The sequence below is a fragment of the Podarcis bocagei genome (assembly GCF_964188305.1).
Source record: "Podarcis bocagei genome assembly, chromosome: Z".
NCBI classification, from domain to species: Eukaryota; Metazoa; Chordata; class Lepidosauria; order Squamata; family Lacertidae; genus Podarcis; species Podarcis bocagei.
The window spans coordinates 11083138-11659853 of record NC_138140.1 but is presented as its reverse complement, the minus strand read 5'-3'; the positions used below and the strand labels follow the sequence as shown (position 1 = coordinate 11659853).

General features: G+C 43.1%; 8 protein-coding genes, 5 long non-coding RNA genes and 1 pseudogene across 52 annotated transcripts; 8 read left to right on the top strand and 6 right to left on the bottom strand.

Annotated features, from left to right (window-relative positions):
- Positions 1-38239: 38239 nt before the first annotated feature.
- Positions 38240-39374, top strand: LOC308579366. The gene is made up of 2 exons (XR_014004449.1): positions 38240-38462; positions 39155-39374. It is a non-coding gene; the product is annotated as an uncharacterized lncRNA (long non-coding RNA).
- Positions 39375-116089: 76715 nt separating this feature from the next.
- Positions 116090-134856, top strand: LOC308579367. The gene is made up of 5 exons (XR_014004450.1): positions 116090-116359; positions 119691-119840; positions 121074-121237; positions 125811-125876; positions 133901-134856. It is a non-coding gene; the product is annotated as an uncharacterized lncRNA (long non-coding RNA).
- An 11-nt stretch (positions 134857-134867) lies between these two features.
- LOC308579363 lies at positions 134868-308240 on the top strand. Its single transcript, XR_014004445.1, has 2 exons — positions 134868-137134; positions 304303-308240. It is a non-coding gene; the product is annotated as an uncharacterized lncRNA (long non-coding RNA).
- LOC308579355 (uncharacterized protein) lies at positions 233918-326061 on the bottom strand. Of its 13 annotated transcripts, none has more exons than XR_014004421.1 (5): positions 265710-266474; positions 265083-265541; positions 262641-263126; positions 252691-252753; positions 233918-234270 (listed from the first exon to the last, which is right to left on the bottom strand). XR_014004421.1 is itself a non-coding variant. In XM_081180345.1 (5 exons), the coding sequence occupies exons 1-5, from the start codon at positions 325919-325921 to the stop codon at positions 234130-234132; spliced, it is 420 nt and encodes a 139-aa protein (XP_081036471.1). In that variant the 5' UTR covers positions 325922-326061; the 3' UTR covers positions 233918-234129. The 13 variants fall into 13 exon arrangements, 6 of the variants coding, with proteins under 6 accessions (XP_081036471.1, XP_081036474.1, XP_081036473.1 ...); XM_081180345.1 differs by lacking the exons at positions 262641-263126; positions 265083-265541; positions 265710-266474 and adding exons at positions 323264-323381; positions 323753-323840; positions 325912-326061; XR_014004422.1 differs by lacking the exon at positions 233918-234270 and adding an exon at positions 241962-243500 and having other exon boundaries at positions 265083-265209.
- Positions 269359-278756, top strand: ZBTB43 (zinc finger and BTB domain containing 43). 2 transcript variants are annotated; one of them, XM_081179975.1, is made up of 3 exons: positions 269361-269492; positions 270468-270664; positions 275061-278756. In XM_081179975.1, exon 3 carries the CDS (start codon positions 275073-275075, stop codon positions 276462-276464), a length of 1392 nt encoding a protein of 463 aa, XP_081036101.1. In that variant the 5' UTR covers positions 269361-269492; positions 270468-270664; positions 275061-275072; the 3' UTR covers positions 276465-278756. The 2 variants fall into 2 exon arrangements, with proteins under 2 accessions (XP_081036100.1, XP_081036101.1); XM_081179974.1 differs by lacking the exon at positions 270468-270664 and having other exon boundaries at positions 269359-269492.
- On the top strand, positions 286489-300143 carry ZBTB34 (zinc finger and BTB domain containing 34). 2 transcript variants are annotated; one of them, XM_081180306.1, is made up of 2 exons: positions 286489-286665; positions 298592-300143. In XM_081180306.1, the coding sequence occupies exon 2, from the start codon at positions 298614-298616 to the stop codon at positions 300090-300092; it is 1479 nt and encodes a 492-aa protein (XP_081036432.1). In that variant the 5' UTR covers positions 286489-286665; positions 298592-298613; the 3' UTR covers positions 300093-300143. The 2 variants fall into 2 exon arrangements, with proteins under 2 accessions (XP_081036432.1, XP_081036431.1); XM_081180305.1 differs by lacking the exon at positions 286489-286665 and adding an exon at positions 287272-287342.
- A 109-nt stretch (positions 326062-326170) lies between the features above and the next one.
- RALGPS1 (Ral GEF with PH domain and SH3 binding motif 1) lies at positions 326171-550268 on the top strand. Of its 9 annotated transcripts, none has more exons than XM_081180286.1 (21): positions 326173-326618; positions 359761-359846; positions 366775-366895; positions 373323-373430; positions 374798-374848; positions 393184-393267; positions 396332-396421; positions 399414-399506; positions 417436-417562; positions 487885-488022; positions 490090-490183; positions 506361-506428; positions 526234-526360; positions 527227-527378; positions 528733-528784; positions 534592-534672; positions 538227-538332; positions 540268-540360; positions 541016-541121; positions 542810-542901; positions 545963-550268. In XM_081180286.1, the coding sequence occupies exons 3-21, from the start codon at positions 366839-366841 to the stop codon at positions 545990-545992; spliced, it is 1749 nt and encodes a 582-aa protein (XP_081036412.1). In that variant the 5' UTR covers positions 326173-326618; positions 359761-359846; positions 366775-366838; the 3' UTR covers positions 545993-550268. The 9 variants fall into 9 exon arrangements, with proteins under 9 accessions (XP_081036417.1, XP_081036412.1, XP_081036410.1 ...); XM_081180284.1 differs by having other exon boundaries at positions 366772-366895; XM_081180287.1 differs by lacking the exon at positions 326173-326618 and adding an exon at positions 326632-326754.
- LOC308578956 (uncharacterized protein) lies at positions 347783-354253 on the bottom strand. The gene is made up of 2 exons (XM_081179562.1): positions 354122-354253; positions 347783-350121 (listed from the first exon to the last, which is right to left on the bottom strand). Exons 1-2 carry the CDS (start codon positions 354127-354129, stop codon positions 349362-349364), a joined length of 768 nt encoding a protein of 255 aa, XP_081035688.1. The 5' UTR covers positions 354130-354253; the 3' UTR covers positions 347783-349361.
- On the bottom strand, positions 425966-455080 carry ANGPTL2 (angiopoietin like 2). Its single transcript, XM_081180309.1, has 5 exons — positions 454511-455080; positions 442944-443788; positions 430272-430465; positions 428632-428902; positions 425966-427634 (listed from the first exon to the last, which is right to left on the bottom strand). Exons 2-5 carry the CDS (start codon positions 443740-443742, stop codon positions 427435-427437), a joined length of 1464 nt encoding a protein of 487 aa, XP_081036435.1. The 5' UTR covers positions 443743-443788; positions 454511-455080; the 3' UTR covers positions 425966-427434.
- Positions 480201-493101, bottom strand: LOC308579365. 2 transcript variants are annotated; one of them, XR_014004447.1, is made up of 4 exons: positions 492219-493101; positions 490692-490891; positions 488700-488955; positions 480201-481283 (listed from the first exon to the last, which is right to left on the bottom strand). It is a non-coding gene; the product is annotated as an uncharacterized lncRNA (long non-coding RNA). The 2 variants fall into 2 exon arrangements; XR_014004448.1 differs by having other exon boundaries at positions 492598-493101.
- Positions 513603-553196, bottom strand: LOC308579359. Of its 11 annotated transcripts, none has more exons than XR_014004436.1 (6): positions 536609-537642; positions 535862-535957; positions 534574-534904; positions 528129-528180; positions 527577-527700; positions 524179-524578 (listed from the first exon to the last, which is right to left on the bottom strand). It is a non-coding gene; the product is annotated as an uncharacterized lncRNA (long non-coding RNA). The 11 variants fall into 11 exon arrangements; XR_014004438.1 differs by having other exon boundaries at positions 534574-534666; XR_014004430.1 differs by lacking the exons at positions 528129-528180; positions 534574-534904 and adding an exon at positions 553048-553196 and having other exon boundaries at positions 536609-536724.
- Positions 553197-553243: 47 nt separating this feature from the next.
- Positions 553244-556128, top strand: LOC308579332 (beta-1,4-galactosyltransferase galt-1-like). 6 transcript variants are annotated; one of them, XM_081180261.1, is made up of 3 exons: positions 553278-553394; positions 554355-554522; positions 554757-556128. In XM_081180261.1, exons 2-3 carry the CDS (start codon positions 554390-554392, stop codon positions 555704-555706), a joined length of 1083 nt encoding a protein of 360 aa, XP_081036387.1. In that variant the 5' UTR covers positions 553278-553394; positions 554355-554389; the 3' UTR covers positions 555707-556128. The 6 variants fall into 6 exon arrangements, with proteins under 6 accessions (XP_081036386.1, XP_081036387.1, XP_081036382.1 ...); XM_081180260.1 differs by having other exon boundaries at positions 553244-553311; positions 554355-556128; XM_081180256.1 differs by having other exon boundaries at positions 554355-556128.
- Positions 556129-562127: 5999 nt separating this feature from the next.
- LOC308579133 (uncharacterized protein) lies at positions 562128-573565 on the top strand. The gene is made up of 2 exons (XM_081179895.1): positions 562128-562355; positions 571364-573565. The coding sequence occupies exon 2, from the start codon at positions 571407-571409 to the stop codon at positions 572730-572732; it is 1326 nt and encodes a 441-aa protein (XP_081036021.1). The 5' UTR covers positions 562128-562355; positions 571364-571406; the 3' UTR covers positions 572733-573565.
- Positions 569367-570463, bottom strand: LOC308578685 (nucleic acid dioxygenase ALKBH1 pseudogene; annotated as a pseudogene). Its single transcript has 2 exons — positions 570422-570463; positions 569367-570343 (listed from the first exon to the last, which is right to left on the bottom strand). The product of its transcript is annotated as a nucleic acid dioxygenase ALKBH1 pseudogene (transcript).
- Positions 573566-576716: the final 3151 nt, after the last annotated feature.

Below are 576716 nucleotides of genomic sequence, written 5' to 3'. Positions count from 1 at the left end.
AGAGACCAGTTGGAAATCTACATGAATTTCATGCAGGGCTGCATGGAAATGTTAATTTCAGTTTCTCTCCATTTTACCATTCTTCAGTTCAGTTCTCCACATTCCCATCTCAACTTGGAATGTTTTTATTTTAAAAAGTCATCATTTTGCTGCAAATAATAATCGAATATATACCATTTTTGCATGCACTTTAGCCTAATGTACACTATTTTTGCTAAACCATTTTCACTAATGTAATGCATAAGTCTATGTTAAGTGCATCAATCTGTGCATTTTTTATGCACGCTTGACCATAGCACGTACATTTTGGAACACATTACTTGCCTGGAGAACTGCACTGCAAATTTCAGAAAATGCAAATTTCAAAAAAGACAGCCATCTTTTGATTCAAAACTGGTTTCATAAAGCACATATTAGGTATGCTTTTAAATGTGAATTGAACTGTTTCTCTCTCCATCTCAAGCGCCATGACAGAACTAAGGCGGGAGATCGATGTACTAAATAAATAGCATTGTAGTCAGGGATGAGCTGAATGAAAGAGAATTAAAATTGTTGTTGTTGTTGTTTAGTCGTTTAGTCGTGTCCGACTCTTCATGACCCCATGAACCAGAGCACGCCAGGCACTCCTGTCTTCCACTGCCTCCCTCAGTTTGGTCAAACTCATGCTGGTAGCTTCGAGAACACTGTCCAACCATCTCGTCTTCTGTCGTCCCCTTCTCCTTGTGCCCTCCATCTTTCCCAACATCAGGGTCTTTTCCAGGGAGTCTTCTCTTCTCATGAGGTGGCCAAAGTATTGGAGCCTCAGCTTCAGGATCTGTCCTTCCAGTCAGCACTCAGGGCTGATTTCCTTCAGAATGGAATTTCCTTAAGAATTAAAATTAGGTCTGTATAAATAATGCAACTCAAAAGGCATTTATTTTGCATTATTAGCTCTGTTCATTGGGTGGGAGGGTGTAGGGTGAGGTCTCCCCACCTGACTGCTAGAAATCCCTTACAAACTTCCCCCACTTCTTTGCTCATATCTGATCTCTCCTTGGATTGTTTGCATGCTCCCAAGCCCCTTTTCATGCCTAGAGATCTAGCTGGGGTGTGGGGCAGTTGTAATGAACAACTAAGGTCCTCTGCATATTGAATTCTGTGCCAGGTACCAAACCTAACTTAGGATGCTCTGTCTTCAGAAGTTTTACCTAGCATAACTCATATACCTTCAGGCCAATCTTCACAGCCTTAAGGATAAAGGGCTCTTCTTTGTAATAAAAAAGTGAAGGTTTTCAGCACATCATGCAATGTACTGAGACCAATTTTGAATGTGCAGTACTATTTCAGAATGCAGATAGATTTATTTTGACCATGTGTGAGAAAATATCCAGCCTCTGGGCCAAATCTGGCCTGTGAGGGGGTTCAAATTGGGCCCATGAGACCATTATTCCCAAACCACACCCCCATCTGCTTCAGTTGCAGGGCAGGTAGAAACATGTTTCCAATGCACCTTTGTGAGCCTTAAGGTGAGATCCCAATAGGCATTGGCAATGGGAAGTGGCATCAGGTGGTTGACAGCTGGGCAGTTGTGTCCACTTGTCAAATTTGACCTGCCAGAGTAGGAGCCAAAAAGGTGCAACATCTTGATTTAGAATGTCCTGCCTTCTGAGCATTTTCCTAGTATGGTTCACATGTTTTTACAGCCTTTTGAATAAGTAACTTGTTCTTTAATGAAACAATTTGCAGCGTGTGTTGAAGACTAAATTCTACACCTGAAAACAGAGATAATTTTACTTAGAATCAGTGCTATTTTTCTAAAAAAAGAGGTGCCAGAACTCACACCTCCCTCATTCTCTTTGAATGGCAATGGCACCCATGTGAGAGGTGCTGGAACTGAGTTCCAGTGAGTTCCAGCTGGGAAAAAGCCCTACTTAGAATGCACTGGCTCCTAAAGCTTCATCTGGTATTCCCTTTGTATTATTATAAAATAGGGTTGCCATATCTTGAAGAGGACAACCTGAGCCACTGCCAGCCCAAGCAAGGGAAAGAGGTGCATGGGCACGGGTGCTGCTGCTGTGCCCACACGCCTCTTTCCCCAGCTCAGGCTGGCAGCAGCAATGGTATGCAGAGCAGCCCAAGCCCCAGCTGCTCCCAAGGAAAGAAAACCCCAGACATTTTCGTTAAAAATGTAAAAATCCACGCAGATGGGCATGTTGGCCTCCCAAAAGAGAACATGTCTGGGTTTCCCGAGGCGTATCGCAACCCTACTGTATTATGAAAAGGTCTTTCTTTGATGGTCTTTGACGGGAATGGGGAACCTTCACAGCCCAAGGGCCACATTCCCTTGTGGGCAACCCCATGAGGGACAGATACCAATAGTGGGTGGGACTAGATACAAAAGTAAGTGGAAGAAATGGATGGGACTATTACAAAGGGACATAGCATGCAAAAGGTCCCAGGTTACACCCCTGGTGTTTCCAGATAGAGCTGAGAAAGACATCTTCCTAAATTGCCAGTCAGAGTAAACAATATTAAGCTATATTGATCCATGAGTCTGCCTCAGTATAAGGCAGGTGCTTACATTCCAATTCCAGCCATGCAAAAATCAGAGGTGTTTTGTTTGTGGCACACACACAACTCCAGGCGACCAGAGGCATCATCACAGTTCAAGGCCGTATTGCAGCCAGGCGAAAGCACTCAGTGAGGGTGTGGTCAGGGGGATGGGGTTTGGCCTGGAGAGAGTCCCAAAAGCCAAATAGCAAGCCCTCATTCGTCCTCAAGTTCTGAGGTTCCCCCATCTCTGGCCTGTAAAAACCCCTGGCAAAACTGACCAAAGCTCTTCTAGAGATTTGAATGCATGCACGATTCAGCCCAGTGGCGTAGCGTGGGGGTGCAGGGGGGGGCTGGCCGCACCGGGAGCAACATCTGGGGGTTAGGGTTAGGGGGCGCAAATCCACGGGTTAGGGGCACAAATTCATGGGTTAGGGGGCGCAAATTACTTGCCTTGCCCCGGGTGCTGACAACCCACGCTACACCACTGATTCAGCCTGAAACTTCAGCCTGGTTTCCACTCTTTTGCACACTTAATTTGCTCTCTGCCCACTGGCATGTGCAATCTTGCCAGAATGCCACAGTGCAGCAGCCAGAGCACACTGTTGCCACATGCTTATGCCAATGTACAAACCCCCAACCTGGGTTTGCTTTTTCCTCTAGGGCAAGCAGGATCAACACCTGGGCATCATCCAAGAGCCTTGATTCCCAAAAGAAGAGGTTCCCAGAATTCATGGGTAATTACCATGAGGAACATGATGTGTGCATGCAATACACCCTCCTGTTTGCAATACACCCTCCTCTCCCATTCCTCTAGGTTATGTGTCTGTACAAGTCAGGTAATGATTATCATTCCCCTGCACATATTGAGAAGCCAGACACCAGTGCTTGGCCCTTTGATATCCGCAGTGCTGAACCAATGAGACTCAGTAAGCCTGGGCTAACTTGGCTCCATGGTCACCAGCCGAGCCAGCGGCTGCCTGATTGTCAAGGTATGACTTACGGTTAATCTGATTACTTCGGTGATACGTGCTGGTTCTGACACCTTCTTTCACACCTGTGTTGTCAGATCCCTATCAATAAAGGAGAAGATTAGGGCCTCACAACAAGTGCTGCCTTGCACACAAACGCATGTGCCCGTCACCTGGCTTTTATTTATTTATTTGTTTCTTTGTGTCTTTAAAGATTTATCATCTGCACTTTTAATAAAGTATATCAAGGTGGCTTACAACATGCAATATACATGAAACATAATGACAGAGATCAATAAATAGCATGTTAAAATGCTTTCATAAAGGGTGGATATAAGAAAGGACTTATTCACATAGCGCATTGTTAAACTATGGAACTCACCACCACAGGATGCAGTAATGGACATCAGATGGATGGCTTTAAAAAAGGATTGGGCAAGTTCATGAAGGCAAGGTTATTAATGGCTAGTAGCCACATTGGCTTCGCTCTGCTTCCAAGTTCAGAGGCAGCCATCCTTCTGAATATCAGTTGCTGGAAACCACAGGAGGGGAGAGAGCTCTTTTGCTCAGGTCCTGCTTGCTGCTTTCCAGATGGGAGAACAGGATGCTGGACTTGATGAGCTTTTGGCCTGATCCAAGAGGCTCGTTTTATATGTTTGCCTACAGACAAAAGTGTTTAGTAGCCTGAGTGACTTATTAGAGCAGGTTGGTGAAATCAGTGTCCCTCCAGATTTTGTTGAACTTCAAAGTCCCTGCTCCCCATGTTCAGAAGAGGAATGTCAAAGATTTGAAATCCCTTCTTCATGTCACAGCTGAAAACAGGCCCTGCATCTTGTGTTCATTCCAGACCAGGAATGGGGAAGCTGTGGCCCTCTTGATGTTGTTGGACTCCAACTCCTATCAGCCCCAGCAAGCACAATTCATGGTCATGGATGATAGGACTTGTAGTCCAGCATCAACTGGAGGGTCACACATCCCCCATACCTGCATTATAGAATTAATAGTGGCTACAAGGAGCATATGACCTGAGCCTTGACCTGAAAGACAACATTGGCGCACAAAGTCATGTATTGTCTTCTCTGATGGACAATGACTTCTGGATCAGGCTAGTGGTCCATCTAGTACAGAATCCTGTTCTCACCAGAGGTGCCAAGTTGACCCCAAGACTGGAGAAGGCCGAATGCTCTGGAGGAGCCGGCCACTGAAGCCATGCACCAGGCCCCTTCAACATTGAGGGGGTCTGGCACCCTTCCAACAAATATTCAGAGGGCTGAAGACACTTTGACCCCCCTAGAGTTGGTGCTCCTGGTTCTCACAATGGCCAACCAGATGCCCCAATGGGAAGCCTGCAAGCAAGAATTGAGCACCAATAGCCCTTCCTCTCTACTTCTGACTCCCAGCAGCTGGTATTCAAATAAGTACATTCTCCAACAATGGAGGTAGAACCTAGCCATTGTGGCTAGTAGCCATTATTAGCCTTATTGTCCATGAAATTGTCTAATCCTCTTTAAAAACCATCCATGTTAGTGGTCATCATCATGATTTCTTGAGGAAGGGAGTTCCACAGGCTTTCCCTGTGTCAGGTTTTAGATTGTAAACTCATCAGGACAATGGCCTGCTTTCTTGTTCTTACCCTTTCTATACACACAGAGAGAGATCTGCTTTATAGGGTTGAGGTTTAAAAGCATAACCAGAATTCCTGCTTGAACACCATGAGATACTGTGTACTGAGAAAAGAGGAAATTACAGGATTGCTAGGGGATCCTCAGGCACAGATAGACCAGATGATGGGAAGCCAGCAGAGATGAGGCCCAAATGCCCCACCCCCCAGCCTCCTCCTCCTAATGACACTAATGAGAGTTTTCTCCCAATTATAACCTTTTAATCTCTAGGTTGTGTTTTCGTTTTTCGTTTTCATTTTTTTTTAAAAAAAAGACCTTGCTAGGCTAATTGGCTTTCTTACAAAGTGAAAAAGCTCAGAGGCAGGTGTGTGAGAATTAAGGGGTAGTTCTCATGTGCTCCCAAGGACACTTTAAATTCACAGAAATGGGGTCAGCTTGCTACTTTCTGGTGGAGAGGGGTATGTGGGTGTAGAAATCAGCCTAATGTATGAAGTTAAAATTTGCACTTGTTGCTTCGTCCACCTTGCTCCTTGGCCCCACTCTACCCATCACTGGCATGTGGCCCCCAAAGGGTTGACTGGCAGGGAAAGTGGCCCTTAGGCTGAAAAAGGATCCTCCACCCCTGCTCTAGGACCTGAGCACATGACCACTCTCTATTCCCATGAATTCCAGCAATGAGTATTCAGAAGTATTAATGACTCCAAAGTGTGGAGCCAGAGCGTAGTCATTGTGGCTAGCAGCCTATGAATTTGTCCAATATCTTTTAAAGCCATCCAAGTTGGTGGCCATAACTGCCTCCTGTGGAAGTGAGTTCCAAAGTTTAACTGTGCACTGCACAAAGAAGTTAAACCTGGGACCTTCTTCATGCAAAACTCTACCATTGAGTCATAGCCCTTACATTCTGAGAGAGATTGGAGATTGTATTAACTTAGATCTAAAAGGACCCCATTCTCTCTCTCTCTCTCTCTCTCTCTCTCTCTCTCTCTCTCTCTCTCTCTCTCACACACACACACACACACACACACAAACACACAAACACTTTTAAGATCCTTTCCCAAAGAAGTGCAGACTTTTGAAATCCCATCTCGCCTTCCTCCAAACATGCAATGGTGCACTGTTGACCGCATGTCCCTGAAGATTTCCAGTGTACTTTTTTAAATTCCACAGCTCTGGCACCACATAGGAAATTAATTCAGTGACAATATTTTCATTAGATTATGCCCTGCGTTCTCAATCTTAGGCACATTTGTAAGCTTGTTGTACGTTCTAATTAACCGGGAAGAATAAGTCTGTGTTCTGGGTGACTTCTTGAGTGTGCCAAAGGAATGCATAAATAAATTGGTCTCTGTGTGGCCAAGGCTGCCTACACTGTCACACCCCTCCCACCCACCCACAACACACACAAAAGGGAAATGGTTTATTAGCAAGAATGGTTGTAATTGTAAGAAGCAGTTGTATTGTAAGAAGAGCAATGATGGCAAGTGTTCAATGTTCCTGATCAACATGAAGTTCCTGGTTCAGGAGGGCTTTTCTTAAGTTAACACTCCTTTTGCACCTTCATGAATGCCCATGAGACTAACATAGGTCTATTAATTTCAGCGGGTCTTCTCTGATTAGGACTTACTAGCTACAACCCATTAGTTGATTTAGGAGTTCAACTGGAGTTGGACTGAGGCATTATTGTTTAAGAAAAAAGACTGGTGTTTATTGAGTAGGATATGCACCATAGAATAAGAGAGTTGATTAAGAGAGGGGTCCCTTTACCTTTACCTTTATTGGCCATTGTAAGGTAGTCCAACCCCATGGCTTGATGCAGGAAATGTATAATTACAGCACCCTCCAGCAGAAGGTTTGGCTTAAGGTTTCCAGTAAGGAAGAAGCCACCACTACCCTCTGTCATTGGTTCCATTTTTTAAACTGTTTCCACCTGTATGGCGTTTCTCCTAATGCTAAACTGAAATCTACCATCCTGTAACTTAGGTCCATTAGATCTACCCTCTGGGGGCAGCAGAGAACAAATATTTGCCCTCTTTTATGTAACAGCTCTTCGGGAATTCAAAAAGTGCTATTATGTCCCCATCCCTACCCCCAATAGTATTCTCTTCTCCAGGCTGAACATACCTACTTCCTTTATCCTTTTTTAAAAAAGTATTTTTATTGATTTTCCATTTTTAACAATTTTATAACATCATAACACTTTTTATAAAATCTTTTGCTTTGCCGAGCTCTCGACTTCCCTCCACCCGTCTTCTGGTTTTCTTATAACACATTACGGTGGTACCTCGGATTAAGTATTTAATTCGTTCCGGAGGTCCGTTCTTAACCTGAAACTGTTCTTAACCTGAAGCACCACTTTAGCTAATGGGGCCTCCTGCTGCTGCCGCGCCACCGGAGCACGATTTCTGTTCTCATCCTGAAGCAAAGTTCTTCACCCAAGGTACTATTTCTGGGTTAGCGGAGTCTGAATCATAGAATCATAGAATCATAGAATCATAGAATCATAGAATCATAGAATCATAGAATCATAGAGTTGGAAGAGACCACAAGGGCCATCGAGTCCAACCCCCTGCCAAGCAGGAAACACCATCAGAGCACTCCTGACATATGGTTGTCAAGCCTCTGCTTAAAGACCTCCAAAGAAGGAGACTCCACCACACTCCTTGGCAGCAAATTCCACTGTCAAACAGCTCTTACTGTCAGGAAGTTCTTCCTAATGTTTAGGTGGAATCTTCTTTCTTGTAGTTTGGATCCATTGCTCCGTGTCCGCTTCTCTGGAGCAGCAGAAAACAACCTTTCTCCCTCCTCTATGTGACATCCTTTTATATATTTGAACATGGCTATCATATCACCCCTTAACCTCCTCTTCTCCAGGCTAAACATGCCCAGCTCCCTTAGCCATTCCTCATAAGGCATCGTTTCCAGGCCTTTGACCATTTTGGTTGCCCTCCTCTGGACACATTCCAGTTTGTCACTGTCCTTCTTGAATTGTGGTGCCCAGGACTGGACACAGTACTCCAGGTGAGGTCTGACCAGAGCAGAATACAGTGGCACTATTACTTCCCTTGATCTAGATGCTATACTCCTATTGATGCAGCCCAGAATTGCATTGGCTGTTTTAGCTGCCACGTCACACTGTTGGCTCATGTCAAGTTTGTGGTCAACCAAGACTCCTAGATCCTTTTCACATGTACTGCTCTCAAGCCAGGTGTCACCCATCTTGTATTTGTGCCTCTCATTTTTTTTGCCCAAGTGCAATACTTTACATTTCTCCCTGTTAAAATTCATCTTGTTTGTTTTTGCCCAGTTCTCTAATCTGTCAAGGTCATTTTGAAGTGTGATCCTGTCCTCTGGGGTGTTAGCCACCCCTCCCAGTTTGGTGTCATCTGCAAATTTGATCAGGATGCCCTTGAGTCCATCATCCAAGTCGTTGATAAAGATGTTGAATAAGACCGGGCCCAAGACAGAACCCTGTGGCACCCCAGTAGTCACTCTTCTCCAGGATGAAGAGGAACCATTGATGAGCACCTTTTGGGTTCGGTCAGTCAGCCAGTCTGTAACCGGAAGCATCTGTAACCTGAAGTACCACGGTATTATCTCCACACATTTATATCATCTCGATTCTATATATATCTTAACTTGTTAACCAACCTTAATCACAAATAGAATCTTTCTTCTTTTAAATGTTATGAGTTTTATCTCAGTCCTGCTAGTGTCTCTATATGTGTACAATGATTCTCAATGTATTGTATAAATTTACTCCACTCTCTCTGGAATGCTTGGTCGCTCTGGTTTCGGATTTTCCCAGTCAGCTTTGCCAGTTCTGCATAGTCCATCATCTTCGTCTGCCATTCTTCAACCATTGGTAACTCCTGCTGTTTCCATTTTTGACCTATTAAGGTTCTAGCTGCCGTTATGGCATACATAAACAGTTTTTGATCTACTTTTGATATTTCCACTCCCATCATTCCCAGCAAGAACACTTCTGGTTTTTTAGGGAAGGTGTACCTAAACATTATTTTTAATTCATTGTAAATACTTTCCCAAAATACTTTTACTTTATCACAGGTCCACCACATATGATAAAAAATATCCTTCTTTAACATTACATTTCCAACAATTCTTATTTCTCATTCTGCACATTTTCGCCTATTTAGCTGGTGTCAAATACCATCTATACATCATTTTCATTATATTTTCTTTAATGCCATACATGTGGTGAATTTCATTCCAACATTCCATAATTTTGACCAGTTTTCAAATTGAACATTGTGGCCAATATCTTTTGCCCATTTTATCATTACTTTCTTAACCTCTTCATCTTTTGTATACCATTCCAAAAGTAAATCATACATTTTCGATAAGATTTTTGTTTTACCTTCCAACAGATCAGTTTCTAGCTTTGATCTAGAAGTCTCAAAGCCATTCTTCCTCTTATCTTTTTAAAATATATCATTTATTTGATGATATTGCAAACAAGCTGTTAACTTATCACTCGTTTCATAATGTGGCTTCATTTTTAACTCATCATCCATTTCTGTTAGCAACTCCCTATATGTAGGCCAATTACCTTTCATGTTTAATCTTTTAACTGATATTGCTTCCATTGGTGATATCCACCATGGTGTTTTCAGTTCTAATAGATCTTTGTATCTTGTCCAAACCTCATAAAGTGGTTTCCTTATAGCATGGTTCAAAAAACCTCTACAAACTTCAACTTTGTCACACCATAGATATGCATGAAGGAGGAAAGGAGGAAAGAAGTAGGTAGATATCTATATCTGTCTATCATTCATCTATGTATCATCTACCTATTATCTATCTATCATCTATCTATCTATCATCTATCTATCTATCTATCTATCTATCTATCTATCTATCATCTATCATCTATCTATCTATCTATCTATCATCATCTATCATCTTTCTACCTACCTACTTCTGTCATCCTTTCCTCATAGGACTTGCTCTCCATACCATTGATGATCTTCATTGTCCCTCCTCTGAACCTGTTGCAAGTTGTCCACATCCTTCTTTGCTGCAGCACCCAGAACTGGGCACAGGAATCCGGATAGAATCTTGATTCTGATCAAACTAAGCTTCCTAGGAGAATCATGTATACACTTCCAGAGTTAACACTAAATACATTACTTCTGGTAAATATGCCACCATAGTCGCTAGAGGGCCGTGAAAATTTGTGTCCCGTGCTTTTTAGACTCATCTTCCCATGTACTATCTGAAACCAAAGGGTGTATTGGGTGCCAGATGTGAAGTTCTTTTCAGCTCTCCTACCCCACTAAGAGTGTTAGCAATGCTCAGAGCAGGCTTGTTGAAATGCATGCACCTAACTTAGTGCTAATAATTTTAATAGGCCTATTCTGAGTAGAACTCAACAACTGTAAAAAAAATTAATCACACTAGCCTTTTTTGCTACCCACTTCACATTGCTGACTCATGAACAACTCATGACTATGTTCCTGGAATCCTTTTTTCATGTGTATCATTTCTTTTGTGATGAAACCACTTGCACCTAGCTTTTCGTTTTTAGCCCAAACAAGGTCCCCTGAGATAACTTCTACTGAAAAAGGCAATTAACCCAATTAACATCATAAAAATCTAAAAGCATAGAGCAGAGTCATTAAAAACAAGAGGCACCACCTTCAAATAAGCAGGAGCAACAATCCAGCACAGACCAAAAGCCTGAAAGGAATGTCTTAATGCTGCGTATGATGATCATAAGAGAGGGTTCCAACCAAGTCTCTCCTGGGAGGGCATACCACATTCAGGAGTTTCATCTAAAGCTGTGCACCAGATTTGGCCACAGCCATAACTGAATCAGGCTGATTTGGGTGGGTGGGATCTGGGATCTGGGCTTTGGCTGAGCTGGCTGAGGACAACCCTAGATTGGCCCAGATTGGATTGAGTCAGCAGCACCTGCAGATGTGAAGGCATAAACCCAGAACAGATTCGTTATTGCTCCAGAGAGAATCAGTGGGTGAAAAGAGCAGGGAAGCATATTTGGGCCGAACATTTCAAGGCATTGCCTAGTGTGAAGAACTGTGGGATGGCCTAACTCTGTATACAGGGTCTTACCATCATTGGGACACAGGAGACAGTGATGGCCACCAGCTTGGATGGGTTTAAAAGAGGATTAGACAAATTTATTGAGAATACTGCTATCAGTGACTACCAGCCATGGTGGCTATGGTCTGCATCCATGGTCAAAGGCTGCTTCTGAATGCCTGCTGGAAACCACAGAACGTGAGAGGGCTCCTGTGTTTAGTTGAACAGGAGGGGTGGACGAGATGACCACCGAGGTCCCTCCCAGCTGTATACTTCCATCACTCAAAACTTTGTGATGTTTCTGTAAGGCAGAGTGGAGTTATCCCTCGCTGCCACAGGCTCACATCACAGTGCCCCACATAAAGAGGTGTCCACTCCTGTGATATGTATCTGTGGCGGCTCTTTGATTGTCAAAGGCAGAGCAAAAGAAAGAGAGAAATCCTTTGTGGCAACAAGTCAGATGCTTTCAGCACACCATCCGTCCCTGCGGGAAACACATTTCTGTCATGCTGCCAAGTGAAACCATGGGTGATCGACTGCACTGGTAGCGTTCAGCAAAGCTGCCCCAGGCAACTTTCACTTTTCACACCCAGTTCTTATGTGACTTTGGAGGATGTTGTTTGCTTGGATCCCATCTGGGGCTTTCCCCCCAGCTCCGGCCCCCTCCAGCCCCAGGTTTCTCAACCCCCTAGATCCAACCCCCACAGCATTCTATCCTGGCCCTTCCTTCTCCTTCCTTTCAACAGACTTGGCTATGATTTCTGATCCCAAACATATTACTGGGAAGCTATCCATTTGGAAAGAAACAGACAAAACTGTGTGTAGCTGATTACTACTACGACTACTACTACTAGTAGTAGTTATACTCCAGCCATCTGGCTGAGTTTCCCCAGCCACTCTGGGTTTGAAATATCATCAGTATCAAAGTGTGTGCGCGTGTGCATGTGTGTACATGTGCACGAGGGGGGGATCTTAGGTTTTCATGCATACTTGGGATCCCCCCCCCCAAAAAAAATACCGTCATGCCTGCCCTGCCCTCCAGACAAGGTGAGGCAATTACCTCAGGCAGCAGACCCTGACATTGATCTTTCTCCCCCACCTTGCTCCTGATGTAGATCTTCACTGGCCCCTTCTTCCCTGACAGGAAGGGGGACGCCATTTTGGGGTCTACCTTAGGTACCAAAATGTTGTGGGCTGGCCCAGATTAACATACATCTTTTGCAAGCTAGTTGCTGGAACAGAGATGGCTTATCAATTCCCCACACTTAAATGGGTTTCACAAGGCATCCCTTTTCCCTAGGGAGTTCTGAGAATTGTAGTTCAAGGGGGGTGGCTAAGGATCTGTTAGTGTATTCCTGCCTTTTGGCATAGCTGTTTTTACCCTTGTATTGATGTGTTTTTAGTTTTCTATTGTTGTTTTAAATTGATTTCAATGTAATCACTTTGAGTTACTTGGTAAGAAAAGTGACTAACAAACAACAACAACCACATCAAATCCTAAATCCCCAGGGTTCAAGTGGAAAGCCATGTCTATTGAAGTGGTAAGAAAAATAAAACTGGTACAGGTTTGTTGCACAGAAAGTGTGGGTGAGCTGGGTGGATTTTCTTTGTACACTGGTACCTCGGGTTAAGTACTTAATTCGTTCTGGAGGTCCATTCTTAACCTGAAACTGTTCTTAACCTGAAGCACCACTTTAGCTAATGGGGCCTCCCACTGCTGATGCCTTGCCGGCGGAGCACAATTTCTGTTCTCATCCTGAAGCAAACTTCTTAACCCGAGATACTATTTCTGGGTTAGCGGAGTCTGTAACCTGAAGCATATGTAACCCGAGGTACCACTGTATCTTCCTTAGAAATACAAGTAAGGAATACACGGCAAGCATGCACAGAATTAGAGTCCACAATTAGGGTCCTAATTAGAGTTTATTGTGATCTCTTAGAATGGTGGGCAACAGAGGCAGGGCTTTTTTCGTGGTGTTCTCTGGAATTCTCTTCTTAAGGAGATAGATATTTCCCCTACTCTGTGCACCTGTTGTAATGTTTTTGAACCAGTGGTTATTTATGGTACTTTATTTAAAACATTTAGCTACAAACGTTCATTTAAAAAACCAAAACACCTCAGGAGGGTGTACAAGAACTTATCTGATCAAAGATGCATTAAAACCCAAAATTACAGTACTTTTTAAAAAACACTCATTCCCTCTTCTGGATCACTCCCCTTGTCCTCTGCCTCTGCCACACACTCTTCAGAGCCCTGCTAGCCAGTGATATGTGCCCACTTAGATGTTGCCTGATCACAACTTCCATCACCCTATGCTTGATCCTTGGCCATGTGGGTCAGAGTTCAGTAGCATCTGGAGGGCCACAGATCTCCCATTCCTGGAGTGAAGCATAGAGTCATGGGCAATAATGTGTGAATGTCTGTGTGTTCCTTGGTGTGAGGTTTAGAGTGTTCTCAAAACATGCCCCTATTTTTATTGGCAGAGTGTCATAAGGTACCATGAGGTCACTGCAAGCAGTTTGTGGGACAACCTGAAAGATTCTCTCACTACTAGAGTTAAAATGGAAGCCAATATTTCAGAGTCAGAAACAGATCCAGGGCTAAATTTGTAAAAAGCCCAGGGTGCAGGTGCCAGCTAAATGAGAAGTTGGCTGCCTGGCAGATTTCGATTCTTGGTAGTTTTTTTTAACAACAACAACTCAGTTAGACTGGTTACCTATCATAACCATTTTACTCTGGTTGCACCACTAATTTATTCCAATTTTATTGTTACTGTGATCAGTGTTGAGACCAAGATGATCGAGGGTGTGGGAAAAAAGGCATATGAGGAGAGGCTGAGGGAGTTGAACCTGGAAAAGAGGAGACTGAGAGGAAATATGATAGCCATTTTCAAATATCTAAAGAGCTGTTATTTAGAAGATAGAACACACTATGTTCTCCTGCTCCAGAGGCTAGGACCCAAGCCAATGGATTCAAGTTAGAAGAAAGAAGATTTCGACTGAACATCACAAAGAACTACTAGCTGTAAGAGCTGTTTGATGGTTGAATGGACTCCTATGAGAGCTGGTGGACACTCCTTCCTTGGAGGTTTTTAAAGCAGAGGTTGGATGGTCATCTGTCATGTATGATCTACTTGTGATTGCCACATTGCAGGAGGTTGGACCAGAAGACCCTCAGGGTCTCTTCCAACTCTACTGTTCTATGGTTTGAGGGAGAGATGATCGTGTGCAGAAGAACTCCATTCAGGTGCCAGAGAAATGATGCATACTATTGCATTATATGCCATGCATTATTTGTTATGTTCAGGGACATCACAAGATGAGCTTTCTCTTTCTGAGGTGAGGGACAGAATGGCCCACATAACCCCCTGCCCCCCCCACATCATGTATAGAAGTCAAGTGGATTGGAAGTTGAATCTTTTACTTCAGCATCAATGACAAGGTGGCACCTTCTTTTTTAAAAAAAAATTATCGTTCCATTTTACATTTCAACAACAAAAATAAAATCAAAAATTTTTTGACCTACATTTTCTTTGACTTTCCCCCCTCTCTGCAGTTAGCTCCTTATTTTATATCATAATCTTGCTTCATAGCCAACTCCAACCTATTTGCAAATTTAACCTTTTTTACTGCTCATGTTAATGTCAATCCTGTTAATGTTTTTAATTGTTTACAATTTGTCTTCATGTATTCAGTAATTTCCCCCCATTCTATTAAACAGAGTCTCTCATCTTGATCTCTTATTCTTCTGGTAAGTTTCGCCATCTCTGCGTATTCCATCAGTTTTAATTGCCAATTGTCTTTCATTAGAACTGCTTCTTTCCAGCTTTGGGCATATACAATTCGGGCAGCCATGGTGGTATACATAAATAGTTGTTTTTTTTAATCTTTGGGTACCTCTTCCCCAGTTATACCTAAAAGAAAAGCTTCTGGTTTTATAACAAAAGTTATTTTAAACATTTTTTTCAATCCATTATAAATAATTTCCCAGAATGCTTTTGCTATCTTACACGACCACCACAGACAAGGTGGCATCTTCCAGCACATGTGACAGCATCAGACCATGTTGGATGGCAAAGAGCCCCTTCCACTATGTTTTAGAGCCTTTATTTGGCTGCTAGCTACACATAGGCCAGATTTTGCCAGCTATACAGGAGTTGCTGACCAGGGAGAAAGATATTGTCTTAGTAGCAAAACTGCATTTCTGACCTAGCTATGTGTTTCTCATTTCCTTCAGCTCTTGTTCCTTAACGGTTTCTCCAGAAACATGTGCAGACTGATGTAAACATCTTACTCCTTATGGAATTATTTTGGGTTTGTGCAATAGGGGGCCCAAATCTCAGTGTTAACATCCAAGACATTGACACCTTTGGATTCCCTAGACTTGTCAGATATTGGATGCTTTGTTTATTGGTCTGGATCTGTTCCCACTCTTTGCTTGACATCTTGTCTTCGGAAAGCCTTCTCCCTACTATGCCACTGTTTTCAGAGGAATCAAAACAACGAACTATTTCTGAAGGTTCCCCAGCACTATAAATACGTTTTTCTTGTACTGATGGTTGTGAGAGCATCTTATTAGGTCCTTCAGTTTTAAATAACATGAAATATATTTCTCTTTGTTTTATTTGTGTCTCTGATATTTTGTTATTTTCTAATAGGCCACACTTTCATAAAATTACAGCAATAAAACATTTTGTTTGTTTGTTTGTTTGTTTGTTGTGGTTAAAGTAGAGCAGGGAAGAGAGGCTTTTTGTTGCTTTTAAAGCTTTGGGGTTTCATTTAACTTAAATAATTAGGGGGGGACTGCTCTGCTGGGGGGGGGATATCCAGGGCTCTTCCGCTGTTTACAGACAGCATTAAGGACAGCCTACACCCTGCAACACTTATTGGAGAACATTCCCTCTAAACATAAACAAGCATCATCAAAGCTAACTGGCCAGTATGAACCTGTTTATTTTTTATTTTATTTTTAAGTGCAAGCAAGAATGCATGCTACTTGGGCACCTTTTAAGGTAACAAATATCAAGAGACAAACTCCACTCCTCTCATGGAACCCCAAAACTATGAAGCTTATGTGGATTTCGGAGTTTATATGGAATAAAAGTTTTCCCTAAATATGGGCTATGGGGGAAAGTGAACCCCTTTTAACAAAAAAATGCCTGGATTTGCTCTTAGGTAAACCTAACATACTCTGGGAGGGTTCCCTGTGCCTGCAAATTGTGTCCACTTTGGCCGAAAAGGGTAAAAGTTATTGCTGCCCCCATAAGAGTGACTGGGGAACACAAAACTGCATTAGATACAAAGCCGCTGAGAATCCACATTGCAGATCAAAGCAGAGCAACTCAGAAACAAGCACAGGTACAAGATGAATTTTGGAGCCTGTGTACACCCCTAGCACTTCCTCCAGATATTCCTTTTATGTAGCGCTTATCTGGTGGTGGGGTTACATGCACGGCAGTGCTATTTGCCCCCGGGCTTTGCACGCTGACTGTTCTGAGGCTTTTGGAAGCGAATGGAGTGTCTGTTTCACTGGTCTTCAGCTGGTGGATCAGAACCCACTAGTGGGTCATGGCCTGAACCAAAGCGAGCTGCAACAGAAGCACTTCCTCCATGCAAATATATTTGATAAAAGGTTAAGAAGTGAGTTCCTAGATGCATGTTTGGGTTAGAAGTGGGTCCTGGGTATGAAAAGGTTGATGGTACAGACAAGGCACGACCCCCATGACTTGTTTTGCCACTGGATACTCCTGCCATCCACTTCTTTATAAGTGGGTGCTTTAACTCATCACCTGAGTTGGGGTCCGGCACACAATCCACACTGTCATAGATGCTGGCAGGCTCCACAGGGCAAGGTTTTCACAAGGATTAAGCGTTCTTTTAACCATTTGCCCTCATGCACCCAGCACAAATATTCTTTTCTTTCCAATTCAGACCTCTCCAGGCTTCTCTCTCAGCCCTTGGCTCTCTTGTACAAACACTGCAGCCAAAGGAAAGAGGCAAACCATTTGCTGCTCTGGTTATATTAACCTTCCCTTCACCTGACCTCTCCCACACTTGTTTTTCCAAAGGGGCGGATGGAGCACAGGTTCACAGCACCAAGCACTGGGATATGCAAGGGCCGATTATTCCAGACACACAAGAGGAGTCGTATGTAAATAAACACATGTGCAGTTTTCACTTTTCAGTCATTCCCTCTGGTTCCAGTGTTCAGGGCTGCAGGTACCATTTGCTCATGTAGCCTCTCATAACGCTAGCATTCAGGACCATCCAATCACTGGACCTGGCAGGGATTAATATGGGATAAATGTTCATTGTTGTCTAGCCACCCAATAAAGAAATCAGAATGAACATGATAAAGGCTGGATGTAATCTAACTTCCGCATAAGCTTTGTGCAAGCAAATAAGGATGGATTCTCGAAAAACAGGTCACTTGGAGCAGGGATTATTATTATTGTTGTTGTTGTTATTTCTTTCTTGTCGTTTAGTCGTGTCCGACTCTTCGTGACCCCATGGACCAGAGCACGCCAGGCACTCCTGTCTTCCACTGCCTCCCGCAGTTTGGTCAAACTCATGCTGGCAGCTTTGAGAACACTGTCCAGCCATCTCGTCCTCTGTCGTCCCCTTCTCCTTGTGCCCTCAATCTTTCCCAAATCATCATCATCATCATCATTATTAATATTAGTATTATTAAGAGGGATGTCCAATTTGTTTTATATTTAAAGGCAAACCTATGTAAATTTGCACTTTCTGAATACCCTTCAAAATTCACACCTACTTTTGCAAGGCTAAAGCATGTATTTAAAATGCATACATGAGTGAAAACAACATGCAAAAATATTAGGCAGATTTGCATGCAAATATCAGGAGAAATTCACACTAAAAGGCTGGTGCATTTTCATGAGGACTTAATTCACAAATTTATGTGGAAATGGGGAGAGCTGAGTTTGAGAGTGCCAAGAACCTGAGAGAAACCAAAGCTGACAGTGTTGCCCATCCCTACTCTGGAGGAGTCCTGCTTCAAAGCATTTTAAAAGAAATCTCTAAAATCATTTTGACTGTAATTTTTGTTTACCACTTCCTTTTGGCTGGGAGGACTTATGCGCCCTGCCAAAGCTATCCCAAACCTGCCGGTTTCTACAGGGCCCCACAGCGTGGTGATTTACGTACTGTGGGCAGGGCCAAGGCTGGCCTGACATCCTGAGGTGCTTTCAAGAAAGAAAGCAACGCCTACAGAAAAGAAAGGAAAAGAAAAGAAGGCATCAGAAGAAGAAGCTTCCCTTTGTTTCGGTGGTGAGAGCATTTGCCTAATTGCAGAACCGCAAGGTTAAAACCTGATTTTGGGTGTGGAGACTGATCTTACGATCACTGGGGAGGAGTGGATCAGCAAAAGAGCCTTTGAATGGGACGGTGCTCGGGGTGTTCTTGGGAATTTCAGTCCAGGAAAGCTGGAGCTTCTGTAGCGAGTAAATCAGGGGTTATTAAGCACAGAGTCACAAAACCACAAGATGTAGCGATAGGGAAGAAGGGAGCCAGAACGCTTAGTGTCATGGAAAAGCACGTTCAGCCAGGCGGCAAAGTTCTTCTTTCTATTTTTCAGCATTGTCAGCAAAGTTCTAGCTGAGAGGGAGTAACAGGTGGAATTGTGTTTATTTAGGGCTCTCTTTGTCTTGGGCAAAACTGTTCCCAGTATGTTCCCTTCAGCTTGGTGTAGCTGAGAGTGGGGAAGTCTTTTGCTTGGAGATACTTGGGTTCAACTGCACCATTGGTCATGAAGTTAACGAAGTTGAGCCCTGGGCTATGTGCTGCAGCACTCCCTCATTTGGTTTTTCCCACGGATTTAAGAAAAATAGTTTGAAGATCATCTAGTCCAGCAGGGTGCCAACTTGAATAACATATTGTGGAGGCCCAGGTAAGCACCCCCCTGCATAATCGATCACATGATGCAGTGCGCACACACCATTTGAATGGGAATGCCCATCAACTTTGGGGGTGCCCAGCTCCTTCAAATATTTTATTGTGTTGGCCAAAGCCCCCACGTCCCCTAGGAGTTGGCTCCTATGTGTTCTTCAAACTTGGGTCCACAAATGTGTGCACTACAAATCCCATCATCCACAGTCAGTTTAGCCTAGTGGTCAAGGATGATGGGAGTTGTAGCCCATCCACAGCTGAAGACCCAAGGTTGAAGAACACTGATCTAATTTAGTTACCATATTTTTCGCTCTATAAGACGCACCAGACCATAAGATGCACCTAGTTTTTGGAGGAGGAAAACAAGAAAAAAATATTCTGAATCTCAGAAGCCAGAACAACAAGAGGGATTGCTGCACAGTGAAAGCAGCAATCCCTCTTGCTATTCTGGATTCTGGGATAGCTGTACAGCCTGCATTCACTCCATAAGACGCACACACATTTCCCCTTACTTTTTAGGAGGGGAAAAGTGAGTCTTATAGAGCAAAAAATACGGTAATTCACATTACTGGTGACCAAAGTACTATTTCCTCTGACACCTGAGATGTCCTCAAAATATGTTCTTATGGTTTTCTTGCAGCAGAATTTCATTTTTTCTTCTGGTATTGTAGTTTTTTGGTTTAATGGTTTGTTATATGTATATTTTATTGGTTATCTTTCTATAAGCCACTTAGAGACTGTGGGTTTTCATTTTTTAAAATGTTTATTTAGTTTAACATTTTGTATACTGCTTAATCACAATCGTCTCTAAGCAAGGTATGAGAGACCCAATACAGTAAGGAAAAAAATGAGTTTGAAATATACAATCAAAGTTCAATTAAAAAGCCTTCTGCAGTTTTAAAAAGAATCTTCATTAAGTGCCAGAAGTTCAAAAGGGAGTGAAGATCTCAACTGGAAGGGAACTCTACAAAATTGGGCTCACAATACTGAATGAGCAGCTCCTGGTCAACAGACGCCATGCACCCAAGCCACAGGGGACCATGAACAGTAAGTCTCCAAAAGAACCCAGTGACCAAGGGGAATTTAAGAGTTGCAGCCAGGATTAGTCCTACTCAGAGGAGGACTGCAATTCACAGCGACTGGTACTCTAGAGGCATGTTGCCTCTTCCAGTAGAGGAAGAACATAGCCATTATGGTTAATTGCCAAGGATGACCAGCAGCAGGAGAGTGCCATTGCCCTTATGTAGTTCCCAGAAGAGATATCCAGTTGGCCACTGTGAGGACAGAATATTTGGCTAATGGACCTTTGATCTGCTCCTAGAGTATTATATTGCTTTGTTTTACAAGGCTGTTGTGAGGGCTACATGCATGTAAAGCATCACATCTTCTCTTCCATCATGAAATAAAATTTAAAAGATTGGAATGCTTCTGCACAGTCCTTCCAAAAGTAAATAAATGCCAGAAATGTCAGCAATTCTGAAACGCTAAAAAAGGTTTATAGATTTCTACTTGAAAGCCAGCTCTCTCCTGCTATCACTGTATGTATGTGCGTATGTATGCGTGTCTGTGTATGTATGAAGTTTTGCATATTCCATTTCCCCCCATTTAACTAAATGTTCATGTTTAAGCATAGCATGACTTATGTGTAAGTCTCTTTCCCCTCCTTCTTCAATGTATACAATGTAAATCCTCCCTTTCCTACACATAAACGAGTTGCTGACTGATGAGGATTAGAAAGAAACCTCCCGCTGGGTGTATTTATTATCATTATCTCATAAAGGTTTTTTTAAAAAACAAAAACAAAAAACTGGTTTTGCTGCTCCAGGTGTTGTGTTCTGCTGGATGCCAGGTGCTCAAATGAAAGAGATAGACTGGACAGGGCTGATTTTGATAAGGCATATCTTCCTTCACAGCTAAACTCCAAAAGGAAGTCTTAGGTAGCAGGGGCAGGAAATTCCAGAGATTCTGGGTTCTAATCTCCAGCCAGCCAGCCACTGCTTCTAAACCAGTTGAAAATAGATCAGGGAGATGCACAAATGTTTTGTTGGTTTCTGGTGCAAAAAGGGCTTGCATGTAACAATTCAGATCAGAGATGGGTGAATATGTCCACATCGCTTTTCCTCAGTTTCTCATTTTCCCCAATCTTAAACTCAGTTCTCCACATTTCTGCATCCATTTGTCATAACATAAAATTAAAAGTTCACATGTAAATTTGGAACTGTTTTGGTGTGAATTTCTCCCAAAAGACACATTTTTGCAAATGTGAATTTGCAAATTAGTCAGCGTTTTAGTACAAATTTCTCCACTTATGTATGCAATTTAATGTATTCATTCTTGCAAACTATTTCACCCAATATAATGCATTTCTGTTTTCACAAATGCAACCTTTCCCCTAATGTATGCATTTTTGCACACACGGTTTGGATGAAGAACTGCACTGCAAAATCCAAAGACTTGTGAACCACGAAGGGTAATCGCGTTTCAGTTTCGAATATTGGTTCAAAAAACTGTGGGTGAGGCCCCTTCCAACTCAAATGGAAACAAAATCAATTTTCTCCTTCATCCCTAGCTGCTTGCCACATGGCTAACAAAGAAAGAGACAGGAGTCAAGGCAAAGGAAGAAGGATCATGCCACAGAAATGCCTGCAACCTCAATGTATAATGTTCACTTTAATCAGCCAAAGGAAGCTTTCTCTCAAATGTGGTGCATCATGGAGGTCACCAGGAAACCCAACTCCTGAAATAAATTTTCACTCATGTGGTAAAAATATTTTCCTTTCTTCTAGTATTTCCATGGGCAGGAAAGGTATTTGTTCAGACGCTGGTGAGAGGCGGGGGACCAAAGCGAGTCTCAATGGGAGCCTTTGTTGTTTGCAAAATCACTGGAAGAGGTTGAGGTTGTGCATCTGAGAACAAAGGAGTCCAGGTACCCAGCAGAGGGCTGCAAGATCTCCCCTCCTCAATGCTCGAAATTGCTGGAATTTATTTTATAGGTCCTGAAATGCAGACTGACTCTCAGCAAAGGGTACTAACAGAAAATAATCCACTTTAGAAAACTTGGGAAATGAATGCATTGTATTGATTTGGACCAGGTCATTGGGCAGAGCTTAATGACAAGAACTGATCATTAATCAGGATCTTATATACTAATGTTGTATAACTATGAGTTCCCTTTCCCCTTTCAAAGATCAATCTGCTGCTTATGTGGGAAGATGAGGTGCCGTCTGTGTGCTAAGAGGGAGGGAAATGTAATCTCCTCCTACATTTGGAGGTCCTGCAGTCTTTCATCTGGGGAAGAACCCCCTACTTCAAATTGTCCCTTCCCCCATGGAATGGCACCGAAGTGGGGGGAGGCAGCTCCCCCTGCTTAAGAACATCTTATGACAGTTATAGGCATTAAACCAATCCTCGCCTTCTTCTCCTACATAGCTAGCTGCCTTCTCATCTCACACAAGGGGAAGAAGACAAAGGTTGGGAAGCTTCCCAGGCCTGGAAATGATATACAGGTGAGGAGCAGCTACCTCAGATATTCCATTCCATAAAGATAACCACAGGTCTACAGATATTCTGCTAGAGAAGGCTACTATTAAGGAGGGGCTCACTCAGTGGGGTGGGGCAACAACATTAGCCTCTTGGAAGTGATGTCACTACCAAAACAGGAAGGGCCAAAGTAGCTGCAAGGCCAAGGTTGTGTGAAGGAACTGGCTGAAGCATCAGGTTGACTCTGCCAGTGTGCGCTGGTGCAGCCCTGACCTCACTGCTACCTCACCAGTACTACCTTCCAGCAGCACTGCTCCTGGAAGGCAATTGCTGTGGCTTTACCCCACTGGGTGAGCCATTCCTGTTACTTCCAATTTTAATCATCATCATCTACATCCAGGTAGCCCGCACATTGGCATCTGGAAGTTGATTTCCATTACACCAATTAAGTACAATTGTCCATGTTCAGAGCTGGCTGACCTGTGAGGATGGGTGAAGCAGCTGCTTCACATGGCAGAACCACAAGAGGTGGCACCCTTGCAGAAGCCCCACCTGCCCCACTGCTTCTGCCTCCTACAGATAAGCAAACCAAGTAAGGGAGGTGGCGTTCTGCTGAGCAGCATTGCTAGCTGGCCTCCACCACCCCTAACAGCAAAGAGAAACCAGCAGCAAATCCTTGCAGAATGCCCCTTCTCACCAGGAGTCCTGGTGCACAGGAAGAGTACCTTCTTCTCCACTATGCACGCACATCCTTCCTTGTGCATCTCCATTGTGACAATTGAGCTGTTACAAACATCCCCCCCATTTACGTGTGTTCAATATGCATGCATCATGCCGAACCTGGAAGTGAATTTAAAAATCACTAAAATGTGGGTTAAACCACAGAGCCTAGGACTTGCCAATCAGAAGGTCAATGGTTCGAATCCCCGCAACAGGGTGAGCTCCCATTGCTCGGTCCCTGCTCCTGCCCACCTAGCAGTTTGAAAGCACGTCAAAGTGCAAGTAGATAAATAGGTACCGCTCCAGCAGGAAGGTAAACGGCATTTCCGTGCGCTGCTCTGGTTCTCCAGAAGCGGCTTAGTCATGCTGGCCACATGATCCGGAAGCTGTACACCAGCTCCCTCGGCCAATAAAGCGAGATGAGCGCCGCAACCCCAGAGTCGGTCACAACTGGACCTAATGGTCAGGGGTACCTTTACGGTTACCTGTACACCTACAACTGCCAAGGTCCCCTGCCAGATGCGGGACAAGGCCCTGCTGAAGACACATGAGGCAGCTAGAGGACATGAACAGCCAGCATCTCCCCATCAATGGCAGCACCTTGCCCAAGAAGGCTCTCAGGCTGTATGCACAATTCAAACAGCCTGCAAAGGAGTTCCGAGCCAGCTGGTTAGCTGACCCACTTGTAACAACACTTTAATTTGAAGAACATAGGCACCCATTTTGATGCTGCATCCATGGACCAGGAGGCTGCCCAAGCACGCCCTGACCAGCTGAAGAGACAAAAGTACCAGCTGTCCATCACCATGTTCCTCAGGAAGACACCATCAGCACTACTAAGTACATGTGACCCACAACCAAGTATTTCAGGGTAGCGGTCTACCCCACTTGTTGTTTGCAACTCATCCTCCATAGATGAGGAAGACTGCCACCATTGCCACCATTCCTGCCCGTCTGGTAGGGCTCGTTTTTAAAAGGGGTTTCCAAGGCTTTCCAGAGTTTAGAGGGTGTTCACAGGCTTTTCCAATGGGTGCTTCAATTATACACAATTTCACTTATGCTTGCGGTGCCTCAGAACATAACCCCCATGTAAGTGGGGTGCTGCCTGTACAATTTTACCTGTGCAGGGACACAGCAGTGACCTGAGACAGTATTGTAAAGTGCAATGCTAATGGCAGGGGGAAGAACAATTTGTGTTGTGCCTCAGGCAGTGGTGGAGCTTCATGCTCCAGCACCGGGGAACGGAGAGCAGGCGGGGGCGAGGCTGGCATTTATCTTAGAGGTGTGGCGCGCCGCCCACAGGGGCATGGTGCGTGCCGCCTGTAGGGGTGGGGTCCCAGTGTGGGCAGGGGGGCAGCCGTGATGACACCCTGCCAGGATCACGCTGCCAGGGGCGGTGCACTCCCCATGCACTCCTCTTCCTCCGCCAGTGGCCTCAGGTGCCAACATGTATTGTGGTAGCCCTGCACACATTCACTTATTTTTATGGAATTATGGAACTCATTCGTACAGGAGGCAGCGATAGCCACAAACGTGGAAATCTTTAAAAGAGGGTTGGACAAATTCATAGAGGAGAGGGCTATAAAGGGCTACTAGTCACAATGGCTATGCTCTTTGTCCATGGTTGGAGAAAGTAACACTTCTCAGTACCAGTTGATGGAAGCTATATGAGGTGAGAATGTTGCTGTTCTGCTCATGTCCTGTTTTAGGGTTTGCCTCAGGCATCTGGAAGGCTACTGTGAGAACAGGATGCCCAACAAGATGGGCACTGGCCTGATCCAGCAAGCTCTTCTTATGTTCTTCTTCTGCATAATGCATCCTGGCAGCCGGGAAGAGGGGACCAATATGCTGACCAATAAAAATACCTGCCACATCTCCAAATCCAGATTCTGTGAGAATGCTGGCCATTGGTCAAAGCCATATGGACTAGAAACTTACATTTTTTAAAAGGCTGATATTCTCTGGCTGCTGAATCCTCAGTCCAATGCCAATTTCAGGGAAGTCTAGGGAAGTTTTTAATGTTTGATATTTTATCGATGATTATTATTATTATTATTATTATTATTATTATTATTATTATTATTCTGTTGGGAGCTGTCCAGAGTGGCTGGGGAAATCCAGCCAGATGGGCGGGGTATAAATTATGATTATGATTTATTATTTCAGACTTACAGAATTATGTGGCGATATGCAGAGTCCTGCCCTGCCCAAATTGCCAAGTAAGGTAATATGTTGACTATACAAACTTAGATGGGCTTTATTGGAATCCCCAAATCCCACCTAATTACAATTGGTTGTGTGGTATCATTTCAGCTATAACTTTCTAGCTTTCTATCCCCTTTCCTCCCTACCCTCTACACATGCACAGGAAAAATGACTGGTGAAAATTGGATTTCTCTTCCATTGCTTTAATATTCACCCCTTTTGAAGCCATTTTTTAAAAATATAGAGATTAGATAGATAGATAGATAGATAGACAGACAGATAGCCTAATGATCTACTGGAGTGCAGCCTGGACCACTAACCGGGCCCATACATCACATGTGCCCTCTCTGTGTTTTGTAACACAAAAGACCTGGGGCAGATTCTCCCTCCTTTTCATGCAAAGCAAGAAACAACATCCCGGCCCCAAGTGGGGGGCGGGGGGGGCGTGCTTCGACCAAATCGCGCCCCATTGTAACGAAACCTTGTTCAGCTATTGTTTTGAGTTGCACACACCAGCTGAGCTGAATGGAGCCGGAGGGAGGGGGGGTGCAAAGGAGGCGTGGGAGGAAGGGGGGCCATGGAGCGATCAGCCCCTGGGCCTGATCCCAGCTGTATCTTTTCCAACCGCCTTTTTGAAAAGTCTCAACAAAAGAGCAAAGAAAGAACTTTTGTCTTGCGACACGGCGAGAGCGGGCGACCTGCCTTTGGCTGGGTAACAGCAGGTACAATTAACCGGATGGGGATTCATTGAGGCGTTGGCATTGGGAGATGTCAGGGGTGGGGGCATCACCCGCCTTCCTCAAAGCTCCCCCCACCCTGATCCCAGCATCCCGGGAGCAGCCAGCCGCCTCTTGAGAGCTGCGGTGCTAAAAGGAATGGGTGGCATCGCGCTTTCATTCTGACTCGGTTCTCTCGGGCTGGCTTTGTCCTTCCGGCAATAGAGACCTTGCGGCCCGGAGGGAGAAGGGAGCCAGCTGCCAGGACGGGATCTTCTGAAGGGAGCACAGCAAAGCAATAAGGAAGATACAAAACACAAGGGGTGTGCTTGGAAAGGGAAGGTAGCTCGCGTGTGCTCCACACGACACAATAGGGAGCTGGGTATTTGGCAGGGGGAGGCGATTTTATGAGCCAGGGAAGGGCTGTAACCCAGCGGCACAGTGCATGCTTGGCTTGTAGAAGATCTCTAGGCTTGTGTGGAGAGGGGGAAACATGGAAAGTCTCTAGAGGGTCCAAAGATCTGACACAAAAAGGCAAAGCTCAAAGGCAGCTTCCAGTTTTCCTGTTTAACCAAGCTCTTGTATTCAGAACCACGAGGACTAGAACCATTTTTTTTTTCATTTTAGCAGTGACAGAGCACATGGTTTGCAGGCAAAATGTACCAGCTTCAATCCCCTGCATCTCCAGGTAGGACCAGTGGGGGAAAACCCCTGGATAAAATCCTGGAGAGCTGCTGCCAGTCAGTGTAGACAATGCAGAGTTGGATGGGCCAAAGATCTAAGTCGGTGTAAGGCAGCTTCCAATGTTTCTGTTTAATCCAGCTCCTGTATTCAGAATGCTGGGGTCCAGAATCTTGCTTTCTTTTCATGCAAATGCTTTGCATGCAGAAGGACCCTGGTTCAGTCCTCTACATCAGAAATCCTGGAGAGTTGCTGCCACCAAATGTACCACTGGAATAAACATGGGCTATCTGTTGCACCCAGGTCCCAGAGACATCCAGTTGGCCCAGCAGCGTTGTGGCATTTGTTAGTTCCTGGGGTGCAGAGGGTTCACAGCACCCACCATGCCAGCCGAGCTCTTGCCACTGGAGCCAAGTGGAGCCGTACAGCAGCACCTGGCCACCTGCGCAGTGGGGAGCCCAGTCGGCCAATATGGCCCTTGGTGGGTGAACATGGCACAGGGACATAGCAACGATATCAAGCTGGGCTCCAAGGCCCAGAGACTCCTGGTGGCAGGCAGGGTGGGTTGGGGATCCCTGCATGGGGGGCCCTTGTTTGTGCCTCCTCAGAATCATGTGCCTGGGGCAGCAGCCTTCAGCCCTGCTGTGTCCCTGGCTTGGCCACCATGATAAAAGGATGCTCGGCTACATGAGCCACTGGCCTGATCCAGGCAAGTCAGTCAAGTAGTGCTGGCCTAGTTTAGACCTTTAAAAAAGTAAGCACCAGCACCCTCAAGTATGCTCAGGAACTCACCAGGATCCAACTAAGAAAGCTCTTTCCTAACCGAAGTAGGTTGATCCCATTAGCTCTCAACACTTTGTAGTCAGGGAACTACATTCCAAAAGCAGAGCTTCCAAGCAGGCTTCAAAGGCTGTCCTACACACAGACTCCTTTCCATAATCCTCCAAGCATGGCACCAACTTCTGTCCTGGAGGCAAAATGTTCCACAACATTCTGAATTTCTTGCAAAAGAGGACGCCCTGTTCCACTAAGCACATGGCTAACCAGATGTTCAAAATGAGAGCTGCAAAGGTGTACCTCATGCTCTGGGCTTTGCAGTGTGTGTAAAGAATGCTTTCCTGTCAGCATTTCAATCTGAGCTACTACTATATGGTTGCTTTCTCGTACTCATCCTGTTCCTTTGCTAAGTACCACCTCTCTTATCTGGGGTTTGAGTGCATTGCTTCTTTTGAAAACGAAAACAGATACTGAACCAAAATGATACTGCTAATATTATAACACCATTATACAAATCTATGGTGTGACCACATTGAAATGTTGTGTACAGTTCCTTTTTTTAAAAAAAAAATTATTAGTGTTTTTTTAATAAAAAAATTACAAATTTTCTTCACATACAATATATCATTCACTTATATTTTCATTTTTTTACTTCCCACCCCTACCATGCTGATGTTTTTATTCTTATCCTTAACTGCTGCATTATACTTGTTACTAAACCCCCTAACTCCATCTTAACATCATTTAAAGTCTTTGGCCCATTGTATCATCAGTGTCTTAACCAATTCATCTTTTGCTCCCCAATCTAATAACAATTTATACATTTTAGAAATGTATAATGTTCCCAAATGTTCCCAAACAAGTTAATATATCTCCGTATGTGCCCCATCCCACCATCATATTAATTTCTTTGGGGGCATAAGTCTCTATAGGTCCCCTGACCGTTAGGTCCAGTCGCGGTCGACTCTGGGGTTGTGGCGCTCATCTCGCTTTACTGGGCGAGGGAGCCAGCATACAGCTTCTGGGTCATGTGGCCAGCATGACTAAGCCGCTTCTGGCGAAACAAAGCAGCGCACGGAAACGCCGTTTACCTTCCTGCCGGAGCAGCACCTATTTATCTACTTGCACTTTGACGTGCTTTCAAACTGCTAGGTTGGCAGGAGCAGGGACCGAGCAATGGGAGCTCAGCCTGTTGTGGGGATTTGAATCGCTGACCTTCCGATCGGCAAGCCCTAGGCTCTGTGGTTTAGACCACAGCACCACCCGCGTCCCTATAGGGGGTCTATAGTCTCTATAGGGGGTAACAATAGTGGAGTTTTCCTTTCCAACTGTTGTGTACACTTCCTGTAACCCCACCTCAAAAACAATATTGTAGAGTTGGAAAAGGTTCAGAAAAGGTCAAACAAAATGATAAAGGGTGACTCCCTATGAAGAAAGGGACTTTTTAGTTTAGAGAAAAGGTGAGTAAAAGGATAGAAGTTTATAAAATTAACTGTATGGCATGGAGAAAGTGGAGAAAGAAATGTTTTTCTCCTCTTCCATATGTAACACTAGATTTTATGGACATCCAATGAAGCTGAGGGTTGGGAGATCCAGGAAAGAGAAAAGAAATGACTTCTGAACGCAGCACATAGTTAAACTATGGAACTTGCTCCCAAGGGGGGTAGTGATGGCTACCAACCTAGATGACTTTGAAAGAGAATTAGACAAATTCATGAAGAAGCAGGCTATTAATGGCTACTAGGCAGTGAGAGATTTTACTTTCTTGGGCTCCATGATCACTGCAAATGGTGACAGCAGTCACGAAATTAAAAGACGCCTGCTTCTTGGGAGAAAAGCAATGACAAACCTAGACAGCATCTTAAAAAGCAGAGACATCACCTTGCCAATGAAGGTCCGTATAGTTCAAGCTATGGTTTTCCCAGTAGTGATGTATGGAAGTGAGAGCTGGACCATAAAGAAGGCTGATCGCCGAAGAATTGATGCTTTTGAATTCTGGTGCTGGAGGAGACTCTTGAGAGTCCCATGGACTGCAAAAAGATCACACCTCTCCATTCTGAAGGAAATCAGCCCTGAGTGCTCACTGGAAGGACAGATTGTGAAGCTGAGGCTCCAATACTTTGGCCACCTCATGAGAAGAGAAGACTCCCTGGAAAAGACCCTGATGTTGGGAAAGATGGAGGGCACAAGGAGAAGGGGACAACAGAGGACGAGATGGTTGGACAGTGTTATCGAAGCTACCAGCATGAGTTTGACCAAACTGCGGGAGGCAGTGGAAGACAGGAGTGCCTGGCGTGCTCTGGTCCATGGGGTCACGAAGAGTCGGACACGACTAAACGACTAAACAACAACAGCAAAGCCATGATGGCTATTCTCTGCCTCCACAGTTGGAAGCAGCAATGCTTCTGAATACCAGCTGATGGAAACCATAGGGGGAGGGTGTTCTTGTGATCAAATCCTGCTTGTGTGTTTCCCACAGGCATCTGGTTAGCCACTGTGAGAACAGGATGCTGGATAGGCCATTGGCCTGATCCAGCAGGCTCTTTTGTTCTTATGCTCACCATGTGCCAATCTTAGAACCTCCCCTGATGACCTGTTTGTTTTTATTATATTGCAAATTCTGTTGTACATTATAGCTTTCATGGCGCTCAAGCTGGCTAATACAGTTCTGTTTCCCAATTTAGTGCCACAACAACCCTTCGAGGTAGGTTAAGCTGAGAGTGTGAGTGGCTGGCCCAAGGTCACCAAGTGAGCTTCCTGAATGGGGATTTGAACCCTGGTCCTAACCCACCAGCGTAGCAACCCCTGCCAGTGCCTGGAGCAGAGAGATGGCATTGTTGTGCCAAGATGCCAGTGGGCTTTGATTGGTGCCAATCTGAATTTATGCTGTCAGCCTGGATCCCTCCTGCAAAATGCTGACATTCTGGAGGCAACCCTTAGCTGCTTTGATGTATGTTCTATATCAGCCATTGCCATCATCATCAACACCTTTCCTCCACCCCACATCCCCCCTTCATCAACTGCAGAGGCATGTCACACATTGAGACAGACGAGCAACTGGCGATGGAAGAGATTTGGTGTTCTTTTGGAGGTAAATGGTACACTCTGCTCCAAGACATGAAAGCAAGTTAATTAGAGCCTACTGCTGGGAGGCACAAGCAATTGGTTTTTGACATTTCTTGTGCAACACTTGTTTAGTAAGTGCAGGGAGGCTTTGTTGTTGTTGTTGTTGTTTTAAAAAACAACAAAATAATACCCTCCCTCCAAAGAAATGATTTTGGTTCACAAGGGTGGGCATAGAGGTGTACAGGAATTACATATTTATTATTGTCTAACCCCATATGTGCAGATTCAATCATTTCAGTCTGCAGAGCTTGCCAGACAATGGCTATTCTGCATTTGTCAGGAGCCATGCCTTTAGGGTGGTGGTCTCTGAACTTTGAAACTCCCTGCCCCTTGATATTAGACAGGCATTCATTGAATGGGGATGTAAATTTACATGCAACTTGTCAGTGTTACCAGCTTTAGAAAAAGATGAACTGTTTGTAAAATTTGTGGATTGTTTAACTGATGACCCAAGACAGGTGCCCTCTGAACTCTGAAAACCTAAAAGTCTCACCCTCTGGGGATGTGCCTCAATCATTGGTAGATACTGACAGATCAGTTCTTTTCTACCCCATGTCAGTTTCACAGGCATCCATTAATAAATCTATCCCATTTGCACATTAATCTGCAAGGCAGAAGAAAGAAGAAAACTAGAAGTCTGGACTGAAGGTCAAGTCAACACTGAAGGATAAGGGAGAAGGCAAGAGCAAAGGCAGAAATCTAGACTGAAGAGCAGTCAAGACTGAAAGATGTCAGAAACAATCCAGAAATCAGTAGCAAAGAGCAAGTTATGTTCCGGTAGGCAGCATCCTAGCCTGCCATAAGAAGAAGAAGAAGAGTTTGGATTTGATATCCCGCTTTATCACTACCCAAAGGTGTCTCAAAGCGGCTAACATTCTCCTTTCCCTTCCTCCCCCACAACAAACACTCTGTGAAGTGAGTGAGGCTGAGAGACTTCAAAGAAGTGTGACTAGCCCAGGGTCACCCAGCAGCTGCATGTGGAGGAGCGGAGACGCGAACCTGGTTCCCTAGATTACGAGACTACCGCTCTTAACCACTACACCACACTGGCTCCATAACTCATCAGGGCAAGAGATGCACCACAAAGGAAGCAGAAGAATGAGCTGGAGACAGGAGACACAATAGACAAGAGAAACCATGGCTGTCTCGACTTCTGCCAGAATAGGTACATGACTGTTCTCTGTCTCCAGAGCATTCTCCTCAATAACTATGCATCTAGCAGCACTTGATGAGCAAAAAGCATGTTCAGTTCAGCTGTACACACACACACAGTTGCCTGCTCTGCAACTGCAGCTGGTCCAGGAATGCCGCATACAAAAGGTAACTCCAGACAAACGAGTGGAAAGATAACCTTATGCAGGATCATCAAAACCATCACATTAATTATGCACTGATTTACATAGTTTGAAAAGAATCACCCTTCTTTTGGGGAAAGGGTGGTTTGCAAAAGAAGCAGGGAGCTACAGGGTGGAAAAGCATAAAGCGAGCACTTTCTCTGTCATTATCCGTGCTCTGATCAGTGTAGCTTGCAAGGCCTCGTAGGCAGAGACAGTCTCCAGCACTATCTGCATCTTCTGACACGATGGGGAGGTGAGATTAGGTGGGGCCACTAGGTGTTCCTTCAAGACAAACACAAAATGTGTTGGGGATGTTTGCATTTCTGCTGTTGCTGAATGCTGCAACTTTGCTCTAGGGGATCACAGAAATGTACATCTAGCAAGACTGCTCCGTTGCAAGAAAAAAGCTCAGAAACTTGGCGTTCTTGTCACTTTAATACCCTTTTGAAAAGCATGTGAAAGGGGTCTAGGGGTCTTATTAGACCCACAAGCTTAACACAAGCAGCAGCAAAAAAAAAAAAAAGTGAATGCTATTCTATGTTACTTCAACAAAAGTAGTGTGTTCTAATCAAGGGAAGTAATAGTACAGCTCTGTTCTGCCTTGGTCAGAGCGTACTTGGAGTTCTGTGTCCAGTTCTGGGTGCCACAATTTAAGAAGGATGTTGACAAGCTGGAACATGTGCAGAGGAGAATGACCAAGATGAACAAGAGTCTGGAAAACAAGCCTTATGAGGAATGGCTGAGGGAGTTGGGTATAGGTGCTACTGGAAGGAATTTTTAAATTTTGTTCAGAGTTGGGTATGTTTAGCCTGGAAAAAAGGAGACTGGGAAGATCTAGGTCCTGTATACCTGAAGGAGCGTCTCCACCCCCATCGTTCAGCCCAGACACTGAGGTCCAACGCCAAGGGCTTTCTGGCGGTTCCCTCATTGCGAGAAGTGAGGTTACAGGGAACCAGGCAGAGGGCCTTCTCGGTAGTGGCGCCCACCCTGTGGAACACCCTCCCTTCAAATGTGAAGGAAATAAGCAGCTATCCTATCTTTAAAAGACATCTGAAGGCATCCCTGTTCAGGGAAGTTTTTAATATTTAATGCTGTACTGTTTTTAACACTTGATTGGGAGCTGCCCAGAGTGGCTGGGGAAACTCAGCCAGATGGGCGGGGTATAAATAATAAATTATTATATTATCTTGAAATATCTAAAGGGCTGTCACATGGATGATGGAGCAAGCTGGTTTTCCTCTGCTCTGGAGGGGTAGGATTTCTACATACGGTAACTTTCTGATGGTAATAGTCATTCAACAGTGGAACGGACTCCCACAAGTAGTGGTGGCCTCTCCTTTGCAGGTTTTTAAGCAGAGGTTGGATGGCCATCTGTCATGGATGCTTTTGTTGAGATTCCTGCATTGCAGGGGGCAGGACTAGATGACCCCTGGGGTCCCTTTCCAACTCTACAGTTCTATGATTCTATGAATTCTTTCCTGCCTCAGAGACACTTGTGGCATATTGGCAGGTTCACATTCAAACATTCAAAGGAGCAACATTGCTCAAGCAGGGGAGGAGGGCTTATCTTAGAAAAAGCACATCCATATTATGCCAAGGTCCAGGCAGTGATGCAAACTGGGCAGCGTAGTATAGTGGTTTAACAGTTATTTCTTCCCTCCACCCACCAAAAAAAATATCCTTTAAATTATAGTTTGTTAAGGGTCCTGACCTTCATCATCCTTAATTAACTTTCAAGATGACCTTAACAGATTGGAGAACTGGGCCCCAACTAACAAAATAAATTTCATTAAGATCAAATGTAAAGTTATACACCTAGGCAGGAATAATCAGATGCACAAATATAGGATGGGGGATGCCTGGCTTGGCAGCAGTACATGTGAAAAGAATTGGGGGAGGGTCTTAATGAACCACAAGCTTAACATGAGTCATAGGAGCCAACTCCTAGGGGCTGAGGGGTCTTTGCCCCCCAATAAAATATTTGAGGTGGTCACACACCACAGGTTGATGGGCATTGCCATTCAAATGGTATGTGTGCACCACATCATGTAATCAATTACGATTTTATTCATGTTGGCACCCCTGACATGAGTCAGCAGTGTGATGCAGCAGCATAAAAAAAACAAAAAACCGAATGCTATTCTAGGTTGCATCAACAAAAGTATAGTGTCCAGACCAAGGGAAATAATAGGTAACGGTAAAGGTACCCCTGCCCATACGGGCCAGTCTTGACAGACTCTAGGGTTGTGTGCTCATCTCACTCTATAGGCCGGGAGCCAGCGCTGTCCGCAGACACTTCCGGGTCACGTGGCCAGCGTGACAAGCTGCATCTGGCGAGCCAGCACAGCACACGGAACGCCGTTTACCTTCCCGCTGGTAAGTGGTCCCTATTTATCTACTTGCACCCAGCGGTGCTTTCGAACTGCTAGGTTGGCAGGCGCTGGGACTGAGCGACGGGAGCGCACCCCGCCGCGGGGATTCGAACCGCCGACCATGCGATCGGCAAGTCCTAGGCACTGAGGTTTTACCCACAGCGCCACCCGTGTCCCCTAGGGAAATAATAGTGCTACCCTATTCTGCCTTGGTCAGACCTCACCTTGAGTACTGTGTCTGGTTCTGGCATGACAGTTTATGAAGGATATTGACAAGCTATAATATGTGCAGAAGACAAAAACCAAGATGAAAAAGGGTCTGCAAACCAAACTTTATGAGGAACAGTTGAGGGAGCTGGGTATGTTTAGCTTAGAGAAGAAAAGGCTGAGAGGTGATATGACAGCAATTTTAAAATATATGAAGGGCTGTTAAATGGAAGATGGCGAAAGCTTGTTTTTGGCTGCTTCAGAGGGTAAGACCCTACCAATTGATTCAAATTACAAAAAAGGGAGATTCCAACTAAACAACAGGAATAACTTTCTGATGGCAATACAGTCATACCTTGGGTTGAATGCGCTTCAGGTTGAGCGCTTTCGGGTTGCGCTCCTCGGTGACCCGGAAGTAATGGAGCACGTTACTTCCGGGTTTCGCCACTCGCGCATGCGCAGATGGTAAAAATGACGTCATGCACATGCGCGGAAGCGGCGAATCGCGACCCATGCACATGCAGACGCATGGATGCAGGTTGCATTCTCTTCAGGATGCGGACAGTGCTCTGGAATGCATCCTGTTCACATCCTGAGGTACCACTGTATCTGTTCAACAGTGGAACGGACTCCCTTGGAAGGTGGTGGACTCTCCTTCACTGGAGGTTTTCAAGAGAGCTTGGATGGGCATCTGTCAGGGATGCTTTAGGTGTTATTCCTGCCTTGCAGGGGTTGAACAAGATGAGCCTTCCAATTCTCTCTTCCAATTCTATGATTCTATGGACTACAGCTCCAGAATTCTCAATGACTATTAGGGTGGTAGAAGAGTGCTTTAAAGATAAGCTGTGGGTGTACCTGTGTAGTGATGCCAACATGTGACTGCTGCAGCCGGCGGGGGGTGGGGGTGGGAGGAAGCAGGAAGAGAAAGAGGTTATCTGTGGGACGGCCAGCTTTGAGAGTTTTGCTCTCTGTGTGAACAATTGTTGCTGAGATAGATTGCAAGGCAAGGATGCTCCAGGGCACATTCTCAGGTGAAGGAGGTAGCTCAGCTCTCCTGAGTCAAAGAAACAAGAAGCACGGTGCCTAGGTTCTCTCCCAAGATTACCCATGACTCACTGGGACACCTGCGGGGGGAGCTCATTTTTCACCCATCCTGCTCCAGCCAGATAAGATCAGTTACCCCACGGCACTTGCTGTGAGCATGTGAAGCATTCGGCCAGCCTCCCACCAAAAAAGTGTGATTCCCCCCCCCCATGTGCAAGTTATGCAAGCTCCCCTCCCCTGGATCTTCCCCGCCCTTAAAATTATCCAAAAGCTGCCCCAGCAGTTCTCTTAAAGTAGATTCGTCAGACACCTAGTGCCTCTTTTATTTTTTTGGAAACATTTGTCTTTCCCCACCCCCACCCCTTTGTTGTAAATACATTACATGATTATCAGTAGCCCAGGGGAATTCAGGAGTGGGAAATACATTTGTGGTTCCTCCAGTGTGTTATAGATTAGAAAAAGGAACTTTTGTTTACTTGGAACACGCTTTTGGTTGCACTGGAGATCACTGCAGGAGGACACACACACACACACACACACACACTCACACACTTCCACTGTTACATATTGTCTTCATTCTCATAAGTGGTAAACTTACGGACCCATCTGCACTATACATTTAAAGCATTAGTATCAACACTCCCCCCCGAACCCCCCCAAAAAAATTCTGGTGCTGAAATTTGTTAGTAGATATAGGTGCCAACTTGAACAAAATATTGGGGGGGGGGAGACCCACCTGTCCATATTTCTCCTTACCTCCCTGCACTTCTGCAGAGTGCACCTTCGTCTGCTGCATGCAACTAGTTGAGGGCCTCCCCTTCCTCCCCCGCCCACTTGCCTCCCACCCACAAGAAGTTTCTGCCCGCTTGCCCAACTCTCACCCCAGCCCACCCAGCGTGGTGTAGTGGTTAAGAGCAGTGGACTTGTAATCTGGTGAACTGGGTTCACTTCCCCGCTCCTCCACATGCAGCTGCTGGGTGACCTTGGGCTAGTCACACTTCTCTGAAGTCTCTCAGCCTCACTCACCTCACAGAGTGTTTGCTGTGGGGGGGAAGGGAAAGGAGAATGTTAGCCGCTTTGAGACTCCTTCGGGTAGTGATAAAGCGGGATATCAAATCCAAACTCCTCTTCTTCTTCAACTCACTTGCCTCTCCCACCAGCCTTCCTGCCTGCTTGCCTACCTCTCCCCAGTTGCACTTGGAAATGGCGCTGAAATTCAGGAGGCAAGCCTGGAAAAGAGGGCAGTGTCTGGCTATGGGGGAGGTGGCTACCAGAGAGGGACCAGGGCCCCATAGAGTTGGGCCTATTCCCCTTTTCAGAGCTACAGTTCCCAGAGTTCTCTGGGGAGAGAGATTGATTGTTAACCCACCCTGTGTAGATAATACTGAACTAGATGGATCAACGTCCTGACTCCATATAAGGCAACTTCCTATGTTCCTGTTTGGGAAGTGAAGAAGCTTGCCTTGCATGCAGAAGGCCCCAGGTTCAATCTCTGGTATATCCAGGTAGGGGCCCACCTGAATTCCTGGAGAGCTGCTGCCAGACAGTGTAGACAATACTGAGCTAGATGGACCAGTGGTTTAAGGCAGCTTGCTATGTTCATATGTGAGAAACAGAATTGCACACAGCACTGTGGGCAAGCTCTGATAAAGTGTGTATATTAGGCAAAATTGCATATAAAAATGGATTTATTTAGAGAAATTTGCACTAAAATACTGATTATTTTTTCACCTTTGAAAAATGAACTTTTGTGGAAATGTGGCGAACTAAACTTAAGAATAGGAAAATGGGAAATAAGTAGAAACCGGCATATTTGCTTACCCCAGATAACCTTGTTGCATCCTGCATGATTCCATGGTCAATCTTTGGAATGCTTTTGTTTTTGTTTTAATATTGTATATCTGTTTGCCTTCCTGCACTCCTTGGGGAGGAAAGGTGTGATATAAATTCAGTAAACCAATAAATCAAACAGAAATAAATCAAGACCTCTTCTTTTGCTAGGAATGGAAGTATATACGCATTTTACAAATCTATCCATTTTCTTTCCTTCAATTTCAATTTTTTTTGAAATTTAAATTCAGGTCTCCACATTTCTGTAGCAATTTGAATTTATTTTTAAATAAAAGTCCTCATAAAATTTCACCAGCATTTTAGTGAAAGTTTTCTCCAAATCAATGCTTACATCCATGCAGCTTTGACGAATGCACCCGTTTTTTGCAAGCCCATTTTCCCCTAATGTAAAGCATTTTTGTGTTATTTCTATAGCGGAATTTATTTTTACGCACACCTTCCCCTAACAGATTCATTTTTGTAAACATTGTTTGGCTGGAGAACTGTATCGCCAATTCAGAAAAGTGGAAATTTCGAAGAACGGCTTTGTTTCTCACGTTGTTTTGGAAAGCGTGGATTTGACAGTCACCTTTAAATGTGAACTGAATCGAACTTCTCCCCCGCCCTCCTCCCCCCCCCCCCCGTGATGTTATGTGAATGAGAAACTGCGCTACCGGCGTCGGATCAGGCCTGGTGCCAGCATTATTTTTACGGGAGGACGGGAATCTGGATGTGTAAAAAGAAACAACATCTGGAGCGGGAAGCCCCTTCAGCAACCTAGGCAAAGCTGCGGCTTGTTTGTGCGTCGTTTGCCCAGCTGTGTCTTCTCTCAGGCATATCACCTGTCGCCTTGCCAAGGGAAGACTCATCACAACGGGTAAGTGGGACGGTGCTTTTTCCCCTGCTAATTATGTGTAAACTTACCACCTCCCGGCTCCGCGGAGCCGGTCGAGGGAGGGAGTTTTGCTGACGAGGAAAAAAATCATTTTTCATTGTTCACGGATGCAAATCACTTCGAGAGTGGGCTATGGCTGAGGTTGTGTGTGTGTGTACGCGCGTGCGTGCGTGCGGTGTGTTTTTTTTAAGCGTCTAGACATGTGTTTCAATTTCACCCGATTACATGGTGCCTCAGCAACTGTGGGTGAGGAGAGATGAGATAAAAGGAGAGGGAGAGGGAAAAGAGCGCCCACCCGTGTTACAAAAAATCAGCCAAGGCTGGAAGCTGCCAGGTGTACAGAGGTTCTAATTCCTTATCCTGCAATTGACAATTCTGGGCAACCCATCTGACCCCATCCGCACCCTCGCCCCCCCCCCAACACAAACACCTCACTTCTGTCCTGTATTTATCCATCAGTGTGGTGCGAATAAACCTGTCCACCTTCCTCCCAGCGCAGTGACAACTAGCAGTAGCCCATCACTCTGCAGAGGCTGGATCGGATTAGTCATAGCTTTCGGAAGCCTTTTAATTTGGATTTACGCTAATGCGGATTACAGGCAGCATGGCAGACATTGGTTTTGTAGAAATGTAATTCCCCCGCCCTCTTTTTCCCCCCCTTTTTTCTTTTTTAGGGAAAAGAAAGGAACTGAGAGAAATGAATTAAGCTTGTCAGTAATGAAACAGATTTCCAGGCATGCTACCCCATCCCACCAGCATCAAAGCAAGTGACATGCGAAAAATTCACCATTGGAATCCCTGGGTTCCTGGTCTGATTTGTGAGCACTGAGCAGAGGAGTTGGGTTCGCTGGAAAAATCTGTCTTTGCTTTCAATAGATGCTTCCACATTTTGAAGTTCTCTTTGATTTTTGGAATACCAAATTACATGAGCGGTTTTATTGGAAAGTGTCCGGAAGCTGACTTAAATCTAAAAGTATGCATAAAATTATGTACAGTGTGCAGAACACAGAGAATCCCCCCCCCCATATAACTCAGGTGCATCTATGGAAGTTGAGTATTGGACGATTCCGGACAGATAAAAGAAATAATGTATCCATGCAGCACATAGTTAAGCTATGGAAATGACTCCAACAAGAGGCAGTGATGAGCATCAACCAATTCTGGTTTGGTGGAGCTGTAACTGAATGCCAGATCAGTCCATAATGCAGCCATCCTTCCTTATTATCAAGACCAAAGGGCTGATCTGGCTCCCATTACCAATACCTGGCCAGGTGAGCCTGAGCTTACCCAGCTGTTCCTACCTGGGTACTTGGTACAGCACCAGGCTAGACTGGGTGTCTTGAAAAAGGCAAAGTGGTTCTTTTAAAATGAGATTGAGAAGTAATGCAAAATACACAAGTGAGTGAGAAGATCAAAGATTTTATTCCAAAACAGCAAACAATGTATACATATCAAGCATGCACTTCAACCTGCCACTTGGAAGCCCTCAGGAAGCAGCAAAGTGACTCCCCCAGGTAGCCTCAATTTGCACAGCCTTGATGCTGATTAGCCTGTGCATGAGCTTCAAAGAAACTCTGCCCAAACTGTCCAATTTTATAGATAGCCTTTGTTGCTTCCAAGACAACATGCATATCATCCATTAGCCACCCCCTCCAAATGCCTCACTTTCTCAAAACAATGTCCAGCATCAAAGAAGGTACGCAGCACTATCCTCCACAACTGATTAAGGCAGCTGCACCTGAGGCTTCACATCCTCCCAATGTTCTCAGGACATTAAAGACTGTTCTCACACCATCAAAAGACCTAACAAGAGCAAGGGAGGGGGAAGGAACAGAGGCAGGAAGGGCTCCATGTTAGATCACTACCTCCTTGATAAAATTTTATCTTCTGGCTGCATTTCCCATACACTGGAGTTTTGAAGTCAGGTGTTGTTATTGCTCACAAAAGCACCATCTCCTTTACTAGAAAACATCTTTATCTTGTGACAGGTGAGTTTAGCTATGGAAATCACTCCAACAAGAGGCAGTGATGGGCATCAACTTGGATGGCTCTCAATTTGCACAGCCCTGTGGCTGATTAGTCTGTGCACAAGCTTCAAAGAAACTCTGCCCAAACTATCCAATTTTATAGATAGCCTATGTGGCTTCCAAGACAACATGCATATCATCCATTAGCCACCCCCTCCAAATGCCTCACTTTCTCAAAACAATGTTCAGCATCAAAGAAGGTATGCAGCACTATCCTCCACAACTGATTAAGGCAGCTGTGCGTGGGGCTTCACCTCTTCCCAATGTTCTCAGGACATTAAAGACGGTTCTCACACCATCAAAAAACTTAGCAAGAGCAAGGGAGGGAGGCAGGATGGGCTCCATGTTAAGGTATCCTTGGATGACTTCAGTAGCCATGCAGAAGCTGTCCAATATATCAGCCAGGACGCACCTTTGATGTAGTATTTGCCCCAATGATATGAGGGATAGATGGAGGATGGGGACACGCAATACACTCCCTTGACATGTTCAGACCATTATCTGGTAAATTTTGGACAGGCAGAAGCAATTCCCTCTGTTTGGGTGGTGGACCCCCTGGAATAGACAGGTGGAACCTGATGTGTTCATGAATGCTCTGGGGATTTTCCAGTGAAGAAAGCTGATGATCCTGTTGAAGCCCTGATCTGGTTATGGAACAGTGAGAACTTCAGTGCATCACCTTCTTGAGCTACCTGCCTCTTGTAGTCATCTCAGAGCAGCACAAACTCTTGTACATGCACAGGTGTAGGGCCAGGTAAAGTGGGGGAGTGGCCATCATATTTGACATAGTCAACATTTATTTTAAAAAGAGCCTCATAGCACAAACATGACTACCAGGTTTACAGTGGCAGAAGATTTCAGAGTCCAAGGATGAACTGACTCAACCATGTTATCTCTTAGTTGTTCCCAGTTTCATTCCACAGACCTCTTTGAATCATGTGACACACACAATAGGGGAGCCTGGTCCATTACGGCTAATGGAAGAAGCCCCCACCAACCTCATCCTGCCCATAGCCTGCTTTGTTAGTTACAACCAATCTGGAGGTGGCTCCTCCTGTCATTGGCTCTGGTTCCATCTACTGTTAGTCTAAGGTTACCATATTTTTTTCAATGAATCCAGGGACACTTTTCAACTTCAATGGATTTTGATGGGGACTGATCTGTAAATCTGGGGGCTGTCCCTGGGAAACAGGGATGTCTGCTAACTTTATTCCTTCCAGTAGCACCTTAAAGACCAACTAAGTTAGTTCTTGGTATGAGCTTTCGTGTGCATGCACACGAAAGCTCATACCAAGAACTAACTTAGTTGGTCTTTAAGGTGCTACTGGAAGGAATTTTTTCATTTTGACTATGGCAGACCAACACGGCTACCTATCTACTACTGCTAACTTTATGTTAATCTCTCTGCCTCCTGTCCCACCAATCCTCATGGACCAGCCACTGCTGCATACCACTAACCAGTGGAGGCTGGTTCATTCAGGCAAATGCCCCACCAACCTCTGTCTGCCCTCAGCCACTGCCCACCTGTCTGCCTTCTTTCTTACAACCAGTCCAGGAACTGGCTCTGACTATCAGCTTCCTCCTTCTCCATCTCAGAGCTACCCTTGTAGAACTTGGTAGGGAGAAAACTGGGATGAGTTCACATGTTATTACCTCAGGCACCACCTAATGTTGGGCTCCCTGCCTTCCATGCTACTGCCCCCATGGACACCAACCCACCACTGCACACCACTAGGACAGATGATGACTCTACAACAGGTAGTAAACTGGGTCACGGAGAAGAAAGCTCCCCTCTCATCTTGTGAGCTGCCGCCTCCTGCTTCCAGAGGGCTCGCCGTCATGAGTCAGTGTTTTGGGCTTGCCAGCAGTGGGCGTGGGAAGCCTCAAGGGCCCCATCCTATCGGCAGAAGTCATCTAAGTTGCCTACAAAAGATTGCTAATGCTTTTTCTTTCTTTCTGAACCTGAAGAGCCTGTCATTTTCCAGGCACCTGTGTGGGATCAAGAGCCACTCCAATCAGCAGGATCAAACCCCCAGAATGGCTCCCCTGAATGTCTTCCCTTTGTGTTTGACAGTTAACCATCAACATTTGCATTGGAAACCACATGTCAGGCCTACTTTTTCCATTCATCTGGGTTGCAGCCAACTGAGCTTTCCTCATGTCAATTAAACTTCTATGGATCTGCTCAGAGGAGATCTAGCACTGGTGACAACCCTTTGGTTCTTCAGGACCTCCCTTGCCAATGTTGATGATGATGATGATGATGATGATGATGATGATGATGATGATGATAACAATAATTTATTATTTATACCCCGCCCATCTGGCTGGGTTTCCCCAGCCACTCTGGGCAGCTTCCAACAAAATATTAAAATACAATAGTGTGTCAAACATTAAAAGCTTCCCTAAATAGGGCTGCCTTCAGATGTCTTCTAAAAGTCTGGTAGTTGTTTTTCTCTTTGACATCTGGTGGGAGGGCATTCCATAGGGTGGTGACACCACTGAGAAGGCCCTCTGCCTGGTTCCCTGTAACTTGGCTTCTTGCAGCGAGGGAACTGCCAGAAGGCCCTTGGCATCGGACCTCTGTGTCCGGGCTGGATGATGGGGGTGGAGACGCTCCTTCAGGTATACAGGACCGAGGCCATTTAGGGCTTTAAAGGTCAGCACCAACATTTGGAATTGTGCTCGGAAACGTACTGGGAGCCCTTTTACTTTAAGAAAGAATGGGGAACCACCAAAATGCTACAGCTGACTGTGCAAAAAGGAGGGCTGGAAAAGTTAGAAGGGAACTCAAAGCTCATCTAGTCCAACCCTGCTGCTGATGCAAGAAATCTGCTGCTACAGGATCTCTGAAAGGCCTCTACTGAAAAGTACCTAGGCAAAGGAGAGCCCACCACCTCCTGAAGCACTCAGTTCCACCTGACAAAAAGCTCATGCCATCGGGAAGTTCTTCCAAATGTTTCATTGGAGTCCTTTTCCTCATCATTTGAACCCATTGCTTTAGGTCCTTACCCTTTGGAGCAACAGGAAACAAATTAGCTCCATTGTCTATATAACAATCCTTCAGATATTTGAAGATGGCTATAATATCATCTCTTAATCATCATCTCTCTAGGCTGAACATACAAAACTTCTTTAAAATGTCCTCATAGGATTTGATCTCCAGGCCCTTCAGCTTGTGCTAGACCTGGGGTAGGGCATTACTGCATTATTGCAGGGGTTTGGGGCATTTCTTTTTTGGGGGGTGGACTCAACAATTTTGGTCGTTTCCTAAAAAAAAAAAAGCTCAAGAACTTTCAGGATGTCTGGCAACCTGAGGGTAGGGAACCTTTCTCAGATCAAAACCACTCAGATCAAAGCCACTCATGGGGGGGGGGTCACATGGTGGCAGACAGGGCTAGAGTCAAGAGTGAACAGAGCAAGGGCAGTCAGTTTTACCTTTGTGCAGTAAGCTAGCTTCTCCCTATCCTTCATCCAGGCCATAGGAGCCAACTCCGAGGGGCTGAGGTCCCTTTGGCCCCCAATGAAGTATATGAGGGGCCCGGGGCCCCCCAAAGTTAATAAGCATTGCTATTCAAATCACATCATGTGATTCAATATTTTATTCAAGTTTGAGCCCCTGATCCAGACAAGCAAAAGCCATTACCAGAGCTCAAATGCATATTCCAGACAGGCAAAAAACATCCAAGGTGCAAAGCAAGATCAGTGAAGGGTGTGGCCTGGGGTGAGGCTGTGTGGCCTGGGGAGGAGGTATAGTCTTGGAAGAGTCCTGAGGGCCACATAGACAGACCTGGAGGGCCACATTTGGCCTGCAGGCCCGAGATTCCCCACTCTTATGCTAGAGCAGGGCCTAAAGGCCATTTTGCTGGTGCAAGGGAAAAATAGATGTTGAAAAAGAAAATTTCCAGGATGCCAAGATCCAGGTTTGAAACCAAAACTGTTTGGTGAGAGAACCCCAGCAGAGATTTAAAATCACAAAATATGTTATTAACCCTTTCGTGCATTAATTAGACTAATGTGTGCTGGTTATGTGAGGCTGGTTATCCCACACATTTCTGGAAAGGGGGTGCCCACTTGTGGGGGTGGAGAGTCCAAAGCTCTAGGCAGAGAAGCCTGTGGCCCTCCAGATGTTTCTTGACTACAATTTCCAGCATCCATGACCCTTGGCAGTGCTCGCTGGGGCTGATGGGAGTTTGAGCCCAGCAACATCTGAAGGCCACAGTGCTGCCATATCTCAATGGTAGGACATATTATTTGCATACAGAAGGTCTTTGGACCCTGAATTACAAGTGCCAGTTTGTTGCATGTCTTTTCATTTCATTTATGAATTGCCTCCCATGAAACATCCAGATGTGATTTAACAATGAAAGTGTGTGTATGTGTGTGTGTTTGTGTACACATACACACAGATATTGGGATTAAAAAACAACAACTCCATTTAAAAGCAACCTGCGGGGCCACTAGTGATTGGAGTAAAGTCAAATCGCTGTGTTAGCAGCACCAAAGTGACCTACCTGGGGTGCAAACCTAGGTAGTGTGTATTGAGGTTCTGGGCTGCCCATGCAAAAAGACACACACGCCCCTCAGTCTCATTGATGTGGTCCAAAGGAAAGCAGAGAAATACTTTGGCACCCGCTTAGCTGCAGGAGTTGCCAAGAGGAGGTGTCCAAGTGCCACTCAATCATCTTAGGGACTCTTTAGCCTTTTCTTCCCCTGAAGATATCCTGCACATAGCTGTCAACCTTCCCTTTTTTTGTGGGAAATTCCCTTATTTCAGCACTGTTTCCCACTGCTATCCTAGATTGTTAGATATCCCGTAGACTGTCTCCGGAATAGGTGAGGCTGCTGGTCCCTTATTTTCAAATCCGAAAATTGATAGTTACAGTATGCTGCTGATCCCTTATTTTCGAGGCTGCTGATCCCTTATTTTCAAATCTGAAAGTTGACAGCTATGATCCTGCAAGGCAGCAGAGATTTAGGAATAGAGTTGTCTTTCTCCAGGATGAGCTGCCTTCCTAGGTTGATGAGCCTCATCTGCCCCTCACTTCCCAATGGACCCATTATTGTTCTCATCCATTCAATGAACCAGAGCCTGTCTTCATATGCAGGGGAAGGATTTCAGACCCACCGGCTACCCTCATCTGGTTTAGGCGACCAATCAAAGCCATTTCCCAGCATGTGGCTGCTGTTGCATGCTGACAGCTTCTAGGAGCCACAGGTGAGAACTGAGCACAGGGTGGGGACCAAAGGGGAGCAAACTACCCCGGAAGGAGCACATGTCTCTCACCAAAGGTATTGCCCTAAAAATAAAGAGCAAGACACAGGGAAGTGATGGCTTTACAAGGGCACTTGACAAATTGAGGGAGGGTGAGACATATATTGTTGTGGCCACCTTTGGATTATTGTGTGCTGTTCTGGCTACCTCACATCAAATAGAATATTGCAGAGTTGGAAAAGGTCCAGAAAACGTTCAGTCAAAATAGCAAGGGCTGGAGCAACTACTGTAGCATTTGGGACTTCAGAGTTTAGGGGGGCGGGGATGAGTAAGAGATGGCATGATAAAAGTCTATACAATTATGCGTTCCTCTCCCCCCCCCCTAGAATTTTTGGATATCCAATTTTGGAAGATTCAGGACAGCTAAAAGAAAGGACTTCTTCATGAAGCACATAGTTAAACTATGGGACTTGCTTTCAAAGGAGGCAGTCATGGCTACTAATTTGTGATGACTTCAGAAGAGGATTTAGCAAATTCATGGAGGATATCAAAAACACTTTTGCAAATACAAAAATTAACCCAACAGTTGGAGGCAGAAATGCTTCTGAATTCCAGTTTCTGGGAGCTTCAGGAAGGGAGAGTTGCTGTTGCATTCAGGTCCTGCTTGAGGGCTCCCTATTGGGGAACCCTGGTGGCGACTGGATGCTGGAGCAGACGAGCCGTTGGTCTATAAGTTCAACTCTGTCCTCTTCTGATTGGAGGCATGGAAGGTTGCTTATATACTAGAATGCACAAAAATGCATGTGTGTGCAAAAATAACATACCAAATACATGGTATTATTGTGAAATTGCTATGCAAAAATGTCTGTATTAGGCAACAGTGCATACAAACATCTGTATATTAAAAGAAATCCGCACTAAAATGCTGATAATTTTTCATCAGGAATTAAATAATAATAATCACAAACCTATGTGGAAATGTGGAGAACTGAATTTAAGATTGGAAAATATGAGAAGCCTAGAGGTATTAAAATTGACAGCTTTGCCCAGAAATTATAATTGACAGATTCTAACATGGTTAGAAGCCTCCCAGTGATCAATGGTTTTCAATTGCAGCAGGCTTCTAAGCACGTTCCTGCATTCACCCAAACACCTGATTAGGGCTGAAGTTCTGGCCGCAGAAGGCTTTGTTGAAAGCTTTCCTGTTTCATCACCCCTTAACAGTCTCTTTGGCAAGTGTCTCCACTCCCTCCCTCTCCCTCCTTCTCCTCTCTCCTTGGTAGCAGCATATTCTCCAGTATATTCCAACCATGTGCTGATTTGGAACGCACATTCCAAAAGCAAAGGATAGGAAAAACAAGCTGTGCAATACACTGCCATTTCCTGCTGCACCTGAGAATCTTGGAGGAGAAAAATAGACAATTGCTGTTGGAAGGCATCCCATTCAAGTGTGAGGTTGTGCAATCTACCCCAAGGAAGAAAACAGCAGCTGGGGTGGGGAGAGGAGTTGGGGGGAAGGAGAGAAAGAGAAGAGAGGGTTTTTTAGGACTGTATGGGGGGGTAGGGGCATGGGGGGTGTCCTACCCCTTCATGGATGGTGAACTGGGAAGGGGCATTTCAGAGAAACACAAGAAGCTTCCTTGGACAAAGACATCATTGATGCAATCATAGGGACTTTGTGCTGGATTCATACTAGACTGCTCACACATCATTTCCACTTTATTGGTTGCTCCGCAGTGCTTCTGCAATGTTAGCACCCTGTTGCCATATGGTGAAGCAACTCTTTGTGCTATAGCACAACAAAAGCATGAGAGAAAAGAAACTGGAACATTTGTGGTAAAGTGGTACCTCTGGATGCGAACGGGATCCGTTGCGGAGCCCCGTTCGCATCATGAGCAGAACGCAACCTGCGTCTGCGTGTGTGTGGGTCGTGATTTGCCGCGTCTGCGCATGCGTGTGACATCTGCGCATGTGTGAGCGGCAAAACCCAGAAGTAACCTGTTCCATTACTTCCGGGTCGTTGCGGGATGCAACCTGAAGCGTCTTTAATCCGAGGTATGACTGTATTAAAAAAACAACAACAGGATTTCTTCAGGAAGTTACAGGATGTACACTAACTGGAAATTAAGCAGCATAACCACCCCAACGCTTTTGTTTGTTTGTTAGCTAAACAAACAAACTGCTTATACAGTCATACCTCTAGCTGAAAGCGCTTCGGGTTGAGCTCGTTCAAGTTGCGATCCGCAGCAACCTGGAAGTAACGGAGTGCGTTACTTCCGGGTTTCACCGCTCACACATGCGCAGACGCTCAAAATGACGTCACATGCATGCACAGTAGTGGCGAAACACGACTCGCACACGTGCAGACGCACCATTGCATCTTGCGTTCCATTTGGGATGCGAATGGGGCTCCGGAACGGATCCTGTTTGCATCCCGAGGTACCACTGTACACCAAAACGGCTTCTGAAAAAACTGCCCTGATGCCATTGTGAGCACAAATCATCATGAATGCATAATAAAAAGGGATGTCAAGAGAAGCTCATTGGTCCATCTAGCTCAGCATCATCTACACCAGTTGCTTTCAACCTTTTCAAACCCACCATTAGTCCAAATGAGTACCTGGGGACCCTTTTCTCTACACTTTGCCATATATTTGCATGGTGGTAGGGGCTGCTGTTGTGACCTGCCTTACATCAGGCTGTGACCCAGTAGTGGGTCCCAACCTACCTGTTGAAGACCACTGGTTTACACTGATCCAGCAGGGCTCTTCTTATGCTCTTACCACAGAGCCCTTCCTCAGTTCACCTTCATCTGCTGTCCCTGACCTCAAGAAGAAGAGACATTCCTTTGCGGCATCTTGGTGTGTTTTCTTGAGAAGTTGGCTCCTCTGGACGTGTTGATTCTGTGGTCTATTGAATTGTGATACATTCAGCAGGAACTGGTGCCTATTGGGAATGGTGGGATGGAAGACCATGAGCCCAACAATAGGTGGAGCTACAGCCTATTGCGAACCAAGCCATGACCAATCAGAGGCTGAACCCACTAATTCTAGTTTTGTCCCCCATCTTCCTCCCTGAAGAATTTTACTTGGGAAACAGTGAAACTGAGGAGAAGAAAACTGACAGGCAGTGCCACCCCCTGGACTGGTTGTAAGTAAGAAGAGAGGCAGGTGAGCAGTGTCAGAGTGCAGACTGAGTTTGGTGGGGCAGCATCTCATTTGCCCAATTAGATCAGCCTCCACTGGATATATGATACCACTGCAGTTTGTTGTGCACTGCCTAGGATGCCCAATAATCAGGCAGGGCAGCGACATGTAGAAAATGTAAATAAATTAGATACACGAAGGCAGGAGTGAAAATATTTTAAGTAAAGGGCCTTGTCAGATGTACAAGTAATTTAAAGGTTCATGTTGCTCCTCCAGGGCTTTGGAATTCATAAATACTCCTCAATGCTGTTTGTTGGTTGACAGCTGCTAAAAGAAAAGGGGGGGGAGTGGAACGAGATACTTATCTCTATATTGTTAATGCATTAAACCTGGCAATTTATGATACTGGAGAAGACTTGCATTAAGAACACTAATGTCCTCCATAAAAGAACTCAAAGCAAATTCTGGTAGCAAGGAAAGAGACAGCTGTAATGTATTTATTACTTTGGAAGAGGACGAAAGCAAGAATCCCTTAGGTGGGTAGGGGTGTGTGTATGTGTTCCTCACATTAACCTCATGTCTGTTTCATCTGGAGTTGACACCAACATTTCTTCAAAATCCTAACATTCCAAGGGAGTGCTGGAGAAAGGTGCGAGGAATAACGTAGTTTTTACCATCTATTACCAGTGTTGCTCTGTGAAGGACTTCTGTGTGGCAGAATTTGGAGGGGGGGGGGGGAGAAGCCAACCCTCAAATATCAGATGAGAGATTATCCCATGCAATCTAGCACCAGTGCCTTTAATGACTCATTTCTGCTGATGACTCCTAGCTAAACCACCATGACTTGGTGGCTCTTTTGCTGGCAGCGGCACGAGCAGAGATAACCAGCCACTAGAAACCAGTTGGATTTTCTATGAAAGGCTGGTTGGACAAAAGATAGTGTGCAGCATTATCAGAAAGATCTTCTTACCAGAATCAGGTGCTTCAAATAAAAAATACAGATTTGATGCAATAATGGTGGCCTTTCATTTCTTATGTGAACCAGGTTGGATATTTACTTCAACTCCCAATGAGTCAGGTTACATTGTGGAGGGCATATTTTAATAGCCTACTTTTGCTTAAGAACTTTTGCTTTTATTGGACATACGCTTTAAATTTATTTATGACTCACTGCATGCTTCCTCAGATATTCTGTGATGTGAACTTTTGTAATACCACTCCAAAGGTGGTTGCAGAAATTACTCTAATGTGTCTACATTGTTCTATGTTTATTGTATGCTTTCTAAAACATAATAAAAACCAATTACTAAAAATAAAGATTGGTGTTTGAAGGAAGCTCTCAACAGAAAATTATCATCTTTGGGGGGAGGGGTGGGGAGAGTTTTGTGAGTGGTAAAAAAGTTCACCACTGCTTGAGCTCCTCCCAGAAGCTGCCATTTTCTCCCTCTCCTAAGGCCCCCTAGAGGGACATGAAACATGGTTGTCCCACCATATGTTGCTACATCCACCAAGTATCCATTTTCCATGGACAGTCCTGGAATTACAGAAGCTGCTCTGGTTTCTGATTCAAGCCCCGAATGTCCCAGTTTTTCTTTTTCCTCCCCTCCACATTTCAGAGAACAATTAAAAATGCTGTGGGCGGGACGGTGGGTGCAAAAACAGAGTCCTGTTTATCCTGAAAATAAAATTCTTGCACCAAATGAAGGCAATTGTGGTGCTGGGATAGCCCTTCCCATAATTCTTAAATTGCAATGCTTCAGCAGCCAGTCATTTCTTAGGAAGCCCAGGGAGTGTTGATTCCTTTATTGTAAATGAACTGTTACACTGTGTACTCAGAAGTAAGTCCCGTGGAATTCAGTGGAGCTTTTTCCCAGGTAACTGGGTAAAGACTGGACAGCTTCACACTGCAATTCTAAGCATTTTTACTCAGAAGTAAGTCCCACTGATTTCAATAGAATTTACTCTCTGGTATGTTCCCAAGCATTCTCTGTTGTTGTTGTTGTTGTTGTTGTTGTTGTTGTTGTTGTTGTTGTTGTTGTTATATCCCACCTTTTCCCCTGACAGGGACTCAAGGAAGCTTACAGCTAAAATTTTATTTCATTCCATTTATTGGTGGAATTTGTTGTACACGGTCCCTTCCCTTGCACATTTTTTCTTCACAACCATCCTGTGAGGTGGGTTTGCTGGAGAGGTTGTAATTGGCTCAAGGTGACCCATAGGTATATGACACCTATACATTTGGCAACATCAAACGCAGGAGAAGCTTCCTAATGTAGAATAGAATGTCCCTATTTTCACCAGAGAAATGTTGGAGGGTATGCACCTAACATGCCTGACTATTGCCTCTGCTGACTTGAGGCTGATGAGAGTTGGAATCCCACTGATTATCTCTGATGCAAGTCACACTCACACCCTGCATTTAAAGCACTATGATAGCACTTTAATAATCCTGACTGAGAGCTGCAGTTCATTAAGGGTGCTGGGAATTGTAGCTCTGTAAAATGCCTAAATGTATTTTGAAAAAAGAAAGAAAAGCAGATTAACATAGAAACAGATCTGAAAGGCGTTATGGGTAAAAACATGTCAAAGTGGCATGGCTCTCCCTCAGGTAAAATAGCTGAGGAATTCCAAGAACAGAGGTTGATGGGAGTCCTGATAAAACCAATGAAATGCTAAAGATATAATTGCTAAAGCAATATTTCTAACTTTTTTTTAAAAAAGTTACACTAAAAAAAGGTCCTGAAATGGAGAGAAAAAATAAAATTTATTAGTATTTACCAGCAGATCTCTGAGTGAGTTATGAACCTTTTAAATTTACAACAGTTAACAGAGGTGAAACTAGGCTTTATTTCACTCGGGTCAAAGACACACAGACACACCCATGCACATTTACACACAGAGAGACACAAAAACACACACAAGCTGGGACCCTTAATGACACCCCTCTGGAGGCTTCAGCCAGGGCAAAACCCCAACTATGCCCCCCTCGGTAGCTCTGACAGTTAAAACAGGTTAAAATTGCAGATGTGTAGGGCAGACCTAAATTTTGGGAGCCCTGAAGCTTGAACTGTCATGGGAGCCCTTTCACAACCAGCAACAAGGTCTGGGCAACCACTGTTAACCTCTTCAGCAGGGCTGTTCCATGACAGATCACCACACCTTTACAACATCTGTGTTACTGACTCTCAAACTTTGTTGAAATATACGGTATACAAAAAATAATAATCAATTTGAGCCCCACGACTCAATATTTTTAAGCAATGTGGACTAAAGTTGTTTCTGGGGGCCCTCTGGGATCAGGGGCCCTGGAGCTTAAGCAATCATTAGTTTCATAGTAGATCTGCCCTGGTACTGAACTGTTATCAGAAGCCACTGGGCCTAGAACCAAGAAGGACACCTTGTCTGTGTGCATGACTGCCCCATGTGGTGAGTCATCAGAACTGAAGTTGGCAGAGCTGATGGACTGAGCCTTGCTTCCCCTCTCCCAATGAAGCAGGAGTCTTGGTTGACCACAAACTTGACATGAGCCAACAGTGTGACGCGGCAGCTAAAAAAGCCAATGCAATTCTGGGCTGCATCAATAGGAGTATAGCATGTAGATCAAGGGAAGTAATAGTGCCACTGTATTCTGCTCTGGTCAGACCTCACCTGGAGTACTGTGTCCAGTCCTGGGCACCACAATTCAAGAAGGACACTGGAACGTGTCCAGAGGAGGACAACCAAAATGGCCAAAGGCCTGGAAACGATGCCTTATGAGGAATGGCTAAGGGAGCTGGGCATGTTTAGCTTGGAGAAGAGGAGGTTAAGGGGTGATATGATAGCCATGTTCAAATATATAAAAGGATGTCACATAGAGGAGGGAGAAAGGTTGTTTTCTGCTGCTCCAGAGAAGCGGACACGGAGCAATGGATCCAAACTACAAGAAAGAAGATTCCACCTAAACATTAGGAAGAACTTCCTGACAGTAAGAGCTGTTCGACAGTGGAATTTGCTGCCAAGGAGTGTGGTGGAGTCTCCTACTTTGGAAGTCTTTAAGCAGAGGCTTGACAACCATATGTCAGGAGTGCTCTGATGGTGTTTCCTGCTTGGCAGGGGGTTGGACTCGATGGCCCTTGTGGTCTCTTCCAACTCTATGATTCTATGATTCTATGATTCTATAAGCAGCCTGATGGCATTACAGTATTTGTGATGTTGTCAACTGCTGAGGCAATATTTTCCAGTCCTTGTGAAGCTTAAAAGAGTTGGAGGACAGGCCCGACCAGGCTCTTGATCTCTTTGTGTTCCTCCAGCTGACTTGCTTATTGAGCATCAACCCTGATCTGCTTGCAAAAAGTTTAAACAGAGGCTAAGTCTGGTCTTTATTGAGCATCAATTCAGGGGGGGGGGTTGGTGGGGGGAGGTTATATCATGAATATTCATGTGGATTCACTTTCCTGTTAACCACACACTTTCCCCAATAACCTTCCTAACAACAAAAAGTCCATTAAAAAAAAAAGTGGTCACATAAGCAGTTAAGAACAACCCTGCAGGATCAGGCCAACTGGATGCCTATGGGAAGCCCACTAGCAAAACCAGAAGACAAGAGGACTCTCTTCTCTGTTTTCTAGAGACTGGTATTCAGAAGCACTCCTGCCTCCAACCGTCGAGGAAAAGCATGGCTAGATAGCATTTACCTCCATGAACTTGTCTAGTCTTCTTTTTCAAACCATCTAGGTGGGTGGCTGTTAAGTTGTGGGTGAACATATCAGACAACACAGCAATTCTTCAAACAGCTCTTGTTTATTCACAGGCCAGGACAGAACTGAACTGAAGGGCTCAGTCAGCCTCCAGTACCACGTTACTGTAACAACTTTCTAAAACTATCCAATCACTGAATGTCACTTTCGATCCTTCATTTGCATAACTATCTACAGTATCCCCCTGCTGGCCCAGGGTGAGAACTTCAGTACATAATACCGGCCATCCCTGCCTCCTGTGGCAGTGGAATAATTTAACTCTCTGCTGTATGAAGAAGTACTTTCCTCTATCTGAATCCAACATTCCCCTTCCACAAGTTCTAGTATTATGGGAGAGGGAGAAAAACTTTTCTCGATCCACTTTCTGCATGCCATTCATAATTTTATACACTTCTGTCACATTGCCCCTTTTCTCTAAACTAAAAGGCTGCAAATGCTGCAATATTTCCTCGTAGAGCACTTGCTCCATTCCCCTAGATCATTTTGGTTCTTGTTTACTGGTTTTGTTATGCTACGGAGACAGAGCACTTTAATCTGCTTTAATTGCACAAACCTAAATTCCTGGGATGCACTTAAATGCTGTCTGCAAAATACCAGCAGGCTGGAGGCAAACTTTGTTGAACAGACTAGGCTCAGACAATGTCTGGTCTTAGCTCACCAAGTGAACATCAGGGATGTGAACCCAAGTTTCTCAAGCCAAAATGCTAAACATTACATCACTCTGTGGTTGGTTCTAATAAAAAGGGGAATCATACATGCCTGGTATAGTTCGTTTTAAAAAGAACCTAGTTCTAGTTCAAGCTCAACCTGATATCACTTCACAAACACATTCAATTCACAATTCAATTCAAGTTCATCCAAATTATTTTTTCCCAAGAATTTGGAATATTAGAAACTTCTGGTCAACCAGTGAGGATTTGAACCTGGGTCTCCATGGTCCGAGTTTAATACTTTTCAACCACTACGCCACACTGGCTAAGGCAGAGTGCACACACTAAGGCTATGTGCACACATCACTTTTTAAAGCACAATGGAAACACATTCTTTCCCTCAAAGAATTCTGGGCACTGCAGTTTGCCCATCATGAAGCTACAATTCCCAGCAACCCTTAAAAAACTACAGTGCCCAGAATCCTTTGAGGGAAAGAATGTGCTTTGAAAGTTAGAAAACATCAGAACACAGACATAGTGGAATGTATTATTTAATTATTTCACCTCAACAATTATGGTCTTGAAGAGAATGAAGAGAATGAACTTGAAGATGTACTAGAAATTGTTCCAAGTTGTTGTTGTTGTTGTTGTTGTTGTTGTTGTTGTTATATCCCACCATTTCCTCCTAGGAGTTCAAGATGATACACCTGGTTCTCCCCCTCCTCATTTAATCTACACAACCCCGTGAAGTAGGTTAGGCTGAGAGATGGTGACTGACCCTGGGTCAAACCTAGTGAGCTTCATGGCCAAGTGGGGATTCGGACCCTGATCTCCCAGGCCCTAATCCGACATTCTAACTACTGCACCACACTGGCTACCCCAATTCAATTCAATTCACCTGGGAAGAGGGATTGATTGTTAAGCCATTTTTTGAATTGTCACTTTCTAACTCCTAACAACTCTTAGCATCCTTAACAAACTACAGCTTCCAGAATTTTGGGGGTGAATCCATGATGGTTTAAAATGGTATCAATGTGCATTAAATGTAAGGTTTGAATGTGGCATTGGTGAAACTCTTAGCTTGAACACTATGGTTCCCCAATCTGGCCACTAGGGGTATCCTAGAACATTGGCCATGATCAACACGATCTAAACACGACAGATTTCTTACATCTGAGTAAATGAAGGAGTCGTGAATAGCCAGGGTCTTCTCGCTGCAAGGAAACATGTAGATTCTGCCAGATTTAAAATTAAAAAAGAGGGGGGAAAGGATGTGGGAGCCCTACCACTTCAGAAAAACAGGAAATCCAAACAAGCTCTTGGAGGTTGGGTTAAGGGTAATAATTTTCCATGTTGCCCCACATGGAGAAGAATCGCTCTTTGCTAAATTGCTTCTGCTCAGGAGACCTCCACAGTGCTGTTAAATTCCCAATCTTTTGTTTTACTGTGTGTCCCCCACTCCCCACCCCACCTTCTGAACACAGACCTATGAGAGAGTGATAATCTACAAAGGGCAATTTGCAATTCCTACAGAAAAGCTCCATCGCAATGGCTTCGGAAAACAGCAGCCAATAATCTCTGTGGGGCATTTTACACACACACATTTTCCCCCTACCAACATCTGCCTTTATTGTTGTTATTAAAAGGAACAATTATTTCCATCTTCAGGCCCAGAAACATGGGATTTATTCTTGGGTAGAACTCTTTAAACAAACAAACAAACAAATTCAGGCCATTTTGGCTTAAAAACGAGAATAAAGCCTTTCCTGTGGCTTTTATTTTCTAGCACACTCATTGATTTTCTTTTTGGTTCCATTCTGAATGTCTCATCAATCACCCTCATAAATAAGTAAATATTAGCCTTTCCCGTTCTGCACTTTTTACTCCCCGCTGCATCACCTCTCAGGACAGGCTTGGATTCAGCATGTGGCATGCATCAGCAGCTGCCAGACCCCACTGCTGTGGCAGTGTCCCCCGCCAGTGCCAGGAAAAGTGCTTACTGCCAGCTGGGAGTGTCATGTTCAGGTCTGATGACAGAACCTGTGTGGAAAGAGGCAAGGCTGGAGGACCACGGACAGCTCCATGTGAGCAACTTGCTCTAGGAAAGACTGGGAGCAGACAGAGACATTTAAGCCTCTGGCTCCAGACTCCCTCCTCGAGGCTCCATCGCCCTGTGGAGAATTTCAGAGCCTGAAAGGGCCAACACTCCGGCATGAAGATGGGTACTCCTCTTTCATTCCATAGTCTTCCTTCTGGTGATTGCAGTGGGAGGCACCTGGTTCTTCAGGACCAGGGGAAGATGTCTGTGAGGGTCCAGGCTCTGGTGGTCTGGAGGGTTCTACTGGGAATTATTGTCCAACTGCCTCAGGCGCAATTGGCCTCCCTATTTCCTGCACTCAGCTTTGAGCCCTGAACCAGGTTCAGCTCCTCCATCTGGTACCCCTACAGCCTCCAACTCTGTGCCCAGGTCAGTGCTGCACAAACAGGTCATGACAGGTAGCTGCCATGGGGAATGGTGACATGTGAGTGGTGGGCAACGTTTTACAGCTATGGGGACATTTGGAATTTTGAGGACGTGTTGTGCATGCCAGTCACAAAATGGCTTCCCCAGGGGCATGACACAACACACAATGACTGCCATGGAGTGTGGCATGATGGCTGCCACATGGAAAAGAGCAGTGGGGGAGATGGAACCACAAAATGGAGCAACCAAGTTCCCCATCAGTCACCACCACCCTCACTCAGAAGTTCTCTGCATTTCTTCCCTGTTCAGAACAAATAGGAGAGTGGACATCCAATGAAATGTTTGCATGTTTAAGGGGGCAGGTTCAATGTAGGAGAGGCAGGGCCAGTGGAAACTGGAATTGAGCAGAAAGAGCAAAGAGACTCTATAAGACTGGGGATATTGAGGGATATTTACTGGGGGCAGCACAAAAGGTAATGGTAGGCTTGTGAGACACAATGGGTGATGGCCAATGGTGAGATACGTTCTGCCACTGAACCAAGATTTACAGTAACAAAATAGGGCTTTTTAAAAAATCACCATGCGCTCCTATTTTCAAGTCAAAGGTTCTCCAAGAACTTTCATCTAAGCCCTAGTAATGCACATTTCTTGAAAGTTGATGGGTTAAATGCTTGATTCAAAGGGAGATAAATATACTCAACTTAGTCTGAGACTATGAAGGAAGAAGCTGTCAGGAGTTTGCCACCCCCTGAACTTGTTGTAAGCAAAAGGCAGGCAGATGGGGTCTGAATGGGGGCAGAGTGAGGTTAGAGGAGCAAAGTGAGGTTGGTAGAGTGCCAAGAGTCCTTAGGAGACCCAGAGCTCCAATTCCCGGAAAGCTTTAGCAACCAATCCCTCTTCACAGGGAATTCTGAAAACTGTAGCTCTGTGAAAGAAATAGGGACCCTCCTAACAACTTTCAGAACCTTTAATAAACTACAGCTCCCAGAATTCTTTGAGGGATGCAATGACAGTATAGTGGTGCTTTAAATGTATGCTGTGAATGTGGCCTAATTTCTACTGAAATGAATAATTCTCAGTTCTATCCATTATTTTCAATGGAGCTACATGGAACAGGACTACCATCGACTGCAAGCCACTGTCTCTTTCTCTTTCCCTGGTTTCAACAGAAGTCATTATTATTATTATCCTTTGCATTTGGGGTGCTTTGCAGGAAGGTTAGCCAGTGGGGTCATCGGCACGCCACCAAAATGCCTCTGGCCTTACAATACCACTCCAGACTTCAAAAGAGCCGCTCACATTCCTGAGCCATGTCCCAATAAGCACTAATAACACTGAAAAATGAAAAGCAAAACAGATGTCTCCAATTGCATTGATCCTTATTAGCCATCCACAGCTATCCTTACACCTCTAGGCAAAGCGCAGCCAAAGCCCTCTCATCTTGTATGTGGAGGTGTGTTTGCTCCCGAGTAATGGCTTTGGAATGTTCACCTTGGATTCTTCCTTCCTCTCCCTCCCTCCTCCCCACCAGATCTCTCCCCAATCCCTGCTTCATTCCTGACAATCTGTCTCCAGCATAATCTTGAGAGAAAAGCTGTTGAAAGTGTCATTTAAAAATGCGCCCAAATATGTTAAGGGGTGGGGGAAAGAAGGCTGCTTTTACTTAATGAAGCCAGCTGCTGATGAACACTGGCTGAGAGGGAAAAAGGCAAATGATTATGCTTTGAACTTCTTCTGGATCAGATGCTGACTGGATTCTTTCTGCTTTTTGACCACCCTGCAATGATGTTCAAAATATTTATGCTATGTAGGGGGGGGGGATTTAACAAGATTCATGTACTGCTTCATTTTTTAAAAAATATGATCCCTAAGTGGTTTTAAATAAAACTTTTTTTAAAAAAAGGATACAAACAAAATAATTGTTTTGAAACATTGTTGGATTGGTTCAGAAGTAATGTCAAACCATGGTTTCTATGAAATTCAGCCTCAAAGAAACTTCACATGTTGTTGTTGTTGGTGGTGGTTTAGTTGTACCCCGCTCAACTGACTGGGCTGCCCCAGCCACTCTGGGTGGCTTCCAACAAAATATTAAAATACAATAGTCTGTTAAACATTAAAAGCTTCCCTAAACAGGGCTGCCTTTAGATGTCTTCTAAAAGTCTGGTAGTTTTTCTTCTTCTTTGACATCTGGTGGGAGGGTGTTCCACAGGGCAGGTGCCACCACCAAGAAGGCCCTCTGCCTGGTTCCTTGTAGCTTCACTTCTCACATTAAGGGAACCGCCAGAAGGCTCGGTGCTGGATCTCAATGTCTGGGCTGAATAATGTGGGTGGAGATCCTCCTTCAGGTATATAGGGCCAAGGCCATTTAGGGCTTTAGAGTTCAGCACCAACACTTTCATTTGTGCTTGGAAATAAATGTACTGGGAGCCAATGTAGGCCTTTCAGGACCGGTGTTATTTGGTCCCAGCGGCCACTTCCAGTCACCAGTTTCTGGATTAGTTGTAGTTTCAGAGTCACCTTCAAAGGTAGCCCCACACAGAGTACATTGCAGTAGTCCAAGCGGGAGATAACCAGCGCATGTACCACCCTGGCGAGACAATCTGTGGGCAGGTAAGGTCTCAGCCGGTGTACCAGATGGAACTGGTAGACAGCTGCCCTGGACACAGAATTAACCTGTGCCTCCATGGACAACTGTGATTTCAAAATGACTCCCAGGATGCACATCTGGTTATTTAGGCGCACAGTTACTCTATTCAGGACCAGGGAGTACCCTATACCCGAGGATGTATACCTGTCCCCGAGAAACAATATTTCTGTCATCAGGATTTAGTCTCAATCTGTTAGCTGCCATCCACCCGCCAAACACCTCCAGACACTCACACAGGACAATCACTGCCTTCACTGGTTCTGATTTAAATGAGAAGTAGAGCTGGGCATCATCCAGGAAACAGCTTTCACCTTTGTCCCTAGCCCCCCAGAGATCATCAACCAGCATAACCAATGCGGTTTCAGTCCCATGATGGGGCCTGAATCTTGATTGAAAGGGACCCAAATGGTCCACATCCTTCAGTCATGCCTGGAGTTGTTCAGCGACCACCCGCTGAAACACCTTGCGCAAGAATGGAAGGTTTGAGAGAGGGTGATAATTGGTCATAATGGCTGGGTCTAAATATGGTTTTTTTAAAAAAGAAGCAGTTTAATAACTGCTTTTTTAAGTGGGTCTGGAAAGACTCTCTCACAGAAGGAGGCATTCACCGTCCCCACAATGCCCATTGTCCAGCCCTTCCCAGCTTGCTTTTATGAGCCAGGATGAGCAAGGATCAGTGCTTTTTTTCTAAAAAAAAAAAAATTTAGGGATACTCTCATTTTCCTACTCATATTGAAATACTACCCCTCAATGAGGCCAAACGTAGATTCACAAAATGTTTAGGGGTATGCGTCCCCCTGCGTCCCCCCAGAAAAAAGCACTGGCATGCAGCGGCGTAGCGTGGGTTGTCAGCACCCGGGGCAAGGCAAGTAATTTGCGCCCCCTAACCCGGGGCTAGGCAAGTAATTTGGCCCCCTAACCCGGGGCAAGGCAAGTAATTTGCGCCCCCTAACCCGGGGCTAGGCAAGTAATTTGGCCCCCTAACCCGGGGCAAGGCAAGTAATTTGCGCCCCCTAACCCCTAACCTGCCGCCGCTGCCAGCTTCTTCTTGCTGCTGCCTGGGCTGGTCTGGTGTGGTTCTCTCCCGCGCTCAGCGCTGCGCTGGGCAGCCGCTGCACTGTCTCTCCCCCAGATAGTCCCTCGCTCTCTCTCCGCACCGCACGCCTGGCACCCACCCCCTCCACAGTGGGAGGCGACCCAGCGGCTCGGATCGGATTCGCACAGCCAGCACTGCAGTGAGAGAGAGTGAGTGAGCCAGGTAGGGGCAGAGAGCTGCGAGTGCGAGCGCCCCCCCCCAGATGTTGCGGCCGGTGCGGCCGCACCACCCCCCCCCCCGCACCCCCCACGCACCGCTACTGCTGGCATGGATCAAGGAGATAGGTGGTCGGTTTCACTCATCCAAGCAGCCTATCCACATCATCGGAGGTAACAGAAATTGATCCCATACAACCCGACTAGACATAGCTCTGGCACTCTCCCACCCCAGCCCTGCCCCCACGGTGGAATCTACCTCCCTCTGAATCTGAGTGATTTTATCTGCGAAAAACTTCGCAAAGTCATTACAGAAGATCTTGGAGTCCTCACCAGACCCTGGTGTGAAGGTAGATCTGTTAAATTCTGGACCACCTGAAAGAGTATCCTGCTACTGTTTTCTGTGGATGCAACAGAGGCAGTGAAGAAGGTCTTCTTCACCATCACTATCACCACTTGGAAGGCTTGATGTTGAGCTCTAACCCATGGTAGCATGACCTAGTATTCAAAGGTGTTAAGTTGGCCCCCAGTCATTTCAGAGGTATGGATTTGAATGCCACAGCTGACAGAAGACCCCTAGCATGGAATTTGCCCTTTTACACCCACTGAACATTGGGCAGTTTATAAACATTCCACAAAAACTCTCCACCCTGGCTGATAATGTTTGATCCAGGTAAGCATCTTAACAGTGAGTGGGACAAGGTATGCTAATGCTAAGGTATTGCAAAGACCAGCTCATTTTCACCAAGCCATTTTAAAGCTGCACCACCCCTAAATGCAGTCTTTTAAACAACAGCCTAGGTCCTCGCTGAGAAACAAATCAGATAACACTACCCTCTGCAAAATGGCATAATTTTCCAACGTTGCAATAAACTGTCACACCCAGAGGCAACATCATCTGTGACAAGGGCGTGCTTTGCCATCCAGTCATTCCACTGCCCAGATGAAGAATGCCATCGGCCAGCATATCATGCCACCAGATCAATCGCACACAATGCGCTGCTGGAATATTAAGCATGAGCCTTCGATGCTGCGCAGATCTCAGCAGGGACCCTTCCAGTTGCTGCAGGGGAAACGCATTTCGCATTTATTGTCTTCTGTGCCACATCAGCTGCATAATGTGACTTTCCAGAGGAAGGTAACACAGACAGAGAGACATCATTCAGCAACAAAAAACAAAAAAACCACCATGTGGCTTGGACTCTGGTGGAGAAGGAGGGCCATAGGAGTTATATTAAGGGTCTTGCATGGAGTTATGTTAAGCTGAAACCCATGTGTTGCTCAGAAGCTTATCAGCATTTTTGCATGATTAGGAATGGTGCAAAAGATCAGTGGAGGATAGTCCATTGGGGCAAATAGGGCACTGCCCGACCAACCACATTTTGCTGCCAGCCAGCACCCACCTGTCTGTTTTCTTATGTACAGCCAGTCTAGGCGTTGAACCTGTCTTGTCAGCTTCCTCCTCCGAAGGCTCAGTGTTGTAGAACTCAGCAGGAAGGAGCATGGCAGGGGACAAAACTAGAATTAGCACGACTGCTATTAGCTGAGCTCCTTGCCTTCCACGCTACCAGTCCCAATGAGCATCAGCCACCATTGCCCATGATTTCTATTTAGTCATCATAGCTAATAGTTTATGATAGACCTCCATTCACATTGTCCCTAGGGCTCCTTTCAAGACCATGCTGCATGGATGGACAAGATTTCTTTTAGCCTGAGGGCCACATTATAATCTGGGGAACCTTCCAAAGGCCACGTGACAGTAGTGGGTGGGGCCAGAGGCAGAAGTGGGCAGAGCAACAAGTGTCAATTTTATCTTTATAAAGTAAGCTGTTTTCTATACACAACCAAGCAGACAAAATCACCACCCAGCTCACTGGGTGTGACTTTGGGCCAGTCACTGCCTCTCATCCAAAGCTATACATGAGGAAGAATAAATGAGGAGGAGGAGAACCATGTATGCTACCTTGAGCTCCTTGGAGAAAAAGGTGGGACATAAACGCAATAAAATATATAAATAAAAAATCAATACACTTCAAGCGGGCAAAAACACTCATTGGGCAGGGTGGAGCCAATGAGGGCTGTGGTTAGAGGAGAGTAAGGGCATTTTGGAGGGGATTCATAGGGCCAGAAAAAGAAGCCTAGTGTTTTGAATCTGGTCCTGGTTCCCCATGCAGGAATGGGGATTCAAAATGTGGGATCAAGATATGTGGAATTAAGCACCCTCAACCAGGGGGCTGCATCCACCGCTCACTTCCAGACCTTGCCTGAATATGCTGTTTGCCCCCTTTCCTCACAGCCAGGAGCTGTCATATCCAGATATATCCTTAACTCAGCAGTAAAGGGCCTGGGTTTAATTGGCAGTCCCTTTAAGCATGTGTTTAATTCCATCCTGTGGGGAATACAGACGCTTGCCTTAAATAATTGAGTGGCCGCAAGATTGGTTAGTTCTGTTTTCATGGCCCATATTGATTTAAGCGTAGTTAATCCTTTCAAGGATCCATGTCACTGTATGGGCTGATGGCTCTCTTTAGAGCCATAACACTCTTCCTGCTAGATTATTTCACATCAAGCATTGTAATGTCACAATAAATCCATCACGTCGTCCTCGTCCCCCCACCCCACCGCTTCTCAAAGCAAAGTACCAGATGGGGACCAACTCTCTTCCCATTAAACTCCTCATTTTACCAGGCAGAAGGTGAGCAGCTTAATATGTTTCATTAATTTCTTTTTCTTTTTCTCTCCCCTCTCCCCGCCCTTTCCTTTTGTTCACTCATCCATAAACAAATGCCTTGGCAGCAACACTTAAATAATTGCACACACAATTAAACCAGCACATTAGAAATCAAATCAAAATCAAAGGCAAGGGACTGTCCTGGCTTTGTTGTTTAAATATGGTAGGAAGCATTTGTGCGAGGCCCTGAATTCACCTCCACTAATGCGCTCATCAGGGTGGGGAACTGAATCCAGCCAGACGGATCAGTGCAGGGTGAAAGGAAAAGGCGCCAAATTTTAAAAATGCCAGATTCAAGCTATGTCTCAAATGGAGCACTAAGGAAATCCTCTGATCCCTAATTTAAATGTGAGACATGTCATGTGTAACCCTACTGTAGGGTGGTCAAATCTGTCAATTTAGGATTCTCCCAGTTTCTCATTTTTCCAGCCTAAAGATCGGTTCTCCATATTTCTACTTCAGTTTGCGCTCTCTCTCTCTCTCTCTCTCTCTCTCTCTCTCTCTCTCTCTCTCTCTCACCAGCATTTTAGTGTGAATTTTGCTTTACAATGCATTTAACTGTGCTAGTATATTAATTTAAACACACACTTTACCATAGATTATGGGGGGGGGGTTACCACATTACTTGGGTGGATAACTGCATCACAAAATCCAGAGAAGGATGGGAATGCATTGGTTTGCGTACTGAGTAGTGAAAGTTCAAATTGGGTATGCTTGCTTTGCAACATGAATTGAATAGAATTTCCCCACCATCCCTTCCCTGCATGAGTAAATTTCCCAGAATCCCTTTTAAATTAGATCCGAAATGTGAATCAACGAGAGCTGATATGGCATTTCACAGACTTAGTCCTGAAAGAAGATCCTGACATGAACTCCCAACAAGGGAAGTGATGAGCTTTTGTTAGGATAAGGGAAGATTTTCCCAAGAGTTTGCCTGAGGCTCTTTGGAGCTGAAATGTAAGTAGGCCTCCAGACAATGGTTTTATAAAGGATTTCACTTTGGAATATCCAGCCCCAACAAGTTGCTAAGATTATTTAACACAGCTATAATTTATTTTTTTAGGGAGGGGAGCTTTTGTTTTGGAAGGAAGGAAGGAAATAAGTAGTAAGAATGAATATATATATATATATTTATCTCAGCCACTAGTATTTCAAACAGGATGTTTAAATCATGAGAAATTTATCTTTTTTTAATTGTCACTGCTACGTCCCACAGTCCCCAGAGTGGTTTAACAACCATTCACTCTTCCTCAGGAACTCGGAGAATGGTAGCTTTGTGAGGGGATGAGGAGTCTCCTAACAAGTATCAGTACCGTTAACAAACTGCAGTTCTCAGGATCCTTTGGAGGAATCCATCAGTGTTAAGGGCGTTGAGTATTGTTACAGCACCCCGACTCCCCTCTCAGAGCTTCAATTCTCAATAGTGGTTTAACACTTAATCCCTCTTCCCAGGGAACTCTGGGAATTGTAGTGTTCCAGAGAAATACTTATCCCTAACAGCTCTCAGCTGTAATGGACTACAGTTCCCAGGATCCTTTGGAGAGAGTGGTGACTCTTTGAAGAAGCATGGTATTGCTTTAAATATATGGTGCAGATGGAGCCTCAGTTCCAAAACTGTTTGCTTATTGGCACTATTTAAGAACTTCCTTCTTTCTGATTTCCACCCTTCCCTCCTGTTTTTGTGTTTGCCAGAGAACATTCACATCTGCCTTACCTGTCTTTCTTTCACAGCAGCCAAATTCCACAAATGCTGAGAAGATGCCAGGGGCTGAGACATGGAATCTTTCTGTTTTACCCATTACAGATGCCTCACAGGCTCCGGGCATTGTGTTGAATGTGAAGTCATCATTATTGGGCTTATTTCAAAGGAAGCTAGTACGCAATCCCTTGCTTCCTCCCTCCCTAAAAGTTGCAAAGCAGCCAGGTTATGTTTCCTGGTTAAGAGGTGGGGTCCAAAAGAGATCTTGCAAGTGCAATCCACCACCCACTGAAAGAGGGGTGGATGAATCTCTTAATTTCTCATTTTTTCCAAGTTTCAGTTCCCCAAACATCTGCCTGAGATTGAAAAAGAAGAAGGAAAAGTACTCCGAAAATTCACCAGCATTCTAATGCAAATTTCTCCTAATGTACAGATTTTTGCAAAGCATTTCACCTAATACCACTGTGTTCTTATGCACATATTACCTGAGTGCGTGCATATTTATTACATGTGCATCCTTTTCTGCACACATTCCTGTCTGAAGAACTGCACTGCAACATTCAGAGCAGTGCAGATTTTGAAAGATTGCTATGTATCAGTTTGTGTATCATTTTGGAAAGTGCAAATTAAATAGGGTGACCTTGAAATGTAAACTGAATCAAATTTCTTGCCTGCATCACTGTATTCTCCAAGATTTGCTGGAGGTTCAGCATTCCTAATATACACATTTTTCTATGCAATTTTGCCCAATATTCACGTTTTTGTAAGCATTTCTCTCTAATATAATGCATTTTATACAGTATTGTCACATGCGTGTGTGTTTGTGTTTATCCACACTTTCCTCCAATGTACAGATTTTTATATAAAGTCTACTCTGACTGGCAGTGGCTGTCTTGAGTTTCAGCCAGAGTTCTGCATGGAGATTTCCAGGACTGCTGCTTGCAAAGCATGTGCTCTACCACTGCAATCCATTTGAAAATAAAGCAATGTTTTAGTCCTTATAGGTTTGAATACACGGGCTGAATTAAACAATAACATTGGGAACTGCCTTATACTGAATTAAATACACGGGTGGCGCTGTGGGATAAACCACAGAGCCTAGGACTTACTGATCAGAAGGTTGGTGGTTCGAATCCCCGCGATGGGGTGAGCTCCCATTGCTCGGTCCCTGCTCCTGCCCACCTAGCAGTTCGAAAGCACGTCAAAGTGCAAATAGATAAATAGGTACCACTCCGGCAGGAAGGTAAACGGCGTTTCCGTGCGCTGCTCTGGTTCGCCAGAAGTGGCTTAGTCATACTGGCCATGTGGCCTGGAGGCTGTACACCGGCTCCCTCGGCCAATAAAGGGAGATGAGTGCCGCAACCCCAGAGTCGGCCACGACTGGACCTAATGGTCAGGGGTCCCTTTACCTTTATGGTCCATCTAGCTCACCATTGTCTGCACTCACTGTCATCAGTTCTCCAGGCTTTCAGGCAGTAACCCTACCTAGGAATGCTGGGGAATGGAATTGAACCTGGAGCAGTGGGATTGCATCCTTTTTTTTAGCACCTGGGCGGGGGCATAGCACACAGGACCAACAGAACCCACCACACCAGTCTAGCCCTCGTCACCAATGCTGCTGGGCATTCATGCACAAGGCTTGGTGGATTCACAGAACCTGTGTGCCAACTCACCCCTGGCCACTGGAGCCAAGTGGGGCTGTGCTGCCCTGCCCAATGAGGAGCCTGGCTGGTCGATGTAGTTCTTGTTGGGCAATTCCCCCCCCCCCATGCTGGCCAAGCAGCTATTCAGCGAGTGGGCCAGGGATGTGGCAGCAGGGCCAGGCTGGGCTACAGTAGCAGGCAGGATGGGACAGGGATCCCTGTGTTGGGGCAACTAGCTCATGCCCCCTAAAAATCATGTACTCAGGCTCTGCCCCCCTGGTCTCCCCATGCTACGACCCTGACCTGGAAACCTTCTGCTTGCAAACAGATGCTTTACCATGGTGCTATGACACACCCACACACCCAAAATCAGGGATACTATGCACTTAGGGACATAGGAAGCTGCCTTATACTGAGCCAGGCCATTGGTGCATCTAATTCAGTATTGCCTCCACTGACTGGAGATGCTGGTGGATTCAGCCTGGGAGGGAATGAATGGTTCTGGACAGAAAGTAAAGAACTCCAGGTGCTTGCCCCCTGCAAAACCAGGCACCCCACCCTGAAAACATAAAAGAACAGAAAAGATATAACACGCGCCCCCCCAAAAAAAGAACCCAGCCCAGTGTTCTGAACATTTGGCCTAGCCTTAGAATCCCCCAGTCCTGACTCCCAATATGTTACTTAATCAGGCATAAAACTCTGTTGAGACAACGTGTTGTCTGGCAGTCAAAGACAGACATGCACACAGTTCAGGGCACTGCTGCCTACAGCTGTAATTAATTGGCATGCCCAAGCAAGCTCCAGTCCCCCGTTCCCAAGCTGGAAACCTGCGCCTGGGCCAGATCTTGAAGGTGCAACATTTTCCAAACTCCCCGCCTTTGGAAAAGTTCTATGACACTTCCTGTTGTTTTTAGTGATATGTTACCTTTTTTTGGCAGGGAGGTGAGAGGGAGGACACTGAAATATGTAGGAATCTGTGGGTGACTCTTAATAATTTTTATGATATGGCCCACTGGGAGAGCTAACTAGCGTTAGAAGTGCAGGTGCTGCTGTTTGAATCCGTACCAAGCTGCCATGAATCATTTTTGTTGTTGTAAACAGTCAGAATAACTCACCACCATGTAGAGAGCAGGCTTCCTGGTTGGGAAAGCAAAATATGTTTGAGGGAGCTGGTTGTGGATAGGACTACATGTGGGAGGTCTAAGCCTGTCATGCCTAGGCCTGACAAGGTACATGGCCCAGTGTTCTCAGATGTCCCACAGGTCAAGATCCTTGAAAAGCAGGCCAGGTCTCCCAGAACCAGCAGTGAGGATCCTCTTGAGGGCCTTCTGGAAAGAGACCTACTGCAGAAACTTTGGAGGTATCAGAGGAGGCAAAGTCATCAACACCAGTCCTCAAGAATGCTGGCATCATAAGGTCTGGGTCCTGAGGAAACTCACAAGCCTCAAAGTCAGTAAGGCTGCTAGGGAGAGACCTACAGAAATTCCCCCCCCCCCATCACACCACTTCAAACAGCCCTGGCCTTCCCAAAGTATCCTGGGAACTGTAGTTCGTTAAAGATGCTAATTCTTAGGAGGTCCATATTCAAAGTTACTATTCCCAGTGTTCCCTGAGAAGAGGGATTTATTGTTAAACCACTCTGGGAATTGTAGCTCTGTAAAGGGAATAGGGGGTCTCCCTGCAACTCGCAGGGAAAATACAGTGGTACCTCGGGTTATAGGCGCTTCAGGTTACAGACACTTCAGGTTACAGACTCCGCTTACCTGGAAGTAGTACCTTGGGTTAAGAACTTTGCTTCAGGAAGAGAACAGAAATTGTGCTCTGGCGGCGTGGCAGCAGCGGGAGGCCCCATTAGCTAAAGTGGTACCTCAGGTTAAGAACAGTTTCAGGTTAAGAATGGACCTTCAGAACGAATGAAGTTCTTAACCAGAGGTACCACTGTACATTCTGTGGTTTCTCGCTAAACACATAAGCCCTGACCCTTCCTCTCTCCCTCTCTCTCTCTCTCTCTCTCTCTCTCTCTGCTTTCTGCTAACCAAGGCAGCCCTGAAACTGCTTCTCATGATGTAGGCTTAGAATCCAAAGCCAACCCTGTGAATAGAAAGTAACTGTATGTAAAAAAAACTTTGCCTTCTTTACCAATGGGACTTCTGTATATTTTATCTTAACTTTTTAGTTATGCTACTGATGTGTGAATGAGATAGAAGATAGGTGGTCAGTTAGCTCCAAATAAATTCCTACCAAACTGAACAGAAATGTTCAGGGTCCTCCTTTCCCTTGAACGCTTGTAATTTGTGTGTATTTTTCTGCAGTGAGCAAATTTCATTCCTCACCACCGCCACCACCATAGGAAATGTTCAAGTTCTGGAGTATTTTCCATTGGTGGGCAATAGAAATCCTGGCTGCTGCCAGAATCCATGTCAGTATTATTATTATTATTATTAGTAGTAGTAGTAGTAGTAGTAGTAGTATTCATTTTATTTTATTTCTATACTGCTTTATATTTTCAAGAAAAAAATCTCAAAGTGGTTTACAACACATTAAAATATCAAATGAAACATGCCAGAATAAAACATTACTGAAGAAAGGCAAATATAAAGTATACAAATAAAAACAACATAATTAACAGGAAGCTAAAATATTATCTTAAAGAATTTAAAAAAAAAAATTACAAAGGAGGACAACCAGTGGCATAGCGTGGGTTGCCGGCACCTGGGGCAGGCAAGCTGCTGACACCTCTGGAGTGAGCCCTCCACCAGAGCCAAGCAGGGCCATACAATGGTGCCTGCCTGCTTGCGCAGGGGGGAGCCCAGCCAGCCAATGCAGCCCTTAGCAAATGAATACCCCCGACACCCATGGAGAGGAGCACCAGGCCAGGCCGCACTGGGGTCACCCCTTGCCCACTTCCCTCTATCCTTGCCTACTCACTGTGGGCCTGGGCTTCTCCTGACACCATCCAGGGAGTGAGTGCCTCAGTGATTGCTGGTCTCTGCTGGGGTTATGGAGGTGAGGCCAGTCCAGGCTCTGGGGCCCAGATACTCCAAATGGCAGGAAGGCAGGTGAGAACGAAGGATGGGGGGGCAGGGATGGGTTTCATAATTCCGGTACTGTCCCTGGAAATCAGGACACGGGAATGTGTGCAATGATGGTGCATAATGATGCACTTCTATTACATCAACAACACGTTGTCAGAAAATGGCATGATCAAGGGGATGGAAAAATTCTCTTAGGGGGAAAGGTTGTAGTATTTCGGACTTCTTAGTTAAAGAGAAAAGGCAAGTGAGAGGGAACATAACAGAAGTCTAGAACTTATGGACATCCAATGAAAAGGAATGTTGGAAGATTCAGAACAGATAAAAGAAAGGACTTATTCACACAGTGCATAGCTGAATTACGAAACCCCCTCCTGCAGGAGACAGTGGTTGTCACCAACTTGGATGGCTTCAAAAGAGGATTGAATAAATTAATGCAGGATAAGGCCATCAATGGTTGGCAACCAGAGGCAGTAATGTTCCTGAATACTAACTGCTAAAAGCCATAGGAGGAGAGAGTTGTGTTGCGCTTGGGTCCTACTTGGGTCTTCCCAGAGGCATCTGGTTGGCCCCTTTGAGAACAAGATGCTACCTAGTTGGGCCATTGGGCTAGCTCAGAAGACTTTTCTTTTATATTCTTATGTTGCAGAATATGTCTGCAGCCGCAACCCCAGTCTGGAGGTGGACTCTGATGCTGATTGACTGGAACTAAAGGTCCCGAGTTGGTTCTTTGGTGTTTTTTACACCAAGACTTATGCCTCTTATGCCTCAGGGCCTCCAAGTATTTTTTTTAAAAAAAGACGCGCACCTTGCTGTGTACTCAGACACACAGATATACAAAGCATTCCCTCAAATGCCGTCTCCGATGACACCTCGACATGCCTGCCGTTCTCCATGTAATTAGCTCTGGCGGTGAGAGAAGACAAGAGGAGAACTTGTTAATGGGATTAAGAGGCTCTTTTCTCGACACCCTTTGAGCGACAGGAGCTGCGTTGGCTCGTCACCCATCAAAGCTCAGAGAAAAGAGCAATGACACCGTCTCCCTCACCTCTCAGAACTGGAAGAGGCGCGCAGCAACTAGCCTCTTTCAAATAGCAGATAAGGGCAATCCAGGCAGATCATGTTCAAGGGTGCTAGTCCAAAGAGAGGGGGAATTCCCATCTTTCTGCCAGAGGAAGAATCTGGCCAAGGCCTGCTTTGTCCAAGGAGGTCTGCTGTTGGCTATCCTGAGACTGGCAGGCTGCAGAGTAGAGGGAGAGGAGGGAAACAGGGCTATTCCATCAGCTTTGCTGAGAGACTAGCTGCCTCTGGCTTTCCCCGCAAATGCCACATTATAAGTAGCAGTCATCATTCCATCATGCTACAAAGTGGAGGGAGAGAAGGGAAGCAGGTCTATCCCATCAGCTTTGCTGAAAAATGAGCTGGCTTTGGTTCCCCGTCAACCTAGCAGCAGCCTAGCAGTGGGCATTACATTTGGCTGCAAAGCCAAGGGAGCAAAGGGAATCAGGGCATTCCATCAGCTCTGCTGAGAGACCCGCTGCCTTTGCTTCTCCCTCAACTTTCAACTACCAATAGTCATTTGATCGGGCTCCCTGAATGGTTGCTATCTCAGTTGGTCTTTATAAGAACTGTAACTTTAAGAACCTGCTCCCAAGTTTTATTTCCCCCTTCCTACCTCCCAGTTCTGCTTACTTTTTGTGTCATGTCTTTTAAGTTGTAAGCCTGAGGGCATGACTGTCTTGGGGTAGTAGTTGTTTCATTACTGATTTGTGAGCTACTCTGGGAGTCTTTTTGGTTTCAAGAGCTGGGTTGCAAAACACTTTCAGTAAATACTATAAAAGTCCTTAACAGGCCTGAAATTTGTTGACATGGGGGAGGAGAGACATACTAGGAACCACTCTGGGCCTCCATTACAACAACCTAAAGACCTGAAAGTGCATTATCCTGCTTTTTGAACTAGAAGGATCCACTATAAGGCAGCACATTAGTTCACTGGCTTTGCCCCCATCAATGCTTTCCTGCCTCCAGGTGTTGAGGCAAAGGTTTGAAGAGAGAAACCTGCTCTACAATACCATATATTATAATACTGCCTCCATTGACATACTGTACCATAATATAGTATTATAATATGCTGTAATAATATCTTCACTATTGGAGACAGTGTGCTTCTGAATTATTGTTTCTGGAAAGTGCTGGAGGAAAGAGTTGCTACTGGGCTCAGAGTTCCCTTTCGGGCCTCTGGTTGACCAGTGTGAGAACAGGATGCTGTACTAGATGGTCAAGGGGCCTCATCCAGTGGGCCTCTTTCTTATGTTCTTACTAGAACCTGAGCCTACCCAGTGAAGGTAATTGTTGGGAGATTCAGGATAGACATAAGTAACTACTTCCTCCTGCAGCACTTAGTAAAACTGTAGTATTCGCTCCCACAAGAGGTTATCGTGGCCACCAACTTGGGTGGCTTTAAAGGAGGATTGAACAAATTCATTTAGGACAAGGTTATGGTCTGCCTTCAAACGCCAGTTGCTGGGAATTGCAAGTGGGGAAAGTGCTATTGCTCTCATGTTCTGCTACCCACGTTCTGCATATACAAGATTCAACTGATGATTCTAACTATCAATAAAAGCAAACTGAATAATTCCCGTGCATCCATTTTTACCCATGATGCAATGTGACATGTCGGTAGCCTGCTAGGGCCTTGTACAGTTTAGGCCAACAGAGACAAAACAGAAAAAAAATCAGCTGTGTCGACAATAAAATGTGTTGTCCGGGAGAAAGAGGAAAGAATGTGAGGTGGCGACGGGCACCTGGGGAGCTGATGCTCATAATCCAGTCTGCAGGAAAGGCAGCCTGTCAAGAAACAATCCCAGGATTCCTGCAGAGAACAATATTCTGAGGCTGCAACTACCTTCTCTCCTTGTCACTTTTTCTTTTTTCTTTTTGGCGTGACCTTGTGAACTTTTGTAGTTCCTGGGAATCTATTGCCCTGACTGACACTGCAACAGAGACATTGGGTCTCAAATTAAATTCCTTCCTTCCACCCATCCACCCTTCAAAAAAAGAAAAGAAAAGAAAAGAAAAACATATCTGAGAAAATCCAGAAAAAGCTGCAAATAAACCTCTGGAATGTGAGACTTCAAAGCGCATGAAAACGTAGGATGCAAAAGCACATGGGCAGGCGTCACTGTCACTAGCTCCTAGGTTCCTCTCTCTCCCGATCCCTGGCCAACTAGAAATTATTACCAGCGTCGGTGAGTTTACCATGCTTTCTCAAGCTTTCTCCCCCAGGGCTTAAGGGCTAGAAACTTGCTTATTTAAAGCTTGCTAAATTGCTACCCAGTAGTCGTTGCTAAACCCTGGCTTCCTGCGTGGAAAGCTGCATGCGCACTCTACATGTCCACGATTGCACAGCCCAAGGGTAAGATTTGACATCTGCTTCACATTTTTTGGCCACCTTAAGATTCTCAGCTATCTAGGTGCCAAAGTGTGTAGGGAATGCATTGCCCCCAAAGAGAGAGGATAGAGATTTTCATACAATTTGGGTTCTTTAATGCATTTGTCTAGATCAGAGGTTTTCAACCCTTTTGAGTCCACAGCTCCCTTGACCAACTATATCCTTTCTGTGGCTCCCCTGTGTGGAAATGAGCTCCAAGCCTCAGGAGCCCAGTTATGTCACCCGTTGCCTACAAAGCCAGCAGCCCCTCAGCCCTTTTCGAACCCTCTCCTTTGTGGAGTGTTCCCTCAGCCTCCTCTCCTTTCCCCTCTCCTTGGGAGTCCTCTGAGCAGCAGCCGCAGCCACCCCTGCTCCCAAGAGAGGTGCCTCCTCACAACATCCCACAGGGGTCTGGGAAGATGATTCTCCCAGCCCTAGCAGCCCAACAGAGACTGGCCAAAGATGAATGTGACACTAGCATCTTACCTTGGGAGGCAACAGTAGTCACTGCTGGACGTGCATGGCATGGCAGAGAGCCTCCCCTTTGGTGCCAGACATTCAGCTCCCAGGCAGGCCTTGCACATAGCAAGCACAAGAAAGGTCAGCACAGTGCCTGCCTGTCCGGCCTCCCACTTGTCTGTCCATTCCCAACAGCAAGGGCTGGTGGACTGGCTGGCTAGGCTCCCCCACCCACTTGCTTGCTTACTCCGAGGCCGCCTCAGCTCCTGGCAACCAGCACCCCCTGACCAGCCCCAGAGGCACCATTCACCTGAGGAGCTTGTAGCCAGGGCCACCAAGGGGAGGGGGGAGGCAGCTGCCAACCAGATCAAGTAAAACAATAGAAATGCTTAACTAACTGACCAATCATGTTGGTTCTGACCCCCGCAACAAAAGTGCTGCCCCCTCCACTAACAAAAGTCCTGGCTATGCCCAAGAGAGCCACTGCAACAAACAGCCATTCAAGCCGTTGAATTGAATAGCAACAAAAAGCTAAGCTCTGTTAAGTTCATGCACACCCATTCCATGCCCTCATGACTTATAATCTTCCAAGCTATTCAGTTCATTATAATATGCATAAAATACACATAATGCCCTTTGTTAAGCCAGCTCAGCCCGATGCTCCGCCAGCTGGGGTCCTAGGGTGGAGACATTGAGGCACTCAAGCCTGCCACCAGTGGTAAGGTGGATGTTGACTCCAGGTAACCTGCCAAGGCACCATTGATGAGGAACTTGCCCATGTCACTCTCGATAATCAGGAGATTCCTTTCTACTTGAGGAAGTCCAAGATGAGCCTGTCCCTCCAGAGTGGCAAGTTGCAGCTGAACTCAGTGTAGAAGCTGACCAGGAGGTCCAGCAGTGTCTCCATGCTCAGGGCGCTCTCACTGTGCCACAGAACCTGCTCCAGCTTCTTCAGCCACACCTTAGCCGACATGGTGGTGGTGGAGGAGGTGGCTGTTGAGGGAAGTGAGTGGGATGACTTGAGTCCAACAGCCAGGAGGAAGCGGCCGTGATAAAGGCACTGAAGGAGCCCGGCGGCCTGGATGAGCTCACAGCCAGTGACTCAGAGCTGCACTTCAGTCTCTGCGTCCAGGCCACTGCCCATGAAGGCATGAAGTGGAGGGCATTGGCCAGCAGGGCTGTAGGATGAGATGTGGGGGTGGGCCGAGGATTTGTAGATTGTGAAAATGGGGGTGCTTCTATCTCCATGTCCTCAGGCTTGCTCAGCTGTTGCTCCTCAGGCTTCTGAATGAATATTTTCACCTGAATCAGCAGGAAAAGCCTCTTCCTCCCAGCCAGGCCAGTCTGGGTCAGTGCAGCAGCACTTCCAACTACAGCTTGGGCCTCACAGCCAAGCAGGGAAGTGGGGTCCCCCACAAGGAACTGGCATAGGGCATTCAGAGGTTTCTTGGCTCTCACAGAGTGCTGTGTCTACCAACGCTCAACTCAGCTCACACAGCCCAAAAGAGGCAGCTCAAAAAGGCAGCACAATTAGGTTTCATAAATACATCATTAACTCAGGAAGTAACATGTTATTCGCTTTGAAATTGGTGGAGGATCAGTGATTGTAAAGTCACCAAATAGCTACTGAGCTGGGGGGGGGGGGCAAAGTGTTCAGCAATGCATTAGGAGTATGTGTAACCCACAGGTAGGCAAACTAAGGCCCAGGGGCCGGATCTGGCCCAATCGCCTTCTAAATCTGGCCCCCAGTCAGCATGTTTTTACATGAATAGAATGTGTGCTTTTATTTAAAATGCATCTCTGGGTTATTTGTGGGGCCTGCCTGGTGTTTTTACATGAATAGAATGTGTGCTTTTATTTAAAATGCATCTCTGGGTTATTTGTGGGGCATAGGAATTCATTCATTTATTTTTTTCCAAAATATAGTCCAGTCCTCCACAAGATCTGAGGGACAGTGGACCGGCCCCCTGCTGAAAAAGTTTGCTGACCCCTGGTGTAACCCTTGGCAGGTAAAATCGAACTGTTACAGGCATATCCCCATTTTCATCTCCACAATGTTGGGTCCGAGACTGAATGCAGTGAAATCTAGGAATCTATTGCCCTGACTGACAATAGATAAATCACAAATAAATAGCATTGAATCGCCTTGCATTACAATGTTTCTAGACTCAGAAAGGTGTGTGGCTCTTAAGACATCAAAAGCTTATTCCTGCCTTGTGTGTTTTCGTTCTTAAAACCACAGGGTCAGATGTAATATTGCACCTTCCCCCGCCCCTTGCACGCTCCAATACATGCTCCTGGTCCAATAAAGCAATGCTACAGAAGTCATGTTTCTTCCTTCTGTTGCTATAGCAACCTGCGGGAAGAGGAGGGATGTCGGATGACCTGCCTGGTGGAGGCGACTTCCCAAAAGGATGCCTCTCAAGGCCGAGGAAGTGCGATGCAAGGCCACAGACACAAATCGTACATGTGCACAGCATTGCGCTCAAAGCTCTGTTCATTTTGAAACCAGGCACAGACCCATCAGTGCAGCTTTGCAACGCATTACTGCTAAGATCTGGAGATTTGAAAACTGGTTTCTGTACAGTGTAAGTGTGGAAGATACAAATAGAGCTGCGGGGGGCTCATCCCTGTTAACTTTTATTAAGCAGATTCCCCATCCTCCATTGCCGTTCTTTATTCTTTTTCTTTGTCTGTTTCACTCTAGAGATGAGCTGAAATTTCTCAGCTGATATTTTTTCTGATAACATTTCTGGGCTCTATGGTGGAGCAACGTGTATCTTTAGAGTGCTAGACTTTCTGCAAGGAAAACAGAGGCTCCACAACTCAGCGATGAAGCTAGTTGCTCAGGTGCCCGGGGCGGGGCGAGCCAATGGGGGCAGGGCATGCTACGTAGAGCCTTCCTGCTGCTTCCCCCTCAGCTGTAGGGTGGCTGAGGGAGAGGCAGTGGGCAGACACAAGTCCCACACTGCCCTTTCAGACAGCATGGAGTCTGCAGGAGCCTGAGCCATCACGTCACTCCCAGGAGAGATGCATGGCTCGGGCACACTGCAGGCCCTGTGGTAAGTGCCGGTCAGTGGCGTAGCGTGGGGGGTGCAGGGGGGCCGGCCTCACCGGGCGCAACATCTGGGGGTTAGGGTTAGGGGGCGCAAATCCACGGGTTAGGGGGCACAAATCCACGGGTTAGGGGGCGCAAATTACTTGCCTTGCCCTGGGTGCTGACAACCCACGCTACGCCACTGGTGCCAGTCCCTGCAGTGTGGCGCCCAGTGCCAGCCGTGTTCATTACGTTTGTTGACTGAACTAAAAAGTTTCGTGAGCCCAATTTTTTTTTAAAAAAAAACCCCTCATATTTTTGTCGTTTTGTCATCTCAGTGATGATACCCATGGAGGTCCACACCCCCTACACTCCCCTTTCTCCGCCACTGCCACCACTGAGCCATGATGGCCTTTACCCAGGAATGGTAAGTGTTTAGGTAGATATAGTTTCCAAAGCAAATTGAGAAATGTGCAGGTTTATTTTTTATTTTTTTAAAAAAACAACAACCAAAAAACACAATTATTGCCCAATGGGAAGGAATATACATAGCTTCCTCTGAGCTTCGAATTAACTAATTCCAACTAACTAATTCCCTGGATTATTAATTTTTAAATCTCTGAATTCCACCTAAAAGTAGTTCCTATAATTTCTAGGGGAACTGAACATGAATCAAGTTCTTTTGGTAGTAGAACTTTGGGTGATTTTTGTTTTGTTTTGTTTTTTTACTCAATTCAGTTTTGATTCAATACAGGGGTTTCATCACACTCAACTCTGTGCTTGATGGTGGCTGAAAAACTGGTGCTGCTGTTTAAGCTTAAATTTAATGATTGTTGGGGACAATAAATAAAACAATTGTTCACATTACACTGCGTGTACTGATATTGTCATAGTCTTCTTAACAGTATTTATGTGGAATTACTGCCTTTTTGGAGAGGACAAATTTGAACTGGAGCGAATTCTGATTAGGAAAGGGCATACTGGAACTGGAACCAATTTCTTTTAAAAAATGAACTTTCCAAACACTGAGCAGGCTACATGCCATCTAACAAGATTTCACTCTCCTAAATGGTGTGATGGTCAGATGACAAATGTTGTAGAGTTTGTCAGTTCTCCATTAACAATGATCTACACTTTCTGTCATGTATAAATCTGTTCCATCCATTTCATAAAGTTATCTCCGAAGTTCATTTCTTGCAATACTCTAAACAAAAATTTGGACTTTTTGCATTAAAAAAATTGAACTTGTTATATCTGGGTTTGACAGGTACTGGTTTATAGAAAGTGATATCATAGGGTGTTACCTTGGAGGAGTGGATGTTTTGAATAACTTTCTAATTAAAGCTGACAGATGAAGAATCAGAAGCTCTCCATTTTTCTTTCCTTTTTTTCCTCTTTCTTTTTTTCCTTAGTATTTTTATTTAGTTTCTTTTATTCTAAAAATATATTGATTATTTGAGATTAACTTTTGCATATCTTTTTTCAAACTCTAATAAAATCTACTGAGGGGAACAAATGTAGAATTTGTAAAGAAGAGGCATGTGATCAATTGCCGTAAACCATGTCAAATCACAGTGGGAATATCTTAGTATTTTATAAGAATTCCCAAACAGAGGAAGATATCTGGAACATTCTCTTGTTCCCCCAGAAAATATTTGATAAAATGGACACCACAGTCCACTGCAAGCAAAGAGAACTGGGAGGGGAAAGCCAAGTGGAACCCATCAAATATTGTGGTCTAAAGCTTCCATCACCCCTGAACATTGGCTATGCTGGCTGGGGCTGATGGGAGCTGTACTCCAGAACATCTGGAGGGAATCCATTTTCCTTCCCCTGTAATAGAACCTTCATGTTCTGGGACAGTGTACCTTTGATCAGAGTCGCTGAGGCAACCACTCTCTTGAAATGGTCATTGCCTAGATAACTCAGTTGGACCACGGTGCTGATAACATCAAGGTTGCAGGTTCAATCCCTGTAAGGGAAAACTGCATATTCCTGCATTGTAAGGGGGTTGAGCTAGAACAGGGGTCCCCAAACTAAGGCCCGCAGGCCGGATAAGGCCCGAGGGACTCGTTTATCTGGCCCACGGTGACCCCTGCCACCACCTGCTCTTACCGGTGCTGTGCTGCGCAGCTGCCCACTTCTGGGTCAGAGGAGCACCAGAAATAGCTTGTGCGCATGCGCAAGCATTATTTGCGCATGTGCAAGCATTATTTCCAGTGCACATCCGGGTCAGAGGAGGCCCGTGCACATGTGCACAAACTATTTCCGGTGCTCCTCCGACCAGGAAGTGCGCCAGAAATAGCGTGTTCACACACGTATGGTCATGCGTTCCCCCACCCTCTGGTCCACCGCATGATCGGCGCTGAAGACACCAGCCAGAGGCACGGCAAGTTTGCTGACCCCTGAACTAGATGGTCCTCATGGTCCTGTCCAACTCCACAGTTCTATGATTCTATTATTCTTCTGAGTCCCCCCCAAGAGGCAGCTGGCTGGGTATTTTTTACCAACATAAATGTTCGACTAGGCGGGCCTTTGGGAAATTCTCACATTTTGTGTTTTCACAGTCCAAATAGATATCTCCTGGTTTGATTTTAAAAGGCCATCTCCTCTGAAAACAAGCAAAACTTTCTCCTTCAAAAGTTGCCATAAGAAAAATAGTTATATAATTTAATATTCTTTCTTGGGGACTAAGAAGAAAACATTGGTGCAAATATCAGCTACCTTCCAGGGCAGACTTTTGCCTTTAGAGAAAGGCCACTCTCCCTCCTTCCTTCCTTCCTCTCCCCCTATTTCCATTTTATTGTTTCCTTAACATATTCTTGCTCCTGGTGCTGAAGAAATGAATGCCAGCAAAGTGTCAGAATTGCTTGTCAGATTGTGGGAATCCAAATATGTGTATTTGTCTTGCCCAGTAATGAAAATTTCCTCGTACTGGGTTATCCAATATGAATTTAAACAGTTGGACCCTGTTCCAAAGTTCCTTTGTGTCTTCTTAATTATTGACATTCAGTTCAATTGGAAGAATGACGATCCCTCTAAAGTATGGGCATAGTTCCATTGACCTGGGTTTGAAAATAAAGAAGAAAATGTAGAGCACAGGAAAAAAACCCAGCAAACAAACATGGTCTTTAACTGCACACAGAATTGTAGAGTTGGAAAGGGACCCCAGGGGTCATCTAGTCCAACCCCCTGCAGTGCAGGAATCTCAACTAAAGCATCCATGACAGATGGCCATCCAACCTTTGTTTAAAAACCTGCACTGCAGGAATCTCTTGCCCACTATGGAGCTCAAAGCCACAACCTTGAGATTGAGTCTCACATGGTGCATGACTGAGCCTTGAGCCATGATCCTCCAGCACAAGATCACAACCAGCCATGTCCTTTGCCAGGATACCCCATTCCCCTGTTTCTGATTGTTGAGAGAGAGAAATAACAGGGGGGAAATAACAACCAGTGAGCATTCATGGAACCATAGAATTGTAGAGCTGGAAGGGACCACAAGGGTCATCTAGTCCAACCTCCTGCAATGCAGGAATCTGAGCCAAAGCATCCCTGACAGATGGCCATCCAACCCCTGCTTAAAAACCTCCAATGAAAGAGAGTCCACCACCTTCCCAGGATGTCCGTTCCACTGTTGAACAGTTCTTACTGTCAAAAAATTCTTCCTGATGTTCAGTTAGAATCTCCTTTCCTGTAACTTGAAGTCAAACCCTCCAGAGCAGGAGGAAACAATTTTGTTCCACCTTCCATGGGACAGACTTTTAGATATTTGAAGATGGCTAGCATACCTCCTCTTGGTCTCCTCTTTTCCAGGCTAAGCATATTCAACTCCCTCAGCTGTTCCTCATAAGGCGGTTTCCAGACCCTTGATCTGTAAGGTTGCCCAGGCTGAAAAAGGTTTCGCAGCCATGCTTCAGGCAGCACCACACCATCTATGATCTCTGCTGTTGAGTGCTGCTGGTGTCTCTTTTCAATACATTTATTTTTCTCAATCAATGTATTTTGTTGGAGCCACATGGTCCTTCAATGATGTCTTGAGGTCCAATGACAATTAATATCACACATCATCATGTCAATCTGATTCCATGTGCTGTGCAGTTATCTCCCTGGTGGCAGCATGGTTTGATTTCCTGAAGCCAGGAGGGTGTGTACGTGTGTGTGTGTGTACGTGTACGTGTGTGTGTGTGTGTGTGTGTGTGTGTGTGTGTGTAAAATCAAGTAAAACCAATAAGTTTTCTACATGTTCTTGGAGTGGCTCAATACATCCAAGTGATCTTATTCATGCAGGCATTGTCAGCAATGTAGATGAGGCATCAACCAGCTTTGAAATAAACCCATTTTTCCTCCAAACAGGAAACAGAGGCTGAGACAACATAGAATTGTACTTTTGGAAGGGTTCTTGTTGACCACCTACTCCAGGGCTCACCAATTCAGCACTGCCATACCCTGTGCCCACTAGTACCTCCTATGACACCCACAAAGATCTCAGTAGATATATAAACACACAAATCCACAGGGTAAGAGACCTTTTGCTCTTCTGGCAGATGGGATGCACCTGCACTATACATTTAAAGCAGCACCATACCACTTTAAACAGCCATGTCTCCCCCCTCCCCCCTGAATACTGATAACTGCAATTTGTTAAGGATGCTGAGAGTGGTTAGGAGATTCCCCTAGTCCACACACACAGCTACAGTTTACAGAATGGCTTAACAGTCAAGTCAATCCCTCTTCCCAGGGAACTCTGGGAACTGTAGCTCTGTGGGAGAGGGGAATGGGGGTCTCCTAACTACTATCAACAATCTGCACAAACTTCAGCTTCCAGAATTCTTTGAGGGAAGCCAAGTCTGTTTAAAAGTGGCATCATAGTGCTTTAAATCCATGCTGTGGATATGACTTCAGTCTTTTGAGGCATGTTATGGCTGACAGAGGGATTCCACCCATGCCAAATTCCCAACAGCAAGTAGCCAATGGCGTTGAGAGGAGTTGGAAAAAATGCACACCATCATTACGTTGCAACATAAATAATCACACAAGTTTGAGGGGAGAACGTGATACCATCATGCTATTTATCTGTGATGTGTAGTTCCAATGCTCATTCATCAAAGAAAAAAGTCTGCATTTTTATTAGCCAGCTAAAAAAGAGAAAGAAACACCACAACATTTTGGCACGGATCTCCTATTTACTTAAAAAATGCCTGTCAATGGGATTGCCTACCTACTGCAGAGATGGAAAGTGACGGAGAACAAGTTCAGACATTTTGCTACAAACTATTATCTTGAACTGGATATCTTGACCTGGATATTAACACAACTTTGGCAGCCAAGGAACTCAGAGAAGGATAAACATTTCTTACATGCTTATTCAAAGCTACCTGCCACTCATGAGCTCGGATTCAAAGCCCTGAAGTCAATGTGTTGAGTCACTGAACAACCTTGCCACATGCCCATATATTGAGAAGCCGTGCTGTTAAACCAGGGATGAGGAAGATATTCAATTCAGACCATGCTTAAAGGTGAACCTACCTCAATCACAGGGACCCGGGTTGCGCTGTGGGTTAAACCACAGAGCCTAGGACTTGCCGATCAGAAGGTCAGTGGTTTGAATCCCCACGACGGGGTGAGCTCCCGTTGCTCGGTCCCTGCTCCTGCCAACCTAGCAGTTCGAAAGCACATCAAAGTGCAAGTAGATAAATAGGTACCGCTCCGGTGGGAAGGTAAACGGCATTTCCGTGCGCTGCTCTGGTTCGCCAGAAGCGGCTTAGTCATGCTGGCCACATGACCCGGAAGCTGTACGCCAGCTCCCTCGGCCAATAAAGCGAGATGACCGTCGCAACCCCAGTCGGTCATGACTGGACCTAATGGTCAGGGGTCCCTTTACCTTTACCTTTACCTCAATCACAACTGCATTCATGGAGATCGATGAGTGCCAACACGGTGCAGTGCCAGGACCTGGAAGATCAGGGTTCAAATCCCCACTCAGTCTTGAAACTTGCTTGTTGACCTTGGGATAGCCACTGTCTCCCAGCCAAGCCTAATTCATGAGGCCCTTGAGAGAGTGAGGAACTACTTTTGTCACCTTGAACTCCTTGGAAGGATGGTGAGATAGGAAGGCAATGCATGAATAAATCAGTGCCATATCTCTTTTGGGCTGTCATTCCTATCATCTGCTACTATGTGTGTCCGCTTGCAGTTATGTAGGAGGGAGGCTGTGGGGTCCTCACCTCCAGCCCCCCAAAAAGGGACATTAGAAAAGGGGGAGAAATGCCATCCAGTTTGCAGTTAAAAGGGAATCTGACTAATTTGTACTTTCTGAAATGATGGGTAAAACGAAAATCAGCCACCCTTTGGAATTTGTACTTCTCTGAATTTTGCAATGCAGTTCTCCAGCTAAGAAAAGCACGTAAAGTGCACCATTAAATGCATATATGAGTAAAAATAACATACAAAAATGCCATATGGTAGGGGAAACAGTTTTGCAAAAAATAAATAAAAATGTGTACATTAGGCAAAATTGCATACATAAATGTGTTCATTAGGAAATGTGCATACTAAAATGCTTTTGAATTTCCATTACTTAATATATATATACCGGTATATATATCACAAGTTGGTATGGAAATGTCGAGAACTGAATTCAATATTGAAAAAAGTAAAAACCTGAAACTCAGCTCCTCAAATGTCAAAATTCTTCAAACTTGATATTGGAGGAACACCTCCAAATTTGCTAGTAAATATTCAGGAAATAATGTTAAGTATTAAGCTATAGCTTTGCCAAAATCTCTTAACTGGGTGTGGAGAACTTTTGCCCCCCACAAACTACAGTTCCCAGGATTCTTAAAATTCTTAGGGAATGTGGGGGGTGTGCTTGAAATGTATGCTATCTATATAAAGCCTAAGAGAAACCCAAAATGACAAATTCATTCTTCCTTACAATCAGCCCATCAGTCTAAGAAGGGCATCTCTACCTTGATGGAATGATTCACACAAGCTAGAAGGTCTCCAGAAAACTTAAGAAGAATCCAGGATCTTTCCCACCCGTCTGCCAGTATCCACAAATCCATTTCATGAAAGCTTGATTTCCATTGGACCTGGCTGTAAATGACAAGGCTAAATGGAAAAACATCGTTTAACTATGAGGGCCCATTTAACCATGTAGCTACTGTGTAATTACACTGTGATAGCATTATAAATCCACAGTAATTGCATGTTCCTGGAGAATGCCTTGTAATTATATTTGATGTCACCAAATAACTCCAAGATTAATTGCCCTCAAGAATGACAGCAGCTTTTTTCTCTCCTCCCCCCTCCCCTGCCATGATGTGATAACACCTGATAAGTGAGGCGGAAATTACTACAGGTTCAAATCAGATCTGAACATTGCGGGGGGGGGGGGAGGCAGTTTCCAGCCTAGAAAGTTAACCTTTGTTTTGAATTAACCAATAGCAAACTTGGCACACAAAACCCTTAAGAGGGATTCTAAATACATTTTCTAGAATTAAAAATTCATTTAAAAAGAAAAACCATGAAAGTCTTCAGTTGCTTCACCGTAATTCTGCTTGTGCAATTCTTATTGTTCATTAAAACCCTTCAATTTCTCACTTGAGCTTCTTGTATGCGCTTAATACTTCCATAAATTAAACTGGGAGCTACACACCCCTTTTACAGAACCGTGATCAGTAAAATTACATTTGCTTTTCACTGTCTTGCAACGTCAGCCTCTACCTGTTTTGGTGCTGGTTCTAGCTCATTGGCTCTGACTCTGTCCACTGTGGGTCTTACCACAAACTTACCCTTACCACAAACTTATTTCCCTCTTGAAATCTGAGGATGAGGAGAGAAGCAATATATTTTTATTTTCTATATTATTTAAATGAATGTTGGATGTTATTTTATTTGCATATTGTATATTGTATTATGCATATTGTCTTATGTGTATGATATTAGCCGCTCTGAGCCCTGCTTTGGCCAGGGAGGGCGGGATACAAATAAATTATTATTATTATTATTATTATTATTATTATTATTATTATTATTATTATTATTACAGTGGTACCTCAGGTTAAGAACGTAATTCGTTCTGGAGGTCCATTCTTAATCTGAAAATGCTCTTAACCTGAGGTACCACTTTAGCTAATGGGGCCTTCCACTGCCCCTGCACGATTTCTGTTCTCATCCTGAAGCAAAGTTCTTAACATGAGGTACTATTTCTGGGTTAGCGGAGTCTGTAACCTGAAGCGTCTGTAACCTGAGGTACCACTGTATTATATTATGATGTTGTTGTTGTTGTTTTATTATGTTTTGATATATGCTGTAAACAGCCCAGAATGGCTAGGGAAACCCAGCCAAATGGATGGGGTATAAATTATTATTATTATTATTATTATTATTATTATTATTATTGTTATTATTATTATTATTATTATTATTATTATTATTATTATTATTATTATTATCCACCTTCCAGGTGGTATTAATTTTGGCCTGAGGGTTTCCCAGTTCACACACTGAAAGCTTCACTACATGTTACATTCTCCAGGTGAACAGGTGCCAAATTCTGACTGTTCCAGGTGGTAAAAAAGAAAAATGGGTGGAGGCTTGATCTGAAGTCAGATTGAGAAGGGAGGAAATGCTGCTGGCTAGTGGACTTTCCCTTCTGTGACTCTAGTTATTGCAGGGCCAGATTTAGGTTTGATGAGGCCCTAAGCTACTGAAGGTAATGGGGCGCTATATATGTCCAGCTGTCCTTTGTCAACAACAAATTGTCGCTGTTTTTTTGTGTTGAATATATGCTATATGGTAATTTATGGACCTAATAGGTACGTAAAGCCATTTGCACTTAACAAAATATGTATTTTATCAAAGTAATTGTTGAACTGAAATACAATTAAGAAGAAGTATATTAATAGTGAAATACAACCCTATATATAGAAATGAGCAAACCAGTGATATTTTAGGGAACAGGCTAGCAGGCAAGGCCCATTACTTACATCATAGGAGCCTACACCAAACACTGTTGCTGTGTGTAGGTTTTATTTTATTTGTTTTTTATATTTTGGAAATGCACATCGAGGGTTTTTTCCCTTTAAATTTTTTGGGGGCCCCCAAGAGAGTGGGGCCCTAAACTATAGTTTGTTTAGCTTATACTGTACGTAAATCCGGGACTGAGTTATTGCTTTGCTTAACTAATCCCCTCCTTTCTTTCTCCCACCTCAGCTGCTGGGGGAGCTTTCAAGCTACTCATAGCAGTTTATAACAACCAATCCCTCTACCAGTTCCTCTACGGGAACTGTAGCTTTGAAATGTGAATTGGGGTTTCCCAACAACTCTCAGTGCCCTTAACAAACAACACATTCGAGGGTTCTTTGGGGAAAGCCATTCCTTTTTAAGGTGGCAATCACAGCACTGCAAATGTATGGTATGAATTCAGATGTACTGTAGTCTAACCTCCCCATAAGCTCTGTGCAAGCAGATCGAAACGAACGCAAAATGAATTAGAGGAGCCTCAGTGCAGATGTCTACAAACCAGTTCTGCAGTGCTCAAAATACCATTACGATGCTATTGTTATCATTTGTCCTTCTTCCAATATGTCCCTCACCCCCATGTGAAACAAAGGATATGCAATTCTCAACTTCTTTCCTTAATACAGGCTGTGAGTCATCTCCTTACCCCTCCAATGCGTGTGTGCGCGCACACACACACACCTCTTCCTTTCTTTTACTTTTTCTCAGACCTATATAATCTTGGGATGGAGACAGAAGCCTGAGATTAAGGCAATGGGAAATTAAGGCCAAGATAGGTCAGCTCATATATTACGCCTACCAGTCTAAATTTCAAGGGACTCTGAGGTATGATACACTTGATGAAAGTCGGTCTGCCTGGGCTGCATACCGCATCTCAGACCCTATCAGCACATAAAGGGATGCTCTTTATGTTAACCTCTTCATGCCAAGCCAAGTTAATAACTTTCCCTGTAACTCGGAGGAGCTGGCATTAAGAATTTGCTGCTTCTCTCTTATTTCCAATAGGGCTGGGACTGCAGTTGGGGGGTATTTGCTTGTCTTCCTTGAATTGTGTCCTTGGGCGATTTGGATGACTTGAACTTCTGAATCTGATTGTGTGGAAGATAATTAAAGTTGCAAGAGGAGTCAGGAAAGAAAAGCTGCTAACAGGCTAGACTTGAACATGGACACTTTTTGTGCCACGTTACAGTTTCTGTTTTTAAAAGATCTATTGCTGTTTATGGTTGGATCCAATGCTAGTCCTCCTCAGAGTAGAACTATTGGAATTAATGGCTAACTTAAGCCCATTAATTTTAATGGGTCTATTCTGAGTAAACTTTAGTTGAATACAAGCCACTGTTTCCCACACTGCTCAAATAGATGCTTTTGCTTTGAGCCCACAAGCAGAAATCAAAGGCTTTCCAACAGAAACAAAATGGGTTTGTTATCAAATTCATTTGTGTATTTTTATCATGTACACCACTTGGATTTCCTTATACTATGAAGTGGTCTATACATTTCTTAAATAAATGAATGGCTAAACCTATGTGCACCTCCCCCAAGTGGTGAGCCATTGAACTGCAGGGGACAGAATCTCTGAAAGTACCTTCAGGGCCCTGGACTGACTCCACCCACACAAATTGGCTATTTGATGTATCTATATCTATATCTATATCTATATCTATATCTATATCTATATCATCTATATCTATATCTATATCTATATCTATATCTATATCTATATCTATATCTATATCTATATCTATATCTATATCTATATCTATATCTATATCTATATCTATATCTATATCTATATCTATATCTATATCTATATCTATCTATATCTATATCTATCTATCTATCATCTATCAGTTGCGTCCAAGTTTGGTATAAAGCAGATTTTTTTAAAGCCCTCATGAAAATTCACCAGCATTTTTGTGCAAATTTATCTTTGTATACACAGTTTTTCATGCATTTTTGCTTCTTGGTTTGTTATATCCGCAAATGCGTGCATTTTAAAGCACACTTTACTGTAGTATATGCATTTTTGTAGACTTAGTTGGCTGGAGGGCTGCATTTATTTATTTCATAACATTTATATACCAGTTGACTGAAAGAAAAAACCTCAAAGTGGTTCACAAGAAGGGAGAGCACCTAGGGGGGGGCTATGGAACAGAGGAGGCAGGGCTGGCTCACCCATGAGGTAAAGTGAGGTCAGGCGGCAGGATCCACAGGGGCAGCAGATGCAGCTTTCAATAAATGCATCAGCCATGGCTGCTGCCACTGCCATCCGGCAGCAATGGCTGTAGCATGCTGCTCTCGGTGGTCTCCTCCCACCCTTGCTCCTGATGTAGATCTTCATTCACCCCTTCTTCCTTGCCCAGGGGAGCACCAGCCCTGAGAGAAGGAGTGCCCATCTTCAGGCTAGGGGGTTGGCCCTTTAAGACTCTGAAGTTATCCACAAGGCGCTGGAGTCCTGTGGAGGTAGTCTGGGGAGAGAAAGGCTCAAAAGGCCTCAGTCCACTCCCAAGCATTTTTGGAGCAAGTGGCTCACTTGGAGATAGCCATGGTCTGGTAACCTTCAGCCACCCTTGCCTCCAGCCCCCCCCCCCCCCCGCTGCTTTCTCCTGGACCAGAACATGACACTCCTTGTGTGTTTGTGTTCTGTCTGGTCCTGGGGATTCTCTCCAGACCACACCCTTCACCGACACTACTTTGCACCTTCCTTGTGTGTTTTCAGGAGGCTGGAATGTGTCCTTCAGCTCTGATAATCCCTTTTGCCTGCCTGGATGCTGATTAAAGTCCTTCAATTTGTCACTCAAGTTGATTCCATGCTCTTAATACTTCTAATACAGTCATACCTTGGGTTACAGACGCTTCAAGTTGCATTTTTTTCAGATTACGGACCTGCCAAAACCCGGAAGTACTGGAAGGGGCTGGTTTCGGGGGTCATGCATGCACAGAAGCGCTGAAATCATGCTTTGCACATGCGCAGAAGAGCCGAATCGCAACCTGTGCATGCGCAGGTAAGGCGCTGCAGGTTGTGAACTCTGCGGGTTGCGAACGTTCCTCCTGCACGGATCACGTTCGCAACCCGAGCATCCACTGTTATTAAACTGGGGGGCTATACTAATTTTACTGACACCTTTTACAGAACAATGATCAGTAAAGTTACATGTGCTTCCTACTGCCTTACAATGTCTGACCCCATCTGGCAGCCTGCCTTCTTGCTTATAGTTGGTCCGTCCGGCAGCGCCACCCCCATCAGCCTCTCCTGCTTACAATTGAAGCCAATTAAAACCTACTCAAAGTAAACTCACCGAAATTAATGAACTTAAGGTATTCATGTTCAGTCACTTCAAAAGGGTACTAGTACTAGATACAGTCCTTGGGACAAAACTCAAGATTACCCACCTGCACTTGTTACAAGCTTATCTCTACATATGCACAAGTGTTTGTGTGAAAGAGGATACCCTTGTTCATTTGCACAGCTCAACTAGTTCTGTATGAAGTTCCACTGCCCATATGCTCATTGGACATAACATGTGAACTACTTTATCAGTCTATAGCTCAACAATTTTTGTAGATAGGTTGTACATTCATTGAAGGGGGGGATCTGAGCACCTCTAAACAGTGGCGGAGCTTCATGCTCCAGCACCAGAGGGCAGAGAGCAGGCAGGGGCGTCCCAGGGACATGGTGCATGTCCCGGGGGCATGGCATGCCACCTGCAGGGGCATGGCACGTGTCCTGGGGCCATGGGGCGTGGCGCCCAATGCGGGCAGGGAGGCAGCCACAATGGCACCCCACCTGGATCGCACAGCCGGGGGCGGTGCGCTCCCCCCCACTCTTCTTCCTCCGCCAGTGCCTCTAAAGAACCGTGAGAGAAGAGGCACATCCATCAATGGTGAGCATCTGAACATCAGACTAAGCAGGCACATGGGGTCATCTGGACTCTGACTTCCTATGAGATGTGTTGTATATTTCTACTTAAAGTATAATCTTGAACTTGCATCTATGAATATTTGCAGCTATACATGCAAATTAGCATATGCATATATTATTCAAATTGATGTGCTCTTTCTCTCCTCTCTCTCTTTCCAATGATGCATTTGGTGAAATGTAAGGAAATCAGCCCTGAGTGCTCACTGGAAGAACACATCCTGAAGCTGAGGCTCCAATACTTTGGCCACCTCATGAGAAGAGAAGACTCCCTGGAAAAGACTCTGATGTTGGGAAAGATGGAGGGCCCAAGGAGAAGGGGACGACAGAGGATGAGATGGTTGGATGGTGTTCTCGAAGCTACCAGCATGAGTTTGACCAAACTGCGGGAGGCAGTGGAAGACAGGAGTGCCTGGCGTGCTCTGGTCCAGGGGGTCACGAAGAGTCGGACACGACTAAACGACTAAACAACAACAAATCTGAAAAAGGTTCAGAAAAGGGAATCCAGAATGATTGAGGAGATGGAGTAACTCTTCTATGAAGAAAGATTAAAACAGTTGAGGCTTTTTAGTTTAGCAAAAGAGTAAGGAGGATAAGGACACCTGATGGAGGTGTGTAAGATGTGATGTGGAGAAAGTGGACAGAGAAGTTTTTCCTCCCTCTCTCATTGTACTGAGACTTGTGGGCAACCAACAAAACTGAGTGTTGGAAAATTGAGGAAAGACCTTTACACAGTACAGGTTATTATTATAAGGTGTAGTAATAGACATAAACTTGAATGCCAAATTCATGGAAAATGAACTGTGGTTATTAGCCATAATGGCTATGTTTTTTCTTCACTCTGAATGTCAGTTTCTGGGAATCACAGATGGGGAGAATGCTGTTGTACTTTCGGTTTTCCATAGACATCTGGCTGGTCACTGTGAGAACAGGATTCTGGACTAGATGGGCTTTTGGCCTGAGGTGGCAGGGCATTTCCTATATTCTTATGTGATGCCTCTTTTCACCCTACAGCAGGGGTCAGCAAACTTTTCCAGCAGGGGGCCATCCAGTGTCCCTCAGACCTTGTGGGGGGCTGGACTGTATTGGGGGAGGGAGGGAAATGAACGAATTCCTATGCCCCACAAATAACCCAGAGACGCATTTTAAATAAAAGCACGCATTCTACTCATGTAAAAACACGCTGATTCCCGGACTGTCCGGGGGCCGGATTTAGAAGGCGATTGGGCCGGATCTGGCCCCCGGGCCTTAGTTTGCCTACCCATGCTATACAGACATACCTGCATGCACAAGTCTGGTAGATATCGCCTAACCCTCAAACAACAACAACAAACAAAAACAAGGCCTCAACGGAACGGGGGAAAGAGTGGTCCATGTTACAAATTCACAGAAATAAATGGTGTTTGAGCAGTGAATAAAGCAGCCCAGCCATCTGGACTTGGTCTGGGCAAATTAACAGTTCTTTGCTAATCATCATATATATTAAAACCGAACCCATCTGCCGAGTTATGACACTGGCATATGCAGCAAAATAATTGTGGACATGCAAGGTGGCATTCCATGGGCAGATGTATCCTTAGCTTAATAAACCGATGCTTTGCCATGTTTGCTGAAATGGGCATAAGTTTAAAGCAAATGTGGGAAACCTTTGGTCCTCAAGATATTGCTGAACTTCAACTCCCATAACCATCCCTGATCACTGGCCATGTTTCCTTGGGCTGGTGGGAGTGATAATTCAGCAACATCGGAGGGTGTGGGGAAGATTACCCATTTCTAGTTTAAAGAGAAGTCAGAGCAAATTAATCACCTCCGGCAGGTTCTGCTGGGTCAACTTTGAGCATTTCCTTCTCCTCAAGCTTTTTAAAAGTGCTGCTTGTATGCTTATTCGTTCATGTGTTTTTTTTACAATCAAGGGAACCATTTTTAAAGGAGTTGCAACATTACTAGGAAGACTGGCACAGAAGTATTACGGTGAGCTTGTAAGTTCTAGCCAGTCAGCACTGCCCACAGCCAGTTCTGCTGTAAACTTGCAGAACCAGGTGGTGACCTTTTCTTTCTTTTGGAATCTGTCACTGGAGAGGAAAAGGTATGTTTGTGCTAATCATGGTAGAGCAGGGGGCACTTCCAAACACACAGTCATCCTCAAAAGCTCCACAGCCATTTGCCACTCTTCATCCTAGGTTTATGTTCTGTTGTGACTCAGCTTCCAAGGAAGTCTTATTAAGATGGCAGCCTCAGTTTTGCATCCGTAAAATGGGGGCAACCTCACAGGAGCATTCTGGAATTCAGTAAAATAAGAGCAGGAAGAGATATCCAAAAGTACCTGTGAGGTGATGATATGCGGTGTTAAGCCAAGGCTGGCGCCTCAACAAACCTGGCAGAGCTGACAGAGGTTCCAGAGCTTTCAAACAATATCTGTACATGAGATTTAGAGATTGTGGCTTTTCATTAAAGATGGTTGCTTTGCAAAGACAAAGGCCATGAAAAAGGCTTTTATCCGTTGATTTCTGTCTGCTTATTTGTCAAAGGGCGGGTGGTGTGTGTTTGTGTGTGTGGAATTGGCATAAATAGTGGTGTGAGCAATGCTGGAGGAACACTTCAGCTGTTTTATGTCTCGACAATAGTTTTAAACAATAACATTCATATCACAGAACGGTGCAGATAATATCGGCTATAAAACCGGGTCTTTTATGTTCAAATTCAGACAAAGCCAAGAGAGGGGTTTGATAAATGAACCATCGCTGTCTCTTTCTCTCCCTCCCTCCCTATCTCTCCGCAGTAATGTTATGAAGGGGCTCCCTCTAGCTTAAGGTGCTGACCTTGTGCTTGTCTTTCCCTGAGGTTGAGTGTCCTTTTTTAGGAGAAAGGGGTTTTCAATAATTGCATGCATTTTCCCCCCTTTATTTTGTTTTATTAAAAAAAAACCATGGTTTTTTGAATGGCGCTTCTCCGCTCACTGATCACTATCAAATCTCAGAGTGCTTTTTTTAGAGTAACCATAAGTATTGGAGAAAACATCCCTCCACAACACAGAATATGGCTGAGCTTATTCATATCTTCTGGATCACAGATCTTCCATTACAGTAATAGCTATAGAAGTATAATCAGACTTCTTGCATTCATACAGCACCGGAGGCCCAGCAGATACTGTCCTTGAGCTTTTACAAAGATCCCATTTCAAATGCCCATCTTTCCAGAACAGATATATTTCTAGGTCTCTGATCACAAGAGGTACAAGCTGACAACCACGTTCTCCTATTCTTCTTTTTATTCTTTTTAATTTGAAACAGATGAGCCCTCTCTTCTAAATTGTAAATAATAGCTCGAGATAATTTTTTTTAAAAAAAAATAAAAATAAAAATAAAACAAACATGGCTTAATGGTGCTTTATTGATATGCCATCTTGCAGAAATGCTAATTTTCCCCCCAGAGATTAAGGAGATGTTTTCGGGAGAGTAATATCCCCAAATCTATTTAAATAAACTGAGAGATGATAAGCAGTCCAACCGCTAGAGGAGAAGCGTTAATTAAAAATCTCCAAGGTAACTTACGTTCTTTGTTAACAAAATACAAATGTCAGGGGATGGATACAGTACCTGTAAACTGACCAATCCACAGCTGCCTTTCCTTGCAGAAAGAACTAAAACTAATTTATAGTGCTGTGGTTCTAAATATTCCATCTTATAAATGCATTGATGAATTCTGTCCTCACCCCACCCATCTTTTCATTTTATAAATGCCAGCCTCTGTGTTTCCATTTTATCTTTACAGTCACCCAGATCCTTTCATTTTTCCTGCTAGTACAATTAAAAGGAAGTTTATTTATACAAATATTTAAAATTAACAACCTAAACCACCTCACTGCAGAGTTCTAGGGAAGTGGGGTGGGAGAGAGAGAGAGAGAGAGAGAGAGAGAGAGAGAGAGAGAGAGAGAGAGAGAGACATAGAAAATTCCACAAGGAGAGGGAAAGAGCAAAATTAACTATTTATGAAATTTGGGCTGATAAATTTATAAACCTGTAGCAAATAGAGCCGATAAAAAATCTTTAGGGATGAAAAATGTGACTAGTGCCATTTCATTAATGAACTATTTTCTAGTGAATTTCAACGGGAAGAGCCTTAAGGGTGACCATGGATTTTTTTGTGGGGGTTTTTTAGTCATTGTTAAGCTTATTGTTCAAGGGTTAAACAGAGAATCTTTGAAGACCATCCTTTGATATCATCAGTTATATGTTTCAAGTTAAGGACGTAAGAATTGTCTGATGCACACCAACAGCCATCTCATCTGTTTCAAAACAACATTGGGTCAAATGATGCAATGCACAGCTCTAGCGACCCAACCTCTTATTAAATGTACTAATTAGTATCAATTAATTAATCACATTTTACCTGGCATGGGACTTTTTAAAGGTTGCATGGCATATTTACACCCAGTTCTATTTTTAATTTTTAATTTATCTACTGATATTAATAACATGGTATAGGCTGGTCTCACATTCTCAGCTTCTGTGGGTAAAAAAAGGTAAATATAAGGTAGTAAATACACTGTTTTTCTGATCATCTTAGCAAATTATACTCAAATGTATTTCAGACACAGATTTTTCTAGCTGCTAAGGATGGAGGAGTGAGGAAAATTCCATTCAGTCTGCATTTAAAGGCAAGTTTACCTATTTACATTAAATTCACATTTTATGAAACCATACTCAAACTGAAACACAAAATTCACACTTCTCCCAATTTTGCAGTTTTCCATGCACATATTTTGCAGTTTTCCATGCACATACTAAATCTGCATGTTTAAATGAAAAGAACACACAAAAATGCATTAAATGAGTTGCAAAATTGCATATATGAGGCATAATTGCATACAAAAATGTGTTTATTAGGGGAAATGCACACGAATTGGCACTACTGCTACTACAGCAACACCTACACTTGGAACTCCCTGCCTATTGACATCACGGAGGCACCTTCACCATACTCTTTTTGGTGCCTGCTAAAAACATGTTTATTTAGATTAGTCTACCCAGACATGTAGAATGCTGATAGATGTTTTGATATGTCTTCAGGGTATTGCTGATTTTATTTTTTAATGTTTTAAATAGTTGTTTTAAACTTTTTAAATATAATTTTCTTTTTTATTCTTTGTAAACTGCTTTGAGGGGTTTGTTTGTTTTACAATCAAGCAGTACATAAATTTTATGGAATAAATAACTAATAACAAAAAGCTGCTGAACCTTTATGAGGACTTTAAAAATACTCGCAAATGGATGCAGAAATCTAGAGGACTGAATTTAAGACTGGAAAAATGAAAAACATGGCAAAACCAAAAGTGACAGCTCTGCCTATCCCTATGTTTACTCATAAGTAAGTCCTGTGGATTTCAATGGAAGTTATTTCCTGTTAAGTATGCTTAGGGTTGCAACCTTACAGAATAATCCTAGGCAAGTCTACTCAGACATCACCCGCACTGAATTAAATGAGTTTTACTTTATATGAGTTTGAGATTAGGGTGCACAGGATTGTGGCTAAACAGATAAGAGACGGATGTTGGAGCCTTGAAGAAACCAAATCAAGGGCTTTAAGTTATCCATCGGCTGCAACAGATGACTTGTCCTTTGCAACGAGGGCACAGGTAGGTATTTTATCTTATCCTCGTGGGTGAGAAAAGGCAGAGCGTCACATCATCAAAAGCCAGTTTGATTTATTGCACGAAATGTATATTAAAAAAAAAACCAACACAAGCGTGTCTCTTGAATAATCAATTGCCACGGTCTCTTTGCTGTTGACACAGAAGCTGATTCTATCAAACATCCCTGAAGCAGCAGCAGCGGTCTGTTTTCCACAGCAGAATGCTGAGAGGAGGAAGAATGAACCGAAAAAAGGAGAGAAAGAAAAATGTGCTCCTATTTTCACGTGTCATATTCTGATCTACAAACCTCCAAAAAAAAATATGGCAGTTGGTGGAATATTATGTAATTCCAATTTCCACAACCTATCCCAGATAGAAAGGGATAATTTTTGCAGGTAAGCACAAATGTTAAAAACAGAGGGGCGGGGGGAACACACAAAGAAACAAGCGTCAAAATTTATTTCTATTGCTGCCTCAAAGCAATCTGAACCAGAAACAAATATAGTCACTCTCATTAGCAAAGGCTTCCTGAGCCTGTTTTCATAAAATATGGTAATAGCCACATCTCCCCCACCACCACCACCGCCTGTTAAACAAAATAAAATGATTACTAAGGATTTACTTGCTTGTCATTTTCATTCCTTTACCACTAACCTTTTCTTTAGCAGTTATCTTAATTATAGCAAGGCCTGGCTCAATATATCCCCTTCCTTTTCTAGGATTTAACACAGGAAAAATAACTTTATTTCAAACAATAATGATTTTCTACTTACATAAATAATTCAGTCTTTCAGTTTAAACACACACACAAAGCCTTCAACGTAAAAGAATGGAGACTGGAGCAATATACGCTAAGCCACTCTCTAACAGCATAATGCAGGCAACGTTGGGGGTCAATCATAACCATAATTTGTAATATATGTTTGAGGTATAAATAATTCTCCCCATAATAAAAAGCAGTTTTGCTCAGATTAGGAACCAATTCATTTTCACATCAATATATAGATATATATGGTTGCCATGGTTATTGAGCTTTTGTTAGGGAGACCCCAAAAATTTTGAGCTTTCTTGAGGAACCACCCCCCTTGGTGATTTTAAGCTTTTGGAGCTGTTTCCGCTGCTTTTTCCAGCACGTTGTCGTACATCCAGGTTTTCCATGACATTTTGTCAATTCGGCAAAATTCCCCCTGATGCCATTTTTATACCTGAAAACTAGGACATGCCAGTAATTTTCCTGATGTATGGCAAGCACACACACACACACACACACACACACACACACACACACTTATATGAACAAATTGTAAAAAAAACCACACCATTTTAATGTAATGTATTTGAATTGCATAATACCAATCAGACACTTAATCTTCAGAGTCTTCTTTTTCATTATATTCAACTTGACTGTATTTTATATTTTAAATATCCATTCAGCAACCACATCCCTTTCTCTTAGAGAATCTAGATGCCCCTATGAACGGCAGCTTGTTTTGAGTGAAAGCGATGTGGTTATTACTTTGTTATAAAGCGTCGTCTTGACAAGGCAGCTCTCTTTTAATATATACCATCAGCATAAAGCTGCAATTCTCTGGCTTGCAACGGAGGTGGGTTTTTATCACAACAAGCCTGCCATTCGTCTGATTGAAAAGGCTACGGAGAAATGCAAATATGATTTATTTATCCCTGTCAAGCACTCGGCTTCACCGAAATGGGCTTGCAGGAGCTCTTTGATAGCGAGAGGAGGCCTAAGAGTTGAGGACCAAGTGTCAGAATAAAGGCTCATTCCAAAAATTGAGTTATCCAACAATCCCTGCTTGTCCTCTTCCAGTGGTTGCTGGGCTCCATTGGGACTGGTAGGCCAGAAGGCAAGGAGACCAGCAGTAGGTGGTGCCAGAGCCAATGACAGACAGAGCCAAGTCAGTCTAGTTTTGTCCCCATCTTCTTCCCTGCAGAGTTCTATGACGACAACACTGAGATGAAGGAGGAGGGAGAAACTGGCAGTCAGGGCCACTGCCTGAGAACGTTGTAAGAAGGCAGCAGGTTGGGACTGGCCCAGGCCAGAATGAGGCTGGTGGGTCAGTGCCCAATTCTAACTAATGGACAAGCCTTCTCTGCAGAGGCGTAACAAGGTCAGGTGGTACCAGGTGTGGAAGATTTTTTGTCACCCCCACCCCCATCAACTGCTTGGGGTAGGCTTGGGAGTCAGGGGTGGGCGGTGCTCCGAATGTCACCCTCCTCAGTGATGGCACCCAGGGCGGTCCGCACTCTCCCGCCTTCCTACGCTTCTGCTTCTCTATTCTCTTCAACCCTAACTCTCTCACATAACCCCATCATTGAGATGTTTACCCCATCTCAAAAAAGAGATGAATGTTATTGAGTTGGAAAGAGCACTTTTGTACAAAAACACAGGGTGGTCTTAATGGTTTTCCACCACCACCACCTCCATTTTATCCAAATAACCTGGCAAGATAAGCTAGGCTGAGAAACAGCAATTGGTCCCAGGTAACCCAGTGAGTGAGCTTCATGGCTGAGTAGGAATTTGACATCCAGTCTCCAGGGTGTCTGGTGCTCTTTAGGAGTGATAAGACAGAAAGCTGAGAGATCAACAGGAGGTAGTGCCAGAGCTAGTGACAGGCAGAGCCAACCAATTCTAGTTTTGTCCCCATTCTCCTCCTCCCTACTGAGTTCTACAAGGATCCACACTGAAATTACGGAGTAAGCTAACAAACAGTGTCATCCCCTAGGCAGTCAGGTGGGGTTTGGCTGAGGGCAGACTGAAGTCAGTGGGGCAGTGTCCTATTTGCTCTAATGGGGTAGCCCATCCTACTAGTCTCCAGGGTCCTAGTCCAATACTTTAACCACTCCACAGCACTGCCTCTGATAAATGTGGTGCCCTTTCACAACACCCAACATCAGCAGCCTAAGACAGCACCGCTACTCTGAAGGCCACATTACAGATTGCAAAGGAGATCCATGACAGGATTTCCTGAAGTGTTTATTTTCGTATTAAAAGCAGCTGAGGAAGGTTTCCAACAAAAAATAGAGCCATGGCCATATGGAAGAGGGTGCTTTCCCTTGGTCTAACAATGCTTCTAAATTATTGCTATCTTTGGGTGGGATTCAATCCCATACCAGCAAATACAGATTGTGAAATAGTTGATTTCTGAGTTCTTGCACAACCTGGAACGACCGTGAAACTTGTAGATGTGGGTGGATACATTCATTTCTGAGAGGGATGCAAAGCTTTGTATATCAGTCAGAGTTACAATATATTAAATCAAGAATTAATAGATCACATTCCAACAGGATCCAGGAAGTGTTGGGGATCCAGGAAGTTATTCTCAACAGCTTCCTGAGCCTGGATCGCTTGCAATAACTGCAGTTGGTCACAGTGGGCAGTGCAGAACTCGCCTTGCTCAGTCAAGCACAAAGTAATGCAGTAAGTGTCCACTAGGATCACCACTGATACCAACTAACAGTTGCCTGTTTCTTCCCACCAAAACATTTACTCCCTGACTACTCCCTGAATACATTGCTCTCAGTTTACATGAAATTCTTGGGAGATCTATTTCAGTTAAAACGCCCAAAGCTTTGTTTTTCTTTCTTTCCTGGCAATGGTGTTTCTGTGTATTGTTGTTGTCAACAAATTCTTGGAAATAAAGAAGAGAGCAAGTGGGACTTCTGCAGCAAGTGAGAGCAACCAATCCAAGTTTTAAAAGGAGGAGGCAGAACGATATCCTGGTTTTGTCGCTGTCAAGATCTTCTTCATAAAGAGACATAGAGGAATAAATGTTTATATAAGACTCTTAATTTTATGAGACTAGTTCCTTGCCAGATGACTATATCCGTGCTACTGTTGGGGTCAGTAGTGTAATGGCAAATTCAGAAGTGCAGGATCCCTTCATGATAGTCACAGCCACACAATAATTATAATATTTAGGGATGCATTGCGATGATCAATGCAGATCTTCATGTGTTGCCTTTCTTTTTTTAAAAAAAAATAATAATATTTATTAATAATTTCAAAATTACAGAAAAAAATAAAAAAAATAAAAACAACACTACAATACATAGGGGGGAAAACCAAGAAAAAAAAACAAGACATAAAAACCAATGCAACAATACAGCAAAAAAATAAAAAAGAAAGGGGGGGAAAGGACACAAATCCCATATTACATATCTTTAACTTCCATTTGCTTGTTTCATTGACCTCCTCACACCTCCCTTTTTGTATTCTAGTTTGATTGATTATTTCAGCAAATTCTTTCCATCTTTCTCAATTTTTACTAAATAATTTGTCTTAACAATTTAACCTATTAATTAACTCAACAAATCCTTTCCATCCTTTCCCCATATTCTGTTATTCAAATTACCTTAAGTTATTTAACCTTATCTTACGAAAAAATAGAGCTTAACGCTTAATACTCGATTATACATAACTCCTGATATCTTTTCTACTAGAGTCATATAGTTTCATTCCAACATTTTCCCTAATGTTCATTAATTTTAGACTAATTCCCTAGAAAAAAAAATTCTTTATAAATTTTCTTCTAATCTTCATCCAACATCTCTTCTTCCTGGTCTCGGGTCGTGTCAGTCCTTACTGTCCATTCCGTCTAGTCCATCAACCTGGTAATCTAATGTCCGAGGCCCTTAAGTCTCTTCCATGTCCCTTCTGCAGATCTTCTTCTTGTTGTTTATACTTGCACTTTTCCTTGTCTTTTGTTGGTCTCTTTCTTAGTTTCTTTCCTTTCTCGTTGGGGAGTAGGTCTCTGGGGGATTCCAACCCAAAATTATCTTTGTCTCCCTTCATCCAACCAGCCCATTCCCCAGAGTCCCACTCCCCACAGTCATCAATGTAGACCAAAAAATATTTTAAAACATATTTCGAGGTCTCTCCAAAGTTAAGAACCTCCTCAGCTCCAGACTCCCCCTGGCCGACTCCAACTTCAATCTTCAAAGACAGCGGCTTATGCTCCTGTAGGGCCTCGGGTCTCTCCATTTGTATTATTTGAGGTGCAACTGCAACCTCCTCCATTATCTTCTGCACTTGCCCAATCAGTACAGGTTCCTGAGTTGGTCCCTGAATAGTTTCTGTATCAATATTCCCTGTTTGTCCACAGTTATTAACCACAACAGTCAACAAATCCATCTTCTCATTCATCAAATCCATCTTCTCATGCATCTGTTCCAGCAAGGCACTTGTCTTGCATAAAGCAAGCACCAAAACTTCCTCCCAGCTCATATTTAGTCAAGGTCAAAAAGGACTGGTCCCACGATCTTAATCTGACAGCTGTAGAGTCCTCAAATAGACTGCAGCAACAGTTTAGCAAGCTCCCTCTAGAGGGATACAATTTCTATTTGTATCCATTTTTTTAAGGCAAGTCCAACAAAGGAAAATTACTTTCATTTTTCAGATATTTTGTTTCTTTAGAATGCAGAAGGCAACATTGGAATCAATTTATTTCTCTTCTTTAGCTATCTGTCATTCCATTCACAGTCAATGAACCTCTCCAAGAATTTCTGTCTCTGACACCCCGTTCCCAGGTTAGAGACGGTGGAAACTTATATTTCTTCACTCCCTCTCCTGCAGGCGTTAAACAAAGTCCCCCCCCCCTTTTCTCCTGCTTCCAAGGGGGTTTCAGTAATTATAAATGAAGGAAATTTAAACTTTTTTAACGACTTTCCAGGCTTTAGCTTACAATGTTTTTGCTTCAGTCTATGTACAAAAAGCGGAAGGCGGACTTCCTTTTTTGAACCGTCCCGCTTCGGTGCCAAATTAAGATATTTCTTGATCCAATTTTCCGTTTCTACTCACGGGTACTTGTTTTAAATCCAATTGTCCACAGGAAAAAGTCAGCGCTCTCCGGCAATGGCTGTGCGGCTTCAATCCGTGAAAGTAGCAATCAGTTCGCAGCACCGCGCCGCTCACCCCACTTCACTCCGGAGCCCCAAAATGGGGTTTCCGGTGCGTGGAGGGGTGCTCCTGGTGCCCTGCCGAACCCCACATTCCCAGGCTTCCTCCGCCTGGGATTTCTAGTGGGTCCCCACCTTCGCCGCGGCGGGAAGACCCAGTTTCCACGGAGCCAGTTCCTCTGGTTGGAGGAACTCCGCCATTCGCCGATGGCGCTAACCCGGAAGTCTTCATGCGTTGCCTTTCAGCTAGATCTACTATTTTCTGTGTACATACATGGGCAAATGATTTGGAGTGCTCCAACATATTCTGTCAGAGTGACTTAAGTTGTGTTTCCCGTGAAGTTCCATTGTATTTAACAGAATTTGTACCCCATTCTCTTGAAACTGGAGCACCTTGTATTTCCATTATTCCTAAATGCTTCCCATTGGAGCATGCAGAATAACAACTCCTCAATCTTCCTCCTGTGCACTTCTCCTCAGTGACTGACCCACCTCCTTTCACTCTGATTGTCCCCAATCATAACAAAGGCTGATAAAACTTCTTCTCAGTGCCTTATGATGATTGGGTGCCTCTAGGACGATGGAGACCCTGCTGCAGAAATATTAACAGGTGACCCTACACCACAACATCTCTTGTTGATGTGTATCATCTGTGCCTAGTGACCCTTACACAACATGCAAAGTACAGGCTGTAGCAGAAATTCTGAAAGAGAACCTTGCAGTGTTTGGGGCAACTGAAGGGCCTCATTTTTTTTTGCTATAAATCAAGCCAAATTCTAATGGGGAAAGCCTTGTGCTGCCTGTGAAATTAAACAGCACGTCATGTTCCTGAGGGTTTGCAAACAAGCACTATGTGCTGTTTCAAATGTTTTCCTCATTTTATTCTAGAGAGGAGAGGTTCTTATTTTGGGTGCCTGCAGTTTCTTGAGTGGGTGCATATGCCCTAGCTGTCCCTATTGACCCTGGGCACTGCCTATTTTCTGGTTTCTCTCCCTGGTGAAAAAAAGTACTATCTCTAGGTCGTATGCAACTAAGTACCACTCAGAGCAAATCCATTGAAATTTATGTACCCAAGATACTGATGCTTATTCATTTCAGCAGGTCTACCCTGAGTAGGATTTAAGAAGGGCTACAATCCTTTTTTATTTTGGGGGGAAAGGGTGGCTAGTGGTCTTAGTGTAAAGAGGATAGCATTGAGGAACCTCCTCCAATTGGCAGGCCAGATCTGTACCTGCCCTACCTCCATGGACCTAATGTGAGGCACATTCACCTGACAGAACAATGGCACCAGGGAATGAGGTTCTTTGAAGGCACACTCCCAGCATGCCTTCATGGAGGTTTGGTCCAAGAGCAAAACGTGGCTTTCATTGAAACCACTCCTAAAATCTAAATTTAGCTGGGCATAGATAGATCATTCTCTTTCCATGCCATTTCCACATTAATATGCCATTTTAAAAATCTGCATAAAAATCATATTAAGGTACTTCTCTTTAAAAAGCTGCGTACAAATTCATATTAAGATATTTAAATATATATAATGGCAAAAGATTCATTTAAATATATTTTTATCTGGATGTATGCATTTTTAAATGTATTTTAGCCTAAAATATTTAAATTGAATTTTAAAAGAAGAAGTTAAGTTTAAAAATCTTAAGTTGTCACAGCAGCCAATAAAGAAATAAAGGATGCTGCTATGTCAGAGGTTTTCAAGCTTTTTGAGTCCACGGCTCCCTTGACCAACTTCATTCTTTCTACAGCACCCCTGTGGGGCTCAGGAGCCCAGTTATGTCACCCCATGCCTGCCAAACTAGCAGTCTCTCACCCTTTTTCAAACACCCTCCCTTGTGGAGTGTTCCCCCAGCCTCCTCTCCCCTCTCCCAGCAACAAACAGCTGTGCAAGCCTTTGGGAGGCAGAGATGTGAGAGGGCATCAGAGGAGGGAGGGAAGGAAAGAGGGACAGAGGCCAGTGCGCCCACAACACCCCTGGCCATCATTCAAGGCACCCCAGGGTGCCATGGCACACTGGTTGGAAACCACTGTGCCATGTGATTTATTGAATCAGTAATAAGATATACCAAGAGGGAAAGGAAGTGTTGTCTACTGTTACAAATAGTTCCAGGGTCTAAATCAAAACAATTAAAAAAATAGTTTGAAAAAGAAGATAAAAAGTATTCTTAAATTGTTTGCAATATTAAAATATGCACTTTTGATACATTTCATTATGCTTTTTGAGTCAGGAAACTGCACTGCAAGATTCATAGGAATAAAAATCTAAACTGATAATTTCATTCTGATCTGCCATTAGACTTTGAGGTGCAGATGCAGACAGATAATATCCTCTTTGTATTCTTTGCATTGTGAACATTATCTCAATATCCTTCAAACAAAACAGCCGCCCTGTTAGGCAGACCAGTATTACTATTGTTTCCTATACTGCATATGGGAAAAATAGACCTGAACTGACAAACGTTTTCCATCACACATGACTTCTGTGGTCTGAAAATAAAAGAGCCATATTGGGCTCTGATTCCACTAATATACACAAATTACTGCAAAGCAATTCCCTCACATATAATGCATTTTGCATGTCATTTTCACTCAAATATCCAAATACATGCACACCTTAATATAGGCATTTTTGTACACATCACTTGACTGGAGAATTGCATGACAAAACTCAGAGAAGTGCAAATTTTGAAGGTTGCTACGCTTCAGTTCACCTATCATTTCAGAAGGTACAAATTAGCCACGTTGGTCATTAAATGCAAACTGGATGGGATTCCCCCCCCCCCTTTTCTAACATCCAGCAAACGGCTCTGTTAAGGGCTGTAAGTCCAGGACTCCACAGCCCAGCCATATCTCAAACAACTGCGAGTGGATACAAATAGGAGCAGATGATGGGAGTGACGGGGGGGGGAGTATAACACTTAGAATCATAGAACTGTGAAGTTGGAAGGGACCCCAAGGGTCATCTAGTTCAAACCTCTGCAATGCAGGGATCACAGCTAAGGATTCCCTAACAGGTGGCCATCCAACCGGTTTTAAAACCTTCAAGAAAGAAGAGTCCACCACCTTCTGAGTCCACCGCCTTATTTATTCATTCCTTGCTCCCTACCCCACCTTCCCCACAACAACCCAGTGAGGTAGATGAGGCTGAAAGAGAGTAGCATACCCCCCCCAAAAAAAATTCTCTGATGAAAATAGGGATGTCTCATTCCATAATGAATTTTTTTACTATTTATACCCCACACATGTTACTGGGTTGCCCCAGCCACTCTGCGTAGCTTCCAACATATATTAAAACATAATACAGTGGTACCCCCGGTTGCGGACGGGATCTGTTCTGGAGCTGAGGTCGGATCCCAAGGTTTCATCAACCGGAGGGACTGCTTCTGCGCATGCACGTGGCGTGGTAGAGCACTTTTGCGCATGCATGCGCGGCAAAACACTTCCGGGTTTGCCGCTTTCGCAACCTGAAGTTTACGTTACCCGAGGGTAACGTAAGCCAAGGCGCTACTGTAAAACTTTAAATATTTAAAAAACTTCCCTATACAGTGGTACCTCAGGTTAAGTACTTAATTCGTTCTGGAGGTCCGTTCTTAACCTGAAACTGTTCTTAACCTGAAGCACCACTTTAGCTAATGGGGCCTCCTGCTGCCACCGCTCCGCCAGAACATGATTTCTGTTCTCATCCTGAAGCAAAGTTCTTAATCTGAAGCACTATTTCTGGGTTAGCGGAGTCTGTAACCTGAAGCATCTGTAACCTGAAGTGTATGTAACCCGTGGTACCACTGTACACAATTGCCTTCGGACGGCTCTGGGGTCAGATAACTCCATACCCTCCAACATTTCTCCAATGAAAATAGGGATGTCCTAAGGAAAAGTGGGCCATTCCAGGATCAAGTCCGAAACTGGGAAAGCTTCTCTAAATCAGGGACATCCCTGGAAAACAGGAACACTTGGAGGGTCTGGAGTGGCTGGCCCAAGGCCACACAGTGAGCTTCAGGACCGAGTGGGAATTTGCACCCTAGAATTGCAGGCGGTAGCCCAGCTCTCCGAAACCTGTCCCAAACATTGAATCAAGTCTGTTCAGAATTCACAAACTAGGAGTCTAGGGGGCTGTAGCAAGAATGTCAAACTCACTTGACACACCCCTCCCCAGGCTCCAAGCAAACCACTTCTAGGGCCTTTTTTTCCGTGGGGTGGGGGGCAGAGAGAAACAAAGGCAACTCTCAGAAGCAGCTCAAGTGATGAGGACAGTGTCGTGATGGGTGATTTAAAGAGCTCATAAACAGCTGACAGTGGGCTTTGGAATCGTTGGAAAGCAATAAAGGAAAGGGGGCAGCCTGGTGTTGTTTCTTGCAGAAAAACTCGCCTATGGATTTTCCTTATCTGGAATTCCTCCCTGGAGCACATTGGCAGGGTGCATTGTGGGAATTTCCCCCCTTGCCCTGCTGGTTGAGACTCAGCCCCATTCTCTCCCTCCCCCCCCCCCAGCCTGTGAGCCTACAGCCTCCACACGCACAGTGCATTCCCCCTCTTGGTTCCATTGCCCAGCCTCAGGGAGCTTGGCGAGAGTCTAGACATCCTTAGTGAGCCTCTCCCCACCCCCGCTCACTCTCCCTCCTGACATTCTCATGCCAGTGGTAATTTTAAAATTGTTTGGGATAAGCTGTGCTTCTTAGACGCGGGGAGCCAATAACACGCCTCAGTTCAGTGACCTCTGTCAGAGCATCAAAAAGACAGTACTGGCTCCTTCAGTTCAGCTGCGGGTCAGGAATCGCGACCTCTCCTGACCTTCCTTGTAGATTTAAAATTGTTTTGAGAAAGGAGAGAATAATAATCATCATTTTTTTGAGAGAGAGAAAGGGGGGGGGGGGAGGCGGGGAGACCACTGCAGGCAATTTTTTGCTCCAGCTTCTCATCTTGTACACATATGTAGCAGCGACGTGTTTAAACAGATGCACCACTGGTAGCACTGAAAATGTAGATTTGGCTAAACGCTCCCCCTCCACCCCACCCCCTCGCATCCACCTCTGCTTTTTTCGTCCTTTCTTAATGGAATGCACATTTCTTGTTGTGTATTGCCCAAAACCTCTAAAGGAAAAGAAGAAGAAGCGGCGGGGCGGGGAGATAATGCTTAGCAAAATTTGCCTTTGGCTGCATTTAACAGAAGCAAGTCCAGAAGGTTGTTTTAATATATATATTGTACTCGATGAAATGGAAAAGGCCATAGCTCCGTGACAGACCATCTGCTTTGTGTGAAGGAGGTCCTGAGTTCAGTCCTCCAGCATCTCTGTATAGGGCTAGGAAATCCTGGAGAGTCGCTTGCTAGTCAGTGTGGACAATACTGAGCTATATGAGGCCATGGCCTGACTCAGTATAACGCAGCTTTCTTTCTGCTTCTCATCCTTAACCTTCAAACCTCAGCAGGGTTGTCACGTTTTCTAAGGCAGAATATGGGACAGGTCAAGCAAGATACAGGACAAGTTGGGTGGGTGGGAATCGCAGGGCACATACACTCTTATGACCTCAAATCCTCCCCCCCCCCCAATTTGTGGAGAGAGTTTCCCCGCTTTTGGCCTCCCACCTCCCTCACCACCCTGGCACCTCTCTTTCCCTTCACATAGACAGGCAGGGGGCCAAGGGTAGATGGTTGGCTCCCATGGGCAACCTGAGCTGCAGTTCCAGCCTCTCACCCATGCTGGAATTGGAAGAGACTGGAGAGAGGAGGAGAGGTCAGGTTGGGGCTGCAGTGAGGGCCTAGTGGTGGTGGACACGCGCCATGCTAGACTGGTGGCGGTGCTTGAGGAGGAGGGAAGGAGGGTGGGTGGGGCAAGGGAGGGAGGGAAAGGAGCTTGCTCCTCCCCCCCCCACTGTTGCTCATGCCGAGCTCCCCATCATCTGTACCAACAGTGACACAGCCGCTTTGGGGGCCAACCAAGCTCAAATAATGCATTCTGTTTGAAGTCCAAACAGGGCAGGGGGCACTTTTGTCCAAAAACAGGGTGATCCTATTTTTCCAGGGATGGCTGGCAACCCTAAACCTAGGTGTGGTCTTTCCCCCAAATCTCTCTGCTCTGATAGCTCAAGAAATGCATACAGTGGTACCTCGGGTTAAGAACTTAATTCGTTCTGGAGGTCCGTTCTTAACCTGAAACTGTTCTTAACCTGAAGCACCACTTTAGCTAATGGGGCCTCCTGCTGCCGCCGCACCGCTGGAGCACGATTTCTGTTCTCACCCTGAAGCAAAGTTCTTAAAACGAGGTAATATTTCTGGGTTACCAGAGTCTGTAACTTGAAGCGTATGTAACCCGAGGTACCACTGTACTCAGAATTACAGTTCACATGTTCACTGAAGTCCAGTTCCCAGCTAGCATGTTTCAAGTTGCAGCCTAAGTTTCAGCCCACCATTAGCAAATTAAGCTGTTCCGATTGTGGAGTCTTATGTAGGCAAAGCAGCAGCACCCACACCAAAGAGGAAGGTATCAACAGGTTCAGGGAATCCCCAGGCCTCTAGGAAAAAGAATGTTAAGGAGGCAGAAGCTCCCAAAGGGGTAAGTGACCGTGAGGCAGATTGAGGCAGCCACCTCTGGCTGCAGAATCCAAGACGTGCTTCCACGGGTGCTCTTGCCACAGAAGCTGCAGCGCCAGCTTCTGTGTTCCAGTGAGCTATCACAAGAGTCCTGCAAAATCTTATGGGACTCTTGTGAAATCTCACTTAAACCTGGAAACTACAGGCACATTACCCCAATAAGCCAAGTGGCAGGCAGTGTGTGTGCTTTTCCCTCAGGCAGTGGAATGGAACAGGTCACCCCTGCCAGTGACTACTGAGCATGCTCAGTGAGCATGGAATGCTGTTTGACTATTGTGGTGAAAGAACAGAAAAGTGGAGATGAAATATGGAACGGAGCTTAATGGCACACTGCTGGCTGGGTCTGAATAACAGAAGCCCTAGTTTTGAATTATATGCGTTTCGTTGATCAGTTAGTTAGAAAATTGAGGATAGGACTAAAGCCTTGGCCAAATAAGGCTGCAATCACTAAAGATTATGACAAGTTGGTATGCCTTAGATTTCAGGGTTAGTTGAAAAATATGGATGGGATGAAATGAAATAAGACTATCTGTAAGCCAGTGATGGCCCTAATGATGAAACTGATCATACTGGTTAAAGATATAAAGGACTTCCTTATCATAGCTGTCAACTTACAGATTTGAAAATAAGGGACCAGCAGCCTCGAAAATAAGGGATCAGCAGCCGAAATAAGGGATTTTCCCAGCACAGGTATGTTCAGCTTCTGAGCCCCTCCAAGCCAAAGGCAGAAAGCCCAGAAAGCAGCCAAACGAAGCCTCAAGGGGTGGTTCCCACAGCGCAGCAACCCGGCAAAGGGGACGCAGCAAGGAAAACCACTGTCACCTCTCCGCTGGGAAGCGCTGAGCAAAGGCAACACAGCCAATTTGATTGGCACAAGGCATGCAAGCTCCACCCCCCCAGTCGTTCTTAGACTCCTTATTGGGTGAGAAATGCAGCCAAGCAACACAGCCGGAGCCTCCCTCCTCCCTGGCAGGCAGGGAGGGAGGGAGAGGAACTGCTTCCTTTGAAACCCAGGAAATTTAAGGGACATCATCAATAAGGGACAGCAGCGGGACACGGCGCTGGGATAAGGGACTTTCCTGCCAAATAAGGGACGGTTGACAGCTATGTTCCTTATACAGAAAGGCTGAACATTTTCCCAAATAGCTACTCGTTTTAATATGGGATTAATCCCCCAAATATATGAAAGCTTTTCAGATCTCCCATGCCCCAGCTAGAGGAACCAAAGAGGAAAGGTACAATGCAACCCTGTTCCAATGGGTTTTTTTTTAATTGTCCATTCCATTGAGCATGGGTAGGCAAACTAAGGCCCGGGGGCCGGATCTGGCCCAATTGCCTTCTAAATCAGGCCTGGGAATCAGTATGTTTTTACATGAGTAGAATGTGTCCTTTTATTTTAAATGCATCTCTGGGTTATTTGTGGGGCATATAAATTTGTTCACCCCCCCCATATAGTCTGCCCCCCCACAAGGTGTGAGGGACAGTGGACCAGCCCCCTGATGAAAAAGTTTGCTGACCCCTGCCATTGAGTCATAGAGTATACTCCAAAATAATTTGCTTGATGTTAAATACAACTCTTTTGAGCACATGCAACAGAAACTGCCTAATCATTAGTGTGTAATTATTCTGTAACCACTGCAACCACTGGGGGTCACCAGGTTTTTCTTCTACCATCCCTCCACCACAATCAAATGCCCTTGGATGGGGAACTGGGCAGAGGAAAAATGACCACTGCCAATCTATTTGAGCTGCAAAGGAGTTTCTCTACAGTCAAACACAAATATATTGCATTCCCCACACTGCTGAGAGAAAAGTGCCCACCAATTTTGAAACCTCTGAATTAGGACACAAAACTGGCATAAGGAGTAGTTGTGAATTTCAGCCCAGCTCAAGTTGGCAGCTTCATCCATCCGTTCTTGTTGTATACTGTATTGGACTGAATATAAGTCACACTTTCCACCCAAATTCTGACCGTGACAAGTTAAAGTGCGGCTTATATTCGCAACCTTACAGTATGCAGCCAGGAGCGCGGGGCAAACAGCGCCAGGAGCGTGGTGAAGCAGCGCCTGCCCCTCGCGTAGTCCCCCGTCCTCTCCCCCAAGGCTGGGAAGGGAGAGAGAGAGGAGGAAGGCCACTGGCGATGCAATGCAGTTCCCCCTGCCCATTATGCAACTAGGAGTAGTGAGGAAGGGAACGGCTTATATTTGAGGGGGGTTTTCTGTTTTTTTCTCCCCCTCCAATTTTAAAGGTGTGTTTTATATTCGGGTGCAGCTTATATTCGGGCCAATATGGTATAAGTGCTTTTAGTTTTCAGCAAAGTACCAAATCTGTGGTTCTGCTTGGCTGGAACAAGCGATGAACAATCACTGCTCACTTGCATTTCAAAGGTGGCTTTTGTGTATATAGTACATGCAGTAACAACCAATAAACCAAAATATACTGGTTCTTTATTTGTAGTTTGAGAGGGAGGGCCTCTTATGAGGCATGGGGAAGGGGGAGTGTATCACCCAACGACTACCTACATCCTTGCTGAGCTTAAGTTTATAATGTTTGCTTAACTTGATTTTTCCACATGCCGTACCTGGAAAGTATGATCAGCATCTGCGTGACATGTAATTGGTATGTTTTCAAAAGGAGTCAGGGAGGGCATTAAACCAGTTTATGGAGCAAAGCATTCAGAACCCAGAGTTGAGAGAGAAGGTTGAAGTGGGGAGGGGTGAAGAGTAGAAGTCTACATCCTGAATGAGTCATGGCCATTTCACTTAGCTGTGTGAAATCCTTGGTCATATCTACACAATACAGTCATACCTCTTGTTACGTTTGCTTCAGGTTGCGCGTTTTCAGGTTGCGTCCCATGGTGACCCAGAAGTACTGGAAAGGGTTACTTCCGGGTTTTGCCGCTCACGCATGCGCAGATGCGCAAAATGATGTCATGCACATGCGCAGAAGTGGTGAATCGCAACCCGCGCTTGCGCATGCGCGGGTTGCATTCTGCTCATGTTGCGAATAGGGCTCCGGAATGGATCCCATTCACAACCAGAGGTACCACTATACTTTTAAAGCGCATTCATCTCACATACATGGCTTCCCCCAAGGAATCCTGGGAACTGTAATTTATTCCTCACAGTCCTACAATTCCCAACACCCTTAACAATCTACAGTACCCATGATTCATCTACATTTGGACACTGAGCACTATTTTAAATCAATACGATTGACCGAAACGTAACTTTGGCATGACTTCACTCAGTGTTGTGTTAAAGGTCCAAAAAGTGTATCTCTGGAGGTATCATCGCCCAGTTTTATGTGACTTTGCCAATTTTGGTGTGAGAGTTCTAACCTGCACTGATTTGGATACCTCAGAAGATATTGTAACTGAGCACAAGGGCTGTCATGATGGGGGAGATGGTCTTTGTCTATGATTTGGACACCAGATACCATGTTGACTCAAGATGACAGACCAAATAAACCCTAACCAAATATTAGCTCACAAACCGATTCAGGGTTGCATCACGTGTTACATGGATCAGGCTGGAACCCTGGGTTGGTGTGTGCATGCACAGCCCTAAAACTCACAAATTCCAGTACACATATAAAAATTGCAATATGTTTTCATTTCTTCGAATTCCTGGGCAGCATCAGGCACTTCTCGCTAGGTAAATATTAATCCAAATATGTTGTCTCAACCACACAGCAGGGGCACAGCCATCCCTGATATGGGACTTGTCTTAAGGTTGTAATCCTCAACTCACTTACCTGGGAGTAAGTCCCATTGAATTCAACAGGAATGTCACCTGAGTAGAAAAAGTTCAGGTTGCACTGCAGGTGCCTGAAATCTTGCCCTCATCAAGTCTCACAGCCATAAATTTAAAAGATTTCTACTGCTGTGGAGGAGTCCTAGAGCTCCTGGAACATTGCATTCGCCAGCCTTCCTCAACCTGATGCCCTCTCAGATATTTTGGACTACAATGTTTGTCACCCCTGACAATGGAACCATGCTCCCTGGGGCTGATGGGAATTGTAGTTTGAAACATCTGCAAGACACCAGGTTAGAAAAGACCAGTTATAGGCAAACTCGGCCCTCCAGGTGTTTTGGGGACTACAACTCCCATCATCCCTAGCTAACAGGACCAGTGGTCAGGGATGATGGGAGTTGTAGTCCCAAAACATCTGGAGGGCCGATTTTGCCTGTGCCTGGAAAAGACATTCCAAAAGAGAAATGCACTCTCTCCCCACCTTACGAAGAAAGCAGAGAACAAAGTATTTGCCACACTGTCATTAAAATTTGCTAAGGGAGATGGATAAAATTGCTTTGGGAACTGAATTCAGCCTGGGGTCGTGGACTCATCCATCTCTGCCCTGGGCAAAGCAGAGCCACCAAAGGATCCGATAGCCAGCAGCCATTTGAAACAATGACCTTATTTTTATCCCAAAACATTCTTTGGAATAGACCATCGGTGACCAGCTCTTTGATGTGTCAACGTGTGTTCACCAGGGTGTGCAAACACCAGAAAACTGATCCAAGTGAAGGCATTCCTACCCGCCCACCCCCCGCCGCCACCACCACAAGGCTGCATAAAACAAAATGGGGGGGGGAGCTTTGGTTCTCGCAAAATGCCTCAGAGCTGCAAATTATTAAAGATTACCTGAAATTACTGTTATCCAAGCAGCCAATTATAAGGGAGAGAGAAAGAAGTACTAGGCTGAACTTCCCAGTGTTTCTTCATTAAGAGCCGATTTCATTCCCTACAGATGAGATGTTGCTGTTCCTAAATGGGGTGCGGGGTGGAATAATAGAGTTATGGAGATTAAAGTAATCACTGAGTCATAAAGAGGAGCCTCACTGAATGGACTGCAGGAGAGAGAAGGAGAGAAAGGTTCTTTGTGTGGAATGATAATGCTTTCATCAGGGTGGCGGGAGTGCGGGAGGGAGTTGTGTTCTAAAATGCTGAATCAAAATGGTATTCCAGCTCTAAGGGAAGAAGGGTCTCTCCGTACATAATTTTTTAATTATTATTTTATTTAGGGACTGCATCCTTGCTCGCACCACTAGCCAACCCTGCTGCCATTCCCCTCTGCAAAACCCCTAGAGTTCTCCTTCCCTTCCTCATGCATGTCCTGAGCTCCCTTTTCACCTTCCCAATCCCATTTCCGAAGCCACTTCTGTTCTGCAGCCCTGCTTTGCACACCTGTTTTCACCTTTACCCCATGTCCATGCAGCCCCCCTCTGTGCACACAAACCACCCCCATGGTAACCTCCAGCACCCCATTCCTCCCACACATTGCAACCATGGAGTTGTTGTTGTCGTTGTTGTTGTTTTCGTCGTCATCATCATCATCATCATACCCCAGCCATCTGGCTGGGTTTCCCCAGCCACTCTGGGTAGCTTACAGCATATAAAAAAACATAATCAAACATCAAACATTAAAAAGTTTCTGATACAGGGCTGCCTTCAAATGTCTTCTAAAAGTTAGATAGTTGTTTATTTCCTTGACATCTGATGGAAGGGTGTTCCACAGGGTGGGCGCCACTACCAAGAAGGCCCTCTGTCTGGTTCCCTGTAATTTCTCTTCTTGCAGTAAGGGAACCAGCAGAAGACCCTTGCAGGAGGACCTTCCACCCAGTTATAAAGCCAATGTGCCCTCCTTCATGCCCCTGCTTTTATTTTTATAAACACAGGAAGCATCTCTAAGAGGTGCAGAGAAAATGCAACACAGAAAAGGAAAAATTGGCTAAACTATGAAATCAGTCTTCAGTTGAAATGTCCGCTGGAATAAAAGAAGGTAGCCTATCCAGTAGAAGTTGAACAAGGAGGGAGCCTGTCTGATCTCAGCTGGAAGGAAGTTCTATCAAACTGGGACCACAGTACTGAATGCTCCTAGTGAATTGGAGACAGCAATGCTTCCAAATAGTTGCTGGAAACCACTGGAGGGGAAAGTGCTCTGGTGCTCATGTTCTGCTCCCAGGTTTCCCATAGGCATCTGGTTGGCCACTCATAGGGTTGACATATTCCAAACAGTGAACAGCTCTTGTTTTGTCAAAAACTATTTTTATGGACAAAAATGACACTGCCAACATGGGCTGCCATACGGATTTTCCTAAACATTTTGCCAGTTTCCACCCGGACACTGCTGCTGGACATATGGCAAGAACAGGATGCTGGACTAGATGGACCATTGGCCTGATCCAGCAGGCTATTCTTATGTTCTTAGGGTCATGCATCTGAGTCATGGGGAACCATAAACAGTGATTCCCTCCAAGACCTCAGTGACTGACCACTGATTTATGGGATTAGGCTGTCCTTGAGGTATCCTGGACCTAAGCTGTTAAGGGTTTTGTAAAATAATACCAGAATCTGGCCCAGTAGGATATGAGCAGCCCATGCAAGCTTTTGAGCACTGGAGTTGTGCTGCCAATAATCAACAGTCTAGACGTTTTGAAACAGCTGGAGTCCCTGGATCAGGGCCAAGATTAGCCCCACACAGAGCACATTTTAGTTGTCTGCTTATGATTTAGAATAACAGAATCATTGAATTTTAAGAGTTCAGAGGGCCTTGGAAGTCATCTAGTTGGACTGGGAGAGTTTGGCCATAGTAGTTTATGCACTGGTTACTTCAATATTGGATTACTGCAATGTGCTCCAAGTGGGACATCCCTTGTGCCTGATCCAGAAGCTGCAGTTGGTGCAGAATGCTGCAGCACGACTGCTGACAGGAGTGAGATCTTGTCAGCATAAAACAGCTCTTCTCAGATACCTGCACTGATAGCCAATTTGCTGCTGGGCCAAGTTCATGGTGTTACTATTAGTATATATAGCCCTTAACAGTTTGGCTTGCCTTACCCTACATATGCCCTGATCTGCAGACATGACACTGTTACAGGTGCCATATAATTCTCATTCTGCACTTGTAAGGAATCTGTCTCTTCGTGTGGCAGCACCCACACTTGGGAATTCCCTACCTATTGATATCAGGCATGCACCTTCACTGCACTCTTTTCAGTGCCTGCTAAAAATATTTTTGTATAGGCAAGCCCAAGTAGAAGTTGTCATGTGCTTTAACCTAGTTTACACTTATTGTTGATTTTAATTTTTATATATATTTTAAATACTTGTTTTGATTATTATTTTTTACTGACAATTTAATTCTTTTTGTGAACTACTTTGAGATTTTATTACAATCAAGTGGTACATAAACATGGGGAAATAAAATAAATAGTTCCAGCACTCTGCTCAATGCCCATTGGTTGCCAGGACGGAGGCTAGAGAAAGAGTTGTAAGGCTGTGTACATAAACTAACCACACAAAGATAAAATATGCATTGTTTGCTCTGCCAACTTCTGCCTCTCTCCCCAGCCATCACTGCCACGTGGGTCCCAGAAGGTTGCCTAGGCCGAAAAAGCCCCCACCGCTGATGCGAATGTTTCAGATTCGACACACAGAATCACAGAATCATAGAATTGTAGAGTTGGAAGGGACCCTTAGGATCATCTAGTCCAACCCTCTGCAAAGCAACAATATGCAGCTGTCCCATATGAGGATTGAACCTGCAACCCTGGTGTTATCAGCACCATGCTTTAACCACTGGTTATGTACTGAGTTGAATACGATCCAAAATGCAGCAGTCTGATTGGTCCTAGAACAATAGGATTCAGAATGCAGCAGTCTGATTGGTTCGCATGAGCCACCCAATCCAGCTCCAGGTGGAAGTGAATCCGCAACCTGATTGGCCTACAGGAGAATCCAGGAATTAGCCAATCACGTGGGGCCCATTGTGTAAATAATGTAAATAAAGCAGACAGTTTGGGGGAACTTCCATTCCTCGCTACTATGAGCTGAATAAAGAGCATGAAATCCACACCCGACTCCAGGTATATTTCACCAATTTAGCTATCCAGTTCTGGTACAGCATTTCCTCACATTAATTGCTGCCTTGTTTCTGTTGGTTACCCCCAATCCCTCTCTTCTCTTCATTCCTTCTCTTCTCTGGTATGCCCAGTCCTGACCTGGGGCCACACACTAAAGCGCATGCGGGGCCCCCTGAACCCAATGCTGAGGATCTTTTCCATGGATCCTCCAGAGTCTAGGCCAATACCTGATGAAGAACCCCTGGAACTGTCAGAGGAGGTGGTGGGGCTGCCCCTCGAAAGTGTTGACACCCAAAGCAATGGCACAGCATGCATCTAGGCACCCAGCATCATCAGTCTACTTGCGAGTAAGCAATCCTTGATGCTCCTTCACTGCCAGCAGCTATGGTTTGGGTGTGGTTTAGGAAGCAAAAGTATTGTGAGTTTGTGGTGTTAGTCTGCAAGGGTTAAAAATCTAAAGGAGGACTCCGTAGTTGAATTAGTCAGGCGAGTGTCCTATTACCAGCCAAGTACAGTGGGTTCTTAGTGTAACAAAGGAAGTTGCTCTGTGCCAGAGGGCAAGTGGATGGGACCTCACCTGGCTGCCATGTGAGAAAGAGAAAAGCAAAGTAGAATGTTGTGAACTGGGCTAGAAGCAGGCAGAATCCAGAAAGTGCAAGCCATGCTTAATTTCTGCTGGAATTCAAGGCGGTTACTATGGGAGAAGCAAGACCTTCTGAGGTGTTAATACTACGAGCCCCTCCACCATAGGCTCAGGTTGCATGTAAATTTGTGTAAATAAACAATATAGCCTAAAGACACCACAGCCTCCACTGTCCCATATTCCAGGGAAATTAACCCTGGAATCTGGAATATTACTGCTCAGAGATTGGGGTGGCATGTGGCAGTATTTAAGGCCTCCCTCCTGAGCTTTCCTGTGGCTGGAGATAAGGCAGGCCCTTGGTTCCTAGTGGTTGATGCTAGACTTCCAGCTGACTTGAGTTGCCTGAATTCCCTGCCTGAGCCTTGAACCGTTGACTCACTTTGTCCTTGGATCATGTTTGGACCTAGAATGATTCTCTGTGGTTGATCTGAGGTTACCTGGACTGGGGCAGCAACTGCAATTGTAAACACTTGCCTTATAAATGAATTGCCAGCCAGCACAACCCCACTCATTTCTACACAGAAGTGGGACTTACTCTTTAGAAAGCACACTACAGATGGCAGCCTTAATTACAAGTTATACCAAACCGCATTAAGAGGTAGAAGATACTGCAGTCTATCCAGTGGCATCGGGATCATCAAACAAACTCTAACTGGGAGGTCCACACCCCCACCCCCTTGCCCCCATTCCCTCTATTTACTTCATGAACTTGCTGGTGCCTGTCAGTTGTTGATGCATCTAACATCACATGGTATTTAAGCCCATAATTTTTAAATATTTTTTATAACTAGCATTATTTTTATCACCAGTGTTGTTATTGCTAAGCCAGGTGTGCACCTGCTGAGAATCCATGCCAGGTAATGTCAGGTCAGGTCTAGTCCAGCATCCTTCATGTTAAACTGTGGAACTCTCTCCCACAGGAGACAGTGGTGGCAACCAACCTGGGTCACTCTAAAAGAGGTTTGGACAAATTCATGGGGGAAGACAAGGCTATGTTCTGCCTCCACAGCAGGAGGCGGCAATGCTTCTGAATCCCAGTTACTGGAACCTGCAGGAATCATAGAAGTGTAGAGCTCTGAGGATCATCTAGTCGAACCCCCTGCAATGCAAGGGTGTTCTTGTTCTGGGATCCTGTTTGCAAGTTTTCCACAGGCATCTGGTTGGCCACTGTGAGCACTGGTTGCTGGACTAGATGGGCAACTGGCCTGATCCAGCAGGCTCTTCTGATGTTCTTACCCTGGCTTGTATTCAGTGTTTGTCTAATAATAATAATAATAATAATAATAATAATAATAATAATAATAATAATAATAATTTTTAATAATAATAAATAAATTTTATTTATACCCCGCCCTCCCCAGCCAAGACCGGGCTCAAGGGAGCTAACACCAGATATAAAACAATTGATTGAAATACAACATTAAAATGCAGCCTCATTTCAGCAGAAACTCAAAAACTTTTTTGGGGATGAAAACGTCAAATCTTCACCAAGGCCAACTATCCAGACTGGTCCTACGTGGGCCAGAAAAAAGCCAGGGAAGTCCCCAAATAGGAGTTCCATCACAGAAGGAAAAAAGAAAGAGGGGGAGGGGATCAAGTTAATACCAAGCCAAAAGCCAGGCGGAACAACTCTGTCTTACAGGCCCTGCAGAAAGAAATCAGATCATGCAGGGTCTCATGAGGCAGAGCGTTCTACCAGACCGGAGCCAGAGTTGAAAAGGCCCTGGATCTGGTTGAGCAGACTCACTGAAATTAATAGCTATGACTAATGTCAGTCCATTATTTTAAATGTGCCTATTCTGAGTATAATTTAGTTGAATACAACCTCCTGTTTCACTCGGTCCGTTGGTACAAACAGAGATCAATGTCAATAGCCTTCAATAATAAACAAAATAGTCAAGAATTGGGTATACCTCCCATAATATGCAATGTTGGCCACCAACCTGGATGGCTTTAAAAGGGGATTATACAACTCCATACCACTAGCCACAAGGATGACTGTGTTCTACCTCCACTGTCAAAGGAATAATGTCTCTGAATAAGAATTGCTAGAAATTATAAGTGAGGAGAGGGATGCGGGTGGCACTGTGGTGTAAACCACTGAGCCTTGGGCTTGCCGATTGGAAGGTTGGCGGTTCGAATCCCCGCAATGGGGTAAGCTCCCGTTGTTCGGTCCCAGCTCCTGCCAACCTTGCAGTTCAAAAGCACGTCAAAGTGCAAGTAGATAAATAGGTACCACTCCAGCGGGAAGGTAAACGGCGTTTCCGTGCCCTGCTCTGGTTTCACCAGAAGCAGCTTAGTCATGCTGGCCACATTACCCAGAAAAACTGTCTGTGGGCAAATGTCGGGTCCCTCGGCCAGTAAAGCGAGATGAGCACCGCAACCCCAGAGCCGTTCGCCACTGGACTTAACAGTCAGGGGTCCTTTACCTTTTTTTTATAAGTGAGGAGAGCAGCTGTGTTGCCCTCAGGCCTTGCTTGTGGGCTTCCCATAGGCATCTGGTTGGCCCCTGGGAGCACAGGAAGCTGGACTAGCTGGGCAGCTTGCATGCTCCATTAAGGCTCTTCAGATGTTCTTCAGCATCCCTAGTCAAAAAGAACTCAGCACCATGGAAGGGCATAGAAGGGAAATGGCATCTGATATGGACACAGAAGGTCCCAGGTTCAATCCTCAGCATCTCCAAGCAGGGCTGAGAGAGACTCCCTGCCTTAAACCCGACTCCCATTCAGTGAAGGCAATACTGAGCTACACGGACCAAAGGTCCAACACAGTGTAAGGCAGTTTCCAATATTCAGACTGCTGCAACCTACATTAACATACAGTGGTACCTCTGGATACAAACAGGATCCGTTTTGGAGCCCCGTTCGCATCCTGAAGCGAACGCAACCCACATTCGCGAGTTTGCGCATGCGTGGGTCACGATTCACCACTTCCACACATGCGCATGACGTCATTTTGACTGTCTGCGCATGCGTGAGCAGCAAAACGCAGAAGTAACGTGTTCTGTTACTTCCGGGTCGCTGCGGAGCACAACCCGAAAGCGCTCAACCTGAAGCATATTTAACCCGAGGTATGACTGTACTTACCTACCTACCTAATTATAATGTGTCTGCCACCATCCGGCAGTTCAAACCATGCTCAAGGGGACTTACAACATGAAAAAATACATAACTACAGCAAAAACAAAAGTAATTATAAACAAAAAATAAAACATTAAAACATTCACAACTAAACCTATGCTAGAGAAACCCAGCCTGAGAGTCCCAGTCAACAGAGGGCAAAAAAAGAGAAAATGTGTTGTTCAAATTTAACATTACATAATTGATTAATTTTTGAGTCCTGGGTTCTTTCTTCCTCTGCTTCCCATGAGTGATGGAAATAGCAGAAGAAAATAGAACTGGATATCCTTGAGTTTCTATGGTAACACACTCCTCTTGCAAACAGGGTACAGCATCCTGTTCTCAGAGAGGCTGGCCAGAGGCCTGAGGGAAACCAGGAAACAGGACTCAAGAAACAAGAGCACCTTCACCTCCTGCAATTTCCAGAAACTAGTACTCAGAAGCATCACTGCCTCTCACCAATATATGTAGAAAGGTAAAGGGACCCCTGACCATCAGGTCCAGTCGTGACCGACTCTGGGGTTGCGGCGCTCATCTCGCTTTATTGGCCGAGGGAGCCGACGTACAGCTTCCGGGTCATGTGGCCAGCATGACTAAGCCGCTTCTGGCGAACCAGAGCAGCACACAGAAATGCCGTTTACCTTCCCACCGGAGCGGTACCTATTTATCTACTTGCACTTTGATGTGCTTTCGAACTGCTAGGTTGGCAGGAGCAGGGACCAAGCAACGGGAACTCACCCCATCGTGGGGATTCGAACTGCCAACCTTCTGATGAGCGAGTCCTAGGCTCTGTGGTTTAACCCACAGCGCCACCCGCGTCCCTTCACCAATATATGTAAAACACCCTTAAATATCAGAAACACTTGAAGAAAGAATGAAAATCATTAATGGGGGGGGTCCCTTTATTTTTCCCTGTGTGAGAGAGAGAATATGCAATAGGTTAGATAACATTCATCAACAAATGAAGTCACCAAAATAATGAAGAAGAAATAAAAATGAAGAAACCAGAAATAATTGTACAGGGGTACATCTGCCAGTCAGTGTAGAAACTACTGAGCCAGATGTCCCAGTGGATAGTGCAGTGGCAGAGTATCTGCCCAGGTTCCAGGTTCAATCCTCAGAATCTGAAGGTAGGGCTGGGAGAAACATCTGCCTGAAGAGCTGTTGCCTGGCAGTGTAGACAATACTGAGCCAGATGGCCTGATTCAGTATAACACTGGTTCCCTACATCCCTTGCTGTTTGCCCCCCCCCCCCATGGCTCAGGTGCATGGCTCGTAACTACTAGAAGCCGTGCATTCACTGTTGTGGGCCCAAGCCTGTGGAACTCTCTGTCACATGAGATTAGACAAGCACTCCTTCCTGGACTTCAGGTGCATGGCAAAGGCATTTTAAGGTAGTGATTTGTTTTATGATGCCTTTTTGTTGTTTAGATTCTCTGTGGGATTTATTTTTACGTACAGCACTTAGAAATGCTAATGATTCAGTTTATATAAATGCCAGAAAGAAAGAAAGAGGCACGGGCATCCCAACAGCAGAGAAACTATCAGGAAATCTCATGCCTTGTTTTGGGCAGTCTGCAGTTACCTCAGACACCATCTCCTGATCCCATGGAAAGCCTTGCAACCAAGGCGTGGCCCATTACCCCTGTGAAGGAGCCTTATCCAACTAAGTGGCAAACCTGTCTTAATTGTAAGATTTGCCTTTCAGATTTCTGTAGAGAGAGCCGCCTGGTCTAACCGGAAAAGTAGCTGGCTGGGGCGCTTAACAGCAGACCCAAGCGTTGCCTCCAACAGACTCCCCGTCTCTTGCTTTACAATACGCCCATCAGCCGTGGAGAGCCAGGCGCCACAGGGTGCGTCCAAGTGCACCAGGTAACAAGGGTTGTTGTTGGGGTTTATTTGGTTTTTTAAAAAAGCTCTTTATCAGCCATCTTTAGCATTTGCATAGAGAGGAGGTGCAAGATCAGAGTAGCAACTCCAGCAGCAACAGAGGAGGTGGAGGAAGAGAACACCCAAGTGGTGCTTGTTGTATTCACTGTCATGCTGCCAGTTCACACACTTGGAGACAATCAAGTATCTTCCCAAGGGGGATGACTAACTTTGTGAAAGTTATCATAGGAGTCAATCCAGTGTGTGATGCAGGAGGGGGCATATCCAGGGGAAGACACCTGACTGGGACCCCTGGAGAGCCACTGCCAGTCAATGCAAACCAAAGGAGTGTTCACACATGGCATTTAAGAAGTGTGCAATCTGTGCACACAGCTAGCTGAGCTATACTGCATTGCAGGAGGTTGTACTAGATTACCTTTGGGGTTCCCTCCCAACTCTACAACGCTGTGATTCTGCATTAGTTATTGTTCAATGGATGCATACAATATGAACACAGCCGTGGAGCAGTGCAAATCAATAAGTGTGCACGCTTTTACAGTGGTACCTCTGGTTGCAAACGGGATCTGTTCTGGAGCCCCGTTTCCAACCTGAACGGAATGTAACCCGCGTCTGTGCACGCGCAGGTCATGATTCACCGCTTCTTCGCTGTGCGTGAGGTCATTTTGCGTGTCTGCGCATGCATGAAACCCGGAAGTAACCCTTTCCGGTACTTCCAGGTCGCCGCGGGACGCAACCTGAAAAGATGTAACCCACAGCATTCACAACTTGAGGTATGACTGTATATGTGCAGAGACAGATGGACTAGATGGACCATTGGTCTGCTCCCGCAGGCTGCTATTGTGTCCATAAGTGTGGCAAAACTCACCCACCATCCTTGACTTTAGGCAGACCATACACAAACACCCTTCCTGGAAATGAGAGTGTTGCACTCACAGAAAAAGGTTATATAAGGGTGGAGAAGCCATACCTCTTCAGATGCTGTTGGACTCCAACTCTCATCAGGCGCGGACACCATGGCCAATGGGAAGAGGCCAAAGGAGTTCTAGTCAAACAACATCTGGAGGGCCACAGGTTTCTCAATGCCGGTTGATACATTGCAAATCATGACCCATCCCAAACCTTTGAGAATTGGGTAGGCAGCAGATTTCCATTAAAAAATTACAATGGGATCTAATTAGTCAGAGAGTGGGGAGAAGCCTACATGCATCCTCCTGTTCCTTGAACATTTCCCAGGAGCTCACAAGCACAGGCCATAAAAACAATGTAGTGACATTTCCCCATGGCAAACATTCCCGGATGACACCATGATAGCAAGCAGAAGAACAATTTAAGAGTCTGAAATACAAATTGAATAGATTAAGTCACTGTGTAAGCACATTTGTAAGATGCTATCTCAGGTCTGTAAATAGAAACCAGCCCTTAATCGCCAAAACAGATTCCCTGCTTTTGGCACCGTGCTGTAATAAACATTGTTTTTGCATAAATGTTGTCAGTGACACTAACTTACTATGGAGAGTTGAGTGAGCAGAAATGGATGGACTCAATTTGTATTTAGGGACGTATGTCAGTAGAGCATGAGACTCTTAATCTCAGGGTTTTGGGTTTGAGCCTCACAAAGGGCACATGATTCCTGCATTGCAGAGGGTTGGACTAGATTACCCTCACAGTCCCTTCCAACTAATTTACACACACACACACACACACACACACACACACACACACACTTGTGTGTTTGTGTGAAGGATCAATTGAACACCCTGGTTCCACTATTGCCAACTTATTCACCCACTCTTGCTCCTGTGCCTTGAACCATGACTTGATTGATGTATGGTGATAAATGCTAGCTACTCATTGGTGCAGGGCATTCTACTACTGCAAGGCATAATTACAGGAGCTGGCTGAAAACTTGACAACCCTAGGTACAGGGATTCATTTATACTTTTGTGCATTGGCTTCTGGTCTGTTTGCCACCACAGTCGAAAGAAAACTAGTGCAGCCTTAAACATTGTTTAAAATAAATAAAATGCACCTCCTAGAGCATGGGTGAGGAACCTGTAGCCATCCAGATGCTACAGGAGTGCAGCTCCCATTAGCCCTGACCACTGGGCTTGCTGGGCTTGGGGCCAGGAGTGGCCCAAGCTATTTTGGCACCTGAGGTGAACCACAAAAGGGTGTCCCCTCCCCCCTCTCCTGTGCCAGAGATGAAGAGGGGAGTGAAGATCTATATCAGGAACAAGCAGGGCTTTTTTCCAGCCAGAACTCACCAGAGCTCAATTCCAGGACATTTCAGGTGAGCACCATTGCCATTATAAGAGAACATAGTGAGTTCCAGCACCTCTTTCTCTAGAAAAATAGCACTGGGAACAAGGGCGGGAAATAAAGATCAACATCTATGAATCAAGATCTATGAATATTAATGGCCATGACTAAGGCCCATAGCTGTCAACTTTCCCCTTTTTTTAAGGGGAAATCCTATTTAGAATAAAGTAATTTCCCTTTAAAAAAGGGGAAATGTTGACAGCTATGCTAAGGCCACATTCACACCATACATTTAAAGCGCTATGATACCAGTTTAAGCATACATGACTTCCCAAAAGAATTCTGGGAGCTGTAGTTTGTAAGGGGTACTGAGAGTTGTTGGGAGGTGCCTGTCCCCCTCACAGAGCTACAGTTCTCAAAATTCCCTGTGAAGAGGGATTGATTGCTTAACAAATCTAGGAATTATAGCTGTGTAAGGGGAATGGGACTTTCCTAAAAACTCTCAGCACCCCTTACAAACTACAGCTCCCAGAATTCTTTGGGGGAAGTCATGTCTGCTTAAAGTGGTATCTCAGCACTTTAAAAATATGGTGTGAATGTGGCCTAACTTGGTTCATTCACCTCACAAGCTCGACTCCCAAGTAAAAAATTGTTGGATGCAACCCAGATCTGCAAACACAAGGATTTTGAAAGGGCCAAACTGTTTTCAAATTCATTGCAAAACGAGTCCCTTCCTAAAACCTAGTCTTTATGAAATAAAAATGGAAAAACACGCTATTATTTAAAAGACTCGCTTCTGCTTCCAAATAAATTATGAGTCTGGAATTAGGTGAGGCAGGGAGGGAGAACTGGAAACAAAAGTCCGGGCAACGTTTGGTAAAGGCCGAGACCATCCCAGATTGAGTTACTGACGGAATTACAGCTGACACTAAGAACTGTTTGAGATGACTTGAGGAGGGGGGGGGCAATGGTAGACAATGGTTTGTATTATTTAGTGGGATAAAGGTGACATTTCGGGGAATGTGGAAGACTAAGGAAGGCAGAGCCTCCTTGTCTGCCCCCTCAGATCCAAACATCAGTTGCTCTTGTACTCAAAGCCAGCAGGGATCCGGGAGGGAAAGACAAGCCGCTGTAATCAGTTTAAGCTTCCAGACAAGCTGGCCCCCAGGTTCTGTTTATGCACTTTCCACCTCGCCAGAGACCTCTTGATTTATCCAGGAGATGAACACTGCCTTCTCTCTCCCTTCTCTCACCACTCTCTTACGAAACCTCCCAAATAAGATTAAAGAGGGCTTCCTTTTCAATGAATCACAACTTTAAAACATACACACAAGTCCTCATCAGAATGTGCCACCCTGCTTTCTGTAAGCAAAATCCACGTGATGCAGAACAGCGGTGAGGAACCTCCAGCCCAGGAGCCAAATTGAGCCCTTCAGACCTCCATGCATCACCCTTAGAACTCTGCCCAGACCACTTCTCCTTTCCCCAGACCACATGTGCATTTGTTAGGCTTGCCATTCATCAGGAAAATTCCTGACATGTCCTGGCTTTCGGGTGCAAAAATGGTGTCATGGGGAAATCCAGCAGTAAAATCACTATCTTTGGGTTAGGTTTTCCTAAAAAAGCTCAACAACTTTGTAGGTGTCAGGAATTTTACTTTATGAAACATGGCAACCCTAGCATTTGTTGCTGTACCCACCAGTGACATGCAGTCCTCAGAAGGTTTCCCAGAAGAGGATGCGGCCCATGAGCTGAAAAACCTTCCCCAAGTGAATTCTAGTCCATTTGCATTTAAAGGTTAATCTATTAAATTTGCACTTTCCAAAATAATAGGAGAAGCAAAGCTATTTTGTAGTGCAGTGTTCCAGCTAACCAGGGTTTATGAAAAATGTGTCTGCTAGGGTAAAGTGTGCATAAAAATGAATATATTCATGAAAATAGCATACAAAAAATGCATTCTATTAAGGGGGGGAATTGCTTGCAAAAATGCACATATTAGTCTAAACATCATACAGAAATGTATTCATTAGAAATTTGCACTGAAATGCTGGTTCATCTTATAGAGATTTAAAACAAAAATAAATCACAATTTGTGGCAGAAATGTGGAGAACTGAACAAGAATAAACAAGAAACTGAGAGAACCAAAACTGACAGATCCTTCCATCTCTAATCCAGAGGGTAGGGCCTGATTTAACAGGTTTGAATTATGTGAAAGGGGATCTCAACATTTGGAAGACCTCCCTGGTGGTCCATCAGTGGAACAGACATATGGTAATGGACTCTTTTCCTTTCCAGGTTTTTAAGATCGATGACCACCTAGCAGGGATGTCGCAGCAGCTGATTCCATGTATTGGCCTTGGGGTAAGACTGGATGATTTTTGAGATCCTCACCAAAGCTTTGATTCTATTAAATGGCCCCCACAAAATAGCATATCCTCCAACATTTGAATAATGAAAAAAATAGCAGCAATGTAAAATGCCCCTGTTTTGATCATGAGAATCACACTCTGAATGTCATTATTAAACATTGCTGAAAGGTATAGTCTGTCTACTAATGTTGCATTCATTTGTTCTGCCATAGCCCCCTGCTCTGCTGTGGGGACAAGCAAGACAATACATGACATGCATGATCAGATTTCACAGGTCTTTTTTAAATGGGGAAAGGCTGGAGAAACAGGCATGGGAAAGATTTGTGGTAGCTTCCTTCCTGGACTGTACATGGGATGTGGGGACTGGTTTTTTTGTTTTGTTTTTAAAGACAATGGGGTGGAGTGTGGGAGAAGAAACCCCTCTTGTACACCATGGTGTGTGTGGAGGGGTACCGGTACTTTCATTAGGGCCATGGTGCTGGAGGGAATAATTTTTTAATACCCCTTTTTGCTTGCTATGTATCCTGATGAATATAAGAACATACAAAGAGCCTTGTTGGATTGGGTCAATGGCCCATCTAGTCCAGCATCCTGTTCTCACAGTGACCACCTTGATGCCTCTATTGGGAAGTCCACAAGCAGGACTTGAGTGCAACAGCACTCTGCTCACCTGCAGTTTCCAGCAACTAATATTCAGGGACTTCCTGCCCCAAGCATATTTTAAACAAAAGATTGTGCATTTCAATTATTGTTTAGTGTGGCCCTTTATAGGCTTATCTTCCATGTATTTGTCCAATCCTCTTTTAAAACCATCCAAGTTGATGGCTTTAGCTGTTTCATGTGAGAGGCAGGCAGCCCAGAAGTGACATTGATGGCTTTGGTGTGTGGAATGGCAGGCTGTTATGTGCACAAGACAATACCTTGCATACGCATCTGTATATGCATCTGTGCACAAGACATTGTGTGTCTAGGGACCCTCAGGAGTTTCTCTCTCTTTCTTATAAACACTGCAGCTCATGGTCATCTAAAGAAGCTGAGTGTTGGAAGAATCAGGATAGATAAAAGAAAATGTTTTTCACTCAGCACATGGTAAATCTGTGCAACTTTCTCCTGCAGCACGCAGTGATAACCACCAACTTGGATGGCTTTAAAAGAGGGTTGGACAAAGGCATGGAGAAAGACAAAGCTATCAATAGCTACTAGCCATAATGGCTATGCTCTGCCTCCATAGTCAGAGGCAGCAGTGTATCGCAGGAGCATGCTGGTCAGTAATCACACAGTTTAAAGTTGGAGTTAACTCTTTATTAGTGAAAACATGATCCCCACAGACTTGGTTGAGTGTCAGGCCTAATGAACAGAGCAGTTCATTCCCAATGGTCTTACTCCATGAAAATCAGTTTCCAGGACTGTTTATTAAATGGGTAAAATCAATTTACACATTAAAGACAGCACAGATAATTGTTAATGGAGAATTGACTAAAACCTGTGAGATACAAAAGAGGACAAGGCAAGGGTGTCCATTGTTCCCATTACTTTTCATTCTGGTCTTGGAAGTTTTGCTTAGAGATATTAGACAAAATGAATTATAACAATGAAGATAAAAAAACTAATATGACACCAAAAGATCAGAAGGTTTTGGAGAAAACAGGGTTTCACAATGAAAAAAAATGAAATACTTGGGTATTACTATGATAAATATGAACTGCTCGTTGTTTCAAAATAATTATGTTATGAAAGGGGCTGAAACTTAAAAAGATACGTAAAGATGAGAGACATTAAAACTGTCATTATTAGGTAGAATTTCAGTGATAAAGATGAATGTTTTTTCCCCAGAATGATGTTTTTATTTCAAACATTACCTATTTTGACTAATGACTTACCATTTAAACAATGGCAAAAAGATTTATCTAAGTTTCTATGGCAAGGAGAAAAACCTCAAGTCAAAATGAAAATATTTCAAGATGCGAAGGAAAGGGAAGAACTGGGTTTACCTGACCTGAAATAGTACTTTGCGGACTGTTGTTTAGTGTTGGTGAAGGAATGGGTGACCCTGAGAACTAGAAGATCATGATTTAAGATTTGGATGGCATGGATATTTGTGGTATGGTAAGATCAAAGCTAATGTAGATTTCAAAACCATTTTGTTAGATATACCATATTGAGAATTAGGAATAGATATAAATCTAGGTTATATGCAAAGATACCTTATGGATTTCAACATAAGAAGCATTTCGTAGAAAACATAAGAAGCATTTCGTAGAAAACATAAGAAGCATTTCGTAGAAAACATAAGAAGCATTTCGTAGAAAACATGCACTCCACTATTAGAATGAAGTTAGGGAGACGGTAAAATTAAAACAAAGGAACAAGGGAAGGTTATAGTCTTCAATTGTTTTTTCCCACTTACAACTAACAGAGAGATTTAAGTTGGAGAAAAAGACATTTGGTATAGAACAAAAAAGACAGATTTTTAAATTAAGTTGTGTACAGATAATGAACATGTTATTGAGAAAATTTCAACAAAACAAGTTAAATGGGCAAAAATGGGTATGATAAACAGATGGAACAGTGGGAACATATGTTGACTAAAGGGTTAAAATACACATTTTATTACGAAATGATGTATCAATGGGACTTAACTCCTGATAAGTTATTTAGAATGTATAAAAATGTTCCAAATACTTGCTGGAAGTGTCAAGAACATGAAAGGACATTTTTTCATGCTTGGTGGACGTGTAAAAAAGCTAAACAATATTGGAAACACTGATACAGGAGATTTTTAAGGTCAATTTTCAACTAAAGCCGGAACTCTTCCTGTTGGGACTTACGGTATACAATTAGAAAAGGACTATGGAACTTTATTTCAAAATATATGCACAAAGATAGAAGGATTATAGCCTCCAGTGGAGGAATGGTTGTTAGAATTACTGGACTTAGTTGAGATGGCGAAATTGATGTGGTTAATCAGAGAAAAATCATTGTCAACATTTACTAAAGATTAGAAACTTCTTATAGACTTTGTGCATGAAAAAGAAAATGAACTTATGTGGGTTTGAGGATTGAAGATAATGCTGGTTTATAGAATGGAGATTTATTGTTATCTTAGAGTGAATGTGTTGAATAATTCTCTATAAAGCTGACAAATGAATAATTGGAAGGTCTCTTTTTCTTTCTTTTTCCTTCTCTCTCTTTTTGCTCTGTGTTTTTATTTAGATTAATTTTTTATAAAATTCATAAAAATATATCCAATATTAATTATTGTATTTTTTCCCCAAATTTCAATAAAATTTATTCAGAAAAAAATTAACAAAAATCAGTTGCCAAGAAAGACCCTGTCTCCTCACAGCCATCTAAAGCCCCTTCTCTCCAGGGCTTTCCCCAAGCAATCAGAGACTACACCTGCATGCAGCCAACTTCTCCTCTGCACTTTTCACGCTTCTTCTGGTTCTGGGAGACAAGGGGAGAGGGGAGCTTGTCGCAGCAGGAGGGGGAGATGCCTGTGACTCTTCACCAGCCTGACTCACTTCTACCTCTTGGCCTCCCTCCTCCCACTCTCCTGCTTCAGTTTCTGGCTCTGATTCTGGACTTATCTCTGCCACAGATTCTCCCAGCTTACTAAGCCCTGTTACCTCTTCAGCTTCTGACATCTCATCTTCCTAGTCTTCTCCCTATGGACGATTTATCGTTGTCCCACTACTACTCCTTGAGCTCTGAGCCTTCCTCCCTTGTGGTTCCCTGGCTTGCTCCTCCCTCTGCATCAAACCACTCTATGACACAGTGCTTCTGAATCCCAGTTGCTGGAAACAACAGGAGGAGAGAGGGCTTTGTGCTCAGCTCTTGCTTGCAGGTTTCCCACAAAAGGCATCTTGTTGGCCACCGGGAGCAGGATGCTGGACTAGATGGGGCCATTGCTTGATGAAGCAGGGCTGTTCTTATGAATCACAGTCCTGAGGGGCAGAAATGCTACCAACTCAAGTTAGAAACATTTTTCAAAAGTCATTCCTAAGCAGTGATTTAGCAGCAGCAGCAGCTATCAAAATACATAGGTGGTCTACAAAGGGACAGCTGCAATGTATAGGGCAGCAAGATATTCCATGGCCCTTTCTTTGAGAGTCCAAAGGGCTGAGGTTTGCAGTCAGCAGTCTGTAATTTTATAAAGAAGCTTGTTCAAAGTACTTTTGGTTATTTTCCTTCACCTTCTTATTTTGATGGGGTGGTGGTCCCCAAAGCACACCCCATTTTGTCCTGTAATTGATTTTCATTAGAGCTCTCCTTTTACTGTCAGCACCTAATTATCAACCCATAATTGACCCCACCTTGCTATAAAAGCTAATGGCAAGCTCTGATTCCACCTCACAGCTCTTTCGAACTTTGGCTTGTCCAGTTACCAGCTGTTCTCAGTGGCAGATTCCAAAGAGGCAGGCTGACTCCTGAGACAAATTGGCAAGGTTTCCAAGGATGAGTTGCTGTTGGAAAAACAAACAGGGGCAGAGATTATGGTCTGGAATTAGCAAAATGACAGTTTTACAAAGGTGAGATCTCCTCCTGTCCAAGACATCCCCTCCCACAAAGAAATGCATAAGGGACATTTCGCTGCTTTAGAGAGATACAAGTGTCTTTGAGACAGAGGTCCACTGGCAGGAGAAGCTAACGAGAAATATACTTTGCCCTTCTGTGCTACTCAGTCCCCATGTTTGTTTTTCCTGGGGCCGCCACTGCTGGTGGAAAGGAAGGGGAGCAAAAGGGAAGGAGCAAATGAAATAGTTAAGAAGGGAAGGGAAGGGAGGAAGAGCAAAAATAAAAGGGATGGAAGGAAAAGGGGGGGAAAGGAAAGGGGAATGGGAGAAAGGAGGTAGGGAGGGTAAAGAAAAGGGGAAGGAAGGAATGAAGTGAGAAAGAAAGAAAGAAAGAAAGAAAGAAAGAAAGAAAGAAAGAAAGAAAGAAAGAAGGAAACAAATTCTTTATATATGGAACTGTTTGCAGCACAATTGTGAGCACATCTTACTCATCTAGAGAAGCGACGTTGAGCAAAGCCAGCAGAGAGACACGCTCCACCTAAGTACCACTGTCAATATTAAATTTATCACAGGAGACCCTTGAAATGGCTCCATTCCAGGGATGAGGTGAATTAGCTTTGCTTGGGAAAGCAGCTATTTTCCTAATAAATCTATCAGGTGCAGGTAGTAAAATGTTCTTAGCCGTGTCCGATGTGTCTCCTGCCTGTAATTAGCTATTAAAACATTACCAGCCTTGTGCTGTGTTAGCGGGTGAGGTTTATTGCATTGTGGATAGGGATGCAGGAGGAACAATTCCCTCCATGCCCTTCCTGGAAATGCTTCTCGACAAGCAAACTGCTACTTTGGGCTATTTCCAGCAGCAGGGGCAGGGGGTTGTGCCTCCTTATAAAATGGGACTCAGCTCGGTATCTCTTAACATGGAAGCATGCAAGGATTTCCAACAAACTGGCCCTCAGTTAAATGTACTGGAAGCAATTGGGGGGGGGGCGTGGATGATCCCATAGAACAGGGCTGGGGAACCTTTTTCAGCCCAAGAGCAAGATGCCCTTCTGGGCAACATTCTACAGGCCAGAGGTTAAACTGGGCAGAGCAACAAATGTGAGTTTTACCTTTTGTACAGTAGGCTAGTTTCTACTAGACACTTGCACCCCTCTCTGTCCTTCTTCCAGACCAGCATGATCACATCTGATGGATATATTCCAGCCAGGCAACAACACTCAAAGAGGGTACAAAGCTAGACCTCTAAGGGGACCTGGCTTAGGAGAGAGGGTGTGGCTGATAAGAGGTATGGGAAGTGCGAATTGCTGAATATAGGGCCTTGGAGGGCTGAATTACCCCACCCCAGGCCAGAGGTTTCCCACTTCTGCTGCAGAATGAGGTGGACTAGAAGAACATGGGCATGCAACTCCCTCTGCCCATACCCTGTTAAGTCCCAGGAGGCACCATATAAGGAAAGAAGGGCCCGTTCATTCTCACTAAGGCCACCTTTGCACCATACATTTAAAATGTTATGACACCACTTTAAACAGAATTCTGGGTGCTGTAGTAGTAGTAGTAGTAGTAGTAGTAGTAGTAGTAATAGTAATTTATTTATACCCCGCCCATCTGGCTGGGCTTCTCCAGCCACCCTGGGCGGCTTCCAACAAAATGTTAAACTACAGTAATGCATCAAACATTAAAAGCTTCCCTAAACAGGGCTGCCTTCAGATGTCTTCTAAAAGTCTGGTAGTTGTTGTTCTCTTTGACATCTGGTGGGAGGGCGTTCCACAGGGCAGGGGCCACTACCGAGAAGGCTCTCTGCCTGGTTCCCTGTAACTTGGCTTCTCGCAATGAGGGAACTGCCAGAAGGCCCTCGGTGCTGGACCTCTGAGTCCGGGATGGATGATGAGGGGTAGAGACGCTCCTTCAGGTATACTTGACAGAGGCCGTTTAGAGCTTTAAAGGTCAGCACCAACACTTTGAATTGTGCTCGGAAATGTACTGGGAGCCAGTGTAGGTCTTTCAAGACCAGTGTTTTGTGGTCTCGGTGGCTGCTCCCAGTCACCAGTCTAGCTGCCGCATTCTGGATTAGTTGTAGTTTCCGGGTCACCTTCAAAGGTAGCCCCACATAGAGTGCATTGCAGTAGTCCAAGCGAGAGATAACCAGAGCATGCACCACTCTGGTGAGGCAGTCTGTGGGCAGGTAGGGTCTCAGCCTGCATACCAGGTGGAGCTGGTAAACAGCTGCCCTGGACACAGAACTGACCTGCATCTCCATGGACAGCTGTGAGTCCAAAATGACTCCCAGGCTGTGCACCTGGTTCTTCAGGGGCACAGTTACCTCACTGAGGACCAGGGAGTCCTCCATACCCGCCTGCCTCCTGTCCCCCCAAAAGAGTACTTCTGTCTTGTCAGGATTCAACCTCAATCTGTTAGCCGCCATCCATCCTCCAACCTCCTTTGTTAAGGCTGCAGAGAGTTGTTAGAAGACCTCATTTCTACCTGGCCTTGTGCCAAGTCATGCTGTTGCTTCATCTCTGGCTGCAGTTCTCCAAGAAGGAAAGAGAGGCCATTCCCAACCCTCCCACTTCCCTATGGTCCTGTAACTTGGTATGTTACAGATTGGACCTGGAACCTTCCCGTGATGCTCTCCTTCTGAACTGTGGCCTTTCCTAGCCAGAAGGCAAGGCAAGGGCGCTACTGAGGGCTGCCCAAAGCCCTTTCCCAGTGGTGGAGTGGAAGGCAGGGACACCAACAGTAGGTGGCACCAGAGTCAATGGCAGGCAGAGCTGACTCATCGTAGTTTTGTCCCCATCCTCCTCCCTGCTGAGTTGCCATATGTCCAGATTTCCCTGAATATTTCACCTGGACACTGCTGCTGACAGCAGTTTTCCTGATATGTCCGGGAAATTCCGGACGTATGGCAATTCCTATGGCCTATTGGCACCACTTCCCCAGCTACATCAGGAATGCTTTTCTGTGACCAGGGAGGGACCAAGGTTGCTGAATTTTGTCAAGCAAACATTGGTGGCTGCATTTGGAGGTTCCATGAGGACTCCAAAGAACTGGCTTGGGCCACAACTGCACCTGACATATAAAGCACTCTTAGACCACTTAAATCATTCATGACTTCCCCTTCAAGGACTGCTGGGAACTGTAGTTTGTTAAGGGTGCCGACAGTTAAGAGTCGCCCTATTCCCCTCACAGAGCTACTATTCCCAGGATGGTTTAACAATAAATCCTTCCCACGAGACTCTGGAAACTGTAGCTCTGTGAGGGAATAGGGGTCTCCTAAAGATTCTCAGCACCCTGAATGAACTATAGTTCCCAGAATTCTTTGGGGGAAAGCTATGACTGTTTAAAGAGGCATCATAGTGCATTAAATGTGTGGCCTTACTTCTTTCTTTTACAGTCCTAGTTTCTGCCCCACTTTGCCACCAGCAACTCAAATCCCTTTTTGCTTTGATTTCTTCCTACACTTTCCTCTCCTCCCCTCTTTCCTCCTCTCCTCTGTTCACAGGCAAGAACCGTATGGACAGACAGCAGGAAAGGATCCCTGCTACCGCCTGGGAGCCGTAGGAGACCTTTCTTCATGTCTTCTGTTTGCCAGTATTTTGACATTGTTAAGTTAAAACAAGCTCGCTCCGCACTTGAGGCCAGGCCTGAAACATTCTCCTTTGATCTGAAGGTCACCGCAGCCATTCTGCCAGCCTCCTAACCCTGCTGGGCTGCCCTGTGGTTTTACTTTCAAACTGTACAGCGAGAGCTGGGGGGAGCCCAGGCAGAATCCGTCCAGACAAGGAAACCCAAGAGCAGCAAGGAGCGGCCTTAATTGCCACCGCCAAGGATTCGAGTGTGGGAAACACCTCTTGGAGCGAGGGGCGGGGAAGCCTTTCCAGCCTGAGGTCCACATTCCTTTCGGAACAACCTTCTGGGGAATGCATGTTAGCAGTGGGTGGGACCAGAAACAAAAGTGGGTGGAGCAACAGATGCGAATTTGACCCTTTTTTACAGTAGGCAAAGCTCTCTCTATTCTCCATCTATGAAAGGAACAAGCATAATCGGCATTTAAAGTCACATTTCAGCCAATCAAGGACGGTGCAAAGTAGGGCTTAGAGCAGGGGTCAGCAAGCTTTTTCAGCAGGGGGCTGGTCCACTGTCCTTCAGACCTTGTGTGGGGGCTGGACTATTTGTTTTTTTGGGGGGGTGAACGAATTCCTTTGCTCCACAAATAATCCAGAGGTGCATTTTAAATCAAAGCACACATTCTACTCATGTAAAAACACACTGATTCCTGGACCGTCCACGGCCAGATTGAGAAGGCGATTGGGCCTGATCCGGCCCCCGGGCCTTCGGTTGCCTACCCATGGCTTAGAGAGAGGGCTTATGGCCTGGGCAGAGTGCAGAGGGCGAGATAGAAAGGTATTGTGGGTCACATTTAGGGTTCCCCATTCTCCAACACTAGAGCTTGTGGACATTCAGAACTTTCTCCCACAGGAGGCAATGATGGCTACCGACTTGGATGGCTTTAAAAGAGGATTATACAAATTCATGGAGAAGGCTACTAACCACATGACTATGTTCTAAATTGAAAGCAGGTTCAAATGATGTAAAAATGTGATGGGTTTTTTTTCTCCCCTGGGGGGTGAGAATAGAGGTGGGGGAGAAAAGTTCAGTTTGGTTTGCATTTAAAGATGAACCAACCTAATTTGGCACTTTTTGGAACAATATGCAAACCAACCTTCGAAATTGGCACTGCTCCAGTTTTTCAGTTGTTCAATTTTTCAGCTTTGCTCCAACAAAATAATGTATACAGATATGGATATGCTAGAGGAAATTGTGCACTAAAGTTCATATATTCATGAAAATAACATATAAGCACACATTATGTTAGGGTAAAAATGGATTTACCAAAGTTTGTCTATTAGACAAAAATACATACATAATGTGTAAATTAGGAGAAATATGCACCAAAATACAGACCGTCTGGTTTTTGGCACTCAAAGTGTTTATATTTAGGTCCCACCTTATTCCTTTGATCATGTTGTTTTAAACTGTTTTAATATTGTGGTTTAATGTTTTATCCAAGGCTTTTTTTCAGCTGGAACTCACCAGAACTCTTTGGTGAGTTCCGGCACCTCTTTTGTGCGTTCTGGTACCTCTCTAGCTGTCTGTGGGCAGCACAGCACTCTGTGTTGCGGGATGGAGGCTGCAGGTGGCATGGAGATTGTTGCAGTGCTGCAGCAACACCGCAGTGTGACTGCAACAATCAACAACTTTGTGTGGGTGCCCTGGTTTTAACCTGCCTTGGGACCTTTGGGTGAAGTAACAGCTAGGAAGAAGGAGGAGGAGGGAAATTTCCACAAGGACTTGTTTAAAAAAAAGTCACAAACTGATGTAGAAATTTGGAGAACTGAAGTTAAGTTTGGAAAAATGAGCGAGGGAAACTGAATTTGAGAAGTTCATCCATCCTTAGTGCAGAATGTTCCCTTTCTCATGCAGAAGTACCATCAAAGGCTCTTACAAAGAATAGAATCTGACTATAAATGAGCCACAACCCCCAGCAAAGTTCCTGTTCCCAAACTCTCCTCCACCAGGTTGTGGAGCAGCTCTTTGGTAAAATGAGATGGGCCTGCCTTCCTCCCGTGTTTATTTATCTAAAATTATTTAACTTGGTCACCCTACCGAGATCAATCTGCCATTGACAGAGGCAACCTACCCCGCTGACTCCCTCACTCTCTCTTTGAGGGACTCAGCCAAGTCTGGCCCGCTTCTGTGTGAAAGAGCACTACCTAACACACACACACACACACACACACCATCACCTCATCCACCTTCCAAACGCAACCTTACAAATTCAGTGCATATGTTGGAGGCTGGTGCCATCTGATCCAGATTAGAGCCAGGCCCACGCTGGGATCCTTTTGCCGGCTCTTGGTTCTAGCTGTGGTTGGCCACTAATGCACTTACACAGATTTCCTAATGAGAAGGCATCTCACATTTTGATATATTATTATGTCTGAACTTCTTTTTTCTATACCTCTTTGAAAGAATCAGTGGTGGGGAGAGGGGCATTTTCCCACTCCGCAAAAGCTGGAGCACCAAGCAAGTCTCAAAAGGTATAAGCCAACTTTCTGTGCACAAATATCCTTTGAAAAGGTAGCCCTTTCTCACCCCAGTTTAAAGGGAAGGGTTTGATTTCAAGCATGGCTCTTCCCTAGATCCCATGTCCAATATCAGAGCCTATGGGACAATTCACATATTACGTTGTTCAGCTGTACAGTGGACCCTCCAGATACTAACTTAATTCGTCCCGGGGGTCCATACTTACCCCGAAAAGTCCGTATCCAGAGGTGCTGCTTCTGCGCACGTGCGCGGCAAGTTAGAGCGCTTCTGCGCGCGCACACACGGTGAAACCCGGAAGTATACACTTCCGGGTTTGCCGTGTTCGTAACTCGAATTGCATTACCCGGAGGTAACATAACCCGAGGTACCACTGTACTCCTGAAGTTGTGTGCACTCCTAAAGATGCCATTTGCAATGAACACATTGTTGCTCTGTTGGTACAGTAGTACTTCGGGTTAAGAACTTAATTCGTTCTGGAGTTCCGTTCTTAACCTGAAACTGTTCTTAACCTGAAGCACCACTTTAGCTAATGGGGCCTCCTGCTGCTGCTGCACCACCGGAGCACAATTTCTGTTCTCATCCTGAAGCAAAGTTCTTAACCCAAGGTATTATTTCTGGATTAGCATATGTAGCCTGAAGCGTATGTAACCTGAGGTACCACTGTATTTGCCTCTGACCCTGTCCACCACTGGTATGTGACCCTTTGGAAGTTGCCCAGAAGAGAAAGAGGCCCCCAGGCTCAAAAAGGTTTCCTGTCCTTATCTCATAATAAGCCACAGTTCCTTGCTAGTGTCCACAGACTTGCAACATAATGTGTGACAAGGAATCATCTCTGCAGGAGGCTGAAGTAGGAACCCTGAGCAAAGAGCCCAGTGGACATTCCTGCTGGTGACAGCTGTGGTGAGTAACAGTGTTCCAGTCTAAGCCTGGAAAAGCACATAGAGATGAAAGAGGAAGTGGGAAAGAGCGCCCTTTTTCCAAATTCTTCCTTCAACTCTATGTACATCCTGTTCTCAAAAGTGGACAGCCAGTTGCCCCTACGAGGAGCCTGCAAACAGGACTTGAGCACAGCAATCCCCACCTGTGATCCTCAGCAGCTGGAATGCAGAGGCATGCAGCCTCCAACAGTGGAAGAATAAAATAGCCATTGTGTCTAGTAGCCATTGATAATGCCGCTAGAATATGTCACAAGCAGCAATAGACCCTGAATTGCAGCCTCTCACAGGGCACAGCTGAACATGAGATCCAATCAAAGTAGGCACTCCTGTAACACCCGGAGGGCACAGAACGTGCGGAGCCAGTAGCCACAATGATAAACATTGTGTGTGTTGCAATGTGCTTTTAGGAATGTTTCCCTGTTTCTAGGAAAAGCCAGGCACGAATAATCTGTTCTGTGCTTGTTTATTTCTTGAAGCCATTCTAGGCCATTGACTCCCATCCTGAAGAAGCACAATGGAGAAAAGTAACAGTCCAGTCCAGCACATGACTACTTAGAAATTAATCCCAGTGAATGTGACAGCCTAGCTGTGATCCCGTGTCCCCGTCTTCCTCCTCCCCATTACAGAGTTCTACAAGGGGCAATACTGAGACTAAGGAGAAGGAAGCTGACTGGCAGGGCCACCCCCTGTACTGTTTATAGGTAAGAAGGCTGATCAGCTTGGAGAAGGGATGGATGAACCTGTCAATTTCAGGTTCTCATTTTACCAATATTTTGCATATTTCCACACCAGTTTGTGATATTTTCAAAGTCCTAATGAAAATACACCAGCATTTAAGAGCAAATTTATTCTAATATATTTACATATGTATGTGATTTTGCATAACATAAATATTTTTGCAAAGCAACTTTGCCTGATACAACACACTTTCAATACCATTTTCACTGTGTACCTTTTTATACACACTTCACCCTTGTGCATGCAATTTTTCAGTACAGTGGTACCTCGGGTTACATACGCTTCAGGTTACAGACGCTTCAGGTTACAGATTCCGCTAACCCAGAAATAGTACCTGAGGTTAAGAACTTTGCTTTAGGATGAGAACAGAAATCGGGCGGCGGCAGTGTGGCGGCAGCAGAAAGCCCCATTAGCTAAAGTGGTGCTTCAGGTTAAGAACAGTATCAGGTTAAGAACAGACCTCCGGAACAAATTAAGTACTTAACTCGAGGTACCACTGTACACGTTATTTTGTTGGAGAACTGCACTGCAAAATTCAGACAAGTGACAATTTTGAAGGATGCTTATGTTTTGGTTAGCGTAACTGAAAGGATGGGCGGCAACATGAGAACGGGCCCCAGGGAGGCTCACATGGAGCCTTCATTACATATCTTTAGGTGCCAAGCAAAAACATTTCTCTATGACCAGGCCCTTGGCTGATTATAGATTAACATTCTATGGCCTTTAAAATGTGTTTGTGGGCAGGTGGACATTGGGTTGTATCTACTTTATTATGTATTTTTGTATTTCTCATTTTGCATTTTTATGTTGCGAACTGCCCTGTGATCTTCAGATGAAGGGTGGTATACTAATTTAATAAATAATAACAACAGGTTTAATTTAAAGCACATTCAAGGCACCTTTAAAACACATGACTTTCACTAAAGTATCCTGGGATACTTCCCTCCCTCATGGAGCTAGGATTCCCAGCACCATTAACAACAGTTCCTATGATTCTTTGGTGAGTGGGGGAGGGGTGGATCCAGGTCTTTTAAATGTGCCTCACATTTGCTTTAAATATATTGTGTGGATCAGCACTAAGTCTTCCAAGAGCAATACCTAACTTTTCACTGTTGTCTTATTGTTCAGTTAATGTACAGAAACTGCAGATTCTAGGCTTGGATTCTCTTTTTATCTTTTCTTTTAAATGTTCGCTGTTGTTTTATTCTTTTGACACCTGCTGAAGGGCTGCAATTTTATTGATAACCATTTCCTAGCAGATCTAAGGTGCTACTGGACTATATATATATATATATATATATATATATATATTTGCTTTCGTAGATTTTCACGGGTACAGGAATGTAGGTTTTGGTGTCTTCGGGTGTCTTCCCGTGTAAGAGTTGGGGTGTCTAGGCGACGTTTCGACGAGGTCTCGTCATGAAGATGACGAGTGAGACCTCGTCGAAACGTCGCCTAGACACCCCAACTCTTACACGGGAAGACACCCGAAGACACCAAAACCTACATATATATATATATATATATATATATATATATATATATATATATATCATTTCCTAGCAATTAGCCCCGTCAAACTTTGCAGAGTTTACTTCTGAGCAGACACATAGCTTATACACTTCATAGGATTGCATTGTAAATACGTAAGTAAAAGAAGTAAGATTGTTTTTTAAGAAATAAAAAGTACTAAATCTCAAACCAGCTTGGAAGTTAAATACAAATGTTGTCTGCGCATGGGAAGCAAGAGGATGTCTCTGAGCCCATACAAAGCGCCTTTCTCTCCCTGCTACCGATTTCACCACGAGGAAGCCTCCAGTACACTCAGACTCAGCCCTTCTATTTACACCAATTAAAAAGGCCCCTTCAGATGAAAGAAGGAAGTTACGGTTGCTCTGAGCAGGTGGCTGCCCTCCAGCTCCAGGCACACCTGGATAAGACTCAATTCCTAAATCCCAAAAGGTTTCCCGGGCCCAGTTCCAAAATTCAGACACAGGGGCCCCTCCCACTTCAGGGGGGGAGGGAAGCACCAGAGACTGCAAAGAAGCACGTGTGACAGTTCATATGATATATCAGGGGGTGACATTTTGGGGTTGGCTGCTGACCAGCACTAGTCAAAAGGCACTGGCTAGCTGCCGTCCAAAGGCAATACATTTTCCAGTCCCTATTACCCCTGCCTTCTTCTAAGACCCACCAATATGAATATATATGAGAATGTCCACAAATCAAGCTTTGCTATTCCTTTAAAAGTAATGGAAACGATGCCTTATGAGGAATGGCTAAGGGAGCTGGGCATGTTTAGCCTGGAGAAGAGGAGGTTAAGGGGTAATATGATAGCCGTGTTCAAATATATAAAAGGATGTCACATAGAGGAGGGAGAAAGGTTGTTTTCTGCTGCTCCAGAGAAGCGGACACGGAGCAACGGATCCAAACTACAAGAAAGAAGATTCCACCTAAACATTAGGAAGAACTTCCTGACAGTAAGAGCTGTTTGACAGTGGAATTTGCTGCCAAGGAGTGTGGTGGAGTCTCCTTCTTTGGAGGTCTTTAAGCAGAGGCTTGACAACCATATGTCAGGAGTGCTCTGATGGTGTTTCCTGCTTGGCAGGGGGTTGGACTCGATGGCCCTTGTGGTCTCTTCCAACTCTATGATTCTATGATTAATTCTGGGCAGCACCAGCTAATTGCCTTTAAATACTTAACTAGCAGTGCTTAGTGGTAATGGAAGCCCATTGTAATGTGGGAATGTAATAGGTTGCTGGATCAGACCAATGGTCCATCTAGTCCAGCATCCGGTTCTCACAGTGGCCAACCAGAATCCTGCTGGAAACCCACAAGCAAGACCCAAACACAAGAGCACTTTCTCCACTTGTGATTCCCAACAGCTGACATTCAGTTGCTGACACTGGCAGTAGACGTTCCAAGCTAGTGGCCATTACGACATCCAACAGTGTATTGAGAACATAGCCACCATGGCTAGGAGCCATCATAGCTAGTAACCAAAAGAAAGGAAATTATCGTTCCCTCTGTTCCTGATGTTCAGGTGGTGAGTGACAGTGTGTTGGGAGCCAAAACAGTGCTGTGCACACACAAGGAGGAGGGAGAGTCAGCAACCTGTTGGAAGAACTCCCCAAAACAGTCCAGTAGGGACTGCATGCTCAGCAGCCACAGGCAGAATGCCTGTTGGTGGGGGGATGTAAGAAAACTGGGGTGGGATTAGTAGGAATGCAATAAAATATCCCTAAAAAACACAGAAGGGTGGCTCATCTCCAGGCTAAGCATACCCAGTTTTGAGTTGTTTCCATGCTATCCTGCACATGGTTCCTCTGGCAGCTGCTTCTCTTAAGCATCATTTCCTATATTCTTTTAGCCTGGGTGGATGGGCATTCTTCCACCCCGAGAGCTGCATTCCCTTCTGAGCAGTTTTTTGGGGGCCCACATGCCAGTGGTGGGTGGGGCAGGAGCAAAAGTGGAAGGAGCCATGAATATACTTTTTCCTTGTCCACAGTAGACTACTCACTGTTGTTGCTACTATTGTACCACCACAACCACCATCATCATTAGGAGCCCAGGGAGACAAACACACAAATGATACAACATTAAAGCATCTCTAAACAGCAGGTGGCGCTGTGGGTTAAACCACAGAGCCTAGGACTTGCCGATCAGAAGGTTGGTGGTTCGAATCCCTGTGATGGGGTGAGCTCCCATTGCTTGGTCCCTGCTCCTGCCAACCTAGCAGTTCTATGGCATCTGCAGGAAACCCTCACCTACAGATTGCATGGGTGGTTGGGGTGTATGAGAGATGGGATGTCTTTCAAGTATCCTGGTCCCAATTGGCATGGGACTTTATACACTAAAACCAGCACCTTGAACTTAGCTTTGAGGGCTATGGGAGGTTAATGGAGAGAATTGGGGATAAAGGGGAAGCTTGTGGTTGGAGGAGTTATCACCCAGGTGCAACATCCATGAGATGGGACAGTTCTTGGGAGTAAGGAGCAGTCCTCCAGGTCCTTGGTTGTACAGGAGCTCTCCATGGCATTCAACAGCTCTTCTTCAGAGGCGATATCAGCAAGTCCTGATTTGCTGAGCACCCTTCTCCATCCTATGTACATGTTTACTATGAGAAACACCCACTGGCGTGGAAAGGGGAAAATAAAACCTCTCAGAGAATTTTTGTCAGCCCTCACCTGGCCTATAACTGTCTCAGTTGCAAAAAAAAGGGGGCATCACCTCATCCCAGGAGAGGCCTGCATTTCCCCTGTAGCAATTTCATTTGTATGAGACATCTGGGGGCGGGAAGCACACCAGTGCTTTCACCAAATGCACCCCACTGGGCAGAAATTATCTGAGCTTTCTTTAATCTTTGCTGCTGCTGCTTTTTTGCAGAGTTCACCGAAGGGAAAAGCGAACATAGCCAGGCAGATGCTTAAAGAGTACAAAAGAAGCCCGCGAGGTTTTGAAGTCACGCCAGCAGCAACTGGAACAGCCTATAAACTTGTACTTTATTTTATTTTTTTCAACAGAAAAAGAAAGGTAAATTGGAGCAGCAATTAATTTTTAAAAAAACATCCAGGTTGCTAAGAATTACTCAATTGCCAGCATTCACTCTGAAAACAGCAGAGGTTTTGTTGCTCTGATGGTGCTGTTTGTTAGCATTAGCTTTTATCATCACGATCATTATCATAAAGTTTGCTGCTGTTATTATTTTTACGACTATTATTAAAAACTATTATGTCAGCTTTGGCAAATATTCCTTTCTAAGGCTGTTTAATGCAAGACTGTTTTTACGTTGCTATGATGGGGACTTCCAAGTAATGGGTGGTATCCAAATATGTTCTGAGAGTGAAACAATTGAAATCAATGAACCTAAGACAAGTCATCAGCTCCAGTGCGTCTACTCTGAGTAGGAATAACATTGCCTATACAGCCCTAACGGTTACAGATGTGAGAAAAGCCTGCTAGATCAAGCCAATGGCCCTCCTAGGCCATCATCCTATTCTCACAGTGACCTACCAGGTGCCTGTGAGAGAACTGCAAGCTTGATTTGAGTACAACAGAACTCTCTTGTCCTGAGCAGGGCCGTCTTACCCATAGGCACTAGGGGTGCAGGGCACACGGGCACTGGGCTCTCAGTGGCACCAGGCCAAGAGTCCGGGGCCTGAGAGTTGAGTCCAGGGAAGAGCCCACCCATCGGTTGGAGCACCGCGGTGGACTCTTCTGCTGCAGGCGGCTGTGCGCCATGAGTTCAGTGGCAACCAAGCCAGCGTGATGCTGAGGCGGCCAGCTGGCTCCGACCTCCTGCATGCCTGGGACTGGGCAACTGGGGGGGGGGCGTACTGGGTGGATCTTAGCACCCCAGTGCTGCGTATTCTTAAGACAGCCCTGGTTCTGAAGTTTCCAGCAACTGGCCCTCAGAAGCATTACTGCATCTGATTGTGACAGTTCAATACTATGCATGTCTATACAAAAATTACTTTCATTGTGATCCCAAGCAAAAGGAAATAGGATTGCAATCTATATCAGCAGTCTATATTTAACAATACCACTGCTAATAACAATACAGAGGACTGTTGTAAGATGTACTCAGATTATGCATGTGACATCCTTTGAATATTCTTCATTTGCTTGAACAGGTTTATAGGCCTCCTCATGATCAGGAACACTGACAGAGCAGCCAAATGGGCCTAGAAGCCTGTTCAGACCTTCCTGCTCAACATTGGTGTGGTCTAGTGTGTTAGGGCTTCAACCTTTGACCACAAAGACCAGGGTTTGAATTCCAATTCAGCCACCCATCCTCTACAGACATTGCCATTCCCTGTTTGGCCATAACATCTGAGCAGGACTGAGGTGGTTGATGGAAGATGTATTTGAGCAGGTGAAGGACAACAAACTGTGATGAGGCCTGGCTGTGAGTAGTGTTCAGGAGGAAGAAAAGATTAAGCGCCATCAGAATGTAAGAAACACCTAAGTGAACAGAGGGCTCCACCAAAATACTTGCACTAGATAGAAATCAGCATCAGCCAATCCCCTTCCTGAGGGGTGGAGCTATTCAAAATGGCAGTCTCCCCACCATAGCGTCCCCTATTGGATAGTACTGTAGTGGCAAATGATTCCTTTACAGCAAATGATTCCTTTACAGCAGTCACAGCCACACACCCTCACAGCCACGCCCCTTCTAAGATTATACAACCTCCCAAGATTATACAATAACTTTATAATTATACAATAATTACAATTAAGCATGCATTGCAATGATCAATGTATATCTCCAAGTGTTGCCTTTCAGTTGATTGCACTGATTTCTGTGCACTGATTTCTGTGCATGTACCTTGCAAATGATTTGGAGTATTCTAATATCTTCTTTCAATGTCTTGAGTTGTGTTGTCTTTAAAGTTCCATTGTACATATCAGAACTTGCACAACATTCTCTTGATCCCGAAGCACCTTGTGTTTTGTGGGTTCCTAAATGTTTAGTTCTGAAGCATACAGAACTAATCTGCCTCAGAGTTCTTCCTGCACACCTTGTCCAGAGTGACCCTAAGAGCTATTCCTCATTGGGTGACTCAACTGCTTTCACTCCAATGGGCTGCAATCAAACAAAGATTGAGAAGACATTTTCTCAGTCGCTAAAAAGCTGTCCTTTCATGCTGATTGGGTAGCTCTGGGATTCTGGAGACTGGGGCACTGCTGCAGAAATAGTAACAGGTCTTTAACCCTGGACCATTGGACCTCTGCTACTGGATAAAGCTAACAACAACGGTAGAAAAGCCGTCTTCTTGGATCAAGTCAATGGCACGCCTGATGTTAAGCAGTGGGAGCAATTTAAGAAGCCTCTTATTTTAGAAAGGAACTCTTCTCTTTCTCTCCCCCCCCCCCCCGCACCCACAGAATTAAGCATCAAAGAATGCACAGTGAGGAACATTGGCATGGAACCTAACAAATTTACAAAGAGAAAATGCAGGATAAAGCCTTCAGCAGAGTTGGTAGTGGCATTCCAATCTCTCTCAGCGGAACAATATTTCATCCTGAAACATGCACACAGGGACAGGCAACGGTACTTTGGTACGGCACCATTCTCCATCTCTCTCTCCAAAAGCAACTGCCTTGTGGGTGTTGCTCAGGGCTCTTTTCTGCATCTATGGTGTTAAATTGAGCCCCGGATGATTTTTCTCTACCTCTGCAAACTAAGAAGGGAGAGGGAAAAAAGGAGGAATGAGAAGCATTCTATGTATGGAAACAGCTGGGAGGCGTGTACCCAGATTTCTTTTGCCCTGCCATGGAGGGGTGGAATGAGTGGAATCTTCTCTTTCTGAATCACCAATACTCAATCAACAGTGCAAGGAGTCCCCAAAGGAAGATGTTCGGCAGGAACAGGGCCTTTGGTCATTGTTGTTTTTGTAGAGGTTCAGCATGTTTGTGATGGTTGGTTAGGGCTCAAATGAGATTAAGGGAACCTCCAGCTGAACATTTTTCATGCTGATAAATGGAGCAGAGGAAACCGCTTGACAGATCACCAGCCTTTTATCAGGTGTGGGTTGAAGTCACCCTTCTCCCATGCTATGCTAATTTAGGCATCCTGGCAAATCATAGGAACCTGCCCTAAGCTCAGGCAGTGATGCCGTGTGGGTTGGGCTGCAGAGGTGGTTGTCCTGGGCACAACATTATTAGGAGTACAAAATTTCAAAAGCGGGGGGGGGGGGGAGAGAGAGAGAGAGAGAGAGAGAGAGAGAGAGAGAGAGAGAGAGAGACTGAAGAGCCGATAATAAGCAATAGCCAGTTGCTAGGGTCCACCCTGCATGGGCTTCAGAAAGATACCTGCTGTTAACCTATCCCCCATCCCGCTTTCTGCCAGGCTCAACATTCACGGGGCACCACAGCTGCTGCTCAAATAGGTTGCAGAGCTATTGCCCCTTTGTTTCAGCCTATCAGTGGGTGGTGCCAAGGAGCTCTAGCCCATGCTGCCACCCTCCTGCCAGCAGTGCCATTGACAACATGGATTAGGAGAGTTATCAGCTGCAGACCAATCAACAGAGAGAGTTAGGATAAGGGGGCAGTGCCAAGGAAGAGATACCCCCATATCTCTGCAAATGGAAGCTGATCTTAGCTCTGTAAAGGAAGCTGCTGGTCTCTGGGATGATGCAGGGGTGAGTGGGGCTGGTGGGGCAAATCTATCAAGTGATTCAATGTGTGCAGACTGAAGATACAGAAATCAGCGTGGTAGAGTCTTTCATTGACTTTATTCAATAGTGAACTGGTGGAAGGGACTCAGGGAGTGCTAACGGTTCACGGGTTAGGGGGCGCAATACTTGTCTTGCCCTGGGTGATGGCAGCCCACGCTATGCCACTGTACCCAGAGAGGCTGTTCCATTAGGACAACAGGGCACTGCCTCACCAGCCTCTGTCTGCCCTCGGTCAACCTCTCCCCACACATCCGCCTGTCTTTCTTACTTACAACATGTCCAGGTCTGTGGACCGCCTCCTCCATAGTCTCAATGTTGCCCTTGTAGAACTCAGGAGGGAGGTGGACAGGGACAAAACTAGAAGGAGTTGGCTTTACCTGACTCCCAGCACCACCTACTTATAATTTTCAATGGATATTGCCCACCACTGCTTTTGCCAGATCAGAGCATTGGTCCATCTAGTTCACTGTTGTCTGCACTGACTGGCAGCAGCTTACCAGGATTTTAGATAAGAATCCCTCCTAGCTTGATCTTGTGATGGTGAGGATTGAATCTGGGATCTTCTGTGTGCAAAGCAGATGCAGTGGTATTACTTGCAAGCAAGCCAAGTAAGATTTCACTAGGTATTACCAGCCAAATAAGGAGTTACTGGCTTAGGGCCCTCGTATTTACAGGACCGCCTCTCCTGGTCTGCCCCACAAAGGACCTTAAGGTCCATGAATGATCATAGTTTAGAGGTCCCGGGCCCTAAGGAAGTCAGATTATCCTCCACCAGGGCCAGGGCCTTTTCAGTGATGGCTCCATCCTGGTGGAATGCTCTGTCCCATGAGACCAGGGTGCTGCAGGATTTAACTTCCTTCCGCAGGGTCTGTAACACAGAGCTATTCTGCCTGGCTTTCAATTTGAACTTAGCCTGATTTTTTATTCCCCTTCCTTCCCTCCCCCTCCCCTTTTTATGAAGATTACGCACTCTGGGATCCCACAGCTAATTCTCCCCTGGTCTCCTCGCTTGCCCAGATAGGACTAATTTAGCCAGCTGGCCCTGGTGATCATTTAATGTTTATTGGATGGATTTCACCCCTAAATTGATTCTGAATTTATTGTTATTCACGTTTTATACTATATTTTATGCTGTTTTTTCATTGTATCAATTAAGTGTTTTAAATTTGTTGTTAGCCACCCTGAGCCCAGTTTTCTGAACCTGGAAGGGCACGGTATAAATAAAAAATTATTATTATTATTATTATTATTATTATTATTATTATTACTAAAAATATCGAGTGTCTTAATGCCCTTAATAGCTTGCAACCAGTTTACTTGAAAGATCACCTTACCCCATTTATGCACACTCAACTGCTTCAATTTGCGGAACTTCCACTGTTACTGGTTCCACATAATACTCATTTTGTGTGTGTGTGTGTGGCAGCACCCACCTTTGGAACTCCCTGTTTCTTGACATCAGGCAGGCTTCTATGCCGCGCTCTCTTTTTTTGCACCTGCTAAAAGCATTTTTGTTCAGGCAAGCCTACAGAGACATGTAGAATGTCTACATGTCATCTGATCTGGGTTTTTAACTTACTGCTGATTTTATTTTATTGTTTTAAATAGTTGTTTTTAACTGATTTTACTAACAATTCTTCTGCTCTATTCCTTTTGTAAACCACTTGGAGGTATTATTAATATCAAATGGAGTGTGAATCTAGTTAGAAGAAATAAATAAATAAGATTGTGGCTCTGACAGGTGCTTGATGGCCCAAAGGCCCACACCCTATGCCATGTGTTTTATACTCTCAGGGCACAAGCAAGAGCAAGGGGCTTATAAACCTGTAAATGGTCAGAAAGCTGAGTTTAAGAAGAGCCTGGCTGTCCTGAAATACTAACCAATCAGCTTCACCAGATGACCTCTTGTTCTAATATCATGAGAGAGCAATAAAAGCTCCTCTCTTTTGAAAGCAGGCACCATTTTATACACCTCTGCCTTACTTGCTTTTTATTTAAGCTAAAAAGCCCCAAACACGGCAACTTTTTCTCATGGGGAGCGGCTCCAGCTGCTTGATTATGCTGGCTGCCCCTGGAAGCTTTTCCAAATCTGCTATGTACAACAGAGGGAGAAATTCAGTTCTATTTGCATTTAAAGGCAAATCTATCAAATCTGCGCTTTCCAAAACAATCTGTCTTTCAAAATTCACACTTGGCCGAATTTTGCAATGCAATTCACCAACCAACCGAAGCTTACAAAAATGCAGATATTGGGGGGAAGTGTGCAGAAAAAACGTGACATATTGATGATAGTAACTTTAAAAAATGCATGATGTTAGAGAAAATTGCTTTCAAAATGATTGCATGAGTCAAAACTGTGTATTTTAAAGGGGGGAAATCACACAAAAATGCTGTTGAATTTTCATGATTTACGGTAAGTGTTTTAATGTGTAGCACTAGTCAAGTGGTGAGTACCTCTAATTTCATTTTCTCCCAATCAAGAAAAACCAAACATTCAAATGTGCAGATTGTGGAGAAGTGTCCCCAGAAGCAAAATGTTAAAAATTATTTGGGTCTATGGTAGCAGGGGGTATGGGTAGAGGGAGCCACAAATGACTTGATGAATTTCTTCCATATTAAGCCATTTGCCCAGTTCATGCTTTTTAGTCAGGAAGAAACAGAGTAGGAGAGGTATGTTTTGACTGTAGAACTATGTAATGTGACTACCTTGATAGCAATACTTACCCACGTGGAATGGTGATTTATGTTACGTAGCAATATTAACTAGTGTGTAATAGCAAGCCAGATCTGCACTTTTAAATGGGAAATGTTTTGACTTGAGAACTAATCCATTGTGTGACAGTTTGAGCATATTACACTGATCCTGACCTGACTTCAGTGGCTGCCAATTAGTTTCTGGACCCAATTCAAAGAGCTGGTTTTGACTTATAAAGCCCTAAATGACAATACCTCCTCTCCACATATGAACACCTGAGGCTCTTCACTGTGTGCCTCCCCCACAAGAGGTCTGGAGGGTGGAAACACAAGAAAAAGCCTTTTCTGTGGTGGCTCCCCATTTGTAGAACGCTCCCCCAGGGTGGTTTGCCTGGCACCTTCATTACATGTCTTTAGGGGCCAGGAGAAAATATTTCTCTATAACCAGGTCTTTGGCTGATTCTATGACCTTTGCGGGGAAGTGGGGTTATTGGTTGGTTTTTGTATATTGTGTTCTCATTCTGTATATTTATGTTGTGAACAACCCAGTGATCTTCAGGTCAAGGGCTACATACAAATTAAGTAAATAATAATAATATTAATAATACCTTGTGTGAAATAGCAATACTGACCAGGATGAAATATTGACTTGCATGATATAGCTATACAGTGGTACCTCAGGCTAAGAACTTAATTCATTCTGGAGGTCCGTTCTTAACCTGAAACTGTTCTCAACCTGAGGTACCACTTTAGCTAATGGAGCCTCCTGCTGCCGCTGTGCGATTTCTGTTCTTATCCTGAAGCAAAGTTCTTAACCCGAGGTACTATTTCTAGGTTAGCGTCTGTAACCTGAAGCGTCTGTAACCCAAGGTACCACTGTACTGATTAGTATAGACTAGATGGGTCTGCACTTTTGATGGAAAGCCAAACAATTTGCACAATGTAAAATAGTTGGTCACCAAATAGTAAAAGGTGAATATATGTACAACTGCATATTTCAACATCAGCGACTGCTGTGTTCTCCTTCTCTCCAGATATTTTTCTCATGGCAGGGGATACTTCCAGCCCCACCAGAAATAAAAGAACTGTGGGGATTTGCTCCTATCATCCACTCATGCCAAACTACAGTCTCCATCTGCCTCACTTTACGTGGAAGGAGCAGCAACCATATCCTTTGTAGGGAATCAGGGGCAACATGTCAATCTGCCACCATATCATACAGCAGAGGTGGGGAAGCTTTTTCAGCCAGTGGGCTAGATACCCCTCCAGCCTAGCCAGTTTTCTGAGGGCTAGCAGTGGGTGGGGCCAGGAGAAAAATGTGGTTGGAACAACTTCATTTATGAGGCCCTCTCTTTCCTCCAACTAGGCAAGCATGAAACAGTTTTGGAGTTCAATGACTCTTTTTAACCAGGTGAAAAATACTCTTGGAAGCTGCAAAACAGGGTGGGTGAAGGATGTGACTTGGAGAGGGTCCTGAGGACCAAATAGAGATGTCTGAAAGACTATCTTCAGGCTTGGTCCTAAACACAGGCAAATCCTATTAATATTGCTAGCCAATGCTTTCAGTCCCTCCATAAGGAAGATTCAAAAGAAGATGGAGTTGTTCCCACCTTTCCATATATCCGCCACCAAGTTCAACAGACTAATGTGAGCCTGTGCTGCGATCAAGGCAGATAGGCAACCAGAACAAAAGAAACAGTAAGGCCTCTTCCCGGAGGAAATGTATCGTCTACAGGATCATCTCCTGGCATGGGCAACATACCTTCGCTTAGCCACGGAAGCCGTCTTGGGTTCAAGTATAGGTTCTGTAAACACAGCCAGAGACAGGGCGAGACAGACAGAGAAACAAAGCATGCATTCCCTAAGGAGGATGATTAAAGTTTATGATTTTTATTTTTTTAAAGCGGTGAGGGGGTTTCCACAGACCCTTTCGAGTGATTCCAAATGCAGGGGTCTGCACAAAGCAGTGATACTGGGGGAAACACATAACCTTTTTCACATGTGTCTCTCTGGATACAGTCATACCTCGGGTTGCAGATGCTTCAGGTTGCATTTTTCCGGGTTACAGATGCGCCAAAACCTGGAAGTACCAGAACAGGTTACTTCTGGGTTTCGGCAATCGCGCATGCGCAGAAGCGCTAAATCATGCTTTGCGCATGCGCAGAAGCGCCAAATCACAACCCGTGCATGCACAGACGCGGCACTGTGGGTTGCGAACGCTGTGGGCTGCGAATGTGCCTCCCACACGGATCAACCCAAGAGTCCACTGTATTTGAAAACCTGAGCATAAAGACTGTAAGAAGAGCTTGCTGGGTCAAGCCAGTGCCCCATCTAGTTCGCATCCTGTTCTCACAATGGCCAACCAGTGGGAACAAGAGCACTCTCCCTTCCTGTTCCTTCTGGCAAGTGATGTTCAGAAGCATTGCTGCCTCTGACCGTAGAGGCATAGCACAGACCTTGTGACTAGTAGCCACTGATGGCCTTCTCCGAGAGGAGATGTGCTGGCCATCTTCAAATATCTCAAGGGCTGTCACAAGGAGGATGGAGCAAGCTTGTTTTCTCCAGCTCCAGAGACTAGGACCCATATCAATGGATTTGAGTCACAAGAAAAGAGATTCCAACGAAACAGCAGGAAGAACTTTCTGACAGTAAGAGCTGTTTGACTGTGGAATGGTCTCCCCCTGGAGGTTGTGGTTCCCCTTCAAGGTTTTTAAGCAGAGGTTGAATGGCCATCTGTCATGTATGAACCAGCTGAGATTCCTGCATTGCAGGGGGTTGGACTAGATGACCCTTGGTGTCCCATCCAACTCCACAGTTCTGAGATTCCTCCCTGAGTTTGTCCAATCATCTTAAAGCCATCTAGGTTGGTGGCCATCATTGCCTCCTGTGGGTTCCATAGTTTGTGTGCTGCATGAAGACATCCTTTATTTTATCTGTCCTGAATCTTCTAACATGCAGCTTCATCGGGTATCCATGACTTCTAGGGTTATGAGAGAGGGAGAAAAACTTTTCTCTGACCATTTTTTGCAAACTTAATAAAGTGGATCTCGCTGATGAGGTGGGCCAGGCTGGCCTTATCCAACTCCTGCATTCCACAGGAGGTGCCTGGGTTCCTTGACCTCTCCTGACACTTCCTTTAATCCTATTTTATAGTGTCCAATTGCAAAAATAACTTGAACTTAATAGGGCTGTTTTTACTGCCTACTAAGAGTGACTGAGCAGCTACTGATAGGAAGAAGCCCCCCCAGCCCCATAACTGACTGCCCACCATTGTCCTGGGGAGTTCCAAGAATGAGGTACTAAGGGGTCAAGAGATAATCTCCACAACCATTGAATAATTTAAAGGGTAATTTTGTGGTCAGCAAATGTCAGGCCTCTATAATTCTGCAAACCATTGCCCCAAACGATCCCTAAATTGCATTAAGCAATGGATTTCACACCTCTTCCCTTTTTGCCTATTGATTGTTTTTCCCCATGAGGACATTGATTGTCGTTGGACAGCCGCAATCACTCCAGTTGTTCCAAGAACGACGCAGGCAGCAGCAAGAGTGATGCCACCTCAGCAAAACTCATTGGCAAAAGGGAACACTTATAAATGGACCCCAGTCCTGCTTCAGGAAAAGATCCACAGTATCAAACCCCACTGGAGCTACCCCAGCAGATGCATCAAAATAAATCTCAGCCACGGAAGTGGGGGGAACTGGATGGATGCTGCCCAGAACCACCACCAGGAACACTGCTGAGAACATGAGTTGCTTTGGCAGGAAAGGAAGTCATCACAGACCTAGTTAAAAAAAATAGGCGGATCTACTGTATTCAACATTCGAATCAAAGCCTTCCATGCATCCCACCTCTTTCAGAAGGATGGTTCGGATTTCAAGCAGGCCCTTCCCCATCACAGCAAACCTTGCTAGATGGCCAGTGGTTTGTAATAAATAAATTTAACTATCATAGCACCCAAATTACGGAACCCTCCCGGGAGACTGAGAGAGCTGGGTTTGGTTCCAAAGCCTTGCTTCCAATATAATTTTATCTGACTGAGCTTTCCACAGTGAGAGCCAGGGTCATGTAGTGGATTGAAAGTCAGACTATGACCCAGGAGACCAGGGTTTAAATCTCTACTCAGATGTGGACCTTTGGCCAATCACAGCCTCTCAGCCTAACCTACCACACAGGGTGGTTGTGGGGGCGTTGAGGGTTATGGTATGTCTTTTTGTGGTTTTTTATATTGTAAACTACCCTGCGATCTCCAGATGAAGAGTAGTATAGAAATTTAATTTCATCATCATCATCATCATCATCACCATATATGTCATCTTAAGCTCCATAGAGAAAAAGGTGGGACATAAATAAAATAGTTAGATAATTAATGTCTTATATTAAACCTCTACCTTCTTAAAAGCTTCTTTCAGCCTACCCATCTTATACAATGCCTCTTTTTTGCCACTTTATATTTTCTTGATTGTTGCCTTTAATGATTTAGATGCATTTTAGTAATTTTGTAAACTGCTTGGAATTTATTTATTTTTTAGAAAACAAAAGCTGAACAGAAATCCCCAGATACAGTGGTGCCTCGGGTTAAGAACTTAATTCGTTCTGGAGGTCCGTTCTTAACCTGAAACTGTTCTTAACCTGAGGTACCACTTTAGCTAATGGGGCCTCCCGCTGCCGCCGCCGTGCGATTTCTGTTCTCATCCTGAAGCAAAGTAACCCGAGGTACTATTTCTGGGTTAGCGGAGTCTGTAACCTGAAGCGTCTGTAACCTGAAACGTCTGTAACCCGAGGTACCAATGTAAACAAATTTATGGCCAGCTATTTCACATGCGTTGCGGTGTGTTTTTATATTGCTCAGAGAAGTAAAAGGAAGTTCCCCCACCTTTGGTGACTACACCCTGAAAACCCCAGCCCAGCATTTTCATTTTAAAAAGTCATGTCTCGTTTACTGTAGAGCTGCAATATCTTTGGGCATTATCAACAGTGGAAACTATTAAAATTTGCTTCTTAAATAACAAGAGAAAAGATTCTTTCTGTTGAAAGAGTCTAAAATGGCTACCATATACGCAATATACTCCTTGTTAGCCACATTAATGTGCTGGACTGGTTCTTGTGCTTAAATATGGAGGTGGAGAAAGAACATATTTCAACTGATATCAAAAAATTTGATGTGCTGGACCTCAGTGAAGGAATAATATCCTACAACCTCACATTCCTGGCTCATATCAGACTGCTGTACATACATACATACATACATACATACATACATACATATATACATACATCACATTATTTGTATACTGCCTTTCCATAGTTCAAACCTTGTTCCAGGTTAGGGCTCTTCTGCAGCCTCAGCTTCTGTAGTTGGAGTCAGTCAGGCCCCCACCCTCCCAGGCCAGGACTCAACGCAGAATTTCCAGCCATGACATGTTGCTCTCGCCAACCAGTTTCCCCACACAATAATATTCTAGTAGTAGAGGGAGAGAAGTGGTAAATGATCCAGTATCAATCACACAAATAAGCATGGGTCAGTAGAGATTTGAACCAATGTCTCCAAGACCCATCCAACCACTACAACACAATGGGCAGAGAAGGGGAAACCCGCCCTCCATCCAGAGCCCTCACTGACAAGGATCCCCCAATGGGTGGAGGTGTAAAACACGTTCCTCAACAAACACACCACAGATCGTGAGTGACAGACATTTCAATCATCAGTATCACTGTTTCCAGTTCCTACTTCACCCAGCAGAGCATTATTTGGAAGTTATCAGTCCAGTGGCGTAGCTGTAGGGTGGTTGTGGGGGAGGCGTTAGGCAGATGCAAGCCCCACACTGCCGTTTTGGGCAGCGTGGAGCCTGCAGGTGCCCGAGCCACCACATCACTCGGGTGCGCTGCAGGCCCTGTGGTAAGTGCCGCCCCCCACAGTGTGGCAGCCAGTGCCCCCCCGCCCCCTAGCTACGCCTCTGTATCAGCCAACTCTTCGTTGATTATTGATTATTTATTTTCTATCTCACTTAATATATTGAATATATCTCCATGCAGTGTACAGAGGACCAAAGCTACAACAGACCACATAAACAAAAATATTACAAAAAGAAACAATTACATTTAAAAAAAATGTTATAGGCTTCCTCACATTCAGCTGTACTCTCCCCTCCCGGTTTCAGGTACAGCAGGTTTGTTGAGTTTCCCAGGGGTCTAAATGATGGGCAAAGCCCTCCCCTCACCCACCCACCACAACTCTTTCTTCACCCCCCTGTCCTCTCCTCCTCCCCCTCCTCGTCCAGCTGCTTTATTGGGGGCAAGATATTCGATTCAGAGCCCCGAGCAGGATTATTATTTCTCAGGGGGTATTTGTCAAATTTCAAAGGCTAGACTGACAGCGTCTGAAAACTACCACCACCACCCCCAAATATGCAGGGGAGGATGAGAAGGAAAGGAAAGCGCATGTGACTCAATTCACGATCCGGCAAAGCAATACTGTTAGAGGCCGGGCTGAGAAATCCTTCCCCGTTTTCCGAGGCTCAAGGGCTAACTAAACAGACAAAAGGAAGATGAGTGAGCTTAGAGGCATCTGAAGGCACATGGTTCATATTTGGTCTAAGCTGCTTGAGCTGCCTTGCAGACCGTAGGGCTCGCGGAGAGCTTTCAGACACAAAAACTATGCACGGAAGTCCAGATTTAGATACAACCCAAGATACATCCTCAGATATTTGGTGCTCCTGAGCAATCTGTATCGAATCGGGCCTGATTATATTAAAGTATTAAGTCCGTGTTGCCTTTAAAAATTTTCAAAGACATCTTTGGGAAGCTGTTATGTGGAAAATTTAAGTAATAGGTTTAGATCTAAAGGACAGGGGGCCATCTGTACAAACACAGCATCTCCTAGGCCTAGGGCCTAACTCGCTTGTAACTACCATACCAATATCGTCAGGCTTTGTTTGCCTAGCACGCGCCATAAATGAAACACATTTTTCAAAGTTTCTTCTTTATTAAAACAAACCTTTTAAAGAAAAGAACTTGGCATTTCCCGCTCACCTCACCATTATCCCCTCTTCACAAAAGGAAAATAAAAAAAGAAGAAAGGTATGGTTGATGGATAATTTTCTTGGCTGGAGTAGACACTGTGACCATGAATCTTGGCCTTTTAGGCTTTTAGGAACAATGGTATCCAGAGAGAAAGAAAATCCTTGTAGCAGCTTACTAAGGAAAACTGAACAAAAGCGGAGTATAATTTGAGGAGAAATTAACAGAGAGGCTTTGTCTTTCTTTGGTCAGGTCTTGTATATAACATGAAGGCATACAACCAAACATACAGAGGAAAAACTCCCTCAGAATCATGCAACTAATCAAGGCACATGCTACCTCAGCAAAGGTCATGCCATTTTGCCTGGTTGCCAACACCTCCACCCATCCCTCTCTTGGCTAGCTGACTTCCTAACAACAGAATTAACCCTTAGATTACAAACTGAATGGTCGCTGCTATTGCTACCTGAATGGACTAGCTGAGGCAACGCTAGAACGCCTGATTTGTTACTTGTTTGGTTGCAAACATCTTCTATACAAATCCCAAACAAGCCCAACTGCAGAAATGTACCATAATTGAAAATGCTGGCACCACATCAACAAAACAGTGGCATTCACAGTTATCTAACAAATATTTACTTACTGTATTTTATCCCACTTTTCAGACTATTATTGCCTCCCACACTGGCTCCCATCAGTAAAAGAGAGACAGGCTCTTAGGTCAGGTTTGCAAGGTAAGCCCACCACAGCCATAGCTCAATGGGAGGACATCTGCTTTGCATGCAGAAGTTTCAGCGTTCAGTCCCCCACATCTCTAGGTAGGGCTGGGAGAAATCCCTGCCTAAAACTCTGGTGAATTACTGCCAGTCAGTGTCGACAATACTGAGCTGGATGGACCAGCAGCCTGATTCAGTATAAGGCAGTTTTCTGTGTTCCTATGTTCTCCTTCTCTTTAACTTAAGAAAAGAATAAGCTTTGAGCCCACTCAGAGCAAGGCAAGACTCTCCTCAGCCTCCTGACCCATTCTTTCTGGGATGTTCATGTGACTGCAGTGCACATGAACCCACCAGCCAAAACAGCAGAATATCACCTTCCACTTTTACAAGATAGTAGCAGGTAATGTCTGACACAGGGACGCGGGTGGCGCTGTGGGTAAAACCTCAGCGCCTAGGACTTGCCGATCGTATGGTCAGCGGTTCGAATCCCCGCGGCGGGGTGAGCTCCCGTCGTTCGGTCCCAGCTCCTGCCCACCTAGCAGTTCGAAAGCACCCTTAAGTGCTAGTAGATAAATAGGTACCGCTTTCTAGTGGGAAGGCAAACGGCGTTTCCGTGTGCTGCTCTGGTGCTGGCTCGCCAGAGCAGCTTCGTCACGCTGGCCACGTGACCCGGAAGTGTCTCCGGACAGCGCTGGCCCCCGGCCTCTTAAGTGAGATGGGCACACAACCCTAGAGTCGGACATGACTGGCCCGTACGGACAGGGGTACCTTTACCTTTAATGTCTGACACATCTCTACTATAACAACTTGGTACCAGTTTACTTGAAGTATGGCCTAGCCCTGTATGTTCCCATTTAATCACCTCGAATTCTGGGTAGAAATTTCATTTACAAGTACCGTTTCATGTTCATTCTGCATCTCATAGCAGTCAATCTTTCAGTGTGGTAGCAGCACTTATAACCTTGGAGCATAACCTAAATGTTTATATACCTAAGTAAGCCTTCCCAAAGATATGCATTTAGTATTTCCTTTTCGGTTCAGCCATGAAGTGACCTTGGGCCACTCTCTGTCAGTCTAACCTACCTGCCTGGGTTGTTGTAAGAATAATAAAATGAGGATGGGGGCACCATGTACACTGTCTGGCGCTCTTTGGAGTACTAAATAAAGAAATAATGGGGTTTTGTTGTTGTTGTGTGTGTGTTCTACATTTTTCTAAATAAACAAATAAAAATAGCTCAGTGAAGCTATAACCTCTTAAGCTACAACATGATACTTCTCTTAGTAAATATGCACTAGCTAGGTTTGGTTTTGGGGGTTTTTAAACAACCTATTCTCATAACTCCCACTGGTCCCCCCCTCTCCAGTTCTCTTCTATTGCCTTCTATGAAAATCTATGAACTTGGGTATCATCATTTCAGTGGATCAACTCTGAGCCGGACTTGGTTGAATGCAACCTTACACCTAACCACGTTGGATTTATACAGTTGTTCCTCACAAGTGCAGCAATGGACCCAACATATCACCAAGAAAAGTGAAGAAAGATTTGCATAAAATCTGCACATGCTAACATATGGATAGATGGGTGTAATTTTAGATCTGATTATTAGTGTTTAAATATAAATGCAGTTCATTTATGTTTAAAGGAAGGCTCTGACCAGGTACGCTGGGTGGCCTGCATAGTCTGTTGACGGACAACTTCAAGGCCTCTCCTGCTCTTCCTTCTTTGCATTCACCACCTGAACATCATAAATCATGGGGAAATATTATCATTGGAAAGTACTATCGTTCTTATATGTGTACTTGTGCCGATGCGTGGAAGGATTCACAGTCAGTGTATCTGGATGATTTAGAAAGGATCAATTAGCCTTTCCTTGCATTTTAAGCATGTGAAATGCCACTGCCTGGCTACAGAGCCTTAAGAAGCCTAGTTAAAGAAGGTTAAACCAAAGGAAGTATTGCTGGAAAGGTAGCAGAGAGGCCTGAGGATATAAGCCAGGTACAAGCCTGCCCCCATGTGGTCAGCTATAAAGAACACACAAGTGAAGAAAGAAATATTTCGTTGCATGCCATGTTTGTGGTCTTGAGACTGTATTCAGGGGGATGTTGGGTTCCAGAGGAGTTAATCAGAGGTTACTCACAAATAAGAGCAGTAATAGTGGGAAAAGGTCCCTCAGCTATGCATCTCTCCCCAGTGCTGTGCAGATGTTGAGAAGTACTGTCTATATTGGGGATGCATTCTCAGTTTGTGTCAGTGGGTTTCAGCAACCCAGTTTAGTGACCTTGTTGAACAGTGTGTCCTAGCTGGTTCTCAGCTGAGAACAAATCATAGTTAAACTACTGAGCAGACAAACCATGGTTTCCTGAGTCCCCATTTATGAAACCATGGCTTAGTGTTATGTGCAAACTAAGTCAACACTAGCAGCATTCCCAAGGTGGGACCATCTCTTCCACTAGGCAGAGTGGGGCAGCTGCCTCACTAGTAAATTATCTAGGGCAGCAAATTGTGAGTTGTTGTTGTTGCATATTTTTACTGCCCAGGATGGGGAAAGGTATTTGTGGAATTTTCCTGGAAAGAGGGACTGATTGTTAAACTACTCTGGGAATTGAATTGCTTTGAGGGAAAGAGGGGTGTTCTAGTAGCTCCCAGCTAGCGAGATTCTTTGAGGGAAGCTACATACAGGGCAGTTAGCCCATACGGGACAGCAGACTGAGGTGAATTTGCCAAGTGTTACACTTATGTGCCCCCTTCCAAGACCCATTCAACTCCACATGTCATTATGTCTGGAATGAGAGCAATAGCAAAAGAAAAGAATCTGTCTGTCAGAAAGGATGGACATGATAAAGAAATATTCTGTAATATTCTTTAAAAGCCTTTGTTATCACTTTTGGGGGCCTTTATGCAAAGTGTTAGCAAGGCAACAATGGAGGAATTGCAAGGTCTTGGGAGGCCAGAATGTGAATAAAAGAAACTCCACAAAAAACTTACGACTTGGCCAATTCAGCCCACCCTCTGCGGGGCATTTTTGACAGGTGAGTGTGGCCCCAGAGGACATCCAGGGATCAGTTTTCAGTGGAAGAAGAGAGGTCCTTCTAAACAGGGATTAGTTAAGAAGCAGGAAGCAGGGAAGAGGAATAATAAATGAACAGTTCTCCAAATGAAGAGATGTAGTGAGGCAACCAAGTTTGCTGATGATACTAATTTGTTCAGGGTTTTATTTTATTTTATTTTTTTAAAAGTTTGCTAAGAGCTCCAAAACAGCCTCTCCAAACTGAGCGAATAGATGGCAAAATGGCCAGTGAAATTCAATGCAAGCAAGCAAGTGTAAGGTAATTCATGGTGGGGGCAAAAATCTTAACTTCACATATATTCTCATGGAAGCTAATGAGACTTTGAGTTAGTAGAGGACAGTTTAATGAAGTTGTCAACCCAGTGTACTGCAGCTGTGGAAAAAAGCAGAAGTCCATAGAGAGAATAAAAAATCCAAATCAAAAGTCCAAAGAGAGAATCAAAAAGAAATCTGCTGATATCATAATGCTTTTGGATTACTGTGTATGATTCTGGTTGCCTCACCTCATGAAGGATATTGTAGAGTTGGAAAAGGTTCAGAAAAGGGCAAACAAGATGATCAAGAAAGTGGAGAGACTTCTGCTATGAAGAAAGGTTGTAGTGTTTGGGACTTTTTAGATTAAACAAAAGGCAAGTCAGCAGTGACATGATAGAAGTTTAAATAAATTAAAAGATTAAAAAATTGTCCAGTAGCACCTTAGAAACCAACCAAGTTTGTTCTTGGTATAAGCTTCCGTGTGCATGCACAAAAGCTTATACCAAAAACAAACTTAGTCGGTCTCTAAGGTGCTACTGGACAATTTTTTTATTTTTATATATATTTTGACTGTGTCAGACCAACACAGCTACCTACCTGAATCTAGGAAAAAGCAAGGGACAGTATGCAGATGAGTAAAAATAGCTTTAGCATGTGTAATGAGACAAGAATCCAATATCTCTGTTCAGACCAGGTCTCTCCATAGTTTTCAGTTTAGTAATAAGTTGTAATTCAGCAACTTCTCTTTCAAGTCTATTTCTGAAATTCTTTTGTAATAAGACAGCTGCTTGGAGATACTGTATTGAAAGTCCTGGGAGACTGAAGTGTTCTCTTACTGGCTTCTCTGCCTTGTGATTCCTGATGTCAGATTTATGTCCATTTATCCTTTGGCGTAGGGTTTAGCCTGTTTGTACAATATAGAGAGCTGAAGGGCACTGCTAGCATTTGATGGCATCCACAGTGTTAGAAGATGAGCAATTAAATAAGCCTGAGATGATATGTTTGATGGTTTTGGGTCCAGTGATGGTGTTGTCTAGGTGTATGTGGCAGCAAAGTTGGCATCTGGGTTTATTGCAGGCTCTGGTACCAGTGAGTGTCCATGTTAAGACTGGTTGCTCTATTATTGTGGGTGAGGAGTTGTTTTAAGATTGGGTGGCTGTCTGTGGGCAATGAAAGGACTTCCTCCCAGAGCTTGAGAAAGAGAACTGTCGTTGTCTAGGAGAGTTGTAAATCTCTGATGATAGAAGTCTGTAGCACTAGAACTTGTGGATATCCAATGAAACTGAAAGTTGGAGGATTCAGGACAGGTTTTTAAAAAGTAGTTCTTCATGCAGTGAATAAACTATGGAACTTGCTCCCCCAGGAAGCAGTGATGGCCACCAACTTGGATGACTTTAAAAGAGGATGGGGATGAGAAGGTTATCAGTGGCAAGTAGCCATCATGGATATGTTTCACCTCCACTGTTGGAGGCAGTATGCTTTTGGGTACCATATGCTGGGAGAATGATGTTGCACTCAGGTTCTGCTAGCAAGTTTCTCGTAGGCATCTTGTTATCAGCTGTGAGAACAAGATGTTGAACTACATGGGTCTTTGACTGGATCCAGCACCTGGCATCTTTTTATCTTAACTGGTCGATTTTGGTTTCTTTCATTTTCTCATTTTTCCAGGCTTAAGTTCAGTTATCCATATTTCCACATCAGTTTGTGGTTCGTACAAAAGTCCTCATGAAAATTCGTAAGAGTTTCTCCTAATGTACACATTTTTATATGCAATTTTGCATATAATCTTCATGTTTTGCAACCAGTTTCCCCTAATATTATGCATTTTGTATACTATTTTTACTAATATATGCATTCTTTGCACACTTTACTCTCGTATATGCATTCTTTGTACCAATGATTTGGTTGCAGAACTGCACTGCGGAATTTGGAACAGTGTGAATCTCTAAAGATGGCTGTATTTCAGATTCTGTATTGTTCGGGAGTGCAAACTAGGTTGGTCTTCTTAGGTTCTTATGTAGTTTAACTCCCTACGATCCCATTTCAAAGAGGTTGTGGGATTCCCTCTCCTTGCATGTTATTTCCCAAACAATTTTGTCAAAGGAGTGGTGGGGGCGAGATTTGGTGCCCTCCAAATTTGGGGAAAGGAGGGGGGCCAGTGGTGTTGCCATGCCTGCCAGGGTCTCCTTTGCATGTGAAAATCATGATTGACTCTCCGAGCCTTCCTTTTAAATTAATGACCAGCTGGATGAATCTGTTTGGCACATTAACCCCAACTGGTCATTAATTTCCCAAGAAATGCTCTGCGTCAAGGTTGTGACTGTTGTTATAACCCTGTGCTGGGGAGGGTTGCAGATATGTTTGCAGTCAGCCTCTGGCTCCTGAACCCTACTGGAGACCTCTGCCTGCTCTGTCTAAGGTGTTTCAACACCACAGATCTGACATGCCACAGTTCAAGGATGGGGAAACTGTGAGGAACCCAGATGTTGCTGGACTGTAGTTCCCAATAGTCTCCTGATCACTGTCAATGCTGGCTGGGGGCGATGGAGGTTGAAGTAAAAAATCTGGAAGATCATAGTTTTCTCCATCCCTAGTGTGATGGTTAGTGTGTTGGATCAAAATTATAAAAAGCTAGGTTCAAATCCACACTTGGCTAGGAAGCTTATTGAGAGACCTATGGCCAGTTACAATTAGGCCTGTGCACAGTACCCCCTACCCGATCTGGGACACTGGGTCAACCTAGACATAGGCTAGCTTGTGGGACACATAGCCTGGATCTGACCCTGCATAAATTTAGGGGTTGGAGTAATTAATTAAACCTACAGTTGGAAGGTGGTGGGATGGGGAAGAAGGACATGCTGAGTCTCCTCTCCCTCCCCCAACCACACTGCAAGCAAGAGGGTTCAATCCTGCAGGTACTGCTTTGCAAGCACATTCCTGGATACTTCTTAAGACACTGTAACCCAATTTTGCATTACAGTTCGTGAGGTCGTCTATTATTGGATATGTCTGGACAGCATTTTGAATCAAGATGACGGACTGAACCTTTCAAAACTGCACTGAATTTACTCACTGATTTCAAAAGAGTGCTGAATTTTTTTGTTTGTTAGAATTCCCAAGCAATGCTGGGTATGAGGCTGCTTAAAAACATATACAGGAAATCTCAAAAACTCTTGCTTCACCCCTCTAGAAGAGTTTCCCTCAGCAGTTGGAGTGCAGTGTGGGACATTTGTTCTGGATGACTAATTATTTGGTTTCAAAACAGGCCTCTTGTTTCTCCAAGTCTATAAAGGCAACATGACCACGTTCTGTACTTTTGACCCCCAAGAAAGAAAAGCTACAGATAATAGAATTAAACCCTCATTTCACTTGCGATAATATTTGCGTAAGCTCCCTTAGTAAAACGTTATGTCCATTGCCAAATCTACAGGTTATCACTTCCATGGGGCGAGTGTTTGTAGACGGGGCTCCGGGAGTAAGAGGTCTACGTGGGGAAGCGGCTCAAGAGAATTAGAGAGGCTGAAACCATAGACCTTTTTCCTTGCCCTATTTAGTCTGATGTTTCCTTTGAGATCTTTTGCTCAGACAAAAGACGTGATGGAGAGGATATTTTTTATTGGGCCAACAATTAAACATCCATCTAAGATTTCAAGGCCACACAGAATTTTTATTTTTCCTTTCTAAATCTTCATAGATTTTTCTCTCCCAGTATTTTCTTTTTGAAGGTAGGGGAGTCGGTGTGAACTGCAGGAACGATACTTTCCAATGTGAATGAGATCATGCATAGATGCTGTTGCATGTAGTTAGCAATCATGGAAAACAACAGCCTTATATCCTCTCTGCTTCTCCTCCTTATAAATAATTAATATGGGGTGAGGAACCTCAAGGTCAGGACCAAATGTGGCCTGCAAGGCCTCTATCCAACCCTCAGAATGCTCCCCTAAGCCACATCCCTCCCCTTCACTCCAGGATACCCCCTAACTGACCCTGCTCCACCACCACCACCCATCCTAGCTCCCACCCAGACCATCTACACTCTTCCTTGAGAGTAAAGAAGATATCTTTATTGAAGTAGAGAAGATTTACAGGCTCCACAATGGGCAATGAGTCACTACGCTTTGGCTAGAGGACAGGAAAGACTAGGCTAGCTGAGCCAAGTGGTCCACATTTAAGGAGTCCAAGATCAGGCCAAGGGATTCAGAACTGTACAGATGCAATGGAGTTGTCGCAATGGGTCAGCATACCCACCTGCCAAGCTTTTAAAGACAGGGCAAGGAGAGTCTGCTCATGATATTCTTCTGCCTTGTGAGATTGCTGAGCAGGCAGATAGCCACTTGGTCAGTGAAACTGTTCCCAGGGATGGGAACACCACTGGGTGCTGGGCAATCAGGCCTTGCCCTCCCTTCTGGTTTCTCTTTCACTAGAGGTGGGCTGATGCACTCCCCAGATGGCATCACTGTGCTCTTTGCCCAGAAGGGTAGACAGGAGATGGGAGTCCTGCTTCCCATCTAGGGTAGCCACTGCCCCAAAGGAGCAAGCACCCACTTCCTCCAGCCTCTGTATCCTGGGCTCATGCCTCCCATGTCACCCTCCCTTCTTGTCCATCTCAGGCTGCCACTCCATTCCTGAGGCCAGCAACACCCCAGAACTAGGCTAGAATTCCCATCATCCCTCTCAATTGGCCCTCCTCACTGGGGCTGATGGGAGTTGCGAGAGGCCCATAGCTTCCTGCAGCAGATTACCAAACCTTCAAAAAGGAGAGATAAAGTAGTCATGGGAGACTTCAGATACCTCAATATCTATTGGAACTCAAACTCTGCCAAGAATGTAAAGTCTAACAAATTCCTCAACCACCTTGCTGACAATTTCATTTCCCAGTAAGTGGAAGAAGCAACAAGGCAGTCATCTCTCTTGGACGTGGTCCTAACCAACAGGGAGGAACTGATTGACGAAGTGGAAGTACTGGGAACATTGGTAGTAAATGATCATGTCCTCTTGGGTTTCATGATACAAAGCAGCTGTGTAGTGTGAGGTCCCGGTGTCTGGGATAGGTACGTGTGTACTGGAAGGTGAGGGAACTCAACTGTGGCATCACTACCATCACTGCCAATACCAATGGTGACCCCACCCTGCACTAGAGCCAAGCAGGGTCGCACTGCTCCACCAGCCTACCCATGCAGTAGGGAGCCAGGCCAGCCAACATGGCACTTGGTGGGCCCAAACCAAGCATCCCATGCCAGTGTCCCCCAGCGCACCCTGGCCCAGTGCTCCTCTCCTCTCTTTGTAGCTGGTTGACTGACCAAACCCAGAGCGCTCACTAATGGTTCCTCCTCCTCCTGGAAAAAAGTGACCAGTGGGGTGCTTCAGGGTTCTGGCCTGGGCCCATTGTTGTTCATAAATGACTTGGATTAAAGGTATTGAGAGCATGCTCATCAAATCTGCAGATAACACCAAATTGGGAGGGACAGCCAATGCCATTGAAGACAGAATCAGGATTCAAGATGACCTTAACAGATTGGAGAACTAGGCCTAAATTAACAAAATGAATTTCATTAGGGACAAATGCAAAGGTTCTACAAAGGAAGAACCATCTGCACATATATAAGATGTGGAACACCTGGCTTGCCAGTAGTACATGTGAAAAGGATTGAAGGGTCTTAGTAGACCACAAACTTTACATGAGTCAACAGTACAGCAAAAGCTTAACATGAGTCAACAGATGCAGCACTAAAAAAAGCTAATGCTATACTAGGCTGCATCAACAGAAATATAGTGTCCCAATCAAGGAAAATAATAGTCCTCCTTTATTCTGCCTTAGTCAGACCACACCTAGAGTACCGTGTCCACTTCTGGGCACTACAATTTAAGAAGGATATGGAGGAGGAGGAGGAGGGGAAGGCGGCTTGGTTTCCAGACCCTTAATCATCTTGGTCACTCTCCTCTGGGCAGGGTAATAATAATAATAATAATAATAATAATAATAATAATAATAATAATAATAAATTTATACCCTGCCCAGAGGAGAGTGACCAAGATGGTTAAGGGTCTGGAAACCAAGCCTTATGAGAAACAGTGTTGGGTATGTTTAGCCTGGTAAAGAAGAGACTGGGAGGAGATATGATAGTCATATTCCAATATCTAAAGGGGCAAGCTTGTTTTCTCCTGCTATGGAGGCTAGGACCTAAGCCAATCAATTCAAGTTATATCAGAAAGAACTTTCTAACAGTAAATGCTATTTGACGGTAGGACAGACTCTTGCCAAAGATGGTGGACTCTCCTTCCTTGGAGGTTTTTAAGCAGAGGTTGGATGGCCATCTGTCATATATGCTCTAGTTGAGATTCCTGCATTGCAGGGGGTTGGGATAGATGACCTTTCGGGTCCCTTCCAATTCTATGATGCTATGATTCTATTCCCCATCCTTGATCTAAAGCAAAGAAATGTGCTGTGTGGGCATGGCTCTGTGGTAGAGCACCTGCTTTGTATACGAAAGGTCCCAGGTTCAATCCCCAGCATTTCCAGGGAGGGGTGGGAGAGACCCCTGCCTGAAACACTGGAGAGCTACTGCAGCCAGTCAGTGTGGACCAGCCTTTTTCAACCTGTGGGTCCCCAGATGTTGTTGAACTACAACTCCCATCACCCCTAGCTAGCAAGACCAGAGCTCAGGGATGATGGGAGTTGTGGTCCATCAGCATCTGGGGACCCACAGGTTGAGAACCACTGGTGTAGACAATACTGAAGTGGAAGGATCAACACTCTGATTCAGTAAGTCATCTTCCTAAAATAACACCTTCTTTATGTATTATTCATATGTAGATTTTAATTGTTTAATGGATTAAAACTCATACAGTCAATTGCATTTGTCAGTTGGATGAAAGTCATACATACCACTTGGCACCAGTAGTAGATAGGTAGCCGTGTTGGTCTGCCATAGTCAAAATAAAAAAATTCCTTCCAGTAGCACCTTAAAGACCAACTAAGTTAGTTCTTGGTATGAGCTTTCGTGTGCATGCATGTGCATGTGTATCTGAAGAAGTGTGCATGTGTATCTGAAGAAGTGTGCATGCACACGAAAGCTCATACCAAGAACTAACTTAGTTGGTCTTTAAGGTGCTACTGGAAGGAATTTTTTTATTTTATACCACTTGGCAGGTACACTACTTCTGAGGTCCTGCCCCATGTTCTTCTATAAACTAGCATATACTTGATGGCCACAAATGGTGGAGCCTTTTTAGCCATAGCACCAACCTTCTGGTATATCCTTCCCTAAAGAGGTCCCTTGAAATGTCTGATAAAGACTTGTCTTTTTAAATAAGCTTTTGGACTTGGTTGAATATTGGAAGGGGGGGTGTCTCCCAGTGCTGGTGCTGTGGCCTAATATTCCCTTTTACCTGCTCTTTTGCTGCACTGATTCGGATCTTGGCTACTTTTTAATTTGCTCCTCTGCCATTAAGAACATAAGAAAAGCCTGCATGATCAAGCCTGTGACCCACCTAGTCCAGCTTCCTGTTCTTATAGTGGCCAACCAGATGTCTTTATAGAAAGCCTGAAAGCAGGACCTGAGTGTGACAGCCATTCTGCTAACTTGTGATTCCCAGCAACAGGTATTCAGAGGCACACCATCTCTGGAGGTGGAGCGAGAAGCTTGACTTCCCCTCCATGAATTTCTCTAATCCAAGATGGTGACCATCACTACCATCATGTGTATTTAAGACTCTTTGCATTTCATTTAAGGCTTTTCACTATAGTTAACCACTGTGGCTTATTTGTTAAGATAAATCTGGGGAATAAATGCAAAACAACAACAGCAACCCCATACCATTATTTAGTAATCTGGACCCCAAAAGGCAGCGCTGTCACATCTTATTTTAAAAAATAAAAATACAATCACTTCCTGCTCTTCTGCTGGGTCACATCAGTCCACCAGGAGCCAACAAGACAGAGCATTACTAATGTAATTTGTCCTCCTCTTGCTTTCAAGATAAGACGGGGAATGTGGGATTGATTTGCCTTGTAAAAGAGACACCTTCCAACATGAGGAACCTATCTCTGTACAGCTTTGGAGCAGTGCACACACACCCCTCCTCCAAAGTCCTCTTCCTTGGACGTGTGAAGTTATTAAGCAGAACCACATTGGTAGGCCTGAAACTCAGATATGGTGGGAGGGGGAGTAGGTAGAGGACTGAATCAAAGAGCATGAGAAAGACCACCTTCCACAATGAAGCTGAACCGCAGGAATGTGTTCCTAAGCCTCCCCTCCTTCCTCTCCTGAAGAAGGATGTGATCATTTGCTGCCATTCCCCCCTCCCTCCAGCGCACAGAGGCACATGTGCGTGCACATACACCTCCTCCTCTGGCTGGAATGGGTTAATTAATGATTAATTGCAGCTGCTTCTAATCCCAATTTGGTGACTCAAGAATGAGATGGAATGCGAGGGCTCTCCTAAGACCATTGTGAATACATGTGCGCTCTCTCACACACATACACAAGTGCACACCTCAGGACTCAGCCAGATTCAGAAAAAAACCAGGCGAGTTTTACAAAGCACCTGACTGGAGCTCTGGGGCAGACACATCGAGGGACACTCAGCATCCAGCACATAATTGGTTGCCACCAGTGGTCAAATGGTCAGCACTTCCTCTCTCAGAGGCCTGGAAACTGCTAACAATTAAGATTCGGGGCAGGGCAGGGTGGATTTTCCTTTTTCATTGAACTTCAAAGGGGTCAAAAGCAGAGGTTTGCCCGGGATTAATTTTAAGTCAGGCAGTGCATACAGCTAAACAGTTCCGGTTGCAGCTCCCCCATCCCAACATTCATCAAAAAAAGGGCAATATAGAGATCCTCAGCGTCTTCCATGGGAATATACCTTTCAGGAAATTCTCACACACCACACCGCGAACGAGAGGATCCGGAATCAACTTCAGGTGCAAATTAATAGATATATTTGCTACTGGTTGCCGATTAGCTACCAAGCCAATTTCAAGCCTGTAATAGCTTGGGACCAGTTTACCTGCAAGATCAGTTTACTCTATATGTGCCCACTCAACCGCTTCAATCTGCGGAACTCTCACTGTCACAGGTGCTACATAGTACTCATTGCACACTTGTAAGAAATCTTTTAGTGGCAAATATACTTTGGAACTCCCCGCCTATTGACAGGGTATCTGCTTGAAATATTTTTCGTTAAGGAAGCCTATTCAGACATGTTGACGCTGGCATGTGCTTTTATCTGTTTCTAGCTTAATTATTTTAATTATATTTTGATTAAAACGAAATACCTGTTTTTTTAACATTGCCTTTTACTGACAGCTCTAACTTTTTTTGGTTTTTTTGTAAACTGTTTAGAGACTGTTTACAATCAAGCGGTGTGTAAACTTTATTAAATGAAAATATAAATAAATAAAATCAAGTTGTTTCTTTATCTGTTCTCTGTGCATTTGGATACCTCTTAAAATCTCATAACCAATTTTGCATTATGGTTCCTGACATCAAGAAGTAAGTTTTTGTCTATGTTTGCATACCGTTGGCCACTGTTTCAAATCAATATGGCAGGTGGAACATTGCACTGATTTTTAGCAGATTTTGCATCGTGGTTGCTAAGATCAAGGTACAGGTTGTCATCAATGGATGGATACAGTTGGATCCATTTTGTATCCCAATGGCAGATGGAAACTTTTCAAATGCTGCCTTACCAAAGAGTCATTCCCTTGCCTTGGATCATATATATTTAGTCCTCCATATCACAGCAAATCTTGAGATTTGCTGGTGAATGTTATACTACATAAAATAAGGGCTGAATTTCCAGCAAACAAAATCATAGCCAATCATTATTGTGGGCTTGGAGGTGCAGTCCTATGCTGAGACTACACTATACATTTAAAACATGATAATACCAATTTAGAATCAGTTCTGGCTCACCTAATGAATTCTGGAAGTTGCAGTTTGTGCTGAGAGCAGATAGGAGGCCCCTATTGCCCTCCTAGGATTACAATTATCAGAGTAGTTGAACAATCATTCCCCTTAACAGGGAACTTTGGTGACTGCAGCTCACCCTGAGGAATAGGTGTTTCATAAGAACACCACTGAGCCTAGGGCTTGCCGATCAGAAGGTCGGCAGTTCAAATCCCCGTGGCGGGGTGAGCTCCCATTGCTTGGTCCCTGCTCCTGCCAACCTAGCAGTTCGAAAGCACATCAAAGTGCAAGTAGATAAATAGGTACCGCTCCGGCGGGAAGGTGAACGACGTTTCCGTGCACTGCTCTGGTTCGCCAGAAGCGGCTTAGTCATGCTGGCCACTTGACCCGGAAGCTGCACGCCGGCTCCCTCGGCCAGTAAAGCGAGATGAGCACCACAACCCCAGAGTCGGACACGGCTGGACCTAGTGGTTTTAAGAACTTTCAGGACTCTTAACAAACTACAGTTCCCATTATGCTCCAGGGAAACCATGACTGTTTAAAGTGCCATCATAGTGCTTTAAATGTATGGTGAGTATGTGGTCCTAGTTCGCTACACCTATTTTTTGTTTTTTTTAAAGTTTGATCTATTGAACATCTTGCCACATACGTTGGCCCTTACTGTGCATTTTTCTGAGAGTTCTCATTTTCCCTTGGTATTTTGGCTCCAAAACCTGCTTGCCTGTTCGATTTCCCCTGAAATTGACAGGAATGTGACTGTTTGCACGGCATCATTGCGATGGAACATATTTCCCCCCCTCGTGACCTGAAGCAGCTCAGAGTTAAAATACAACCCGCCGGCAACATTACAGCTCCCAGATGAAGCCACAGAAAGAACATGATGCTTAGGATAGTTGGGGGCCACACCCAGCAAGGCCTCAGGGCCAAAGCACCACAGGTGAAGAGATGGAAGAGTCAGATTGCGGAGCGAAAGGTGCAAAGTTGATTTATGCAAAAGCAGAAAGGTATTTGTATGGGAGAGGAACACGCCACGTAATTCTTTCTTCGTTGGGGGAAAAGAGAAGGAAGTTGATGATTCTCCATCAGATGCTGGCCTTGTAACCCTGTTATTGCCATCTTACATACCCTTCAACATTTCTCCAATGAAAACAAAGACATTCTATTTAACAACAACAACAACAGCCCACCCATCTAGCTGTGTTGCCCCAGCCACTCTGGGCAGCTTACAACATATTTAAAAACATAACAAAACATTAAACATTATAAAACTACCATATACTTTAGGTAAACGTAAAGGGACCCCTGACCATTAAGTCCAGTCGTGAACGACTCTGGGGTTGCGGCGCTCATCTTGCTTTATTGGTCAAGGGAACTGGCATACAGCTTCCGGGTCATGTGGCCAGCATGACTAAGCCACTTCTGGCGAACCAGAGCAGCACACAGAAACACTGTTTACCTTCCCTCCAGAGCGGTACCTATTTATCTAATTGCACTTCGTGCTTTCGAACTGCTAGGTTGGCAGGAGAAGGGACCGAGCAACAGGAGCTCACCCCGTCGCGGGGATTCGAACCGCCAACCTTCTGATCGGCAAGCCCTAGGGCTCTGTGGTTTAACCCACAAGGTTGCATAGTTACTTATCTCCTTGTCTCAGGGGTCGCATAACTCCATATCTTCCAATTCCTCCAATGAAAATAAGGAAGTCCTAAGAAAAAGCGAGGCATTCCAGGATCAAATCAGAAACTAGGATTGCTTCTATAAATCTGGGACTGTCCCTGGAAAATAGGGACACTTGGAGGGTCTGATCTTAGCAGGTGGCATTTCATCCCAAGCACAAGAAATCCTATATTCCAGGGGTAGAGGAACTTTTCAACCCAAGGGCCACATTCCCTTCTAGGCAACCTTCTGAGGGCCGCATGCCAGCGGTGGGAGGGAGCAGAGGACAACAGGGGAGGAGCAATTGATGTAAATTTTACCTTTGTACAGTAGGCCAGTTTCTGCACGCACTCGCACACCCCTCTCTGTCTTCCATCCAAATAAGCAAGAAGCATTATCAGAGTTCAAGGACACATTCCAGTCAGGCAAAAAACACTCGGGATGCAAAGTGGGGCCAATGAGGGGTAGGGCTTGAAGAGAGTTCCATGGTCAGACAAAGAGAGTTGCATTTGGACCCCGAGACAGAAACTCCCCAGCCCTGCTATATTGAGCTACATTTTGTCCTATTCTTACCAGTACTGGTTGGTACCTATTGAAGACAGGTGGGGCAGAAGGCAGGCAGATTAATGGTAGGCAGAGACAGAGCCAATAACTTGCCAAATCAGACAATGGCAGATAGAGCCAACTAATTCCCTTGTTCCTCCACGCTGGGTTCTATAAGGGCAACACTGAGACTAAGGAGGAGGAAGCCAACAGACATCATTTTATTGTTACAACAACCCCTTGAAGTGCGAGGCTGGCTCAAGGTCACCTGGTAAGTTTCCTGATTGAATTACCATCTGAGCCAGTGTGTCCCCAGTCTTGAGCTGACATCTTGTATTGGCTCTGAGTTTTACTTTTAAGTATGCATGCTAAGTTCACACTTGTTGTTGTTGTTTAGTCGTTTAGTCGTGTCCGACTCTTCGTGACCCCATAGACCAGAGCACGCCAGGCACTCCTGTCTTCCCCTGCCTCCCGCAGTTTGATCAAACTCATGCTGGTAGCTTCGAGAACACTGTCCAACCATCTCGTCCTCTGTCGTCCCCTTCTCCTTGTGCCCTCCATCTTTCCCAACATCAGGGTCTTTTCCAGGGAGTCTTCTCTTCTCATGAGGTAGACAAAGTACTGGAGCCTCAGCTTCATGATCTGTCCTTCCAGTGAGCACTCGGGGCTGATTTCCTTAAGAATGGATAGGTTTGATCTTCTTGCAGTCCATGGGACTCTCACTAGGGGTGGACAAATTTGTCACTTTTGGTTTCCCTCCATTTCTGATTTTTCCATACAGTACTTAAATCTTGTTCTTCACATTCCCACATCAATTTGCCATTAAAAAAAAAAAAAATCCCCAGCAGCATCTTGGTGGAAATTTAACTTAATAGACATATGTCTGTAGGCTATTTTGACTAATGTACACATTTCAAGCAATTATCTCTACTATAATGTGTTTTGCTATGTTATTTTCACATACATGCTTTTTTTGTATGCCACAGTCTAGTTGGAGAACTGCATCACAAAGTTTGGAGCAGTACAAATTTCAAAGGAGAAATGTGATTCAGTTTGTGTATCAATTCAAGAAGCATGAATTGGCTAGTTTCTCATTAAAGTGCTGACATAACTGAATCCTTCCCTCATCCATGGTTTACACGGCAAACATGCTGTGCTGTGCTTGTGGCAATGGACATAGGAAGCTGCCTTTATACAGACCATTGGTCTACCAAGCTCTGTATTGTCCATGCTGCGGCAGTCCAGAGTTTCAGGAAGGAATCTCCTCCAGCCCCTCCTGAAGATGGCAGGGTATTGGACTTGGAACCTTCTGCAGGCAAAGCAGATGCTCTACCACTGAGTCATGGTCCTTCCCCCAAGACACAGTTGCCATATATTAGACCATTGCTCCATCTAGTTCAGTATTGTCTGCCTTGACTCTCCAGGGTTTTGGACAAGGGGGCATTCCCAGCCTTTCCTGGAGATGCTGGGGATTGAATCTGGGACCTCCTGCTTGCAAAGCAGATGCTCTGCCACTGGGTATGGGCCTTTCCCAATTATACACGTTTTTTGTTCAGTTTTCGTCAGTCCAGTATTTTCAGGATTATTTTTCTCTGTGCTGTCACAGCCCTTTCCTGAACGTAACTGTGTTTGCATGCTGGCTTGCTTGTTTTTAAAGAAACACTTCCTGCAACAATCCTAAAAAGTGAAACACTCCAACAAGAAGCTCTCCCAGCCAATGACTCAGATGGGGATTCATTATGGAATCAGTCACCACTTTACATGCAATCTTTTCAACTGCTGGAATCCTTCCCTCCCAACTCCTCCTCTCAAGTTTTAGTTTTATGGCACTACAGAAGAAAAGGGGGGAGGGGCAACAAAAAAAAAAAGAGAGCCTCATACAAGTTTGTATTGATCCTTTAAGGTTAAGATCTCAACGCACTTACATTATTCTAACCCAGAGAATTTGAAATTTATGGTCCCTCTTGAACCTCGCCAGCTTCCTCAAGAGAACTCTGTAGCCAGCCAAACGCCAAACGCCGTAAAATTTAAGGAGGTGAGAGAGAAACTTCCCAGAAAAAATAAACATTTCATGGAAATGAAATAAGTCTTCCCTTCTAGGAACTCACCCCTGCGAGCTTGGAGATTAAATGGCAAAGTATTCAAAATGGTAAGCTGATATAAAAATGTTGTGTGTGTTAGGTACCGCTTGTTTATGGGTATGCAGCAATGGACATTGTCTTCTGAGGGTCAGATCTCAGAGCATGAGCTTTTCCCCTCCCCCAAGGCTCCACAGAACGGATTGGCTTTGTTTAATGCCTTCCCCATTGCATAGATGGCAGCTGTTCATAATTCTTCCCCTCCCCCCATATTCTTCCACCCAAAGGACCACACGTTTATCCCCACTCCCCATTCAAGGCAAGCCCCACTGACATCATCCACCCACTTGAGAAAAGTGGAGAGCGCTCTTGAATTCTGTACAACGAGAGCAGGACTTCCATTCCAAATCACAACCCACTGTCCTCCCAACATCATCACCCGTAGCGGCCTTCCCCAACCTAGTGCTCTCAATATGCTTTTTTGGAGTACAACTCCCACCATCCCATGAATGAGCCAGTGCTGGCTGGGGCTGATGGAAGCTGTAATCCAAAACAGGTGTTTTTAGGGTAGTGCAATAAGTTCAGCCGCACTGGGTGTCATGCTGCAGGTGGCACCACAACAAGGCTGTAGAAAGGAGTGTGATAGGCATTGCACACACCAAATTTTAGCATCACATAGGGTGCTGCTGAAATTTGAGAGCCCAAAGTTCATCACTAGTCCAAAACATCTGGTGTCGCCAGGTGAGGAAGACTGGTGTAGTGTGACTTTCAATCCTGATGTCCTCCCTCACCAAATAACAGACAATGGGAGAGCAGATCATGGCTGGCAGCACAAAACACAGCTACACCCCAGTACTATATTATTGTTGATGTTGCATCATTTATCTATAAATAACCTAAATTCAGTAAGTGTTGTTCAACAGTCTGGTTGCCACTTGCCTTTCTGTCACCTGCGAACCGTGCATAACCGTTGGACAAACTAATGTGACATTTTCCCAGTAGTGATGGATGGAGGTGAGAGCTGCACCATAAAGAAGGCTGATCGCCGAAGAATTTATGCTTTTGAATTCTGGTGCTGGAGGAGACTCTTGAGAGTCCCATGGACTGCAAGAAGATCAAACCTCTCCATTCTGAAGGAAATCAGCCCTGAGTGCTCACTGGAAGGACAGATCCTGAAGCTGAGGCTCCAATACTTTGGCCACCTCGTGAGAAGAGAAGACTCCCTGGAAAAGACCCTGATGTTGGGAAAGATGGAGGGCACAAGGAGAAGGGGACAGCAGAGGACGAGATGGTTGGACAGTGTTCTCGAAGCTACCAGCATGAGTTTGACCAAACTGTAGGAGGCAGTAGAAGACAGGAGTGCCTGGCGAGCTCTGGTCCATGGGGTCACAAAGAGTCGGACACGACTAAACAACTAAACAACAACAACAATGTGACATCACAGAGCGTTCACAACCATTCTACCCTATGTCTCATTCATTTTTAATAAACACAGAGTCAAGCCTCGTGGGGGGCGGGGTCTAACTATATGCGAAGCCAGGGCCACAAACTCCCACAGTTCTCTTTTTTATTTGAGAAAATCTCATTCAGGAGGCGTCCATTTTGATCAGAGGAGTAGCCAGTCAGCCACATAGAGACACAAAGCTACTTCCTCACCCTGCCAGCTCTCAGATTAGCATTTGGTGGAAATGTAAAGTAACAGAGGGGACATTTTTTTCATATGTGGTAGGACTGTAAAATTATAAAGAAATATTGGGAAATGATTTATAATGAAATGAAGAAGATGTTTAAAACAACCTTTGTTAAAAAAAAAACCAGAAGCTTTCTTATTAGGTATTATAGGAATGGACCTATCAAAATCACAAAAAAACTTGTTTATGTATGCAACAACAGCCGCACAGACCTTATTAGCAGAACATTGGAAAGAAGAAGGTGTCCCTTCTAAAGAAGATTGGCTAGTTAAATTAATGGAATATGCTGAAATGGCAAAATTGACTATGAAACTAAGAGGAAGAGACAACAACAAATTTAAGGAAGAATGGAAGATATTTATTGCATATTTACAGGAGCAATGTACACAGGCTAATACATTAGCAGGGTTTTAAGACTACTTGTAATTTTGTTATGAATGGATAATAGGGATTTAAATAGGTTAAAATTTAACAATAGCCAGGCAGTATATTGATCAATAAGAGACCCAAGGAAGGGATTAGAGGGAAGTCAATTTGTTTTGTTTTGTTGTATTGTTGTTGGTTTTTATTTTTGTTATTTTTGGAAAATCAATAAAATGTTATTAAAAAACAACAACCAGACTAACATTTGGGAAAGTAACTGCGTGTTTGGAACTCTGCCAGGTAAAATACAACTTGGGAATGATTTGCTCATCATTGGGCATAGAAAGGATCAAATATCTCCGCTGCCGCCGCCACCCTTCAGATTCCACTCTGAAAAGCACCCACTTCCACAAGTACTTTTGCTAAGAAGGAGGAGGAGGAGTGATGTTGGGGAGCAGTTTGTGTGAAACATGGCATTGCATCCTTAAATGCCTTTATTTCAGTAGGGGCTTACACAGAGACCCTTACATTCGTAGAAGCTAGGAAAAGACTAGACAAAGCAGGAAGAGCTGAAATTTAAGAAGGGACATCTATTCCCCTAGTCTTGGAGTCATGCCAGAAAAGCCAGAGTCCTTGTTCCAAAGCACAATACTGGCTGATTTGGAGAGTGTTGATAAAATCTGTCAGTGGACAAACACCAAATCTCACAGCACAGTTCTGCAACTCCTACTTCTCACTTGGCTCCCTGCCTCCCTCTACTTCAGATTCTCACTTACCCATTTCCCCCCTCATTGCACTATTGAACACTAACCACATTTTTTCGGTAAGAACCTAAGGAGATCCTGCTGGATCCACTTGTGAATTGCTCTTCAACCTCATCAATTTGATGAGCAGCCCCTAAATTCCTTCATCCAAGTCATTTATAAAGGACAGAACCTGCGGCACCTCGCTTGTCCCTTTTTCCAAGATGACAAGGAACCATTAGTGAGCACTCTTGGGGTACAGTCAGCTAACCAGCTACAAATCCACCTAACACTTGCCTCATCCAGCCAACATTTTACCAGCTTCTGCGGCAATTTAATTATCTGTTCTAGGACCTTTCCTGGTATCAACATCAAGCTAACTGGCCAGTAGTTACCTGGGTCTTCTTTTTCCCCATTTTTGAAGATGTGGACAATATTTGCCCACCTCCAGCCTGCAGGGACCTCACCTGTTCTTGAAGAATCCGGTGTTGTTGGTCTACAACTTTCATCATCCTTGACTATTGGGTAAGCTGTACAGGGATGATGGGAGTTGTTGTCCAACAGCACCTGGGGACTCAAGGTTGAAGAGCACTGCATTGGTCTCAGAGATCTCTTGCCTGGTTTCCCCACAACAGCCTCTTAAAGCACATCCAAAATGTTCCTTTCTGACAAATTCAATTGCTACTAACCCTGATTGCTATATTTAGGGATGGCGGAGTTCTCTTTGGTTTACATTTAAAGTCAAATCTATCACATTTGCACTTTCTGAAACTCTATGAGAACTGAAACACAGCCACCATTCAAAATTATTACGCATCTGAAATTTGTTGTGCATGTTTCCTGCTTGGCAGGGGGTTGGACTCGATGGCCCTTGTGGTCTCTTCCAACTCTATGATTCTATGATTCTATGATTTCCCAACCAAAATGCATATATCAGGGGAAACAACAACAACAACAACAATAATAATTTATTATTTATACCCCGCCCATCTGATGGTCATTGGTCATGTGTGCTGGGGCTGATGGGAGTTGTAGTTCAACAACATCTGGAGAGTCATAGGTTCCCCACACCTGCCATAGGCACCTGGCTGGCTACTGTGAGGAAAGAAGGATCTTATGTTGTACCTGCAGGAAGCCCCCCCCCCAAAACAGGGCATGAAGGTCACAGACCACTTCCATTGATTCTTCCCAACAACTGGTATTCAGTGGTACACTGCCTTTGAACAGTTCCAAATCATGTTCAGAAGCAGCTTAGTCATGCTGGCCACATGACCCGGAAGCTGTACGTCGGCTCCCTCGACCAATAAAGCGAGATGAGCGCTCCAACCCCAGAGTCGGTCACGACTGGACCTGATGGTCAGGGGTCCCTTTACCTTTACCTTTAAGATAGTGCTCATCTCTATTCTGTTGTCAGGGCAGGACTTTGGGGCAGATTTCAACTGATTAAGCAAGCCCCTCCCCCAAATGCCACAAGTCTGGCTTACCACATTTGAAAGAAGTAAGATAATATGCATAAGAACATTAGAAAAGCCTACGGGATCAGGCCAGTGGCTCATCTAGACCGGCATTATGTTCCCACAATGGCCAGCCAAATATCCTAATTGGGAGGTTGAAAGCAGGGTCCAAGCACAACAGCACTCTCCCCAGTTGTAATTCTCAGCAGCTGGTATTCCAAGGCATTCGGCCTCCAGCCATGGGAGCCATCATAGCTAGTAGCTGCTGATGGCATTATCTTCCAAGAATGTGTCTAATCCTCTTTTAGAGTCATCCAAGTTGGTGGCCATCACTGCCACTTGTAGCAGCAAATTCCATAGTTTAACTCTGCACTGTCCTTCCTTTTATCTGTCCTGAATCTTCCAACATTGAGCTTCATGTTCATGATTTCTAGCATTGAGAGAAAGAAAAACATTTCTCTATCCACTGTCTCCGTGCTGTGGAGACACCTCTGCACTTCTGCCATGTTTCCTTCTCACTTTCCTTTTCTCTAAACTAAGCCCCCCCCCCCCCAGTTTAGACAAATTGCCATCTGAAGAAGGGGAGCACAAGACCATTAAGTTGTGGAAATCTCAAGGAGACCTCTTCAGTGGAAGAGGCACGGGATGTTTCACTAGCCCATCAGTAATCTTCGGTTGAGTGTTTACAGATGAAAGCGTGTGTGGTTACCCTTCTTCTGTGAGCAGAGCAAACATTATAATTATCCAAATTCCCAGGCAAGCTGCTTGACACTCTCATGGTAAGCTGTGGCTTAATGGGGAATGAAACATCCATAGGAGTGTCTGAGCTGGTGGCTAAGTGGAGAAGATCATGAAGCAAATTGCTCCTGACGCCTTTAATGAACATTCTCCACAAATATTCGTTCTCTGGCACTTCACCCTTTAAAGATGCTCTGGAGCTTTTGCTACATCTTCTCATCTGGATCCAGGCACCACATGTCCAAGTTCAATACATTTAATTGTTTGCAAACTACCATTGGTTAAGTGCAGGCGACCTTTGATGTAAGAAAACATCTGTGCTTGTGACATGGAAATGATTTTTTCTCTCTCTTTTTGCTACTCTGATATTTTAGTTTTTTAAATTGTTTCAAAATGATGGGATGCTAATGGAATAGTTATGATTTGAATGGGAACGCCTCATACTAGTCATATATTATATACCATGTTGTGCTTCGTCAGCTCTACTCACCCTTTCCTGTTTGTGCTGCCACTGAAAGAGTCAACAGCTGGGGCAGTGCAGCGACATCAGCAGCAAAGTGAGAGGTACCCAACCTTTGTGGCTGCTGTTACAATAGACTTCAAGGGAGATCGGTGAAATATACTCAGAGTCGCAAAGTGATTTCATGCTCTTTATTCAGCTCATAGTGGTGAGGAGGAATGAATGAAAGTCCCCTCACAGTATCTGCTTTATATACATTATTTACACAATGGGCTGCACATGATTGGCTAATTCCGGAATTCTACTGTAAGCCAATCAGGTTGTGGATTCACTTCTATCTGGAGCAGGATTGGGTGGTTCCTGCCAACCAATCATACTGCTGCATTGTTCTAGGACCAATCAGACTGCTGCATTCTGAATCCTATTGTTCTAGGACCAATCAGACTGCTGCAATTTGGATCCTATTGTTCTAGGACCAATCAGACTGCTTCAGTTTGGATCCTATTCAACTCAGTACATAACAATCGGTCTTTCACTAGGCTTCCTACCAGAGGAGGCTGTCACCAAAGGGTTAACTCCAAAGGATGAGTCACCCTTCAGGGTGTTGAAAGGATAAGGGCAGTGCTTTTTTTCTAAAAAAAAATGTTTAGGGGTACAGTGGTACCTCGGGTTAAGTACTTAATTCATTCTGGAGGTCCGTTCTTAACCTGAAACTGTTCTTAACCTGAAGCACCACTTTAGCTAATGGGGCCTCCTGCTGCTGCTGCACCACTGGAGCATGATTTCTGTTCTCGTCCTGAAGCAAAGTTCTTAACCCAAGGTACTATTTCTGGGTTAGCGGAGTCTGTAACCTGAAGCGTCTGTAGCCCGAGGTACCACTGTTCTCTCATTTTGACTCAAGAAAAACACCATTATATCGATCCAATCAGGGAAAATAAATACAGTAAATGGACTAAAGGACAAAGATTTACAAAATGTTTAGGAGTATGCGTACCCCTTCGTACCCCCAGAAAAAATCACTGCCCGCTTTTGTATATTTAACATTATAGTAGTACCTTGGGTTACAGACGCTTCAGGTTACAGACTCTGATAGTGAAAAGCCTCCCCTCTTTCTATCATCAATAAGTTTTTTATATTTAATTCTGGGCTCTGCATTTTAACACACAGATTGTTATATTTTTTTGTTTATTGTTCAGTTGGAGCACTTGTACCCTGCTCCTCAGCCAAAAACAAAAGCTCCCAGCATGGCTTACATACATACAATCCGTTAAAACAAGACAGTCCTTGCCTGCAGGTTTACAATCTTAAAGTACATGACACACAAGGAAAAATGAACAAGGGTGGACAAAGAAAACATCAAACTTAGAGACCAATTCTTACACAGTTGTCCTTAAAAAAAGCACGTCAAAGTACAAGTAGATAAATAGGTACCGCTCCGGCGGGAAGGTGAACGGCGTTTCCGTGCACTGCTCTGGTTCGCCAGAAGCGGCTTAGTCATGCTGGCCACATGACCCAGAAGCTGTACGCTGGCTCCCTTGGCCAATAAAGCGAGATGAGCGGCGCAACCCCAGAGTCCGTCACGACTGGACCTAATGGTCAGGGGTTAGGTCAAATTACCTTTACCTTCAAATGACCCCCCCCCTCCTCTTAAGTGCCTTGATTGAAGCCACTGGATAAAACGGAGGCTGCTAGATTTATGATGTATTGATGACTCTTAGGTCCCCAGATGTTGCTGCACTCCAACACTCATCATTCCTAACCATAGTCTAATCAGGCCGGGGATGATGGGAACTGTAGTCCAGTGACAACTGGGGATCCAAGAATGCAGAACACCGCTATATGAGATGATGACTGGGGACTTTAATGGTTGTCACACAGGTATTTCAAGGCAGAAAGGAGCCTCCTCAAAAATATAATTGCCCCAACTTCCCTAACATTCTTTATCTGACCCAGATGGCAAACAAAGGAATTGGCAGCAGCTGGGTCTTTCAGAAGACAGACCCTAAACTTGAAAAGCTTGTGGAGAGAAAATGTGAAATGTTTGGCAATGCAACCATCTCTTTAAATCCTTCAGACCAAAGAGCCTGCAAGTTTTTCTGGGCCAGTGATTTTTTTTTAAAAAATATATATTTCTCCCCCCCCCTTTTTTTTCTTCTTCTTCCTTTTTAATGCTTTTGAGGCTTTGAAATTAGCCGTGACAGAGAACCTGGCAGAATTCAAATCCAGCCTCTCCTTTTCTATGCATGGAGAGCGTGAAAAGTTCAGCAGGGGGGAAAGGAGCCCCCCAAAAAGATATTTTGGACACGGTATCAGTGTCTGCTGCGTGCAGAGTCTTTGAACCTCTTGCCAACAGCCAGTCACTTACTGGAGTTTTATGGCCTCTGTTTAGTAATGGCCACCGTCTAAAGCTGTCATATCTTGTTTTATTTGCATCAGAGAGTCTGTAATTATATTCATGCAAACTTTCCTTTTTCTTTTTCATTCTAAGCTGAGAACAGACCTTGATTTATGCTCCCTATCAGGCAATTCTTTCTCCCATAGATGCATGGTATGCCACCCCAAGAAAGGAGGGGAGAAGAGGAGGGGAATCCAAACAACCATGCAAAACACAATCTCAAACAAGAAAGCTTAACCCGCACCTTTCACCAGCTCTGTCTTCAACACAGCTGAGATAGATTGCGCTGAGACAGCAAACTCTACCTCCTTTGCACGTACACCTTTCCTCGATTGCCAATATCAGGAGACATTCCCTCTTTGAAAACAAGGAACGCAAAGCTTTAAGGAACAAAATGCAAGCAGCTAATAAGGGATGCAAATAATAATTTTTTAAAATGTGAGGTAAATAGTGAACAACATAAAGACCAAAAACAATTAAAATATATAAATTAGTAGCAGGCAGGGCCAAAACTAGGGTAGGGCCAGTGGTGCCCCGGATGTGGGTGCCTGATTCAAAGGGGTGCCAAAATAATGATTAATGCTATGTATTGTAACAAAAGTTGGGTGCCACCCCCCCACCCCCTCTGCTGGACAGTAGTAAGATTCCAGGGGGTTCCAGGCAGTAACCCAGTGTTTTTTCTCCTTTGGGGAACTGAAGACGCAGCAGAGACTGTCGTAGCTTTAAGAAATATGATTTATTCACATACAGTCATACCTTGAGTTGAATGTGCTTCGGGTTGAGCGCGTTCAAGTTGCACTCTGCGGCAACCCGGAAGTAATGGAGCGTGTTACTTCCGGGTTTCTTCGCTCGCACATGCGCAGACGCTCAAAATGATGTCACGCGCATGCGCGGAAGTGGCGAAACGCGACCTGCACACACACGCCATTGCTGCTTGCGTTCCATTTCGGATGTGAATGGGGCTCCGGAACGGATCCTGTTCGCATCCTGAGGTACCACTGTATTTTCACTTGCAGTCCGCATGGAGGGAGTCCAGATCTTACAGCATGGTCATTTCAAGAGGGGCTTTTCCCCACATCAGTGAAGCACTAGTGTCAAAGGCATCTCTCTCAGCTAGACTGCAGCTAGACTGTCCAAGCTAGAGCTTAGTCGTTCTTCTCCACAACCTTCTTTCCAGCCCACCTTGCTAGAAACTCTTTTCCTGTCACCTCATGCCCAGTAACCCTGGCAAACTTCTTTCTGCCCAGGCCCAAGATTCCTCTTAGACGGACCATCAACACCTTTTGTCATGTTAATGCCTCTATTCCTGGTGAGGCTCTGGCTTGGAAAGAAAGCTTAGCCTGTATTTTCCCACTGGCCTGCAAGTTTCCCTTCAATACTCCGAATAATCAGAACCCTCCCATTTATTAATTTCTAGGGTTTAGGGGGTCCAACATTAAACTGTTATAGTTTTTTAAAAGGCATTTGTGCTAAAACACAAATGGTTAATTTACTACTACTACTATTTGCATACCGCCCTTCATCTGTAGATCTCAATGCAGCTAACAATATAAAAATAATGTATAAAAAACACATAATAAAAATAAGAACAAAACAAACCAAGAATCCTACCCTCCCACAGATACATTTAAAAGGTCCATTCTTGTGTGGCCACCCTCCGGAACACTCTTGGGGGAGGCACATGAAGAAGGGCCTCAGATGATGATCACAGGCCCTGGGTCTGTTCTTATGGAGAGAGGCAGTCCTTGAGGTATTGCAGTCCCAAGCTGTTTAAGGCTTTATAGGTCAAAACCAGCACTTTGAATTGGGCCTGAAAACTAATTGGCAGCCAGTGCTATCAGGCTGGCATCAGTGTGTGAAATATACTCAGAGTCGCAAAGTGATTTCATGCTCTTTATTCAGCTCATAGTGGTGAGGAGGAATGAATGAAAGTCCCCTCAAAGTATCTGCTTTATATACATTATTTACACAATGGGCTGCACATGATTGGCTAATTCCGGAATTCTACTGTAAGCCAATCAGGTTGTGGATTCACTTATATCTGGAGCATGATTGGGTGGTTCCTGCCAACCAATCATACTGCTGCATTGTTCTTGGACCAATCAGACTGCTGCATTCTGAATCCTATTGTTCTAGGACCAATCAGACTGCTGCAATTTGGATCCTATTGTTCTAGGACCAATCAGAATGCTGCAGTTTGGATCCTATTCAACTCAGTACATAACAGTGTGATATGCTCAAACTGTCTTGCTCCAGAGAGCCACCTGGCCACCAAATTCTGCTCCAGCTGAAATTTCTGAGCTGCATTTTCACGAGGATTCTTAAAAACAGAAGCACACAAACACAAATTGCTGTGGAGACTAGGATATAAGACTGAGGAAGCACAAAACAGAGAGAAGCTGAAATGGATAGACTGGCCCACCCTTCTCCACCAATAGGATTCCTATGCCCAGTTTCTTGCATTTGTGTGACAGCTTTCTAAGCCACACACAATGACACTGGACTCTGCATGCCACCCTCTTTGTTGTTTGAAATATTTTGCGCACGCACACAGACACCATATTTAAAGATGGCACTTTTGAATCACTACGCAAAGTAAGTTTAGAGCCAGATGCGAGCATTTTTCTCCCTCTGAGAGGGAGCTGCCCTTTCTAGCCATAAGCACCCAGTCCATCATTGGCCTGCCACGCAGATGAGGATGGGCAAGTCTGACACTTCCAGCCTCTCATTTTTTCCAATCACATCTTCAGTTCACAACATTTCCATATCACTTTGCAGAAATAAATAAATAAATAAATAAAGTCATCGTGGAAATTTATCAATGAATTTCTCCACGACAAAAGGCCCATTTGAAAGGCTAATGACCTGATCGGAAAAGGAATTCCAGGAGAGCTTTGATTGACTTCAGAATGCAGCAGCCAGAAGGTTATCTAGAGGAGGCACACGGAACGTATCAGCCCGGTGTTATTCCAGTAACTGTTATTCCTGCAACTAAGTAGGCAAATGGGATAGTTTTCCAACCACTGTCTGCATCGCACAGGCCGCCAATCCGCCTCTTGGCCCAACACACAGACACAAACAACATGCACACACACATCATCTCTAGGCAAGGGGTACTTTTGAACTGCCAGGCAAGCTGAGAGACAGGTGCCTCTCAGAAGGAGTTGCCTTCTCTACCCATAAGTCCCCAATCCATCACTGACGCTCATGCTCCACAACTAAGATAACATTCTCAACAAAAGTAAATCACAAGAAGACGTTTCCAATGAGCACCTTGTCATTACAACTGAGGTTTTCAATTTGACCCTGCAGTTTGCAGTCTTCTCAGCCAAAACTACGTTAATATCTTAATACTTTTCTTAAGGGTTGAGGGGAGCGGGGAATCCATGTCAAGTCCTAAAAACCTTGGACAGATTAAATGACTAACAGGTGCAGACAAATATAACATTTGTGTATATGCGGGCCAGTTTGGAAGCAGTCCTCGTCACAACAAGGCCACATCTATACCATACATTTAAAGCACTATGATGCCACTTTAAACCATCATAGCTCCCCGCCCCACCCCCTGGCAAAGAATTACAGAAGCTACAGGTGTTGAGAGATGTTAGGAAACCTGTTGCATCTCTCAGAGTAGTTTAATAGTCAATTCCTCTTCGCAGGGAACTTTTGGAATTGTATAATTCTTTGGGGGAAGCCATAACTGTTTAAATTGGTATCATGGTGCTTTAAAGGTATGGTGCAAATGTGGCCTAAGAATACTGTATACGAAAAGTCTGCTGGATTGGGCTAGTGGCCCATCTAGTCCACCAGCCTGTTCTCAGTGTGACCAGCCAGATACCCCAATAGGAAGCCCAAACGTACACAGGAAACACAAACGCATTTCTGAAAAGTAAAGGAAAAATGCTATGTGAATTTGCATCAAAAGGTGGCTGTGGGCAATGTTGATTGGCCAGCACTCATAATGTCATCCTCTCCCCCACCCCCTATCTCCGGTCTCTAGGGCTGCATTGCTTTTTTCTCTTCTGGGTGGAAGTGTTAGGTTTGCTTTTCGCCTCCCTACCTTTTTGCACTGCTCAATCTTCACCTCCCGCATAATGGGGAGACAGGGCGAAATTGCTGCTCTTTTCTTTTTTCCACCCAGTCGGAGCAGTATTAAGTTTCAGCCAGTCGTTCCCTGTGTTCAGAGTAATAAAAGTTTTGCAAATTGCCCATTTTTCAACCCTATTGAATAAGAATCTCTGGTAACCTAATCCACTCCTGGACCAAATAACAACGCTATTTTCCCCTGGCATTAAGGAAAACTCTACAGGCTGCCTCCTCCTCCTCCTCCTTCCATCAGTAGGGGAAGTAATGGAAGGGGCTTTAAAGGACTGCTTTAGAGGTTGTTAATCAGGCCTGCCTGTTCTTCCCTCCCCATTAGTGTGTGTTTTTTTAATGATATATTTATGCACTCCAGAACTCAGAGCCCCATTTTATCTAGAGACTATTTTATCTAAGACCTGTTGTGGAAGGGCTCAGTGGAGACCATATACTTTGCAAGTAGAAGGTGTCAGGTTCAGTCCCCAGAGTTTCCTGGGAAAAGGGATTGGTCGTTAAACCACTCTGGGAATTGTAGCTCTGTGAGGGGAACAGGGGTCTCCTAACAACTCTCAGTACCTTTAACAAACTACAGCTCCTAGAAATCTCTGGGAGAAGCCATGACTGTTTAAAGTGGCACCATAGTGCTTTAAACATACGGTATGAATGTGGCCCTAGTCAAAATGTCTAGAGCATAACCCAATAGTAGAATATCGCGGGGCGTGTTTTTCTGTCTCAAGACATAAGTGTTCAGTGTTCCAAGAACCTCTCTCTCTTGCAAATGTTTTCTCTCATGCTTCTGCTTTTTTCTTTAAATAAACGTCTTGTTATTTTCAAACTTCTCTAGGGACTCATTAACAACCTCTTTTTAATAGGAAAGAAGCAAGGTTAAAACTGGCACAAAAGGCCAAAAAAAAAGGACTTCAGCAAGGATACAGTGTTCTTATTATTATTTTTAATTTCCAAAATAGCAACAGTTCAGAGTTTTAATTGCATTTTTATTACTCCCCCCTCAATTATTAATGTGAAAAGATGTAATGTATAACTGTGAACAGCTTTTACATCACTTAAAAGTGGCATTAGATCCTTCTTATCCTAACTGATGATGGTTATTTCATGTACTCTTTCACCTCAGACCAATAATTTCCTATGCACAGGGGGATTCTGAAGTTCATGTGGTTCGCAGGTGGTCACCCATCTGCCCATCCTTCAGTGTTTTTGCCTTTTGCCTTGGCCGCCACTGGCATGTGGCCCTCAAAATGTTGCCCAGAAGGGAAGGTGGCCCTTAGGCTGAAAAAGTTTCTCCACTTCTGTCATAAAGAGAAATGCCTCATTGGCCCAAACAGGTGGCAGCCACCACCAACCAAACAGGGGGATGTAACACATCCCTACTCCCATGTTGCTCTACATGGGATCCTGCAGCCAAAGACAAAGGATGTGCAAAAGCTGATCAACAGCAGCTTCAACTCCTGCTTCCTTTGCCCAAACAGTTTGAAACCAAACTACACAAACAAATGAACGTTTTACTTTTTCAGAGGAAAACGCTTCCCTGATGTCATGGTGAGATCTGGTGACTGAATGCAGGAATGTCAGAAAATTCATATGGAAACAGGAACAGGTATTCCCAGTTCATCCCATGTCTGAAACAGAAATCAATCCAGCAAATGCAATTGGTTGTAGTTGTTGCTTTTCAAGCCAAAAATGATAAATGGTTGATTATGCTCTCTCCTACATTTGCATTGCCTTTGCATTGAAATGAATGAAGTGGGATAGCTTAATGACAGCATAATTTACCTAACTGATGTAATTAATTATGTAAATTACATAATTTCACCTCAGCAAACAGTGAGATGAATAACATTGGTTTTGGCAGAAGATGAACTTCAGTGAAAGACAGGTCTAATCACCCTCATTGGTGGACGGTTGTTGCAGCCAGGCCCCAGACCCACAAGTGATCCAACAAATGGCAGGTCAGATCGCCCAGGTGCCGGCTATTGGCCAATGCCAACAGCCCTTTTATGGGCGTTCCCCTGGCAGTGGGCCCAACCAGCCAATGGGGACACTTGGGCTCACTCCCAAGGGTGGTTAAATTGCAGCCCGCCCAGCAGTTTTTTCTGCCTTTTTTGTCAGCTATCCTGCCTATCAACCTTCAATCTGTTTGCTTTTTCTTGTTCTTTGACCTTGCTATGGCCTAAGTTGGCTAAATTAAACCTACCATTATAATTATGGACTGGTCATTTCTTCGTTAGAGGGAAAACGGGCAAATTTAGCAGGGGATCAAATACTTTTTCCCCTCACTGTAGATCTTTGGTGGAGGGGAGGTTGTAGTCTCTGTCTGCCCCTCCTCTGGAAAAAGAGCATCCTGTTAAAAGGATCTGGGAGGAGTGGCTTCTGTCCAATGCCCAGGTGGGGGCTAGGGCCGTACCACTCCTCCAACATAAGGATGTAAGTCATAGGCCATCCCCCCCCCCCCAAGGTTTACCCTTAGATGCACTCCTAGCAAACAGGCTGGAGTGGAATAGCAATGGTTTTACTCAATGCCTACGCCAAACCATTCTCTACTGTAACCAATAAAGTTGCGACCATATTCAAGCCCCAAACCCAAAATGCTGTTGGCTTGTGTGGTTATTCATTTCCTCTAGGGAACAGCACTGCATGCAACAAATGCAGGGTAGAACAGAAACAATGCCCTGTTACATTCCATGAAGGTGTACTGGAGAGGGTGAACAAGTGAGGTGGAAAACTAGGTCTGATGATCCTTGGGAAGGTCCCAGCAGGCTAGAGAAGATCCATTCAGGACCCCAAGAAGCATTAGAGCTGAAAGAGAAGGAGGTCACAAGACAGTAGAGTGTGGGATCAGATTACAAGAAGTCCTGCTTCTGTGCCCTTCAGACACTACTACTCAGGCCCCTCCTTAGCCAGAGGGGTTGGCATCTTCTCCTGTTCGCAAACCTCTGCCCTTGTAGGAGAACCTTGAACGGCAAGCACAGTGCTTAACTGGCAGTGTTTCCTCTTCAATCTCCTAGGACATGGGGATGCCAGTGCCAATATGAACAGACCACCCAAGCCCAACCCTCTCATTTGCTTGCACAGTCAAGGGACGCTTCTCGCTTGCTACACTGAAGCTGCAGCCACCCTGTTCTTCAGAGGAAAAGGGCAGGGAGCTTGTTGGATGAACATTTTAGCTAGCCTAGCCAGGTTATCTGCCTGCCATGCCTCCTGACCCTTGTCTAGCCTATGTATTATACTGGTTTCAGCATGAAAGATTTGGGCAGAAACTGAAATCCAAAATCAAGTTCCTCATTCAGCAAGAGCCAGGACACCTCCTGAGGGGTGGGTGGCCATCCATCTCTCAAAGTAGTTGACAAGGGTTGGGGGATGTCAGCCGGAGGGCTGGATCCACTTCCCCACCCCTAGTGTAGAAGATTACAGCCAGGCTGTATTCCTCCACATGCTTAAGTCCCACTGAATTCCCTGTGGCGCATGGATAGGATCACAGTGGATCCAAATGTCACACACATTGTATTGCAACAACCACATACAACCACACGCACGCACAGTGATTTGCACCTGAAATAAGTCTTACATTGGCTCTTGAAGTTTCAGCACCAGGTGGCTGCCCTAAAGCTTTGGCTCCAGCAACAGACAGCTCTATTTGATCTGGAACCAAAGGAGCATTCAGTGTGAAGAGCGGAATTTGGAGAGCAGCTCAGGGAGCGGGTCGTTTTCCGCAAGCCTTTCCTTGCTGACGGAGTGTCATTAACTGCAATCAGCTTTGCGGCTGTACTGCGGCCAGCTTGTAATACTGCAATCAAACCCTTGTAGTTATTTCCATAAGAGGGTCTCTGGACCTAAGGCTTGCTTTGTTCCTCAGCCGCCACTGGGCAGATTCAGGTAGTTGCAGAGACACTGGCTGTCAACAGATCTAAACCGTGCACACCTGGCCAGCAATAATGATAATAATGGTGATGGCAGTGGTGACAGACATCATAATTGTAGTAAAATGGATTATAAAATTCTATGGCCACATAATGTTGCGTGCATCAACTACTGAGAGGCACCTGTAAACCAGAGGATGGGGGGGGGGAGAACTCCCTTAGGCTTTGTTTCATGATCCATGATGCTTAGGGATTATCATTATGCCTTCTGTCTGCTGTTGTGGTTTACTTATATCTTATGTATTTCTAATGAACATATCTAAGCTTATATTTATGTAAAATAGGCACCCGTTTTTGTATTATGAAGGGGGAAGGTAGAGAGGGCCATGAAGAATTGAAGAAACCCGAGGAAGAAACGTAGCAAAGTGGTTCAACCCTGGTATCTCCCGGTGGGGCTGAAATCCTGGAGAGCCAGTGTCAGTCACTGTAGCCAATACTGTGTTAGATGGATGGTATTCCTATGTTCCTATGTCATTACTAGGGATGGGTGAGTGTGTCTAATTTTGTTTTTGTCAGTTTCTCATTTTTCCAGTCTCCAGTTCTCCATATTTCCACATCATTTTGTGGGGTTTTTTATTCACACACACACACTTGTTTGTTTGTTTGTTTGTTTGTTTGTTTGTTTGTTTGTATCCCACCTTTCCCCCAAGGTGCTCAAGGTAGCATACACAGTTTTCCTTTCCCCCACATTAGTCTCACAACTACCTTGTGAGGTGGGTTAAGTCGACAACCAGTGACTAGTCCAAGGTCACACAGGGAGATTCCTGGGATTGGGATTTGAACCCTGGTCTCCCAGGTCCTAGTCCAGCACTTTAACCACCACACCACATTTTGTACTTGCAGCCCATTTTATCCCTCATTTGGCTCACGTGCGGAATTCATTTAAGTGCTGGGACAGATTCCAGGCGTAGTGGGCAAGGATGGAGATATAGCAGACTAACAAAATCACAGAATAATATAGAAGCATATAATCTAGAACAGCCTTGAATGTCACCCAGCCCAACACCACTAAAGGCAGGATGCAACTACAGCATACCTGGAAGATGCCCTTTTGAGACTCTGCTTAAAATTCCTCCAGTAAAGCAGAGCCTAGCACTTCCTCGAAAGAGAGACTGCTCCAGTGTCAAATGGATCATACACTGGGATATTTTCCTTAATGCTTAGCCAATTTGTTTCCCTGCAATTTCCACCAAAAAAAATTCTGGAGCAGGGTTGGCATCATTTTCTTCTGGGCAACATTCCAGGGACCAGGTACTAAAGGTGGGTTGGGCCGGGGGCAAGAGTGTGTGGAGCAACATATTTTACATTGTTACAAGAGGCTATTTTCTACACAGGCACACACATCCCTCTCTAGTCTCATCCAAGAGGCATTATCATCATTGGGACATTAACGCAGCAGCAAGAAGATGATCAGAATCCCCCTTCGGATCTTGAAATATGGGTCCCCCCAACAAAATTTAAAATTCGGCTTTGTAATTCGGAACTTATGTGATATGATTTAATTTGATGTGATTGGCCAGTTAATAAAAATTATTTTAAAAAAAAAACCAACAAGAGGCATTATCATCACAACATAAGAAAATAAAAAGAACCCTGCTGGATCAGGCCAATGGCCCATCTAGCCCAGCATCCTGTTCTCACAGCGGCCAGCCAGACACCACAGTGGGAAGCCTGAAAGCAGGACCTGAAGAAAACACCCTCCCCTCTTGCGACTCCTGAGAGCCCAAGTGGTGTAGTGGTTAAGAGCGGTAGACTCGTAATCTGGTGAACCGGGTTCGCTTCCCCGCTCTCTAACTCCTACACTGCAGCTGCTTGGTGACCCTGGGCTAGTCGCACTTCTTTGAAGTCTCTCAGCACCACTCACCTCACAGAGTGTTTGTTGTGGGGGGGGGGGGAGGGAAAGGAGATTGTTAGCCGCTTTGAGACTCCTTCGGGTAGTGATAAAGCGGGATATCAAATCCAAACTCCTCCTCCTCCTCCTCCTTCTTCTTCTTCCTAGCAACTAGCATTCAGAAGCATTACTGCCTCTGGCTGTGGAGGCAGAGCATTGCTTCCACCGTGGCTAGTATCCATTGACAGCTTTCTCCTCCACAAATGTGTCCAATCCAAAGCCATCCAAGTTGGTGGCCATCACTGCCTGTGGCAGGAACAAGTTCCATGATCTGCTATGCACTACTCAAAGAAGTGCTTTTTTTAATCTGCCATGAATCTTCCAACATTCAGCTTCATTGGCAGACCTTAAGGACAGGTTCCGGCCAGGCAAAAACACATGGGGGGGGGGGAGCAAGGCCGGTGAAGGGTGTGGCTTGAAGACAATTCCAAGGGCTAGGTTGTTGTTGTCATATAGTTAAAGCTATAGTTTTCCCAGTAGTGATGTATGGAAGTGAGAGCTGGACCATAAAGAAGGCTGATCGCTGAAGAATTGATGCTTTTGAATTATGGTGCTGGAGGAGACTCTTGAGAGTCCCATGGACTGCAAGAAGATCAAACGCATCCATTCTGAAGGAAATCAGCCCGGAGTGCTCACTGGAAGGACAGATCGTGAAGCTGAGGCTCCAAAACTTTGGCCACCTCATGAGAAGAGAAGACTCCCTGGAAAAGACCCTGGTGTTGGGAAAGATGGAGGGCACAAGGAGAAGGGGACAACAGAGGACGAGATGGTTGGACAGTGTTCTCGAAGCTACCAGCATGAGTTTGACCAAAGTGCGGAAGTCAGTGGAAGACAGAAGTGCCTGGCGTGCTCTGGTCACGAAGAGTCAGACACGACTAAACGACTAAACAACAACAACAACCTGGCTCTTGGAATTGTCTTCAAGCCAGGGCCAGGTAGAGAGGACCAGAATGCTGCATTCAGCCCCCAGGCCTCAGGTTCCCCAAACCCTGTTCTGCAGCAACAGAGAACAAGCCTGCTCCATCTTTAAGAGATGTTCAAGGCAGACGGGTAGATGTGGAATCATGAGTCATAAAGCCAACCAAAACTGAGTCTGCGTCAATCCGCAAGCCTCTTTGACTCCCCTCTCCTCTTTAGCATTACTAGTATTGTTGGCTCATGCAGGATGTGGTAACAAATCCCTCTAATCTCCTTCTGACACCAGAACGACAAATAATGCACCTACAGCCTCATCATGTTTCCCACAGCGGCCTGGGAGGGGCTGGGAAAGCTATTAAACCCCAGCTCCTCTCACATCACGATGGGCCGCTGATTTATTCCTGCTTCCAGCGTTGCTTCCCTTAAGTGGGGTCCGTGTGCCGTTCGGGCTCCTCTGGGGCATAGTGAGAGACCTACGGCATGATATTTCCCAGCCCTTAGCCCTGTATCATATCCCTCTCACTTAAGCATTGCATGCTGGGAGAAAGACAGAAAAAGAAAAGGCATGCATTGGCTCACAGCTGGAGAAAAGAACCACAGAGAGCTTAGGGAGGGCCCTGTTTGAAATGCCATCTGTAGAGGCCCAAATCCTGAGGTCATCACAGGCTCACTCAAGCTATGGCTGGGTGTTGTGAGGGAGCAGCCAAAAATACGTGACACACGACGGCGTTCTGCAATGATTCAGATTTCTTCCTTAAGATGGGAAGCAGAAGTAGCTTCAGGAAGCAGAAAGAGACCTTTGCATACTCAGAAGCTATTGGGGGGCAGAAGAGAGTAATAAGATCCTGCTGAGTTGCTGAAAGTCTTTCAGGGCTGATTAGGCCATGGAGGGAATTACTTTCCAGGCCATTATCTCCAAAGATTCAGCTTTGTGCTTTGGAAGCTGAAGAACTGAAATTGTGCCAGATGGGAAAACCACCTATCAGCTGCATCAGGCCCTCAGGGAGCAAAGAGTTAAAGAGATGTCACAGTGGTCTGGGCTTTGTAGTTTGCATGGAACATGAGCATGAACCCTGTGATCATCTTCTGAGGCCCTTTTTTGCATGCCTCCTCTGGAAAGGTCTGGAGGGCAGCAACATAATACTTGGCCTTCTCTGCTGTGGGTCCCTATGTGGAATGCTTTCCAAAGGGGGCTCACCTGGCACCTTTGTTACATATATTTAGGCACCAGGCAGAAATGCCTCTCTGTAAGGAGGCCTTTGCCTGATTGAACATTCTATGGCCTTTTAAATGTGTTTGTGGAAGGGGGACTATTGGCTTGTTTTGTTTAATGCATTTTGTGCTCCTGTTTTTGTATTTTTATGTTTATGTATGCTCTATCTCTACCTCTACCTCTCTCATACATTTTATGTATGCTCTACCTCTCTTTCAAATCAGAACCAGTGAAGGCGGTGAAGGTCCTGTGTGAGTGCCTGGAGGCGGTTGAGGATGGATGGCGGCTAATGGATTGAAGTTGAATCCTGACAAGACAGAAGTACTGTTTCTGGGGGACAGGAGGCGGGCTGGTGTGGAGGACTCCCTGGTCCTGAATGGGGTAACTGTGCCCCTGAAGGACCAGGTGCACAGCCTGGGAGCCATTTTGGACTCACAGCTGTCCATGGAGGCGCAGGTCAATTCTGTATCCAGGGCAGCTGTCTACCAACTCCACCTGGTACGCAGGCTGAGACCCTACCTGCCCGCGGACTGTCTCGACAGAGTGGTGCATGCTCTAGTTATCTCCCGCTTGGACTACTGCAATGCGCTCTACGTGGGGCTACCTTTGAAGGTGACTCGGAAACTACAACTAATCCAGAATGCGGCAGCTAGACTGGTGACTGGGGGCGGCCGCCGAAACCACATAACACCGGTCTTGAAAGACCTACATTGGCTCCCAGTACGTTTCCAAGCACAATTCAAAGTGCTGGTGTTGACCTTTAAAGCCCTAAACGGCCTCGTCCCAGTATACCTGAAGGAGCGTCTCCACCCCCATCGTTCTGCCTGGACGCTGAGGTCCAGCGCCGAGGGCCTTCTGGCGGTTCCCAGAAACAAAGCTACAGGGAACCAGGCAGAGGGCCTTCTCGGTAGTGGCGCCCACCCTGTGGAACGCCCTCCCATCAGATGTCAAAGCGATAAACAACTACCTGACATTCAGAAGACATCTTAAGGCAGCCGTGTTCAGGGAAGTGTGATATTTTAGTGTATTTTTGGTTTCTATGGAAGCCACCCAGATGGGCGGGGTACAAATAATAAATTATTATTATTATTATTATTATTATTATTATTATTATTATTATTATTATTATTAAAAATAATTTTATTAAAGATTTTCTTCATTTACAAAAGCACATGCATTGCCTCTTTCTTCAGGTTGTTTTTTCTACCAATCAGTTATATTTGTTGACATACATAAAAAAAAATTGTCCAGTAGCACCTTAGAGACCAACTAAGTTTGCTCTGGGTATAAGCTTTCGTGTGCATGCACACTTCTTCAGATATACTGGAACAAAAGTCACGAGACCCTTATATATAGTGGGAGGGGAGGGTGGGGTTTTTTCTCAGGAGGGTAGTAGGAGATGGGTGATTGACTGTTGATGACTGTTAACGACTGCAATTAGTCCTGCAGGAAAAAGCAAGGGATAGTATGCAGATGATTAGCATATGTAATGAGGCAGGAATCCAATATCTCTATTAAGACCAGGTTTCTCCGTAGTTTTCCGTTTAGTGATAAGCTGTAATTCAGCAACTTCAGTTATATTTGTTGTGAGACATTGGTGTTATATGCAGTATAGGGTTGGGATGAAGGGGGGGGCGGGAGAGAAGGTCTGGTAGTGAAGCTTATGTTCTTTTACTTAGTGGGGGGTTTGTGTCAACGTCACTTGAGTAGGTTCTCTTTCTATTCGCTTGTTATGTTTGCTTGGTGGTGAGAGAGGTTGGAGTGGCTTAGGCTGGGGTGTGGTTGATTGTCTTTGGTTGGCTGGCTGCAGTGGGATTTGTTTGTGCGTGGGGGGGTTGTTGGGTTAAGTTATCCATATTGAACTGTATGCTGGCAGTATACAAATTTAATAAATAATTAAGAAGAACCCTGCTGAATCAGACCAATAGCCCACCTAGTCCACCATCCTGTTCTCACAGCAGTCAGCCAGATGTCTACAGGAAACCCACAAGCAGGACCCAAACACAAGAGTACAGTGGTACCTCAGGTTACATACACTTCAGGTTACAGACTCCGCTAACCCAGAAATAGGACCTCGGGTTAAGAACTTTACCTCAGGATTAGAACAGAAATCGTGCTCCGGTGACGCGGCGGCAGCGGGAGGCCCCATTAGCTGAAGTGGTACAGTTTCAGGTTAAGAACGGAACTCCAGAACGAATTAAGTTCTTAACCTAAGGTACCACTGTACTCTCTTCTCCTGCTGTTTCCAGCAAGTAGTTTTCAGAAGCACTGCTTCCTCCAACTGTGAAGGCAGAGCATAGCCATCATGGTTCGTAGCCACTGATAGCCTTGTCCTTCATAAATTTGTCAAATCCTCTTTTCAGTCCCATGAATTTGACCAATCCTCTGTTCAAGCCAGGGGTCGGCAAGGCTTACCGGGCACATGGGCCAGATCACTCCCCCGGAGATCCTCCATGGGCCGGACCAGCGCAGCATGATGCCAAAAATCGTGTCTGCTCATGTCTGCGGTGCTGGAAATCGCTTTTGCGCATGCCCAGACGCCAAAAATCGCGCCTGCACAGAAGCGATTTTCAGCGTCTGGGCATGCGCAGGAGCTATTTCCAGCCCCGTGGACATGCACAGAAACGATTTCTGGCATTTTGGCATGTGCAAAAGTGTTTTCCAGAGCCACGGAAGAAAGTCACCGTGCCGCGCTGCGTCGGTTTAGCGCAGCGCATGGAGACTCGTCGAGTGGGTGGCTCGGTTCGGGGGCGGCTTGTGGGCCGGTAAACGGCCTCTGTGGGCCGCTTCTGGCCCATGGGCCTTAGATTGCCGACCCTGGTTCAAGTCATCCAAGTTGGTAGCCGTAACTGCCTCCAGGGGAAGAGAAGTCCATGGTTTAACTATGTGCTGCATGAAAAAGTCATTTTATTAGCTGCCCTGAATCTTCCAACATTCAGCTTCACTGAATGTCCATGAGTTCTAGTGTTACGAGAGAGGGAGAAAAACTTCTCTCTCTTTCCAATTTATGTTAGTTCAAAAAAAGTGAAGAATTTCCTGGAGCCAAAATCCAAGTGTGAGGCAAGTACATTTTGGCAATAAAACCTCAGCAGATATTTATAATCTCAAAATATGCAGGAAAATAAAGTGCGGAAATATGGGCTATGAAGTCTTTACAATATGACTTTCCAAGTGAATTCCAAAATTCTTCCCTTTAAAAGTTCATTCCAAAGTTTCCCTCTCCCCCCCCCCCAGCATAGGAAAAAGACTACGTTTGGTAAGTTATAATGATTTACTTACAAACTCTCCAAAGGTCAGATTCATGTGCTTTTCCATACATCAGTCAGAAAGGTAGCACAGGTAGTAAAATGTAGCTTAGTTACAAAGTGGTAAAAGCTCCTAAACTACAATGCATGTGCCTGGTGATATGAGGCTGGTTATTCTACACTTTCTCCATGCCTCTCATAATTTATCTTTATTAACTTCTATAATGTCACCTCTTACTTGCCTATTCTCCTAACTGAAAAGTCTCCAAATGCCTGGAAGATAGCCTCTTCACTCAGCCTCCATCCTGGTTTGCTTTTGTTTTTGCACAAAGCTTGTGCAGTGGTTGCAACATTTGGGACTTTAAAAAAGAGGATTGGACTGCAAAATGGTGCAGTCATCTGCCGTCTTCCTGAAAACAGGCTGCACTGTTCTCTCTTCTTCATCAATTAGCCTTGACTACTTTTCTGCATCAAATAAGATAAAAGATGCAAAAAAAAAAGATATATATATATATAGATATATATATATATATAGATATATATATATATAGATATATATATATATAGATATATATATATATATATATATATATATATATATATATATATATATATATATATATGCGCAGGTTTTGGTGTCTTCGGGTGTCTTCCCGTGTAAGAGTTGGGGTGTCTAGGCGACGTTTCGACGAGGTCTCACTCGTCATCTTCAGGCTGGTGCTTTCGGCTTCTTGTTACTGGAACAGAGCAGGATCTCAGTGTTTGAGTTCCTATAAATACTGTTGAGGGGGTGTGGTGTATAGCCTCCAACGTTCTGGGCAGAGAGGAAGTTCCCAGGTTAGTGTGTCTTTTCTTCTTTTGTTCATTAATTACTTGAGGGATATCTTGAGTGATTTCTTGAGTGATATTCTGAGTACCACTTAGGAGGGTCATTAGGTGTGGATTAGTTGCTAAAGCTTTCGTGTCTTGACCTCTTGACCTTGTGAAGAGTTTTTTCTGAGAAGATGGCTGTACTGCACTTAGTTGTGCTCTGGCTTGGCTTCGTGTATAGGGGCGAGCTGTGGTTTTGTGCCCTGTGCCAGCCAGATCTGTGTAGGGATTGCAGGGGGGTGCAGCATCCGGAGGTGCCACTATGGTTTGGCTACTGGATGGTGTCTGTAATTTATCTGTGGAGAGGGTCTGGGTTTGGGTCTGGTGTGGTTGATTGGAGATGGCGTTCTGTGTGCCTCTGGTTCTGGTGTCGGTTTTTGTGGGGAGGGCTATTTTCCAGATGTCTGGCAGGCGGGACGTATCGTCACGCTTGTTCATGTTGTGAGGGTGTTTCTCTATCTCGATGGCTTCCATGATTATTCTCTTGTGGTGGTGTTCCATGTTAAAGAGCAATTTGGAATCTGAAAAATTAATTTCGTGTCCTGTTTCTTTCATGTGTTGGTAAAGAGAGGAAGTTTTTTCTTCTTTTTTGACGGCATTCTTGTGTTCTGCGATACGTGCATTTATTCGTCTGTTTGTTTGTCCAATGTACGTGGCTGGGCAGACTTTGCAGGGTATTTCATAGACCCCTTGGTTTTCTAACTGGATTTTATCTTTGGGGTTTCTGAGGATATTGGCTATTTTTTGGTTGGTGCAAAAGGCTGTTTTGATATTGTGTTTATGGAGGATTTTGCTAATTTTATCTGTAGTGCCCTTGATATAAGGAAGGAGGGCCATGCCATTGTTTTCTTCTGTGTCTTGCTTTTTGGGGGGTGTTTCTTTTTGGAAACCCCCCAAAAAGCAAGACACAGAAGAAAACAATGGCATGGCCCTCCTTCCTTATATCAAGGGCACTACAGATAAAATTAGCAAAATCCTCCATAAACACAATATCAAAACAGCCTTTTGCACCAACCAAAAAATAGCCAATATCCTCAGAAACCCCAAAGATAAAATCCAGTTAGAAAACCAAGGGGTCTATGAAATACCCTGCAAAGTCTGCCCAGCCACGTACATTGGACAAACAAACAGACGAATAAATGCACGTGTGAGGGTTTGATTAGCTGCTTGTGCGTGAAAACGTGCTCCCTCAGAGTTTGTGCGCCCCCACAAACCTCCGTGTGTGACGGAGCTCCTCAGACATGTCTGCTCTAGTCACTAGTAGAGTCCGACAGTGGCTGTCTGCGGAAGCGTTTCCAACAAAGAAGTTCCTTAACGGAAACGCGTCTCCTGGACTCACGGCGTGACAGTTTCCTGCGAGGTATGGGTCTCCCTATGGGAGACTCCGATACCTCCCCACTGTTCTCGCTGGAAGTCTCCCTGAGCCCTCCCTCCTGCTCGCATTCCCTCAGAGACCCACTCCTCCCCCTGCTGGTCCCTGCTTCAGCAGTTGAGTCTCTTTCATCCTGCCTAAGTCCCTCCACCACCTGATGCTCTGATGGCAGTTCCCTGACATCCACCTCCCCTCCAGGGCCCCCCTCACCCCCTCCCAATTCCTCCCCCCTGGGAGGTGAAGGGCTAAAACCCCGAAACGAATCTTCCTCATCTTCTGACGTCTCGAACAATTCTCTCCATCGATCGTCGTCCTGGCCAGCTGAATCCTCCTGCTCTTCAGAATCTGGGAACCCCTCCAACTCCTCTTCCTCGTCGGTGGTGGCAAAGTATTCCCTTCGGAACCTCGCTACAGGCTGAGGTTTACGTGGGAACCTCTGATGAAAAGTCTCTATTAAAACCTCGTCATTGACATCCTCTGCCCTAACCCAGGTGTTTTCCGACTCCGGTTCCCCTTCCCACATTACCAAATACTCTACTTGATCTCCCTTCCACCTGGAATCGAGGATCTCCGCTACATGGTAGCTGTGTTCCTTCTCCTCCATTGCTGGTCCCCTAGTGACCCTCCCCTCACTGTCTCCTCTATACGGTGACAGCAACGACCTGTGAAAAACTGGGTGCAGCTTCATGTGGTTCGGTAACCGGAGCCTGAAAGCCACTGGATTGACCTGCTGTATGACTTCAAACGGACCCAGCCTTTTGGGTCTTAATTTCTTACAACCTCCTTTGAATGGCAACCCTTGGGTTGACAGCCACACCTGGTCCCCCACCCTGATGCTTTCACCTTCCCTTCTGTTTTTGTCTGCTTGCCTCTTATATTCCTCCTTAGCCCTGTTTAAGTTGAGTTGGAGCTGGCGATGGATCGCTTCCATTTCTTCCACGAACTGTTCTGCAGCTGGAACGCTCCAGTTCTCCCCCTCCCCCCCTGGGAAGGCTCTGGGATGGCACCCGTGATTAGCCAAAAAGGGGCTCATCCCCGTGGACACGTTCTCTGCATTGTTGTAGGCAAATTCTGCCAACGCCAGCTTCTCCACCCAATCATTCTCTCTGTCATTAACATAACACCTCAAATATTGTTGGAGAACCCCATTTGCTCTTTCCGCCTGCCCGTTGGTTTCAGGATGACGGGCCGTCGAGAAATTAACCTCTACATGCAGTAAGCTCATGAGCTTCCTCCAGAACCTGGAAGTAAATTGTTTCCCTCGGTCTGAAACCACCCTCAAGGGGGCGCCATGCAACCTAAACACATTCTCTACAAACAATTTGGCGGTTTCTTCTGCTGTAACCGCATGTGAGCAGGCTATGAAGTGGGCCATTTTAGTTAACAGGTCTACTACAACCATGATGGCTGTTTTCCCTCTAGACCTTGGCAGATCAGTCATGAAATCTATTGCCACTGCTTCCCACGGTCTCTCAGGTGTGGGCAGTGGTTCTAATAAACCAGCCGGCGCCTGCCTCTCCCCCTTGGCTCTTTGGCATTGTTCACACCCTCTCACATACTCCCGCACATCTTCCCTGACCTTGGGCCACCAAAATTCCCTGGTAACCAGCCACATGGTTTTGTGTTGCCCAAAGTGCCCTGCTGTGGGGCTATCGTGCAGCTGCTTGAGTACTTTCTCCCTCAATTCCCCTTCAGGTATATATAACGCTCCCTTGTAATACAATGCCCCATTTCTCTCCTCAAAACCACCGGGTTTGTCTTCCTCCCCTCTGAGATCCCTGAGTTTCCCCTGGGCGTATGCATCCTGCACCGTACCCTCTACCAATTCCCTTTGCCCCACCAAAGTCGCCCCACACACCCAGCGGTCCTCTGGAATGATATGGGTTTCTTCGGGTGCTCCCTCCCCCTCCAAATATTCAGGTTTGCGTGAGAGAGCGTCCGCCCTAACATTCTCTGGGCCTGGCACATAACAAATCTCAAAGTTAAATTTGGAGAACTCTTGGGCCCATCTCAACTGCCTTTGGTTGAGCACTCGCGCCGTTCTCCAGTACTCTAGATTTTTATGGTCCGTGCACACTTGCACTTTATGTTGTGCACCAACTAGCAGATGCCTCCATCTCCGGAACGCCTCATGAATAGCAAGCAGTTCTCGGTCGTACACCGTGTAGTTCCTCTCGGATTTGTTCAGCTTCCGCGAGAAGAAGGCACACGGACGCCACTCCGACTCCTCCTTCCCCGGCTGCAGAAGAAGCACCGCCCCTATGGCTCTGTCAGATGCGTCTGTTTCAACCCTTAGCTTCTTTCGTAAATCCACATGCAGAAGTTGTTCTTCAGAGGCGAAGGCCCTTTTCAGTTCCTCAAACGCTCGCTCCGCCTCCGCCGTCCATACAAACTTCTTCTTACTGCTGAGACAGTCAGTGATGGGCGCCGTCAGATGGGCGAAGTTGCGGATGAACTTACGATAAAAGTTTCCAAACCCTAGGAACCTCTGCACATCCTTCTTGGTTTTGGGTGTTTTCCATTCCAGCACTGCCTGTACCTTGCCGGGATCCATGGCCAATCCCTTGTCTGACAGGCGGTACCCCAGGAATTCCACCTCCTTGGTATGGAACCGACACTTCTCCAGTTTGACCCACAGCCTGTTGGCTTGCAGTCTGCTCAACACTTCTCTGACGTCTCTCACATGTTGCTCCTCATTCTCAGAATACACCAACACATCATCTAGAAAGGCAACGCAATTCTTGTAGAGCAAAGGGCCCAGCACGTGGTTCATAAAAGATTGAAAACACGCGGAGCCTGCTTGTAATCCAAATGGCATAACGAGGTATTCAAACGCCCCCAAAGGGGTAAACATGGTGGTTTTCCATTCATCCCCTTTCCTTATGCGTATCAGGTTGTACGCCCCCCTTAGATCCAGCTTTGTGAAAATCTTTCCCTTCCTCACCATGGTCAAAATATCATCAATTCTGGGCATAGGGAACGCCACCGGTTCAGTCACTGCATTCAGCCGCCTAAAATCACATACAAGTCTCGGCTTGTCCGCATTTTTTTTGTCCACAAAGAACACTGGGCTCCCCCCTGCTGCTTTGGACTCTCTGATGAAGCCTCTCTTCAGGTTCTTGTCAATGAACCCTCGCAACTCCTGCATTTCCCTGTCTGACATGGCATACAACTTGCCCACGGGAAGCTGTGCTCCAGGGAGTAAATTGATCTGACAATCAAAGGGTCTATGAGGTGGTAGTTGGTCAGCTTCCTTCTCGCTGAACACGTCGCTGAGATCTGCATACTGTGGTGGTACCTTCACCTTCCCCATTACTTCAGTCCCTGCTAGGGTGGCTTGGGCCCCTACTGAACCCTTCTCCCCTTTGCAGTGTTCTAGGCAATGTGCTGAACCAAAGGACACCACTCTTTGATGCCAGCCAACCAGCGGATCATGTAGAGCTAGCCAGCTCATTCCCAAAATAATGGGAGCGCCTCCCAGGGTGGCCACATTAAACGCTATCAGTTCTGTGTGCCTTGCCACCCTCATTATCATTGGGACAGTCTGCAAGCGGACTCCTCCTCCCAACAACTCCCTGCCATCAATCGTGGTCACCTGCAGGGGGTTGCTTAAAGGGATGGTCTGTATCTGGTGTTCAGCAGCAAACTCCTTGCTCATAAAATTGCAGGAGCTGCCTGAGTCCAATAGCGCCTTTATTTTTAGGGGGTGCCCATTCTGCAGCTCTAGCGACACTTCAATCACTAGAGCAGGTCGAGGAGCTTCTGGCACGGGCACTTTCACTGCTCTTTGGCCTGGCTGCAGTGCCCCAATTGTGGCAACCAGGCGTTGGCTTTTACCTGCTCCGCTCCCCCTTCTTCTCCCCCCTCAACAGCTCCCACCATCCCTTGCCATTCCTTCCTCTGGGGGCAGACTCTGGCAAAGTGGCCTGGCTGTTGGCAGAGATAGCATTTCCGGGGGCCCTTTCCCTCCTTCTTAGCTCCCTCGCTGGTTTTTGAAAATGCGCGCGCGCGCGCTGTTCCGATTTCCATCGGCTCTGCCGGCGGGAAAGCTGGCTCAGGAATGTCTGGAATGCGGAACTCCTTCCAACGTTCCCCTCTCCCTTCCCGCCTCTCCAAGGCTCTTGCCTCCTGCCGCGCTCCTATGGTCAGCGCAGATTTGGTCAGCTGATCCATAGACTCCGCCCTGGGGCTCCGTGCCAGCTCGTCTTTCACCCCCGAAGAAAGACCTTCTTCAAATAGCATTTGAACGGGTGCCGCCGATAAATCCCAACTCAGTCTGTGAATCAGCATGGTAAACTCAGTCCAATATTCACGGACAGATCGACTCCCCTGCTTACAAGCCATTAGCTGTCTGCGCACCACCCCTTCCTCAATATCGCTGGAAAACATGATATCCATTGCACGAAAGAACTTCATTGTGTCCTTTAGTATGTCATTGTGCGTTGCCATTAGGGGTCGAACCCAGTCTCTAGCCCCTTTCTCAAGATGCCCAATTACAAAAGCAACTCGCGATTCCTCATCAGGGAACTCATCGAACTGCACATTAAGGGCATATTGCATCTCTGTCCTAAAAGCATGGTAGTCCTTGGGGTCCCCCCCAAATTTCTGCACCAATCCTGGTACCTTTCTGGGGAATTGAGTGGCTCTCCCCTTCTTGTCTGCATCCTGAGCCCTTCTCTCCTCCAGCCTCGCCGTCTGCAGGGCCAGTTGAACCTCCAACGCTCGGTATCTATCTTCCAAGCTTGGACCAGCTCCAGCCCCTGCTCCTCCGGTTCCGGTTGGTTCGCTCATGATGCCTTCTCTTGCACAGGCAGCGTACAAAGACTGTCGGACTGCTGTGAGGGTTTGATTAGCTGCTTGTGCGTGAAAACGTGCTCCCTCAGAGTTTGTGCGCCCCCACAAACCTCCGTGTGTGACGGAGCTCCTCAGACATGTCTGCTCTAGTCACTAGTAGAGTCCGACAGTGGCTGTCTGCGGAAGCGTTTCCAACAAAGAAGTTCCTTAACGGAAACGCGTCTCCTGGACTCACGGCGTGACAGTTTCCTGCGAGGTATGGGTCTCCCTATGGGAGACTCCGATACCTCCCCACTGTTCTCGCTGGAAGTCTCCCTGAGCCCTCCCTCCTGCTCGCATTCCCTCAGAGACCCACTCCTCCCCCTGCTGGTCCCTGCTTCAGCAGTTGAGTCTCTTTCATCCTGCCTAAGTCCCTCCACCACCTGATGCTCTGATGGCAGTTCCCTGACAGCACGTATCGCAGAACACAAGAATGCCGTCAAAAAAGAAGAAAAAACTTCCTCTCTTTACCAACACATGAAAGAAACAGGACACGAAATTAATTTTTCAGATTCCAAATTGCTCTTTAACATGGAACACCACCACAAGAGAATAATCATGGAAGCCATCGAGATAGAGAAACACCCTCACAACATGAACAAGCGTGACGATACGTCCCGCCTGCCAGACATCTGGAAAATAGCCCTCCCCACAAAAACCGACACCAGAACCAGAGGCACACAGAACGCCATCTCCAATCAACCACACCAGACCCAAACCCAGACCCTCTCCACAGATAAATTACAGACACCATCCAGTAGCCAAACCATAGTGGCACCTCCGGATGCTGCACCCCCCTGCAATCCCTACACAGATCTGGCTGGCACAGGGCACAAAACCACAGCTCGCCCCTATACACGAAGCCAAGCCAGAGCACAACTAAGTGCAGTACAGCCATCTTCTCAGAAAAAACTCTTCACAAGGTCAAGAGGTCAAGACACGAAAGCTTTAGCAACTAATCCACACCTAATGACCCTCCTAAGTGGTACTCAGAATATCACTCAAGAAATCACTCAAGATATCCCTCAAGTAATTAATGAACAAAAGAAGAAAAGACACACTAACCTGGGAACTTCCTCTCTGCCCAGAACGTTGGAGGCTATACACCACACCCCCTCAACAGTATTTATAGGAACTCAAACACTGAGATCCTGCTCTGTTCCAGTAACAAGAAGCCGAAAGCACCAGCCTGAAGATGACGAGTGAGACCTCGTCGAAACGTCGCCTAGACACCCCAACTCTTACACGGGAAGACACCCGAAGACACCAAAACCTGCATTCCTGTACCCGTGAAAATCTACGAAAGCAAATATATATATATATAGATATAGATATATATATATATATATATATATATATATATATATATAGATATATAGATAGATAGATAGATAGATAGATAGATATAGATATATATATAGATATAGATATATAGATATAGATATATAGTATATAGTATTTGACAATGGTTAAACTGGCCAAAATGTACAAAATAAGCTAAAAGTTTGTTGGAAATGCCTAGAAGTAGATGGTACATTTATTCATTTATGGTGGAAATGCAACCGGGCAAAGGATTTTTGGGAAATGGTGTATAACAATTTTTTAAAAATCGTTAAATTCACATTGCCCAAGAAACTGGAAGCATTCCTTCTAGGTATACTGTACTTGGGAATGGGTTACCAAAAAAGGCCACAACCTATTTTTATATGCAATGACAGTAGCAATAACAGTATAGGTGAGATATTTGAAACAAAGAGAGACCTCAGGAAAAGAACAATAGTTAAATAAATACACTGAATATGCAGAGCTTGCAAGTATGACATCTTAAATAAGAAAACCAAGATGACAAACAGACGAGGAGTGAGTGGGAGTATTTAGAGGAATACTTACAAAAATTTGATCTTAAATATAAATTCCAGGCACGGGATACCTTGTGACCAACAGTTGACAATATAAAAGGGTTATTAGAATGTAGAAAATAAGCTGAAGGAACTAATGTATTCTTCTTCGTTGGCATAGCCGAGTAAGATTGTCTTCCATAAACACGGTTTTAACAATGAGTCCGTAAATGACTATGGAGGCCAATTCTGAATCCACACATCCTTCCACAGTAGGGATATTGGTTTCTGGGCGGGAGTTGATCACGGTGTGGATTTGCCAAGCATGCTTTCCTCCTAGCACGTTTCTCCCTTGCATCCTGAGTTCGAGTGTCTTCAAATCCCATGACACCATTGGTAAAGACTCCAGCTGGAGCGCTCGCAGGCCAGTGTTTCCCAGTTGTCAGTGTTCATACTACATTTTTTTAGATTTGCCTTGAGACAGTCTTTAAACTTCTTTTGTTGACCACCAGCATTAAGCTTTCCATTTTTAAGTTCAGAATAGAGTAGTTGCTTTGGAAGACGATTATCAGTCATCCACACAACATGACCAGTCCAACAAAGTTGATGTTGAAGAATCATTGCTTCAACACTGGTGATCTTTGCGTCTTCCAGTACACTGATATTAGTTCACTTGTCTTCTCAAGTGATTTGTAAAAATTTTCAGAGACACCGTTGATGGAATCTTTCAAGGAGTTGGAGATGGCGTTTATAAGTGGTCCATGTTTCACAAGCATATAGTAAGGTTGGCAGTACAATAGCTTTGTAAACAAGCATTTTGGTTTCCCTGCGAATGCCCCGATCCTCAAACATTCTGCACTTCAATCAGGAGAAAGCTGCACTCGCAGAGCTCAGGCGATGCTGGATTTCGGCATCAATGTTGGCCCTTGTGGAAAGATAACTGCCTAGGTAGGAGAAGTGATCAACATTTTCCAACGTTACGCCATTGAGTTGGATTTGTGGCGCTGCAGAGGGGTTATTTTGTACAGTGGTACCTCAGGTTACATACGCTTCAGGTTACATACGCTTCAGGTTACATACTCTGCTAACCCAGAAATATTGCTTCAGGTTAAGAACTTTGCTTCAGGATGAGAACAGAAATCGTGCTCCGGCGGCGTGGCGGCAGCAGGAGGCCCCATTAGCTTAAGTGGTGCTTCAGGTTAAGAACAGTTTCAGGTTAAGAACGGACCTCCAGAATGAATTAAGTACTTAACCTGAGGTACCGCTGTATATGATTTCTACTCCAGTGGGGAGTTTCCCTTCGACAAAGTGTAGGATCATGGCAATGAAAACAATGAGTAGAGTTGGGGCAATAACACAACCCTGTTTAATACCTGATCCCACTGTGAATGGTTCACTTTGAGAGCCATTGTTATCTGTGATTGTTGCTGTCATATTATCATTTATCTGGGCAGCCAATTTTCAGAAGGATAGTCCATAGGGCATTACGATTTACAGTGTCGAAAGCCTTAGTCAGGTCAACAAATGCCATATACAGGGGTTGGTTTTGCTCTCTGCATTTTTCTTGAAGCTGTCGAGTGGTGAAAATCATGTCCACTGTCCCCCTACAAGGCCGAAAACCATTTTGGGATTCAGGAAGGGTCACCTCGGATATTGTTACGGGACGGTTTGCTAAGATCCTTTAAAGAATTTTGCCGGCCACAGCTAATAGAGAGATGCCTCAATAGTTTCCACAATCAGTTCTGTCACCTTTTTTAAAGAGATTGATAATTTTGGCATCTCTAAAGTCTGCTGGGATTTCTTCTCTTTCCCAGATTTTTTCAATGAGCTTGTGAAGTTGTTCTGTAAGTTCAGTTCCGCCCACTTTGAAGATTTTGGCAGGTATCCCATCAGGTCCACTGGCATTGTTGTTTTTCGTTTGGTTAATAGCTGTACACAACTCTCCCAGATTTGGAGATATTGCAAGCTAATCTCTAACTTGTTTTTGCGGAATTTGTGAGAGGACCTCAGCAGCAATGGGGGAGTTGTGGTTAAGGAAATGTTGGTAATGTTCTTTCCAGCGCAGTGCGATAGCTTCTTTATCTTTTAGAAGTGTGATACCGTCTGTATCACACTTCTAAAATGTATATGCAGCTAAGCTAGATGTGTAAAGAATTGACATGGAATGCTGGGTGGGAAGTCTAAAAGATCTACTGTATAAGAATGGAAAATGATGTAATTGTAAAGCTGAAAACTTAAAAATAAAATAAAATAAAGCAGGGGTTGGCAAGGTTTACCTCACCTGAGCCAGTTCACTCCAGCAGAGATCCCTCTGTGGGCTGGATTGCACACACGAATAAGTGCGCCTGCCTGCGATTTCTGGCATCTGTGTCTGTGCAGACACAATTTCCGGCATCATGGAAGCAAGTTTAGGCACTGCACTGGTTTAACACAGCGTGCAGGGACTCATCGAGCGGGCAGCTCGGTTCGGAGGCAGCTCGTGGGCCAATTAAACAACGGCCGTGGGCTGCTTGTGGCCCATGGACCTTAGGTTGCCTACCCCTGAAATAAAGTAATAAGCTGCTGTGTGAATTAAGCCCTAGTTGTGGCATTCTGCATGAACCACAGCTTCCATGTTAAGCACAAGGGAAGCACCACATATATCCCTGCTTGCATGTATGGGGTTTATGGGGGGGGGGTGTCTTAGAAAAGATGGAGCTGATCAACCATGAGCAGAAATCCAACCATTATCACCCATTTACCTCACACAGACAACCTTCCACGTACAATATCTTGGTGCACAACCACAATACTACTGATGCCGGTGGGGTCTTCCGGAATCTAATTTCATCATAGCACGAATGTGCAATTTTCCCCCTTTGATCATTGCCTTGCAGGAAACTCCAGGCAGCCAGAAGTCTTTCAAGGCACATGAGAAATGGTGATTCCTAAAGAGGACACCCTGCAGCGTTTTTCAGTTTATCGAAGCATCTCACTATCATGCATCAGAAGGTTGAAAAACGCTGTGACTTGCAACAGGAATCTTATTGCAGGATACAGCAAGATGAAGGCTGGGCCAACACATTGATCTGACAAATGAATGACACATTAGTTATGTTAAGCAACTGGAGAATGCATATCATTAGGCTCCTGGAAACACAACTAAGGAAGGAATAGGGGTGCTATTAGTGCTTTTTTCTGGGGGGACGTGGGGGGATGCATACCCCTAAACATTTTGTGAATCTAAGTTTTGCCTCATTGAGGGGCAGTATTTCAATATGAGTAGGGAAATGAGAGTACTCCTAAACATTTTTTAGAGAAAAAGTACTGGGTGCCATACCAAAACAGATAAGCATAGGCTGGTAGAATTCTTTGTGTGTTTGTGTGTCCGTGTGTGCACGTGTCCTCTCCAACACTTCACAGAGGTTAGTAGGAACGTGTTTATGTATCTGTAACATCCCTAACTGCACACCAAGAACCACTGTCTGTTAGTAGTGAGCCACAGGCAGCTGCTGGAAGCAGTGGTGGCTGGTGCCCATTGGAACTGGTAGGGCAGAAGGCAGGAAACCAGTGACAGGCAGATCTAGAGTCAATCAGAGCCAGAACAAAGGACAGGCAGTGCCAACGTATTCTAGTTTTATCCCCATCCTCCTTCCTCTACAGCTCCCAGAATTATTTGGGGGAAGCTATGACTGTTTAAAGTGGTGCCATGATGCTTTAAAAATATGATAAGAATGTGTCCCTTATGGGATGACGTCTCTTATCCTTAGTGACAATGGAGATGATTTGTGAGAAGCATATTATATTAACACAGAGCAGTAAAAAAAAATAAAAATCCCTCCTTTAAATCAACATATTGAAACAAAATTGTAAGAAAGAAAAAGCATTCCCTTGCAGAGGGAAATTCCTAAATCTAAGATGTCTGATAACTAACGGCAGCCAAGGTGAATTTGGAAGAGAATGCCAATATTGACAAACTTAAAGGATTAGGTGATTGTAAGGTATTGTTGGAAAGGTTCTCTCTCTCTCTCTATTTTTTAAAAAATATTTTTTTGAAGAGCAATTTTGTGTAACTCAGAACTTTAATACATGGCAAAATAGCCTGGTTCAGGCTAATGAAACTGACATCTGGTGCTTGGAAAGAGCCAAGTTATGTTACTGCGGAGGTCACAAGGTGAGTTGCCTAGTCAGCAAATGAAATGAGCCCAGAGATCACATGTATGGCGGTATCACATTTCCGAACATGTCAGACTGACATCCCGTCATACACAAATCACCACTGTTCTAAATGAGTCGTAATAGTCAGCTCCCTTTGAATGTTTGGCTTTAAAAAGGCTGCCTTTCTCCAAAGGGAAAAATGTCCCATTTTCAATCGCCCAAGACCACTTCTTTCTTTCTTTCTTTCTTTCTTTCTTTCTTTCTTTCTTTCTTTCTTTCTTTCCTTCCTTCCTTCCTTCCTTCCTTCCTTCCTTCCTTCCTTCCTTCCTTCCTAAAACAAGGTGCTTCACTGAGATGGCAAAAGGTAGCAAAGCCAAACGCCACTACTTCTGCAACAAATCACTGCACAAGCAGATTGAGGCCACATCCACACATTACATTTAAAGTGCCATGACACCACTTTAAAGAGCCATAGATTCCCCTGAAGAATTCTGGGAACTTCTAGTTTTTTAAGGGAGTCAAAAGGTGTGAGAGATCCCCATTCTCCTCCAAGAGGTACAATTCCCCAAGTTCCCTGTGAAGTGGGATTGATTGCTTAACCACTCTGAAAATTGTAGCTCTGTTATTTGGTAAAATGGATTTTACATTCAATCTGTGTATGTTTAGTTCTCAGTAGGGCTGCAGGTCAGGGGAATCCCACACCTTGAGATTTCAGGGCCCAAATGATGTCCTTAAGCATGACACATTAAGCATGGACCAGAGTTGCTGAAAGCATATGATTCAAACGAAAATCAGAAAGTGATAAGCAAATACAGTCATACCTCATGTTACCTTTGCTTCATGTTACATTTTTTCAGGTTGTGTCCCGTGATGACCCAGAAGTACTGGAAAGGGTTACTTCCGGGTTTCGCCGCTTGCGCATCCACAGATGCACGAAATGACATCATGTGCATGCGCAAAAGCGCTGAATCGCAACCCGCGTGTGCGTTGCTGCGGGTTGCGTTCCTTTCATGTTGGAAACAGGCCTCCGGAACGGATCCCGTTTGCAACCAGAGGTACCACTGTATGTCAGTGATTGTGTGGTCAGTGGTCGTAAATTAAGATAAAAACCTTGCCCATACCCCTCTCAAACCTTCCTTGTGCAAACCTAGTCCTTATTGCATCTTTAAGCTTGACCATTACCCTCATTTATTTTAAAACATGGCTCTCACCAGAGCTTTTATGCATCCATATTTGCTTTTCACTTTAACTCTGGAACAGACAAGTTGTTCCTTCACCATCGGTGCCCCTGCTTCTTTCACACAGACTTCTACATGTCCAGCTTGCAGAAAGGGGGTGGGTGCAGGAGAGCAAATGGGGAATTCAGTTTTGGATAAAACAGAGCTAAGGAGGGGATGGTCTGCCTTGAAACTGGAAATATTACCGGAATTATCTTGTACGTCAAAGTCGCTCTCTCCAGTCACTTAACAATCGCTCAAAGAAATGATATAAAATATCACTTTTTTACATAGCCGAAATAATAGAGTGTTTGTCAGCCAATTCCTGGATGACTGAGTCCCTTTAACTCCCTGAAACTAGATGCCCTTCTTTCTCCTCTCAACCTCCCGAGAAAATGTTGACAAAACAGGCAATTTTCTGTAATTTCTCCGCAACCTTCTGTCATCGCAGGGAGGGACCTGCACTCCACTCATTTCAGATAACACCGGCAAGTAACCTTTGACATTTCTCCTCTCTCCGCCTTGGAAGGCTCCTGCAAGTGTAACAGTTGTGCCTTTCAGGCCCTTCGAATACTCGGCCGCAATTTAGGCTTCGCCGTGCTGAAGGCCGCCTTTGTTCCCTCCGCTGACTAAGAACCTCTTATAAAAGGGATAAGAAATGCTGTTAATAGCTCGAGAGTGGGCTAATCAGTGAGTGCTATTACCCCTCCAATATTAGGAGGGATGACAGAGTTATCAATAACCCAGCCCCCAGGTGAGGTACACCAGCCGATAATGTGAACTCTGCCCTGATCTCTGCTTGGCTGAGCGCTCATTTAAAAAGAAGCACAACTGTCTGTTTCCCTCTCCCCCTTTCTTCATAGCTTGCCAAGTACATACATCAGCCACAAAGCTTTCGTTGTGTGGGTGTGTGGTGTTTTCTCTTTCTCTCCCCCTCTTTCTATCTTAAAGTACAGTGATTTGGCAGCTTTAAACAGATTTCGTTTTTTTAGAAAAAAATGAACCATGCATTCTCCATGCAAAAGCACATCAAAACGGCCTGTTTGTTTGTTTGTTTGTTAGGGTAACTTTATTTAAAAAGCTGGGTTTGCATCCAGTGTTAGTCATCCTCAAAGTAGACCCATTGGAAATGAATGGACGTGACCAAATGTGGTTCATTAATTTCAATAGCTCTGTTGGGGTTGTTGTATCCAACTAAGTTCTACTCAGAATAGACCCACCAAGAATTAATGGACCAAAATCAGACATCTCCACTGCTTTAAATGGGTCTGTTCCGATTGTAACTCAGTTGGATAGCAATGCATGGTCATTGTGTTATATTCCCAGGGCAGTTAATAACAATAGTAAAATAAATAACATGGTAATATGACAAATATAGTGAGCTAAAAGTAGTATAGCCATAAAAACAGCTTGGGGGAATTAAAATGGCATTTGCCTGGTGTTGAAAGGAGAATTCTACCATTCTATGATTCTAATATTCACTGTGGATAGCATTCCACAACCAGGGTACCACCACTGAAAAGGCCCTATTTTTCAGATGATGGAGGCTCCTACAGCAGGCCCTTCACTGAAGATCTTCATTTTCGGGTAGATAAATGATGGATACAAGTGGTCCTTCATGTGTGGATATGGACTTCTTATAGCCATTTTGATGTTAGAATCGAGCAGTGTCATTCAACTAATTTAGATCCATTAATTTCAATGGGTCTGACAGATCCAACAAAGTTCTACTCTGAGTAGACCTTATTAATTGGACATCAACGGGCCAAATTTAATTACAAAACATTAATTTTACTTGAAGTATAGCTTAGTGGGAGATAACCCATGGTCTTGTAGGCCACAGTGATCCCCTCCCCAATTTTATTTTTAAACAAAGATGAATGATCTGTCATGGACCAGCAAAGACAGAGCAGATGTAGGGAGCTTGTTTACCCTTCTCTGCCAGAAGGGACAGCTGTTGGAAAGCTCCAACTGCCAGTTACTCAGGGACTACAGAGGTGGGCCATCTTTCTTTGGCTGATGGATGGGCCAGACTGGTCTCCCTTCACAATTGTGTTCTCCTTTAGAGGCAAAGGATATAAACTTCCAGGAGCCATTGACTTCCTGGCTCATTGCTGTGACCAGAGTGCGCTTTCCTTCTATTCAGCAGTCAGAATTTGCATGATGTTGTAGAGTAGTCAAAGCTAAGGATGTAAAGAGGCCTCTCTTATTCCACCTTGTATTTGTTGCATGCAGCTCTGTTTCCATTCCACTGCATCTACTGCCCAAAGCTACTTTATGGTGAAATTACATAACTTACATAATTAATTTACATATTACATTACATTACATTACATTACATTACATTACATTACATTACATTACATTATTACACACCATTCATTTCAGTGCAAAGGAATCAGAATACAATGCAATTCAAATAGGGGAAAACATAATCAATTATGTATCATTTGTAGGCTGAAAGAAACAACAGCAACAAATGCTGATTGTATTAAATTGATCGATTTCCATTCTGGACATGGGAAGACTAAACAAACATTGTCAATTTCTGTTCCCATTTCTGCTTTTCTCAGAATTCTCCCAACATCCCTTGTCAAAGCACTTCATTGGTAATTAGTGGCCTTGTAGTTAGTCATTAATAATATTACTTATTGTTTTCAACGAATTATTCCATGTTTTTAAGGCTACTTAATTGTGATGTTGGTGGCATTCATCACCTTAGGCATGTTTTCTCTCAAAAGGCAGCATGGGTAGAATACAGCCAAATTAAATACTTTTTATTTAAGTCACCATTTCAATGCCAAGAATTCTCCCACTGGAATCAACACAAGAAGAGCTCTGCTGAATCAGGCCCATAGCCCACATAGACCACCATCCTGTTTTCACAGTGCCCAACCAGATAGCTATGAGAAGCCTGTAGGAACACTTAACACAAATGCATATTTTCCTCTTCAGAGTTAAGCGAAGAGAAGAGAAGAGAAAGCTACATGACTTTGCATCAAAAGCCCGCTGTGAGCATTGCTGATTGGACAGCACTTGTGATGTCGTCCTCTCTCCAATCCCTCCCTCTGGTCTTTAGGGCTGCCTTGATTTTTTCACGTGGCAGTGTTGGGTTGGGTTTTTAGCCTTCTTGCCTTTTCTCCCTACACACTACAGCCCAGTCTTCACCCCCTTCATAACAGGGAACCTATGGAAAGCCCTTAAGCATGTTAAGAGCACAACAGCACTCTCATCTCCTGCAGTTCCCAGCAACTGACATTCAGAAGCATATCAAGGGCACTTAATAACTCTTAACATTGAATGGATTGTGCCCTGTGTATGGCTTATCAATTAATTAACAAAATCTGAAAATAATCGTAAAATGGTTGGCTTTGATTGTCAAGCTTCTTAACATTTGCTTTATTTTTCTTTTCTTTTTCAAGGGAGAGGCTCTTGAAAAAATGGCATTTCTTCCTAATCCCATCTTTTGAAATCAGGGGATCTTTCATACAGCCCCAGGGTGTGTTGCTTTTAAACATACCCCCATCTTTTAAGAATGCCTTGTTTTCATCAGGTACTTGACTGGAGTTTTGTTACTAATTCTAGACTTATAGTAGCTAAAGCCAATATAATACTTTCCCGAAATATTACTCAGAACTGCTTAGGCTAGTATTTCCAAAAGCCCAGAATACTTTAAGGAGCTCAGGATACAATCTCAAATGGCCAGGAGCCACATACCACAATGTCTGACAAGAATACTTTCCCAAGCTCTGTATTTTAAATATCTACTCTTGCATCAATATGTTTTATTTTTTCAATAAAAAGTAGAGCAGCATTGTGGAATTAAAATAACACTTGCCTTGCCTTTTCTTCTATGCCAATGTTTCCCAAAGTGGGTGATACCACCCCCGGGGGATGCTAGAGCAATCCAGGGGGACAGCAGTTGCCTTGGGGGGCATTGAATTGGGGGGCATTGAAAATAAATAAGGGGTGGTGGAAGCATAAGGAACAGAATAAAAATTTGAAAAACCATTCATACATGTTACAGTGGTACCTCGCAAGACGAATGCCTCGCAAGACAAAAAACTCGCTAGACGAAAGGGTTTTCTGTTTTGGAGGCGCTTCGCAAGACGAATTTCCCTATGGGCTTGCTTCGCAAGACGGAAACGTCTTGCAAGTTTGTTTCCTTTTTCTTAAAACCGTTAATACAGTTGCGACTTGACTTCGAGGAGCAACTCATAGAACGTGGTGTGGTAACCTTTTTGGAGGTTTTTAAAGACTTTGGTGATTTTTGAAGCTTTTCCAAAACTTTCCCGACACCGTGCTTCGCAAGATGAAAAAAATCGCAAGACGACAAAACTCGCGGAACGAATTAATTTCGTCTTGCGAGGCACCATCTATCTGTTCTGTAATGATGCTTACTGCCAGACTGGGCGCTGCTGTGGGACAGCAACAACGCCTCCCCTGGACCCAGCGGTCGGGCTGGAGGCATGGGGTTTCAGCTTCACCTAGGCCTAGGAAGTGGATTGCAGCTTGTCTGCTTATTTGGCCATTGGCAGGCGGGCTGCGGCGCTGGCCCTGCCCTGGGGTTGATTGGACTGAGCCGACAGGCTTCATTCCGGTCTACCCCGTGGGTTTTTAATCCTGGAGCCTAGTCCACCTTCTCATCCAGTTTTGAAAAACCATTTGTACATGTTTCATCTGTTGTGTAATAACGCTTACTGATGTAACATAGAGTTAAAGTCATAGTGATCAGTGTTTTGCTTCTAGAAAAAAAGGTGGCAGTACTCACCATGAAGTTGTTATGGTAAGTGCCACACTTTTTTTACCAGTACAGTCATACCTCAGGATGAATACGTTTCGGGTTAAGCATTTTTGGGTTGTGCTTTGCAGCAACCCGGAAGTAACGGAGCGTGTTACTTCCGGGTTTCGCTGCGCGTGCATGCGCAGACCATCAAAATGATGTCACGCGCATGCGCAGAAGCGCCAAAACATGACCTGCACACGCGCAGACGCGTGGACACGACTTATGTTCGCTTCGGGGTGCGAACGGGGCTCTGGAACGGATCCCGTTTGCATCCTGAGGTACCACTGTAAAGGTAAAGTTAAAGAGACCCCTGACCATTAGGTTCAGTCGTGGCCGACTCTGGGGTTGCGGCGCTCAACTCACTTTATTGGCCGAGGGAGCCTGCGTACAGCTTCCGGGTCATGTGGCCAGCATGACTAAGCCGCTTCTGGTGAACCAGAGCAGCACACGGAAACACCATTTACCTTCCCGCCAGAGTGGTACCTATTTATCTACTTGTACTTTGATGTGCTTTCGAACTCCTAGGTTGGCAGGAGCAGGGACCGAGCAATGGGAGCTCACTCCATCATGGGGATTCGAACTGCTGACCTTCTGGTCGGCAAATCCTAGGACTTACTTTATTTTCCAAAAACACACAAAATGAAAGTTATAACTGATCAATGGTCAAGTTAGTTGACAGAAGATAGATTTCCAGGGGGTACGGAGTGATTTTTCTCCGAAAAGGAGGCGGTAGGCCAAATAAGTTTGGGAACCGCTGCTGTGTGGCATGTGTAACCAGTGTGGTGCCCTCCATATATTGTTAGACTACAATCAGCACCAGCCAGCATGGCCAATGGTCAAGGATGATGGGAGTTGGAGTCCAGCAATATTTGTCGGGCACCTGCTCTGAGTAAATCTTTTGTACACAGAGAAGGAAGAGTTTTCAAGATGCCTAATGGCAAAAAGATACCAAAAATCAAAATCAAATTTGTGAATAATCAGTAACAGGAGAAGTGAGTTCAGGAGAACACAGTGAACTCTCTACCGGGGAGAAACCAGGCACATTACCCCTTAGACCATCATGGTGGGTTGCCAGGGAAAGGAGCTGCTGATTGGCCCTCCCTTGCATTGAAGAACAAGCATTGAAAGTGGTCAGAGGGTGGTTCTGCAGTTATCAAAGCAAAGTTCAGGGGACACAGGGAGGCCAATGGAGTATTATTTGGTCCTATAAAGCTGTTTACTCTGGCCTGGTTCCCCATTCTGTGTACAGTGGTACCTCAGGTTAAGAACTTAATTCGTTCTGGAGGTCCATTCTTAACCTGAAACTGTTCTTAACCTGAGGTACCACTTTAGCTAATGGGGCCTCCCGCTGCCATTGTGAGATTTCTGTTCTCATCCTGAAGCAAAGTTCTTAACCTGAGGTACTATTTCTGGGTTAGCGGAGTCTGCAACCTGAAGCGTCTGTAACCTGAAGCGTCTGTAACCCGAGGTACCACTGTAATTTATTACTTGAGTGCAGATGGAATGGCTTTTTGGTGACACATATCAGCTTGATTCCTTGTTTGCATCCAGATTGCAAAACATTCTAAAACATCGTTGTGATACTTGTCTCCCACCATTCCCTTGAGGAGTTCAAGGCATCCATGAGTTTATTTTGCCTTGTCTTCACAACAAAGGAGATTTGACCAAGAGACAGTGACAGGCCCAGGGCACTCTTCAGAACTGTGTCAGGATTTCAGTGTAAGCCTTCTAAGAATATAAGAAGATCCCACTGGATCAGGCCAGTGGGCCATCTCATCCAGCACCCTCTTTTCACAGTGGCCACCTGCATGCCTGTGGAAAACCTGTGAGCAGGACCGGAGGACAAGCGCTCTCTCCCCTCCTGTGGCTTCCAACAACTGGTATTCAGGAACTTTACTGCAGAGCTTAGCCATCAGGGCTAGAAGCCATTGACAGCCCTCTCAACGAATTTGTCAGATTTTTTAAAGCCACCCCTTGACTAAGAAAAGCCACCCACACTATTCCTACACTACACTGGCTCACTGATTAAAGTTGGTTCAGACACACAACTCTGCTTTTGCAGGAAATATGGCTGTGCTTGGGCCTTAATATGTCTTTTACTTATTATGGGCTGAGCTTACAAAACACACAAGCTCCATAAAAATTACAAACGAGCTGCAAACCTCATTTTTCCTTCTGTGTGCCCTGTGTTTGCCCTTTATGCACCCACTTTCCCCCTGCCCCCAGTTGTGCAGTCATCTTCCCAAATATGTCACCCCAGTCTGTCTTCAAATTACCCTTTTTATTGAAATCGATAAAATAAAATAAAAAGTGTAGGGAGGGGAACGCAACACTAAAACATTATGGTGTCAGCTTTGTTATAAACTCATTAATGGAGGAACGGCGAACTAGATAGACCTTTAACCACCCTGTCATTGATTCCAGTGCAAGGAGAATGATTAAGTGTGATAATCAGTGGACAGTTGCTGCATTTGTGCGCTGGAAAGGGTTACTTCTAGCTGGGGTCCTGCCAGTGTACCTATCACCAATTGTTTGAAATATAAGGCACAAATGATTATCACCTAGATTTCTTTTGTTTTACTTTTAAGGAAAGGGTTGATGTGCTTACTTATTTAACAGAAGCCAATGTTCAGTTTGTACAGATCAGCACAAAGTGCAAAGCTCTTCCTGAATTTCTGTACTTCAGGCCACCAGGGGTTGGGTGATTCATGAACTGGAGGAAATGGAGGAGGAGCAAGTGGCCTTCTTCATACTGGTACCCTCCTGATTGTCTTGGCCACATTAGCCCTGGCCAGCACAGAGAGAGCAGTTTGCAGGCTCAATGTACCTTCCAGCCCATCACTTTTAAGTGATCTCTCTCTTAAATGTTTTCTTTCTTTGGAGGGAATGTGGAGCTCTTCAACCCATTACTGATAGTTGCCTCTGAACTAGTCTTGAACTAGACATACTAATACTAAATGGCCTCGTTCAAGTAAACCTGAAGGAGCATCTCCACCCACATCGTTCTGCCTGGACACTGAGGTCCAGCTCCGAGGGCCTTCTGGCGGTTCCCTCGCTGCGAGAAGCCAAGTTACAGGGAACCAGCAGAGGGCCTTCTCGGTAGTGGCACCCGCCCTGTGGAACACCCTCCCTCCAGATGTCAAAGAGAACAACATCTACCAGACTTTTAGAAGACATCTGAAGGCAGCCCTGTTTAGGGAAGCTTTTAATGTTTGACGGACTATTGTATTTTAATGTTTTGTTGGAGGCCACCCAGAGTGGCTGGGGAGGCCCAGCAAGATGGGCAGGGTATAAATTATTATTATTATTATTATTATTATTATTATTATTATTATTATTATTACAGTAAATCATTAGGCGTCTCTTTCTCAATCACTGAACTCTGAAACAAGAAAACAAGAAAGTAACAAGTGGGACTGACAACAAATGTTTTGCATAATTGCAAAATGGGGTAGTCCTCTCTAATAATAATAACAGCAGTAATAATAATAATAATTTATTTATACCTCGCCCATCTGGTTAGGTTTCCTCAGCCATTCTTGGCGGCTCCCAACAGAATTAATGTTAATAATATTTTAAAAAATCAATAAAACATCAGACATTAAAAACTCTCCAGTGTTCCAGCCAGCCATGCTTTTTTTTTCTAGAACACTCCATTCCATACCCTCTAGTTTTCAGAGCCCACCCCCTCACGTACTCCATTCCATAGTCTGCAAAGAGGGGAAATGGGGGGGGTCCATCTCTCTGCACAGAAAAGTAGCACATCATGAAGAAGCATTCAAACTCAGTTTTCTATGTGCAGGGAATACAGGCTTTTGAGTTACAATATTTATTTTCCCAAGTGGAGCATTCAGACAGGAGCTGTCTCATCCACAAACTGAAATTGTACTATTCAGGAACTCTTTTATCACTTGCCTCTACCAGGTTTATATTTTAAATAAATAAATAAATAAATGATAGAGATAGATAGATGATAGAGATAGATAGATAGATAGATGATAGATAGATAGATAGATAGATAGATAGATAGATAGATAGATAGATAGATAGATGATAGATAGATAGATAGATAGATAGATAGATGATAGATAGATAGATGATAGATAGATAGATAGATAGATAGATAGATAGATAGATAGATAGATAGATAGATAGATAGATATAGATAGATAGATAGATGATAGATAGATAGATGATAGATGATAGATAGATAGATAGATAGATAGATAGATGATAGATAGATAGATAGATAGATAGATAGATAAATTTAGTTTTAGTGACTTTTGTTTTTCAAGAAAGCTTCCAGCTCTTTTTATGGAGTGGTAGGGGAGAGTATGTATGTAGTGTTTAGTCCGCTGGGACAGAATATGTTCTCGTAAACAAGTGCCTAGTTGCACTGTGATGAGTAGGGAAGAGGAAGAAATTTGATTCAGCTCGCTTTGAAAAGAGAGCCTATCTGATTTGTACTTTCTGAAACAATAGATGAACCAAAACACAGCCATCCTTTAAAATGTGCACTTCTCCGAGTTTTGCAAAGCAGCTCTCCAGCCAAGTAATGTGTACCCTACTAGGGTAGAATTTGAACTAAAATGCATATATTGTGATTATCTTTGTCTTTAATTTGACTTGCGTTCTCTTGCCTTCATGTGCTTTCAAAGCAGTGCAATGTCATACTCAATTCACAGTATCATCCCTGATTGGCTAGTACCACATATGTGATTAATCTATAAAGCATTGCACCCATTCCCAGCTGCCCTAATTTGACCTCCATGTTTGTGTCTGATGCCATAATGTAGGCAAATCTGATTGGATATGTGCTGCTGCAGTGCCATATCATCATGTGATTCCTAATTGGATGGGATCATCCATGAGATCATCCACTCACTAATCCTGGAAGGAAAAATAGGGAGTGCCAAAAGTAATGGTACCAAACAGTAATTCACTGTGGCTGCCCCTGTTCTGTGGAATAGAATTCCTGTTGAGATACACCCATTTTTTGCGCTTTCTGGTAACAACTGAAAAAAATTTTGTTCCAACAGTCTGTCCCAGCAGGGTAAACGAATCTTTCCCATGTTTTTGTTTCATTTTAATTTTGTTTTAAATGTACAGTGGTATCTCAGGATGCGAACGGGATCCGTTCCAGAGCCCCGTTCGCATCCAGAAGCAAACGTAACTAGTGACGGCACGTCTGCGCACGCGCGCATCACTTTTTGCCACTTCTGCACACGTGCGTGACGTCATTTTGAGCTCCGTTACTTCCGGGTTGCCGCAGAGCGCAACTCGAACGCGCTCAACATGAAGCATATTCAACCCAAGGTATGACTGTATTAGCTGTTTTTAACTGTTTGTTGCTGTTTTATTGTACAGTCATACCTCGGGTTAAATGTGCTTCATGATGAATATTTTCGGGTTGTGCTCCGCGGTGACCCGGAAGTAATGGAGCGCATTACTTCCAGATTTTGCCGCTCACGCACGCACAGACGCTCAAAATGATATCACATGCATGCGCAGAAGCGGCAAATCGCGACCCGTGCACACGCAGACATGGGTTGCGTTCGCTTCAGGATGTGAACGGGCCTCCGGAACGGATCCAGTTCGCATCCAAAGGCACCACTGTATATTGCCATGAGACAATTATGCAGAAGGCAATTAATAAAAGAAGTTTTTCTGGAGACACTCATCTGCTGTCTTGACCTGCTGCTCCCAGGGTTGATCTACACATGGGGGGGGGGGAGAGACCTCTATAAATAAGTTAGAAATTAAATTGTTATAACAAAAGAAGAAAAACGCTATGTAAAAATCACATAGAAAATTAATTTGCTCTCTGGCGCCATCTGGTGTTCCATTTTACAATGCATTCAAAGCATTGTGGTGTTTTTTTTATAAAAAGTAGCTGAGTCCCCAGTGGCTCCCAGTATCCTAGTTTTGGATAGAATGTTTCTATGTATGGTATCATAAGGGGAAATGGCAGCCAGTGCAAGGGGCATTGGAGGGGATGGCAGGAGGATGGAACTACTACAGACTATTCCACCTTCCTACAGGGCTCGTATGAAAAGGCAGGGGGATGAGGATTACCTGGGGGGCAAACAGAACTTGGTGGGGCCCTGCCTGATTTGCTCCAATGGAGTAGACTCCACTGTACTAGATGCAACCTATTGTTTCAATGTTCCATTTAGAAATTCAGTGAGGTGTGGGGCAAAAATTCAGTTTCAAAAAGACCAAATGGAAATTGCGAGAAAGGGAGGAGAACTGAAAGCCAGGAAGAAGTCGTAACCTGTGCCTTTGTGAAAGAAGTCTGAGAGAAGGATGAGCAGAGGATGGAAGAGAGATGCAGGTCAGGAGGAGATTTTGCCCTCCCCTCCCCATCTGTCTTATGTACAGACATTGACTCCTTCCTTGGACACATCAACCAGGCTGGAACAGAAGCAAAGGAAAGATGGTTGCATCCCTGCCAACAAAAGAGGCCCGTAGGCCTCGCAGAGACCTGACCATGACCTGGAAAATGGCTGCAACGTGTAATGCTGGAAACCTTGACTCATCTCTGAATTACATTTCATAAAAAGCCCATTAAGGTTTGAACTTTGCAAAGCAGTGCATGTCTATATATGTGTGTGATGGTGATGTTGGGGAGACTGAAAAGTACCTTTCATAAAGAGCTTATCTGGCCAAGAGATACACGGCTTTAGAACTGTCCGGCAGAAGCCTTGAGAAGCAAAACGGCTGTAATAGGAAACATGCAAACGCAATTAGGATCCAAATCTGGGGGTGGGGTGGGGGGCGCTGCTGCTACTGCTGGCTCTTTGATCAGATAAGGGGAGAAAAGTGCAGGCAGTTGCTTCGGCTCACCCTTTAAATAAAATGATGAATGCTGTCCAACCCAAAAATTATAAGCAATTTCCCATTCCGTTACAGGACACTGTGTTAACTTCTTTGACTAACTGTCATCATTTCTTATCAATGGATTTTGCCCAATGCTATTCCTACTCAGAAGAGACCCAATTAAATCAATTGACAAGTTACTCATGCTTGTTGATTTCAACCCAATCAAGTTTTACTTCAAGCAGATGGGCCTAACTTAGGCTCCATCTCCACTATACATTTAAAGTGGTATGATACTACTTTAAATAGTTGTGGCTCCCCAAAGAGTTGTTTCGTTTGTTCAGGGTGCAGTTTGTTCAGGAGCTCCTTCCAAACCCTTCTCCATAGCATCCATTTACCTGGAGATGCCAAGGACCTTCTGTATGTAAGAAATGTATTCCTATCCCTGAGCTACAGCCCTTTCATTTTCTGTATGAATTCTGTACATTTTCTATATGTAGGGTTTTTCTGAAACTGAAGGATAACCGCCTCCAAATTTGAAATCACCCCAATGTAAAAATCCCAAACGTAAAGAAGCTCAGTGTCCGTGTAACATATTCCCAACCCCCTTGTCACTGATATCACTAATTTCCCGTTCATTGTATGATTTTTCATCATCGATCCTACATTGGGCAAAATTAGATTTACTGTCTTGGTTTCTTACAGAATTACATGGAAAGTGCTGTTTTCATTCCTCTCCAGGACAGTAAAAAGCAATAAAATTCTTGCAGATTTCGACAGCAGGCAATTCAATAAAAAGCTATGTATATTTTATAAGGAACAATAAAAATAAGTCTATAGCTGTATCATAAAGGGGTTGTGGAGAAGCAGCTCTCCCCCCCCCCCAGTTGTATTTTTCTACTTGGGTCATCTTTGGCGTTCTTGGCTTGTGAATTTGGCAGGCAAGAGTAGGACCAATATCCAGTTCAGGGTCACATTGCTCAGACTGAAAGAAGGGTCTGCCCTCTTCACCAGCAAAAATATAGTACAGCATTTATAGTATTTAGATTCAAGGCCTGTCCAATCCAGATCCTGCATACACCGAGGCTGATGCTCCCTGGACACCCTACCCGAATGCTATAGCTCTTGGTGACCTAACCATCGGCGCAGGTTACTTATCTTTTATACACCCAGTAGATCACTGCGGTCTGATGGAGAGTTTCTCCTGCAAGTTCCAAAAATCTCAAGAATCTCTCACTACAGAAATTCAGAGCAGGGCTTTCTCTGTGGCTGCCCCTGCTCTGTGGGATAGCATTCTTGTTAAGATACTACAGGAACTCACAACCTGCACTATCCAGGAATAAAATAAATATATTTTTGTTCTGAAAGGCTTTCCCACCCAGTTGGCTAAAATGGGCCTTTACCATGCATGCCTATTTTGTTCAGGTTCTAGTCTTGTTTTAAATGCATTTGTTGTTTTTAACTCTTTTTTAACATTTCAGTCCTTTATTGCGGTTATTATATTTATTATATGTAAATCGCCTTGAGACAGTGGTTGTCAGGGCTGCCACTCAGTCCCAGCTCACATAGGACCACGTTAGCCAGCGTTCAGGTTAAAAGAGTCTTTATTGGATTACAGCTTCCATTTCCAAACTGCAATATGCAGCCCTACTTCTTCTAGGTCAGACCGGCGAAGACCCGTCTGAGTCTCCGCCTCTAGCACACCAGCTTAATACCCTAGCCTTGCTCCACCTCCTGCGCCTTTCCCTCCGTCTCTGGGTCCTTCTGCCCCCCGGGGTCTCCTTTTTCCTACTCTCTTCTGACGCGGACCCCCCTGACCCTTCCGCCTCCTTGCGGCGGGCTTTGGGACCTGGTTCACTCTCTGGGCTGCTTACTGCGCCAGCTTCCGCTACATTTGAACTTGGCGCGCGCGCCCAACTCTCAACCTTCCTCTTGATCGTTTCGTCGCTCCCCGAGGTGGGCGTAACTACTCCTGACTCATGCCCTCCCTCCTTCTGAAAGCCTCCGGAACCCGATATCTGGTCCCCTTTCTCCCCGCTGTTCCCGTCTGGGTACGTGGGTCCCGATCTCCAACTGCTGCTCTCTGATTCCTCTCTGGACCCTTCTTCCTGGGGTGTCCCCCTGCTTTCCCCCCTTGCTCTGACTGCTGGCGCTCCCTTCTGGGAATCCTCGGACTCACTGGATAAGCTCGGCGATCTCGGTTCGTCATCCCCACTCATCTTTCCTTCGTATTCCTCCCCCTCGCTCTCTGTCTCCTCCCTTCTCTGCGTCTCTGCTTCTGAACCCCTGACATCCATCCCCCCCTCGAAGCCCCCCCTTCCCCCCTCCCCACTTTCAAGGGTGGTTGCAGGGTGCTCCATCATCACAGGAGTGAATGCCGGATACAGTTCGCTCCTCGTTGCTGGCCGCCAACTGAAGACCTCCGAGTCTTCCTCCTCGCGTTCGTCAACGGTGAGCTGCTCCGCCTCCATTTCAGTGCCGCCGTGCTCGAAACCGAGATCCTCCCCGCACACGTCCATGTCAGTCTCTGCGTCGGTCGCTTGACCTGGCATCTCCAGCCACCTCCGGCGCCACTGCTCCTCTGGCCGATCGTCCCACCAATACGAGGTGTCGGACGCCGAACCCTCCGGTGACCCCTCTGGGGAATGTGTGCGCTGTGCGGGCTCCCCGTCCGAGTCGAAGCCATGGAACGTGCTGGAGGAAAGTGTGGGCGTGAACAACCAGTCGTCGAAGAAGCCTGCTGGCATGGGTCTGTGTGGGAAAAGGGCATGAAACTCGTCCTTGAGCAGGGGTTCCTCCAAAGCGTAGTCTGGCACCCAGCTATTAGCACTAGCCCGGGTGCCCTCTCTGGCTAGGAGGTATTCCACTCCGTCTTCCCCCCATCTGGAGTCCAAAATCTCCGTGACTTCGTTGATGGGGTCCTGCTGTGGCAATCTTCCCGCCTCCGACCGCTCCTGAGACGGACTCGGTGCTGTTCCTGGTTCCTGGAACCTGTGAGGTGTCCTGTAGGGAGTGAGCACCGACCTGTGGAACACCGGATGCATCCTGGAACCCTCCGGGAGCACCAGCCTGAAAGCTACTGGGTTGATCTGCGCTTCGACTTGGTATGGACCGAGTTGCTTGTGCCCCAACTTCTTTTTGGCTAACGATCTGGTCGGCACTGCGTGGGCTGCCAACCAGACCCAGTCTCCCACTCGGATCTCTTCGCCAACCCGCCTGTGCTTGTCCGCTTGCACCTTGTATGCGTGCTTCGCTAGCTCCAGCTGCCGTCGGAGTTGATCGTGGACCTCCTGCAACTCAGACGCGAAAGCGTCCGCCGTCTGCGGTTCCCCTTCCCCCACTCTGTCCAGTCCCGGGAAGGTTCTGGGATTCCTCCCATTGTTGGCGAAGAACGGTGTCACCCCTGTGGACACGTGCTTCGTGTTGTTGTAGGCGAACTCGGCGAGCGGCAGGTAATCCACCCACGTCGCAGGCTGTTGATTGGCATAGCATCTCAGGTACTGCTGCATGATGGCATTGACCCTCTCCGCTTGCCCGTTGGTCTGCGGGTGTCTCGCTGTGTTGCGTGGCCGCTTTCACCGTTGCGGAGGCTGCAGTGTGCTTGGAGCTCCTCTGGGGACACTCTTTCGCCAAGTGTTGAGAGCTGTCGCATATATAACACTTCCTGGTCCCTCTAGGAGGTTTAGTCTTGACTGCCGCCGGTGCAGGGGCTCTGGTAGCTGACTGAGCCCTGGCTCCTCCCACCTCCATAGGTTCCACTCCCCCTCCTGGCGGAGGTGTAGATTGCGCACACGTAGCGTCCCTGGGAACAAAAGAGAAACTTCTCGCTGCTTCGCGCCCTCCACGTCCTTCGTCTCTGCACCACGGACGTTCTTCCAGCCTCACCCCCACAGTCAGCGCCCTTTGGACCACCTCCTGCGTGCTCCGGGGCCTCTCCCCCCTCGCAATTTCGTCTTTAACAGCACTGCTTAATCCCTCCCAGAAGAGGTCTCTGACTGGGGGCGAATCCCGGTCCCATTCCAAGGCACTGACCAGCGCAAAAAAGCGGGCGTGATACTGGCGTACGCTCGCCCTTCCTTGTTTCAGTCCATGAATCTCCCGTCGGGCAAGATCCACGTCAATGGTAGATAAAAAGCACGCATCCATCGCTTTGATAAAGGCATCTGCATTCTGAAGCGCCGGATCTTTATCCCTCCACAAATTGCGTAGCCACGCTTTCGCATCCCCATGCAAATGGGATAGTATAAACCCCACTTTCTCTTCCTCATCCCTAAAGTCTTTCGCCAGCAGTTGCAGTGCGCACATTACGTCTGCTCGAAAATTGGGGTACTGTTGTAAATTCCCATCGAAGTGAGCCACAAGCCCTCCTGCTCTCCGTGCCAACCCAACCCCCTCCGGTCTGGGTCCTGGCTGCCCATGCTTAACCAATGCTTCAAACCTGGCGTGGAGATCTCTGTAGGCGGCTGCCGCATCCTCCTCCCTTTTCTTGGATGCCTGTACCTCCGCGTTCAATTGGGTCACTGCCTGTTGCAGCGCTAAAATTTTCTCTGCTTCCGTCATCTCTGCCAACCGTTGTGAGCTCGCTCCCAAACACCAAGTTCCTCCTCTCGCTGCTTCTGCCTCCGCTGCGAGGTATCAGGTGTCCGAAGCTTAAAAGAGACGGGTCTTACTGTCAGGGCTGCCACTCAGTCCCAGCTCACATAGGACCACGTTAGCCAGCGTTCAGGTTAAAAGAGTCTTTATTGGATTACAGCTTCCATTTCCAAACTGCAATATGCAGCCCTACTTCTTCTAGGTCAGACCGGCGAAGACCCGTCTGAGTCTCCGCCTCTAGCACACCAGCTTAATACCCTAGCCTTGCTCCACCTCCTGCGCCTTTCCCTCCGTCTCTGGGTCCTTCTGCCCCCCGGGGTCTCCTTTTTCCTACTCTCTTCTGACGCGGACCCCCCTGACCCTTCCGCCTCCTTGCGGCGGGCTTTGGGACCTGGTTCACTCTCTGGGCTGCTTACTGCGCCAGCTTCCGCTACATTTGAACTTGGCGCGCGCGCCCAACTCTCAACCTTCCTCTTGATCGTTTCGTCGCTCCCCGAGGTGGGCGTAACTACTCCTGACTCATGCCCTCCCTCCTTCTGAAAGCCTCCGGAACCCGATATCTGGTCCCCTTTCTCCCCGCTGTTCCCGTCTGGGTACGTGGGTCCCGATCTCCAACTGCTGCTCTCTGATTCCTCTCTGGACCCTTCTTCCTGGGGTGTCCCCCTGCTTTCCCCCCTTGCTCTGACTGCTGGCGCTCCCTTCTGGGAATCCTCGGACTCACTGGATAAGCTCGGCGATCTCGGTTCGTCATCCCCACTCATCTTTCCTTCGTATTCCTCCCCCTCACTCTCTGTCTCCTCCCTTCTCTGCGTCTCTGCTTCTGAACCCCTGACAGTGGTTTAAACGGCAATTAATAAATCAATGATGATAATAATCAATAACCATGCTATGCAAGGGAGTGCTCTTGTCACATTTCCCCTTGGAAGAGTAGCATGTAGGCAAACAGGGAATGTGTTTTACGCAGTCGCCACTGGTCCACCACACTCACAATTAGTCTCCACCATTGTTATTTGACCTTGGGTCCCTAAATATACTTGGATTGCAACTCCCTATCACCCCATTAGCTAAACTGCCTGGGGGCAATGGGAGTTGCAGCCCTACAATATCTGGGGACCCAAGTCTGAAGATCCTGGCCAGCATCCTGTCCCCAGTGTCCAGGCAGATGCCTCTTGTAGTTTCCAGCAACTGGTTTTCAGACAGTGGAGCTAGCACAAGCCACCAGGGTTAGGAGCTGTTGACATAGTAAATTCATTGAATCCTCTTTTAAAACCTTGCACGACTCAGAACCTCAAGGACTGCCTCTCTCCATACAAACTGACCTGGACTCCTGTGATTGTCATCTGAAGCCTTTCTATGTCTCCCTATCCCAAGAGGTTCAGAGGGTGGCAAAACAAGAACAAGCCTTTTCGGTGGTGGCAGCTCCCCATCAGTGGAATATTCTCCCCAGAGAGGCTTGCCCACCACCCACTATTACATGTCTTTAGGTGCCAGGCAAACCAGGTGGTGGTTTCACTTGCGATATACCGCCGAGTGAAGCGACCATCGCAGTCTGCCCCTCATGCCAGTCCTGGGCGATGTATCAATACATCACCCAGGCCTATTTAGTTGTGGGAAGCTATGTGGCTACATTTGTGAGTGGGAGAAAAAGATGTGCGGCAGAATCCTAATAAATTAAAACGTTGGTTGTTCCTATTGGGTAATCAGCAAGAATAAAAACCTCACTCCAAATCAGTACTGTATTTAAGTAATTAATCTTTTTAAGCCATGGATGAAACTTGGGCATAGGAGGACTAAATAATAAATTACTACTACTACTACCAGTACCACTACTACCAGTGGTGTAGCGTGGGGGGTGCAAGGGGGGGCCGGCCGCACCGGGCGCAACATCTGGGGGTTAGGGTTAGGGGGCGCAAATCCACGGGTTAGGGGGCGCAAATCCACTGATTAGGGGGCGCAAATTACTTGCCTTGCCCCGGGTGCTGACAACCCACGCTACGCCACTGACTACTACTACTATTACCAACATTACAAAATTCCAGCTGTTTTCTACTCAGTCTTCACCAGTACTTTATCAAGCCCTGACCAAGCCTTCACCTATATCTTGAAGGTGCAAGACCCCCTCCGATAGCAGAACCATATGCTGCAAAGTTTTGCTAAGATGTACCATCTCAGCTTAGAAGTAAGGAATAGCATGTTTGAATATTCTCTCATATAAAAAGCCTTCTGCCTATAGAGCAATTGCAAGTTAGGTACACAATTACTTTTCTTTCTTTCTTTGGTTTTAGTGGAGCAATGGAGACATGTTTTTCCTACTGTCTGGGGATAGGCAATTTGTGATAATATCACAAATTTTATGGTCTGGTGTGGTGTTTTTTTTAGTATACCTAAAATCCTTTGCTTATTAGGGGCTACCTGACATTTTCTTCAAAAAATTGCTTTGCACAGATAACAACCATAGAGTTATCAAAATTTTCAAAAGTAGGGGGTCCGTGGCTTGGCTTTTAAAAAATAGGGGGTCCTCAGTAATTAGCTAATTGGGAACCACTGCTTTATATCATGTTTTCATTATTATGCTTTGTAAAATATGTTCTTAATGTTGTGCTAGGATCTTTTGATAAAGAGTGGTATATAAATGAAATAAATATTACAGCCACCTACTTTGATGATAATAATAATAAAGTCACCTACTGGTCTACCATAGCTCCCCAGAATTTCAGACAAAGGCTCTCTACAAGCCTTAACTGGAAAAGCCAGGGACTGAACATGGGACTTTCTGCATGCAAAACTAACCCTTGACTGAAATGGATCTAGAAAATCAATGTTTCTGATGTTGTATGGTGTGAATGTGGCCCTAGTGTTGCCCTGAGACAAAGAGGAAGATGCTCAGAAAAAGGCTTAGGTTGGTATTTCTTCTGATTCCCACTTGCCCCATAGTGACAGCTCCATCCTATCGGTACTTTAGGGCAGATATCTATTTCCTTATTCAGCAAAGTGAGCAGGAGGACCCCCCCCCTGACACCCTTTGAACTACTGTGTGTTATTGCAACCTTAAGTAATAGGGGTATGGCTTCCAAAATATACAAAATTTTACTTAGTAAAGTATCAGGCTCTTTTCAGGGACTATGATCAGTGTGGGTGAGTGATTTGAGCCTCTGGATAGATGAAGAAATATGGGAAGAAATATGGTCTAAACCTCCACTTAAAACTACCTCTGTAAGAATACAGGAAGCCACATTGAAAACAATGGCTTCCTCTATTCTGAAGTTTGCAAGGTCATACACATTATGCCAGCTAAAGAAGAGGGAGGGAATAAGACCATTAAATCCAGTTTTTACATTGCTTAACAGGACTAAGACAAATCTATCAATTTCAGTTTTCCTCTGTTTCTTTTTTCCCCTGGTGTTAAGCTCAATTATTCTATATTTCTGCATCACTTTGTAAATTTCATTAGTGTTATAGTGCAAATTTTCTCTTAAGATGCACATTGTTGAATGTGATACTGCCTAATATGCACAATTCTGCAAAAAAAAATCTACCAGCAATTTAGTGCAGAAATTTCTCCTAAAGTATCTTTGTATGCAATTGTACCTGATATACACAGCTTTTTACGCAATTTCTCCAATATAATGCATTTTACACGTTATTTTCACTAAGACATGCATTTTATACATATGTTCACCTAATAAGCACATTTCCTTGAGTTGCCCTGGTATCAGAAATCTCAACAAAAAAGTGGGTGGCCATGGACAGACACATCTCCAAGTAGCTCTGATGCTGACATTCTAGCTCATGATCAATAAGATTTCTGGTTCAAGTTCTGGAAGCCCTCAGTTAAGCAGACTTCAATTTGTATCTGTACAATATTAAGTATAAGTTTAGCCCAAGAGATTTTGTGCACTTAGATCTGCCTTCAATATTTAAAGGGATTGTACTGTCAATCCAGTGTGTGTGTGTGTGTGTGTGTGTGTGTGTGTGTGTGAACTTGGTTGCATAATAAAATGTTTCTATCGGATCATTGTGGCTATACCCTCCTTTTACGAGGCTGAGAATAAATTTTTGCTATGCAGATAATCTGATAGGAGGCACTATATCAACCCCAGGATCTGAGTTTACTCTTTTATACATTCTCCCCATATAATACACTTATTTTATTCAATATGATTAGTCAGTGTTTTTATATAATAGTAAAAAAATACAATGTATGAGTGGCATTAAGCGGGTGCAGGATGCAGAAGGTGGACCATTACGGGCAATGATTGAGTTGAAACCACCAAATCCCATGTATAATTCTGTTTAATATGGATTCCTCCTAGGAACCTAGGAAGCTTCCTTATACTGAGTCAGACCATTAGTCCATCCAGTTCAGTGTACTTTGTGCAACTGGTGCTGACTACACTAACCAGAAATGGCCAATGGCTCTCCAGGCTTTCAGACAGAGATCTTTCCCAGGCCTACCTGGAGATGCTGGAAACTGAACCTGGGACTTCCTGTGTGTCAGGCAGATACTCCGAGCCTTGACTCAGTGAGATAAACAACAAGGGGTGCCCTCCCATTCCTCCTGCAGAAGCCAACTTTTGTTGTTTAGTCATTTAGTTGTGTCCGACTCTTCGTGACCCAGTGGACCAGAGCACCCCTTCATAGATCACTGCCTTGCCGTGGCGAAGGGGCTTGAATAACTCCGAGAAGCTATGAGCTATGCCGTGCAGGGCCACCCAAGATGGACAGGTCATAGTGGAGAGCTTTGACCAAACGTGATCCACCTGGAGCAGGAACCGGCAAGCCACTCCAGTATCCCTGCCAAGAAAACTCCATGGACAAAGAAGCCAACTAGACCAGCCATTGAATCTCACTGGTGACAGGATGTCTTCCAGAGCACATGAGGACACCAGGCTAGATGTGGTATGGGGTAGCCCATGTACCACACACATTTTTGTCTTCGAAGAGAGAGGAATGCTGCCCTCCAGCATCTGCCACCTGAAGCACTGGCCTCACCCTGCCATATGTTAGGGCCAGGCCTGCTCAGGATCCTGTTCCTCCCTGGAACCTATTGCTAGCCTTACACACACACACCAGGAGGTGCCTCCACCCACATTTTGAGAACTGCACAGACATAGCAACGAAGCTGCATGAGCCTGAGAAGTGCAGGCCTAGCTATAAGCTGTGCTTTCAAGCATCTGGAGCTCATGGACTTCCCGCTCCCCCCCGCCCATGGGTACCACATTCTTGACCTGCTTTGTCCCCGGGGATTTGGGATGTTTACACATCTCACGGTCAAACATTGCAACCAGAAGCGCCTCGAGTCAACCGGCATCCTGCTTTAGCCTTTTGTCATCTGGGTTCAAGAAGCTCCACCGTGCCCCACCCGGGATGTAAGCAGGATGCGGCGTCTGTTTCCTATTGGGAGAATCTCTCTCTCTCTCTTTAATGCCCTCCTTTGATATCTTCTTTAAAGTTTGTTCCCCTTTTTGTCAGTGGGTGGCTGTTATGAGGTGTTAACATGCATCGAGCAGAGGCGGCAGCAGCACAGATCCCACCAGCCTTTCCCCTTTTCCGGCTATTTATCTTAATTGTGTTGGCTCGTCCTTGAGTATCGTCCTGCTCTTTTTCTCTGTGGTTTTTATTTTCCGCCCAGCCACCCCGCCCCTTACCCCGCCCTACTCATCTCCCTGACCCACACCAACCCCCAGCTTCTTCTGTGTTTTCTTCTTGGAGTGGGAAGCTTTTAGGGATCCTTTGATGTATGAGTTAACAGCCACCCTCAGCTTGCTTTGCACCACCCTCTGCTTCTTACAGAAAGAGCAAAGGTGCGGAATGAGATGGGCACAACTGCACAAAAGCCTGGTTTGTCAAGGCAGAGTCTAGGTAGAGTCACAGGGCAAAGGGTGGCAAGACAAGGCTCATAGCTTCCATCCTCTCTACCTCTCACATGCCAAGTTTGGAACAAATGGAGCAAGCCTGCCTTTTTAAGCCTCAGAAGGATCTCTGGCTAAGTGTCTGATTCCAGTTACTGAGCATGAGAATAATAATACATCCAGCAAATATATTGTGGTATGAACCACACTCAACTTGAGCAATACATTGCTTGAGAAAGGGGTGGAAAATAGACCTGGGCTGGATCTAGACACATAAAAAAAGCAATTCAGTTAAACGCGTTGTAAACTTCATACAGGGAAATCCCGTTGACGAAAAACGGGATTCAACAGCGCCATCTGGTGTCACAGTATAAAGAGCTTTATCTTCATGAATGTAGTTGAGTCCCTGGTGCACACAGGAGACAAAATGAAGATGTAGACCAAGGATGCAGGGATGCTTTTGAGATCAAGGACCACATTCCATTCTGGGCAGCCTTCTGGGACCCACATGGCAGTCCTGGGCAGTCCTGGATGCAAAAGTGGGCACAGCAATGAATGTAAATTTCATCTTTGTGCAGTTGTCTGGTTCCTACATATGCTCACACACCCCTTTGTCCTCCAAGCGAGAGGCATGGTCAGAGTTCAAGGACACATTCCAGACAGGCAAAAACACTAAAGGAAGCTGCAAAGGAGGGCTAGTGAGGGCTGAGATGTAGGGCAGGTCCTGAGGGTCAAATTGAGATGGTTGGAGGCCTGTATTTGACACTCGGGCCTGAAGTTCCCCACTACTGTTGTAGAGTGAGGAGAGAGAATCCTGAATCGTAACAATTCAGGCAGGGAGGGGGGGCTATTTTGGAATGAATCCCCAATGAGATAACACACTTGTACACCTGAAAGTAAATGGCTCATGAACAAGAAAGATATGCTAAAGCAGGTGTGGGGGGCCCAGGGCAGGCATAAGAGGAAGGTGCTCCCAGACAGCTTTGGCTCTGGTGCCCAATTATGCCTCCTGCCTGTGGACCAGTGGCGGAGCTTCATGCTCTGGCACCGGGGGGCGGAGAGCAGGCGGGGGCAGGGCTGGCGTGCATCCTGAGGGCATGGTGCACCATCTGAGTGGCCATGGCACCCAGCACAGGCAGGGGAAGCTGTCGCGATGGCACCCCACCGGGATCACGCTGCTGGAGGCAGTGCGCTCCCACCTCACTCCTCTTCCTCCACCAGTGCTGTGGACTAGGCTCATTTAAAATGAAAACAGCATAGAATCACTGAGTTGTTTAATCTCACAATGGATATGCTTGTATTCAGTACAAAATTGCTGCTGCAACTCAAATAGGTTCAGTAGGGATGTAAGAAGGCAACCATTTCTATCCTGACTTGTATTAATCAGAATTTGCTCTGCTTCCGTTCTGCTGCAGTTCAGTTTCTGCCAATTGCTACATTATTGGTCTCGTTAGGTGCCTTATGTAAGTTACATAACTATTTACATAACACAGTCATTCCAACGCAAAGGAAATGTCAAATCAATGTACAAAAGAAGCCATTGATTATGTTTTGTTTGTGGACTTAAAAAACAACCCAGCAACAATGTGAACGAATACCAGCCATATTTGCTTGAATGATTTCTATTGCTGATGTCAGACAAACATGCAAACTGCAACAATTTCCACTTCCTTTTAGGCTTTTCACTAAGGTTCAGTAATGTTTATTATTTGGAGGGATAGAAAGAATGCTAGAATGCACCTGTGTGGCTTCAATTAACAAGAACAGAAAATAATGTAAGAGATCCCCAAATTCTGCACAAAGCAAAATAGGAGCATGATACACTAGGGACTTGTGCGAGGAATAGCTAATGGTCATGAAATTAATGTATCACATCATGGCTATTTAAGAACATAAGAGCATAAGAACCTCGCTGGATCAGGCCAATGGCCAACGAATCCAATGGTTGTTCCCACGGGAGCCAACCAGATGCCTGTGGGAAACCAGCATGCAGGGCCTGAGCACAACAGCACTCTGTCCTCCTGTGTTTTCCAGCAACTGGTATTCAGAAGCGTTACTGCCTCTGACTGTGGAGGTGGAGCATAGCAATTGTGGCTAGTAGTGGTGACAGCCTTATTGTCCATGAATGTGTCCAACCTACTTTCAAAGCCATCCAAGCTGGTGGCCATCACTGCCTCCTGTAGGACCAAGTTCCATAGTTTAACGATGTGCTTGCTATGTGAAAAAGTACTTTCTTTTATCTGCCCCAAATCTTCGAACATTCAGCTTCAGAATTTGTGTTTATGTACTACATTTAAAGGGACGCGGGTGGCGCTGTGGGTTAAACCACTGAGCCTAGGGCTTGCCAATCAGAAGGTCGGCGGTTCAAATCCGCACGACAGGGTGAGCTCCCGTTGCTTGGTCCCAGCTTCTGCCCACCCATCATCCTCCAACATGGCCAATGATCAGGGTGTGGTGGTCCAAAGTCATGGGGGCATCGAAGACACATTACTATTTCTGTCTTCAGCATCCTAGAGCCACTCAACCAGCATACAAGGGGAGCTTTTTTTGCCACTGTACACTCAAAAGCCAAGATTTTAGGAACAAAAAAACACACAAGGTGTTTCCATTTCAGGGGAATGGTGTGCAAGTTTTGTTAATGGAAAACACGATTCAAGTCACTTCGAAGGAAGATATTGGAGCACTCCAAAACTTTCCCTCATGTACATACAAATAAAACTGTAGATCTAGCTGAAAGGCCAGATCTGGACTGATTGTTACAATGTATCTGTTTGTTTGTTTGTTTGTTTGTTTGTTTGTTTGTTTATAATTATATTATTTTAGTGTCTTAAAAGGGGCGTGGCTGTGAGGGGCATGGCTGTGGCTATCATGAAGGGACCCTGTACTTCTGAATTTGCCACTACACTACTGGCAGCCCCTAACATCTGCATTGACTACCCCAGATGTCACTGCTACACCACACTGTCAGCAATGTGTCTAGTGAAGGCACCACATGGCATCCTCATTCAAACCCAGGGAAAACCTTCACAGTCTTCTAAATGGATTCCAGTTTTTCAGCTTCCTGCCCCAGTCATCCTTCCAGGTGTGTTTACCTTTCTGATTCTTATTTTGCAGCGACCCCACAATGCTCTTAATCCTTCACATTTCTTTCCTACTTTCTTTATATAAAGAGAATCTAACAGAAGTGAAATCGTGGCATCAGCCTGGCCGTAATCATACAGATGCTGAGGGACAGGAGAAATGTCCATTGCTGGACAGTAAATGTGTACCAAGGCTTACAGAGCAGTATGGGACTCATTCCAGCTCCAAAGTGCCTCTATTTCAAGCCGTCGCCCCTGGATACCAGTCATTTCAGAAGCTGATGGAAAATTGCATCTGTCCCATTTCTTGGTATATATAAAAAGCCACCACAATTCTCATCATGACCACTACCCCCAGGCTCACCCTCATTGCAAGTGACATTCTGTGAACCCTTCTGAAGTTAATAGGGAGGGAGAGAATAATTCAAAGAACTGCTTTACATGGAGTAGTCAAATTGTTCCTTCCTTCCTTCCTTCCTTCCTTCCTTCCTTCCTTCCTTCCTTCCTTCCTTCCTTTCTTGTAAAATCAAATGAAGCTATTTTGTCAGTGGGTGTTCATCCTCTCCAGTAGGGATCAGAGAGATGCCTGATTCAGTTCTCATTTGAAAAGAATATATTACCGAATTTGTACATTCCAAAACAACATGAAGGCCACCCTTTGAAATTTGTACTTCTCCAAATTTTGCAACTGCTTCGCCAGCCAAGTTATGTATACAAAAAGGTATGCACACAGGGTAAGGTGTGCATATATTTGTGAAAACAGCACACAGAAATGCATTCTATTAGGACGAATTGCTTTGGGAAAATGTGTGCATGAGGCACAATTGCATACAAAAGAATGCATACTAGAAGAAATTCACATGAAAATGCTGTGGGGGGGGGTTCATGATTTTTTTTTTAAAAAAATCGCAGACATGGAAATGTGGGAGAACTGGTAAAATGAAAAAGGAGAGAAAACAAAAACTGACATATTCCCCCTCCCTCCTCTAGTACAGTGTTTCCCAACCACTGTTCCGCGGCACACTAGTGTGCCGCGAGATGTTGCCTGGTGTGCCGCGAGATGTTGCCTGGAGGGAGGCGGGTGAGTCGGGCGGCGAGAGGTGGGGTGGCGACGGCGAGGAGAGGCCGCCCAGCGCGGGGCTCTCGCCGTCTGCCTGCCTGGCTGCCTGCGAGCTCGGCAGGCAGCGCCTCCGTCCGCAGCACCCGCCTCGCGGCTCTCATTCCCTGCCCCTGCCAAAGCTCACCCAGCCAAGCCGCGCTCTCCTTCCTGCCTCGCTTTGCTGCCTCCTCCCCCCCCCCCCCAAAGCTTGGAGTTTCCCTGGCAAGGGGGAGGGGGAAAATTGAAACTTACACTTTTGTGCGTCCCTCCCGGCGTGATGCTGCGCGCTGACGTCACGGGGCTGTAATGGTGGTGTGCCTCGAGATTTTTTTCATCAAACAAGTGTGCCTTTGCCCAAAAAAGGTTGGGAAACACTGCTCTAGTAGTACGCATGCATGTTGGTGCACACTCACAGATGCAAAGGCCCTATGAAACAAAAACCCCAGAGCCCCTTTAGTATCATGGCTCCAGCTGCAGAGTCCATGGGATTCTGGCCAAATCTATAGTGCCAGAGAGACCGCTAGCATGGGCAGACCCTCTTTTGCTAAAGTGTTTGGAGCACATCATCCTAAGGAATACGCCAGCCATTGGCCGCAGTGAATTTTGCTTTTATTCTCACTGCCTCCCTGCAAAGTCATTCCACATAAAACAATGGCCGCACTCCAAACTGGCTGAAATTGACAGAACAGCTCTGCTCCTGCCAGTGACGCAGGCCAAGAAAGCGTCTGAAAAGAGTTTTCTCAAAGGTTTCCCTGCTGGGTCGGCTTAAGTGCTGCTTTCATATCCCTCTCACCTAAGTCCTTTTTTCTTCCATTAGTTGTAAGGGATACATCTCAACAACCAGACGGTGTAATGAGCCTACCTGAATGGGAACATTTCCTTGGAAGCACACCCAGCCCAAGGAAGACAAAGGGACCGTAGTTTAAATCTATTGACAAAGCACGTGCTTACAGTAGCTCCTAAAGCACACAGAAGACACACAAATGCCTCTGGTGAGTAAGTACCGTATTTTTCGCTCCATAAGACACACTTTTCTCCTCCTAAAAAGTAAGGGGAAATGTCTGTGCATCTTATGGAGCGAATGCGTGGTCCCTGGAGCCAAACTGCTCCCTGTTTCGTAGGGCCACAATGGTGCAAAAATGTGGTTACAAAGCACGGATCCACATGGATCCTTAGGATTTTTGCATTGGGCTACCCCAAACTCACTGTCAAATCACATATCATGTCTGTGGCCACAGCATGAACCACAAAAATCATACATCCACTGTTTCATTCAGAGTATTTTTTTTTCTTGTTTTCCTCCTCTAAAAACTAGGTGCGTCTTATGGTCGGGTGTGTCTTATGGAGCAAAAAATACGGTACACAGCATCCCCTCTCCAGGATTCTCCTCCGAGCTGGACAGTTGGAGCAACAGTACAACTACACCTCCACCCAGACTTAAGTGCCCTTGCCTGAAGGGGCACATGCAAGCAACTTCTCCTGCACAGCGACTTCTACACAGAAGCTGCTGCTGCTGTGACTGCATTTTCAATCACTCCTGGTCCTTGGGCACAGCAGGGAAAGGGGTGGTAGGGCTTCTACTGGCCTGGCCCACTCTTCCTCCATTTCTGATGAGCCTGGCACCTCCTGCCCTGTCTTCAACTGCTGAGAATGACTCTTCAGCCCTGGCTCCTGCCACGCACGATTGGATCAGCCTCACAGGACTAGATCAGCCTCTGCCCCTCCCCTGCCTCTGCCACATACACCTTGGAGCCCTGCCAGTCCCTGGCATTGCCACACCACAATAAAACAGAATGCACTGAGCATTTTTGGCTGCAGATATTGTGGGGCTCATCCTTCAAAACCATTTCCTCCGCTGCTGTTTTCCAGCAGTTTAAAAATTAAATAAAAATCAACATTGTACACACCTCCTCTCCTGTCCATTGATTAAAACTCAAGGCAATGAAAAGGGAAAATCCTCCAGCATTTTAATTCTCTAGGCTTGGGGTGGCGCCTTGAAAGGACAACTTAGCCAGGAGTTCAAACTTTATTTGGTCTTGAATCAGAACAGAACTTGAACCATTATTAGAAAGTCCCTGCTGAACTTGATACAAGAATAGGGTTGTTGTTTTATGTTGTTTATGCAAATGTCCAGAGATGAGAAGGAACGTCCAGGATGAAAGACCACTCTGAAAGGCTAACAATCCAATCTACTGAAATTAAAGAGATTTCAGGAGTTTGATTGGCTTCATAATGCAGCAGCTGGACGGTTACCTAGAAGGAGACATTCTGAACACATCACCCCAGTGTTATTCCAGTAACTAGTTAGGCCCATGGGGCAGAGATTGCCAACCACTGTCACACAGGTTGCCAATTTGCTTCTTGGTGTGACTCAAACTGCGACTCTTAAGTTAGACTTAAAAGAAAGGGGTATCTGTAATTGGGAGACTGATAGGGTGCTGCTTTTGGAGAAGCCATGTGAACTCTCAGGAACGACTGCAAAGTGGGATGATGAGGAACATAGAGACTCCTTCGTGGGGATGGTTGAACCTATTGATTTCATTTCTCCATTTCTCACTTTTTTGCTCTTAAGTTCAGTTCAACACATTTCCAGATGGGCTTCCAATTTTTTATGTCCTTACAAAAATTCAGCAGCAAATTTCCCCTCATATATACATGTCTACATGCAATTCTGCCCAGTACACAAAGCAATTTTTGTAAAGCAAATTCCCCTCATAACAATGCATTTTTGTATGGTATTTTTGAAAATACAGTGGTACCTCGCATTAAGAACATAATTCGTTCTGCAGGTCCGTTCTTACCCTGAAACTGTTCTTAACCTGAGGTACCACTTTAGCTAATGGGGCCTCCTGCTGCTGTTGCACCGCCGCTGCACAATTTCTGTTCTCATCCTGAGGTAAAGTTCTTAACCCGAGGTACTATTTCTGGGTTAGCGGAGTCTGTAACCTGAAGCGCCTGTAACCTGAAGTGTCTGTAACCTGAGGCACCACTGTATATGCATTTTTATGCACACTTTACCCTAGTGTGTGCATTATTGTATGGCTCGGGATGCCAACAACTAACTTCTACTCAAAGCAGATCCAATGAAATGAATGGGCCTAAATTGATCATGCTCATCAATTTCAATGCGCCTACTCTGACTGGGACTAAAATTGAATGCAACCCATGACACAGCTGGATAACTGCACTGTGGAATTCATAGAGTTGCCAGTTTCAAAGGATGGGTGTGTTTTGGTCCATGTATTGTCTTGGAAAGTGAAGTTGGGTAAGTTCATTCCTGCACTGCACAAGGTTGGACTAGATTGCAGTTGGGGTCCCTTCCAACCCTACAATTTCATGATTTTATAGGCAAACAGAATTTATTTTCTCTACCACCCCTAGTCCTGGGGTAAACTGATGAAGTTAAGCAGGTCTTAGTGCTGTTGGTGCCTGGATGGGAAACTGCCTAAGACATGTAGGCCACCTTAGGTTCCCTAATGGAAGGAAAGTGGGGTGTTAATGCAATAAATTAAGTAAAGACAATGAGAACACTGCAGTTGCTCATGCAACTCAGTAGCACAGCATCTCGTTTGCCTGCAGAAGGTCCCAAATTCAACCCCTGGCGTCTCCAGATTACAATAGGATCCAGTTTAAGGGAAAGGGTACAGTCATACCTCATGTTGCGTTTCTCTCTTCTTACGGACTTTCAGCTTACGAACGTGGCAAACCTGGAAGTGTTTACTTCCGGGTTCACCGCCCATGCATGTGCAGAAGCGATCTGCGCACTTCACTCATGCGCATAAGAAGCGCTCAATCGTGCCATGCATATGCGCAGAAGAGGCGCTCTAGTTGCGGACCTTTCGGGGTGCAAACGGCACCCCGAAACAGATACAATCCACAACTAGAGGTACCACTGTATCTTGACTTGAAACTCTTGGAGAGCAGCTGCCAATCAGAATGGCCGACGCTGAGTGGATGCACAAGTAGAATTAAGCAGCTTTCTGCATTTCCCAGGGCAAATATATAACCGAATTTTCTACCCAGCAGGTTAAATTGGAGAGATACAACCTTGCAATAATAATGATGATGATGTTGATAATAAAATCAAAGGACTGATACATGTTTGAATGAACAAATAACCTCTGTTTTGGAACATTTCGCTATCAAGATCATTTGGGGGGGAGGGGTCTTTGCAGGTGGTTGAGCAAAGCTCTCGGGACCCAAAGGGGAAACTGTCAGCACCTCTGAAGCTCCGTCTTTTTCTCCCTTGTTTTCAAATTAAGTCCATTCTTCAAATGACAAAGAGAGATAAGCCCTCTGAACCACCTGCCTGCCTCCGCTGCAGTAGCAGGACCCAAGGCCTAATCATCTCCTAGTCCTAGGCCAGATATTTTATGCTCACGAAAGGCAAGATCCTAGATAAGGGCCGAGGAGAGGCCAGCTGGCTTTCCAGGAAGCGTTTTCTAAGGACAGTGCCCATTTCTTTCAGCCTTTGTATCTGCTTTCCGCATGTGACAGAGTCACAAAGAAAACAAATATCCAAAACGACCATCCCCAAATGCTGTGTTTATTTGTTTATGCCCTGCCTTTAAGAATAGAAACGCTTCCAAGGCAATTTACAAAGAAATAAAAGGAACAATATTTTAAGGTAAAAATGCAGCAGCAAAAATGTATATGGACCTAATGTAAGATCAGTCCAGAAACAGCTTTGCTGACAAATCCATGGAGGAAACACTTAACAATGACTAACTAATCATAATTCCTGTGTTTTCTCCAGTGTGCCCTTCTGAAAACCAGTTGTCGGGAATACCAAGTGGGGAGAGCGCTGTTGCGCTCAGGTCCTTCTTGTGAGCTGAACTGGATAACATAACCCAGCAAAGCTCTTCTCAGGTTCTTATTATCAAAGCATGCTTAATTCCATACCTAAATGCCATGTGGCTTGATGTTAAGCTGGTAGGGGAGGGAATTCCACAGCTGTGGAGCCACTGCTAATAAGACCCTATCCCCAGTACTGATGAACCTAAATTCTGCTAATGACAGAGCAGAGAAAAGGGACTCTGAAGGCCTGAGTAGGTCCTAATGAGCCTGGACTATCCTCTGAATTATCTGATCTTAGACCATTCAGAGCAGAGGTAGCCAATGTGCTGCACTCTAGTTATTTTTGGACTTCAAAGCCCATCATCCTCAACTATTGGCCTGTTGAGCTGGGCATTGGAGTCCAAAATTTGTAGGTCACCACATGGGTTATTTCTTTTCTTTTATTTCAATTTTTTTAAATTGATTTTCCAAAATTTTAAACAAACAAACAAACAAACAAACATAAATCATAACTGAACTTAATCCAATCTTAGTAACATTTTTAGGTAACTTCCTCAAATCCCCCTAGCTGAATTTCAGTGTATATCATTGTAACAGTTTTCCAAAACACCACATGGGTTATTTCTGATTTAGAACTCTAAAGGTTCACCAGAAGTTTAAACCGAGCCCAGAAACAAACTGACTTGCTAGCTTTCTGTGGTAGCTGCACTTTGAACCAATTGACGTTTCCGGCTGTCTTCTCCCGATGCAAGAGTGAAGAGTGCCTCTCATAACAAACATCCTGAAAGGCAATAAAAACGAGGCATAAAACAGCACAGAATTTTTAAAACTGAAAAAACACAGATTACCAGGGAGCCACCAATTAAAAGACTAAGACAGGATTTATTTATTTTTTGATTTTTTAAAAAAGCCGGGGGGGGGGGGATAAAGCACTACATCTTTGGGGAAGTCATTCTATAATTAGTCTGCTAGCCCAATAGGTTCTTTCCATGGTAGTCACCTATTGCAGCTATCTTTGGGGAGGCACCTAGAGAAGGTTTTCTGGGTTTAGTAGGTATGGGAAGAAGCAAACCTTAAGGTAGCCTTGTTCCAAACCACAAGGAGGCTTAAAGGTAGAAAAGCAGTATTATGAACTGCTCCTAGAAACAGACCAGAAGTAGGTGGTGGCAATGAAGCACTGGCATAATGAGTTGTATCCAGTGTTAGTCATACTCAGAGTAGACCCATTGAAATTGATGGGCATGACTAACTTGGCACCATTAATTTTAATGGCTCTACTCCAGCTAAATTCTACTAGTAGAAATTAGTTGGAGACAACCCAATATGTTCAAATTGTCCAGTCCCAGTGAATAATCTTGCAACTATATTCCAGATTAATTAAAGGTTATGGACCGTTTTCAAAGACAAATGGTGGATGATTCAGTTCAAGTTAAGGATGAACCTACCAAAGCTTGAGGGTGGAGCAGCCACGTTACCTTCAGAAAAGTGTACGGTTCAATTTCCAACTACAAGGATCAAGTCAGCTAGCAGATGACAAGAAAGACTTGGGAAGCCAGTTTATGCTGAGTCAGATCCATTGGTCCATCTAGCACAATATTGTCTACATCAGGGGTTGGCAAGGTTTACCTCACCTGGGCCGGTTCACTCCAGCGAGGATACCTCCATGGGCCGGATTGCCCGTGATTTCCAGCGTCTGCGCAGATGCGATTTTTGGCACCGCGAAAGCGAGACCCTGCGCCACGCTGCGTCGGTTTAGTGCAGCGTGTGGGGACTCGCTGAGTGGGTGGCTCAGTTCAGGGGTGGCTCGTGGGTCAGTTAAACTACCCCCATGGGCCGCTTGTGGCCCATGGACCTTAGGTTGCCGACCCCTGATCTACATTGTATGGCAGGGACTCTCCAGGATTTCCGTCACATGGTCTTTTGCAGCCCAACCTGGAGGTGTCAGGGATAGAATCTGGGATTCCTGTATGCAAGCCAACTGCTCTACCACTGAGCTACGCCCTGCATAGCAACACAGGAAGTTGTCTTACATCCAGTCCAATATTTCTGGATGGGAAAACGAGACAAACATACACCGCCCAAACTCCTCACTCTTTCTCCCAACCCTCGCATCTGAATTTGCATTCTTTCTCGCCTTCCCCCCGCCTGAATTCCTCACTCTTCCTATCATCCATCCTGCCTGAAGTTGTGCTCTTTCTCGCCCCCACCTGTCCAATCTTCATGTAGCAGCCACCCCTTCCCTGCCGCTTTACCTTCACTGGCTGTCTTGCCACCGCTGTGGCTGCTGTGGCTAGGCCTCAGCTGTAGGCCTTCTTTTAGCCTTCTTGTGGCCTATTCTGCCTTGCCACGGCCAGCGGAAGTGGTGCACCCGCTTCCAGAAGTGTGCTATGCTCGCTTCCGGGTGTACTGTGGTGGTAGCAGAGGCCATGGTGACAGCGGAAGAGGTCATGTCAGAGATTGCTCCAGCCACCCCAGAAGAGGTGGCAGAGGCGAGGAGGGAGAAGTGGGACCCGCTGGAATTCAAGCAGAAGCAGGAGCGGCTTCTGTGAATCCGTTACTGTTGAGTTGTGGGTGAACATATCAGACAACACAGCGATTCTTCAAACAGCTCTTGTTTATTCACAGGCCAGAACAGAACTGAACTGAAGGGTTCAGCCAGCCTGCTTAAATAGAGCTCCACTACAACGCAACAGTAACCACTTTCTGTAACTATCCAATCACTGAATGTCACTTTCAATCCCTTATTTGCATAAGAGGACCTGAGTGAAAACTATCTACAGTATCCCCCTGCTGGCCCAGGGTGAGAACTTCAGTACATAACAGTTACATCCCACTCAGTTCAGATGAACTGGGTACTAGGACCATAGTGTACACTGACCCGCAGCAGCTCTCCAGGATTTTAGACAAGGGACCTTCTCATCCAGTCTAGAGATGCTGGGAACTGAACCTGGGACCTTCTGCATGCAAGGAAGATGCTCCCCCACTATGCTATGGCCCTTCTCCATGGCATGTCTCTCCATGAGAAGCCACTGGCAGCTGGAGTACCCAATGCTGGGTTAGATGCATCTGGTATAAGGCATATTTCCAAGTTCCTGATGCCTTCTAAAGTAAAGAGCTGAGGGGTACACCAAAGAATTTCTGTGCTAAGCATTCATTCAACTTACGTAACAGTAATTTATTTCAGAGAGAGAGACGCCACCTATTTCTAAAACAACAACAAATGGAATATGACCTTAATCTGGTGTGACATTAATAGTTTGCAGGTTGCACTCAGCAAGTAGGCTCTAAATATCTCACTGGCTCAGTGCAAAATATCTGAATGACTCCTGGGCACACCAGCAGTGGTGTGTGCGCTCCCAGCACCGGCAAATTGCACAGAATGCGTCGAGAAGGAACACAGCCTGCTTTCAGATAGGCCACCCAGAAAAAGCCGTTCTGCTCTGGCCAATGAGCTGCTCCCTTCTCAGCTGAAAATTCCCCTCCTGAAAAATGAGGTGTGGCCCAGTTTTTGCAGGGGGAAATCACATGATACGGGCATGAACCCCTTCGCTAGCTAAAAACAGAGACTCAGCGCAGCTGTTTGCCATTTTGTCTCTCATGTACATGCCGCCCTGCCCTCCATCTGAGCATTTCCCTATGTTCCCTTTAATATTCCTCTCTTGCTTCCAAACACCTCCCTGTGCCAACATCCTTCAAAACCCTTTTATGGAGTCACAATTTCGTATAAATAGCCTTTGCAGCTAGCCAGGTGCTCTACAGCCATCTGAAACCTTGAAGCTGGTGAGCCTTGGACTAAAATATAATAATAATAATAATAATAATAATAATAATAATAATAATAATAATAATAATAATAGCAATAATAATAATAATAAAAATAACTTCACAAAAAAGAATAAGAATAAGCTAGTGTAGTAGAGAAAGTCAAAGCCTCCTAGAGCCGACTGCATGTCTCTGTCACCTAAGCACGCCTTTGCAATCTGCAGAAACGTTTTGTCCCAAGCCCCGGAAAAGCCCCAGCATGTTTTCTATTGGCTGTCGCAAGACAATCAACCCCATTAATTTATCAGAAAGGGACCTGCTTTTTCACTTGTAAAGCCAACAGCCACTCAGCAAGCAACAAAGGCCACCTTCAAAAAAAAGTCGCAAGCGACAACAGATGGGCCTTTGATTAGAAAGCTGTTTGAAATATTTCTAAATATCTTGAATTGCCTGCCGAAGGTCAAGGGAGCTCTCTGCCACTTCACTCAGACCCTCCTTTCAACCTGGGCACTGCCCTTTTGCAGCAAGTTCTCAACCCAACATCTAGAAGGAGCTGCCAAACGAATCAGACCTGGACATCAGGGAAATGTGAAGGTGAAATCCTGCCTGCCTTTTGGAGCCAACTGCCTACCTGTCTTTTCAGGTGAATGCCAATATTCCATATGGCTTGCCAGCTTGTCAGCTGCAAGGCAGGTGACCTTCCAGCCTGTGATGTGACAAGTTAATTAAAAAGACCAACCCTATGAAAAATGAAAGGGACCATAGGAGCACAAGCCTACAAACTAGATTGGGCTGGAAGGATCTGCTCTGCACAGCGATGGGGCTTTTGAAGTCACTTAACTCACCTGTTAATTTGCTTTTACCTTCATTTAAGAGGGACTGAAGGTTGCTTCAATAGGATAAAGATGGCAAGCATCAGTGGAAGCTTTGTTTAACTAAAATAGTGTAAGATGAGCCCTGCTGGATCTAGCCAAATTGTTTTACTTGCTTTATTCATAAAAATGTCTCAAAGCAACTTACCGACACAACAGAAATACAGTGGTGCCTCGAGTTACAGACGCTTCAGGTTACAGACTCCGCTAACCCAGAAATAGTACCTTGGATTAAGAACTTTGCTTCAGGATGAGAACAGAAATTGTGTGGCAATGGCACAGCAGCAGCGGGAGGCCCCATTAGCTAAAGTGGTACCTCAGGTTAAGAACAGTTTCAGGTTAAGAATGGACCTCCAGAACGAATTTAAGTTCTTAACCCGATGTACCACTGTACTCTAATCAATTACATAAACACAAAAGCATAAAAACAACTCTTGGCACCTTAACAAACTGCAGCTCCCATAATTCTTTGGGGCATTCAATGTTGGGCTGGGAGGATGCGGTACTGCAGAGCAAATCTCTGTCTCAAATAAGGTAGAAGCACCCCATATGTAATCAGAGTTTATCATTTTTCTATAAGCCGCTTCCTTGGTGGATGGGATAGAAATTAAGTAAGCAAAGGAACCAACAAACATACCCAGCCAGACTACCATCATTGGGGATCTGCTGCAAACAAGCAAATGTTGTGCCCCAAAAAAGAAAAAGTCAATTTCCAAAGGAATCCATCATTGGCCCAGCCTCTGTGCCCATAAACACTGCTCTACAAAGTCTGAGCACACTAATTTTTACAGTCATTTAAGGCGAAAAAACATCCAAGTGGCAGTATTCCACAGCATGCTTTTGACTTAATTTGCAGGAAATGAAACAATATCACTCAAGGGAGCCACATCTCGACAGCACCCTGCGCAAGGTAACCAAATTCTCTTGAATTGTATTCTTGTATTGTCACTGATGATCCCATAGGGTAATAGGAAAATCAAACACAGCCAGTCGCCAGAGTGACACAGTGGAGATTAATGTCAACTTTTATCTGTCAGTTTGACGAGCTCTCCCGCACTGGCATGAAATTTTAAAGGTGCGGTGTCAAAACAAAATGAAAAAGCCGTAATGTTCTCAATCTACTGTTCTCAGAGGGATAGGAGCAAAGGAGAGGAATAGAGAGAAATCAATTTAACGATCAAGAGCACGGATACTTGACTTTCTCTATTGCCTTGCTAGCTTGCTTGCTCCCCCCCCCCACTCCCAGCCTGGAAATGGTTGTGGGTTTTATTTCTTGAAGCTAAATCACGAAACGATGCAAGGAAGGAAGGAAGGACAAATAATGTGGAAAAAGAAGTACACTCCGGATTTCAAATGCAACAGTTCGGTTGTATTTTCCTTCATGTCTTCTTAAGGACAGGGGCACACAACTACTGCCAAAATGCAGCCCTATGTCATTCTCCTCCACTCTCTCCCACCACCCCTGTGACAAAACCAAATGCACTCCATTAAACTGGCCACTGCTTCTAAAGATGGAGAAGGATGGAGTGCAATCATATCTCATCACCCTTTGTTGGTGTTTTCACATTCCGAGGAGAGGAGAAGAGAGGAGCTCACGACTGACATGCTTCACTCAGAGAAGGGCAAATCTGTCAATTTTGTTTTTCCTCAGTTTTTTATTGTTCCAATCTGAAGTTTCTCGTTGTTTCCAATTTTCCACATCAGATTGCAATGTTTTGTAAAACTCCTCATGAAAATTATAACCAGCATTTTAGTGCAAATTTCTCTTAATATGCACATTCTGAATGCAGTTTTTGACTTGCATGCACATTTTTGCACATTTTGCATTTTTTGCAATTATTCTTCCAGTTTCGTATGTAATTTTGCATTTTTGCATGTTATCTATGCATTCATATGCACACTTTCCCCTAGTATATGTATTTTTGTCCACATTACTTGGCAAGAGAACTGCATTGCAAAATTCAGAGAAGCGTGGATTTCAATGATTTGCATAATTTTTCAGGAAGCATGAATCAGTTATATTCACCTTGAAATGCAAAGTGAATTTCTTCCCCCAGCTCTAATCACTCATATAGTTTAATACAGCCCTTCCGCTTTGAATGAATGAATTTTTATTTGCGTCAGACATCGGCTTCCTTCCGCTTCCTATAGCAGTACACGTCACCATCTACCTGTCCCCATTCTCACAGTGGTCACCTAGATGCTTCTACGGGAAGCCCACAAGGAGAACTTGAGAACAATAGCTCTCTCACGACCTGCAATTTCCAGAAACTGGTATTCAGAAGCAATACTTCCTTTGACTGTGGAGGTGGAGCATAGCTATCATGGCTGATATCTAGTAGCCATTGATAGTTCTGGAGATCTTAAAAGAAACACACACTATTTTCGTTGGACTAATAAAGGTATTGTCCCACCATGGATTTGGGGTTTTCTTCTTCTTTATGAGTCAACACAGCTATCTCTGCTTTTGATTACATTGACCAGAACATTGGAAATAGAAAGAAAACTAGTGGTTTTCATGAGTCCCCTGGAGATGTTATGGAGAGGATGGTCAGGTCCTGAGGGGGAATGGGAAGAGCTCAGGGATTGAGAGGACCTTGGAGAGGGTCCTAGAGGGATGGAGAAGTGACTGCTGGACCCTAAGAAGGGTATGAGCATACAGAGGGGGCCAGAGATTCAGGAAATGAAGATCTGAATCCATGGGAGGAACCAGGTACAGTGGCAGAGGAGTGCTTTGCCCTTCTGACATTGGATAGCCCTAGTCAGACACCTCCTGTGGTGGAGCTACCTCCAGCACCTCCTTCTTCAAGGGAGATGACTGAGACTAAATCAGACACTGAGCCTACATTGACACCACATCCATCTCCAAGGACATGAAGATGTCAGTGCTGACAGAATTCACAAACCCAACCCACTCAAAGGAGTGCCTGTTTGCCTGCCCAGTTCCAGGACATTGGCTGTTTGCCATGCTAAGGGCTGTGCCACCTCATTCTTCCAAAGGAAGGTGCAGGGGGCATGTTGCTTGTTGCATCAACATCTTAGCTTGACTTAGCCACCACTTATGCACCTATTACACCTTGTAACTTTGCCTATGTACTGATCTGATTGATGCATTAAGGACTTTAGTGGAAACAGAACTGGGAATCTAAGTTCTTCATCTGGCAGTGGGGACCAGGACAGTGGTGGTGGTGGTGACAGTGGTGGATTTAGGGCAGCACGACCAGTTTCACTACACTGGATGCCAAGGCTAGGGGGTGCTGCAAGGCATTGCAACTATGAGGTAGTGAATTGAGCAGAATGGAAGACGAAAGGGGGGGGCACCAAATTTTGTCCTCACACAGGGTGACACAGAAATTTGAAATACCAAAGTCAGCCCCTGGTGATGATGATGAAAGCAGGAGTTGTTAGCTTAAGAAAATATGAGCAAATGAAACTTATGGTGGGGTGGGGAGAAGAGCACACACAACAGCATCTGACCTTTGAAGTTCCTTTGAAAAATGCCTCATTGAAGGGAGTAATGAATGCAGGATTGAAACAATTTGATAAGCACCTACAGGTTATGCCTTTGGATAATTACAGGTTGTCACAGGGATGAGATGGAGATCTTGGACATGCTTATTACTTTAATTCACCGGTGGGAAGGTCATAACAGACCATCAAGGAGTTGTTTTTGATGGAAGGGCAACAGAGAAAAAACTAGGCAATTAAGAAGCACAATCCACATTTTTTTGAAATGAAGGAACCGGCCCTGTTCTCACAACCAAACATAATGTTTTTACTCCGGGACAAAGGAGTGTAGCCCAAACTCAGCATAAGGCAGAGATGATGCCAAATAGATGTGCTGACTTTGAAATGGTAGCTCAAGTTGTTTGTGACTGCTGTTATTTTAAACAGCATGATTTTGCAATTCCCAGGATCTCCATTTTGGGAAGGGCAAAATGGACGTCTATTTCTCTCTTTCTCCCGCTCCCCCCTCCGGCTGTTACATATTGGTGCACCTATGAATTCTTTGGGAATGGAATGACTGTTGAACCACTCTGGAATTAATCAGTCTTTGAAGGGAATAGGGGTCTTCTAAGGCAGAGGTTTTAAACCTTTTGGAGTCTATGGCTCCCTTAACCAACTACATTCTTTCTGAGGCACCCCTGTGAGGTTCAGGAGCCCAGTTATGTCACCCCTTGCCTGCAGGGCTGGCAGCCTCACCCTTTTTCGAACACCCTCCCTTGTGGAGTGTTCCCTCAGCCTCCTCCCCTCCCCCCTCTACTTGGGAGTATTCTGGACAGCTGCTGCCTCCATCCCTGGTCTCCAAGCTGCCCCCCTGCCCCACCCCAAAGAGAGGTGCCTCCCAGAGGCACCATTTGCCTGCAGAGCTTATAGCCAGGGCTGCTGCAATAAACAGCTGTGCAAGCCTTTGGGAGACAGAGACGCAAGAAAACATCAGAGAAGGGAGGGAAGGAAAGGGGGACAGAGGCCAGTGTTGCCCATAGCACCCCTGACCATCATTCAAGGCACCCCAGGGTGTCACGGCACACTGGTTGATAACCACTGTCTTAAAGTAAAGGACCCCAGACGGTTAAGTCCAGTCAAAGGCAACTATGGGGTGTGGCACTCATCTCATTTTTCAGGCAGAGGGAGCTGGCGTTTATCCAGAGACAGCTTTCTGGGTGGCTAACATGACTAAACCACTACTGGCGCATGGAGGACCATGATGTGTGCCAGAGTGCATGCAAATGGTGTTTACCTTCCTGCCGCAGTGGTGCCTATATATCTACTTGCACCGGTGTGTTTACGAACTGCTAGGTTGGCAGGAGCTGGGACAGAGCAACGGAAGCTCACCCCATCTTGCAGATTCGAACTGCCGACCTTCCTATCGGCAATCCCAAGAGACTCAGTGGTTTAGACCACAGTGCCACCTGCATCCTTGTAGGGTATCCTAATACCACTCAGCACCCTTAACAAACTACAGCCCCCAGGATGCACTGGGAGAAGCCATGACTGTTTAAACCAATATGATACTGCTTTAAATGTATAATGCAGATGGGGCCAAAGTTCATCTTTGGGCAGTTAACACTTTGTCACATCCTTGTAAATACACTTAAGCTGATCCTTCTGCTAGTTACTGAAGTAAGGCAGATTCATAAATAAATCTTCACTGTATAGTAGTTACATTAAGAAAACTATCTCCTGTGGAGAAGTTGCCACTGATACCAGGTGTAAGAAAGGAGCAAAACACCTTTGTGTTCATTTGTTCATTCAACTCCTTTTTAGTGTGGGAAGTCAAATGGGGAAATTTTGCAGCTGGAAAATCTGCTTTAAATATACACACATACTACCCACTTGGCGCATGAGTGTCCAGAGCATTTCCAGGAACAGTGATGCTTTGGATGAGGAAATAACTTTCTGAAATACAAACAAAAACCAGGTCACCATCTTCAGAATTTTTTTTGCACAGCAGTATTCAAAATGCAAATAGCCGAGGCACATTAAATATTAAACAAAAAAGACGCACTTCCTGTTTTGTAATTAAAACTCTTATTTCATATTTCACACTGTGCTACGGAGAGGTCACAATGTAATTCTACAAGGTTTCACAGCTTCCTTGTTTGCAAATAAAGTGTGTGGGAACAAGTAGAAAAGGAGGGGGTGGGGTGAAGCATCCATCAAAATTCATATATTAGTGAAAATAACATACAAAAATACATTATTTGGTGGAAAATTGTTTTGCAAAAAAAAGTGTGTGTTAGCCTAAATTGCATACCATTGTGTATATTGGTATAGTTCATTGCTTTAAAATGCTGGTGAATTTTCATGAGGACCAGTGCTTCTGCATAAAAAAACACAAAAAAGCAAAATGGAGTGGAATTGCAGAGAACCTAACTTAAGTTTCAGCAGGTGAGAAACAGAGGCACCAGAATTGAACGATTTGCCCATCCCTAATGATCTTCCATCACTCTGCCCAAACTTTAATCTCCATAGGCAGTGGTCTGACTTTTTACATATATATAAGACTGGAAAATGTTAGGTTTGTAGATGATGCTGTAGAAATAACTGCAGTGGCAATAACAGCAATGTTATTGTCATTGCTGGAGGAGGGGCTCAGTGGCAGAGCACATACACAAGGTCTCCGGTTAAATCTTTGGTGTCTCCTGTACAAAGAATCAAGGCACAGGTAATGTGAAAATTTGCCTCTGCCGGAAACCCTAGGGAGCCCCTGCAAAGAAAAGCAGTCAGTGATGGGATAGATGGACAAAACATGTGACATGTTATAAGGCAGCTTTCTATGTCCTGTCACAGGATGGGAATCCCTTAGGGAGGAAAGTCATCATTACACAATGATGCAGAGCATGCTTTGCAAGCAGAAGGGCTCATGTTCAGCCCTCAGTATTTTCACCAAGAGCAACCCTTGCAAACCCGGTGACCTCCAGATGTTTTGAATGACAACTCCTGCCATTTGCAGCCAGCATTGGGAACGTTGTGCTGGCAGGGACTGATGATGGGAGTTGTGATCCAGATCTCTGAAGAGTACCATGTTGACGAAGGTTAAGTTAAAGGACTTCCATGCAGTGGTGAACCTGGATACATTCCCCCCCCAGACCCTGGACTTAATGGTCATATGTGAGCCCCCCACTCTTTAAAGCAGAGGTGGGGGAACCTGTAGTCTTCCAGATGCTGCTGGACTCCCATTATCCTTGATGGCCATGTTGGCTGGGGGCAATGGGAGTTAGAGTCCAGCGTCTGGAGTCTCAACCACTGCTTTAGATTCCCTCTCTTTAGATTCTAAAGTTTAGATGGCAAAGTATATTACTTTCCTTGCTTTAAAATGTGGTATGTTGGTCCTGCTGTGTTAGGGGGCTCTCCTGCTTATTCTGCTGCAATTGTGCCCCAAAGTCTGGCCCTGATCTTCAAGGGTACCATTGTGGTGAATGACCACAATGGAAGAGCATCTGCTTTGCATGCAGAATGTCCCACGTTCAATTCCCAATTGCATCTCCAGGTAGGACTGGGGAAGAACACAATCTGAAAGCTGCTGCCTGTCACTATTGACAATGCTGAGGTAGATGGACCAGTGGTCTGACTCAATGTGGGGCAGCTTCCTATGTTCTGAGGATCATAGGAAGCTTCCATCTACTCAGGCAGACCATTGGTCCATCTAGCTCAGTATCATCTACACTGACTGGCAGCATCCCTCCAGGGTTTCAGGCAAGGGAGCATCCACCAGCCCATCTTGAAGATGCCAGAGATTGAACCTGATTACAAATCAGATACGGTACCACAGAGTTTTTGGCTATAATGAATCTGACCACAGCTCTCCGGCATCCCGGAGGTCTTTCCCAGCTCTGCCTGGAGATACTGGGGACCTTCCACATGCAAGGCAGATCATTTACCGCTAAGTTACAGTCCTTCCCCTGTGTAAGGGTAGCAAAGCTGGGCAGGCTGCCAACCTGAGAGCCAACTACCAGTCGAGGAGACAAAACATGACTGGGATTGAACCAATAATAATAGAATCAGTAAGGAAAAACCTTTGACAATACAGAGTTGAGCCACTGCAGCACCAGAAGCCAGTAGACGCAATCCTCATTTTCCACCACTTTCTTTCCTCTTTGCCTGTTTCAAGCTTCCAAATTCTACAGGGCAAACTGGGCACTGGTGCAGGTTTCAGAGCATTCTCATCCCATCAATTTATGGGTCTCTCTCTCTCATAGGTAATCACATCCCCAGGGCATACGGGGTTCACATATTTCCTAGGGATGGTCAAATCTGTCCATTTCAGATTCAGTTTCTCAGTCCCCCGCCTCTTAAGTTCTCCACATTTCCACATCTGGCTGCATTAAAAAAAATGATAATTCATCAGCCTTTCCGTAGGAATTTCTCCTCATATACAAGTTTTTGCATGCAATTTGGCTAGTAAACACACTTGCAAAGCAACTTCCCTGAATTGTAATGCATTTGTGTGTCTTACTTCCCCCAATATATGCATTTTATGCACACTTTACCCTAGTATTTGCATTTTTCTACTCATTGCTCGGCTGGAAAACTGCACAGCAAAATTTGAAAGACAACTGTGTCTTGGTTTGTGTATTGTTTTGGAAAGTGCAAGTTAGGTACGGTTCACCTTTAAAATGTGAACTGATTTCTCCCCTCATTCCTAAACCTTTTGTGCCTGTTGAGCTGGTATATGTAGGTTATAGGAGACTGACATGAGGTTCTGAATAACATAACATAACATAACATAACATAACATAACATAACATAACATAACATAACATAACATAACATAACATCATCATTTGAAGCAGAATTTCAATGTCTCTTGTTTTATCCAATGATTCTTCATTCATTAAATAAGCTCTGTGCTCTTTTTGCACCAAATGCTGGGGAGGTGAGCAGTAGTTTGGCAGCCTTAGGCTTCAGCGCCATCTGCTGTTCAGACAACATATGTAGCTTCTTTTATATCAAGGTGAGCTTTTCTTCTGCCTCTATTTCTTTTGCCTGCAAAATAGTCACCCGCCTGCGTGTCTTATCTATTTCACATATATCCCACCTTTCCCCCCATAGAGCTCAAGATGTGGAGCCCAGAATTCTCCCCACTCCTCAGTCCCTGCAGCAACTCTGTGAGATAGGTTAGGCTGAGAGGCAGCAACTGGCCCAAGGTCACCCAATGAGCTTCACAGCCAAGTGGGGATTTGAACCCTGATCTTCCCAGCTCCTAGTCCGTCACATCACTGTCTGTTCCCCAAATGGCAGCTGGAGACACACAGAGCACACTGAATAAAGATTTCCCTTTTTTCCCTTTGGCAAAGTGAGTGTGATGTAGAGTGGTTAGAGCATTGGTGCGGAGCTTCAGACACAGCAGCCAAATGCAGCCCTCCAAGTTACTCTATTCAGCCTTTGGGACTCTCTCCAAGTCACAACCCCTATCCAGACACTCCCTCTCTTCTCAAGTCACACCCCTCCACACCCTCCTTGAGTGTTTTTGTCTGGCTGGAATGGGTCCTTGATCATCCTGTTCTCACAGGGGCCAACCATATGCCTGTGATTTAAGCACAAGGATTTAAGGATTTAAACACAAGGACACTCTCCTCTCTTGGTGTTTACAGCAATTGGTATTCCAGAAGCATTCTGCCTCTGACAATGGATTGGGAGCACAGCCACCGTAACTAGCAGCCATTGGCCATTGTTAGTTCTGGAAAGCTTGAAAGCAACACATACTATTTTGTGACATTTTTGTTGGACTAATAGTTTATGCCCTAACGGTGGATTTACCTTTTTCATATAGATCAGCACAGTCATCTTTACTTCTTGCATAAATAGCTTGTGTGCTTTACCTCACTTCTTTTTGTGCATCACTTTGTGAGAGCCAAGCTTTGGAAATCTGGTGATAGTCCAGATGTTGCTGGGCGACAAATCACATCATCTCTGACCACTGGCCATCCTGGCTGGGGCTGATGGGATCCAACAACATCTGGAAGGCCACGGGTCCCCCTCCCAGCTTGAAAGAAATTGAAGCTGACCTCAGCTGGAAAGAAAATGCTAAGCCAGAGAAAGGCTTTGGTTTACGCCAGCAAGGCAGTTCTTAGGCTATTATGATTAATCAACTATTTTTTTAAAAAAAATCTCTCTAATGAGTTGACAGGCCTAATTTACAGCATGTGTAGATATGCACAATGCATGTTGTGTCAAGAACAGGCCACACGGGAGCCCCTAGCTTGCCTGGGGTGGAAAGGAAAGAGATGTGTCTGGATGGTGTTCTTTTCCTCATGCACATGATAAAGAAATGTGCTGTCACAATGAAGCAGTAGATTCAGCCTCACAGCATGCGAGCACAAGAGAGAGAGAGCTCCCAAGTATGCGCAGGATTCCACAGGAGCAATTTATGGGCTGAAAATACATCAAAGGCTCGCTTTGAATTCTCTCTCTCTCTCTCTCTCTCTCTCTCTCTCCTCAGAAAACAAGCCTGTGGCATTCCTTCAGCACCTTCATGTGCCAGGATCTTGAAGTGTGCTCTCTTCGCTTGCTGTAATGAGTCAAGCTGGATTTCGGCTGAACACAGACTGACTGCTGTTGCCGGCAGCTTTCCATGCTCACCTCCTGAAAAGTTTGCACAGCATCTGCAAATGCAAGGGAGTCTCAAAATCACTTACAACATTTCCAGCTGGTCCTGTTTTTTGTGCGGGGCAATCTCTAGTAAGCCACTGTACCTATTTTTGGTTTTTTTCTGAACAGCCTTATTAAAACATTTTTAGTAGTGCATTTCATCAAATCATCAATTTTTAGAGCTGGAGGAGAGCTCAAAGGTCATCTAGTGACCTAACCCAATTCAATGTGTGTGTTCTGCAAGGCATGATTCAATTACATTATCCCTTGCATTTCTCCATTTTTCTCCTGTTTTGAGGGAGGGCTCCCTTTCAACTTGGTGGTTCTCTACAGTCAGAAATCACAACAGGAAAATATTGCTGATGCCTCATATTATAAGCACAAGACTGTCAGTATTTTGCAGAAGTTATACAATCACATACCAGGACTTTGCACAACTAAAGTAGGATAAAATGTCCTGTCATCCTAGTGCAACAAATCCAGTTCCTTCCCCAGGGTGTCTTGAAGATAACCATACGAGTCAGGAATCAATGTGCATCCTTAGCTAGCAGCACCGCCCCATGTAAATGTATGTAAATGAACACAAAAGGAAACATCAAGCACCACATACAGACTTTTGTTTCACACACGGCACCTCCTGAGGTTTATTTCAAACAGAACTGTTGACAACACGCTTTGCAGGATGATTATGCTTTTCTAGTACACTTTTTTTAACCAAAAGAACAATCACCCCCTTGGCTTCTAAATCAACAGAAGGCGGGTTATTGTAGAGTAAATTAATTCAGCAAGCATAATAGAGCCATCAGCAACATGCAACAGTGAAAGAACCAGAGGTCATGAAGTGATCCTTTGATGGAGGATTCTCTGTAACAGGGGTGGGAAAGCTGTGACCCCCTCCAGATGTTCGAAAGGCATAGAAATTCATAGAATCATAGAGTTGGAAGGAAACATGAGGGTCATCTAGTCCAACTCGCTGCAATGCATGGATCTTTCCCCTGAAAGTGGGGCTTGAATCCACAACTCTGAGACTGGGAGTCTCATGCTCTATAATAATAAACATATTCTTATTTATACCCCACCCATCTGGCTGGGTTGCCCCAGCCACTCTGAGTGGCTTCCAACACATAAAAACATAACCCAGCATCTTGGCTTAGGGCCCTCGTATTTGCGGGACTGCCTCTCCTGATATGCCCCACAGAGGACCTTAAGGTCCATGAATAACCATAGTTTAGAAATCCCGGGCCCTAAAGAAGTCAGACTATCCTCTGCCAGGACCTTTTTAGTGATGGCTCCGACCTGGTGGAATGCTCTGTCCGATGAGACTAGGGCCCTTCAGGATTTAATCTCCTTCCGTCGGGCCTGTAAGACAGGGCTATTCTTCCTGGCTTTTAATTTGAATTCAGCCTGATCTTTTATTTCCCTTCTTTTCCCTCCCCCTCCCCTTTTATGAAGATCACCCACTCTGAGACCCCACAGCTAATTCTCCCCTGGCCTCCTCGCTGGCTCAAGTAGGACCAATTTAGCCAGCTAGCCCTGGGGATTATCCAATTGATTTTTGAATTTTATTGTTATTCATGTTTTTATACTGTATTTTATGCTGCTTTTATAATTAAGTGTTTTAAATTTGTTGTTAGCCACCCTGAGCCCGGTTTTTGAACCGGGAAGGGCAGGGTATAAATAAAAAATTATTGTTGTTAGACTCCCACTCCCACCATCTCTGACTACTGGCTATTCTGGCTGGGGCTAGTGTTCACCAATATTCAGAGGGCACTGGTTTCCCCATACTGCAATGTGCTCTACGTGGGGCTACCTTTGAAGGTGACCCGGAAACTACAACTAATCCAGAATGCGGCAGCTAGACTGGTGACTGGGAGTGGCCGCCGAGACCATATAACACTGGTCTTGAAAGACCTACATTGGCTCCCACTACGTTTCCGAGCACAATTCAAAGTGTTGGTGCTGACCTTTAAAGCCCTAAACGGCCTCGGTCCAGTATACCTGAAGGAGCGTCTCCACCCCCATCGTTCTACCCGGACACTGAGGTCCAGCACCGAGGGCCTTCTGGCAGTTCCCTCGCTGCGAGAAGCCAAGTTACAGGGAACCAGGCAGAGGGCCTTCTTGGTAGTGGTGCCCACCCTGTGGAACGCCCTCCCATCAGATGTCAAAGCGATAAACAACTACCTGACATTCAGAAGACATCTTAAGGCAGCCCTGTTCAGGGAAGTTTTTAATATGTGACATTTTAGTGTATTTTTCATCTTTGTTGGAAGAGTGGCTGGGGAAACCCAGCCAGATGGGCGGGGTACAAATAATAAATAATAATAATTATTATTATTATTATTATTATTATTATTATTATTATTATTAACCTGGTCAATTGGCCGCCTGGCTCTCCCATACAGTAGAAAGCTCAGGAAAGGTGGTGGCATTCGCAGGCTGAGTTTCACAGTGAGTAGAGCATACCAGAGACTTACGATGGGAATTTGGTTGTTTAGGAGTGGAGCTGGGTCAGAATAGACTGTGGCAGATCGTAAAACCATGAAAAGAAGCTGCTGGATCAAGCCAAAGGCTGATCTAGACCAGCATCCTGCTCTCACAGAGGCCAACCCAGATGCCTACGGGAAGCCCATAAGCAGGATCCGAGCACAAGAGCCCTGTCCCCTCCCGTATTTTCCAGCAACTGGTATTCAGAAGCAGTACTGCCTCTATGCTCTACTTTCATAGTTTGAGGCAGTAGCCATTGATAGCCTTATCCTCCATGATTTTGTACACTCTTACTTTAAAGCCATCCAAGTTGGTGACCATCACTACCATCAACAAACAAATGAACCACAGATCATATAAACAGATCAAATGAACAAAAACATTAAGGGCGTAGTATGAAGGGACGCCGGTGGCGCTGTGGGTTAAATCACAGAGTCTAGGGCTTGCCGATCAGAAGGTCAGCGGTTCAAATCCCCACGAGCTCCCGTTGCTGGGTCCCTGCTCCTGCCCACCTAGCAGTTCGAAAGCACGAAGTGCAAGTAGATAAATAGGTACCGCTCCGGCGGGAAGGTAAACGGCGTTTCCGTGCGCTGCTCTGGTTCGCCAGAAGCAGCTTAGTCATGCTAGCCACATGACCTGGAAGCTGTACACCGGCTCCCTCAGCCAATAAAGCGAGATGAGCGCCGCAACCCCAGAGTCGGCCACGACTGGACCTGATGGTCAGGGGTCCCTTTACCTTTACCTTTACCTTTATGAAGAAATAGCATATACTGAATACAGTCATACCTCCTGTTACGGACACTTCAGGTTACGTGTTTTCGGGTTGTGGACCGCGGGAAACCTGGAAGTACCGGAACGGGTTACTTCCAGGTTTCGCCACTCGCGCATGCGCAGAAGCGCCAAATCACACCAGCACCAGCACAGACGCAGCCCTTCAGGATGCGAACACTGCAGGTTGCAGACGTGCCTCTGTCACGAATTACGTCCACAACCCAAGGTTCCACTGTATACATATGGAACCAAAATACCTTTCAGTATTCAACAGTAAAGAAAATGGATGAACCTGACATTATAACAATACAGCATATCGAAGGAATATCAAATGCTCAAACGCCAAAAGACCTTCAGTGGGATATAAACACACATCACGTGCCAGTTTTTTCTTTTAAAAAAGCAACATGACTCTTTCACTGGCTACTTTCCAAATGGCCCACTGTTTCTCTCCAGTAAAACAAAAACAGCGACCCAGGACCAAAACCATTCTCCCTTTGAGATGCATATCCTGGAACAACTGGGCAACCCTATGCATGTCTACTCAGAAGTAAATTCCATTTGAAGGGCCTCAGAAATGGAAATCCATCCAGTTATCATGCAGCTGTTACAAGATGAGCAAGGCCATAGCAGGTAGACAAACAAGGCAACTGTTGCGAGGTGATCAAGGCCATAAGCAGGGAGATAAACAAGAATGAATAAATTAAGAATTTAACCTTCAAAAGGAGATGTTAGAGCCTGATAGGATAAGAAGGTAAAAGTTTCACTCTCTGTTTATTTGTATAGTCTATAAAATGTGGGCGCACACAGATTGGGGTGCAGATTGCAATGTATTGCGCTGCACCATTTGCTTTGCATATGCGAACCAAATAAACTCTGCTTAAAACCTGAATTGGTGTTTGCCTCCAGAATATCCGAGTCACTTGAGGTCAAACATTTCACAGGTGCCTTGACGTCGGATAGGAGGACACCAGGACTCCACAAGGACATGTCTGTCTTTCCAGCTTGGGGCTGCGGGGACTCTTGACGTTTCAGCGTGCACCAGCCACTACTGGCTAGAAAACTGAAAGTAAGTTGCCACACTCCCTGTGCTGTGGACTGGAGGGACAGACATCACGAACGGAGCAGAAAAGGTGTGCCAGCTGGGAAACAAGACATCTCAACCCCAAGGACAGGTGAGTAAAGGGACCCTATTACAGATAGAGAGGAGTGTAAGCACAGGATGTAAGATGTGATCGAACGGCTCCCTTGGAGAAAGGTGAGGCTGACCAATAAAAGGAGACCGGCTAGGGTTTTAGGTTAGGCTGGGAGTATTGGTGAGTGGCTCTAAGAGCAAATGATCGAGTGGATGAAAGGGGGACCGTAGAGGAAACCCAACCTGAGTGTGGGCCAATAGGTATTCCCAATTAGAATACCTAGATGGAATACCCTGAAGCATGAGGAACATGAAACATTGAAAGGGAGGGCGAAGTCACAAGATGAAAGCATGACAATAGGGAGTCCCAGGGAAGCCCAGATTATGCCCCACCAGCAGCCCCAGTGCAGGGACAATCGCCACAGCCCTGGACCAGTACTTTCCAGTATATACCCCTTTCCACTACTGACTTAATGAACTGGTCAAATACCACCCCACCGTTTGAAAAGGACCCTGGCAAGGGTATAATCTTAATAACTTCCCTGATGAGGACCCACACCCCGACTTGGGATGACTGTTAGCAAATTCTGCAGCATCTCCTGACGGGTGAAGAAATTCAGAGAGTATATGCGGAAGCTCATCGACATCTAGCCGCCAATGGCATAGGGGCAGCCCAGATCCTGCTCCAGTACCCGCTGCGGGATCCCAATTGGAATTATGATCAGGCTGACCATAGGGCCTTAGTACAGATGAACAGGCAAACCTTGATACAAGGTCTAACATGTGCAGCCAGAAAACCTACCAATATGGCAAAAAATTCTGTAGTACAGAAGCCAGATGAAAGTCCAGCAGCTTATTTGGAACATCTGAAGGAGGCATTTAGGATCTGGACACCGCTAAACCCAGAGAACCCAAACAAGAGCACAGAGCACAGCAGTCCTTGTGAGGCTTCAGGCCCCGCCCTGGGCCAGGTGGTGAGGGGCAGGAGCAGGGCCCTCAGGCACTCACACAGGGGAGTCCTCCTGGGCAGCAGAGCACAGCAGTCCTTGTGAGGCTTCAGGCCCCGCCCTGGGCCAGGTGGTGAGTGGCAGGAAGGAGCAGGGCCCTCAGGCACTCACACAGGGGAGTCCTCCTGGGCAGCAGAGCACAGCAGTCCTTGTGAGGCTTCAGCCCCCGCCCTGGGCCAGGTGGTAAGTGGCAGAAAGGAGCAGGGCCCTCAGGCACTCACACAGGGGAGTCCTCCTGGGCAGCAGAGCACAGCAGTCCTTGTGAGGCTTCAGGCCCCGCCCTGGGCCAGATGGTGAGTGGCAAGAGCAGAGCCCTCAGGCACTCACACAGGGGAGAAGAGGCAAGAGAAATATAGGGAAAAGAAGTTGAATATGTTGGCAATGGCAATTGGAGAGAAGGAAAAGGGGAAGCATATCTCCTTAGAGGGAAAGGAAAGGGAAGAGGACGTGGAACCAGAGAAAGAGGTAGAGGACGAGGGACAAGACTAGGGAGGAATCAGTGTGCGATATGCAGGCAAGAAGGACATTGGAAAGGCGAGTGCCCGAATAAGAGAGCCCCAGGCCAATGGGGACGGAATCGCGGAATGAGGCCCGGACGAGGAAGAGGAGAAGGAGGGTACGGGCCTCCTGATTGGCAGCACCGGGAAAACCCAACCAATCTGATTGGGTTGGCTAATTATGAATCGCAATAGGACAGCCTGGGTTCACGGCAGGGCTCCCCGGAGCCCACGGTCTCAGTACAAGTGGGGAACCGCCTTGTGAATTTTATAATTGAGACTGGAGCTGCACTATTTTCAGCTAAATGAAATGTTTAAAAAAGAGTTTTCAGAGAGGGGTTATTCTGAAAGAGAATCTAGATTTCAACAAGGAATTTTGAATATTTAAGTGAAAATTTTATCTAAAATGCATAAAATATTGTTGGAATGGAATACAATAGACGAAGAGGTTAAATCTGTAATGATTAGCTGGGCTAAAGATTTTGGATATAATATTGAATTTGTGAAGTGGATTAAATTATGGAAGGATGGGTTAAAATTTACAGCATGTATTACGATAAAAGAAAATGTTATGAAAATGTTATACAGATGGTACATAACACCAGTAAAATTGGGTAAAATGTATAAAGTTTGCAATAAATGTTGGAAGTGTCGGGAGCAAGAAGGAACATTTTACCATATGTGGTGGGAATATAAGAAGGTAAAAAGCTTCTGGGAGATGATGTATAATGAGCTAAAGAAAATGTTGAAATACACTTTTGTTAAAAAAACCAGAAGCTTTTTTACTGGGAATACTGGGAAATGAAATTAGTAAAAAAGATGTGAAATTAGTTTTGTATGCAGTAACAGCAGCCAGAATTTTGCTGGCACAGAAATGGAAACAGGAAGAAATGCCCACGAAAGAAGAATGGAGGATGAAACTGATGGAATATGCAGAAATGGACAAATTGACGGGGAGAATTAGGAACCAACGTGACCAGAGATTCTCCGAGGACTGGAAGAAATTTACAGAGTATATCAAAGATGTTTGGGTTGAACAAATAACACTTGTTGGTTTTCAAGAAGCTCTGTGAAATTAATGTTAGAAATATTGTTTAAAAAACATGATGTGATTAAGAGTGTTTGAGTGCAATATAATATTGAGAAATGTGAGATGAAGATATAATACTGAGAATTATCAGACAAGCTGAGGGAAGTTCTGGAAAAAAGGGATTAAGTGAAGATTGGATGTTTGATTTTGTATGAATTTTTGATGGAAAAACTAATAAAAATAATTTTAAAAGAGAGAGAGAGAGAGACTGGAGCTGAATATTCTGTGCTCCCCTTACCCCTAGGAAACCCCAGCAAGCAAACCATTAAGATCACTGGGGCGACAGGGGACTCTCAGGTGAAACCCTTCTTACAACCAATGGACTGTGTTATAGGGGGAAGGGCAGTAATACACAAGTTCCTGTATATTCCAGAATGTCCAATGCCATTGATGGGAGAGATTTGTTGTTCAAGCTCCATGCCCAGATCATTTTCACCCCCTCCGGATGTAATATGGCCCTGCCATATTACAGGCACAGGAATTATGTCTCTCATGGTGCCCAGAGAAAATGCCTGGAGATTGGTGGCAGCCTTAATGGGGGACAATAGAGAAGAGGAGGGCCAAGATTCAAAGCTTATAAGAATGATCAGTGCACCCCCAACGGTATGGGCAGAAGGCCCATCTCCAAGAATGGCAAGGAATAATCATACCAAGGTTCGCGCTGCCAAGAGCAATAGGGAGCGACACCAGACCAGCATTCATACACCACATTGTACAAGGAGTCAGTCAGGTTCTGGACATCCCATGGAAACTGCATACGGCCTGGAGGCTGCAGAGCTCGGGAAAAGTAGAACGGATGAATAGAACATTGAAAAATCAACTTGCCAAACTCACTCAGGAGACAGGAGCCTCCTGGCTCAATATGCTCCCTATAGCCCTTTTCAGGGTTCACTGTATTCCTAATAATACCCAATTGTCTCCATTTGAATTACTATATGGGCGTCCACCCCCGTTTGAGCTTCCCCTGTGTACTCAACTCTTGGGGGACACTATGACCCAAGACCAAATTTAATCTCTCTTATGTGTCTTCTCATCTCTTAACAGGTGGTTCCTCCAGCGGATGCCGTGCAGCATGGCTGAGCCAATCCACCCCTTTAAGCCCGGTGACTCTGTATGGATAAAAGAGCGGAACGCAACGGCCCTAAATCCTAAATGGCAAGGCCCTTACGTAGTCCTGCTAGTTTCCCCAATTGCAATTAAGGTAGCTGGGTTGACCCCCTGGATCCATCACACACGAGTAAAACGAGCCCATGGAGAGTGGACCTGCGAACTCTTACCCAATTCTCTGAAGCTCAGATTCCGGAGAGGTCCTGATCCTGATCCTGATCCCACTGGGAGCTGATCAGGACACAGCCCATCGCCAGCCCAGAGGCCTGCTACCATCACACCGGAAGCTGATAGTTCTAAGCATGCCTGAAGATCTGGATGGGAGGTTCCGAAGATATACAACCTACCTGTGTAGATAAATTACCAGATAACGTTCTGAGCAAATTAGTCACAGTAGTCTCAAGCCGTAACGCGCGTGAGAAAGGTCACTTGACTGAGCCGGTGGCCATTGTGTCCCCTGTAGTTACTGAAGAACGACCATTTGGCCAGCCAGTGTTATGGGATTGGGTGTTACATGTGTGGTTGTATGCACTTGGGCAAATCTTTCGGTTCTGGGATAATCCCATTTGCTCTGATTGGGGTGCAAATTGCAATGTATTGCGCTGCACCATTTGCTTTACATATGCGAACCAAATAAACTCTGCTTGAAACCTGAATTGGCATTTGCCTCCCTGTGTCCAGTCCGTGCTCCAGAATATCCAAGTCACTTGCGGTCCAACACATTGAATCCAATGTTTACTTCCAGATACATGGCTATAGAAATTGCAACTCTTAAGACTGCTGCTTGTCGTCTCTGGCTGAAAACATAAATAGAGAGATCAAATCCTAACCCTGCTGACTTTAAATCTGTTACTGCAATGGGCAGCCTGTGGAAACTGCACTGAGTTCAATTTTAAAATAAAATGTGGCGTAAATGTGCTGGTCCGGGGGGGGGGGGTTTACCGTGAGGCGTGGTCAAAGTCCGGTCCTGGGCCGAGGGTCTGGAGCCTGTCCACCAAGGGGGAAGCGGTCCAAAGCAAGATGGCGGGCGTGGTCGGGAACTCCGGAGAAACAGGTCTGGGTGCTGGCAGAAACAAGTCTCCAACGTCGTTGCTCCCGCAACCTGGGACTGGGCTGACTGGCCTTTATCTCCTCTGAGGCCAGGGGCGGTCCCAGCCCACAGGTGACCCGCCTCTCCTGGCCTTAAGGCAAGCACTCCTCCTAAGAGAACCCAGTTCCCTCCGCCTCTCTGCCCTGAGCCTCTGCAGCTCAGAAGAGGCTGGAGTGTTACTGGAACCAGGGGCAGCTTCACCTTCCCCTGACAGGGCTGGGAGAGGCGCACCTGCAGGCAAGGGGTCCTCAATCACCTCCAGAGCCAGAGTGGATGCATCTGGTGTCTGCTCCTGAGGATCCGGCACAGGTACAGGCCCTTCAGATTCAAGCCCCTGCCCCAGCTCAGCCGGCCCTGGAGGCGGGGACTCCTGTGCAGGCTGGTACTCCTCAGATCCAGCTTCTGAATCAGATTCCCAGGCCATCACAGTAAATAAACTAAAAATGTTTCACCTTTTTAACAAAGTCCTTCTGTCTACCAGTTAGTTCTATCTGTCCTAGTTCACGTATTTTAGGATGAAGGGAGGAAGAAGAATAGACTAACGAGTGGCTGGGATGCAATCAGAGTGAAGAGAAATTCCAGCTGTTGGAAGTAAGGATCACTGGAACTCATAAGCATGTTTAAAATGCCTTCCATTCAGTACTTATTATTATTATTGTTAATTGAATTTATATACCGCCCTATACTCGGAGGTCTCAGGGTGGTTCACAAAACAAGAGCAACATAAAACACCACAATATATATTATCAAAAGAAAAACAACCCTTCCTCCGAAGGAAACCCCCAACAACTAGGAACTCTTACAAGTTACTAAAAATGCTAAAAAACAGGGGTCTCTATGACATTTGGGGTGAGCAAAACTCGGGAGACACCAGCAATACATTCCAATCCGGACGCCATGGTACAGTGTCCAGACTGGACAGCATTCTGCTCACACAGGGTCTGATCCCCTCAGTGGAATCAACATTAAAATCACAGATCATGCCCCAGTAGAAGTCACTGTGGTGAATTTTGTTTTCGTGTGTGAGTGGGGTGGGTGGGTGTTTTTGGATCAGGTTAACCATATTGATCTGTATGCTGTTGGTAGATTCTTGTCGTTGTCTTGTTGGGCTGTGTATGTGATAAAGAGGAGCCATACCGGGGTGAAGGCGTCTTCTTCTATTTGCCCCTGTGTCAGTTTCAGTTTAGGCCCGGAAACTAATTGCATTGCAGCTGAACCAGGAAAAGTGTATTATGCTCAAACCATCTTGCCCCAGTGAGCAACCTGGCCTCTGAATTCTGCACTAGCTGGTTTCAGAACTGTCTTCAGAGGCAGTCCTACATATAATCTAACCTAGATGGGACGCGGGTGGCGCTGTGGTCTAAGCCACTGAGCCTTGGGCTTACTGATCAGAAGGTCAACGGTTCAAATCCCTGTGACAGGGTGAGCTCCCATTGCTCGGTCCCTGCTCCTGCCAACCTAGCAGTTCAAAAGCACATCCAAGTGCAAGTAGATAAATAGGTACCACTCCAGTGGGAAGGTAAACCGCATTTCCGTGCACTCCTCTAGTTCCCCAGAAGTGGCGTAGTCATGCTGGACACATGACCCGGAAGCTGTCCGTGGACAAACGCCGGCTCCCTTGGCCTATAAAGCACGATGAGCATGCAACCCGAGTTGTCTGCAACTGGACCTAACGGTCAGGGGTACCTTTACCTTAACCTTTAATCTAACCCAGAGGTTACCAGAGCATAGACCACAGTAGTTAGGGGCATAGCTGGGCCACCAGTCAAAGCTGATGGAAGGCACTCCTGAGCCTCAAATGACAGCAAAGATTCCAGGAGGACCCCCAAACTAAACTTCAGAGGAAGTGTAACCCCTTCAAGAGCAGGAGACCTTGATGGGCAGGCCTATCTGGTCTACGTATGAAGTCCATAGCTGTCAACTTTCAGATTTGAAAATAAGGGACCAGCAGCCTCACCTGTCCCGGGGACAGTCTACGGGATATCTAACAATCCGGGATAGCAGCGGGAAACGATGCTGAAATAAGGGAATTTCCCGCCAAAAAAAGGGAAGGTTGACAGCTATGATGTAGTCTTCTTGAGAAGCTGAGACAAAGGGCCAGAATACAGCTCTTTCTAACTCTTATTTCATGCGATTTATTTATGTGCGCAGGGGGAGGGGGCAGAAATTAAACTGGCAAGTTACTTAACTTTTATTTTTTCGCTTTCCATTTAGACAACATCGGACCGCCTTGCAAAATATCGGACCTGACGAAATCGCATCGCTGATAGGGAACTTGCACGCTCCTCCTCATCCCGCCGCGCCTCATTGCCAGAGGCTGCTGGACTACAACTCCCATCACCCCCCACCGCTGCCCATACTGGCTGGGGCAGTGGGAGTTGTAGTCCAGCAACACCTGCAAGGATGCAGCCACACCCCTTACACACACACACACACACACACACACACACACACACACACACACACACACACACACACACACGAAGTTTGACTGAGCTCCTTGGAGGAAAGGCGGGATAAACATGCCGAATGACTTAAGGAGCCACATAGCCCCTTTCTTGCTTTCCCTTGGAATGGCCCGACTCTGTGGTCGAACACTCTCTAACTCCTTCCACCTCTATGGTTACCGGCGGGGCGGGGGGGGAGATAACCCTTTTCCGCCACGTGACCTGGAAGCGGATGTACGATAGAGGAAGAGAAAGAAAGCAGGCACTCACGCTTCCGGGTCTGGTTTGCTTGCTGCTGGAGGAGAGGATGCGGAGCTGCGAGAGCAGCAAGAGAAGGAGGAGCGCGGGTATCTCGTCCACCATGTGAAAGAGGAGCGCCCGACACCCCACTCAGAGGCTCCTTCCCCCTTGGTCAGGTGAGGGGTTCTCCTGTCCATCAGGCCAGTGTTTATTTATTTTTGTGGAGGTGAGGATTCCTGAGAAGTGTAGGTAACGATGCCGAGGAAATAACACTAATTATGGGGGGGGGGGAGTTGGGGGGGGAGAGATGTCATGAGCATCTTTTTTTTTAATGGAGCCCTCTTGTTCAGAGGTAGTCTACCTCTGAAAAGCAATGTTGCTCGGGTGGGGTGCGAAGCAGTGATGCAGAGTTTTCTCCTCGATGTCATTTTTATTAGTATTATCATTTCCGTGGTGCGTGCTTGTGTTTAGTCTGGCTAACGAGAAAGGGGTGTATCTATTAGCCCCCAGAGTTTAATGGATGCTCCCTGCCCAGAAGCAGTCTGTCTCGAATGCCACAGTTCAGCAGCAGAACATGTGCCTGTGCATGTGGTAGAGCTCAGGCTCAATATTTGTTTTGCCTAGGTAAGGTGGTGGTAAGAACCTCCTGCCTACCTGAGAACCTTGGACAGCTGCTGCCACATCAGAATAGACAATACTTTAGCTTACACAGAAGACTAAGAATTTCACTTGTATCATGTTACGCATTTAGGAGGTGGGGAAAACCAACAGGGAAGAGTGTTCACCATCATGTCCTCCTTCATTTCCTTCATTTGCAAGAAGTGTGTAATAATTATTTTTAGTGCTCATGCACTTTGAATCAAGATACTCATCCTTGAGACAGCAAAACTAGCTTCTGCAGAGGAGCTGCTTAAACAGTGTTGCATGCTATCTGATAAATTAACCTTTATCATGTAGCAATGAACTTTTTATCATGTGGTATGCAAGGCTGCTTAAACAGTTTCTCTGAAGCAACTGGTTTTGTTGTGTCTAAAAACACAGTGAGTCCTTGTAAAATCTGATTCCTATGCACTTTTGAGGTTTTCTCCTTGAGAACTAATGCCTCTTCTCCCTCCCTCCCTCTCTTTTCTTTTTGCTTACTCTGGAAGCAGAAGCTGGACTAGATGAACCCCTTATCCAATCCTCTGGGGCTTCTATTTCATATTAAGCTGCTCCCCAGAAAGTGTTGAGTATTAGTAATGCTGTGGCTGCAAACCAACTTTCTTAGAAGTCCCAGCTAAGTTATTCTGAGTAATCATGTATGCATGAGATATCTCAGTTAAAAGGTGGACCTTAATGACCCTCTAAGGTAGGTCAGTATTATCTCCACATTGCAAACAGGGGTTTGACTGAACTTGGGAGAACAGTGAAATATTTATAGCTGTCTGGCTTTTGGTAAGATTTGAACTGGAAAGCTTCAAGTTCACTGCTCAGTCTCTTACTCACTCTGCTGCTTTGTGTCAGCAGCAGATGGGAAGTTGTAGTTGAAAACATCTGGAGGAAACAAGGTTGGCAAAGGCTGCTTTATATTAATTGGGGAGGTGATGAGAACTACATTTCCCTTCCAGGAGGAGGAGGAGGAGGAGAGCAAAGCTCATGTGGATCCATGGTCCCATTTGATGTGTACGTTTGGGATGCAAGTGCTGGGTTTGTTTGGATTGCTAGTTTTTGATCCCCTTGCCTTCCTTACTCTTACATACACGTCAAGTCTTCCTGGAATGCATCCCTTTTACTTTTCAAGAAATCATACAGTTTCAATTTGTTTGCCCAGATTTCTCAACTAGTCTCTAGCATTGTTATGTGGCCTGCAATTCTTTCAAAAAGTCCAATGTTTCCAGTAAAAAACTCCTCTTTTTGGGCTGAAAGTATCATTTTACTAGTTCTTTAAAAAATCACTGATCTCTCCCATAAGAAAAGCCCTGCCAGATCCCAAAAGGTCAAGCTAATTCACTGTTCTTCAACCCTGGGTCCCCAGATGAGGTTGGACTACAACTCCCATCATCCCCAGCTATTTTAGCCAATGGGAATTGTAGGATGATGGGAGTTGTTGTCCAGCATATGGGGACCCGAAGCTGAAAAGCATTGGCTGTAATCCACCTTCTTGCTTCCTGCAGTGGCCAACCAGGTACTTCTGGAAGCCCTTAACCAGAGCATAAGATCAACAGCTCTACCCCAGCCTCTGTTCTTTAGAGACATACTGCCTTTGAATACGGAGTTTCTAAATAGTCATCCTGGCTTAGAGGGATTGATAGACCTCTGCTTTCCCATGCTTTCGGCTAATCCCTTTTTAAAGCCATTTAATGTAGTGACCAACAGCAGGTCTTGTGACAGTGGGAAGAGTTCTGCTGTTAGTTGTCTTTAAATTTTACCAAAGCAAAACTCTAGAATTTGAGTTATTTATCTTGTTTTACTGTGCTGCCTTTTCTCTTGGCACTTTTATTTAATTTATTTATTTTTTTATTTTTATTTTTTGCTTTAGAAAAGCCATAAGCACTTTCTCATGATCTTTCAAGTTGCTGTTGCTATGGCAACAGGTGTTTTCTCAACAGAGCCAAGTTCCTTTCTACCTCAGAGATGCTCTTAATGCATTCAGAGCTGCTTAGAGTTTGTCTGCCTGTGACATTAGAGTAGTCATTACTTGCTCTACCTCTGTTCCTTAAATCCCCTGTTTCTCATACATGTCTGCAGTCTGAGACCTAGGTGTAGCATCACCATAAACGATGCCTTCTGCTGTGTGGCTGATGCTTATAGCAGTGAGTAATTTTAAAAATAGACCACATGGAAAAGAAATAGAGGAATGAAGCCTGATTACTTCTGATTACTAGTGGTTTTACTATTTATACCTGGGTTACCTGTTCATGCTGTCTTCGAATTATGTTGGATAATGTTAGGAAAGTTTTTAATGTTTGAAGTTTTATTCTGTTTAATACTCTGTTGGGAGCCGCCCAGAGTGGCTGGGGAAACCCAGCCGGATGGGTGGACTATAAATAATAATAATAATTATGTTATTATTATTATCAAGCACCAACAAGGTTATAAAATAAATAAAAAAGAAGAGTTTTGTAGTTTCTCTTTTTTATTTATACTATATCTGTATACTATTTTATCTTGTATTTATTAAGGGATTGTTAGTTTAACTTCATAATAAAGTTCCATTTTGTGATATAAGCCAATGTGATATTGACAGATAAAGCAGGGACAGGGAGCTGAAGCCAAACCCAGCTTCCAAAGGCTTCTCAGCACAGATCCTGAACCTAAGGCCTGTTTCCTTTTATATAATTTATTGCTTCAGTGGGACAAATCTATTTCAGCACTCATTGGCTTGGATTCTTTTTTCCTTGCAAGTTTTTGTATTTGTTTCTGATTTAACACTTGGCAGATTTCTCTTGAGCTTGATAGACCTCAATTTAAAACTTATGCACCCAAAATCCAAAAGGTGCTAAACTGATATACTGTTATGTTGTTTTCCTTTTTTAGTACTTACTCCTAAGATGTGAACTTTAGGTGTCATGACAAGTAATTGTCTTGCAGCTTCATGCTGCCAGCACCTGCCTTTTCTGTTTAGAAAATCCTGGAGGAAGTGCTGGCTGGCTGGAACCCTGAACAGGAACACTCATGGGAAGGGGCGGAAGATACTCTTATACATTTTGTTGCAATGCCCATTTGTTACTTAACACTGATTTACAAAAACTACTAGGCTTATAAAACATGAACAGCATATTTATATTCTCATAAAAACAGAGCTGGAAGGGATCTCAGAGGTCATCCAGTGCAACCCTCCTTCTCATGTGGAAAATCCCATTACACATCACTAATTAAAAAAAAAGGCTACCATGCAGTCCGTTAGAAGATGGAGGCAGATCCCAGGCAGTCTGTTAGATTGCCAAGTAGCTTATAAAGTCGGGACATTTTTACTAACATTTAGTCAAAGTCCCCTTCCTTGTCATTTGAACCTGTTGAGTCCCTATCCTCTGGAGCAACAGCAAACAAACCTGCTCTGTCAACTGTGTCTGGAGACACTTGCAGTGACATATCAGGTGTCAAATGGGAGAAGCTGCTCCAACTGCTCTTTGCTTCAGACAGCTACAGGGCTAGGGGACAAAGGTGCCGCTCACTCCTTCTCTTGCTAACAAGAACAAATAAGATAAGCTGTTTATAGTGTCATTCTTGGAAATGTGACAATAATTGACCAGTCAGTTGACTAGCAGGCTTTACCCTAATCCAACAATAGTGAGCGGGGTGCCTCTCCATTTTTTCTGGGCTATAGCACCCAACAGTGACAGGCAGCAAGGCCTGTTGAAAGGAAAGGTGGGTACAGTAGTCTGTAACATTTGAAAGGGAATACACTGGGTACCCCTGTACTACTCTTGTCCTGTGTGCCACTCTGACAGCACAGGGCCACTGCAGGGCTTAGATCTTAGATTCTCAGAATCAGAGAAGATCTTTACTTGTTCTAAGATGTTAAACCAACCTTTAATCCTTATCTTAATTAGCCTCAGCTACTTGTATTCTGTGCAGATCCCATGCATTATACTGACTTTCTTAAAGTAAAGGTTGGAGAGTTTAATATGGATGGAAACAAGAATTGATATCTACTTTTTCTGCTATATATACTTAGAATGTTTCTAGTACCAGATTGTACAGCACCTGTAATTTGAGAGAGATGCAGATCAGGGCTGAGAAAACCCCAGCTCCCAAGTTCCCCTTGGAGTGCCACTAAAATGTGATGTAGACATTTAGAAATAGTGGATTTTCTCCCCATGCCCTAACTCCAAGCTGTCACCCGAGATCAGCCTTTCAAAGCCCAGTGCCCTCAAGATACTTTGGACTACAACTTCTATCTCCTCTGACCTTTGGCTATGCCTAGCTATTGGAAGGAGATTGTAGTTCAAAACATCTGGAGGGGCAGTAGGTTGGCAAAGTCTGCCCTGGACCCTTCTGAGCATTTGTGTTACTATTGCTACCACTAAAGCTTCCATTGAAGTTTATAGTCCTTTCATGGGTGCATGCTTGTGAGAATCTTTGGTGCATATTTATGCATTTATTTGGGTTTCTAGCCTGCCCCATCCCAAAGTGCTCAGAGCTCATAATATTTAAGTGGATCTGCCCTCTCCTAATGCTTGACTGCTAAAAGACAGTTGGAATGAAAATATTTTATGTGTACAAAAGCTTGCAGTACAGTGGTACCTCTGGTTATGAACTTAATTTATTCCGGAGGTCTGTTCTTAAGTTGAAACCATTCTTATCCTGAGGCGCACTTTCGCTAATGGCACCTCCCACTGCGCAACTTCCGCTCACATCCTGGGGCAAAGTTTGCAACCGGGAGCAACTACTACTTCCGGGTTAGCAGAGCTTGTAACCGAAAGCGTGTGTAACCAGAAGCGTTCGTAACCAGAGATACCACTGTACTGAAAAGTGGAGATGGAGAAAGTCTGCTTCAGGTTTACAAATAGCCATTCATCTGTGGCAGGTCACAATTGGATCCACATTTTGAAAACTCATAGAGGAATTTGGTTCTTTCAGGTTTTCAGAATGGCATAAATGGACATGAAAGGCTTGTAAAAGAGTGTGTGTGTACGTGTGTGTGCACGCGCATGCACGCATGCATGCATGCACACATTTACTAATACATTTGGGGGGATTTATTTATTTGCAAAGTTGGGTCCACTTTCATAGTCTTGAAAACCAATGTTCATCTTTTGCAGCACACTGATGAAATGGAGCCTGGAACAAATTCTTTCAGAGTGGAGTTCCCTGACTTCTGTAGCACCGTTTTGCAGAAGCTGAACCAGCAACGCCAGCAAGGGCAGCTCTGTGATGTTTCTATTGTTGTTCAGGGACATTTGTTCCGAGCCCACAAAGCTGTCTTGGCAGCCAGCTCCCCTTACTTCTGCGACCAAGTGCTCTTGAAAAACAGTCGACGGATTGTTCTGCCTGACGTCATGAACCCCAGAGTGTTTGAGAACATCCTTCTGTCAACTTACACTGGGCGCCTGGTGATGCCTGCGCCAGAGATTGTCAGCTACCTCACAGCGGCAAGTTTTCTTCAGATGTGGCACGTGGTAGACAAATGCACTGAGGTGCTGGAAGGAAACCCTTCCGTTCTTTGTCAAAAGTTGAATCGTGCCAGTGACCACCAGTCCCCCAGCAGCAGTAACTACAATGGCCTGGTGGAGAGCTTTGAGATAGGGTCTGTGGGGCAGACAGACTTCCACAAAGTGCAGGATGGTGAAAATGAAGAGGAAAGCTCGAAAGATGAACTGTTGTCTCAACTCACAGAACATGAGTATCTCCCCAGCAATTCTTCAACGGAACATGACCGTCTGAGCACAGGGATGACGAGCCAGGATGGAGAGGAAGGAGCAAGCGACAGTGCTGAGTATCAGTACGCCAGGCCCCTTTACAGCAAACCGAGCATCATGTCTCACAAGCGGTGGATCCATGTGAAGACAGAGAGGTTTGTGCAGGACTGTGAAGGGGTGGAGGTACATGGCCCTTACGATGAGCAGCAGGTGTCTGAATCCATGAATGCCATTCAGGTGAGCCACTCTGTCCCGACGTCTGGCCCCGAAGACCTTCGTGTCAATGAAAAAAAGATGGAGACAGAGTTTGGTGAGCAAGCCAATGAAAGCAATTACGATGAGCAAGTGGACTTCTACGGCTCTTCCATGGAAGAATTTTCTGGGGAAAGGGCCGATGGGACACTCAACCTTCAAAGACAGGACGCTGGGGTTGCTGCAGGTTATGGAGATAGCATGGACGTTCCCTCGGGGATCAAGGAAGAAAATGCCCTGTCTGGGTTCTCCACAGCTGACAAACTTTACCCCTGCCAGTGTGGCAAAAGCTTTACCCACAAAAGCCAGAGGGACCGCCACATGGGCATGCACCTCGGCCTGCGGCCTTACGGTTGTGGCGTGTGTGGTAAGAAGTTCAAAATGAAGCACCACCTTGTTGGCCACATGAAAATTCACACTGGCATCAAGCCTTATGAGTGCAACATTTGCGGGAAAAGGTTCATGTGGAGGGACAGTTTTCATCGGCATGTAACGTCTTGTACAAAGTCATACCAAGCCTGTAAGGTGGAGCAGAACACTACTGAAATGAATTGAAAACAGGTGCCAGGCAGTGGGGTGGGGAGAGTGTATGGGAAGGGAAAAGGCAGAGAGAACCAGATTACATAACTGCATCATAGAGTAACACAGAATGTATATGTTGCACAGAGTGTGCCATGTACTACGCTGCTGAGATTCTGGATGGTTGTTTTTTTTTAAAAAAAAATCCTATAGCACAAGTGGGATCACCTGTGGAGGCAAGCAGGGAATTCTGCCCAGGCTACAAGTAAGGAGGCAAGTTTGAGTGGCGGTACTTTAGTGTAATTATAATTATTGCTATTTATTATTCTTTGTGTTTTGGTAGCACTTGAGGAGAGGGGTTCCCTCTCATCTCATTAGTGTTCTCTGCTCTCAGTGAGTCTGCATATAGATAGCTGCACATCCTGAGCGCCTTGGTTGGATGACTGTAGTCCCATGTTCAGAAGTCCTTGTGATTTTGTTCAGCCAAATAGATATATGAGCAGTTACCTTTTTTGAACCAAAGGGGCAATTATAGATACTTTAACACAAGTTGCTAGACAACTTTCAGGGGCCGACAGCTTTAACAAGCGGCTGCTTTTTTTAATCAGTCAAGCTTTGAGTTCCATTGACTGGCTCTGTTTATCTTGGCAGAGTGATTCTGCGTCATGCTTTTTTAAAAAATTCTTTTGTAAAGCAGTTGGCTATTTTGTGATGGACACTTTATATAGAGACAGATTAAACTATAACCTCATCTCTCTCCAACTCCTAAACCCCTCTCCCTGTTGTGCCTCATACAGCTAGCCAGTCTGCACTTTTGGCTGCCACAATAGTGAGTATCATGTTTGCTCCCCAGTTGGAGATTAAAATGCTCTTTTTCTAGCACTTGAGATTCCAGGCAGACACCTGTCCAGTTTTCATTTTTTTCTGTTTTGGGGTATGGTATTTGCTTTGGGAAGTGTTGGTTAGGTACCAGGACTTCAGAGAACAAAGTCCAATGTACTGAATTCTGTGTCACTGTTTGCAATGAACACTTTTGGTACTGATCTCCTCACTTAACTCAGGTGGGGAGCCATGAGGGACTGAGGCTGGGGAAACAGCTCTAAAGGAACTTACTCTGCATCACTCTCTAAGGAAGCTGCTTGATGATTAAGAATCAAAGAATGGCTACTGCTGGATGCTCCCCAACGGTGCTGTGCAGACATCTCCAATCCTGGAAGCAGCTTGTGGATTTCTGAACATGATTCTTATCCTCTGTGAAGGAAGAATTTTTAAACACTGGATACCTTTTTTTGTAACCACAAGTAGTTTTAAATTTTTAAAACTAGAACTGCTGTTATATTCCTTCCTTCTTACTCCTTTCGCCACCCCAACTACAGGGTGAATGCACAAGATGGAAGAAACTTAGAACGGTTAAAGCATTTGTGCTGCTGTTTGATAGTAATTGGGGCGCAGAAATCCCCCATATTTGCTGTGGACAGAGGTTGTCATATATGTTGATTGGTAAATGAGGTGTTTCCTTAACAGAATACTCTGCTGGTGCCAAGGAGGCTTGCTGGTGCCAAGGCATGTCATTCCGCCCCTGCCCCCCCCAAACTTCAGCCTGAATAGAAAAAGAGGTGGGGAGATGGGTGGACCTTGTGCAAGGAAAGCAAACATTTCTGGGGTTATTACCCTCTTCCCTTAACTACAGAGTTTAAACAAACTTTTCATGTGATAAGCTGGGCCTGGAATATGAGTGTCTGGCACAAATATGGGTTTGGTTGTTTGGTAAGGTTGTAGTGCTGTAACTTCTCCTTTGGTGGAACTATTTAATGGCTTTTACTTACAAAAAACATGTTAAAAGCTTTTCTAAATCAACGCAAGATCAATTTTTGATATATCTCCCCCCCCCTCAGTCATCAGCAATCCATATATGATATTTTTGTTGCTGGCACATGCAACAATAAATAATCTGCTGTTTTCCCTGCTTAGATGAGCTCAGCAGCACACCAGGGTGGAAATGACTGTCACCAACTTGAACCCTACCAAACAAGTTAACCCAACAGGGATCTTCTTGCTAACACTGTAACCTGCTAAATGTATAGAAGCACTTTGTATTTAAAAACAAAAGAAAAACCATTTATAAATGTTTTTTTTAGAACTTCCAAGATAGATATATATATTCCCTCTGGTTTGTTTTCTTATTCATGTTGTCTGTTCAATTTTTTCCTTGTCTTCAATCTTGAAATTTTATATTGATAAGAAGCTTTTTGTTTATATGAGCACAGGGTCTGGGGTTTGTGTAAGAAGAACTGATCCTAAGGGTCTGCTTTTAATTTTGTCTTCTTTCTTTTTTAAAAAAAAAATCCTTATTGCCTTAGAATCTCCAGGAAGCCATTTTATTTGCAAACTTCTACAACAGGTGTGGGGAAACTTGGACTGCCCAGTTGCTGCTGAACTACAGCTCCCATCATCCATGACCATTGGCCATGGTTGCTGGCTGATTGGAGTTATAGCTCAAATGTTCCCTGCTCCTGTTCTTTGGGCTCTGTTAGGGAAAAGAGAACCTGTATTTCTTATGGCTCCCCACAGCATTTCTCAGCTTTCCTTGCGCTGTGACCTCACTCAAACGTTTGTGCTGCCAATCTAGCCATAGCAAATGGAAGGAAGGCTCAACCTGCCCCATTCTGACTGCCAACATTTTCTACCTGACCTGCTATTGTGCTCTTAACTGCATCTTGATGTGACACATTTAAGCTGACAAAGCTTTTCCTGCAATGGAGAACTAGGAGTGGGGAAACCTCACCTGTTTAAATGTTGCATGTTAAGCAGCTACAAGAGTCACTGGAGCAGAGGCCTGACAACCCTACTCCAAACCAGAGTTCCTTCAGGCCTACCACAAAAGCCCTTTTGCTTAATCCACTGGAGAGTTCTTCTTGTACAGGCACCATAGATGGGAAGCTGTGCAAGAATGGTTCTCCTTTTGCTTCATAAGGGCTTGTGCATTTAGACTTCTTGGCTGGATTATCTCCCTCTATTAGCTTGATGCCTTCTCTGGACAGGACATACAGAGGTCAATTGAGTTTAAGTTTTTGAATAACTTATGACTACAGAGCTTTGAAATGTAGGTAAGATGGTAAGGGGTTTCCTACTGGAGTGTAAGATATACAAGAACCTTTCACGGTCCCAGTTCTCATGTCATGGTAACTCAATGGCACCTGCTTCGCTTCTCCCCTTGGCTTAGTGGTATGTCAACCTGTCTTGATTTGCTCCAACCAAGACTGTGATTGGTAAACCAACAACAAACCTTAGTTTCACTTTATGGTTTGTTTTGGAGCAAAACAAATCAAGTTCCGCTGTTCAGTCATAATGTTAAGACCAGAGATTGTGGTTTCTTGCTCTTGACTTGTGCTAATGGAGGAGGAGTAAATCAGCAGCTATAGGTTAATTATGGTTCACCATGATGTGTGAATACTGCCATTTTCACTTTCAGTGTTAAATACATTGGGGGGGGGGGGTATTATCTCTAGGAACTTGGACTGCAATCCTGGGCCAGTTCAGAAAATGGGCGTGATGGTGTTAAGTTCCTGATGGCGGCAGTTCCAAACTGACTGGCTTACACATAGTTGGGTTGTGTGGGAAATTCCAGCAAAAGTAGCTACTGGGAAAGGTTAGGCCCAAAGCTTGGAATTTGTACCCCTCCCCTTCTGTTCATGGGCCCATAATTTTGTGCATAAGAGAGATGAAAGAGCAATATAAATTACCACCAGGCTATGCTAAGTTCCCTTTATTAATAAGGGAAGTGCTAACTAATGATGCCTTGCCAACAAATCTGTAAAAATTTTATGCTACTACCATCCTTGTCATATTTGGGGTACTTTATGTGACTTACATTCAAAAATGAAACACGACTTTGAAACTGTATAGAATGCTTTGGTATCAGGGACATGCTTCACTTTTAGAGCAACCTTCCTCAACCTGGTGCTCTCAAGATGTATTGGACTACAACTCTAGTCAGCGCCAGACAACATGGAAGCGCACCAGGGTAAGGATGGGAAATGGGGAGAAAAAGCCCTTGGATACATTTGAAGTAAAGCCCCATCTCCACCATAGATTTAAAACAACATCATACCACTTTAAACAGTTATGGCTTCCTCCAAAGAATTCTGGGAACTGTAGCTGATTGCAGGTGCTGAGAGTTATTAGAAGACCCCTTATTCCCTTCATAAAATTCCTGGAATTCTATGGGAAGAGGTATTGATTGTTAACCTAGAATTCATTAGGGGAAGCCAGGACTGTTTAAAGTGGTATGATACTGGTTTTGCTTTATAGTGCAGATGGGAGCTGAGTCTTGAAAAGGGCAACTAGGATAGTACTTTATTTCATTATAGCTTTTGGTGGTCCAGAAGTGCACAGTGCAAGTAGATAAGTAGTTACCGCTCCGGGAGGAAGGTAAACGGGGTTTCCGTGCGTTGCTCTGGTTTCACCAGAAGCGGCTTAGTCATGCTGGCCACATGACCTGGAAAAACTGTCCGTGGACAAACATCGGCTCTGCTGCAACCCCAGAGTCCTCTGCGACTGAACTTAACTGTCAGGGGTCTCTTTACCTTTACTATATTCATGCTGATTTGTGAAGCTAAAACTGCTGGGTTTGGGAACTCTGTTTTTCCTGATCCTTAAAGGATTTTAAGAGGTATTAACCACAGACCCTGAGTGCTTAACGGGTGATTTGTCAACACTTTGCTAACACAGCATGCTTCACAAGTTGAAAAGAGTGTAGATTTACTGTAAAGACTGCTTCTGGCATTCCCCACCCCTTCAAAGTGGCAAATATTATGTGTTGAATGTTTTAGGGCAGATGCTATTTCTATAAGAGTCTATTTTAAAAAAAATATTTGTTTTTATCTGGTAGTGGAATGTTAATACATTCTGTAAGCATACACATTTTAATTCAAATATTTCTATTTAATTTGGATAGTTAAAATCATTAGGACTAGCAGCTGGAGCCCTGAAGGCAAAGAGCTGAAAAATGAATTGCATATTAACATTTCTTTTTAAAGCAGGGTCATTGTCATACTTCTTTGCTTGAAAGCTGCTTCCTGCATCAGCCACTGCTGCTTTTCTTCAACTTTCCCTTCTGGGCTCCACTGTATTTCTTAAATAAATGTAACTGTTCATATGCGAGTGAGGTGAACCTTTCTTGTTCCTCTAAAAAAAATCCCCCTCAAAAGCATTGTCACTTGTGATATTACAGTTCATATCCTGTTGATCTTCTGTGAGTTGTTACACCTATATTGCAAAGGATGGATAATTTGATATCTCTCTTAATATTGCTGTCCTAATAATGCACAGCATGGTTTTATGTGACATTACTGTTTCATTGTTTTCTTCTTATAGAAGAGTCTGTTGGTCTTTTGTATAACATGTTTTAATAAATGTTATCTGTCTTTTCCCCCCTGGATTTTTACATTTATTTATCAAAAATAATCATTGCACTTGATAATACACATTATAGGTCTTGAAAACTTTATTGTGGCTTAATGGACTTGCTGCAGGATGGGAGTCTGTGAAAGCTTATGCTAGACTTGTAAATACGCCAACAAATGTTACTATCCTGCCACCACCTCCCTCCAGAAAAATACCAACCCGGATTTCCATGCTGGATGGAACTGAAGAACTGCATTGCAAAATTAAGAGGAGTGCGAATTTGAAAGGTGACCTGCATTTTCGATTGCTTGTTTCAAAAAATGCAAGTTAGGTAGGTCTGTCTTTAAGGGCAGACAGAATTGAATTTCACCCTGATTGCTGCTCTTAGATTACTAAAAAAAAAGTTGACCAGTTGGACTGGCAGAGGAAGAATGGATCACTTGGCCCCCTCTCCATCAAACTCCGTTGTATTTCCATGCCAATCATGGAAGAGGGGACTTTCCTTCCTCTGGCTAACACAGGAACCAAATGGCTGGCGGAGGAGGAATGGGCCAATGCACCCTTCATCCACCAGCCTGGATACTCGCCTACATGGAATTCCTTGTCACCTATGGCTATCAAGTGAGTTCTTAAGTAAAAAACCTGACCCAAAGTGGAAAGAAAGTTACAACTTGTAAGATGCTTTGTGTGTTTGTTATAACTAGCTAACATGACTACCACTCTGGAACACCTCTGATTAGGAAGGACCTTAAAATGGAAATTGAAGCCCGGGCTTGTGCTAAATTTTGTATCAGAATGGGTGCTTTGCTGTATTTTTGTGTTATGTACAGAGCCTGGTGAGAAAAGCAGGAAAAGAGAAGCAATAGATGAGCTTTTGTCTGCTTACGCACCATGCATTTAAAGCACAAACCTACATAAACACCTGGGAAGTGTAGTTTGAGGCTGCTGAAAATTGTAGATCTTTGAGGGGTAAACTACAGTTTCCAGGATTCTTTGGGGAGGGTGCTGTTGTGACATTTGCTTATTCGCTATGGTGAATTTTCCATCAGTGCAAGGTTTCTCCTTGTGCAAGTGAATGTTACCTCCCTCTTTGCCCCCTGCATGCCCACTAAATCTGCTCTGGGGGTTCCCCAAACACACTGGAACAATTTGGGAGATGGTGCAGAGCACAAGGTGGCAGAAGTGTTGGGAGAAAGGTGGCAGATAACTGGTTTGTGATATGCACAAAAATAATGTGATACCATTGTGGTGAACAACATGAAGACTAGCCTCAAGGAAAGATGTCCAGTTCCACTCATCAATGTTCAAATGAGTACAGGGAAAAATACAAGGATAAGTAACTTAACACTGTAGTCACAACAAACGGAATTTAATCTCCCCATTTTGTCAGGGTATTCATATTTGGAAGTTTCTTTCCAAAACATTAAAAAGATATATCCAGTCTCAACAAATTTGCCCTCTATGCAGCTGTCATAACTGACATTCCGTGCTCTGGACCAAGAAGAATGTTTGCTTTCCAAACAAAGTGGGTGAACTTCAACTTAAATCAGGTCACTTTGCTAAATCCACAGTAAATTCAATATTCATGCATAAGAACCTTGCTCTACACAGTTTTGAAATAGTGAACATGTTGATTCAGTGCCCTTTCCAAGTTTCTTCACAGAGGGGATATTGTGTGCTGTGTGTATATATATATATATATATATATATATATATATATATATATATGATCTGTTGTGCATGAATAGTTAAAGTCTAGCATGTAGAAAACCTGTAGAAAAAGCTACAATAGGGATTCAATGTAAATTATACACATTTAAACATTTAAAACAAAAGAACCCCCTGTCTTAGTACCATGTCAATGTTTTGACCTAGCTGTTGATATAATCAAATCCTGAAGCAAAATTAAGATTAGGCTGTTCATGGTAGGATTAATTGTACTATAATCATGTGGCATTATATTGCTTGCTGAATATGGCCATAAATACTTTTCAAATCAGAGAAGCATCCTATAAGGTCTATTGAGATGAGGTCTTAGTTAACATCACCTAAACTTTTGGTTTGCCTTTCTGGCCTTTGCTGATTTGCTCAGCTGGTCTGATGTGTTTAGAAACATTAATGGTACTTTTCTTCTTACTGAAAATATCTACATGATTAATTTGAAGCTGTGTGAAATCTTTGCTTTACGCTTCATAATCAGGCTTGCTAGTGATGTACCTGAGACACTTTGGAAATTCTACCACGTTGAACAGTTGTGAAAGTTATTTATACTGTATAGTTCACATTTCCTAAAGCAGAGGAATTTCTGGAGCATAGCACAACTTTTTTACCCTACATGCCAGTTTTAATAGGAAAGCAGAATTACTTTATTACCTTATTCCAACAAATACTAAAAAGCTCACAACCCGCTTGTGGAGACTATCAGAGGTCACAAAGAAAGGAATATATGATAACAACAAGAAAATGAGGAAAACAATAAAGAGAAGATTGGATAGAACTGTGAATACTATTTGGACAGAACTGTAACATTAAAGCAGCAGCAAGAGAGATGTTTGGATCCCTTTCTGAGCTCGAAGCATGGGTACCCCCAACAAAAAAATTAAAAATTTGGTTTTGTAATTTGGAACTATTGTGATTTGATTGGTTTGTTAATAAAAATTATATTTAAAAAAAAATACTAAAAAGCTCACACCATAGAAACCCACAGTGTAAACACCCACATAAATACTGATTTTTAAGTACACACCAAGCCAGAATGAATTGTGATCTTACTAACCTCCATGTCCCTGGAGATACCAGTCACTGAGAGTTCATGATTATAAGAATCTAATGCTCAGATTTAATCAGTTTATAAACTTTGGACCCCCAAAATGGAAACCATTTAAATTAGCTTATTTTTGCAGAACAGGAAGACAAATACAGATTAGAAATGTTAAATCTGCAACACATGCTTGTTGTGGAAAACCCCAAGAAGTGTGATTTTTAAAAAACTTTGTACAGGAGGCTAGGTTCTACACACCCTCCTTCTTCCAGACAAGCAATATTCACTATCAGTTAAATGACATATTCCAGCCAGGCAAAAATATTTGGAATGCAAAGCAGAGCTAGTGAAGGATGTGACCTGTGGACCAGTGTCCACATTTTTCAGGTTTCCCCCTGTGTGCAGACTAACACCTTGTGATTATTCTCTTATACAGTATATGCACCCCCTATTGGGTCAATAGGCTACATGGCAGTATAAGCTCACACAGTGCTGTCCTGTGATCATGTCCCACCCACAAGGTTGGTAGTGGCCCCACACATTAGTAATATATTTACAGGAGGGCCATCTCAACCACCAAGGCTTGTTTACTACATTAAAAAAGAAATACTTAAAACACATTCTGATTTAATCATTTTGATTTGAGTTTGTGGGCAGCTACTTTCAGTTTTCTTCATTTTTATAGTTCCATCTTTTTTATATAATAGCAATGTGTGTGAACGAAGCCCTGTTTTATTGAGTGCAACATTATCGAAGGAAAAAGCACAGCATCTTAAATGCCACTTTATGATCATTTCAAACTTTACACATTATAACAAAGCAAAAGTCCATTTTCACTGATCCTCCTCCTGAGGGAAGCTTGAAGATAAGGGGGGGGGGGAGAGAGCACAGTGAAGTAAGGATCGATTTCGCCACAAAAACTTCAGGAGTGTAGAAATTCTGCATTACAAGGCAAATATTAATAATGTCATCCACTACTCTCAAGAAAGGCTGTTATTCCACCAAATAGAATACTCCCATACTCAATGTCAAGTTATTCAAAAAATAGGTTGATGCTTTATTCAGTAGTTAACATTGAGAAAAAGCATTTCACATTACGTATGTTTATATCTTCAACTGATGCAGCCAAGATCCTTCAGGTTATCTAAAAACGCTCATTGGAAAATGCAGATTGGTTTAAGTGCCAATGAGTTGCAGTCTGCAAATTTGGTTGGAGGCCTTCGCAAATGTTTGGTGACAATTGCAAACGACAGCCAGGCAAATGGGAATGATACAGTAGCCCACCGCTTTGGGATCAGCTCTTGTACAGGCATAAAGGAACAAGAACATTTGTAAATAAGGGATTAAAAAGATAATAGCCAAAGGGGTACGGACAGCAGGCGTGTTTTTAAGCAGCGCGTTCAGGTAGTTTCTTCTCTCAGTTTTTCCAAGTCCAACACAGGTGCCAACTTAGACAAAGAGCTCCATTTAGAAGCCTTGTTAATAATATAGGGTTGTGTCCAATGTAAATCTTACTCGGAGTAGACCAATTGAAAATAATTAATGAAATAAAATAAAATAAAATAAAATAAAATAAAATAATGGAGATAAAGCTTTTTGTCCCTCTCAGTCCTGTTCGGCCCCCTCCCCCCCCCCCAAGGAAATAAAAAGAGAGGGCAGGAACCTCTCCAGGTATAGCGGGTGTCAGAACAGCCAGCGGGGGGCGCGGAAAGATGAGAGCGCATGCGCGCCCTTCTATCGCCACCCCTCAGCCCGTTGTTGTGAGGCGCCGGAGAAAGAGCGGTTGCCGAGAAGCGGGCGTGGCCGTCGCGAGGGTGGGCGTGGCCGCGCAGGTCCGCCCCCGGCCCCACATGCCTCCTTGTCTGCCTCCCAACCGCTCCTCCCATTGCCTGTGGCGCTCCGGTAGCGGAAGTGCCTCTTCTTGAGAGTGGAGGATTCGCTTCCGGGCGCTGCTGGCCGAGGGAACTGAGGGGGGGAGCAGCGTCGGCCGGGGGGAAGGTGGCACTCGGGCCAGGACCGAGCTCCCTCCGGCGGACCCGCCATGTGAGGAGACTCCCGACGCCCCCTCAGGTGAGAAATGCGGGGGAGGGGAGGAGTGCTGGGGTTTACGGTTCTTCCAGCTCCCATATTGGGCACGCCGAAGGCATCAAAGGACGGTGTTCGCAGCAGCACCACCCCTCCGCCCCCGTTAGGCTGTGGGGCTGCGAAGGTGTAAGACTCCTGTATAGCTGCTTCCCTATTGGATGCAAAACGATGTGGGGATTAATGGATGGTGATTTATTTCATTATTTTATTTATTATTTTTTTATACCGCTCTTCACCTGAGGATCACAGGGTGGTTTAAAATATAAAAAGAAAAATGCATAACAAATTAACAATCAAAAACAATGACGGTCCTTTTGTAGGGGTTGATTGAATCCAGGTTAGTTCTTTTGGGCGTTGGGCTTTGTTCGTTACTCTTGCAAACGTATCCTGCTTTTCTTCTTTGTGTCTTAGCCTTAAACTGCGTAAAAATGGAAATCTATTGTAATTTGATGCACACACATTTCTTTTCTGCTCAGGCAACGTGCTTGGTTTTTCTCCCAAGTACAACAACAACCCCGTGAAGCAGACTAACTTGAGTGTGGTGTGTGTGTGTGTGTGTGACCCCAAGGTACCCAGTAATCTTCATAACTGACTGCTAGTTTATACATGGGTGTACTTGACATCAGATCTGACACTGAACCCCAGCACCACATTGACCATGGGTAGGCAAACTAAGGCCCAAGGGCCGGATGCGACCCAATCGCCTTCTCAATCCGGCCCCCAGACGGTCCGGGAATCAGCATGTTTTTACATGAGTAGAATGTGTCCTTTTATTTAAAATGCATCTGTGGGTTCTTTGTGGGGCCTGCCTGGTGTTTTTACATGAGTAGAACGTGTGCTTTGATTTAAAATGCATCTCTGGGTTATATGGGGGCATAGGAATTCGTTCATATTTTTTTTCAAAATATAATCTGGCCCCCAACAAGGTCTGAGGGACATTGGACCAGTCCCCTGCTGAAAAAGTTTGCTGACCCCTGACATTGACTCTGCAGGTTGGGCACTGGTTGTCTGTTGAGTATTTTGAGTTTCCTTAAAGAAGAAGCAACAGTATGCTATAAGTGATAGATGAAACAGTAGATGTAGGGAGCCTTTGGCACTCTGGTTGCTGTGGAACTACAACTCCTCCCAGCCCTAGCTAGGATTGCTAGTGACCATGGGATGCTGGGAGTTGTAGTTCTAGAGGGCCAAAGGTTTGCTACACCTGATTTATGAAGTACCATCAGTGTTCATATGGATCCTTATATAAAAGTGTAGTTCCCTCTCCCAAGAGGCTTACAATCGAAATCTTGACAGGTGGGGAAGGCAGCTGAGTGGTGCCAAGGTAGCAAGGGACATATGTGAGCTGATACAGTTATGCATTAATATATTTTGTTCCAGTTTAGTCTGGGGAATTGTGATTTAGTTGAAAGAAGAGTGGGCTTTGGGAATATAGGTGATCTGGATAGTGCTTGCCTGTCTGCAGTCTTTGCCACCTGGCCTGGAGGCTGTTGCTGCTCCACATTACTCCAAATTATTTATAACTTGAGTGGTAGTGACTGACCCAAGGTGAGCTTCATGGCCAAGAGGGGATTTGAACCCTTGTTTCTCAGGTACAATACTGACAACTGCACTACACTTGTATCATGGCTCCTCAGTAGCACAGGAAAGGTGCATGTGGCTCCCCTCCTTAGATGTGCTCCAGTGCAGGTGATGGAAATCCCAGGCAGGTGTAAGTCCCTCCCAGGTTACCTAATTAGTTTCACCTCCCACTTTTTCTACAGATTCTTCCTCAATACCAGTTTCTCTGAGCGTTTTTCAACTGAATCAGACAGCTGATGGAAAGTGGCACACAAATCATTGGGGGGAAAAGTTCCTTCTCCCCACACCCATTTGAGTACAGTATCTATGACCTGGTATTTGAAAACAATTAGTGCTGAATCTTTACTAATTAAAATCTGCCTCAGAATGTGAATACCATCATTTGATGGAGAGGAATAGATTCTGTATGCCCTATAAATTCTGTTATGTTTGAGTAGAGGTGAATTGTGAAGTGTAGTAATGATTATCTCATCAACAAGTTCTGTGGGCATCATTCTCTAGGTGTTGCACTGGGTTAATAACTTTAAAAGTGACCATATTAACTCCTCTCTACCCCTAGAACATAGTCAACATTCCAAATTAGCTGTGCCTTTGTGTATAAGTACCTGTGCCTAAGGTGTGGTTCGTTGCTCTTGAGTTTCCAAGCCTGTGGGTGAAGTGTACATTTGCAACTACTAAACTCAACTCTTCTGTTAGTAGAGCTTCCTCCCCAGTAAGACTGGAGGTGGGGCAGAGGGTGTTTTTTTTGCAAACGCATGGTAAATGTAAATCCCTGGACAGGCCCAGCCCAAGAAATGAGCAAATGAGTTTGAAAGGCAGCTGGCAGCAGTGCAGTTGTGCTCTCGTTGTCACTGACCTCACATGTGCCTACCAATATCTCTCTTGTGCGAAATCCACACCTGCATCACGTTCTACCTTTCTGCAAAAACATTTAGCTTTTCATTTTGTGTACTTGGTACAATTTTGGTCTGGGAAGTGGGAGTGGTGGATGTTGGGTTAAAAAGTTGTTGAGCTTTTTTTGGGATGGAAGATTTACCCCAGGAAATGAACTGCCACTGCCACGTGAGCAATGGACTTCGGACATGCCTGGTTTATAGTGTTACTTTTAACTATTTATAGTCCATAAATTATATATTTAACTGGCCAACCTGCACAAACCTATTGGTGATATGTGGCATACTGATAACATGTAAAAATGTGGGGTGAGGACAATTTTTCAATTTTCCAATGCATCACTGTATGTGGTTCTCTGGAGGTGAATCTTCCTTGCAAGGCATGACAAAGCAAGTGACTGTTTGCGAGTTTGATTTATCATCTCTATGTGCTGACCTCATTGGGTCTCTCCAGTTTATAGACTTTTTTTTTTTTAGAAGTCCTGTTTATTGATTTGTAAAATGTGAACATAGTTAAAACGAGAGTCCGTACGTTCAAGGCTGCTTTATCTTCTCTGTATATTTATTTGCTCTTATTGCTCACTGCAAGACCGAAATGCACAGCTCGGAGGCCCCCTTCTGCTCCGAAACCACATGACTTTTTGTGGAGGTATGATAAACATACACTGTAAGAAAGTACAGTGAGAGGCTGCCTTTTTCTAAATCCAATGGTTCATGTTGAAGCAACTACACCAACGCAGGATAAACAGGAGGCAAGTAGAAAAGGTGCCATCAAAGCACCTTAAACAACAATTTCACATGCAGTGGCATAGTTGAGGAGCAGAGCAGGCACTTTCCCTTAACCACAGAGCTGGTCATCTTTCTGAGTGAGGTTCTCAGTACATGTGACTGCACAGAGGAATAACTATAGAGAGAGACTGATTTATCAATGGCCCCTTTTTGAGATGGTTTTTTGCCTTTGTGTGTGCCTGGCTTTTTGCGTGGCTTACAAGGATGGCTATCTGCATAGTGGAGAGGAAGGACGTGTGCCACTCTTCCACCATGCAGTTCAGAAGCTGTTGCTTGCAAAAAAAAAAATTAAAAATGCAAACCTCTAATATGTATGTTCTTGGGAGATAAAGACTGCTGCTACTTTAAAGTTAGAAACATTTAGCTTTGCACTTGGGTTTCTATAAATGCTTTGTATTTAGAAGATTCCAGAATCAACCTCTACCTTCACAGGTAGTCTGGGTAGCATGGCTGGGGAAAACTTCTGCCTGAATCTTGGAGGAGTTACTCTATCTGTAGTAAATAGTATGGATTAATGGTTAATGGTTTTTTTCTGCATAAGGTAGCACTATATAGTCAACCAGTCCAGGAACAAGAAATCAAAATATAGTTTTCACACTTCCTTCTTTACCCAAAGAAACTGGCTCTTTCTGCTTGTAATTAGGCAGCCCTCATCTTAGGTCAGTCTTGCCCAACCTGGTAGCTTCTAGACATTTTGGACTAAAGCTTCCATCAGCACCAGCCAGCATGGTCAGTGGTTAGGAGTGATGGAGTTTTAGTCCAGCAGCATATGGAGGGGGCACCAGGTTGTGGAAGTTTGCTTTAAGTATGATTAATTATGATAAATCTAAAGTTTTAGTTTTTACTCAGAGATGATGCAAACATTGCTGGCAAATCAATGGACAACCAACTGAACAGGTTAAATTTTACAAATATCTGAGAATAGCATTTCAAGCTACCAGCTCTTGGAAAACACAAGTGTTGAATGTGACTGTAGATGCACAACAGAGCTATAATTCACTCATCTCTTTCTTTTATGTCAAGGTAGGCCAGCATGCCCCCTTATCAATTCAAGTGTTCAGTTTTAAGATATTACCACAAATGCTCTATGGAGCACAAGTATGAACGTTTAACCGGATTGAAGCTTTATAATCTGTCTAAACAAAATTTTTGGAAAGTATTCTTGGCCTTTCAAGATGTGTGTCCAATGTACTTTTATGATTGGGGGCTGGACAAATTTCTATTGAATCTCAGGTCTTGATATATAAGCTAAAATTTTGGTTAAAACTGCTGTTCATGCCTAAAGACTCCTGCAGCCAATCAGAAGCCCCGTTGGATGTTCGGCTTCCAAAAATAGTTCACAAACCAGAACAGTCACTTCTAGGTTTGCAGCGTTCAGGAGCCCAAACATTTGAGAAGTAAGCTGTTCGAAAACCAAGGTATGAGTTTATAGGTGAAGAGTGTCTCTTGGCTGCTCAAAAACTAGTGTTGAATATTTAGAATCAAGGCAAAGTTTCTGTTATGTCTATAACTCATAACAGAAGCCCTTTCATTTGGCATTGCTCAGAGCTGGAATGCTGTATCCAGCATTTCTTCCTCCTCAATCTACAGTGAAATTGCAGTGGATAAATTTATGTTTAATTGGTTCTGTTTAAGAAAATATTGGAAAGCTATTTGTACAATTTTTCTACATTAGCCTTATTCCCCAGTGTCATTTTCTGTCAAAGATGTTTGTTGGTACTTTTTTTAAAAAATAGGTTAAGTTGGGGCCCCTAGAAGGTAGGACAGGGTGATATATCAATATAGCATCCAAAACCAGTTTAATGATATTGGTTGCATAATTTTTGACCTGGCAATATATCGCAAATTGTGAAATGTGTGCGCTAAGCAAAAATTACAATATGGAAAAAACTGAAGTGAGACAATGCACCTACATAGCTCCATCCTTATTTCAGACATTGTGATATATCAATATATTGTGATGTTTAACTGGTGATATATTCCTTCCAGTAGCACCTTAAAGACCAACTAAGTTAGTTCTTGGTATGAGCTTTCGTGTGCATGCACACTTCTTCAGATACACTGAAACAGAAGTTGCCAGATCCTTCTATATAGTGAGAAGGTGGGGAGGGGTATTACTCAGAAGGGTGGTGGGAATGGGAGATTGGCAGATAGCTGAGATGAGCCTGTTGACGACTCTTAACGACTGTAATAGGTCTTACAGGAAAAGGCCTTACAGGAAATACCCCTCCCCACCTTCTCACTATATAGAAGGATCTGGCAACTTCTGTTTCAGTGTATCTGAAGAAGTGTGCATGCACACGAAAGCTCATACCAAGAACTAACTTAGTTGGTCTTTAAGGTGCTACTGGAAGGAATTTTTTTTATTTTGACTATGGCAGACCAACACGGCTAACTATCTGTAACTGGTGATATATTGCAGCGTTGAAAATCAGATATCGCCCAGCCCTAGAAGGTAGGGTATGGACCATCAAATTATCTCTTTCTTGATGGGATCCTTGCAAAAAAAAGGGGGGGGGGGTAAACCGGGTGTGCATCAGTCCAGTTGAGCAAGTTTTGCTCCCAGGCAAGGTGGAGCTCATGAGTTCTGGCAGAATTGATCTGGGATGAGATCCTAAGTATGCACTCATGTGCTGTGTATCTTAAGATAATTTGGTGGATGGCCTTGGATATGCTGTGTCTCAAGTACTTGCTGTTCATCATACAAAGAGTATACATGCAACTCTGACATTTAGTACAGAATTGTGATCATTTTGATGGGTAGGTTTCTAGTTCTCTTGATGGTGAGGATTTGTGCAGAAACTGGCTTTGAGTTGGTCATAATTAAGTATAACAGAGTGTGGGGCAGACAGATCTGATGTTCAGGGCACAGTTCATGGAGAACTTCTGTGGCAAAAGCATTACTGAAATGAAAGGGAGCTGTACAACAGCACACTGCACTACTTGATTTATTTTTAATACTGTACATATTTATGGTACTTTGCAAATGTGTCAAGGTCCATGTAATAGAGTTCTTGTTCCTTGCATGGATATATACCTGTCCCATATAGCTGTCACTTCTGTAAATTACCGTATTTTTCGCACCATAGGACGCACTTTTTCCCTCCTAAAAAGCAAGGGAAAATGTGTGTGCGTCCTATGGAGCGAATGCAGGGGGGAGGCAGGCAGGAAAAGCCCTCAAGAGCCGCACACAAGCTTTGTGCGCTCTTGCGGGCTTTTCTCCAGGAGGGAGAAGGGACTGACTGGCCGCATCAGTCCCTTCTCCCTCCTGGGGGAAAAGCCCCCGAGAGCGGCGCCCTCTTTAAAGGCTGTGCGGCTCCTGCAGGCTTTTCTACGAGGTGGGGGAATCCCCCCACCTCCCAGAAAAGCCAGGAGAAGCCGCGCAGCCCCTTTAAAGAGCGCGCAGCTTCTGCGGGAGGTAGGGGAAGCTGCAGCGGATTCCCTCCTCCCGGGCTCCCTTTGAAGCGGCAATGTGGGAGGGGAGCAGCTTACACTCGTGTAAGCAGCTCCTCTCCCACTTTCCTGCTTCAAAGCAACTACGGAGGAGGGAAGGAAGGGGACCATGGATCCTCCACTGCTTGCGGCTGCAGCAGATTCCCTCCTCCGTGATTGCTTTGAAGCGGCAATGTGGGAGGGGAGCAGCTTACACTTGTGTAAGCAGCTCCTCTCCTACTTTCCTGCTTCAAAGCAGTCATGGAGGAGGGAAGGAAAGGGACCATGGATCCTCCACTGCTTGCGGCTGCAGCAGATTCCCTCCTCCTGGGCTCCCTTTGAAGCGGCAATGTGGGAGGGGAGCAGCTTATACTCATGTAAGCAGCTCCTCTCCCACTTTCCTGCTTCAAAGTGGAGGGAATCCACTGCAGTTGCGAGCAGAGGATCCATGGCTCCGCTTCCTTCCCTCGAAGCAGGGTGCGGGGGTGCAGGAGGGAAAGAGGGCAGGAAATAGATGCCGGGCAGGAAGACACAACCACACTTTGACCACTGAAAGTCCACCCCAGCCTCCCCAGATTTCCACTGAGACGGCCAGGCTAATCTCGATGGCCATAAGTCAGGCTCAGCATTATTAACTGGACTTAGATAAGCCATGGTTCCCCTTCCTACCCTCCTCTGAGGCTCAGTTTAAAGCAGCAAAGTGGACAGGAGCCGCCCGCTTTGCTCCTTTAAATAGTTTAGTGCAACATTTGATTCAGAATATTTTTTTCCGTATTTTCCTCCTCTAAAAACTAGGTGCGCCCTATGGTCAGGTGCGCCCTATGGAGCGAAAAATACGGTAACTCATCAAGAAAAGAACAGATTCCCACCCCCCACAAAAAGGTTGCATATTGATTTTATTCATACAGAATGAGCAAACTTGCATAACTTATTCTAACTGCACAATTTGGTTCTTTTATAGGCATTTCAGCATAACAGTTCAGCAATTTTGCTATTACAGTAAATGCAAATATATATTTAATTCATCTGTTGTGAAACTATTGTTATACCTTTGGGATCATGTACAGTGGTACCTCTGGATACGAACTTAATTCGTTCCGGGAGTCCGTTCTTACCCCCAAAACATTTGCATCCAGAGGCATGCTGTTCTGTGCAGGTGCTGGTGGTGGTAGCCCGCTTCTGCGCAGGTGGCGGAAAACTTTCCTTTACTTCCGTGTTTGCCGCATGTGTAGCCCAAAGCATTCCCAAAGGGGGCGGTTCGTATCCAGACGTACCACTGTACATGCCTTTAATTCCTAAGCAACCAGATGGCTCTGACAATGCACAGCTTTGAGACATCATTAATATGCAAGATGATGCATATGTATTCATCATATAAATCTATTTGAATTGGCTTTTAGAGCTCTTTCTGAGTGTTGTGGAATATATATGATTAGTTTTTGTGTGCAGTGTAGACCATATACAGAACGGTGCTTTTTTATATATATAAGAAAGAAGTAAATAATAATGTTTTCTCTGTTTGGAAAAAAACTAAATCACAAGAAGGAAGGAATTGTATTGGGGGAAGGAGAATTGTGCTGCTTTGTTCTTTCCCGAGAAGGCCTCATTTGGGTGGAAATAATTGAATTTTCCCATTTAATAAAAACTGAATATTGAAATCTACTTCTTAACAGTAAAGTTGGCTTGACTATATTGTCTGTGCAGCTCAGATACTGAACTGTGGAGGGAAAGAGTTCTGAAGTTTGGTCAAATTGAAAAGATGGCAGCATTTTACTTCATCTGTCCTCTATTTGCCATTTTCTGTAGATTTTAAATTATTTCAAAATAAAAAAGGCTTTTGTGTCTTCCGATATCTGAGAACAGATGAAGTAGGAAACATTAATGTGATTAATTTGGCAGAAAAGATAACTCTAATGCTTAATACTGTATACTTCTGATTTTTTTGTACAGTGGTGCCTCGCAAGACGAAAAGAATCCGTTCTGTGATTCTCTTCGTCTAGCGGTTTTTTCATCTTGCGAAGTAAGCCCATTGACGAATTAGCGCTATTAGAGGCTTTTAGCGGCTTATCTGCTGATCGGATCAGCTGATAAGCGGCTTAGCGGCTTAGAAAAAGGGGGGGGGAGGGAAAAAACCAGGAACTCGCAAGACATTGTCGTCTTGCGAAGCAAGCCCATAGAAAATTCGTTTTGTGAAGCACCTCCAAAACGGAAAACTCTTTCGTCTAGCGAGTTTTCTGTCTTGCGAGGCATTCGTCTTGCGGGGCACCACTGTATTGAAACTTGACTGTTAATACAGCAACTTATATTAGATAATTCCTTTTATATCTCCTTTATTTTAAAAGACAGTTTATTTATCTAATTGTTATATTTCTCTACTACCTCTCATGCAAGGTGATCACAGTAGCATATGTGGCCTTCCTATGTAAGCTCCCATCCAGGTACCAGCCTAACCCAAAAATGGAATTATATCAGGTGCTTGCAGATAATATTCTGTGCTGGCTGTAATATACCAACAACTAATGACCAGCAAAGCCAAATGCAGTCCACCAGCTAAATATAACATCCCATCATAATCTCCATAAAACACCTGTTTTTGCATGCTTGAGATAGCCATAATATAGAGACTATCCAGCATCTGCCAAACAATAATATGGACCTGGTGGGCTATGCCTGGTTGTGTAAGTTGCAAGCCAGTACCCTCTGCTTTTGGTAGAGGTGTCGTCATCACTCACTCCAGTACCAAACTCTGGTGATCCCATGCCTATTGGTTTGGAAGCAAAATGGAGCCTGAAATATTTTCACCTAGGAGGAAAGGCTGCAGCTTTGGGGACTTTTTAGTTTAGAAAAAATACGAGTAAGAGGTGAAATGATAGAAGTTTTTAAAACTATTAATGGTACAGAAAAAGTGGATAGAAAAGTTTTTTCTCCCTCATAACACTAGAACTTGTGGACAAGCAGTGAAGCTGAATGTTAGAAGATTCAGGACAGATAAAAGAAAGCAATTCATGTACCTCCTAGGTAAACTGTGGAACTTGCTCCCATAGGAGGCAGTGATGACCACCAGCATGGATAGCTTTAAAAGAGAATTGGACACGTTCATGGAGGAAAGGGTTATCAATGGCTACTCTGCCTCCGCAATTGAAGGCAGAAATGCTTCTGAATACCAGATGCTGGAAACCACAGGAAGGGAGAACGCTCTTGTGTTTGCGTCCTGCTTGCAGGTTTCCCACAGGCGTCTAGTCCCATGAGAACAGGAAGCTGGACTACATGGCCCATTGGTCTAATGCAGCAGGCTCTTCTTATGTTCTTATTGAGTCATAAATAAAAAGAGAGGTGTATTTAAAAAGAGAAGGGGGTGCAAGGGCTTATGTTCAATGACTTACAGATCTGTGGAATATTGGGAAGGGGAGAACACAAGAGCTAAGAGCATGCATAGACAAACTAAGACCCTGGGGCCAGATCCGGCCAATCACCTTCTAAATCCGGCCCGTGGACAGTCCGGGAATCAGTTTGTTTTTACATGAGTAGAACGTGTAATTTTATTTAAGATGCATCTCTGGGTTATTTGTGGGGCCTGCCTGGTGTTTTTACATGAGTAGAATGTGTGCTTTTATTTAAAATGCATCTCTGGGTTATTTGTGGGGCATAGGGATTCGTTCATTCCCCCACCCCCAAAAAATTTTGGTCCGGCCCCCCACAAGGTCTGAGGGACAGTGGACCGGCCCCCTGCTGGAAAAGTTTGCTGACCCCTGGCTAAGGGGGGTATGACTGGCCTGCTTGAATTGCTAACAATGTATAGTATATAGTGTACTAGAAGATCATTTATGGTTAGGGATGTGTGCTGTGAGGTTAAAAAACATCTATTTGTTCTTTGAGGTGGTTTCCAGAACAACACTTCTTTTCCATTTGTTATACAGCAATAAGGTGCTTGGGATCAAGGCTGGCAGCCAGCACAGTGTGTAGAAAAGGCTTCAGGGTGGTAGGAAATAAAGGTTTCCTCTCCCTACCCCTCCCACATGAGACCTGAACAGTTTTACATGGCTCCACACTTGTTCCTACAAAGCATTAGGGCAAATGACCATTTAACAGTTCAATAAATTAACTAGAAAATCTTTACCATAACCATAGGGGAAAGAATGTTTTTATGGCTGCTAATGTGCATTAACGTGGGACGCGGGTGGTGCTGTGGGTTAAACCACAAAGCCTAGGACTTGCCGATCAGAAGGTCGAAGGTCTGGGGTGAGCTCCCGTTGCTCGGTCCCTGCTCCTGCCAACCTAGCAGTTCGAAAGCACGTCAAAGTGCAAGTAGATAAATAGGTACTGCTCCAGCGGGAAGGTAAACGGCGTTTCCGTGCGCTGCTCTGGTTCGCCAGAAGCGGCTTAGTCATGCTGGCCACATGACCCGGAAGCTGTACACCGGCTCCCTCGGCCAATAAAGCGAGATGAGCGCCACAACCCCAGAGTCAGTCACGACTGGACCTAATGGTCAGGAGTCCCTTTACCTTTACCTTTAATGTGCATTAATAGCTTGCAATAAAGCAAATAACTTTAGTTTGGCAAAAGTTGTTGTTTTTCTTTCACCTAGCAGGTTTTGAAAGGAAAACACTTGAGATAGGCTATCTCTAAACCACAAAAGGAAGGAACCTCAGTGTATTGCAAGATCATCTGTAACCCGTTGCATCTGTAATGTTGCATGACATACAAGTTTGCTTCAGCAATACTTGGGATCAACAGTCCTGCTTAAAGCATTTGTTCAGATTGTGTTTCCTTTCCTTGCCTGTCCAGCTCTGCACTCAGTGTACTCTTTCAAGGCTTGATTCCCAATCAACTAGGAGGTGAGAGTCCTTAAGATTTCTGATACGAACAAGTGTTAGTAGCTTTGGGTCACTGAAACTGCTAATTGCAAAATTATGTAGAGAAAACGTTCACTAGCAAACTACCTACTCACAAACTTGTCAGTTTAGTACTACTACATGTAACACTACACAAGTCATCCCTTGTTACTTTGAATTTAACATTTCAGATGTATGTAAAAGGGAAAGTCTTATTGCTGCATGTAAAAACTATTGTTTGCTACTGCTTGTATTTTCGGTCTCAACAATGTATAGATTGTATGCAGTGTAAGTTACTGTGCATGTCAATGGACTGCTTTCAATCTTTAAAGCACCAGGCATTTTTAAGTTCTGATTTATAAGTACTTCTTTTTGTGGCTTTTGCAGGTTACACCATACACCAGAAGACATGGACAGCAGCAGTTTAATCCAGTTTGACGTTCCGGAGTACAGCAGCACCGTACTGAGCCAATTGAATGAGCTCCGCCTGCAGGGAAAGCTTTGTGATATCATTGTGCATATTCAGGGTCAGCCGTTTAGAGCTCACAAAGCTGTCCTAGCTGCCAGTTCTCCATATTTCCGTGACCATTCTGCATTAAGTACCATGAGCGGCCTCTCAATATCAGTTATTAAAAATCCCAGTGTCTTTGAACAGTTGCTTTCTTTTTGTTACACTGGAAGGATGTCTTTGCAACTGAAGGATGTTGTTAGCTTTCTAACTGCAGCTAGTTTTCTGCAGATGCAGTGTGTCATTGATAAGTGCACACAGATACTTGAAAGCATCCATTCAAAGATCAGTGTCGGTGAAGTCGACTCTGTCACTGTTGGTGCTGAAGATGCTCCGGAAAACCACAACGGTGTTAAAGATGACAGTTATTTTGCCAATCCAGTGGAAATCTCTCCTCCCTATTGCTCTCAGGTGCAGCAGTCTACTTCAGGCAGTGATTTAAGAATGGAAACAACTTCCAACAAATCTTTCCGTAACCGTCTACAAGAAGAAGGGCACTCAGACCGTGGTAGTAGCGGGAGCATTTCAGAATATGAGATTCAGATTGAAGGTGATAATGACCAAGGGGACTTGGTAGTCAGAGAGAGCCAGGCTGCTGAGGTGAAAGTTAAAATGGAAAAATCTGACCGGCCAAGTTGCTCAGATAGCTCTTCTCTTGGTGATGATGGATACCACACTGAAATGGTGGACGGCGAGCAAGTAGTGGCTGTTAACATTGGCTCCTACAGTTCTGTATTGCACAATGCCTACTCTCTATATTCCCATGGCTCATCCCAATCTGCTAATGCACCTGACACCTTTGGAAGCCTAAGAAACTCAAGCTCTTCAAGATCCATGCTAGGTTCTCTTAGAGGCCGCGGCCGTCAAAAACGGATCTCTACTAGCTACTTGCATAGTGATGTTTCAGCACAAGGAGCTGATGGAGAATCTGCAGCGAATCACCCAGGTTATGAAAACAGTCCACGGGAAAGGAATTCAAGAGGTCACTGGTATGCATACAGTGAAAGATTAATCTGTATATACTGTGGGAAGTCTTTCAACCAGAAAGGGAGTCTTGATAGGCACATGAGGCTGCACATGGGAATAACCCCCTTTGTGTGCAAATATTGTGGGAAGAAGTACACGCGCAAGGACCAACTCGAGTACCATATCCGTGGCCACACAGATGACAAACCTTTCCGCTGTGAGGTCTGTGGAAAATGTTTCCCTTTCCAGGGAACTTTAAACCAGCACCTGCGAAAGAATCATCCTGGTGTAGCAGAAGTAAGAAGCAGAGTTGAGTCTCCAGAAAGAACAGAAGCCTATATCGAACAGAGAGATGATGATGCTTCAGCCTCTGAAACGCTGGATTATAGCATGGATATACAGACATCTGATTAAAATTTACTGCGTCCCTCAGTGCAACTCAAACAAAGCACATTGATCAACGCATTTCCTTCTCGTTTCTTTGATAAGTTTTGTAACAGGTATAACAGCATTGTCATTTTCCTGATTTTGCAAGTTTTCTGGTCCCTGTTCCTGGACAGAAGGCTTCTGACTTTTTTTCTTTTCTTTGGAAGGAAGTAGGGTTAGCTTTACTCCTAAAAATGTTTATAAAGAGCATAATATTTTGCAAACAATACATGAAGAAGGAGGGAGGCTGGGGCTTCAACAGTGAAAGATACTAAAAACATACGGCCGAATAGTATAGCCTCTCCTTTTGTGCTTTGTGCAGCCTAATCCTATGTAGGTATACTTGGATGCAAGCCCTACTGAATTCAATAGGACTTCCTTCCAGTAGTGTGCTAGGATGGCAGCCTTAACAAACATGTTATGTAGGAGCATAAGGTATACCTCCCAGAGTCCCATCTATGTGTCATACTAAGTTGTGGGTTTGGGTGGGTGTTTATTTGTTGTTGTTTGAATAACTATTTTGATAGCTTTGAATTTTATATAATATATATTATTATATATAAACATATATACAATGTTCACTTTTTCTCTTTTGGTTGGGGTGAATGTAGAAGTATCTTAAATGGAAAGGAAAAAATCCTCTCTATAAAAGGCTTTCAACTTTTAATCTTCTCTTTAGGGTTTTTTCCTGCTTTTTCATGAAGCTTTGCTTTCCCCCCCCCCCCCATGTTCATATATTGTGTCCAAAAGTGAGCAATGCTTTGAAATAACTTTGCTCAATAGCATGCATAAACCAAATGCCATAACTGTATTAACTTTACAATGGGGATTGTTTGGGTTTTTTGTCTAGAATATAAACTAGACAACCTGTGGTGCTGCCCCTTTTTTATATAGAAATGTGTTGTTATACTAGCCAACCCAAAAGTAGCATTGTGGTTTTAAATGTTTTTACTATCCTCAGAATCTACCTTCATTTCGTACTGTAGAAAGCATACCAGGTAAATCAGTCTTACTTTAATCACTCTGATTATATATAGTTGGTTTAAAGAAGGCTAAGCAGGACGTTGCAGTCATTTCTGCAATATTTCTGTACAGTGTTCTAGTGAATCACTTCCACAGAGCTGTTTTCAGGTGCGCCATAACTTCCGATTTACCATTTTCAAGTGAAATTAAAGCACTTGTATCTTTACTTTTTGTAACAATGCCATGCGGGATTTATGAGCAATATATCTTATTGTATTAGAGAAGTTCTTTGGGCTTCTCCATGATTTCAACAGCTGCTCAGTATTTTATTTTTCATAAAGAGCCAATGACAAACACATTTACACATCCTTTTAGAAATTATTATTTTTTCTCCTTCAGACGTTTGGTATCTTTCTAAAGTGGTGCTAACTTTTTTCTATTACATCCATAATAGATATAAAAAAATGTGAAACCTTACTATAGTGGAATCACAGATTTTTCCAGTTATTTATCTGCCTGAAAACACCTCACAAAAGTGTGAGCTGGCAAATAATTGCTGTATGAAAACTCTTATCAAGTAAATAGAATACAGATGTTTGTGAATAATATTTTTAGTACGTATATATACTTGGATATATTTATGCTTGGCAGAATGAGAAACTTCTTGGTAGATATATTCATCAGGATAGAAAGCTGTTAGTGACAGAAGCTGCATGACAAGAGAGACCCCTCCCCCCCACCCTCCACCTACCTGTCTCCTCTCCTGATTCTGCTTCAGTTTCTGCCTTATATTCCCTAAGCTAGTGCTGCTGTAGCTTTAAGGTTTCCTGGCAGAGCAGTACAGAGGCATTAAAATTATGCTGGAACAAGCCTGGGCAGTGAGGCACAGTGAGATGCTTACTTGGCTGGTAGCCATCAAAAAGGATCCTTCTGCAGGTACTGTATATGAAATTATTGGAACCCGTTTTCTCTTTATTAGAGTTTTAAATCTTCACCCACTTGTAGGAGCATTCTGTTCCCTCTTAAAACAAATTGGATGTTTGCTTCTTTCCCCACTGAGTGAAATAGGGAGCGCTGCACAAAAATTTGTTGACACCTCTCCCAGATAGGATATTCAGAATGTGTGGATTTCTTGCTGCCTTCAAGATTTTGTGTGTTTGTAATTTAATGTGTTGACTTTTGAATCTGAGCCTCTGTTCTTAATTCTTGTATGATTCCCTAAATTTCTCACAACTGTGAATTTTAATCACATAAAAGTGTATGGGTTTTCTTAATAGGAAGTCATAATCCTTCAAAATTCTCATTCTTCAGGAGCTACTTCTATTTTTCACTTATATTCTGTGATTTAAAACACTGAGAAAATAGCTGTGGTTATACTATGGGTGGCTGATAGATACAGTGTTTGGAGCTTTTGAAGATCTGTACAAAGTGTTCCATAAAAAGTACTTTAGCTGGAGAGCAAGTGATTTATACAATTTGTAACCAGCACCCCATATCAGCTTTCATTTTCCAAATCACTTAAAAAGAATGAAGCTTGGATGCTTGCAGTGGTTTTGAGGGCTTACAGCTTTGTTTGATATTTTAAAAGAATAGACTTCTGCAGTATTTTTAGAATGGACTTTTCTTTACTGTTTACCAAAGCCAGTAATAAGGATTAATGTTAACAGTAAATCAGGTTTGTTCTCTAGACGCAGTTTTAGTTAGACAAAATGATCATCCTTTTCCTACTATAGCTGCCTAAGAGATTCTTTCCCAGGGAAACACTAACTTCCCTCCTTTTCCCTTTCTACTATTAGTATAAACAAGGGCTGGAGCCCCAGAAAAGCCAATTTCAGTGCACATTCCATATGTGCACACAGGGCTTTCCTGCTTTCTGACTTCCTACTACAGCCCCCACCCCACCCCCATCCACTTCTGAGGATCAGGAGGCTAGAGCGGTGTAAAATGAAATGGGAGGAATGCAGCTGGGCAGGTAGAATGGAATTGGTGACAGACCCATCCCAAGCATGCAGAGAAATGCTTTTCACAGGCCTCTGGATTTCCAGCCTGCTTCAGGGAGGGTACATTCATTCTTACAACACATTAAGATACAAATCAATTTTATTCTACCTTTTGATATGCTTACATTTGAGACCATCAAACAAAAGTCTGGACATGCAGAGTTAAAAATGTAACCCTTTACAGGGAACCTGTGCTGTGGTGCCTTTTAAGCCACTTGGGTTTACGCCGTAGTAGTATTAGTCAAGGAAAGAGGGGAAAGGCAGTTAACTTTGTATTTCCCTGACTTTTGTCTCTGTGTGAACTTAAAAGTTGTTTTAAATATAGTTTTTGAATCTGTAAACATGGTTGAACTGGTTTGAGTTTACCAAAGAGTGACTTAACATAATTTTGGATATTTTTGATTGTACAGCTTTCAGGTTCAAATGTTGTGGTGGAACTGTTAAAAGACTAGGAGTTATCAATCTCCTGACTTTCGAGAGATTTTTGAGTTCCATATACTCATTCATGTTGATGGCCAAATTCACATAATGCTAAATCATGGTTTAGTGCTGTGCGCATGAGCCGCAGCAAGTCCAAACAAAGCCTTGGGCACCTATACTTCTCCCTCTGATTTCCATGCAGCTGAAAAGACTTATGCAGCATTTAGCTTCACTTTCACAGATTCACTGGTGGTGATTTAAAATAAGCTCTGGTCAGTTTCTAAAGAAGGCAACTTCAAACCATAGAAAGTAGGGACTGCACTGCCCATTTTGCACAAAGCTCTAAGCTACTGTTCAGTGTAGCATGAGAACAAGACCGGTATGTTTTTCCTCTTCCTGCTGCCTATCGGGGTTCAAAATTATCAAGCCATAATATAGTACTGTAAAGATCAAGAGCTTCACTGGACATGCAGGCAGCTCTAGAGATCTAATCTGGAGTAGTTAACTTGTGTATCTTCCATTTGTTTTCCTGAATTTGAAATGTGCCTAAAGGCCAGTTCACAGAAGACACAAGCCACCTTGAACACCCATTTGGTGAAAAGGTGGGATATAAATCTAGCACACAAATACAGTGGTACCTCGGGTTAAGAACTTAATTCATTCCGGAGGTCTGTTCTTAACCTGAAACTGTTCTTAACCTGACGCACCACTTTAGCTAATGGGGCCTTCTGCTGCCACCGCGCCGCTGGCGCACAATTTCTGTTCTCACCCTGAAGCAAAGTTCTTAACCTGAGGTACTATTTCTGGGTTAGCAGAGTCTAACCTGAAGTGTCTGTAACCCGAGGTACCACTGTAAATGGTGTTCTCATACACTCTGTAGGTGCATTTGTGTAAACAATGCAATATTCATACAAGGCAATTATAGGAGGTGCAGAACTGCAGACATGTGCAGTTTTCTATTTTAGTGGTAGTCCCATGTCCCATTTTCACCCCACCCCACAATGCAGCATCTATCCTAAGTTGATGCATCATCACATTATGCATTCCCCACCACATCATCAATGGGTGAAGATACAGCACAACATTACACACTGTGTGTACACATTTCTGAAGGAATTTGACATAGGAATACTGTTTTAGCATTCTACCCACACTCAGCAGTACCTCCGGAGATTGTAGCAGCTGGCAAAATGCTGTTTAATTGGAGGAGCTGCTGGCTTCCTGTAGCCTCCCAGTTCCCTGTCTCAGTTGTCTACATTAGTGCACAGTGTCTGTAAAATGGCTGGGGATTGCCTGTGTGTAGGGCAGAAAGTTTTGTGTTGAAGCAGCTTTTGTCTTCCTTGGGTTTTGCCCTAGATGTGCTGCAACACACAAGAGACTAGCAGACAAAGCTTCAAGTCAGGCAGCAGCATCTAAATCGTGCCTTGTCACATTATGGTTCCATGGTAATGGGGTGCCATCTTTTTATCCTTTGAAATTCATATCTTATGTCCACCAGGATGAAAAGCATGCAGTGAATTATTTTAGGTGAATTCTGAAAATACTGTGCAGTACTGATTGCTGTACAGTTTTGATTAGTGTGCAACTGTTAGTGTATTTCATTTAAAATGAACACAAAAGCCAAGAAAACCAGTAAGATTAAATATTGGGTTGAAAATATGTGAAATAATGCAGGCTGGTTCATAATTGAGTCTCTCAAACTACCTTTTTAGCTACATAGACAATGTGAAGAATAATAAAAACAGTGACAGTGTCATTTTTTTCTCCTCTAGATGTTTTAACCTATTTACAAACTGTGAAAAACAAAAATAAATTTTATACTTTTTGCTAATATTTGTGGTTTTAAGCAGCTGTTATTTTTTTCTTAACTGGTTTATCTTCCATATAATTTCTATTGAAGTTGTAAATAAGACTCAGAAATTAGCTTTGTAAATACGTGAGATTTTTTTTTTTAAGCAACGCAGCGCCTCACAGTTGGTTCTGTATTCAAGTGTGAATGCTTTTAATGGCAGAAAGGATACTGTCTTTCACTGTTGGCAGAATTTACTGTTTAAGTTGAAATCAGGGATGCTCATCTTAAGGGGAGACATGTGGAATTTCAGTAGCCTCTAGCCAGCCCTTTATTTATGCTTTGCAGCATAATAAGTTACCAGATTTGTCCATGTCTTGCTTATTTAGAGTTGTTGCAGACCTGACCTCTTTTTAGCCACAGTTCAGAGGTCATGAGCAAAATCTTACCACACCACACCACCTTGATCCTGGCCAAGAGCAATGTTTGAATTGATGTTAATTATGAATAAGACTATAACCAGGTTTCCATCTGGTTCTTAACCTGGCTAGTTCAGCATGGTTAAAGCTAGTCAAGGCTCTTAATCATAGTTAAGTGGGAGGGGATAATGTGCACTCCTCTCAAGAGCAAAATCCAGCAGTCCACACATACACACAATTTCTTTTAACCATGGATAAATGTTCTTTTTACATATGCATCACCCCACAATGGCACAGACACCATGCATGTGGGAAAGAGCCAATTACCTACATGCAGGGTTGAGATTAAAGTGCACATAAACCACCTCTGGGATTGAGCACTCCTAGCCTAAATTGGATTATTTACAAGTCTCTTTTAAGGTTCCCAGAATAACTAAATATATTCTGAAAGTCTTTCATTTATTTCTGGTCAGAATTAAGTTGTTTTGATGTAACTGTTATGGGTTAACATAAGATTAGCACGAATTTTTAAACAAGGGCTGGGAGAAGAGAGAGTGACAGAGCTTTATCTTGACTGAAATCTATCTTATTTGAAATGTATGTTTTTAGTTTACTGTGACTTCTGTTTTATTTTTGTCATCTGAAAGGGTTTCATGTTGAAGCCACTGAAAAGGGACTCAAATATGCAACACCTAATCTATTTTCTAAGGGAATTTTACCCTTGAATGGTGCTTTTAGACTGGTCAGGGTTATTTATTAAATTTTTATATATTTTAAAGTATTTGGGAATTGTGTAAATCCTTTATATATATAATATATAGTATATATATATATATGAATGAGTCTATTTAGTTCCATGAATTGTAAGCAACAGTAATACTCAGCAACTGAACCCAAAGTTCAGTGAAGTCATTCAGAATGTTCAGAGTTTGGCAGTCTTGCATCTCTTTTTTCAGTTAAATACCCTTAAAGGACTTAAAACTATACAGCCTGTTGCGCTCTCAGACATCCTTAAAATGATGCATTAAATCAGTTATGCAAGCTTACATAATAAATGCTAAATGGAAATTGGGTCTGAGAGAGTTGTTCTGTGTCCCTACTTGGAGATATGGAGCAAAGTGTCAGTAACATGGCTGTGGTTATAACCTTTATAAATATCTGCTTTTAAGACACAGGACACAGCTGTCCTACTGTCAGCATGCTGCAGTGGTTTTCAAAATTTTCAAAGGTTGACTCAGAGTAGATCCATTGGAATGAATGGGCCCCAGTTAACCCAAATGACTAACATTGAATACAACCCTGTGCTCTGGAGAACCCTTGCATTCCCTAGAAGTTTGGGGCTCTTCCGTGGTAAAATGCTTGCCATTCCTAATACTGCAGCCAGCAGGGGAGTACTGCTTGCACGCTACGCTGAACTTTCAGTTCATGCAGGACATAAGGCCCAACATGCAGCTTGGAGAGCACTTAGATTGAACATGAGAATACATCCCAGAAGAGCTTTGCAGCCACCAAGCATGGTCCCCCCTTCCCCCCCTTTTACCCTAGAAGCCTCAAGTACACACAACAGAAGCAGGTACAAAACAGTGGCTCAGTGGGGTGGACAGATATTTAACATAAAGGTGTAGGGTGCCTCTGAACAAATACTAAGCCAGTGGTGAGGAACTGCTAGCCAGTGGGTCTAATTCAGCCCACAAGGCCAGTTATCCACCTAATGTCATAAGCTAAGAAATTTAATTTTGGTACCAGAACTAAGCTCCAGTCCTTGCAAACCAAAATCCACTCCTGCTTCCTTCCCCTCACCAGTTTTGTTTCAGTAGCTGTGAGAGCTCTTTGGTGCTAGGAATAAGAAACCCTTGCTGGTCTACTGCAAGCCACCCAGTAGGTTCTGATCTGCCTTCCATTGTTCCAGAACATGCCTCAGAATCCAGCAGTCCCCTAACAGATCAGTCCAATGCAGGAAATAATCCCTGAAGAGTCAAAAGAGTGAAAACCACTGGGCATACTGGGAGATTAGTCTTTGGACTTTGCTGAAGGCCTGTTTACACATCTTTCAATTTAGAGGAGAAACTCATGGCTGATTTGCATGATCTAGCTACACTTGTTTTATCAGAAAATTGTACTATTAAGTAAACATCTACCATTTATAGATTGATTTTGTTTTTCCTCATAAATATTTGAACACTTTGAATGACTAACCTCAATGTCAATACCTTGCAATATTAAACCGGTAACCTCACAAACTCCACACTTCATCACCATATGAAGTAAATGAAGCTAGCTAAAGCGGATGCTGTTAAAAGCAACTAACTTGCCATTAAGGATTATTTTATAGCATGAAATATTTTAGAATATTTATTCAAATGATTATTTTAATCTTGTACTCGGTTTTTTGTTTTGTTTCTAGATTTTGTGACATGAATATTTCAGTGCTGCTTTGTTTTGTTCTGATGGATTTCTTGTTTCTTGCTTGTAAATTGCCTTTTTTATGGTATAAATAAAGTCAATGGGAATTGCTGTTTATAAATTAAAATGCTTCTGAAGCACACATTCTGTCTTTGAATTCTGTTGTTTTTTTTTTAATTGGAAGACTATCAATGGGGTTTTATCTTCTCCTTGTGACTGGCTAAAATCATTATGAATCCAGACCAAATTTGGGTTTTCCTTGCCCAAATGATGTCACTACTGTCCAAAGCTGCCTCCTTTTGTCCATATTTCCCTTGTAAAACAAACTTCATAACTCTATGAGGTAGGTCAGTATTAGAATTTTACAGATAATACTAATTACAGGTGCTTAATTACTCATGCATCAGCACATATTAGTGCTACACTTGGAACTTTTCCATTCCGTAATATTGTGCCATTTTTGTTCCAACACAGGTGGAGACTTGCCAGAACTTGTTAAAATGTGAAAAAAAGACCTAATCTGTTTTGGGTTCTTTCTAGTGTAGCCTAGCAGTGTGCAGTATGAGGTTTAAGTGCACTAAATCACAGTCTTTGATTTTTCAGGAGACTAACCCCTACGTACATTTGTATCAATAAAATCTTAATCACCCTGCCCCCCTTAAAGCCTGTGTATGTGGTGTTCCTTTGGGAAACCCCAGCTAGGGCAAACCCTTTACAGATCTCTCCAACATTGCCATTTTTGTGTAATGATCCTGTGTGTACCTTCACCTACTATGCTAGGGGAGGAGAACCTGTGGCCCTCCATATGCTGTTGAGCTTCAGCTCTCATCAGCACATATTAGTGTTACACTTGGAACTTTACATTCCCAAATATTATGTTCTTTCTTTGTATAAATACAAACAAAATAAATCCTTCCTTACACTCTTCTCCACAGACTGGCTTCTGAGAGAGGGGGACAAGCAACTTGCCTGGCCTGGGCCTCCAGGGCTTGTTGCTGATCTACTATTTTTTTTTCCTTGTTTAATGGATGCTTCCCCCTCACACTCTAGGCAGCATTGGATTGTCCACCATAGTGGCAGTAGCAGTATAATGAGAACTGCCACCCCAGAGGCTTTAATTTTCAGCTCTTACGGTGGTGGCATTGGCTAGGGAGGATTCCTAAAGATAGTCAACGTACAGGATGCCCATTATCACCTTTGTTTCTGAATTTCTGTTTAAAAGCCCTAGCCTGTATTATTAAACAACATGATGAGATTCATAGAGCAGTCCATTACTCAGCTGAATATAAATTAGTTTTATTTTCAAATGATATACTCTTACTTATTATGAAACCTCATACTACTATTCCAACACTGATGCAAACAATAAATACTTTTGGTCAAATTTCTGGATAGTCTATTAATTTGGCAAAGTCAGAATTGGTCCCTATAATAGGGTTGCCATATTCTAAAAGACAAAAAAGAGGACACATTTGCCACCTTCTAGGTCAGTATTGTCTACACTGACTGGCTGCAGCTGTCTAGGGTTTCAGACAGGAGCCCTTTTCCCACCCCACCTGGAGATGGGGGCCTGCATTCAGAGCAGATACTCTGCCACTGAGCTATGGCCCTAAAACAGAAGATGGGATGAGCAGGGAGAGGTTTAAAGAGATTGACAGACCCTGGATGAGGCTTTCACAGCAAGTCATTAGGCAGAGGCTGGGCAGTGTAGGGTAGGGGGTAGAACACTGTATTTGGAGGGAGGGGGGAGAAAGGGACGCAGCCGGTGGTGGAGGGGGATGGGGGAAGACCTCGGTGGGAGGAGGGAAAGCAGAGAAAAGGCAGAGAATGGAAGAGGGATCCCTCCAGGAGAGAGGGAAGGGAAGGAAGAGGAGAGAGGAGTGCTGGGGGGGGGGGCGTCCAGACAGAAGGCAAAGGACTGAAAAAGCTACGCAATGGCGAGGGGGGCGGGGGGGAATGAAACAGCAGAGAAAAGGAGGGGGGAGCGAGCAGAAATCGCCAAGGGGAAAACGTCAGGAAGCGCAGCAGAGATGTGGGTAAATCAATAACTCCCAGTTAGAGGAAAGGAGGGTCTCCCTAAGCCAAAGACAGCCTTATTTTATGGAGGGCGCCCCCAAAAGGGGAGAGAAGGGTGGTTGTGCGGGGTGGGGAGGGATCGTTGGCTGGAAAAAGAAAGCGTGAGAGGAGGGATGCTGAGGAGGCGCGCTGGGGAAAGGAGCAGGGGGAGCCAGAGAGAGAGAAAGGCTGCTATTGATTTTGTCCTGGGGGGCTTCGATCGGGTGCCGAGAGATGGCTGCCTAACTCTCGGTCCCCCTCCCTCCTGATCTTTGCCTCCTTTCCCACACGAGGATTCACAATCTTCCCAGCACTCGCGCGCGCACCCCAACGGCTTTTGCAAATAACCACACGCTGCTGCAGCTGTCTTCTCCCCTCCATGCTGGAGCATCTGCTCTCCGAGACTCCCTACTTACCTGGCCACACAGTGCCTTCCCCCTTTTGCCAGCAGCCCCCTTACTCCCACCCCATCCCCACCCGACCAGACCAGACCTAACGACAGCGCCTCTCTAACCTCCATGGCAACCACCACCAGCCCCGTCGCGCGGGCTGTCACTCAAATCCATGGCGGAGCAAAGCTGGGAGGGAGCGAACTACCGGCTGCAGCACCTCCAAACCCGGTCTGCATCTTCACGCTCTCCCGCCCAAGCGCTTGAAACTGGCGCGAGAAAAGAGACCCAAGTGCTCCCCACAGTCGAGCAGCCAATCAGAAGTCGCGGTGACGATATTCGCCCTCTTTATTCCGCTTTCAGGGTCGAAGGGAAAGAGCAATGAGAATAGCAGAGCAGCACAGAGACTGCGGCGCCTTGCCGCTGGGTTCTAGCGCCCCGCCGCCGCCGCCGCCACCTACAAGGCTTGACCCAGCAAAAAACCTGGACATTTTGGGGAATTATAAAAATCCGCCCCCCCCCGAAAAAAATGTGGAACAATTTGCTGGGTGTGTCCGGGGAAAAACCGGACATAGGGCAAGCCTACAAGTAGCGGTGGGAAGCAGACACTCTAGTATCTTTCCATGGATCGATGCTTACTGGATCTAAAGACAAAAGAATAGTTTTCTTCACCGAAAGAGAAGAATGGTGCAGCCCACAGAGTCTCCGAAATCAGTGCCCTTTAGTGGTAAAGCATCTCTGTATCTTCCATAGCGACATAGTGATTCACCGATTGGATCCCAATTTCTTTGCCAATGTGCTGTCAAAGTTCTATCTTCAACAAGAAGTACGTGATCTTGTCCACCTTCTGCCCAAAGACATCACACAATGGTCGCTGGTCTCTGAAGCTTTTGAGTTTGGGGGGAAACCCCTAACCCTAGAAATTAGAAAATGGTGGGATTTTGATTACTTTGGATATGAATGAAATTACATGCCTGCAGAACTGGGTCAGACGAGGAATCCCTGGACTGGCTTATGCAAACCAGCCTGGCCAAGCAGAGGTGTTAACATGACAAAAGGTGTGGATGGAGCATCCAAGAGGAATCTTGGGCCTGAGTGAAGAGAGATTGCCAAGGTGATGGTGTATGAGAGAGAGGTCACAGGAAAAGGATATCTTTAGTATGCTGGGAAGAGAAAGGGAGATCCATCCTTCAGCATTCTCTCTGGGAGAGATGCCTTTAGTGCTGCACTGCTGTGGGGTAATGCCCCTCTTGAAATTACTATGCGGTAAGATTTCGACTCCCTCCAGCAGACTGCAGGTGTAAATATGTGAATAAATCATATTTCTTAAAGCTATGACAGTCTCCACCACATCTTCAATTCTCCAAAGGAGAACAAACTCTGTTTGAGCACCTGGATCCCCCTGCAAACTTGCTACCGATTGGCAGAGTGTGGGGGTGGTGCCCAACTTTTGTAACAGTATATATTGCCTGTATAAAGGACGTACAACAAACTTCTTTGTCTCCTTTTATCCCTCCTCCGTGAGGCAGAGGGTAACACCAACTACTCTTTCCAGAAGCTTAAGGGTGTGTCCTATGAGGCACAGAAACTGCCTCTTCCCAAACATCTGACTGCCCGTTCCATGAGAGCGGCCACAACTTCAGCTGCTTTTTCTACAAATGCCTCCTTAGAAATATGCAGAGTAGTGACCGGGCCATCCCCCAGCACATTCAATAGGCACTATAAGATGAATCCCTTATAGAAAGCTTTCCGACAATAAAAACTTGCAGCTGGGACTCACACTAGTTGGGTAAACTTTTGTACGTCCAAACCCAGTGATGCTACACTGCAGAAACACCAACTTGCTCCAAGGATTGGGGGTGTGGGTGTGACGTCACGTGTGTGTTACAACGCGCAACGTTGCGTTGCGATATCAGGAAGAGCCAGGGGCAAAGCTGAATGCAGCGCCAGCGCAGCTTCAATGACCAACAGCTCCAACTCTCTGGCGCCCAGCCTCCTCTTGCAGCTGCTACCATGGGGGGAGGCGTCCCCCCAAAGAAAATATTGGGGAGGACCAAATGAGTTTGGCCTCTAGGTAGCGGCACCCCTGCTACACTGTCAAGCGAAGTTGTAGCATTGCACCTTCCTGAAGGTAGGTTTACTTGTCCAGTTTAGCATCACTGGTGCCACACCCTTAACAGGCTGTCCAACAGATCGATCACGATCTACCGGTAGATCTCCGCGAGGTTTGGGTAGATCGCGGTTTATCTCTGGCTCCCTTTCCTTAGCGTTGATAAAACTGACTCCTGCCACGCCCCCTCACCCCGCCCTCCATTGTTGTATGAGCTCCGGACGGGAAGACGGAGCTTTCTCTGTGCTGCTGTTTTGATCCATAGCGATCTTTTTGTGAGTGACTTTACCCCTTCGTCCCTTGCCTTTAATCCCCCTCCAACGGAACTTCTCCCCCCCCAAAAAAGCATTTTAACCCCTAAAACGGGGCTTTTCTCCTCCCTAAAAAAAGCTCAAAAGCTTTGAGCTGAACCCCTCAAAAAGGGGGTAGATCACTGCCAGTTTTTAATTCTGAAAGTAGATTGCAGTTTCTTGAGAGTTGGCCACCCCACAACACCTCTTCCCACCTCTGTTTGCATGGTTGGCTTTGAGTTAAAGGATTGTCGGAAATATGTTAATACTATTTTGAGTTTCAACTCTGGACTGTTTATGCTCAGTGAGTATGCAAAACTGTAGAAGGGCCAACCTATTCATTGTAAAGACTACTCCTGCCTTCATTCACCAGAGGCGCAGATAAGCCCAACCCAGTGATGCTACCCTTCAGTACAATGGTACTTTTTCTCTTTACCATGCATGCATAACTTCATCAACGTCTGTCTACTTCAAAGTGTTAAACCCAAAATTTGTCCAGGGCTAGGTAACCTCAAATGTGGCCTTCCTATAGCTGCGTTGCTCAGTGAGGGTGGGTATGATGTGTTGAAAGCTATTCCTGTAGCAAATGGGTGGATGCTTGGCTCCAGTGGAAAAAAATGTATTTCAACAAGCCTCAAACCAAATATAGCAGCAACAAACTAATGCAGCTGTGGTTCAGGAACACTTAATATATATACATGTATTTGAGCATGAAAACCAAACTCAGTGCCCATCCCGTTCCCTTGAAATACTGCACCTGAACAGACCCAAGAGAAGATGGTTCATCAATTGAACTGTGTTTTTTCCTTACCACTAGAGGGTGCAGAAAGACCTTTCTAAGGAATTATTTCATTTTAGTCCAGTGACATTGAAGTGTACACCAGGAACCTGTAATCTGTAACTTAGTATGATTGTGACAGATTTATAGAGATGCTGAACGCCATTTTGAAAATGGGAATAGGCCACAGTCAGAAGCTGAGAAAATCAAAGTAAGGTTAAACTTAAAAAACGACAACCCCTAATGCAGTTTGTTTCACTTTATAACTCAGTTATATGCCAGAGGGTAAAGGTAAAGGACCCCTGGACGGTTAAGTCCAGTCAAAGATGACTATGGGGTGCAGTGCTCATCTTGCTTTCAGGTCAAGGGAGCTGCCATTTTTCCACAGACAGATTTCAAGGTCATGTGGCCAGCATGACTAAATCGCTTATGGCACAACGGGACACCATAACGGAAACCAGAGAACATGGAAACACAGTTTACCTTCCCGCCACAGCAGTACCTATTTATCTACTTTCACTGGTATGCTTTCAAATTGCTAGGTTGACAGAAACTGGGACAGAGCAATGGGAGCTCACCCAGTGGCATGGATTCAAACTGCCAGCCTTCTCATCGGCAAGCCCATGAGGCTCAGTTGGTTTAGACTCAGAATAGGCTTGCTGAGGTAAGGAGGCACCTGGAACAGTAGTGCCTCCTAAATACAGTGATATTTATCTCTAAACATGGCTATACATTTAACAGTATTGGAAGAGTGGCTTCTTAATTCTTTCCCTGTACAGTGGTACCTCGGATTAAGTACTTAATTCGTTCCGGAGGTCCGTTCTTAACCTGAAACTGTTCTTAACCTGAAGCACCACTTTAGCTAATGGGGCCTTCTGCTGCTGCTGTGCCGCCAGAGCCCGATTTCTGTTCTCATCCTGAAGCAAAGTTCTTAACCTGAGGTACTATTTCTGGGTTAGCGGAGTCTGTAACCTGAAGTGTCTGTAACCTGAAGCGTATGTAACCTGAGGTACCACTGTAATTAGTTTCTCCTTCCAAAGCTGCTTTCCCACCCATGAACAATGAGTTGGGGTGAATTAGCACTTTGCACAGCCTTGCTCTTGGGTTAATTTTATCCCAGAAAAATATGCAGAGTTGAATCATATGTAAAAGCTGATCCATGCCACATCTGACCCTTTCTGTGAAATAGCCCTTTAAAGCCTATCTCAAAATCAGTAGCTTACTATCTCTTCTTTTAGCCACAGCTACCCCCTGCAATAAAAGGGACACAGGAGGTGCTGTGGGTTAAACCACAGAGCCTAGGGCTTGCTGATCAGAAGGTCGGCGGTTCAAATCCCCACGACGGGGTGAGCTCCCGTTGCTCAGTCCCTGCTTCCCACCTAGCAGTTCAAAAGCACAAAGTGCAAGTAGATAAATAGGTACCGCTCCGGCGGGAAGGTAAACGGTGTTTCTGTGCGCTGCTCTGGTTCACTAGAAGCGGCTTAGTCATGCTGGCCACATGACCCGGAAGCTGTTCGCTGGCTCCCTTGACCAATAAAGCGAGATGAGCGCCTCAACCCCAGAGTCGTCCGCGACTGGACCTAATGGTCAGGGGTCCCTTTACCCCCTGCAATGACTGATGAACTGAGCTTTATCATCTTTTAAGCCATTTCCTGTTCTTTGGCAAACACACATCAACTCTAGGCACCATTTTTATGTGCTAAGCAGTTTTGAAAGAAATGTGATTACTCTCATAACACTGTTCTCATAACATAATAAAGAGCCTTTAAACTGGTTGCTAAAATGGGAGAGGTACTACCGGTAACTGAGTTTTCTGAGGCAAGCATATGTTCAGATTCAGGTCCAGCTCTGTCAGCATCTGAGGTGTTTAGTTTATAAATGACCCAGAATTTTGGTGTGCCTATTTTAGGTTAGGACAACTTGATTAACAGCTAATTTATTGAGATGGCAATTTTGAAGAAGGGATGATTTGGTGGTAGGCCCAGCTTCTTCCATCCTTCCTACCCAGGGGATTGCTGGAACCTCATTCCAGACTTCTAAGTACTCTTGCCAGTGGGTTATTAGTTCTGGGGTCCAACTACAACTTGGTCAAATTTGTGTCTTACAGTTGCTGATGCCTAATGTAGAACTAATGTTTGACCCTCCCATGTTAAAAGAACATTTATTTATTTTTGCAAACCGATACCTGGGCTGGACCCATTATGTGTCAATCTCCTGTGTTCTGGAGGTTTATTGCAAGACTATAAATCAGGTGGTCTTCTTATCTCCCTTCCCCTTTGGCCAGACATGCCCTGCAGGGGTGTCCAAACTTTTTTCAAAGAGGGCCAGATTTGATGAAGTGAACATGCATGAGGGCTGACCAAAGTTGTGAGCTTTTTTTTTTTTTTAAGGATTGAAGTTGTTAAGCTTTTTTAAGGATTTAACCCCAAGGTTGTTGAGCTTTTTTGAGGATTGAAGTTGCTGAACTTTTGGGGGGATTTTACCCCAGGACATATACTGCCCCAGGGGCCAGATAAAATCAACTGGCGGGCTGGATTAGGCTGCCAAAATGGACTTTGGACATTCCTGCCTTAAGGCAAAGGTGGGGGATCTAAAGTCCTTCAGATGATGTTGACCATTGGGCTGTGCTGGCTGGGACTGATAGGACTTGAAGTCCAACAACATCTGGAGAACCACAGGTTCCCTATCCCTGCTGTTTGATAAAGCTAGCAACAACACAATCAGTTGACCTGTCAATCTTTTTATTATAAATTGGGAGGTTTTTGAAGTTTTCTTTAAGTTTTGCCCCCCCCTTGTTTCTGACGTGACCCTGCCCCCTTCTGAATTGAAGTGGGCCCTGACCATGAAGCTTCAGGCGGCTGTTTTACAATGGATTACCATTAATTGATGCAGTTTCTGACTTTCTCATGCTTTCAAACTCTTCTCTGAAGAACCTGGAGTTCCCCAAGGTCAATAATAGCAGCCAAAGTTCTTTGAAAGATCTCTTGCTCAGTGCTACTGATCTTCCCCTCCAAGACAACAGGACTATTGGATGTTTTCTTGGACACTCTCTCCATTCCTGTGGGGCAACTGTGAAGCCTAAGAGGCCTTGCTAGTGAAGTGTGCACCCTAGAATATGCCCCAGGATCCATAGTAATATGCAGGGTTTCTGTAGTAGACAAATTAATGTGGAAAGCATTCTCTGAAGGTAATAGATTTGTTTAAAACATTGTTCTGATATGGAGACAGAAAACAGAAGAATATAGTTGCTGTTGATTGGTGGTTGATTCCTAGTGTCCTTGGTATAGGCTTTCAGAAAGTGAAAGTGTGCTGTAACAAGGTGGAAGCCTCTGGATGCAACACAACAGCTTTCAAAGACAAAACAACCAATTATTTAACCAGAAATTAATAGTATGATGGTGAGTATGATCCCATGACAAGCTGAAGAATGCCATCAATGCTCAGGTACGTGGTAAAGCCCCAGGAAAGAAAGGAATCCCAACAGAAGTTCTGAAAGCCAGCTTCAGTTCTTCCCACATGACACACCTCTACTGTGTCCTCTTGCAGTGTTGAGAACAAGGATCCATGCCACAAGACATGTGTGACTCCAAAATCATGAGCCTTTAAAAGAACAAAGGTGACCACCAAGACTGCAACAACTACTGTGAGATCTCCTCACTGAGTACTGTGGGGAAAGCTTTCACTCTTGATGTTCTCAATAGATTACAGGCACTTGCTGACAGGGTCTACCTCAAGTCACAATGCTGCTTTAGAGCTCAGAGGTCAACAGTAGACATGATTTTCTCACTGCGCAAGCTGTAGGAGAAATGCCAAGAGCAGTGATGCCTCTTGTACATTGCCTTCATAGACCTGACGAAGGCCTTTGACCTCGTCAGCCAAAAAGGACTATACACTGAACAAGACAGAGTGCTAGGATCCTATCCAAGATAGGATGCCACAGGATGATTGTGTCCTTCCATGACAACATGTGTGGCACTGTCCAATATGATGGCTCATCCTCAGATGCCTTGCCTACAGATAGCAGTGTGAAACAGGGCTGTATTCTCACCCACAGTCTTTGGCATATTCTTCTCTCTGTTGCTCTCACATGCCTTCAGCTCAACCGAAGGTGGTGTGCACATCCGTACAAGGAGTGACAAGTGTCTGTCTTTGCACCAAGACAAAAGTGTGGTGAATCCTTATCCAAGGGATGTTGTTAGCCTTGATAGCACAATTTAAGGAACCTCTACAGAGACTCATCAGCTGTTTTGCCCAAGCCTGCAGGGAGTTCAGCCTTACCATCAGCCTAACAAAGATCAACATATTGGATTAGGATGTCACCAGCACTCCATGCATCAGCATTAGTGACCACATGCTCAAAGTGGTAGACAATTTTGTCTACCTGGAGTCCACCACAACCAGCAATCTCTCAATTGATGCTAAGCTGGACAAGTGTATTGGCAGGGCAGCTACGGCAATGACTCGCTTCTCCAAAATGGTATGGGAGAATGGAATGCTAACAACCAATACCATCATCATCATAAACTTTATTGCACTAGCCAAAGGGCATGGCATCATTCACAAAGGGAACAAAAAGAAAAGCAACAATAACCATAAAAACTATAAAAACATCAGGCACTGCAAATACAATAAACCACGGTCACGTCTCCTAGAAATTATTTGTTGCATACAATAGAATAGCAGGGGGTTCTCAGGTAGAATGTGCCAGCTTAAATGTCCAAATCACCTTTGCAATTGACCACTATTTTATCTAGTTCTTTTCTGCTGATCTTCTTAGCTGCCAACGCATATAGTGTTACTTTATAAGTTACGAAGTCATCAGCATCACTCAGCAGCCATTTCACCCTTTGCACCCTGTTCGAGTGTGTTCCGTTCGTAAGCAGGGTTTTTTATAAACCAGTCTCTTGGTTCTATATATAGTGGACATTGCAATAAATAGTGGTATAGGTCCTCCTTGCAAGGTTGCCCACACAGACAAAGCCTCTCCTTGTACTGTTCTTTGCCATACCGACCATCCACCACCGCCGAGGGCATCAATTGGAATCGTAATTCTGTAAAGGCGATTCTTTTTTTTTAAAAAAAAAAAATATTTATTGAATTTTCACAAATTATAAGATCAAATACAATACAAACAAACACACACAAAAACAAACAAGTATAATTTCAAAACCTTATTCTCTTAAAACTTACTTTACCGACCTCCTCATACCTCCCCTTTCTGCATTCCAATTTCAAATATTTCGTTCAGCAAATCCTCACCCTTAATTTAATCTAATTGTAATCCTTTCTTTTCCTTTAACCTAATCTTTACAGCTGTAGTACGCTTACTTCTATAGCCGCAACATTTTAACACTCATTAATTTTACAATGTCTCTTAAGATAGATCTTAAATTTCTTCCAATCTTCTTCCGCCATCTCTTTCCCCTTGTTTCGGATTCTGCCAGTCATTTCTGCCAATCCCATATAGTCTATCACCTTCATCTGCCATTCTTCCAGGGTGGGTAGATCTTGTGTCTTCCAATACTTTGCGATGAGTATTCTTGCTGCTGTTGTAGCATACATAAAGAATGTTCTGTCTTTCTTTGGCACCAATTGGCCGACAATGCCCAGAAGAAAGGCCTCTGGTTTCTTAAGGAAGGTATATTTAAATACCTTTTTCATTTCATTATATATCATTTCCCAGAAAGCCTTAATCTTTGGGCATGTCCACCAAACGTGAAAAAAGTACCTTCAGTTTCTTTACATTTCCAACATTTATTATCAGACAAGTGGTAAATTTTTGCAAGCTTGACCGGGGTCATGTACCACCTATATATCATTTTCATAATATTTTCCTTTAAGGCATTACATGCCGTAAATTTCATACCGGTGGTCCACAACTGTTCCCAGTCAGCGAACATAATATTATGACCAATATCTTGTGCCCACTTTATCATAGCTGATTTCACTGTTTCATCTTGTGTATTCCATTTCAACAGCAAGTTATACATTCTTGACAAGTTCTTAGTATTGGGTTCTAACAGTTCTGTTTCTAATTTTGATTCTTCCACCTGGAAGCCAATTTTCCTGTCCACTGTAAAGGCGATTCTTAGTACGGCAAGTGGGAGCTTTGTCAGATAACTAGCTCGGATGTGCTCCGTTTTGATAAGTCGGAACCATGGTGAGCTTTTGGTAGAGGCAATCATGGTTAAATCCCTTTCTGCATTGGACCTGAAGAGACAATCTCGTAAGTGCCTCTTATCCATCATCATGATCACCTGAAGATCTTGTAATTGATATTGGGTCAAGAGGGGTTGGATGACATCCTTCCAACATTTGGTCTGTTCCCGTTCTGTGTGGGACATAGCGGGGAATCTCTCCTCCAAAGAGAGATTGGAGTCTTTTCACATAGTTTAGACACAGATAGTCAGTTCTAGCCTGTATTGTTGTCACGTCCGCTTCCACACGGAGAAGAGCAGCTGGGGTCCCACTGGGGAGCAAGAGCACTTTCCTGAGGAATTTGTTCTGCACTATTTCATTCATATATATATATATATATATATATATATATATGTACCACAAAACTTATCACTTATACAATCTTTTTAGACTTCCATCAGCACCTCTGATGATCCACCGTTTTAACCACTTCTTATGCATTTCTTAACTTTATATTGCCTTTACATCTCTTAACAAATCATCCTTCCCCTTCTCCATTTTTGCAATACTTCCAATAATACTCGTCACAAAACTTCTTGCAAACCTACAAACGTCATCTGATCTTCACAAATACTTTTTAAGTAGTCCGTAAATTTACTCCAGTCTTCCGTGAATTTATGGTCCCGCCGGTTTTGAATCCTTCCTGTTAGTTTATCTAGTTCTGTATAGTCCATTAACTTGTTCTGCACTATTTTTAAGGCTTTGTTAGCATTTGGATCCATGCCCCATATCGCTACTCCATGGAGCATCTGGGTAATACCAAGATGAAGGTCTACCAGGCTTGTGTGTTGAGCACACTGCTTTATGGAAGTGAATTGTGGGCAACTTACAACCGCCAGAAGCTATGCTTCAATGCCTTCCACAGGCGCTACGTCAGGAGGATTTGGGGTATCACATGGCAGGACAGAATTCCAGACAAAGATGTGCTCTCTCAAGCTCGCATTCCAAGATTGTTTGCACTCCTGTCTCAGTGACACCTACACTAGCTTGGTCGCGTCCACAGAATGGAAGATGGCAAGATTCCCATGGAATATCTACAGGAAGCTGGCTTCTGGTACCAAGCCAATTGGCAGACCAATTCTGCATTACAAAGATATCTGCAAATGTGTCCTGAAGGCTGGCAACATCAGCCTTGCCATGTGAGAATCTCTTACAGACAACTGCAGTGCCTGGAGACAGGCAGTCAAGTCATGTATCCCTAGCAGTGACCAGAAGAAAAATAACCGCTGGGAGGAGTGCAGAGAAAAGAAATGACATTGCGCATCTGTTATTTTATCCTGATTAAATATTTGGGCAATTTGATGATATTGTAACCATGTGGTGTAGTATTGGTTCGCCTCCTCATACGATCTTAATTTTAATTGACCCTGTTCCTCTTTTAGAAGTTGCTGATATGTGGCAAGTCTACCTGCCGTGTTTACCCACTATGGGATTTTTGGTTCTAACAGCCTATGATGTCTCACCCTGACCTTGTACAGAGATATCCTATTTATATGTCTTAGAAATTCTTTATGTACCACCACTTTATTGTAAATTAGATAAGCACACCTGCCATATCTATTATTCCAGCCCTCTAAGTCTAGAATGTCCTTAATCCAGCTAAAGAATGTGGCGTCATAATATATCCTCAGGTCTGGAAGCCCACCCCCGCCTCCACCCGCTCCTTCTTGTCTGTTAGTAATTTGTATTTAATCCGCAGCTTTTTACCTTGCCAGATAAATTTTGTCAAATCCAATTTCCATTTTTAAAACATTCTTCTTTACCCATTATGGGGTTATTGTTTTTTTTAAGCTTTTTTAAGCTTTGTTTGGACTGGTAGCCTTTCCAGCTTTTGAGACACTGGAGATACTGGAACAATCGGATACATTTTTTGAACTTGAAAAACCAGCAACTACTTTATTTAGATATCTGTTGTTAGCAAATAAGTTTGACACCCAGATTCTAAGAAATGACTCAGATAAAGAATTGGACCTTTCATTATTACCTAGACAGTAATGAAACCCTCAATACCATTTGTATTGATGGATCTTATATGACAACTTATACAAGAGAAAATAATATTCAAAATTTATTGGCCTCCACTAAGTTTGTATAAAAAGGACTATCCAATGTAGTCCTCCAACGCTTTTCTGGAGATGTAATAAGCATAATGCCTCTTTGAAACATATGTTCCTGCAGCGCTCTATACAATAGGTTTTGAGAGAAAGTGCTGGACTAAATACATATTATTACAGTGGTACCTCTGGTTACAAACACTTCAGGTTACAGACGCTTCAGGTTACAGACTCCGCTAACCCAGAAATAGTACCTCAGGTTAAGAACTTTGCTTCAGGATGAGAACAGAAATTATGCTCTGGCAGCGCGGCGGCAGCAGGAGGCCCCATTAGCTAAAGTGGTACCTCAGGTTAAGAACAGTTTCAGGTTAAGAATGGACCTCCAGAACGAATTAAGTTCTTAACCCGAGGTACCACTGTATTTGGAAAAACTTAAAATTTTCAGAGGAAAATATACTTTTGAACCATATACCTATCGTTTGGAAGCGGACAACGAAAATAGATGCTATGTGCCCTAACTGTGGCTAAGAGACTGGCATTGATGAACTGGAGGAATATATAAAGGTAAAGGGACCCCTGACCATTAGGTCCAGTCGTGACCGACTCTGGGGTTGTGGTGTTCATCTTGCTTTATTGGCCGAGGGAACCGGAGTACAGCTTCCGGGTCACATGGCCAGCATGACTAAGCCGCTACTGGCGAATCAGAGCAGTGCACGGAAACACCGCTGACCTTCCCACCAGAGCGGTACCTATTTATCTACTTGCACTTTGACATGCTTTCGAACTGCTAGGTTGGCAGGAGCAGGGACCGAGCAACGGGAGCTCACCCTGTCACGGGGATTCAAACCGCCGACCTTCTGATCAGCAAGTCCTAGGCTCTGTGGTTTAACCCACAGGAATATATATCATCTCCTTTAATCAGTGTACAGTGGTACTTCAGGTTAAGAACTTAAACTGTTCTTAACCTGAAACTGTTCTGAACCTGAAGCACCACTTTAGCTAATGGGGCCTCCCGCTGCCGCCACGCCGCCACTGCACAATTTCTGTTCTCATCCTGAAGCAAAGTTATTAACCCGAGGTAATATTTCTGGGTTAGCGGAGTCTGTAACCTGAAGCGTATGTAACCTGAAGCATATGTAACCTGAGGTACCACTGTATTGATGATATGACAACACTTGCAACATATGGATTGCTTATAGATGTAGACTTTGTTTGGATAAATATACTGACATTTGGAATGAGTTTATACAAAATATAGTAGGTTATATGTATTTTGACAATACAGTTGTACCTTGGATCTCAAATGCCTTGGCTCCCAAACCATTGAAACCCGGAAGTGAGTGTTCCGGTTTTGAACGATTTTCAGAAGCCGAACATCAAGCACAGTTCCAGTGGGTGGCAGGAGCTTCCTGCAGCCAATCAGAAGGCACACTTTAGTTTCCAAACATTTTGGAAGTCGAATGGCCTTCTGAAACTGTAATTTATATCTATCTAATAATGTATGGAAATGTAACTAATTATGTTTACCATATTACACTATACCTTTTTTCTTATTGTATTTTTTGCACTTTCCCCCCCTCTTTTTTCTTTCATCACTTACTTTATCTTTTGTAACTGAAATTATTTCAATAAAATATTAATAAAAAGTTCAGGCTGCATTATTAAAGTTCATTGGGCAAGAAACCTGCTTCCCGCATAAATTAGACTTTTTCCGTAAGTGATGTGTATAGGCATTATAAAATATGGGATAACAGTTGTTTGACACAATGTAGTATATAACCTGTATAACATCAGATTGTTCAGTAAGTAGTTGATGTTGTCTAATCTCCCCGCACACAATTCAGGGTGAATCTCCATAAACAGGTTACCTGGAACCAATATTAGACAGAAATCCTAGTGGTTAAGAGCAGTGGACCCGTAATCTGGTGAACTGGGTTCGATTCCCCGCTCCTCCACATGCAGCTGCTGGGTGACCTTGGGCCAGTCACACTTCTTTGAAGTCTCTCAGCCTCACTCACCTCACAGAGTGTTTGTTGTGGGGGAGGAAGGGAAAGGAGAATGTTAGCCGCTTTGAGACTCCTTCGGGTAGTGATAAAGCGGGATATCAAATCCAAACTCTTCTTCTGAAAGAAACCTAGGGACTGTACCCTTTACAGAGCTACAACTACCAGCAGCCTCAACACACTACAGTTTCCATCATTTTTCTTTGGGGGAGGGCACAGGGAGAATATGTTTTAAATGTATGGTGTGTACACAGCCCAAGACTGAAAGTGGAGCCCTGATGTGGAAAGGTGTGTTGGCTGGGACTACTTGAGTGGCTACATACAGCAGTATGGATCACAGGTGTGTAAAAGGAACTGGGGCGCAATCTGGAATAATTGCAACTGTAGATCTTCTATTTCAAATTATAAAGACTCTGGTCTGTGGGCTAATCCTTGGTTCCCATCAAGCCCATGTACTGGACTGTATAGCCTAACACAGTGGTGGCGAACCTATGGCACGTGTGCCAGAGGGGGCACTCAGAGCCCTCTCTGTGGGCACGCGTGCCATTGCCCCAGCACAGAGCCGGCAGAAGGCGAGGGCAGCAGATCAGCTCAAATTGGGCAGCTGAGTAGCCTTCCTCCTCCTCCAATGGCACCAATGGAGACGCCAGGCAGGACATGCGTTATGCGGGAGCCGGCAGGGGAGGATGGCATCGCTGGCGAGCCTCAAGAAACCACTTTGTTCCAGTGCTGGGTAGCCAGGCAGGGCCACCTCCACCTATACCCCATCCTCGTCACCCCTTACCCAGCACCGAGGCTCCGGGCCCCACCGGCCTTGCTGCACCATGATCGCCTCCCACTTGCTGGCGTACTTCTTCACTGAGCTCAACCACAGCCAAGGGCAGCAGGTGAAGGCGTGCCTGGGGCGTAGGGGCAGGTTGGGGTTGGGCAAGAGAGCAGGGTTAGCACATGGGGCAGCCCCTGAGGCCCTTTCAGGAAATGGCGGCGCGATGGGGGGGCACCGCTCTGCACATGCTCAGAAGGCCACACCGAGAACGCTTGCTTGCCACACCGAGAACCTGCTTGCTTGCTCGGGCTGGAGCTTAAAAGCAGGGAATTCCCGTTTGCACGGTGGACGCAGAGAACTTGTGAAAATGAAATCCTTAAAGTGTGGAATTCTCTACCAAATAATTTTAAGTCAATGAAGCACTTGGGATTGCTTTCCTCACTTTGTTTGGATCATATGCTTGTGAGCAGTTGAAAGCTCTGTTATTGTGTTTGTCTTTTAAGACTAAAGATGTTAATGTATGAGTTGTTTTTTTCTAAACTAAAACCTCAGTATTCAGGTTAAATTGCCGGGTTGGCACTTTGCAATAAATAAGTGGGTTTTGGGTTGCAGTTTGGGCACTTGGTCTCTAAAAGGTTCACCATCACTGGCCTAACACAACAAGCAGTTGTGTTATTGGGAAGGGCTGTGGCTCAGTGATGGAGGACATGCTTTGCATGCAAAAGGTCCCAGCCTCAATCCCTGGGGAACCATTGCCAGACAGTGTTGACAATACAGTACTGAGCTTATATGGAGCAATTGTTTGACTTGATATAAGGCAGGTTCCTAACTCAGGATCCCGGTCATTATATTGGGGGAAGATCCATATCTCAGTGGTAAAGCACCTGCTTTGCACAGAGAAGTTCCTAGGTTCAGATTCTTGGCATCTCCAGGTACGGCTAGGAAAAGACTCTTGGTTATTGGTTTATGTTTTGTTATGTATTTTGCCTTATTTAGTATTCTTTTTTATGGGAACCACCTTGTGATCTTTGGACGAACAGCGGTATACAAATTCAACAGCAACAAACTGGAGAGCAGCTGACAGTGAAAACAAACACTGCTAGATGGACCTAATGGTCCATTTGTGATCTACATCAGGACCTGCTACCCCTGTGGATCCAGTTGCCTCACCTTTCTTCATTGGGGGGAGGCCTGCCTGTTCATCAGGCACCCGCCAAGCTTCCTCCCTGCTCCCCTTTCGCACTCAGTTTCCTGGCTTTTCGACTCCTTCTCTCAGCAGGGCCAACTGCCACCTGTCAACGGACACACCGACCTCGCGCGCTTGCCCCGCCCCTAAAAAAAGCAAAAAAACCTCTCAAGGAGGCTGCGGCTCCTACGCATTCGGTCCTCATTTGCATTTCCCCACCCGCCGCGAATGCGACTGGCGGCGGCGCGGCCGCGGCCCGAGCTAGGATTGGCGGTTAGGCTTGCCAATCCTCCCGGAGTAAACACCGCCCTCCCGAGTTGGCATCCCTCTGAGCGCCCTCCGGCTTTCTTGTCTCCCTCGCAGCAGCCTACCCCCCCCCCGCCCCAATTCCCTTCTCCGGCTCTCGTCACCCCGCCTTCCCTCCCTCCCTCCCTCCCTCTCCCGGCCGCGTTTGGCCTTGTCGGCGTCAGCGGCAGCTGTCGCTGCGGCGTAGGAAGCGAAGCGGTCTGGCGGCGGCTGTGGTGGGGACTCTCCAAAGCCAGTCGGCTCGGCCCGTTCGCTCTTCCTCCCCGTCTTCGTCAAGGGGGCCCCTGGTGGCCTCGAGGAGAAACCACGGGCGTTCTGGGCCGGTGGGGGCGGCGGCAGGTGGGGGCCACTGCTGCTGCCGCCGCGAGCCCCGCCCCTCCAGCAGGTAAGGCGCACAGACGAGCACCCCCGCTTCACCTCTTTGCCCACTAGACACGTCGCTGTTTCAGGACTGAAAGCGCCAAAAAAAACCTCCAAGCTCTTATAAGTCGGCACGCCCCCCTCCCACCGCATCTTGACAGGTGAGGATAATTTTACACGCACCCCCATTTCACTCCACCAAAGGTGTGGGGGCCTCTTTCTAGCTCCCTCTTTCTCCGCCGAACCCCCCCCCCCCACAGCGGCCGCCGCCCCGCCTTCATTACAGCCAAGAGAAAGATTTAAAGCTTTTTCTAGTCTAGTGGACACATTTACATTTCTCAAATGGCACCTACTTCCCGTTTAAGGTGGCGGTGGGGGTGGGGGGTGGCGGTGGCGGATGCAAATAGTTTATTGCTCATATAGGCCAAGTCCATACATGCAGAACAGGTGCATACGCTCAGCGCATTTCATGCTCTGTATGTTATAGGAATAAGCTTGTGCACCTGTTTGAAATTGGGTTTATATAGGCCAGGGTATACTTGCAGACAGATGTATACACTCATGCACATGTTTATGTTGTAGGGATAAGCTTTCGTATCTGTGCACAGTTATATCTGTATTAAAAAATACTATGCATTTATAGTATTATATAAAATCTTGTAGTATTTTGCACATGCCTCAAGGAAGCTAGCCATGTTACATATTTTTACGTCATAAAGCAATGTGTGTGTGGGGGGGTTGTTGGCTGTCTTGAGGGTTATGTGAAAGGCAAGTTAATATGATTTTTAAAATGTATATACATGTACTTTTTGTATAGAAACGTTATTAGTTCTGAGGGTGAGATTATATACAATCTTGCGCCTTTTGTATAAATGTCACACAATAGCAAAAATTGCATGCATAGAAAATTCTTTATTTTATATCCTTGTAAAAATGTATTAAAATTAATAGTATCTGTATGTGTGTGGTATGTACACACACACACACACACACTATTACAGTTGTATGTGTTTACATGTGTGGAATTGCTATACAGGAGTTGTTTGGAAAGGAAAGGGAAATTATAACAGTGACACTTCCATTGACCTATATTCCCTCTCATGAGAATTATAAGTGCAGCCCTGCTACATCAGAGTGCAACATCCTACCTCATGTAGTACCTGTTGGTTGCCTCCAGAAGGCCAGCAAGTTGGATTTCAAGGCAGCAGCCCTTGCCCTTGCCCTTGCCCTTTGACTTTCCCTACTGGACCGACTTTCCCTCGGTCCAGTATACCTGAAGGAGTGTCTCCACCCCCATCATTCTGCCCGGATGCTGAGGTCCAGCGCCGAGGGCCTTCTGGCGGTTCCCTCATTGCGAGAAGCAAAGCTACAGGGAACCAGGCAGAGGGCCTTCTCGGTAGTGGCGCCCACCCTGTGGAACGCCCTTCCAGCAGATGTCAAAGCGATAAACAACTACCTGACATTCAGAAAACATCTTAAGGCAGCCCTGTTCAGGGAAGTTTTTAACGTGTGATATTTTACTGTATTTTTGGTTTTTATGGAAGCCGCCCAGAGTGGCTGGGGAGGCCCAGCCAGATGGGCGGGGTATAAATAAATTATTATTATTATTATTATTATTATTATTATTATTATTATTATTAGTGCCCCCTTGCAGCATCATGGAATACTGCCCCTGACCATGGAGGTTCCATCAAGCCCTACATGTGGTGATTGACTTTGACTTCTGCCTTCCTCCATCAATCTGTATAATTTCCCTTTTAATACCATGTTGATAATGATAATATAAACCTTTAGGGTAATCAGGTTCATCAGATGTTTTCTCAAAGTGCATGGTAGGGTGAGGCAGTACACATACAGGCATCCCCCCACTTGCACATGATTGATTTGCACGTGACCATATATACATGCAGCGCCAAGAAAAGTTTTAATAGTTTAATTCATACTGAAAATGGAGAGAGCGAGCTGGAGAGTCCTTGTGGCTCATGAGGAGACCCTCCCTGGAGCCCAAGGAGGATGTCTAGAGAGGGCTGAAAAGAGACTGGAGGTGCAACAGTGCTTTGTTTAGGCTGCTTAGCCTCCCCCCTAACAGCTGATGCATGTGGTAGTGCAGCAGCAGATGCTTTTCCGCATGTCCTCCAGTCTCTTGCTGACCCCAGAGCTTCAATTCCAGTTGTGGATATTTTTGGTACAGAGTTGTTAGGTTGTTGTTTTTTGGAGTGTAGTATTTTGGAGAGAGAGTGGCTTCATAGTACTGCCTTCTGCTACTGTTTTTTAAATCCACTGTTTGCTTCCATTTGTCAACTCTTTAAAGATTGTCTAAGGCAAAACCCCCCACTCTGTTTCCTATTTAGTAATAAATAACTGACACTTAGCCAGTGCCTTGACATTTGTCATGGTTCTCCGTGTGCCACATGACCCAGAAAGCTGTCTGTGGACAAACACCGGCTCTCTCAGCCTGAAAGGCAAGACAAGCGCTGCACCCCATAGTCATCTTTGACTGGACTTAACCGTCCAGGGGTCCTTTACCATACCTTACCTAATAGCACCTGAGATGATTAGCTCAAAGCAAGGCTAACCCTGAAATGCTCATTAAGTTGTCATGGCAGTGCCCCCTACTACTTGTGCCATCCTTATATCTTATATGTCTTCCCAATGACGGGGGGGGAACAGACTTTTATCTCACATATAGAGCCCATTACCATCCACCTAACAAAATCATATAAATTCTCCTTTTAGGCTGAGGATTCTCACTAGTTATTTTACTGGAGCCATGGTAATAAATTGTGTTTTATGTCAAGTGGGCATCCAGTATCTCTAGAATATATTATTTGAGGTTGTTGCAACCTCTGTCCTATATAGCCTACTGTTCTGATGCATCCCTTTCAGAGGTGCAGGGGCTCAGTTCTGCCTGCTAGCTGTGTGATTTGAATGTTTGTTCTCTGTAGCTACTCAGCATCATAAGGTAAAGGTAAAAGGGACCCCTGACCATTAGGTCCAGTCGTGACCAACTCTGGGGTTGCGGCGCTCATCTCACTTTACTGGCCAAGGGAACCGGCATACAGCTTCTGGGTCATGTGGCCAGCATGACTAAGCAGCTTCTGGCAAACCAGAGCAGCGCACGGAAACACCGTTTACCTTCCCGCCAGAGCGGTACCTATTCATCTACGTGCACTTTGACATACTTTCAAACTGCTAGGTTGGCAGGAGCTGGGGCCGAGCAATGGGAGCTCACCCCGTCGTGGGGATTCGAACCGCCGACCTTCTGATCGGCAAGTCCTAGGCTCTGTGGTTTAACCCACAGCATCATAGAGAAAAGCAAATTGTCATATATTTAATGTAATCACAAACCAGTGTGTGCCATATCCCATGTGCTGACATGTGAGGGCTTCTTGCTTGCCTTTGTCATTGCCATGTTTCTTTACCCAATATTGCCACCCACCCCACACCAGTACACCTGTCTCTAGCCCCCTCTGTTACATTTTCATTGGTCTATAGAACATGTATATAATTTTGCTGAAGGTAGCCTGGCAGAGGAACAATGACTGTGTTTGCTATTGATAAATGTTAATGTGTAACTGGAGCAATTTCATTCTTGAAATAAGTACTTTGGGACAAACTGGAGTGACAGTGATGGCTATTTTGCAGCTTTTTGAGCACAAATGTGTTTGTGGAACATGTATGTAAATAAATTAACAGTGACCATTGTGGCTGCAAGCATAAACATAAACTTGTCAGGGCATTCTTCCATTCTTCTATATGGTCATCTGACTTATAAATTGGAAATATCTCCTATGAGGTTACTGAAATGGAAATCTTTAAGATTGTCAAAATGATAAATATTTGCTATAAATGTAACTTTGTTGTGTTATTGTTTCTTCTTGCAGTAAGTATTACTTTCCATTGCTTCTGATGTGGTATGACATGGTATGTTCAAGAAAATTGAGAGCAGCAAGTTCAGAAAGCAGAGATGTACAGAGCCTGTGTACTAATTAGTAGTATCCACAGCCTTCCTTACTCTTAACTTCCTTACTTTGTGGCAGTAACATTGTTGATCTTTAACCTTTGTTTGTTTTATTCCGATTCTCATTAGAATGACCAACAACATTTTGGGTTGTCTCGGACCAGATCCAGTCATTCTTGTAGGAATTTTATTTTCTAGATCCATTTCAATTGGGGTTATGCCCGGTTTTTGGCATAGAAACTGCTTTATTCACCCTGTATGATGAGCTCTGTTGGGAGTGCTGGTTTTGACCTATAAAGCCTTAAACTGGCCAGGACGACAATACCTAAAGGGCCACCTCTCTCCATATGAACCTATCTGGACCCTGAGATAATCTTCTGAGGCCCTTCTTTGTGTGCCTCGTCCTCCTTTGTGTGCCCGGAGGCTGGCAACACGAAAATGGGTTTTTTTCTCTTTCTTTTGCAGTGGATCCCCATTTGTGGAACGCTCTCCCTAAGGAGGTTTGGCTGGTGCGTTCCTTATACACCCTTTGGTGCCAGATGAAAATGTTCTTCTTTAACCAGGCTGATTGACATAAAATTATGAGGGTGGGGGAGGGTGGGGGAGGGTGGTGACATGCTGTGGGGATGCTTTTAACCAGCTGGATTGGATACTGAGATCTGGGGTACAGATTTATATCAGCAAACTAAGTGTAATACTTGGTCTGTTTTGAGTGCATTTATAAGCGGACATAAAGGTGGCATCTAACTCTTCAGTGCTGTAAAGCTCCAAGCTTTTTATTGGTGCTGATGTAATTAGCATTAAGTGTAAAAAGAAGCACAAAGCTTCAAGTAATATTCATCTCACATATTGAAATGCTTGTATGTGAAGATTAATACTCTAGATGCTATTGATTCATAATTAACATATGTACTTTGTGCCAAACCTAAATCTCCATTGTTTGGTGTGAAAATAGTTCATTTTTCTTTAGTTTGTAAATAAAAATAGTTATATTTTAAAATGTTAAAAGTGCCTCACATAAATTTATAGTAATCTTTACAACAACTGCAATAGATAGGTCAATAGGATACTGATATATTTTCTGCAGTTGTAAACATCCAGTACAGTATGCCCTTTTCTAAGTAGCTTATATGTAGGTTTAATTAAGCAGGTTTCACTTTTCCTCTAGTTAATTTCACTTTCTGCTTCCTGGTTTAAATAAATGTTATGAATGTTAAAAAGTAACTTGCTGAGTTAAATGTGTTATGATTTTGATAAAGGAGCACTTTATACATTCGAAACTGTAAAATAAAATTACTAGAAATATCATAACTAGAGCTAGAAATACCATAACTAGACAGTGGAAGGACGTATCAGGAGTGAACATAGAGCAAAACATAGGGGAAACTGCCCTACTAGAAAAGTTAACCAACAAATTCAACTAGCATGGGGACAATCTTTGGAGGATGCCTTCACCCCAGTGTGGTTCCCCTTTATTACAGTAACCTATCCCCTCCAACAGCATACAGTGGTACCTCTGGATGCGAACGGGATCTGTTCCGGAGCCCCATTCACATCCTGAAGCAAACGTAAGACGCGACTGCATGTCTGCGCGGGTCGCGTTTCGCCGCTTCTGCTCATGCGCGTGACATTATTTTGAGTGTCTGTGCATGCGTGAGTGGTGAAACCCGGAAGTAACGCGCTCTGTTACTTCCGTGGAGCGCAACCTGAAAATATTTAAGCTGAAGCGTATTCATCCGGAGGTATGACTGTACAGATCAATATGGGTAACTTGACCCAACAACCTAGCCTGCCTTCCTCACATAAAGAAGCCACACCACAATCAACTAAACACCACCAACCAAGCTCACAATATCAATAAAAATGAATAAATACACAACTAAAGGACCTATCCATGTGATGCTGACATAACCCCCCCCCCCACACACTAAGAATAGGCATTAGAACAAAAGAACAATATCCCCATCTCTCTCCCCCTCCCCTTCCCTGCAACTGTAAGATTATGACAAAAATGTATTTCACCAAATGTAAACGATCAGCGAAAAAGGCTATGAATTGAAAGTGGAGACAACGGATACACAGTTCCCTCTTTATCTGTTTGCTTTGTAACACAAAAAACTAATAAAAACTAATTAAAAAACAACACTGGATTGTTGAAATATTTTAGGGCAATTAACTGGGAAATTCTTCAGTGCAAACTCCATTGTGAGTGGCATTGTATTCGTGAATCCCCTTATGTGCTACCAGTGATTGTGCCATTGCCAGCTTTATATGCCACATTCATTCACACGCTTCTGAAGAAGAAATTATAACCAGTGCTTATTTCTGGGGGGACATGGGTACACATACCCCTAAACATTTTCTGAATCTAAGTTTGGCCTCATTGAGGGGCAGTATTTCAATGATTAGGAAAATGAGAGTACCCCTAAACATTTTTTAAAGGAAAAAAGCACTGATTATAACCATACTTGGACAAATGTCTTTGGTGCATCTAGAACTGGTAATAATGACAAGACTAAAGTACAATACTGATAATATGACTCAAAACTCCATTTTGTTGATAATCTTTCTTGTTCAAAAACAGTATATAATGATAAAATGAAACAAAAGCCCAAATGATCAGTATTGTAGAAAGTTATGGTTTTACCTAGCATGTAACTTTCTGCATGGACACAGGTAGTGCTGTGGGTTAAACCACAGAGCCTAGGACTTGCCGATCAGAAGGTTGGCGGTTCGAATCCCCGTGACAGGGTGAGCTCCCGTTGCTCGGTCCCTGCTCCTGCCCACCTAGCAGTTCGAAAGCACATCAAAGTGCAAGTAGATAAATAGGTACTGCTCCGGTGGGAAGGTAAAAGGCGTTTCCGTGCGCTGCTCTGGTTTCCCAGAAGCGGCTTAGTCATGCTGGCCACATGACCCAGAAGCTGTATGCCGACTCCCTCAGCCAATAAAGCCAGATGAGAGCCTCAACCCCAGAGTCGGTCACGACTGGACCTAATGGTTCCTTTACCTTTACCATTAACTTTCTGCACACTATCACTCAGTTCTGGACAGCTGAGTACTTGAACTTTAAAAGCCCACTGAAAATGTGTGCTTGAACTTTTATGATTAATATAAATAGGTGGAGGATGGTGCAAGATTCTCTGCAGAGCTGTTGACCTGCCCCTGCTTTCTCTCATTTGTTGCAGTCTGAATGGAATAGATTTTATGCCCTGTCTTTCAACAGGTTTGATGCTTTTGTTAATTACAATAACAAATTAAACAGTAGGTGTTTTGTTGAATAAATAAATTATCTTCTTCACAGTTTTTAAATCCGTTAGTTTCGAAAAGGTGATCATATTTGAAGAGCCTGAAATTATACCCAGGTATCAGTAGGAGATGCTCTGCTGTGTTTCTAGGTTTGTCCCTTGCTAAGAAATATCACCATGGTGAAATTTAAAAAGATGAGCTGCCACCAGTACTGTGGCATTCTTGGTTTTTTGGAATATTTGACAATAGTCAAATAATATATTTGATTGTTCAGCTGACTTCTCTGTGGTTTTCAATGCCATTGATCATGTTACTCTTGTGGATAGGTTCTGGGATGGGGATTAGAGTACTGCATTGCAGCTCTTTTAATTTAATCCATGTGTGGTAGTGAGATTTCTGAAACAGTGCCTGTGTACAATAATCAACTGGGTGAGGGACAATAAATAGAGACTCAGTCCATGCAAGATAGATGTACTGTCGGCAGATGGTTCGTCTGCCTTCTTAAGTAATATTCAGTATGCTTTGGATGTAGTTGTACTGTCCCTAAAGGAACTGGTTTGTATTTTGTGGGTGATCTTAGATCAAGCACTATTACCAGAGGCCCAAGTGGACTTTATGGCTCAGAGTATCTTTTGTCTACCCACTGTGACCCCTGTCTGGTTGGAAATTGCCTTGCAGTAATGCATTATGCATGAGGCTACCTTTGAGGAAAGCTCCAGAAACTTCAAAATAAGTCAAAATAGGGCAACTATGTTTTTAATAGGTAAATATGATTTTTTAATGCCACTGTTTCATCATTTTCACTGCCTTCCAGTCTGTTTCTAGGTACAATTCTAAGTTATGTGGTTGTTGTTTTTATTGTCATGTTTCATACAGAATGGTTGTTGATAAAGGCATATACAAAATGCAATAAGAAAAGTGTGTGTAACAAATAATAAATAGAAAAAATAAAGAGGGGAGGGGAAAACCAGGAAACAACTGAGAGTGCAATGCCATATACAACTATTATATATAAGAAGAAAAAGGTCAGTCCATATTGTTCCAAATAAAGCCTTTCCACATAATTATTTGTAGAGCGGGGGGTTTAGTGGGCTATTCAGTTAACATAGGAGAAAAAAACTTACACCATATTGAATAAAAGTGGTCTATTTTTGAAGAACCAGTACAGGCCCTCCATTTGTGTGTCGAATTTTCTGACAATGCAATGTCCCATACTTTCCCTAGTCTCTTCTCGTGAAGGAGGTGAATTGGATTTCCAGTGGGAAGCCACTGACATTCTGGCTGTGGCAAGAAGCATAAACACAAGAGATTTATGCATGATGGGTGTGTTGGTACCATGCTCCAAATATAGGAACACCAGGCTAGGTCTACGGACAGTACCTGATCGGTGATGGTGGAAATATGTAAAAAAAATCCAGAGAATCTCTGAGTCCACAGAATTTCTGAACTATATAGCAACCCAACCACATTATGGATAGATGGAGTCGGGTCTAATGCCATCTTAACACTGTTTTAAGTGTGGCTTCCTGTATTCTATAGAAATCATTTGAAGTGGGAGTTTAGACTACAGTGCTTCCTATACTTGTTGCTCTAACCCGGGCAGTTCCAAAGTCCGTCTCAGGGGCCTAATTCTGCCTGCCGGTCAGTTTAATCTGGCCCCTGTGGCAGTTAATTTCCTGGGGTAAAATCCTAAAAAACCTCAACAACTCCAATCCTAAAAAAAGGTCAGTTGGCCCCCACGACCCTTCACTTCATCAAATCTGGCCCCCTTTGAAAAAAGTTTTCACACCACTGCTCTAGCCAAAGACCCAGATCACTCTCCCATAATGACCGTAGCCCCTGAGAAGAGCATGATTCTGTGTTAAGTATAATGGAACATATATAGGAAGCCATGCCCTTGTTACTTGAGGTTTCTTTGAGACAAAGTGATTACCGGTACCTTTTCCTTTGCTCAGCAAGAATGGAGCAAAGGAGGAGACCTGTGTTAGTTGGAGCTAGTTGGGCAGGGTATCTTTTAGTTTTCCCTTTAATGAAGTTGCTGAAATAGGATGACCATTTAGGCATAATATCTTTGATGCTACAGTTGCAATCGAAATTATTCAACCCCCATTGCAAATCAGGTTTATTATCAAAATTTACAGACTTTCAGCTGCTTTCAGTGAGCAAATCAAACAAAAGCAATTGAAAAAGCTCAACACAACGGATGCTTCAAGTGATTTCCCCAAATCTGCATTGGCTCCCAGTACGTTTCCGAGCACAATTCAAAGTGTTGGTGCTGACCTTTAAAGCCCTAAACGGCCTCGGTCCAGTATACCTGAAGGAGCGTCTCCACCCCCATCATTCTGCCCGGACGCTGAGGTCCAGCGCAGAGGGCCTTCTGGCGGTTCCCTCATTGCGAGAAGCAAAGCTACAGGGAACCAGGCAGAGGGCCTTCTCGGTAGTGGCGCCCGCCCTGTGGAACGCCCTTCCAGCAGATGTCAAAGCGATAAACAACTACCTGACATTCAGGAGACATCTTAAGGCAGCCCTGTTCAGGGAAGTTTTTAACGTGTGATATTTTATTGTATTTTTGGTTTTTATGGAAGCCGCCCAGAGTGGCTGGGGAGGATGGGCGGGGTATAAATAATAAATTATTATTATTATTATTATTATTATTATTATTATTATTATTATTATTATTATCTGGCTGAAATTGCAACTTATACTGGCTTTTCCAGTCTCACTATTATTCAGCCCCTCCATGGCAAGCATATTTAGTACTTAGTAGAACAGCCTTTTGCTGTTATGACCTGCTTCAAACAAGATGCATAGCCAGAAAGCAGCTTCCAGCAGTGTTTCTGAGGAATCTTAGCCCATTTCTCATGAGCAATAGCCTCCAGTTCAGTAATATTCTTGGGTTTGCGTGCTGCAACTGCCTTCGTCAAATCCCTCCAAAGATTTTCTGTGATGTTTAAGTCAGAACCTCCCAGGACTTCTTCTGCAATCAAGGCTTGGTGGAATTTGAGGTGTGCTTGGGATCATTGTCCTGTTGGAAGTTCCAATGATGCCCAAGCTTCAGCTTCCTCACAGACGGCATTATGTTTCCTCCTAGGATTTCCTGATACTTCAATGAATCCATCCTGCCTTCCACACGCTGCAAGTTTCCAGTGCCAGTGGATGCAAAGCAGCCCTAGAGCATCACTGAGCCACCAACATGCTTCATTGTAGGCAGAGTGTTCTTTTCAACCTATGCTTCATTCTTCTTCCTCCAGACAAAGCGCTGACCATTGGGGCTGAAAAGCTCCAATTTTGTTTCATCGCTTCACAGAATCATAGAATCTTAGAGTTGGAAGGGACCCAAGGGTCATCTAGTCCAGCCCCCTGCAATGCAGGAATCTCAGCTAAAGTATTCATGACAGATGACTGTCCAACCGCTGTTTAAAAACCTCCAAAGAACTAGAGTCCACCACCTCTCGTGGGAGTCTGTCCCACTGTTGAACAGAATCCCAAAACTTATGTGGCTTACTTATATGATTTTGAACATACTGGAGCTGACTTATTGTGCGTTTGGGTCAGTAGTGGTGTACGTCTTGGAGTTCTGACATGGAAACCTTCTGTGTTTGGTACATGCCTTACTGTGCTCAGTGAAACCTCAGTGCCAGCTTCCAACAAATCTTACTGCAGCTCTTCTATAGTCACTCGATAATTTTTCCCAGCCCGCCTTCTCAGAAATCTGGTTGCTGCTGCAGATAGCTTCCTTTTTTCTGCCCCATCCAGGTAGTGTAACCACACTTCCTTTAACTTTGAACTTTGACACTCAGCAAACTTTGACATGCACCTCATAGGGTTGGCATATGTCCTCTTTTTCATAGGTATGTAAAATAAGAATTGTCATAATGATCCATAGTTAAAAGTAAAGGTAAGGTAAAGGGACCCCTGACCATTAGGTCCAGTCGTGACCGACTCTGGGGTTGCGGCGCTCATCTTGCTTTATTGGCCGAGGGAGCCGGCGTACAGCTTCCAGGTCATGTAGCCAGCATGACTAAGCCGCTTCTGGTGAACCAGAGCAGCGCATGGAAATGCCATTTACCTTCCTGCCGGAGCGGTACCTATTTATCTACTTGCACTTTGATGTGCTTTTGAACTGCTAGGTTGGCAGGAGCAGGGACCGAACAACAGGAACTCACCCCGTAGCGGGGATTCAAACTGCCGACCTTCTGATCGGCAAGTCCTAGGCTCTGTGGTTGAACCCACAGTGCCACCCGCTGGCAAATGTGTCCTCTTTTTTGCTCTTCAAAATATGGCAACCGCACATTAAATGAATTGTATTTAAGTCCTCAATAGTTGTGTAGTAGGTCATTAAACATAAATATTTTAGTTTTGTAGCATTCAAAGCAGACAGCAGTGTGTCTTGGTACTTGTCTCTTGGTTTCTTGTTCTCTGTGTGCCTGTTCAATGTCAGTGAGAGCAAGGCAGGGGTCTATCTTCAAATTGTCAAACCAACTTAAAATAAAAGCAATCATATCTCCCCCTCTCCTCATTTTTCGGAATCCCACATAGTTTAATCCCTCCCCCCCTTTATCTCTATCCAATTGAGCTGCAAACTTTAAATCAAAATCTTCAATTGCAATTTTATGTGCTTGCAGCTTGTTGGGGGTGCTTAATCTGGTTAAAATTACCAGGTAACATTGCAATCTTGTTTTCAAGTGAATGCAGAGCAGCTGCCCAGTCTAAATCCTGTCTTTATGAATAAACACTCTGAGTCTTTTTCACAGCTCTGAGTAATTGGTAGCTTCCTGCCATTCAAGCTTTAATTTACTTTTCAGGCCACACAAGCCCTGCAGCATTACCTTTCAGGAGGTGTACTTAGAAAAGTGAGGAATAGTGATTTTACAGTCCTTCAGAGTGATTTCATTCCCAAGGGTGCTGAAGACTTGAAATCAACCCATCATTTGACTCTGCAGCAAGCCATGCCCCAAGTGATGGTTTAAAACCCAAAATGACTTGGGGCTAGGTTACTTGAAGAATTGATATATTCTCCCAGACCTTGAGATCTTCATCACAGGCCCTTTTCCACGTTTCTCTACCATGTAAAATGGGATGAATAGCCACGGGGCAGGGGTGGATGTTTGTGGAGGTACCCTGTTTATCAAATGCCTTTCTCCAATAAGTTTGTCTGACACCTACATTATGAATCTGTACAGGTAGGTACATCCATTGTTTCTAATGGATTTACCATTGTTACTGGCAACGGGAAATACATGTACCTAGTAATACATGTACCTAGTATTGAGATTCACCAAAGAGGGAATATTTTGTTTTGCTGTCCATTATTCAGTGTTCAAAGGCACACAAGTAAGTTAGAACAAGGAGGTTGTTAACTCTATTTATCTACACTACTATAAAAGCTCCATTGATGCTGTTCATGAAAGCAGTAACTTTTCCAGTTTCTCACTTTTGATAAGAATTAGCATATAGGGATCCTCTTTGTTGCCTTTGCTGTCTTCAGATGGAAACCTCAGTGGTTGTGATGGTGGGCACAGTAAGGTCATTCCAGTTCTGTCCCACCCCACTTCACCAGGAGTCACAAGTCTGCATCTTGTCCACACTCAGGACACATGAGCCACCAGCTTGGATAAGGAGGTTGCCTGCTCACTATTCTATATATTCTATATTCAGCAATAAAATTCACACAACAATTAAGGGAGTTTCACATAAAATTTAATACATGCATAAGAGAAAAGGAGCTGGGCTCTCTAAAGAGAATTTTCTTTAAAGAGAATAGGATCCTTCCAACTTCTCCATCTCTTTTTACCAGTATTAGAAATTCCCCAGGTGCCAGGTGTGTTTTGCGACTGGTGTGGATCCAACTGCGACCACGTGGGGATTTCTGAGTGCTTGGTTGGTGACTGACATCTGACTGGCTGTTCCAACTTTCTTAAACAGGTACACAGAGGAACATATTTATTGCATTTATATCCCACCTTTTTCTCCAAGGAGCACATAGTTTACTCCCCTCCTCAATTAATCCCCACAAAGACCCTGTGAGGCAGGTTAAGAGGCTGTAATTGGCCCAAGTAAGCTTCATGATTTAGTGGGGATTTGAACCTTCATCTCCCAGGTCCTAGTCTGACACTCTAACCACTATACCACACTGGTTTCCTAGAGTACTTCTGCTATGGGGCAGCTATATAAATTAAGTAGGTAAATAAGTATGGAGAAAGCAAATGTCTCTTTGAGAAGGCTCTGAAATATTTTCCTTGAAGCTTGAATTTGTTTTAATTTGGATTGTTTTATTTGCTGTTTTAATGTATTGTAAGCCACTTGGAGATTTTTTTTTTCTTTAAAATATAAAGTGGTAGAAATGAAATGAATAATGATGATGATTATAGGAATAATAAATCCTACCACTTTAAAAAAAAAAGGCACCTAGACATTCTGTTTTGGTGACTGTAACCTAGGTTTAAGGTGCCATTTGGTGATTAGCTTATATATCTCAATTTCTAACACTGCCTATTACCACTGATGCCTCACTATTTGCTGTGCCTCTGTTACCACTTGTGCACACATGAATTTCTGTTGGTGTGTGTGTGTGTGTGTGTGTGTGTGTGTGTGTGTGCATGTGAAGGAACACCAGTTAACCAATAAGCATTGACAATGTAATGAACACGGGGATGACTGATGGAATAAAGGGTCTAAGTAAAACAAAAGACATCCTTTGTGAGGCATGTAGACGAGCAATTAATTGCCCAAGGCATTTTTTTTTATTCATTTATTTCCATCCAACCATTCTAGATTGGCAAACCTTACAATACAAACTTCTCAAGTTGACTTACAATATCCCATAAATCAACTAATATTTAATAATAATGATAAGCAGAAACACTGCAGCAATTAAAAGCCTTAGTTAACCTATCAAAAGTTATTAAAAGTCTGAGAAGCCGAAACAGTTTGTACTTGATGCCTAAAAGCTGTTTGATTCAGCATCAGGTAAGCAGATAAGACAAGGGAGTTCTGCAGATGTAATTGGTTCATGCCCTGTTCTTCTTTAACCAATTACATCATCCCACTAGGTTTGTATGAGGAAATACAGTATAGTACAGTATAGTACAGAGCTGTAATGCTCTGTGGTAGATATTGTATGATTTATAATTGTAATTTTATTGGTTTAATTGTATTTTTTCACATCATATTTTCTTGTATTACAATGCACATTCCATAATATTTAAATTACAATACAATACAATACCATGTAAGAAATAAAAAGCAACTAAAATACAATTAAGAATCAATATGAATCAATATGAATATTTAATATGGGTCATCTGAATGAGTGTTCATGATCCACAGTTTAGGAACTTGCTCCTTATATTTTGCATTTGTATATCTGTTTGCCTGATGACATTGCAACATTTTGGAAGATTTTAGTTGTCACTTTATTAGAACTGAAATATGCAGTTCAAATTCTCAGGGTCCAGCATAAAAAAATATAAGTATATTGATGATCTGATGCCTGGAATCTTTACATCACTGATAACATTAGCCTACCATACAGCTGGACACGGGTGGCGCTGTGAGTTAAACCATAGAGCCTAGGACTTGCCAGTCAGAAGGTCAGTGGTTTGAATCCCCACGACAGGGTAAGCTCCCATTGCTGGGTCCCTTCTCCTGCCAACCTAGCAGTTTGAAAGCACGTCAAAGTGCAAGTAGATAAATAGGTACCGCTCCGGCGGGAAGGTAAACGGTGTTTCCGTGCGCTGCTCTGGTTTGCCAGAAGTGGCTTAGTCATGCTGGCCACATGACCCGGAAGCTGTACGCCGGCTCCCTCGGCCAATAGAGCAAGATGAGCGCCATAACCCCAGAGTCGGTCATGATTGGACCTAATGGTCAGGGGTCCCTTTACCTTTACCATACAGCTAGATGTACTGGTAATATTCATACAGCATATTTTGTCTCAAATAAAGCGCAAATAAAACAAATAAAATACAATCACATCTTACACAGGGGTTTGGTTCCACATATGAACGAAAATCAAACCCTTGGAGCCATGCTGTAGCTAGTGGGGGGGGGGGGAGAATCCCCAGTACTCCTATAGCTGCACACCAAGCTCTTTTTAAAAGCTCTTTTTGTGGCTGGTATCCCAAGCATGATAAAAGGCTTTAAACTCTGCCTTGCTTGTGGCCAATTAGGCACGCTGGCTCTGGAAGGCCAGGGATACTTGTGTGAGATCTCACAGGAGTGCTAATGGCCCCACAGGATCTCATGAGAGCCTTGTAGGTGCTGAGAGCCTTGCCCTCAAGCAAGGTGGAGAACTTAAAAGCTCTTTCCATGCTGGGCAACCACAAGTCAACCAGGTAAAAAAACGAGCTTTTAAGCTCTCCAGCCTGCTTGGATTTAGCATGTGCAATTTCAACAAGCCTGCCTTCAACGGCATATGGTTGAAATCAGTCAAATTAAATGCACATAAGATGTGATCATACCGTATAACAATGTTAATCATTTTTGTAACTTTACAGAGATTTTTAAATGTTGGCACGATCAACATTTAAGCAATAGTTCTTAACAGTATGCAATTATTCACCCTATCAGAAGTCATGTGAGGCTACCACCCTTGCTGAAGCTAAGCAGGGCTGGGTCTGGTGACTTCCAGGGAAATGCTGTATTTTTCCATCTATAGGACGCCCCCATGTATAAGACGCCTCCTATTTTGGGGGACTCAGATTTAAGAAAATGGGGCGAGATGACCCAATGTATAAGACGCCCCCTATTTTTTGACATTTTCTAAGGGGGGAAACCTAGTCTTATACACGGAAAAATACGGTGCATGTAGGCTGACTAAAGAAAGATGAGGTGTAAATGAAATAAAGCAAATAAACAAGTTTAAGGAATGCAACATTCAGTTTCAGCACTTATTCAAAATAATGACACTAGCAGCAGAAACTACATGCTCTAATTCAGCTAATTAGGCAAGCTATTTCTTTAGTACATTAAACATTTGGATGCCTTTAAAATTCTGTTTTGATAAGCTTTATGAAAGTTAACATTAAGGTGTGCCTTACATTTCTAAAAAAACAAAAAACAAAAACACCAAACAGTAATGAGTTGTTATTGGCATTCTTAGCAGTATTACTCATTTTCATTTTCATTGTAAACATTGTGAACCATTGTGAACCATTTTCTTCAAGCTAATTCCAACTCCTCTCTTGCACAGTTCTTGGCTCTGATAATAGGGATTATGCTAGTCTGTTCATTTAATATAATGCAATATGTGTTAATCATTTCAAAAAATGAGTTGCTTTTTTCTAAACTAAAAAGTCCTTTAAAGTAAGGTTACCAGACATCCCCATTTCCCAGGGACACTCCCCAGATTTACAAATCAGTCCCCTGACAAAATCCTACCATTCCTACTGAAGTTGAAAAGTGCCCCCGGATTCATTGAAAAAATCTGGTAACCTTAGGGAAAGCGCTTCAAATCATTGACCATGTTGCTTGCTGTTTTCTGTACCATTTTTGGATATGGGCCATTCTGAATTGTACACAATATTCCAAATACAACTAACTTCGCTGTAGATTTAGATAGTTATGATATTGACTGTCTTAATTTTCAATCCCTTTCTTAATCATCCCTAGCATGGCATTTACTCCTATCACTGCCAGTGCATTCTGAGTTGATGTTTTCATTGAGTTATCCACTGTGATCTCTTTCCAGAGAACTCATATGCTTCATAGAATTACTTCAGTAATGCTCTGTGATTTAGGCAAGTATTCTCCCCATATTCTGTATTTGAAAACCATACTGCGATCATAGTGGTTTAGCTAAGGCCACCTAGTGAGTTTATGGCTGATGAGATTTGAATTAGGGACTTCTTGACTCACCCTGCTAGCTACTCTATATTATACCAGCTGATCATATAATAACCTTTACAGTGCTGCTGCTTAAACATTTCCTCTTGTCTATTGCTGTGGACTTTGTCAAATGGTTGGGATTATAGCATGGGAATCCACCGTGAAATGTGCAGTGATTTACATTTTGCTACTCCTAAGAGCTAGCATTTACTTTTTCATTAGTTTCAATTATCCCTCACACTTTGGAGTTGCACAAAGGAAGATAAATCTAATATAGGAGTAGAGAAATTTTCCAGTGTATAACAGATATTCTAAATGAACAGGAGAGGGGGCTTGATTAAAGGTGATTTGGTACTGATAGTACAACCACAACTATTTCAACAGAAAACACTATGGATTAAGAGGCAATTGAACATTTTTGTGCAAGTTATGCAGGTTCAGTATGCATCAGAATAAGTATCAGTTTGTGGAAACAAGAATAAGTATCAACATGCTCTAAAGCAGTCTTCCCCAACCTTATGCCCTTCAGATGTTTTGGAGTATAACTATGGGAAAGCTGGCTGGAGCTTATAACCTAAAACAGCTGAAGGGCCCCACTATGGGGGAAGCCTGACCTAAGGCATCTTTTTCAGCATTCCCTGCCTAAGGAGCTATTCAACAGCTTGGTTCCACCTGCTGTACTGTGTGAACCTTACAATAACTGTATTCTGAAATTTAGAATCTTCTGATGTGAGTTTCCAGCTTCGCTTCTTTTTCCTTGTGTAACAATACGTTGTGTGCCAACAGTAAAGCTGTAGGAAGAACTATGATTCCTTCAGACCAAGTAGTCCATGAACCACAGGTCTAAAAACTGGGTGGTCATTACCACCTGGAATACTTAAATAGGCTAGGTTTTTTTAAAAAAGAAAGAAAGAAAAAGCCCACAACCATAGTTGATTATTAGCCATGGTAATATTGGTAACTAGTAGTTTTCATTAAGAAAGCTCCGTAACAGCTAATGATTTTACTAGGGTCAAAGGCTATCAAAAATAGTACCCAATCTTTAAATGAGGTTATTGATACTTTGTTGATGGATTATAGTATCAACACCATTTTTTTATTATTATTATTATTATTATTATTATTATTATTATTATTATTATTATTATTTAAAGACTAGCATCTTTGGAAAGAGGAGCGCTGACAGATGAAGGGTAGAAAGTATTGTTTTAGATCAGGATTTCACCACAATGGTTGATAAGTGTCAGTAGGCCAAACATGGAAAATTTGGGTGGATAATATACAGATGAACTTTGACTTTTGAACAACTTTAACCATAATGAAAACCCAAAAGACAATGGGTGGTATTCAGTGCTAGTTCTACAGATAGTAAACTAATTGAAGATAGTGGACATGACCAAGTTAGGTTCATCAATTTCAGCGGGGCTACCCTGAGTAGGAGTAGCACTGGCTTCAACTAGGTTTTGCATAGTCCTGAATATTTTTCAGTGTTGCTCTCCAAAATAATTTTAACACATTACTGGATCTTCTCTGGTCAAATTGAGATCTCATGGGCTCTAACTGGGCAAAAAGTATTAAACTTCTATCTAGTCTATGGACTCTTCTGTTCCCTTGACTCTACATGTAACTGGCAAAATCAAGACAACCTTTTAAGCCATAATGATGAAGCAGCAGAGAGTCTAAGCCAGACATGTCCAACATGTCAATCGTGATTGACCAGTCGATTGTGGGATGGATTTTGGTTGATCAGACGACCAAGGCTTCGTCGCCTCCGCCCCCAGGTTCCCCCATTGCCTCCGGGTGCCCTCAGTGTGTGCTCGGCCTTGGCCGGAGCGACTCCTCAGGCAGCATGGCCAGTTAAGCCGGGCTTGATCACCGCCGCTGCAACAAGCTCTCTGGCTAGCACTGGTGCCGCCTCCACCTCCTTGCAGCAACCTCAATTCCCTCTTTCCTGCTCCAGGCACTGCTGATCCTCCATGCTGGCGGGCAGGTGCTGCAGCGGTGCAGCTTTCTTCTATGCTCTGCTGCTTCCTCCACGCCCAACTCAGGCCACCAGCTTTGCCTGACATCCAGCCAGCTGGCCAGCCCCAGAAAGGCATGAGGCACCTGCCTCCGCCCCTGGCAAGCTGCAGCCCTGGGGCAGGGAGGCGGGGGGCAATGACGAGGTGCGCAGGCTTCATATGGGCTGCAGCACTGTGGAGGGAACCACAGGAAGGGCAGTGTGTGGAGAGAGAATATGACACCCCTCCTTCCTCTCCCCCGTCCTGCTGGTTCCTGTGAAAAAAAATGCCGGGTCTCTCACCCCTCCCCTCTCTCCCCTAGTTCTTCGTGGACGCTAAACTTTGTCCACCTTTCAAGCTCCAGTCTAGCTGCGTATCCTTGAAAGTAAGCCACCTCCCCACAGAGCCAAGGGGCCCTGGGAGGGGGCTGGTGTGGGGGTAATAATTTGTTATTATTTTTATCATAAGCTCAGCCAAATATAATATGTCTAAGTTGAAGAATGACAATCGGAGAGTGTGGTAGATCACTGCCAGTTTTTGATACTGGATAGTAGATCATAGCCTACTTGAAGCTGGGCATGCCTGGAAGCATATCAATGTACATTTTGTTATAACAACCCTGTAAGGTATGTATTATCTATCAATTGTAGCTGGGAGGACTGAAAACCCGAGAGCAGCTTGTTTATTTTCGTCTAATAAGTTCATGCCAGAGAGGTGGCCCTCTCTTACCTACCACTGTTAATCAGAAATGTATACTTTTCTTTCTTTATTTCATAAAATTTATCACCACGAGATTGTAAAAAAACTTCAAAGCAGTTTCCAAAAAGATATAACAATGCAATTGTCAATAATTAAACTCAATAAACTAAGAGCATTCAAAAATTGAAATAAACAATAAACTAAGAAGTGATTAAAACTTACACCAAAGCTCTAAACCGTGGGTAGGCAACCTAAGGCCCGGGGGCCAGATGCGGCCCAATCTCCTTCCCAATCCAGCCTGTGGATGTTCCGGGAATCAGCGTGTTTTTACATGAGTAGAATGTGTGCTTTTATTTAAAATGCATCTCTGGGTTATTTGTTGGGCATAGGAATTTGTTCATATTCCCCCCCCAAAAAAAAAAATACAGTGGAACCCTCCACATGGTCTGAGGGACGGTGGACTGGCCCACTGCTGAAAAAGGTTGCTGACCTACTCTAAACATCTGGATAGGCCTGTCTAAAAATCTGTGGTTTAACGTTGTAACATAACACATTTTATATGACATAATGTTATAGTTGCAACAATAAATTTCTTTTATTCAATACATTTTATCCCACTTCTCAGCCAAAAATTGGTTTCCAAAGCAACTCTTAGGAATTAACATTTGCACTGTGAGAGCAACAAAAGCCCTTTTTTCAGCTAACTTTTGAGGATTTGCGGGATCTTCTGTCTTGCCAAATTTATCCAACACTGTGTTCAGTATTGCATTTCTTTGTTTTTCAAATACATCCTTTCTATAAGAAATAAACTATTCCAAGCTATATGCCTGATGTAGATTTGGTGGCCACAGTATCTTATCACCAGTGCTTATCATCAGTGCACATATTCTCTCCCCTTTCCCACGAGCTGCTGAACTTCAGCGAAATGTGGATGAAAATAGGCCTTAAAGTTATATTTATGTCTATAGTATGAAATCTGTGGAGGGGATATATTGATTGAAAAGCGGGGGGGGGGGGGGACGACACTAGATGGAATACCATGTTTAATTAATCCTTGTTAATAGCTGTCAGTTGGCAAGCAGCCACATCATCTATCCATCTTAAGTGTAAAGGTTTTAGAAATTGTGCTAGAAACATGTTAAGTATTATATTTCAAAAATTGTGGATTGTAAAGTGATTCAGCATAGGCAAGAATATTGTTTAGATCTCTTGGTAGTTTTACATGAATGCTTAGCATGAAACTGTTTTTTTAAACATTGGTTTCTAGTAGCAAGACTTCAGGTTTAATCACTGAATTGGTTAGAGATGACAAGTGGAAAATTGTCCTTTAAAATGTTTTATTAGTATTAAACAATGCACATATTATCAGATAAAGTAACCTGATAAACCCTGAATATTTGTTGTTCATTGAAGTTGCATTGTACATGGCTTGTTTTCGAGGAAAACAAGCCAACAGGTGTCTGAAAGCTAGTGCAAGCAGTCTGAAAGCTTGTAAAATGATAGATAAAGGCAGACTGCATTCTTCTGAAATCACAGCCAATTATAATAGTCAAATAATTCCATTACAATAGCATCTTAAAATGTTCTCTAACTGCACTATGGTGATAAACTGTCACAGTCCTATGCTTTACAGCCATTTTTATTCCTGAGTTAAGATGCCATTGAAATAGCCTCATCTTATTTTCTTTCATCATTTCTTCAGAATTCAGCAACAAAAATAGTAGAGAGTAAAATGCTGACATGACTATGAACACTGAAATTTTAATTCAAATTTGGTTGGGATCCTTGAAAAATTATCCTCTAAACATATGAGTAAAAGCATGGGAAAATGCCTCATGATACACTAGTCTCTAAAGTGAAAACAGGGCCAACTCATGCAGCTCTTCTGGATTTTAATAGTAGTAGCAGTATGCTTGAAGTACAGTAGTACAGTTGTACCTCGGAAGTCGAACTCCTTGCAAGTCGAACATTTTGGCTCCTGAACGCCACAAACCCGGACGTTAGTGCTCTGGTTTGCAAACGTTATTTGGAACCTGAACGTCTGGTGCGGGTTCCGCAGCTTCCGATTGGCTGCAGAATCTTCCTGCAGCTAATTGGAAGCCACACCTTGGTTTCCAAACATTTTGGAAGTCAAATGTACTTCCAGAACAGATTCTGTTCAACTTCGGAGGTACGACTGTATACTGCTACCACCAAAGTAGTGAATGAAGTGCTGAGTCACAACTGAGGGCATGTTAAAGAGAGAATGTGTCATATGATTCTTTTCTTAAGAGGCAGATAAAATGGATTTTTGTTTGACAGGTAAACAAAACCATTTTGCACATCATGGTGTGAATGAGAGAGATTCAAGGATATGCATGACTTTCCTGCACATGTATGCAGCAGCTGTAATATAGGCTTCAAGCTATGACTCCTCTTTATATATAAGGGTTGTGCAGTGAACGATCAAGCTTGCATTAACAGTTCTAATAAAAATGTTGCGATGAATTTTGCTTTAAAATAAAAAGTCTCATTTAAATGCTTGTGCATAGTGTAAGTGCAGGAGCTCTTTCAAGTGGCAATGTATTCACTGTAAAAAATGCAAAATATTTTAAGCTATTTGCTCATAGCTATTGAGATTCTAGTTTGCTGAAGACAGATTTTTTTCTGCAGGAAATGTGTTTTTTGTCTAAAACTGTTAAATGAAAAGATTAGGGTTGGTTGATTGAGGGATTTATTTAATTGAACCAAGATGTAGCCTTTGCAGTTTTGAAAATAGGAAACTAATCTTAAGCAGTTCATTTTAGTGGGGCTCTCTAGAATGTATTTCCTCCAGCAGCTGTTAACAGTGCTATTCATAGATCACGGTTGGCATTAATCAGTTGTACTGCTGCCATTGACATAAATCTGTATTTCCAAGCTGCATAAGATTTTGTTACACACTGCACTGGATTTAAATTTAAAGGGGCAAAAAATGTATTGATCTGGTAATCATATCCTTAAACCATTTCTTAGAAAATAGTTCACAAATTTGAAGGTCTCATGGTGGGTTTTTTTGTTACATGAGCAGTTCCTGTTCACTTTGAAGTGCTTGATGTTCAAATTCCAGGTAATTCGCTAATTTTTCCATTTCTTCAAAGCCTTTGCAAATATTTAAAATATCCATATCTAACAATATAGTTGCAGACTCCTTCAAAGAGCTTTCATCCCTTTGAATTATAATTGTGTACTGGTCACACAGTTTATATGTTATTTGATTAATAACATGATTGCTTGCATAATGCTGGATACCAGCCTTCTGCAGAAAGTCTTCCATGGTCATGTTTGCTTCGTCCTCAAATTTCAAATCTATGTTAAGAAAGTCTGCCAGATGTGTAATTATCTCTCTCTCCCCCACTAGTTCAGTATATGCAGAACTGGCTGCTGCACATGTATATGTACTATCTGTTTCAATTAAATCAAGTTGCTGGTCATTTTGATTGTTAGGCTCAAATTGTGTTTGCTTCTTTTCTTCATAGACAGTAGGTTTAGCACTCTGAATATTTTCTGGTTTGTTCTGGTTTGCAACATTATCTCTATCCATCTGCTCCTGAGATTCTAGTATAAGATGCCACTGTTGATTTCTTTGACTAAGCCATAACTGAGCCATTGCTAGGTCATCTGAAGTAGTATCGTAATAATGTTCTCTGTGAGTGACTAGCTCCAAACATTTGGCACCAACCGCCAGCAGTTTAGCTTTACTATCTTCTGTTACCCAATACTTCTGTTGAAGTTGGACTTTTGGGACTGAGGAGAATTCTTGTGTTGCTTCCATGTTCCTGTTGAGGAAAAGGTGTACATTAAGGCAACAGTTTGATTTATACAAATTCTGATTACTATATAAAACAGCCAATAAAAGGCCTGGGAGGAGAATCATTTTAATTCATAGAATCATAGAATTGTAGAGTTGGAAGGGACCCTGAGAGTCATCTAGTCCAACCCTCTGGCATTCTTCTTTATTCATTGGATTTATATCCTATTTTTCAGCTAGAGTCCTCAAAGCAGCTAACAACTTTTGCAAAACACACCAAGAAGCACATGCTCAAAAGCACAACACAACCAGCCTCACTGTTCTTCTGAACGGGGCAGCTACTCTTAAGTTGGCTCTATAAGTGGGTGGGGATGGCATAGTTTGAGTAGGCCCTGAGGTTGTCTTTGTCTCCCTCCCTCTTTTCTACTTGCTGTGGTGGTGTAATTTGCTCTTCACTTATTTGACGGGGGACGGGGGGGAGCTTTAAACACTTCCTTTCTCACTCTTCTCCTTTTAGCCTGCCACATATGATTTTCCAATCTCTAGGGATAGGGAGAAATTCAAATTCAGTTCACTTTTAAAGGTGTATCTATCAAATTTGCACCTTTTGAAACAATACGAGAGCTGTCCTTTGAAATTCACACTTATCCAAATTTTGCAATACAGTTCTTCATAAGAATGTAAGAAGAGTTTGCTGGATCACACCAGTGGCCCTTCTAGTCCAGCATTCCGTTTCTGCAGTGAAAACCAGATGTTTATGTGAAGACTAAAAGCAGGACCTGAGCACAATAGCACTCTTCCCACTTGTGATTCCCAACAACTAGTATTCAGAAACATACTGTCTCTTGGACAACCTATATTTACAAAATGCAAAAAAATGTGCCTAAAAATTAATATATGAGTGAAAATAAAAATGTATGTATGGGGAAATTGCTTGCAAAGGGGTGTGTTCATTAGTTAAAATTGCATATAAAATGTGTGTGTTATATTCTGAAAAACATGGAAATTTTATTTTAAAAATGCAGATTGTGGTAAAACGTGGACATCTGAATTTAAAATAAGGAAATTAAAATACCAAGAAAGCTTTGGATTTTCATCAGTTGTTTGGATGATGTCTAAGATATATAGCATTTATCTGAATGATAGGAATAATAAATATTGTGATAGGGAGATGGCAAATTTAAATAAAGATATATTCCAGAGAAGGTGAAGGGGGGGTGTATTGTAGTAATTTTATCAGGTTTTTACATTTGCTTTATTTTTGATGGTGGTTATCTAACAAATGGCAGTATAAAAGTGAAATTATGCTTAGAAATGTAATTTCTTTCCTCTTAAAATTAATTTTAAGTGCACAACAGAAGGCTAAAATCAAAACAACAGTTCAGTTACTTCTATGAGCTTAGTGGGGATATGTATCCTCAACAGCAACCCCCTTTGTCACAAGCAGAAACCCAGATAATTTGAAAAGTAGTGTGTGATATGGAATATGGTCTGCTGTTTAAAGGGAAATAAGTTCAGACATTTCACTGCAAACCCTTGCATATGCCTAAAGTAGTTACTGGACTCCAAATATATATGATCATGTTATAACATGGACAATCAATGTCTAGTGTTCCCTTTTCTTTTTTTAAATGTATTTTTCACTGAAGCTTTAAAAAAATACACAAAAAGAATACAAAAATATTATGAGGCCCTAGTATATGCACAGCTCTTTGTTGTCAATTCGCCTACCTCACATCAAACACATGAATAAACAAACATGACTATGCTGTCTTGTTTAGTTTTATCAAACTTTACCTAGGGAAATGGGGGAGCATCCTAATTTCCCCCCCATCTGTTATATTCAGGTATGGAAGAAAATATATAGTCGCACAGTCTCCTAAGAATTTGGTGTCAACAGAGCTGTGAAGGATTTTATGTAATATGTGAATGAGTTATCTAAAAATAGGTGCTGATTCCAGAAGCATGTCTGGCATCCTACCCTGAACATGATGACTTTACCCTGAAATATTATGGTTTTATCAAGAAGGCTAAAACTTTGTGATAGTTGTCAGGCATGCCTCCAGATGTTTTGGGACTACAATTCCCATCATCCCTGACCACTGTTTCTGATAGCTAGGGATGATGGGAGTTGTAGTCCTAAAACATCTGGAGGGCCACGTTTGGTCATGTCTTGTTTAGGTGAACTGTGATCACTAACACTGGATACTAAAAGGGGTTCAGAAAGCCCACACATACATTTAAAGAGTGTGTGAGAGAGATGCAGGGCCACATGAGCAAGCCCCACACACTTGCCACTGATGTACTTGGGATCACACAATCTTTCCATGAGAAGGGACTCTTGTGTACGAAAATGCATATGTAGAGTTCCTCCATGTGAGGAGGGAATTTTGACCCAATTCAGATCCCCTTTTGTGTGGAGAATGTTTTCACATGTACAGTGGTACCTCGGGTTACAAACGCTTTGGGTTACAAACACTTTGGGTTACAAACTCCGCTAACCCAGAAGTAGTACCTCAGATTGAGAACTTTGCCCCAGGATGAGAATGGAAATCGTGTGGCAGCGGCGCAGCAGCAGTGGGAGGCTCCATTAGTGAATCGTGCCTCAGGTTAAGAATGGTTTCGGGTTAAGAACGGACCTTTGAAACGAATTAAGCTCGTAACCCGAGGTACCACTGTACCTTGGTTTGTGCAAAGAACTATATGGCTAGTGCATGAGTGCCTCACAATCTCTTCCCAACCTATATGATGAGATGCTTAGACAAAGAATAGAGAAAGGCAGCCCAGAATTTGTCAATATGTTCCTTGGCAAACTCTGGAATATTGTTACAGCAGAGCTGTAAAATCATTGGGGATTTAAATGTCTGTATGCTCAAACTTTCAGTTGTATGAACCTGCAATCATAGTTCATAGAATCATCTGAATGCAGCTAGGGTAACCTACATCGTTAAAAAAAATATGCTAAGTGACTCAAGTAAAAGAATTTTGTTGTTTAGTCATTTATTCGTGTCCAACTATTCGTGACCCCATGGACCAGAGCATGCCAGGCACTCCTGTCTTCCACTGCCTCCTGCAGTTTGGTCAAACTCATGTTGGTAGCTTCAAGAACACTGTCCAACCATCTCGTCCTCTGTCGTCCCCTTCTCCTTGTACCCTCAATCCTTCCCAGCATCAGGGTCTTTTTCAGGGAATCTTCTCTTCTCATGTTGTGGCCAAAGAATTGGAGCCTCACCTTTAGGATCTGTCCTACCAGTGAGCACTCAGGGCTGATTTCCTTCAGAATGGGTCGGTTTGATCTTCTTGCAGTCCATGGGACTCTTAAGAGTCTCCTCCAGCACCATAATTCAAAAGCATCAATTCTTCGGCGATCAGCCTTCTTTATGGTCCAGCTCTCACTTCCATACATCACTACTGGGAAAACCATAGCTTTAACAATATGTACCTTTATTGGCAAGGTGTGTCTCTGCTTTTTAAGATGCTGTCTAGGTTTGTCATTGCTTTTCTCCCAAAAAGCAGGCGTCTTTTAATTTCGTGACTGCTGTCACAATCTGCAGTGATCATGGAACCCAAGAAAGTAAAATTCTTTGTTGTTCTAGTTTTCATGGTGGTGTCCAGCAATGTTTGCATAGAACAACTATTAATAAATATGGCAACATTTAGATAAACTGCTTAAAAACTTTTCCAAATCTTCTCTCCTTTAAAGGTGAAGATAGGCAATTTTTCACACACCCTGTACAGAAGTTTCCATTTGCTTTATGCAACTTTATTGTCTTAACTGAACAGCTCATTTTAGCATATATAGTGTTTCTTAGTACTTATTTGCAACTGTTCTTAAGTAGTTCCATCCACATATCAAAAGCCTATAATAGACCAGCCACCTCCCTCTTTTTATGCTGCTTTATCACTATTTTGACTAATAGGTGCTAATCATGTGGTTCCCTCCATTTTTAGCAAATCATATTATACAATCGGAAGAGAAACCAGAGTATCAATATTTACTTTCATTTGAAATGTTTGAAGTGGCCTACCTTGTCATCTGTCTCAGAATGAAAGGGTATGGAAGAAGTTTAGGAGAGTTCCCCCGCCGCACCACTGTTTAGTTCAATTTTTTGAGTTGTAAACCCAAGTTTTCTTGCCAACAATCCGCTTCCTTCAAAGCAGCATGCATGGATCACCCCCACCCCTGGTTTATTTTTAGTTACTAGTTGAGGCTACCATAGAAACAGTGCATGTGGCAACAGTTTATAGTTACTGTTTATAGATTGACACAGAGGTGCTTTGAAGAACCAGCCCAGTACATTTGGCTGAAATCAATGTTACCGGTAGATAGCTAACTGGGTAGATACTAATAATTTCTTAACATAATGTATGCTAAGCTAGTGGAGAAGGGAGAGAAGGCCTTTTTAAAGAAATATTTTTGTTAGGGTTAGAACTCCAGCTGTTAGTGAAAACAAAACTTGTTAATTGCCTTTTACTGACTGCATTCAAGTATTCCTGATGTAAAAGCCAGACTTCATTAATGGCATCCTGGTGTCATTTGATTGCAAGGGCAAGAGTAGTCTTTTTTTGTGCAGCCCTCACAGAACTAATTTAGGCTTGCCAAAGCATTTGGACATGCTCCATGGCATTTCCCCTCCTTTCCCTTTGAACTACCCACCATGGCTGATTCAATAAGGCCAAAGGGGGTTTTCTGAGTAGCTCCAGAGCAGTGATGTGGACTTTCTAGAAAATATTCATATGCAAATCAGGGTAATTTGCAGTTTGAAAACTAAATGCTCTAGAGAAGAAGTGGGAAACCTTTTTTTTTACCCCTGGCAGGCTAGATCAAAAAGTGCTCACCCTTCTGAGCCACTTTTGACAGGTTGGTGAATCCACCCACTTGATATTAGGTGAATCTGAACCTGCCAGAAGTCAGGAGAACTTGTATTTGGCATCTATTCATTATTAGTAATAAGTTTATGAAACTGTTTTTTTCCTGGTGGAAAAACAAAGCACCAGAAAATTTCCTTCTCCATATCACTGGTTTAGCAGATGATTAACACTTCTTTGCATAAAGGAATGATGTCTACTGGCTACTGCCCTTAAAGTGCTATGTTTGAAGAGTTATTTTCAGACCCTGACCACCTACACCTGGGACTAGAGTGTCCTTTACAGAGGACAGTCTTATATTTGAATGGCTTTTCCAAGCTGGTTTTAAATATAACCATTAGGAGGGAGAGAGCAGGGGTTTTTGAAGTTGCCCGGCAAATGTTAGCACCTGGACAGTAGCATAAGCAGGGATATGGGTCACCTGGTCATAGTCTTGCTCACTATGTTGAGATACAGTGTATTTCTCTTTATATTGCAGTAATTAGTTCTAAATTTGCATCTGTGCATATAAATTAGCACATGCAAATATTTTGCATATATGTCCCCATTTGTTTTTGTGATGCATTTACAGTGGTACCTCAGATTACATACGCTTCAGGTTACATATGCTTCAGGTTACAGACTCCGCTAACCCAGAAATAGTACCTCGGGTTAAGAACTTTGCTTCAGGATGAGAACAGAAATCACGCAGTGGCGGCGCAGCGGCAGCAAGAGGCCCCATTACCTAAAGTGGTGCTTCAGGTTAAAAACAGTTTCAGGTTAAGAACAGACCTCCAGAACGAATTAAGTTCTTAACCCAAGGTACCACTGTACTCTCTTTTTTGGCAGTGTATAAGTGGCCGCCCAGTTAGGACTTCCAAACTGTGGTTTGGCCATGGTCTCTGAAGAAGACAAACTGATTCTGGCAGCTCATTTTAGGGCACATTTTCTTATATCATATGCAGGTGCAGTTTGAAACCAGAAATATGTATATAGAGCAGAGGTTGTCAACCTGGTCCCTACCGCCCACTAGTGGGCGCTTCAGGATTCTAGGTGGGCGGTAGGGGGTTCTATGGCACAAGCTGAATCCTTCTTCCATTGAGCACTGGTGGGCGGAAGGGAAATTTTACCATCAAGAAAGATGCATTAGTGGGTGGTAGGTATAAAAAGGTTGACTACCCTGATATAGAGAAATATAGTGTACAGTCAGCAATAAATTAGCTTGGGACTTATAGGTGAATGAGAATTGGCAATTACAGGAAGGTACATAACCAGTTTACCCAGTAGGCCAATCCATGTTGAAAATCTTCATTTCCACAGTTATCGCAACATGGCTTTTAGGAACTTAGGTGAAGGGAACAAAGTGGGTGATTATTATTTTTAATCCAGCTGTCCATATACAGATGAAATATCCAAATGAACTGGGTGTCAGAAGCATTTTTGATAGGATACTGTACCAATCGCAGTATACATAGTTTGGTTTTCACTGCTGTGTAAGCCAGCTAATTGTGACCATTTATTTGCATATTGCCAAGTCAATGGTGATTTTATTTCCACCCTGATTATTGAAAGTGATATGAAGCTTTCTTTCTGCATTCTCATCTTGAAGCATGCTAATTATATTGAGTGGTGACACCTATTGTATTGAAATTTGTAAATAAATTTCAGGAGAGGTCACCCATATCACCCCTTCTACTGCTGATTACATCTTATTCTTTATGTTACCTTATTGTAGCTGGCAATAAGGAGATGGAGAACAGTCTCACAGTAAAATGACCAAACTTCCATAGTCAACTCAGATCAAATCAAAAGTTGAAAAAACTGCAGTGTGGGAGGAAATGGTCTGTTATCTAAGATCTTACAGGTTAATCAGAAAGAGTACAATATTATAGTTAGAGGATACCACAAGGAAGGTGAAAAACATGCCTTTCCCCAACTAATTAAGATGACATTAAAAAAAAAATGCCTCCTGGCCCTCAAAAAAGCAACTGATTATAACATGGGGTAGACCAAATCCAGGGGAAAGTGGCCTGTACCATCCACTCAGCTCCGACAGAACAGTTTGCTTGTGTGCAATATGTATGTCCTGCAGATCGAAACCTCAAAAGATTCAGAAATCTTGCAAGATTCTGGCCTTTTATTTGCTCTCATAAAAGGGATTTTGTTTTCACAGCATTTTGTTTCCGCGGGCATTTGAAAGCCATCTGGGCTATGAGGACTCCTGATTGAATCTGGTGGTCTCATCCTAGTAGTAACACTGACTTTGGAGAGCCCCCCCCCCCAGTTGATACAGTATTAATTTTTCATGCATTTAAAAACGCAGTTCAAATGGTTGTGGCTTGAAAGTTTTGTAGAAATAAATGTGGATTGCAGTTAATCAGATAAAGGAAGGCAAGGTTAAGAAATGGGGGTAAGGACTGTGCAAAAACTTTTCAGTGGTTCAGTTTTACAGTTTCATTTCCTTTTAGTTAAGTGAGAAATGCAGGCCAGTTATGTTTTGTGTACATATGTGTAAAACATACGGTGTGCATAAAAGCTTCTGAGTATAAGGGGAAAACTCGAACACTTCAAGTACAGTTTTCAAATTCCTAGGTACCAAAATCATATATTTAGGGAGCTTGGACAATAGGTGACTGAGGTTCTTCCAGTCTGAAAATACAGTTTTAAAATAGATCATAAAAGTATGTGCAGGAAAGCAGTTGCAGGTGATCAAAATCTCATCTGCTGCAGATGATTTGTAGCATCTGAAACATCAAATGTTTACAGTTTGCAATATTGTTGGAAGAGTGGTTTAAAAGCTGTATGTTGAGTATATTGTAAGATTAGGCATAACATATCTATTTGTGCTCCAGTGAGTTAGTTCAGAAAGCCTTCGTCTGTGACTTCCTCCTTTTAGTTGCAAGTTGAAAAGGCAGCAAATTGTGTTATGTCCTGGATGATGAAATTTGATTATCTAGTTCACATTGTAAAAACAAAGTACAAGTTTGTACAGCAGCCTTGATCTATTCACATGATTTTAAAATGTTCCTTGAAAATTAATTTTTCTTCATTCCATGTAAATTAATTTTTTCAGGAAGCGGGTTGTCTTGGGGGGATGGGAATTCACTCTGGTTAATAAGTAACCATATGGTGCATTTGGTAATGAGAAGGCACCTCTCTATACCAGTGTTTCCAAATTGGTGGTCGGGATCCACATAACCCACCTAGGGGGTCCATGACACATACCTGTCAACTGCCTGGGACATCCCATCTTTGGGCATTATGCTCTCATGAGCGTGACCTGGAAGACACACACCTCAGTTTTGCACTAGGAGATGTGGGAGGGTATGGTGGCAGCATTCACACAGAGATATAAATATTTTCAAAAGTAGAGGATCCATGGCTTGGCTTTTGAAAAATAGGGGGTCCCCAGTACTTGGCTAATTGGGAGCCACTGCTCTATATGTTATATACCCAGTCATTTATTTTTATTATTTTATTATTTATTAAATTTATATACCACCCTTCATCCAAAGAAGGATGTTTTGTTAGAACAAAAACAAAACAATCACCACCACCACCCCAGAAACACATTTAAGAGGCAGTAGAATATTAATCATCCAAAGGCCTGGTTGGAGAGGAAATATTTGAAATATTTGTTATAAATGACAATCATAACTAAAAAAGTATAAAAAGATGTATAATGAAGGGACCAGACCAACCTACCTGGGGAGAGCATTCTGCATATGGGGAGCCGCTGCATAAAAAGGCTTATTCTGGTGTTGCCACCCTCCGGATCTCCCGTGGAGGAGGCACACGAAGAAGGGCCTCCAGTAATGATTGCAGAGTCCAGGTTGGTTCATATGGGGAGAGGTGGTTGTTGACATATTGAAGCTTTAAGAATCAAAGCCAGCACTTTGAACTGGGCCTGGAAGTTAATTGGCAGTCAGTGCAGTCAGACCAGGATTGGTGTCATATGCTCAAACCATCATGCCTCTTTGATGGTTTCTGCACAAATCATCTTCAAAAGCAGCCCCACATATAACGTGTTGCAGTAATCCAACCTAAAAGTTACCAGAGCATAGACAACAGAAGCTTGGCTATCCCTGTCCAGATAGGGGCGCGACTGGGTCACCAGCCGAAGCAGATGGAAGGCAGTCTGCACCATCAAGACCACCTGAGCCTCAAACAACAGCAAAGTATCCAGGAGTACTCCCAAGCTACATACCCCATCCTTCAGAGGAAGTGTAACAGCATCAAGAGCAAACAATCTCCCACCCATCTGGTCTAGGGAGCCACTTACTAACCGTGCCTCAGTCTTATTTGGATTAAGCTTCAGTTTCTTGGCTTTCATCCAGTCCATTACCAAGGCAAGACAACGGTCTAGCACATCCACTGCCTCATCTGCAGATGTAAAGGAGAAGTAGAGCTGTGTGTCATCAGCATATTACTGACAATGTACTCCATAACTTGGGATGACCCACTCAGCAGTTTCATGTAGATATTAAATAGCACAGGGGATAAAATTGAGCCCAGAGGAACTCACATATTGAAGGCAGCATCAGATAAAAAGGTTTTACTCTGAACAGTTTGATTTAATTATATTCCATACTTGCCGAACGGGATACATAAAAGTCATAAGTTGGTTGACTGTTGAGGAACAAATAGGAAGGTTTTGTCTTGTTCAAGAAAACCCTATGGTCTAAGCCTAGTCTATTTATATATCCATTTTCCACAGATACATTTCTGCCCAAAGTTGTTTTCATAAAATAAAGCATAAATATAAAATAGTATTATTGCCATTATATATAATATTTTTATTATTATTTTCCCTTTCCAGAAATGTCCATTCTGAAAGATGTGCTGCAAGACTTCATTTGTGTTTGACTATTGGTACTTAAAACTGGAAAGGAAAATACATAATGGGTAAGTTAATCTGCTTTCATTTTATCACTGAAGAGGAAACTGATTTGTAGAAGAGTGGCAGCATAGTACAGAGGCATTTTTAGAGTGTCATATTGAACTAAAGCTATTGAGGCTTGAAATATGTTTGCAGGATGAGAATTTGAATAATGTATGAGATTTGAACATAACAAACATAGGGAAATGCATGTTTTTTATGTTCTGTTAGTTTCTAACAAAAGGCTTTTCATGCTTGGTACATTGGAAGTATCAAATGAGGGACTTTCAGAATCTATTGGAAGCCAATTTGCTACCTTATATGAATTGATTCCCACGAAACATCCTGAACTGATGTAACAATAAAAGCATTTTAAAACCATTTCAAGTCTACTACAAATAAAGACTGGGGTAAAAATTTCTTCTAAAAATGCTTGTTGGGAAAGGGTGGTGTTCAGTTGGCACTGAAAAGACAATAGAGACAGAACCTGTCTAATAGTAATGGGAGGGAGTTCCAAAGGGTAGGTGCTGTCACACTAAAAGCCCAGTTCCTATATAGTCCAGAACATATCTCCTCATGAGAGAAAAGGTCTCATAGGGCTCTAGTGACAGAATGGATCCAGCAGCCCCCTTAGACTATGAAAGGGGAGTATGACCTTGTACAAAGCAAGCAATTGGCCAGTTATCTGGGCTTGGGAACAGCTCACCTATAGTACTTCAGTCTTACTAGAACTCAGACTCAGTTGTTTGGCCCTCATCCCATGCACCACCAATTTTATACAAGAAAAGGAAAGCAGTACAAATGTTGACTTTGTTCCCCAGATATCCTTCTTATAGATCAATGGACTGCTGTCATAGGGAAAAGGTTTCCTGATGTTTCCCCCAATCACAAACTTGAAGCCAACAGAGAATTACTAAAGTTGATTGTGCAGGCATTGAAATTGGAGACCAGTGCTAGGCACTCCTATATTTTTGTTGAACCATGAATGGATGCTGTTACTATTGGTCTCGGAACTCATTCATTGCAGTGTGGATTATGCTACCACTGGTTTTCCAAATTCTGAGTTCTAGCATTTCTATTTTTTATTCACTAGATGGCACTGCTGAACAAGATAAGATTTTAGGATTCTGTTTTTGTAGTACATGGCAAGTCTAGTTTTTTTTTTAATGTGACAAATGTATGAAGAACCATTTGTTTGTCAGGGCCATCAAATTTAAATGTAAACTATAATTGTTTTGATTTGAAAATTATCTTTGAAAGCTTTAGGGTTTCTGATACTGCTTTTGTATAAAGAGCTATGAAATTTTCAATAACATATAAATGTGTAGAAAAATGAGTAGCCTTCTGTTGAAAAATATGTTTGTCATTAGGCACTACATTGGAAATATATTCGACCATATATTAAAATATATTTTCATAAACATGAGACCTTATATTCTTATTGGTCAACAACTAATTATATCTCAATAACAATATACTGTACCATATTTACTTGATTGTATTTCACACCTTTTTTGGCCAAATTACATCATGGAAATTACGGTGCACATTAGATTTGATGGCACATTTACATTTGCCATCAAATACTTTTTGGGTTTCAAGGTCGTGAAAATTGGGGTGCACATTAAATTTGATGGCACATTATATTCAAGTAAATACAGTATAACCTGGGACGTGGGTAGCGCTGTGGTCTAAACCACTGAGCCTTGGGCTTGCCAGTCAGAAGGTTGGTGGTTCAAATCCCCACAACAGGGTGAGCACCCGTTGCTCGGTCCCTGCTCCTGCCAACCTAGCAGTTTGAAAGCACGTCAAGTGCAAGTACAGTGGTACCTCGGGTTACATATGCTTCAGGTTACATACGCTTCAGGTTACAGAATCCACTAACCCAGAAATATTACCTCGGGTTAAGAACTTTGCTTCGGGATGAGAACAGAAATCGTGCGGCGGGAGGCCCCATTAGCTAAAGTGGTGCTTCAGGTTAAGAACAGTTTCAGGTTAAGAATGGACTTCCGGAACAAATTAAGTACTTAACCTGAGGTACCACTGTAGATAAATAGGTACCGCTCCGGTGGGAAGGTAAACGGCATTTCCATGCACTGCTCTGGTTCGCCAGAAGCGGCTTAGTCATGCTGGCCACATGACCCGGAAGCTGTCTGCGGACAAACACCGGCTCCCTTGGCCTATAGAGGGGATGAGTGCTGCAACCCCAGAGTCATTCTCAAATGGATTTAACTGTCAGGGATCCTTTACCTTTACAGTATAACCTACAGTATTTTTTCCATTTATCTAATTGAGAATAAATAATGTCACCATATCAAAACAATGCTATCTACCTAAGAGTGTCTCTTAGTACAATATGTACATTTTCATGGATTCTTTCTCCAATATATAACAAATCATAGAACCAAAAAATTCTAGAGTTGGAAGGGACCCTGAGGATCATCTAGTCCAACACCCTGCAATGCAGGAATATGCAGCTGTCCCAGATAGCGATCAAATCTGCAACCTTTGCGTTATCAACTCCATGCTCTAACCAATTGAGCTATTGAGGCATAAATTCAAAGTTTCAACAAACAAGTTACTGCAGGCATTTTCACCCTTTTTGAATCTGTGGTTCCCTTGAGTCCACTGCTCCCTTTACATTCTTTTTGCGACTCCCCTGTGTGATACAGGGGAATCCCCACTTAAGTGGGAGGTCCTTTCTGGGCCACTGCACATGTCACCAGGACACCTTCCTTCCTTGTTTTTGAAGGTTGCTGAGGAGCTCCATCTTGCTAAGTTCTAACCCCTGACTGGTTTACTGGAGAACAATGACACTGCCAATCATAGCCATCAATTTCAATGGGCCTACACTGAGTGAGATTAACACTTGCTACAACCCAATATAAATTGGTTTTATCCTACTCAGGGAAGACCCATTGGAGGCCAGTGATCCTTGAGTCAGCCACACCCATCAATTTCAGTAGATCTCCTCTTGGATACTACTACTACTACTACTACTACTACTACTATTATTATTATTACTATTACAGTTTATTTCCCATCTATTACCTACCTATTTCAATGGGTTTCCTCTCAAGCAGGACTCAACACTGCCTGCAACCCAATGAGGATGGGCTTCACCCAACAAAGTTCTGCTCAAGAGTAGAACCCACTGGGTTCAATGGGTCACAGTTGCCTCACTATCTTCCAGTGGCTCTCCTGCTAAGTAGGACTTACACTGGCCACAGCCCAGGCAAGAAGAAGTTGCCTTGTCAGGTTCAACTATTGCCTCACACTCACCATACTGGCCCCATGAACCATCCGCTTCCCTCCTCTCTTCTCCCTCCTCTCCCTCTTGCAGGCTCCCCTCATGTCCCCCCTCAGAAGCTGGGATCATAGAGATGGGCTAGAGAAGTGCACACTTGGGCAGCACTCTTTTGAAAGTGACTGGCGTCACAAAGCACAGTCATATATGGAAAAGTAAAGACGCTCATCTCATTTGTCTTGTTTGAGTAGGGAGTTTCCAGCTTTGTTGGAAGCCATTTTTTTCATCAGAGGAGGTAAGGAAGGAATGAGGGATAGTGCCCATTGCTGCTTATGGTGCCCCTGATAATCATTAAAGGACTCAGTTACACTTGTCAATTATATCATTATAACTGCATTATAAACATGTGACACCAGATGACGCTGTAGAGCAGTGATCCATTTTTTTTCTATAATTTTTTTTTAATCGGTATAGATCCAGCCCAAGTCAGCCCAGGGTGCCACGGCACACTGGTTGAAAACCTGGGAGTTACTCAGTTGTCTTCTTTCCCTTACTCTATATTAACTATACAGGTCAGATCCTACATACTTAAGATCCAGTCTAATATAAGTGTGCCTGATTTTTCCAACTGGAATTCATGGTTGAATATGTTGCATTTAATAAATGAGTTATCATTTCAATATCCTCAACTATGGAAAGCGCGTAAGTAGGACCTGAGTGCAACACCACTTCTCCCCAGTTGTGATTCCCAGCAACAGGTATCAGAGGCATACTGCCCCAGACAGTGGAGGTGTGGGTCAAAGCCATTGTAGTTAGTAGCCATTGCTAGCTTGATCTTCCATGAATTTGTCTAAATCTCTTTTAAAGTCCTTCAGGTTGTAACCATCACTACATCAAAGCAAATTCCACAACTATGCCCTATATCAGGCATAGGCAAACTCTGGCCCTCCAGATGTTTGGGACTACAATTCCCATAATCCCTGACCACTGGTCCTGTTAGCTAGGGATGATGGGAATTTAGTCCCAAACATCTGGAGGGCCAGAATTTGTGTATGCCTTCCCTATATGAAGACTGACTCTTTAGCTTTATCGTATTAAAAAAGAGGAAGAAAAAGCACTCTGTTGCTACTTTCTCCTTACCATGCATCTTTCTATCATAACAACACCTTTGCTACTTTTTTTGTGCCAGAGAAACCTACTCTGACTGAAAGGGGTTATTTCAGCAGTTTGGCTCAAAAAAAGATCTGCTAATTACATAGTGTCTGGTAAGCCCCATTTAAAATGGCACATTTTAGGCATTTGTATTGTATGCATTTTAGAACAGGCATACACATTTTTGGAGCAAATCTCCTGTTTATTCTGTATGAAGCTCCTCAAGTTGAACTCTTTCTTTGAAACAACTGCTTAGTATTGGGGGAAGTTATATTGGTTCTTTTAGAACTGGTGCTCTCATTAAGTTTTCCATGATGCTTCCTTGTATCATTTAATTGGTTTACTTGTATCATTGAAAGCCAGAACTCAAGCTGGATTTGATACAAGGTCACATATGGAATTTTCTTTTGCTTTCATGAGAACATTATTTGAGCCTACACTCACCAAAAATGCAGTCAGGAGGTGGACAGAAGAGAGGAAAGGGAATATTTAGTGTTTCTGATATGAAAACCATATTTTTAAGTTCTTCTACCTCACTGGCTCATTTTCAGCAGCCATTTCATATATAGGGATATGTAATAATAACGATAATATAACAAAGGCTATCATGTCCTTGCCCACTTCTGAAAAGTTATTGCCAGTGCTTTTTTACTAAAAGAAATTTAAAGCTACTCTCATTTTCCTACTCATACTGAAATACTGCCCCTCAATGAAGTGAAACTTAGATTCACAAAATGTTTAGGGATATGTGCACCCCTGCATTCCCCCCCCCAAAAAAAACACACACTGGTTATTGCACCCTAATACATCTCTATATCTGCTCTTAGCTTTTCTTGCTTGGCCACATTCAGCCATCCGAAGGCTGTCTGCTGCCTCAGATCTTCTTCCCTCTTACTGCCCTTTATGTCTGGAACTGCCTCCCAGATCAACTGCATGATGTCATTACTCTCCAACACCCACATTTCCCATGAAGCCTTTGGGACAGCTATCTAGCTCCATACCCTACTGTAACTAAGCCTAAGAATGCATTGTGTTCTGCCTTGCCCTTGTCTGTCCCTTTTAAGATGCCCAAGTTATGTAGTCCTTCATCTTGTCTCTCCTCGTGTACCCAGGCTGATGAAAGATTGCTGCCTGCCAGTGAGGTTGGACAACTTCAACAGTAGTGGACACTCTGACTCCCCGTCTCCTAACTTCCCACAAGTGTTAAGCCCTTCACTTCCCTGAAGTACTTGCCCATCCTGCATCCTGTGATTGGGCCTAACAACCTGTCACTCAAAAGCACATGAGCCCCATACACCAGATATATCAATGTGGTTCCTTTGTTCCTCTTCCTTCAACCAGCTCTAGACAGAAGTTCCCAGGCCAAGAGACTTTGAATTTAGTTGGCAGTCCGCCTTCTCCTTAGTGGGCTATATGATCATAGGAAGCTACCTTTATGTCTCTGAAGACCATCAACTCTGTTTCAAAAGCTAACAGCTAGTGGGCATCACATTAACACTATGAATACACCCTACTAAAAATTAGTAATATTTATGGGACAAGTGATTAAAAAATTACATCTAGCCTGTATATATATATATTGAAGGGATGGAGGTAGGGGAAACGACTGGACAAATCAGAGAGTGTTTTTCCTGGGTTTTCCTTTCCCCACTTTTTTCCTTTTGGAGGTCAAATTCCATGTCCAGGAACATACAGTGGTACCTCTGGTTGCATAAGGGGTCCATTTCGGAGGTCCGGTCAGATCCTGAGGTTTCCGCAACCTGAGGACCACTTCTGCGCATGTGTGCGCAGTAAAACTCGGTCAAATACTTCCTAACAAATGATTTATAGGGAATACATTTTGTTCTGTAAGTGGGACTGTTAATCAATTTGGTTTTCTTCAGGAGCAAGATGTACTCACATCATCCTTGTATTTGTTTTGCCTTTCCAGAATATTGTATGATGGTAAGTGTTGCTTGTGAGTTCACACAACTTTGTGTTCATATATTTCATTGAGAACTAAGTGTACATTTCTTATGTATGCAATTGTGATTTTTTTTTTTTAATTCCCCTTTCCTTCCCCAAAGGCAGAGTATGTTCTGATATCAACCAATATCGAAAATACAGAGGATGATACCTCATTCTCATACTTGGGGTGGAGCCATTTAAATCAGTGGACCTAAGTCCATTAATTTCAATGGATCTATTCTGAGTAACATTGGATATTATCCAGAGTTAATGAAAATACCACAATACCAGTTTTAACCCAAACTTCCCAAAGAAAAAGATAATATACTGCTCCCAGGAAATGTCTGGGCATTCAGCATCTACCAAGAGGAGTGTTTACTAGTTGACCAAGCCTCCCTCAATGTCCTTTAATACAAACATGAAGGCTGAAGATCTTGCTCAGCCAGTATTAAGGGTTGAATTGGAACATAAAGAAGCAGGTGTCCTCTCACTTGATATATGGTACACTTTGCAAATAATCTTTGTGTCCCCTCAATAATGATCTTGTGCTCCTCACTGGTGGCCTCTTTTAAATCAGTTTCTCATAAAATGTATTTTTCTTGCAGCAGTTCTCCATCCTCTTGTGTCACCAGTGGTGGCTGAGCTGAAATTTCCTGCATCCTAAAGAAGAGTATGTATAAAAGGAATGGCCTCATGGCCAACGTGACAGTGACCTCCGCCACACCAGAGGTACACATTTGGTACTCTGTTACCATTTGTATGTTTTAATTTAATTGTTGTTTATTTTGGCATCTCTCTAAGACTTTCTGCCATTAATTTGTCTTGCCTAGTGTCATACTTGTATGTATTTACAGATAATGTAAACTGAACAGCTGCAGCCAACGTGGCTAATGGGCAGGGGTGATTGGACCTGTAGGTTAAGGAGAAGCCAAATGGGGAACAATCTAAGATCTCAACTCAGGGATGGGGAAGACATTTGATTCAGTTCTCTTTTAAAGACAAACCTACCTAATTTGCCTTTCTGAACAATACATAAACTGAAACACAGCCACCCTTCAAAGTCCACACTTCTCTGAAATTTGCAGTGCCGTTCTTCAGTCAAGTAATTTGTAGAAAAATGTGTATACTTGGGTAACGTATGCATTAAAATGCTTATATTAGCAAAATTATTATTTATTAAATTTATGTACTGTCCTTCATCCAAAGATCACAGTGTGGTTTACAACATAAAAACACAAAATACATAACATGATAACAAAAACAAATAAACGAAAACAACAACAGCAACCCTATTCACTCATTCCTACCAGCCCCTCATCACTCGTGAAAGCACCCAGTTTATCCTCTTACTGGAGGCTTAATCAGAAAGTGGGCCCACGCCTTGTTGGTTCCCAAAAGGGAGGATCCCATTTGGATGTCACCTGCTGTTACAACAGTTCCCCAAATACTCTTGCCCCTGGAATTACCGTATTTTTCGCACCATTGGACGCACCGGACAATAGGACGCACTTTGTTTTAGAGGGGGGAGAACAAGAAAAAAAAAAATTCTCCCCCTCTCTGCCCAGCGCCCCTTCAGTGAAGCGGCAGGAGAAGCTGCACAGAGAGGGGGAGAACTTTCCCCCTCTTGTTTTCCTGCTCTAAAGCAAGGTGCCGTTTAAGGTGCGTTCAGGTGGCTACCTTGGAAGCCTGGAGAGCGAGAGGGGTCGGCGTGCACTGACCCCTCTCGCTCTCCAGGCTTCAGGTTCCTTTCGACCTGCTCTTTGGGGCTGGTGGTGTTTCTTTAGCTCCGCGCGCGCTCTCCCTGCTGGGGAGGTGACGTGGGGCTGTAGAGGATCCTGCCATAGCTGTGCGTCACCTCTGCAGCTGGGAGAGGGTCGCGGGAGGCTGCTTTAGCTCCGCGCGCGCTCTCCCGGCTGGGGGGTGACGTGGGGCTGTAGAGGATCCTGCCAGAGCTGCGAGTCACCTCTGCAGCTGGGAGAGGGTCGCGGGAGGCTGCTTTAGCTCCGCGCGCGCTCTCCCGGCTGGGGAGGTGATGTGGGGCTGTAGAGGATCCTGCCAGAGCTGCGAGTCACCTCTGCAGCTGGGAGAGGGTCGCGGGAGGCTGCTTTAGCTCCGCGCGCGCTCTCCCTGCTGGGGGGGTGACGTGGGGCTGTAGAGGATCCTGCCATAGCTGTGCGTCACCTCTGCAGCTTGGAGAGGGTCGCGGGGTGTTTCTTTAGCCCCACGCGCGCTCTCCCGGCTGGGGAGGTGACGTGGGGCTGTAGAGGATCCTGCCAGAGCTTCGAGTCACCTCTGCAGCTGGGAGAGGGTCGCAGGAGGCTGTTTTAGCCCCCCGCGCGCTCTCCCGGCTGGGGAGGTGACGTGGGGCTGTAGAGGATCCTGCCAGAGCTGCGAGTCACCTCTGCAGCTGGGAGAGGGTCGCGGGAGGCTGCTTTAGCTCCGCGCGCGCTATCCCTGCTGGGGAGGTGACGTGGGGCTGTAGAGGATCCTGCCATAGCTGTGCGTCACCTCTGCAGCTGGGAGAGGGTCGCGGGGTGTTTCTTTAGCCCCGCGTGCGCTCTCCCGGCTGGGGAGGTGACGTGGGGCTGTAGAGGATCCTGCCAGAGCTGCGAGTCACCTCTGCAGCTGGGAGAGGGTCGCGGGAGGCTGCTTTAGCTCCGCGCGCGCTCTCCCTGCTGGGGAGGTGACGTGGGGCTGTAGAGGATCCTGCCATAGCTGTGCGTCACCTCTGCAGCTGGGAGAGGGTCGCGGGGTGTTTCTTTAGCCCCGCGCGCGCTCTCCCGGCTGGGGAGGTGACGTGGGGCTGTAGAGGATCCTGCCAGAGCTGCGAGTCACCTCTGCAGCTGGGAGAGGGTCGCGGGGTGTTTCTTTAGCCCCGCGCGCGCTCTCCCTGCTGGGGAGGTGACGTGGGGCTGTAGAGGCTCCTGCCATAGCTGTGCGTCACCTCTGCAGCTGGGAGAGGGTCGCGGGGCTACGGCGTCTTCGCTCCATAGGACGCACACACATTTCCCCTTCATTTTTGAAGGGGAAAAAGTGCGTCCTATAGAGCGAAAAATACGGTAGCTACTTCTATAGCCTAGTGATGTTGTTCTCCAAGGGCAAGGCTTCAGGGTACACAGTGCAGATGATTGGTGAGTCTTAGCACCCAACTTGCACTCTGTTTCCTGATCCAACAATGTCTAATAAACTCTGATGTCTAGGAGCTCTGATACATGTGTGATATGTGGCACTTTTCCACCTGGTTCATTTTAATGGACACAGCAGGTCCACACCTGTTCTCCATTTTGAATGTGAATCTGTTTTGTTTATTGAATGGGAAAAGGCAGTCTGCATGCATATAGTGTGGAAATGCCTTCTGTATCCATGTTAATGTTTTTCCATGTGATCCCATACTTGGAAGGGATTCCATACACAGAAGGAAGGGTAAAGTGGTAAATGAGTATGTGAAATGTCTGTAGAACTGAAACAGTCACGTATTAGCAGCTATGACCTCCTTCCCCCTGAGATTCTAAAGTGCTGTGAATCAGAAAGACCCAGTTTTGGGGATATTGCAGAGGTAAATTTAACTCTATTGTGCACTCGACTCCATAGAGTATGTCTTTTTGCATGTTTTTCATGAGATCTCCAAGCCTTGGAAGGCTGGAAATAATAATACAAGATTATGAAAAAATGCATTTTGTTGAGTTCTGTTTACTTCAGCTTTCTGTGGAAAAGCTGTACAGAGTTACTGGAATTTACAGTGGATTTAAACCAGCAACTTACATGAAAAAATAGACAACAGAACTTTGCAGTTCATTTCAATAATTTAGTATTATCATGCTGAAAAATAGTCACTGAGTTGAAAACATTGGAAATGGATGAGAAATGAAGACTGGCATCTTGTAGTTAGGATTTATACCATGTCCCAAAATTGTAAGAACCTAACTCCTAGCTGGGTTTTATACTTTTTGAGTGGAAGGTGAGAATGCATCTTCTATAAACATTACATTGCGAAGTTACAGTAAATCTGTAATGTCCATTAGAAACTCTTGAAATTTGAAAAGGTTCCTTTGTGATTAAGGGTCTAAGTTCATATTTGACAGATCTAAGATATAATTCTGATTTTGCCACAGTCTTCCTGCATGGTTTTGAATAGCATACTGGTGAACAGTTATATTTCTGGGAATCTGAAGGGAAACCTCAGACTAAATAGAGTGTTTTCTGTTTAATGTAACAGAGAATGATCTGTGTGAATTCCCGTATTTATTAAAAACAGTAGCCTCCTTCCATTTTATTTAGTTTTCACAACTTACTATGTCTTCATAAGCATGTTTACTCAGAAGTAGGTTCTGAGTTCAATGGGACTTACAGCTTAGTGTATTTGCTTAGGATTTTCTAAAATGTGTCCAGTAACCAAAAGACTTTGCTCATATACCCCAATATCTAGTTTGGTCCATACTTAGATTATGTCACAAATATTTGCAGATATAGGTGCATGCCCAATTAGTCACTTCCTTTTCTTGCTGCCATCACTGCCTGCCTGCCCATGTACTGCCACAGCATTTGGGGATTTCTAGTTTTGAAAAAACAAAAGTCGGGGAACATGATGGGGGATAGAAGATTTTGCATGGTGTGAAGAAAGTGAAGATGAAGACATTTTCTCTCCCTTTGTCATAATACTAGAACCTGGGGCCATCCAATGAAGCTGGATTCTTGAAGATCCAGGACAGATAAAAGAATGTTCTTCTTTACAAAGTGAAATTATGTCATTCACTCCCCCAAGATATAATGGTGGTCCCGTACTTGGATGGCTTTAAAGACGATTAGACAAAGTCATTGAGGATATGGCTATCAGTGACTATCAGTCATGTTCTACGTCCACTTTTGAAGTCAGAAATCCATTTTCTGTGAAGAGTGCTATGCACCCAAGTCCTGTTTGTGGCCTCCCCTTACGCATCTGATTGGCTATTGTAAGAATAGGATGCTGGACTAGAAGAAGAAGAAGAAGAGTTTGGATTTGATATCCCGCCTTTCACTCCCTTTAAGGAGTCTCAAAGCGGCTAACATTCTCCTTTCCCTTCCTCCCCCACAACAAACACTCTGTGAGGTGAGTGGGGCTGAGAGACTTCAAAGAAGTGTGACTGGCCCAAGGTCACCCAGCAGCTGCATGTGGAGGAGCGGAGACGCGAACCCGGTTCCCCAGATTGCGAGACTACCGCTCTTAACCACTACACCACACTGGCTCTAGATGGGCCAATAGATATACTAGATGGGCCTTTGGTCTGATCCAGAAGAACTCTTGTGTTATTCTCCTCATGGTTAATGGCAGGATGCTTAGCCCAACCCTTTAACTCTTTAAGTCAGCGGTTCCCAAACTTTTTGAGTTGCACAGCACTTTTCAGAAGATAAATTTGCCATGGAACACTTTCGTTGTCCTTATGCCAAAGGCACATATGTGCATTTTTGGCTGTTTTTACATTTATTTTACTTCAAATTTCTTCGCAGAGCACCAAGTGCTTTGTGGAGCACTGTCTGGAAACCGCTGCTTTAAGTTTCTGGGGGACAGTAAGCGACTAGGTGTGGGGGACTCCCTAGTCCTGAATGGGGTGGTAACTGTGCCCCTCAAGGACCAGGTCCGTAGCCTGGGGGTCATTTTGGACTCACAGCTGTCCAGAGAGGTGCAGTTTAATTCTGTGCCCAGGGCAGCTGTTTACCAACTGAGACTTTGCCTGCCTGCACATTGTCTCACCAGAGTGGTATATGCTCTACTTTGACTACTGAAATGCACTGTACATGGGGCTACCACTGAAGGTGAATTTGAGACTACAACTAATACAGAATGTGGCTGCTAGACTGGTGACTGGGAGCAGCTGCTGGGGCCATATAATACTGATCCTAAAGGATCAACATTGGTTTCCAGTACATTCCAAGCACAATTCAAAGTGTTGGTGCTGATGTTTAAAGATCCCTAAATGGCTTCAACCCTGTATACCTGAAGGAGTGTGTCCACCCCCATCATTCAGTCTGGACACTGAGGTCCACCTCCAAGGGTCTTCTGGTAGTTCCCTCACTGTGAGAAGTAAAGTTACAGGAAACCAAGCAGAGCGCCTTCTTGGTAGTGGCACCCACCTTATAGAACACCCTCCCATCAGATGTCAAACAGATATACAACTGCACAACATTCCAAAGACATATGAAAGTAGATGTATTGGGAAGTTTTAATGTTTGACAATTAGCTGTGTTTTTATTTTGTTAGAAGCTGCCAGAGTGGCTGGGGCAAAACTGTCAGATGGGCAGGGTACAAATACCAATAATAATAATAATAATAATAATAATAATAATAATAATAATAATAATAATAATAATAATAATAATAATTTCCTAGAGAGTTCTAAAAGTAGCCCAGCCTCTTCATGACTGTATTCACTTTTTTCTAGCCTTAAAGAGAAATTGGTAGGAAGTACTACTGGGATATCTCTGCCACTTTCCTAGTTTCACAAAGCAAGGAAATGCAGCTTCAATAGTGTTTCAGTGGTACCTTGGTTCTCGAACGGCTTAGTTGTCAAACAAATTGGCTTCCAATCGCTGCAAACCCAGAAGTAAGTGTTCCAGTTTGCAAACATTTTTTGGAAGCCAAATATCCAATGCGGCTTCTGCTTCAGTGCAGGAAGCTCCTGCAGCCAATCAGAAGCCACGCCTTGGTTTTCAAACCGTTTCAGGAGTCAAATGGACTCCCGGAACGGATTAAGTTCGAGAACCAAGTATCACTGTATTTTGTTCTTAGCTTGGAAAGGAATACAGTGATTAATTAGAGCAGGCAAATGTTGTTACTTTTTGGTTCACTAATTCAAAGCTTTTGAAACGTCTAAGAATAGAGGCTTTACAAGATCCATTGCTGGGGAAAACCCTACAGATATATATACCAAACTTTATATTGAAAGCTCTTTCTAATCTTATAGCTGCACATCTCTTCTCTTGCATTAGCCAATATGAGCACCAACTTGAATAGCTTTTGTTTAATAAGCAGAGGGGAGAATTGGATAGAAACCCGAGTTAGTAAAAAGTAAACTGGCATAAGGCTCAGCTTTGCTTTTTTCTTTGTGAACGCAATCATTAATTAGCTGACTGGCAAATTTCTGGTTTCGTGTAAATCTATTCCTCCCATCCCTTTCCATAGGGCAGCAGCAGTTCTGACTCTCTGGAAGGACGGAGTTCAGATTATGCCCATAAAAGCTATGATGCAGTTGTGTTTGACGTATTGAAAGTAACTCCGGAAGAGTTTGCAGTAAGTAAAATGACTGATTTCATATTTGTACTGAAAGTATTGACATGATCATAAGAATAGGTTCTCATTCAAATTTCTGAAGTAAATTAGTGTTCATCAAGGTGGTTTACTTGATTTACATATAAAGTTTTTAATTCTTATACTCAATTGCAGTATAACTAACACTTTTTTCAGTGAAGCTTCTCCTAAGCTGTAGCCACGGCACCATGTTCACTTTTATAGAAACATTTTTTCTAAATGTGAATGCAGAAGTGGAAACATAGTGCTCAGGTATTTGGGGCTGCTGGAGAGGCTTCAGCAGCACGTCCACCCACCATTGACTACATTTTCTCCCTTCCCCCAGGCATTGGAGCAGTTTAGGTAAAGAGGACCTTTCCTGCCTTATTTTTTATATTCAGGTGTTTGTTTGTTTGTTTGTTTGTTTGTGTGTGTGTGTGTGTGTTTATTTTTTAAAAAAGGACTTCTCTGCAAGCCTTTTTTCCAGTTGGAACTTACCAGAACTCAGTTTCAACACCTCTCAGGTGGGCACCATTGCCATTCTAAAAGAACTAGGGAGGTGTTCATGGTGATTTCTGGCACTTCTTTTTCTAGAAAAATAGAACTGCTTCTCTGCCTGATAATGACAGACACTTGGGATTTAAGCAGAGATAATGTGACCAGGAGGGATTCTGCTTCGCTCTTCTGATTCTGCCAAAACTGAAAAGGCAGTAGCCAAAGCAGTCAGCTACTTTGCCTTTATTTCAGTTAAATGAGGTTTACTATTAGAAAAATGCACAAGAAGAGAAAGGGAACTATAGCCTAGGAATTACAGACGGAAAAACTGAAATTAAATTGAGGAAGCAACATATAAATCCTTTCCCTTCTGTGCCTCTGCACTTAAGGATGTATCCTACTATGTTTTACTGGTTCTACTCTAAATATGACTAACATTGGATAGAAAGCTAAATGTCTACATTGCAGAATCTGTGAATAGTTTCCAATATTTGTCTTACACAGAGTAGAGCCATTGAAAGTGATGGACACAACCAACTTAGGTATATTAATTTCAATGGGTCTATTGAGTAAGGAGCAAAATTTAGCTGGATGTCACACAACCCTTGTTGCCTTGTTTGGTCAAGAATGTGGGGAAAGGAGCACTTTAAAAGGGTCAGAAGTGAGCTATTGAATCACAAATTACTTTAACAATGCATTTCATCACAGCAGTGTGAAGATTTTTGTACAATATCAGCTTTTCTGAAGACTACGCACACATGATCCGGGGCCTGAGTGTTGTCAGAATTTTCTGTCTTGGGCAAAAGTATCTTGGACTAGCACAGAATCAAGTATTTGTAAATTTGTAATTGCTCTTTCTCTAACTTTTGTTACAGAGTCAGATTACATTGATGGATATGCCTGTGTTTAAAGCTATTCAGCCAGAGGTATGTGCTCTGATATTAACTTTTAATAAATGTTGGAAGTCAACAATGACCATTTGAATAACTTTATATGTATTTCAAGGGAAAATTATTAACGTAAGACCCAAACTGTACCTAGCGCTGCACAGTGAAGTACCTATATAAAGGCTGTAAGTGCAAAGTAACCATTTAACCTGCATCAGGAAATGCAAATAATGTTTCTGAGAAGTTGGGTCCCCTCTGAGATTTTTCATGTGTTTCTTGCGCTGAAAGTCCCCCCACTCCTACTATAAATGCTATCAAGCAAGCAAGCAATCATATACACCTCCCCCAAGGGCAAAGAGAGGAGCTGCAAGAGAAGCCCAATCATTTAAAATTCCCAACAGGATGAGAACTCAGCCTCTCTCCCTACTATCTCTTTCCATAGAAGAAAACATGACAGGCAGAGGAAGCAGGATGGGGCCCAGCATAATTTTTTCTCTGGCATGTTGGCGAATATGAACAAGCAGCAGTATGTAAGTGGAAGCCATAGCAGATTTCAGGGACACTCCTTGTGCCACTCAGTCATTTGCTCAGTTTTGTACCACTGTGTTTACTGCTGCTGCTGAGGAATAACAACATCAACAACAACAACAACAACAACAACTTATTATTTATACCCCACCCATCTGGCTGGGTTTCCTCAGCCACTCTGGGCGGCTTCCAACAAAATTTTAAAATACAATAGTGTGTCAAACATTAAAAGCGTTCCTAAACAGGGCTGCCTTCTGATGTCTTCTAAAAGTCTGGTAGTTGTTTTTCTCTTTGACATCTGGTGGGAGGGCATTCCACAGGGTGGGTGCCACTACTGAGAAGGCCCTCTGCCTGGTTCCTTGTAACTTAGTTTCTCGCAGCGAGTGAACCGCCAGAAGGCCCTCAGCACTGGACCTCAGTGTCCGGGCGGAACGAGGAAAATAATACCGAAGAAAGGAGCACTATTAAAAGATAAAAAAACAAAATGTCAATGAACAGGGTTAATTGGAAGTCCTTTTTGAAATATTGTATAACTATATCAGTTTTTCTCCATTTATTTCTTTTTAAAAAATCTATGGTCCAATGAAGACAATTATCACCCACCCACCCGACAATGCCCACTGGAACCCAAACAACGTGATCATGCAATGTCAATTCCTGAAACATTCATCTGGCTCCATTTAGAAAGTGTGCAGCAGAAGCTGCATGTCTTAGCCACTCAGGGAAGCTTTTACATTTAATGATGTTTTTGTTGTTGCTGTTGAAAAAAGAAATAAATAAAAAGGCCATTGGCCACCTTTTTTATTGTAAACTAACTAGTACCTCCATCACCCAAACACCCCACGCTCCCTTCACTTCCTACAAAATGTTCTGCCAAATGTTCTGCTGCAGGAGTGTTCAGATCAGCCCTAGTCAGATTGATTGTGGTCAGCTTAAAGACAGACAGGGCATTGGCAGGTCTTATTCAGGTTCGTATGTTGATGTTGACTGACAGCAGTAGGTGGAAATGTGGTTTGAGACAAACTCTTTAAAATTGCTTGAATTTTCTATTTTAGAAGTTAGAATAGGCCTTCTAGGAAGCAGTGTAGACGCTGAGTTAAAGCTTGGCAGAAGGCTAGGAAAACTTAGAAGTCTTGCAAGTGTTGTAATACATAGCTGTCTTGTTCCCTGATGACTATAAGAAGTGACTAATTTTATCAGGAGATGTCTGGTGAATGCAGTCAGAGCTCTGACATATATAATTGCTTCCATCTGTACTTACGCATACAGCATGTGTTCTAAGACCAATTAGATCTCAGCTGCTGATATTGCTAACAGTGGCTTTTCCAGCTGTCTCTTTTAATTCTATGTAGTCAAATTAAAATTTGTTACATTCTGGCATGTGTTATTCTTTGAACTTAGTTTTGATGTGGCATCTTACTGATAGAATGATAACATAATTCTATGGGCTAGATATATCTGTGTATATGGTTTTAACGGGCTACTACATTTATATATGAGGGAAGGCTATTTCCTAAGTGCTTCTGCCTACAGTATTTAGATTTGGAAATGTTCTCCCCAGAGAGGCTTCACAGGCACCTACAACGTATTTATATCAGCATCAGGTGAAAAGCTTTGTATTCTACCAGGCTTTAGGGCTTCTGAGAATTTCTGCAATTCTGGCATTCTGAAGCCGTGAGAAAGTTATGGTACTGGTTGATATTTGTTTTAACACTGCTGCTGTTTGGTTTTATGCTGGGATTGTATTTGTATTTTTTTGATAGTTCATTTTTACATGTTTATGTCCATCCACAGACTGCTGGTAATGGGAGTGGGAGCGGAGCTCAGAAGTATCATAAATTAATGATATGTACAATACTTCATGGCCCTAGGAAATTTTATTTCTAAAGAAGTTTGTGGCCATTTTCTTACTGATTCTGCATCTTGGACTCCTCAAAGACCCCACTGTATTCTTCCTGCAGCAGGAGCTCCTGGAAGAAATTACGCATGGCATGAATAGATAAAAGTTTTTCCACTCTCTCATCACACTAGGACTCGTGGACATCCAGTGAAGCTGCATGTTATAAGATTCAGGACACGTTAAAGAAGTACTTCTTTACACAGCACATAGTGTTATGTAGCCCATAACTATGGCACTTGCATGTCTTTAAATGATGATTAGACAAATTCATGGAGTGGAAGGCTATCTGGGGCTACTAGCTGTGCTCTATCTCCACAGTTGGAGGCAGCAATGCTTCTGAATACCAGTTGCTAGAAGCAACAGGAAGGGAGAGTGCACTCATGCTCCAGTCCTGCTTGCAGGTTTCCCACAGACATCTGGTTGGCGGCTGTGATAACATGATGCTGGACTTGGTGGGCCATTGACCTGATTCAGCAGGCTCTTATGTTCTTTGCGGGAAGTTATGTGCTTTAAATGTATTGTGTGTATGCAGCCTGAGATACAAAATACATAAGTGGAGAAGGGCATGAACTTTGATTCTGAGAGCTTGCAACTCAGAACCAGCAACATATTTTCCACCCAAAGACTTGTTATAACAAATTGCAAAGGCAGCCTATTATTTGGCTTTAGCAAAAGGAATAGTAATGTTGTCATTCGTTGGTCGAGAGCCACCTACTGCTTTTCCTCACTGTGTTTATGCCATGAAGTTTAAGGATAACTAAAAAATCATCAGTCCTCAATGTGGTGCTTGACCTTTTCTGATGTCAGTTTTTATCCAGTCCTGAATGTAAGGCATTCCAGAGCACAGAGAGAGGTGTTGGATGTTCTACGAACATTAACAAGTGCCGTATGTTTGCAGATATTAAGTCATTTTTCCTTTAAAAATAAATAATATTTTAAAATAAGAAAGTGATCTAGGGCAGATTGTCAAAGTTGCAGTCCCTTGGGCTGTCTACAGCACACTATGTATTGCAGCCCATCAACTGCTTAATAAAGCCCCTGAATTTTAGCAGTTTATTAGCATATATGATCACGTCACAATTTATTCTGAAGAGGATTGATACGCTACAACCTTGACAGTACTTGTATCAGGTTGCTCTGAACAGCTTAAATAGTAAACAGTTTTTGTTCATCTTGTTCATCCGTAAAGATCCCTAATTTCTGCCTGTTACTGTTTTCTCCCCATATCATTATAGTATCTTCTTCTGGTTTTCCTCATTTGGGCAGATGCAGCCTAACTCGTAAGAAGCAAGAACTCAGGAAGTGGTTTTTGCAGCTCAGTGTTGATTTTGGGGCTACATAAATATTTATACTAATCATTCTTTTTTTGAGTAACTGGAGTGACTTATGAGATAATTTTCATATCCTTGAGTAACAAGGGAAGCCTTGTAAGTCATCATTTGATCATTGTTCACACAGCTGTTATCTTTCCAAAATTTATAAAATGTGTCACACCCACCCACCAACCGAATTATTTTATGCATTTAGTAGTAGACTGTGGAAACTACCATAAATAGCAGGATTTATTGCACTTGCATGATAAAATGCTACCCATTGCCCACTCCCCTGTCAGGATTCCTTCTCCCACCCCCACCCCCCAAATATCTAATGAGATGAAAAATGTACCCAGTATAGTTGTGTTAGTGGTACAAGGATGTGTTGGTAGGCAGACAGGGGCAATTTACTACAACTGCTAGTATATGATAACTATTACTTAACCTAGGTGAGTAGGCCAGTGGTAGGTTGTATATGATTGTATTTATTTGTGATAGCTAAGATGTGGAACGTTCACAGAATCATGTTTACTCATAAAGGAGGTTCTTATGGTAAGCTCCTTTTTTTACTGATTTTAATTGCAAGTAACAAAACATACCCATACAAGGAAAACAGAGCCAAATAATTTTACAGAGAATAAAGGAAAAATGGTGACTGATGTAGTTTTGGACATTCCAAGAAAGGCAATCAGATGAAAGTGTCTCTTCATAAGGTTCCATGAGTTGATGGAGGGTGAAAATCATGTTCAATTGTCTTAACAAAGTCAGTAAAAGGATACTAGATTGTATAGGTGTGAGTCCACCCCTCAGATTGATTTTCTTTTTGTGAAATGGTTAATTTGTTCATAAGAATAATATTGCTTGCAGAATCCAGGCTTCAAAAAGATTTGCATTTAAAGTTTACCAATTTTGAAATCACTAATCTAGCTGCAGTTAATAAATGGAGGATGAGGTCTTTACTGGAAATGTTCTTAATCTGAAGAGTAAAATAAGATAGGAGTACTAATTTTTGGTCTGGTTGTAACAATTGTCCCATCATTTGTTTGAAAAACCTTTTCCTCCAAACCACCACTTGTGTACTAGAGAGCCAGGTAAATTGCATTCCCACCAGCAGAAATTGGACGTCTTGTGATTAATTCTGTGCAGTCTATCTGGGCACAAGGACATGTGATGTGCTATCTATAAAGCATTTTCTTGAGTTCAACTGAGATGGATCCAAATGGTAGTTTAGGGCAGATTTGCTCCCAGGGGTTTTCCTCCAATTTTGCTCCAGAATCTTTTCCCCATTTTAGGCTTAATGAAATGAGAGGAAGGGTAGACTATTGTGTGAGGAGATTTCCCTTTCCCAGTGGGTTGGTTGAGTTGAGAAGTTGCTCAAAAACTATTTCAGCTGGATAATGCTTGTGTCCTTGCATTTGGCTGATTTAGAAAATATATAACCAGGTCCTGGTGTATCTCTAACCAGCCACATGGTATATGTCCCAATATAAAATTTATTTCTGGAACTGTAAGGGGCTTTTGGTTAGCATAGAAGTCTTTGAGATTATATAAACCCACTTTTTCCCAAGCAAATGAGCCTGATTTGGCTGCTGTACAAAGGAAGGCTGTTGAGTTATTGAGATTAAAGGAGAATCAACATGCAAAAGTTTCAGTCTCCATTCTTTCCATATGGTCAAATCTGATTTTAGAAGGGGATTAATAATGTTCTCTACTGTATTGTCCATAAACTATTTCATCTGAAAGGGTGAGATGTTCTCCTTTTATCAAAATGATCATTAAGTACAAGGTTTACTTGTACTTAATGGTTTACCACCTATCACCACTTCACCGTGTTTAAATGAGTGTAGTAATGTAAAGGTTTCATCCTGAAATTGTTATTTTTGGGTAGACCATTATCTTCTTTGCTTAATTGGCATACCCAGGCCATTTACTTTCCATGTTATTGCCATTAAGTGTGGCAATGTAAAGTTAATTTAAAGTTATGCAGCTTATCCCAGGCAATGGATCTGTTAGGCAGCATAGTAATTTCAGTGTTGTTATCATATTCCATCAGCAAAAAATAAAGATGCTCTGAATTCCAAACTCACGCCTCACTAATTTTCCCAACCTTCCCAACAGAATCATCCCTACACCTACGCTTGAGAGTGAAATAGTCCATCTCTTCCTTCATAAGCCAAATGCTAATGAAATGAAATGAAATTGGGGGACATAAACATTAGCCCTCCTCCTCTCTTCCCCCAGAAGCAGAAAACATTTTGCATGATCATATTGCAAACAAAAATAAGAGGCCAATAGCCTAATTCTTCCCTGTTTTGGTTATAGAGCCCATAGCTCTTGGTCCACCTTAGTTGGTAGTTTCAGTGGGACCTCAGGCAGAGAAGAAGCCACCTGTGTGTTGTTTTTGCTGCTATTGTTTTTTCTGAAGGCCTTTTTTGTCTTTGCTGCCAATCTCATTTGAGTTCTGTGCCTTCCTCTCCAGTGCCTACTTCTCTCAGTTATTTGTCTTCATTTGGTTGCTGTCCCAGTTGTTATAATAATTTTCTAGCTTTGAGTTGTGTGGAGGCTTTAGCAACTGCTTCATAAGTTATTAGGAGTTTGAATGAGTAACCCAATCGGTACATTATGCCTGCTTCACAAAATGCTGTGATATAAATTTTAAGTTCACATCTGCATTGCAACATTTTTGTGCAGAGATTCTAGTAGATGTTTATCATTGAATTTTCTATTATGATTTTTCCAGTGTTCTGAACTTTTGAAATAAGTCTTTACATTATGAAGGCTCTAAAGCAAACAATAATGTCTCTCAGGGGCTCACCATTTTTTGGTTTGTGATGGAGTGTTCTATGTATCCTCCTAATATGACCTGCTTGTATAATGGCGTCATTTCTTTTATTCCGGACATAATAACCTTATGTAGGTTGGTGTCTCCAAAAATTTTCAGAGCCCCTTGAAGGCATAGATTCTGGCAGCGATCCCAATCCTGTGCATTCTTGAGCTACAGCTTGATGTCAGATTGAAGGTTTTTTTAATATTCTAAATCTTGATTCTGTTGTTTGTGCTGGGTTCCATTGCTTCATTAGCTGTTGCAGAAGCATCTGAAACTGGAGGTTTTTTAAAATATCTTCTCTCAGCAGTTCCAGTGCTTACCCCAGTACAGTGGTCCCTCGGGTTACAGACGCTTCAGGTTACAGGTGCTTCAGGTTACAGACTCCGCTAACCTGGAAGTGGTACCTTGGGTTAAGAACTTTGCTTCAGGATTAGAACAGAAATCATGTGGGTGGCGCAGCAGCAGCGGAAGGCCCCATTAGCTAAAGTGGTGCTTCAGGTTAAGAACAGTTTCAGGTTAAGAATGGACCTCCAGAACGAATTAAGTATTTAACCCGAGGTACCACTGTACTCAGTTCTTTTTTAATTAGATCAACTAAATTGCCATGTCAAATGGAACTTCTGGTCTCTCTGAGTTGTTTTTCGCTACCTTGAGCCCTGGTGGCCATTTTGGAAATGTCTGTGGCCTGGGCTTGTGAGTCCCTGATGATCTGAGATGGAGGTGACAACTAGTTGTCCAGAGTACTACTTTGTGACAATCTAATATTGCAGCTCAGTGCCTGCTTGTGGCTGTTAGGAGTTTGAGCAAGACTTTGTTTTGGAGCAAGCTAGGCCAGCAACAGATCAAAATGTCATCTTGCCTTGGTGACGTCTCGACCCCCAAAATATAATTTCATTTTCAACACCTGATGCCTGGAGTGATTCTGGATGGAACATTTTACAGGAAAATTTTGAACTCCCTACAAATTGGGTTATGTAATGGGACAGCTGGTTTTCACATATAGAATTTGTGGTGCTGGCTGACACCCCCCCCCAAAAAAAATCTCTGTTTCTCTTTTTAAAAAAGTATATAACTCAGAAATGTGTTGGTACATTTACAAAATAGTTTGAGCATTTTTCCTTCTGAATAGAAAAAAGGACAGCATTGATAGATTGACCTTTTTAAAATATATGGCAAGACGCTGAAGAAACAAATGCTTCTGTAAATCCAGCTTCTGAAATTAACTTTTCAATAAGAAAAACACCCCAAGTTTCATTTCTGGGTAGACTTTAAAACACCTGTGATTTTCATATCCTAAAAGAAATAGTAACCAAAATGTTAGGTTAGCTGGAACAAATTTAAGAGTTTATTTGCGAATAGACTGACTTGAAACTAAACATGTAATGCAATCCTATGTGTGTTTATTCAGAAGGAAGACTCACTGTTCATTAGGACTTCAAGTGTGTTTAGGATTGCAGCCACTATGAAAATTTGTTTATTCCAGTTATTTATTAGTTGCTTTTCAGAGCCAAGCCTTCACAAAGCAACACACAGAGAGAAATAAGAAGCAAAAGAAAGAACCTTTGGCAGAGTATGAAGCGCTGGTGTGAATATAGACAAATAAATGATTGAAATGTGAAATTAGATCATCAAAATTCTCTCAAGGAAAGGCAATCCTAAAAAGATCAGTTCTGTTATTCAAGAAGGCCTTAACATTTGTTTGGCTCCCCCCTTTTTTTTTAGCATAAGAGAGTTTCACAACTGCAGCAACTGTACCAATTTCACTGGTGAGCACACAAACAGGACCTCAGATATGGATCCTGAATCACAGGCATGGTCATGTGGGTATAGCTGCTCCATAAGGTAAACTAGTTCCAGACTGCCGGCACTTTGAATTGGGCCCAGAAATGCCCTGGGAGCTAGTGCAGCTGGTGCAAAAGTAGTGTCACACCCCACCAAACGTGAGCAGCCCCCATGTTAAAGTGCACTGCATTAGTTTAGTTTCAAGATAATTAAAGCATGAGTACTAAGAACGGTTTCTGAGGTTCCAGATAGCAGCCTGAGCTGATACAATGCATTTGCAAACTGCGCATTTGGTCCTTCAGCAGAAATCCAATCCCACCAAGGTCCAGATTAATCCTGACCAGATTGACAGGTCTACCAAACCTCTATCCTTGACATCCATAGGTGAAAAAGGAAGGTAGATTTGTGTGTCATCAGCAACATAGACTTGTTAAATTAATATGACGTTCTGAAGTAAAAAAAAAAAAAATTTGAAATAGAAGTTTAGATGGTTTTCTCTTCCCTGATGCTTAATGCATATGTTTTTTCAATAGTTGCCCCCAAAGCCCCTCATAAGGCCAGAACAGACATAATGAGGCTAATCAAAGAGGAGACAATAGATGTACATTTCCCTGTTTATCTGTTTGTTTTGTAACACAAAAAAACTTTAATAAAAACTTATTTAAAAACCTGTGATTAAGAGACCAGCAGAAAGCCCCGAGATCTTATACTTTGCCCTTAATATGAATTTCCCTTCAATTCTTACTGCAGTTAATGGACACATTGGTACTGACATTAACAATGGTGAAAGTTAACAATGCATCCTTCTTAACCATGGTTTAAAAGCTGGTTAAATTGAGAACCTAATTTAGCCTTTACCCCAGTTAATATTTTTGCTGGCATGTCATTTAATGTCAGGACATAATTAATTCACTCTGGGAAGGCAGCAATCCCAAGAACCAAATTTAATTACAGCCCTGCTGTGGTGCCTGCTTGTGACATGAAGCAAGTATTTCACTGAACTGGAGTACAAAGCAAAGAGGAAAAACAGACACATTTCTAGTCTGAGAGCAAATAGAACCCACCATTGTCCAGTCCTGTCCTCAAATGTATTACTGTACACATTTGTGTGTTTGTGCTCAATGCCTTTTATTTATTTATTTATTTATTTATTTATTAAGTAAGTAAGTATGCCACATTTAGTGTAGAGCAGGATAAGTGTCAAAATACTGCTGAGTGGAGAAATATTTTTATGCCCACAACAATTGACTCTCTTAAGTATAAAGTTGTTCTATTGCGATCATCAGGGCTGTCTTACCCATAGGCGCTAGGGGTGCAGGACACCAGGGCGCCGGGCTCTCAGGGGCGCCAGGCCGAGAGTCCAGGGCTCAATAATTGAGTCCGGGGAGGAGCCTGCCTGTCGGTCGGAGTGCCACGGTGGGCTCAGCAGCTCTGCACCGCAAGTTCAGGGACACCTGAGCCAGCGAGACGCTGAGGCAGCCGGCCGGCTCCACCCTCCTGCGCACCTGGGACTGGGCAACCTGGGGGGGGGGCGCCAGGTAGATCTTTGCACCCCGGCGCCACATATGCTTAAGACAGCCCTGGTGATCATTGACCAGTATCAGGATAAAATCACCAATTACAAAGTTTGAACGAAGTAAACCTAAAATAAATAAAATTACATATAATAAAAAGCAGCTCTAGTTGGTCATTTACCCAACAGAAGAGAACCCTTCTGATCTAGGGATGACCATCCATCAATATACTACTCCTGAGTGCTTGTCATTATATGTCACACTTTAATTGCTGCTCTAGAGAATTTGGCCACCTTATATGTTATGCCAGAATTATTGTCTAAGATCAGCAGAGTAGTAAGAAACTGTTCAGAACTCCCAATATATTTCTGGAGTATAGGCAAAATAAGGTGGGAGCGTAGATCTCTGTAAAACAAGCATTGGAGAAGCACATAATCTACAGTTTAAATTTGGACAGAGTCACAGGGACAGCATCTATACAGATACGGGATTTTTCTATAGTGACCTTTAAGAACAACAGAGGGGAGAGCATGGCATAGGGTGAATGGCCTATGATATTTAGGCAGATCCAGATTGCTTAGATACTCTATAAGCATTGAGAGATACTGTCAGGGAACTGCCATCGGAGGAACAGATGGTGGAAGGGCTCACGGAGGCTGGGAGAGACTCAGCAGCTGAAGCAGGAACCAGCAGGGGGAGAGGTGGGTCTCTGGTGGAAGGGCTCATGGAGGCTGGTAGAGACTCAGCAGCTGAAGCAGGAACCAGCAGGGGGAGAGGTGGATCTCTGAGGGAAAGCGAGCAAGAGGGAGGGCTCAGGGACACGTCCAGCGAGAACAGTGGGGAGGTATCTGAAGCTCCCATAGGGAGACCCACTGTCACGCCACGAGTCCAGGAGACGTGTTTCCGTTAAGGAGCTTTTATGCTGGAAACGATTCCGAAAGCAACCACTGTCGGAATCTGCAAGTGACTAGAGCAGCCATGTCTGAGGGGCTCCGTCACAGACAGAGGTTTGTGGACTTGCACAAACTCTGAGGGACTACGATTTTACGCACAAGCAGCTCATCATCCCATCACAGATACCTGCCGTAATCACTGTTAATAAAAGAGGGGGACCTATCCAGATCTCTTTGGCATTCTGTGTGTGTGATACACTGTTTGATAGCTGATTTAGCTTGCTCAAAGCCCATTCTGAGCAGTTGCTCAAGGGAAAAGCCCAGAGCTAGAATTCTGGTCATAAAAGCCTGATGCCATGCAGATTGGAAGTCATCCTTCAGAACAAGGGGAGCAAGCCCAGTAGGAAAAAATGATAATCTTAGCCATACTCTGGCCTCCATGCTCAAGAGACCTGCCTCCAGCCTAAAGATCTTAGAAATTTATATTGGATGCACTCCAGTGACGAATTGGCTATTCTCTGGTCATAATAATAGCTTGGATATACAGTGGTACCTTGGTTCTCGAACTTAATTCATTCTGGGAGTCTGTTTGACTCCCGAAACTGTTCAAAAACCAAGGCGTGCGTGGCTTCTGATCGGCTGCAGGAGCTTCCTGTACTCAAGTGGAAACTGCATCGGATGTTCGGCTTCCGAAAAATGTTCACAAACCAGAACACTTACTTCTGGGTTTGCGGTGTTCAGGAGCCGATTTGTTTGGCAACTAAGCCGTTCGGGAACCAAGGTACCACTGTATGATATGCCCTGTCAAGGATCTTCATAATCAATTGGGGTTGTCTAGTCCCTCTTTTCCCCCTGCATACACTCCACATTCTTCCCAAATCTGCTCTGGAAGCTTGGGGGAAATCCCAGAACAGATTTGAGGTGTCTGTGGGAGAGTAGAAAAGGGAAATTCCATTGCACTTGTAATTTTGTTCACATCATGATTTAGGCCTGGGTGATGTATCACCCAGGATCAATATGAGGGGCAGAACAGGATGGCAGCTTCACACAGCCGTATATTGCATGTGGAAAATCAATCCTGCTCCTGAGTCCCTCTGCTACCAGCGCCGCTTTCAATATTGGGCCACTAGTAGCAGAGGGACATAGGAGCAGCAGTTTCACCCAAGATAAACTGCTGGGTGAGGCCGCCATCACGTTCTGCCCCTCATACCACAGAGGGAGGAGCAAGCTGTATTCCCACCCCCCGGCTTCTTTAAACTGCTCCGCTGAGGTACCGGCAGCCATGCTCCTCAGTGGAACAGTTTACAGAAGGCCCCAACTCTGGCTCATGCGAGCCAGAGGCGGAGTGAGGGCTCCATTAAACTTTCCCCACCCCACCCCAGCTGAGCAAGCCCTGGTGCCTTTTGTGTGAGCCGGAGGCACTGGGCTTCACTCAGCTGGGGGGTGGGAGCCTTCCCACACACCCTGCTGAACGGCGCAAAGAAGGCCTGATGTCCCTCCAGCTCACGCGCAAGCAAGAGGAACTTCGGAGGTTCTTAGCCGGGGACGGGAGGCTTTCCGCTGGCTGAGCAGGGCAAACAGGCTGTATCAAGACCCTGCCCTGCAAGGCACTGGAGTTAAAGCGCTTCAGGTTCCTTCTTCGTGACAGCTGCAGAAGTTTCACCCTGGCACCTCACGGGGTTAGGGCCAATGCAGCTTGTTGTTACAACATTACTGTGTATTGCCAGATTGCAACCTTTGGCTGGTGATACATCGTGATGTTGAAAACCTGACGTCGCTCAGCCCTAATCATGGTTTAGTTGGATAGACTCTGTTTAAAAAATGTTTTAGAAAACATCTGATCTTGCTTGTATTTGTGTGTGTGGAATGTGTATCACATTTAGAAGCAGTGGGCAAAATTTTTGCTGAAAAGCATAAAATGTATTGGAAGGTTAGAAGTTAATGGTAAAAACACATAATGAGGAAGTTCTCTTCTTGTACAACACAATGCTGATGGCATGTAGACAAATACTATGGGGCGGGAGTGCGTGTTGTTTAAGACCTTTTTCTGGTAAAATCTGCTGGTAAATAATCAAAATGTAAACTTTCAAATGCATTTTCCAGGCACAAATGTGTTTATTTTCCTGGCCTGTACTTATTGTAGTGATAATTATTTCTGCTGATATTTACAGGCCTGTTTTTACTATTTTTGTAGCCCGCCCCTTCCATCTCATTTCAGTTCTGCTATCATGCTTAGCAGATTTGTGCCACGTGAACAAATGCTTTCCAGGCTCTTTGACCACCAGACATCTGTTTATCACATGGGGGAGACACGAGTCTTGACAGGTGTGAACTGGCACCATTATTCACAGCAAATACAAGTTGGAAACTTGTGTTGAGAAGCGTGGGTGGAGATGAAGTGATTTTCCCGCTGTTCTCAGCACATGTGGGCTTTTGGATTCCTACAGGACATTCTATCACATGCCTATAGAATTCTTTGGAGGCAGACTTCTAGCGCTTTGGCTGGCTCCCTGTCTTGGGCTGCATAACCTCCACAGTACAGAGCTGATGTTGGAGAAACTTGCATAACAGAGTTGTTTGAAGCTCTGTGGTTGCTAATAGTGGCTTAGGGTAGATAATCTGGTTAACTCATTTCCAGGATGCTATATACACAGTAGGTTAATTCTGAATGCAAAAGCTATATAGATTTGTAGTAACCTGAGCTAGTAATTGTGGAGGCAAGCTGTAGAATGTATTTGGAACATCAAGGGATAATGTGAAATTATCATTTTTCCCTTGGCAAAAATAATGTTTCTTTTTCCCTTTTGGATTATATTTGTGCGTGTGCATAGCTCTGAAGTATGCATATATATCCAATTTAAAGTAAAAGCATTCAAATACATTGAAATGTTTTGTTTGTGCTACATAAGACCCACTGTCTCCAGAGCTCTATGTTAACAGGACTAGGAAAATGCATCAGCCACTCAAGCACTATACAAAGCCAACCTTTTGGATGATCTTGACTAGCTCTCCTAATCTGAGAAATGAACGTAACAGGAATGGTCTGGGTACTATGGTATTAGCTGTTTTCAACTTTCTCAGCTGGTAGCAGAATAGTTGAGGTTCCAGAAAAGGATTTGTGGGAGATAGCTATAGATTAGGGTGGCCAAAGTGTGGCTCATGAATTCCGTGGGGCTTTTAGGCATTTAAAAGAAGTTCCTAGTGTATGCATAGCTGCACATATGCTTTGGGCAATTGCCCTTTCCTCATCTGAACCATCCATTGATGACTGAGGAACCAGAGCCGATGTTAGCCCACATCCCAAAATGAGTTTGTAGTGTTTGGGCAATAAGATGACAATATAGTGGTCATTATATTATGTTGACAGCATTTAAGCACATTTTTATGGTCATACTGTATTATATTCCCATCCACACTGAAAATTCAGTGATATTTTGTGGGAATCTTAAAATGATAGATGCAAAAATCATTGTCCTATATTTCTCAGTATCCTTTTACCGTGCGAGAATCTGGCAGAATCATAAAGGAGGACTGTTACCTTGAGGTAGTGATGGCTAGAAGCATTTCCAGGCCACTGAGGTTGAATAAAGACATTCATTGCACTGACATTACTGTAATAAAACCTCCAAGTCAAATAAAGTTTACGTGGCATTTCAGAGGATTTTCTTTTCCGTTAAGAATATATATAGAAGGTGCTTTTGAAATATTATTACAGAAGCGCTAACATTTGCTGATGCTCTCTAATTATACAAAAATGGGTTTTTATTGTGGTACCAGTCGCAGTGCTACCTTCTCCTTTGCAGTGAGTACTGTGATGTGTGATAGAATGAACTCAGACAGACAAAGATCTGGATTAAAAATGGCCTCAACTTTATTGATTACAGGTGTAGGTGGAATTTTGCCTCAGGTATTGGGTGTACATCCATTTCAGCCTCCTACCAGAGGGTTGAAACTGCTTCAAGGCAATGTTTGAAACTAGCCAGCTGCCAGGTGCATTTTGCAACTGGCTTTCAACCACTTGCGATCAAGTAAAGATGCCTGGGCACCAGGATGGTGCCTGAAATCTCCACCATCTGGGGATCATTGGATCTGGACTGTTTCCACACCCTAATACCCCCATCCTGTAGCATTCTATCAGTTATATTTTATCTGTACAATCAGAATGGATTTCTGGAACCAAAATGCTTTTATTGTGCAGCCTGAACAGGAGCAGTCACCATTAAGAAAAAGAGGTCAGAAAAGGCCAATATATATGTGAACTGTCCTTGGATCAAGTGACTTTTCTTCTTTAAGTTCCCAAAGTTCTTCACCAAGCTCAAGATTATCATCTTAACTAGCTAAATGTTTAGCTGATAATCAATCATAGTCAGTGCATCATTTGAAAAAAACAGCAACTAGACATTCTGTTTTGGCGACTGCAAGCCTGGTTTAAGGAGCCATTTGGCACCTAGCGTATATAGCAGGGTTGTGCCCAGGAATATGGCCTCCCCCAATATGCTGATTTACCAAGGTAGCCATCCTAAGGCTGCCACTGGTATCTCTATGGCCTGTCTGCGCCACACTTGGGTTCTGGACAGAGACTTCCACCAAAACTCCTCTAACAGAGTACCCTGATTCAGCGGCAGAGTGTATGCTGCCACCACCCGGCACAGGGGCAGGGTGTGCACTCATGCCAACCTGGCAGCCCTGTGTGACTGGGGTTAGACTCTCCAGTCGCAGCCTCGGAAAGTGGTGTGGTGGGGATGCACTCAGAGTAGAGGGGCGCCGCCTCCACTGCCGCCTCTCCTCCTCTCTGCCACTTCGGCTGGCAGCATTGGGCCATTGAATGGCAGAAGGCCTGGCCCGGGCATGGCTTTCCTCCCTGTGGCTCTGGCCTCAATGAAGAAGCCTGTCATGTGGGAACCTTGTTATGTGCCCAGGACCATGGCCCCCCAGGCCCCCATGCTACACCACTGCCCTGATTAAGTCTCTGATTCAGGACAGGGTGATGCACCACTTCACCCAAATGTGTGAACACAAGAAACATTGATATTGCAAAAGTGCTAACATGTGCTGATGCTCTCTAGTTATACAGAAATGGGATTTCATTAAAATACCTTCCATTAAACAAGCAGCTGTAATAACTTTATCCAGTGAAAATTAATTATGGTGGGCTTTACATATACTGTCCTTGCTTAATTGGGCATCCTTTTAATCCATCCAATTCACAGCAAATCTCATTAGACACATAGAATGTTTTGCCTTTGTTGCACATTACCCCCGTGGAGCTGACAATTAAGTCAGACATAGCCGCCTTATAATGTCCATAGTGATACTGAAAAATAGTTAAGATGTAGGAAAGCCACAGAGGTGTTTGACTATAATATACAAAGCACAAAATTCAGGATTATTTCATCAGAATAGGGAGCCAAATTATTTCCTTAGAAAATACAATTTCAGTTTCGTTTAGTGACAAGGTGTCACTTGGTCATGTGTTTCTTAAATAAAATGGTAGATTGCAAAACAGGATTTGCATTGCAATCAAGGTTTCTAATAATTTTAGAAAAATAGGGATGGGTCTATATAAAGAATGGGAAAATCACTTTTAATTTTTAATATGCTTAGAAAAACCAACACATTTCTCACAGAAGATTAGCTGTCATCCTAAAGAGGGTACCATAGTTGTGTTCTGTTCCAGAGGTTGTGGGAACTCATGGTACCCTTTCCCTTGGCCTGGAGAGTGGGACATGGTCAGAGGCACCAACTTGGGCCCCAGATTGTGGGTGCCCAGTGGCGTGCATGCAACGTGACACCATGCCATCACATCCCACTGGTGCACACTGCTCAACCTGTGCTGGCTCTCTGGAGTCATGGCGGTGACTTGGTCAGGGCCTCCATCTCTGCTGTGGGGCTTCTGTTGGGGGCCACTGTGGCTGCTTATGTGCTTCTGGAAGTGTGGCCCTGCTTCCAGGCTGGGTCTGTGTCCATGACAGGCCTTGGTAGGGCACCCAGAGTGGAAATTTGTGAGTGCCAAGGCACCTACGCCCCCTCCCCCGATGGCACCTATGGACATGGCTGAGACTTTTCTTCTCTGTTCATTTCCATCCTAAATTGCAGCAAAGAAGAGATCAAGGTGTGCCTATGCGCCTGCCCACCTTGAAATATGCAATAACATAAGAATAGTCTGCTGGTGCAGACCAGTGGCCCATCTAGTTCAGCATCGTATTCTCACAGTGACCCACAGTTACTGTGGAAAACCAGCAACAAAACATTAGCACAAGAGCACTCTCCCCTTCCGTGGTTCTCAGCAAGCTGCATCAATAGGAGTATAGCATCTAGATCAAGGGAAGTAATAGTGCCACTGTATTCTGCTCTGGTCAGACCTCACCTGGAGTGCTGTGTCCAGTTCTGGGCACCACAGTTCAAGAAGGACACTGACAAACTGGAACGTGTCCAGAGGAGGGCAACCAAAATGGTCAAAGGCCTGGAAACGATGCCTTATGAGGAATGGCTAAGGGAGCTGGGCATGTTTAGCCTGGAGAAGAGGAGGTTAAGGGGTGATATGATAGCCATGTTCAAATATATAAAAGGATGTCACATAGAGGAGGGAGAAAGGTTGTTTTCTGCTGCTCCAGAGAAGCGGACACGGAGCAATGGATCCAAACTACAAGAAAGAAGATTCCACCTAAACATTAGGAAGAACTTCCTGACAGTAAGAGCTGTTCAACAGTGGAATTTGCTGCCAAGGAGTGTGGTGGAGTCTCCTACTTTGGAGGTCTTTGAGCAGAGGCTTGACAACCATATGTCAGGAGTGCTCTGATGGTGTTTCCTGCTTGGCAGGGGGTTGGACTCGATGGCCCTTGTGGTCTCTTCCAACTCTATGATTCTATGATTCTATGAACTGTTATTTAGAAGCATTGCTACCTCCAACTGGAGGTAGAGCATATTCACTGATAGCCCTTTCCTCCCTGAATTTGTCTAATTCTTTTTTAAAGTCATCCAACTTGGTGACCATCGTTGCCTCCTAGGGGAGTAAGTTCCATTGCCTATGTGCTACAGGAAGGTGTACTTACTTTTATCTGTCCTAAATCTTCCAACATTCGGCTTCATTGGATGTCAGTGAGATACGGGTTCTTCCTTTGCTAAAGTCTCACTATGGAGCAAAGTCTCTGGTCTCATCAGTGAAATTAAAAAAAACAACTGGCCTTGGTATTCCTCATTCTTTGTATTCTGTCTGTGCTATTACATCTTACTTTAGCATTGGACTCAGGCGTTAACTTTTAGGGCCTAGGGTATCGCCTGAATGCGCATAAGACCACCACACTGCTGAAGCTATTAGCAGGTCTGAATCCTGCTAGTGCCTGGATGGGTGCCTGTGTGCTGCCTTGGTTTCCAAGGCAGAAGAAAGGCAGGATTTAAAAATAAGATAATGAATTATAGGGGACATACCTGCTGCGAGTACAAGGAAAATCAAAGGATCCAGTGACTAGATTTTAGTAGAAGCTATAATAGTTTTCCAATTCTGTCCATTTGGAATTTTAAAATCCTGTTTCTTCGCTGGTGTGTTTTCTTTATGGAAAATTTTATTTAATGCTGTGGAATATTTTTTTAAAGATGGTATTATGTTATATTTTCTAGGAACTAGCAAGTTGTGGATGGAATAAGAAAGAAAAACACATCCTTGCCCCCAATGTTGTTGCCTTTACAAGGAGGTTTAATCAGGTAAAGATTCTAATTAGTTAATACATAATCATTGTCTCTTGGCTTAATGCAGGTTGGATTTGTAACTGTACTGTACAATTAGATACTTGCTATATCTGGATTTTTAACAACTGTGTTTGATGGATTAGCTAATTATTATTATTTTTTTAAATAAACTTTTATTTCCAATATTCACTCTTTTAAAATCACAATAAGAAAGTAAAAAAAAAGACATCGCAAAATAAACAGATGTAGACAATAAAATATCAAGACGTAAATACATTTCTCCAAAAGTATTAATTATCATAACATCATTCTGACTTCCCTCCACCACAATTTAAGCTATATTCCATTGATACCCTTCTTGCTTGGATTAGCTAATTATGAAGTAATCAAACCTCCGTCTTGTTTCCTATCTTGTTAATAGTTAGAAACTTATAGCTGCCTGGGATTTCAGGAGGTTACCCATTCTAGATGGGGTTGCACTTCTTCTAAGGGAACAGGGAGGTGGAATAGGAGTATTCCTTGATCCATGAATGAAGGCTCATGTGGCCATGGTGGCTAGGACTGCTTTCTTCCAGTGTTAGCTAGTGTCCCAGCTATAGCTGCTCTTGACAGGGAAAGCTTAGCAACAGTCATCCATGCATTGCTAACCTTGAGATTGGATTATAGGACTGTCCTACTATTATTGTGTGGAAGCCCGTCTTGTGGCCAGGATTGCCTTCTAGTAACACATAACACCAGTGTTGAAGGAACTGCACTTGTTGTCAGTATGCTACCAGCCAAAATTTAAGGCTTGGCTTTTGGTGTACAGAGCTTTCAACAGTTTGGGACCAGGGTATCTGAGGGATTGCCTTACCGTACAACTGCCTGTTCACAATGGTCATCTACAGAGGCTTTCCTTGTGGTGCTGAATGTTCCAGAGGTTTCTTCCATAACAACTCATACCAGGTCCTTCAGCACAGCAGCACCTGCCCTATGGAACACAGTGCCCACTGAAGATTAGACAGTCTCCAGACTATACACATTTCATCAGATACGAAAAGCTTTTTATGTTGACAAGATTTTCCAGAAATATTAGTTTACTCATGGACAGCATTTTATCATTATTTATTTTTAGAATGATTTTTTTCTGTTTTCACTTGTTTTGTTTTTATTGTTGCATGCCGCTATGGGAAGGGTGAAAAACCTGAAGCTTGTCTGCTAGTCTTGGCCTGATGGGCCATTTTGATCAAACAGCACCCACCTATCCTACACCTGATGTCATAAGGCAGGGTCTTGTCCAAAGCCCACTTAGCAGCTTCCAAAGTGTCTTGGTCCAGGCACACGTGCACTCTGTTATGCCCAGTTCTAAGCAGGATGGCCCTCTCTTTGCACACACCCCGTCCCATTTCAGTTGATGTGAACAGAGGGCAACTCTGCTTGGTCCAATTGCATGAGAGAGCTTCCTGCCTGGAGGTATCTTGTGCAACTGAACCCAGTGCTTAGCAGGATTCCACCCCTCACCAGTGGATGCAACAGAAGGAAATCCTGCTTAGTCTGGGTGTTTCATAGCTGTTTCATTGTAGATGGGTTTGCAAGAAAGCTGCTAAAAGGGGAGGGGGCTTACTTTTAGCAGCAATACTTTTGATGTGTGCTAGTGCCCCCTCCCCTAGTTTAAGTGATTTAGTAGTCAAGTTGCATCTGCTTCCTCACTCAGAGGTCTAAGTGAAATCTATACATGCATAAGCCCCACTGAGTTCAACTAAGCTTAATTCTACTTTCCTGGGAGTAAGCCTCAGTAAATTCAGTAGGGCTTGCTTGTGAGTAGACATGCATTTGCCTGTACTGTTTACCAAAAAACTCGCTCCCCATAGTACCCAACCTCTCATTTCAGCATAACATGGCCAACTAATTCCTCTCCCCTTCACCCCCCCCCACAGAAAGCCCCCACAAAAGCCCTCATCCCACCAAGCTCATCCTTTTTATCAAAGGGAGGGAGAGAGGGCAAGCAAGCAAAGAGAATGGACCTATTGGTCAGGGGTCCCTTTACCTAAGTGGAAAGATACTGTGAAGATGAAAGAGTTTGCTGGTTAGTGTGAAGGCTTATTGTCATTTCCTATTGGTTAGGAGGGAGGAGGGAGAGAGCAAACAAAGCTGAAGACACCTTGCCTGCTAATTACCTGCAAAGTGTCTGTAAAGTATCGGTTCAACTAAGCTACCCCTGGGAAGCTGCTAAGTCTCTACCTTTTGTTCACTGGTATATTGCCTTGTTGAAACACATATCATGATGTTATTTCAATACTTGCATTCAACGATATGACGATTTATAGCACAGCCCTATCATATATATATAGATGTTAACTGGAGTAGAAAATAAATGATTTTATCAGTAAAGAGCAGGCATAGGCAAACTCCGGCCCTCCAGATGTTTGGGACTACAATTTCCATCATCCCTGACCACTGGTCCTGTTAGCTAGGGATGATGGGAATTGTAGTCCCAAACATTTGGCAGGCTGGAGTTTGCCTATGCCTGGTAAAGAGCAATGAAGTTACTAGGCTCAATAGAATACCAAGAAAACTTACATCATCCTTCTGTAATCCAAAACTGAACTCAGTTCAGGAAAGAAGCACATTCAGACAACTGTGCTTGGGTCACAGTAATGTTCATACCTTACTGTGCAATCACTATGATGAATTCAGGTGGTTATTAATAACTCAATAGGCATGACTTCTTAGAGCGGTTCTACAGGATTGTATATGATAGAGAATTACAGTGCCTTATTCTAAATAGCAATATCTTTTCATATCAACAAAGGTTCTGGTACTTACGTAGCTTGTATGAAATATCTTGCACTGGGGTTAGTTAGCTGCAACTGCCTCCTGTGGATGTTTCAACACATTCTTTCTCTAAAACAGAGAATGTCTATCTCTCTGTCCTTTTGACATAGGAATATGCTTATTTGTAGACATAGTGGTTTGCACTATTACATGCTTTGCACATCTGAGCCGGTTGTTTAAGATTCTTAAGTGGTACCAAATTTGTTTTAATTCAATGAAGCCTGCTTTTTTCATTAAATGAAAGTCAATATTTTTATTTTCATAGGTCAGTTTCTGGGTCGTACGAGAAATTTTAACAGCACAGACATTAAAAATAAGGGCAGAAATATTGAGCCATTTTGTGAAAATAGCAAAGGTAAGCTTTTTGCTTTTAAATAAAAGTCTCTCTAAATATTTTTGCCACTTCATAGCCATCTTCTGTTTCTCTTGTACTGTTGAAAAAGAAAATGTGTTCTGTAGAAACCAGGGGCAATTTAGCCAGCAGAAAAATTGTTGTTAGTTACAGTGGTACCTCTGGTTACGTACTTAATTCGTTCCGGAGGTCCATTCTTAACCTGAAACTGGTCTTAACCTGAAGCACCACTTTAGCTAATGGGTGTTGCTGCTGTTGCGCCGCCACCACACAATTTCTTTTCTCATCCTGAAGCAAAGTTCTTAACCCAAGGTACTATTTCTGGGTTAGCAGAGTCTGTAACCTGAAGCGTATGTAACCTGAAGTGTATGTAATCCGAGGTACCGCTGTATTACATCTATCCATATTACATCTATCCGTATATATGAACAGATAATACCTACTGTGTTGGCTAATTCTAATATGAATTCAGTCAATTAATTGTTCTCATCCACAGAGCTTTAGGCTAAGTGACATTTTACCAAACACAAAATCCCAGGGTAAATTTACTCAGTACCTTAATAGAAGTGCTTATGAACATTTCAAGTTCTCGAAAATATTGAGTAAACTACTTATTTTGTATTGAGGTATCTTGGAATTACATACAAGGTAAAAGAAAATTCAAAATCTAGCTTTTTGACCAGTAAATTGCAGTTGAGAAACTCATGTGATTCTGCCCACACATTAGCTGTTCAGTTTTTAGGAGTGATTTGTGTTTACAGTAGAACACTTTATTAAATTAAAGAGGCACTTTAAGAAAGTGGCAAGGAAAAAAACCTAATTAATATAAGTAAACAAGAGTTTGGATGAGAGTCTGCTGCATAACTAGCACCATGAAAAGCAGTATATCACTGCAAGCTGAGCCAACACTCTGTAGCCATATGTCAAATCCGACTGTTTCCTCATATTTTACTTACCTCCTCTCCCCTTCCTGTTTCATTATTGACTTTGTAATCATTCTAATCATCTCATCTCAATTTCACTCTTGTCTTTGGAGACATATTTCAAACCAGCACCTGCCTTCTAGCTCAGACTTAGACTCATCACATGTTCCTCCCACCTGTGGAGGCTGTTAATCAAGTAATGTATGTAACGTATCAAGTAACATTTCCAGATAAGGAAACAGCCTCAGAATCAAGATCCAGATAAAAACAAATCCAGATATGCTTTGGAACAGGGAACAGTCCCTTTTGAGCAGTTTTCTTTGCCTATACAATGAACAACTGAGGATTGCAAAGACAGTGTAGAAATTTCCCATACTCCCCTGCAGGAGGTAAACTGAATGACATATTTGGCTAAGCCAGTGATATTCATTAATTCTTCCACTTTAAAAGGGCAAAATCCATTTGAGAAGACAGTGAACAAATCAGTCAATCCTAGCGCTTATGCATGCTACCTAGACAACAGAATCTAGCACTTTCCCCTTCGTCTCCTGCCCAAGTAATGATTATCCTTTTATATTTTTGTAAATGACCTGAAATGTTTTAAGGAATGCCCCAATTCCTAGCCAAAGTAATCTGAGAGAGATGTAAAATCAGAATTCTGTCTTACTTCCTAGACTAACATTTAATGTTAGTTTTAATTAACCCACATTAGCATGGGGAATGACAACTTCATCTTTTTAAAGACCTTCTTGCACTCTTGGAACTTGTAACAGATTGATTGGTCTGTGTCACAAGGACCAATGCCTTGCATGCCCACCTTTCCCCAGGTCCAAGCTGGGGAAGACTGAAATCACCTGGGAGATTTGCCAGCTATAGGATAATTGATAATTTTTGTTCCCATTTCTTTTATTCTCTGAAAATATAAGTTTGAATTAATATCATTTAAAAATACTTAGAAATGTGTTATTTTGAATTCCAGGTGCTCTGATTTTATTATCAGTTGCACTAATATCCCTCTGATGTTTATCAATTGTGCTAATATGCCTACCAATATGCTTAAATACTGTTGTATATGCTACTTGGATAGTGATATTTTAATTTGTTAGGGGTGTGCTAAATCTCTGAAGAGAAATTGATCAGATCCAAATGCTAACAGGCTAAAAGTAAACTCTGAATACCCATTTGGAGTGATGGCAAGAAATTATTATCATTTGTATGACTTCTCTTTTTGTTTTTAAAAACATTTTTTAATGAGTGATAACCCTAAGAATGCAAAACTAAGAAGTTGGTAAAACGTCTCTGCTTCATCCCCAGACTCCTTATATTTATGAAGTAAGATTCCCCACCACAGCCCAACCATGTAAGGAAGCTCTCAGATCTATGGGAATATGATAAACTTTAGTAACAGTGGAGGGGAAGGCCCTTCTGTGTTAGAGAATAAGTTTGTCGTAAGCCAGTCCAGAAGTAACTTCGATCTATTGAGTTAAGACCCCCCATCCATGCCTCACCAGCTAAATCAGAATATTTGCTCATCTGTTTTCACACACCCAAATCAAAACCCCTTTTAAGTGAATAGGGCAAAGACTTTCACGAAGGAGACCAGACATTTTGTAAAGCAACAAACAAACGCAAGAGCCATTCTATATATAGTGAATATCGCTTATTACTCAGTTTTGTTTATCTAACACATTGCCCACTTTGAAGGGAGGAGGTGAACCTATTGCCTTCAGGTTTATATTTCTGAATTGCACAGTAAGTTATTATTCTCTGTATAGCAAAAAAGTTCCTAATGAGTGTTGTGCGTGCTGAATTTTGTAATTTGCTTATTACTTACTTGCATTATAAGCATTAAAAGTGAACACTAAGTAATAGCGCAATCTGCTTCCTTTGCATCTGGTCTTTACATTTTGTAGTTTCATGTCACAATGCATTCAATTCTTTTGTATGTTCTATATTTTACAATATTAAGAGTGAGGTCTTGGAACATATTTTATTTTGTTGAATGAGCTAGGACATTCCAACCCCATATGGAAAACTGATGGGTTTTTGGCCTGTTTTTCCTCCCTCCTCAGAAACTTCTAGAACTGAACAACCTTCATTCCCTCATGTCTGTGGTATCAGCTCTGCAAAGCGCACCTATTTTCAGACTGACGAAAACCTGGGCAGTAAGTTGTTGTGGACTTTATTTTGTATACTCCCCTCTCTCAATCTCTGAGGTACTGTATGCATAAAATTGACTACATGTTAAATTCAAAAAATTATGGTACTGTTCTGTAATGCAGACCATTTGAATGGCCTAAAAAACAATTCATTAAAGCTTAGCTTCCTGTTTATTCTGTACTAGTATGTTTGCTATGCATTATTTCATGGAGCTTGGAAGGGAGAAGAGGTGAAGTTTTGATAACCATGACTGGAAGTTGGCCAGCCCCCAGAGAGTGATAGAAGCTGATGGATTATCAAAAGATTCAGGAAATTTTCCAGAAAGCATGTCTGGTGCTCTTTTCAAGACCCTAGCCTTGCAAGATGGACAGGGCCATCAACACAATCACTTATAAATACCCTGGACTTCCATGTGGCAGCCAGGTGGCTCATTGATTTTCTCAGGAGCTCCAGTCAACGAAGTGGGCCATCCCAACGGCTAGAGCAGATGTGGCTTAAGTATTGATGTGGATTTGTCTCAATATAGGCAGTAGAGGCAGCTTCTTAGCTTCCACTGTGTATTCAGTAAACCACCCAGCAGAGCTGTTTCGAATTGTTGTAGCCTCAGGATTTGGGCAGGACCTTTGCACTGGTGATGACAACTACACGCCCTCTCAATCCCTGCTCATTATGGTTGATAACACTGTGTGAGGGAGTTGGTGCTGCTCTCCCTCCAGATTAGGCCCTCCATGGACCCTGAGATTTTAGAAAACTATTACCCAGTCTCCAGGGTGTTCAAGAAAGCAGTTGCCAATTTGCTAGTCAGCTGCAGATATGTTTGGGAGAAGCAAATTACAGGTTATCAAGATACCGGTAGGTGGGCCTTGACCCATTTCAGTCTAGTTTAACACCCAGGTTTAGCACCAGAACAGCCTTGGTCACCCTGATTGATGGGGTGGAATCATCCCTGTTGCTTCTCCTTGATTTCTCGGCAGCTTTTGACAGATTCACTATAGTATCCTTCTGGAACAACAGGATTGGGAGTTGGGGGCACTGTATTAGAGAGGTTCTGCTACCTACAGGGTCACTACCAGAAAGTAATACTAGGGGACTATTGACATAGGCTCCTATGACAGGAGCCTATTCTGTCTCCTGTGCTTTTCAACATCTATGTGAAACATTTGGGAGTTACCATTTGGGGATTTGGAGCATGGTGCTGCTCTGTTTTCCCTTTCCTTCTGAATGAGAGGCTAGAAACAGTGATGGCCTGAATGGGGTCAATAAACTGAGATGAATCCTAATGAGATGAAAGTGCTGTGGGTGAGTGGTTTTCATGTGCAGGGTTTAGGTGGGTTTCCTGCTCTGGGAGCATTTTCATTCCCACTAGGGGATGTTCTTGGATTTTAATAATCTGGGGATGTTCCTGGATTTCTATCACCAGAGTCTGAGGTGGCCTCTGTAATCAGGTTTGTGTATGCCCTGCTTATGCTGTTTCACCAGCTACAGCTGTTGCTGGACTGGGATAGACTGTCACCAGTAGTCTATGCTATAGTGACTTGTTTGTCAGAACTACTGCAACATATTCTGTGATGGACTGCCTTGAAGATGGTCTGGAAATGCAGAATGTGACTGCCAGGATGATAAGCCTAATGAGACTAGGTGTCACCAATTTTGAAAGTGCAGGATGCTGCCAGTGTAAGATTCTGGGCCCAATTAAGAGTGTTTGTACTAGTAAGCCCTAAACTAGCTTATTATCCCTAAACAGTACTTAAAAGTTTACCTCTCACAATATCAACTATCCCAGATCTTACAGTTGTCAGGAGACACTATGATGGTGGTGCCACTGGTAGGTGTTGCCCAGCTGGAGCTGGCCTGAAACAGAGCCTCTTCAATAGTGATTCCTCACTTATGGAATGCCATCTCTGATTAGTTGTGTTTCCTTCCCTCATTATTAACATTTAGATGTTGTTTTAAATCTTCCTTTTCACCCAGGCATTTGTTGGCTGAAATAGATTGTTCCTGCCAACCTTGAGATTGTTTATCTTTGAGAATATAGATTGGTTTTTTAAAAACAAAATAAAATAAATTGTATTGTGTTTGTTGTTTACTGTCCCAGGCAGCTTTGGGAGGAAGGCCAGAATAAATACATACAGTTGGTGACCATTTTGCATGAGGGTTTCATTCCTGGCCACTGTGCACATCAGCGGAGCATGTATAAGCACCCCCCGTTCTGCTCTGCCCCCGTTCCACCCTTTTAGTGACCTGTTTAGTAACATTTTCAGGTCACTTCCAGGTTTGGCACCTTGCATGCATGCACAATTGTGCATTGTTCAGATGCACATTAATTGGTCATTGCCTGTAATAAGTAAATAAGAGAAGCCAGTACAGTAGTTGTTCTAAATGTATATTGGAATGAGACCATGTGACTTTCTTCCTCTTCAAGATCTCACTTTTGCATTGTACTCAGTCCTGCCAGAGGTGTTCAGTTACAAACCTCAGCAAAAACTGAAGCAATTTTGGTTATTCCAAGATTTATTAGAGGGGTTTATTAAAGTGGTTTATATGCTGTAGTTATCATTTGTGCTATAGTAATAAGATTGTATTTTGTCTATTTAAGGCAATTGCTGTATGCCATTTAATGAGAGTACAACACTGACATTTTAAGAGACCAAATCAGTGCTATTCTCTTTTTCATTGATCTTCTTCCTGTAGGTTTTGCATTGTTTGAATGAATGTCTGTTCAATTTCACCCATATTTTCCACTAAACATTATTCATGGGCTCTTAGCCTTGCGGGGAGGGAAATTAGGTAGGATTGTATTTAGTTACAAAATCTTTCTACATCTTTCCTATACTAAGCTAATTTAAAGGGGTAAAATATGTCTGTTATGCATATTTTTTAAGTATTGTGAGCTATTCATCATCATTTTCATCTACAGTAATGATGTCCAAACTGTTTTGGGACTACAACTCCCATCATCCCTAGCTAACAGGACCAGTGGTCAGCGATGATGGGAATTGTAGTCCCAAAACAGCTGTAGGGCCAAGTTTGGCCATCACTTTATCTACAGTGTCAGAATGGATGAGTTGATGGGAAATGCTTTTGCAAGTACCGGCACTTGGTCTGTAAAAGGCCCACTAACCTTCTTCCTGATATTAACATTCAGAAACAAAAGTTGCTTTGGCAAAAATTCAAAGTAACTAAAACAGTTCAAAAATGGTTCAAACAGTGAGAAGCATGAAATAGCAAACACCATTCCCATTTCTTGCAATTGTTTAACATTTTACTGGTTGCAATTTAGGTACGTTTTCTCAGCAGCAAATCCTTTATGAGTTGAGGTGATGTGATGTCGTGGGAGTGTGAATAGGTGGGAGAGAGAGTTTTATATGTAATGGCTGGGCTCCAAAAACCCACCACTTCAAAAATATGGGGGGGGGGGGACAAGTTAAAGAATCCATTGAACATACAATATTAATCTCATAGTGCCTTGGATCCTGACTGATATCTTCCTCTATCTCCTTTTTTAAAGTGTACGTTAAACCTTTGGGCTTTTTCTTTTCTTCTTTCTTTTTTGAAACTTGATTTAGTAAATTTTTACACTGGTTATTGTCAAGATAATGATGAGACATAAGGGAGGATCCAGTCATGTCTGTTTGTCAGTCCCAAGATGTTGAAACTTTATAAGCAACTTTAATTATAAGCAAAAGGCTACAAAGAGGTAGTAAAGAAGATAGGTCCCTGGACCAGTGAACAAATCAGCCGCAACCTATTACTTGATGATATGTTGCCAGTGTGGCTTTTGGGTTCTGAACAGACCTCCCAGTATTGGAAGATATCTAGTAGCTTTTACATATTATCTTCCTTATGATTGTTTACATTTTGTACCGATTGTCTAAAATAAAACTAGGAACAATAGTCCCCTTAGAATCTAGAAATCCAACTTTTGTGCACATAGAGATGCCTCCCCCCCTTATGTTTTAGGAAATGAGTCTATTTCCATTGGAAAACTCATGTTTTTATTATCCACCACAAAAATAATATTTGCCTTTATATGTCTAATGTTTGATTTAGCCCAATTTCACAGTTTAATGATCAGTGTTGTTTTGTGGATTCTGTATGTGCGTATGGATCTATATCCACAAAGCAGGAAATGGCACTTGGGTTGCTATGTATGTATCTGTAGTTTTTTTTGGATTCTAAGCTATTTGCACTGGATATCCTACTAACAATTTTCCTGTTTATATAGTAGTCAGTCTTCTGTCAAATATATTTGGATACATTTCTTCTTTGTATTAAAGGCAGAGTTGGAGGTGGCTGTAACAGTTCCAAGTGATTACCAAAATGAATAGAGCCAATGACCTTTTGGATGAAAACACTGTTAGTTTTGGACTGAAGTGCAAGATTCAGAAGCCTGTGGTGGTGCTGGGGAGAATCTGCTTGAATGAGTGTTTTAAAACGTGTAGCCTGAAAAGAACAACTGTACTTTCAAACAAAGCAAACTTATTTCTAAAAGGATTGTCATTGTGGGACAAAGTTGTGAACTGATGCCCTCTGCTTTGTATATGATGAATAATATATCACAACCTGAATCATTCTAGATCTGAAACAAAATATAACACCAATGGGACCCTTGGAAAAGCGTTGTTTCACATTTTTGCTTTTTAAAGCCAGCTTTTAAGGATCACTTTAAAATATTTACTGTACAATGCTGTTTTAAATCAACTGCAATTTAAGACCAGTTGAATTTACTTGCAGACAAATGTGTATGGGATTTGAGGTTAAAGTTATTGTTGATGAATTGTTTACAATTTTTTCTATTCCTCCAGTTTAGTTGCATCCATAATTTGAGAGTAATTTGGGAAATCTAAATTTTCTTCTTAACCCAAGAAATGCTGTTTAAATAAATGCATTATCCACTCTAGTACGGTCATACTCTTGATTGATAAGCTCCCTCTGTTTGTAGAAGAATTGAAGGCATCATTTCAGAGAATCAATAAATGCTTGCATTGGGTAGGTGTACGCTGCTCTGCTCCAAAATTATGTGATAATAAGTCTCTATTCTGCTGGTTCTAGAGGACTCTCTTGTGGGCACTGGTCATGTGCAAATATCCTCTAATCATGTGATAAGCTTTAGGCAGTTCGGCATACAATGGTACCTCAGTTTATGAACTTAATCCGTTCCGGAAGTCCGTCCTTAAACCAAAACCGTTTTTAAACCAAGGCACGCTTTCCCTAATGAGGCCTCCCGCCACTGATGCCCTTCCACTGTTCCGCTTCTGTTCTTAGACCGAAGTAAAGTTCACACTACTTCCGGTTTTGCAGAATTCGTAAGCCAAATAGTTCGTAAGCAGGGCTGTTCTTAAACCAAGGTACCATTGTACTGGCTTGCTCTGTCAGAAAGAGATGTGAGAGCTTAGAAAGGGAAAAGAATGTTACATGTAAATTATCACTTTTTTAAGGGATGCAGCCCAACCTGGAGACTTTTCTTGATGGAGCTTCTGTGCACATGAGCATTTTATATATGTGGCCACTTCCATGTGTACACTGAACACTGAAATAACTAGAGCTGCTGCATGACACGAGCAAATCCTGTAAGGGTGTAGAATGGAGTGTTAACTGCTGCAACAGACCAATTTATAAATTGCTACTTTACATCCTTATTGTAGGTATCTCAGTGTTGCAGGTAGGCACATTCATTCAGAGTTTGTGGTTCAGTGCAGTAGTTTGATATTAAGAAAAGCATATGGTGCTTTACAAACCTTTCTTTAATTATAGTTTCACAATATTTAACTGACCAAGAGATGAGTGGATCCTCCTGTTCTTTAAACTCACAAAAGTCTAAATACATCCTTGTTCCGCTTTGCTATTAGCCAGAAAAGAGGTGTGTTAAGAGAGAATTGGGAGCAATTCTGATTTCACTAATGTTTTATACACATTTTATGTCTCTAAGTATTTTCTCAGAACAGGAAAAAATATACTAGATATATACTAGAGGAAGGTTTCAGTTCATAGCAGTCAACACATTGATATTATGGCATTAAGTTTTACGGTTCTGAGAATTATTTTCAAAAAAGAATATAAAGTAAGCAGGGAAAGCTTTCCTTGAAACTAATTCAGTAGCAGTTTGCACATATTAGTGCTTGTAAGATGCTTCATTGAGGGATTTCCTCAAAAAAAGGTATAAATTATAAAATGAAAAATAAAATAAAAATGGCAGTTTGTAGACATTGGGGGCAGTGTGGGAGTCCATGATTCAGATTTCCCCATACTTTCCTTTAGCAGTGCTGGGTAGCTGTACAACTAGAGCACACACAGAATAGTGCAGAGAAGCAGAAATGGCAGCTCCAACATGAACTTTCCTGATTTTTGGAGAGGTTCTCTCTTGTCATTTTTATTGTGTTGCTGGTCTGTTGGAAACAGTGGTAGTCAGAAAACAGTGGTGGTCAGCCTTCATATGAGGCTAATGTTAATGCAGAATTTAAAAAGAAAACTTAGGTCTTTTTGCAGCTAGTTGCTAATGAGAGAGTAGAGCTTTGTGTAGTTTATGCTGCTGAGTCAACAAAGTTTTGGCACCACACTTAATTGGGTGAGTGGCATCTGGCAGTTTTAAGAAGTTGGGAATCAACCTCTGGTATAGATGGGCCCTTTGTACAGGCAGTTTAAGATGACTGTTCTCTTCCCTTTGGACAGTTTCGTTCATACTGAGGTTTAGCAGCTGTCCAGTCTTTGTCATCTCAAGTAACCCCTTGTGACAATATATGTGATTCCTATCAATCATAAAGGCAAATACCCTAGTCATGCAGATCTGCCATTGCACAATTTTCTTCAATCTACAGTGGCAATATTTACAGCTGTTGTTACAGTGAAATCAAGTGTTGCTCAATATTTCAGCAAGCAAAGTAAATACATTCCTTAAATGAATAATTTCAGTACAAACCTATGTTGTTTAACATTTTTTAAAGGAAGGAAGGAACCAGAAGGGAAAGCAATATACATGCAATTATATTGAGGGCTTTTCTGTTTTCTAAGAAAATGATTTTTAAAAAATAATTATTTATTGGAAACATTTTGTGCATTTTAATTTTAAATATCAAAAAACAAGCAGTTTTTGCTGAGGTTTGTAACTGAATACCTCTGGTAGGACTGAGTACAATTCTAAAATTTATACACCAGAATAAAAAGCCAAGGTTACCATATAAAGCATTATATCAACCAGCCAAAGGAGGTGGCATGGCAGTACCTAATATCATGTGGTACTATGCAGCAGCCCATCTACATAGCATTTTTCTGGTAATTCAAGGAGCTCAACAAATAGCTTGGCTAAATATGGAAAACCCAAATGATCAGAATTCAATAAGAGGGGACCCATTTTGGTGAATTAATAAATTTTTTTTATTGAGATAGAAAACCCCTTTTTATTATATAATCTAAAAGTTTGGAAGAAATGGTTCCCAAGGGTGGCCTCTCAGCCTTCTCCTGTAATACCATTGGCATTTCACCCTACTTTCTATAACAGAGACAGAACATCCCCCTTTGAAAAATGGGAAAATGTGGGCCTGTTTTGGCTTAAAGACTTTTACAAAGAAAACACCCCTTTGTCTGGATTAATACTATAAGAATTGGTTCAAAACTTGTGACTTGTGAATAATAATAATATCTTTCTTACTTTATAAAAACCAAATAACACAGATATTGCAAAAGTAATGACATTTTACATCTTATAGTATTATAATGTAAAGTTATCACTGTGGAACAAATCAGTATGATATTGTTTGTATGTTTCATTTAGGCCTATCTGTGTATTAGTTTACAACTGAATTGCGTAAAAAAAAAACCTCTCAACTGACATCAAAATGTCATTTTCTTTGCTGAAATCTTTTATTAAGAAATAATAAATTAAATATTGGATTTTCTGCGAAAGGTGAAGTGCGTGAGGAATTAAATGGGTGGAGGGGGGGTTGGAGGAGAGGAGGAAAGAATAGCTAATTAGTCCTTGGCTAGGGGATGCAATCTGGACGGTTCTGCCAGGGGCACAAGATCACCTAGCTATGGCTCTGGACTGGGGGAGTGTCAAATTTTGGCTTCACTCCCCCCACTGCACACAATAAGGCAGTATGTCCCACAGGTTCTGTGTTGAAGTACTCTGGTGGCCCATTTGCTATGAAAAGTTGGGCCACCCTGCTCTAAGGGGAGCCCAGGATGGCCATACAACATCAGAGTTAATAATACAAAAATGAAAATGTCAAAGAATAAAATTCTGCCATGTGCAGTAGTAACCATTTCTGCTAAAAACCATGGAACTGAGCAGCAGTCCCACAATGCTACTCTTTGGTAGCAACCTTGCAGGTAGGTGTGGAGTTAGTTTAATACAGTGGCAACCCTCTGGGTTGCTCCAGATTGACACCATGTTTAATGGTGTGAAAAGCCGCAGAGAGATCTAGGAGAATCAACAGGATTGAACTCCCTCTGTCTCCTGATAAAACTTATCAGTCAGGATAATCAATGCTGTTTTGGTGTCAAAACCAGATCTGAAGCCAGATTGAAATGGGTCCAGATAGGCTGCTTCTTCCAGGCACACCTGCAGCTTGCTGGCCACTACTCTTGATGATGTTGCCCAAGAAGGGAATGTTTGAGAGTGGGCATCAGTAGACTGGGACCAGGGATTGTCTGTTCAGGAGGAGTTGTGCCATTACTTTCGTAGTGGAGGGTGTTACTCTGCCTGTAGTGAATCACTTCCTGGACCCATGCTGTCTCTCCCTGCTAGATATTACCAGCTGTGAAAGGCTCAAGGAAGCATCTTCTCTACATTCTCAGGCTACAGTAACTGAGACTAATTCTATAATCTCTGACCAGATGGTGCTCTGTTGGCCTCCAATAGACCTGCAGTAGCTGTGGCACCAAGTCTGGAAGGAGTAGGAGGATTTTTTACATCACAGAAGACGGCTGCATAGTTGCTTGTTTCTGAAACTGAGCTGGACTAAACCAGCTGCTTCATGGCATGAAGCAGCTCTTCTGGGCACTTCACCAAGGACTCAGTGGATGCCTTTGCTGCCACCACCCCATGCTAGGTGCAATTATGCACTCTTAACTATGTTTGATCATTTTTGTAGCGAAACCTATGCTACCTACACTCTAACCATTGGTCGGCCTGCTTCACTGTCTGGAGCTCTTCAGGAAGCTAAGGTACCTTCCGAATTCCATGAAATCAATGGTAGCACTTTTGAATAATTGTTTTTGCTTGGTGTCTCCATCTTGCCATTCTACAGCAAGACTAGGGCCTCAACAGGTGTGTGAGCCATATTGCCAGGAATGTCATCCATGCCATTACCCTGGGCTTATGCCCCTTATTTGAGGGATGAGGCCAGAACGAGAGAGGGAATTGTCCTCTGAGCCAGTGGGGGGAAAGAAAACTGGAAGCATTTCTGCAAGATGAACCCATGGTACTACTACCTCTCCATTCAAGGAAGTTGTATTATCCTCTTCTGACATGGAACTGCAGTCTTCACTCTCCTTTGGGGCCCACTACAGGTAAAGCAAGGGACGCGGGTGGCACTGTGGTCTAAACCACAGAGCCTAGGGCTTGCCGATCAGAAGGTTGGCAGTTCAAATCCCCATGATGGGCTGAGCTCCCGCTGCTCGGTCCCTGCTCCTGCCAACCTAGCAGTTCGAAAGCACGTCAAAGTGCAAGTAGATAAATAGGTACCGCTCCAGCGGGAAGGTAAAACGGTGTTTCTGTGCGCTGCTCTGGTTCGCCAGAAGCTGCTTAGTTATGCTGGCCACATGACCTGGAAGCTGTCTGTGGATTAACACCGGCTCCCTCAGCCAATAAAGCGAGATGAGTGCGCAACCCCAGAGTCATCTGCAACTGGACTTAACGGTCAGGGGTCCCTTTACCTTTATATTTACAGGTAAAGCAATTCCCCTCCCTGCTGGGGTATCATTCACAGCTATCTGAACATCACCATGGAGTGATCCTTCCATGAATACCCCTCCAACCATTGGATCACTCCCAATCCACTCTGTAGCAAATACTAGGTTACTTTGCTTCCTCTTCTCCTGTAGCTGACTTATAACTGATAAAGAAGAAATAACTATTTATGTGTGCTTGAGAATTAGGAGACACTGGAAATGTAGCTACTCTTACAAGAAGAGAAATTCTAAAGTGTAGTTCATGAAGTGACAGATGGTGTTTGGTCAAGTCAAACACCACTAATCAAATACCATAGATACCATAGATGTTCACATTTAAATAAGTAAATCAAGGCTGCACACTTCTCAGAAATGCTCCAGATTTCTATGAAAGGGGACTGATACATTTTGTTAAGAGATGGCTAGTACAGTAGCTTGTTCATTAGGCATAGGAAACACATGAATAGTCTTTAGTGTGGTGTCTGTATGGAAAGGAAGGCAAACCAGATTAGCGGGAGGAGATTTATGTTTGTATATTAAAGAGTTTGACCAAACTGTGGGAGGCAGTGGAAGACACAAGTGCCTGGCGTGCTCTGGTCCATGGGGTCACAAAGAGTCGGACACGACTAAACGACTAAACAACAACATTAAAGAGTTCAGCTTACTGCATTATATCCTCACAATAATCATGAGATAGTTACTGGTCTAAGGTGGTTGAATGAACTTCATAGGCAGGAATGGATTTGAATGCAGCCTCCCCAGTCCATATTCACTGCACCAAGAGAAATTAACACTGAGAAAAGATGGGTGATTATCATTTTGTTGCTGAATCATGTAGAGGGGAAGGTATAACTGATGTTTCATGCTTGGATTAGATTTAGTCATGGACTGGTTTTGCTGCAGCTCCAAAAGTACAAATCAAATTGCAGAGTCTACAGCCACAAAGAATTAACTGATATTATCAGAATTACATTTAGATTCATAGCAAGCTGAGCTCTAAGCCCGGTGGTGTTAGTCACTGTCTCAACCTCCATTATTTAAAATGAAAATCTTCCGTTTCTGACTTACACAGTAGGTATAAATAAATGAGCAATGGGCTGCAAAATTGTCTGTTTGTTAAGGATCGAGAGCTAGAGCACTAGTACTAATGTAAGAAACACATGTGTCCAGCTATAGCGCTGAGAGCTGCTCCTTGGTAAAAGCCATTATATGGTACTGGTATGCTGCTCAGATTTCTGCATTATAGGGCAGATGTAGCTGTGGGTGGGGTGGGGGTGGAGCAAGGAGGTGAGCAATCTTGTAGCACAGAATCTTGAAAGTTTCCTGCCCTAAAAGTCAGGATATGAAAATAAAACATAACTCCACTAAATCCTAAGGGTAGAAAAGCAAGAGACAGAGATGGAGTGCCTCATAGGATGGTTGTTTGTTTGTTTATTTGTTTTGCTAACTCTGAAACCTAGCTCTTACTGTGCCCTTTTAGCAATAAAGTTTAGCATGTGGGAAAGAAACCAGAACAGGTATATATCATAGTTCTCCCACCTCCCACCATGCTCACCTTGTGCCTTGGACCCCAGGAGCTTGGAGGAAAATGATGAAGCTGCCTATAATTATTTGGTATTGCACCACCAGATCCTGTGACAGTAATCTGCATGGTTTGATTTTCCTGCTGTCACTATAAGTGATGCCCTTACAAGTGACGCCCTGTTTCATATTGTCAAATATCTTGATATGGTTTCCTACTGGCTATCCACTAAACAGGAGAAATTTTTTCAGAACCTCGCCAGTCATGGCATGTGCAGCTTCCACATCTCCAACCCTCCAAATATCTGGACAGTGTGGGGCACCAGGCAGTGCTGCCTTCTAGTTGATAGGTAAAGGAGACCCAGGACTCTAAGTTGCTCTTTTAAGAAACACGCTTGACTGGGAGGTCACTCCTGATACTGCTCACATGCCTAAGCACGTGAACTATATAGAAAACTGGGCTTAAGAACCAACATTTCTGAATTATTCAAGCCATGAATTTGACAAAGTGTTGGGAGGAAAAGCCAAACCAGTTTGATAGCAGTTTTTGGAAGGAGTTTACAGCACGGCAAAGGCTTGTCCCAGTTAACAGTTGATGATCGGAAACATTCCATTCTTATGACATGTTATTTTTTTGAGAGGATATATGCGTCCAACTATAATAAGATGGAGCCCTTTTCTTTAACATCTGGAGTCTAGTGAATAATGGTATTAATTATAAAGAATAAAGAGTTAATAGCAAATTCTGCACAACAGAGGTTTTAACTTTTTCCATAGAGTTTGTTTATTGTATTTTGGCTTGTAGAAGTGAATACTTGTGGAAAATGTGCATAGTGACATAAGCAGTAAATTAGAATATTATACTGCTCGGATTTTAGGTACTGTACTAGAAATCTGCCATCAACCTTTGGCAGTCATTTCAAATCCATGCAGAGTTTAGTTCCTCCTCCCTGATCCCCTTGCTGTCTTAGTTCTTTTGCCTCCACTGCTGCATTCCCTCTATCAGTCCAGGTTTTTGTTGCTGATGCTTTGTCCTTGAACAGTTAGAAAGCTTATGGACATTTTTCTTGAGTTATCCCCTCTACTATAAAGTTACATCTAGAAACCCAGTGAACTTGATAAAATATATTAAACACTCACCAATTCAATACAAATTGAGCATTTATTAGCTAACATGGATGAACCCTTACCAGAAGGGCTTCATCTGTCTTTGTGGCTGTGTGCATCCAGTAGAAATATATATTTAAAATAAAGGTTTTGTACTGTGTTTAAACATGAATGTACACCTTTATAAGTGGGCAAAACATACAGTTTCATTATAGCTTGCATTCTGAACCAATGTCCTTAAACATTCCATGACATTAAAGCAGTTCAGCCAACAAAGTCGTGGAGGGATTAGGCTATCAATGCCTAGTAGTGATAATGGCTGTATTATATTCCATATCATAGTCAATATGCTTATGAATACCAGTTGCTAGAAATCACACATGGGAGGGTGCTAGCGTGCATTTTGCTGATGGCCTTTCTTTAGGCATGTGGTTGGTTACTGTGAGAACAGAATGCTGGACTGGATAGGCTTCCTGGTTTGATAATAATAGTTTATTATTTATACCATGCCCATCTGGCTGGGTTTCCCCAGCTACTCTGGGCTGCTTCCAACAAAGTATTAAAATACAATAGTCTTGTAAACATTAAAAGCGTCCCTAAACAGGGCTGCCTTCAGATGTCTTCTAAAAGCAGAGCTCTTCTTACATTGTGTCCAGTGTTTAGCTGCATACATATACTAGTCAAGACTAACATACAGTGGTACCACGGGTTAAGTACTTAATTCGTTCCGGAGGTCCGTTCTTAACCTGAAACTGTTTTTAACCTGAAGCACCACTTTAGCTAATGGGGCCTCCTGCTGCCGCCGTGCCCCCAGAGCATGATTTCTGTTCTCATCCTGAAGCAAAGTTCTTAACCTGAAGCACTATTTCTGGGTTAGCGGAGTCTATAACCTGAAGCGTATGTAACCTGAGGTACCACTTTTTTTTAGTAATTTCACAGTAATGAATGCAATGCCTCTGGATGGCAGTTGCTGGAGAACAGCAGGAAATAACTATTATCCTTGTGGTCCTGCTTGGTCTGGTCCAGCAGGGGTGCTCTTATACTGTTTTGTCTGTCGCAAATCTCTCTGGCTGTGAAAGAAGAAAAACTCTCTAGCCACATAGTTCACATGACAACCTGGTTTAATAATGGACAGTGACTTGAGACAGAAGAGTTGTCATGTCCCTGATTCAGTTACCAGATTAAGACCACATCCATACATTTCTGTTCCCCCTACACAAAGTTGATTTGTGTAAAGCAGGCATGTCCAAAGTCTGGTTTAGGGGCCTAATCCAGTCTGCTGGTCGGTTTAATCCAGCCCCTGTGGCAGTAAAATCCCCTAAAAATAAAATAAAAAATAAAAAATTCTTTAAAAAAGCTCAACAACTTTGGGGTAAAATCGTAAAAAAGGTCAGCCACTTTGGTCAGCCCTCACGTATGTTCACTTAAAATCTGGCCCTCTTTGAAAAAAGTTTGGGCACCCCTGGTAAAGTATGCAAGGGTGATAGTGGTTTATTGTCTGAAGGAGGACATAATCCTTAAAGATCCAGGGTAAAGTAAGAAATATGCACCGGGAGTCAATCTAGATGATAAAAGAGAGAAGAAGCAAAAAACAGCACAGCAGCTAAATTTTAGAGGGACCTCCCTGGGGGATTTCTTTGCCATAAGCTGATTCCCTCTTGCATTTTGGCACAAATTGTAACGTTTTATCACGTGTTAAGCTTTGTCTTTATCCTTCCATAATTTCCTGTGTCTTCTAGTTTATAGCAACCTGTGGTAAGACATACATACACATATGCTGATTACTACCACTTGTAAGCAAGTCTGCCAAAACCACAGGCTTCCCTCCTTTTCTCACATCGTGTATTTGAAGATGTACAAAATAGTCCAAAAACATGTCAACCTGTGGTTTTTAGGAGGACTTTCCAGTGTACCACTATTATCCCCATCTCAGTACACATAAATTATCAGCTGAAAATATTTGCCACTGAAAATTATTTGATTCTACAGAACAGAAAACTTCAGTGTGGCCAGAAGAGAAAATACATTCTCTTGTGTCCTCCTTAGACACTATCTCCTAATATAAACCTTAAATAGTGGCAAAAAGATTTAATGAGTTTCAACTGCTACAGCTAGCCAATTAGTAAGAATAGATTACTCTAGGAGAGCTGCTTTTCCGCATTAGGAATCTTCAGACATAAGGGAAGTACACTTCCATTTATGTTTAACTAGGCACCTTTTGTTTGGCTTATTTCCTTCACCGACTTAGCAAGGCTACCTTCCTCCTTCTAAGACATTTTGGCTCTAGATATGTATTTCCCCGTCACATCACATAAGAACTTCACTGCTGGTAAAGCCATACATATTTTTTTTGGGGGGTGGGGAGTGACACAGTAATATAGTTTTACCAGCCTGCATGTCTTGGCAGTTCTACAAAGTAGGTGCCAAAGGAATTCTGTGGCAAAATGTTCATGCATATGCTCACAGGATGTGTATGTTACAACATGCATTGGTTTTAACTTTTATGGCTTCACTCAAAAGAACCTGGGAATTTTAGTGAAGTATTGATAATTATTTGTTATGAAATACCAACTGCCTTTCCTATCCCCCTCTTGCAGTACCACAGTTCCCAGAATTCTCTGTAAAGAGGTGATAACTGCTTTAACTTAGTAGTGTAGATTTGCCATCAGTGCGACTGCCTGGAAAATGAGAAAGCTGTGACATTTCTTCTGTGATTTATGTCAAGTGCCCTTCATATGTATGTGGTTGCTAACCACATCTATAGCATTCATTCAAGTTCTCTTGGGATGCAGGTTTTATATATAAGACATACTGTCTTATTGCTGTAAGATCAAATATTCTGTATTTTGTCTTATTAAGTATACGTATAAGGTGAAGAAGAGTATTTTGCATTTTTGTGGCAAATCTTTGGGCTGTATCCGATGTTAGTCCTACTCAGAGTAGACCCGTGAAAATTGATGGCTATGACTAACTTAGGCACATTAATTTTAATGGGTCTGCTCTGAGTAGGACATTGGATACACCCATTTGTGTTCAATGTAAAAAACCCTAGGGAAATGACTTGCAGTATCCCAAGTGTCTGTGTGCTATGAAATGACAAAACCTTGCTTGCTTTGAGAGTACCATTATTCAGTTTATTTCTAAAGCACTATTATTCTCTTGATTAGATTCTAACAATTTTTAAAATATCAAGTAAGTTCTTGTTCAACTGGCAGCTTAATTCCAGCAACTTCAGCATGTTGCTAATGGAAGTTTGGCAGAAATATTTAAACACAAGCAGGCATTGATTTATTCCCAACTTTGTTATATCTAAGCTTGTTATTCTACTGTCCATTTATGTGCATGCTTAACTGGGAGCACATGGAATATTTCACATGCTTTTAGTACATGTGTAGCCAACTTCAGAACTGAAAACAAAATAGTTTAAATAGTTTGGGATGCTTCACACATAATGAAAAGCTTAGATTAGCCAGGTTTGTAATGCACTAGCAGCTGTTTTCAAGGCGTGTACATTTCTTAATTTCTGAAATATATATGTCTGTATGTCAAAGTAATGCATGAAATACACCCAGTTAAATTTGTCACTGCAGGCTGCATAAAGTGCTACACCAGTCCCAGCTCCCTCTGCCTGTTTCCAATCTAGTGTTCTAACTAAAACATGGGTGCTTAATTTGAACCCCAGGGGCACACCTGCCATTTCTAACTTCACACCCCCAACATACTGCATTTATGGAGCAAGTTGAGTCTTTCAACCTTTTGTGCACTGATGTCTTACTATGTTAATGCTGTGGTGTTGTATGCATTACAGGAAATTGCCTGTTTTGTTGCAGTGGAATATGCTTGCTGTATTGCATTAGAAAGATGTCATTTAGAGTGTGGGTGTAGAATTGGGTGGACTGCCCAGAAGATATATTGAGCTAAAAGGCTTTTTGTAGCCCACTGATGCTTGGGTCTGGGGGTCTGTCTCAGGAAAGCAGAGTAGCTAGGTCTGGTGTGAGAAGTGGTACTGTGGTATTGGATTCAAATCCTGGTTTCTTCAGGGTTTCTTTATTTTTAAACAGATAACAAGTGATGAGAAACACCACTGTCAGTGAAAGGAGAAGATAAAAGGTTAGATGAACAAACAGTCTGGCTTGGTATAGGGCAGCTTCCTAATCTGGGTGGGAAGTGCATGAATGTATCAGATACCGAGATAAATTGCAGTTGTGAATCAGGATGTATCTGAGATTAGACAGCATTGAGTTGCTGATCCAGGCAGAACAGAAGTAGCAGCAGAGAGCAAGGCAAAGTAGGACTTAGAGCTCATCCAGACTTCCTCTTGGCCCCCATTTTCCCCCAGGAAAACTCTATATTTACCACTGAATTGGAACAAATGTCAGTTGGGTTTTCAGTGGGTTGATGCTTGCACCAATTCAGTGCTAAAGAGTGGGTTTTCCTGGGGAAATTGGGGGGGGGGGCAAACAGAGAACCGCTTGGACCCATGCCTAGAAAGCATGGGACAAGTGGGAAACTGCTTAGACCCAGGAGCATAGTGTGGGGAATGCCAGGGGGGCCTGGCCCCAGGAGCAGGTTTTTGAAAGGGTGTGAAGGAGCACATCAAGGCGCTTCCATGGCAAGCTCCCTCACTTTCCAAGCTGCTCCTGGGCCGAGCCTTCAGGGTTGGGGCAATGGCAGTGCCTCCTTCACTTTGTGGCCGTCAAAGGGACGCCCCTGCGTGCCCTGACGCCCCTTTCCCCCATCCTGGGCTGACCGAGAGGAGGTGGCCCCCATTGAGGAGAGGTGAGAGGCTCTGGCAGCCTCCTTCTCTAGCTTTGAGCCTTTCTCCCTCCACTTGCCTCACTCATCGCCGACTCAAACAACCACAGCTTGGTCAACGGTGAGAGCTTGGACAAGTGCAGCCACCCTCCATGCCCGTCCCCTTAGCACTGCGCCCCAGGCACTGAGAACCCGTACCATGTGGCTGCTTGGGCCCATGCTTCCTAGGCACTGGGCAAGCAGAAGTGTGGATGAGCCCAGAGTATGACTGAAATAGAGGAAGGGAAGGTGAATTGGAATAGAGCAGAGCAGATGCAATGGTGTAAGCAGAAACAAGTTGTTTTGTTGTCTTGTTCCAAAAACTGTGACAGGGAATACTTGTAGGATATATGTAGTATGAAACACACAAGATTGAAAGAAACACTGCCGTTTCCTTTTAAAGTATTGTGAAAAGAGAAGATACTTCACAGTGTTTGCTATATCCACATTCAGGTACAGGGTTATGGCTGATACTGTGGACCATTTAAAATTTGTTGCAACCCCTTAACCTCCTTAGCAAAACAGTATTCAGCCTAAAGAAATTTACTGCTTTCCTGTGTTCTAAGTAATTAAATTTTCATTTTGCAGAATGTTAATAGTTTTATTTGACCTTTCTTTTTTTAGCTTTTGAATCGCAAAGACAAGGCCACCTTTGAGAAGCTAGACTACTTAACGTCTAAGGAAGATAATTATAAGAGGATGCGGGAATATATCAGATGTTTAAAGATGGTCCCCTGTATTCCTTATCTAGGTAAGTCTAGTTGTTATCTATCAAATATAGTCTTCAATTAGATGCCTTTTCTGTTTCTGACTAACAAGTTAGCCCAGGCATGTCAGATCCAAACCACAGGTTAAACCAGTGTGGTTCAGTTAACCAGTGTTGTGAAGAAGTTTTACAAGTGGTAATGTGGCCATTACTTCTGCTATGCGATGAGGAAAAAGTCACTGTGGTCTGAGCTGTAGGGAATGTGAAAGAGGCACTACAGAATGGGCCCATTATCCTAGCACAGAGGTTCTCTCATGATGTTGCTACATTGGTGCCTTGAAAACTTATCCAAGGCCACTGGCTGATGGAAAATTCCTGCTTGGCCTAAATATGGTGAGTTTTATGCTCATCTGTCAAGTTTTCTTCAGAATAAAAATGTTTGGGGTGCAACTGTTTCTGATTGTTCTTGATTCCACAGAAGAATAGAGAGGAGGGGACTTAAATGGTAAACATATTCTTATTTAAAGGGACTGGAATTAGACAAAATATATTCTTCCTTTGTGACCAGTTTCTTAGAAATTTATATCTTAATGCACTTCTCAGAGTTGTTATCTTTTAGTAGTATCCTCAGATTAAGGTAGTTCTACAGCAAGGATTGGTTATCTGTGGGCCTAATCCTGCCCACCAAAGCCTGTCAGAGTGCTCTATAAACAGGAAGCGCATTCGGAACTGCTCCAATATTTCCATCACCAGTCTCTGGAAACAGCACATCAGAGTTCTCCTTCCTTTTTCTTGGGCCCTTCTATTCTCATTGGCACCAGAATAGAAGAGATGCTGGCATTGTCAAATTGGGCTGGGCTCCCTTCAGTTGTGATATATTGACCCTGAAATACCTTCCTCGGGGAGGCTTGTTTGGTGCCAAGCTTCATATGCTTTTAGTTGTTTTGTAACTAACCAGGTATTTTATTTAAGCCTTCTGCTTTTTAAATTTTTTATCTGTTTTAATTACTGCTGCCTTGCTGTTCATACTATGTTTTTCCACTGATTTATCATTTTCTTTTGTTTTAAATTGTTTGGAAGCTACTTTGAGAGCTCTTCAGACAAAAGTAGGGGGGGAAAATGCATGCATACTAATACAGCATCCAAATTATAGAATTACCTGGAAACAAACCTTATGAATGTCTTAACGTTGCGGAAGAATATATTTATTCAGGAGTGTTAGACTCCTGCATAGGATGCCACTTGCATAGGATGTCACTTGCATCCTGCATAGGATTACCAATGAGTGCCACAATAAAAAAGAAAAATACTGGCAGGGTGGGAGGCAGATACTGGTGTATTGGATTAAAAGTAGTAACGGTTGTTGCAGATATTTCCTTGCAAAGCTTTAACTCACTTAAGTGTTTAAAGAAACTCAGTGTAAAAACAACATAGACTCCCATGTTTGCATAGACCTCATAAAATACTACTATTTGAATGTAGGGAAAAGATCCTTTGCTTTTGCTGTTCTGTGCATGCTTTGGCTTCAACCCCATTATATATATTATATACATATATAGATATGTTTCTGTGTTTACTTTATGACTTCTCTCTCTGCATTTTTAAAAACCCCAAATACTTTGATAATACTCACTTTTGTAGTTATGTCTCCTAACAGTGAGTTAAGGGTGATTTTTTTTGTTAGGAGGGCATTCCTTTCATCAGTTGCAAGTGCTCTGTGCAATTTGTCATGTTGCAAGGGATTATTGGAGTGCAGTGACAAGTGTGGATCAAATATGTGAGAGGGAAGATGCTCCCCCCCCCTTTCCCGCTTCCTTTTATCTCAGAAAATAGTTGACTGTACATGGGCAGGAGATTGCTAGGAAGCATGTGCCCATACTGCTTTTTAGTCAGTTTTGCATATTTCTTTTCAGAGTCTCCTTCTCCACTGATGATACCAAGGGACTATTATGCTTAATTTGTAACCTCAAAGTTTTTAAATTTCATATGAGTCAGTCTTCATGGTAAAGGGATATGTTAAGCGTCAAAAGGAATTATGAGAAAAGTCTATAAAGAATGGCGGTTATCCTATACTACCCACTCCTTTATAAGGACATTGGAAGGATAGTGGGAAAGAGGGCTGTGCTCCTTGACAAGAAGCATTTCTCTTTCCACTGTTACTTGGTTCAGAAGACCTGCCAATGCCCTGTCCCTTTAACCATATTCTGCTGTGCTTTTCCTACCCCTATATCTTGGCTATATGTAATGCTACATATCATATTTCCAGTTTACGTTTGCGTTCTTGCTTAAGTACCCAGTTACCCTTTTGCTTATAATTCCTAGTCTCCATGGTTTTTCCTGCTGTGGTTTTTCCTTTTTTGCTTTGTTAGTATTACATGCTAGTTTCTGATTTAAAAAAAATAATATCCAGGATCTAGTGATCTCATTCTTATCCTTATGGGTATTTGCCATAGTACCAATAAAGCAAATAGTGCATTTTGTTTTGTTTCTCTGCTTCAGTGAACTCAATTAACTGTCATAACCTCAAGAAACAAGGATGTGTGTGGTATGCCGAAAACTAAGCATATTTCACAACCCTTAAAATGTGGTTTTTAATGCTGTGTAACAACCTTGCTTTTTGCATCGTCTCATTCAACATTTGAAAACACACATCTTATAAAGGCCTGCCAAGAGAGTGAAGTGCAACTGGGTAGTTGCTGCAGCTGGGGTGGCATGCAATGGAAAAATAACAGGGCTGGAATTAATGAAGTAGTATTAACATCAAAGGAACTGTGCATATTTCTAGGGTATTCTCTGCCTGTAATTTTTATAGCTGGAAGGAGAAAGGAAGGGAGGGGAAACACTAGATTCATATTCAGGGTTATGAGGTTCATTTTTAGTTGAACGCAGCACAATTTTGTGGTTTGAGGAAACAGCAGCTTTTGAGAACTTTCTTATAAAGATTCCAGAACCTTTTCCAAGACCCATAAGTTTTCATTCTTTTGGCCAGCCACCTCAATTATATATTGCCAGTGGATACTATCTTGCTTGCCCTTATCATAGGTCATTTCTAGGTTATTATACTGTATACAGTTAAGATAGATGAGAGATGAATGTAAGAGTTGGCTCATACTTACCATCAGAATACATGGATAACTTTGACTTCATACATATGTACAGCATATGAATTTTAGATATTGGGATTATAAAATGTGGCAAAAGGTAATTCTGCCAGTTAAAATTCCTGTTTGGTTAATATTTTGTTGCTGCCCCCTCATATGCAAGAGTTTTGCATATTTTCCTTCTGTTGTTACTAAGGAAGGTAGTGGGCTTTTGTAATTGATTTCATTGTAAGCCATATTAAACTCAAATTTAAAAACTGGCTTTTTTAACTTTTAGAAAGCATATGTATATGCATATAAATATATATTGCATACATTACCCATATGTTCAAGTCCACTTTTTATTCTAAAAACAGGAATCTCTTGACTGAGCAAAAAATAAAATTTTGGCAGTGTTTTCTTGCAAATATAGAAAGCTTCCAAGGGGTTCACTCAGATTCAAATTTAAAAGGCTCTTCTTTCATATTGGCATATGTTACTTGTAGATATACATTGCTCTATCTGCCTGGATGAAGGAGACAGAGCTTCTTTTGTTTCTGTTGTTTGGGATCTTCTGAATGTAAAAGGCGATATGTTATTGTACACTGCTGTATCTTTGGCAAAGCCTCTTAACCCATATCCTTCCCAGGCAACAGTGATGTGAAATAATTGTAGTTATTCATAATTGTGCTTCTGATCACACACTTCAGGATACCTCATACTTCTTTTTGAGGGAAGGAGTGAGGGAGTGTTTGGCAAAGCTTTTGGGGTGTCCCTCAGCATCCTTTTTTTTTCTTGGGAAGAATTCTTGGGCTTACCAAGCTTTTCCCATAAAACCTGCCCATTCTAATTATTCCACATTTGTGCATTACATCACATCATTACTGATTCTTCTTTTGACAGGGCAGAACCCCTTCAGCATGAACCTCTGCTACTCTTACCTGATCTGCTCCTCATGGTGAATGACCCCATAACTTTCTGTGTCTGTGACCGGCACCGGGTACTCATGAACCGTAAAGGCCTTGTTTATAGTACATTTGTAGTCTGCACAGATGCAGATTGAGCCGTTGGGCTTGATGGATGTGGCGATTGGGGTTTCACCGGGGGGTGTTAGGCACTGGCTCGAGCACTCCTTGCTCCATGAGCCAGTCTAATTCCTCGTCAATGCGGGGTTTAAGGGCGAACGGGACCTGGCGGGCCTTGAACCTGATGGGTCGTACGGTGGGGTCTAGTTGTAGGCCAATGGGGGGCAGTATATAATCCCAATGCTCCGTCGAAAACCTCCGGAAAATCTTTGCATATGGCATCCATGTCCACGTGGGAGCTGGTGTGGTTCACCCCAGTGATGGCTAGCCCCAGTGGCCCAAACCATGCCAACCCCAGTAAGCTAACGTAGGGCCCCCTGACCACAATCAAGTCTAATTGCCGCTTCCACCCTTGATATTGTACATTGAAGGTTCCCACCTTCATCGCGGGGAGGGGACCTTGTGTTTTTGGAAGTCCAGGAGGGTGAATGGGGCCGGCCTAAGGTTGGGGCTGCCGCTGGGACACAATTTCCTTAATGTCCGTGCCAAGATTATGGGCAGGGTTGAGCCTGTATCAAGCTCCATGAGGCATGGGACTCCCTCTATCTGTACCTCGATGTAATTTTTTTTCTGCATTAGAATGAGGCAACTGGTATACCTGACAGTCTGTGATCTCCGTTGAGTTGCCTTGGTGCGTCGGACTACAGGGCCTGGGACTCTTGGGTCAGCCATCTGATGCAAGGCATCGGGCAGGGCGGGCACAGCACACCCAGGCAATGTGTCCCACTTTTCTGCATTGTCGGCATTCTGCGTTGTTGAAATGGCAAGTCCTCCGCTCTTGGCTCTCCTCACAGCTTGCGCAGTTCCCCTCTTCTGGACAAGGCTGTTGTGATGGGCTTGCAGCTTGTGTGCACTGCTGCACTCGGTGCACGTCCTCCCGGTTTGATTCTGAGTCGTTGGTGAGGTTCTTGTGGTAGACCCTTGGTTGGGACGACACATTTGATTGGAATCCTTGCGCTGACCTCTCGGCGGCTTCAGTTGCTAGAGCCTCCTCTAGGGCGACCTGGAACTTCAGGTCCTTCTTAGCATAGAGGCGCCACTAGAGCTGCTAATCCCTCAGGCTGCTCATGAGGCTGTCGCGGAGCATGTTCTCCAGCTCTGTGAAGTTGCAGAGGCGGGCAGCCTGGTGGAGGGAGGTCACATACCTGGTTATGGGTTCTCCGGGGGCCTGCCGCTTTGCGTAGAAGGCGTTGCGACATGCTTCCACCAAGGGCTGTGGCAATAAGTGCCCCTTCAGCCGTTCCATTATCGTCCTGCAGTGATTTCATGCTCTTTATTGCAGCTTGTAAAACACTGATTGAATTTCCCCGCAAACCTCAGGCTTTTATATACATTATTTACACAATGAGTCCTGTCTGATTGGCTGATTCTGCTTCCCTCCTGGAGCCTGATTGGTCTTCTCCTGCAAGCCAATCAATTGTTGCATTCTAGGATCCTACCTGCCTATTGTTCTAGGATCCAAGCTTAGTACATAACAGTCTGTAATGTTGTACTGATATCTGCAACACACCTGGTCCCCATCCTTTTCACCAAATTAAATGGAGGTGCAACCACCTCTCCCAGACAGCTTCTTCTTTTATTTTATTTTACAGTGTCTCACATCCATCTTTGAATATATGCCACTTCAAGTTCTTTCCAGCATTCTCTGTTGTTTGTTTGCTGCATCCACATCATAAGCCCTACTGTTAGTTCTAGGTCATCTACCCACCACATAGGTGATTGTCCCTTTAGTCTTTTAAAATTGTAGGGGCTCGATACTAGCACTGCTTTATTCCACCGACCCGAGTTGTCTCTTGCCAGAAGCCTTGCGTATGTACATTTCAACTTTGCAACCTTTTCTTCTAACGTTTATTCTCTGTCATATCCAATTATTAGTTTCCCTGTCTTTTAATTGCTCATTCCATTGCATGTTGTGCTGTTCTTAAACTGTTCATGTTTCTTTGTGTCATAGTTCAGCTTACACATTTGTAATCAATTAAATGAAGACAACCTCTTACAACTCAAATATTTTCTCATTAAAAGAAGTTGCACTTGGAGCAGAGGTGAAAAACTGGACTTTGGCTAATATAAGGGAAGGGGCAAGTCAAGATTATATGGTTTTAAAAGGGGGGACAAAAAGAAAGGGGATTTCAGATAGCTGCCTGTTGGCTCAAGCCTCTTTCCACAAGACAAGTAGCAGTTGCTCTGGTTCTTTCAGCAACTTGGGCAGATGGTTCCTTTAAGGGTTGTGAAAGAGATGTTAGGAGGAGGGACACTTGAGAGCAAAATTCAAACCGCAGAAGGACACTATGCCCCAAACTAATGGGCAATTAGAGCTTGTTGTCCAACACCCTCCAATAAAATGCAGTAGTAAAATATTCCATTAAATACACGTGCCCTACAAGGTATTGCCTCTAATTGTGATGTTCCCAGAATGCTTTGTTGCCTATAGTTTCACATGTGCCTATGGGTTTAATCTTCAGAAGAATTTTAGTGCTTCTGCTGTGTTCAAACTGATTATATAATACTATACAATTAATTCTCTGCTATGCACATATAGTGAGCCTATACCTGTAGTATGTTTTGCAGTGTATATTCTATGTATGGATAAAAACTGGTGTAGATGAGTCTGAATCCCTTTGTGTTGGCATTTTTTTTTTTTGAGTGTGCTTATTCCCACAAGCACTGCAGATATTGGGGAGATGAAAAAGATCATGAGCAGCATGAAGAACACTAGAAAGAATTGGTATTTGTAGGTATCTTGTTTTGTTTTGGTACTTCTACCAAAATAATGCCAAGGTATGTCTGTTCTCTCTTTCACATCTTCTTCTGCTCATCCTTGTGCTATACTCAGTTCCTGATGGACACACACAAACTTAACTCTAGCACTTTCAATATAACTTTATACTGTAAATTTCGCTGTGAACTTTGGATGAAGGGAGTTATATAAATTTAATTAATTAATAACTTTATCTTGTTCTTGATTGTTGTAATGCTCCCCAGGTTCCTACAAGGCCTGTGTCCCTTGGAAGTCATCAGGTCAGTTCCTTAGCTACTTCACTGAGCCCAGACCTCCCTTAAAATCCCATCTTGCGCCACCTACTGACTTGAAGAGAGCAGCAGGATTCTCCCTTTATAATCTTACTCAAGTACATTTACACTAGACACGTGGGATAAGCTATATTATCCGCAGAATCCATCCACACCAGAATATAGACAATTAAAAACATGAACACACATTTAAGGAGCATAACACCCTGAACAAATACTCTTTTTATATAGAGATTTTTTAGGATTTTAATTTCCTGACCTAACAGCTATTCTCAGTCTTTTACATATGCTGTATTGCTCTCATCTCATTCTTCCTTTATCTCTCACCATTCTAATATTCACTAACATTTCCAATAGACACACTATCTGTCACTCACTCATGACTCCATCCAACATTTTGTTCCACTTTTCTACTGTCAGTCATTATTCCATGCACTCTTCTGTCATAATGATGCTGCTGTTTGTTGTGCCCTTTTAGAATCTTGAAGTACTTTCTGGTTTGTTTTCTTTCTATGTTTCGGATCTCACCAAGTTTTGTCATTTTAGTTGATTAATGTATTCAGTATTCACTCTTAACTTTCTACAGATTCTACCAAAATGTTTGCTTCTTTGCAGGCTTTCTTGCTTCTGCTCTTTAAGTCTCTCTACTGCTATCAGTTGTTTGATATTTTCTACTTGTTGTTCAGATCAATTGACTCCCGTGTACCATTCTCTTCATTAGCTTTCTGTTTCTTCACTTGTTTTTTCACCTTTTTAAATTTCTCCATGGTCATCTTCATCTATATCAGTAACGTTTTCTGTTTCTAAATGCTACTCCTCAGAATACACAGAGATACCAGTGCTAAACCTATTATTGCCATCCCTCTTTTTTACCTTTGTCCCTTCCGCTTTGCAATTCCCAGTTGTTGTTGTTTGTATACTGCCCTTCATCCAAAGATGAAAGGGTACTTCACAGCATAAAAACACAAAATGAGAACAAAATACATAATAAAGTACATAACAAAAGCAAAATAAAAACCAACCAATAGCCTTCCTCCCACAAACACATTATTATTATTATTATTATTATTATTATTATTATTATTATTATTATTTATTACAATTATGGGAACGTCAGATCATCTGCCATTCAACTCTTGTTCTCTGTTTGTTATATTCAGATCCTTCAAGAAACCACATTTGATCAGCCTGTTTCTAAGGGGTTTCGTAAATAAATAATGATGGTATAAGAATGAAATCTAAGTACATCAAAATAGCATTTGTTGCTTTTATTACACATTTGCATCATTACAAGGATAATCAGATAATATATTAAAATCCCTACTTTGATTTATATACAAGACATGCTACATCACACTCCAAACTTTTGACACACATTGTATGTTAGGAAAGAAATAATGAGGTAATAAGAGTTTTTAAATGTATGATTTTCACTGTTCCTATAACGCAGCCTTATTCAACTGGTGCCCTTCAGATGTTCTGAGTTTAGCTCTCAGCTCCAGCTAGCATGGCCAATGGTTAGGAGTGATGGGAATTGTGGTCCAAAACATCTGGAGGGCACCAGGTTTGGGAAGGATGTTATAATGCAACATGTGATAAAATAATCTATTCTGGAAACTTACCTCAGCAGAATACTTGAATTCAAGTTTCTGCCATGGACTTTATTTATAAATATAATTGCATAATCACCTTTCAATATGTATACTTGGCAATAATAGTGAAATATGGCAAATACAGTTTTAAGTTTCACATATTCTCAAAGGTCACAATCTCATGTCCAAGGGCATTTAAATAAGTTCTATATCTATATCCATCATTTGCCTGCAAAATTGGATAGTGCTTTTTGTTGTTGCAATGACTACAGAGCAGGTAATGACTCTAATGGTACAAAATAACTTGAAACCAATAAGCTATCATTTAGGTGCAAAGGTATTAGTGTTGGTTACAAAAGTATACAGTGAACATGTAACATCTAAGATGCTTCTAAAATGACCAGATGTTTAACCGAAAAATGCTGAAACTGTTTTGTTTATGAGAAATATAGCTGTGTGGTCAGTTATGGATAATGCCTAGTGCATTAATAGTGAATATAACAACCTGGACTGTTTGTCAGATCTGTTTGTCCTGTACAAAATGATTCAGGACTGTTTGTCCTGTACAAAATGATTCATTGTTAAGTTCTAAGAGTGCTTTGAGACCCAAGAAAAATAGGGGATTCTATTTGTGCTGGGCACAATGTGGACACTTCAAAGCAGACACTACACTCTCTCAATATCTAAAGAAGTTTAAATTAGGAATTTTCTAATATACCTGTACTGGCTACATAGTTTCAAAGGATATTATTTCCTGTGTCAAATGAATTTATTATTTTTAAAAGTCTTGCTGTACAGTTTTTTTAATATGTCCAGTATTTGAGAATATATAAAACATACAAAAATATTCAGATGATGTGGCAGTATTTTTAGCATCTCAGCTTATCTACAGTCCGTTTTACCTGATAACTCTTTAAAAAAAACCTCTTAAGAAAAAAGGGAAAAATCATTTTGTGGTGACATTCTTAAAATCTTGTTATTTTGGTTCTGGAACGATTCTTGGAAAATACAATATACAAGTCCTCTGATTAATAGCAGTCAATGTACAATATATTACATTCTTTGCTGGTGCAAAGATGTGTTCTGGATAGCACACACAACTGTTATATAAAAGGCTTGAGAAGTTCCTTTTAGTGGAATGTGTTGGGATTAGGTCTGATCATCATGATAACCTTCTTCAGTGAGTATGAGCCTCCACGGAACTCAGCCCAATAGACACCATCTTGGTATCGACTTCGGTAGTGTCCTCCTCTGTACCAAACACCATTGAGATTCGAGTGTGCACATGCATTGTACCACCATCCCCCTTTCTGGTAATGAGCACAGTTACCTGTAATAGAAATGAGAATATCACTCTATGAATAAATGGATGAGTTAAACTTTGTGCTTTTCCATTTGCAAGGTTCTTGATGCTTCTGTCTCTCTTCAGAACAAAACCTCAGAACATGCAGAAAACTTGGCAGAGGAGGCAAGATTGGTGGCAACTACAGATATGGTTCACTACAAAGTCAAGTCAAAAACTGGGGCTCCTTGGTGTGTGGCTTGTATTCCCTGGTTGGGCTTTTCTGCCCTTGACAGTTTCAAGTGCATCAGCTCCACCAGTTGCTTGTTGGTATGTTGCATCCTGATTGGCTACTGGAACTACTTAGCAAGCTTCTAGGAAGCCTAAATTAGGAGTGGACAGAAGGTAAATCTTGATCTGCTTGTAGATCTCTGGGTAATTGACAAAGCTTTCTTACTCCCAGTTGTTTAACAATAGAGAAGTGAAATGACTCCCCCACCCCAGTTATACTGCTGAAATGAAGAAAGCTTGGGACAACCAAGCTTTGGGATTCTTGTATGGAAGGACTGTGAGTGCCACCCAGTTTCAGTGACGCAGAACAAATTCCTGGGCTCACAGTTCTTTAATTCTAGGGCCCCAGGGTTTCCAATAAAAACAAAATAGATCCTGCAAGCCCATCTGCCCATCTCTGGCTTGAGCCTCTTAGGCATTATAATATCTGGATAGGTCTCCAGGCTGTTACATCTCCTGCCATGCCTGCTCTACCAGCAGTTCCTTTTGGCTGTTTTGTCTCACCCACTTTCCTGCTTATTTTGCTACTTCTAGAAATATAGAAGCATGTCAGATGGACTTCTTGCAGAATGCCTGGGAACTCCAGACAAGGATTTGATTAAGAACTTATATCTGTAGTTGTACATTTGGTATGTTCCTGACATCCAGAATAATATATTTTTTCAATTTATTTAATATATAAAAATAAAATGTTTTCATATACATTTTTATGTGCCTTCACATAGAGTTCATAGCTCATTTTAATCTTTCGTACCTGTGTATACATCATGGTCTCTGTCCAGTGTAGTGAATTGCTTCCCATTGTGCCATGTGAAAGAGTCTCCAGCATTGCCATTGTATCGGCCCAGTCGCAACTTGTAGTATTCACTTTCTGGCTCAAGTCGGAAACTGGCATATTCAGCAAACACTTTCCGGCCTGACCAGTCTTCCATGGTTATTAACAATTTGTAGTTGCCTTGATTTGTCAGCCAATAAATATTTTCTAAGCCCAACCAGTACTCTCCATCGATATTACCGAATCCTTGCTGTAGAAGAAAGAAAATAAAAAAGAAAATATGAATTAGCACTTGGCATTGATCTTTTGTAACACTCATACGGTGTACTTAGCTGCAGTGAGATTGTGATGTTTCTGGGCTGACAATCTGAAAATCACCATCTGGCTCTGAACTGTGGGTCATTTTCCAAACTAAGTGGCTTGCTGGCTTCCTGTGGATGCGTGCCTACCTCTTTGAATTCATGCCCTGCTGCTTCTTTCTATGTCAGTTAAAAAATAGTCAAGGAAGATTCCTCCCTCTTTTGGTCCTTGAAAATCTAAGCACACTTCACACTTCATCTTTATATCATGGGAGTCTTATTTCCAATGGCTTATTCCCAGGTTGCCTGGTGGTGTGTATATCTTGGAACCCAATGTGTAGGGCCAGTACTGTTGTTCTTTTCCTCCCAAACATTGTCCTGCCACGATAGGGGGATAAAATTTGGGAGGCAAGGAACCATGTCATTTGCACCAAAGACAGGGCTCCAAGATGCTCACTCACACACTGTCATTGATTATTCTCTACTGGTTTGACATAAGAAAAAGTCTCAGGGAACCAGCCATTAGAATAAGGTGTGATTTGTGCCTCTGAGCTTATCCTTATATTAAACTATGTGTTTGAGCCCTCAAGGGTCTTGGGCCTCAAATCAAGTTCTGCAATGGATGGCTTGCCCTTGCACTTTTTCTGGAAAGCTATTATCAGGCACAAAGGACATTTTTGCTGCTCCCTGCAGTCCAACCTAAATAGAATTATAGGATTGGAACTTCTTATCTTTTCCTTTTCCATATAAATTAGCCTTTCCATAAATACTTAGTGCACATGCAAAAAGTAGTAAGCAGCTTACTACTACAGATCTTTCATGGTCTTGATTGCGTGCCTTTAAGTTATGCTACCAGACTCCTTCACCCTCATTTCAACTCCATTCCTCACTTTGACTTTAATCAACCCATCTGCAGTCCCTATCTGCAGACCTTCTCTTTTGATTTAAATACTGCAAGTACTTCAAATTGTATGCTTTCTTGTTTCCTTAGAACTACATTCTAATCCTTTTTAAAACCCAAATCTATCTTTCTGATGGTTGTCCCCACCTTATTATTTATTGATAACACTCCAGATACCAAATTCCTAGGAGAATATTGTTGAAGTCCAGCTGAAACTATATGATTAAGAGGCCCAGGGAGAAATGGTCCGTGTTTTGCTGCCTTTGACAGCAACATTTTAAATAGTTCAGGTACTCCTCCTTCTGTCATGGATGTAATCAAGTGCCCTAACTACTTCAGGTAAATTATTGTTGGAAAGACTGAAACATGAATTCAAATAATGTTTCTTAGAATAAAAACTCACAGTTGTTTGTCCTAACCTTGTAAGTCTCCCAGTTCCTGAAAAAGTTGACAGATCCATCCAAACGTCTCTGAATGACTGTCCAGCCACCAGGATCTTGCCGTTGATCACACCAGACCTGCATCAATCGGTTTGTATTTTCAGGTTTCACAAGATATATGGAACTGGTGTCATGACCATCTTCTAAAGCTTGCAGGCAGTCTCTCCAAGGACCTTGTTGAAAAAACACACAAGTCCATAACAAACATAGTTGCACATATTTCCAATTTGTTTTCACTTCCAGATTAGAATTGAATTTTTCTTTCTTTGTGCTGTTTCATACACAGTCATACACAGAGGTTCATCAGACTGAGCATCCATATTTCTATGCAACGTGGACTGAAAAACAATTGTTCTAGAAAACTGTACTTCATAAAATAATTAAAGTTCCATTGAAAATCAGTTTAGATTACATAGGTGTGGAAGAAGATTCAGTATCCTATAGTGAGCTAGATTGGAGCAATATGGCATTCTGTTGCTGAGAGTCCTTTATTTGTTTACAGGTTGACAGTCTATAATGTGCTTTTCAGACTATAAAGTATGCCTGTCTGTGCAACCACAGAATAGAATGCATGACATATTGAGTAAAATCATTCTAGTCTTTTGATCTGTCAGCTTTGGATATATTTAATTAGCCTTGGTTGCTGTGGTCCTCTAAAGCATTTTGTTCATTAAAATGCTGTAGTCAGCAATTGACTGATTATAAAATGTGAAACAGCACAATCCATTCTGCATGGGAGGATGGGGAAGTTCTTATTACTGAAAGCAGTTGTATCAATATGAGATGTTGTCTCTTCATTGCTAAACAGCTTCTTGGATGGGAAGAATTGCCTCTGAGAACAGGTGTTGTGTGGTCTGTACCCAAAAGTTGAATCCCACTCAATCCTGAATATCCTTTCCATAGTAAAAGTTTCTCTCTCATTGTAGCCCTTTCTGCAGGAATGGGCAAGCATCTTCACCACCAGAAGGATAAATTTTCAGGGACTCAACCGATTGTCCTCTTATGTTGACTTAAGCAACATCATTTCACATCTTCTGTGTGCATAGAGCTATAATCTGTATGAGCCTTCTCCTGCCGAGAGGTACTCCCTGGCAGAATTAGGGAAGTGCACACCAACAATCCTGACGGGTCAGTTTTAGAAGTTTGGGTTGGGATGCAGGAGGTATTTTTCAAACTTCGATATTTTTCTGCAAATGTTTGGGTTCTATTATCTGTAGAGAGATTTTCTCAACCACCCTACCCTCACCACCCCAACCCATTTAGGTTACCAAGATGCCTAAACACAGATAACCCAGTTTAGAAGTATGAAGATAAATTAGATGCTCTGCTATTTATTGGCCATCCCAAGTGAGGCTTTTTAAAAAAAATCTAGTTTGGCATCCTTTTTGTGTGTTTGCTTGTTTCTCTTCTGAAATTTGAGCAGGAATTGTTTGGACACAATTTTACTTTTTATGTTCAAACTCCAGCTCCTGTTTTCAAGAGGGCCGGGAAAGGTGCAAAATGCACTGTAATGCAACACATCTCTTGAGTGCTCATCTGGGAAGCCTTTATTCTATTTAAGGCCACTTTGCATGTTGCAAGCTTCCTACTTTGGGACATCTGTGCAAGAAACTACTTGTCTACCAGACTGAACAGATGGCAGTTGGAACTTGATTAAAATAGTTTTTGTTTTGTTTTTACATCTAGTTAATATATATTTATTTAAAATGAGTAGCATGAAAACTTCTTATTGTTATGAATTGCTTACTGTTTCATTTTCTTAGGGCAATAATGGAGGCATTAAGATGCAATTGCGCCAACCAACAGATAAACAGTGCATATGTCTTCCACACACACACACACACACACACACACGCTCTTGAAACCTCCACAGAGACTGTTAAAGTTGTCTTTGGCTTCCTATGCTGTGAAAGGATTTTACAGCTGAACTGCTTGCCAGAAATAACATTGGCATGGGAATTGATAATGGTGTCAGCTATGTTGCAAGAGAGTCATAGACATTTGTATTTTCAGAAGAGAAACTAGATTTAACCTTGGGCATTTTGCGCAGGATCTGATGAATTTTATTTAGCATCCTGAGAATCTCAACAGGTTTTATGTGCAGAGATACAGGCACCCAAGCTGTTTTCAGACTAATCCCATAGCACAAGGCAAGTCAGAGCCCACACCTGTGATATGACAATGGCAAACCTTCGCTGCAGTGCAAACTATGCTGTATATTGCCTATCAAGGCCCTGCAGTGAGAGAGAGGCCGAAAGGCCCAGCATATCGGAAATTTAAACTTGCCCTGGGTGTTGTGCCAAGGGCCACAATTGGTCAGTTGGTCCCGTGCCCAGGGGAACAACCACTAATTCCTGCTGCCATTGGCCAATTTGGTGGCAGGAGGATGATCCGGCCTGCAATAGGGCAGTTCACAAGGAGGCCCGGGGCCCTCCCGCAAAACCAACTGCCTGTGGAAGGGCGAACAAACTTTCCAAACTACTGCATACCTCTGTTGGGAATCTGTTCACCACTTTTGCACTACTTGAATTTGCTGGTGTTCTAGGGGACCTTAATTTTGGAAGAGTCTCACTTAAGTTAATCTGCACTGGTGCAATATTCAGTAAGGGATGCGGGTGGTGCTGTGGTCTAAACCACTGAGCCTCTTGGCCTTGCCAACAGAAGGTCGACAGTTTGAATCTGCAAGATGGGGTGAGCTTCCGTTGCTCTGTCCCAGCTTCTGCGAACCTAGCAGTTCGAAAGCATACCAGCGCGAGTAGATAAATAGGTACCGCTGTGGCAGGAAGGTAAGTGGTGTTTCCGTGCGCTCTGGCACTCTTCATGGTCCTCTGTGCACCAGTAGCGGTTTAGTCATGCTGACCACATGACCCAGAAAGCTATCTGGACAAGCGCTGACTCCTTCGCCCTGAAAAGTGAGATGAATGCTGCACCCCATAGTCACCTTTGACTGGGCTTAACTCTCCAGGGGGTCCTTTACCTTTATATTAGTATCCACTATAATGTGCTTATAGTAAAGTAATACTGTGAATCTTGTATTTCAAGGCACCTAGAGGTATTTTTCTTCTCAGCTGTAGGGCAGCTGTGTTCTACAGAATAATGAAGAAGTCGTTTTATTTTTTTAAAAAAACTTATCTCCATGTTTGGGATAAATGTTAAAATATGTGCAACAGTATGCAGAGAATGATCTATGTAGGCTTTTATCAGAGATATTATAATGATATATTTCTTGGCAGCAAAAAATAGATGTCTCTATGGGTGGTTAATAAGATGCATGCTTATATCCATATGCCAGTCGAAATTTATAGAATCATAGTATCTTAGAGTTGGAAGGTACCCCAGGGGTCATCTAGTCCAATCCCCTGCAATGTAGGAATGCCAGCTAAAGCATCCATGACAGATGGCCACCCAACCTCTGCTTAAAAACCTCCAAGGAAGGAGACACCTAAACCTCCTGAGGGAGACTGTTCCACTGTCAAACTGCTCTTGCAGTCAGAAAGTTTTTCCTGATGTTTAGTTGTAATCTTCTTTCTTGTAATTTGAAGCCATTGGCTTGAGTCCTACCCTCCAGAACAGGAGATAACAAGCTTATTACATCTTCCATGTGATTCCTTGCTTGTTCTTTTTAAAAAGCCACTTGAACCAGTTTGAGTTACTACATTTTTATAATTTGAAGCTTTAGCAAGTATTTATCTCTACCATCATCACCCCCAAATCCTACAGATGTTGTGTTCTTAGAGTCCAAATGAACAGGAAAAATACAGATCCCCCCCTTGTTTGTTGTTGAAATTAGAATCAGTATTTTACCAGGCTTTCATCAACGGTGAAGCAAGATATAGATTGCAGTCCTGCTGCCAGTCAAAGCATGTTTGACGTTTCACGAAACAGTACAGTGGATGCTCAGGTTGCGAACATGATCCATGTGGGATGCACGTTTGCAACCCGCAGCGGCGCGTCTGCGCACGCACGGGTTTCGATTTGGTCTTCTGCGCATGCGTGACCACCGAAACCCAGAAGTAACCCGTTCCGATACTTCCAGGTTTTGGCAGTCCGCAACCCGAAAAAACGCAACCTGAAGCGTCTGTAATTTAAGGTATGACTGTATAAATGCTGCTGTGCCAAGAGGGGGTGGTGGCATTCAGGGGGCATGCTGTAGGCAATCATGGATTTGCAGAGTCTGAAGCCTTTTGTTCTTCTGACATGGCCGCAAAATTGGCCTCAAAGCATGTCAGCCCTTTGACTGGCATTGCCATTCCTCTCCCATTGGAGTCAGTGCGAGGAAACATAAAAAATTCTACCCCTCTACCTTGATGTTTAGCAGTTGCACTGCCTTGGAATCCCTACTCCACGATTGCTCTATTTGTTTATTAAATCAAATTTAAAGCAAAAAGACAACTGGCGCTAATAGTCACAAGAAGCAACACCGTACCCAAATACCATATTTTTTCTCAGAACATGGGAAAGAAAGCCATCAGAGGACAAATAGAATTAAACATGACACCCTTGGTAGAGTCATCCTTTCTTGAGGAAAACTTAAATTGCAGTTGAACATCTACTGGATGCCTTGCATGTTATTCTATGCAAACTGAGCGTGTGCCCCACAACACTCGCTTGTGGCAATGCATTTTAGGGGAAGTTCTTAGCATAAAGTACTTTTTAGGACACTTCTTATCAGAATGCTGTGATAGCCTTCAAAGAAAGGTTCATCAGGCATGGATAGTTTACTTTGTCATATGTTATGTACTGAGAACAATAGGATCCAAATTGCAGCAGTCTGATTAGTCCTAGAACAATAGGATTCAGAATGCAGCAGTCTGATTGGTCCTAGAACAATGCAGCAGTATGATTGGTTGGCAGGAACCACCCAAACCAGCTCCAGATAGAAGTGAATCCACAACCTGATTGGCTTACAGTAGAATTCCGGAATTAGCCAATCATGTGCAGCCCATTGTGTAAATAATGTATATAAAGCAGATACTGTGAGGGGACTTTCATTCATTCCTCCTCACCACTATGAGCTGAATAAAGAGCATGAAATCACTTTGCGATTCTGAGTATATTTCATCATATGTAACAGAAATGCTTTTTATGATTAATGTAGTAATATGGCCTTCTTAATGAAAATATAATAGTGCCCCCCACCAGAACTCTTTGAGTTGTACACCCCTGGTCTACAGCTACATTAATGCAATGTTCTATGAACAATATTGCTCAATATGTATTACTATACAGGAAGAAGTGGGCCTTGTTACTGTAGTTTTTCTTGCAAAGTTACTTGATGAATGGAAATAATGGATGGAAGTGCTACAGAGGGTGCTACAAATATCACATTCTGACTGAGTTTGCAGTTGTCATGTCTTGGAGAATATTGTCATTTTCTTGTGGTGCTCTTCAAAACTCGTAGAAGGCAGAGCGTATTGGTAGTGTCCCTTTGATAGTGTTTGCACAGAATAAAAGAAAGGGCCACACTAGTTTTATTTCTAAGATGTAACTGAAAATAAAATATGTTGAATTTCAGCTACAAAACTAAGATGGGGAATAAATTCAACACAAGAGGGTTGCACATCACAGTTAAAAAATAGTAATGTAAAACAGCATACTATATAACATACTGGAACCTCTCTTTCCCCCCCCCTCCTCCATATCTTATTTAGAGTTAAGGAGTTTGTTGCAGCTGTACTTCTTGTCACACAGCATTTTTTTAAAAAACCCAATGTGTCTATTTTGCAGCAATTTAATGTACTGTATGTGCACTGGGAAGTTGTGCCTAATGCCTATAGAAAGCTGCCAGAGAGAGCAGGGTTAAAGCTTATTTTTACAGGAGAATGTATTTCTGATGAGTTTCATCCTGCAATGCTCAGCATCTTTACAAAAAAATGAATATTTGTATTCATTGGATGAAATTTCCAGACTATTAAAGCAGGCGGTGGACATCATAGTTGCACTTGAATTTGTTTCCAGGCACATTTTGCAATAGATAAGTTCCTTTTTAGAAATGTTATAATCTCAGTTCATTCTTCCTATCCCCCTTTCTCATTGCTGATGTTTAAAAAAATAACTTATTTAAAAATGGTGGGGAAGATAAATTAATCAGATAGAGCTTTGCAAAATTGTTAGTTAAATGATACTATAGAAGGGCTTTAGGAACTCTGCAGTTTATGATACATTTCCAGCATCTCCCTTGGAGCCAAGGACGTTTTCCATGACTGAATAAAGGAAAATACAGTTTTGTAGGTACTGCATTCAGATCCAAGTTCTTTAGAGTGGGAAGTAGGTGTCCCTAAGGAGGTGCTAGTAAGTTGGAAGAGCAAATTATTCTTGGTCCCCTGGCAGTATGAACAGTAGAAAGAATCTGTAGTAATAAGGTAATTGTTTAATCTCTCTGCAGGGGTGCAACTCTAGCTCCTGCAGGAGTAACACAGTTAGAAATTTCCTGGGTAGGTGGGTTGCCTCCAGCTGTTTCCAAACCTAAGCCAAGGACTATCCTTAAATTTTGGGAAGGGCCAGGTGATTTTCTTAACATTTAGAAGCTTCGTTTTGCTAAGAATTGTGAAGTTTGCCTTGGAATGAAGTTTTTTTTAAAAAAGTTTGCAACACAAAAAACCACACCTTATTTCTCTATTCTAGAAAATGTATTTCACACATTTTAGAAAATATATTTCATGCAGGGTTACTTGGGCAATAAACGAAAAGAATTGAAAAACTGTAGTCCTTATGAAATAGGACTCAGAATTAAAAGTGGTGTCTTGCAGTTAATGATGCATTCCTGTCAGGGATGCAAACAATAGGGAGGAAAAAATGTATTAATGCTATATTTCTGAAATCTTGCGCAAGCAGTTGCAGACATCCTCTTGCAGTGCAACTATTATATTCTATGGGTTGCATCAAAGGATGAGAAACATGGTGAGCTGAAAACACAGGCTGAAGCATATGCACGCTAGCAGGTCATCAAAATGTATTGTAAGGAGCTCATACAAAGTTTTCCAGAGGAGCTTGTGCAAATGCAACAATTTATTTGGCTCTAGGCTTGTTTTTCTCACCCAACATTCTTTACTAGCTCAAAATGGCCCTTCCATATGCAGAAAATGCTTTCTGCCAATGGAAGTGGCATTGGATCGAAGGTACAAATCTAGTGTTTGGTGCTGTGAATTCCTCCTATTTCTGAATAAGAAATGGTTTCTGTTCAACTGCTACCTTTTGGGATCATGGAGAAGAAAAAGTGGGGAAAAGCTCCTACCAAGCATAGGAACACAGAAATGTATGTGATGATTAAATACTATAAATAGTATTTAAATTTAGGTATTATTATTAAATTATTATTAAATTTAGGTATTATTAGGTAGCCATGGCTAAGAAATATGCAAGGTTTTATACCTGGCCACAATAATGGAATCTATTTAGATCTTGACATTAAATGATTGCAGAAGGGCCATGTGAATTCACCATCAGTAGCACAGAATGCTGTAGTTTTAGTTATTGACTGCATTCTTCCAAGACCTAGAACAAATTTGTCTGGAGTATGTGCTCTAAAAAAACCTATTTCTATTCCTTGCCATGAAAACCAGTACTTTGCAGCATTAATGAATCATGCAAATGAATGTAATTATAAACATTACCTTGTAATTATTTATTTACTACATGGCTGTTTTCAGTTTTGCCAGTCAAGAGACTAGCAGAACAAGGAATCTTGCAAGGCATTGAAGCTATGCCCTTGGAAATCTTACTCAGCCTGATTTCAACAGGCTACCCACTTTCAAGCATACTTTGCTAGGAAACTAGCAAGGAACTACATGCTTGCTTTTTAAAAGAAACTGGAAGTTGTTTATCTCAGGAAACTGAATTCTGCGACTTCTCTGTGTTCCCTTAGAATTGCAGCATACTCAAGACTGGAGTCAACTTAACCCAGTATTGCTTGCATAAGCTAGCACAAGGGGACTTTCCTCCCTCTCCTTCCCCCATGCTTCCCCCAAATATGCTCTGGAGAGTTGGGAGAACCCCAGAACAGCACATAGAAAGAGATCTAGCAAGCCATCTAGCAAGCAGAAATGCTTATGTTGATGGAACAATTGTATTCGTGTATAGAATTCCACCCTCACAGTTGTGCATATTAGACATAGTTTAAGGGCCCTTTTTAAATATAGTAACAGCTTTGTTCGTAGCTCTATTCAAATGTTTTGTTGTAGAATGAGACCATTTGGCAAGTAGTTTGACAAAAACATATTACTTTAATCCTATCCACAGAAAATAGCAAGTCTAATAAATTATGGCACTACGAAAGCTACTCCTTTATTCTTAGTGACGTTCATGAGAATGTTTTTCTCCAGCACTACTGTCTGAGGCTTATGTGCAGCTTCTTTCCAGTTTTTGTTGTGGAACACTCTTTCCTGGCGCTTGAAAAATTGTATCTGTCACGTTTTATTTTCTCCTGGGATTTGTAAAGAAGTTTAAACTCACTGTGACACTATCAATGAAATTTTGCCCGAATTGTAAGTGTTTCTGTTGAATTTATGATTTACCACATATGTCATAAATTGACAAAATATATTTCTGTATATATCTTTAAAATATGATGCCATATTTCTCTCCCCCCCCCAAACCACATTTGGCCTAGTTATGGAATTAAATGTTGAACATGTAGTGCTGTTGTTCTTACTTTGTCATAGTGATGATTATGTATGGATTTGCTTCACTAAATTTGGAAGGGTATTTCAGGATTAACAAAACGTGTTTACAAGTAAAATTTTATATCTTGCCTTCAGTGATGGGATACATATAGATGTTCCCAGGTGGTTTCCCATCCAGGCACTTGTCAGATTCAGACCTCATCAGACTATGTTCTGTAAACTTTGATATGAATTTCTCATTTCTGTTCCCTAAGACCAAGGTTATGATCTGAAAATACACATCATACTGAACTCTGTCAGAAGCCCCCTTTTTAAGCAACTACTAAGTTACTGAACACTATGCTAAACTATAGTTTAGCACTACAGAATGAGTCTGAACAGGATAGGGCTTACATACCCACCTCTTTTCCTCTGACATGGCCATGACATTGGAAGGTTTAGCTTCCATTTTCAGCTTCCAATAGTTATGTACTTCCGTCCAAATTAGAAACTGTGCCAATATTTACTATGGTTCAGGGAAACAAGCTAGCATAATCAACTGTGTTTTGACATTGGCTTGTTCTTCAACCAGGGTGGCCAACATTTGGCCCTCCAGATGTTGTTGGACTCTATCTCCCATCAGCTCCAGCCAGCATTGCCAATGACCAGGGATGATCAGATTTGTAGTCTGATAACAACTAGAGGGTCAAAGGTTAGTGACCCTTACACAAAACCATAGTTAACACAAATTATTGTTTGTTTGGGCACAGCCATAACATGCAGCTATGCTTAGTTGGAAATGGGAGCAACAGGTTGTATCTCTTTTTGGCTCTACTAGAAGAGAACAGATTAATGGGGAAGAATTCAAGTCTACAGACACATGTGAGTATCACTAAATCATAGTTTAATGTTACGTGTGAATCTGACAATATGCCATGGTGGCAATGGGGGAAAGCTTAGGGCAAGTTAAAGTAGTGTTGGCTTTGTCTTCATGCTTCTGCTTTCAGTCTTGATTGGCCTTCAGTATGAATATGCTCTCATCTGCTAAAAACCTATCTGGTGTCATACCAATGACAGTCTGATGAAACTGGAATTCAGCAACTTGATTCTTTTCTTTTGTTCCCATGTGCTAACATTCATGTGAATAGTCTCTAAGACTACAGTCTTTACACACATTCTAAGAAGTAATCCTCATTAAGCACTCTGAGGCATACTTTCAAGTCAATATGCATAGACTAGACAATAGGATGTTCCTATCTAGTCCAAATATCTTTAAATCCCTCACGCCGAGCAGAGCTACTGCTTCAGCTGGATGGAGGAAGTAACATGAACTAATGGGACCACATCACTTCTCAGCAGAGATTTGTGCAAGTAAATGCCTATGCCTCTCATGAAATTTCAAAATGCTAAGTAGTCCCATCTATGCCTATATCATTTCTTTGATGTGGCTATAGCTTTGCGTGTCTTTTTAAACATTTGTTTATGAGATCTTGCTGCCTAACTTTATTCTCCCCCTCATGCTTCCACTTAGGTTCCTCTTATGGGCCATGATAAAGCCAAACTATTGTATCTTGTTTAGTAGTGCTTTCAGTACTGTGTATATGGCAAATGATTCTCTGATGAAATTTTGCGCTCCTCTTCTGAGTAACACAATACCCAAAGGTGCAGTCATCCAGAAACCTGTGGCTGAACAATGTGATGCTTAAGTGCATTTATTTATTTATTTATTTATTTATTTATTTGTTTGTTTGTTTCCCCCCCTGCTTGTAGCATGACTTTTAACAATGGGATCAAGTATCAGTAACAGGGAATTTTTCTTCTTGCTACTGGTATTAAAAACAGTGTTTTACCTGTTTTTTATTTTGATTCTTTAATTGCTGCCAGGTTGCCATATTTGATGTCATGTTTTAGCCTGGAGCAAAGGTTTCTGGCCAAGTTATAATCCATTTGAAATCAAGGAGTTCATAATGGAAAAACTGATAATAACAATAATAACATTGCTATTTGGAGTGAGGTCACCTTTTACCACTAACCATTCCCTTAGTAAAAACAATACTAGCAGAAAACACAACCATGTGTATTTAAACATGCCTGCTTACAGCCTGGTTTCTTTGGGCCAAAAGAGCCATGAATAGTCTTTTTGGTTGTTTTACTCAGTTTTTAAGTAACCTCTGAAATGGTCGATGCATTAAAAAAAGAAAAGTTATGACTCCTTTTTAATAAACCTTTTTATTTGGTTGGTTTATCCTGTACATTAAAGGACCCTGGAATGTTTACGAGGCTTAATAAACTCTCAAAATCATCATAACCCAATATTTCACAAATGAGTTGATTATTTTTTCCTGCCCTTGCTATATCCTTCCACCTGTCAGACTGTTTTATTTGGCAGTGTGTGTGTGTGTGTGTGTGTGTACAAGGGGCGGGGAACATGAGGCCCTCCAGATATTGTTTAACTCCCAACTTTCACCACTCTCAGCCAGCATGGCCAACATCTGGGATTGGTAAGAGTTGTAGTTAGTCCAGCAACATCTGGAGAACCACAGGCTTCCCATCCCCGGTCTGTATAAACACGTGCTCTTACAAGATAAAAAAGGTAAACTCATACAACACTGGATTGGATCCATTCTAATCTAGTTGGATTTAACTAAATAGGACTTAATTTTCAAATCATGAGTAACTTGTTCCAGTGATTTTGATTGTATCCTTCTGCTTTAACTTGAAGAAATAATTAACTTACCATTGCATATAAAAATTATGGCGCATAGGACCCTTGGCAGACCCATGATGACAAGGAGATGCAACCTTGTACTCAGAATCGCTATAGCAGGGATGGGGACAATTTTTGAGCCCAAGGGCTGCATTTCCTCATATGCAGCTGTCCATGGGCTATGTACCAGTTGTGAGTAGGATCAGAGCCAACAAATGGGTTACATTGAACCCACACAATAGTTAGAGGTGGCCACCCATACACACCCTACATCTCTCCAGCCTGTCAAGAACTACACGTTATCAGAGCAAAGCAAGCTGCAATCCCTGGTTTGGACGTAACCACTAAGCTGTGGATAATAGTTTATTACCCTTGAACCTTAGTGGGAGGAAAACAACTCAGAAAGGCACATTATTGGTAAATTATTATTGTTTACTATAACATGTGAACTGGGCCAAGACAGGTGCCTACAATTTTAATATTTCATCGCTTGCATGAAAGTGTTTTTCTTTTGCCAAGTGTTTTTAAATAATTAATTTGATTCCGTGTTGGTCATTTGTTCTGTATCATATTATTTTTAATTGTTTTTTAACTTATTTTATTTTATTTTATTTTATTGTACACCACTATTATACTTTCTATGAGTTAATGGTTTATAAAGGCTCAAATGAATGAATGAATGAATGAATGAATTGAATGAAATATCCAAATTTTCTGCATTGTATAATGTAGGTCAGGCAACATGCAAAGCATCTTTAGAAAATAAGCTAATCCCATCTCTATCACAAAGTATTGACATGTCAAATCCTGTTATTTTAAAGCAAGAATGCAAAATGTATAAAGCGGTTTCATAGCACTATCATTTGCTCACTTCATACCTTTGATACTGACCTCAATGATCCCATGCCTATGCAGCAAAATGGGGCTACTGAAACGTTGAGGATGTAAGTTGGATGTGACAGGGAACAAGGTGGAGTTGGATGAAATTGGCCTGACTCGCCCCTCGCCCCTTCTGGTATTCTGGAGGGAGGATTAAGGGCAGTCCAGAATGCTCCATGCTTTTAAGAAATCAGTCTGATCTGAAGATAGTGAGCAAAAAACTACACCTCTAGCTTAGTTGTCTTGCACTGTTGCACTATGTGGTTTTTTCAAAGAGCTCAACCCTGCCCTGCCTGATAATTCTCATATGTCCCCATCTTGTTATTGCAGCTGGGTGTTTATCTCACTCTTTTAAGCTCTGAGGTGTCATCATTACAACTTATACACAATAATGAGATTGAGACTTTGTTTTATAAAGCTGTTTAGGCATTAGTGATATTTAGGTATATTGAGTACTCCACTTACCTGATGGTTTGTCAGTGGAAGTTGGGATACTGGTAACTGAAGACATGGTTGGGAGAGTCGGTGGTAGAATCTTTAAATTCTGGTCACTCTGGATCTCGTTGGTGGATATTTGGTTAGTGATACGATTGTAAGTGGGAGGCTGGTAGACTCGATTTGGTGGCTGTGGAGGTTGTGGGATTGGTTTAATGGAGGGTGTTCTTTGGCAGTACTCTTCTAGCTGTGCAATTATTATAGACTGGTTATTAGCAATGGATACCAAATGTTGGTACTTGTGCTCCAGGTCTTTGTATTTATTTGCAAGCTGCAACATGTCAGCAGTCTGATTCAGTATCTTATTTTCCAGTTGGGAAAGTTCTAAAGCATTGTCCCGTTTTCGGATGATCTCATGCAGCAGCTGCATGTACAACTGGGTGACCCGCGAGTTCATGTTGCGGCTCTCTTTTCGTAAAAGCTTCACCTCATTAACAATTCCTCCGTCTACCTCCACCAGCTGCTGGAGGGTTTCTATTTGCCTCTTTTGCTTTAACAGCTCATTGTTCAGTAGCTCTAGTTCTTGCTTATTTACCCTGTTTTCAAGTACTTCGGGTTCCTTTGAATTAACACAAATGGCACCCGTCACTTTCTGCTGAGGTACAATGAAGGTATAAGTGCACTTGTCTTGTGTGTCGCTGGAGCGCTTATACCTGTTTGTGTAAATGAATTCTTGCTCCTCTCCCTCATCGCTGCCTTCGAAATCTTGGGTCTTGCTGGCACGCACTCCCACAATAGCCATTAGCAATAAGCAAACTGCTGCCTTCATGGTCCCTTTATTTTTGAATTGGCTTGTATGAAAAGCGCTTTGTGATCTGTTTTAAATATGAAGTACATACACAATATTAAATACCCAGTAATAAATCACAGCAAACAAAAAAGCAGTACTGTTCTACTAGGCAGTAAATGTGTTTTAAAAATGGTAACTGATCCTTAGAAATACCTCTTTATTTAAAAGTATGAAACTGTTGTTCAAAATCAAGTTAGCAGTTAGGCAAATTTAACCAGAAATCTGGTTAAATTGGCCTTCTAAAAAGAGAATGGACAAGGTTGTCATAAGCCTCATTATCTGTAGTGACTAGGTGTCTCCCTTGTGATGGGGGAAATAAATAAATATGTATATACAGACAGCATGTTAGTAGCTTACAGATTCTTTTGAAGTAAATAGTAACACCCTGGGCTTTGTTCTGATGATTTCTTACATCTCTCCATCTCTCCCTCCCTTGCTGTCTCTGATATGTAGCTTGCTGGGGTCAGCAAACTTTTTCAGCAGGGGGCTGGTCCACTGTCCCTCAGACCTTGGGGGGGGCTGGGCTAATTTTTTTAAATAATAATGAATTCCTATGCCCCACAAATAACCCAGAGATGCATTTTAAATAAAATGACACATTCCACTCATGTAAAAGCATGCTGATTCCCAGACCGTCCGCAGGCCGGGTTTAGGCGGCGATTGGGCCGGATCTAGCCCCCGGGCCTCAGTTTGCCTACCCATGCAGACTGAATGGCTGTTTACAACCGTTAGAAGCAGAGATAGAAAGAGCGCCCTGCACAACTCTGTTTAATGTTGGTGGGAATAGCAGGCTGAGATGTGGAAAAAGTGGTAGGTGAGAGCTCACTGGTTGTTGTTTTACTAATAAATTGGGATAGATTAGCTTCATACAATGCCTTCTTGTCCTATCAAAGACCCAGGAGGACCAGGAAAAGTTGGAAAAAAGTTGCTCCAGTGCTTGGGCTTCTTCAGGGAGAGCCCTTAGTCTGATTTGATAGATGATTTGAAATAAGAGGAGGCATTTTGAAGATGTGTCCATATTCTGCTCTTCTGCAGGAAAGATAGTCATTAGACTGAGTGAGGCAGCCACCTCACATGATTGATTTTGGATGTTATTAAATGGCAACAAATATTTAATTGCTGTGTTTTTATTGCCAGGTAGAGGCATCTGTGGGGTTTTCTGCCTCAAGTGCCAAAATAACTTGACCAGCCTTGTTTACTATAAATCTTAATTAGGTTGGGTGGAGGAGTACAATCCGGTGCTCTGCCTCAAGAAGAAGAATATATTGTGACAGATGTAGTGCCTGGTGCCTTCAGTTACCGAATGCTCAGTTTTACTCATTGCTTCATTTTCATTTACTATGGCTTACAGCAAATGAGTAAGTGTGCTGGTGGCCAGTGATAAAATGGTGGTTGCTTTGTTCCTCCCATGGACCTCCTGCTGCCATTCTACAACAAGCTACACAACAAGTTTGTTTAGTGTTAGCTGTAAAAATGGGCCCATGGTTTGTCTTTCTCAAAGCAAACCATGAGCTCTGTAACCATGGTGTAGCTCCCGAGCTAGGTTCAATTCTAATGTTCTGCAAAGTTCAGTCCCAAGGAAAGTCTTTAAAATAGTGAGCATTTAATAAAAATGATTTGAGGGGGAAATTATAGTGAGCATTGGTTCTATTTTCTCTTGATGTGTATTGCAGAGTTCTTTGGCTGGAATATCTAGAAGTAGCACCCCAAAATGTTTCTGGGTTCCCAAGAAAACCTCTCAGATTGATTATACAATTAAATTTCTATTCAGACCTTTTGAAAAGCCTACAGCAAGGTAACAGCAGTTTTAAAAAAGGAAATACAATAAAACGGAATACTCAAAATATCTACTTCATAGATGTGAAGATTTTGTAACACCTAACTAATTCCCAAATCAAAAGCCAATCCAAATGAGACAGCACTTTAGTAAGTACTTGAGCTCAGACTATGACGACATCAAGAAAGAATTTCTAGTGTTAACATAATGCATGATAGTACTGTATGACAAAATTCTTTTGTGAAAGGAAGAAGGAACTGTTATAAACTCTGTGTAGTCTTTAAAGCAATGCCAGTCAAATTCTTGAAGAAATTTGAAGCATAAATTAAAACTCCCTCAGACAGCTTTAACTTGCATTTGCACAGTGGGTCACACTTGGTGACCCTGGCAGGCTTCCAGCCCTCTTACTTTACACAGTTGAACTATTCTTGAAAATGTCTTCAGCATAGTAGTTATTAAAAAGCAGGCTCGGGGGTGGGAGTGAGGACTTGCTTCAATGTATAGCTTTCAGGTCTCTCTTTTCCCTCTTTCTCCTTTCAAACCCTTATTCAACATGACTAGAATCTCAGTTTTTCTGTTGAAATTCCTTCATGTTGTATTTTTACAGTGTTTCTCCATTTTAAGAGTAGGCTAGCATAAAGGCCATAATGCCTTAATGCTCTAGTTTTGCTATCACAAAAGCTCCTCCTCCAACAACAACAAAAGTGCACAGATAAAGATCATTTGTATGAAGATAAGTCATAATATTAGCAATGATTGTACTTAGATGCACTATAGCAGCAGCTGTTGCTATTTCTATCACTAGTAATTTATGTAGCCTTTTATATGACAGTGTTTATGTCCCTTTGTTGTGCCAGCTTTGCTGATGTTAGTGCCGTGGGCCCCTTGGCTCTGACATGATATGGCGTGGAGGAGGAGGAAGGAGCAAATGGGGGACTGGAAGACTGGAAGACTGGCATCCAGGAATAAAGAAGAGATGTCCTCCCCTTGTGACTCTAGATGTGAGAGAGGGAGAAGCAGAGCTGCCAGCTCTCTCCTCTGCTCCTCCTGAAGAGTTTCTCAGAGGAGGGGAGGACTTTGGCCAGCAAGAAGGAGGATCTGAACAGAAGGAGGTGGCAGCCAAGCTAGAGGCAGAGGTGCAGGACACAATCTTGTCGCCAAGAACTAGATGGTGCCTTTGAACGTGAGATCAGATGCACCCAGCCAAACAGCACACTTTGTGCGTGTTGCAGAACTATAGGACGAACGAGTCTTCTGAGTGAGCTCACCCTGCCTCATCTTTAAAAGCTTTGTGGGAGGGGCATGTCAACTGTTGGGACATATTCATAGGTTTTGTTCTATTGTGAACCTTGCTTATGAACTTTGGAATCTTGACTTCTGGCCTTTGTGCTTGCTGCTGAGCCTGTACTGCTATTAGCCTGAATAAAGATTTCTTCTTTGTTTACAAGTAAGAGTTGTTATCACTGTACTTTGGGACAGGAGCCTGACAGTAAGAATGATTGTTGCTATTTGTATTTAAAGATGGGAAACTGAAGCTGAAAGTGACTTGTCCAAGGCCACATAGTGAGTTTATAACTGAGGTGGAACTTTAGCCAGATCAGATTTCAGCTCCATAGCCACTCAACCCTACTGGCTCTCTTTAACAGTTCTACCTTTCACCTTTCCTTCACACATTTTTTAAAAGCACATTTTATGCTCTGAATCCAAAAGAAAAAAACCCATGCCTTTGAACTTGGTTTACTGGTTTGGAGAAGTTCTTTTGCTGTTGTGTTTTAGTGTGGAATTTTGAGTATGCTGAAATCAGTGCCTGAGCTTCCATTAACACAAGTAGGGCTGGGATTTCTTCTAACCATCTGGTCTTGGCTATTCAAATGGCTGGCAAAGGGGTAAGAAGAGTGAGGCAGTAATGGACCTTACTGTGTTTACTCTTAAAGCGTTTGTTCAACTAATTGTGTCTCGAGGGGCACAACTGAAAATGTTCTTATCTAATAAGTAGAGGGGAAACAAGCTTCCAAAGAAAATATATTACTTTTCTCCCCTGTTCCTGACAAGGAAAAACAAAACTAGATATTTTCCTTGGCACTTCAAGTTACAAGTGAGAAAACCAAGACTCACTGTGGGAATTATCATGTTGCACTGTAAGGCTTTTTTACATATACTTTCAGCTTTTAAGTTATAGCATGTTTTGCTAATTTTGTTAAAGTTGCAAATAAAATTTCTTCAAGTTCTATCAAATTATCATTGTGATTCTAGATAAAGTTTTCCTTCCTATGCCAGGACCTCATTTATATTATATCTGTAGCTCAGTACAAGTTAAGGGTCCACTAGCATATTTCCTTAACCAGGAGAGGAGAGTACTTTATTTCTAAATGATAGAGAGAATAAAAAACAGAGCTTTTTTCAGCCAGAACTCACCAGAACTCAGTTCCAGCACCTCTCAGGTGGGCGCCATTGCCATTATAAGAGAACCAAGGAAGCATTCATGGAGAGTTCTAGCCCTTTTTCTAAAAAAAATAGCTCTGATAAGAACTATATGATAACATTTAGCAAGAGCTCAGATAGATTGGACCCAAGACATTTTGCCATCCCAAGGGGCTATATTATACGATTTGAGGACAATGTCCTAGAATCTTTAATGGTGTCACAAAGCTTGCACTGACATACCCCTCAAAAATATTCTTCATCCCCAGTAATTTCATGTGTTGATTATACAATTAAGACTAAAATGCTTGAGATAATACGATGTTGGAATAGTATGTTATTTCTGAAACAAGAGGCACCTTCTAGGAAACCCCCCACCCACCCATTGAAAAGCACTCTGCCTTTTATGCAATTTTTCGGATACCCTTTTTGTTTTAGATACTTTTTCATGGGGAGATCAGAGAGAAAGTACCACCTCGGCTTACAAATCTGTGTGCGCGCGCATGTATATTATAGATAGATAATGCACACCACATGTACAGCAGCCTGCACTTACTCCCATCCCTTTGTATTTGGCTTTCAGGTGGTAGCTCTGTTGGGAACCTTTTTGAAGACCAGACCTGATGCAGTTTCAACACAATTTTTTATTTCAGTTGCCCAGCATCCTTGTAATAATGATGCTGTCACATAGCCAATCACATTTGGCTAGGCAATACTACTTCAGAGGCCAAACAAAGCTAATTGGGATTGAGAGCAATGTTTCTGTTCCCTCTGAATTAGCTTCAGTTGCCCTTAGTTAACATTGTCACATAGCCAAATCTGATTGGATACATGACAGTGTCACACTTGGACCAAAAAAGTTTCACCAACAAATAGATGCAAAAGGGATAAGGTTAGGCATTCTTTCAGGAAACATATTTCACCTGAAAACCCACTTTTCACACTGAAAATATTTTTTGGATAATATTTGGCTCAGTCCTAATATCCTGTTATATATCCTGTGACTATTTATATAGTCACAAAGTCATAGCCTGCAAGTGGTGGCTTGGTATTTCATGAGACATTTCATGAAAGCTCTTACCTTTGTTATCTTCACAACTGTAGAGTTTTCAAATAGGGAAAAAAGAATTGTGGGTAATCTTATTTATGCAGTTTTAAGGACTACAAATTACTATGAATTATATGTTTGAGGGAGAACATTTTGTAATTTAAACAAAGATTCTTCTATGAGTCTTTGCAGAATTCTTTTTAAGTGACAGAGCTGATGTTTGGAAAGCTAAAGTCAACACTGCAAGAGACTAATCTACTTCAGATCCCATAGTAAAAGAAACAGGTTATACTTTGTCTTTACTAGCATATGTATTTACTAGGGTTATATTAAAATTTCTTACTAAGACAAATGGAAATCCCCATAGCCATAAAATATCATAAAGGTATTTTCTGTGCCTAAACATTAAATCTATTTATCTTAAAGATATCTTGTTTGTTTGTTTTGCTATGCTGAAATGCAAAGAGCTGTACAATAGGAATTTATCAGTGCAGAGTATGCAGGTGGCACAATGCAATGTTTTATGGGAAGTTACATTGCACTTTGGAGAGAAGCTAAAAAAACAAACCCACTAAGCATTCTGGTCCATTAAATGTGACCTCAGCTAGGGTGTTTTTTTTTTGGGGGGGTGTTTGTTTTGTAGGCGGGGAAAGGAGGATTGAGCAAGACACCTTCAATATGTTCTCCTCTCTCAATAAGTGTACCCCCTCACTACTATTGTTGCCTGTTGGTGCTTCTCATCTGCTTCATCAGTGCCATCCCATGATTGCTTGCTAGACAAAGCCAATAAGAAAGCAGACAGTGACAGCTACTGCTCATAACTGTTGTTTGCTTGCTTATCCGCTTTGAGCCAGAGCAAGAGGCAGGTGCAGAAGCAGGTTGCAGTGACAAAGAGATGGAACGGGTCTAGGTGATTCTAATCAGTAGACCCTATACTGGGGTGTGGACATTCACCAGGTGCCCACCAATGCCAGCCTTGATTCTGCACCACTTCTCTCGGGCAGCCACTGCTAATTTGCCTGCTTGCTGTCTCCCAAGCTAGCACACACCTGCTGTCTTTAAGTCACTTTTTCTCTGCAATTTAACTATAGTTTTCAGAAACATCCATTGCTGACCTAGCAAGCAGGACTGCCATAGTATGTTTCTGTGTGGGAGATATTTGTGTGTCATAGGCACTTATTGGAATGTGTGGATTATATCATCGCTGAGTTTCTTGCTCCATCTCTCCTGTTTATCTACACGATCTTGAAATACCACTGAAATTTCAGCAGTTTTACTTCTGCTCTTTGGAGGTTGTTGATCTACTTTGTATTTCGCTGACACTCTGGCTTGACTAACAACTCAGCTATACCCCAGCACCAAGGCAGGCGTTTATGTCTTAGAGGCGCATTTCAGCATATAGCTACTATTATTGCTGTACTAAGAGAGGGGTGCAATGTCTCTGGAAGGCCCCATGCTGTACTGAATCAGAGTCCATTGCTGGTTTAGATGCAACCACTTCAAGGTTCCATTTCCCATGGTGCACATTGAAAACATACAGAAAATATCTAACAAGAGTTCAGAATGCATACCTTTAATGCCTGAACAATTAATACTCAGGGAAGAAGATAATTGTATGAAGTTTTAGAACGCTTATCAAAATTAAATCAGCCTTAGTAAGTCAGGAAAACATATATTTCACAGATATAACAAGCTCAAAGCAAAGATAATCAATCTGCCCAGCAATTCCCACTTCACTCCTAACATCAACAAAAGAAGATCATGTTTAAATATATGTGATCGCAATCACATTTAAAGATAGATGGAAACCCAAGTTAATACCCAAGTGAATATGAAAGTTCATGGTCTTTCCCCTTTCAATATATGTATGTCATAAATTGTTTAGGCAACTGGGTACCAGTTTTTGGAGGGTTTTTCTCCATAATAGTTCACAGGCTGAGTAGTGTATCAAAATGTTTTGGCCCAATTTTCATAAGCAGCAAACCTTCATACCCAAATGAATGAGAATTCATGAAAGACCTAGTGTTTAGCCATGTGGTATTTTTCCCTGAAAAAATAAACCTGAGTCTCTGACCATTTATGAACATACCAGATTGCAGTAGGCAGTTCATTGGTGTATTATTCCCTTTCTCTGGGAATAATGTAGAATGCAAAGCTGTAATGGGTGTTTTCTGTGCAAATGTCCTTTAAAAAAATCACACAGTGACAGCAGTCAGTTAAATTATGCTGGACAACACCCAACTACTAGGTACTAGTACATTTGTAGTTATATAAAGATGCCACTTATTTTATAATACATTCTATCATAGCTAGAATGTAGAAAAAACTGGTTTGATATCTAATCTGAATTTTGTAGAAGTTGTAATTGTGACAAAAGTATTCTAATTATAGATACTCTAACTAGTTTCCCATCTTATTGTAGATACTGTAAGTTGTCAGACTATTTCACATTCTCCTTCTTTCCCATTTCCCCTAAGCAACATAGGCCTTGACATTTTGTTATAATGAGAGTTCCTAGATGTTGGGTTAGGGGCCACCACCAGAAGACCACTGAAGTATTTTGTTTGTGTCAGTAGACTTTGATCAGCTAGCAATATGAATGGTGCAAATTCAGGGAGCTTTCTGAATGTTTGCTATCCTGGTGAAAGTTTGGAACCATAGATGACTCAGTAAAAAGGTAAAGGTAAAGGTACCCCTGCCCGTACGGGCCAGTCTTGACAGACTCTGGGGTTGTGCGCCCATCTCACTCAAGAGGCCGGGGGCCAGCGCTGTCCGCAGACACTTCCGGGTCACGTGGCCAGCGTGACAAAGCTGCATCTGGCGAGCCAGTGCAGCACACGGAAACGCCGTTTACCTTCCCGCTGGTAAGCGGTCCCTATTTATCTACTTGCACCCGGGGGTGCTTTCGAACTGCTAGGTTGGCAAGCGCTGGGACCGAGCGACGGGAGCGCACCCCGCCATGGGGATTCGAACCGCCAACCTTTCGATCGGCAAGTCCTAGTTGCTGAGGCTTTAACCCACAGCGCCACCCGCGTCCCTTCAGATGACTCAGTAGTAGATTCTTATGTAAAATATTTGGAGCCTGTGAGCTATAAAGCAGTTTGCACCCAAACTATAGAGTGCTTTGCTTCTAAACAAAGGGCTACAGGGGCCAGTCTTCAAATCATCCACTTTGGCATAGAGCTCTGCTTCTTAATGATAGAAATGTGCTAGCAGGTGCACATAGCTGGTAGAGAGGAAAGGTCACTCTGTACATGATCACAAGAGCTCTTTTCTTTACAGTTGCTTCATATATAGCTGAAGTTTAAATTGGATTCTTCTAATAATAATATAGAAGATAATCACTCATATCATATTCATCAAAGAGAGGGACTTAAGATAGTATTAACATATTATAAATCCCTAGACATTTGAGTGATTGTATTCCACATTGCTATATTGGACTAGTTCCTTGTACTGTCAGTCTTATTAGTATGAAAAATAGCATTGCTGCTTTCTTGCAAAAAAAAAGAAAGGGGGAAAAAGGCACCTGGTTTGCTCTCCCTTGATGACTTGGATTTCATTAGTAAGTTTCTCCATCCACAATGGCAATTTGCCAAAAAATACTGTACCAGAGATATATGAATAGAGTTGTATTGTTCTACCACAGTTTTGTCATCACAAATCTGGCAGCAAGTAACATGAATCTAATTAAATTCTTAAATACAATGCTCCCCCAGGCTCAAACAGTGAAAATAGCTGACTACGTTTTTTTAGCAACTGTTTGCCTAGTTGTGGTGTTGACCTCCTTAAGTACCTCATCCCAGAATCTTACTACATGCAGACACTCCCAGCACAGATGAATATAAGTACCCTGTCAATAAGTGCTGAGTATTGTTTTGTTCTGCTGGAGCTCAAATTAGATATTTAAGGAATGAAAAATTATGTGAGGTACTTTTAATGACTTTTAAAAATCATTTTCTCTCCCATCCTGTCACATCCTTTGTTGTCACCCTAATTCCATGTAGAATGGGTTCTTGTAAAAAAAATCAACAGGGGTTAATCTCCCAGGTACTCGTGCATTTCGCAATCCAGTGTGCATAAAAGCAGAAGGGCTCAAGAGCCAAATAAGATTTTTGCAAGACAAAGTTCTAGATGGAACTTGCTGTAGAGTATGTGGAAACACTCCTCTTAAGACAGGAGAAAAGTAATTATAAGAGGCCACTTCATTGTGTTGGATATTGCAAGGAGCAGACAGATAAGATATTTTTTAATGTTAACTATCATAACAAGCATATCGTACTCCTCAAATGTGAAACATGGTCTGGCAGCAAGTGTTTTTTTTAATATCAGAACCATCCAAAATACTTAACCCCCAAACAGACACACACACTTTGTTACTGAACCCCTGTGTGGCAGAAGCAGTCCTGTTTTTCTGTGTAATTTAAACTATGCAGGTAAATGCAGCCCCCTTCATTTGGTTGAGAGCTCCTCCAGCAAATTTCCCACTTGCTGAGGAGTGGTATAGATGCCCCAAAAGACAGGGATCATTGATTAATTCTGCAAGGGCATTGTTTTGAAATGGTACCGAATGCCTTCAGAAACTTTAAAGGATTACCTATCCCAAACTTTGTATCCTTCCTCTTTGAGATTGCTGACAAAAGATGGCAGGCCCTATAACTGCCCCTGCAACCTTTGTTTCTGAGATAAGCAGGAAGTTATCAGCATTTTGTTAGAAATGTTAGAAAGCTAAACCCAAATGTTACATTTGTTCTTACTCCCCTTTAACAGTGGCCTCACTTTATTTTCTTTTAAGCCTATCCATGCTGAAAGATGTGTTAACATTTTTTGCTTTCTGTTTCATGTGTTAAGAACTTTGCAAAATAAGAGCTTTCCAACACTGTTTGATCATATCTTGCTTGCTTCAGATTTCCCACTTGGCATCTATTGCAAAAGCTGTTGCGAGGACTATTCCCAGCTCTACTTAGCTTGGACTTTTAAAAAAATGAGTTTTCACTTAAACATGCAAACACTGTGATATTCTAGGAGCTGCTACTTAGAGGAACTTTCTGTATCTTTGATCAGTGCGTCAAAGGAAAGTAAAGACCAGCTTCCTGGGTTGTAATACAATAGTCCTTTCAAATAAGTGACACAAAGTGTAGAGGATTTTGCTGTGTTATATTTAGGAAGGAAAAATTATTTTGCACATAAACAATCATATTGTGATGGACTGGTTGTTGCTGATTTTACTTTAAGAAATGCTTAGAACTTTGGCACATCAACTAAATTAACAAACATTCATTTTGATTTTTTTTTTTAAGTCTATACAGATCTAGTAACATTTCAGTGTTTAGATGAATTCATTTTAATAAGAAAACCACATTTTAAGATTTCTAACTCAAATTTATCAGCCTTATCAAAAATCTGGCATTCTTCTAAATCAAGAGCACTTTTGAAATGACTTTGCAGCTAGCACTGAAAATATAAATATATGTTAAATGTGACACATCTCAAATTCTTACCCTGTTTCCTTCTGGTTTCTCTCTTCAATCTTGAGACTTGTTTTAAAGATAACAATAAAAGATTCACTGACTAGATCATCCAGAGAAATAGTGACATCACTGATTGCAGCAAAATAAATGCATTCATTCGCGATGAGGGTTATCTAGTTTCTGTTGCATGAAAAGCTTCATGCATTTGGTACTGTGCTGGGACGGATAACATAAGAAGGCTATTGCAGTCCTGTTACTTCCTTATTGTTTAAATTCTTGTTCCTTTAACTTGCTTGCTGAATCAAAGCCGTCGGTCCCCATGCTATGGACACTCAGGGACAATAGGCTGCAGCACCGACTTGCTTTTCAGGAGCTCTGCCTCTTTTGCATTTCAGTTTTGAAGCTTTCAATCCATCATTTCAAGCGAAGCTAAAACAGCCCTATTTGAACTTCAGCTTCTTTGTGGTGGATTTACATGCTGGAGGAGGGGGGGAGATAATCAAGCATGCGGTAAGCAGACAAGTTCTGGTTGGATAAGCTCCGCTTCCCCCTCCCACAAGGGCAAGGGATCCACCAGCAAGAGACACATTCAGGGCCTCCCCTTAACCACAAACAGTAGAGGGCTGGCTGAAGCCAAACTTTTACCCGGTGATGTCACAGCTCTCCACAGCTTGGAGAAATCTAAATGTGCAGGAGACTGCCTCCCTGGACTTTGTCAGAGAGCAATGCTGAAAAGCTACAGACGGCTTTAGATATGAATGCTTCATACAGCTTTAACCGCTGCTGTTCAAGGCAGGGTGTAGTTCTCTGGGATTATGTAATAGATTTTTAACTAACCCCCCACCTAAAAAATAAAAGTGGGTGGTGTGTGTGTGTGTGTGTGTGTGATCTGAATAACTGTGACTCATTCTTTATAATTGAGTGTAGAACTTGCATTATAATACCTAGAAATGAGATTAATGGCTAAGCATTCACTATTTTAATTGTAATTGGGCTGGATGGCTGTGCTTTCTCCCTCATCCCACCCCCATGCATTCTCTCTCTCTCTCTCTCTCTCTCTCACACACACACACACACACACACACACACACTTTTCAACTCTCTGTTTCTCCCTGCATACCCACATGCCCTTCATTTTCCTGGAAGTGCAACATAATTATCCTTCAAATTTGCCCAGTGGGCTGCTTTTAACTACTCCTGCCCCTAGGGGAAGCAGTAGTCTCAAAACTTGAGAGAACCTGCTTATTGGTCCAGGCCCAGGGGATGAGATTTACCTGTTACAACTATGTACAAGTTGCTACACAATTTCCGTAGAAAGAATTATTGCATTGCTTGCGTGATAGACTATATGTGTTTTAGGTTCTTATTCCATCCTAAGTGAGTGGTGCCCAGTGCAACCCACCCCCAGCTACGCTGTCTCACATGACCCCAGAAAGCTGTCTGTGGATAAGCACTGGCTCCTCTGCCTGAAGTGAGATGAGTGCTACACTCCATAGTCGTCTATTGCTGGACTTAACTGTCCAGGGGTCCTTTACCTATTCATTGTGACCCTATGTGAAGTCAGCTGGCTTTTAATGTACTTCAGATTGCATGTTAGTGGCTGCCTGCTTTGTCAGGCAAATTCTGGGACCAATTTCAAACTGTTAACTGATTTCCACACCTCGCACACTGACATTAACCTTAGGCACGGAACTATGTTAGCAATGCTTCTAAGTGCGCATTTGTCATTCTGAAAAAATGTACAGTTCTGGAAAATGTTTCCCTTATCTGTCTGTCTTTGAAAGGCACTTAGTTGCGAATAAGCAGGAAAGATTTAGTGAAGAAATCTTTTTGAATCTTTTTGAATCCTTAGGTTGGTAGTTCATACCTACTTTCCTGGATGATCAGTGTTGATCTGTAGTAGCAATACTTTGATTTGTATTGCGGTGATTACAGTGAAAATTTGTGGGCTGTGGACTTCCAGTTTGCCGCAGATCACATGCAACAACCTCTCTGGATGATGGTCCCTTTGCCCACCTGGCCCTCTTTTCAAACTCAACTTTAATTTATTTCATACTTACACTTACTAGACACCTTATTTAAAAAAATGTGTAGACATCATACAATACATTCTAAACATGACAATTATACAATAAAAATAAACAACAGGATAAAAGTGAGGTTAAGACTATCAGTGGCTAATGACCACAGTAGTTATGTTCTGCTTTCACTGTCAGAGGCAGTATACCTCTGAATACCAGTTGCTAAAATTTGCAAGTGGGAAGAGTTGCTGTTGCACTCAGCTCCTATTTGTAGGCTCCTCATAAACATCGGGCTTGACCCGCGTGAGTATGGGATACCAGACTAGATGGGCTGATGGGATTGTCCAGCAGGGCTCTGGATAAAATCCTGCACAAAGCTTCCAATTAGAAAGCAGAGATAGGGAGATGGTTTGAGATGTTTTTCTTTTCTGTATATTTCCTTTCTGGGGAAACTCTTCTAGATCTCTCTCAGAATGGAAACCATATCTTTGGCATGAATATGTATGCTTCAGTCATATGTAAATTACAGAATAATCTTAGATGCCATGATAATCTTTGATCAGTTGGTAATTGTTGTTATAGTTAAAATTCTTGACCCATGTGTTTAATTCGCATGAGTTCTCACTATAGGTATATTAAGCAGCAGGCTGGCTGGTGTGACTAGAGGCAGTGGCGTAGCGTGGGGGGTGCAGGGGGGGCCAGCCACACCGGGCACAACATCTGGGGGTTAGGGTTAGGGGGCGCAAATCCACGGGTTAGGGGGCACAAATCCACGGGTTAGGGGGCGCAAATTACTTGCCTTGCCACGGGTGCTGACAACCCACGCTACGCCACTGACTAGAGGGCTTGAGAGGCATTATTTCCCCATTCTTAAACTCCATAGCTCTTAAGCGCCTCTCGGCTTGTGAACAAGGAGAATCTCAAAGTGTAGCTATGAAGAACTCCTGGCTGTATTCTGGTCAGGGATTTCAATGTGGAAAAACAGTTCAAGGTAAGGGAACTGTACATTTTTCCAAAAAGGAAAGGATATTGGTGACCTTTCCAATGTTTATGATACTATCTGAGGAAATTTCGTATTAGTAGAACTTGGCTGTACCTCAGTAGTTGCTTGCTACCAATGGTAAGTGATTTTGCAGGCTTCATTTGACTGATCACTATTCATCTTTGAAAAATTACAATTCACTGACAATTTGTGAAATTGCAAAACCTGCCACCCCATAAATCTCGTGCATTTGGGTTCATTTTGTTTGTATCTGAAGTCTAGGCTACAAAGCACAAATAATCCTGATGGAGCCAATACGTGGGCCTGTGGAGATTATATGTAGCCTTTCCAGATGAAATCTGTTAAGCCCCAGCATTGACTGCTTTTAAAAAGAAGATCCGGAAACCTGTAGCTTTCAGTTGTTTTTGGACTCCAGTTCCCTTCGTCCCCAGCCAGCTTGGTCATTGATACTGGTAGCAAAGAAGTGGGTGATAGGAGCTGTAGACTGGCAACAATTGGAGGGTCATAGGTTCCTTATACCTGTAGTTTTATGAATTGTTTGTTGCTTTTGCAGCTTGTTGAAATTTTTGGCTTGTCATTCAAATGATTATTATTCTCTCTCTCTCTCTCTGTGTGTGTGTGTATATATATATATATTTGCTTTCGTAGATTTTCACGGGTACAGGAATGCAGGTTTTGGTGTCTTCGGGTGTCTTCCCGTGTAAGAGTTGGGGTGTCTAGGCGACGTTTCGACGAGGTCTCACCTCGTCGAAACGTCGCCTAGACACCCCAACTCTTACACGGGAAGACACCCGAAGACACCAAAACCATATATATATATATATATATATATACACACAGTCATGCCTCGGGTTGAATACGCTTCGAGTTGAGTGTGTTGGAGTTGTGCTCTGCGGCAACCCCATGGGGTTATGGGGAGCGCGTCACTTCCGGGTTTCGCTGCTTGCACATGCGCAGACGCTCAAAATGACGTCACGCGCATGCGCAGAAGCGGCAAAAAGTGACGTGTGCATGCCCAGATGTGCCCTCGCTAGTTACGATTGCTTCTAGATGCGAATGGGGCTCCGGAACGGATCCTGTTTGTATCTAGAGGTACCACTGTAATCATCATTCCCTCTGAAACAGGTGTGGTGGTCTCAGGCCACGGTGCATAATGCAGCCCTCAGGGCTTCTCTTTCTGGCCTTCAGGACTATCCCCAGACCAGACTGTTCACTGGTTCTGCTCTGACAGAACAGCAGCCCTCAGGTGCAGTTGCCTGGATAGAATGTGTCCTTGAATTGTGGTGATGGGGCTTGCCTGGGTGGAGCGGGGTATGTGGAGATGCTTGTTTATAGAAAGCTCTGAATTCTTTGTGGCTGTAATGTAGCCCATTATACAAAGTTGCATTGCATCCATTACTCTGCCCACTGAGTCATGCCCACCACTATCATGCAGCTCTGGAAGGTTTCCCAGCCCTGCTGCAAAAAATACAGGGTGATTCATAATGAGGCATACAGTTTAAACACACTATAAAAAAGAAGAATGTAATATATCTTATGTTACCTGCAGGAGAATGTTTAAAGTTTTTTTTAGAAACAGTCACAGATGTTCTATGTGTGTACCCTTTGTCACATGGCGCACATCAAACCAGTAATCCACTTCTACCCAAACGCAACGCACCCTACATGTTGATTTTCCCGGGCTTCATTGAATGGCAGTGCAAACACTATTGACGACTTCTTCTGATATACACGGTCGTCCAGGACTTCTAAGTTTGCACAAACAGCCCATAGTTTTAAATCTTTTATGCCAATCGTAGATACATTTTCTGCTTGGAGGTTTTTTTTCCAAATTGCGATCTAAACTGCACAATAGTTACAGATTCCGTTTTGCTCAATTCAAGAACACAAAACGCCTTCTCCATTGCAGACACAGCCATTTTGCCTGACTTGTCACATGACACGTGCACTATCGCCTGCGTCATTTCCCTCAGTAGCGGAACACAAACTTTATTAGTACATCTGCCTCACGGTTCGCAGTTGTGGTCCATGTCATTGCCTTTTAGTGTCTTACAACATCTGGAAACTGTATACTTCATTTTGAATCATCCTGTACTTACCGTGTTTGTAGTTCAGTAAAGAAGTTTTTAAAAATTAAAGCCATTTGTTAGAAGGAAACTACTGGTGTGTAATATATGAATGCAGTGAACTCATGGCTAGCTACTGTATGGCAGGAGTAGCCAACCTGGTGCTACAGTTATCATCCCACTGACCATTCTGGCTGATGCTAATGAAAATCAGGGTCCACAACATCCGGAAGGCACCTTATTGAGCTGGCCAGTTTGTGCTGATAACTACAAACTGAATCTTTGTGTGAAAGCCTTGCCTTATTTGTTCAGGACCTTGAATGTCAACTGTTTGGATGACAGTCAGACCATTGAAATTCCAGGTTAACCTTTCCTGACCATGCTGTGACCCCTTGTTAATTGAAGCTGTTCAGTGATGGTTTTGCTGAATTAAACATCTATCCAAAATTAATCCAGTATTGGTTAAAGACAAAACAACAGCCCAGACTACTCCTTTAAAGTGGCCCCAACAACCATAAGGAAAAATATGCCATTGTTAAAGTCTGACAAAATCAATATTAATAAATGGTTGACCCTAGAGTGTGAGTGTGCAGGGCAAACTTCATTAATATAAGAGCAGCCTGGAAGGTTCCAGCTGGCTTTTACTAGCAGGACCAAATTCTTGGGACAGCTATATAATAGATGTAGCATATCTCATAAATGGAAAACTAAACGCCAATAAAAATAACAACTATGCTTTCATGCAGCCTTTAATTCCCTTTCTCAAACCATTGTTTTCAACACTTCCTGTTGATGAACAAGAACCATTATTGCTTAGACTCCAAAAGGTTCAAAGCTTAATTTACTTGCCTCTGGGCTTAGGGAACAAGTGATTCATCAAACATGTGATTTATCTGAGACTGGGATTGTCTATAGGGTAGAATTTCTCAAGTGGATAAGCATGATTGAGATTGTGTTCTCTTCACAGCATCCTGATACAAATTTCCATTCAGAAAAGGAACACAAATTTGTAAACCATTTGTAAGAAGATGCTGTGCTATATGCGTAACATTATCACATGTTATAGATCACAGGAATCTATGTTACAATATTTTGCTTGGTCTGTTTCTTTCAATTTCCTTATTGTTCTGCTTCAAGGGAGAATTCTAAGTGCAAAAGAAATTTTGCAATACTGTTCTATTTACTGCACTTCAAAAGTAATGAATCTGCAGTTATTACTAGCTGAAGTTAAGGTTTTATGTCTCCTTTAATAACAATAGTTGGCTAGTAGAACAAACTAGATGCTTCTCATGGAGAAAAAACCAAGAGGAATTGGGTTTTTATTTTTACAGCAGCTGACAAATTAGCAGCTGACAAATGTGACTTTGCATTTTCCTGTTTATATGAGATAGGCAGATTACACTATGATATCGTTCACCCAAACAAATGGAAGAAGCCAATGTTTAATTACAATGACTTGGACTCCAAATATCTGCAAGAGTGCATTCTCTCCTTTTACAGTCAGCAGAAAAGACTCTTCGTATAGTGCCATCTCCTTTGGAACGGAGAGGTGATGGCTTGCAAGAGAGCCTCCTCCGTAATGACCCCAAACCTAGAATTCACTCCCATTCACCTGTGTCAGGGGCCAACTTTTTTTAACCTTAGGCGGTCACCAAGGATGCACCTATTCTTCCTGGCCTTTGCCTTTTGGATTTAACTTCATATCCCTCTATATACTGAAAGCTGTCAGCTTCCAAACGGAAGAGTGATAGGAGCACCACATCATCAGCAGACAGCAGACAATATATCTTTTTATTCTTAATTGTTGGGGTAGGAGATTGTACCTGTGTTAAGCATGGCATCATGCCATTTATATAAAAGTTAAAGGGGGGCAGTATGCAGCCTTGTTTCACATCTTTTGATGTCTTGAATGCCTCCAACAGGCATCCCCTTACACCCACTCTAACTCGGTTTCAGTGCTGCGATATAGTTCACGGAATAATAATAATAGTCTAAGGTCTATATTAGCATTTGAGAATTTCTCCCACAGTTCTTTGAAGTTTAGCCCTGGTGAGAATTTACCACTAGCACTTGAAACCTAGAATGGCCTATATTCCCATCCTTATATAACAGAAATATGTTTTCACATTCCCATGAATTACCATTACATTATGTATTTAGCGGGAAAGTGTGCCTTACTGGGAAGGACTGGATATCCCCTGGTACACTATTAACTAAAATCATATAATGAGAACAACCCATAGCCTAATCATTTATGTCAGTGGTTTTGTTTCTAAAGACTGAAGCAGTGAACTTTTAACAGGAAAAAAGTATTGCATGCAGATGACAGTGTTGACTGAAGCATGTTCTGCTGACGAGCTGTTTCGTGAACTATTTAGAGGAAAACCACAAAACAACTCTATCAGGGGAAGCTCCTTTCCTTTGTGAATTATTTGAAAGTCAGACCATTGTTCGTAAACTGAACTAGACCTTATTTCTTTTGCAATGATTAGGATATGTGACATCCTACCTCAGCACTTGCTTTTCCCATTGTATTTGCCGGAACTGATCCAGAACTCCTTAGACTTCATTTGGAAAAGGTCTTGTGCGTTCAGCCTGAAGGTGGGGGTGAGGGAAAGATGAATGCCTAGGTTGTATAAACATTCACTTTGATGCACAAAAGACGAAAGATGAAATGATAAAGGCATTAGTGACTCATTGGGGAAATCAATACAGGCCAAAACATAGAAATGAAGGCATGGGAGAAACTATGGAAGACAACAATGAACTTCTTGGCTTGTTATACTGTAAAGGAAAAAAATATGTATAGGTGGTACCTAACCCCAAGCAAGATTGTAAATATGTACAAAAATGGATCCAGAATGTGCTGAGGATGCCAAGAGACAGAGGGGCCAAAGAAATTTGGGAAATTATTTATGTAGAACTAAAATAGATGTTTAGGTGTACATCCCCCCCAAAAGAGGCCTTCTTACTAGCTACAATAAACAGTGACACCCCCAATAAGATACTCTGCCTCTTCCTATACGTGACTACAGCAGCTAGATAAGTGTATGCGCAGAAACCAAGTGATTAGTGCATGCATCAGAAACCAAGCTCACGTATTAATGCATGTGAACAATTGTTTAGCAGGGGAAGCCTAAATATCGTGGAATGCATTTGTCTTAACCAGAAAACTTATTTTAAGTAGAGACCCTATCTTTTAAGTCAATTGTTTTAATGTTTGCTTTATACTCAGAGTTCTCTACCATTCAGTTCATTGAAGGCCAATCCACACATTCGTTTGTCCCATGTTTTCTAATATTTTGTGTCAATCTATGATCACATTTCTGAGAAGTTGGGGGGGGGGTTGTCATGCTGCTTTCCCCGGGGAAACCCACAATTTACTGCTGAATTGAAACAAATGTCAATCCATGGAAAGCCAAAAGAAAAATTTGTCCCTCTTCTGAACTAAAATAGTTTCTGAAGGGAATTTTGCATGCTTTCCCAAGAACTGTGTTGGAGGTGGCCTGCTCCTACCTCATTCCACACACACCCCCACTACCCCTGCAGGATAATTTTTTCAGTTGTCTCTCCAGCATTGAGCTGTATACTTCTGGTTTTCTCTGTATGCTTATTTTTTATATTCATTTTCCAATAGTAGCTTTATTTTCTGTCTTTAATAATACATATTGAAAGGGTCCTGGTTCCTTTTGTATATGTCAAATGATTGTCCGATTATCCAATGTTCTAATTCTCTGGTTTTCTGATCCTTTGATTCTCTGCCACAGACGGTTAGAGCTGAAGGTGGATTATTGAATATATGAAGAATTAATGGGGAAATAGGGGGTTTCAGTGACTTTCCCCAAGTAAAATATGAGGCAAAAATCACCAGTTTTCAGGGTTCGTTCAGATGCAGGTCAGCAATCAAGACACAGAGACAAGCAGAAAAGTTAGCTCTTTATTCAAGAAAACGTACAGCACAGAAAGGCTTCTGGACAGGACTGGCTCCTACAACACAATTGCTAGGACTGAAGGTCTTCACTATCTACTTCCCTCTAAGTCTCCTCCTTAGCCAGACATTTCCCAAGCAGCCTTAAATTACGCTTCCCAAGCAGCCTTAAATTACGCTGGTGAGAAATCTGTGCTCTTTCTTCTGCTACAAGCATAGCCCTCCATGTCCTTTGAGACAAGTGGGAAGGAGAGCTTAGTACAGTAGGAGCTTGAAGCTCCTGTGATGCTTCTGCAGCTTCTGTCCGCCTCCTCTGCTTCATCTGCTCAGTCTGAACTGCTTTCTGCATTTGGCTCTTCTTGCTCACAAAAGCCTGTTGTCTCTTCAGCCTCCAACCATTCCTCCCTGCCCCTTTGCCCTCTGACCAGTCTTCAGTGTCCTGCCACCACTCCCAGGGCTCTGAGTCTTCTTCCTCTGAGGTTTCCCTAGGTGTTTCCCCAGCTGGTGCCTCTCACCACTCTTCATCCATCCAGTACATGATACCAGTGGGAACATCCAGCCCCGGACCAAATTGAAAACAGGGCAAAGAGGTATGGACTTACGGGAAAGTGTGGCTGGGCCCAAATGTTTGTGGAAGTACATCACTAAACCATCAACTGAAATATACATTATCCCAAACTGTATAAATATTTGCAAAATCCTTACATACACGTACACATATCAATGAATCTTTCTCGTTAAGAATGTTACTAGTCATACCTTCAGAAGTTTTTGATTTTTCACAGCAACACAGCTGCTGTGAAATCTGCATTCTGTATTATTTTGATATTGCTGTGTTAAAAGGCTTTTATATAATCCTGTTGATTTCCATGACATTTTCTTGGTAAAATCTGTGTGTTTTAACATGTCAAACATTAGTCATTATTTTGAAGCAAAACACTTGCTTCAGGGAATTGAATTTTAAACCGTAATATATGCCTGTTCCTCTTGTCTGCTTCAAGTCTACTTTATGCTATATATTTTCAAATGGAATGTTATATATTGGACAATTTGGAAATAGCACTTAAATGAGATATTGTAAACTTTTTTCTGATTGCTATCTTAACATGTGAATAGACTTCTTGGAGCAGTTATAACTTGCAGAAGAATCATTTGGATCCTAAAACAAGTCATGCAAACAAATATTTCTTTTTTTGATAAGAGTTACAAGCCTGGTAGATCAGGAGAATGCTGTGGACATAGTGTATCTTGATTTCAGTAAGACTTTTGACAAAGGTCCCCTATGATATTCTTGCAGAGAAGATGGTAAAATGTGGGCTGGATGAGGTAACTGTTAGGTGAATTTGTAACTGGTTGACTGACCAAACTCAAAGAATGTTCACTAATGGTTCCTCGCCATCCTAGAAAAAAGTGACAGGTGGGGTGAAAATATAGCAATGCGTGGTGTGTGTGTGTCTGTGTAAAACAGAATAAATTTGATTGAGCTAAAGCTTAGTAAAAGTGGGAAGAAATTTGACATCTGCCTAATTTCGCATGCAGATATGGGAGTATTGAGGTGTATGTTACACTTTGTCATAGGTAGTTCTAAATGCTGCTTCACAAACTTCTGGTATCTTAATAGTTTTGTTTATTTTTAAAGCAATACAATTTGTAATTTCATTTTGGAAGTTTCCACTGAATGGTGTAGTGTGCAAAATATCCATCTAACTCAGAGCTTTCCAAACTTTTCACATTGGTGACACACTTTCTAGGCATGCATCATTTCGTGACATGGTAATTCAGTTTTACTAACAAACCGGAGGTAAAACTAGCCCCTTTCCAGCCCTGTGATGAATGCAGGGAGTGTTTGGTGACACACCTACACACTGCAGCCACCATGCTAAAGTGTTGTGACACACAGTTTGGAAAGCTCTGGTCTAACTGATTGCCTTCTTTCCTTGAAACACATGTGTTGGCCAGAAGGATTGAAGTGAATGAAAAGTTGTCAAGTTTTAAATTATTCCTATAGATTAGTTTTTCACTTGAAATTCACTGACTGTAAGTGGTTGGGAGGGAAAACCATAAAGGAATGATTATTTATTTTGAAGTTAATGAAAGGAACTCCAATGGAAGCTGCAAAGTTAGCTTTCTAAAAATAGATAATTCTCTTATCTCTCCCTTATATGGTTTCTCTAATGACTACTTGTCTGACCTTCCAAAAGCATCTTCTGATCTCATATCCAAAAGATCTCAACAGCTGAAGTAATTCTATGTATTTATTTAAAATCATGAGCTTAAATGTAAAGACCTCATCTCATAAAACATTTACTTTTAGCCCTGTAATTTTCCATCCTTGCATTGGATTTCTAATTCAGTAGTGGCCCGAGGCTGCAAAAAGTAAACCTCGCTGGGAAAGAGCTGGATGAAGAGTCAGGGCCACAGATACGCCTTTTTAAAAGCTGACTTGATATTGCTTTAATTGTCGTGGCACCTCCACAGAACGCTTTAACTGTTAAACTCTGACTGTATTCTAACTGTAGCTGCCTTAGAACTATATAACTCCTATGGCTTTCTATAGGAATGCCGTGACAGGTAAGCTAATCTTAAATTCATAGGGTAGATGAAACAGATACACTGAATTTGCTCCAGGATGTGATGGATTTTTTGATTTTCAAAAAGATGAAATGAAACTCCTTTGTAGAAGATATCCATGTGTAAGGTTCCTTCATAAGCCTTTAAACTTGGGACAAGTTAAAGTATTGCTGCAATGCAGCTGCCTCATAAAGCATATTTAGTATACCTAGTATATTTATGCAATGCTAGGACCTGGCCTAGTGTCCTGCAACCAATATATCAGAGAGCAGTTGAAATATGTGCATCTTTGTTGGTTGTCCCAGGTAAGTGTTCAGCAAATCCCCTGGAAGTCAACAGATTGCCCAGTGATCAACAATTCTTAGTTGCAAAGCTTCATATGTCTTGTTGTCTTCTGAATACATGCCCTCAGAACATGTCATAAAATATAATACAAACAATGCAGACAATAACTTGCAGCAAAAGCTTTAATTTTAAGCAGATCTCCTTTTGATTAAAATACTTAATGAACAGGAGATATAATTTTATGCTAAACAATATGCTCTCTTATAAGCATTTAAATTTATTTTAAATATTATACTTTTAAAAAATCCTGTAGGTTTTTTGAATTGGTCATCTTATTACATATTCACATGTGTAGTGCTTCTCTTGACCAGTACTGTCTTCTAGCCAGATGGCCCTAGATTAAAGCAAGGAATCTGGTCATAATTTCTTTTTTACACTTTCCTCTGACTGATCCCATTCATTTGACCACTGGGGTGGCATTTTGTATTAGATGTAACAATTTTATAGGCTTGGCAAAAATCCACCCTCAGTTTACCATTAACATACCACAAGCCCTACCAAGACTAACCAGTCTGTTGATTCATCTCAGCAGAAAAGTTTTCCTGCCCCTTCATTCATGGAAAGCTTCATCCAAATTTCTGTAAACCAAAAAACCCACAGACTTTTTGGCTTCCCCTTCTGACTCTGAGCTAACCTTTTGAAAATGGTGCCTCTGGTTTTGCAGTCTGCTGACGCAGTGCTTTGGGGGTTTTACCAGTCAATGGTAAATTGATAAGTTGCTCTTTCTTGGTGTTCTGTGTTTGATTTAGTACACTGCAACATTGCAAAATGATGTGGAAAAGGTTGTAATGAATAAAGTCTATTAGAGCCAAAGCATTTTTTGTCCTTTCTGTTTTTTCTATCAACGCACTGTAATTACTTCTCTCTTGGAAAAGGGGGGTGGGTGGGTATTATCACGCTGTGCCCTAGTGCTTAAGTGTGCCAATTACAGTGTGCCTGTTACAAGAGTCAAAGAAGTGCATTGCTAGTAGCAGTGCTGCTTTCAGACAATAACAAAAGGTGGTTTTGTATAGTTTTGTTACCACTATGTTAGAGCCGTCCTGGCAGTTTTGTGTTATAAAGAGTACCTCCAGACTGTCAGTATTTTGTAGGAGGGATTCAGACACATAAAGTTGGATTGGCACTATCGCACCTTTATATGCTTGGAGGCCATCCAGCTTATATTGCACAAATTAAATGACAAACCTCTCATACTTGCTTACTGGGCTCTGAGAAGGCCTCATGAGATCTTGCAAAGGCCTGAAGAGCCACACAGACCACACCTTTGAGGAGACTCCCTATAACCACTGAACAGATGGTCATTGGTTACAAGGAGACCCTTTCCTAAACTCCTCTGCAGAAAAAGCAGCTTGTCTTCAAAGTGTTTCCTCCAGTGCTTTAAATAAAACAACTTCCTCTTGAAAGGAAATGCATAATATTTAAATTGGAACAGTTTTTTCCTTTCAACAGAAAACAGTTGTCATTTCTTCTTTTATTTCTACAGTGGTAACTCGGGTTAAGAACTTAATTCAGGTTAAGAACTTAACCTAACAGTGTCAGGTTAAGAACAGAGGGCTGTTCTTAACCTGAGACTGTTCTTAACCTGAAGCACCACTTTAGCTAATGGGGCCTCCTGCTGCCACCGTGCCACTGCTGCACGATTTCTGTTCTCATCCTGAAGCAAAGTTCTTAACCCGAGGTACTATTTCTGGGTTAGTGGAGTCTGTAACCTGAAGCGTCTGTAACCTGAAGTGTATGTAACCCGAGGTACCACTGTATTTGCATTCAAAGCATTGGAGGAAAAACTCCACCTTTGGTCTCATGTTGCTCCTTATGCCTCCCATAAGCCTTTGTCATGCCACTTCTTCCCTTCTCTTCAAATGGTTCTTCTAATCCCAACTTTTCCCTGAAGCCGCAAACTCTTAGTCCCTATCCTGAAATGAAGCCTAAAGTGTTCTTTCCCTTCCTATCCTTGCTTCCCTTTCCTCCCTTCCCTATGTTAAACGTAAGATTGGAAGTTGCTTTTAATACTCTACAAAGTGTCATGTACATTGATGCCACTACAGAAGTAATAGTATTAGGATATTTAGCTCTATGTAAATAAGAACATTAGAATATGTGGATCATCTGTTTCAGAAGACAATGTTGTGCCATTGAACCTGAATCTCCCATGTTTCTATAGTTGCTTCTGTTAGCTAACCGGAGAGTGGTTCACCTCTGAGGATGTTCCAGGGCATTGTGTCATCATATAGCCACCTTTACACACATGTGATTAAGATGAATGGCATGTGATTCTGGCTTCTTTCATTTTACAAAATAAGACCTGAAAGTACAGGGAACATTTATAAAGGGACTTAGTTACATAAATTACATTACACAGAAACAGTGATTTGAGTCATGTATGTACTTGTTTAAAACTACTACTTCTGCTGTCCTTTTTCTGATGTTTGTTTTTTGTTTATGGTTGTTATGGTAATATTATGAATTCTTTTTTAATTGATATCCCTGGGACTTGGTTTCATGACCTAGGGGACAAACAGTTACTATGGGAGATGGCTGAATGAGGCAGTCATTAGCAGAGGACGCTATGGGGGGCATTACTGGAGCTTGGAGGCAGGCAAATAAATGTAACACCACCCTGATGATGTTCAGGAGTTTGTATCAGATACACCTCAAATAATTACTGCTGCTTAATGCAAAGGAGGGGGGAAATATACGATCATGTTTTTAAGTGTTCTTACTCATCCTTCATCATAAAAGTCCTGGGGTGGGTTACAATAAAACAAAACAAAACACTAAAAACAGCTAAAATCAGAAGAATGCCCCCCCATATAGATATCACAAAAGTTAAAGCGCAGGATAAAAAAGTTCATATTCAATTTAGGGGCTTCCACAGAGAATGCCCTCTCTCATGTCACTACCCACCCCAATTTCCAAGGATGGTGGAACTAGCAAGAGAGCCCCCTCTCCCGAACTCAACCCAAGAGGGTTTGTAGGGGAGGAGACAGTCGTTCAGGTATCTGTGGCCTTAATTGCTTAGGGCTTTAAATGCTAATATTAATATGAGCATCTTGAATTTGCCTGGAAGTGAACCGGCAACCTGTGCAGCTGTTTTAAAACAGGGATTATATGAATTTCAAATGGAATCTTGGTCAGTACTGGTCTCTGTATTTTGGACGAGTTGAAGTTTCTGAGTCATCCTCAGGGGCAGCCCCACGTAAAGCACACTGCAATAATCCAGCCTGGAAGTTACCAGTAGAGTGGCCAAGTCATCTCTGTCCAAAAGTGACTGAAGCTGGCAACAGATAATGTCACCATGGACAGCAATTTAGCGTAATGCAGAATTTGAAAAGAAAGAACTACTGGACAATGTGCAGTTTTGGATATTGAAATCAAAAATATATTAAAAGTTAGTAAATCAAATGTGATATGAGTGAAGCCAGATGTCATTTCTTTAGTTTCTTCAGATAAAGCAGTTGTTAAACCATTCACTGGCACAACACAGATCCCTACTGTGTTTGAAAACTTATTTTCAGGTGACCAAACATGAGGAGTATTATGTATGATATATAACATTATCTCTAATTTGGAAATAGTAAAAAAGCCAAAACTCCCCAAAATGGGAGACAGACCAATTGAGGCTTAAAGATTATATGTAGAGTCAAGTTTTTTGACAACTTCATAAGTTTGTAGTTTCCTTGGTAGCTATCATCTGCCCAAATAATAACTGATCCTGCATATGTGGGAGTCATATTAGATTCTGCCTATTGCCACTGTCTGCATTTGCAGAACAATAGGGAGATACTGAGAAGGCACTGTTGTTAAGGTTGGTGTGTCAGTCGATCAAGTCCAGGTCTCCATGTTCAACAGAGGCCAATCAGATGTCTGCAGGAAGATCACAAACAGGATGTAATAGAAGCACGTATCCCCTGATTACTTTGCCTCCACTTGTGAACATGGAGGTACTTTGTTTCGGTGTCATGTCTAACAGCCATTGAGAGACTTATTCTCCATTAATTTGACTAACCTGTTTTTACTGTGCCACACTATGCATGTTTACTCAGAAGGCCCATTTTGTCCAGTGGAGCTTACTCTAGGCAAGTGGATATAGGATTATGTAAAAGGAATGGTGAATTCCACATGTCAGCATTGTGCTGCTTGAAAAAAATACTCTTTTGTCACTGTGTTTCAGTTCTGTATCACCACTTTCAGGTTAACAGGAGTACAGTACTTTTGTTCTAAATTCAGAACTTAAAGCAAAGGGGCAGTTCTGTGTGGCATAAGACCCTCCTGATGTTTACTCTTTGCTCATGATGGTAAACACAAAATTGGGGGGTGTCATCACATTGTGGCATTGTGTGTTCAAGCTAACATTCTTGAACGCTGTTATCCTGTAATAAAGGTATTGAAGGGTGACACCTTTTAGGCAATGGGGTGAATCTTGTGGAAACAGGACTGTGCTGCTTCCCTCCTTTCCTTCAAAAAAGGAGCTCACATATCTGCAGCTGCTATTTGAGCATTTTCAAGCCAGCTGGTCTGCTTCTCAACTCTATTAATCAATGGGCATGTTTCCAGTGACATGGCGTGATGCGATCTGGATCCTCAACAGGATACTTTTCCTGATCCCTACAGCCTACAGATCATTGACTGTTCTGTGATGAGGGATGTAGGGCATCGCCAGAGTCAGTGAATTTCTTTTCTTTCTCAGGCATCTCAAACTTATTTAAGTATGAGGAGGAAGAACAGCAAGTAAGTGTCCTGGTGTACCCTTCCTGCTGAGAGTTGCATTTCCCACAAATTCCCTTGTTATTCAATTTAGCAGTCACAGACTCCCTTCTGCCAAGTTACCTCCTCCTCATGTATGCTATACCTATCTGTTGATTAATTGAATTGCAGGGTGTCAGAACATGGTGCTTCCTTCCCCCAGGTGATTATTTGCCTGAGTTCATGATACACTAATGAATGCTGCTATACTGCCCACATATCCTAAGAGTCTGGCTTAAATAACAATGGGAAAGTGTTTGTGTAGATGGAAAATATTTTTTGCCTATGGAAGCAGCTGCCCATGAGCTCACTCTCTGGAAAGCATCCTGATAGCTTCTCATCTTATGTAGCCTCCCCCCACCCCTGTCCTCTTCTCCGCACAGTAGCACGTTTAGGAGCCAGGAGTTTAGAAAACTAACCCATGGAGTGCTTTCTTTGGCATCCTTGGATCTGCCTGTTGCAAAAGAGACATTTCAGGCAATCCTGTCCTTTCTAGGGAATGCACCACTGTTAGGAAATGTACTTTATTTCAGGACAGTCTCTTTACACAAAATAAGTATCCTTAGCTCCATAAATCCCCTTGGAACAGAAATTCTAGCTGGAAGAATTGGAAGAAAGATAGCCTTCTTGTACAAAGACCATCAGTTCTCCATAAAGCACTTAATGTACTCTATAAAGTATGTTAATCAGAGTAGATTCACTGAAAGTAATGGACCTAAATTAGTCATGTTCATTAAGTTCAGTGTGTCTACTCTGAATAAGACTAACAGTGGACTCAGCCCTAAGTCTGTAAATAAAATGTGGTATTTCTTCATTTAAGTGGCTTTAATACATTTTAAAGATTATGGGGTAGAAACCTGATTTAAATGTGTACTCCATTGCTGTGGAAGGCAGAGAAAGATGCTCCAAGCATAGGAGCCAACTCCTAGGGGCTGAGGTCCTTTTGCTCCCCCCTAAAATATTTGAGGGGGCTGCCCCTCCCCAAGTTGATAAGCATTGCCATTCAAATGGTGTGCAAGCGCTGTGTCTTGTGATTGATTATGCAGGACATAACTTTCCTGGGCCACCCCAATTTTTTGTTCAAGCTGGCACCCCTGGCTACAAGTAAGACAATATGGCGTTCATAATAAAAAGTTGGTTGTTGAGGGTACAAATGCAAGATCAGCCATATCAACCCCATAACAGTCATGTGATAGAAGTTGTGCTGCAAGCCCTAACCCTAACCCTCATCACCAGGCAGGGATTTGAGCCTGGGTTCCCCACATCAGAACTAGCACACACAGTAAAGGCACCCCAGCTTTTAAACTTCTTGGTAGCAGTAAATATACTATTTGTAATATCCTTATCAGGAGATGTTGCATGGCATACTTTGAATCTAGAATGGGGCAGTGTTTCCTTTGACCATTAGCTGTTCATCATTGCACTAGATATCTGATGGGAAGAAACAGGGCCTGCACCACTTGTAACTTGTTGAATGCAAGCTACCACCTGTGTGTTGTGGTTTGCTTCACAAACACACCTGCTTCTATAGTCTCAAGCAGATGGAGGAAACAAGAAAGTTATGCTTGAGATAGATATTTTTATTATTGCAAGTTTTTAAAGCAGTTTTTAACATTATGTTTTAATGTTGTGACCTGTCCTGGGTCCTTAGGGTAAAGGGTGGGTAATTATTATTATTAATTGGATAACTATAGAATCACACTATTCTTCACCCTATTCTTTTTACATATGAATGGGGGGGCGGTTTTATTTTTTTATTTTTTTAATGATATTTATTGAAATTTTACAGACAGTAAAAAGTTACAGAATTAAAAATAAAAAACAATAATAATAATAATAATAATAATAATAATAATAATAATAAAAAGATACAAAGATACAAAGACAAAATACATGAAAAGTAAAAAACAATTAAAAACAAATCAATATTTTCATGTCTTATATTTCATTTACTTGTTTCCTGACCTCCTCACACCTCCCTTTTTTGTATTCCAGTTCACATGGTTAATTCAGCAAATCCCTTCCCTCTTTGTTTTTATCTTAATTCTATATCTTAACATATTATAACTTCGTATTTTCATCTAGTTATCAATCCATTTTTACATATTCTTTTTAACCTTATTGCTAAAGCCATTACATTTCAATCCAACATCATTTTAACATTCATTAATTTTACAATATTTCTGCAAATAGTCTTTAAATTTCTTCCAATCTTCTTCCACCAACTCTTCTCCCTGGTCTCGGATTCTGCCAGACATTTCCGCCAGTTCCATGTAGTCTATCACTTTCATCTGCCATTCTTCCAAGTGGGTAGATCTTGTGTCTTCCAATACTTTGCGATGAGTATTCTTGCTGCTGTTGTAGCGTACATAAAGAAAGTTCTATCCTTCTTTAACACCAATTGGCCGGCCATGCCCAGGAGGAAGGCCTCTGGTTTCTTCAAGAAGGTATATTTAAATACCTTTTTCAATTCATTATAGATCATCTCCCAGAAGGCCTTAATCCTTGGGCACGTCCACCAAAGGTGAAAGAATGTACCTTCATTTTCTTTACATTTCCAACACTTATTATCGGGCAAATGATATACTTTTGCAAGCTTGACTGGTGTCATGTACCACCTGTATATCATTTTCATAATATTCTCTCTTAAGGCATTACATGCCGTGAACTTCATACCTGTGGTCCACAACTGTTCCCAGTCAGCAAACATTATATTATGTCCAACATCTTGAGCCCATTTAATCATAGCAGATTTAACCGTTTCATCCTGAGTATTCCATTTCAACAGCAAGTTATACATTCTTGATAATATCTTGGTGTTGGGATCTAACAGTTCTGTTTCCAATTTTGATTTTTCCACCTGGAAACCAATTTTTTTTGTCCAAATTGTAAGCCTCCCTTATTTGATAATAATGAAGCCAATCTCGCACTCTGTCTTTTAATTTCTCGAAACTCTGCAATTTCAGTTTGTCACCCTCCTGTTCCAAAATCTCCCAATATTTTGGCCATTTGGCCTCCATATTGAGTTTTTTCTGAGCCTTCGCCTCCATCGGTGATAGCCACCTTGGGGTTTTATTTTCAAGTAAGTCTTTATATCTTGTCCAGACATTAAACAATGCTCTTCTGACAATATGGTTTTTAAATGCTTTATGTGCTTTAACCTTGTCATACCACAAATATGCATGCCACCCAAAAACGTTATTAAAACCTTCTAAATCCAAAATGTCTGTGTTCTCAAGAAGCAGCCATTCTTTCAACCAGCAAAATGCCGCTGATTCATAATAAAGTTTAAAGTCTGGCAGGGCAAATCCACCTCTGTCCTTTGCATCAGTTAACATTTTAAATTTTATTCTGGGCTTCTTGCCCTGCCAGACAAATCTAGAAATGTCTCTCTGCCACTTCTTGAAACAGTCCATTTTGTCCAAAATTTGCAATGATTGAAACAAAAATAACATTCTAGGCAATACATTCATTTTTATCACAGCAATTCGACCAAACAAGGAAAGCTTCAAGTTTGACCATATTTCAAGATCCTTTTTCACTTCTGACCAGCATTTCTCATAGTTATCTTTAAAGAAATTCAAGTTCTTAGCAGTCATGTTAACCCCCAGGTATTTTACTTTCTTAACTAGTGTTAAACCCGTCTCCTTCTGAAACCTCTCTTTCTCGAACGGTGTTAAATTTTTCTCAAGAACCTTAGTCTTTAACTTGTTCAACTTAAATCCTGCCATTTGGCCAAATTCCTCAATCAATTCTAATACTCTTTTAGTACTAGATTCTGGCTCCTGTAATGTCAATACTAAATCATCTGCAAAAGCTTTAAGTTTGTACTGTTTAGCTCCGACCTGAATACCTTTGATCAAATGGTCCCTTCTAATCATATTTAGCAAAACCTCCAGGACTGAAATAAAAAGCAAAGGGGAAATTGGGCAGCCTTGTCATGTCCCTTTCTCCATCTTAAATTCTTCTGTCACCACATTGTTAACAATCAATTTGGCCTTTTGTTCTGAATAAATTGCACCTATACCATTTTCAAAATCTTGACCAACCCCCATCCCCTGAAGATTTTTCTTCATAAAACTCCAAGAAATATTATCAAAGGCTTTCTCCGCATCAACAAATATCAAAACTGCTTTAGTATTAATGTTCACTTGCAGCTTCTCTAAAATGTTAATTATATTTCTCGTGTTGTCAGACAAGTGTCTGCCCAGGAGAAAGCCAGCTTGGTCTTTATGTATCTCCTCAACTAAAACCTTTTTCAATCTTTTAGCCAATATATGTGCAAAAATTTTGTAATCCACATTAAGCAGGGATATGGGGCGGTAATTCTTAAGTTGGGTTTTTTCAAACTCAGTTTTCGGTATAAGTGTGATGTAAGCTTCCTTCCACGACTCTGGTGCTTTTTTCCCCTCCAAAATTTCATTGCAAACCTCCTTTAGTGGTTGAATTAACCAGTCTTTCAAAGATCTATAGTATTTTGAGGTTAAACCGTCCGGCCCTGGAGATTTGCCCAGCTGCATATTCTGGATGGCACCTTCAACCTCCTGTTCCGTTATTTTATAGTTCAACATTAACTTATTTTCTTGAGAATTTTTTTGTAATCCATTTGTTCTTAAAAATTGGTCTATATCAGTCTCTTTCTGTGGCCCTTGTGTATATAGTTGTTTAAAATATCTCTGGAAACACTTTCTAATCTCCAATGGATTCTGTATATTCTTTCCTTCCACTTCCAAATTTGTAATGGTGTTTAATTTTTGTCTTTTTTTCATCTGCCAGGCTAGCAGTTTCCCACATTTATTAGCTGATTCAAATGTCTTTTGTCTCATCTGTTTAATTTTCCATTCTATTTCCTGATTTATCATTTTCATATATTGTACTTGATATAACTTTATTTCTCTCAGAATCTCTTGCGACTTTGGTTTCACTCTTAATTTCTTCTCTCCTTTTATTTTCTCCAGAATTTTATCTTTTTTCTCATTTTGAGTTCTCTTCTTTATTGCATTCTGTTGAAGCAGGAACCCTCTCATGACCGCTTTGCTTGCATCCCAGATTACTCTTTTTTCAACCGTGGTATTCAAATTTATCTCAAAATAGTCTCTCAAGATTTTTTGGGCCTTCTTGGTAACCTCTACATCTCTAAACAAGGTGTCATTCATCCTCCATCTAAAGGAACCAATTGGTGTTAATTTCATCTCCATTCTCACAGCATTATGGTCGGAGCAAGTTTTAGGACAAATTTCCGCTTTTCGAATTTTAGGAGCCAATCCTCTAGTTATCCAAATTTGGTCAATTCTTGTTCATGTCATTTTGGCTTCAGAGAAGAAAGTTCCCTCTCTACCCAGGGGGTTCTTAATTCTCCAAATGTCAATCAAGTCCATGTTGTCAGTCATGTCAAAAAAGGTTTTTGGCAGTCTGCCGTCTTTCGTGACTACCTGTCTTTGTGACTTATCCATATTTGTGGACACCACTCCATTCATGTATCCCATCATAATGATGTTATACTCCATGTAGTCCAACAATGTCTCATGCAACTTCTTAAAAAATTCAGATTTCCCCTCGTTTGGTGCATAAACTCCTACTATCAAGAATTTCTCTCCTTGAATTTGAATTTCAATTGCCACGAATCTTCCTTGGTCATCTTTAAAAATGAATTTTGGTGATAGGCTCTCTTTAGCATAAATTACAACTCCTCTCTTTTTAACCTTATCTGATGAAATAAACTCTTGGCCCAATCTTTTGTTAATCAATACTTTCCTGTGTAGCCTTATCACGTGAGTTTCCTGTAAACAAATCAAATCCAATTGTTCCTTTTTCAACAAATGAAAAACTTTTTTCCTTTTCTCCGGGGAATTAAAACCGTGAATGTTCCAGCTTAATAGTTGCAGAGACATGATGTCGTTATTTTGCTTCTCCTCCAACTGCACCAAGTAATTGTTCTTGTTCTGTCGGTGGTGTCACTTTCTCTAGTTTGTCCAATCCCAAAGGTAGTGACACTAAGTCTAGTATTCCTGGTTTTAGTACTCTTGGCTCTTCTTCTTCAGCTTCCTTTTGTAGGTTTTCTCCGTGTTCTCTCAAAAAAATTTCTTTATCTTCCACTGATCTTATTTTGATTTTTTCCCCTTTAAAGGTAAAAGAAAGGCCTTGGGGAAACTCCCACCTGAAAACAATTCTGTTTCCTCTCAGCAGGGCCACCAACTCTCCGTAGTTAGCCCTAAGATCCAATAAATATTTCGGAATGTCCTTAAAAATCTCCACTCTTGATTCTTGTATCTCCAAAGTCTGCTGGAAATGCAGATTCAATATTTTATCTCTCTCTTCTTTTGTTCGGAGGGTAATGAAACAGTCTCTCACCCTGTTCTTTCTCCCTCCTCTTCCAAGTCAAAAAGCACTATCTTGAAGTCTTGCTTCAAGTTCCAGAAGTCTGCAAATTCCTGTGTAAGAAAATCACTTAGGCTGTCTTTTTCAAGTTCAGGTACCGCCCTGATCCTCAAATTGGTCTGTTTCTCCTTCAGTTCAATCATAGACAAAAGCGACCGGTGGTCCTCAAGCTGCTTACATATTGGTGTTATCTTTTCCTCTACAGCCGATGCTTTTTCCTTTGCTTCCTCAGCTGTCTTTCGATTCGAAGTAGATTCTTGCAGCAGTTTTTCAATAGATTCTGTGTTTGAGTTCACCTTCTGCCCCAAGTTATTAATGCTAGTGGTATTTTGGTCAATTTTAGTTGTTGCTTCAGTAACTTGTTTGCTTAATTTTTCCAAGGTTTCATAGATTTTACTTAATACTGAAGTAAATCCCTCTTCAGATGCCATTCCTTTTGACCCAGCCTGTGCAGGATCTTCCCCTTGTGGTGCAGAAGGGCCGGATGCAGATGCTCTGCGTTGCTGCAGTACTGCACTGGTCTGCTGCAGTCTAACCTTGCCCGATCTTGTTGTTTTTTCCTGAGACAGGTTTGCCATAACACTTTATCTGAGGATCAAGGTCAGTCCCACGGCCAAAGCTTGTTTTGCAGTGGAAATTTCCCTAACCAGTTAGAAGTGGAAAATTCCCCAGCTAGTTGTAGCAATTTCAGTGTTCCACTAGGGGGACACAGTAACAGTCAATGGTATTACAATAAAGTTTCTTTTCCAATTTTCCAAAGTCCCCCTTCAACAAAATAAGCAACAGTTTCAAGTCCAAAGGAGCCCTTCAGAATAAAAGTATCTCACTTGCAGAGTTAACTGTCAAAAAGTTACATTGTCCATAAACAGTGTGACTCTCAATACAGCAATTCTATTGATCCTGGCAGTCCGTTCCCAAGGATTAAATAGTGGTCTTTATTCCCTTTTCTCTCCTTTTTTTCCCTTTTTTTTGCAGGCAAAAAATACTTTCCTCTCTTCCCTCTCCTGCAGTTCAGGGAGGGAGTTCTTTTGATTTGACGTTAGGATTTAAGTCCTTTTAACGCAACTCTCCAGGTCTTAGCTTAGACAGTCTTTGCTTTGATCTGTATACAGAAAACGGAAGGCGGACTTCCTGTTTACGCCTTCCCGCTTCAGTGCCAAATTAAGCCTTTTTTCCCTTAAATTCCCCGATCTTTAAACTTGACCTACTCACGGGTAATTGTTTAGTAGCCGAATTGTCACAGGAAAAAGGTCAGCGCTCTCCGGCAACAGCTGTGCGGCTTCACTCCATGGAAGAAGCAGTTGACTCTCCAGCACCGCGCCAGACTCCCCGTTTCGCTCTGGAGCCCCTTACAGGGTTCCCTCGCAGATTGGGGGGGGCGCCAAAGGTGCCCGCCAAGTCCCACGGTCACAGGCTTTACCCGTCTGTGATTTCGAAGGGGTCCCCACTTCGTTGATTTAGATTAGTGTTCTATATTTTCCATCTTCTCATTCCAATGTAGCTTCAGCTGTTTATTTATTATCTTTGACTTTATTTTGACAGATGATATGTACCTCTTTGCTAATTTTTTCTTGGGACAGACATACATTAATTTTACAGTTACTTCACTTGCTGTGTATCTAGCTGAGTTTTTATATTAATGTATTTTCATTCTGTAAAGTTTTATACTTTCCCCCATCATTTAACCTACAGTATCACACTTCTAGATTTTGCTGCTATACCACCACACACACTTTTATCTAGCCAGAAGAAAAAGCAGAAACAGAATATCAGAAATGAGAAGAAACACTAGAGAAAGCATTTGCTAATTTTTTGGAAAGCACATACTATTTCCATACTTTTGGGCAACAGTTTGGGAATAAGATATTTTTCTCTATCCACAGTCACTTGCTGTTGTGTCCCCTTGGTTCATTACTGACTTTTATTTGTAAAGAAATTATTGTCCCAGCTAGGAATTCAGTTAAATTTTACTCTGGGTCAGCAAGGCAACAATTACAAAAAAAATGACCTGTTACTGCATGGTTTCACAGGTCTTTTGTTTTTTTCCAACCACACATAATTTAAAGCTTTTGGAAATTGAGCTTACCATCTCAGACTTCTTTAGGTGGGTGTTCCCAGGTCTGCATGCCAACGAGAAAGACTACCCACACAAGATGTTGCCACTGTAACATTTCCTGCTGGCTATATTTCCTTTCACACCAGAGTTACAGGTGTTGGGGGTGGATGTTTTTACTTCCATGACAGCTTTAGTGCAGCTCTAGAAACCATATGAAGCATCTGCCTGCTTAGTTCAGCTGCAGTTTCACCCTCATGGGAGTATTTAAGGTGCTCTGAAATACTTAATACATTCTTTTTCTACCCAGTGTTCCAAAGTTACCAATTCTAGCCTGCCTGTACTGGTCACACTTAATTGTAGTGAATGTTCAAAAACTTCCACCACATCCAATTCCACCATCATCATTCTGTTCTCTTTTTCCTCATTTCCATATCCTTTTGCCAAGTTTCAGTGTCCCCAAATATTCCCCCCCCAAAGGAACCATGAATGGTGTAGAACTCATAAATTTATTGTAATATGTAGCTTAGCTGTTATTTGTCAGGAATAAAACAGAGCAAATGAAATAATTTTTATTCTTAAAGATGGACATAATTGCTTCATATCTCAGAATTGTTTTAACTATCCATTTATTGCAGTTGTTGTACTAACAGAACAGAAATGTAGTTAAAGGGAACACACATTGGTTTCTTATGAAGTCATGCAGTATTAGGGCACATTTGGTGACGATACTGGTTCTAAAGAGCACGTTGTCCTGAAGAGCATCTAAGTAGTGATGTTGCCTTTGAAAGCAAACAGTGAGTTATTTCCAGTATGTAAAATCATCGACTAACAGGCAAGCTTCTATACAGGTTGCACAGGCATTATGAAAGTGGTGAAATTGTTGAGCAAACCTGTAACAGCTCAGGCAGGAATGGGAACCAGCAACATAGGAATATATATTTTTATTACCTATTGAGGAAAGTTTCAAAAGAAGGAGAAAGAGCAGCTTGTTGTATTGGGCTCCAGCACCTACAGCTACAAGAAATCATTGGCTGTGAGAGCTGCTGTGTATTCTTCTGACCCCCCACCACACATTAAGGAAGTTCTGCAAGCTGGTACAAGTTGCATGGTCTTCCATCATTTATCTGAATTGGGTTACATATTAAGGGGTTGTCTGAAAATGCTAAAATACATCGAATTTGTGGGAACAAGTACCAAATTGCTAGATAAAAAAACCAGTTCCTGGATTCTGAAGGATTATTTTTTTTAAGTTTCCCTGAAGAATCAGCATTGAAATGTTGGAAGAAGTGGTATATCCACAAATGTAAAATCAGTGAAATCAAGTTCATTTGACAAATTGCAGAAAATGCAGTTCTTCATGCCAGAAGGGAAAATGCAACAGGCACATGCAGTTCTCATCCATGACTTGGCACTTGGTGACATGAAGTGGTCTTTTTAATGTCAGAGTTACTGTCTACCTCCAACCAGGGAAAGCAGCAATTTCAGTATTCCCATGCTCTGTCTTGCAGCTTTTGATCGCTTAAACTATAACAGTGCAAAATACAGAACAAAGTATCATGCTTAAATTAATCCACGCCACACACTAGGTTGAGTTAAGAAAATGAATGTCGATTCAGTTGGAAGAAGGACAGTTAAGATGAAAGTACACAGAAATTGCAAAAGGGCCCACTGTTTCCTCAGGTGTGCTGCATGCTGGGAGGAGGAGAAAAAACAAATTAAGAATGGCTTTCAGAAATAATTTTCTCAGGAGAAAACACTTTTTCAGCCAAAAATGAAATAGCTGCTAGAGAGTATCTTGAACCCCGCTATCCAAAAGGACTAGACCAAGCATGTTTAAACAACCTGTATGATTTGTTACATGGACCTGTGGATTTGTATTTTAAAACATGCTTTTATCCTAGATGAAAAGATGTGGCTGCTCCCTGACTCACCATTTGCTTTTCTTGGGATTATTCTAGTATGAGTATGTAGACAGAGTATCACTTCACACTGTGTCACTAGGGTTACTGTGACACCTAGAATGCAAGCATCAACTCTTCTTCAATAAAGGTGCCCAGTTAGATGTGACTTCCATCATTCTATATCATGGGTAGGCAAGCTAAGGCCTGGGGGCCGGATGTGGCCCAATCGCCTTCTAAATCCGGCCCGCAGACGGTCCAGGAATCAGCGTGTTTTTACATGAGTAGAATGTGTGCTTTTATTTAAAATGCACCTCTGGGTTATTTGTGGGGCATAGGAATTCGTTCGTTCTTTCTTTTTCAAAATATAGTCCAGCCCCCCACAAGGTCTGAGGGACAATGGACCAGCCCCCCACTGAAAAAGTTTGCTTACCTATATGGTTCTATATGGTTGAAGAGGACAGCTAATTCTGGTTTGTTGGAGGACAAGAGAAAAGTGCCAGGAAAAGCCCAGTTATGCAGGAGGACCTTCCCAGGGGAAAAAAGAAGTGCTTCAGAATCCAGACTGATAGGATTCTTACTCACATTGGATTTTTACAGTGATCAAATACACATGTTGAACACAGAAAAACAAACCCATCTGAATTATTTGGTTGTGTTAATTTACCTTAAAGTTGCAATTCTAAGCATGCTTGTGGGGAGAATGTTGAATGTGACTCACATGAAAGAAGGGAATATATTTCCAAGAAGTATTTTGAGTAAATGGTATGTTATGTATTTTTCAAATATTTAACAACTCTGTTGAGCCACTTGACTTTCCTTCAGTTCCCATTACTTCTTGTGAAATTAAATCATTTAGGATTGTAGGTTGCAATCCCAAAACATTGCTGGATGTTAAATAACACATGAGAAAAATTCATCTGCAGGAATGAATTTCAGTTTCCCAGGTGGGAAAATGATTTTTAAAAAATATTTGTAAATTCAAAATATTGGGTTATATTTGGTTCGATTATAAGCAGATTACATTGACATAAACTATTCACCCCCAAAATGTTCTGTGCATTTATTTTCTACATGTGTTCTTGCATTAAGTTATAATAGCATGTTAATTATTATCAGTGATCCTTGAAAGCTTCCCTATATTGTCCAGGCCTGGAGGTTTTTTGCTTGAGATGTGCCCTATTCAGTATTTTGTGATGGCTTGCCTCTACTCTGAGGGGGACGGAATTTACATTTGACTCTCTCACAGCTGCTGTTCCTGTTATTTTAGTCTTTGGAATTTATCATGATAGTTTGATGTTTTAAAACCCCACAAGTGTAGCTTTAGGAGCAAGCACAATTCATTTCTGAAATCTTAGTGTGTTCTTTTCCAAGGCGGGGCAAGAAAACACAAAAAAGTATTTAATCATAACTGCATTCTCTCTCAAAAAACAAAAAGATGAAGCTACCTTCTGTGAGTGGATCTCCCAATTTTCTGATATTTTCTCCTTTCCTATCAGTACCACATGGGCATAGCCAAGGAGGGCAAGGGGGCACTTGTCCCCCCCCCCCCGAAGCCTGACCCCCACAATGGGATTTTGGGGGGAATTTTACCTCAACAACTTTCTGTGTCCCCCCCGCGAAAAAAATCCTGGTTACGCCCATGAACCAACCCCTTTCAGTAGGGTTCCATACTATTCAGGAACAGACATAGTCATATCAGTAAGTGCAGAGATTAAAAGCTTAAGAAAAAGGAATGTTGCTACAAACTTCTAAAAAGCAGCCAGGAGATGGAATTCTGAAGACCAGGTGCCATAGCTGAGAAGGCTCAAGAGTTAGCATCTCAAAACAAGCAGTGATTACCATCCACGAAACAAGGTTTTGTGAAGCTGCCTAAGGTTTCCTAGTATGAATACCATGGGGTTGGACTTCTCAGCAGCTGTAGTGTCATTCCATCCATTGAGAGTTTGGGTTTTCTAAATGTTTCATTTGACAACAGCTGCCTCTGTGTGCATACTGCCCACTTGCAAATGCTGCTCATTCACATATACAGTTGTCAGTGTATTATGTTCCATAAGGAGCAATTGAGCTTGAAAGCACAAGGGAGTTATATAGAAATGTTTTAACTTGAGCTAGCAGGAAACTATAATAATTATGAAGCTATGTAGTAAAAAATAAATAAAAAAAATCAGTTCCATTTCAGAGAATGGCACAATCTGAACAGACTGCATGGAGAAGACAACATGAAGATGTTATATTACCCAAGACCTTATAACAATGTTTTACAACATGGTTTTGCAGTACAAATGTTAAAGTCTGTAACTATTTAATAAATAATACCACACTCCCAAATTAAAAGTAGTGTTTTAAGCTGTGAGGTTCTCAATAAAATAGGCAAAATAACATATTGTAGGGCAGCGATGAGAAAACTTCCAGCCTATGGGCTGCATTTCACTCTGGGCAACTTTCGAGGGGCCACATGCCAGTCACAAGTGGTTCAGAAGTAAATGTTGTTGGAGCAACTCGTGTACATTTTACCTTTGTACAGTAGTCTAGTGTCTACATACCGTCACAGATCTCTCTCTATCCCTCAGCCAGGGAAGGAAGAGGCATTATCAGTATTCAAAGATACATTCCAGGCAGGCAGAAACATGCATGGAAGATACGAAACAGGGACAGTAAGTGACCTGAGGGGAGTCCTGGGGACCAGATAGAGATGCTTGGAGGGCCACATTCAGCTCTGGACTTGAGGTTTCCCACCCCTGATGTAATGGAATTGTTAGAACTTTGCGGCAAAGCTTGAAATGTGGAAATAACAAGCTTCAGTTTTAGATTATATTACATGGTTTCCTGCATGCCACTTTCCACTCGTAGAGGTTTTTCTTTGGACAAACACAAAGAGGAGGTGTGGGGAAAGGAGAGGAAACTACATGGAACATTTTCCTGGACAATTTGGGAAGGATTGGGCTTGGTGCTGCTTTTATAAGGCAGAAGCCACCAAGAGTCCTTGCCCCACTAGTTTCCTGTGTTTCTGCAAAGGCACTTTTCAGAATAATATTAGCTGCCTATGGTAATGGAAAACCAATAAATGAGTCAGGCTGGCCTAGGGCATCTAGTAGGTAACTTGAACATCCTTTCTTTCTAATACTTTCGCTCATTAAGGTTTTATTAGAATTCATCTTTTGATTAATTTTTGAAGATACCCTATTATGTTGAAACAGATTTTCCCATACTGCTATGCCTGTGAACCATTGTAAATGTAGCAAGTCCATGTGACAGCAAAAGAAACAAATCAAATTTCATTGGGTTCCCACTCCGAACCATGAGTGCAACTCCCCCATCTTCACAGTCCTCTAGCATCCTCCCCCAGCTGTGAGCCCTCCAGACATCTTGAACTAGGCACACTTCAGTCTCAGCCACTGCAGCCAATGGTCATGGATGACAGGAGCTGTAGTTCAAAACACCAACATGAGGGAGGCTCCCTTATGTACCAAGTAGTATGGCTGACATTCAGAAAGGTAGGCATAGCCAGGGATTTGCATAGATAGAAGTGGAATTCTTTTCTCTTTTCTTTGAATTGTGTGTGTGTGTGTGTGTGTGTGTGCGCGCGCACACACACACACACACACACACATCAGGAACTAATTTTGAAATATATTCTAGATTGAAGGTGATTTGGCAGAGGATCCTGCCAAGTTCAGAGTCCCCCTGAACAAGCAAAATTAGTGGCATGGCTTTTGAATTCTGTTTTGTATCACCAAGAACCAGTGAACACTAGTACAGTTTCACCAGAAACTCACGAATTAAGGTTTTATTCCTCTTCTAACAGAACTCCTTAGATGTTGTATGCATCACAAACTTGGGCGGCGGGGCGGGCGCAGTGAAGTTAAAAATGATTGCTCTGGCAAACACAAAGCATTTATTGTTTGTTCTCCTTTATAGAGTATATGCTACTCTAGAAACATCACTCAATAGTTTCTTGTTTCATCTGGAATATACCATTTGTTTTGAACCATACAGAAAACATAGGTGTAACATAACTACATTCTTCGCTTGATCATCATCCTGTTCACTTATTTGGTGCATGCAGACATCTCAACAATTCCCAAATATCTTAAGTGTCAAGATGAGTGGGTGGCCATAACCCACTGGCAGAGCAATTATAAAGTCCCTATCATTTCCACTTAAAAGGATCTTTGTCTCAGAACATGGAGAGCCACTGCCATTGAGAGTAGACGGCACCGGGCTAGTGAGTCCCAGTGGTCTGACTTGCTACAAGGTAGCTTCATATGAATTCCTTAGCATTCACACAAAGGCAAAACTAATTTATGCTGCACTCTCCCCCCCCCCCGAGAGAGAGCGAGCAGCAACTTCAGTGACGATCTCTTAAGACCATGCTTTTTAATAGCTGTACCTTTATTCCCTCAGTGACAGTGGTCACTAGCAAGATTCACTAAGGCTCACTTTTTCCCTGACTAGGGTTATGGGGTTGGATTGTTCTCAGCAGCTATAATTTTACCAAATAGCCAAATATAATGTTTCTTGGTATTTGTTGCTATCAGCAATAGAAATACTGGAAACACTCCATTTACAAAAATGTTCAAAATCAGTTTAGTTAAAAATAGTAAAACACAATTTAAAATGCAATCAATAATTAAACATAATTCATGCAATATCAAAGACTATGGGGGGAATATTATGGGCAGGATTCATCTAACATGCCTCACCAATGGAAGACTTGCACAAGGACTGCTTGTGCAGTGGGGCTTTCCCACTCTGTTTCCTCTGCATCCTCCCTTTGCCCCCAAATTGGCTCAGGGCAGGTTAGAATAGCCTGCAGGGCGAGGAGAGGGGAGCTGCAATGCATGCACAGATGGAACGTTCAGAAGTGCACAAAAGTTGAAGACCACCCAATAAGTTGTATCTAATGCTAGCCCTGGTCAGAGTAGACCCATTGAAATTAATGGGCATGGCTAACCTTAGACCCTTTAAACTCAATGGGTCTATTCAGAGTAGGACTTAGTTGGATCTAACTTAATGACTATTTTGACCTGAATTACCCAAACAAGATGCGATCCTAATTTGTATTCCTATATTCAACTTCCTGGAAGACTCCCGAAGTACAAGTCAACCATGCTTCCTTTCCGCCTGCGCTTACTATGTTTCATTTATCCTTTGCAAGTTCTCACAGGTAGGCATAATTCTCTGTCATCTGTTTAAAGTGATGGTGACTCTTGGATATATCTTGCAAAAATAATAACATGCTTGTCGTTCATTTTTGAGCAAGAACCCACAAATGACTAACGCTTTCCCCATTAAATTGTGGCTTCTCCTGTTGAGTCACAAACTTAATAAATGTCTCTTCTAGCCCAGAACAGAAAACATGCAACCTCAGCATGATCACTTGCTGTATTTTACACCAAGCAAGATCTGCAAACAATAAGATTGCTCTGAAATGATGCCAAGAATCAAATTGTGATGACAGGACTGAAAAACATTTTGGTTGTGAAAGGGGAAGCAGAATTCAATGTGGATTTGCTTTTGGGGGGTGGTGATAGGACATTGTTTAGGTGAAGTATGCAATTCCCATCATCACTATTAATTCACTTTTAAAATGAAGGTTTGAAATTGAATTAAGTTGAGAAATGATATTACAAGAGGAATGCGAGAGTAGATAAGCTTGTTTTCCCTTACAGTTCTTTTTTCTCTCAGTTCCCTCTGGGCCAGTCCAGACATAATTCAGACCACCTCTTGACCACGGTGAAGTTATTGGCACCTGGCTGTGAGCTGTTCCATCCCTCTTCCTTCCTTTCTATCAATTCCCCTCAACTTTCTTTGTCAACATTAGCCAAGATGCGTAGTTACATATATACTGGCATAGGCCATAGTTTATGTTAGCAGGGTTTGTCGTGAGCATGGTTAATATTAGCAATGCACAGCTCCATACTACTGAAAAGCTTAGCCTGGTTAGCATTCCTCAACATTAGTCTTGGTACAGATGTGCAAGCTTGATGCCAGTCCTAATTCCATGGTTAAATTCCCTGCATTTTGTATGCACTTTGTACTACAAACTTAGTATCTACAATATTTCTCTTTTCTTGTTAAATACCAGTCCTTGGATCAAATAACACTCAATAAAATATACTGGTGTAGTGTGGTAGAAAATTTGGCCAACAGTAGTGTGCAATCCTGAACATGCTGAGATTTCAATGACTGAATAAGGGAAGAGGGTTCTCTGTGCCAAGTAGGATGAAAACTCTGTGGGCCTTTTCTTTATAATTATTCAGCTCTCATTTGTTTTTTAGTAAGATTATTCAAGTGGATAGCCAGGGGTTCCTTGGTTTTTTGTTTATTGCAACCAAGTTTCCCTGTATCTTTATAAAGCACCTGATTTAACCTTCCTTCTTTAATTTCAGGGATTTATTTGTTGGATTTAATCTACATTGATTCAGCATATCCTGCTTCAGGCAGCATCATGGAGAACGAACAAAGATCCAATCAAATGAACAATATCCTCCGAATAATTGCTGATTTGCAAGTCTCCTGTAGCTATGGTTGGTAATTTTCCTCTTCACCAATATTTCTTTAATATAGTAAATTAGCACCAGATGTCTGCCTCATACAAAGAGGGGCCTTAAGGGATAATGTAGATCAGGAAGCTTTGTGCTACTGAACCACTTAGCTTCTGCCAAATTAGAAAATTAGATAAAGTGATTGTTGTTCTGGCCCAGCTTAAGTCTGCAGACATGAATATATACACCCCATCTTTACTTTTTTATTACAGTCAAACTTTGCATAAATGGCATTACATTTTCGTTATGGCCAAATTCCACTTGAGAGGTTCAGTGCTTCCTATGAGCTTGTGGCCTACTCTGATTTCTAGAAAATCTTTGCCTTTTTCTGCCAGAATTAGTGGCATGGCTTTTGAATTCTCATAATAAATAATGTAATGTAGACTTGTTCTATAGCTGCAGTTTCCCTTGCAACCTGTCCTCAGACTTTTCTAGCTGTGCCTCTTTGTGTTATAATCTCCCTCCATTTCCCTTATGAATATTATTTATATTCTGTTATTTACAGTATTTATATACCGTTTATTTCATCCATTCAGGAGAGATCTGGATAACAAAAAAATGTGATTTTCTACCAATTGTCATTTTCCACTACATATTTCCATAAAAGCTATTGTGTTCATACCTGATGAGAGAAGATTTGATCTCAATACAGTACTTACATTCTCTGCCCAATGAAATCAGATTTTTCTGAGGCTCCAGAGGGCATTAGACTTCTTTGAGGTGGCACCTCTAATGGAACTTGTAGGTAGGGCCAATCACGAGTGCATCTCCAGTGGGAGGAGCCACTCAGATCTCCCAATGTAAGGAGCTGAACTGTTGAATGTTGTTACAGCAACTAGGGGCCCAGCCATAGGTAGTTTAGGCTTTGTCATGATCCACTAGATCCTGACTGGCTCAGAGCAGGAGTAGTGGTTGCTGTCAGATGAGGAAGAAGAAGAGGAGAGTGTGAAGGATGCATCAGCAGGGAGCAGCCAAGAGGGAGGGTGGAGTCTCTTCCCCTTTGTGTTTAAAAGCCAGGAAATGCAAGGCAGTTCCCAACAATAGGTCAACCAGCCAGGAGGGGAGACTGAACAACTACAGGCTTGTCCAAGTTCCAAGAGACTGCAGTCTATTCTCACAATTAAAAAAAAACTGGCGGTGATCTACCCACTGGATTGACCAAAGTTGTTCAGGGGTTTTTTTGAACGGGGATGGGAGGGGTCCCACGATCTACTGTGATCTACCACAGGCATCCCGCGATCTACCAGTAGATCACAATCTACCTGTTGGCCGTCCCTGAACTAGATGAACTGCCCTGAGACCTTCGGGTATTGAGCGGTATATAAATTCAATAAATAATAATAGAGGGGCTGACCTCTGTCCTGTTGCCAAGAACTTGGTGCCACCTCTGCGATTGGTAGCAGACCCATGCCCCTTGGAGGAATGCGTGCCTCCAAGAACACCATTCTCATAGGGAGAAAGAGTCTCATGAGCAAGCATCCATATCTCGCCTTTAAAAGCTGGCAGGAGGGATATGACAGTTTGTCGAGATATCTTCACAGCTTCCATCAAATTTTGGGTCCATGATACTGTTCTCGAACTCTTGATCCATCCCTTTTGTGACAGAGATGGAGGAAGTTTCAGTCTCTCCCACATTGCAGATGATTGCCATGCTACTTTTCGATTCTGACAGGCTTCCCTCTCCACAGGACAGGCAGGGAACATAAGGAGTCCAGTGTGGAGAATCAGACTGCAGTGAACTTGGCAGGGAAGGGTTTGGCACCAAGTATAGAGTATATCTCTAGTCAGAAGAGGGTTGAGTTTTGTGCCACCTTGCACTCATCTTTCATTCTAAAGATGTCTAATGCTCTCTGGCAATTTCGGAGATGAGAAATTCATGGTGAGGAAATTTCCGTTTCACTAGCCTATCTATCTGTCCTTGGTGGGAAAGCTTGGTGTTATATTTCAGCATAGACAGTTCAAGGAAATAAAAGTTTGAAGCATGTGATTGAAACTGCTTTTGTTCTTGACAGTTATGGGATTTATATGTGCTTTTTTTAAAAAATGCAGATCATCTTATAACGTTACCCCATGTGCAAAAATACTTAAAGTCTGTCCGGTACATTGAAGAGCTTCAAAAGTTTGTGGAAGACGACAACTACAAGTACGTAGCATCCTTTCCTTTGGCCCAGTTGAGTTCATGGAAAAGATGGCCTAGCCTCAGACTTGAATAAAAGGGTTTTTAAAAAGGTGCTCCTGGCAGGGATATACTTAGATTTTTGTTGTTGTTGTTTTAAAAAATGATATTTAAACAGTAATGATATTGTCAGGGGTTTGAGTGAAACCCCAGATGGAACTTGTCTATAAGATCTAACCTCATTTCCAAAATGAGACCGTTTTGTGAAAACTTAAAATAAAAACCAGATAGGCCTACTTGTTGTTTTATTGCATTACAGCCCCATGCACTTAAATTGAAGAATTCATGAATGAGGCCCACAGACTAAATTCAGAAGACCACTTCTGAATTCTGTGCAATTATATCTTATTAGAAATTTAAGTAGAGTAGATATTTCATCATATGGTGGATGTGCTCCTTCAGGAAAAGGCAGGATAAAATTGTAATCAACATCTAATATTCATAGTGCAAAGCAGAATAAAAATATAAGAATTGCCTTGTGACTGTTGCCTGATAGTTGGAGATGTGTGACAACAAACTTCACAAAGGTAGCAGTACCTCCATAATCCAGAAGGAAGGCATGACACTGTCTGCAGTCATGTTGGGATAAGCCAAGTTTTCTGACATATCATGGTTTATGTTGAACAAGTAGCATAGTAGGGCATGCTGCCTAATCAGATGTACTTTGCTCCTTTCCTAGAGAAAGTAAGAGAAACAAATCAGGAAACAACAAATACATATAACTTCCTATGATGTCTAAATACACGATCCCAGGATTACTAGGCAGCCTAAACTATGGTTTACTGCTAGTTTATAAACCTGACTTGTTAGGAAGCAACAAACTAGGATCCAATAGTCAGGTATCGCAGGAAGCCAAGCTTAATTGCAGTTCCCTTGTTTGTGGAAGTGATTGGGCCATGTGCCCCAGCAAATATTAGACATAATCTCACAAATTGTAGGGCACACCTTAGGGTTTCATCCTTCATTAGTGCTTCTTCATGTAGTTCAGGATAACATCACCAATAGCCCCAAAGTCTGAACATTAATTTCTTAATTTCTACTAAAAAAATGTTTGGGTTGAACACTGGAAACATATTCAGATCCCATGATATTGTGTGAATGGGAAAATTAATGGATTCAATCAAGAAAGAGCAGTATACTGCAGTTAAGCTGGCACAGCAGACAAATCTCTTGGTTGACACCTCTCCTAAATTTTGTTATTGTAATTTTTCAGTGTTGGTGTTGGGAGGGTGGCTCTGTAAATCCTCCTTATCACAAGTGCTGCTGCTGCTTAAAGTAGGTTTTTACTTTCTGATGTGACTCATAAACTATTCTGACACACATACCAAAAAGCCAGATGAGCGCCCATTTCATCCCACAATCTCACCTCCTTCCATATGCATCAGGCAGGCTGTTTGTTTGTTTTTAAGCAGTACACAAGCTTGTTTTAAAAGTGGTGCACATTTAATTTTTAAAACTGAAAAATTATCTATGGATCAGATCACAGGAGAGTGGTATGTCGGTGGCATCACAGGTACTAACCAATATGTACATTCTAAAGCCAGCATTTACCCATCCAATCATGAGCCACTCTGAAAACTCGTAGAACTGGTGTTTCCAGAGCTCAGTCTTAGAGATAAAAATGCATTTGCCACTCCTGTGTCTTCCACCTCTCTTCTTCTGGAATCCACACCAGGACTGCACAAAATACCATGGAGTAGATTTCTGCTGGGAGAAACATGCTGCAGAATCTCTCCCTATTTCATCATGTTGGACAGCAGCTAGAAAAATCAAATCAGTGCTGGCCTTTTTGCTGCTGAAAACCTTGTTTATCTTATCAACAGGTTTATTTTTTGGATCAGATTGAACACAGGCATAGGAGTAATGATGTTTTTGTATCAGAATTCTGTTTAATGTATCATGCTGTCTTCCAGATGAAAAAGCTTTGTCTGCAAAATATTTTCAATACAGCTTATCACTTCTATTTTTAAAAAAAGATGGGGTGAAATTTTGTACAGCTTACTTGTGGCAGGATGTACGTGTATGAATGTGTGTATAAGCTCTTCTTGCCTCTAGGTTCCTAGGGAAAGGAGTTTGTGGTTTTACACTCTAAAAATATAGTCTGCAAACATTTACATGTTGAAATCAGTTTGAATTTGACAGGTATTTATGACTAAATGGCACACAGTGTTAAGAATGAGAAGACTCTGGAATCCCTAGTGGGTTAATAAACTCCCTACAATACATTAATAACAGCCATTAGCAAATATAGAATTAATCTGCAAGCAAGAATAATGTGCTACGACACTGGAAATTGTACACACGCTGAGCTCACAGACACACACACTCTTATGTATTTATTATCATGGTATTAAAGAGATACATTTTGTTTTCCTCCTTACCTCCTCTTTAATATTTTCTTAGTTCAACTATTCTGTCTTATGCATTGTATCCAACACATAGGCTGTAGGCTGCATTACCATTTACTCTGGCTTTAATGCACCCCCTCCGCTGGTATTTGAATCTATGTAAACATGACATTAACCAGAATCTATATCTAGCTTGTCGTTTCTTGAGAAATACTGCTGTTTGATGTGTTTCCTCTCAAACCAGTTTCCATCTGATTTGTTAACATAAGCCACACTTACTTCACAACTAAGCTGAGTTGTGTACATATGAGACTGCCATCACACATGTTTAGATGATTGTGCATGGACAGATGATGGCTTCACAAATAGGAGTTGGGAAGGTTGCAGGAATGGGGAAACAAAGCAAGTAATGCACAACAGATAAAGATATTCCTGCTCCATCTCTGGTTTGTGCAACAATGTGCCAATGCAACTTAAAATGCATTGGGGAAAACAGCCTCACTCCATTTTAAGCTGCTAATGTGTACCTAGGCACAGTTTCCCAAAGATTTGTTTTGTTTGCATTTCTTGGTTTTATAAATACTTCAAATGCATAAATGATAAATAAAAGGTTTATATCTTAACATTATAAATAAAACAAGCTTTAAAAAAAGCAGCCTCCAAAAAAAGTATGAGTACTTGAACACACGCTTCTGGTAATACCTTCCATTCAATCTCCATTCAAATAAATGGGAGCTCTGTTTGCAAGAATATGTGCTCTTTCCAGCTCCCAGACATATTAGTGGGGTCTACATGAGAGAATTTTTTTGTTACCTTTCTGTTTTCCTGTGGTGTTTGTTTGAAGGCATAGGGAGCATTCCCTGTAACACTAGTGAAAAGTGAGTAATTGCAATTGGTGTGTGTGTGTGTGTGTGTGTGTGCGCGCGCGCGCCTGTGTTGTGGTTCATAGATGGGATGCCAGAAATTTAACCACATTGCCTAATTTAGTTCTTGGACAGCGATTCACATTCATGCGATGATGTTAAGATTATATATACAGTAGGTTTCCATTAGCTTGAATATTATGTGTGGGACAGAACAAAACAAAGGGTTCCTCTAAATATTTAGGGGCATGACATAATACTTGGAAGTGGGACAAAACATGAGTAATTTAAAAGTATTTTTTTTCTTAAAACAGCTTTTAATCTCCACAGAGGCCTTTCTAGCAACAGTGAGCAGTATTTACATACATTTTGGTACAGGCCAACCTTTGCTCTTCCATTTGATCTGAATGTCCATTTTCTAAGTAGCTGTGCTGTTTTTAGCTCCAAATGTATTACACCTTAGAAAGACTGAGTAGCAGGAATCAAAATAAAGAGGAGGGGGGGCGGAATCAGAGTTTGACAAAGTTCTCAGAATGAGGCTGAACAATCTAGACATTTCTTTGGAAGAATACAGACCCTACATGACCATGTTTGTTGGCTCAGCAATGCAGGTTTTTCTCTGCAGGTGGTCTTGGAATGGCATCCAGACTGTGTCCTGCACTGGGTTTCTTTTCTGTCTCTGTACTGATTCTGAAGGTATGAATTTCTTTAAATATTCATCAGAATCTCTTCCTCTTGGATAACTCAGTCCACATACTATTTGAATTTCTCCTCATTTCTGGTGCTGTGCCAAAAGGATGCATAAGCCCTGTAGAGATAGCAAGCACACTCCGGCCTTATAAGGGGAAAAAGGCCTCTCAACATTCTGTCTTTTCATGCCTTTTTTATTGAAACAGGAGCATTCGTTAGACTCAGGAGGGGCTACTTCTTATCCTTGGCAGAATGTAAGATTCATCCTTGTATAATATTACTCCGTTACAGGAAATATACTGGAAACTTCCTCCAAGCCTGTCTCTTCTGGCTGAAATCTCTGCAGAGAAAAAGAAAGAAATGCTTTCTTTGTTCCGATTAGTGGGCCTTTCTATTTCACGCATCTCTTTTGTAGAAGAAAATTGTATTGACCAGCCAAGTTGCATAGATATATTAATACTTTTTTAAAAAATCTGCAGTCTAGCATTTCCACCTATATGTGGAGGGTTCTGGAGCATAGACAAAGCCAAGGTGCTCATGGGCTCCTTTCTTCCAACTGCCTGGGGGGTCTATTTCCACATCTACTTTGTAGTTCTATAATGTGGGATGAAAGCAACCCTTTGCAGGGCTGAACATTTGTGCAAATGGGGCTTTGGTTTCCCCTTGCGTTATACATTGCACAGGCCTATTTTAGGCATATTTCTGATATGATTTTAAAGGAAAGGTCTGTGGTTTATCATTATTTTTGGGGTCTGTTCTCTGTCTAGTCTCCCCTGCTATACCAAGCACCCCACTCAGATGCTAAATGTAGCTCAAACACCCTGCCCGGAAAGCTTCAGTTTCTCTATTTCCACCTTGACTATCCACTGAACAGCTGCAGAACAAATTACCAGCTAGTGCCTGTGTAAGCAATACAGCTCTTGAAATTGTGTTGACCTTGGAACATTCATTTCTTTCCATTTCTTCAGTCCTCAGCCTCCCAATTGGATTCCTCTTTTCTTTAGGTTTCAAATGCAACCAAGCCTCTCTGCCTCTAATTGACAACTTCAAGTTGGCAAGACCCAGGGAACCATCTCCTTCATGACTGGTTTCCCAGCAATGTGAATTTATTTCAGCTTCCCACAGAGCACATTTGAGCTTATCTAAGCAACAGATCCTAGCATCTTGTAGGAGCCGTAGCAAACAGCATCTGTGCTCTTTTCCATCAATAGTTTTTGTCCGATGTGGAAAACATCGCTTTTGAGAAGGTAAAGCATCTGCTTGGATGCAGAAGGTACCAGGTTCAATTTCCAACATCTCCAGCTGTGACTGGGAGAGACTCCCTGTTGGAAGCCCTAGGAAGCCACTGTCTATCAGTGTAGACCAGGGGTAGTCAACCTTTTTATACCTACCGCCCACTAATGGTGAAATTTTCCTTACCGCCCACCAGTGCTCAAAGGAAGGAGGATTCAGCTTGTGCCATAGAACCCCCTACCGCCCACCTAGAATCCTGAAACTCCCACTAGTGGGCAGTAGGGACCAGGTTGACAACCCCTGGTGTAGGCAATGTTGAGCTAGATGGGCCAATGGTCTGACTCCACATAATGCAGTTTCCTCTGTCCTTTTTTGCTTTTGGCCCTGTAGACACTGAAAGTGGGTCAGCAAAGGCAACACTCCTATCTCTTGGAGAGGCTAGACTGTAGTCAGTCTCCTAGCCCAGGTTTACCATGTAGTTGTGGGACACAGCAAGCACCTCCTCTCTTGGGGAATAGTGCTCCTATGGTTCATCTGTACAGAGGGCTCTCTTGCACAGACTTCAAATCCAGAGGCCTGGGAAGAAATTGTGGGAGAAGTCAAAATTATGTGGCAAAGGAATGCTTTTCACTAACAGAATTCCTCAGGTGATTCAGCGTGCACCATTCATTCAATTTATTACAATCAATAGGCTGGAAATAAAATTAAAAACATAAAGCATACCAGAATCTAATAGCAAAACAGATTCAGAACTGTGACCTAATAACAATTATATAGAACTATTATAATCTCTGCTTAGTCTTAGTCCAGATTCAGGTGCTGTGTTGTTCGTATGTTTTCACAGCTACTGACAAAACTTTAGCCACCATCAATGATATCCTTGGGATTTTATCTTCCATCAGATATTTAAAATAAAGTTGAGCTGATCTTCCTGGTAATTTGGTGAGCAAAGGGTTGAAAAACAAAATGATTTGCTCTAAAAATTCTACTTCCTGATTATTACATGGGCATAACCTTGAGTAAAGAGGGGTGCAAGTTGTATCTGTCTCAAAGCATTTGAGATGAGAAAGCATGAAATCTGGGCAGAGTAGAAGCTCTGTAGTATAACTACAACAGATTTGTGAAGTAAATAATCAATGAAGCAGCTATGACTTAATTAATTGTATACCACCATGATAGTGGTGTTGAATAGTGGCAATTTACAAACAAACAAACAAACAAATTGTGCCTGGGAAGCACCAGCCAGCCTCTATTTCCAGCCATTATTGTTGTGTAAAGAGCAAACTTTGTAAACAACTGAACTGTTCTCTTTCAAATAGCAAATTTACACTTAGCTATATTTAGAGTTCCATTAGTCACAGCAGTCTAGGAAGCCACTTTTAGCACTTACACTCAAAAGACATGTGAAACTATTACCCTTTAGTTTGTTTAATTGGTCACAGATGCAGGATGGCTAAGAATTAGCTACTGCATAAGACAAGAAGAGTAATTAGAACCTTTCACTCTTCCACCTTCTCATCAATTTACTTCTTCCTACTTTGCTTGCTCTCTGAGGTTGTATAGTTGTTTCAGAATAGCCATGGGAGCAAAGGACTTGTTTGTTTAGTTAATGGCTACGGGTTGTTCTTCTCAGAGTAGATCCATTGAAATTAAAAGGCATGACTAACATGAATACATTACTTTAGATGAGTCTACTCTGAATAGGACTAGCCTTGGATCCAGAGCTTTCTATTTTTTTTCTCTCTTCTGTACTTCATTGCTAAAGGGATGTGGGTGGCGCTGTGGGTTAAACCACAGAGCCTAGGACTTGCCGATCAGAAGGTCGGCAGTTCGAATCCGCACGACGGGGTGAGCGCCCATTGCTCAGTCCCAGCTCCTGCCCACCTAGCAGTTCGAAAGCACGTCAAAATGCAAGTAGATAAATAGGTACCGCTCCAGCAGGAAGGTAAACGGCGTTTCCGTGTGCTGCTCTGGTTCGCCAAAAGCGGCTTAGTCATGCTGGCCACATGACCCGGAAGCTGTACGCCGGCTCCCTCGGCCAATAAAGCGAGATGAGTGCCGCAACCCCAGACTCGGCCACGACTGGACCTAATGGTCAGGGGTCCCTTTACCTACTTCATTGCAGGAAGTAGAGAACTGGAGTCTTCTGCAGGGTTTCGTACAGATCAGAGGGGAAGGCAGAGTAGAAATAGGATAATGAAAGACCCTTGTAGTTCTCTACCTTACCATAAAGACTAGAGAGACTGTTGGTTAGAAGGTACTTCTGCTCTGAAAGCATTAGCCTGTTAAAAATTCTGAGGTTAATTTCCTGCCAACAAACCCTCTACATCAAGACACAAAGAAGGGAAGGGATGTTCAAACTCTTTCTTTACATTATATTTTATATCATTAAGCTCTTGAAACAAGGCCTTCTCGGTTGTTCCATAGCCTGCAGAGATTTGTTTTGTGATAACCAGGAGGAATGCCTTTTCTATTGTCACATGCACCCTGTGGATTGATTGCTCCTCAGAGATAAATTAAGTACCTAGTGCTTTTTTGTTTTTGGTGCCTGCTAAAAAGTTATTTTTGAGACTACAATTCCCATCATCCATGACCACTGGTCCTGCTAGCTAGGGATCATGGGAGTTGTAGGCCAAGAACATCTGGAGGGCTGAGGTTGAGGAAGCCTGTATTAGAGCTACTGAGTATGGTCAGAAATTTTGGTATGAATTTCAGTCTGGTGAAATTGTCAAAATAATTTCCTGTAAGGTTTCACTATTTACATTAGGCTTCTGAGAAAAGCCTTTGCAGCTTGCCGAAATTAACATGTTTTGCTAAAGACAGAGTCTTCCCCTATTTTGTGATACAGTTTCATGTTATCAGTTTTGGTTTAAACAGGTGCTTGCATTGTAGGTGGATGGAGCTATGCAATAAATATGGTGCCTTCTTTGTTTTGAATTGTCAGTAGAAATTTAATGAGATGCTCAGTGTATCTTCTTTGCATTTCTAAATTCATAAACTGTGAATAAAAATAAAGAGTGTTAAGGGGAAATAAGTCAGTGAACATGATTTTGAACCTACAAACAGATTTTTATAAAACTCCCCCTTACTCTTTGCTTGCCTGGAATGATTAGAGATACATCTCAGCCAAATGCTTAACAAATTGTAAGTGGTTGAACTTTAAGCACAATTGATAGACGTATTCTGTGCCAGAGGGTAGCGTGCCATGCTTCCTCACCAGGGCACCCGTCTGGGAACTGAATTCTGCTTCCTCAGATCTGAAAGTTCAAGTAAGAGTAGTGCCAAATCAAACATCAAATGGTTTCTCCAAAGTTTTTTCTTGCTTTTTTCCCTTTTCCTTTTTCCTTTTAACAAAACCACCTGCAGAGGTACTAACTGAACTATGTTCTCCATTTAAGTTCCATAGGGTGGAGTGGAGTTGCCAATATTTAGGGACACCAGGCAGATATCCAGGCCAGTAATGAGTGGCAAAACCCACTCCCGCCCTTAGGAAACAAGATATACATGTTTGGGATAATAATAATTTATTGGCTCATAAAATCTCTTGAATAATCAGGTCATGGACCAAGACTCTGAGAATAATTTTGTAGGCTTGAAACCAGAATGAAATACTGATGGAACAAATTTTCAGGATTTGGACCAGGATATGATTACAGTAGGTTACAAACTCAGTTGCTGACATTTAAAAAAGGAAGCAATAAGCATCATCACAGTTTAAGAACACTATCCAACTTGTCAAAAGCACTTAGTGGGTGTGGAGAAGAACCATTGAAGAAGGTGGCATGGGTTGTGGTTTAGGAAGAGTCCCAGGGGACTGGTAGAGAGGTTTGGAGGACTGCATTTGTCCCCTGGGCCTCAGGTTCCTTATCCCTGCTACAGTCTTTTGATACAACCAATACGCATGTGTAGCAGATGTCAGAGAGCAGGGCTGTAGGATACTGTGTTAAGTAATGGAAAGAAAAAGGAGAAACTGGCTGGACAAAATGACTGGTGGAGTGTGAGGGAAGAAAAGGAGGAAATGGGAAGGAAGGAGGCAAAATGAATGGACTGAGGGGGAGAAAAAGAAGCAATTTCCAGAGAAGGGTTAGATATCAATAGAAAACAACCACAACTGATGAGTCCAAATTCCACCTCCACCACTTTGTGACTGGCTGTGCCCCTACACCATCATTTTATGACTGGTGGGTGGGCCACAGTAATTCTGAACTAACTTTGGATACATTGCTAAACCATATTTTGAACTCATGCCAAGATCCAGCTAACATACATTCAAACAATCTGGAGTTTCTTTCACTGTCTCCTCCTTCCTCTCTCTTTAGAATAATTGATTGATTTCATAGTAAAATAGCATTGAGCTACTCCAACAAAATCTGTGGAGTGTCACATGTATCAGTCTCATGTAAGAAAAAAAATGAGTGAGAATACTGTCAAATAATTGAATACTGTGGTACCTCTGGATGCGAATGGGATCCGTTCCGGAGCCCCGTTCGCATCCTGAAGTGAACACAACCTGCATCTGCGTGGTCATGATTCGCCCTTCCGCACATGCGCGTGACGTCATTTTGAGCGTCTGCGCATGCGCGAGCAGCAAAACCAGGAAGTGACGCGGTCTGTTACTTCCAGGTCGCTGTGGAGCGCAACCCGAAAATGCTCAACCCGAAGCTACTTCAACCCGAGGTATGATTGTAATTAAATACATCACTAGGGATTCAACTATCTGTGGCATAGGCTCTCTCTAGTAAGCATGAGTGACCAGAGGTCTTACATTAATGTCACTTTGGATGCAGTGCTAAACCATAGTTTAAACTGGTGTTGAACAAGCCAAGATTCAGCTGACAGACATTCATTCAAACTGCAGTTTGTCTCACCAAATTCTGGTTTGCTGTCTCACCACCTCCTCTGTGACTAGCCAATACCCACCATGAATCCTTTTGCTTTGTTGGAGGACTGACAAGGTGTTACAATGCCACCAGTTCTTTTAATGCTGGCTAACTGCAAAAACAGGATGGAAAATCCTGATACTCTCCATCTCTGCTTGACACGCCCTTGAGCAAAAAAGCCCAAACATATCTGAAGCTTCTATCCCTTCCTTCTTTCACTCCCAAGCCGTGCAAGGAAAAATAACAGTGATGCAGCAGCAGATAGGGGAAGTAGAATCAGCAAGTAACTTCAGAAACAGCAGCAGCAACAACAACATCATTAAATTAATTAAAGTTTTCTTCAGGAAATGCTTCTCCAGCTCTGCACTCCAAACTACTTTTGACACGAAAACTGAGATGAGCACAAATGCAGGGCAGCCTTATACTACACTGTTGCCATGACTTTCACTTTGGCCAATATGCAAGTAATTGTGTGAAGTGAATCCAAGATGAAGGAAAAAATGCCTCATGTGTAAGTTTTTTAAATCTTAGATTACACCCTGAAACTGCACAATTGTCCAAGATCAGCCAAGAATCTGTTCCAACAGGAGGCCTGAAATAAACTCATAAAACCTTTTCATAAAGAAAACAGTCATCCAGACTGGATAAATAAACATCTGGAATAGTATGGAAAAGGCCAGCCTCCAAAGCTATATGAGGTTAAAAGAGGATCTACACAATAATGAATTGACAATCACTAGAACACTTGTATAGCCACCATAGTGGATGAAGGTCCAGGGACAGGATGCTGTGAAAGCTGTTGGATTATTTATGCATGTTTTGGGCAATTCCCCAAAGATGAGCATTTAATTACATCAAGTTTAAAAACTTAACATTGTGGGGGGAAACCTCCCCTCTAAAAATTCCTTTAACCACATCAGAGGCGGTGTGTTGTGGGCTGTATTTATTGTAACTTCCTCAGCATTGCTTGCTTTTTACAAGAAGCATGTCGTCATTTTTCAGATGCTGAAATCCAACAAATGGGAATTTAAAAATATGTCTTTTGAGCTTTTCCTTCCATGAAAATGAGGGATTCATTTACAATAATAACTTTATAAATAACAAATCTATACATTTTAAAGCCAAAGATAAGGATCATTGCAAGACTATCCACTGCATTTGTGTCTTTAATCTGATATGTCTTAACTTTTTATAAAACTGAAACTTGGGTAATAGATTTGTTCTGTGCTCAAGTAGTTATTGTGGGACCAGTTCTTCACAAAGTTCTCATACATAAACCATTGGTTTGAATGAGAGCCACACAAGAACTCTCTTTTACATCTTTCATTTTAATGGGACTTGAGCAGGACAACCTCCCAAGATTGAGTCATATATTTTTCGCATTGAATTTTTACCCAATGGCAGATTTTGGTGGCCCTAATTTCCCAAACACCCTGTTTTTCTTGATGCTAGATGCATCCTTCCCACCCACTGAGAATGTTTACCAGGGCTCGGCAAACTAAGGCCTGCGGGCCGGATCAGGCCCACCTGGGTTGTAAATCCGGCCTGCGCCGTGAAGATGGAACCCGCCGTGAAGCCAAGACTCCTGGCGATGCAGCTCTGCCACTCAATCACCGTGCCTTGTTTACCTCAGCGTGGCACAGGATCATCTCTGCCAATCAAACGCTGTGCCTGGTTTACCTCAGCGGTGTTTGATTGGCAGAGACGTCCCCGCACCGCACTTAGGTAAAGCAGGCGCGATGTCTGATTGGCAGAGCCGCTGCCACTCAGCCTCTTCCTCCCGTTGCAAGGAGGCAAGACAGCACCCACTGCCTGCTCTGGCTCCTCCCCAGCTCTAGAAGTTTGCTTTCCCTTCCCCGCCTGCTTCCACCTGCGCCACCAGGGGATGCCACATCTTGGCGCGTAGATGCACCCTGCCCTGTCGTTGGATGCACGGACACTAAGAGCCCTAAAGACGCACTTACTCGCAAGTAAGCCACAATCATTTCAAGGCCGTTTGTTCAGCGCCTGAAGAACTGCTGAGAATGAAATGTGCTACGGATCGTGCCCCTGGGAAGGTAAGCACAATGGTTGCCCCCCCTCGCCTCTTCTTCCAGCTCCCTCTCCCCCCCCCCCCCGTGCTGCTTCTCTGGCCTGCCACAAGGTCTGAGGGACAGTGGACCTGCCCGCAGTTAAAAATTTTGCCGACCCCTGATGTTCATGAATTGTAGACCCAGCTGGCCTGAAATGGAATTGTACATGAAATGGTTTGTTTGTAAGGCTCCTAAAGTTTTCTTGTTGCTGGACAAACATTTAAAAGCAGCACAGCCCTTCCTACATGCTTGCAGTCTAATACATGGACTACGTTTAAGGCATTTACTGTTATTGCAATGACCTAAGTGGAACAGCCATTGAAAGTTCTGGGAAAGAAAGACTTGAGTTGAGTTGCTGCTGAGCTTGCAGCCAAAGAAAAAAAGAGTTCTTTCTTGGAGATAGGAAGCAAATGAGACACTTCTGGTACCAAGGCTACACTCGGGAATTTTAACCATTGTGAATGGTGTTCTTGTTCTTGATGGGGTCACATTCCCTCTGAAGGAACAGATTTGCAGCCTGGGTATGCTCTTGGATCACCCTTGTCAGTGGCGGCGCAGGCTGCCTCCACAGCATAGAGCAGCTCAACTTGCTTAGTTTGTGCACCAGCTGTTGTCCGTACTTTGGCAATTTTTAGAAGGCTTGGTTGGACTCCCTATAAACAAACAAGGGTCATAATAACACCACTGGTATTATACTTGGTGTTTTAAAAAAAACCACTGTTCCTGGTGACAGGTACCTAACCATCTTATTTCGACACCTGGGAAATTTATAATTTTTTGCAGTTTGCAGGGGTATCTTACAGACGCCTACAGACCAGGACTGAATCTTAGAAAATGGAACATTTCCAGTATTGTTATCACTCCTTTCTGGAGTATGACAACAACCGTAACTGCACACTTCAACATTTAGCAGAGCAGGTTTTATGTTTTAGAATCACATTTATATAGTACTTAAACAAAGTGTGTGTAAGTGTGTGTTACCATTCAAAATAGCCCTCTGGGTATTTCTCTACTTAGTATAACTAGTACCGTATTTTTCGCTCTATAGGACACACTTTTCCCCCTCCAAAAATGAAGGGGAAATGTGTGTGCGTCCTATGGAGCGAATGCAGGCTTTCGCTGAAGCCTGGAGAGCGAGAGGGGTCGGTGCGGGTTCCCACTGGGCTCCAAAGGCTTGCGGATAGCAGCCTGCAAAGAAATTTCCCCCCCTTTATTTCCCCCCCTAAAAACTAGGTGCGCCCTATGGTCTGGTGCGCCCTATGAAGCGAAAAATACGGTAAATCCTGCCTGCAAAAAGAAAAAAGAAAGAAAGCACAAAAAGAACCCAGTTGCAATGCTATACATACTTGCCCTGAAAGTAAATGCGATTAAATACAGTGGGACTTACAGGGGGAGTGAATATGCAGATGTCTGTGTTGTAAGAGTGATATTCATTAATTCCCCCTTATGCTCTCACAATAAGAGCAATGCAAGGTAGTATGAGATAGCCACAGCTTCTTTCTTATCCTCTAAAGAAATGAAGAAATGAAAGGGATAAAAAAAGAAAGAAAGGGTAAATTAAATTACGAAAATAGTTCAAAAACAGAATCAAATGAAAATAGTTGGTTTATTATTATTATTATTATTATTATTATTATTATTATTATTACCTAAACTGTAGCCTTGAGGCAATTTACACTTAAGATAATTTAAAACAGTTAAAAACAAAGAAGCAGTCAATGTTTGAATAAAGAATTGGTTGTAGTTGCTGTTTCAAAAGTGTATAATCCTCTTCTTTGTGTGTAAAACTCTGCAAAGCTCTTCTCTTTGCATAAATTAGGTTATTGGTGAGTCCTAGATTAGTCATGCTTAACAAAATGCTGTGGGGGGAAAGGGGGAAATCAAAATTTCGTTCAGTTGCAGTAACAATGCCCTTGAACTTTGTGCTAAAGACAAAAAACAACATCTTCAGGGAACTTCATCTTAAAGGTAGCAGGAGGTTAATCTGTATTCCAGAGACAATCTATCTGTTGGCACCTTGTGCATTATATGTGTTTCTCTCTCTCTCTCTCTCTCTCTCTCTCTCTCTCTCTCTCTCTCGGGGGGCGGGGTGTCCACACCATTTCGGAAGTGGAACAGGTTGCATGTTTGTTTGGCCTTACAGAGTGAATGTTTGTTTCTCTCAAATAATGTGATCCACACTTGTCAACATATGAATATAGCTCACCAAAGACTTGGGGTAGTCTTAGCCAGTGATATCCTATTAATAGCTTTGCAGTGTTTGTGAGTTATACATGAAGACTGTGACAACTGAGAATTAATAGAATATGTTCAAGGGTCTGGTGAGAGAATCTGTAGTTGTTAAAGTTATTTAATGCTATTTGTAAGGAAAAGTGCATTTTCATGGATGTCTTCTCTGCAGACATGTGTGCATACCTCCTACTTTGGGGGTGGGCAGTGTTTTGATAATGTTGCACTCGACGCCAGAACTCTGGAACATGAGCTGGCTTATTACAATGCATTCTTTGTCTTTTGTGTTTCCCTTCTCTTTCCCTTCTCATCTTTCTCTGCCTGCACAGGACCCCACCTCTTGCTTCCCCATGGTTAACATAACTTTCATATGAGAGTGGCAGTTTACAGCTCCATACCCTCCAACATTTCTCTGATGAAAATAGGGACATTCCATTCCATAATGATAGTTTTACTATTTATACCCCACACATCTTACTGGGCTGCCCCAGCCACTCTGGGCAGTTTCCAACATATATGAAAACATAATAAAACATTAAACATTAAAAAAAAACCTTTCTTATACCGGATTACCTTCAGACAGCTCGGGGGTCAGATAACTCTATACCCTCTAACTCTATACCCTCTAACATTTCTCCAATGAAAATCGAGACATTCTAAGGAAAAGTGGGACATTCCAGGATCAAATTAGAAACCGAGGCAGCTTCTCTAAATCAGGGACATACCTGGAAAATAGGGAGACTTGGAAGGGTCTGCAGCTCACTTCTGGAGGGCTATAAACCAGGCTTTTAATCAAATGTGTAGAGATTTGTATCGGGAATGCACACATCAGAGGCTATCTAACTACAAACCTCAAGCTTCTTGTTTGTCAAACCACATACCACCTTCAGTCCCTCCAGAACAAGATCTGTTTTCATGTATACATATGCAGTTTTCCCTGATGCACAGTGATGCTTTTTTCTTTTTCTTTTTTATGTTTACTTCAGTTAGTAGCCCACACTTTCCCAAGAGCAATGACAAATAAATATAGAAGAGAAGGTCCTGTTCTGGAAAGAGGAATGGTAGGAAGAAAGAAGGGCAACTGGAAAAAAACAACCAGCAAGCCACTAAACAGCAGAGGATCAGTGGACAAAGGAGTGGAGATATGGCCTCCTGGCAATTCTCATTACAGCAGCTGCCACTTCCTTCATATCTCTTTGGCCTCTTTGTTTGAAATTTTGCTGTCAGGAATCACTTTTTGGGGAGTGGAGGCAGACTGGTTCAGGGCTCACTAGTTACCAGTCCTTACGCATTACAGTACAGTGGTACCTCGGGTAAAGTACTTAATTCGTTCCGGAGGTCCGTACTTAACCTGAAACTGTTCTTAACCTGAAGCACCACTTTAGCTAATGAGGCCTCCTGCTGCTGCCACGCCACTGGAGCACAATTTCTGTTCTCATCCTGAAGCAAAGTTCTTGACCTGAAGCACTTTTTCTGGGTTAGCGGAGGCTGTAACCTGAAGTGTATGTAACCTGAAGCGTATGTAACCTGAGGTACCACTGTATAAGCAAACAAAAAGAGCTGTTTTTCATTCATGTCTTACCTAGTGTTAATAGCTGCTTAAACATCTTCTCAGTAAAGATCTGTGTTTACCAAGTGTAAAAAATTCTGTTGGGCTTCACACTGCAAGGATTTAATACTTTAGTATGCACCCGTCATATCCAAAGAATGTAAGAGATGTCCAGGCTAAGCTAGATTTCCTGCTTTCAACCAATAACATTAAAAAAGTTTATCCCTTTGCTTTTGTTAAGCTATTTAATTCCTGACATGTCACCATTTCTCTTTTCTAGATTATCCTTAAGAATTGAGCCAGGAAACAGCTCTCCGCGACTGGTATCTTCAAAGGAAGATCTTGCAGGTATGATTAAATTTATTGGGAATGTTAAGAAGCCTACAACATAGCATTACTTAACTTTACAATTTCACAGTCTTTTTGCTATTGGTCAGGGCTGCACGCCATTTTCTATCCAAGGACCACCCTGGCGATTCCTTTTTGCATAGGCACCCTGATGTTTATGTGGTTGTGACACACACTTGGGCCTGTTTGTTTTCCTTTGACAGATGTCCTCAGATGTTGAAAAACTATTTCTAATGTATAGTGAAGGGTCAGATCCCACAGTGTTTATGGAGATGAGGTGAAATGACTGGAGTGTTTCATAGCATTCAGAGCTACTGTACTGGGAATGTGGTTTTCAGAAAGCCTTACTGCAAAAGTTTTATCTTAGATCAATAATGGTTGAGAAGACTGGTTATTGCATAAGACATAAAATCCATCGATCAATAGTCTGATTCCAATTTGAGAAGTGTGCTTTCTCTGTCACAATCAATATTCAAAATTTAGTGATCAGTGGCATTCACGTGTGAATGCTTGACAATGCCTGATAAATTTTGTGAATGCCTGAGCCTGAAAATAGATTTCTGTTTCTTCAGTTCTTGGATATTAACAAGTAAATGCTGACAATGATATTTACCTGAGAATTACTTATGAATTCCTTTTAGTGATGATACTTCCTACTGGAAGGACAAGCAGGGTCTACTGAAAGCTTTCTTCTCCTCTCTAGAAGGAGGAGGAGTCATCCTTCCCACCTGACCAGTTCTGGTAATGGTTGGGGCTGTGGATGGATGGTTAACCAGCACAGATTTGAGCTTTCAGAACATTGACATTTATCAGGGATTGTCAACATACAGTGATTGTTCGTATTCACTATTGTAATTCCATAATTTTGAATATTTACCAGCAACAATCTTGGGTAGTTGTGGTAGTTTTTGCATTTTGAATGTTCACTGCAGAATGCATACAAAATTGACAAAGCTGTCTTCATTCATTTTACAAATAATAATTAGGATTATAATATATCTGAAGCTTAAACATGTATCTTAGCAATTCAGCTGCCATTAAGAATAGACTTGCATACAAAAACCAAAGCAAAACTCCATTTGTGAATAGGAAAGTAGGTTGGAAAACGATTGGGAAACTAGATAGGTCATTTTGTGTGTTACGTTGGAAGAGACTTAGTATTATATTATTTATTCATTTATACACCGCTTATATGCCAAAATGGCTTCTAGATGGTTTACAACTATAAAACCAGTTAGAAAATCCATACATAATTAAAATATTCAATAACAATTCCATTAGGACATTAAAACATCCATAATTAACATGTACCCTAAAACAACCATTTAAAAAGCATGATAGTTAAAACAGTTGAACAGTTAAGACAGAAAGATCAGAAGTTGAGTTTATGGAACACTTTCCTAAACAGGTATGTCTTCAAGAGCTGGCAGAATGACAGTAATGATTGGTCTCTCGTATTTCTGTAGGGAGAGCATTCTACCATACTGTTGCCACCTGTTCAGAAACCATAATAATGGCTATACAATGTCATCAGTGGAGTTACATGCAATAAGCTGGAGTGCCTTGAGCAGAATAGAATAGCTTGAGAGAACACATAAAAGTGAAGTGAAACCAAGCCAACTCCATGCCGCTAAACACCACTGTGTAGCAGATATACAACACAGATAAATGTTTGTATATAGAATATATACAATAGAGGGAAGAACAGAAGCCGCCACCAAAATATATAGCAAATACGAAACAATAGGCAGATGTGTTGGAATCTCTATAATATAAACTTTGCATTTTTTATATTAAGGTGGCTTTAAAAAAAAAAACACCCACTCATACATAGGTTTCTATGCTTGCCTTCAGCAATGGGTTTTTAGTACTAGTTTCATCTTTCGGCTTGTTGTCATAGCAGCAGCAGTGTGTGTCTTCAAGGTGCCTGGGGCAGGCGGGCACATCAGGGGGTATGGAGGGTGATGTGAGGAGGATGCAGCGGGGCAGGCATACAACCTTAAAAACAGTCTGATTGGGCTGATTGGAAGGGCACAATTCTGTTGTGTCCTCCTGACGCCCTGCCAGCCCCACACTGCTTTGTGAGGCGGAGATGAGGGTCAGACTTGCAAAGCGGTGCAGGGCTGGCAAGGGCGACGTGAGGAGTAAAATGCACCCTCAAAAAACCTGTGCCTGTGGCGACAGCCCCCCCTCACCCTATCCATGCTACACCCCTGTGTCATAGAATACATATACCATATTTTTCCGCCTATAAGATGCCCCCATGTATAAGACACCTCCTATTTTGGGGGACTCAGATTTAAGAAAATCAGGGGAGATGGCCCAGAGTATAAGATGCCCCCTAATTTTTGACATTGTTTTTTAGGGGGGGAACCTTGTCTAATACACGGAAAAATACAGTAGTTCAGCTTGAGTAGTTTTAAAGAAGTAGAACAAACTTCTGAACCACACAGAGAGCAGAGTAGCTAGAAGCATAGGTTGTCAGAACATGTAAAAGTTTTTCATTCATATATATATATATATATATATATATATATATATATATATATAGTAAATTGGTAAGAGTTTTAATCCAGTTTCTCTCTCTCTCTCTCTCTCTCGCTCTCTCTCTCTCCCCTATCTCTTTCTCACATGCACACAAACATGTACGATAAAATAGAACTGTTTCTAAATCTGTGGGCTTGGCCAGAACAGTTTGGCACAGGGGCAAGATTAGCTAGCCAAGCCCACCTCACCAGCCCCCATCTCCACATGGAGACTGCCAGAGACCAGTTCTCCTGGGTGGCATTGATTCAGAGCCTCGTTGTTAGGTTTATTTCCACTGTGCATCCCACTGGTTTGGACAGGAGATGATTTTTAAAAACCCAAACTGCTGTTGTATAAAGGAACATAGCCATGGGGTAGAAGTGAATACTCTGTAACTACCATAGTTTGATGTGCTTGAGGTTGATTATATACATTTACCTTTTTATCAGCCCCTACCAACAAATCAGAAAGCAAGGCAATCTCCCATGACATGCCTCCTTCAGGGTTTATAACTATTTAAATTCTTCTTTCTTTGAGAGCTGTCTAAGTGGTTCTTGCATGAAAAAATCAGCGTTGTTAAATTGATTTAGCGTGCAGTATAAATGTTGCCATGCTGATGTGTTCATACTGTTGTATCTTTCTCAGTAGACTTAATACTGGCAATGAGTTTAGCTAACTTTCACTTGTGCTGAGGCATTGTGTTATAGGACACACCTCTTATGCCTGATATGTTAGGGCATGCTCTTCTTAAGTATTTTGCTCCTGCAGTTAAGCTGATAGTATCCCATCCTATCAATATTTCCATAGTTTGTTTGAATTATACAGTATCTGTCTTCTGGGTCTATGCAGCTGAACAAACATGCACTTCCATAGGGCATGCAATAGATAAATGCCATTGGCAGACTTGAAGTAAAATTACTTCCAGTACATAGCATAGAAAATGCAATGGAAGATACCACTAGATTCTTCAAATACAGTCATACACTGGGTTACAAACACTTCAGGTTGCATTTTTTTGGGTTACGGACCCGCCGAAACCTGGAAGTACCGGAACGTGTTACTTCCGTGTTCCGGCAGTCGCGCATGCGCAGAAGCGCTAAATTGTGCTTTGCGCATGCACAGAAGCGCCGAATCGCAACCCGTGCGTGCGCAGAAACACCGCTGCGGGTTGCGAATGTGCATCCCGCACAGATCACGTTCGCAACCCAAGCGTCCACTGTACATTCCTTAGGATAATTCTGCAATATTCCCACCACAGTACATCAAAGGGAGATACAGGAAAAACATCTTATGAGTAAGGCTCCACAGATTACATCTTTGTGTAAACCAGAGAGCTGTAATCTAGTTCAGAATGACTGGTCACTTTTCACAAGAATGTTCCCTGTCTCAAATGACAGTAAATCCTGCATTTTCAAGAACCATTTTTATGTGTGTGAGTGTTATATAGTGGCTATGAATCATCGAGCCTTAGCCACGAACTCATCTGATAGGCAAAGTACAGCTTCTCAGCCTCATTCCCATCCCCTCTTCTCCGCAGTTTTGGAAATGCTGACCTACCCGATAAGATTGCTGTAATGATTACTAGCAACATTTGTGAAGTGCTAGGCACAGTAAAAAAATTCCTCAAAAATCCACATTATGACTAGAGGCCAAAATCTTGCAGTTTTGGGGATAGATAGTGATGCTATCAAAGAAAGTTACCAAACTACCTTAATATGTGGCGCCAATAGTTACCTCCCACTGCTGACATCTAGATTAAATAGTGTGATTTCTAGTCAGTGACACAGGTCCTATCAATTTAAAAATCAAATACCGACTAGTTATTCTGCAACTTTACTGCTAGCTTCAGGGTCTTGGTTTGTACAAAGTCCTCTTCCTAAACTACACCTTTGAAGATTGCCCATCCTATGGAAGTGAAGCATTGCAAAGATAATTCTATAGATACAATTGCCTTTTATTCATTGTTTGCTCTCTAAAAATATCATGACTATTTTTACTGAAATTGCTTAATTCCATTCATGACAGAGTTCACAATATATACATATTGACTTTCCCCCCTCTGAAACAAGTATCTGTGAGATTTTCCTGACATCTAGAATTCTAGAATCTAGAATTCATAATGAGCAGAGGGTTGAAATAATAGATTTCTGAATTGTTGCTGACTTCATTTTCAGTGTTTGCTCATGAGCTTCCATATGCATTCTTAAGTATGTGTAAATGATACCCAGCTCCCTGTAATTGCCAGTTGACTGAAGTGTCCAAATTAACTGTGCTGTATCCTGTTTCTGTGATATGCATGGACAAGAGGAATGTGGTATGCACAACGTTCCTAATTCCCTAATTCAGAAGTTCGTTTTGGAACACGAGAGGTAGTATAAATATGTCTTCAAACCAGACTAAACAAATCAGGACATGCAAACTGATATACCAGCTATTATCCTGAAGGCAGTTTCTGTTCTAAACTGTCATTGATGTGCCAGCTTTGTGTTCTGCCATATTGACAGAAATAAGTATAACTGCTTTGGAAGTACCCATGTAAGATATGGAGAAGGATTTCACTTGATGTTTAGAGGGGCTTTTGTATAAGTTTGTCTTGTATCTCAGTGGGAACTATTTGAACATATTCCTTTGTAAGACGAAATCATTGAATTTACAAAATGTGTCTGCTTCTGATTGCCACATTTTCCTTTGCCTTTTTCATACAATCCATTGCTGCTTTTGGATCATCATAATGTTACAAAAGTTGGGTGCCTCCCCCTCTTTCTGCTGAGCAGTAGCAAGAGTCCATGGGGTTCCAGGCACTCCCCTGGGGTCTGTGTTCCTTTGGAGAACTGAGACACTGTCGTAGCTTTAAGAAATATAGTATATTCACTTATTTACACCTGCATGGAGGGAGTCCAGATCTTACAGCATAGTCATTTCATGAGAGGCTTGTCCCCCCTCAGCAGTGCAGCCAGCCTTCAGCCAGCCTGCCAAAGATGGATTCTTCCTCCTTCTTCTCAGAACACCCTACTAAAAACTATCTTTTCCTCTAAACCCAGTTACACTGGCAACCTTCTAAACCCCCAGTCTCTGTTCACACTTCAGGGCAAGGAGGGAGGATAGTTCTCTTGCATTGCCAGTGCAGGATCTCAGTGACCCTGTATTGTCTCTTAATGGCCCTAGCTTGGCCAGGTCATTTTGCATAGGCTAGCTCAGGAATTCCTCTGCAGATTGTATCTCTCCCTTCACATCCCAAATAATAAAAATCTTACCATTTTTTAATTTCTGGGGTTCAGGAGGGTCCCTCCGAAATCTATAACACCATCACCCCTTCAGCAAAAGGGACTGCTTTCCACAGTTATGCAAGAAATAAAAGAAAAGTTACTAACAGTATTCAGAACACAACATCAAAGTAGATCATAGAAACAGGACACATTTAAAAACACAATAACAGCTCCTCTTCAAGCAATCTCCAGCTTCCCTGGAATCCTCCAGGCTTTCTCTTTCCTCTTGGGGTACAGTCTGGTCACTGTTCTGCATCCCAATGCAGCTTACCCAATCGGCCACACTTGGCAGCGAAGATGATGGGTTTCCCTGATATATTTAAGCCAGGATGCCAGTTGTCTCATCCAAAGGCCCTTCTTTATCGCTATTATCATTACTCATCAGAACAATCTGTAGGGTTGCCATATGTCCTCTCTTTCCTGGACACATCCTCTTTTTCAATATTAAAATGATCCCAGCCTCGCAAAGCTGCACAGGGCTCTGATCAGATCCTCCCGCCCCCAGCTTGGGCAGGGTGGTGCGAGGACACCATGCACCCTTCAGTCCCAGCCCCTCAAGGGTGAAGTTGGGATTGAAGGGCACCTGACATCCTTCATGGCGCATGGCGACCCTCCCTGAGCTGCTTTGTGAGGCTGGGATCTGATCAATTCTGTGTCACATTCACTTTTGCCTCTGGCCCCACTCATCACTGGCATGCAGCCCATGGAAATTTGCCTAGAAGGGGATATGGCCATTGGGTTAAAGAAAGTTCCCCACCCCTGATAGAGATAAATACATTGAGACAAATAAGAAAAGTTCAGTGGAGCCAAAGACCTGAAATACATAGAGTGGCAGTAGGTCTGCATCATGGGAATACATGGCCCCAATGAATTCAAGAGAGCAAAAAAGTGGTCCATTCACAAAAGAAACACATGGTGCCAATTAATTCCCAAACTGAATTAAATTCACTGATTGAATAATTCAGCTATTCCATGCTGGAACCTTCTTTGAACTCTTGCTGTTGAAAAGTGGTGGCTTCTAGATTAACAGTAGAGAAATGTTTTCCTACTGGTGTCAGAATATTGCCACTTCTTATGCCAACCTTTACATTTTTCCTCTTGCTTGGCCTGTTTGTCCCATGCAGACAGGAGAAGGGCAGTGTTGTCAAGGGATGGTTTATATCAAGTTGGAGGATGTGCAGATGAGTGAGCCACTGATGCTGTGATTGCTGGTTTTGAGTTCTGTAGCTGAGTAGATTATGTGGGCATAGTTGGCATTTGCTTGTTGCAGGGTCTATATCACAGGTTTAACTATCTGCAAGGTGATTAATCATCTAGCAATTTTAGATTAGAGTGTTCTTCCTTGCTGAATCTTACAGCCTGCAGAGACTTCTTTTGGTTAAAAAAAAAAAAGTCCCAGAATAAAGATACATGCACCTGCTTGTAGTTTGGCCCTCCCGCTACTGGTTCCCTGGAATTTGTGGATATTCGGTAAGTTATGACACTCAGTTAATTTGTTAGTGCATAGCCAATGGCTAGAAATGATGAGAGTTATAGACCAATAACATCTGGAGGACCGTAAGTGTTAATATTATAGTAGTTTGCCGAGAAAGCTTATATATATATACATATATATTCCAAGGTGGAAGTCACTTTACCATTCTTCATTTAAGCTTGCAGATTTTCTTCTCTGTAGCTAATAGCAGCTCCAGGGGGTGTGATCTGAACCAGGCTGCAGCATCAGTTATCTCCCACCCCTCAGACCACAGACTAAGGGTTCTGCAATTGTTTTTACAAAAAGAAAATTAATGTCAGAAGCACCAAAATTATTGCTCCAGTATCACATGTAATTTGGCCCACATTGGCCCTGTTTATTTATTTTTAAAATAGTCCTCAAGTGCATTATAGGAATGATGAAAGAAAGTTCAAATTTAAAAAATAAAGTTTTAGAAAGAAATGTTGAGCTGGATGCAAAACAGGATCCTTTGGCATTGTTGTATCCAGGAAAGATTATCATCCATCTCTTTGAGATCAAAATCCTTTGGAACAGGATGAGTGTTTATTTTGTCACATAAGTGAATGATACTGAATAATTCCTGAAGAACAGATTCTTTGCAAACTGTGAGCTTTATCACTTTGTCACCATAAGATTTCAGTAGCATCTGTTGTGGTTGGGCTTGATCAGGCCCACGTCTCTCCCATATAAGCTTTTTGTGGCGGGGGGGGGGGGGGAGAGGTAGGTTTGTTTAGTTGAAGGCTGCCCACAGTGGCCTTTAGAAATACTCCTGTAGCTCCATTCTTCCATTAGGTTTTCCATCTGAGGCTGGCTCTAGCATGCAGTTTTGACAGACTCACCACTGCCTTTTGGTCCTTGCCCAGCTGGAAAGCTCTAATCTGCTGCCAATAATACAATAAATGCCATCGGTTTTTCATACGTATGTGTGTTAGTGCCCACTAAACAAGAAGCACTTATAGGACTATAAAAGTGTTGTTAAACAGATCAAGAAATGAACATTTCTGAAGCTTAAATGCATTCCTGAACCAAGTTGTTTAAGCAGAGTTGCTTGTGTGGTGTGATACTGAGGACAACTAAATAAACGCAAAAAAATCAGCTGTTGCCCCAGCAACAAAAACGTTCAGTGTGGTCAATACATTGTATAGTTGGAACTGGAGCAGACATTTTTTGTTAAGGTGTTCCAAGATATTTCTATTAGAAATCCCTATTTTTAGTGGCTCATAACTTTCCCTTAGTTCATGCTGGAATATCCTGGACCATGGAGCTTATCTCAATCACTACTAAAAATGAAGAGAGGGGGATTTCTTTATTGTCTCCATTCTTTGGATTCTAGATTTGCAACGTGGTAGGGTCAGCGTGTCCCTTTTACATCAGCCGTACTGGCTTTTGCAGCATGTGTGAAATTCTGCCCAGGGTCAGCCAAGTTACAGTCCTCTGAAAGACAGGGGTTAGTACGTGTTCAGCAGAGAGGGTTATTCAGTAAAGTTCCATTCCACTAAGACTGTTTTCAGCTTAGAGGAGACACAATTATTCTTTCCCTCTGCCCCCCAACCCTGGCAGTGGTTCCTTCAGTCCACCAGGGGCTACCTGATTATGAAAACTGTTTTCTGTAATCTTACTCATACTGCAGAAGACAAAGAGCTTTCACAGAAATAATAAAAAGACTGTGTTTCTGGTACTAAATAAAAAGCAGTGTGTGCCAGTCAGGACTGCATAGGGGCATATAGACTCATTAGCCTGGAAAAAAGGAAGCTACCAAAGGAAAGAGACATGGGAAAGTTGAAGGTTGAAAAGGAAGATCACTATCACTATCATTATCATTTATTCCCATCAGATGTCAAGGAGATAAATAACTACAACCTTCAGAAGACATCTGAAGGCAACCTTGTATAGGGAAGTTTTTAATGTCTGGTGTTTTATTTTGTTTTTATGTGCTTTGGAAGCTGCTCAGAGTGGTTGGTTCAACCCAGCCAGATGGACAGGGTATAAATAACGACGTTTTTTGCTAAAAAAAATATAGTAAAAAATTGGGGGTTGTCTTATACATGGATGGTGAATTCACAGGGGTTTGAGCTCTGGCGCAGGTGGCCTGGGCTTGGGTTCAGACTCTGATGCAGGTGACCTAGGTGGCCCAGGCTAAGCCTCTTGAAATATGGCAATCCAAACTTTGGGCCACCTCCCACCAGAATTATTCTGTTTGATGTTTAAAATACTGATTTCTTAATTTTGTGTTAAAATAAAATAGGGGTTGTCTTATACATGGGAGCATCTTATACACACAAAAATACAGTAATAACATTATTATTATCATCATTATTAATAAAATGGCTGTGCTGAGGTCACACATGGGGTGTTCTGTAGTGCTAATGAACTGAGTTATCATAATCCATTCAGGTGAGAAGCAGCTTCTTTGATTCCTTTTCTTTAGTGAAGTTTGTATGTTGGCCATCTGATGACTGCAGAATTAAGGGTTCGTTCCTACCCATCTTTAGCAAATGCCTGCTCCTACTCCACTGAAGATCATTTCATTGAAATGTGGTTTTCTTGCAAAGTGTCCTGTGACAACATGAAACTCAGTCAATACAGCTTTATTCTCCGACAATTTTGGCTTTGACATGTCAGAGCAAACCAGCTGTCTGCTTGTTTGCCAACCAACTTTCCAGAAATCAGACCAAGTGATGGACAAGAGACAGAAGTACTTTTCACAACAGAGTAGTTTTATATTGATGGCTGGGTTTCTGTTTCTGCTGCCACCATTCATGCTAAATTCTGAATGCTACCCATAGAGTAAAACTAGCCCATTACTACCATTTATATGTAGTAAAAAGCTTTCAAATTCAGGGTTGTACAAAGTACCTACGTTTCTAGAAGCTGTAGAATTCTAATGGGGACATTTTAAGTTCTTTAGTGGTGCCACAGAATCATGAGGACTGGGAGACAATATCTATTTGGACAGCATTTAAAATATTTCAACTGTTCACATTTTCCAATCAAGTGTCTTATGATGAAAAAAGCCATCTGTGTTCCTGTAACGTAGACGAAAAGATGTCCAACATGAGCACCATAGCCAGCAGACGGATTGTTTTGGAACATGTGCTTCAATAATTTTTCCCAGAGAATGTTTTAACGTAATACAGAGCAGAAATTGTGTATGTTCCCAGCATCTGATAGCTTTTAAATGTAGAAAAGTGTTAAAGAATTGTCCTCATTCCTAAAACCTCACCATTAAGTTTCTAGCAGCTTTCCGTGTTCCTCAGTAATGCATTTTGGTCTGATGCAAACCTGCTTTGCATTTTTGCTGTATGCATTTCAATACGATCCGTGTCATTTTAAGAAACCAAACATATTAGTGGATACAGTACATATAAGACTCACTTCACCCAAGTTATTTTCTTACACAGAAATAATGTCAGTGATGAAGTTAAAATTGATTTACTAACTACTGTATATTTTTAGAAAGAAGTATTAATTTAGGTGCAAAAACATGACTCTGGAAGCCAGCATCACAATCCATGTCCTTGTGATTAGAATTAGAACCCAACGCACGCTAAACAAAAGACAGTGTACACTCTCCACACACCCCTCCCTTTGTAGAGATTATCTCACCATAGGTAAAGCATTATCTGTGAAGCATTCCATAGTCTGGACTGTTGTGTGTTAGGTCTTTGCACTGTTTGACCCTTGAACTTCCAATACAGTCTCTGGGAAGAATCATGGAGAATAGAAGAAAATGGCCAATCATTACATACACTGTAGTGTTTATTTGACAGGTGAAGGACTAGGTCAAGCAGGTCATGTTCTTTTCAAGGCAGTAGGCATTACTCCAGCCATAAATAGATCCTTTTGTTTCTTCAATTTCTTCAGGCTAAACTCCATGAAACCAAATCACTGTTGAGGCCCCATAATACTTCCCGACAAGAGCATTCTCGTTTCCATTACCCCACTGTGAATGCAGAAGAGCAACTCCCTTAAGTCAGAGGAATTACATTACCGTAATGAGGTGGAAATTGGCCCAGTCATGCTCAATATGTCTGACCCTGGAACGAGCTTGCAATGAGCGCACTTTGTTAGATCTGGAGTACATGCAAAATAAGAGTTAAAAAGAAGAAAAATGAAAAGAGAGAATAAGCAAAGATGTTTGTGCATTTATATTCCTTTGGCCAGTCAGGCTACTACACTGGTGACGTAATCCGGATGGAACTTCCTTCATTTTGGATTCAAAGGAAAACATCATTTTCCACGTAAACAATTAGTCTGACATTTAGTTATGCAGTTTGTGTTAGATGTAACCTTGGATACTAGTAAATAGCTTTGTTGTGGATGTTTTAGTAGCAAGTCATTTACTGCAAGCCAGAAGTGCCTAATTGTCATGCCTGTTCTTAATTTTGGTCTTATGGCTTTGATAGCTTATTTTCTGGTAGTCATTAAAGAGACAGGAATGAAACGTCCATCAGAACCCTTCCTCCCATCTCTGGCGCTGACAGTGGTACAACTTCAGTAGTTTCCTAATCTTAACAGATGCCCATTTGATTTATTTCTCTGTGTTTGGGGGTTTGGAATATTGTTTTTATCTGCTCACAAATTTATTGACAAATTTCATTTGTCTGCTTTAAGCCCAGGTGAAGAAAGCTTCATGCTGCAACTGACGGCAGTGCCACCACCAGTGGTAGTCACTTAGCATTACTGAAGACTTAAAATCCTTCACCAGACATAAAAACTCAGAACCCTCTTTTGCACCCCACCCTTGGTGGCAAACTTAGTTCCTCCTGGTTTTCTCACTACCCTCCCCTTGGTGACTGAACCTATATCTTCTCTAAGCCAAGGGCTGTCAACATGGCAATGACAGGCACCAGTTTGCCCACCCAAAAAAGGTCTCAGTAAATACCCCTTCAAAAATCCATGAAGCATGAGAGGCTGTTTCATTTTCTTTCTCAAATTCTGTTTGTACTGGTCCATCCACTCCTAATTTGAACATGACCCCTTAAATATGCCCAGATTTCATTGGACTGGAACCCTCCCTCCCTTCTGTTCTGAATAGAGAGGTGAAAATTGCTTTCATTTGTGAGCAAGTATGGCAGTGGTGGATATAGGTGCTTTCTCCAAGTCTGTGCCTGTGGAGTAATTACAGCAACAGTGAGACCATGCCCCCCCTGCCCCCGCTTATGTGCCCTCATCTGATGGGGTATGTGCAACCTGAGGCGGCTCCTACATAAAAGGTATCACTGCTGTTCCCTCTTCAAACCCCTGCTGGTACTAGGAAACAGTGGGGTGGGGAATGGCAAGGAGTCTGTTGGCCCATCCCTTGCCTGAACAATCTCTTCCTCCTCTCCCGACACATCCTGTGTGCCTCCCTCTGTCTCAGATCACTCTGACCCTTCTTCCTCCATTTGGCCTGGCTTCTACCTTATGGGCGGTGCCAAACCCCATAAATCACTGGATCCCTCTCCTGGTGCCAAACCCAATAAACTCCCATGCCTTCACCACACACTGCCAGTCGCCGCCACATAGTGCGTAGTAAAACCATGGGATTCACTTTGAGAGGTAATGATGGCTACCAACTTGGATGGTGTTGAAAGCCAGTTAGACATATCCATGGAAGATAAAGCTATCAAGGGCTACTAGCTACAATGAGTATTTTCTGCCTCCATTGTTGAAGGCAATCTGCCTTTGAATACCAGTTACAGGGAATCTTATGTGGGAGAATGATGTTGTGTTTGAGTCCTGCTTGATGGTCAAAAATTCTTAAAATTTGCATTCGTACATGCAATTAATGAACATTAATATGAATGCTGTATATTAATTGGAGATTGTAAGCCACACTGATACAACTGCTAAACTATTACACCTCTTGTTACATCATGCTAGAGCTCAATTGTAGCCAAAATGAAGCTGCTTTTAAATATAAATGAAGGTACCATTTTTCTTTTAAATGTATGTGACATGTGGGATGCTATTGTGATACTTGTCTAGTTGTCTGCCACATAAATGTCCACTTGTTTGAGCAGTAAGGCACTTTCCAGTGTTTGGCAGAAGAACATAACAGATGAAGTTTGGGCAACATATTTAAGAGGATATATTTAAAGCTGGTCAAGGCTAAACTGAGGCACAATAACAGGCTGTTTCATTTTGTCATTTTTTCCCTGGACAAAGTAAATTTTCCTATGGGAGCAAAACCATGAAGGACATTGACATTAGGAAGGAAATGCTTTCTGTAAACTAACAATGATTTATCTCTTTGGGGAATTTATAATGAAATAGCTTGATCTTTATTTAATGATGTCATCCACTTTTTAAAGCCTTAGGTCTTTGTATTTATTTGAAATTAAAGATTTGAGAAGAATCACACTTCAGATTTCAGCATGTATAGATGTATAGGAGCACTTCGCATATCACAAAGGGACTTCTTCTGTACAGGTACATGGTGTCTCCATTCTTCAGGAATTACCTGCAATACATATCTCTATAAAAATAAAACATATAACGTTATGTACAATAGAGATACGTGCTGAAAAAATGTAACAGAACTAGCAGCCCTCAGAAACCAGAGTGGATAGGTGGCCAACTTAATGCTGCTATATATTAAGAAAGTAGAGATATGGAGGGGAGAAATGTTTCTAAGTTACTGAGCCTAGTTTGGTGTTCGCTATCATTTGTAACTGATTTATTACCCAATGTGCCTTCTTTCATATGCTGTACCATAAGATTCTTTAAAGAGGGCAGAATGGAACTCAAATGTTTATTTCTTACATTTATACCCCTCAGTTCTGCAATCATGGAATCCAAGGTAACATACCTATGGCCCCCAGGAGCTCTCCATTCAGGCACTGACTAAACCCAGACTGGCTTAGCATCAGCAAAGGTGGTAGCTTCCTGTGCCTTCAGAGCACACACTGGGACTTTTAGAATGAAATAGCAGTCCTAGGGGACAATTTCCAAAGGGAAAATTGGGGTGGGAGGAGAAGCACCATAGTCCTGATCCAGATTACGAGCCCTATGCCTGCTTTTTATAAATAAAGAAATGTGACCATTTCTAAACTTCCTAATTAAAAATGCATTTAATGTAATTTGTCACTCAAGCAGAGATGACTGTCTGTGGCAGTCTAAAATGTATCTTCCTGGCTCCCTGTTCTTTTCATTGGTCATCTCTTTGCATCTTCTTTCACAGAACTGCCTAGTTAGAGTCAAAACAGGGATTTGATTTGATTTTTTAAAAAACACCAGACATGTTCCTTTTATTTGTCTCTCTTTGGTGCCTGCAACACAGCAGATGTAACTTGCAGGCTTTCCACATATTGTACATTTTAATAGACTTTAGTGGGCATTTAGCAAAACACTGAAACAAGGAAAACTATGATTTTGCAATAGCCAGAGCTAAAGGCTTAACCCTTTTTACAACATGCTTATATTTTTCTTCTGTTTGACAGATTTCTTCTCTGATTTTCTTAAGCGTCTGTTTTGTGCCTGGTTCTTAACCAGGCCCAGAGTTATGGTTACATTAGCAATTAAGTAGGTAAGTATCTGGCCAAATTTCACATAGGCTATGTAGACCTTTACCCAACTTAGCATCAATAACACTTTTATGCACCAAACCCAAAAGTTTCTTTAAAAACTTAAAATGTCTTCTGCTTGTTATTCAGTTCAAACTATGAGATTCATGGCTCCCCATTCAGTCATTTCATCAGCTTGAGATCTATCAGCTCCTGTTTCGTTTTATTAGGGCAAAATTAGTGAACTAAAAGTTTACACTCTGGAGGCTTAATGTGCTAATAAAGGATTGCATAAGTTACCATTTGTTTATAGCACTTGAATGATTATTCATGGAAAAATTATGCAAAGGAAAAAACAGTGAGATCCTTGGGGATATTAAAGCTACGTGGTCAACTTTTCCGAATGTTCCTGCCACAGCTTTCTAAACAGCACTCGTCAGCTTCTGCTGGGCTTTTCTCAAGTTCCCCAAACAGTTTGTAATAATGTTTTAATACCTTCTGTATGTTATTTCAGTGTATATGTCAGTGTCATCTTGACAATAATGTAAAGAAATAATGAAAACCAAGCATGTGTTTTCCTGTGCCAAGTGATTGGAAAATCATGCTAGACATCATTTGTTTCATTGGGAGGTATATGAACATTAATAGTATGCACAAGAAGTGGATAGGGTGGGGAACTAATAAACAGGAGGGGTATTTGGTAGCAGTTGACATCATTTAGTGGGAACAAGCAGCCAAAATTACTTGCTCTCACGTGTATTTAAAAGCTGGAACTTCTGTCAATAAGACCAGTAACTCTGAAAAGGAGCTACAGAGATTATTAGTGTGAATACAGAGATTACACAATGTAGCAAATAAATTTTATTTCTCAACTGAGTGGTCTGCTGCGGTGGTTGAGCAACAGATTTCGTTAAACCCAGAACAGGGTTAACTTCTCAAAAGATCTTTTTTTTAAAAAAAAAAAGCAGCATTTTGATTTATAAGAAAAAGAACAACCAAAGTGTTTCAATTGGATTATGAGTAAAGCAACAAATCATACCACCTAATCCCTTATACAATAGAAAGGGTTTGACTGTGCAACTAGTTGTCTACTTTGGGTCAGCACTGAGTTTCCACTGGTTTAGTCACCAGCTGATCTATGTTGAAAACTTAAGGGCCATGATTCAGGTGCCACGGGAAGCTCATTGTTTTAACTGCATTGTTTTGAATAATGCAGTTGTAGGCTGAGCTTGTCTGTGTTCAGCTGCCTCCTCCATCTCTTTGCCTCCTGCCATCAAATCAAGTCATAGGGTTGACTTCCATTGATTTCTGCACAAAAACAGGATGCTGCACTGGCTTTGCATGCAGAGGTAATGGGCAGATGTTAGTTAACCAGTTATTGGCCTCAGGATACTGTAGTGGAACTGATACTGCTTTCAGTGATATATTATTGTCAATAACGGGGAGCAGTGGCACTCTGTTGCCTTTGGGGCTTGGCTTTCTGTGAATATTTGTTTGTTTGTTTTGCTTTTATTCTGTGTATTCTGAATTGTATAGCATCAATATCACTCAAATGTTTAACATATTTTATACTTTCCTCTGTGGCAGTGGAATAAAAATACCAAAAAATGGACCTGATCGCTGCCTTCATTTGTAGAAAATTAGCAACGTAACTGTTTATGGGTATGCATTGCATGCTGGGACTCACTGGTAATGTCCAGCCACTTTTGATTGATGGGGTCTGTGTGGAGAGGGTAACAACGTTCAGATTTTTGGGCATTGAATTACAAGAGGATCTGTCCTGGAGTGTCAACACAAGGGGGCTTGTGAAGAAGGCGCAGCAGAGACTGTACTTTTTGAGAATTCTAAGGAAAAACCATCTTCCGCAGAAACTGCTGCTTGCCTTCTATCACTGTGCCATTGAGAGCGTGCTCACTTATGGCTTATGTGTGTGGTACAGAAGCTGTACTACCCGGGACAGGTTGGGGTTGTGCAGAGTTGTTAAGGCAGCAGAGAGCATTGTTGGCTGCCCACTCTCCACCTTAGAGCAGATTTATGCCACAAGGTGCCATAGGAAGGCACTGGACATAGTAAAAGATCCATCGCATCCTGGTCACTGTCTCTTCGAGCTCCTGCCGTCGGGACGGAGATACAGGACGATGAAGACAAGAACGAGCTGTCTTAAGAACAGCTTCTTCCCCAGAGCGATCTCGGCCCTGAATGGGAAGCCTGGACTTTGAAAGTCATCTAATCTTCCTTGCTGTTTTATACTGTATTGTTTTAATTAGTGTTTTTATAGTTGATTTGATTTTGTGTGGAGTGCCCTACCTGGGTGGATGGAGCAGCCAAGTAATTTCGTTGTCCCCGAGAGGGGGCAATGACAATAAAGATATTATTATTATTATTATTATTATTATTATTATTATTATTATTATTATTATTATTATTATTATTATAACATAGATTCAGATCACAATAGCACCTGAAGGTCTCCTTCAATCTTTCACTTTTGTTTATGCACATGGGATGTAAACAATACTTTCAGACACCTGATCATCAATCTTATGTAAGAGATAGGGATCATGTTGAAGTGTGTTCTCAGATTTTGGTTGAGGAAATGCTCTCCTTTATTAAAGTGTGACTAGTAAAATCCTGGTGAAACCAAGTGCTACATTTAGAAAATGTACCACAATGTTGTCCCAGAACTCATCTTTTGATAAATTCTCTTCACTCTACTCACTATCTCCCACCATATCTCCCACCATGACAGGCTTCAGAATGGATTCCTAATCTCTTACCTGACAGTCTGCTACAATGGTATCAACAAGACTGAAGTAGAATGTCTAAGGGCTTATATTGCAGGACTGAACCAATGGAACTTTGAGAAGCAGCAGTTAGTACACAAAATTCTACACACACACGGCAGTGTTTCTCATGCAACAACTTCTAGTGTGTGGTTCTGGTTACACCCCTGGACAAGAAATGAGCAGAGCTGCATTTTTGGAAAATGTTCTTGACCTTTTAATATAAGGCCTTCTCAGAAACTGCATAATGCCAAAGTGACTCACCCTTCTAGAGTGCTGAGTGCTTCAAACCCTTATTGATCCACCAGGGCAGACATGCAAGAAGCTGTTTCAGTCACGTGTATGTGTGTGTGAGTGAAAGACAGAGAACAAGAACACATAAAATACATTTTCTTTTTCTGCAGTGACTGTAGCATAGAAATGTCCAAGAGGTTTCATTCCATCTCCACTTTAGATCCTTAAACTAGTTTTGTATCCTCCTTTCCAAAACAGGCCTTTCATTCTTCTGCTTATATTTTGTGTCAAATATAAGGCCTGGAGATGTGAAGGTTTGCTTAGTTTGCTTTCACCAATGGCACAGCTAAAATCTAGGACTTTGAGAAATAAAAAGAAAATAAAAGTATGTTTCCACGAGAAATCTATGCCTTCTATATTTCTGTAACTCGAGGCTGGAGACTGGGCATAGAATATAAGTATGGTATAGTACCCTACTTTCACTAGGTGGCATCCAACATCTGTCAGTACATTCTTTATTCTGTGGGAAAGAGTTGCTGCTCTTTTGTTCACTGTAGTCAATGCCATGAATCCCAGAGTTCAAACTTTTTTTTAAGGAAGCATGCTTGCCCAACTTCCCTGCATGGCTTACCTGCCATTAGCGTATCTGAACCAAGTTTTCACCAGATGCAGAGTAATGTTAGTTTTAGATTAAGGTTCAAATATATTTACTCTGATGCACTTCATCACTGCCGAAATTGAAACCCACCAATGTGATTTTGGGCCACTTAAAGCATTCAAAAATTTCTACTCAGAAAGCACCTTCATATAGCAAGAGCATCAAACCCATATTTATATTTGTCACATGTTGATTCCATGCATGCCTGTTCCACATGTACAGGCTTTGGTCAGCCAGAGTGAATCCCATCTTCTCAGTGTATATAAACCTAGTTGTATAGATGCAAGTGATCACTGCACTATGTCCAGGTTTCACCCTTTTTCATATATGTACTGTTTTCACTGTAGGATATGCAGAAGACTTGAAGCAGTCCTTACCCCTCTCCTCTCAGCTGCCTAAATCCTAAAGCACCTATAGAAACCAGTCCTTTTGTGGAGCTTTTTAGCAGGGTCTGAAATGTCAATAATATGTAGGAGCTGAACTCTCTTTCCAGTCCTTGGACATTATAGCTTTAGGACCTGTTGTCTCAGCTGAGACAATCTTGTTTCCATCTGGTAGCAATTCTTCAGCCACCTATAGCTAATTCTGTTTCTCCTCTCTCTCTCTCTCTCTCTCTCTCTCTCTCTCTCTCTCTCTCTCTCTCATTCTCTCTCATTCTCTCACACACACAGAGAGAGAGAGAATTATCTTCAGCCAACTTGAGGAAACCACTTAAAAACTTGATAACTCTGTTCCATCTCTGTTGCTTTGCGTGTGTGCTAGCTAAAAATGTGTAGCTTGTTGGCACAAAGACCTTCTCAAAGTTCCAGAGCTGACATCTGTCTGGCTGTGATTTACATGGAACATCCTTGCGTTTCCCATAGATACTCATGCTACAAGTCAATACTAACAAACTGTTTACAGACGGGTAGGGTTACAAACCAAACTCAAAGCATATGTTTTTGTTAGAAATTGAAGATTACGCCCGACATATTGTTCTGGCTATGTATGTTATGCTTTTGACAAGTCTCATTAAAGTAATAGAAAAGCCAGTATTTTTTGTGTGGGACTTGGTCCCAAAACTATTCTTGCACATAATTTTGATGACAAATTGCTATTTTTGTTTAATTGGATAGATTCTTAATAGGAATGGATGGTGTAATTCCAGCAGGCCAGAAGCAGTGTTTGGGGAAGCACCTGCCATTTGAGGTCAATGACAATCGTCTTTAAGCAGATGCCACTTTCCTTCCTTTACCCCCCACATAATTTCCATCTGTCTCTACAGGGTCATTCAGCTCTTCCAAAAGCAAATAACATGACACCTAGCAATGTCTTTCCTCAGCATCAGTTTAGCATTAATTGGTGTCTATTTTGTAGGTCCGTCAGAGGTGTCAGCAGCTATGAGGTTCAGCAGGAGACCAACTTGTCCTGATGCCTCGGTGGCAGCCAGCCTGCCAACTCCTCCTGTACCACGACACAGGAAGAGTCACAGCCTGGGAAACAAGTGGGTGTTCCAATCTGCATCATCTTTCTCAGCTCTTACAGTTTACTCAGACATCATTAAGGTTTAATTCAGCAATTGAAAACACACTGAGAGCAGAAATATTCTTCCCAGTGGTCCCACTCCCCTTTTCTAATCTCACAGGAGTGACACTCATTACTAGTAAAACATCTACCTCAGAACCTCCTTGTCTTATCTTGCAAGTGCTGGACTTTCTGCCTTTTTAGACAAATTCTAGTGCCATTCTTACCCCCAACCTCTGTGGGAGTTGGTATATCACCAGATATACCTTTTTTTTTTTTTTTAAGTTCCCAATTTACAGGCCAAATAAATTGTGCCTCTGCCTCACCTAGGCTTTCTGGAATAAGTTTTACCGATAGATATGGGAAGTTTCAACACAGTGGGAAGCATCAGCTTTTCAGATAAGATTTCCAGCATTCTACTTATTCTACCACTGTTAGGAATCTTTGAATTAATACTTATTACTTGCCCAGCATCATCTCATTAAATTTGCTTGGATAGGAATTCAGGACTATTGAATCTCATGGCCTGCAACACTGTAACCAAGCAACTTTTGTAGAAATGTCGGAGGAAGAACTTGAAAACTCCCAGATCCCCATCCTATGTTAAGGCAATAACCACTTAATTATACAGGCTGCTTGACCTCACTTCTTAAATAGATTATCAGGCAGCCAATGAGGAGCGTATTAAAGGTCTCATTAGCTACCTTCCACTTAAGGACTTGCAGACATTTATGATCATGATACAGTGAGATGATGTCCATGTGGAAAAAAAGCAGGGAATAAATGGATGTTATCAGATTACATAAGAACATTTTGCTTTTTCCCTCCCCTTTTCCAATTTTCCAGTATGATGTGTCAGTTCAGTGTAGTTGAAAGTAAAAGCGCAACGTTCCCAACAGAGAAACCACGCCACCTGCTGGATGACAGTGTGCTAGAGTCCCACAGTCCTGTCAGAAACAACACATTAAACTCTGTTTTCACCAATGGTATTTCCATAGGTAAGTATTCAATGGTTTGGATACAAAAGTCTCACTGATTCTCTGCCTGCTTTGAAGCTCAGAGAGGCTCCTAGAAATGCAGAATCAGGAGAAAATAAATTAATTTCAGAACTAACAATAATTGGTCATTTGGATAGAAACATTTTAAAAGTAGTGAAGATCTGCTTTTTGCTTGCCTAGAAACCTCACATGACTCACCTCTCTCTTGTTTGTCTCTGTCTTCCTATCAAGAAGTAACTTGCTAGATTGTGGCAGCTGTGTCATAGGGAGTACTCAGTTCTTTTTCAGTAATGTTCTTTTTCTGTGAGTTGTGGCAGCACTTCTGTAAAATAGAGCAATGCTACTGAAGCCAGGAGAGCACAAGCTACTTGTAGGAATGGTCTCAGTAGGAAGTGGAAAGGTGTTTCACAAAGCTTAGCATAAAGCTTAACTTTGGCTGCAGATAAGAGGCATTATCAGCTGTTAGGAAAGAAACAGCTATTTTGAGGGGTGTTTAATGGCCAGCACCTTGCAGTGTGGATTTTAGTGGAGTAAAAACTCCTCTGATTTAGAGACTGAGGGAAATTTGTCTGATTTAGAAGCTGGTTCCCAGGGCATGAATTTCCGTTTGCAAGAACCTATTTTGTTGGATGCATGATGCACTGTGCACTTAATAACCTGAATGTGAAAAAGTGCCATTGTCATCTATTGCCTGATCAGCCATCACAGTTCATTGTCATGTTGTGCAGTTCCTTTGCAGTGGAAACCAACCTGGGATTTGGGAATCTTCTGCTGCTATGGTGGCTGCTGCTTTACTGAGCACCTGAACAAAAGAAAATCCAAACAGTCCAAGTTTGGAAAAGCAAATGAATTGGTTACACTGGTAACTTTAAGTTGCCTTTGAGTAAATGTAATGGGAAATTACTGGTTTAAAAAGCTCTGATTGAGTAATAAGAGGATGAGGAGAAGTAAGGCATCAGGCTGATTTGTCATGGCACCGTCACCTGCTTCATGTTACCTGTCCTGTGTCTTGACTAAAGGGAAATATATTTGGTGTCTGTGCTTTGTCTTTGGCTGGTATGATTATGTTTAATCACTGATGTAGCAGTGTTAATCAGAAGGTACTATACAACATGCAGCTGTGTGAAGATAATAAAAACGGAAGGACAATTTTTAAATATTTTATACCTAGAAAACTGCAGTGCTACATTGGTCAGGGTAACATTTCCCCCAGGAGCAATTTCTTACATCACTTTCACTCTGGCCTCTTAAGTCTGGCTTCTGTGGTGTATTCTGGAAGTTTCCTAAGGCAAGTGGACTTCTTCTGCATTTACTTTTTCTTGTTAACAGATCCCTATGTCCTTTTGTTTTGTAGGAAGCAGTGAAAGCTCAGAATTTAGTGAGGAGCCTTCTTCAGGACTTGAAAGGTGAGTGTCCTCTTTGCCAATAAAAAACCTTCAATCAATGGTATAAGATGTTAGTTGCACTGCAGTTTATATGTATTGAAACCATGTTTCAGTTTACTTCAAGGAATTAATCAGGTCCTGCAGGGTAATTGTGGGGGAAAATATTGCCATAAATGCAGCCATTCTGAGGTTGTGTGGAAGCTCTGTCACTCCAAATATTCACTGTGTGTATGCCCTATATTTTGTGCTTCCTACACTACATTTAACTCTTATTATCCCATCAAGCTATAAAACAAACATTTTTCAAACCTACCTTAATAAGAAAACATGACATCTAACTTGTCAATATTGGGCTTTTGTCATAAACCACAGTCCACATACCCTATCTGCTTATAACACCTTCTTAGAAAGCCACAAATACAGCCGCATTTTCATTAAGCAAATCATGTTCAACTATGTTGAATAGCTAATTCCTCATAAGAAATTAAGCCAAAATACATCTGCCTTTGTCTAGCACATGATATCAGAGGTGAAATCTGGTCCAGTTCAGACTTGATAGGCCTTAGTTCAAATGGACTGAGTGGCCTTGAGAAGTCCCACAATTTTATTTACTAAGCTACAAAATTTTCCAACAAAAGAGCTTTGAGATAAATAAGAGCAAAATTGTTGAGTCCTTTCCAAACTGGAAAAAGGTGTAGTAAAATGATGTGTTAGAAATTATTCAGGAAAATGTCTCTCTTATAATGATCCTTCTTTTGCTGATTTGATCCTTCCAAACAAAATTTGGAAGGTCACCAGTAAAGTGTACAATGTCCAGATTCTGGTACCTCATCTTGCCAGTCACCCTTAGGAATGGGCCTCCCTCCCGCCTGCACACAGTGGCAGGAACATACCTCCATCAATACTTTCACTGACACCTGCTGGGGGAAATATGTTTTTATGCCTTTTCTGGGGTGATACTTATTTCTTATGCCTACAATCACCAGGCACTATATTAAAAGAGGATGCAAGAAATATTTCATGGAGCACAATGGTCATAGTTTCTCACTCTCAGAATAGTGCAAGGAGGGTATGGCCACCATCTTGTTTCATATTTACTGGGTGCACAGTACTTCTGTTTATTATACTGTACATGATATCACATCCTATTTCAAGAAATAAAATTCAGGTTTTCTTTTTCTTGCTGAATGTGTCCTTATTTAAAGTGCAGTAAATGTTGAAGGCCACTTTATTGGCAAAGGTAGGGAGAGTTGCACTTAGATAAAACAAATCTTATATTTTTGAGTTTAGAGCCTTTTGTGTGAGTAACGAAGTCAGGATAGAAAATGTCATTTATAATCTTAAGAGGGTTGGTCTTCCATTGAAACTGTTTGCCTGAGTTGTGTGTGTTGATAGTTGTAAACTAGGAAAAGAAGAAATTGATACAAGGGACACAGTGTCCAAGAACACATTACAAAATTAAATTATGCAGCTTCAACACAGCCAGATTCATTATTCCAACTGATGAACTAAAAAATAATAATAAATTGTTATTTGTTATTTTTTAGGAAATCTCAAATTTTGGCCATGCCATTATTCAGAAATTTAGCAAAAAAGGGCAGGAGAACTGAAATGTTCACCTCTGAGAAAAGCCTTCATTGTAGCTGAAATACATCGCTTGTGCTGGGGATATTCTCCCACACTGTAAGGAGTCAGGTACAGCTTGCTGATTGACTCCTTCTGCTGAAGGGCTCCCAACCACCCAGAGCAGTCATGCTTAGCAACACAGAAGCTAGATTTTGTGTGAACTCAACAGTCTGATGAACATTTAAGCATGCTACCCGCTCCCCCACAAAAAATCTCTCCCCAACTGATATATCCTAGGTAGAGCCTATTAAAGGTAACGCAGGGAAGTTTTTTGTGGTGTGCCTTGGGACTCCTCCTTCCCCTCCACTGCCTTTTTCTCATGACCAGGGCAGGAAAGGAGCTCATAGATTGCTTCAATTTGATGCTTGGAGCTGGAGGCATATGTTTTGGTATCAAAACCGGGGAGCAAAGGACGTTCCAGCCTCCAGCCTCAGGTCTAGGCAGGTGTACGGGTTTCGAGCGGAGCTACTAGAGCTCCTTGCCTGGTTCCTTTTCCTTTAGCCTAGCTGCCTTGCAGTGAAATGGTGGGAGATGCAGCTGTTCCCCCCACCCCCCATCAGGTAACATGCAGTCAAGGAGAGCCCCCTGAAGGTGGGAGTTATTTTAGATGCCCAGAGGGTGGATTCTTCAGAATGGAGAAATCAGAACTGTTTCTTCAGGCTCTGTCCTGCCTTTCTCTGATTTAAGAGGGGATAAGGCGCATACCCAATTTCTGTTACAAAGATGCTATCCAGCAAGGCATTAAAAAGGCAGTGTCATGTTTCAACCTTGCCCAGACCACAAATCCTAGGTGCCCTTAGGCAATGAGCAAGGGTAGTAAATGCCTTAAGAACTAATTGGATTGCATCGTATCCTCCCATATCCTGCTTTATTGCGGTCTACACACCCAAAATACACAGTACAACAATAGTAAATATCAACAGTTATTAAGGTGTAAAATTGGCCTTGCTAGCCAACATAGGAGTTTTAGCCTATACATAATGGTTTCTGATTTTTACTGCCTCCAAGAGGAATTTTGCTACAGCCAGTGTAGTAGTATCAAGCTTATCCTCAAGGAGAACTTTGACATGAAATGAGTCAGCAATTCCCGGTTGTTCTGTTAGTATTAGATTGATTAGATGCTTTCTAACCCGTTTATATAGACTACAATGCAATAAAATGTGTTCCATACATTCAACACCCTGGGAACGTGGGCACAGCCTGTCTTAGTATGGGACACCAGCCAATCTTCCCCTCAGCACTTCAGAACAGAAAACGTTTAATCTGGCTTTGGAAAACAGATGCCAATAGTTAGATACAGTCAAATTCTTAAGGTAGGGAGATGACAAAAAACCCCTGAAGGTATTGGATTCCTGACACAGATGGGCCACAGGGCACATGTGAGCAACATGCAAATTTGTGAACCATTCCATATTTTTTGTGCTTGTTTGGGCAGCACATAAACTAAAATTGGAGCAATACAGAGAAGATTTGCATAGTCCCTGCTCTTCATACTCAGAGTAGACCCATTGAAATTAACATGCATGACTAACTTAGGTTCATTACTTCCAATGAGTCTACTCTAAGTAGAACTGAGTTTACTACAAGCTTTTGATTGTCTTTGCTGAAAGAGACAAAAAAGGCTACCACTATGGAAATTTTCACAAAGAAGTTGAGGACTTCTCCCTGGGACTGAGAGTCCAATTACAGAATGTTGTGGAGTGGTCTTGTATACATTCCATCCTCCCTTCCTTTCAAGAAGAAAGCACTTGCCAGATTTGATTGTTTCCCATTCTAGGCAGGGTGAGGAAGTTACTGGACAGGTGGTTGTTAGGGAATAGGCTGTTAGAGAATAGGGGTGAGTTTGGCCACATAACCTGGCTGAAGATCACTACACACACAGTTCTGTCAGATTGGGGAGCACACATGGGGCTCAGGGCAACTGGAGTAGTCTGAAAGCCAACACAGCATCAACTTCCTGGAGCTTCATACTGTCTCTTTTGGCCTTCTAGAAAAACCTATGGGTCACCATGTGTTTATCCAATTAGTTCAGCAAACACATATAACAGTGGGATGCAGCCACACACTGTAATTGTTTGATCTTCACTGTAATTGTTTGGGCCATATATAACCTGGTATGGAGTGACTGAGCAGGACCATCATCCAGGAGTCCAAACACTCAAATATTCAAAATGGTGACACAGCCCTTTGGGAGACCCACAGACAGACAGGTCAGAAGCTTTGTATCACAATGCCAGTATGTGGATTCAGAATACATAGACTGGCCAGCTGTGTGCCCTTTCCTTCTCTCACCCTGATTTCTATGCTCCTCAGGAAGATGAAAGAAAAGTCGTATTTATACCAGTTGAACTCCATTGGTCCAAAGGCCTTGGGTTCTCAAAGCTAGTCAAAATGTCCATGAAACAACATTGGAACATCATGTCCCAGAGACCATTTTTTCAACAGCAACTGCACATCTTCTAGCTGGCAGCATAGATGTTAAGCAAAAGTGGCTAAATTGTTTTTGTTACTCTGATAACTCTTTTGGCATCTAAGCATTTGTTCATAGTTACAAGTCTTCCTGGAGAGATTTTATAGCCTGCTGTAATCATAAATCCAGTCCATTCTATAATTTTTACAGAACAGACTAGAAATATCTCGGCACCAGCACTTTGAAAAGACAGTTAGCAGTTCTCAACAGTATCTCTGGTATAAAGGATAACCTTTGCAGCCATCCACACATAAAACATTTTCTTAAAGGGGTAGTGCTGATGAATCCGTCTGCAGACAACCTGTTCCTGAACTAGAACCTCAGCTGGGTTCTGTCAGCTCTGCTGAAGCCACCTATCAGAAATTATGGACATGGTTCTCTCAGAACTTTATTTTTAGCCAATACCTCACCAGATTGGTTTTAGAGCCAAGGGTGCTATTTAAAAAAAATAAAAATCCCACATTTGGGCTTATTTCATCTTGACAAGCTGTGTTGAGAGAAACCCATCCTTTCTGCCCAAAGTCAACTTACTGTTCCATATGTTCCATATTCTGCCTTCCTGTCTAAACTATGCACAAGAAAACCTGAAAACAGGTTGGATGTGTTTAGGACCCTGGGCATCTTTTTGAGAAAGACCTTGGTTTTTAGAAAGTCTGAAGGTCTTCATTGAATTGGCATCTCCCTCCCTGGGAAAGTACCCTTCCCCAGGTGATTACAGTTTGTTCTCTTAGGGGGCAGTTATCATGGCTGCTGCCTGGGGTAGATTTTCTCTGGAAGAAATTTACAGCGCAATCACATAGGCTGTCCAATATTGTAAAATCAATTCTTTTTCCTTAGCAGTTGTGGCATTTGGGTGGATAATTCTTCAGAGGATTCTGAGGTCTTTAAATTATTTTCTTTTATTGGAGTCCCACCCTAAGGGATAGTGCTGTTACATGCTTAAAAGATGAATAATGCCCCCTGACTCTACCAGAGAAAACAAGGATTCACATTTCTGGCATAGTGTGCGTGCATATTAGCAGATAACTGGAATGCCTTGTGCAATGATACCATATATTTTTTTGCTGGGCCAAAGCACTGCATTAAATAACACTTTTATCCATGACTCCAGTAGTAATGTTTTCAAAGAGATGTCAGGGCTTCAGCCTCCTTGTGAGCAACTGCACCTGATCCCTGAAACCTTGATTTTTTTGGAGCTAGCTAATGTTATTCATTAATGCTGAAAATGTATCCTTTGTGTGGTTAGAAGTATACTCTTCATTATTACTTCATATGCTCTGCAATCAGTTCCTGGCTGGTTCTGATCATCTAGAGCTGTTCTTACGATAGTGCCTTAATGTTTTTATTTCTAAAGGTTCTTCTGCTTTGCATTGTGATATGATTGGACAAATCCTACTTTCCTAAAACTTCTCTTATTCCCATTCAGAAGATCAATAAACATTACAAAAGTCAGTGAGATGGAAGCAGCATCACAAAGATCAGTTCTGAATTCCTTTTTAGACACTTGATTCTTGCCCCCATATTCTTTTGCTCAGCATTACTTGCTTTGTTCCTATGTGTTAAAATGAGCATTATTTAATGGGCATTCAGCCCTTCACTAAATACACCTCTCCAATTACTGAGAGCATCAAATACATGTGTGCCCCATGTTTCCTTGTATGCTTTGTTTTGTTGGATGTTACCACAGTACCTGCACTATAAGAAAAGAACTTACATGTAAATTTATAAACAGGGGTCGGTTGTACGCCACGCTGGGGCCCAACTGGCGGGTACCAATTCGGAATTCTCCCAGAAGTCGGAGCTGTGTCTACAGGTACAATTAGGTGGTTGGTTGGTGTGTCTCTCCGTAGACTGTGGTGTTAATTCTATCTTCAGTCTGTTTTCCTCTTGCTAATTAGGAGAGCTTATTTTCAACAGCTTTTTCATTGTTTCCTTCCATCTGTGCAAAGACTTTCCTTCCATTCTCATAAGAGTTGCCAGGAGTAAGAAGATTGTTCATTCATATGCTTTCACCTTCATAAGCCTCACCATATTTATATACCACACTGCATATAAATATACTTCATATAAGTGCTGACTGTTCCTCTTCCTTATCATACTGAGAAATGCAGAGTAATTAACGGCACCACCACAAAGTTAAACACTTTTAAAGCTTCATTGATTTCAATTGAATCATATTAAGCATATGTTTAACTTGGGACCCAGTGAATATTCTATATTATGCAGAACAGCATAATAAATTGCTAAGAACCTTAGTTGGGAACTCACGGAGAGCCTCACCTAACAGTGTGTGTGAATATATGTATATTAAAGCCCTGCACTTTATCTGTCCCATTGAAATGAACAGAACTTAGCTTTCATAGGATCATACCATAATTTAAAGGGAGGTTCTCATTTTTAAAACCAGTTTCTGGTTTAAATAATACACATACACGTGGTGAAGCTCTATTTTCTTATGCTTAACTTTTGTTATCTTATTATGTAATGAATTACACTGGGTTTCAAGTTGATGCTTCCTTTTCCAGTCTCATCACAACTCAGTTTGCTGTTCTGATGACTTCCTAAAAAACCATGCATTTCCTTCAATAAACAGAGGGGGTCTAAAATCCAAGCGCCTCAGTACCCTCTTACACAAAAGAATAGCAGAACAACTTAACTCTTTTAGAGTAATTAAACAACTTGATACCTGTGGTTCCACCTGTAAAGGTAAAGGGTAAAGGGACCCCTGACCGTTAGGTGCAGTTGCGGACGACTCTGGGGTTGCGGCGCTCATCTCGCTTTATTGGCCGAGGGAGCTGGTGTACAGCTTCCGGGTCATGTGGCCAGCATGACTAAGCCGCTTCTGGCAAACCAGAGCAGCGCTCAGAAACACCGTTTACCTTCCCGCCAGAGCGGTACCTATTTATCTACTTGCACTTGACGTGCTTTTGAACTGCTAGGTTGGCAGGAGCAGGGACCGAGCAATGGGAGCTCACCCCATCGCGGGGATTCGAACCACTGACCTTCTGATCAGCAAGCCCTAGGCTCTGTGGTTTGGACCACAACGCCACCTGCGTCCCATAGTTCCACCTGTAGAACTCCTCAAATCGAACTGATATCTGTGGGAAGCAAAGAAATGTAACTTGGAAAGAAATAGTACACTGACGCAAATTATCTTGCAGTCATTCTAACAAGTTTGTTTAATGTTACCCAGAAGAAAATATTAGTTTTTTATAGTGCATCTTCTCATGGCTTCTTCTATTCTTCTTTATAGTGTCTTCTATTCCTCTTCATAATTACTGATTTTTTTCGCTAGGCTTGCTTTCTGGTGCAGCCTTTGGGGGAAATCTAGCAAAGGTGATGTGAGCAGATATGCAAGCCTTCTAAATAATCTCTCTCAAGCATTTTCCATTTCAATCCTTATTTTGTCTGCTTTTATTTCATCATATATTTGTAACTTTCTGATAAATATCTCCAAAAAATCCTATTTGTATACACCTGGCATTTGCTACGATACTCAGTGAATATCTATGGTAAGATAGATTTCTAAGAGATATTGCAGGTATGCTGATTTACACATAAAAGTGTGGTGTTTCTCTCTCTTGACACTCAGAATTATACTCCAAACATCTTATGAAGTGGGCTGTGGCCCATAAGAGTTTCTGCCATAATCAGTTTACAAGACTCTTTGTTAATTTGCAGCAAAGGCTTCAGACTGTGGCAAGTCATAACAGCTCACCCTCTGTTACACCATTAACAGACAAACTTACCTTGTAAAAATGGCAGGTGTCAGTTTGCTGTACAAAACCCAGTTTCCTTCCAAAGCAATTCACTCAGTCTGCTGTGTTATATATGCTCAACTTTGAAGTATATTTGCAGAAGACTCCTTGTTTTATAGAGAAAGAGAGAAATAGAAGAAAAAGGACAAGTATTCAGATAATGGCCTTGAACCAATGCACACAGAAACAAATAGTTATGTGGACTATCTATACAAATATGTTAATAATTAATAGGCTACAGTTCAAACAACTGCCATTCCCAGATTCAGCACTCACAGTTTAATTCACAAGCTTGTGGAATTTGGCACATGTCCTTTGTGCAGTTAACACATGCTCATCTCAAGGTGGTTCACACAGGGCTGTGAATTGGGGCCAGTTGCATATAGGCTTAGCAGATGAGGTCAAAGAGAACCCAAGTTAGCTTGTTCTATATGCATTTATTGTCATGTCTTTCCCATGACTGAAATAGCTGCTCTACTGTTTGCTTAGAACTAAGTGAAAGCAAACATATTTCTGCTTGAATTGGTCCCTTTGTGTTTACATCCTTATAGATATGGGACTATGAAGTGTTCTGGGCAATGAATGTTTATTAAGTAGGAAATTCCTACTGGGCAAGCTTCTAACTCAATCAGTATTTCCCTGCTGTTAAATCTTCCTGAATCTAACTTAAGTATTTAGTAATGGATGTGATGGCTGCTAGCACTCATTTAATAATGTAGTAGGGTTTATGATTCACTTGGCATTGTATATTGGCATCCATAAACCATTTAATTGGCATTCAGTAGCATGACAGCTTTATTTATTTATTTATTTATTTATTTATTTATTTATTTAATTATTAGGAAAATATACATAAACTGTTTAATAAAATAAAAATCTCTTAAGAAGTGTGCATAAAATTTATTTATTTATATTCATAATACTCATAGTGACTTAATTGGATGGCAGAAGACAAAGAATGATGGGCTCAACACTGGCCACGTATCTCTAAACCTCCACCAGCTCACAATATGATGGAGAACATACTTTACCATATGTTGGTCTCTTTCCTGGTTGACACTGTCTCCACCAGTCTCTTTAAGGATTCCTTCTGTGTTGTGAAAAAGAATCATGTTTCCTGTCCACAGTTATCATAATCTGGTTATTGTGTTTCCATTTTTTTTATGTTAGAAGGTCAGATTACTTGTATGGTTCATATTGTAACATGATCTGAAAAAGTTCTACCATTTTTTTATTATTATTTTTAAAAATCTATATATTAATACAAATTAGTCTTCCTGTGCTCGTGTAGCCAAAACTTTCCTTTAAAAAAAGCTGTTTTGAAGGGCAGAAACAACCATTTCATTGTCTGCATAGGCTACTTCCTGGTTCATGCCAAGAGGTTATTTCTAATGTCCTTGTTTATGCACTTCAGTGGAAAACTTACATTAAATTTCTTTGTAAAAACATGTTTACTGTAATACTAGTCATGAACTACGAAGTCTGCAGCCAATGTTTAGGACAATATTGATGGCACGAGCCAAGGCCTGTGTAAATTTTTGAACAATTTAATCACTGGATTATTTGATTTTGTTTGCTCCCACCAAAGAGTTGACATTTGTTATTTCAGTCCAACAGGTGCCTGCAGCTGCGCATCAGGGAGTTCCGTGGGGGTTGTTACCATGGAAGGGCCTTTAAGAAGAAAGACATTACTAAAAGAAGGCAGGAAGCCTACAGTAAGGGGTTCTCCTCCCCCCCCCCTTTGCTTATGCTTTTAAACCCCTCATTACAATTTGAATAATATTTTATGGTTGCTAAAGAAAGCAGTAGAGTGTCAAAAACAGCATGGCAGCTAACTCTGGCTGAACAGAAAGAGCCATGGGCTGTGTCTCATGTTGTTTTTAATAATATTTATTTATTTCCTGCCTTTTCCCCAAAACTCGGACTTAAGGCACCTTTACAAAAATTGAAATGAGCACAACTAAACCACAGAAAGCTAAAAACACATAAAAGTAATTACCTTCAAGGTAATTAAACAATAATGGAATTAAAACAATGTTAAGAACAAATTACTTAAACACTACCATTTTCCTTAAAAGCAGCCAGTTCCTGAAAGCCTGCCTGAATAAAACAATCTTCACCTGCCAAGGAGAAGATTCAACAAGGAGGAGGCCAGTCTAGCCTCACTAGGATAAACACACTTGAACCGAGCAGACTGCAGGAAAGGACACATGGTCAGGGAGATGCAATCATGGTAGCCCCACTGCAACACTGCCTCCTCAACCCCCAAGACTTGGATGCTGTTCTGCAGCGAATCCTGGTTGACAGAGCTGAGAGAGAATAACCTCCCCCGTTTCATCCCACCAGTTTTCTTTAACACAAGATGGGTTGGCATGCTTGTTGTTGTTTTACCATTTACTGGCCTGGCACTGACCAACAACATTTTCAACCTAAGACAACTGTCTCCAAGGCTATACATGCTATTTGAACTAGTGGACAGTACAGGGACAACCAGCATCCTGTTGCAGTGCCCTCTTTCATAATAACCCTCTGTATCTCCCTCTCCTTTCTACGGTTCTGATGTTCTTCTTACAAGTGTGTCATGACCAAACCTACAATGGTTGCACATAGTGCCAATAGAGGTGCCTGATTCCCATTGGGACCGGCAGGATGGAAAGCAGGGAGGCCCAATAGTAGGAACCAGCACTAAGGACAGATCTAGGTAACTCTACAGTAGTTTTGTCCTCCTCCCTGCTGACTTCTACAAGAGCAGCATGAGACTCAGATGGAAGCTGACAGCCAGAAGACACTACCTGGACTAGTTGCAAGTTGTAAGACAGACAGGTGGTGGCTGGCTGGGGCAGACTAGGGTTGGTGGCATATGATCAAATGTGTTGCAGGTTGGGCTAAATATGGGTTCCAGATCTGGCTGCTGTTTTAAGAGATGCTCATGGAAACACCCAAAGAAAAGAATCTGCCACCATGCATCCTACACCATATAGAACTTTTGTTTAAATTTCAAAACCAGGTTATATTTCGCACCCTGGAACCCTTCTCTCCATAAGCTTTTCTTCTAGAAAAAGGGTGCCAGTAATGTGTACCCTTATGTACCCCCAGAAAAAAACACTGAGTATATATGAAATGGCATTGGTTTGGGGGGAATGGAAGAGTTTTAGGCCAAGGATTCTTTCTTATATAGCAACTATTTCCTACTGGCAGTAATTTTCACTGCCTTCAAGAGGGTGGGGGGGGGGGGAGGAGAAAGGCAGACATGTACAAGAAAGAGTACAAAACAAAGAGTACATATCTGCTATTTTTCGCATTCCGTAGGAGAGGAAAGGATACTCAGGCCTTTAGGCTTTGCCCCACATACCACTACATTTCCTCATGGCCTTTTGTGAAAATGCCATTGCTTGATACTAAAGGTTTGAAGTGCATTTATTATCATTCTGACTGGAGCTGAATTACTGAGCTGTCATGCATCCATCCCCACCAGCAGGGGACAGCACATAACCTTGTTTTTCAAAGTGAAGGCAGAATAGCTGGGTTTTCTTCACGGCAAATGCAGCCTCATAGTTGATAGCATGTCTGAAGCATCTCACCTTCTTTCATGTTAGTAATGAAAATTTATGTATGCTTTTGAAAGTTTTTTTTTAATTTCCTCCTTTCAGCTTTCCTCCTGGACTAGATATTGGGTAACCCTTTCAGGATCTACTCTGATCTACTTTGGAGCAAAGTCATTAAGAGGCACTGAAAGAAAGCATGTAAGCAAATAATTTGCCTTATTTTGTAGACCAAGGGCACATCCTATCTGCAATTGTTTCAGAGAATCAATTGGCTGCAGTATTCACAAAGCAGCCCAGGGCAGCAGAATAAAGGCAACTCCCAACTTGCATGCTATTGTGTACATGCCTGGTGCCAGGAAGCTGGAAATGGAACCTGGAAGTGGGAGTACCCTGGAGAGTCCTTGTGGCTCACAAGAAGACCCTCCCCAGACAGCGGGGCAGCAGGTCTTTGTAGAGGCTGCTCAGTCTCCCCACCTAACAGCTGATGTGCAGGGCTGCTCAGCTGATGTCCTCTTTGGGCTCTAGGGAGGGTCTCCTCAGCGGGGCTTTGTTGAGGCTGCTCAGCTGACTATGGGGAAGCTTTCCCGCATGTCAGCTAAGCAGCTCAAAAAAGCCCCACTGTGCCTCTGGCTTGGGAGGAGATTCTCCCCAGAGGACATCCTCTTTGGGTTCTGAGGAGGGCCTCCTCACGAGCCACAAAAAGACTCCCCGCTTACGTAAGGGTGCTCCCCACTTACACACATTTCAGTTATGCATAAGGGGCCCGGAATGCAACCTCTGCGTAAGTGGGGAGTCGCCTATACTTCACAATTCAGCTCATTGATATTCTTCCTTGACTTTCTCTCTCTTTTAGTATAAATCTACTCCGGGGAAAAAGGTTTCTATTGTGGGCTGGATGGTAGCACTGCCTGATGACCCTGAACACCCTGATATTTTTCAGCTAAATAACCCAGATAAAGGTGGGTGTTTTATTTTTAATTGGACTTTCTTCAGAACAGTAACGGTAAGCTTTCCTATCAGTGGCATGCAGTGAAATTTTTCAGAGGGAAACCGTTAAGGCCAGAGGCACTAGCTTGTGTGGGGTGTCAATGTCATACATGTGACGTTGCACACATGAGCATCATGCCTCCCTCCCTAAGCCAGGTAGAAACTTCCCAGGCCTTGTGAAGGAGGCGCCAGGAGAACATTTAGGGGACTAGCCTAGTCCCCTTAATCCAATGACCGCACACCATCATTTACTATGCTTTTGTTAAAACAACCAAAAGCCCTGTAGCACAAGCTTTTGTGTACTGTACTAGAGTCTACTTCATCAGATAATATAAAGCATTATCCTTGGCTGACGGGTATATACCCACATGGGAGCATTCAGAAAAAATGCTGTTTATAATTCAATTTACATTCAAAACTGTAAAATGCAAAGGAAACGATCAGGATCTGTTAAAACGGGTGTAGGGAACATCAGGTCTGAGGATTGAATGCAATCTTCCAGCCCTCTCTTATCTAAGCTGTTCCCCTTTGCAGGCCACACCCCTCTCACCAAGCCACACCGTTCACTACTTCTCCTCTACAGCTTCCTTAAGTGCTTTTGCCTCATTTAAATATGTCTGATAATGTTTGTTGGGATGAAGGATTGAAAGGTGGGTGTTTGGGTGTGAAGCCCTGGCTTTTGTGTGGCTGGAATGTCTGTACATAGTAATAGTCACATCCATTGCTTTGCCCACTTTTGCAGACCCTCCAAGTGTTTCCATTTTCCAGGGACAGTACCAGATTTACAGAAGCCATCCCAGTTTCTGATTTGACCCTGGAACATCCTGCTTTTCCTTAGGAATCCCTATTTTCATAAGAGAAATGTTGAAGGGGTTTGGAGTTATCCGACCCCTGAGACATCTGAAGGCAGCCCTGTATAGGGAAGGTTTTTGTTTAATGTTTTCTTATGTTTTTATATATGTTGAAAGCTGCCCAGAGTGGCTGGGGCAACACAGCCAGATGGGTGGGGTATAAATCGTAAAATTATTACTATGAAGTCCCTATTTTTATCGGAGAAATTTTGGAGGGTATGCTTTTGCCCTGTCCATACTAACATGTGACCCCACAGAAGGTTCCCCAAAAGGGAACACAGCCCTCATGTTGAAAAAGTTTCCTCACCCCTCCATTAAACACTCCTCAGCAACAAAAAGATGCTGGGTTTCCACCCGCAACACAAGTTTCAGATGCTTTCATAATTGCCTAAGTAAAGTACCACCACTATTTCATTGCCTGTCTAGCTAGCCTGCTATGAAAACTGGCAAGGCAGGAGTCAATAAGCTGCTCCTGCTTCAGCATGCTAAACAGTATATCCCCCAGCTCTTATAAATCAACAAGGTAAATACTGAATACATTCTTAAACTACCAGCTTTACTCAGTAGAAAAAAGACAGCGAGGCTGGTTAAGATTTTTAGACTGGTTGGTGTTCTGATCTATTCGTACTCACTCTTTTGAGTACTCTGACATTTCAGACTAAGGTTCTTCAGTGGTCACCCAAACTGGTCATTACCAAGATCATCTCTCTTACCAGATAAATTGTTGGCTTTTTTAAACCTTTCAGCATCTTGTTCTGTTTCTTCCAAAGCTCAAGGGCTCCTTCTTACCTTATATTTTTAACTTGTAGGCAATGTTTACAAGTTTCAGACTGGTTCAAGGTTTCATGCAATACTGTGGCACAAACATTTGGATGACGCATGCAGAAGCAACAGGCCTCAGGTAAGGTTTTTCTTCTGTTTCTGTTTGAAGCTAAAATAGTAGCCATGTGGAAACTTTTCGAACGGGGTTATAACCACAACAAAAGCCCTAGGCAAATTAGGAGTGCTTACACCACCTGCATCTGAGCTCTCAAAGTTTCCCCAAAATTGCATTGTTTGCGAATAGTTGTAAAATATTATTGTATGGATTGTAACCAATATTAGTTTTATTTCAAGTGTGTCCATTAAAATTAATGGGCAAGGCTAACTTAGATTCATTAATTTCAGTGGGTCTACTCTGAGTTGGAGACAACTATTATTTATATATTTAAAGCAGTGTAGGCCAACACACAGGTCGCAAGGCCTTTTTTTGGCACCCCTCAGCAACAATGTCAACATCTTATCACCAAGGTCAGCTACAGCCCCCTTGGGCCTGCTACCTCCAGACTGCCTTTTTCAGGGGAAGAGGAAGAAGCAGCCGGCTTGACAGTGGTCTTGGCTATTTTTATTCATCCACGAGAGTTGTGGGGGAAGCTGCTCTTTCCTGCAGGACTGTATACCGTATTTTTCGTCCCATAGGACGCTCCGTCCCATAGGACGCACCTAGTTTTTTGGGGGGGAAATAAAGGGAAAAAAATTTCCTTTATTTCCCCCCCAAAAGCAGGTCAGGGAAACCGAACCAGGTCGAGGAACAGCGGGATGGCGGCGCTGCGCCTCCCTGCTGTGCCCCGAGCTTGTGGGGCTGGCCGATGTCTGCCCGGCGCGAGGGGCGCTCTGCATCAGGGCGCTCCGCCCGCCGGGCGGCAGGCTGTTATCCGCAGCGTGGGGAGCCCTGCGGGGAACTCCTGCAAGGCTCCCCACGCTGCGGATGTCTGCCCGGCGCGGGGGGCGCTCTGCTTCAGGGCGCCCCTGGCGCTGGGCGGCAGGCTGCTATCCGCAGCGTGGGGAGCCCTGCGGGGAACTCCTGCAAGGCTCCCCACGCTGCGGATGTCTGCCCGGCGCGGGGGGCGCTCTGCTTCAGTGCGCCTCTCGCGCTGGGCAGCAGGCTGCTATCCGCAGCGTGGGGAGCCTTGCGGGGAACTCCTGCAAGGCTCCCCATGCTGCGGATGTCTGCCCGGCGCAGGGGGCGCTCTGCTTCAGGGCGCCCCTGGCGTTGGGCGGCAGGCTGCTATCCGTAGCGTGGGGAGCCCTGCGGGGAACTCCTGCAAGGCTCCAAACGCTGCGGATGTCTGCCCGGCGCGGGGAGCGCTCTGCTTCAGGGCGCCCCTGGCGCTGGGCGGCAGGCTGCTATCCGCAGCGTGGGGAGCCTTGCGGGGAACTCCTGCAAGGCTCCCCACGCTGCGGATGTCTGCCCGGCGCGGGGGGCGCTCTGCTTCAGGGCGCCCCTGGCGTTGGGCGGCAGGCTGCTATCCGCAGCGTGGGGAGCCCTGCGGGGAACTCCTGCAAGGCTCCCCACGCTGCGGATGTCTGCCCGGCGCGGGGGGCGCTCTGCTTCAGGGCGCCCCTGGCGTTGGGCGGCAGGCTGCTATCCGCAGCGTGGGGAGCCCTGCGGGGAACTCCTGCAAGGCTCCCCACGCTGCGGATGTCTGCCCGGCATGAGGGGTGCTCTGCTTCAGGGCGCCCCTCGCGCTGGGCGGCAGGCTGCTATCCGCAGCATGGGGAGCCCTGTGGGGGACTCCTGCAGGGCTCCCCACGCTGCGGATGTCTGCCCGGCATGAGGGGCTCTCTGCTTCAGGGCGCCCCTCGCGCTGGGCGGCAGGCTGCTATCCTCAGCCTAGACATCCCTGCGGGACCTCCCGTAGGGCTGCCTAGGCTGCGGATGTGTTCCCGAAGCCTGGACAGTGAGAGGGGTCGGTGCGCACCGACCCCTCTCGCTCTCCAAGCTTCAGCAAAAGCCTGCATTCACCCCATAGGACGCACCCAGATTTCCCCTTCATTTTTGGAGGGGAAAAAGTGCGTCCTATAGGGCGAAAAATATGGTACTAAAAAAGTTGCTATATAGAGTTTGGAATCTGCCCTGAGCAGAGCAGGTACCAAGTGATGGCTAGTAGGTAAGGCAACACATAATCACTGTCCTATGTCTTCACGCAGTTTCTTATGTCTTGTGGTGGAGGGATGTTAATTTGCCATGCCATGCTTTGATCCCACCTATCTATATGCGCCTTGCCCCTCCCTTAAAAAAAATGCTTTACTACACCCCCTTCCTGGCAAGAGGCACTCTGCCTGGTGCTCCCCAGGGTGTTCCGCCTAATAATGTGTCACGTGCTCACCACACTTTTGCTTCCTTGACTCTGGCAGCTGAATGTGATTTTAGAGCAGGGGGCAAGGGGAAGGAGATGTTGCTGCATCAAAGCCCCTTACACATAAGGAGCACTGAGAGGACCTGAGCCCGGCCCAACTACTCGCTAACTATGCAATACTAACTATATTGCAAACATTTTAATTTATTATATGGAAATTTAATTCAGTGTGCAGCCCATGGTTTCTCTGTTAAAGTACTCTTACTCTTGGTCTGAGAAGATTTTTACCCTGCTCTTCAGCCAAAAAGACTTCCTAAGCCAGGGCTTTTTTTCAGCCAGAACTCACCAGAACTCAGTTCTGGCACCTCTCAGGTGAGCACCATTATAAGAGAACAAGGGAGGCATTCATGGTGAGTTCTGGCACCTCTTTTTCTAGAAAAATATCACTGTCCAGAACCATTTTCAGATATCAAAAATGAAGTCCCCACGCTCAGGCTTACAATTTACACTACAGAAAAGGGATTGGGGTGAGGAGGGGAGAAAGCAAACTCAGCCACTCTGGTTAATGATTTCAGAACATGCAGCAAATCACTCAGACCACGCATGAAGCTGTTAATCATACATTCCTGGTTGATGAAACTATTGCTGGTGTATGCAACTTCCTCTGGTTTTCTTATGTTTAAATAAATAAATAAATAAATAGCTTTTATAGATGTAGAACCAATTTATAACTTCCTTTTTTCCTTTTTGCGTGAGCACTTCCACTGCCTTGGGATGCTGACGTCTTCTATCCATGATAGGCTGACCATTCATTGTACTGACCAGTTTACTTTTCTCTGCCAGGTACCTGCAAACCTTATGTCATTTGAATAACGTGCTCCAGTATGTGATGTGACTTCAAGTGCCAAACTGCAGGATGGGAAAATCATTCTCACAGGAAAATGGAGGAAGGGGACTCTAGAGTGAGCCAGCTGTCTGTAACAGTGACTTCAGCACTTTTCTTATATAACTTGAAAGTAATTATGACACAGCTTCTAAAAGCAGAAAGTGAATGTTGTCCTTAGGACAGGATCTAACAATGCACTGATGAGAGAGGTGATTTAGACTGATTGAAGATACAACCTGCTTAGGGCAGGATCCTTGACTTTAGCTTTGTGGTCACAGACTACCGTGGATTTCTGTTCTGCCACAAACTGTGCATCACATCTTCTGCGGATTTTTTTTTTTTAACTGCTCTTTTTATTGTTGAGCTGCTTTATGTGACTGAAGAACATTTAGCCCATGTTGGGTTTTCAATTATTTCTAATGCACAAAATGATGACAGTGTTAACTTTGCTGCAAAGTGTCAATTAGAATAGGACATTGTGGAACAACGTTTTTATAACCTTAAGTGCACTGAGTTGCTTGGCAATGTGGCTGCCTCAGATTTTGTATCAAACATAGGGACAAACCAATGTTCATACCTGAGCTATTTGAGAAATGTGTATTTTGGCACAAGATAAACCACCTTCAGTTTAGTGTTTGTTTCTTGTAATTGGTTGTGCTGCTTTGTTTTAATTAATTACAGGTGCCCAGGCAAATGAAGGGTCTCTTGCTGCTGAAAAATCAGTTGGTATTAACGCTCCTCCTGAGTTCTTTCACTCCAAAAAGAAATATTTGCCTTAAATTATTTGTTTTTCTTTTTACTGTGGGTGCTATTCATAAAAAATGTCTAGCTGTGTGTCACCTGCCCCCGGGTCTTCTGGGGCACAGGGCATCTGCTCGATCAGTTAAGTTGCAAGAGCATTCCTGCCTTGGGACGAGGGGTTACACCCTCTCCCTTTCTCTGGAGGTGGGGGGCGGTTGCCAGTATATCCTTCCTGAGCCCACCTTTTTTGATACTTCACATACCTTTCTTTCACAGAAAATCAGTGTTAAGGCTGTATTCAGCAAGGAAAGAATACATTGATTATCTCCCTTTCCCTCATTTCCTAACATATGAGTAGCAGTCAGTAAGCACTCAGCCACTGAACATCTGCAAGACTACAACTGAGTGGTACAGCTTTTAATAAACATGGGAAGCCATTTCGGATTAACAGAACTCTGCATCTGAAGAAAGCTCTGGCAAGGGCATGCTGTCTATTGATCTAATTGTATATTGTTAATCTTTGAATATTTTTATTTTAAATAATTTCCTTTAACGTTCAGTGTCTGTTGACTGTATTGTTTTTAAACGTTATGTTGTATGCTTGTGTCATAGATCTAAGACTGAAATCCAGTATGAAACTGGCTGTCAAAGAGAACTTAGTTACTGAATCTAGTAAGCTACCCAAAAGGGGCAATAGGCAATTTTACAGCAAGATGTATCCCCAAACACCCTTTTTACAGTTGGGAGCTGCACAGCTGGCTTTCTTGCCAATCCAAAAGCTAAATTCATGAGAGTGAGGTAGTTGTAATAGGATATTTATAGGTCTATCAACAAACTCTTATCATCGGCCAATGAATGGAATTCATTTTTCAGACATCACCATCTCATAATGTGTTGGGATACAATTTTGAAGGGTTCTCTTGTACAGAGAGATGGTGTTTACATGTTTGGATTGTTTTTTCAAGAAGAACATTTCTCTGGATTTGCCATCAAAAGCAAAGGTGTATGATTTTGTAACTTCTCTGCATATATGTGCTGATAGTATCCCACCTACCTACAGGATGCAGAAAGAGACACATCTTGCCAGCTGAATGATGGTTATTAAAAGTCTGATCTCCAAACCTCCTACTTAATGCTGAAAAGCCAACACCATCCTTTCATACTAAATAATTAGCCTCATTCAGGCGTGTACTCAATTTTTAAATGTCCGTATTTAAGCCAGAAACTCATTACAAAACCATGGATAACATTATCATCACTTCTACAGTTGTATTAAATCAAAGGACCTTTCCGTTGACAGCCCAGCCTGAATTTTATCCTTTGTAACTTCCAAGGACGCCAAAAATGCAAGGAGCACCCACCTGATGCAGGGAAACTAATAAAGGACTAGGCCTTCTCATGCTGCCAAAGACCAAATGCTATAGAAAGGGAATTATGACATGCATAATTTAGTGACTCCATTGTCAACGAATGGCTTAAGGAAAAACAGTGGTGTTTGGGTTGCCGACCAATCAAATAATTGGATGGAGAAGAACAATCTGTATGGTAAATTTTACCTCAGTCCCTTAGGGGTTAAAATATGCATTGGTTACAATACAAACTGTAGCTCTTTCGTCAAAACATATTTGAAGCAAAATAAATTTGAACTGCTCAGAATAAGTTCCAAGACCTAGTTATATAATGATTCATCAGTAATCCAGGTGCTCACAGTTAGTCAGAAGAGCAACATTTAAACCTAAATAATAAATGCTTACACTTACTGGCTTGTTCATAAGTCAGTGTGAACCACAAACTGAAATTACAGTGGCTACATCCAAAAACCATACACTATTGAAGGCAAAGGGAGTTTATTAGATGCCTCTGAGTGGACAGAAACAGTTGTCAACCATGAAGGCTGGAAAACTAGGTAAATTATGAGGAAATAAGTCCCATTGAGTCTAGTGGGCCTTCTAAGTAAGAATGTGTGGTATTTGGCTGCAAAACTCTTTCAGAACAAACACTTACAGAAAGGAGATCTGTATTTTGCTTTATATTTTACTTACTGGATAAACAAGGGAAAATATTTTGGCTTGTGAAGAATCCCCACATCACAAGAAAAATGCCTCCCAAATCTCATCAGCCTCCACCCTTTTACATCAAGCACCTCAATCCAAAGGAATTTGGATCAGAAATCAGCACAGTCCTTGATAATGACATTGCATTAATGAAAATAACACTTGTCATGGTGACACCCATGAGAGGGGAAATCTCCTTTTGTAATGAATGAAACTTGCATGCATCTGTAGAGGGGGGAAATCTCTTGGAATTAAGCTACTTGAAAGTCCCTCTGCAAATCTGCATTTGGAATGTTTTGTTTTGTTTTTGTTTTTAAGAAAAGAAAGCAAGAACCAGTGATGCAAATGGCTGGCCATGATTTTGATTTGTTGTATATGGACATGGAAAGTTGTACAATAATGCGTTGTGTGATAATGGTGATATGATGCAGTATTCAGCAATATAAGCATCTTTGCTGCAGTGTTTTGAGAAGATGAAATAAACGAGTGTTAGTACAGTATATGGAAATTGTTATTAGCATAATCCACATTTAAATGGTTCTCGTCCTATAAAAGCATGAAGCTCTACTTAGCTACTGATTTTTGTGTGTGTGCACCTTTTACTGTGAATTCAAGTGATGCATATTGGTACTATTTAAAATACCACCTCCCTCAAAGCATATCACAAAAACTGTGCCCTGGCGTGTGTGTGTGTGTGTGTATGTGTGTGTGTAAAAATACACACAAACTCACACTCAGCTGTTGTGCTTGAAAACAGTTCACATAATTTCAATGGTGGCAACAGATCCACGTGTGCAAAGGCAAATTGGCGTTGTCCTTTGAAATGAATAGTGGTGCTGGTGCAGGTGAGATAACCCCATACTGCACATCAGTATTCCTATGCCCAGAACAGATTACTGGATCAGGTCCTAGTGAACAGTGATAAATGTACAAAGCTAGTCTTTTTGTTCAGCTATTCTGCAAAAGGGTCCCAATCAAATTATTTTCAGGATGACTGTTAATGATTTGTTTAGCTGCATTGAGCAATATTATTTATTATTAATTTATTAGCGTGTATGTAACTTAAAAGTAAACTTAGTGCCAAAATGCATGTTTTTCCAATTAGCACTCAGTCAAGGTATAGACAATAGTATTCAATTTTTGACCCATTTGTCACATTGTGATGTAAACCAATTTCTATATTTCAATTTGTTTCTTGTGAGAACTGTTGCACTATTTTATTTTATTTTTACTTTTAGCTGTATTCCAGCAGCCCACTGCATGCCATTTGTGTAAGGCCTCTTTCTAAAAAATCTTGTGAATTGTCTCTCATAATAACCACTGAACTTTTAACTCTTGTGTGGGAGTCTTTTAGGTTTTTGGCACAGTATTTTGTTACCTCAGTCTTCTATCAGGTTGCTGTATTTTTCAGCTTGTTACATTGATGATAATTGTTTCACTAATTAAAAACTTTAATGTAAAAATAAAATATAGTTTTCTTTCTTTAGCACATATTTTACACGTCTGGTTTATAACTGCTTTTTGACCCAAAGGCCCCCAAAGTTATGAACATATTAATATAAAAGAAAAATGCAATTAATATAAAATAGCAGATCACAATTACACTGGTTGTGCATTTGTCAACAGCATCCATGCTGTCACTTAACATGCAGCTCCCCAGCATTCCACCTTTCGCTTGGGAGCCAGGTTAACTAACACACATACACCCCTTGCCCAGCTCATCCAATCTCTCACATCCACAAGCAGTCATGCAGCAGCAGTACCCTCATCCTCATCACCCCCCAAAGGAGTAACACAAAGGCATGATTTCCACTAGCAGCTACTCACATGCAATAGGTTGTTGTTTACCAGGTGCGGATAAAGAAGTCTGGGGAGGCCAAGTTAGCATTGTCAGGCTCTTGCCAAGGGCCACATTTCTGAAGAGGATGTTTGCTGATCAAGAACTTTCTGGCTCTGCTGCTTTCCCCCCTTGATGCTGCTGCCTTCAATGAGTGTACAACTAACTACATTAAGTGAGGATATAGAGCAGCACGCCCAACTTGCTTTGCACTCCCCCTCCTAGTTGCTGAGTGGTGCCGGCTAGCGGAGACCTTGCCGGCACCCAGAAGCTTGGGGCGTGCTGAGCTCCGCACGCCCCAAGCTTCGGGATTAGCGGAGCGCACCTGGGGGGGAAATAAATTTTTTCCCCCTTTATTTCCCCCCCAAAAACTAGGTGCGTCTTATGGGCCGGTGCGTCTTATGGGGCGAAAAATACGGTACCAGAGGCATCTTAAGTGGCCATGTCAGGGAACTGACATCGGAGCTAGAGGCGGAGGGAAGGCTCTCAAATGATGCTGGAGAAGGGCCCAGCAGGGAGAGAGGCAGCTCCGCAGATGGGGAAGCAAATCAGCGCAACACCAGGGATATAGAGGGGCTGATGGGGGAATCGGCGAGAGGGCTCCAGGACTCTTCACCGGACACCAGCGGGGAGAGCACGGGTCCTCCGCTACCCACGCCCACCCTGCGCAGGAGACTTCCGCGCAGAGAGAGTAGGAGGAGACTGGGTGTCAAACAACTTTTATGTTGGAAAAGATTTAAGAAACACCCACTGACGGATTCTGCTAGCAACTGAGGCAGCCACGAAGTGAAGGGCTGCCCAGACTGAAAGGTTTAGCAAGGCAACAAAGCCTGGAGAGGCGGCAACTTACGCACGAGCAACCCATACACATTACAGGCCACTACAAAAACAAGATGGACTAGATTAGCCTTTGGCCTCATACAGCATAGATCTTCTTATAGGTTACAATAAATAAAACTAGTGTTTTGGTTAAGTGACTCTGAGTGTTCTGAGAGGGGGAAGTCCAAACAGGCTTATCAAGGTGAATGAATTAATCCTTTCAGTCAAATTATTAAAGTAGACTTAGGGTGGGAATACTGAATGATTGAAGACTGGGAACTGGCCTGTTTCCGCCTGAGGCCTACTCCTGCTGTGCTCTATAGTCCTGGGTGCCTCAGATTAGTGGCTGCCAACCCTAAATCTAAATATTTATACCTTATGGCATTGGGGAAGGGTCCTAGAAAGTAGGGAAAGTGCCCTTTGAGATTCCTGCATTGCAGGGGGTTGGGCTAAATGACCCTTAGGATCCCTTCCAACTCTATGTTCTATGATTCTTTTATTATCGGTGGGTAGGATGCTTTAGGGACGCGGGTGGCGCTGTGGGTAAAACCTCAGCGCCTAGGATTTGCTGATCGCATGGTCGGCGGTTCGATTCCCTGCAGCGGGGTGAGCTCCCGTCGTTCGGTCCCAGCTCCTGCCCACCTAGCAGTTCGAAAGCACCCTTAAGTGCAAGTAGATAAATAGGGACCGCTTTATAGCGGGAAGGCAAATGCCGTTTCCGTGTGCTGCGCTGGTGCTGGCTCGCCAGAGCAGCTTCGTCACGCTGGCCACGTGACCCGGAAGTGTCTCCGGACAGCGCTGGCCCCCGGCCTCTTAAGTGAGATGGGCGCACAACCCTAGAGTCGGACACGACTGGCCCGTACGGGCAGGGGTACCTTTACCTAGGATGCTTTAGTCCTTCTGACTTTTAAAAATATGAAGGTGTTTGAGATTTTTATGTGTTTTGTTTTATGCTGGTTTTCATGTACATGTTTTAAGTTGCCTTGAGCTACTTTTATAAAAAGAAACCGATAAGTTACATAATCATCACCATCATTATAACTGTTATTAAAAGGCAGGTTTTACCAAGAGTTTGTCTCAATTTTCTTCCCATCCCACCCTGAGGAAAGGCAGTTGGAGTCTTTAAAAATCCCCTCAGGCTTGCTTTCTTTTTTCTGAGGGGATTTTTAAAGACTCCAACTGCCTTCCCTGTCCCCTTTTAAAACAGATTTTATTTTATTGTATTGTATTTCTATGCCGCTTTTCATTCAAATGAATCTCAAAGCAGCTTACAAACAATCAAGAACAATAACAGAGCATTGCAAATACATTGCAAGTCCTATAAAATTATTAAGAAAACATCAACAATTACAATCTGTAAAATACTATTAACAAAACAACAACGAAAAGTAAGCTAAACATTGCAGTTAACACAAAAGGCATATTATATGGCTGAAAAAAATCAATACGGCAATACAGTGGTTTAAACCACCAGAGCGAAGTGAGATAAATAATAATGTTATCTTCTTGATCCGTTTATTCACCGTCGTGCGCCTTGTGGGGGAGGCCATATTCACAGTCTAAGAACAGTTGATCTATTTTAAACTGTTACCTTGAAGGAAGATTGTTCATTTGTGTTGTGTGTGTTTTTGCTCCCTAGACGGATATGTCCGTTTTCTTTCCATCGCACTCGCCCAGGAGCCATTTCAGGGGAAAGATGACTTGAAGAGGGGGGAAAAGGCGGGAAGCGTCCCTTTGACTGCAGCCTTAAAAAAAAATAAATAATCCCCTCAGGCTGCAGTTAAAGGGACGCTTCCCGCCTTTTTCCCCCCTCTTCCTTTTCTTTCTGTCCTCAGAGGCCTTAAAGTGCTGGGAGGTAGGAGGGCAGGAAGGAGCAGGCCTTAAGTTTCTTTTAAACCGCGCTTTCTTCCCGCTTTGTGGCAAAACCTTGTATAAGAGGTAATTCTAACCGCCCGACCCAAGTTGGTGAAAAATACGCTTCCCTCGTTATGGGGGGAGAGGAGAGCAGATCACAACAACCTTCTATAGCTAGGGAAACAGCCCCCCCCCACCACAAACACACTTTGTATATTGGGGGGGGGGGTCCTGTATCCATGAACAAGGAAGGGAAGCGCGCATATTAATGGAGTGGGGGGTGCCATCCCCTTACCAGTTTGGGGACCGTGTGGTAACTTTATTAATAGTAGCAGGAATGACCAAACGCCATTTTGAAAGGAAAACTGATAGGAACCCTTTATGAATAGGTGCTGGGGGTGGGGGGGGGAGAGAGACAGAAAATCCCGAATTTGCAAGAGTTGAGAGGTATTTCTTACAGACTAGGAGGGGGAATGAGAGAAACCCACATAAATAAGTATGGGGCTAGCTAATAACTTTTTATTTGGGGTAAGGGATAGCCTTTTAACATGGGTCAGAGAGCTCATCTATAAAGCTGGAGTAACTTGTGTTGTTTGGGCAGGGATGATATTGTCTTTTTGTCTATACTGTACAGTATAGAAGAATTATCCCACATTTATTGGTGTTGGGGAGGAGGGAGGAGATACAGAAAGTAAAGGGGGGGGTCATTTATAGCAGAAGGGAAGCTTATTTAAATCTCTCCCCACTCCCATCCTCTCCAGGAGGACAAAGCAAAGTCCCACTTAGTAGGAGTGTGAGGAACTAAACTGGACTAATTTATGGTTAGGGAGTGTGGATTCCTTTCAAGCACACACTGAGAAGATATTTCATATATGGGGGAGCTGATCACACATAATATCATTATGAGTTGGCATGTATTCCAGTGTCACAATTATTCAATATTTTAAGGCCTTGTTAAGCATATTTCTAAGTCTATCCTTAAAATTGGTTTCTTGGTTTTGAGTAAGTTGATAATAACATTCTCTCCCTGCTTTTCCATTTCAGTTACAGGCACTTTGTTGCAAGGCCAGGAGTTAAAGATGTATTTCTGTAGAAGAAACAATTTTATGGTGGTAGTTTCTTTTCTAATTGTACTGTCCTTTGAAGCATACTTGTGGCTGATGCAAACCCCTTTGCTGCCACAAACAATACAGTCAACGGATCTCTGCAAAGGTGAGATTGCCAATGATACAATAACAGCTTTAAAATATAATAAAACATTTATCATTTCACCGTATCACGATGACAGAGAAGGAAACCTAACTCGTGTGATCGCAGTAGTGCGCTACAAGAAAATACAGGACCTTTATTGTTGGTTTTGCTGTAGTCATGATGGCCATGTCTCCATAATAAGAGCAGCCATAGACATTCACTTGGATAGAACTGATTTCCCTTTTGGTCCAGCAGATATCGTGTGCTTGGAACCCAGAAAGTGCTCTCCAAAATACGTGTCAATTCATTCATCTCCTAGAGGGAAAATTGACAAGCTACCAAGGTTTGAAATTAAGAACCGTGTGCCCGAGGACTCATTTTCTGCTGAATTCACCCTTTGTCTCCCTGTCATGTTTGGAAACTACAGCAATGTCTTGCAGTTCATACAAAGCATGGAAATGTATAAAATTCTTGGTGCACAGAAAGTGCTGGTCTACATGTACAACTGCAGCCAACTCATAGAGAAAGTATTGGAATTTTATGTTGCAGAAGGCACCATTGATATTATTCCATGGCCAATTTTCTCATATGTTAATTTCTCTTCTTTCTGGTATTCTTCCAAAGACTGGGACTATGGGAAAGCTACAGTCCTAAATGATTGCATCTACCGCAATATGTACAGGAGCAAATATGTGGTTCTTAATGACATTGATGAAATTATCCTACCCATTAAGCATCTGAGTTGGAAAACAATGCTAAGCGATCTTGAGGATCGAAATCCAGAGACAGGCATCTTCTTGTTTGAGAACCATTTATTTCCTCAGCATATCTTTTCCTCTACAAACACACTCAACATTTCATCCTGGAAAATGGTCCCAGGAACTAATATACTGCAGCATATTTACAGAGAGCCCATTAAACTGAAGTTTAGTAATCAGAGAAAGATGATCGTTAATCCAAGAGCAGTGGTTCAGACTTCAGTCCACACCATTCTCAAAGGTTATAGTAAGACGCTGGTAGTTCCCAAAGAGATTGCAATTCTTTATCATTGCAGACAGTATGTTGAAAAAGAGGTCCCTGGAAAATACCTCATTAGGGACACAACAATCTGGAGATACAATGTTTCTTTGATTAATAATGTTAACAACATACTTGAAAAACAATTCCCTAGAAAGAGTTCCAAGTTTAGATGGAATAAATTCTAGAAGGCATTGTAGCTTTTATAAACAGTTGTATTTTTACACATACAAAATTACTTACTAACAAAGTGCTGGTATAATCCATATGCTAAATTTGTAGAACTTAATTCTACAATTAGAAATGTACAACTACCTGCTGTATGCTCAGTAAAGTTTTTTTAAAAAAATATTTTCCCCGGACATCAGTTTCTATTCACTGTTACCTGGACTTAAATCTACACTATAGATTGCCCTAAGGTCATACTCTTAGAAATGTCATGGCTTTCTTCAAAAAATCCTAGGAACTGTAATTCACCGACTGTTTCTCTATTCCTCTCCCTTTTCACTGTTTCGTTGCTTAACATCCTGTCCAATGAATAGTTTTGAAAAACTTGCTTATCATTTTGTGCAGTTTATTTGGTCCTGAATAAAGAATTTATCTTATGGTTTTGGATTTTCTTCTTTTTCCTCCAAACTGTGGTTGGAACTAATAACACAAGCTGTGGCAGAAACTCTAGGAGTCTCTCTGAGTGGAAAAAGAACTTGCAGGGTATGGGACCAAAAGCCCTTTCCTCTTGTTAGCCTTTACAACCCCACATCTCCATTCTGCATAACTTAAAAATGCAGGAACCCTTTCCTTCCTAGCCGCTCACCCTAGCAAATATGGTAATCAATTCTGTGTGTCCCTGCTGAGAGAGATTTCAGGAAAGGAGCCGGTGCAAATATCTCTAAAGAAGTGTGAAGCAGTTGGGGAGTGGCCTTAGCTCAGTAGCAGAGTATCTGGCACGTTGTGGGAGCCACAGTGCCTCATCCCCCTCCCCCTATACTGGAAATTTAAAATTATGAGCACAGATCTCCAGATTGCATCTTTTTCAAACCAATCAAGCCAAGTACGCTATTGGCTGAGAACATTCAGGAAGCTTGTACAGTACCTTCCTAAGTACTAGAAACAGGAAGCTGCTTTATACTGTGCAACAGAACTTATTCACAATTCGTATTGTCCTGCTGCTTTCTCCCATGGCAACTGCTATTTAGTGCTCAATCAGAGCAAACAGCAATTCGGGTTTTCCCTGGATTGTCATTTGTTCCAATCTATCACTAAAGAGTGGATTTTCCATTGGAAAGGATCTTGTCAGAGGGAAAACTGCTCCAGCCTGCACCTAGAAAGCATGGTTCAAGTGGAAAACTGCTCTGACCCATTCTTTCTAAGCGCAGCACTGTGTGGACAAGTCTTTAGTCAGACCAAATCTAACTTGAGTTTGTCTATATTGACTGGCAGGAGATCTACAGGGTTTCAGGCAGGTGTTTTCCAAAGCTTACCCTCCCACAAACATTTAAAAGGCTGTAGAATATTAATCATCCACAGGCTCCAAGCGAACCTCTCTGGGGAGTCACTGCAGAAAAGACCTGTTCTCATGTTGCCACCTAAGGACATATTTCCTCTATCTCCTGACAAAGGTCATCATGCAAGGCGACCAAAGCAGTTTCTGTGCCAAAACCAGGCCTGAACCCTGATAGAAAGGGAGCTACAAAATCTGCTGCTTCCAAGAGCACCTGGATCTGGCCTTAGATTATTTCTCAGGTTATATCTGTTTGTTTTAAAAGAGCAAATACCGGTACTTCTGTGTGAACTAACCCACACAGAACATTCACTGTAGACATGCAGGGCACTCGTACTTCAGGCTTCCCATTTTGGCATCTGGATGGCCACTATCAGTGCTTCTTTTCTGGGGGAATACAGAGGTGCGCATACCCCTAAACATTTTGTGAATCTAAATTTGGCCTCATTGAGGGGCAGTATTTCAAAATGAGTAGGGAAATGAGAGTACCCCTAAACATTATTTTTTTTAGAAAAACTGGCCACTATGAGAACAGGATGCTGGACCAGATGGGCCATTGGTCTGATCCAGCAGGGCTCTTCTTCTCCAGGCGTTCCTAGTGCCTCTACAGAAAGGAGAGATTGGTCAATCACAACTGTTGTCGCTTGCTTGCTATATTGCTTCCATATATTTCTGCACTTGAATTGCAAAGTGGAGTGGATCTGGAGTGGCAAGGTGATACACGTATATTGAGAGTGTGTGAACATCTCTTTTCATTTGACATATTCCTGCATAGCCAGGGTTATCTGCCAAGGATGCAATAATGTAATGCAATAATCCAAGCCTAGTATCAGCAGCAGAGGTTTGGGAGTATGCATTTGTGTGGAAAGCATACAGAGGGAAAAGGAAGCATGGAAATTCCCGCCCCAGATCCATGTGAGTCATTGCCAGTGAGTTCTATTCTTCTCTTAGTTGTTGCTTAATATTGGTCTCTTTAAGCAACAGCATCCAAAACAGGTTAGAGTAGCTGAATGGCCCTGTTGAGTCACATCTTTGTCCACATGGTTGGAATCCAGAACAAGTTTTGCCGGTCTGGCCTGTGTGAGAGAATGTAAACACTTAAGAGATCCTAGTCTAGGCACTGATGATGGAATGCATACACCCCAACATTTCTCCAATGAAAATAGGGACATCTAATTATACATCAGAAGGCTTCTCCCACATTTGATCTCACTATATACATAGATATCATATGCACACCTACGTACATTGGTGCCCTTGAGCCAATTACACCACCTTCCACAGATAAATGGAATTAAATAAAAAAATATTTTATTTTTAAAGTTTTATTTATAATTTTTCATGATAACATAAACAAAACAAAAGATTGAATTAACCCCCCCCCCATGGTTCCTTCTGACTACCCCTTACTGCTGCGTATTCTATTCCAGGTTTTTCCCTTTCTCTATTACATCAACATATATTTTACTGCTGGATTTACTCTAAACCTGCTAACGTTCTAACCAGTTTACAGTGATTTTTCAAATATTCTACAAACATTTTTCAATCTTCCTTAAATATCCTTTCTTCTTGATCTCTTATTTGACTGGTTAGGCTTGCCAATTCTGCATATTGCATCATTTTCTTTTTTTATAAATGAATTTTTATTGTTTTCCTTACATATTCTTTTCCAACAAACCATAATAATACCATACATTCCCTTTTGCATCATTTTCATCTGCCATTCCTCCGTTGTTGGTACTGCTCCCTTCCTCCATTTCTGGGCATATATTCCTTGGGCTGCTGTAGTTGCATAGAGAAGCAAATTATCTCAGTCTCTGGGACATTTGAGTTACTCCTAAAAGAAAGGAAAAAGTTATAATTATAATAATAATATTAGTAATAATAATAGTAGTAATAATAGAAACTGTGAGAATGAGCAGGAACATACCAGACAGTGAATCCTATTGAACTCAGTGGGGCTTAGGTAAAGGGACTCCTGACCCTTAGGTCCAGTCACGGACGACTCTGGGGTTGCTCGCTCACCTCGCTCTATAGGCCGAGGGGGCCGGTGTTTGTCCGCAGACAGCTTCTGGGTCATGACTAAGCCGCTTCTGGCGAACCCGAGCAGAGCACAGAAACGCTGTTTACCTTCCTGCCGGAGCGGTACATAGACGTGCTTTTGAACTGCTAGGTTGGCAGGAGCAGGGACTGAACAAGGGGAGCTCACCCCATCGTGGGGATTCGAACCTCCGACATTCTGATCATCAAGTCCTAGGCTCTGTGGTTTAGACCACAGCGCCAACCATGTAAAAATGCTTCGGATTGCAGTGTAAGGCTGCCCAGTCTTTACTGAGTCACTAGGGAGTAAGCTCCATTTAATACAATGGGACTTACTTCTGAGTAGATAAGGTAAGGCTCCATTTACAATAAAGGAATAAAGACTTCATATGTTTCCTAAGAAATGGCTGGCAGTTGAAGCATTGCAATTAAAGAATTTATAGTGGCTTGGTAACATTTTCCTTTGAAATTGTAGGAAGGACTTTGTATGCCTTAATTTGGCACAGGTATTTTATTTTCGTTATAAAAAGAAATATATCCCCCCCCCCCGCTTCTCTTTTAATTTTTCTCCGAAACATGGAGGGGGAGGAAAAGGCAAACTGGGACATTCTGGGATCAAATCAGAAGCTTCTGTAATTCCAGGACTGTCCTTGGAAAATTGGGACAATGACAATGATTCCATGGGTTGAATCCTTTTCCGTGGGACAATTGGGTTAATGGCAATGATTCCATGGAATGGAACTGACTGGTTGTCCCTAGGCCAGTCTGGATGGGGAAGATTGGAAGAGGAGGAGGGATTGTGCTACAATATCATCAACAGTAGAATATATCCTTTATTGCCATACTTAAAGACCCAGGTTGAAATTCTGGGGGCATATGCTTCAAAGTCAGGTACATTTATTGGGGAACAGGCATAGCCCATTAGTAGAGCATGTGCTTTGCCTGCAAAATGTCTTAGTTTCAATCTCTGGAATTTCTAGGTAGGGCTGAGAATGTTGGAAACCCTGTTGGAAACCCTGGAGAGCTTCTGCCAGTCAGTGTAGACACCACTAATCTAGATGGACCAATGGTCTGACTCAGGATAGGACAGCTTCCTATGTCCCATCAGTGGGGATACCACCACTGAATAGATTATTTCTTTAGTCACCAGGTCATGACTAAGGTCCAAGTCTCTAGAAACAAACAGTTTTGTCTCAATGTAGCCCAGAAATTCCAGTTCTGATCATAGTTATCTGCATAATATTTGAGAGAGGAGGGTGGGAGAGAAGTAGCTCCCCACAAGGTCGTCCCCCCCCCGGTCTGTCTTTTATCTTCTCTTTTTTCAGAAATTTAACATGTGGAACAAAGCTCACCCCCTCATCAGAATATGCTCCTCTATTTATTTGTTTATTTTGTCCTGGCCTGCATGTATCGTTGTACAGTGGACGATAGGGTTGCAAACGTGATCGGTGCGGGATGCACGTCCGCAACCCACAGTGTTCACAACCTGCAGCGGCATGTCTGCGCACATGCGGGTTGCGATTTGGCACTTCTGCGCATGTGCAATGAGTGATTTAGCGCTTCTGCGCATGCGCAACCGCCTTCCAGGTTTTGGTGGTCCGTAACCCGAAAAAATGCAACTCGAAGCATCTGTAACCCAAGGTATGACTGAACAGTACTGCATGTGTGTGAAAGGTCATGTATTTAAACTCTGGTTAGCAAAGCACAGAGATTTACAAGTGTGTGTGTGTGTGTGTGTGTGTGTGTGTGTGTGTAGACAGTGGCGGAGGAAGAGGAGTGCAGGGGGAGTGCACCGCCCCCGGCAACATGATCCCAATGGGGTGCCTTCGCGGCTGCCCCACCTGCCCACACTGGGCACCACGCCCCCGCAGGCGCCACGCCACACCCCTGGGATGCGCACCAGCCCTGCCCCGTCTGCTCTACGCCCCTGGTGAGGGAGCATGAAACTCCGCCACTATGTGTGGATTGTATTGTATTGCTTAAAAGTCATTCAGCACCAGCTTGGAGAAAAATCATCTCACCCCTCCACCACACCCTGTCCTGTTTTGCCAGAACAAAGATGGCAACCTTATACTTAACACACTCTGGACACTTACTCAGAAACAGACTGGCACCTGGCCAAGATGTTTAAGAGTTTCACTGTTCTGAGGGCAGGGAAATCCTAGAGTTGAGAAGTTCTCTGTCACTCTAGAACCACAACTCTGCTCTTAAAAAAGAGCCAGACTTTGTGTTAAGTGACTGGGAAATGCATAGAAAAGTATGGGATGAACGAATAACCCATGGGAACACTTAGAAACAGCCCAGAAGCAAATAAGCTTGGACACAGGAAAAATGCTCATTATCATATAAGCACCCTGCAAACAAATCAGAACAAATGCTCCATAAACAGGCCATCTGGAGAAACCCCAAGAACTGAAAATATGACCCCCATTCAGCTGGTCCCAGTCAACAATCTAGCATCTGTGTGGATGCTTCTGAATGGTTTGAAATCTCCTCCCAGATTATTTATAAATAATATTTATAGACTGCACCTTGTCCAAAATGTAATTTGAAGGTGTAACTCGGTGGCAGACCTGAATCTGGCATGTTGCAGTCATTTAATCTGTGGGTTTCCAGAACATGAGAACCACTTTCATCCTTTGGTAATATGTTATTACCTAACAGCACTTCTTATTTGCGTGGATCAAGCTTCAGTTCATTCACCCAAATTGAGCTCATTACTGGTTCCAAACAGCTGCTCAGGACAGGCAGGGTGACACCTGGATTAGATGAAAAGGAGAGAGGGAGAGATCAGGAAAATGTGAACTGCACACTGAAAGCTCTCCCATCTAATTCAGTTCATGATGCCCAGGTATGTCTCTTCTCTCTCCCTTTTCTGGGTCAACATCGCAGTCAGATGGTGAATCACAGCTAGACTTTCCTTCAAAGAACAGCAGATTATGATCTCCTTTCCTCAGCCACTTGTTAGGCTTGTTTTTCCACTAAACTCAATGTAGTGACTAGCTGTTCCTGCTAAAATATTTTGCATACTGTGACGTGTCTCTGGATCTTCTCATCTCTTACTTTTCTCCTGCGATGAACAAGACAAGACATCAGACTATTGGCTGATGGTCTTATACATATTTTTGGGATAGATTGGAAGAGCTGGGGATTCTTTGCATTAACTTTTCTGATCCAGGAAGTGTTTTTGAAACATGCTTGCTCTGGGGGATTTTCTGGTTTTTTATTTGTAGGCTGAAAAGGAGGAGGGAAATAGACAACTGGCACTTTCCTGTGTGACCTGAAGACAAAAGCAGGTACTGTGTCCCATTTTACCTTTGTCTTGTTGTGCTAAATGTGTTAATTACGCTCCTTGGTGGTCTCTGAAAAACATTAAAAAAATGTGCTTTGCTTAATGGTAGTAACATTTTAATAATATATGTAGGAAGTACATAAACCTGGATCTTTTAGAAGACATTAGCAGTTACTTGAAGCTGTTTGGAGGGTTTTCTCTTTGGCTGATGACTTTTCTCTTCTCCAGTAATTGCTGTTTTTACTAATATTTTTTATTAATTAATTAATTTTGCTTATGTCCTGCTGCTATGCGTGTTATAGATTTGAGGTCTTTGTGTGGGTCTCATCCGCTTAGTTATTTAGTATAAATGTGATCCTTTACAACCTCTGTGCTACTGACTCTCAAACTATGGGATTGTTGTGGAACCTCAGGTTGCGGACGTAATCCATGATGGGGGAACATCCTGAAGCGCTGCGCCGGCGCGGGCACGATTTGGCACTTCTGTGCATGCGCGAGCTGCGAAACCCGGAAGTAACCCCTTCCGGTACTTCTGGGTTTCCTACGGTCTGCAATCCGAAAACGCGTAACCTGAAGCGTCCGTATCATGAGGTTTGACTGTCCAAATATATACAACAAAAATTAATCTATTTGAGTCAAGCCACTAGACCCAATTTTTTAAAGCAATGCAGACTAAAGTTGCTTCTGCCCCCTCCCCCTCCCCCCCCGATTAGGAGACCTGAAGCTTAAGCATCATTAGTTTCATAGTAGATCCACTTGTGTGAGTGTGTGTGTGTGTATGTGTGTAGATAGATGATAGATAGATAGATTATAGAAAAATTATTATATTTCTATTATTTATCCCAACAAAATATATAAAAACACAGTAAAAGTTCAAACATCAAAAACTTCCCTGTACCAGTGGCTGCCTTCAGATGTCTTCTAAAAGTTGTGTAATTCTTTATCTCCTTCACATCTGATGGGAGAATGTTCCACAAGGTGGGTGCCACTATGAATAAGGCCCTCTGCCTGGTTCATAGCTGTCAACTCTTCCCTTTTTAAAGGGGAATTCCCTTATTCCGAATAGGATTCCTTGCAAGAAAAGGGAAAAGTTGACAGCTATGGCCTGGTTCCCTGTAGCTTCACTTCTCGCAGTTAGGGAACCACCAGAAGGCCCTTAGAGCTGGATCTCAGTGTTTGGGCTGAACAATGGGGGTGCAGACACTCCTTCAGGTATATGGGGCCAAGGCTGTTCAGGGCTTTAAAGGTCAGTACCAACACTTTGAATTGTGCTCAGAAATGTACATGCACTTCAATATTTCTCTGATTAAAATAAGGACATCCCATTCCATAATGATAATTTTACCATTTATTCCCCACACATCTTATTGGGTTGCCCCAGCACTCTGGGCAGCTTCCAACATATATAAAAACATAATAAAACATTAAAATTTAAATACCTTCCCAATATAGGATTACCTTCAGATGGCTTGGGGGTTGGATAACTCCATACACTCCAACATTTCTCCAGTGAAAATAGGGACATCCTAAGGAAAAGCAGGACATTCCAGGATCAAATCAGAAACCAGGACAGCTTCTGGAAAATAGGGACTATTGGAGTGTCTGAATGTACTGGGAGCCAATGTAGATCCTTTAGGATTGTTGTTCTATGGTCCTGGCAGCTGCTCCCAGTCACCAGTCTAGCTGCTGCATTCTGGATTGTAGCTTCCAAGCCATCTTCAAAGATAGCCCCACATAGAGCACATTGCAGTAGTCCGATAACCAGAGCGTATACCACTCTGGCGAGACAGGGTGCAGGCAGGTAGGGTCTCAGCCATTGTACCAGGTGGAACTAGTAGACAGCTACCCTGGACACATAATTAACCTGAGCTTCCATTGACAGCTACATGGGTGTAACTAATGGGGTGCAGGAGGCAGCCCCCCGCCCCCAGGTCAAGTAAAACTATCTAACTGACCAATCATGTTCCCCTGAACCAAGCCCTGTCCCACAACAAAAATCCTGGCTACACCCATGGACAGCTAAGTCCGAAATGACTCCAAGGCTGTGCACAGTTATTCAGGACCAGGGAGTCCCCCACACCTACCCATCCTGTGTCCCCCAGAAACAGTCCTACCATCCATCCTCCAACCGCATCCAGTCACTCACTGGTTCCGATTTAAACAAGAGGTAGAGCTGGGTACCATCCACATATTGGTAAATACCCAGTCCAAACCCCTGATGATCTCCCTCAGTGGTTTCATATAGATGTTGAAAAGCATGGGGTAGAGTACGAAGCCCTGAGGCACCCCACAAGTGAGTGCCCAGGGGTCCAAACACTCATCCCCCTACACCACTTTCTGGACATGGCCCAGAAGGAAGGAGCCTAGGTTGATGGTATCAAAAGGTGCTGAGATCCAGCAGAACTAGGAAACAGCTTTCACCTTTGTCCCTAACCCGCTGGAGATCATCTACTAGGCAGTTTTCAGTCCCATGATGGGGCCTGAATACTGATTGGAAGGGATCCAAATGGTCCACATCCCTCAGACGTGCCTGGAGTTGTTCTGTGACCATCTGCTCAGTCACCTTGCCCAGAAACGGAAGATTTGAGACTGAGTAATAATTGGCTATAATGGCCAGGTCCAAATCGGGGCAGAAGAAGGGGTGGGGTGGGGCAGACCGCCCCAGGTGTCTTTGCTGAGGGTCCCAAGCCTACCCTGAGCTGTCGGGGGGAAGGAGGAGGAGCTGCGCCACTTTGCCAGCAGCATTCCCCCCTTCCCCTTCATTTTGACAGCTTGAGGGAGGCTTGGGAGTTGCGACAGGAGGTGTGCCGAATGTCCACCATTAGTGGCTCACTCTGCCCCCAGCTGCAGGGCACACATGCCGCTCCATGCACCCAAGCAGCTATCCTGCGCCATGGAGGGCACCCTATGCGCCCTGCGCCCCTCGGGAGTACGCCTGCCCTGGGCAGCGCGGGCATATGCTCCACCACTAGTCCAAATATGGTTTTTAAAGAAGCAGTTTAATTATATAATTTGTGTGTGCATGCTGTAATATATATTGGTGGTGCACAATGAGATAGTTAAACTTTATGAAAAGTATAAAATCATAAATTGCATAACAAATTACCAATGCTGAAACAAATTAATTCTCTAAAAATGTTAGATTAAAGCTCTCTTGCTGTTGTTTTTTTTAAGGAAGGCTCACACCTGTATTATGGAATAGGAGGGCACAGTGAGGCATGGACACAATTGCACCTGAGTGCCGTCTATGGATCTGTGGAGTTCTGGTAGCTCTCGTGTTTATTGGGGAGCTCCAGGCAAGGATAAAGGCTTGGAAACAGCTGGAGTGCAAGGGGTGCAATATCTGTTACAGGTGTGACTGCCCTGTAAGACCATATGATTGTGCCTGCTATGGTGACAAAGAAGGCCTACTCTGCTGCGTTCATAAAATCCTCAAGTAGTTGCCCAGTAGAGCAATTTCCATTTTCTGAAACAGTATAGGAACTGAACCATGGTCATCTTTAAAAACTTTACCTTCTCCAAATTTTGCAGTGTAGTTCTCCAGCCAAGCTATGTGCACAAACTTGCATAGACTAAAGTACGCATAAAAAATATACATATTTGTGAAAATATCACATAAAAATGCATTATGTTGGACCACATTTGACTCCTTGTTGCAGAAGAAAGGCTTTTTGGTTTGGGATGGTCTTTACTGACCATTTCTCCCCAAAAACAGCTTATGGAGAATACGTTGAGGGGAGTCAGGGATGGAACTTGGACTTCCCATTCCTCTCCCTCCCATCAAATAAAACAAGTTTTCAGCTAGTATTTAAGAGAATCTGCTCTACATTTAATCTGGAGAAGAGACATTTTAGAGGCAAGACAACAGCCACCTTTAAATATTTAAATATTTTAAGATGGCGTCAGCTTTTTCTTGCTCAGGAGGGGAAACTTGAACCAAGAATTAGGATCTCAGCTAAACTTTATGGCACGACCTTAAGAAGTGCATCCCCCACTGACCTCCAACTCTGAGCAGGTATATAATGGACCACGAAGCCTTTCAGGTTTCTGCCAGTCTTTATGGGCTGTAAAACTCTTTGCTGCAACCAACTAACATGATTACCTCTCTGTACAGTTTTAAATTTTGTCGCTTATATACAGTGGTACCTCTAGTTACAAATGCCTAAGGTTACAAACGCTTCAGGTTACAAACTCCACTAACCTGGAAGAGTTATCTCGAGTTGAGAACTTTGCCCAGGATGAGAATGGAAATTGTGTGCCGGCGGCGCAGTGACAGCAAGAGGCCCCATTAGCAAAAGCACGTCTTTAGTTAAGAACAGTTTTAGGTTAAGAATGGACCTCTGGAACTAATTAAGATGTGGTACTTCTAGTTACGAACCTAATTTATTCCAGAGGCCACCGGCACACAATTTCTATTCTCATCCTGGGGCAAAGTTCTCAACTCAAGGTAACTCTTCCAGGTTAGCGGAGTTTGTAACCTGAGGCGTTTGTAACTCGAGGTACCACTGTACTGCCCTTTATCAAAAGACCACGCGGTTTACATTACAACATAGGTTTCCAAGCTCCCCACCACCTGAGATGGGCTACTTGAAAACTGCTGAGGGTCTTGGCAGACCACCTACCATATTTTTCGCTCTATAAGATGCACCTGACCATAAGACACACGTAGTTTTTAGAGGAGGAAAACAAGAAAAAAAAATGTTCTGAATCAAATGTTGGTGAAGAAGAAGACGGAGGAGGGAGGATCAGGCTAAGGCATCACGACAAGAGTGATCTTATGGAATGAACGCAGGCTGCGCAGCTCTCCCTCTTGCTGTTCTGGCTTCAGCGAAAGCAACGCAAAGCCTTTTCAGCAAAGTGGGACAAGCAAGAGGGAGAGCTGCCGACTACATGGAATTGGCAGAAATGACTGGCAGAATCCGAGACCAGGGAGAAGAGTTGGTGAAAGATGACTGGAAGAAATTTAAAGACTATTTACAGAAATATTGTAAAATTAATGAATGTTAGAAGGATGTTGGATAGAAACTAAGGGGTTTCCAGCTGTAATGCTTTAGGAGATACGAAAAGAAAAGGTTTATAAATGGGTAAAAGCTTAATGGTAAGGATTTGCTGAACTAACAAATTGAAGTGGAATACAAAGAAGGGAGGTATGAGGAGGTCTAGGGAAATAAGCGTAAGGAAGATATGTTATGGAAAATTATTTGTTTTTAAACTGTTTTTATTTTGTATTTTGTTTCTGTTTATTTTTTTATTTTTTCATTGTTATATTTTAAAAAAACTTTAATAAATATCTTTTGGGGAAAAAGAGAGAGCTGCGCAGCCTGCGTTCACTTCATAAGATGCACACACATTTCCCCTTGCTTTTTAGGAAAAAAAGTGCATCTTATAGAGCGAAAAATACGGTAATTGTTTTCTGCCTGCTGTAATAATAATAATAATAATAATTTATTATTTATACCCCGCCCATCTGGCTGGGTTTCCCCAGCCACTCTGGGCGGCTTCCAAAAGAATATTAAAATACTATGATACATCAAACATTAAAAGCTTCCCTAAACAGGGCTGCCTTCAGATGTCTTCTAAAAGTCTGGTAGTTGTTGTTCTCTTTGACATCTGGTGGGAGGGCGTTCCACAGGGAGGGCGCCACTACCGAGAAGGCCCTCTGCCTGGTTCCCTGTAACTTGGCTTCTCGCAGTGAGGGAACCGCCAGAAGGCCCTCGGTGCTGGACCTCAGTGTCCGGGTAGAACGATGGAGGTGGAGACGCTCCTTCAGGTATACTGGACCGAGGCCGTTTAGGGCTTTAAAGGTCAGCACCAACACTTTGAATTGTGCTCGGAAACGTACTGGGAGCCAATGTAGGTCTTTCAAGACCGGTGTTATATGGTCTCGGCGGCCGTTCCCAGTCACCAGTCTGGCTGCTGCATCCTGGATTAGTTGTAGTTTCCGGGTCACCTTCAAAGGTAGCCCCACGTAGAGCGCATTGCAGTAGTCCAAGCGGGAGATAACCAGAGCATGCACCACTCTGGCGAGGCAGTCCGCGGGCAGATAGGGTCTCAGCCTACGTACCAGATGGAGCTGGTACACAGCTGCCCTGGACACGGATTTAACCTGTGCCTCCATGGACAGCTGTGAGTCCAAAATGACTCCCAGGCTGCGCACCTGGTCCTTCAGGGGCACGGTTACCCCATTCAGGACCAGGGAATCCCCCACACCTGCCCGCCTCCTGTCCCCCAGAAACAGTACTTCTGTCTTGTCAGGATTCAATGTCAATCTGTTTGCCGCCATCCATCCAATGTGCTGCAGTAGATGCGGTATGCTTTTACATTTCATTTTTATTGCATGCTTCATGTATAGAGCATTTTATTGGAATACAGTTTGAGTCCACCTTGTCAGGAAACAGCACTAACACGCCTTTGTCTTGTGCACCCAGTATATGTATACTGATGCCCTGATATAGCAGGCGTGATATTTCCAGCCCAAGGGCCACATTTCCTACTGGGCAGCCTTCCGGGGGCCATGTGCCAGTGGTGGGCAGAGCCAGAAGCAAAAGCAAGTGGAGCAATTGATGTAAATGTTGCCTTTGTATAACAGGCTAACATCTTCACACTCACCCATTCCTCTCCACTCTGTCTAGTAAGAGGCATTGCCAGAGTTTCCAGCACACATTTGAGCCTGGCAAAGACATTCAAGGACACTGTGAAGCAGGGTCAGTAGGGAGTGTGGCAGGGGAGTGGGTGTGATATGATGAGAATCTTTTCTTTCCCCAAGGAATGTATATTATATTCAGACAGTGTTAACCAAAGCACCGGAGTGGCATTCTTTGGTTGTGTGACCTTGGGAGAAACACAACACAAGTGGTCTTTTGTCCCGAGCCATGTACTCTGCCCACAAAGTTCAAAACATTTTGTTATACATCCAATGAGTATGTTGCTGTTTTAGTTGCTGCTCCATATAGCCAGGCTGCTCCTGGGTTGTTACCAACACAGTCTATGTTGAAGGAAGGGGAAACTGCAGGTTTCAGCTGTCTTTACCAGACTTGTGCTTTTTTTATTTTGCTGTGCTCCTCATGATAAGAGCCTAGGGAGGAAACATCCAGGTCTCTCTCTGTCCTGGCTTCACTTGGGAAGCTCTGACCTTCAGCTGGTACCTGCCTGACAATCATGTTGATATGGGATGCTTGCAGATATTTGGCACTGACCTGCTTGTCCTCTTGAGAGCAGGGCTCCATAACAGAGTCTTCAGGAAGGTCAGCTGAGAGAGGCAGCTCCAGACAAGAAGGAAAGGGCTTCCCCTCCAGGTTGGGCAGAATCCTGGGGCATACGTGGTACAGCAGGCGGCTGTAGCCGGACATGATCATCATGTCCCCGCTGTGCATGAACATAGCCACAGGGGCTTCATCTCGTTTCAGCCCCCCTAACAAAAATATGGATGACTGTCCAAAACTGAATGATAGAAGTGGCTGAAAACAGTCCAATTTGGACTCATCCACATGAATTCCCAGAGATGAATCAAAGTGATGATAGTTCAGAATTCCTGCTTCCCCTTGGAAATGTGGAAAACCACAAGCTTTAGCTCCTTGCTCCGAGAGGAAAGCCAAGTCAGATGGAAAGGGGGTGTAGTGGTTGGCTGAATATTTATTTGTATTCCATTTATAATGGTGACACAAAGTCACCCAGCAAAGCTTTTCCAGTAAAGTTATTGAGGCCCATTTGCTGGAACTTTTGTTTTGCAACTGATACTGACTTTCCCCCCACAGATCAGCGGTCTCCGCAGAAGACAAGCACATATCCAAATTGCACACATTAGGCTTCTGGGTGTACGTCTTCAGGCACTGCTTTACTAGTGATGCTGGCAGCCTGGAATGAAGGGATCTGGGGTAAATATAACCCCTGGGTAGTTATTGAGACCATAGGCTTTCCATTGGCTGGACGCAGTCTTGCTCTGTAAGCATTGTGATCACTTACTGAAGAAAAACTCAGGGGAGAGCTGACAATCTGAGGAATTAGTCAAGAATTCCACACCTCAGTACACCTTTTATGGGTTTCTGGCCTACCCACCCCTAAAAAACTCACCCCCAGCTCTGCCACAGGAGAAGCCTTCCCAACTGCATCCATCTGGCATTCCTGCTCAGCAGCAAAAAAAAAAAAAAAAAAGATGGTGAGAATCTTAAAGGACAAACAGAGAGGCTTGGAGGTCTGCATTCAGCCTCTGGGCTTCAGGTACTCCACCCCTGCTATAGAGCTTTAGAAGTATTTTTTTAAATACTGAACTCAATTCATATACACCTAGCTATTTTTGTTGCATATATGACACTGTATTTGAAGAATGCATGTTTTGACATACCCATATTTAAGAACTGGCAATATATTTATTTACTGTCAGACTGTTTGATGCCTTTTGTTGTAGTATGAAATTAATTGGAGCTGTGTCAATAACCACAAACAGATTTTCCTGCCTCACCTTTGTGAATTAGTCATATCTGCAGTGAATTATTCATATTTGCATATTTCTCCCTGTTCTGGTCTCTTGTATAGAAAAAAAAATTCCATCACAATAATTAAGTTTTAAAGCTTTACTTCAGAAACTTGATTTAAATGTTATGAAAACAGTAATTGATACATTGTCTCAGTTATACATTTTCCTTCTTACATGCACTGGTCCCAGTATAAGGCTCTAGAACATCTCAAACCAGGTTTTCCAGCTAAAAATAAATGAACTTTGTCCCGTTCTGTTTCCTGCTTGCTTGCATCTTCGGCAACACCCAGAGAAGATCTGTGTCAGCTTGCAACAACTCTGTGACTCCGAATGGGCTACTTCATAAACCTAAATAAACATTATGACATTCTATCCAAAGATCCATGGCCAGTCACAATTCTAGCCCATGGAATATATTGCAATGGAAAAATACAAGCTCTCATCATGTGTTCATAGATTTTTCACAGTAACTTAAAATACAATAAAATTACTATTTTATGTAACATTAAAAAACTTCAACAACCTTCTCTCTGTTGCAGGCTCAGCAGTGGAACAGATGCTGGTGTGGATCTCAAGCTGGAAATGATGTTCTGTTTTCGAAGAAAAACTTTTTTAGCTACAGTGGTATGTCTGGTGGCTCTTGCCTCTATACTAACACTTTCCTACTACCGGATACAGAAATACCCTTTACTACCCAAACCTGTTGCACAGAAAGAAAAAGACCTCTGCAAAGGATGGGTCACCAATAACTCAATCTCTGCTTTGAGTGACAACAGATCTTTTATTATCACTCCATACTTCGATGACAGGGTGGAAAAGCAGACTCGGGTGATTGGGATTGTACATCACAAGGAAGTTAAGGACCACTATTGCTGGTTTTGTTGCCCAGCTGATGATGTGGCCTTTATCTCTAAGGCTGCAATAGAGTTCCACTTGGATCGTTTTGGATTTCCGTATGTGGTCACAGACTTGATTTGTTTGGAACCCTCATACTGTGAGCCTCGTTACATGGCATTGCAGTCATCTGGCGAAGGATCTGACAGTGGCATATCACCACGGTTTGAAATAAAAAATCGCCAGCGACAGAGCACTCTGGTGGACTTCACAGTGTGCATCTCCACCATGTTTGGAGACTATAACAACGTCCTCCAGTTCGTGCAGAGCATGGAAATGTATAAATTCCTTGGAGTGCAGAAAGTGGTGATCTATAAGAACAGCTGCAGCCAGTTGATGGAGAAAGTCCTTCAATTCTATGTGGTGGAAGGGACTGTGGAGGTGGTTCCCTGGCCAATCACATCCTATCTCAGTGTTTCTAATGAATGGCATTTCACGAATGATGGGACCAAAATTGGCTACTATGGACAAATCGCTGCTCTGAATGACTGTGTCTACCGGAATATGTACAGGAGCAGGTACGTTCTGCTGAATGACATTGATGAAATTATTCTTCCCGTTCAACATATGAATTGGAAAACCTTGATGCAAAACCTTGAGAAACAAAATCCGGAGATTGGTATCTTCCTCTTTGAGAACCACATTTTCCCAAATAATGTCTTCACCTTCCCCCCTGTTCATGTTCCACATTCTTGGAATATGGTACCTGGAGTCAACATCCTGCAACATGTCCTCCGAGAACCAAACAGGAAAGAGATCATAAACCCAAGGAAAATGATTGTTGATCCGAGGAAAGTGGTTCAGACGTCTGTTCACTCTGTCCTTCAGGGGATTGGAGGCAGTGTGGAAGTCCCTGCAGATGTTGCAATTGTCTTCCACTGTCGGTCTCCTTTGCAACCAGATTTGCCCAGGGAATCCCTGATCAAGGACACAATACTCTGGAGATATAACACATCACTAATAGGCAGAGTTAACAAAGTGCTACAGAAGATACAATTTGAAGTGGTGAAGTAATAAACACAGGAAACATTACTGATATTTCTCTTTGGAGGTTCACCCAAAGAGTATTTGGGAGCAAGTTGTACAGGATGAATTTCCAATGCATGTTCAAGAGAGGAGTATCATGAATTCAAAAGGAACATGTTTGTTCTTGAGAATGTGATTCAGGGAGCTACAGAAAAAGTGATGGCATAATTTGTCATGCATTGCAAAAGTGCACTAGATATGGGAAATGATGGGTCAGAGACCCAGTGGTCCGTCTGTGTCAGCATCCCATCTATGATAGCAGCAAGATTTTTCTGAGGTCATGGACCAAAGTCAAGGGTAGCCATCAAAGGCACTATCCTTTTTGTACTGAGCTCCTAGCAACAATTTTAAGGATTAGGGTTATATTCACTTTTAGTTCTGCTCAGAATAGACCCATTGTAAAGAATGAACATGACTAAGTGAGATCAATTAATTTCAATGGGTCTCCTCCAAGTGCAACTTAGTTGAATACGACCCATCCTTGATGAAGGATCTGTTTAACTCATCCAGTACTGTGTGTAGTCTGTATATAAATATATCAGATATAAATATAAATATCAGTGTCATACGTGCATATCATATATATAATTGCAGAATGCTTCTGTTCAAAATTCCAGCTGACCGTTCCCTTTTCTAGGTTATTCCATTCTGTCCATCTTCCCAGTATTCCATGGTCCATGAGTACACAGTCCTTGTGGTTCTCCCAAATGAGCTGCTATCTCCTACTTTTATATGTGTGAAAATCTTGGCTACACAAGAAATGGCATGCACAGGCTGAATGATGAAAAAATAAAGAATAATACATCTAACACACAAAGAAAGAGGTGATGTGAACTCTTTACCACTTAGATGAGTTCTACAATCAGCATAATATATAGTTGTAGAAAAATTGTCACCTGCAAATTGAGTAGATTTGCAGGTTTGATATTATATTCATTACATAATTTATTCTAGTTTGACCTGTTAAGGAAGCAGCATGATACTATTCTGGAACCTTGTGTCAAGACCTACTGAGCATCTTAATCAGCTGTTCCCCTGACTGTTTTGGTAGGCATTGCCTACACCTCCACACCCCCTGCCATGCAAATCCTTTAAACTACTGGGGGCTAGAAACCTATTTCTTCTCAAACAAACAACAGCAGAGATTCCGAGGCAGCTGCTTTCTGGACCCAGTAATGTGGTTCTGTTCTACCACAGACTTCCTCAGCTCAACATTACACACTGTATCCAGCTGTGTTCTAGTCAGAGTCGACCCATGGAAATTAATGCATATTTATGACCATCAGTTTCAGTTTCCCCTTGAAACCTTGCATCGGGCAGGAGCAGGGACATGCGCAAGGCATGGAGGTTTCACGAGGTGGCACTGTGCAGGGGGAAGCCCAGCCGGCCAATGTGGCCCTTGGCATGTGACCCCCCCCCAATGAGGGGGCTAGAGATGTGGCAGTGAGGCCAGGCCAGGCTCCGAGGCCCAGAGTTTCCGGGTGACAGGCAGGGGGGACAGGGATTCCTGCGTGGAGGCACCTGTTTTGCACCCCCTCAAAATTGTGCACCTGGGGCTATGGCTTCCCTGCCTCCCCCCTTTGTCCCTGCTACTAGCTTTCTCCAACCTGATGCCCTCCAGATGTTTTTATGCCACAGGTCCCATTGGCCTCAACCAGCCCCAAGCCACATATTAACTGCAGTCTGCCTTTTTGTAATGCAGTTGATGAAAATACTTTCAGTGCAATCCTTGTTGTTTAGTTGTGTCCGACTCTTTGTGACCCCATGGACCAGAGCATGCCAGGCACTCCTGTCTTCCACTGCCTCCTGCAGTTTGGTCAAACTCATGCTGGTAGCTTCGAGAACACTGTCCAACCATCTCGTCCTCTGCCATCCCCTTCTCCTTGTGCCCTCCTTGTGCAATCCTACTTGTGTTTATTTGGAAATAAGCGTCATTGTGTTTAAGGTGGCTTACTGCCTAGCAAGTCTGTTAGGGATTGTGGTCCTACTCATATAGATACTGTACCTTCCATTCTAGCTCTGTCCTAAGGACTGATGTTTTCTTTTAAAATTCCTGTTAGCCAGAGAAGTGAGAACTTCAGGATGAAGATTATAGCCAATCAATGTGGCAATTTTTTTGCAGTTGCTGCAAGAAATAAGAAAACCAAGAGAGGATTTCCTAAAGCTGAATGCAGTTCAGTGGGCTCTCTGAATCGCATATCATACAACTACCACGTTGTATGTCTTTTGAATTCTGCTTTTGATGTGCATGGTTGACCTATGTTTAGCACTCCTTGTTAAGATTAGAATCTTAACATCATTAAGGTGGGGCTGACATCTTATTTGGTACCATAGAACTGGAAGAGGGTCTTGTTTGATGCAAGAAATGATGGCTATGCTCTGCCTGCACAGTCGGAAGCAGCAATACTGAATACCAGTTGCTGGAAACCACAGGGCAGGAGAGTGCTCTTGTGTTCGAATCCTGCGTGTGGGTTTCCTACAGGCATCTGGTTCGCCACTGTGAGAACTGGATGCTGGACTAGATGGGCCACTGGCCTGATCCAGCAGGGCTCTTCTTCGGTTGTCAAGTTATAAAGGGAGGCACAAAGGGTGGGGAAGCCTCCAACTCAGGGATCACATAACTCAGGGGTCCCCAGCCTTTTGGGGGCCTGTTGGCACAATTGGAAAGTTTTATGTGGGTGTCAATCACAAATGGGTGTTGTGGGGTGTGTGGCATAACACAAAATGGCAGCTGTGGGGGTATTATTATTTATTCATTATTCCTATTGTGGTATGTTATTGCCATAAAAAGTTACTAATATTCAATAAGTGTGCCTGATTCCATTTCTCCTTATACTGTGACTGTGAGTTCCACAGTTAAACCCTAGATTAAATGGAAAGTAGTAATAATGTGGCTTGTTTGTTTGCAATTAAACATAAGCCTGTTTTCAACCCATCATGAATGCTCTCTTGTACCATGACACCCAAGAACAGGTTATTTTCTTAATTGTGTCACTTCTGAAGGTTGTTAATGTTGTTGGAGTTCAACTCCCATCAGCCTGGAATGATGGAAGTCATAGCTTAAAACACCTGAAGCCAGAGTTTCCCCCACTTATGTCATGTTCTTAAGAGTTACTGAGAACTGATTTTTGTATGTCAATTCTCAGTGACAGTTGAATATAGAGAAAACTGAAAAGTGGGGTGGGGTATGCAGTGGTACTTGACATATTGGGAAATGTGGAAAATCAGCATCTGGAGGGAGACTTTTTACCACATGTGAGAGATGTGTAGAAACAAGGAAGAAGTTACCGGTTATAGGAAGATAGTGGTAGAAGTAACTGTAGAAATGTTCCAGTCTAAACTATCCAGTGGTGTGCTTGCAGAATTATGAGCATCAGGAGAAAAGCTAGTGGATAAAAATGTGTGCTGAGAAGAAAGTGGAGAGATTTCTTCTTCCTAGCCCATAATACTAGAACTCTGGGACATCCAATGAAGCTGACTATGGGAAGGACACAGGAGGACACACTTCTTCACACAGTGGGGAACCTCAGGCTGGAGTGGGGGGGTGTCAAATGTGGCCCTCCAGGCCTGTCTGGCCCTTGGAACATTCCCCAGGCCACACCTTTACAGCGTTGAGTGCTTTTGCATGGTTGGAATGTGTCCTTAAGCACCTGCTAATACTGTCTGGATGGAAGATGTGTATGTGTGTGTGTGTGCACGTGCACAAGTGTGCAGAAACCAGCCTACTATACTAAAGGTGACAGCTGCATTTGTTTCTCTGCGCGTTTTTATCTCTGGATCTGCTCACCACTGGCATGTGTCCCTCAGAAGGTTGCCTAGAATATAATGCAGCCCTCAAGCTGAAAAGGGTTCCTCTCATCTCTGGCCTAAACAGTGCAAAATGCAAGAATCTGCCTTATTCCAAGTCAGACTAATGGTCCAACTAGTTGGTGGGTTTACACCAACTGGCAGACGTTCTTCCCAGAGTATCAG

What these genes read in the sequence shown, in the direction of transcription:
- LOC308579133 (XM_081179895.1), top strand. Translation starts at nt 571,407, where the DNA reads ATGATGTTCTGTTTTCGAAGAAAAACTTTTTTAGCTACAGTGGTATGT.
- LOC308579355 (XM_081180344.1), bottom strand. An exon ending in AACAATCTGATGTTATACAG is followed by an intron (nt 323,382 to 323,752) that starts GTTATATACTAC and finishes GATTGGCTGCAG; the next exon opens with GAAGCTCCTGCCACCCACTG. An exon ending in TCTGGACACTCATGCGCCAA is followed by an intron (nt 243,501 to 252,690) that starts GTGGGTAGTATG and finishes ATTGCCTTTCAG; the next exon opens with GATGTTTGTTATGAGAGGCA.
- ZBTB34 (XM_081180305.1), top strand. Translation starts at nt 287,287, where the DNA reads ATGGGTGTACTTGACATCAGATCTGACACTGAACCCCAGCACCACATT. An exon ending in CAGCACCACATTGACCATGG is followed by an intron (nt 287,343 to 298,591) that starts GTAGGCAAACTA and finishes TGGCTTTTGCAG; the next exon opens with GTTACACCATACACCAGAAG.
- LOC308579332 (XM_081180260.1), top strand. Translation starts at nt 554,390, where the DNA reads ATGTATTTCTGTAGAAGAAACAATTTTATGGTGGTAGTTTCTTTTCTA.
- ANGPTL2 (XM_081180309.1), bottom strand. Translation starts at nt 443,742, where the DNA reads ATGAAGGCAGCAGTTTGCTTATTGCTAATGGCTATTGTGGGAGTGCGT. An exon ending in TTCCACTGACAAACCATCAG is followed by an intron (nt 430,466 to 442,943) that starts GTAAGTGGAGTA and finishes TTTTTCAACAAG; the next exon opens with GTCCTTGGAGAGACTGCCTG. An exon ending in AGACCATGATGTATACACAG is followed by an intron (nt 427,635 to 428,631) that starts GTACGAAAGATT and finishes TTTCTATTACAG; the next exon opens with GTAACTGTGCTCATTACCAG.
- RALGPS1 (XM_081180286.1), top strand. Translation starts at nt 366,839, where the DNA reads ATGTATAAAAGGAATGGCCTCATGGCCAACGTGACAGTGACCTCCGCC. An exon ending in GTGGAAGACGACAACTACAA is followed by an intron (nt 490,184 to 506,360) that starts GTACGTAGCATC and finishes TCTCTTTTCTAG; the next exon opens with ATTATCCTTAAGAATTGAGC. An exon ending in AGTCACAGCCTGGGAAACAA is followed by an intron (nt 526,361 to 527,226) that starts GTGGGTGTTCCA and finishes CCAATTTTCCAG; the next exon opens with TATGATGTGTCAGTTCAGTG.
- ZBTB43 (XM_081179974.1), top strand. Translation starts at nt 275,073, where the DNA reads ATGGAGCCTGGAACAAATTCTTTCAGAGTGGAGTTCCCTGACTTCTGT.